The following is a 540,284-nucleotide window of genomic DNA, read 5'->3' on the forward strand; positions in this document are numbered from 1 at the left end:
CAGGCAGTCTGGCCCCAGAGCTGGCATTCAGAGCCACATGTGTATACAATCTGTATAGAGTACCATATTTCACTGTCAGCTGAGGCAGGTCACATAGGCCAGGGCTAGGGACCTGTTTAGTTCAGTCTGATTCAGCTCCCACAGAGGTGGCATTTACCGAACTGACTTGGCATCAGCTCACATTACCATCTTTGTTGTAAGAATGGAGCTGAGAATGCCTTTTGATACAGCAGGCCTTGGTGATGAGGACCCTTAGAAAGTCCCTGTCCAGCCTTGGCTTCCAGAATGTTTGGGCTTCCAGGAGGGATGAGTTGGGTCTTGTCTCTTGGACATTGAACTGTCCTCTAGGAAGCTTAGCCCCAAATCTGGTGTTCACCCCACGGCAGAGCAGAGTCCTTCGGGCAGAAGGTTTTGCATAAGCTCCAGTCTCAGCTCTGTTTTATCACCCTGCCCTTGCTTTTCTTTCTCTCTCTTCTGTCCTGCTGCTTTGCTATATAATGTGTGTCTATCTGTGTGCCTCTGTAGCTGCCTGAGTGTCTCCTTTTGGAGCAAAATAGGGATAAAAGTTCTATAGTAACTAAACTTTTTTAAGTGACTCTCCCCTCCTTCTCTCATGTCTGCACACCCTCAAAGGCCTGTCCCTGGACTGGTGATGGGCAGGCTGCATAGTGGCACCGGCGGAACTTTAAAACACACCAAAGCTGACCTCCTTCCCCAAACCCTGATGTGAATCCCCGTGGGTAGGGTCTGGCAGTAGGTTGTTTAACAAACTCCACAGCTGACAGTACTTGAGACAGAGACAGAGACTGTATCTGTTCCCCTGAGCCAGGAGCATCCTGTGCAGTTTACCCCAGGCCCCTCGCCTGAGTCCTGAGCAGCGCTTCAGGGGCTGATGGTGGCAGTAATGAGGATCACGATGAGATGTCAATAACAGTCCTACTGTACACCGCACAGTTTGAAAGTATGGGTTGGTTAAAGAAGTGAAAGCAGTGGGATTTATTGTTTTGGAGCGGGGTTGTTGGGTTTGGGTTTTGGTCTTGGTTTTTCAAAAAATAAAATCAACTTTGCCCTCCAGAAGAAAGGAAGTTTCAGCAGAAGCCTTAGGAATCCTTCTCCCACCTCTTTTGGTTGGATTCTGTCCCTCCCAGAAGCAGTTCTTTTTTTTTTTTTTTTTTTATTCAGACAAAGTCACAAAAATTATAATCATCCTCATCAGTTCACTCAGTCCCATGTAATTAATTTTTTTTTATCTTGATCTTTTGTTAGCACTTTTATGAGTTCATCAGTTTTCCATTAGAGTTCTGAAAATGCTTATTCATTCAGTTCAGCAGTGTAGTCAGTTACCAGAAGCCTGTACTTGTCAGAGTCTTTTCCATGAATTCCTTGAAGATGAAACCCTTTTATAGGAAGATTTTTGCAAAAGCCTCAGAGTACATCCAGAACTGTCTGTAAATAACAAAAGACTTAAAACTGACCACGGTTAAAGATTTGATGAAAGTTCATAATAATGCAATTGACAAGGAAATTTAGTTATTTCTGAGATATACATTTTAAAATAATAACTAGAATTATGACTTATAACATTATACCAGAACATATAAGATTTTTAGGAATTTCATGTAATGTCTGAAACATTTATATTCAGAAGCAGTCTTGTTGAGTCCTCCATAAGGAAAGGAAGTCAGCAGTTTCCTCCAAGGGAAACTGAGGCCCGGGTGTGGGGAGGGGCTGGGAGGGCTGGGGCAGGCTGGGGTCCCAGCTGTGTGGCGGGCAGGCCCCAGCAGCAGAGGCATGCGGACACTCCCTGCTCCTCTGCAGGCCTCCTGCCCTGGGTGTGGGCCTCCCTGCAGAAAACTCTCTGTGGCCCAAAGGGCGGGAATGGGCCTGCTGGCAGTGGGGACTCCTCTGAGCCTTCAAAGAGTGAGGGCAAGCCGAGCACAAAGGGGCGGAACTGCCTGCCTGAGAGGCTGGGCACAGCCTTTCCAGGGGACACTGGGCCCCTGTCTCCCCTCCTGGAGGCTATTGTGGGTTTTCCCAAAATCCCGCATGGCTGGAGTCCACACGGGCTGGGCCTCCTCAGCCCCCTTTCCTCTCCTGTCACCCATCCCCAGCCTCCCAGGCCTCCTCCATGCCCACAGTCCAAAGGGAAGTCTCCGTCTTTCCTCAGCTCAGGCATTTCCTGCTGTGGGCAGCTCACCCGGTCTACCTGCCCTCCCGCCCGCCCCCCCGCCAGGAGACTCATTCCTACCTGTTCTTTTCACGTGGCATGCAGAATCCCAGTTCCCCAACCAGGGGTGCAACCCGTGCCCCTTGCAAGGGGAGCACAGAGTCTTAACCACTGGGCCGCCAGAGGAGTCCCCTACCTGTTCTTTCAGTTCAGCAGGGGAGGCCCTGCTGCCCCCAGAGGACACATCTTCCCCCCATAGGCTGTCACAGGGCCTGGGATTCTGCCATCCAAGGGACTTTACACCTGCAGTCACCTCTTATGCTGCAGATGCCCCATGAAGGTGCCTCTTAAGCCATCACTTGGAGGTTTTCTGCAACAGGTCATGCTCTGACAAGGTGGCCTGTAAGGCAGGACAGGAAGGGTGACCTCTGGGGACAGGGATGCAGAAAGGGGCATGAGCTGGGGCTTTTCCAGGAACAGGCTTAGCGACTTCCCTGTGAGCTGGCACTGAGGTTTCCCAGGGGTAGGGGGAGACTCGGTGACATGGGAGGGGAGGGTGGTCCTGCCACCTCTAGCGTCTCCCCACTCCACGAACTCAGAATGTTAGAAAGAAAGGAGTTATGTGCTAAAAGGAATCCCCGACAGCACCCCTGATTCTCAAGCTTACACTCCCTCAGTGACGGGGAGATCACTACCTTATGCAGCTGGATGTTCCATGATTAGACAGCTCTGGCTGTAATGTTGTATGTGGTCTTCATCTCGTCAGAGCTCCAGACCCATTCTACACCTGTCATCCCACTCCTCCAGCATGTCTTGACAGCACCTCACGTTCAGTGTCTCTAAGCTGAGCAGGAAGTCTGGCCCTCCCCAGAACCTCTGCATGCCCAGCACTGGCGTCTAACTGCACTGATTCCATGTCCTACCGACTGCACCTTCTCGGCCTCCCACAAACCTGTCTTCTTCTTTGTCTCACTGCCTGTACCTCCCTACCTGAGCTACCCTTGGGTCCCCCAGGCCACGGCAGGAGCCTCCTAACCCGTTCACCCTGCCCTGCTCTCTTCATCATCCACATGGCAGCCAGGGTAATCTTTCAAAAACTCTGAATTTGATCTCCACATTTCCCTGATTACAGAGACTTCCTATTGCTTCCTAATATGGTCCATGAGGCCTGCAGGATGGGGCCCTTGCCACCCTCTCTAGCCTCATGGCTCTCCTCCGCTCACTTTTGAAGTCTAGCCAAATGACTGTACACGGTCATGGCTAAGAGCACAGACTCTGGAGCCAGATTGCCGGGTTCAAGTCCAGCTCTGCTAATTACTGGCTGTGTGACACTGGGCAAGTTGTTTAACCCCTTTGTGCTTTGGGTTGTATCTCTATAAAATGGGGTGATGATGATAAGAGTATCTCCATCTTATGAGTGTTGTTTTTAGGATTAAAAAAAGTTAAGATGAGTGCTTTGAGCAGTGCCTGTCTCTCCAGTAAATAGATGTTGCAATCTCCTGAAAAGAGCCCATCTCCCCTCACCCCCACCCGCACAGGCACAGGCATACAGAGAGGGTCATGGGCTCAGAGCCAGGCTCAGATCCTGCCTCTGCCCTTCTTGGCTGTGTGCAAGTTAATTCACCTGTCTCTGTCTCAGTTTCCACGTTCATGAATGGGCTGCTGTGAGTGCTGAGTGAGTAAATATGTGCAATACTCCTGCCTGGTTCACTAGAAGCACAGTATTACATCAGGTCTTAGCCCGTTTCCCCTGTATCTGGGCCCCTCCTCTGGTCAGTTGCTGCGCATCCTCAGATGTCAGATCAGCTGTCACTTCCCCAAGAAGAACCAACGTAGTCGGTACCCGAGGACTGGCTCTCAGCACCTGGCCCCCGCTGGCCAGAGCTCTGATGACAGTGGGTGCTTCACGTTGATGTGTGTGGTTTGGAGACTCTTATGTGCCCCTCCCTAGAGAGTAAGCTCCATGAGGACAGCCTCCATGTCTGCTCCGCTCACATGTGGGTCCCCGGCACTTTGCGTGGCTCTGCTGACATAGGTGCTCGATACCCATTTGTGGAAGGGAAGGGAGTGGGGGAGAGGCTCTGATTTCCGTCCCAGCACTCTTGCCCCCAGCCCCTCCCCACTCCACTGTGGGGGACCCTGCTTCATCCTGCCCTGGGTCCATGGATGACCTCCGAGCCCCTGAAACCGGAGGTCCTAGGCCCCATGCTAACCCGGCTCCCACCCACGTCTGCACAGTCCAGGGCCCAGCTCCTTTCTCCCTGGCAGCAGCAGAGACTTAGTTTAGCTGGAAGAACTTTCTCATATGAAGGCTAGAAAGTTCACACAGGGACAGGCGCCTCCTTCCCCAATTTTCTGATCTGCAGAGCCTGGAGCAATATCTCTCCGTGGTTCTGGTGAAGCAGGGTGGCAGAGGCAGCTCGTGGCATCTGGAGGATCCTCCAGCCCTGCTTCACGGCCCTGGGAGTCTATGATCAGACGCCAAGTCCGTTGCACAAAGAGAAGGGGAGGGGGGGAGGGAGGGAGAAGACAGTTCCTCAGGCCCCCCACGGCACCCGGTCCGGCCCCCAGCACACAGGCTCCCGGAGCAGACGGGGCAAGTCCAGCTCTGGTGGGGGTGGGTTGAGCGTCTCCATTTCCTCCGCTTCGATTTCACTCGGCTCTGCTGCCTGCACTCCGGGGCATGCAGCCACACACAGGCCTGTCCCCTTAACAAAACCCATCTGTCCCTCTCCTGCAGTCCCTGGGATTCGGCCCACAGAGCCAGCACTGTGCAGCCCCGGCCCTGCCTCCGTGCCTTTGCTTTTCTCCCTGGATTGCCCTCCCCCACCCTCATCTCCATCGATCTGAATTCTGCCCAAGCCCAGGCCAAAGCCCACCTGGGACCACAGGGATAGATCCTAGCGGGGGACAGGCCTAAAAGTAAGTAATTTGGTTCAAGTGTGGCTCAGAGACACCAGACCAGGCCCTTCCCTCAAAGGGCCAGCTCAGCCTCCAGTGGGGCACCAGCCCAGTAGCAGCTATGGCACAGGGTGATGAGAAGGCTCCAGCAGCTGGAATGGAGCACCCACTGTGAGCCAGCATTGTGGTCAGATGCTGGCACGGGGCCAGAGCTTTGCCCAGCATGCTCATTTCAATGGGCGACTCCTTCCTTCAACTTCTAGTTCTTGTGGTCAAAAGGCAGGGTTGCAGACAGGACCCTCCATCACCCTCTCCTTTGTGGGAAGAGGGGGTCTGAGTTTCCCAGGAGGGGGAGGGGCGTGACCACGTGTCAGCAGCAGTGCATGAGGCCAGGCCAGCCTCACTGTGGCAGGTGGAAGGAGGCAGGCCTGGCACCAGCTCAAGAGAGAAGTGGCCTTCATCTGGCCGCTCAGAAAAACAGGCTGGCACAGCAGGTGCTCACCCTTCTTCACATCTGGACCCCTCTTTTTGTTTTCTGATCTCATCTCATTTTACCCCTCCAGCTGTCCAGTATGGTCCAGTGGATAACTAATAGTATTCCTATTTTATGGATGAGGAAACCAAGGCCCAGAGGGGTTCCATCTCTCTCTTAATACACAGTTAGTGGGAATGCTGGGACTAGACCCCAAGGTCCTGGCACTCCCAAAGACAGCTCAAGCGCGTATCCGTATTGCCGAGCTCCCCATGGAGTATGCTTCATCAGGATTTGGGGGCCAGCTGTGCTAACCCAAAAGAGAGTCCCACCACAGCCTCCAAGGGCAGGTGGCTTCTAATAGGAGTCATACACTAATACCAAAAATTAACTATTAAATGCTAAAGCACTTAGCCCAGTGCCCGGTATATACTGCTCTGTATGTGTAGCTACTGAATATTATTATTAATATTAACTCCTATTTAATAATTCCAGCTGGTAAGTGCTTCATGGCTTCCAAGGCACTTTCCACGGCAACACTTAAGAGGCTGGCAGGTGGGTAATATCCCTATTTTGCAGATTCTCCGAGAGGGCAGGTGCCAGGCTCAAGGTCATGGCTGTGGAGTGAGGAGCTCACCTGGCCTCTGCTATGGGCTCCCTCCTCACACCACAACTTGGACCCACCCACATATTACAGGGGCCCAGGTTGAGCCTGAGCCCTTTAAGAGGGCTGTGGCTGAGCGTGGGGAGGGAGTGGGCCCTAAACCCCAGGCCAGGCCGGAGCTGCATTCTCTGGGGAGAGTAAGTGGCCACTTGGCATTTTCCCTTTGATACTGATACAGGCATTTTAATAGCTGCAATGATCAGGCTGGTGGCATTTCAGCTCTGGCTGTGTGGGGCATTCCAGGAGGCCCTGGCTTGCAGCAGGGGTGAAGCAGGAAGGCTTTTCTGTCCAGGGCCGCTGGAGGTCCACCCCAGGGCCTCAGAAAGTTTTACACCTGGCCCTGAGCCTCAGCCTGGGGATTTCAAACCAAGGGTCTCAAACTCTGATGCCTAAGGGGGCCAGGCTGGTGACCTAAGTCGGTGAGACTGGCTGGGGGTGGGGTGGTACTCTGGGTAGCTGGACAGCACATGCCCACCTAAAAGGGGCAGCCGTCACTCAGCACCACCCGATTGTTACCACAGCCCAGTGTTGCCGGATCTTCCCATTTACAAGAGAGATCAGAGATCTAGACCTACATGACATCTCCTAAGCAACAAATATTTATGGCGCACCTACCATGTGCCAGGCCATGTTGTAGGCACTGAGGATATAGCAATGAATGAAACAGATCAAAATATTCATGTCCTTGTGGAACTTGCTTTCTAGGGATGGAGACAATAAGCAATATAAATAAGCCAACAACAACAACAGAATCTGAAGGAGAAAATAAAGCAAGGAGGAAGGCTAGCAAATATATTGCAGAAGGGCGCTGGGGACCGGGATGGGGGGGGGCGTCATGGAGAGCGAGCCAGGTGGAGGGAGGGTAAGAGCCTGGTGGGAGTGGTCCAGGGGAGAGCAGGCGAGACACCCTCCTTCAGGGAGTTTTTCTAGGAAAAGAGTTAAACAGGGTCCATGAGGATTTTTCATTTATTTTTTATGGTGGGAGGAAGAGCAGCATGTTTGCATAAAGATTGCATCAGGGGTAGGCAAGCGACCACTAAATCCCACTGGAAGGCTGTTTTTGTAAGTACGTTTTTATGGGAACACAGCCGTGCTTCCTCTGCTTTTCGCCTACGACAGTAGAGCTGAATGGTTGTGACAGAGATCACATGGCTCACACAGCCTAAAATATTTACTAGCTGGCCCTTCACAGAAAACCTTTGCTGACCCCTGGTGTAAGTGACCCAGGATAAGGGCAGGAGGGGGGACCTGCCTGCGTGCTGGTGGAGGGTTGGCCTAACCTGAGAGCACAGATGCAGGTGGGCGGGTGTGCCTCGGGGCGGGAGCCTCTTCGCGGTCATCAGGTGACAGTGACATTGGGGTTGGAGACAGAAGGTGTGAGAACTACTAGGACAGTGAGATGGAGGGACTGGGGTATGCTTCCTGGGCTTTCCTCTGAGATAATGATCATGAATGAAGTGAGGCCGGTCAGCAAGGCTGGGCCCCTTCCCCAGCTTCATCTGCTGCTTGGGTGCCGGAGTGGGGTAGGTGGAAACGTTGCATCTACCAGGTTTGTGGCTTGGCCGAGAGCATGTGCTGAAGGGGCAGGGCATCAAGACAGCCGAGGGTGGAGCCTGGGGAGTGATTATAGTCACTGGCCACAGAATTAGAGCTGAGAAGGAGGGAAGTGAAACATGGCAGGCGAGGAACAGTGGAAAGGGGAAAGGACCCGTGGATTGAAGGACCAGGGGCTGGAAGGATCCCTGGGGTTGAGTATTAGAAGGAATGAGCTGCAGACGAGGGTCAGTGGGTGGGGCTGAGGCCCAGACTCTCAAAGGGCTGCGATGATGTTCCGATTTAATGCTTTTCAAAGATAAACACTGGGCGGGCGGAGAGAACACACCCACACCCTGAACGCAGCCAGTTTCACACCTCTGTGTCCCCGGTGGCTTTGCCCTCTCACACGTGTCCTGCCCCTCCTGGTGGGCGCTCCTGATTCCCGGATCTCCCTTTCTCACCCAGGCCTCTTTCCCGAGTGCCGGAGCCACATGCGCCCCTCCCACCCGGACCCTTCCACCAACTCAGCTTGTCCTCAACCAAAGTCATCACCTTCCACAAGCCTGCCCTCGCCCCTGCCCTTTCTCCATGGGGGCATCTCGGCCACCCACAGCAGAGCCCGGACCCTACCCCCTCACCAAGTCCACCTCATGCTCTGTCCCTTCTTCCTCGTGCGTACCCCTTCCCGTCGCCCGCCGCTCTCCGTCGTGCTGCCAGGCCGTAGCCTGGACCACCAGCATCTCTTGGTTGGGTGGGTGACTGACAGCCTTCAGAGAGGAGCCTCAGCCTCCAACCTTCTCACTGTCCTTGTCTGTTCTCAGCGTGCTGCTGGAGGGCCCTTATACCAGCCAGATTTGACCATGTGCCTCCTCTGCTTCAAACCCTTCTTGGCTCCTTCGGTCTGGACCCTTACCTGGGCACACAGGCCCCCATCACCCACTCAGCATTCAGAGTCTGCAGTCAGCTGGACGCTTCTCAACGTGCTTCTCCCACGGGAGGCGCAAGCCCCTTTGCCGGTGGGGATGGTGTCTTGTTCTCCATTTTGCAGTCTCTCGATTAGTAGGAGCTCCATGTATATGGGATGAATTGAACAAAAATACCGAACTTGAAGGTGGAAGACCTGGAATTTCAGCTGTCTGTGGCTTACCTGTTCAAGGCAATTCCCCTTCGCTCTCTGAGTCTGCTTCCTTTATTGTAAAATGGGGCTGATTTGTGGCCTGCCTATTGCACAGGGCGCCGGTGAGGGTCAAGTGAAGGCTCAGGGAAGGTGAAAGTCACTCCAGGTTTGCCTGAAGCGGAGGTTTGTGGGCAAGAGGCTTATCGGATCAACATTGGAGACGGTGAGGGAGGCAGGGTGGGCAGAGGGTCGAGCCGTGACGCGGTCACGACAGAGGCCTCAGCTGGTCCCGTGGGGCTCTGCAGCTCATCCTGAATTGAGGCCTAGGGATCAGACTGTATCTATGAGTAATTGGTTGCGGGTTGCCGGGGGAGTGGACATGACCCTGGTCAAGGCAACTGCTTAAGGTGAGAGTGGTTCCTAGAGAGGAGCTCAGCCATCAGCAGCCAACATACCTGGCACTAAGGGTGAGTCTTGACCCTCTCCTGACTGGGAGACCCGGATGGCTCACCACAGCATCTGTACTAGCTCTAGATTTTTATGGCTGTCAGTAAGCCATGGACATGTCAGGAATCTGTGTGCTGCTAAATTCAAAGTCTCTGCCAGCACCCAAAAGATCTGCCCCCCCACCACGTCCCCATCCTTCCTTCCTCACCCGAGTCCCTCCTGGCACACTGTCCCCTATCCTCCTCCTCAAACACTCGGCACACAGTCCCGTCTCTGAACCTTCACTTCTGCTGTTCCTTCTGCCTGGAACACGCTTCCTCCACATCTCTCTACGACTCATTTCCTTACTTCTGCCAGCTCTCTGCTCAAACGTCCCCTGCACAGAGAGAACTTCCCTGACCCCCGAGTTTAAAATACCACCTTCCGTCACTCTCCGTCCCCTTACCCTGCTTTATTTTTCTCTGTAGTGCTTATTGTTGCCTGGGTTATATATTCATTTGTTTCTCTATTCATTGTCTGTCTCCTCCACTGGCAAATAAGCCCCTTGAAGAGCCCACAGGTTGTTGGTGGGAAGGGATGTGGAAGCAGGTATGTACAGTCCCTTCCTTGGAAAGTGGTACTAGTGAGCTAGGCTCAGAGCTGGGCATCACAGGGCCTCCCACCAGACCTTGTCCTGGGATGTCCTTGGTTTGCCCGGTGGCCACTCTGTGCCCACCTCGATAGTCATCCACCTAGTATTTGTGTGCCAGCCTCCCTTTCTGAGTGACGGTCTCCCCTTTGGGACATTCCTCGCTTTCTCCTCCTCCTGTGTGTTTTGACCTCCAGCCCCCTTCTGCTCTCCCCTCAACACTGTCGATCTGCCCCTCCCCCAACACACACACACAGACACACACACACACGCACACACAGGCACACACACACAATGGCTGAGCTCCCTCTTCCAGGGGGGTTTGTACACACCCTTCTCCAGCAGGATGGAGTAGACTTTATATCAGAAGGCCTGAGTTCTCATCCCACATCCACCACATACTGGTTGTATGACCTTGGGCAAGTCACTCAGCCTCTCTGAGCCTCACTTTCCTTCAGCAAGAAATGAGGTCACTATTTAACCTACCTTAGAGTTTGATTATGAGAAATAGATGTGATTCCCTGTAAAAGCAGCCAGCTTAGCGCCGGTACACAGTGGGCGCTCAGCAGACATTAGTCTGATGTGAATCCTCAGGAAGCTTTCCTGACCTTCCCTCTCCACTGCCAAACCAGAGGTGACACCAAGTCCTATGACACCTTCCACGTGACTTCCTTTACCTTTCACCCTGAGTGGCAGAACTCCACAGTAGTGGGAAGCCATGTGCTCGGGAAATGCCTGCGGGGAGCCAGCCGGCCTCCTAACCGGTTGACAGGTCAGGGTGGGGACCACAGTGCACAGGAGAGCCAGTCACAGCCAGCCACACAGTACAGGCCCCATGGGCCCAGATCTTCCAGTTTTTCAAGAGAAGTTAGAAACACAGACTTCCATGTGAAATCAGCCTCCTCAAAACACTGGGGACAAATTCAATGAAAAAAAAATCACTGGGGGAACCAAATAAAAATACATCTAGGGCTTCCCTGGTGGCGCAGTGGTTGAGAGTCTGCCTGCCGATGCAGGGGACGCAGGTTTGTGCCCCGGTCCGGGAAGATCCCACATGCCGCGGAGCGGCTGGGCCCGTGAGCCATGGCCGCTGAGCCTGCATGTCTGGAGCCTGTGCTGCTCCGCAACGGGAGAGGCCACAGCAGTGAGAGGCCCGCGTACCATAAAAAAAAAAACAAAACCAAAAAACATCTAAAGGCCAATTTGGCTCTGGGACCACCAGCTTCTAACTGCAGCACTAGCTTCAGAGAGAGGGGGTCCAAATCTCAGCCTTCCTCCCCTGTGACCTCGGCCAGGTTAGTCTCTTCTCTGTGCCCAGGTCCCTCACCTATAAAATGAGTGTAATAATAGCTAACATTTATTGATGCCTCCTGGGCACCTTTCTTTCTATGCACCAACTTCTTTGATCCTCTCAGTAACCAATAAGGTCAGGACTGTTATCAGCTCAGGGGCCAAGAACTGCTAGGATCCCAGGCGGTCTGACCCAGAGGCACACCTGTTAACCTCTGTCTTCCCCCCACCTCACCCCGCAATCCCCTCCCTCGGTGGTGGTGAGGACCGAGGCGCTCAGCGCTCAGCGCCCTGCCCTTTCCAGGTATCAGGGCTGGCAGGTGTGTACCTGTCATCGGTTCATCTCCACGGATGTGGCAGGTCCTTGAGGGCAGGTGTCTCAGTCTTCTTGTTGCCGCATCTTTGGGGCCTTCCAGATTGGCCCAAGGATAGGCAAGCTGGTGAGAAAGGGCTCTGATGGAGGGACAGAGGGCCTGCCTGTACCTGGCTCTGTGAGCAACACCGGAAGGAAAGAGGTCACTGTCCCTGCTCCCGGGATCCACAGGTGCCCAGAGCTAGACAGGAAGCAATTAGCAGAGAGCCAAGAAGAGCAGGTCGTTGTGCCCGTGAGCTGCAGGAAGGCCACACTGCTTTATAGGGTCCTGTGCTCGAGTTAATTTCCTTCAGAGCTCTCCGAAGACATCAGACCCCGAGATTACCAAGACGGGACCTCTCCGTCTGCTTCTTATTATCCAGATGCCCGGTGGCCAGCCTTTGATCCAGGACCAGTCCCCCTGCCAGCCCCCAGGCGGCCCCTCTCCCCCGCCCCCTCTCTCTCCCACCCCCCAGCCCCCAGCCGCTTTCTAGAACTTGGCGTTTACAACTCCCAGTGACCGCTCTTCTCTGTCTCCTTGTGCAGAAATGGAAGCTCCACTCACGGAGGCGCCGAGAGACCCCGAAGACGTCTCCAGGGTGTCACTGCCCGCCAGGTAAGGAGCCCTGCGAAGGGGTGACAAGGATGGGGACACACACCAGAGGCCCTCTCAGTGGCCGTGCCACACCCTGTTCAGAGCGTCACTTTTCATTTGGAAGATGGAAATGACAGTATCCTTGATGTTCACCCTCCATGTACCGATTGATTGGCCCCATCCCCCATCCATCATTCCTTTGCTTATTCAATCTTTCATTTATTCATCAACTCTTCTATGGGCCAGGTACTGTGCACACCGGGCTGTGAAATCAGGCAAGATAAGGGGTGTGGCAACTTGTGAGGTGTTACGTGGAGTTGAAGAGAAGCCCGCCACTGTGCCTCCCGCTCCTGGCACATAGTCGGTTCAGAAGCGCTTGTTGCCCAAATGAATGAATTGCCCTGTAATTGCAAAACCTTGCCCCAGCTAGGTGGCTTAGGGCCTGTGTGTTCACCGCCTGGTATCTAGGCCACACACACACACACAAACAAGCTTAAGGTTGCTGCGTGATGTGGTGTGATCAAGCTGACCAGTCCAAGGTGGATTCCGAGTCTGCCTTTGCTGCTTCCTACCCTGTATGGGCAGCTCCCTACCGAGGACGTGTTCCAGTGCCCTTCCCCTGTGCTGTGTGGCCGCCTCCTTACCACATCTGCTCATTCAGTCCCAGCTGTGGCCTGGGTCCCGAGCGCAGAGGTTTAACTGCATTGTCTACAGTTAGTAATATTGACAAGTCATGGTTTTCTAAGTTACCCACCATCGTTATTAAGCGACGAGAATGACAGATGGGCAAGTTTCACCGTTGCCATGAGTCATGGGAATGGGTTGCACCCCTTTGGGGCTGAGGGAGGAAGCTGAAACAGGGTGTGGAGCAAGGTACCACTCCCGAGGAACCGCCGAGGGTTTGCCCTCAGAGTGTGGCCCTGGATGCCCACTGTGGCAGGACACTCCACTGGACACAGAGGCCGAGGAGCCCTAGGAGGCCCCACTCAGGGTCCCCAAGCCAGGGACAAGAGGCCGACAGATGCTGAACACGGGGGAAGTGGAGGGACCACATTCACTGGAGCGTGAGTGGTTTGAGTCACAGTTGGGAGTCACAGTTCAGGTGCCACGGGAGCTGGTGAGACCGTGACGGGATTCAGCTGGCCTCAGGCAGAAGAGGGTCATCTGGGTTAATTAAAAGGGTGTCCAGGAGCCCTGGGAAGCTCCCTCCCTCCCTTGGGGTCCCAGAGATTGAGCCATGGGATCTGTGATGGCTTTTGGGGAAAGTGCCAGGATTAATGAGATGAGATGAAGGTGAGGGTGTGTTGACGCGGCCTGGGCAGAGCAACTGTGTGCATCGGGGTTTGTGGGGCAGCCCGCGTTTCAAACCACCGTGTCTATCGTCCTCGTAGCTCTTGGTCAGTTGCAATTGTTCTTGCTTGAAGTATAGAATGCTGGTGAAGGGCAGGAGACTTGGAACCATGGAAGATCTAGGTTTGAATTCCAACTCTGACATCTACCAGCTGTGTGACCTTCAGAGAGTTATTTAACCTCTCTCTGCCCCGGTGGCCTGGTCTGAGAAATGAGGATAATACCCGCCTTGCAGGTATATGGCAGAGGTTCAGTGAGGTCCTCATAGAGAGTACTTAGTACTTCCCTGATTCCTAGTGAGCACTACTGTTATTTTTTTTGTTTTTCTCCTCGATTCCTCTTGCACTTTAAAGATACACTGAAATCCTTATCAAACACTGTGTCCCGGTGTCAGGGGCACATTTACGGGCAGACAGGCTCGTCCTTCTCCCTTCCCCGCCTGATTGGGTTTCTCATGTCCTGCCTCCATTAAAGTGGGGGCCTACCAATAGGTATCCATTTAGTGCTTGGGAGAGTCTGACTCGGATGGTCCTGGGAGGCTGAGAGCTAGGAAGGGATGTGGCAGGAGGGAGGAAGGACTGGAAGGGTGCTTCAGCTCTTGGATGGCGAAGAGGAAGCTGTGAAGCAATATGAGCCGCTCCGAGGTAGTGGAGAGGAAGGATGCTCGGAGGTGCTGGGGGGGAAGAAGGGCTTGACACTGGTCCTCTGTGCGAAGGGCCACCAGCAGGGACTGAGTTGGCCAGGAGATGGGAGGAGAGTGAGCAGGGGAACCTGTGAGGGTGTCCCGAGTGTTGGAGAATTCCCCAGAGGGCAGTTTGGCCCGAAGTATATAGCTCAGAGCCAGGTGAGCAACACCGGGAGAATATAGAGGCCCCAAACGGAGGCAAAATCAGAAGGAGAGTAAGATGCTCTCCCAGCATTTTGCAGAGTCAGCAGGGAAGGACTGGAGGGCTGCACAGAGGTGTCTCAGACAGCAGAACGACAGAGTTAAATGCATCTCCTAGGATGGGCTGAGTTCTGCTGGGTCCCTGAACCTGCCCCCCTCTGCCCAGCCTGAGGCTTCGCACCCCGTGGTAAAGGTACCTCCTCCACACTAAGGCCTGGGCCACGTGGCTGCCAACCTGTGCTGAGTAACAGCGGTTACTGCCCCTGCCCCTCACTGGGCACCCACTCTGTGCCAGGCACAGTACTGAGCACTTGACATTGATGGATGACCTTCTCGGGAACGCTGGAAACAGGCAAGGTGGAGTTCTGGCATTCTGAAATGTCTGCGGTCCCCAAAGTCAGTAAAACACCACTCTCATCCTTGTACGCGAATCATGCATCTGCGATTATCTCCTGAGGGTCAGAGTTTATAAACCACCTTATGAACATTTTAAGGCTCCTGATGCTTGCAGAAGGACTTACACAATTGTAAAGTGCCGCAAAGCATTATTCACTTTTTTTCTGGCCAGCGCCTAATATTGTGCTCCACACATAGTAGATCCTCAATGAATGTTCAACAAATTATCATCAATAATCATTGCTGGGTGATTGGAAGCTTTCCGGTGTTCTCCATCTGACCTCCGGTTGGCTTCTGACGCCTCTCCCCCTCCGAGACGGCTCTGACTCTTGCCTGATGCTGAAATCACTTGCTGTTAGGACACAGAAAATAAACACACACTCTTCCGTCCCACTGTGGCCACTGGATTTGGAACCTAGAGCCCCAGACCTGTGCCTGCCCCCAGTTTTCCTCTGCAGCCAGCCGGGCCACGGCTGGAGCCCTGTGGTGGGTGTGTTCTTCCTTGTGGCAGCTTCGGGCCCCTGGGCAGCATCCAGAAGGCTTGGGACACATAATCGTGGGCAGAAAACCCACCTCTTTCCCTTCCTACTCTGACCTCGCCAGCATCCTCCCAGGATCCTCCCTGTCCCAAAATAGCCATCTACTAGCTGAGATCTGGCTGCATCCTGCTTCTGGGCTGCATGCACTGTTTGCCAAGGGAGGGATGGGCCTGCAGCCCTGGAATGGGATGCCAAAGGTCGGGCCTTGTTAGAAGGGTCACAGTGGCCAGAAGTTCAGAGGAATAGGTGTGGGCCATTTGCAAAGCGTTTGGCCTGGTGGGACAGGAGAAGGGCCTGGGAAGACATATACAGGCTGTGGGACTTTCTAGGCCACTTGAGAAGAATACACAGATCAGGGAAACTCCCCATCCTCTGTCCCTGTTCTCAGTAACAAACGAGGAGCAGGACAATATAGGCTCCAGTCGGCAAGGAAGCAGCTACTTCAGGCCTGCCATGCTGGGGCTGGACGGGGCGGGCGTCAGGCAGGACGGTCCGTGGTTGCACACACAGAGGGAGCCGTGACCAGCTGAGCCGCTGGAGCAGATCCCCTCACAAGCTGGGCCTCATCTCTAAGGTGAAGAATAGGCCAGAGTCATGTGCTGACCACCAAGCCAAGAGGTCTGGACTGCAAGAGCGAAGGCAAGGGGGTGATGTGGTCAGGTTTGGGCATGAGTGCCATCGCCAGCACTGGTCCACAGGATGGATGGAGAGGAGAGAAGATGCCTTCAGCCAGGCTAGTGGGAGGGGCAGTAGCCATCCTGTGGTTTAGGACTGCCAACGTGAGGTGTGCACGAAGTGCGGCGGATCCCAGAGGAGCCTGGGACTCTGGGAAGACTTCACTGAGGAGGTGGCACTGGAGGGTGGCTGTAAGGAACAGGAAGCAGGTGGGAAGGCATATAGTTATAGACTCAGCTGCCCCCAAAACCAGAGACACCCCACCCCACCCGCCACCCCCACCAAACACAGGGATTCCAACAAGGTAAAGGGGGAGGTCTCTTCCTTAGCAGGCCAGAGGACAGTGGTCCAGGCTGGGAGGCTGGCCCTGCCATCTTCATCATGTGGCTTCCATCTCTGGGCCCCTGGCAGCTGCTCTCTTCTCACCATCAAATGGCCAGTGTAAAAGGGGAGGGGCCCAGGGGAGTATATGCCCAAACCCTTAAGTGCAAAACTTGGAAAGAAAAATAAAACATGCATCACTTCTGCTCAGAGCCCATTGACCAGCACTTAGCACATGGTTACCCCCCAGGTCCAAGGGAGGCCAGGCAGTGTTTTTTGCTGGATGGCTGTGTGCCCAGATACAACTTTATTGTTATGGGAGGTAGGAGAACAGATACCGAGGAACTCTGCATAGAGGGCATTCCAGGCTGAATCACGACACGGACAGAGGCTCAGAGAGTGAGAAAAAGGCAGGTCTGTTTAGGAATGGCAAGCAGTTGAAGGCAGCTGGAGCATAGAAGTAGTGATGGAAAATATGGGTGGAAAAAGACAGCAAAGGGACAGGCTGAGGAGATCTGGCTGTCTCTGTTCAGTGGGGGGCAAGCGGTTGTCATCCTGAGAGTGGTAGTGTTTTGGCAATGGCCGCCTGCAAGGCTTTGCTGAGATTCTGCGGCTGCAGCCAGGCTCATCAGAAAATGTGGCAATTGCTTAATGATGTCTGATATGATAGGAGTTAATGTGCTGCTATGCCTGTGCCCTGGCTCCGTTACCCCACAGGAGATGACGTGGTATCAGAGAGGTTTGGGGAAGTGGCAGTGTGACCTGATCCAATACATATTCTAGAGCAATAACTAGGAATGACGTGAAGGATGGCTTAGAGGGCAGAGAAACCCCTTCCAGCAACAAAGTCTGTGATTCTGTGAACAGAGCTTTATTTTCTCATGCCCTGCTATTTGTGTTGAGGTTGGAACTGCCCCTCGGGCTTGGTTATTTTCCGTAGGTGGTGAGAGCTGGTGTCCACATGTCCTGAAGTCCTTCCTTTGTCTAGCATGGCCCTGTTTGTCCTGGCACCAGATTTCACCCCCAACAGTCTCATGGTGTTTACAAGGGCAGAGCCTATGGCCAGAGCGTCCATCCCAAACTGGGCTGCGGTAGAGCAGATCCGTAGCCCCGCTTTCTTTGTGGCTCTCCTTATTTCAGACTTGGCTAACACAGAAAAAGGGAGAATGCAGACCAAAGTATCCTTTGGTGCCATTGGTGAAGAAAAGGATTGCAGGGCTGGTGGTTGTTTTAGGGAGGACGTTTAAACTAAAGAAATACTGTTTTCAGGTACCTCAGAAACACTGCTTTACGTGTAAATAATTGATGGGTTAATTCTGAGTCATTCTTGGCTATTCCTTAAAACACATCCCTGAGGACCAGTCTGGGAAGAGACCCTCCTATTCAAGTCAGACTCTCCCTTGTTCTGCTTTCACATGCTGTGTCAGCTTTGTTCCCCCCTCCCCCGTCCCACCTCCTTCTCCTGACTCTGCAGTCCTTTGCAGACCCATCTGACCTCCCAGATGCTCAGGCTGCAACCCATTGTGGCAGCATCAGTGTCCCCTTCTCCCGTACCTCCTATGCTCCATCAGTTCCACTCCTCTGCTCAAAAAGCATCTATGGCTCCCTAGTGCTTATATACACCCCCTACCCCAATGATAAGCCCACCTTATCTCTCTAGCTTAGTCTCTGACCAATATTCCACCGTGCTGTCCTCCTTTTCCTTCAGTAAAATTGGGCTGCTCACCCACCCTGCCTGTACGCTAGTGTCTTACCTGTTCGCATCCACTCATGCTGTTCTGGTATCTTTGTTCTCTGTTTCTACCTGATGAACTCTTCACCCCTCCAGGCCTGCTACAGCATCCCCCCGCAGTTCCTTCTGTCCTTCTCTCCCAACGTAGTTCTGCTGTTTGGTTACTGTGTTAACATAATGCCTGGTGTGTGCTCAATGTTAATCCAGGCAAAACCACGGACTGCGACAAGTAATTTGTCTTCAAATGAGAAGTGAAAACAGACCTAGACGTATATACCTGCGAAGGTTTCTCCTTGGCCATCATCATTAATGATTTGATGTAGGTTCTACAGGTGCTTGACAGCAAACCTCAGTATGAGGCACTTACATAGTGAGAGGAGCCTTTGTGGGTTTCCAGCCAGGGAGAACCTTCCCCGCCTGCAAACCCTACCAGGCAGCCTTCTTGACATCTCCCCCTGGGTGGGTTACAGGCCATCCATCCTCAAAAGGCACATGGCTGAAGTCAGTGTCTTTCCCCCACACCTGGCCCTTTCCCAATATTCCCAGTCCTGGGGAATGGTGCCGTCAGCCCACCTGGGCTGGAACCTGGGCATCAGCCTGGACACCACCTTTTCCCTCCCATCCCCTTCACCACTGAGTCTCAGGATCCCACTCCCCCGATTCCCTCCCTCTCCACGACCATCACCCTTGTCAGGCTGCCACCATCTCTCACCTTACTCGCTGCAATAGCCCCTAACTGGCCTCTTCCAATACCCCTTCACCCCGAAGCCAGAATGGTCTTTTTAAACTTAATGCATAACCCTAGTTAAAGCACTTCATGGGTTTCCCTGGTGGCGCGGTGGTTGAGAGGCTGCCTGCCGATGCAGGGGATGTGGGTTCGTGCCCCAGTCCGGGAAGATCCCACATGCTGCGGAGCGGCTGGGCCTGTGAGCCATGGCCGCTGAGCCTGCGTGTGCGGAGCCTGTGCTCTGCAACGGGAGAGGCCACAGCAGTGAGAGGCCCGTGTACTGCAAAAAAAAAAAAAAAAAAAAAGCACTTCAGCGCTTTCTATCACCCTTAGTATAAAGGCTCAAGTCCCTAATGTGATCTGCCCACCCCCCAAGTCTCCCTCCTGCCATTCTCCCTTCTGCATGCCCAGCAGGCTCCCTGGTTACACCCATGCTGCTGGTCATCTGATGGCATTTGGATGGAGAGGCTGTAGGTGAAGGGAGCCACAGTCAAACCAAAGCGGGGACCTTGTGCTTAGAAATCAGACAACTAGTCAATAAAGTTTGCTCCCTGGGCTCCAAATGAAGGCACGTCCTGGAGCCTTTATGGCCCATTTCAGCCCCAGCTTGCCCCAGAAGAGGAGCTGGCTGTTGCCTTTGGAGAGGGCACCTGACTGTAAGGAAGCCTCCAGCCCTCATGGAAAGGGGAGGGTCAGGGAACAGGCATGGGAAGGGCCATAGAGCTGGGAGCTAGGTGCCGCCCCCAAAGAAAACACTGCCCCCATCTGCCCCTGGAAGTGCCTCTCCTCTCAAGGCCCTCAGCTTGGAGTTTTAGAGCCGCCTGGGGAATTCTCTAAAGTTAATTTTTTCCCCATTTCCTCTGGAAAGCACTTCCAGATCCCCAGCCCTCCTGGACGTCGCTGATAATGTGTTTCTCCTAGATGGGCTCTGATAACACCCACCCGGGTGGTCGCAGCGATTTGTAGAGAAAATAAAAATAAGGAAATGGAGGGTTCCGGACAGGCAGTGTGCTGTGCCCGGAAGGGCCCGGGACTGGGAAACGGTCCCAGACCCTGAGGACTCTGAGCAGGTCACTGCCCTCTCTCTGGGCCTCAGTTTCCTCGCTGGTAAAGAGAGCTCAACGCCTTTGAAGAACAATTTGGCAGAATCTGGCCAAGTGTGGAGAGTTGCCCCCCTCCCAGCCACATCCTAGAGAAACACTCCCACGTGCTTAAGAGAGGGAAGGATGTCCACCTCTGCACTGTGTGTGCTACTGACAAAAGGAAAAGAAAATCTAAATGTTTGTCAGTAGCAGAGTGGAGACACAAATTGCAGTACTTTCATCAGTGAAATACCTTACACAGTGAGCATGGATGTACTTGACCTCCAGACGAAGCAATGCCATAGATTAATCTTATCCTATTGAGGGAGAAAGCAAATGAGAAGAGAATATTTACAATATAATTCATTTATGTAAAATTAGAGACATATAAAACAACACCATACATTGCTCAGGGAGTATATGCATAAGTAATAAGTATGTAAAGAAATGCATGGGAGAGGAGTGATGAACATCAAACTCAGTGGAGCGGGGGAGGAGGAGGTAGAGATTGGGGTCCTGGGGGGTTGGCTGTATTGGTAACGATTAAGCTGGATGGTGGGTATGCCAGGTTCATTATATTTTTTTGTAAACCTTTTTAAAGATATAATTCACATATACAATTCATCTATTTAAAGTATACAATTCAGTGGTTTCTAGTATATTCACAGAGATGTGCAACCTTCACCATAGTCAATTTTAGAACATTTTTATCACCTCAAAAAGAAACCCCGTACCCTTTACCAGTCATCCTCCATGACCCCAACCTTCCCAGCCCCAGAGAGCCACTAATCTATTTTCTTTTCTTTGGATCTAGTGTAATGTTCTCAAGGTTCATCCATATTGTAGCATGTGCCAATATGTCATTCCTTTTTATTACTCAGTAACACATCATGTTAAACCTTTTTGAATATCTACAGCATTTCAAGATTAAACATTTTTAATCATAAGTTTGATTAGAAGATACTGTTGGATTAGAAGATGTTGAAGGAAGCTTTGGGCCTGACTCTGTAATACCTAATTGGCATTCTCCACCAACGAGGATGTGCCACCGCTTGGAGCTTAAGTCCCATGTGTGGGGCCTTTGCCACCTCTGGCAGCAATAGTGCCAGCCCTACCAGGACCCATGTCTAGGGGGCCAAGCCTTATTCAGCTGGACTCTAGCACCCAATCCCCCCTGGTTGCTGTGCTGCCCCCTTTCCCTTCCTCAGTGTCACCACCTCTGAGACGTCTCCCGTGACTCTCCCAGGCACAGCTGGTGGCCCTGGGAGCATCCAGGCATTGAGGGCTGACAGCCCTGCAAGGTCCTTATCTTTTCTGAGCATCGGTCTCCACCACTATAAATTGAAGGTACTAGGACCCACCTAATAGAGATGAATATTCAATGAAATGTTATGTATCTATTATCCAGAGTCTTTGTCAGGATTTGCTTTTTTTTTTTTTTAATAAGAGGCATGTTTTTAAATTTATTTATTTATTTTTGGCTGCATTGGGTCTTCGTTGTGCGCGGGCTTTCTCTAGTTGCGGCAAGCAGGAGCTACTCTTCGTTGCGGTGCGCGGGCTTCTCACTGTGATGGCTTCTCTTGTTGCAGAGCACGGGCTCTTAGGCATGCGGGCTTCAGTAGTTGTGGCACACGGGCTCAGTAGTTGTGGCTTGTGGGCTCTAGAGCGCAGGCTCAGTAATTGTGGCGCATGGGCTTAGTTGCTCTGCAGCATGTGGGATCTTCCCAGACCAGGGCTCAAACCCGTGTCACCTGCATTGGCAGGTGGATTCTTAACCACTGTGCCACCAGGGAAGTCCCAGGATCTGTTTTCATATCTCTGTCTTCCGCGTTACAGGAGGATGACCCTGGGCAGGGCTGTGCTTTCTGTAGGGAGAAGCAATTGCCCGGCTTCAGTAGCCGTGGTTCCCAGTTGACCTGCCCTCGAGAATCAGGCTAACCCAGCGCCTACGGGTGTGGGCTCTGAATTCCATCATCCCCGGGGTCAAGTCCCAGAAATCCCATTCTACCCCTATTAGTCGTGGGACTGTGGATGAGTTACTCTCTTGACCTCAGATAAAATGGGAATAATGATAGTACCCACCTTATTGGGCTCAACATGGGGCCTGACACAAACTTGGCTCTTGACGATTGTCCATTGCCGTGATGATGATGATGATGATGATGATGATGATGATGATGATGATGTTGAGTGGAAAAGGCTTTTGCCCAGTTGCATCCGGCCATGTGAGGTCCTGGAAGAGAATGCACATCACGCACTGAAGGCAACACAGGAATGTGGTTGAAGCCGCAGAAGGTGTTCGCTCCCTCCCACTTCCCTCTCTGCCCTGCTGGTGGCTAAGTCATTCCAACACTGACTTAAATTCTGGATACCTTTATACAGGACACGGGGCTCTGCGCTGCAGGTTGCGAAGCGGGTGAGCTGCATGCCTGCCCTCAAAGAGGTGATGGCAGCATTTGCGGTGGGGTGGGAGCCCTCAGGGGGAACCCCAGCTCGCTATGCCTTGCTTTTGAGCATCGGAAAGGCCACTTAACCGTCCCAAGAGAAGTTTCTACCACAGTGATGCTAAAGGAATGCCAGGTGCTGCTTTGCAGGAAAGGGGCGGTAAACCGGAAGGGCCATGGCCCTTACGAGAGGCTAGAAGGTAGGGCACGCTGGACATGTGGACACATCCCTCAGTTCTTCCTGGAGCCACCCTGCCGCGCACGCCCTTGCTGGAGCCCCACTCCTTGTCACAGCCCAGCCAGCCTCTCAGCTACTCTCCGGCAGATTGCTGTCCACCATCAAGGCGGCTTGGATGGTCTCTGACAGCAGCTAGTCTGACTGCCCACTTCATACCTCGTACACCTCACTTCTTCCTCCCAGCCTCTCTCTGAGGTTAAGACTCACATGACCATGTTTTCTAGATGAGGACTCTGAAGCTCAGAGCACTTCGCTCAGGATACAGGGTTAGGAAATGGCAGGGTGGGGACCTGAAACAAGCCCTGAAACGTCAGAAGTTCCTTGCTTCTAGTGTACATTCTCCAGCCACCAGAGTGCTCCCCGAGAGCAAACTGAGGACTTGGCAATGGCCATAATGCTTGTCCAGGGAGGTGGTGTCAGATAAGGCTGGAGGACATTAATTAATAATGATAACAACATGTATCGAGGGCTTACTCTGTGCCAGGCTCTGTTATAAGCGCTTCATCACATTATCTCATTTAATCCTCGTAATTACTTTATGTGGCAGTTACTATTATTACCTCCTTTTTACAAATGAGAAGACCGAGGCCCAGAGAGGTTATGTAATGTGGCCAAGGTCACAGAACTAGCGTGTGCTGGAGCCAGAATTATTTTAACCCAAGAAGTCTGACTCGGAGCAAACCAGAGCAGTGTCAGAATGCAGACTCGCTCTCCCTCCCTCTGTCTCTGTCACTTTCACTCACTCACTCACTCAACAAACACTGGCTGTGTGCCATGCCCTGTCCTCAGGAGACTCAGAGGGGCTCACAGTTCAGGTGAAGGGATGCACAGGTAAAGTAGCAGCTGCTGCGGAGACCAAGGGCTCCGGTGGGGGCAGCCCTGCAGGGGGGGCAGGTGGGTGCTCTGCGTGAGGCAGTCCAGCTGCAGTCTTGGGGTCACCTCTGTGAGGTGGACCACAAGCAGGGCGGGGACCGATGCTGTTGACGGTGGCCTGCACAGCTGGCATTTGTACCTAAGGCCCTAGCCCAGGGGGGTCAGAAGAGACGCAGTAGCTCAGCTGCACCAGAGCAGGAGAGCCCCCCAGCTCTGCACGAGGGGGTGTGGCAGAGGTCAGCGGGAGTAGGGGAGGGAGAGAGGAGAGGATTCCAAAAGCGTCTGGCCCTGCAGTGGCTGAGTGGCAGCAGGGCTGGCCCTGGGCCTGCCTGCTCGTTCTTTCCAGCTCGCTTCCCGAACTCCTCTGCAGCCTGGCGCTCCTTCCCGGCCCCTCTGGCCTTTGCCATCGGCGAGGCAGGTACGGCAGGCAAGGCAAGTGGGAATGTCTCCAGTGGGCGGGGCGTGCAGCGAGAGGAACCGGGGGCGGCTGGTCTGGCGCCCCTGGCACCGCATCCCTTGGCAGGCGAACGCCTCCGCCTGGTGGAGACCCTGGGGAGGCTCGTGGGGCCTGGAACGAGGGTCGAGCGGGCAGAGGGCTCCAGCAGTGCGGCCTGCCGCTTCAGCCAGCCCAAGTGGGGAGGAAATGCATGACCGCCTGGCGTGGCGCCGGGCCCAGCAGGCGTGGGTGGCTGAGTGGACGCCAGCTCTCCACACAACTCTGCGCACAGTCACGGGGCCGCCTGGCGCACGGTGAGGAGGCCAGGGGAGCTCCCAGACCTCGGGGGGCAGCGGGACAGATCAGGGGGCCGTGGGCTCCCAGCATGTTGGCGTGGGGGGCTGTCCCAGCCGTGCCTCCAGGCTCCCTCCCAGACACCTAGGGCCTGAGGGCTTCGGCGGCCGGAACGTCCTCTTCGTGGCCCTTCAGGCTTAGAAGCTGGTGCCTGTCCTCCTTGAATGAGCCTCTCCTCTCCCTCAGGCGCTCGTGAGTCTGGACACTGGCCACAGGGCCATTGCCATGGCCTCACCCAGTCATGGCGCCGGCACTGGCTCCGATTGGCGGGTCTCCGTGTCGCTATAGTTCCCGGTACTTGACAGCATCACCCCGACTCCTTCGCTCTTTGCTGATTGGTGCCCAGAGGTGTTGACCGGAACGTGATGTTCTGTTTTTACCTCAGGGAGTGGGGTTGAGGAAGGGTCAGATGACTTACTGGACTGAATGGACGCTGACTCTGAGAAACAACGCTGGAAGTTCACGGAGTTTTTTTTTTTTTTTTTTTTAATCATGTTATTCTTTTGAAATCATGTGCCCTTGAGTCTGGAAAGTCTGTTCAACAACTCTAGCAGAATCCGGCTCCCAACTCTTACAATTATAATCCTGGCATCTGCCAAGTGTTCCCCAGCTTAGCTGAGGAAGGAACAGGAGGGCAAGCTGGGCATTGAGTGAGGGGAGTGCAGAGCCTGTAAGGTATGGGGTGAGATCGGCCTAATTCTGGATCCTGACCAGGTACGGAAGAGGGGGTTCCTGCAGGGACGGAGGGGGGCACATCTCCTCCTTACAGCCGCCAAATCCAGCCCTCGACACCAAAGGGACATCGTCAGAGGCCACCTTGGGCAGGGAGGCAGCGGCAAACCCTTTCTTTGAAGGAAACTTCCCTGCACTCCAAACTTTACCTGTCATGTAAACACGGGGGCAGAGCCCCACAGGTGGGATCGGGGTGTCCCACTGGTGACCCCTCCAGGTAGCTCGATGCTCTAGGAGCAGGACTCAGAATCCACCGGTGTCATCCAACCTGTTCACTTTGTAGTTGGGGAAAATGAGGCTCTAGGAGGAAGAAAGGAACTTGCCCCAATCTACGCAGCCAGATGGGGAGTGGCCGTGCTCTCTCCGCCATGTCTTGTCCTCCAAACGGGTCCCCAGAGGCACACCTGGGGCCACAGGGAGAGAGAACTTCTATGGAAACTGAGGCAAGGCGAAGGACTGTAAAGCAGCCCAGTGGCCAGTGTCGGCCAACACCGTAATGTGTCCTGAGGCCAGGAGCTCCCGCCAAGCTGGGTATCTGGTTCCGGATTCATCTGTCCATTAGACAGCCTGTCCTTCCTGCCAGAACAAAAGATGCTGTCATGTCCCTAAAGCTGATTGGCCCCTGAAGCCACCACCCACCACACAACTATTTCCAGGGATGAATCCAGATCCAGTCTTCTCGACTCCTCCCAGGGGGCATGTGTCACTCCCCCGTCTTGCTTCTGCGGAGGGCAGTAGGTTCCTTGCGAATTAGAAATCAGCCTTGACTCTCACTTCTTCTCCATCCTCTCTGCCCATCTCCTTGTAGGGTGGACACCTAAGGCAGTAGGATCGTGTTTCTATAGAACAACAACTCCAAGATTCTGCTTAAAAAAAAAAAAAGGAAAAAAAGAAAGAAAGAGACATACAGAGAAGGAACAATGAGATGTTATTATCCAGAGGAAGCTCAGGCTGGGGACCCATTTCTGATGTTCATTTTAGCAGCTGTGTGGGAGGGCTGGATGTACTCACAGCATTTGCCCACCTTGACAACCCCTGTGGTATGATGAGTCACTCTCTTGGTCTTGGGAAGCTCCGAGATCCCCCAGCCCTTCTCCATTCCCATATGACCCAGTCCTTGTCATCCAGCCAGCAAAGGAGACCAGGGCCCTGTGGACTGCTTGCCCCTGGGCACTCCATCCACCAAGTCCTGGGCAGGGCAAGGTCTGCCCCTGCTCCAGGGCATCCAGGCAGCCCTTTCCTCATGTTGCAAGGGGCCACACATCCTCTCATCCCTCCCAGACTTGTGTCAGAGCTGGACAGGCCTAGACAGGATCTAGTTTGAAGTCGGGCTTTATAGACAGAGTCTAAGACCCAGAGAAGGCAGGAGGTTCCTTCAGCCATGTGTGGAAGCATCTGGACTAATGAGTGGTGAGATTGTCTGCTGGCTGAGTTCTAGGATTTGACTATGTTACAGTTACTGGGCAAGTGACTTAACCTCTCTGAGCCTCAGCTTTCTCATCTGTAAAATGGGGATGATGATACCATCTATCTCATTGCACTGCTGTGGGCACTGAGATGTAGGTAAAGCCCTCGGCACGGTGCCGGGCACAGGGGAGGTGCCTACTAAATGGTACTGAGCTGCTGTTACTCACCTCTCCTGAACACCCACCCAGTACTCTTTTGACTGCACACATTGCCTCTCCTCCTGAGCCTCTGAAACACCACTGCCCTGGGACCAGCCCTTCCAGAGGAATCTGTTTGAACAGCTGCCTGTTGGCTGCAGCAAATCTCCACTGAGCCCCTGCTGTATACAGAGCACCGGGCACTCAGGTGGATACAACATTTGTAAAGGCTTCAGATCTGCACTGAGTCCTGGCTCTTGTGAACACGGTGTAGCCCTGACTCTCTGGGCCTCGGCTCCCGCGTCTATAAAATGGAGCTATGACAGTCTCACTGAGTGAGTCTCTCAGTGAGTTCATGTGTATGCAGCTCCTTTGAAAGTTCTAAAGTGAATTGCCATTTGCTGCAAACATACCAGTTGCTATTTTCATAATTTACACAAAGACAAGCAAGATCTTGTCCCTGCCTTCTAGAAGCTCATCTCCTGATTGGGCTCTAAGCAGTGTCCACAAGAATCATTTCACCACTTATATCCTGCAATGTGTACATGCCAGCTGTGGCATTTAGAGAGTGTGGTGGTCTTAGAAGCCTCTCCGGGGCAGGTGACCCCTTCATTCATTCATTCTCAGGGGCAGGCACTATGCTAGGCTCTAGGGATATAAGGGTCAAGTTGACTGACAGGCCTTGTCCTCCTGGGGCTTCCAGTCTAAAAGAGAGAGCTAATAAGCATATAAAGAAATAAATAAGAAAATATCCATTGATTATTATGATGAAAATGAATCAAAGGCCTATTTTCCATGGAGCCTGGGGGGGGTGGGCAATGGTATCTGTTTGAAGGTGGGTCAGGGAAGGCCTCCATGAGAAGGTGACATTTGAACTGACAAGAGGGACCCTGCCTTGTGAAGAGTTAACAAATGATTCAGAACTTGAAAAGTGCTTAGACTAAGCCTGGCATAGAACAAAGCACTATAAAAGTATCTATTAAATTAACTAATTAATTAATTGACGGATTATATCAGAGGATGGGGTGTGAGCATTCCAGTCAGCAGGAACAGCATGTGCAAAGGCCCTGAGGTAGAAATGAGCTTGGTGTGACTGAAGAAGAGAAAGAAGGTCAGAGTGGCCTGATGGAGTGAGTGAAAGGGAGAGAGGTCGTGCCGGCAGCCCTGAGGTGCCTTGAATGACTCTGGCCTGTGGGGTTTGTAAATTTCATCATTCATGAACCAGGAAGCCACTGGAGGGTTTTAAAAGGGGAGCCACACACTCAGAGTACAATTTACCTTCTTCTTGGCATTGACAGAGAATGGACTACAGAGGCAGGGTGCTGAGGTAGGGAGAGAAGATCCTGCTGTGGGTGTCCAGGCAGCGGTGACAGAGGAGATTGGAAAAGTGGAGAGGCTTGGGCTATGTTTTGGAGGTAACATTGGCAGGCCTTGCTGCTGGGCTGCCTGCGGCGGGGAGAGAAAGAGAGAAGCCAGGCAAGACTGAGAGCTTTTTGGCTGGAGCCATTGCCTGGCTGGGCTGTGCAGGGCATGGGGCTGGAGCATGGCTGCAGCCCAAGGTGCCAGGTTCCTGGAGGCATGGCATCAGGCCTGGAAGAAGAAGCTGAAGGGATAGTCAGCGGCAGTGAAGGCGCCGGTTACTTAGTGGCCCTATTATTTACACGCCCCCCAGCTGTGGCATCTGTTGGCTAGAGTGAGAAGTTGGTTGAATGGCCTAGTTTCACTTCCAGTTCATAAGCTCATGCCCGGTTTGTTAGGTGCAGAGAGGGGCCTGGGTTTGGGGAGAGGGAGAGACGGGCCTGTCTGCATGGTTGTGGGCATACAGCTTGTTGGCTGATGTGATGATGCAAAGGGCCCCCAGGGTAAAGATGTCCTGAGTTCCCCTTCCCACCGCACAGCTCCTGGTGTATTTCCTTCAGCATTGACTCCGGACAGGCGAGGATGATAGGCCCCCTTTGAAACATGAGCGAGGTAAGTTTAGGACAAATTAAGGAAGTCCTACTTCTCACAGTGATTCAGGAGCTCAGGGGACTGCTTACCCCTCGAGGTGGTCCAGGCTGGGAATGTCACGGGATCCCAAAGGGATCTGGGGAAAAGGACAAAATGCAGAACCCTAAATGGCTCTGGAGAGGAAACCTGGGATCTGTGTGACCTTTAAGCTGACGTCAGGGAGGAAACCAGTCCCTTGAGGCTTGTGCTGGCAATGGAGTCAGGAACCTTCCTAATCTAGCTTCGTACCCGCCCGGGCGCCAGAGCTGGAGGGGCCCCAGACTCTGCCCCACTCAGTCCTCTCCTTTTACACAGGAGGACACTCCTCTGTCGTCCATCTGCCAGAAAGCCCGCAGTGGCGCCAGCGCCTTCACGACAAAGTCCAGCTCGGTCCCCATCTGGCCCCATCTCTCCCCACTGCCCCCCGCCCACCTTGCAGCCTCGCTAGGGCTCTCGTCCCCTCGCTCTGCCCTCTGCCAGGAACACCCTTGTTCCATCTTTGCCTGTTAACTCTCTCTTACCCTTCGGATTGGGCCTTAGTTGTAATCCCCATCTGGGGAGTCCTCCCCAACTTCCAGCCCCTTTCCCGCCGAATGCTTCTGCTAAAAGCTTCCTCATAGCCTGCTGGTCCTCCAAGCAGACCCTTATCCCACTGCATCATCATGGCCTGTTTAAATGTCTGTCTCCCTCTGCACAGCCAGCTCTGTGCCCTCCCCAGCACCTGGCATGGAGTAAATACTCTACAAACCATCATTTAAGGTATCAGGCCCAGAGAACAGAATTGCCTTGCACACAATCACAATAGCATCCTTTCGGACATTCATCCGTGCATGCATTCAACTCGTGTTACCTAGCACCTGCTCCGTGCCAGGACTTTCCTAGGTGCAGGGGACCCGAGGGTGTGCAAAGTAAGTCCCAGAACTTACCGTCTAGTGAGGGAGGCACCTCCATTGATCGCACTAGCAAATGTACAATTGCAGTGGTGACCGGTCCTACCAAAGGGAGTACAGGCTTTCATGACAAGCTAGAAAGAGTCCTCAGGGTCAGGGAGGTCCAGGAAGGTTCCCCAAGGAAGTGACACTTGAGGAGCAGAAATTGACCAGGCAAAGAGGGGAGGGAGAGTGTTCATTCCAGGCAAAGGGACCAGCATGTGCAAGGACACTGAGGTGGGAAAGAGGGTGGCAAGAATGAGGAACTGGAGGCGCTGCATGGCCAGAGCAGGGAGCTCGGGGGCAGAGTGGCATAAGGCGAGATTTGGAAGGTCGGCAGGAGCTGGAACATGGCTCGTGGACCATGTTAAGGTTTTTGCCTTTATCTTGAGAGCAATGGGGAGCCACCGAAGGGTGCTGAGCAGAGCCATGACCTAATCCTATTGGTGCATTGAAAAGCTCAGACTGACTTCTGTACAGAGCAGGGACCAGAACCTGGGTGTCCTCACACCCAGTCCCTATGGGTCATCCATATTCTGTACCCCCGCCCCGCTGAGGTCAACACGTCTCTAAGGATTCTCTTCCCCTCTCCCCTCCCACCTCCTGAGCATTCATCTGCCCGTGCTGCTTTGGGCACTAACATTATCCCCACCCCGAATGCTGGCTTTCCACTGCACCGCGGTCTCTACCCTCTTGTCTCCAGCAGTCACAGCGGGCTGTGGGTGCCCAGATGCTAACCCCAGTGTGTTGCCAGGGGACCAGTGTCCCCAGCAGCAGCCAGGGGGCAAGGACTGCATCACTCATGGTTTGCTCCTTCCAGGCCCTACTGTGCGGGGGTTTCAGACAGGGGCCGCAGTGATTGGCCAGCGCCATTTACACCGGAGCAGTGGCTCTCACAGGCCTCAGGTCTGCAAACATTGGAAGTCGGTGCCAGGACTAAGCAAGGTTAAATCTTCCCCATTGCCTGGGCTGCAGAAATGCAGTGAGAGTAAACTGTTTATATTCTCCAGCTGCGGAGCCTGTGACCAAAGGCCTCCTGCAAAGAAATCGTGGTTCGTGGGATGTGAGTGCTGGGGGATGTGGGATCATCTCCTCCAGCACTCACTGTCACCGCAGGAGTGGAGGGCCCCGGGGAGGCCCAGAGTCTCACACAGGGCAGTCACACTGCACAAACCGTCAGAGGATTCGACTGGTGGTCGGTCACAGAGGCCACCAGCCTGCACTGGAGCTGGTGTGATGATGCAAAGCTCCTCCCAACCACACCCACAATCTGGGGCTGAGAAAAGGAGATGGAGTTAAAGCCTGGTGGCTCAAAGCATGGGTTTGGGGCCAGACAACCCTGGGTACAAGTCCTGCCTTTATCACTTGCCAGCTGTGGGGTCGTGGGCAAGTTACACAGCCCCTTCAGTCTGTTTTCATTTACGCTGAAATGTCCATTACGACTGCCCCTAGCCACATGTGACTATGTTTAAACTAATTAAAATTAAAGTTTGGAATTCGGCTCCTGGGTCACACCAGCCTTATTTCAAGTGCTCGTGTGGCTCGTGGCAGTTGTGTTGCACAGCACAGACGTAGAACATTTCCATCGTGGCAAAACATCCTGCTGGACAGCTTTGATCTATACAACGAGGGTGATGAGGAGACTTAGCCTATGGATTTTGATAAGGATTAAATGAGGTAATGAAGGTGAAGCAACCTGACACAGGACCTCGCGTATTGTCCACTGATGTTTACTGTGATGATGAAGGTGGCGACAGGGTTGGTGACAGTCTGTTCATTTCCACGTACATTCTCAACGGCCGGCTGCATCCACCAGAGAGGTGGTGCTATCCAATAAAAAGGTGCTGGAGCTAGGCATCAATACACCTGGGTTTATCTATCAATAAAAAGGTGCTTATCCTTTGCTCTGGGCCAGGCTCTGTGATAGGTTTTCGATAAGTCGCAAACTGGAACGAGAAATGGTCCTCATCTTCCAGGAGAGATGCCCACAAATAAAGTATAGAATGTAAAAAGCACCCAAGGAGAGTCAGAAGCAAAAAAGAAAGGAGTAGCAAGCCCTGAGGGCTTCCCAGAGGAGGCATCATTGGATCTAGGTCTTGAAGGAGGAGTGGGGCTTGATTTTTAGAGGGCAGGAGGGCAGCCCAGACCAGGGAGCAGCAGGTGCTAACACATGGGGCAGAAAAGCTGTCTGTGCAATGGAAATGATGGACAACTCAGCATGGCTGGTGCGGAGGGCATGGGGCACAGGCCCGATACTCAAATGCCAGACACTCAGGATTTATGGAATCAGTGATCCGGGGGAAGCTCATCACTGTGTCCTGCCCCCCTGGGCCTCACATCTGCTCCGATTACACCTCCTTCTCTACCTGGATTTTACTGGGTCCGAAATGAAATTCCCCATTTTCCTCTTGAACCAGCTCATTTCTCTTGTATCCTCAGCCTCAGGGAAAAGCAGGCCGTACCACCCACTACCAAGACTAGAAACTTGACGCTGCTTCCGCCCTCTCCCTCACCCCCCACCCTGTCCACCAGGCACCATGACCTACGGACTCAGCCTCCTTGATATTCCCCATTGTCTGCCCACCCCCCTCCCCGCCCCCCAGCTCCTGCCACCGTCTTACTCCCACCCTCAGCCCTCCTGCAGATCCTTGCCACAGTGTGCTATCAATTGCCCCTCCTCCATTCTGGTCCCTTCCCCCTACCCTCCACTTGGCAGGTAGAACAGTTTCTCAAAACTGCCAACCCAATCAAGACCTCCCTTGCTGAAGACATTCGATGCCCCTGGGATGCTCCCGAGATATCGCTTGTTGCTCGGCCTGGTCTTTTTCTACGTTCCAGCCACACCAACCTAGGCATTCCCTAACCCGCAGGCCTCCTTCAACCCTTCCTCTCCCTTAGCCTGTCCACCCTCCCCAGCAGAAATCAGCTTCGGGCCACCAAATCTGGAAAGCCTTCTTTGCTTCCTGCGCCCCGTCCCTACACCCTTTATCGGCGCTACCCCTGCTCCCTCCATTTCAGCCTTCCTCCCCATGACTCTGACATCCATCAATTCTGCATGAGAATCACCCACTCTGTTTAAACATGCAGATAGATGCCCAGGGCCCACACCAGACCTTCAGCATCAGAATCTCCGAGGGTGTGGTCTAGAACCCTGCGTTTAGATAGGCATTTCCAGGTCATCCTTCTGCCCACTGAGTTCTGAACACCGCTGCTGTCTCTACGGTTCATTTTAGTGCATTGTTTTGTTCTCATCTCTCTTTTTCCCGCTGGACGGTGCATTCCTGGGGACAGGAGCTAGGGCAGGGACAGGAACGGTGCCTTGCTATCTGTTTCCCCAGTGCCCGGCACAGGGCCTGGCCCAGAGCCCATACCCAGGCAGTTCTGAGTGAACCATTCCTGGACGTGGCGTGGATCCTGTGCCCCCCCCTCCTTCCAGCCTGTGCCGGAAATAACCTTTTATGAAGGCTTATTTTGTGAGTGGTTTGTGATCTCTCTGGGAGACCATGCAGGTTTCCCTTGGTTACAGGGGAACCTAGATGAAGGGTGGTACAGCCCTTGGTGACGAGAGGCCAGGGGTCCCCCCAGAACAGGGAGCCTGGATGAGGCAGGGGTCTATCATGTTAGAGGGGGGTTAGGGGAGAGTGTCCCGGTTCCTAATCAACAGGAAGGGCCTTCTTCCTCCAGGATCACTTTTCAGCCCAGCTGCTTGGACATAACCTGAGCTGGGGTTGGGACCGTGGGGGAGGGGTAATGACAGACAGGCTGATAGGGAGGCCAGCAGCTGGACAGGCAGCACGTGGCCCTGCAAGCCTGCCCAACTCCCACACACCCCCAGTTCCTAGGGAAAGGCCAGTCCAGGGAGAAGGCTCCACTGGTAAGCACATAACACCCTCCTGCCCCCCTCCCCCAGCCCTTTCCTTCCCTCCTTCTGCTCTCTCTAACCTCAGGGACATTCAATCCTCCCTTTGATGGACAGCCAAGAAAAGACTTCTTCCACATCCTAAATTTGTTAGCACCAGCTAATCATCTTAACCTTCCTCCCTCCTGCGCTCCCAACAGGTGCCTCCTTAAAGACGCAGGGTGCTTTTTTGAATCTCAGCAGGGAGCCCCAGGAGGGACCAAATCCCCCACCCCCACCCCGAGATGTCCCTCCTCTGTGCAATGGCTCCTGGTGAAACCTGGTGTGCAGGCATTTGGGGTGGGGGCAGTGGCTGCAGCTCTGCTGCTTGGGACCCTCTGGTTCCCCCTCCGTCGTTCTTAGCCGGGGCTTCCCAGTGGGAGCTGCGGTTCTCCTTAGGGGCTCACCCACAGGGTGCTGCTGGAAAACTGAGTCCAGGCAAATCCCAGGCAAGTGGGTGACTTCTCTTGCCCAGACACTCCTCCTTGCCTCTCTCCTATTTTCTCCTCTTCTCTCACGCCCCTCTCTCCTAGCCCCTTCCTCCGCCTCCTCGTGACAGCCACCATCTGTCTACTGCAGCTGTACAGTGGGCCAGGACCCATGCTTGAGGCTTGGCTCCAGCTCCTCTAGAACTCCAGGAAGTAGACATTCTTAACCCCATTTTACAGATGAGAAAGCTAAGGCTCAGAGAGGTGAAGGAATGTGTGTATATGAAGTCATCCCTTAAGCGTCAGGGCTGGAGATTGGACCCAGGCCTGACTCAAGAGCTGTACTGTTGACCACTGTACCATCCTGTCTCCAAACACACACATCCACACTGCTCACACGTGCACGTGCCTCAGGTAAAAGTGACCTACTGTGCTCTGTTCAGTGAAGTTGCCCCTGTAAATACCTCGTACAGGACCAGGCCATAGTAGGTCCTCAACACGTGAGTGCCCCTTCCTCCATCCTGTCCCTGCACCTCTCTCTCCCCCCTTTCTCCTTCTCTCCCTGCTTACAACCCAGGTGAGAAGAGCCAGGACAGAAGAGAATGTGGCCCTGACCTCATCCTGGCCCTAAGCCTCCCAATAAATAATGGGACTGTGTACAAGCCTCTGGCTCTGCAGCATCTCAGCTCAGGATGATAGGCGTTTACAGGGGTTGGGAGCCCTGGGAGGGAGGGACGTGGGCTCCTGCCTAGGCGGGGCAGGGGCCCTGAATCACTCTCCCTTTACCCTCCCCATCTGTGGCCCATAAAAGCAACCAGGCAGGCCCCACAAAACCAGCCAAGAACTTAAAGAAAGTTCAACAGGTTCTTCCCCTCAAGGTCCTCAGTGGGGTGGGACTGGCCCAAGGGGAGGGGGCCGGGGAGGAGGCCCTCTGCCTGCAGAGGGCTACATTCTGACCCACAGGCATGAGAGCACCTTCTGAGAGCCAGTGTGCTTGGAACTCAGGCAGGAAGCACAGCCCTTCTTGCCCCCTGGCTCCACCCACCTTCCCCTTCCTAGCCTGTCTGGGTTCTAAGAGTGGGGTTGTCTAGGCCTGATGGATTCTAGGATCATTTGCTCAGGTTCTCTAAGTCGGGAGGTAAGGGAGCCCCTTGGAGCAGCTGACACCAGGGGCTCTGGGGGAGGGGGCAGGACAAATGCATAGGTTGCCAAGAAGGTGGATAGACGGCCAAAGAGTATCACGAAGCCGTACAGCTGAGGTTGTTGACAAAGTGTGAGCGAACTGTGGCCTGAATTGAATTAAAATCAACCCATAGCAAACATCCTGACCCATATGGTGGCCGAGTAACAAGAAGTAAAGCTGCCATTTACCAAATGCTTATTCAGTGCAAGACCCTTGCATCCATGTGTCCTGCCCTCTTGACAGTCTTACAAGCTGCTACTACTAGTTCCATTTATAAATAAGGAGACTGAGGCCCCGAAAAATTAAAAGAAACTTGTGGGGGGCTGCATAGCTACTGAGAGTCGCTGGGATTTGAACCCAGGTCTGTTTGGCTCCAAGGCTCCAAAGCTCATGGCTCCCAGTGTTACAAGAAATGCTGAGAGTGTAAACAAAACCCCCCTCAGTGAAAGAGGGAAGAGCCCGACAGGTGTGGACTGATTTTCTATCTCACGTGGTTGGCATCTGATTCACCTGTCTTCCCCACCCCAGACTTCCCTTGTGTCTTTCTGGGGACAGATGGATGAGGATGTTTCATTGAACAAGAAGGGGATCCCCCTCCTCTTATAAAACCCGAATGAAGCATCCCCCACAGAATAAACAACCAGCACCAGTGGGGAGCTTAAGGGCAAGAAAGGCTACCCCCGCCCCGACATGCCCCATCCAACAGCTCTCCTTATCCCTACGTATCACGGGCAGTGCGGACATCCGCACAGCTAAGGGCCGCCACATCCAGCCGGCATTAGCCCCTGCAACACCATCCCCATGGGGTATCCTGCTGTTGCCATGGTCCCCAGCTGCCCAGGGTACCGTGCCCCACTTCTCTGCCTGAGTCACACAGGCAGTTCATCTCCATATTCCCCTCCGGCTCAGATGGACTGAAATTGCCTTAACAGTTTTACCAAAAACAAAGTGAGGGAATTCCCTGGCAGTCCAGGGGTGAGGACTCTGTGCTCTCACTGCCGTGGCCCGGTTCAGTCCCTGGCTGGGGAACTAACATCCTGCAAGCCACTCGACGCAGCCAAAAACCCCCATAAAAACAAAGAGAAATATTAAGACCATTTTTCACATGTCTTGGAGTGTTAAAAGGTTCTTAAACCACAGTGCCTACAAGGAACAGGTTCCTGACCCTAAACCCGCAGAAAGTCACGTGCAGGCCTCAGACCCATTGTCCCACCAGAGACAAGATGGGATTTCCCTCCCCTTGAATTCCTTTCCTGCTTCCTCCAGGACGGCAGCTGGGGGCTGGCACAGATGCCCTGGTCACCTGACCAGGTGCTCGAGGGGGACTCGGGCAGCCATGGTAACTCACCATTTCCTTCCGCCCCAGCACGGAGCCCACGGGCAGGGACCAGGCTCTGCAGCCCTTCTGCCCCGTCTTTGGGAAGGGTTGTGGAATTATTGCCTCACGATGGTAGGTTTCTTTTCTTGTTTTTTTTAACAAGAGGAGAGGATGTTGTTTCTTTTTTTTTCACATCTCTTCTTGATCCTGGCCCCAGCCCTACCAGCATCCCTGCCACCAACCCCAGCCCCTATTCTGCAGACTTTCTGACCCTAGTAGCACGGGGGTCCTGTTTCTTCAGAAGCCAACCGTGTAGTCTTGCGTCATGTTCAGGGGCTACTGACATGGCTGGTGTCTCCTGACATCTTCCCAGGCTGCCTCAACCTGTCCCCAGCTCAGGTCACCACTGTCATCCCCAAGTGACTCTGTTATGGGCGTTTTTTCCCATCTGCTGGAGTCGCAATGTTCCTGGCCTCTTTCCAGGCCTTGCCCACTGTACACTGCCTTCAGGGGATTTCAGCTTCCCTGAGCTGTCCTGCCCCAGTGCCTGGGATGTGCCGTGGTCCCACAGCCAGCTCCCGAGTGAGGTCAGAGGTCAGGAGAGTAGCTTGGATTGACCATCCTGGGCTCCAGTGAATGATTTATTAGCCACTGTCTCCATTAGGGGCTGTTAGCACATCAAAGCAGTATTTGTAGAGCCTGGAAAAGTGGTGACTATGACAGATGGTAACTGTAGGTATACCATAACCTGCCCCCCAGGTGAGGTGGAGGTTGAGAGAAGAGAGTGTCACTTTGGTTCTTGACTACAGCAAAGGCGAGATGAGACCCAAATGTCCATGTTCCTTAGCATGAACTTGTGCTTCAACGCATGACATCCTTGTGTTCGGAACTCGGTGAGTTTCGGCTGCACAGGGCAGTACAGGCAAAAAGAGTGGATTCTAGAATCAACAAGATCAGGGTTCACATCCCAGTTCTGGCATCTGGGAGCTGTGGGAAGTTGGGCTCATTATGGTGTCTCTCAAAGCCCAGGCTTTGCTTCTAGAAGGATGAGGATTACCATGCTGCTCCTAGAGGCCTGGTGAGGGGCCCTGGGACCACACGTGTAAACCGCGTGGCACAGGAGGGCACTCAGTGAATATGATTTCTCACCCCTTGGGGCATGTCCAATGTGAGGGCACTTTGGGGACCTTCCGGGGGCCACCCTCGCTCAGAGGAGGCTGCCTTCCAGTCAGGGCTGTGCTTGACTTAGTGCTGTCGTCATGGGGACTACGTTATGCTCTGACTCCTCCACTGTCTCCCACCAGCGGGCAAAAGGACCAGCTGCTCTCCTGTGATGCGGAGGGGCCGAGGCAGACTGGGTGCCCTGGAAAGCTGGCTTTGAAACGGGTGACGGGAAGGGAAGGATGCAGGAGTGGGCAAAGGGAGAAGCTGAGCTGCGGTGTAGTCTCAAGGAAGGCCCAGCCCACCCCAGGGCGCTCTGAAGCCGGGATGGCCCTTCAGCGCCGTCCCAGGTTGGGCTCGGGGGCTGGCCTGCTGTGGCGGCCTTGGACAAAGGGCTTCTCTTCAGCCAAGGCAATCCTTGAAAAGCACTGACGGTGAGGGCTCTGTGCCAGCAGCACCTCTGCCTTCCCTAAGGGAGCCACGCATCCCCCAGGGAAATGCCGGGTCCCGGGGAGTTTCTGGGGCATTCCTGTATACGCCTCAGAACTTGTGGATTCGTCAGACTCAGTGAATATGTCTGTTCCCCTTCAGCTCTGGCTTTGGAGGATTCCTCAGGCTCAGAAAAGTGGGAGAATCAGAGGGAGCTCTTTCCGAGCCCAGTCCAAAGTCTGGACACCTCAAGGGTTTCCCAGTACACTTGGGACAGACGCCACGCTCCTTGCTCTGGCCTCCCAGATCCTTTGAGCTCTGGCCCCCACCTGCCTTTCCTGCCTCATCTCATGTCAATCTCTTTTTTTCCTCCCAAAGCTCTAGGGCAGAGCTGCTAATAGAACTTCCTACAGTGATGAAAATATTTTATACCTGTGCTGTCCAATATAGTAGCCATTAGCTATATGTAGCTATTGAATACTTGAAATGTGGTTAGTGAGACTGAGGAACTGAATTTTTAATTTTATTTAATTTTAATTCTATTTAATTTTAATTTTAATGGCCCCAGGTAGCTAATGGACACTGAATTAGATATCACAGCTCCAGCTATAAGGTCTTTTTTCTGTTTCCCAGACACCCAAGCTTGTTCCTACCTCAGGGCCTTTGCACTTGCTGTGTGGCTTGAAGGGAATAATCATCCCTTGGATCCTCTCACACTGGCTCCTTCTCGTTTTTTAAGTTCCAGCTTAGTATCACCTCCTCAGAAAGGCCTTCCTCCACCATCTAAGCTAAAGCATTTTCTCATTTAATTCCAGCCTCTCTCCAGTACGTTACCATATTTTAACTTCAGGGCAGTTATCAATGCCTGGAATTTTCTCATTTATTTCTGTTTTTTGTTTTTGTTTGTTTGCTTGTTTGTTTTTGTCTATTGCTTGCAACTAGAAAGAATAATGACAATGTAAAATCGAATATTTGCATACCTCTTACTGTATGTTAGGTACTGGTTTAAGTGCCTCACATATATGACCTCACTTAATTGCCACAGCACCCCCATGGTAGGTATTGCTTTACCTCCATTTTACAGATGAGGATACTGAAGCTCAGAGGTTGACTTGCCCAAGGTCACACGCCAGGACTCTGTCTTTTTCACCTCTGTAACCCCAGCACCAAGTTAGCACAGTGCCAGACACAGAAAGCAAGAGCTCCATAAGCAACCATTGACTGTGGGCTGGCTAGGACTTTGCTGGGTGGGGAGGCTGGGCTCGTGTGAGCTCAGGGTTGGCCTCCAGCCCTGGGTGTGGGCACCGGCCCTGCGGTTCTGTGGAACCCCAGGCTGGAACAGTGGGCTGGAGGTGAGGTCCCGGGTAGTGCTGAGTGTGGCCTGCAGTCATACCCACCCAGTCCTGGGAGTCCCCAGTGGGCTGAGTGGGGAGAGGAGTGGGGACCGGCTGGACTCAACTTACAAACGTTCCTCCTGGGCAGTGAAGTGATACTCTCAGCCAAGGTGGACTCGTAGCAGCTGAGGCAGGGGCTGGGCCGGGGACTGGGGCTGAGCTGGGGCTGAAGCTGCTCAGCCTGTGTTTATTGTGCTTTCCTGGTGCCTCGGGCAGAAGGGGACCAGAGCTTTGGAGACCACCCAGCCTTCCCCTGCACAGAGCTCTCACACCGCTTGCCCTCCCCACCGAAGCCCTGGCCTCAGGCTGTCCAGCTGCAGGGGGTGGGGTGGAGGGGCTGGGTACAGTGGGTAGAGGCTTCTCCGCTGTGAGCTCCTTCATGCAGATCAGCACCTAAGACAACCTGGGCTCCCGGGCTGCCCCGCCCCCTCTAAACAGCATCTTCTCTTAATTGAAAAGTCAGGCAGGGCCTCCTGTCGGAAGGCGACCTTCCATGAGGAGGGGACACTGGAGGCCACCAGAGAGGCTTCACCCTCCTCTTGATGCCGTGTCCCCATTTCCTGTGGGCTCCGCAGCCCACCCCCTGTCCATGTGCAGCCCCCCACCCCTGCAGGGAGGGCTTCTGGGCACGCAGGAGCTTTGGACGAGGAGCCTGAGAGGCAAGCATCGGTTCCATCGAGGCCTCTCTTCCGCTGGGTGGCCTGGAGTAGCCTTCTTAACCTCCCAGCTGGGGTTCAGTGCTCCAGAACTCTCAAGGGTTTATACACATGTGAGGTCAAAAGCAAGGGCAGAAAGTCAGAGCGATGCTCATACAAGGTTTCATGTCGACCCAATAGTCTCACTTCCTTAGCCTAAGAAAATAATTTATCACAAGAGAGGTGCTAAATGCACAAAGTTATTCATCATAGCATAAAATACAAAAAACATAGAGACTTCCAGATGTAGTAGCCAACAAATCTAGGCCAATCATGCTATACTGTGCAGCCATTTAAAAAATGTCACTTGGAAGGCGGCACAAGGGTGGGAATGCGATTACCCTGTCATGGAAGGTGAAGAAAGCAGCCTCCCCTATTGCGTGCTCGCTAAGCTCAGCCCCGCCTAGCCGTGCGTGGGGAAGAGGAACAGAGGGGAGGAGGGAAAACGGAGACAGTCGTGTGAGAGCGGGGGGCTGGGGGATGATGCTTTTCTTTCACGAAATGTCCTTTAATGTTCCTAAAGAGCTGTTTTAACAATAAATACATGTCAGAAAAACAAACCAAACTTTTTTTAGAAAGCAAAGCCAAATGCAAGATCCAAAGGGTTTTTTCACTCTTCTCAGCTCAGACGTATCCAGTTCTTTGGCCCCTGTTCACCGCAGTACCCCGCAGCCTCAGCACAGACATACGAGGTCACCCAACTCGCAGTGCAAACCGGGTCCGACCCCCAGCCTGTCTAGGTTAGGATATAAGACCACAGAGCCCAACTTCATCCTTTCTTTTTCCTTCTGCCTCTTCTCCTATCACATGTTTAAGGCCCTCTCAGTTCAGAAGATAGTGGTTGCCGTCTATCTCTGCTTGCCACCAGACTCCAGTTCGCGTTTCTACATCTTCAGTTTATGAAAGTTCTTTGACTGGCAGTTGTGCTAAGAGCCTAGCCAAGGATGGCGAATATGTTTCCTCATGGGAGCCAGCTGTGGTTGATTGGTTGTGGCTGCCACAAGTACGAGAAGCAGCATAGAAATAGATTGCTTATGTCTGCCACGGGCCCTGGATAGATGAGTAGTGAGTGGTACATATCCCAGGCATTTGCTATTCCAGAGTAATCTGGTACTACAAGTAGGGCTCTGACATCTGGGCTTCCATCTCAACCCTGCCAGTGCTTCCCTGAAGAATCTTGGGTACTGAACAACTTTGTCCTGTAAAAGGAAGAGAGGATGTGCCCTTATTTAGGCAGTGTGCTGTGTGGAAAGAGGATGGACTTCTCAGTCTGATGGACCCAAGAGAGAATGCCACCTCCGTCATTTTTAGCTATTTGACCTTGGAAAATCTATTTAACCTTACTGAGCCTTGGTGTTTTCATCTGTAAATTAGAATACATGCAGATAAGATGTGTTATTAGGATTAGAAATAGTGAATAGGAAATGCCCAGTCTACTGTCTGGCACACACTAGCTGTTATCCTGTTTAGAGGGTTTGGTGGTACCATCCAGGCAGGTGGCATGGAAGAAGACCCATGCTGGGTTGCCAGGCTGCTGCCCCTGAGGCTATGTATGTCGTTAGGGCTAAATGGCCCACAATTACATATGCACACCTTAACCATGACCTTGTGGGCAGATAGCACAGCTGCTTGAGACATAATTGAGAGACAGAGACAATCAAATTTTTCACTTGATTATGCTATTCTAAGTTAAAACAGCAGTCCCCAACCTTTTTGGCACCAGGGACCGGTTTCGTGGAAGACAGTTTTTCCACGGAACGGGGCTGGAGTCGGGGGATGGTTCAGGCTGGTAATGCAAGCGATGGGGGTTGGCGACCCCTGAGTTAAAACACTCTGTATTATGTATGACCAGACATTAACATTTATTAATTATTCATCACAGTATATATTTTTAATGGTGTGCATTTTAAAGTAAGATTTAAGAAAAATAGATACAATTTAGGTGCAATACAAATAGATACAAATAGGTGCAATTAAGCACCTCATTAATTGTTAATCTCAGTCACTGCTCAACATAACCCTGCTTTACCTCCAAGCCTGAGTAAAACTCAACTTTCTAACTCACCTGCCACCCTAAGGTTCGGGCCTTGTTCAGTGCTAGTCGTCAGTTCTGGGCTTCCATGCCCAGCAGGAGGAGGACGGCAAAGAGGGGAGGGACGTAAACACGCTTGAAGGTGGCATAACTAAGCAATTCCACGCTTGGTTAAAGCTAACTCTCAAACATAAATTCAGTTTGCAAATACTGTTAGGACACTGTTTCTTCACAGACTTCTCCGTCATAACCAGTGTATCCAGCCATCCACCCATTCATGTCCTCAGCAAGGATCTACTGAGCACGTATTCTGGCTGTGGAATTGGAACACATCAGGTCTGGAAGATCCCCAGAGATTATGTACGGTGAATTAGCAGCTCAAGGACCAAATGCAACTTTGTTTGGCTTGCTGAATAGTTAAAAAAATTTTTTTAATTAGTATCAACATTTAGAAATCAGAAGATTTTGCATAAAATATCCAATTTTGGCTTTTCTTAAATATTTTCAAGATCTGACAATAGTGTGTCTGCATCCCCACCTGGCAGTACTTGGCTGGAACTCATAGGTGGTAACTCTGCTTTAGGCACCCAAGCAAGCCTTTAGTGCTTTGCCACAGCCTCTACCACTCCCTATCGCACTACACCTGGCCTGCTTCATTCACTTATTGTCTGGCTGTACAGACAAGTACAACTCCAGTGCGTGTATTACACAGGCACTGGAGTTGGCAGCATCTAATCTCCCTCAGCTTCTCTTAGAATAGTGACCAAAGAGTAAATGATTGCACCCATCAGAAAGCTTACAGTCTAACAGAAAAGACAAGGAAGAAAAACATGGAATTGGCTTTCTCACATAGAAATGAGACCAATAACTAACTGAATATCTTGAGGGCTTGGAGAGCATCGTGCACAGTACTCTGGGGTCATGGTAACTCAAAGCCAGCTACCTAAAGGAGGCGGTGTGGAGCCGCGGTGTACATGTGGTGACCTTTGCTGGAGAGCTCTGTGTGCCTCTTGGATGTGGCAAGCGAGCATCGCCTGCACACTGCTGACTTCTTGGGGACGACCCAAGGTGAGCAGTGGGGGTGGGGCAGGAGGTAACTCCTCTTGGGAGGTACCTCCAGAGCTTGTGGGAGGATCTCGCGGCTTCCTGGAGATTCAGTCAAGGATGACAAGTTCAAGTGAGGTCCCAGATCCTTATCGAAATAACGGTCAGAGCCAGCAGAGTCTGATGGATGCCCCAGCCCTGATTGATTTCCACCCTGACAACGCAGGGGGTGTCTTGATAGAAAACCTCTCCCCATTCCCTGGGCCCCCATCTGTGCTCGGGCAGCCCGGCCCCTCTGCCCTGTGCCGGAGGCCACTCCAGGAAACTGGCGGCCAGAGAACAATGCCTGCCCTTGGCCTCAGTCTGCAGAGTTGGGCCTGCACTCTCCATCAGCGAGAACTGTCCTGAGATTTCCTCACTCAGGACTTGTGATTCTGACCCCAACCTGGAAGTGTCAGGACCCAGGGAAGCAAGAAAATACGTAATTTGTCCCACGGGTTCAAAGCTGGTGACTTTGTACTGTTTTATTCAGATGCTTGCCCAGCCCGATCCATCCTGCTCTGCTTATCTCAGCTTACCCTGACCCCTGCCTGTTTGTTCTTCGTGGTTTCCAGTGTTTTGGGGGCTCATCTGGGAGGCAGTGCAGCACAGAGGCTAATGGCCTGGGCCCTGGAGTCAGCCTGCCCCTGCCAGCTGTGACCCCATGCCAGAGACACCACCTGTCTGTGCCTCAGTTTTCTCATCTGTAAAATGAGGGTCACAAAGATGTTCATCTTATAAGGCTTGTGTGGGCTGAATATGGTCATGTCCATAAAACACTAAGAATGGTGCCTGGCACATGGAAAGAGCTCTCTGTGTTAACCGTACCTGTGCTTAGAACGGAGGAAGGTATCACAGCCTTCTGGGATAGGATGTCATTTTTTCCAAGTTCATAACCATAGTAATTACCATAGCTATTATTTACTATATGCTTTACTCTAAGCCGGGAGCAGTGTTTAACCTTTTACCTGTATTCTCTCATTTACTCCTTGAATTCCAACAAGGTAGATACTATCATTACCCCCATTTTACAGAAAAAGACACTGGAACTCAGAGAGGTTAAGCAACTTGCCCAAGATCACACAGCTAGCAAGTAGCAAAGTTGGAATTTGAACCTGTGGCTGTTTGGCTTCAAAACTCATGCTCTTCCCATGATTCTGGGCAGTTTGATAAGTGAAGAATGCAAGTTGTCAAGTTTTTAACCTGCTACTTCTAAATAAAGGAACAGCGAAGCCATGAGACCGAGTGTGCGTGTGGCTGGCTGTAGTTCCTGCTCAGACAGGCAGTGTCTCGGTGGGGTTTACAATCAGTCCTCAGTGGGGGAACTCGGGGAGCCAGCTTTAAGAGAGATGAGAGTGGTCTGAACTTAGCCCATGGATGAGGCCATGCACAGTCCTCAAAGGGGCTAGAAAGGACTTACTGCAGATTTTCGTGCTCAGCAGTCTAGCCCTCTCGCCCTACCACCTGTCGTGCTGACTCTTATTTGCTTTCACGGAAGCAATAAAGGTAGGGGTTAAAAAGGAAAGCTTTAGGGTATAACTGATTCCGAGTGCCAGCTCTGCCTCTTCCAGCCGTCTGACTTTGGACAAATTATTTCACTTCTCTGTGCCCCAGGAGCCCCCTGTGGAGCAATAATAGCAGTAATAGCACTGAACCTGCCTGGGTTGTGGTGGCTGGTCAGTGAGGTAATGCATAGCTTTGCAGCTAAGGACATGCCCGGGCTCCGGCTGTATGACCATGGGCTGCTAATGTGACCTCCCTGCCTCAGTTTCCTCATCTGTTAGGTGTGGATAACAATAGTGTCACCTTGCAGGGCTATTGTGAAGAGTAGGTGAGACGATGTATCACAGACTTAGCTCTTGATGGAGTTTGGTGAGTACTTAATAAATGTTAGTGTTTATGACAATGATGAGACAAAAGACTCAGGATGCCAGCCTCATAATGAGTTGTCAGTAACTGTGACTTTAATATAAAAACAAAAGCTCATCCTTGGGAGGTCCAGGCCTGGTTGTAAAGACAAGACCTACGAAGCCTGTGGCCTCTCCCAGGCCTCTGGGGGGTAACGTCCCGTGTGGGTCTGACCAGGGTCTCGACCCGTGGCCAACCCCTCCCCTCTCTCCCCCCAGCAGTTGCCTGGTGGGACCCGGCCTGCAGAGCTGTGACGTGTGAGCTGCCCCGAGCAGGGCCTGCCACAGGAACTCGGATGCAGTGGCCAGATCCGGTGTCAGGAAGAAGGTCTGGGGTCAGAGGTGCGGGGCCTCGGAGGCTTGTCCTCCTGCAGGACCCATGTGACAACCGAAGGGAGAAAGCAAGCCCCGGCTCAGGGCTCCAGTGCAGGGGGGCGGGGTGGGAGGAGGGTGGCGGTCCAGTGTCTTAAGACCACTTGCTGCTTCCAGCGCAGTCAGCGGTCACTGGGCCCAAGTTTGCAGGCGAGCGGGCTGCCCGGGGGCTGGAGCCAGAGGGGGAGACCAGAGTTTGCTGGGTAGCACTTCCCCTGCCTGTACCTCAGTCCCCTGCCCATAAAATGGGGCTGCTGATACCTGCTCCAACCTTTCAGGGTTGTTTTGAGGATCAAACGAGTAAAGATAAAACAAGATCCTTGAGAGGGCGGAGGGCTGAATGTCAATGAGACAGCCCAGTCCACGCACATGGCACCCCAGGCAGGAGCTCGCCAGGTGGGTGGCAGCCAAGAGGGAGAGAGGACAGGATCCCTCCAAGATCCACAGCAAAGCCGGCTCTAATCTGGACGGAAGTCAGGGTCCGGCCCCTGAACCCAGAGGGACAGCCGCAGTCTGACTCTGGGGGTTCCTGGCCCCAGTCTCGAGGAAAAAGCTGGCCAGAAGCTCAGGCTGAGGGACAGGGTATGTGGGTGTCACTTGGAGTGGGGAGGCATCTCCTGAGCTAGAGGAGCCCCTGGGAACAGGGACGGTGCCTGACTTTCACAACATCCAGCACAGCAGCCCCATGCAGCTAGGGCTGAGCAGATGTTTATGATAATAAACGCTCGTGCAGCGAGCATGAAGGGGACACAGCTCACGTGTGCAAAGATGCGGTTGTCTTCCCCCTCCCAATACTGCGTTCAGCTTTGCTCTCGAGCCCCTGCCTCTGCTGAGGGGGAGAGAAATAACCTAGAGAAACTCAGCCACTTCCTGTTTAATACTCAGCCCTTCAGACTCACCACTCAGTCAGTTCAGGACAACATCCCCTCCTCTCTCATCCTCCCAGGATTACAGCTGCCGTGGTGCTGGGGAGGGGACACAGGTGTGGCCGGTGGCCATCTTCGGTCGGAGCCGTTGTCCATTCTGCGGGGCCTGGCGCTGCTCTCTGCTGTGGCCTCCTGCCAGCCAGCAGCCCTCACAGCCACTTCCTGGAGCCTTGGGGCTGCTTCCCCAGTCACAGGGCACGCAGGAGTCTGGGGTGGTGGGAACTGCGGTAGTTGGACTGGGTTGGGTTGTCCCCCCCTCAGTGTCCTCAGCTGTGGCCTTCCTCTTTGCCTGCGCAGACTGACCCCCCCCCCGAGAGCCATCTTCATGAGGGTTCCTGGCCCCAGACACTTACCCTCACCCATTCCCAGCTAGGCCTGGGATTAGCTTCCCCAGAGACATGGGGCTGTGTGAAGAGTGGGTGGAGACGAGAATAGAATCGAGGTTCTATAGGAAGGAGGAAGGGAGAGTGGGTGCTGGGGAGACGAGAGAGTTTGCTACCCAGACACCCCGTCCACATCCAGAAGTGCAGGGCAGGGCACCTGAGCCTCCCCCATCCCACTGCCTCCGCCTGTCCCCAGGCCCTCGCCAAGTAAGATGGGGAGCAAGGTCATGAAGAGGGGCAACCTGCACGGTGAAGGGGGTGTTCACTAAGGGCAGAGGCTCCGAGAGCACCTGGAGCTGGCCCAAGACCCCATCAGGCGGGAAGGCAACTTCCATGGTGTCTGCAGGAAGGTGACCATTCGAGTTGCCCTCTGGTGGCTCCAGGTGTGGCAGCAGTAGGTCATCGGGGGCCTCCTGGGGCCAGGACGTGAACTAAACTGGAGGGGGTCTTGCTGGCTCCTGTCCCTTTTGTGCTCACACCTCCCCAGTCTCTCTGCCAGTCTTGACAACTGTCTGGGGACAGGGGGAGAGGGCTGCAATTAATGCTAGTTCCTACCCCTGGCATAAGGTACAGCTGGGGAGTCCAGGATAGCCAGCCTCTGCACCTCTGTTGCCCCCCAAGCCTAACCCAGTCCTCCCTGATAAGTCAGAAAATGACCCTCGTGCTTTGCCTACTTGTCTCCCTGTGTCTCACCAGCCAGACGGCTCTAGTTCCAAGATGACTAATAGATTTCACCTCATGTGCCAGCTTGTGCTGATTGATAGTGGCCATGTCGGAAAAAATTGTGAAGCCTTGTCAAGGCGCATTGTGGGAAGACTAGCTGTGATCGATTAGCAGTGTCTGCCACGAGTGCAAGAGTCAAGTGTGATCGATTAGCAGTGTCTGCCACGAGTGCAAGAGTAGAAAGTGTGTGTGATTTTAGCTGCTGCCCACTCCTCTCAGGACCTGTTATTCTCCATCAGCCTGAGCTGGAAAGGTCTGGGGATGTCTTGTGGCTGACGTCATCACGGGACAGATCAGAGTCTCAGTGTGCTGGAAAATGGTTAACAGTTGGCTTTTGGGGTCGGGGTGAGGCTGCTTTGTAGCTTTTGCCAATTTCTGTGGTGTGAATACTCCCACCGTGGTTGATTTCTAGCTGCCAATGTGAACACAGAGTTGGGAAGAGATGAGCACGATCGGCCCTCACAAGACACCATTTGAGTACTTGTATATTTTTTCTAAGAACTATAAAGCCTGCCACCCCTCAAAGCTCTGCCAGTGGCGTGCTGTTCCAGGAAGGGCACTGGACTAGAATTCAGGATCCCTTACCAGCCGTGAACCATAGTTGAGTTACAGCCCTTCTGAGCCTCAGTTTCCTCATCTGTAGAATGGGAGCTGGATCGTGGTGAACCTCAATACGGGGAAGCATTGGTCACAAAGCATGATTTGTGAGACATGCTCCCGCAGCACCGAGTCCAGAGGCTCTGCCCAGAGGTCTGCCGTGACCCCCTGTAAAGCCAGTATCCCCGCCCTGGGACTGCCCGGGAGAAGGACTTCCTGTTCTCTTTGATGTGTGCCTCAGAGGGCAGAGGCTGCCTCAGATCCCGTTCAGATTCCCTTAACAGGCCGTCATGCTTGTCCCTGACAAATTTCTCTCGATGGTTTTTGAGCTACTCGCGTTTCCCTCCTTCACCAGTCGTCGAGGCAGAGTTTGCCCCCTTATTTCACCTACGTGTGTGCCTCCTTCAAGCACGGGGGCCCCATGGCCCTGGGGGGCTGTGCCAGGCTGCTTGACGCCACGGTAGTGGCAGGCCTGGGTTCAGCTACCCGCTCAGGCACACGTGAGCTCCATGACCACGAACACATACTTAAATTCCCTGGGCGTCGGCCTTTCCATCTCTAGAATAATAATAGTCGCTACTTCACTGGTTTGTTGGGCGGTACATAAAGTTCTCTGCATGGTGTCAGGCTCGCAATAATTGCTCAATAAATGAATTATTATTTGTCCTAACAAGGTCTTGAGTGGAGGCAGAACAGGCCAACCTATAGAAGAAGATCCCCAAAGTTGGCGAGTACAGGCAGGACTGCAGGCATAGCGGGAGTCCAGAGACAGGCCTGCTACTGGTAGTGCAGGATTCCTCACTCTTGGCACTATTGACATTTGGGGCCAGATAATTCTTTGTTGTAGGAAGCTGCCTGTGCACTGCAGGATGTCTAGCAGTACCCCGGCCTCTACCCACTAGAGACCACAAGCAGCCTCCCAGCTGTAACCATCAAAAATGTCTCCAGATATTGCCAGCTGTTCCCTGAGGGGCAAAATCGACCCTGGTTGAGAACCCATGTTCCCCCAGACAGAGCGTGACAGGCACTGTTGTTAGCCACCCAGGTCCTAGGAGAGCCAGGGTTACAGAGCATCTGTCCTGGCAGGATGGGTGGGTCGGCACGTGGCAGAGCCAAGTGGCAGGTGGTCAGCTGCAGGCGGCCTGGCAGCAGGCACCAGGCGGCATAGGTTGGGGCTAAGACCCCAGCTGCTGGGAGCCCAGCAGCCAAGCAGGGGCAGTTCACGCCTCATGTGACGTAGAACCTGGGCACACTCTGTGGTTCTCTGCTTCTCTGTCCAGGACCAGGACTGGATCCAAGGTCTGGACGGGGCAGAGCCTTCTGTACGGGGGTTGGGGAGGGTGGTAAGAGGGGAAGAGACAGGAGGGGCCCCACCCAGCCTGATGACCTTGATGACCTCCAGTCTGGAGAGCACGGGCTTCCGGCTGAGAGAGACCAGGTTCAAACCTGTGCTCTGCTGCATGGAAATTAAACCTACAAAAAGTAACAGATGCTGCCATTTAAGACAGGGAGACCACCTTAGGCAGGTTGCTTAACCTCTAAGCCTCACGTTCTTCATTTGTGAAGTGAGGATAATGCCAACCTCATGTGGTTGTTATAAGAATTGAATGTGCTGTTATAATGACTATATTTAACATTATGTCTGGCACGTCATAGGCACTCAGTAAATGTTGTTGATTGAGTGAATGGGTGAATCCTCACACAGCAAACCTTTCTCCCTTAAATCCTTTTGTTCGTTTTAGTTCTCTTCTCTGGAATTTCTCCAGTTCTCTGACATAGGAAACTGTTGATTTCTCAACGGGAGGAAATGAGTTACTCATCTCTGTATCACTAGAGCATCAGGCCTGGTAGATATTAGGTGCTTAAAAAATGAAGTTTTCCTTCCTCAGAGGGCAATGACTGTGCCTCATTCATCTTTATAGAGCCATAGAACAGCACAGCGACTGGCACACAGCAGGCATTCATTAAATGTTTGCTGAATGAATAAATGAACATACTAAAAATGGTTCAGTGAAAGGTGTGACATAGAACACTACCTGGGATTCTTTATTGGAGTCCATGCCTAACATGTCCCTTTAGGAGGAACACGACTGTCTTACTTGGAGGAGGTCAGCCAATCCCTGGGAAGGGCAGCAGTGGCCTCACTGAGGTGGTAGGTGACAGGATCAACTGCACAGCCATTGAGAGACAATGAAGTTTGTTAGGAAGACCCCTGGATGGGGAGTCAGGAGACCTGAGCTCTGGTCCCATCCCTGCCACCCATCTATGCAGTGACACTGCATGGTCACTACCCTCCTTGGGCTTCTGGTTCCCCATCCATTCAATGGGTGCTTGGTCATGCCTCGGTGTGACTCTATCTTTTGGTGCTTGGCCAGGGTGACCAGTCAGTTAATAGCCATGTTACTGAGCGTGGCCAAGTGACCCACATTGGAGACCAACCAGTGACATCAAAGCACTACCGATTTCACAATCGGCTCCCCAGCCACCCTAGAGCTGCTGGGCTTTGAACACAGCACTAGGTGAAGCATCCACTCTGAAATCCAGAGGTCTGATGAAGGCTGCCAGGGGTAGGGCAGTAGTTAGATCTTCCAAGGGGCCTAAAGATTTTCCAGGGGGACCCTTGAGGATTAGCATTAACGGGAAAAAAATGTTAGTGATAGAAAAAGTCTTTTTTGATCATTCCTCTATCCCTCTCCCCCTTCCTAAGGTACAGAATCAACTAACAAACAGGCTTTTCACATCCTGAAGTCTGTGTAAGTGACAGGTAGGGGAACACTAGCCTGCAAGAGCTTGACAGAGTCAAATTCCTTTGCATCGGAAAAAGGGGCCCGTAAAAGAGAGGTGAGAGGGCTGGGTCCAGAGAGAGGAGCCGGAGGCTGAACACAGCAGGCATCCAGGGGAGAGGATTGGAGAGGGAACAGGTCTGTGGGCGATTTGGGGGTGAAGTGAGTTGCTTTCTGAGTGAGAGGCATGGAGAGAGGCAGTGGGATGAGGAGTCAGGAGCTCTGCGGGTTACTAGCGGCTTGTCCCTGGGGGAGAAGCTTAGCCTGTCTGTGCCTCAGTTTCCTCATCTACAAGGTAGGCATGACAGAATCTTCTCTGGAGTGGAAAACACTTAGAATTGTGCCCGGCATGTAGTAAAGGACCACAGAAGTGTGTGCAGCGGTGGTGATGGGGCTATAAAAAAAAAAAAAAAAACCTTGACATCGCCAGTAGAATTTACATCACTTGGCAGGACCCAGCAAACTGCCCTTCAGGGACTAGGCTGAGTGGCGAGTCTCACGTTAGCTGCCCGTCAACACCTGGTGATACCTGTGCGGCCGAGGCTGCTAACAGCGGGCCGGGCCATCACCAGGGCTCTGCTGTGTCACCAGGGACACCCCACCTCCACCACCACCAAGAATGTGTGCTCTGGGAGCCCGGGCGGGTGCAGGACATCTGCTCTCCATGTGGCTAAACCGTCCCCAAATTGCCGTGGGCTGAACTTTGTCACCAGCATGTTTCTCACGAGGACACTTCCCCCCACCAAGAGGCACAGACCTTCCAGCTGGGCTGGCCCCCCTGGCAAGTGCACTTGGGGGATATTTTCAGGTTCTGGGTGACATTCCCCTGCCCCTCAGCCTAATAGGTCCCAGATGTTCCCTCCTCCCTTGACCTCCCTCCCTCTCGCTGTTCTGAAACCTCACTGCCGGCCCGCCTGGGGCCTCCTCACCCAGGCATTACACCCCTTGACTCTTTTTTTTTTTTTTTAATTTAAAACATTTTGTTCCCCCTTAATGTGATGGCTTGACAGAGGCCAGCATGAAAGAGGCTGTTTCCTGCTGGAAGGGGACCAGGATGGAGAAACAGGCAGATGAAGGCGGAGAAGGAAGCTGGCTTTGGGAATGTGAAGAGCAAGGGGAAACATAAGCAGTCTTTATTGGCTGAGCATAAAAGAAGCGACGGGAGTAGCAGCTGTCTTAACGTGGCCAGGTCACCAGGGGCTGGACAGACACACCGGGCCCAGCTGGGAATCCCACGGGCCCTGGGGCTTTGGTGACTCACGTTTGCAGAAATGCCTTTCAGTTTGCTATCTTTCAGCCGCCGCTTTTTCTCTCCCTTACCTCCCCATCCGTCCTCCTGCCCCTTTTGCTGACCATTTGAATTTGTAATTCTCTGCCGCTGTTGTCCTAATGAGATAGGGCTCATGCTGAGGCCTGTGGGAGGGAGGAGGGAGAGTGGCCACAAGGAGGAGGAAAGAAAGGAGAGAGCTTGGAGGGAGGGTAGGGCCAGGGCACAGAGGTGGGCGGTGAGAAAGAGGGAGTGGGCAGCGGACCCAGGAGGGCAGAAAGCCTGACTCAGAGCTTAACAGAAACCAGGACAGGCCTGATAAACATCAGGCGGGGAACCCCGTGAGAAACCTCCTTTGGCCCCTTCTGTTCCTGCCTGTTTTCTGTTGCATTTCGTGTGAGCGTGGAGAGACAACGGGCATGATGATAATCACAGCTTCCAGGTTCTGTAACACTCTGACCCTTGGCAGAAAGGCTTGGTGCCCAGCGCCCTGTGTTCGGCAAAGCCACTGTGTCCCCAACCTGGGACGGGTCCCAGGGAGCGCGTTTTGTGGGGTCGGAAGCTGAGGTGTGGAAAGGACAGTTCAGGAAGTTAGGGCCCCGGCCTGGCTGCACCTGGGGCCCAGACCTCTGGATTTCTCATCCAGTGATAAAAATACAGAGATGAAATAAAGGGGGAAGAGATTATATTGGTGACAGTGGGCCAGGAAAATACAAACTTCGAAGACCAGATGGAAACCCCTCAGCTGAAGAATTCTTGGACGCTGCTTCTAAGCAGCCCTTATGGCACTGACACTGACCCCGGCATTTTCTCTCTCTCTTTCAGGACCTCCTGTAAGTACTCCCTTGAAGCCTGGTCTCACGCATCTGAAAGACCTTGCTCCCTGCTGGTAACCGGGCCCTGGGTGGGGGGATTGAGGCCCCTACACCCTCCACTGAAGTCTGCAGGGTCCCTCCAGAAGGTTGACACAGCAGTCATTTTGCTTTCCACCCACCTCTGCAGCCTCCAGGGCCAGACCATAGTTGTGGCCCGGGCAGAACACGTCCCAGTTGCAATCTGAAAGGCTGGTTTGCCCCATTGTTAGCCTGCTCCTTTGCCCCCCAAAGAGGCAAGTGGAGTCATAGAAGCACCTGGTATTAGAAAGAAGAAAGAGATCATCTCTGGTCAGGTTTGGTCCTTGAAAGTCCCCTGCCCTTTCAGTAAACAGGTCGGTGAGCGGCTCTAAGCGTGGACGGCTTCTGAGGATGCGGTGTCCGCAACGCCGAGTGGGCATCTCCATCTTGCCAGATCACTTCGGGCAGGTGGTGGTTGGTGGTAGTGGCAGGGGTTTTATGTAAGAGAATGATGTCAGCAGGTTAGATTGGGAAACAACACAAACTAGAGGCAGCCTGTCGGGCTCCTTCCCCTGGCATCACCCTAAAGCCAGAGGCAGGGCGGGGGAGCTGAGCCATTTCCAGAGAACCTGAGAAGAGCCCGAGGAGACCGTCTCCTCGAAGTAATGGATCCAGAGAACAGGGGCATGTCTTCTGAGGACAGCATTTGATATCCCAACAAAAGGCCCAGAGGTCGCCGGGGGAGCTGGGTATCGGAGTTGAAAGGGCCGAGCCCTCCACATCAGATCTTTCTCAAGGATAATGAAAGCAGCCCTATCATCGTCCCTTCCTCGGAGAAGTCATTTCCATAGCTGTTCTCTCGATCTGAACCAACAAGAACAGCCGCCTAAGCTGTAACAAGACCATGATGTTCCATTCCATCTGTGTCCTGAAAGGCACATTGAACCTGGGCTGACGATCCCGCCCAGCTCGCTCACTGCTCAGTTACAGAGAGAGAGGAAAATCCTGTCGTTCCCTGAAAAGAGGAGGGATGATTTATCATCCATGCTTTGGACGTCAGATCTCAATTCCTGTCATCAATCTTCCAAAATAAACTCTGCCATAGGAAACTTCGACAGACCACCTGCTGGAAATGGGCTGCTTTTCCCCTTCTTTGTGACAGAGCCAAAAAGGGTCCTCACCTCCCCCCATTCCAGGGACCTTCCACATATACCTCCTTCCCACAGCCAGGCTGCGGGGCTAACCCAAGTCAGCTCTGGGTCCCTGCCTGACTTGAGGGCTGCCCTCACCAGGAATGCAGCATCCTGAGAGCTTCTGCTGGCCTCACCCCACAACTTTCCCCAGCCAGGGAGGGTGCTGTCACTGCTGGGGGCTCTGCAGTGCAGAGCAGATCGGGGCCGGGGCGGGGGCGGGATGTGAGCCTCTCCTCACAATCCCTGCCGGCCCAGCCACCACTCCCATGGACTGAGGGAGAGGAGCCCAGGTAGCTTCCCTGGATTCTCAGCCTGACGCAGAAGAGGCCTGAGTCTTCACCCAACTCTGGCTGAAACCACAAGGCAGGATGAGGAGGAAATGGGAAGCTGGCCGGGGTGGAAATCACCCCCTAGCCCGTTCTCTCTGCTTCCCGCAAAGGAAGAATGCCGCCAGCCAGAGGCAGGGAGAGGGAGATGGCAGCTGGTCACAATGCCTGTCTGCCACCCTCTGAGTGTTTTTCAGGGGCACCTCTGGGGTGACACTGGTTACTGTGGTCAGTGCCTAGATAACACAACCATGGAGGATAGATTTAAGCAGCAGCAGGAATCATCTGAGCGGTGGGGCCCACCACTACCCCACCACTCCTGTCCATGGCAGACATCGCTAATCAATTAAGAGGCTTCTTAACAGAATGCTTTACTCAGTCACTACCAATCCACTGGAGTCTGCACTCAAGCTGACAGTTGCTGGCCATCCCTGCACTAGATTTAAGAGAATTTCTTAATTACAGGAATTGTGAGACTGAAGCAGATGACCAAGGGAAGTATGCATGTCTCTTTCTCCGAAGGAATATAAGGAAATGTTTGATGTCCAGCTGCCAGCCCTGGTTGAAAATGATCCTTGCTGAAATACTAGCTAACACTTACTATGTCTTAGGAGCTCATGTGCTTTTATGGAAGCAGTGTAATTGAGTGATTTCAAGCATGGACTCTGGAGGGAAGCCACCTGGGTCCGAATCCTGGCTCTGCCACTTCTAGCTGTGTGACCTTGGACAAATTACTTTACCTCTCCGTGCCTCAGTTTCCTCATCTATAAAATGGGAGTAGTAATAGTACTTGACTCATCCAGGTGTTGTAAGGAATATATATAATTATATGTATGTATATGTATATATGTGTATATGTATATATATTATGCATACACATATATGTGTGTATGTACGTATATATTTTTTCCATTTAGAATGTATTAACTCATTTAAATTCTAAAAACAGAAGACTTCCCTAGATGATCCCCAAAGATTCTGACAAGTCTTTAATTTTCAGGAAGAAATTATTATTCTTTGTATTTTTATAAATTAATTTACGATTTCATTTTATTTCTACCCCACCTTATTCCAAGAAACATTTCGGGGTTATTTACAAACTAGATAAGGAAACAGTGGAGGGGAGTGTGGAGAGCAGAGGCAAGAAAACAAGGAGAATCCAGAGCTGATGACACCACAACATCCTGCGCAGATGAGCCACAGACGCAGCTTTGAGCTTCTTGGTGGTCAGAGCAAAGAGGGAAGCAGAGCTGTTACAAGAGCCAGGGGGCAGGAAGGTGGGAGCACCCCTGGCTGTTGGGTGAAGCATAGCTTTCCCTGGTGCTGAGACCCTAGAGAAGTTCCTCCCGCGTACAGGTGATGTTGTTGTTCAGTACACAGGAGCAGTGGGTAGACTGCCCTTCTGTCCCTATCGGGGTTAGACCCCCTGTGTGAGGTTGGGAACTCCCCACAGGCCCGTCTGCCTCCTGGGACGGGAGGGAGGTGGTGGCCCCTTGCTGGCCCACTCCCTGATAGCATTTAGAAATGACAGGAAGGGGGACTGGCTCAGTGCTACAGCTCTGGTTTGAGAACATTGGGTGCCCGAGCTGTCTTTGCAGAGCTGGGAAAGAAGGGGCTGAGTCCCCAGGTTTGTGGTAGCCGCCCTCAGGTTCATTCGCTCACAAACATGAATTAAGGAGCTACTAAGAGCTCAGCGCTCCTTAAGGCACTGGGGACACATCCGTGAACAAAACAGAAAGTGCCCTGCCTGCCTTGGGAGCTTGCGTTTTAGTGCCTGGGGGCAAAGCAGAGTGAAAGGGTGGGCACGGGCTGCGTGCCCACGGGGCCGCTAACCAGCAGCTCTGAGGCAGATGGACTTGTCTCCAGGTGGGCACCCTGAGACCCCCTCCTGGCGCCGCTGTGGGTCTATGGGAAGAGCAGGACATCTGGAAGGAGAGAAACTCACCTGATGGCAGAGCCTCTGGAGGGCGAGACCAGGGGCCAGCTCCATGCACCTCCCGGCCAGTCCTCTTCTTTCCTGATGATCGCAGCATTCAGCGCTCGCTCCATGCCGGCCCCGGCCCGGCCCGTGTGCTGAGTGCTCTACACAAATTATCTCATTCAGTCCCGAGAGGTAGATATGATTGTTCTCCCATTTACAAGATGAGGAAACTGAGATACAGGGAGGCCAAGCGACTTGCCCCAAGTCACCGACTAGTCAGTGACGGCCAGGCAGGCTGACTGCAGAGCACTGCTCTTACCTAAAGCCTGCTGCTTTCTCCCGCACCAAGACTGCATCTCTCCTGACCCCAGGCCCCGGCCGTGCCAGGCTGGGGCTCAGCTCCAGAAGCTCTCCGCAGGGGGTCCTCCCGCTCCGCACGGCGCCCCATGACACCTCACCAGGCAGCTCCTAGAGCAGTTTCTCTGCCGCCCTCTTGTATCAGATCCATCTGGAAGTTGGGGGCCAGAGTGAAAAACACATGACTTTCTCAGAAGCTGCTTTGTTCCTGAGCCCCCTCCTGTGCATATTACTATGCGAATATCTATTATGATCGACTTTTTGGGGAATGTTTTCCTCTTTTCAGTGGGATTTCAGATCCATCATATGGAGTCTTTAGTCTATACCCAGAACTGTGCTAGGCAGGAGTCCTAGGGTCATAAAAAAAGAGTTTGAGGGGCTTCCCTGGTGGCGCAGTGGTTGAGAGTCCGCCTGCCGATGCCGGGGACACGGGTTCGTGCCCCGGTCCGGGAAGATCCCACATGCCGCGGAGTGGCTGGGCCCGTGAGCCATGGCCACTGAGCCTGCGCGTCCGGAGCCTGTGCTCTGCAACGGGAGAGGCCACAACGGTGAGAGGCCCGCGTACCGCCAAAAAAAAAAAAAGAGCTTGAGAAAGACATGGCTGTGGTCAGTGAAGACAGACTTCTGGAACCACACAGGGCGGGGTCGAGTCTCCTGCTTCACTGCCAGCGCCAACCCATTGTAGAGAGCGTGGCCTGAAGCTAGTCAGAGGCATTAAAGGAAGGAAGTCCCACTGCCCCCTTCACCATCCCAGTAGAGGGCAAGAGGCCCCCTAGAGAGGCCCACACCCTTCCCACGCCCTGCTCCCTGGCCATGGTCCATCGGCTCAGATGGGGCAGGCCCAGCAGAAGCGTCCCAGGCAGACCGGCTCCATCAGAGCTGGCATCTAGCTTCCCCTGTGTCGTAGGACAGGGAAGACCAAGCTCCAGCCCCTTGGGCCCTTTCCCAGGCCAGGACCAACACACATGAGTGGGGGACACTGAGGCACAGAGACTCAGAGAGAGGGGACATGCCGGTGAGTCCTAGAGCCCTGATGATCCTTGAGGGGCAGAGATATGAAGGGACATTCTTGTCTTTCTGTTCCCTGCACCTGCCCTGAGCCTGGCACGGAGGAGACCACTGCTAACTGTTTTTCTGAATGAATGAATGAGTGAGTGAATGCATGCTAGAACTGAAAGGAAGCTTAGTGATTATGGCCCTCTCTTCATTTTGTTCATAAAATAACAGAGGCTTATAGAGCACAAGTGACTCCAAGGTCACACAGCTGGCTGGGCTCTGTGGAACAATACCCTGACCTTCCTAAACTTCACTCTTTCCCCCTTTATTTCAGGGTCCTGCTGGAAGACCCGGCCTCCCGGTAAGTAGCTTTCATTTCTTTTTTCCTTTGCACCTCTCTCACGGGCTCTTTCTCAATCCAAGGACGGAGGAGGTTGGGTGGCTGCTTTCCTCCAGGTGTGTCTGGGTAGGAGGCCTCTCTCCAGCGTCTCTAACCTACAGCTGAGGGTGAAGCTCCTTGGCACCTTTCCTGGGGCCCAGGCAGGCAAATGACTTCATGCAGGCCCATCCAGGGCCACACCTGACTTCCATGCTGGTGGCCCTACGATGGGGGGCTGGATGGGGAGGCAGTCCCCTGACTTACTGGGTGTCCTCCTTACCGGGAGGCACCAGCTTAGTCGAAGGCCACTGTCCCTGCTTTGTCCTGTGTCCTCTGGTAAGAGTAGACTCAAAAACTTTGTTTTCCCCCCAGTTACCATTTCTGAGTGCTAGAGAGGCTGGGTCGAGTAACCATGGGGACTCTGGGACAAAAGGATCAATAGTACTAGTAGCCATGTCTCACTGAGACCTTCATAGGTGCCAGGCACTCTGCTAATCCCTCCTTATACATTTGATTTGCTCACCAGCTCAATGAAATGGGTATTATTATGCCCATTTTATAGATGAGGAAACAGAGATAGGTACAATCGCTTGTCCGATTGTCCAAGCTTCAGTTGTAGACCTGTTTGAGGTCCCGTGTTACCACATACCATCCCGTACTACTGTTTCCTGCTGTCCGTACTCGACATTTGAGGACTATCTTTAAAGTCTTCAAAGGCATTGCCCTGTGGGGTGTAGCCTGGGGCATAGAGGCATTGAGTACCGGATACCGCGGGCCCTTGGATGGGTAGTGGCTCAGGCGAGATGCTGTAGCCAGCCAGAGGGCCGAGGTGGGCGTGGAGGCCGAGCCAGGGCTGGCACCAGGCTGCCCTCTCTCCCTGCACTGAAGGCCACACCCCCTGGATTCCAGAGCCTTCTGTGCATCCCTCTTATCCCAGTTACTCCTCTTTTAGACATGAATTATACTGTAACCTCTTGACTAAACCAGCAGCTTCTAGAATTCATGTCCAGCAGTGACTTTTTTAATGAAACGCATGTGGGCAAATGTTTAGCCCTTGAAAATGAAAACTCTCCCAGCAAGTACGAGCCCTGGAGCAAAGGAGGACGGAGGACTCTGTCCCATGAAATCCAAGGAGGGGAAAAATCAGCTGACTGGGAGAATGTGGGCAGACTTTGTTTTTTTCTGACAATGTCCACCTTTAAAAAGCATTTGGGGGCAATTCTCAGAGCAGGGGCTGCCGCACAGAGTTTTCAGCCTCTGGCCCTTCCATGCCAGCCCCTAACCCGAGCATTTTATGGCCAGGACTGCAAAGAACATTAGTTTTAAAAAAGAAATGAAAAGAAACCAAAACACACATCCTGCAATATCATTCAGAAGCCCAAGAGTGAGTGGGTTGTTGGGACCAGCAGGCCTGTCGTCCTCAGCAGGGAGGGTCACAGTCCTGCTCGTGCTTCCGAGCACAGGGACCTGGGAGTGACCCACACAAAGATTTGCGGATGCTGGTCTCTCGTGAAATACAAAAGTGTGAAGTACACACGTGCTTATAAAAATCACTTGCCTGTGGCCATACTGGGCTCACTACCTGTAGACGCAGTTTACACAGCACTCACCAGGTGCCAGGCACCCGGAGTTAGCGTTCCAGAACCATTGTCTCTTGGCATCCTCCCAGCAGTCCCGGGGGAGAGATCCGGATGTTCAGGGAGGTTCAAGAAACAGATCCACGTGTGTGTATATATATATATAAAACAGATATCCACGTATCGCTGCAACCCTGCCACTCTTTCCCAAAGTCTGAATGGTTTACTAAAGACACTTCGGTCTTGACAGTGTACATGTAACAGTAGCCTAATTCAGAGCTGGTTGCTATTCCCTGGTGCGTCCACATACCTCTTGGGATGCTAGCCATCCCTCAGGACGTTTTGCCTAAGTGAGATCAGCAGACACAGAATCACCCCAGAAATGCCCACCCTTCAGGGGAACCCACAAACCCAGCTCTCTCCTGCCGGGACAAACACCGTCTGATTTTCAGCCCCTGTTGTTTTCCATCCTTCCAGGCCCCTGGCAAACCCCAAGCCCCACCCCAGATTTTATGGGTCTGCACATATATGATTGCAAAAAAATATTCTCTACCAAAAGAGGGAGGAACAAAACTTAATAAGCAGATTTCCAGAGTGAGAAGATGTAACCCCTGGCTGCAAAACAGAGCCGTTCCCTCTCAGCAGCTGAAACTCCTGTTGCGGCTGAACCCACAGGGCGCGCTATTGGCGCGGGACGGGGTGGGGCCTGGCTGTGGCAGTGAGGAGGGGCAGGACTCTGTTGGTGGCCTTCGCAGACACAGGGCCTGGGGAGGAGCTGGGGGACGTGGGCGCTGCTCCCCAGCTCTGGCAGAGATAGACCAAGGGAAGTGATTCGCCTATCTGTCACACGGGAGCTGCCATTCATTCACCCTGCCCCGTGCCTAGTTCCACGTGACGAGGATGCGGCCAGACAGTCTGTGGGACTGAAAGGGGCGAGTTCACCCACGTGACGCCTGGGAATCATCCCAAGTGCCCATGCAAACCAGGTCTTGGGTGTGTAGCTAGCCATGGGGTCCTTCACGTGCTGGCCTGGCTCCAGTCACATCTGTATGTTTCTGCCTCCATCAGGGGGACAAAGGTGCCATTGGGATGCCTGGACGTGTGGTGAGTTGGAGCATCTGTGCCTGCTTGTGTGGCCATTGCTTGCTTCCCCGTGCCGGCCTGTCCTGCAGACCATGGCAAGGCGTTGCCTACCCCACCCCAAGGAGGGGTCGGACCTCTCCCTTCCCCCAGCCAAGTCTGCTTCAAGGAGGAGGGAAAAGTTTTATTCCAATCCTTCCGATCTTGCTATATGGCTTTACTCTCCAGAGAACTGCCATGGCAAAGGAAAAATCCAGAGATGGCATGAATAAAGCTCATCGCCAGTCACTACTGAGGACTCCCACCCACTCCACTCCCTAACCTCCCGAGGCTGGCAGCCCACCCCCAGATTTATAGCTGCTCCTGCAACCATCCCCCGGCAAGAGTAGCGAAAGATGGCAAGAAATGCAAACAGAAAATGCTCTACAGAAACTGCAGTGGAGCCAGCTCCGTAGTCATCTTCCCTAGACAGAGGCTAGTGATGCAGAAAGGGCTTGCTTCCAGGCAGGGCCTCCAAATCCTCAGCAGGAAGCTGGGGTTAAAACATTCATCGTTTCTTGCTGAAAACAATAAGATGATGAAAGGGCATATTTGATAGGGAGCTTGTATCTCAGAAATGGGAAGGTTGGTGCTAGGCTTTAAGGTCCCAGCACCAGGGTTTTTCCGGGTGGCTTCTAGCCTCCGAGGGGCTGGAATGGGCAGCACCTGGTGGCAGCCTAAGGCAATGATGGCCACACGCTGGCCTCACCACCCCCCAGCCTAGTCTAGGACGTGGCCCAAGCTGCTTTCCCCGTCTGACCTCGAACTCCCCACCAGCCGCCAGCCTCAACCTCCACCCTGGCTCCCGGTGCCCCAACTTGCCCCGGGCCGTCCTTCCATGTCACTCACATGCTTTGCCTGGTAACCTCACCTCCTGGGCCGGGTTGGCCTTAGGCCTGGGTATGGCATCCTGTGTGAGTCTGCTGACCTGGTGTGAACCCAGTGCTCAGAGAAAAGGCACCAAATCATAGCTAACACTTGAAAGTGCTGCCGGTGTGCTTGGCACTGTGCTAAGGGCTTTGCACACGTCATCTGATTCAGCCCTCACGAGAACTGCATGAGGTGGGCCCAGTTTCTACCCCATTGTTCAGATGAGAGAACTGAGGCTCAGATGTTAAGTGTCTGTGCCAAGGTCACAGGTCTAGGAAGTGGCTGATCAGGGACTTTAATCCAGGCAGTCTGACTCCAGACCTGTGCTCTTGACCTTGATAATGGCACTCACCCTGCCCAGGCCCCCTCCACTGGCATCACAGCTCTACGGAGGGTCTGATCCTTAGGAAGAAGCCGCAGTCCTAGGCCTAGGACCTGGGACATTTCAGAGGTTCAGGACAAGTGTTCCGTGTCTCAGAGCTTTGAGCTCCCCAGGGCTACCCAAGAACTGTCTGTCAAGACATGGAGGCTGGGAGCCCTGGGCCACCCCCGCGTGCAACTGTCCAGCCACGTCCCAGATCACAGCACCGTGCAATTCCTGCCTGACCCTGTCTCTAGGCTTCAGTTCTCTAACTCCAAACCTTGAGTCCCCCAGGCTGTCACTGGGTCCTTCCCTGTGTAGATGAGCGAGACCGCATTCAGCCGCCTTTCTCAGAGGCCAGCTGTGGGTGGGCCTGGGCCAGGCACATTCTTCTCCGTAGCCCTCCGAGATCCCATTTATCAGTGAGCATGTTGAGACTCAGTTTGCCCAGGATTGGGGCAGAATTGGGTCTTGTACCCAAGACACCAAAGTCCTTGCTCCTGACAGGTCAGCTTCAGGAGTCTACCCGGCCTGCAGGGAAGCCCGCAAAGTGCAAAGCAATCCCTCCAGGCCTGCCCCCTCCTGCCCTCCTTCTTGGGCCCTGTGGATGTGTCCCCCGCCGGGGAAGTGTCCACCTGAGCCTCCGGTGGAGCAGGAAGGAGAGCCACAGGAGGTCTCCCCATTTCCTTCTACACAAAGCTATTTTCAAACCACTTTGGTGCTTTCATGCTGCTGATGCTGTTTTAAATGTGACAATGGACCCATTTGGCTGCCCAGTAGGAGCCCTGGCATGGACCCCCTGATAAGAGCTGGGGTGGCCAGTGGGTGTGAAATGCCTGCGTTGTTCCCATGATCCACCAGAGGTGGCTCCACGGGCTGCCACGAATGAGGGTGGATCGGGGCCATCTATCCACTGGTCACTGTGCGCACAGGGGTCCTTGGCCGTGACCCACTTTCCTCTGCATCCCGGCCACATCCTCCATGCCCCAGGTGTGTGCGTCCTTCTATCTGTCTTCCCGTGTCCCTCCTCGCATCTTGCCTGGCCACCCCTAACGACTCCTGTCGCATCTATTGGCAGTTTTGTGCTTGGTATTCGGTTGGACCTTCAAAACAACTAGACTCCACCTCACCACAGAGTCCTTGGGAAAGTCTCTCCCATGGCCACCCCCTCCTCAAATGACCCCGGTAGCTGGGGCCACGGCTCCTACACACACAGACACACACACACACACACAGACACACACACACACAGACACACACACACACACACACACACACACTCTCTCTCTCTCTCTCTCTCTCTCTCTCTCTCTCTCTCTCTCTCTCTCTCTCTCTCTCTCTCTCTCTCTCTCTCTCTCTCTCTCTCTCTCTCTCGCAACGGGGCCTCATAAGGCTCCTGCCACTGTTTCCTTCTTAGTTATCTGGCTAGGCCCGGCCCTCAGGCGGAGACACCAGCCCTCCACGTGCTGTGCTCGTTGGACTCGGGACCTGTCGTCTGTCAGCATCTGTGTTTTGTTTTGTTTCTTATTTCACGGTGACTTCCTGTGTTGGGTCGTTGTGCCATTAACACGAATTCTTGTGTGTGTGCCTCTCTCTCATCCTTTCTTTTTTCTCTCCCTCCCTGTCTCTTCCCTGCACTCCATGTTGCATGTGGCCGCCACAGGGAGGAAAGGGCCAACCAGGCGAGAAGGTGAGTCCACACTTTCCCCTCCGCACTGCCACCCCAGCCTCTGCCTCCACCTCCTGGACTCTTGGGGGGGCTTCCAGAGGCCCCCATCCCCTCCTCCATGCCAGCTCGTCCTGCTCTGCCCTCGCAGCCTCTCACAGCCTGGTTTCCTAACAGCTTCCACACCATCGGGCAGGAGTCTTGGGACTCCTGGACTAGGGGTCCCAGCTTCCCTGGCTGAGGTCTGAGGGGGTGTCCCCTGCCCACAGAGGCTGCATGCAGCCTCTTCGCACGGATTTCAGCCTTAGGCAGTCACCCTTCCCAGAGGCAAGGAGAGCAGCAACTGCTGTTTTGTGTAGCTGGTTCTAGCCCCTCCCTAGCCCTTCACTGGTCCCTCAGATTTAGACACTCTATTTGTGCTGCTCCAGAGAGAGGCCCCCAGGGAAACACCCAGACCTACACCTAGTCACACCAGGACTAGGAGGCAAGGCAGCTCCCACCTTCAGGCTCAGGGCTGCTGGGCCCAACAGCAAGTGTGTGTCTTCTCCCCACCCTCTCTTTACAGCAGCTCCAGCCCGGGGCCAGGGTGTGAAGCCGTGTGGCTACCTGGGGCTGGGGAAGAAGACCTCAGGGGGTGTGAAACTTGGCTGGGGCTGGGGGCAGGTTGGGAGCATCCTGAGCAGGGCCCTGTGGGGATGCCTCTGGGGCCTGAGCAGCCATGGCTGAGCTGAGGCCTCCTCTCTCCCTCCCTCCCCCCTCCCCATCCCTCCCTGGGCCCCCTCTTGCCCATCACTGCACTGAATCCTCTTCTCCCGCTTCCGGCCTGGGCCCCATTGCCCTCTTTCCCTGGTCCCCACACCACATGCTCTTGCTCACTTCTCTCTTCATTCCTCCTGCTTCCCCACTGCCCTTCTCGATCCTTCTCGAATGTTCCATCCATCCCCTTTTCATCTCCTCTCCTCTGGGTCCCTCATCTTCCCCCGTATCCTCTGCCCCGCTTTGTCCTCTGGCTCTCGGGACCCACCCTCACCCGCTCCGCCTTCCCCACCTGCCAGCTGCCCCCTTCTACTCTTCCCCTCCCACCCCTGCCCCCCTCCCTCTCCCCCTCCTCCCTCTTTCTCTCCCCCACAGGGAGCCCCAGGAGATGCTGGGATGTCCATCATCGGTCCCCGCGGCCCCCCGGTAAGTGGCTCTTGCCCTTCCTCGGGGTGGGGGGATGGGTGAGTTAGTAAGGAGGCCTGTGGGGGGCCAGCGCGGGTCCTGGCCACGCCTCTGGGTGTGACGGCCACCACGGGGACGCGGTCCGCTGGGCCAGGCCTCACTGCTGCTGATGTTAAAGAAAGCGGCCTGACTAAACCGACCTCAGTTACAGCCTCTCGGGAGGGTTCATAAGGCCCTACCCTGTAGCCGTGAAACGACAGCAGCTGTGAGGTGGCCCTGCTGTTCACAGGCAGAGGGCAAAAGTGCTGGCTCCTCTCCCGGGAGGGCGGTGGTGGCCGTGCTCCGGCTTCCTGGGGACACGTTCCAGAAGCCCAAGAAGCAGTTACCCCAGAGCCCAGGTCTCTTGAGCCAAGCACCCTCTCCTGCTCTTGACAGAGCCCAGCCCGCCTCTTGCCCTCAAAGGCCCTGGTTCTGTGCTCAGTGCTGGGTCCCAGTCCCCCCCACCCAGTGGCTGGGGGCTGGGGAAAAGCAGAGAGCCTTCCCCTCAGATAGGCTTCCTTAGGGACCAAGGGGGGGCGTGGGCGATGCTGCGGGAAGATAGCGTGACTATGGGAAGGAGGAATGGCTGTTTTTCTCAGAGCGTCCGACCCAAGGGACTTCGATAAAATCGCCAAATGTCGGGGTGGAAAGGACCTCAAGGATGGTCTAGCACGACCTTCTCAGAAGGGGAAACTGAGGCCTGGGGAGAGGAAGGGGCTTGGCCAGGGTCCCACACATAGAGGCTGAAGCAGGGTTAGAACGCAGGACCCCGGGCGCCCAGGGCTCCCCCCGCAGCAACAGGCTGCAGTCTCCATGCCCTGCTGTGCTCTTTTCCTGCCCTGCCGTGCGTAGTTGAGAGGGGTAGGGACCCAGAGACCTAGCCTCATGCTCCCAGAGCCTTGCCCAATGGGTGGTGAAGCGCCCCCTACCCATTCCCCTGCGTTCAGTGGGAAGCAGGAGGCTCCTACCCACTGACTAGGGAGAGGAGGGGGGTCAGAGAGCGAATTGCTAAGCTACGTGCAAGGCCCTGACGGCTCTGCAGCCAGGAAGGGGCTATGGTGAGAGCTGGGAGCAGAGAGGGAGAGCCGAGAAGGTCAGAGAGGGCAGCCGAAGGATGGAGCTGGGGAGCAGGGCCAGCGGGCAGGCCGGGGGCCTGGGCTGGAGGCAGGGCTTGAAGGGGCCTGGGCTGCGTGGACAGGCCTTCCCTGCAAGGTTTCTACCAGCTCAGACCACGCGACAGTGCTGAGGGCTGACACTTTGCACTTACTCTGTGGCAGGCAGTATCCTAACACCTTTACACATAGCAGCTCACTTAATCCTCACGAGAACTCCACAGTAGGTACTCTTAGCATCTCCACTTTATAGATGAGAAAAGCAGGGCACAGCAAGGCCGGGTGACTTGCCGAAGGCCATACATGCGAGTGTGGCCATGGTGCTGGGATGTGACACTCAGCCCGGGCCGTGTGCTCAGAGTCTACACTCTGACCCCTGATGCTACCCAGCCGCGGGGTTCCCATCACCTGTGCTTCTGGCTCACGTGGCCACCGTCCCGCTGGGCTGTAAGCCCCCTCGTGTACTGGGGGAGCCACAGTGTGGGTGCCCTGAGCCCAGGTGGGGTACCCAGCCAGGGGCCGACTAGGACATGGGGAGGTCACAGAGAAAGACAGTCCCCCAGGTTCCAACGAGAAGGACGGAATCTGGGGTGGACCTGTTAGGAGGACAGGGCAGTAACAGAATACAGGCCCTACTCTTTGGCCAGCATCTCTGTCTGCCTCCTGGTCTGACCACAGATGTTCCCTTGTGTGGATCAGGCTGGTCGTCCCACAGCCTCTTAGCAGCATCTTTCAGCAGTGTCATGTCAGCTGGGTACCTAGAAGTGGTTGAAAAGGCCTCACTTCTGGAGAATATGCTCCGGGGGCAGGGTCTGCCTCAGCTCCCCCTGCTTCCAGCCCAGCGTGTATCAATATACCCACCGCGCTGGACATGGTTCCAGTGGTGAAGAGTACCTTCTGTTCCAGTAATAGCAATAGCTTCCCTCTCCTGGACACCTAGGAGACACGCTAGGTCCTACACTGAAAGCCTGTGTATGTGCCAGCCTCCTCCAGTCCCTCTGGCCCCCAGGAAAGCTGCCAGCCCATTTCACAGAGCGGGAAACAGAGGTCCCTACCTGGCCTGTGGTCACATGGCTCCTCCGTGCTGGAGCTTGGTTTGGGCCCAGTTGGCCTCATTCCAAAGCCAGCATTCTTTCTCCAACACCGCCTTCCACGTTTTAAGCTCTGCTGTTTAAAAGGGATATTTACCTTGAAAAAACAGTCCTCCCTGTGGGTGTTGTGTTGATGTTGGGGGAGGCTTTATGGCACCAGGAGGCTTGATCAAGCCCAGTGTCCTCGGATTTTGGCCTGTGTGTGTGACCTTCACCCAGATGGCTGGGGCCCCTGCTGAGTCCTCGCTAGACACCAGGGCAACCCCCTTAGCTCCTCCTAGGAAGCCGCCTGGAGCTGCTGAGAGCAGGGGACCGCAGAAGACCATGGGACCGATTGCAATTAAGGGGTAGAGGTCAAGTGGGCAAGCCCTCTGCGGCCCGGGATGATGGGGAACATGTGGCTTTCCCCTCAGCCAGGAAGGGCCTAGGACACATGCTGCTAATGAGAACCAGCCTTGCCGCTCTCAGGGGCCACCTGCCTCCTGTCTTGCAGCTTCATAAACGGTCCGTGCAAAGGGGGCGCCATCCGGGCTCTTTGGAGAAGGATGGTTCACATTCCAGTGAGGCAAGGTGCCGGAGCGGTGGGCCCCATTAAACTGAGCAGGAGGCTGGGACCCCGAGATGCTGGCTGGCCCCACAGGCACTGGAGAGGTCAGCTGCCAGGCTAGGAAATGCCCCCCATCTCAGAGGGAGCTCATTCTTTCCCGGAGACCCCAGGTTCTCTTCAGGGGCCAGGAGGAGCTGTCTGAACTTCCAGCCCTCATTCACAATGAGACACCAGGTCAATACACCCATTGAGTGTTTCTTCGTTTATTTGTTCCGTTAATATTTGTCAGGCACCTACGACATCCTAGGTGCTGGGTAGAAGATGAAAACCTGACTGCAGCCCGCTCGCCCCTTTGCAGAGAGAAGCCATCCCATAGTGATTATAGTACAGACAGTCAGCGCTCAGCTGGGGACGGTTAGGGAGCTGTGGAAGATGAGGGGTGACTTGGGGTGAGGGCAGGCAGGGAAGGCTTCCGGGAGGAAGAGGTAACTAAACTGCGATCAAGGAGGAACAGAGGTCCCAGGTACCAAGGCTGGGGAGGAGTGCTGTAGCTCCAAGGCAGGAGCAGTTCCCGTAAACTACCGGAGAAATGGGGGAAGTTCTTTCCAGAGCAAAGCAAGAGCAAGGATGGTGAGAGAGAGGTTGGCAAGGTGAGCAAGGGCCCGATCATGAAGGACACGATGTTCAGGAGGCAGGATTTTACCCCGAGGGCAGTGCAGACCCCTTGAGTTGTGTTCTGCTGAGGAGGAACACGATCAGACTTGCAGTTTAAAAAGCTCCCCAGGGGCTTCCCTAGTGGTGCAGTGGTTGAGAGTCCGCCTGCCGATGCAGGGGACGCGGGTTTGTGCCCCGGTCCGGGAAGATCCCACATGCCCCGGAGCGGCTGGGCCCGTGAGCCATGACCGCTGAGCCTGCGGGTCCAGAGCCTGTGCTCCGCAACGGGAGAGGCCACGACAGTGAGAGGCCCACGTACCGCAAAAAAAAAAAAAAAGCTCCCCTGATCCTTCCTGCTCCAGCATGGAGCATGCTTAGAAGAGGCTGCAGGTATGGGGCTGGCAGGAAGGGACTTGTAATCGTCAAGGCCTGGACTGGAGCACAGTCAGTGGGGCCGGTGGGAGGGCTGGACTGGCGAGATATGTTGGAAGGGGAATTGACGGAATTTAGTGATGATAAAAATGGGGATTGACGGAGAAAGAGGAGTTCAAGGTGACCCCACCTTTCGGACTTGAGTAGCGGAGTGCCTGGCAGTGCCCTTCCCCAAAGGGAGAAGCAGATTGTGCGGGGGCAGATGAGTTCAGTCTGAAGGTGATAGATTTGGGATGTCCTTGTAATGTTTGGCCTTCCGTTTGCTGCCGGAGGTCAGAGTGAGTGGAGGCGGCTCACGAGGGTGGGTCATACACACCCTCTCCCAACTCTGCGTTCAGTGACATCACTTTTCAAGCTTAAAACGGGCTGTGGTGGGAGTATTTACAGAATCACAGATTTACAGAAATTGGCAAATGCTGTACAAAGCAGGGCTCTCCTCCCCCACTCTCCCCAACGTGATTAAGCATTTACCAGCAGAGTCTTGTTTAAAAGATAGCCAGCACTGACTTGGGGTAGCAGAGGTAGAATAAGGCAGGCTCTGGACAGATCCACAACTGGCCCTCTTTCAGGGGTTAGATGAGAGGGAAGGGAGAGCTCCTGGTAGCGTCCTTCCTACCAGAAACTTCAGTTTGTCTGTGTTGCTTTACCCCACACAGGTGCAGGCAGGAGGAAGGTAGGGAGGAGTAGACATAGGTCCACTTCCGAAAAACAGGGATGCACTTCGCTCCCTCTCTTCCCTGGCCTCGAATTAAAGGAAGAGATTTTAGAGAGCAGTGTAAAGCTTATTTCCCTTGTACTTGTATAGAAGGATATAACATTAATCTGTAAATTAATCTACAAAAAAATGTATCCACAATTTTAACATGATCCTAATACCCATGAATCTGGGGGGTGGAGTTAGGAGTCCAACAAAGTAACATTCAATTTCATTTGGAAAAATAAAAGTTATGAGAATTTCAGAAACTTTTTGAAACATAGAGTAAGGGGGGTAGGGGAGGAGGGGTTTAGTTGTTCTACCAGCCATCATAATGTATTGTAGAAACAGAGAAATTAAAACAACAAATAGAACAGAAGTAAAGTCAAACGTATCTGGGAATTTGGTCCATGATAAAGGCTTCATTTCACAATAGAAAGAGAAGATAGATTGTTCAGGAAATGATGCTGAGACAACTGACAAACAGTTTAGAAATCAGAGTAAATTTCAAATGAACAAAATACTCAGATGTAAAACATGCAGCCATAAAATATGAGGACAAAGCATGAGCAAACATTTATAATTCTGAACTGAGGAAGTCCCTTCAAAACATGACCTAAAGACGTCCCTGGTGGTGCAGTGGTTAAGCATCCACCACCTGCCAATGCAGAGGACATGGGTTCGAGCCCTGGTCCAGGAAGATCCCACATGCCACGGAGCAGCTAAGCCCATGCGCCACAACTACTGAGCCTACGCTCTAGAACCCGCAAGCCACAACTACTGAGCCTGTGTGCCACAACTACCAAAGCCCACCTGCCTAGAGCCTGTGCTCTGCAACAAGAGAAGCCACCACAATAAGAAGCCTGCGCACCGCAACGAAGAGTAGCCCCCGCTCGCCTCAACTAGAGAAAGCCTGTGCGCAGCAATGAAGACCCAACACAGCCAAAAATAAATTAATTAATTAATTTTTTAAAAAAACATGACTAAAACCCAGAAGCCATAGGAAAAGATTGATATGTTTGTCGGCATAAATGTAGAACTTCCACACGGTAGAAAATATACCATAAAAAAGATAAATGCCAAATTGGAAAGAATATTTGCAATACATATGACTCTCAGTTACTATTCTTGACAAAGAGCTCTACTCAAATCAGTAGGAAAAAGATAAACGTAGTAGGAATTATTGGTAAAGAATACAAACAGGCAGTTCACAAATAAATAGGATGGGTCAACAAACATTGGAAGAGATGTCCACCTTCAGTATAGATATGAAGACATGGAAACTAAAATCCATTTCCAAGCCCTCCAAGTGCCTCACCAAGGCCCGACCTCTCCAGGAAGTAGAGTCCCAGTTTCCATTTGGTCAATGACAACATTCTTCCCAAGATCCCTGAAAAAGCTTTGGTCAGCCCTGGCTTTGGCTCTGGGTGGGAGAGATGCGTCCTGCTACCAGGGACAGCTCTGTAATTAGCAAACCATGTGATTATCCCTACCATGTAAACATTACCCAGAGTGGGACTTGAAGATGTTTCTTGGAATCCTCTCCTCCTGACCTTTTCTTCAGGCCTCTCAGCATTCAGCGTAGCTGGAAGTTTACACTGGGTGGTTTCCAGGTTTTCTTCTTAGTGCTATTCTTAGCATCACTTATCCTTGAGAGGACAGAGGCCTGGGGCCCTTCTGGTACATGAGTGGCATCTCCATGCTCTTGCCCTCTGGGATGCTTCCCACAAGCCCATCCCGGGCCCACAGTATGCCCCAGCTGGTTCCCTGCCTGGACCCTGGCAGCAGGGACCCCATCCCACCCAGCCTTGTCCCCTGAGCATATCCCCCGAACAGAGGCCTCTAGGCATCCATGTCCACAGCTTCAAGGAAGACCTAAGCAGCCTGGAGGTGTTTCAGGTTTACAGCAGTTGGACCCAGAGGAATCTTCCTCTGGATAAGGGCCAATTCTGAAACTACTGCTTGGCAAGGACAGACCTCCATTGATCCTAAGACATTGGATCAAAGACAACCTTGCTCTATTCTGGTGCTCCTAGGTTCAGTTCAGTTTAACAGACATCTGATGATAGCAGCTAGCATTTCAATAGGCTTTACAGATACAGCTGAACGACCCTATGAGTTTGTACAGTTATCCCCATTCTATAGATGAGGAGACTGATGCTCAGGGAGGTTTAGCCATTTGCTCAGAGCCACATAGCCATTGGTGGCAGTGGAGACACGATTAGAACTCAGTCTACCAGAGTCAAAACCCCAAGCTTGGGAAGAGACTGAGGCCATCTCAGTCAAGGGGAGACTTCAAGCTGAAAGCTAATCGTGTGAAAGATGTGGTGTGTCCACTGAAAGGCAGGTGAGCCAGGGTGCCCAAGCAGACAGTAGGTAGGAAGATGAGGCAGGAAAGGAGCTAAAATGGTGCATCAGGATGAGAGTGAGGCTGACCTTGAATGACATGTGAGCAGAAGCGAACCCTTGCTGGTTCTTGAGAAGGGGAGTGACAGGACCCAGGTTTCGTAGCTCTCCATCACCCTGGACCTCCTGGTCAGCCCGTTCCAGCCCTGGGTCTGCACAGCCTCAGGCTTCTTCTCACCTCCGCACTTCTCTTTTGTCCTGAATCTGGCCAGTGAACCTGCTTCTAATCTCCAACCTGAATACCGAGATCTGTGCACTCTGTACCTCCGGAAAAATGGACATGATCGCTCTGCATCCCACAAAGATTGGGGGACCCAGAGATTACCCAGCCAGGAGAGCCCTAGTAGCCAGGGCGAGAGGACAGTGGGCAATCCGACCTGTTCTGGTCTGAAAACACATTCCAAAGGCCAATTTCCGATATCCAAACCATCGTTAGATAGGTGACCGTGAACAATGACTGTGTAGATGAAGCGGACTTAGACAATCCCAGTCCAGGAGTTCAGCATGCTGTAGGCTGTCCCCATTGTCCTTGCTCTCCATCCCATTCCCATGCCGAGGTTCAGAGCATCTGGGCGGGCAGTGAGGAGCTCTGGGAGGCTACTTCCCAGAAAATCCCAAAGGATGCTGGCCACCTGCTTTTCCCTTCCCCACCCCACTCCCTGGAGGAGATTTCCTATGATGGTCCATCTCCTTTCTCCATCCTGCCTCCCAGCCTGTGTCTCTCACGGATGATCACAGAGGAGTGGGAGGGAAACCACTGATCCTCTGGGAGCCAAGGTGAACGGGGGACTAAGGTGTGGCTTCCTCTCCTCCTCGCCCACACTCACTCCTCTCCTGCTCTTTTCAGGGTCAGCCGGGCACTCGAGGTTTTCCTGGATTTCCGGTAAGTGGAGAGGACTGGTCCGCTGTGCCCCTGGCGACTCCTGGGCCTGGCTGTGTTAAAGTTCAGGCAGGGCCGGCCCTCAAACTGCTTTTGCCATTCCAAATTCCCATCGGTAAGGACCCTCTCCTGCAGCCTTTCGTGGAGAGTAACTGAGGAGAGTAGCCCAGCGCTCAGCTTACAGTGCAGGAGGGGACAGGGACACCAACACGGACCTGCAGGGGTGGCAGACAGGACAGGCTGTGAAGCCACAGGACCCTGGGCTGTGGGGCAGATGACGCACCGCTCGGAGGCCACCTCTGACCTGGCTCTGAGAGCAGATCCGCCTGCTGGGGGCAGTCATGTGGCCATCTGGATGTCCTGGGAGCCCTGCCTAAGGCCTAAGACAGATTACGAGAGGCGGGCAGGGAACAGCCAGCTCCCCCTTTCCCGCAGGCCTCGGCGCTGGCCAGCCCTGCTTTCCAGGAACACGCCCTCCACTTTCCACTAGAGGTGAAAAGGACGTTGATGCCATGGCGACTGCCACCCGTCAGGTTCTCCCTCATGCCAGCACGGGGCGGGGGGCATCTCATTCCCTCCCAAAGACCCCTCATGGGAGATTCCTTTACTCCCCACTTTAGAATGGGAAAGCGAGGTTTAAGCTTACCCATGGTCTCATAACAGCAAGTGGTGAAGCAGAGATGTGAACCCTAACTTGTTATAGTGCAGGACCTGTGCCCTTAACTACCTCCCAGGCTGCCTCTCTGCCAGGACAGCTGTGATGCTCCGTCTTTACATCTGGCCTCTTTCTCTTTCAGGGTCCCATTGGGCTTGACGGCAAACCGGTGAGTGGACCCTCTCGGGCTATGGGCTCCCCCAACTTAGTCCGGGTCACTAACCCGGGGTCTCCTCGTCCTTCTGCGAGACCCCGACTCCTTGGAAGCCGCTTCAGATAAAATGAACGTTCTTGGGGCAGAAAGTCGTTGCCAGTGGGAAGGGGAGGAGAGGCCATTTGAATGAGTTGCCCTGTCCCCCATGAGCCTCCCCTGGGCACAAGTCCACGGCCTCCAATCTGCACTCTCAGTATCTGGAGCAAGAGCCATCCTAGAATCTGCTGATTCCGGGGCCTCCTGGAAGGGGCTGGAAGGTAGTGAGGCAAGGAGGCCGCGGGAGAGGAGAGGGCTGGAGAGCTCTGGCTCGCGCCGTTGCCCCCAGCCCCGCAGGGCGCCTCCTGTGTGCTGCTCGGCGTCTCCATCTCGGTCGAGCCCCAATACATGCCCGAGTCCACATGGAGGCTGCTTCCCGTCCAGAGCTCCTCTCTGCTCATCTCAGTCCTTTTCACCGGGCCCCAGACGCACACGTTCACGGGAGGAGCCCTGTGTGACTGGGGGGTGGGGCTGGGGTACTTCTGGGGTGCAAACGACTCACCCACACTCGTGCTCCTCTCCTTCCAGGGCCGCCCCGGACCAAAAGGGGAGACGGTAAGACCCAGCTTTCCTGCCTTCCCTCGAGGGGTGCGGGGGTCAGCCTTGCCCTCACGGGCCACAGAAGCACTGCCCCGCAGCGGGAGTGGGCGCCCCATGGTCACTCCCCGGCTGGGTGCGACGCGTCCCCCTAGGTCCTCGCTCAGCGCAGGGAGGAGAGGCGGCAGGGGGCTTCTCCACCTGAAGAATGAGGAAAGGGAGGTCCAGAGAGCATCTGCGCTTGGCCAGTGTCACACAGAATTAGCAGCTAGTGTTCCCAAACCGCCGCTCTCATCCAGCACTCGCAGGGGGGCCGAGGGGTACCCATCGGGCACTTCGTCCTGAGCCTGATTTCCTTGTGCTCCCTGCTCTGGGCCGCCCAGGGCTCCAGGCACTCCTGCCCCAATCGGGCACAAGGCAGACCCGGAGAAGCAGACCTCTGCCCCTACCTTCCTCCTGGCCCCTTCCCACCTTCTGGAGAGCCTTAACCCAGTCCGTGCCACCCCGGAAGGAACAGTGATGGCCCTCAGCAGGGCACTGCTCTGTAATCCTCCCAACAGCTTATCATCCCCACTCTATGAAAGGGCAGATCAAGGCTCAGAATGGTTGTGTGTATTGCCTGAGTTTACACAACTCCTAAATAACAGAACAGGGAGTGAGACCCACGTGGTAGGCCCTTACCCTCCACCATGTCTCCTTCTGCTGCCAGGGCCCTTTGTTTAGAAAGAAAGGGACCCTTCTAGGGGACTCCCCTTTCTGCCATCCCTCTGCCCCACCCCACTTCACCCGCCGTGAGTCTTCCCCATCTGTTTCAGGGTCAGAACTAACTTGAACAGGGAACGGTAGGGCCACCCCTTCTCCCATGAGCTCACATCAGTGTGATAGGTCCCCCGTCCACCTCGTAGTCGTCCGTCAAAATCCGACAGGCCACAGAGCCATTAGGCTTCTGTTTGGCTTGGCACGGGCACCCCAAGCTATTAATTCAGCACGCTGTCTAGTGTAATTATCTTGGCCTGTTTAGCATCTGTCCGTCTCCCACTCGCCTCCCTTCCTGGGTGGTTTACCTGCTGCCGGGCATCCAACATGGCGGGCTGGGGCTCACCCTCACATGCTTAACCTGTGCCCTCACCTGTCAAAAGGGGGTCACCTCTGCCCCACCCACCTCACAGTAGCCCCGAGAATCTGATGTAAGGCGTAGACAGGACCGGGGCCCCCCAAGTGGCGTAAAAGAGAGCCAGGACTCTGCATTCATGGCTTGTCCCACAACTCACAGGGCTGTCCTAAGGACGAGAGGAGTTAATTCACGCCAAGTGCTTAGGACGGTGCCTGGCACAGAGGAAGCACGACAGGTGCCAAGCTGGCGCATCGCCCTGACCTGTCCTAAAGGGGCAGGCTCAGGAGCTAATCGGTGCCCTGTGTTGTGGACCTTGAAATACTTAAAAAGAAACTTGAAATTCAGATTTTTGTTGTACTCTCCTTGCTCTTCAATATTTCAGTTTATTGAAATAAAACTGTGTGGGATCAACAAAATACCTTGGGGACCACGATTGTCCCATGAGCCGCCATTTGGGACGTCTGGACTCAGTCCTCCAAGTCTCTGCAGTCCCAAGCCTTTGGGTTCTTTCTCTGGGCCCCTGGTCCTCCTTCTCTCATCACACTCCTCTCTCTGTCCCCAGAGAGGGTGGCCTGGTCCCCTGCAGTCTGATTCCCAGCCAGATGCATCATATTCTGCTAAACTTGATGCTAAACACTTAGTCAACCGCATAGGCTGGGGTGCCACATGGATTGTCCCAAAGACCACTTGTCCCTTCCCACGAACCTCCTAGGAATTTCCCAGTTTGGGGGTTGGTCCAGTTGTCACGTCGGGGACAAAAGAAGGCTTTCCTCCCACCCAGATGGATCTGTCCGCGGGCATCCTGAGGTCTTCAAACCCCAAAGAGACTGGCCTGGCAGGTGGGTCCTCACAGGCCCTCAGGAAGGCCTGCAGGATGGAAGGGAGCTCAGGGCCCCAGAGGCTGGGACACTGCCTGTGGCTCCAGCCAAGGTTAGAAGCCCTGCCCCCTGAGGCCCAGCCCAGTTCAGAGCGCGTGGCAGAGTGGGCACAGCTGGACCTTCACGGTCCCAGTGCCACCACTCACTGAGCCGCAGGGTCTTGTCTCCGTCACCTCGTCCGGGAGATGGAGTGACGCCAGCGCCTTCCGCTCGGGCCAACGCGGGTGTGACTCAGCACATCCTGAAAGCCTTGCCTCCTAGGGGGTCCTCAGAACAAGGTGCGCCATCCTACCCCCTCCCCTCCACGCTGGCCGAGCGTGAAGCCTTCTCAGCACTGGCCTCGGGTCAGCTGGACGCCATGTCCTCCTCACAGAACTGAGGATGGCTGAAGTCGCCCACTTCCTGCTTCCTCTCTGGCCAAAGGTTTCTCCAAAACCCCCAAAGTCTGCAGCGCTGCCCCAGCCCCCGTGTCCCCAGAAGCCCTTCTGGTTCAGTGGGGTTGATGCTGAGGCCTCAGAGGGTAGGAGTTAGAAGGTGCTTTTGGCTCCGTGAGGACGTGGCGTGAGTGTGCAGTAGCAGAGCCCTGCCTGACGTGGCCATGCAGCCTCCTCCGTGGCTGGCCCACAAGATGCTGGCGGTTGCGGGAATGAACGAAGGATGACACCTGTTCTTCGTCGCGGCCGCGTGCGGGGGGCAGGGCACACCTAGTCATGTCCACGGGTGGATGAAGGAGCTGGGCCACGCCAGCTGGAACATCTCGGGCACCGGAAGACCTGGTGTGGGTGGCCAAGCCCAGCCTTCGGGACTGCAGGCTTTCCAAAAAGTTTCTTGCACAATCCCACGCAGGCCTGCATCTCTGATTCTGCCCGCCTTCTGTGTGCCACTGACCTGTGTGTGTGTTCCTCCCCACAGGGCTTGGCGGGTCCCCCAGGATAGCCAGTTGGTACCTCGCCCCAAGTTTCCCAGCAGAGAGGCCTAGGGCCCTGAGTCCTTAGCCTCTGTTTCTAACTGTCTCATTTCTCTTCTTAGGGACCTCCAGGACAAAAAGGAGAAAAGGTAAGCTGATGGAGGTTTTCTAGAATTTTCATCTCAAGAAGCAGCCTTCCAACAGGTAGAAAGGATTATTTTCAAACTTCAGATTTTATCAGCAGAACCAGGGGAATCCCCTGTACCCTGTGGTACATGGTATATGAGAGAGAGAAGGGAAGCTGCCCTGCGTGAGGTTCTTTTGCGGGGAAGGCATGGCCTGGAGCCTGGTCCTTCTCAGCCTGTTTCTCTGCCCATCCTGCCTGCCACCCCCATGGTATTTCCTGAGCACCTCCATGAGCCTCTAGGATTCTGAGGTGTCAGTTTGTAAACCACTGGCCTGGCCCTCTTCCCAGCCTCCTACCTTCTCTGCTTCCTTGAGTTTCTGATGGGGGCTCTTCTGGGCTTGCCCCCGGGCAGATGGTGCAGGGACCTGGCACCCGCGGCTCCAAGAAGGCGTCTCCGAGGGCCCCGTTGCCCATAGCCTGCCTTGGTGTCTGCTGTTCCCTTCCAGGGGCTCCTGTTCAGAGCCATTGGGTGGACCCACCCAGAGGGTCAGCCTTTCCGGAAGATACTTCCAGCCAGGCACGGAGCATAACTCGTGACTCTGCCGTCATGGCATGTGATGTATGGCGGCAGAGTCCTGCCCTTGGCTCTGTGGAGCCACATCCAGGCAGGTCCTGGAGGTTACCTCCCTGCTGCCAGCCAGGCTCGAGGGAGGGAATCGGTTCTCCTGCCTGAGAGAGCTCAGCCCAAGACAGAGCGGGGCAGGCGGGTGACGCACATGCATGGTGCGTCCCCAAGTCCTGAGGTTGCCCCCGAGGTACAGCCCCCCAACAAGGGCCTAATTCCTCCTCTCCTTCCTTCTCTTCCCCAGGGTCAGTGTGGAGAGCACCCACACCGGGTAAGTGAACCCCGAATACTGATCCATCCCTGGAGCACAGCCCCCAGTTTAGCCTCATCTTCTTCCCTATAGAGCTTGGAGACCAGGAGCACACAGCCCCCCTCTGCACTCAGCAGCCAGAGTGGGGCCGTGACGGTGCTGGGGTGTTTGGCCAGCTCCTGGGGGTGTGCCTGGTAGTCAGTGTGTGTGTTTGTGCAGAGCTGCGTGTCTTTGTATGTCTGCTCCTGTGCTGGCTGGGCCTGCGAGCCCCCAGCGTGTGTGTATCTGGAACTCTGCACGCCTGGCTGTGTGCTCCTCTGCACATGGCCTTCATCGTAAGGCCGTGCAGCTTGTGTGAGTCTGGGTCTGGCTCCCTACCCAGCGTGCGTGTGTGTGTGTGTGTGTGTGTGTGTGTGTGTGAGAGAGAGAGAGAGAGAGAGAGAGAGAAAGAGAGAGAGAGACAGCTTGTGTGTGTCCATCTGCCTGCCCTGGTGGAATCAGAGGGACTTTTGGGTTAGTCATTGTTTCAGAGGACCCAGACCTCCATGGTGGGAGATAATTGGAGGCTGACTGAATCAATTCAAGGGTAAAGTCTCTGTTTTGCTTCTTTAAGAATCAAGGAAGCCCCTCCAAGTGGAGTGGGGGATTTCAGGGCTGGGATGATCTCCTGTGCCCCCTTGGCCCCACCCAGCTCCTTCCTTTCCCTTGCTTCAGCCCAGGATACAGAGCCCAAAGTCTGCTGTCCTCCTATCGGGAGCCCTCAGATGTGTGTGCCAACATCAGAGAGCCATTCTCGGGGATGGGGGCAGTGAAGGTGTGCAGGAGCCCCAGTGAGCTGGGACCCGAGAAACGCCCCTCGTTTTGTGGATCGGCCTTGCCTCTCTCAGTGGAGCATCTTTAGGTGTCCATCCCCCTGTCATAGGCTGCATCGTGCCCACAAACACACACACAGTGTGGCCGCCCTGGGCGCCCACCCCTGCCAGGGAGTGGCCTTGAGGGAGTGGAGAGAAGCACAAGCCAGACTCAGAGTCGGTCAGCTTGGCTCCAGAAGACCGCTGGGAGGGCCTTGCTGGCAGGGTCCGGCCATTCAGACTCTGACCCCTGGTTCCCAGGCCAGGGGGAGGCCAAGGCGGGGACAGCATTGAGGTCAGTGGCTGGGGTGGGGGCGAGGCCAAGACTGGGCGGGGGGCACAGGCCGGCAGCAGCACAGACAGAGCCAGCCTGTCAGTGGCATGTGCTGCAGGGAAGCAGGGGCCCTGGTGTTCCGGCCAGCCTGATCCTGATACAATAATAGAAGGTCAGCTGTGTTTATTTGAAACGATGGGCTCACAGGATTGTTATGTTACCCAAAAGAAGGACAGCATCCCCCAGCACAAAAGACAACACAACTTAGACGCTTTGACAGTGTGTCATCAGCCCCGAGAGAACGCATGGGGCCGGTTAGGAGAGAGCTCTCTGCCCTTCAGCGCAACCCAAGAAGAGGGAGCTGGCGGGGAGAGAAGGCTCCACAGGGCCACAGGGCGCAGAGGAGCCCGGGGTATGGCTGCGCCAGTGAGGGTAGCGAGTCAGGCCGGGTGAGCGTGGATTTGGGGATCCGGCCGCTGGGCAGGGCAAGGCAGCTGGCACCGTCTGTTTATCTGGAAGTGGGTAGGGAAGCAGGGTCCTTCTAGGGCAAGGCGTCTGTTGGCTCTCTGAGGGGACTGCAGACCTGATGGGGGTGGCAGGCCTCCTGGCCTGCAAGGTACAAGATCCAGGTGGTCCGGGCCCCTGTTCCAGCCTGTAGCATCCCCAGGGAGGGAGGGGGAGGAGGGGTGCCTTGGGACGGGGAGCTGGTGTCTGGGCCTGGCACTCACTCTCCCCATTGCCCTGTCTCCACCTCCACCCCTACCCCACACCAGGAGCACCTAAGCAGGTCTCTAGCAGCTCTGCGCTCTAACCAGATAATTACCCTGAAGGTTTGTAGGTTCTGGAAGGTCTCCAGGCCCCTCTGCTTAGAGGCTCCCTAGATGCAGAGCCCAACATTGCACGTCCCCAGGCCCCACAGTGGGAGGGATGGGGCCGCCCACGATTGGGCTCCCAGGTCCCTAGCTGGGTGCGTCCTCAGCCCAGGCGGCCCCTGCTTCTAATCATCCCAGTGGCCTCATGTGAGTCACAATGCTTTCAAAAACGAGAGGTGGATTATACGCCATCTTTCTTTTCACGTGGATTCTAACCTCTTCCGAAGCGGAGCGCTCAGCACCCATGGGTTGAGAGTCTGGAAACAGCAAGAATTTCCAGAAATGAAAATTACATTAGATAACATGATTGCAAGTTGCCTCCCCCCAGAAAAGTGGTTGAACATGCAAGAGACGTCTTTGTCCAGTGTCTATTTTCCAAGCCCACCAGCCCCAGGGTGAGACCTCAGTAGCACTTAGCTGGTGCCCACACTGGCCACACCCTCGGGATCGGGCTTGGCTCTGCTTTTGACCATCCTCCCCAGATCCGCTGACACCAGCCCTTCTCGTTTAGCCAAAAAAAGAACCCAGAGGTCGCCACACACCAGCCTGGCTTCAAGTACCAATTTAGGGTGGTCCTGTGGCTCCCAAGCCAGAGCCTCGGAGTCTGCTCCCCTCAGCCCAGCAGCCTCTGTCTGTGACCAGGGACCGGCGGGGCTGGCAGTGCAATGTTGGGCCGCATGTTAGGAGGCCTCTGTGACCCAGCTTGGCCATGGAGGGCAGGTCTGGCCAGGGGGGCCACTCTCCCAGTCGGGGAGTGCTTCTGGCCAGTACCCCAAGGGCCCGCCTCCTTCCAGGGATGGGGTACCATCTAAGGGCAAGCTCAGCACTGCACCCACAAGCATCAAGCGCCCCGCCCACGCCCTCCCTCCTGTGCCTCACGCTCGCTAATCTCTCTTCTCTCTTCCTCTCCTCCCTCCTTCTTGGCCGCCCTGCCATCCTGGTGGACTTTCAACCCTCCTGAACCCCTGCGATCTTTGGCCTTTGCCCTCTGGCCTTCCAACTCATCTTTCTCCTCAGCTGCTGCCTCTCCTCAATTCAGTGCGGCTGGCTGCACCCCCAGTCATTAAAAGGCGGACCTTCCAGGTAGACACCTCCCTTTCCCAGACCACGTGGGGCTTCCCAGGGGCTGGCGAGTCTCTGGTCCCTGTCAGGCCAGCTGGGGCTATAGGTGAAGCGAGAATCTCACTGCACTCCCGTTACATTAATTTAGACAAAAATGGACTCACGAATGCCATAGACGTGGAAATACACAACTCCCAGGCCCAGAAGCCACAACTACTACCCCACCATTACTACTCACGACAGCCATCACTGTGTGCCGGCCACTGGGCTATGCATTTCACAGGCCTCATTTCATTTAATTCTCTCAGTGGTTGTATGAATTAGGCATGATCATCCTTATTTCACAGATGGGGAAGTAAGGCTCAGAGACATTAAGTAAGTTGCCTGAGGTCACACAGCCAGTAAATTGCAGAGCACCCAGATTCTCCTTCTCTTATTAGCTGTGTGATGTGGGGCAAGTTACTTAACCTCTCTGCACCTCAGCTTCTCATTTGTAAAACGAGGATAATAACGGTTCCTACTGCATAGGGTTATTGTGTATGTAGAGCACTGGGAATAATTCCTGGCATAGTGCTAGAATTAAATGGAGGCTCAGAGAGGTGAATTTGTACCTAAGGTCGCGCAAACAACAAGAGGCAGAACGGGAACCGGCAGCCAGGTCTTCAGACCCCACGTCCAGAGCTCTCTCACCTGGACCTACACCCTTTATATTTAGAAATGCAGATTGCTTAGCATCCGATCACTTGTAACCTGAGTTTGAGAAGCGAGGGAATTTGCAGAGGAAATGTAGCCCACAACTGACAGGTGTAATCATTGTGAGCAACTGCTCCCTTCTTCCTGCCTAACGAAGCCAAGGAGGCTGGGATAGGACCAGATCACAAAGAACGAGAGACCACAGGCCCAGGGATCCAGGCATAGGCATTGCAGCGTGATGCCAGGCCAGGAATTCCATGGCTGCCACCCATGCCCGTAGCCTTCCTTACACTGGGGGTCAGGGGTTACCCCCAAGGTAACTGGAAGTGGCAGGGCTCCGAGATGCTCTCTGAAAACCTGACAGCAGGGCCTGGAGCCACCATCTGGCCTGACTCGGGAGCCGGGGCCCAGGGGCCTGCATGTTCAGGCACCTGGCTGAACAAGGCTGAAAAATCACTCCAATTTACAGCTAAAAATACAGAGGGACACGTGACACACGTGCTGCCCAAGCCTACATATCCCGTTACACCAGCCAAATCCTGAGAGCCTCCATGTGCTCCGAGCGCTTAGCCCAAGGCTGGCTATTCAGGGGGCCCACTGGCAGCTCAGAGAGCACCAGGCCCACCCCGCTCTCAGCCACCCCTACCCGTGTCAAACCCCATTTCAGGAGAGCCGAGTCCTTGTCTCAGAGCGGCCATTCGCCTCAAGCCCCAGCAGCCACCTCCTGGCCTTAGTTGCATTAGCTGCTATGTATTGAGCCCTTGCTGGGTCCCAAGCACTGTTGTAAGAATCCTGCTTGGATTATCTCATGTAATCCGACATGGGCCACCCGGCAGTGGAGGTGGCATCGTCGCCACCTCACAGACGAAGAAATTAGGAGGGGCCGAGGCACGTTGCTGCCTCCCTTTTCAAGAGCAAGAGGTGGGTAAGCCAGCACTTTTTGTGTTGCCCTGACCTGATTTGCAAAGGAGAGAGAAGAATAGGGGCCCCTGTCCTGCCTGCTGCAGATTCTGCCTAGAGAATAAGGTTTTTATGCTGTCAGCCATGGTGGGACATAAAAAGGCTTGTCCATTTCCTATCAATAAACCAATATTGATTTCACAGGCTCTATAAGATGCTTAAACATTGGGTCTAACATTAGTTGAAAGAGGAAACTTTATATGACATATGATGTGCTTAGCAGACGGTGTTGGAAGTCATTGCCAAAGTGCAGAAAGTTAGACTGTGAGCAGTTTTTGCTGGGGGCTTACTTGGAATGAATAGGAATAGTCTGGAGTTCTGAGCTTAGGTCCTGGCTCCCCCCAAATTCTTCTTGTGAACTTGGTTAGGGAGCTCAACTTCTCTGAGCCTCAGTTTTTTCTTCTGTAAAATGGGGCCTGTGACCCATTTCTGCACCTGCCTTCTCCACCATGGACACTCTGAGCCCTTAAGTGGCTTCTCAGAGGGTGTGGCAGGTTGCAGCCCAGGCCCCAGAGTGGCACTGCTGGTGGCATCTGCCCTAGGATGTCCCATCTGAGAGATGATTCAAGCAGATGCTGCTAAAATCTTAGTTCTCATTGTGAGGTCGTACACTCCTATTTGTAATCATCATTTTCCTCTATGGAGTTTGCAGCAAGCGTTGTCAGCTCCCTTTTTCACATAGGGAAGCAGCAGTGTCATAGAGGATTACTGAGATCACACTGAGAAGGGTGGGCTGGACTGGAGTCTGGCTGCCTGGGTCTCCCTGCATCCCAGCCTGGAGCGCTCACACCTGCCAGGCTGTTCTGCCTTCGTCTGTCTGCAGGGCTGGATCCCCCCATCAAGAGCTGAGCCCAGAACCTCCCTGGAGAGGTCACGTAGAAAGTAACATAATGACCTTGGTCTGTGTAGATCTAGGATGACTCGGGCTGGCCCTCAGCCCCAAGATCTGGGTCACATGCACCAGGGAGCATGATCCCACCCCTACCTCCCTGGGCCCTGGGTCTACCCTGGGCACATGCACGGTGGGTGACAAAGGCTGGGGGATAAGGCAAAGGAATAATAATAGAGGCTCCAGAGAGGCACAAAGCACTTTACACTTTCAAAACTCAACTGAGGTCAGGTACAAATCACATAAGTGACAGAAGCAGGCTGCAGGCAGAAAGGATGGGGGCGGGCCTGAGGCAGCCCCCCGGGAATGTGGGCCTAGCTGGCCAGGGCTCCCAGTTTTTCATCAGAAGCCACCAAGCCAAATGTTTTCCATAAAATCTCTTGCCCAGTTATTTGGTGAGCCGAACAAAATTCTGTGGCCTCTGACCTCAGGATCTCAGTTGATCCTCTGGGCCAGATAATGAAAGACAGCAAAAAGCAGTGACAGGAAACAAGGAGCAGCTGTTCTCGTTTGATAGTTAGGAGGCCAGGGCGCAGAGACGGTGGACTCGCCACGCAGAGGGAGGGCCCGAGACACGCCCAGGCTGCCGGCCACCTGGGCTGTACCCTGGCCATCTGAGCAGGCTGGGAAGAGGCCTTCGGTCGGGCGGGGGGGCATCTCACCCGCTCCTCCGCCACTGCAGCAGAGCTCTGCCCTGGGGACCAGCAGCTGACGCAGCGAGTCCTCTCTGGAAGCCCCTCCTCTGGGGGCTAATGTCTTGGCCGTCTCCTCACTGCCACCAGCCCCTGCATGTAGTCACCACCACAGCACCATCACCATCACCCCACCACCGCCTCCCCCAGAGCCCACGGCAGGGCCTCACCGGGTGCATGGCACTGGGGCGGGACCGCTCTGCAGCCTGGGGCTCTCTCTCTAACACTTGTTTCCACGAACCTCAGGGTGAACAGGGCCAGGCCGGCATCCAAGGCCCACCAGGGCCACCAGGCCCTCCTGGACCAAGTGGACCTCTGGGGCCCCCAGGACTGCCAGGGCCCATGGGGCCACCCGTAAGTAACTCTCCCACTCTCCACTGCTTCCTCTCCTTCGAGATTTGTCCCAGGAATTCCCCGGAAGCTTCCAAACCTTTCATAACCCATGGGAACCTGGGTCCCCACTGAACAGGCAGAAACACTTGACAAGGCCGCTGGATGTGGCTGGCCCCTGCAGGAGCTGCCTGTCCCTGCCACACTCACCTGTTAAACTCTGGTTCTGAACACACATCCTGAGACCAATGTGTTCCACTCCAGTCATTGCCTGCCAGGGAGGACACCACGAATAGGCGCCCCCTCCCAGGTTCAGCAGACAGGAGCTTGGAAAGAAAGTTCCCAGGGCCATTCTGATGGCTGTCTCCCGACCCCCGGGCTTAGGAAAACCTGAGTTGGGCACAGTGTGTTCTAAGGAGGTAGCAAGGGGGCATCTGACTGCCTGGCATCGCTAACATTCTTTTGCTGGTGGGTGTGGGCTTCCACTCCTGGGCCACCTTCCAGCCAAGTTACACGTCTGGTCGGCCAGGAGGGCCCTGCATCGAGCCTGGGGATTGGACCACTGCCGGGAGGGCCCAGGGGGGCCAACAGACACCCCTCCAAGCAAGACCACACTCAGGCAATAGGTCAGTCCCAGTGTCCACCAGTCATCTGTTTGTAAGCCCTGGCCAAGCCCCGACTCTTTCTCAGCCCAATTTAGTGCAAGAAAGCACCAGGGCAGAATAACTTAGCAGGGCCTTGGACTTCTTGGGAGAAAATGGGTTCTCCACCCAGAGCTAAGACTACCATCAGCAGTTATCGGAGGGACGGGGGTTAAGGACATAGTCTGTTTGATAATGTTTTTTCCACGTGGCTTTTTTTAAAAAAGTGTTTTTCTCTCTTATGACAAAGGCATCATACATTCATTGTGAAAAAGCTGAAACGTAGACAAAGTCTTAAGTTGCTGCTGTCTCATAGCCAGAGTTCCCCGTCATTAACAGTGTGGAGAGTACTCTCCATTTTTCTCCTTAGATCTGCACATAAAGGTTTTCCACGTTGATGATGTTCTGAATAATATAACATCCTGTTTGTATCCTGTTACTTCTTTCCCTTAATATCGTAAACCATGCCCCTTCCTAAGTCAGGAGTCTCCCGTGATGTGGATTTTAGGACTGCTGGGTCTGTCTACAAGGTAGTTAATGAGTCCCCTTCCGTATATTCTTGAACATAAATGTGCACATCTCTGATGCTTTCGTGGTGATAGATTCCCAAAGGTGGAGTTGCTGGGTCAGGGTGTCCCCGCCAAATAGCCCTCGGTGAGTACAGCCACATTCCATGTCACTTGGCTTCACGTCTGGGCCCTCAGCTACCCCAGCTGCCCAAAAGCTGAGGTTCAGCGTAGGCCCCCCAGGCTGGGCGACAGCCCTGGTACACCAGGGTCGCCATCTTGGCCAGAAGGCGGCCCAGCAGAGTGAAAACCTAAGTTGCTGGGAGCCAGCTCTCCTGTTCAGCTTGATCCCCGTAACGAATTTCAAATATTTCCGTGATTTCTCCCCAGAACCCGAGGGAGGGAAGTTAGTCTCACTTCCATGGGTTTCTAGATGCAAAAACAGAAAACCTGAAAGGAAGTGAAATCTAGGGAATTGAACCAAACAAACCAAGCCAAGAAAACCAAAAAACAAGGCTCCAAATTCACTTCTTTACTGACGGCCCAGACACAGTGGGCTCCCGATCGCTGAACCCAAGCCAGGTGGTTTTCTTTGTTAGGTTGTTTATAAAGAGAAAAACCAGAAAGCATGTTTTGAAACCAACTGAAAGAGACCAGACTCGAGCATCATGGTTTTCTCCAGCCAGTGTTTGCCGTCCAGACCCACGCCCGAGACCACGCCGGAGCCCGCCTTCCCTTGTTTCTCCCTCGGGCTCCCGCGGGGGCCCACGCCACCTCCCCCGCGCTGGCTGCTGTGCTCACTGTGCCCCAGGGGTGGGGCAGGGAGAAGGGGGCTCCCCCACAGGCTGGCAGGGCCAGAGGCAAAACCCAGGCTCTGCTGGGCAAGGTCGGCTTTCCAGGGAGCGGTTCCAGTTAGGAGGTGGGTGGGTGGGAATCTGGACCAAACCACACTGCCAATCTCACATGATGCCACTGACCTACTTTCCAGTGGGCGAGCACAGCGGAGATGCCCACGGCGCCCATGTGGCTCCGAAGAGGGACATGAGCCTGTTGTCCCCACGTGCCCTCAGCAGGTTTCAGATATCCTTCCAGGACCCTCTGGATCTGTTCTTCAACACGTCCAGAACCCATTACAGCCTCCAGTGGAAACATGACGAGCCCCCACCGTTTGCCAGAGGAATCCACTCACCTTTTTTCTTGCTTCCGCAGGGCTTACCTGGGCCTCCTGGACCGAAGGTGAGGGCCCTCTGGGTGATGCGTCAAACGGGCGGGAGAGTTCCCTGCAGGAGGGAGGGGGAGGCGGCACTGACGGGAGCTGAGGGGGATCTCGGCTGAGAGAACGGTCACGAGTGGCTTATTTCCAAAAACGCCACTCGGAAATTGATTGGGTCCCACAAGGATTGCATTTTTGTGGGCTCAGGCCAAGCAAGTGCTACGGCTGGTATGGAAGATGCGGCCCTGCCCTCCAAGGAGGTCATGGTCTAGTTGGAAAAGTGATGCCCAGGATGCTGTCACAACATCCCAATAAAACAGCATTTCATAAGGGGCCAGAACTGGAAAGGACCTTCAGGGTCATCCGGTTTCTTTGGAAACCTTATCTGGAAGCCCACGATGTCAAACAGAATCTCCCTTTGAAGCTGGAGTCCCTGCGGCTCTAGGGATGAGAAGTAGCAAAGCACTGATCGCAGCCAACCGTTTCACAAATGCAGAAGCTAGAGCCCTGGGGAAAAGTGACTTGTCCAGGTGCCACAGAGGGTCCGTGGTAGAACAATAACTGATCCTCAGGTGTCCTGGGCCCCTGCCAAGTTGACCTTTCTCACCTCCCTCTGCCTCTGCAAGGCAAGGACTCATTCTGAAGAGTAGAACAGTCCCTGTTACTGTTCCAGGGATGGCTGGAGGTGGAGGTCAGAGGATTTGGAAGGAGGAGGGATGGTAATATGAAGGGGGTGGCAAGAAAACCCCTCTAATGGCCTTCTCTTGGTTCCCCCAGGGAGACCCGGGGATCCAGGGCTACCACGGCCGGAAGGTAAGAAGGAGTGGAGCGGAGGACCCCACCCCCCCACCCCGTGACAACCCAAGTGGGGCTTCACCACAGTGCACACAGGGTCCGGACTTGGTCGTGCACACACACTTTTGCACACATACCAGCGGGAGCCTCAAAACCCTTGAGGGCGGCTGAACAGGGGTTCATGTGTCCACCTGCGGGAGGAAGAGGCTCAGAAGGGGAGGGGCCTTGGGCAAGTCAATGGCCCTGCTGGACCTCAGACCCAGGAGTGTGTCCCCCGCCAGCCTGGGTGGCTGTGTCTGCACAGAGGCAGGCCAGGTTCTCACTGGCCCCCCTGAGGACCTAGTATGTGGGAACCAGGCAGAGCTTCTGAGCATGGTGGGAAATATGAAAGGGTCCCAACCCTGCTCTCTGGCAGCTCACAGGCCAGAGAGACAGGATTCCTGTACAAATAACCCTGGTGAAGGCAGACTGTGCTAACTGCTACCCTTGCAAAGTGCTGTGTCAATACGGGGCGGGGCTGTGTGTGTGCGTGCAGGGAGATTAATTCTAGGTTGGGAGGAGTTTGGGAAGTCTTCTGAGAAGGGACAGCCTCTGAGCTTAATCCTGGTGAATGGGTAATTGTATCGGTTATCTATTGCTGTGTAACAAACCGTCTCAAACTTACGTCTTAAAACAATTCTTTCTCAGGATTCTGTGGCTTGGCCACGTGGGAGTTCTGTATCTCCTCTGGGCTCACCGATGCAGTCACATGGGATGTTGGGCGGAAAGGCTGGGTGGGGAGGGGGCAAGATGGCCTCATCCACATGCCTGGGGTTGGCCCTGGCTGTGGGCTGGGTACCTCTGTTCTCCTCCACGTGGCCTCTCAGCCCCGGTAGGGCAGAGAGGTTTCCTCACAGCATGGCAGGCCTAGGTCAGCTTTCAAAACAGGGGAGTCCCAGCGCTCAAGTGCTTTTCAGAAACATCCCTTGCATCACATTTTCCGAAGTCCTATTGGCCAAAGCAAGCCACACAGCCAAAGCATGCAAGTCAGTGGGGCTGGGGGACTCAGCCTCCGCTTCTTCTTGTCCAAGGGTGCAAAGCCTTTGTGGCCATTTTTAATCCACCACTGTGGTCCTTCAAGCAGCAGATTTCAAGGGAAATGGCATTTTAGACAAGAAAACAATTTGAGCAGGGGCCCAGAGGTGGTCATTACAGTAACTATATAACATAAAAATCATTTTAATACTAGGCACCACTTACTAGATGCCTACTGTGTACCAGGCTGTCCTTCAACGTGACTTGCATCACATCTAATCCTAAGACCACCTTAGGAGGCTGACACTATTCTTCTCCTATGTAACAGATGAGGAAAATGAGGCACGCCCAAAGTGTCCTAAGTGGCAGAGCAGGAATTCAAGTCCGGGTCCGGGTCTTTCACAGGGTGCCACCTGCCATAAGGAGCCCATCCCGCCCTCCAGGCCCCAGCTGGGAGGCTCTGGCGCCTTCCTGGAGAAGAAAAGAGACAGGAAGGAAAGGCAGGACAAGGATGGGGAGGGATTCTGGAAAGGCAAGAATCACTCTGGAGAAGCACATTCCACACGCCATGTAGCTCTGTGATCAGGCGGCTGCTGTCACCGCATTGTTTTACGGGCGCTTGGTGGGTGAAATGGCAAGACCCAAGAGATCTTTCATTAGTTCTGCATAAACTGCGAAGTTTGTACCGTGTCAGGAAGTGGAAATCACAGCCCCCGAGGTTGCCTCCACCCACTCACGCAGACTCACAGCATTTACTGCCTCTCCTGATGCAGCACGGGGCCGGCTTTCCCATTAGCAGCCAGACCAGCTCTTTCAAACTGTGAAGAAGCTTCAGGGCGGCAGTTTCCCCCGGGATCAAGGGGATGCCCTCAGCTGGCATCCATACTATGGCAGGCGTCTGCACTCCCCTGCCAATGGGAAGTCTAATTCATCCGGAAAGGAGGTTGGGGGTCTGCTGCCCTGAGGACGGACAGGCGCCAGCTTGGGGCTGGGGTGTCATGATGATAGAGGGCCTGGTTCCATGATTTTGGCAATTCTGGGCTCAGATTGTGGGAGGAATCATTCAGCCCTGGCTGCACTGAATTTGCAGAGAAAACTAGTGTGGTCCTGCTGACGGAGGGGCAGCTTCTGACCTCTGGGAAGCCTGCTCTGGGGAGAAAAGGCTCAGGGCTGCTAGAGAAGGCTCGAGCATGGAAGGGTGCGTGACTAAAGGTAGAGCAGTATAGATGGCTACCTTGAGAAGGAGGGAGCTCCCTGTCACCCGAGGTATTCAAGGAGAGGCTGGATAACTATGGGTCTGGGATGTGTTAAGAGAAGCTTCTGTGTCAGATGGGAGGCTGGACTAAAATCCCTTCCAGCTCAGGGAAGCTACAGCTTCCTAAGAACAGAGTTGGCTCCATACCCCCTAGAGAGGAGCAGCCCGCCACCCCACCCTGGCTTGATGATCAGGCCCCTGGCATCCAGGCAAGCCAGGCATCCAGGGCTTGTCAGAAGCATCAGTGCTCTTAGGGCTCTCGAGGAATTGAGAAGGCCCTTCTCCTTCATGCTCCCCACTCTTTCTTTCTCTGCCGGACCACCCCCTGCCCTTCCACAACGGCCTCTTCTCCTGGAATCCGGAGGGGCTGTGAGGCTGCTAGCCTCTCTGGGTTTCTGGAAGGCTCCTGCTGCCTCCTCTTCTCCCAGCCTGTCCTTGAGACTTTTCAGTAGGTGCTCCTGGAGCACTGGGTAGTCTCAGCGCCCTTGTCTCTATGGTGGCCCTCACTCTGCTGGGACCCTTGTCCTGTCATCCCCGACGCCACAGCCTCCTAGTCCAACAGAGGCCAGAGGGCGTGCACTGGAGACCGATGGCCAGCAGCAAAGAGTCTGCCCCCGAGGACTTGGGGGTCATTCCTCCAGGTCAAGCAATACTCAGGAGGCTATGAGTGCCCGCCCACTGCCCCAGCCCCAGTGATCACCATGCCCAGGCAGCAGTTTGCTTCCTGTCAGAATTCTGAGATGAAGAGTCTGGTGCCCGAGGACAAGGGCAGCAATACTTCACATCTCTGGTTTAGCCAAAGTCCATTCACTCCCTCTCTGACTCATCCTCACCACGGCCCAGTAGTTTGAGCGCATTATCCCCACTGTCTAGATGAGAAGCTCAGAGAGGTTAATACTTTGCCCAAGGTTGCACAGCTGGTGAACAGTCATGCTGGAATTGGAAGCTAGGTCTCATGAGTCCGAACCCGGAAGGCAGTCGTCTTGCTCTGGTGCAGAAGTGAATGTCTGCTCAGGGGGTCTCACCCCAGGCTAAGCCATCTGTGCACAGACCACCCTCCCCTGTGGTTTCTCTGGGATGTGGAGGGTTAGCCCCCAGGCTCTTTTCTGGGGCGTCTGTCAGATCTCTTTTTCTCTCTCCTCCTCCCCCTCTGCTCTCTGCCTGGAATGAGGCCTGGAGGTACCAACACGAAGGGCAGCTTGGTCACGGATGCTGAGAAAATGAGTTTGCTCCCACCCACCACTCCGTACTGGTGGTTGGGGACACCAAGCTGGGACAGAGGCCCCAAGACACCACTTGTGTTCAGGGCATGAGGGGACCCTCAGGGTAACTGATGGACCCTCCACATCTGCTTCCATTGCTCTGTCCCGGCAACTTGACACACACGCGGGGCCCTTCTTTCAGTGAGGGGTGGAATTTAACTCTCAGCAAAGACGTTTCTCCTCCTGTGAGGTTTACTGATGATTAGTTCCATCCTCCACCACCACCACCACCCTGGCAGCTGTTCCCAGCCTGGCGTCCTCTCAAAGGCCAGCCAGGCCATCAGGGCAGCGTCTCCACCAGCTACTTGAGATCACAGCCTGGGGTCGCCCGCGGGCCCTGTGCTGCCCCAGCCCCGCGTCCTGGACACTGTGAGTATTGTTGTGTGCCCATGTGGTACCTATTTGATCCAAATTTATGACGCCAATCTACTTTAAATATGTTGCAAGACGCAAAGTGTGTTTAAAACATTACAACCTTGGCTATCTTTCAAGAGGCTACGAGTATTGTCAGACTGTGTGTGGATCACAAAACCTTGTGAGAGCTTATATCTAAGCAGATCAGAGCTGGTCCACCCATCTTGGCAGTGGGGGGTGAGTTTGACGCATGTGGTGGTCTGGGTGTTAAGCCTTGGTGGTTGCATGAAGGACCAGAGCTCTCCTGCAGGCTGCAGGCTGTGCGTCTTCAGACCAGAGGAGGCAGGTTGCGAGAGCCTCGTGCTCACTCAGGCTGTAACTGCGGGTGCTCCCCCTGGAGGCTGCGGGGCACCCCAGAAACAGGGAGTCCCGGGGAGGAGATCCGATGGGCCTTGTGGCCGGCTGGCTAGGGCACTGGAGCAAGGGTGTGAGGAGCAGAAGCACGCCCACCCCGCCCACCTCTCACCCCTCCTCAATCCTTCTGCAAAAGGGCAGGATCGTCCTGAGCTGCTGGTCAGAGCCAGGCGTCACATGGGTGGACACGCTTCTGTCGAACGATAACTAGTATTATTATATCTACCTTACTGGGCCTCTTCGTGCCAAGCTATATGGGGCACTTGGCTTGCCTCACCTCGTTGGACCCTTATAACCGCCCTGTGAGGGAGGTTTTATTCTTAGCCCCAATTTACAGATGAGCAAACCAAGGTTCACAGAGGTGAATCCCCAAAGGGCCACAACTACAAAGCAGTGAGGCCAGATCTGTCTGGCCCCAAAGGCTTGTTCTAAATGACTTTACTACCTGGGTCTTATGAATCTGGGGGGACCCATGATTTCCAAACACCTCCCCTCCCAGACCCCTACTTCCTCTACTAGAAGGAAAGAAAGAGGGAGTTGGGCTTCTTGTGAGAAGGTTGTGGCTGGATTCAGGCTCTCTATGAGCAGGACCTGGAGCATCTAAGGCAGAGAACTTGGGGTGCTTGGTGTGTTTTAGTCAAAGAACCGAGGAAGGGGAGTGCTTTGCCCATTGGCACTGATTCCACCCGAATGCTTCCCCAGGGAGCTGGCATGGTCCCAGGACCTCCAGTAAAGCCAGGAGAAGGCAGCTGTCTCAGCCCTACACCCCAGTGGAGAAACCTCCTGAAACCGCCCTGCACCCCCAGGCTCCCAGAGGACCTGGGCAACCCCCAGCTCCCTGCCACACTCACGTGCAGCAGAGCACTCCATGCAGATGGAAACCGTAGACGCAGGAGCCTTCTGGAGTGGGGACAGCGCTTGCTTTCAAAGCCATGAATTCCCAGCGGGGGCATCCAGACCATTTCAATTAAAGCAGATCAGGGAGCTGAGACACGGGCCCCAGATCTGAGGCCTCACGGGGGGCTGATGGGACTCCTGCTCCGCCAGACCCCAGCCCCCAGCCTGTGCTCTCCGGGCCCTGTTTCTCCTGCCTCCAAAGTCCCCAGATTAATTAGAGCTGACTTTTCTTTTTGGAACTAACTACAAAATCAACTGATCTCAAATCGAGATTACAAGCCAGCCGCCCTTCCAAAGCCCTGGCCTTCGGTGGGGTGCCTGACCCCGGTAATTCCCCGGATCACTTCCTGCCGGCCCTAATTACCGGAGGACCTGGCGTTTCCGCGGTCCCAGGCCTCTCCAGTCTGGAGCTGGCTGGGGCAGAGAAGAGGGAGCCGCGCTGCCTTTCTCCCGGAAGGGAGTTCTGGGAACTCTTTAGGGGAGAGAAAGACATTAGCCCTCCTCACCCAGCTTTTCCAACCCGGGAAAGGGCACTGGTCCAGGCTTAAGGCCTGAGTCACCTGCTGGCCTCCCCCCAGCCCTCCGCTCCCCACACTTCTTCCCTGCAGAGAACAAAGAGTCTGTGTGGAACTGCTCGGGCCCAGGGCCCTCCTCACCCGCAGCTGGGCCGCAGCGGGAGCCTCACGTTAGGGAGGTCTACGTATCTCCCCCTGCTCCTCTGGCCTGACCTTTGCTCAGCTGGGGAGCTGACCTGGAAGCCCCCCACCTCTTTCGAGACTATGTCTTCTTGCCAAGTCCCTGCCCCGCTTGTTCAACAAACAGTAAATCACCAATTAAGAGAGCAGAGCATGACCGGTTTGTGCTCCAAGGAGCTCGCTTCCATACTGTCATCTGGGTAAAGGATGCGTCCTCCCACCTGGAAGCGGAACCAGAATAGAGAACCTATTGATGCTGGTGCGAACTCTGGACAGGGGCAGCTGGAGTCAGTGGCATCATAAAAGTGGGGGCTTGGATGGCCTTCAAGGTCATTCAGGGCAGCCACCTGTGCTCACCCCAGCACTTTCTTGGCCACAAAGACTGGAATCCACCCCTTCCAGGCCAGCCAGCCAGCGTCCTTGGTTCTTGGCACCAAGGTTAAAGAGCCAGTCTCCCAGGTGGTAGGCAAGGCAGGGCTGGCCTGGGGCTCGCAGGCCAGGTTCCACAGCAGGGACCACTGCCCATGCTCCGTGCATCTGGGGCAGAACCCTTTGTAATGCTTGGAGCGCCCACTTTCCCAGCTGCTGGATGGCCCAGATCTGGTGGCCGAGCTCCCTGCTGGGAGGACAGGAGGTACAGGAGGTAAATTGGGGCCCTCGCGTTTTGGCAGACTATGAGTTCTCCCTCCCCAACTAAGACATTAGTGAGTTAGTGGATCTAAATTTAGGACAATTCCAAACTTAAACCTTTTAAACAAAATAACTTTTACGAAGTGAAACAGGAAAGAAGGAGCCTCTAGATGTGCTCTCGCAAAGCCATGCCATGAGGAAAAGCTCTGTGCGCACAGTGTGTCAATGTCCTCCCTTTAGCAATGGCCCCGGAAATGCTCCCCGCCCCCATCCCACCACCCCTGCAAATGAATGCGCTGCCCTCAGCCACCCTGGAGTCCTTGATCATGACTCTCAGCCCGCTCTCACCTCTCCCACCGTCCAGAATCAATGTTTTCTGGTGCAGAATGAGCCCAGCCGCCGGTTCAGAGGTCAGGCTGGGGCAAGCCCCTGGAGACAAGCCCTGGAGAAGGAGACTGATGAGAGTGGAATGAGCCCGCAGGGTGGGGTCAGCCGGGGCCACCCCTGCTTCCTGCCCCGCAGAGGGGTGGGAAGTGAGGGAGGCCCCGGGATGGGGATCAAGGGAGCCTGGGTCACCTAGAGAATTAAGAGACTTGACCCAGAGGGGAGGGAAGGGGCAAAGGTCAGCCACCCTAACGAGGAGGCTTGCCTCCTTAGAGGCTGCAAGGGGCCCAGATTTCCCCGGAGTGTGCAGTTGCATCTTTACATACAAACCATCATGGGCTGAAGACAACCCCGATTAGCCCGGAAACCCTCACTCCCAGGGTTCTGCTCTGCACAGCTCACGTGGAGACTGGAGAGCATGGGCAGACCCCAGCCTCCTCCCCTACTGAGGCATCCCAGGCTGTCCTCCGGAGCAGAAGGAGACCAACTGAGCCCCTCGTAGAGCCGCAGAGCTAACATTCCCTCCCCCGAGGAGCCTTGTTCCGGAACTGCCAACGCACCCAGTGTCAGCTCCTCGGCTTTGGCCTGTCAGGAGCAGGGGTGGGTAGGAAGGGTCTAGTCCAATCCCTCTTTGCAGACCCAGAGAGAGGAAGTGACTTATGCAGGGTTCCACAGACAGCCTTTCCTGACTCCTCCGCCCAGCTCCCTCGGTGGGGGTGGGAAGGTGAGGGCACATGTATTGGGGGAAAGCTGAGGGAAAGATGGGAAGAGGGAAAATGGGGCAAACCGGAGATCCTTGAATAGTCAAGCTGACCTCCCACCTGTACCTCCCCACCCCCAGGGAACTCTGCCTGGTGTCCTCGGGGCTGAGTCAGCCCAGTTGGGTTGTTTGGAATTTGAGCAGGGGTCCTCCAAAGGAAAGAGTGATGGGCCCTCGGCTGGCGCTCTACAGCCACTGTCGCCAGACTTCTGATGAAGTCCTGTGGCGCCCTCTGCTGGCCGTAGAGCAGAACTGTGCTCACAGGCCGGCCCCGGCTCAGCTCTTTTCCCTGGGGCCTGTGGTTAAAGACACAGCCCTGGCCTGAGCACTGACTTTTCACCCCTATGGGGCACAGACCGGAGGGCCATCCAGAAGAGAGGACTTTGCCCTGCTTTGGGCCTGCAGAGGGTGTTTAACGGAAGCGACGGAACACCAGTCGCTGGTACCTGCACTTGCCAGACAAAAGACCTGTGTCCAAATCCCTGCTCTGTGTGACATTGGCAATCATACCTGGCCTTCCAGAGCCACAGTTTGCTGACCTGTGAAACAGGAATAACATCCACTCCCTCACTGATTACAGGGGATTCTTAGAGATTGAATAGAAGAAGGATGTAAAGGCTTAACTCAGCGCCAGACACATCATAGGCACGGTAAATGGCTGTGCCTTTTTCCACTTTTTCCCACAAGAGGGATTTACCAGAATTTAGTGCCTGGGGCAGACCTGGGGCACCAGCTTGTCTGCTGTGGTCACTTCTGAGTCCAGCTCTACCACCCCTGCCTGTGGCTCAGGGGTCCTGGTGGGGTCGGGTGAGGGAGGGCTCCTGCATTTGGAGCTAAAGTTTCTGGGCCTTTCACAGAATTCAGAGACTTGACCCAAAGAGGATGGAGGTGAAGCCATCCCTAGCAGACATGATTTGTGTATACAGGTTACATACACACAGTGGTTCCCGCTGCACTGAGGAACCAGCACTGGGCTATGGGCCAGAGCAAAAGGCTTCAAGAGGAGATGGCATTTGACCAGCACCCAAGGATGAATAGGGTTTTGAGCAGAGGAAATAGCAGAAAGGCAGAGAATTCTGAAAACGGGTGATGTTTTCAGAGAAGCAGTGTAGGTGTCAGGATGTGAGGCGATGAGACCAGGAGGGAGCTGGGGTGGAATGCCATGCTCAGGAGCCTGGCCCCTTTGCCACAGTCAGTGCCGGGCGGTGGCAGTGTCCAAGTACAGGAGTGGTACTGTCCAGTCTGTGTGTGGGATGCTTATCTGATGCCAGCGTGGAGGCCCAGTCGTGGAGGGGAAAGGTTGGAAGTAGCTCCAGCCTCTGCGAGGAGAGGGGTGGACCAGGGCTTCCTGTAAGATGTCAGGGAAGGGACGAGGTCAGCTGGGAAGATGGAGGCCAGGTGGGGCCCTGTTCCCCGTCTGCCTGTGGGGTATGCAGCGCGGCCCCCACACAGGGTCTGAGCTGCTACCACGCACGCTGCGCAGCACCCTGAGCCCTGGCTGGGGCTCACACTGGGACTTCTTTTGGGGTTCCACTCGTGGAGACAAAGGCCTCCTTCCTCCGCTGCACCCCTCCCCCTCTGACACAGCGGGTAAGTCTTGACTCACCTACTCTCGGCCCCCAATTGTCGCTGGCTGTCACCTCCAACCTCATCTCCTCCTGGTGTGTCCTTCCAAGGAGGGCAGGACACTCCCTGTCCGTCCTGAGCTCACTCCTCCCCTTAGATTTGGCATTTTCGCCAGGAAGTAAAGAGGTTACACAAAAAGACAGGACACTGCCGAGATGGTAGAGCAAAGCCCAAGCGTGGTATCCTGGAGAAGCAGCCACGTGACTGGTGCCTCTGGCCAGGCAGGGCCAGGAGTGCAGAGAAGTGGGTGGGCTCCGGGCCACGCCCTGCCTCCATCCACAGTCCCCCACCGCCCAAAGCGTCCCCGACCTGGGGCCAAAGCCCTCATGTCCTTGGGAAGAGTTAGACCCAAGGAACCTGGAAGAAAGAGGACCCCAGGGAAGAGGAGAGGCCGGAGCCCCATCTGGCTCAGCCAGCAGTACCACCCATGCAAACGTGCAGAGTGAAAATGGGCAGGAGGCAGCAGGCCAGGGAGGGAGGGAAGGTATGCAGTAGGCAAGTGGCCAAGTGGGCGGCTTAGGCCCACGGCCCTAGCCCAGGCCCCCGTCAGGCAGGAAACCTTGTGCAAGTCCGCTTTCCCCCTCCCTGGCCTCAGGCTCCTCCTGGTGGGCCTCTCTCTGGGGCTCTTTCCTGCTCTGTGGTCTGTGACTGGGGTCCTTGTGCAGGTCCACCTTGCTGAGAAGAGTGGCCCACCGTGGCTGCCGGCAATGGTGGGGACCTCAAGCTCCTCACGGGCTGGACGGTCATCCCAAGCTTCCACAGCAACCACTCTCACTGACATCCTTGCAGGCCACGCTTCCAGGGCCAAGACCTTGGGCCCTGAGTCTGGTCCTCTTCTCACTGTTTCTCTTGTTTCTTCCTTCAGGGAGAACGGGGCATGCCAGGGATGCCGGGCAAACACGGAACAAAGGTACGCCACCCTCAGGCAGCTCCCCCAGCCCCAGCCCTCTCTCCCAGCTTCTTCCCTTCCCACACCCTGTCTTGCTGTAAAGACACGAGACGGGGTGCACATTTCTTCCTGTCCTCTCCCCTTTGCTGCCTGGCCTGTCTTCCAGGCAGGGGTGTTCCTTTTTGGCCCATGAGCCACCACTCAGCAATGCTCTCCCGACATGGCCAGGCCTCCTTGTGGGCAACTGTGGGTCATAAAATTCCTCTCAAGGGCTTCCCTGGTGGCGCAGTGGTTGAGAGTCCGCCTGCCAATGCAGGGGACACGGGTTCGTGCCCCGGTCCGGGAAGATCCCACATGCCGCGGAGCAGCTAGGCCCGTGAGCCATGGCCGCTGAGCCTGCGTGTCTGGAGCCTGTGCTCTGCAAGGGGAGAGGCCACAACAGTGAGAGGCCCGCATACCAAAAGAAAAAAAGTCCTCTCAGGTACCCCCAGCTCTGGCTGCAGTTCTGAGACCCATGTGGGAATCGGGACCCCCTAAAAATCACCTTCACTTGGAATTTACTAAGTGGTGCGCTGGGCAGCCTATTTACCTCAAAGTTGGTGGTCTTGGGCTGATAAGGAAATGGGGTTCACTCCCAGCCGCTCCCCAGTCCATCAGGGCATAGGGCCAGAGAGCTCCCTGAGGAGAGTCCCACGGGCACCCTCAGGGTCCAGGAGCTTGGTGAACTCAGCCATCTACTGTTGTCCCCTTCCCCATGGCTCTCCCTTTCTCCCCCATCCCCTCCTCCTCCTTTCCTCTCCCAAGAAGCCCTCCCCGCATTCCACCCAGGGAGGCCTCTGTCTAGCCCAGCCATGGGCTGCCTGAAACAGTGCCCTCTAAGTCCCCCAGGAGGGCCTAGGGGCTGAGCAGGTGGGTGGGAAGCCCAGGGAGCCCAGCTGAGCTGTGCAGAGCCTCTTCCTCGGACCCATTCCCTATGTGCCAAGCTCAGCCACTCCCTTCCCTGTGGGCCTGGGGGCAGGCAGAAGCCTCCACATCTCACATCTCTCCAAGAAGAGGCTGGGAGAGGAGGCTGGCCACGTCCTCTTTGTTTCCCGCTGGGTGAGAAAGTCCCCATGCCTTTCCTTCTCTCTGCCAGGGGGCTCCTGGAATCGCTGTGGCCGGGATGAAGGTCAGTGGACCTTGTAACTCAACACCTGAGGGGCAGGATGGGAGGGATGGAGAGAGGACAGAGTTGGGCTTCAGGGGCTCATTGGGTGGCCACTGGACCAAGGAGGGAGTAGACAGGACTCAGAACCATTTCTCTTAAAGCAACATTTATGCCAGATGCACAGATTGAACAACAGATGTTTAACTAAGCCTTGCAAGTAAGTGGCAAAGGTTTACCAGCCTCAACTAAAGGTGTTGCCAGCCTGCCGATGTGAAAGGAACCTAGCACTTTCCTTTACACTCCAAAATTCAGCAGATGGAGGCTTCCCTGGTGGCGCAGTGCTTGGGGGTCTGCCTGCCGATGCAGGGGACATGGGTTCGTGCCCCGGTCCAGGAAGATCCCACATGCCACGGAGCGGCTGGGCCCGTGAGCCATGGCCGCTAAGCCTGTGCATCCGGAGCCTGTGCTCCACAACGGGAGAGGCCACAACAGTGAGAGGCCCGCTTACAGCAAAAAAAAAAAAAAAAATTCAGCAGATGGGAGGGGACACCCCGGAAGCGCAAATGCTCGATGTGGCTCTCCCAGCAGGTCACTTACAGGGACACCGTGTCAGAAGCAAATGTCCCTTCCTTCCTCTCCCTCCTCCTGGGCTGCCTCACACCTGCCACCTCTCTCACCTGGGGGAAGAATAAGGGACAGTCCAGGAGGGGCCCGAGTCCTAGGCAGCGGGAAGTCCTGGGCTGGCCAGACACTTCCCCTACCCTCAGATGCCTTCACTCCTCTGCTCCTGCGTTCACTCACTCTCGCTCTCTCATTTCTTTACCTGAGTCTTGTTTTTTTCCCACACAGGGTGAGCCTGGGATCCCAGGAGCCAAGGTACTGATACAGAGGCAACGTCAGGCGTGGGATGGAGGTGGGAGGGGCTGCTGTTGTTTTGCTCCTGGTCCCCCGAGGCTAGCCTGGGGCTGGGGACCTGACTGAGCAGAGGAGAGCCTGCGGGGAGGGGCTTGCTCCCCAGGTATGCTCTGCAGATGCCTCCCCCCTTCCCTGGATCCTGGCCTGGGCAGCGGTCTGCATTCACACCAGCTCCAGTGGTGACTGTTGTCCCCTGCACCCACAGGGCTCTGTCTCTCTCATCCAGGACAATAAGAGATGTAACATGAGAAAAAGTTTCCATGGTCAAATACGTTTGAGAAATGTGGGGTTAAAACTATTACGCAGGTGTCTTTACTGCAGGCCTTCTCAGAGCCTTTACTATGCTAAATATACATTGGGAAACTCTAAAAAAAAAAAAAATGCAGGGTCTTGTGCAGCATTTTCAAACTTTCTGACCAGGGCATTCGTTTTTTAAGAGGAGCGTCTTATGAGGCAAGTATTCTGGAAACACTGGTCTATGATTACTGCCCTTCGTACCCCTCACCACCCCTACCCCATCCTCTTATCAGTGACTTTCTCTTCTTACCCCAAAGGGAGACCCAGGAGCAACAGGGAAGCCGGGGCCCCCAGGTTTGCCGGGAAAGACGGGGCAGAGGGTAGGATACTGTGTCCTTGAGTGTGTGCTCCCTTCATCCTGGCCTCTGCTGGTCCCCCACTGCCTGCCCCACCCCTATGGCTGGCGTGCTGCTTGCAGTGTGCAGTGGGTGCATGTCTCCAGGAAAAAGGGAGTGCCTCGATGGCCTGGCAAAGCTTCAGGAAATTCACACTCAAGAGCACAGCCTTTCCCCTTGAAAGCCATTGGGTACCCAGGAGGAAAGCCTAGAAGGAAGGGAAGCTTTCCCTTCCCCCACCCCCATCCCCCAGGACCTCTGTAGGGCAGGACCGCACCCTTTCCCTTAGACCTGGCCTGTTTCAGGGGGTGCCCCAGCTAAAGGCAAAGGCACAGCCCAGGCACAGCAGGGCCAGCTGGGGCCTCAGGATTCACATCCCTCTCATCACCCGGGCCCTTATCTGCCCCTCCTCTCCTCCCTTAGCCTGCTACAGGCCATTTTGTCATGCAGCTTCTACCCAAGGGCAGGTGGCAAGGGGAAGACGCTAAAGGTTTGGTGTGGCAACTTCTGTGGCTCCAGCTGAAAAGTTCATTGAGATGTGAGCACATTGCAGCCCCAGGGTCCTCCACGTACATTGCTGCCTGTGAGAACCACCGGCCTTCGGGCGGTGGAGAGTGGGGCTTCTCATGCTGGCCAGGCAGGGGCCTTCTTGATACTGGACGCTCTGAATCAGAGTGAAGTCTTTGTGGCACAGAAGGCGGACCTGGGTGCTGGACGTGGCTGTGTCACTGCTGCAGTGAGGGGTCGTCCACAGTCTCGGAGCCCCTTCCTTTCTGCAGTGAGAGCAGGGCTCTGGGACTTGCGCCATAAGGGAGAAAAAGTGTTCTTCAGGAAGAAGCTAGTTAGGGAGGGGTACTCGTTTACTAGGGCTGCCCTAACACAGGACCACAAACTGTGTGGCTTCTACAACAGAAATGTATTGTCCCGCAGTTCTGAGGACAGACATCTGAGACCAAGGTGTCGACAGGGTTGGTTCCTTCTGTGGGGTGTGAAGAAAAATCTGTTCCGTGCTTCCCTTTTAGTTCCCGGTAGTTTGCTGGCACCTTGGCTTGTAGAAGCATCGCCCCAATCTCTGCCTTCATCTTCACACGGTGTCCTCCCGAGATGCATGTCTGTGTCCAAATTTCCCCTTTTTATAAGGACACCAATCATATTGGATTAGGGGCGCACCTCATAACTTAGCTAATTACATCTCCAGTGGCCCAGTTTCCAAATAAGGTCACATTCTGAGATACTTGGAGTTAGGACTTCAACAAATGAATTTTCATGGGACACAATTCAACCCATAATAGGAGGCAGACTTCTCAGAATATTCCTCCAAAGGAGAAGTTCTGGTTCAATGGTTTTTGTCCTCCCTAGAGGTAGGGAGGAGGTAGACGGAAAGCTCTCCCTAGAGACCAGGGGTATCTAATTGCTAGACGTTACAAACATAAAAAAGAGCCAAGTGGGTTAAAAAAGCTTTTCCCAAATACTGGCATTCTGAACTGCTCGCCTGTCCCCAGGAGACCCCCAAAAGTGACTGAATGCTCCTGGCCCCTCTCCCTGCGTAAGTGCTGAGGGCCCCACCCACACAGGATGGGGAGGATAACAATACCAGGGTGCAGTGTCCCAAGGAAGGAGTCTGGTCCCTGATGGGGTCCAGCCGGAAGTGGAGTCCTTCCGAGAAGAGCCCACGCAGGGGCAGAGAGACGAGAGAGAAAAGCCAAGGCCTGACGCTGGAGGGCTGGTGCCTTCGCCAACATCCCGGAGAAACAGTTCCTAACCCAAACTGTCTGCGTTTCCTCCGCAGGGTGAGAAGGGGGCTGCGGGCGCCCCTGGGCTACTTGGCCTCCTAGGGCAGAAGGTGGGTAGCAACCAGCTCTGAATGGTGGGTTCTGTGTAAGGGCCCCAGTGTCCATCCCCAGCCCCATTCCTAGCCCTGCACATTCACACGGGCCCCAGCACTGGAGGTGTCCCTCCCAGATTGGGGGAAAGCAGCTGGAACACAGCCAGATTGTGTTTTGGGGGACAGAGGCATGGGGTTCCACATGGGAGGCCCTGACTGGCCAAAAAAAATGCCCAAATTCAAAGAATTTAGTAGCTATGACCTGGTCTGATTTCTTTGCACCACCATATGTGAGCTCCGTAAGATATTCCGCTTAAAAAAAAAAAAAAAAGACTTGGGTCAAATAAGTGTGGGGAAAGCTATATAAAACAGGTCCCTCAGAACTCTACTCAGTACTCTGTAATGGCCTATATATTGGCCTATACGGAAAAAGAATCTAAAAAAGATTAGACGTATGTACACGTATAACTGATTTACTTTGCTGTGTACCTGAAACTAACACGACATTGTAAATCAACTCTACTCCAGTAAAAATTTAAATAAATAAAACAGGCTCCTCAGAGAGTCACGGGCACCTTGGCCTAAGAGGCTCCCAGCACCCTGCAGTGGAAGAGCCTGCGAAGCTTCATTTCACTTTGCCTTTCCAACGTTGTTTGGCCACCAGACCCCTTTTCTTCATGTTCTGAATATTCCCAACCTGTGGAAGGAGTGTTCCAGGGAACACACTTTGGGAAACACTGCTCTAGATCCTGGTCCTGATGGGTTCTTGGTCTAGCTCTACACCCATTCTCCTTCAGTAACCAGCTCCATTCTCTCCTCAAATCCCACAGCCAGGTTTCTGAAGGTCTCTGGTCCCCAGCCATCCTGGAGCCCACAGTCCCTTAATGTCCCCCAACATTCAGCATAGACTGAGAGGCAGTCTGCTGCCTTCACTCCTTCGAATTGTGAGGGGAGAAAAGACAGGGATCAACCACCTTCTTCCAGAGTTAGTGATGGTAACTCTACCTTCCACCCCCAGGGAGAAAAAGGTGATGCCGGCAACTCCATTGGAGGGGGCAGAGGGGAGCCTGGGCCCCCAGGGCTCCCTGGGCCCCCAGGGCCAAAGGTGAGTCTTTCCCTGGGATCAGTGCTCAAGGCAGATGTTTGCCTGTGGCCTTTATCCTTAGTCCATTTGGGGGACCCCGTGTCCTGGGCACCTTGCCTTCTCTCCTGCTCTGTGTGGTTTTTCCAGTGGATTCTAGAAAGGTCATTTGGACCAAGCTTCTGCTTCCAAGCATCTCTAGGGCAGATGGATGGTCCCATTGATTCAAATGGCTATGATGTAACTGAGTCAAGGACCAATGGCTACAAGGTCTTAAGACAACCAGAAAGGCCCCTAGCTTAGGCTCTAAATCAGTTGCAGGTCAGGGATCAGCTGGGCCCACCTGGTGCGGCACACTGCGGGGAGGTACGGTTGCAGCAGTGGGACAGCTACAAATGGGGCTGCCCACACTTTCCTTGCAGAGGGTGCAAGCTGCAGTGGTAAGACTTGAGTTCTGCGAGGCAGATGCCTCCTGCATTGCTCGGTTTATTTTAACAGCACAGGGAAATAAGGGGGTGTCTTGCTTAGCTTATAAGGAAAGGATTCATTACTCTGCATGATCTGAGGCAATACCCTCATTCGTTCCACCGACGTTTATCAAGGGCCTGCTGTGGACTGTGAGGCTGCCGAGAACCTGCCCTCGGCTTGCCCACCATCCAGCAGGAGAAGCAAACCCACAATTCACAGGAATGTAGTGTAGGGGGCCACAGGGAACCCCACAGACAGGCAAGATGAAGTGGCAGGAAGGGTCTCGGGCTCAGCGCCACGTTCCCACGTGATTGTGGTGAGAACAGAGCTTCCCTGGTACGAGCACCCAGCCTCCAGGGCATGCCCACTGTTGAGTCTGTCCCGCTGACCCTGAAGGGCGTGATACCAGGCGCGTCTTGGGTCTCGATCTGGGGCTGGGGAAATCTGGTCACTCTTGTCCCTGTATCCTAGGACAAAAGCAAGGGAAAGCTAGAAGACTGTCCCCAGACTCATGTCCTCTTTCCAGGACCAGGCAAAATCTTGAATAAATGAAGTATTTGGAGTGGGCTACCTCCTACCTCTCCCTGCTCCTCCTGTCCTAGGCCTCCTGGGCACCCCGTCCCCACGTGCCCAGGCCCCTCCTGCTCCGCTCTGTCCTCCAGGCAGGACCTGATGAGGTGTGTAAGAGTTCCAGGCTCCAAAACGACCTGCCTCCTGCCCCTGGAGGCTGGTGGCAGTCCACAGTTAGGGGCCTCAACAGAACTGGGCACGCGTGTGTTAACCGAGACCTGAGGAGGGCCTGGCAGCGCAGAGCCCAGGGGAGGAAGGGAGTAGTCAGGGAGGGCTGCTAGGAGGAGGTGAGACCTGGGTGGGGCCCAAGGGTGGGAAGGAATCAGACAGGTGGAATGGGGTGAGTTAGTAGAAGCCAGCAGGGAAAGAGACAAAGACCCAGAGACACTTACTAGAACATCAATAGCAAGACCATCTTTTGCCCCTGAAGCAGCAGTCCCAGCTGCCCCGTGTGCCCTCACCCATCTCTCTCCTCTTGCCCAGGGGGAAGCTGGAGCTGATGGCCGGGCGGGCGCCCCAGGACGGCAAGGAGACAAGGTACAGGAGCCCCCAGATCTAAGAGCTGCAGGATGAGGGTCAGCTTGGGAGTTCAGAGAGAGAGACAGAGTCTTGGCCGTCCTGCCGCTGGGCCTCCAGGCACAGGGCTGACGGCCATGACTCGTGCCTACCATCTCTTCTGGTCGCCTCGGGCTTTGGAGAACTTCCACTGAGATGGCGGCCAGGCAAAGGCAGGCCCAGGGATGGGACGCTGGGGCTGGGGAGAGAGCCGGAGCCCCTGCTTCTGCTAGCTCCCACACCACTGGTAAAGACGGGGCCCCACTTCCCTCCAGCTAATCCCTGTGGATGGGTCAGCCTGGTGCTGCTGTGTCCTTCGCAGGTGCCCCGGGACTGAAAGGCTGTGGGCTTGGGGAGGTACAGGGCAGGTTACCTGGAGGCGAGGCTCCGTGAGCTGGCCAGCGGCAGGGTCGGCAGCAGTTGAGTTATATTAAAGGGTTTGTTTTCCCTTTATTTTTACTTTCTGTCTTGATTTTCTGAAATGTGTTCAGTGTTCGCGTTATCCCAGAACAATTGGAACCATGGTTTGCTTTTCACAATTTACACCACGTTTCATTTATTCCCCACAGTTCTGCCCTGTTTCCAACAGAAACAAATCCCCCCATCCCGACCTGCTCCAGGAGGCTGGGTGTTCTAACGCCTCGCCCTGGCCCCCATGTTTCCTCCCACAGTTTGGGTCTTTCACCAGCAGACAGGAACCGCCTGGGCTGTCCACGGCAATTGTCAACCACCCAGGCAATTGGCAAAAACTTTCTGAGCCCTTGCTCCTCGAGCAGGATAGAAATAAAGAGGGGCAGAGGGTCTGGTCCCTGCTCCCGAGGAGGTGGCTGACTTAGGAGACCGGAGGGAGGTGGCCAGACGGACATGGGTGGAATCACCAACAACTAACATGGGACAGAAGGATCTTCCAGCAAGAAGCTGGAGGGAGCTGGGAGGGAGAGGGGCTTGCTGGCCGGTGGAGGTGCTTCCCAAGGGGCGGAGCCTGCACGGGAGGCACAGGGAGCCCTGCGCCTCTCAGCCTGAGCTGAGCCGAGCCGAGCCTCCTGGCCCCCTCTGAGTTCCCTAACACACGGCCCATCTGGGGACACCAGATTCTGTGTACCTGACTTTGTGCCCATTTCACTCCAATTTTGTCGTGCAACAGGGGGAGCCTGGAGCAGCTGGAGAACAGGGACCTGCTGGCCCCAAGGTACGTGCATCTCTCACCCAGAGTCACAGCACCACATCTCACCTCCCTGGGGTCACAGGGTGAAGTGGCTTGTCCCCGGGGCCTTGCGGGGGGGTGGGGGGCAGGGAAGAGCATTCTGGCTCCAGACAGGAGGTCTGACATTGCAGCCACGATTGCACTCGGTCTCCCCCAGGTCTGTCGAGTCCAGGGTTCTCACACGGAGTCTCCTCTTTGGTTCTGGAGCCCCTGGGCATCCTCTGAGAGTGTTTGGAGCCCCCAGTAGCCACCCCAGCTGCTCTGCATCCCCTGTGCAGCCAGCGATGGTAGAGAGCTTGTCCTGAGGTCCCCGCTGGCCCAGGCCCTGGGTGCAGGTCTCCTTTGTCTCGTAGGGCTCCAAGGGCGAACCTGGGAAAGGAGAGATGGTGGACTACAATGGAAACATCAACGAGGCTCTCCAGGTGAGCAGGGCCTACCCAGAGATGAGAGATCTGGAGGTCCTCATGGGCCTCCGGGCTGTGTGATGACAGAGCTGAGCGTTCCAACACCCTGACTCATGTCCCTGAGGCCAGGCCGCTGGACAGAGCTTCCGGGGTTTCATCCCCTTGCCTTCTCTCCTTCAGCCTCCCCCATGCAGCCCCCATGCATGCGGCCCCCTCATTTGAAGTCCAGATGGCTTGGCTTTGGGTCTGGGCCCGGCTTTGGGTCTGGGCCCAGCTGGCCAGGTATCCTGGCTCTGGGTCACTGAGAGCCATAACTGGGGCATCCTGGTGCCTGCAGGGTGCTGGCCCACTTGGGGTTCTAGGACCCCATTTCTCCAGCACACACCCTCCCCCTTCACATGGTAGAATCTGTCTTCCTGGAACACATCTACCTTTGTGTCAATGTAATCATATTTCAGGTTCATAAGGTACCCTCGTTTAAACGCGGGGCTTCAACCTGGGCGCCGCTGACATTTGGGGCTGGGAAATGTTGGTTGTGGGGAAGCCTGTCCCGTGTGCTGGAGGATGTTCAACAGCGTGCCTGGTCTCTACCCAATAGATGCCAATAGATGCCTCCCCACTCCCAGCTATGACAACCAAAGTATGCCTCTGCACATTGCCAGATGTCTCCAGGGGGACAAAATCACCCCAGATTGAGAACTGCTCCTTTAAAGGAATCTTTGTACCTATGTGAATCCATTTACAAGCTGTACAGTTATTTTTTTTAATGCCAAGAGTTGTCCCTGTAATTTAGTTTTCCAGTGGTGCCGTGTTTTGTTCTATTGTGTCTGTTTCAAGGGAGGTACATCAGAGCCTTAAATCTGGGTTCTAGGAGAAGAGGGAAGTTCAAGGAAGGGTCCCAGTGAATGATTAGAAACAATGGGAGGGACTTCCCTGACAGTCCGGTGGTTAAGACTCCGCCCTTCCACTGCAGGGGGCATGCATTCGACCCCTGGTCAGGGACCTAAGATCCCCCATGCTGCGAGGCCAAAAGAAGAAAACAAAACAGAAGGAACAGGAGATGCTGCTTCCCTCCCTCTTGTAAAGAGAAAATTTGCAGTCCATTTTAGGGCATGTAGGAATCTGTTGTAGGATAGCATCTGGTGCTCGTGGGGTACTCCCTGTCCAGTGACTACAAGCCTCTGGGAGGGGAGAGGTGGGGGTGGGGTGGGGCTGGAAGGCACAGGCCCCCCAAGAGGGTCTACCTCTACTGTGCTCCCTCAAGGGGCCCAGTGCCCACGTTTCCAGGACTGGGCCGAGGGGACCCTCCGTGTGGCTCTTATTTGCTCTTCAACTGATCGCATGGTGTTGGTTTTCAGGAGATCCGGACACTGGCCTTGATGGTGAGTCCTCCCTCCTGATTTCCCCGGGCACTGGGCTGAGGGCTGGTGGAGGGCAGCCTGGAAGACAGGACTGGAGGTCTCGCCTCCAGAAGGTTAGGGTTGACCCTGCACAGCAGGGTCATGACTGTCGTCCAGAGTAGCTCTTCACCGACCCAGTGGTGCACTCCCGTCACAGGACAAATACTGGTTCTCATTGCAGCTGCGTCAAGGAAGTGGTGGTATAGAGGAGGGTGTTTTTATGTTCTCCTTTTACCCAATCTTTTGCTAATAAATAAAGTGCATAATCCTACAAACATCAGTAGCGACCCTCTACCTTTCCCTCTTTGCTAGAAATCAATTTCATTCTCTGCATCTGGAAAAGCAGTGAATTCCAAGCCTGGATTTTGCACGTGTGCCTACCAGTGACAGGCTTTCAGTAAATATTTGTAGCTAAAATGATTACCACCAGGTTTAACTTCCAAGGCAGAGAAGAGAGGGGAGATCACAACGTTCTCAAACTAACTCACATTTTATGTCATTTAATATTTTTAGTGGCCATGTGCCACAGAACACACTTAGGGATGATGCAAAGCCAGAATTAAGCACCAGTCGTACAGCGCCCCAATCCCAGAAACTGGTATTAACCACGTGATTCTGGAATCAGTGAGCTTCATTTGGAAACATTAAAACAGATTATTTGAAATAGCTCTTTGAAGCAAAACTTTCTGAAACTTTTTTTTTTCATTTTAATAATCAACCTTGAATTAACCATTTACATACAATAAAATGCACCCATTTTAGGTGTAGAATTTGCTGAGTTTTGACAAATGTATATAGCCACGTACCCACCACCCCAATCACTTCAGAAAGTTCCTTCACGCATCTCAGGAGTCAGTCCCACACTTATGCCCAACCCTGAGCCACCACTAATCTGCTTTCTCTCACCAGAGCTTAGATTTGTCTTTAGTTCTAGAGTCTCTTATGAATGGAGTCACACAGTATGTAGGTGTCTGCATCTGGCTTCTTTTGCTCTGCATAATGTGTCAGGGTTTCTTCCTTCTACGGCATGGCCTGTGCAGTGCTCGGTTCTTTTTTCACTGCTGTGTAGTATCCATTGTATGAATATGCCAGATGTTCAGCCGTTGATGGACATTTGGGTTGCTTCCTGGAGAAATTTTTAAGTCACTGTCGGGGAAGGTCAGATTTATCTTCTTGGAGTCCAAGGAGCCCCCAGGGTGTAGACGGACAGGGAGGGAGAGGCTGATAAGCGTGGCCCTGGGGTCCCCACCCCCCACTTTAATCCAGACACACTCAGTGCTTATCTGCCTTACACTGTGGGGTCTCCATATTTCCTCTGCAAACAGAAGTCTTCCTGCCCCTGATGAAATGTTTGGAAACGACCAGTCTCTATAAACCAGCCTCCACATATACTTCTCTGGAGACAGGCCACCCCTCCTCAGTTGGAAACTTCTCCCACGTGTCTTTCTTTTCTTTCGTAGGGGCCCCCTGGTCTTCCTGGGCAGATTGGCCCACCCGGAGCTCCAGGGATCCCAGGCCAGAAGGTAACACTGTCTTGACAAGGCGGGTGCAGACCCTGCAGAAGCCCTGCGTGTGTCTCTGAGCGCGGGACCCCACGGCTGCCCCTCTGTGTCCTTCTCATGTTCCCAGAGCCACCACCTCACTCCAGCCTTCAATTCTCCCCAAAGCTCCAAGGCACCGCCTGCCCACCGACATCACCGCCCCTTCACTCCCCCCATCCTCAGCTCTGCCTTTCTTCCCTCGCTGTCTGTCTTGGGCTCCTGTAATTCACAGACCCCTCTGATGTGGTGGGGCTGGGTCTAGACGAGCCCCCACCCCAGCCAGAGCCACAGCAGGGACCCAACCCTGCTTGAGCCCCTCCCCAATCTCACCCCTCAGGGTGACGTAGTGCTTGAGCCCCTCCCCACCCCTCCCTCGATTCCTGCCTTTGCTCCCTTTTATCCTCTGCCCCCCACCCCTGTGATTTTTCCCAGAAGGCCAACACATTTGCCCCTCTGTCCTCTGCTCATGAGGTCCTCTGCCCTGAAGTCCCTTCCGGTTTTCCCTACCTTTCAAAGTCTTCATATTCCAAGCCCAACTTGAAGGCCACCTCCTCCCGGAAGCCTTCCCTGATCTATCAGGAGGAATTCACTGCTCTTTCCTCTCAGCTTGCCTTGGTGATGCAGCTGGTTGTTTACCTGGCCTCAAATCAGAGGCCACACCTCCTTTATCTCCCTCCCTGACTTAAAGAAGGGACTCGGGTTGATGTGAAGTGAAGGGAGCGCCCTGTGTGGGGGCCAGGACTGGAAGGCTGAGTTTGGGGGGGAGGGAGAACAAGGAGGCAAGCACCCCTCCTGTGGAGCGCCTGGTGCAAGGTTGTGGCTAAAACATGGACTGTGGAGCCGGCATGCCCGGACTGGGATCCAGTCTTCACTAATTCCAGGCCTTGGGCTCACAACTCTGCATTGGGGTCCTCACCTCCAAAACAGAGTCAGTGAAAGTACATACCTTCTATGTGAGTGCTGAGGATACCTGACATAAGGAGTGCTGTATAAATAACAGTTACTGTTCTTCTCTGGTCTGAGAGTGACCTTTAGTTGTTCTGGCTACAGGGGGAGATTGGACTGCCCGGCCCTCCTGGACACGATGGGGAAAAGGTAAGGACACTCCCAGACAAACCTCTGAAGATAATCTTTGCCCTGGGGGGTGAGGATACAGAAGGCTCTGGAAGGGAGCCTTGTGGGGAAGGGAGAGGGGAGGGGAGGCCCGCCTCTGGAAGCCCAGCCGAGCCCCACTGCTGGCCCCAGGGGGAGCCAGGCCAACCCACGCTGGGATGGGCTGCAGCCCCTCAGATTCCCACCGGGAGCTGGACAGGCTCTCTGCCTGGTCCAATCAAGCGCCAAAGAGCCGAGTCCTTTGTACCCTCCCCCTCCCCCCGCCATTCTTCCTTGTTCTTGCCCCTCGTTTCTCCATCAGTGCATCTAATAGTGTTGTTGATCTTTTCTCGAGGGACCTCGAGGCAAACCAGGAGATGTGGGCCCTCCTGGTCCCCAAGGCCCCCCAGGAAAGGCTGGGCCTGCAGGACTGAAGGGAGAAGATGGCCTTCCGGGGAACCCAGGAGAGAAGGGGGAGAAAGGGGAGATGGGGCAGCCAGGCCCACCGGTGAGTGCCGAGGCCCACCCAGCAGGATGTGGCTGTGCGCTATGACAGCTGCAGCTGGAAACCGGAGCTGGGAGCTGGGGACAGGGCGCTCACCCGTTTTCCCTTCAAGCTTTACTTTATAAAGGCCAGTTTCCCGCCTCAAGAGACCTGGGTCTTGTTCTGTCATCTCCTATCTGTGTCCGCGGGAAAGTCACTGAGCCTGGCAGAGCCTCGGTTTTCTCATCCCTAAAATGGGGATGATTGGAAATTCCCTGGTGGCCTAGTGGTTAGGATTCCGGACTTCCACTGCCGTGGCCCAGGTTCAATCCCTGGTCAGGGAGCTGAGATCCCACAAGCCGTGTGGTCAAGGGAGGGGAAAACAAAAAAGAGATTTCTTAGCTACAACACCAAATGCATAATTCATTAAGGAAAAAAATTGATAAATTTGACTTAACAAAAGAGAATAAAATGGGGATGATAATGCTTTCCCTGGATACCTCACTGAGTTGTTGGGAGTGTAAAACTGCCTCTTGGGACAGCATACCTAGACCCAGGAGAGTATAGGGACAGCCCTAGACCCAGGAGAGGTACAAACAAGGGACCTTAGCCCAGGCCAGCTAGGCCTCTGGCTTGACTTGGGAGCCTTCTCTGGGCTTCATGGTTTCCAGGCAGCACCCTAGACACCTGCCCTTGGAGGAAGGTGGCCCCACGTGCATGCCACGGCAGGTCCCATACCTCAGTGTGATGACCTTGCCCTTGACTAACAGAGATCTTTTTCGATCTGTAGGGTCTAGACGGCCCAACTGGGGAGAAAGGAGAACCAGGTGACCAAGGGAGACATGGAGCGACCGGATTGCCTGGCCCAATCGGGCTCCCAGGATTCACGGTAAGGCGAGGGGGCCGAGCATCAGGGGGGTCAGCAGGCCTCTGCCGATGTGGGCAAGCAAGTGGATGCCCTCCCTGAGGTCACCTGCCTGGCGGGTGCCTGGTGCTGTGATGAAGCTGCACTGACCGCCAGCCTGCCTGTCCAGCCTGGGGATGGGAGGGTCCTCTGGATGAGCAGCTACTCCCTGAGGGGCAGCTGGGTGTCAACAGGGGTTCCAGCGCCCTCCGCTCACAGCCTGGTGGCCTCCATCTCCAGGGGCCAGCATAGTTCCAAGGTGCTAGAATCTTGGACTCGGAATTCTCCTCTTAGAAGTGGAAAGAACCTCAGAGGTCAACCAGTCCCACCTCTGACCCAGTGCAGGATACCTCGAAGGCCACTGACTGTGGCTGCCCCACTCAGCTGGGACAGGCAGGCAGCTGGTAGCCTCCTGACATGTTCCCTCCAAGCTGGAGGGAATGCTTCTGATGTGGTGTGAGGCACCCTCATCAACCACCCCCCACCCCCATGGCCCTGGCTCCGCTTCTAGAGCCGTATTCACTTTCTGTAGCTGCGTAACATGTCACCACAAATTCAGTGGCTTAAACAACACACTCGTATTATGGCACCGCTTCCATGGGTCGGGGGTCCAGGCCCGTCGCAGCTGGGGCCTCTGCCCAGTCAGGGTGTCATCCAGCTGCAGCCCCATCTAGAGCTGGGGTCCTCTTCCAAGCTCGCTGCTACTGGCATAATTTTCAGTCCCTTCTATAGTAGCAATGAGTCCCTCAGCTCCTAGAGGCCACATACAGTTCCCGGCCACTCGGCCTTCCCCATAGTAGGCAGATCATATTATAGCAGCCTGCTAAGACCAAGGCCAGCAGGCATGTCTCTCAGTGCATCCTAGCAAGACGGGGGGGGTGGGGGGTGGGGTGTGTGTGTGTGTGTGTGTGTGTGTGTGTGTGTGTGTGTGTGTGTGTAACGTACTTGTAACACAGTCTTAACCTATCATTTGTATATCATGTATAATTTGTAACATAAGCTTGTAACATAATCACAAGAGCGACATCCCATCATCTTTGCCAATAGGCCCTATTCTGCTGGTTAGAAACAAGTCCCAGGTCCATCCTAGGGCCTCTGCCCTGCAGGATCCATACAGAATATCAGCCTCTCTGAGGTTCTTGCTAGAACCTCAGATTCAGGAAGTCAGTGATCACAAGTCCCCTGCCCTGGCCTTCGTCCTTCAGGCCAGCTACCTCTGCAGCCTCCCAGGTGGTCCTTGCTGATATCTAGGCCTAGTCTAGTACTGGTCAGGTTTGTCACAGATTTGAGGGTGTCTTTCCCAGGATCCCCTGAGTGCTGGCACCCACGCCATGTTGTTTTGTGCCCACAGGGAGAGAAAGGAGAACCCGGGGAGAAGGGTGACCCAGGAGTGGAGGTAGGTTGTGCCTGCTCTGCGGCTTGTGTCACAGGGATCATTTGACAGGGACCTTGTCACACCACAGTCTCTCCAGTGTGCACATCACTTCCGTGCTCTAGAAAGAAACTCACAACTGCCTGGCACAGGAGGAGTGCAGGAAGCTGAACATTTCCTGAGCACCTCAGGGGTCAGCAAGGACCCACAGGTCTTGTCCGCGGTCTTCCCATTCATCAAGTCCCTCAGCGGTATTCACACAGCACCTGCCATGTTCCATTCCAGTGCTAGAGCCTGGAGACAGGAAAACAAGACCATCCCTGTGCAGCAAACAGTCCCCAGTTGTGGGCACTAGAATGGCAGCAGCTCAGGGAGTCGGGTGAGCACCCCAGAAGATGGGTCATTGGAGCAGGGTCTTGAAGACTCTGTAGGAGTTTGCCTAGAAGCTCCAGAGGTAGGGTTTCCAGAGAGAGGCATTATTCTTTTGAAAAGTGTGGTGGTTAAGGGAACAGTGGAGTGAGAGGTAGTCAGGATGGAAGCCAGCTTCTCATAACAGGGGAGGGAATCAGGCTTAGGGTAAGAGCCAGGAGAGCAACAGAGGTTGAGGATATGTGAGGGAGAGGCTATTTGGTGGAAGGGCCTGGGCCACCCAGACACTACCACAGAGAGAGACCACCAAACCCTCGGTCACCCTTCAGTGTCACCAAACCCCATCTGCATTTAGTAACACAGACCTGATTATATAACATGTATGTTATTTATTTGGATAGGCTCTTAAAGAAATGCTCTGAAACTCAGGAAAAGCATAATATGCAAAAATGTTCCTTCCAGATGTATTTAAACTAAAAATTGGGAACAGGCTGCATTTCTAACAAGAAGGAAATGATTAAATAACTTACCACAAAATACTAATGGTAATAATAGTCCCCGTGCTGGAGAGCTTTCCTCACGCCAAGCCCTGCTCCAAGCCCTGGCTAGGTAGGAACTCATTTTTATTCCAGTCAGTGAATAACACATCAACATTGAAACGAGGCTTGTGGGGAACATACAGAACACGGAAAAGTGGGTTTTGTGTTAAGTGAAAAAGAGAAGAGAACCAAATTTTATATATATGTGATATCATCGTAAGTATAGACATTCAAATACATTTTATGCATCAAAAGAGTAGTAGAAGGAAATAAAGCAAAATATTAGCATTACTCAGAGATCTTCTTTCAGTTCTCTTTAACTTACTAATATGTTAGTAAATTTGTATTCCTTTAAATTTTTTTATTTTTAAATTATCATAATGTAAAATGATAATATGGTAAAATTGACTTTTTGACAGTTCTATGAATTTTAATACATGCATAGATTTATATAACCTCTACCCCAATCAAGATATATGAATTACTTGTTTATAATAAGAAAAAAAGCAGTAAACTTTTTTTTTTAAGAAGGTAGAGTTTCCAAAGATTGAGTTCCCTGCAAGGAGACAATAGTATTTATGGAGTTAAAAAGTCCACCTGTCCAAGCGACAGCAGGGATTCCCTGTCTGCCCAGTGCAGAGGCTCCCTTTATAGTCACCTGGCAGAGGGTCCCCATGCTGGCCACACTCCAGGGGATTCTGTCCCTGGGAAGGTGAGGTGCCCAAGGAGAGTTCAGAAGCTGAAATGGGGGGACCGGCTCAGAAAAGAGCAGGCGGGTCTCCTTCCTGCCTCTTGGGTGGCTGACTGTGGAGAAATGGATGTCCATCTTCACCAGAGATAGAATCTACCCTGCACAGCATCCTCCGTAGAGAGGAAGACCGCCCTGGGTTCCTTCGTGTTCTCTGTCCAGTCCGAATCTCTTTGACTTTAACCTGCCCTCAAGAGAAACAGAGACCCACAGTCCCCATCCTGTCTGTTACAAACCTGGGGAGCTTGAGGAATATTCTTCGGAAGCATCTCAGTCGCCCCCCATTCCAGACAACCAGTCTCTCTTCCTTTAAGCTAAAGGTCTCAAACCCAAATGCCAACCGGGACCAGGCATGCAACAAATGAATGCAAGAAGTCTGGGTTAAAAATAATAGGGAGGGCTTCCCGGGTGGCACAGTGGTTGAGAGTCCGCCTGCCGATGCAGGGGACACGGGTTCGTGCCCTGGTCCGAGAAGATCCCACATACCGTGGAGCTGCTGGGCCCGTGAGCCACGGCCGCTGAGCCTGCGCGTCCGGAGCCTGTGCTCTGCAACGGGAGAGGCCGCAACAGTGAGAGGCCCGCATACTGAAAAAAAATAAAAAATAAAAAATATTAAAAAATAATAATAATAATAGGGAGTGGTGAGGACTGAGGTAAACCGAGGAACTCAAGCCCCAGCCGGAAGGGAAAGCTCTCATTGAGCTTCAGGCAACTGTTGCCATGCACGAACAAGAGCCTGAGGCGGCCAGATTTTCTGGTTTTTCAAAAACATCCAGAAGAATAGGCATTTTGAGCATATTTCACGGCCATGTTTGTCTGTTCTTTCGAAACACTGCAGGCTAACGAGGTGCTATGAGTTTCTGACCTGTTCTCGGCCTTTGTTTGGGAGACTGTGGGCTGGTAGTTCTGTCCTTCGGCCTTGCAGTCCCTAGCCGGACCCCAGGCTATGGCAGAAGGCAGGAGCCCTTAGAGTATAACAGGGGGTGGGCTAACTGTCTCCCTTTGGCTTCTAGGTTCCTGGGCCACCAGGGCCAGAGGGACCTCCCGGACCTCCGGTAAGTTTGGAGGGCTTGTCTATGTTTCAGTCCACTGTGATTAGGCCCCTAACATCCCCTCCCCATGGCAGTCACTGGGCTTAACCTCAACCTTAGGTCACTATCACCTCCTTCCACGGTGGGATTTTCACATCCACAAGCCCCTCCCTGCTCCTCTTCCCTCCCACCTTCAACAGGCATCGTCTCTGTGACACCAAGGAGCCTGGGCAGCGCCCGGTTTCCCAGAAACAGTTGACTGGCATGGCAGCCCCGAGGTCTGGTCCCTCCTTGCAGGAGTAGGAGTCATTCTGTCACTCGGTTCTGCCCTTTGCCATCAGACATCTGCTCCTCTCCCTCTTTTATTCCTGCTAACCAGCCAGCAAGAAGACCAGGATTAAAATAGAAATTGACCCATTTAAAACCAGCCCCACTGGATTGGCCTTTCCATGGTTACAGATGATAAGGCACCTTTAAAGGGACCCCTATGCACTGGGCCTCGAGGGTCCCCAGGCATCCTAAACCAACAGATGCTGGTCCTTGCCTCTGCCGGGTTCAGAGTCCCCGTGGTGACGGGCCACCCATTGTCACTGGTACAAGTAGTAGTAGTAGTAGTAGTGGTAGTAATAATGACAGTGGCCAAGGTATATTGAAACTTATTATGCGCCAGATGCTACTCTAAGCACTTTGCACATATTATTTAATTTTTGCTGTGTTCCCTCTGAATTTTGCCTTCCTGAGACTCTTAATCTTCTCTCATGAGTCAGCTGTGAGGGCCACAGAGAGATTCTCAGTCCCTGGCTGGGGAAGCCTGGCTCAGACCCCACCCCAGTAAGTCCTAAGGTGGACCCCCCCTTAGCATTCCCTTCTACCTCTCCTGGGAAGGGGCCCCAGGCCAGGCTCTGTACTTTTTTGTACAGGGCCCTTGCTTTTTTGTGGTCCAACCTGTGGACAAGGAAGTCGACTTAACCAGAGATGCTTTGTTTTGATTCCAAACGCAGGGGCTCCAAGGCATTCCTGGACCAAAGGTAAGAAGAGATCACGTGACAGGTGCTGGGTGAAGGGGGTGGGGGAAGGCGCTGTGTCAGTGAAGGCAGGAAAGAGAGAAGATGCTTCAGAGACAGGGGACCCAGCTGACCCCTTCCCTAAACGAAATCATGTGACGCTTCAGCCAGTGGGGTACCATTAGGACAGAGTAAAGTCCTATGGTCCCGTTAACATCCATCATTGACACTGGGCAGGCTTTGGATTCAGAATTTTCCCATCCATCAATCAGCCCTACAGAGTGACAGGTTAGATTCTTAGCCAGTGATGAAATCCTTTTTCCACGTAACCTGCCCCAGACCCTTCACTCACCCTGAAGTATAGGTGGCAGACAGAGGGTGGCATAGCAAGGGACCCCTTCCCAGGACCAAGCCCACTGGACTCTGGCCTGGGACTCTCCCAGCTCCCACCCCCAGCGTTTCAAATGGATAAGAGGGGCATGACAACAGCCCTTGTCTCCTACACTGGCGCTCTCCAGGGGACTGCTAGGCACTTTCCTCTCCTGGTTAGTGTGGGAGCCTCAGAGCTCCAGCGGTGGCATTTCAGGCATTCGCCATCCAGTATCTGCAGGGTCCCAGTTTTTCTGCTATGCAAATGGTCATCTATGCCAAAGCCTGACCTGGAACTGACCTATGGGTTTGTCTCTACTCCTGCCATCCCCTTTCCCTTTGGGGACCTCAGAGTTACCACAGAGATACTCTGTAGTAACTGACTGTAACTGAGGCAGAGCCAGGCTAAGAATTCAGCAATTCTTGGAGTCCCCGGCCTGCCACCCCTGGGTCAGCCACCTCTACCTCCTCCCTCCTCTATCTACCATCCCTCCCCACCACCCATCCCCATCTGCAGGACCCCAGAATGCAAGAATGAGTCGTCTGGGCCATGCCCTTCTGTGATCTCGCCCATCTCCCTTTCCTTCAGGGGGAAGCAGGGCTAGATGGAGCAAAAGGAGAGAAGGGCATCCAGGGAGAAAAAGGAGACCGAGGTCCTCTGGGATTACCCGTAAGTATCGTGGACCCGGCAAACTGGTGTGAGGGACCTGGCCGGGCGGTCCTGAGGAGGTGCTGGGCAGGGCCCTGGGAGAAGGCCACTGGAAAACTCGAGGTTCTAAAGTTCTGAGCATTCCAGAGCTCCGTGGGGTTCTGCTTTCCCACCTGGACAAGACCGTAGGCTCTAACTCTCTTACCGAGGGCCTCCTCTGGGCTGGCCCTGGCCTAGGTTCTGGAGGAATGTGAATCTGAATACGACAAAGCCCCCCCACCCCCAAGGAGGACCCAGCTGGGAGCCAGAAGGGGCCCGAGAACAGCCTTAGGCCCTACTTGTGCTTGTCTGAGGCAATAAAAATCTGCCCTTGTTGGGGCCAAGCTTAGAGGACTTGGGAGCACTGGGACAGTAGAGTATTCATGTCTCTCCTACTTTCCCAGGCAGACCCCAAGAGAGCCCCTGCTCTCTGCTCTTAAGCACTGGCCACAGCAGAAAAGCTTGCAAAACGTCAGATCCTCCGGTCCCAGCAGGCTAAGGCCACTCACATCTTGGTTCCCCGAGATCTCTGATCTCAGCTAAAGGCCCCAGGTCAGGGCGGGGGCTGCTCAGAAGGCGTCTGCATCTCCCGATGTCTGGCCTGGACTGGGCGGATTCCTTTGCCCCAAGCTCCAGTGACTGATGGTCTCATCACTGCCTCACCTGTCTCCAGGTGAGCGCATCCCACCACCCATCCCGGAGCCCTGGGCTCCATCCTCCCTCACACCCCAGTGAGGCTGGCACTCTTCTCTTGTTTGTTTTTCAAGATCTGGAAGGGACTTTAGGATTCCCTATATCATTTTATTGGTGGGTCCAGAGAAAAAATTGAGTCACTTGAGGTCACATATGAAGTCGATGGCCTGGCTACACCAGAGGCTGCTCCTTCACTGAGGCCACAGCCTTGCAAAGGCCTCTTTCCAGCCACTGAGGCTTCCTCTGTGCTGGGCACAAGGCCAGTTCCCACCCCCAGGAAGCTGTAAAAAGCAGAGGAATGATGGGAAGCCCAGATGCCCCAGCTTGGCAGGGTTTGAAGGTCTGGTTAATGTAATCCCAGCAACCAAAGAGAAAGAACAAAAGGTATGATTACACCTCATTAGTGCATCAAATGTGGGAATATTTAAGGAGCTGATTCGCTTGACAGACTACAGTAGACTGATGACTTTAGCAGACACTTTCCCATGTCTTAAGCTGTGTCCAAAATGACTAAGTACTCTTTACTGTTAAAGCGCCTTCCTGCCCACCCCCACTCAACCACAGACCTCTCCTTGTTCACCTTCATGGCTCCAATAACCCTAGTGAACATTGGGGAATTCAGTCAGGGGTTGAAATGAAGACCATACAGGTAATATAAACAAAGAAAGCGCCAGACGAAAGAAAAAGTACCCAGTCTATCTTTGATTTGTCAACTTTTGATAGAGACACGGGTACAGAGAAGTGCTTTGGCTAGCTTAAGAAAACAACAGAGCAAGCAGTGTTCATAAAGGGCAACTAATGTGGACGTCAGACGGACAATAAGGAGTGGTGGGGACTGTGGTAACAGCCCTACTCAGTTCAGCGGACTGTTGCTTTGGGGGAATGAGGGTCCAGTATTTCTGCGTATTCTAATTTTTCTAAGGAAGCTACACATCTGGCATTTGATGGGATATCTCCTCATTTTCTAATATTAAATCAAAATTATCTGCAATACTGCAACCCATAGAAAATATGTCAGTGGCCCACGTATGGCCCCCAAAACTCCAGTTCATGCCCTCTGTGCCAGGCCTCTCAAGATAACTCAGTATTAACGCTGCAAAGACAAAGTATGTGGATGTTTAGCTAAAGTTCTGTTTTTAGGCTTCCCCTCAGTGTTTTACTTCATAGAGCAGCAGCCTGTGTTTCCAGGTACATCCTACTGCGTTCCTCTTATTTGCCCTACAGAAGTGGTTCTCAGTGCTGGCTGCACGTTGGAATCCCCTGGAGCTTTCCAAGTATGCTATATTCTGTTTGAATTGGGCTGGGGTAGGGCCCAGGCATCTGTATTATTTAACATCACCCCAGGAAACTCTGACATTGTAGCTGGGTTTGAGAACCACAACTCTCTAGGCCATAAGCAAGATTGGTCCCAGAATTATGTGGTCCTAAGACTGAGAAGCGAGGCCCTGTAGGGTCCTGCTACCCAACACCCTTCCCCCAGGAGGAAGCGGCTCCCTGCCCTCCCTTACCTGGGGGTATTCCCCCACCTTTAAAATCCTGAGGCCTAGGCTCGTTTCTGAGGCTCAGTTGGAAGCAGATTTCAAGAACTCAGTCCTTATTGGCCTAGAATGTCCCAGTTGCTCTCTCCCTGCTTTGTCTTATTGATATCATCAGATAATTGTACCCCTGTTCTCCTAGGTGGGTTGTAGGGGCAGCATCATAGCCCAGCATTGGAACAAGAACTCTAATTCCCACTGTATATATCACTGGATGCTGCATAGTGAGTGGGTCTTAATAGCATCCCACCTGCCAGACAGTTCATTCCAAGGGATACATGGCCTTAGACCTCTGTCCCAGTCAGCTGCCCCTAAAGGCTTTTTCTATAAAAGAGGCCTTGTCTAGGATAATATGAATGGACTGAGTTTGTGTTAAGCTTTGCAAACTGTAAAATGCCAGAGAAATGTCAGGCATCATTAGTATTGTCATTCAAGGCCCCAACTCCTCCCACCTAGCTGAAGTTGAAGTAGGCCAGCTTCTGCCCAGATTTCAATGCTGTAATTCAATGCTGAGCCTTCTGGGGTCCCCCAGTGTGGCCTCGCCTCAACAGTATGCAAAAAAGACTGGGAAGACCACCCTCACCTGGGCCCCACCTGCCATGTAGGCGTGTCTTCCCCAAGTAAGACTGGTCCTGGGAAGGATGCACTAGCTCTGGTTCCAGACACCTCTCCATGAATTTACTTTCTATATATCTTTCCCTGGAACACTGCAATCCCTTGGAAGAGAGGTTTCTGAGAGAGGATGAAAGGAGAAAGGGGAACAGGGGGCACAGAGGATCGTAACGGCCACCTGCACTGGTCTCCACCCAGCTTGCTCAGCAGTTGGCCACACTGCACTCGGTGTCTCCATGTTTTTTGTTGGTTTTCATGTGAATACATTACCTGTCCTCCCAAGCTTATTTCTCCCATTTTGTTTAATTACCAGCATTTATGTCTGTCCAGAGTCACTGCTTCACTCACCTCTTCCCTCCCTGGTCCCTTTTTCTCCCTCCCATTCCTCCCTTCCCCTTCTTTTGGTCAAACTGTTCCCTTTGTCCAGGGAGCTTCAGGTTTGGACGGCAGGCCTGGGCCACCGGTGAGTGTCACTTCTCCATTACCCCTCAACCCACCCACCCCCACCCCACCCCACCCCTGGCCTGTAATCCCTTTCGTCTGTCCTGCTATGGCCTCAGTTCTTCAGTGAGGCGTGCCTCATCCCACCACCAACACCAGGAAGTACCATCTGTGCTCAGTTCACAAGTGCTTATTCACGCCTCTTGACCAAAGACAGCTGGCCTCCATCTAAATTTCCCTGTCTGTGGAATGCACCCAGGGTCCTCAAATCTGAATTTCCAGAACACTGGCTGTGGGGTGGGAGGCTGCTCCAGCAGCAAAGACTCTGTTCCTAAAGGAGTGCTGACTTCAGCCTGGGACCCCAGCCCTAGGGGTTTGGGCCGTGACTCATCCCCACCAAACACAACAGTGTCTGTATGTGCCCGTCATGCTGTGTTGTCTTCATGCTGTGAGCTCTGTCCATCTCCTGTCTGCCCACAAGGGCTTTCTAGTCCTGTGCAGCCACCAGTCTGGTGTGTATGTGGGTGGGGACCGCACTGATGGGTGAGGGCAGGTGTAGCACTTAGGAGCACACGGGCGAGTCCCAGCTCAGTGTTCTGATGGCATGTCACAACCACACCTTTCACTTCCTGTGGCACCACAGCTGCCCCCCACCACAGTCCCTTTCTTTCCATCCTCCTCGCACCTAGCACACCTTTCCCAGGTGGCCAGTCTGGGCTAGGGGCATTGTCTGTGGCTGGAATCACGAGAAACCATGACTTTCCTCTCAACTAGTTATTTCCTTCATATTGGACAGAGGGGAGCAGTGCACGTTCATATATTCTGTCCCCTTTGGACCTGAAGGGTTTTTTTCTTATAAAATCAGTAACACAACCTTAAAGGAAAATGTTTATGGGAAGAGTGATCCTACCCTGCCAGGACATTTACTGGACACTTCCTAGGTGTCGGGCCCAGCACCAAATGTGTGACATGTATTCATCCATTCTAACCTGGCCGCAACCTAGGAAGCAGACACTCATGCTATTATTCCCATTTTACAGGTGGGAAAACTGATCCTTAGAGAAGCCAAGAAACTTTCCAATAGCACAGTTGTAGGCCTTTGAGGCAGGAGTTGAAGCTGGCCAGTGACTCCAGAGTGCTGTTCTGACACTGTCACAGATGTCCACAGCTTTCCTTCTTCCCTCAAAGGAGCCACCGAGAACAGCTTATCCTCTATTTTACTTTCATGTAAAGTAAATCAGCCTTTCCCCACCTTGCTCCTGCCCTGCCCATCACAGCTACATTCGGAGCACCAGCGGGAACCGCCCACAGGCCCAGGCCCAGTCCTCACGTCCTGAGCAAGAAAATATAATCACCGAGGCAGAGCAATAGGAAGCTTGGAAATATAGACTCCGTCTAGTCGGGCCATAAATTAGGAACCTGGAGAAGACGTTTAATTATGCCTTAGCGAGCCCTGCTGTGTCTCTAATCAACACAGCTCTGACGCTCCAGCTGCCCCCCCCCCGGGGCTGCAGCCCCGAGTCAGGAGTGCTTAGGACACACCTCCCTGCCAGGCCCATGTCAGCAGACATCCGAAGCATACTAATCCACTCTCCAATCCAGCCTGTTCCCTAGGGCCTGGGATGGGGACAGAAGGCCTGGCCGGAGGCTGAAGGCCAGGGCCAGGGCCCACAGTGGGGGTGGAGTGGGCGGTGGCGGAATGACCCTCCCACGCCTGGCTCTGTGTGTGCGTCTGCATCGGTCTCTGTGGCATGAAGACCCTCCCGCTGCATGTGGAGCTGCGTCAGCCAAGGGGTGCCAGCCCCCGGCCTCCCCACCCCCGGGATGGCGTCGACTCCCTCCCGAGCGCTTCTGGGAGCAAACTAAGCAACTGTTCTGCCGTTTTCAGCCTTGGCAAGCTTGGTTGTGAAACCAAAGGGGTACCTTCCTCAAATCTGGCTCTGAGGCAGCGGGGAGGCGCTCTCTCCCCGAGGCCCCCAAACCCAAACAGGAACGCGGCCCAGTCCAATGACCGCCCTGAACAAGCCGGGCCTCGCCAACCCTGAAAACTGGGCCTCTGGACCTTGCTCATCTCCAGGTGTCGTGCGGGGCTCCCGGGGCTCCCCTCGGCGTCAGGACCCTCACCTCTGTGCTCTTTCACCTCCCCAGGGTACTCCAGGACCAATTGGAGTTCCAGGCCCAGCGGGACCAAAGGGAGAGAGGGTGAGTGCTCAGCGAGCCGGGAGCCTGGACCACCAGGACAGGGGGCCCTGCTGCCCCTCTCAGCCTCGGGTCCTCAGCCCCTGCAGCCCACAGGGCCACCGCGTCAGCCAGCCATCTCGGCCCCCATCCGTTCCTCCTCGACCCGGCAAGCACCTCATCCATGTCTTCTCTGGATGACCCTCCCAGCCCATGGGGTGGCAGGCAGGCCTGAGGTGCTCATTTTGTAGCTACAAGTGGACAGAGACTTGGAGAGCTTCCTTCACTCAGCTTCCGGTCACCTGGCATCAGTCCCAGGGGCCACACAAGGCCCCAGGCCCTGCTGTCACCGGACACGCCTCAATTCTGCAGTGATTTAGGGATACGGCATGAAACAGAGTGCCAGGTGGTGTTAGAAAACCTGGGAGACGTCGAGAAGCCAGGAGACCTGTGCCTCAGGCCGGCTGCCAGGGGTCACGTCTCCCGCAGCCAGGGCGGCGGGCGGAGGCAGGAGAGTTCCGCGCGGCGGCTCCTCCCAGCCTGGCCCGGTTTCCGCACCGCGGGGCCTGGGGTCGCTGGCGGCCCGGCTTGGGTGCTGGACCTCTGAGTGGCCGTCTGCTGGGCTCTCTGCCCGCGGGAGCAGCTCTCCCTCTTGCCGTCTGCCGCCGGGGGCTCTATCGCTACGCTCTCGGGTCCCACAGCTGGCAGAGGGGAGGGAGGAGAGGGTGGGGAGCTTCTGGAGAGAGGCGTGGGCTTCCCTGAGATCACCAGCCACTGGGGGAACCAGGGTGGCTGCTCCGAGGGGTGACACAGCTTCGAAGAGAAATCAGAGCTCTCTTCCTCTCCCCGTTCGCCCCCGTCTCCCTTGTCCGTGCCCGTTTCCTGCTCCTGTTCTCCCCACTGCTTCTGCCTCTGGCCAACTTGTACCCCCACTGTCCAGTCCTTCCTAAGCGCGTTGGGGGGCCAGGCTTCGTGGAGGGAGGGTGAGAGAGGCTTCCAGGCCCCCTCCTCGGGGCAGAGTCCTCAGCAGTCACCCCACCTTCACCCCGCCCTCCGCCCAGCCCTGGCTTCCTTGTTTGGGGGGCGGGGGGTGTCTCTTTGAAGAGACTGGAAAGGTTTCCCAAGTTTTGTATGAAAACAGAAAATGGCTGACGGGAGGTTGTTACCATGTCAGAGAAGGCTTATGTGTTCTTTCTCCGGTTTCAGGGCAGCAAAGGCGACCCTGGGATGACAGGACCAACGGGAGCAGCTGGGCTTCCTGTAAGTCTCATGGGCTCAGAGGCTGCTCTCCACCTGCCCTGGTCCCCCCCAGAAGCACTGCCAAAACAGAACACCCAGAGCCTGGGGCAGAAAATCTAAGGCCAAGCGACAGTGCCCAGTTCTGTGGCGGTGGAAGCAACCGACAGCCACTAGCCCACGCGCTAGAACTTCCCCGCCGGGCACCGCTAGAGGCGAACCCTGGCGCACACGGCCCCTGTTAAGGAACCACGTCCTCAGCCGTGTGCACCGTCTAACTGGCTGTAGCAAACACAGATGAGCACCTTCCGCTGCAGGGCTCTGTGCTCAAGGCAGCGGGGGTCTCACAGGTGAATGTGCCACGGCCCGTACCCTCGAGGAGGGACCGAACCAGGTCCAGATCACCATCGGGCAAGGAGACATCTCCTGAGACGGGCAGCCTCCCACGGGACTGGCTTTCCATCTGCAGCCGACGTCTCCTTGCTGGCTTATAGAAGTCGGCTGCCTACGAGAGCCAGGACTTTGGTTTCCCACCCGCTTGAAGGCCATACACTTGTTCGTGGTTCCATGCTCGGCTGTGCTTTGGCTAAGTAGGCACCTCCAGCCAGTCTTCGCCTCGTGCCCACTCCCCAGCTAAAGACAAGGGGAGCAGCCAGCACCTTGAAAAGAGGGGCTCGGGAGCTTTGGAGTCATTTTTCTAGCAAGCGGCTGGTGGGAGAGCCATGCAAATCCCTGCCCTTCCAGGAGAGGTCTCTGCGCCCAGACCGTGTCCTCAGCACGGACCATCTAGAAGAACTCGGCCGCAGGCCAGGGCATTGGTGCCGAGAGAGAAAACCAGAACTGTGTTTGACTTTACCCATAACTCGTTATCTGTCTCTAGGTCAAGTTCCTTGAGCAGTTTTCTCCTTTGTCCCCCTTCTGTAAAATGGGGATAATTAAGCCCGTCTCCGATGAATTAGGCACCGGTAAAGAGCTTTATGAGCCTGGAAGGAAGGACGGTACGGCCATCCTGTGCCTTCTCATTAACCTGTCTTCGTTTCTCTGATTTACTGCAGGGTTTACACGGACCACCCGGGGACAAAGGAAACCGGGTGAGTCTGAGTCCTCGCACTTTGGCTGTGGTTACTAATGTCATCATGGTGAGGTGAAATGACCAACTGGGGATTCCTGACCCAACATGGAAATACAGTCTTTCCTGATATAGCATCCTAAATTAAAAGGCTTTATAGTGAGGGGCTCCATCCACAGCATTACAGGGAGCCCGGGACCTAATCTTGAAATTGAAGCATGTATTTTTCCGCGTGGAAAGGGGAGGCTGAATCCCAGGGCAGCCGTCAGATTAGCATCGCCATCCAGTAACAGGAGCCACGTGCCCGGCTCTCTCTAGCTTGCCCTGATAATGGGCCCCTGAATGGTATTTTTATATCCGTCGTTGCTGTGTCCTAGTCTTCTGACACTTAGTTTTACCAGGCATCCCAGGCCACTGGTGAGAGAGAAAATAAATCCCAGTTCCAAGAACAAGCAGACAGCTGTTGTACACAGCCAACCCTTTAAAAAGCTATCCCAGCCATTATTTCTCTTGGGACGAATCGGCAGGACTATGAAACAAATCGTGCCTTTCGAGGCCCCCAGCTGCCCCTTTGGTTTCTGCCGTGTTCACCAGGATGCAGTTGCTGAGTGTCCGTCCACAGCACCCACAGCCACCTGATGGCACATGACACGTGGCACCTTTGTGCCCAGGAGAGATCATCCCACTACATCTGACCGAGGGATGACTTCTGGGTTCCCTTCTAGAACGTCTCATTGGCTGCCTCATCACAGGGGTTCTCAGTGGGATGCACGTCCCCTAGAAGCCCAAGAGCATCTTCTAGTGGGAATAATACCCAAGGATCTTAGAGGTGAAAGAGGAGTGGGACGAACCGATGGAGAAACGAGGCCCTGAACTATGATAACACGTTCTGAGTTCCCAGGAGTGTTAGAGACAGAGCAGGTGGCTTCCAGAACCCAGGCCTTCCGCTGACCTTTGAACACAATAGCCGTGTTTATGGCTAGAACATGCCAGAATCTGTACGTTTATATCTGGCATCAATGCAAGTCTCTTCCATTTAAGATCGATTTATTGAACGCTTCCATATTCCTAAATTTTCCTTTCTGGCAGCTGGTCAAAAGCAATCAATTTGTCCCATATATCCTATGAACAAGAAGGAAGAGGCAGAGTGACCCCTCCCAGACCGTCCATGGGGAGCCCAAGTCTAGAAAACCCCGGAATAAACAGTCCTACTTCCAGAAATGGGCCAGCCTGTTCAGGCAGGCTGGGAAGCCCACCTTCGTTACTGTGGCATCCAAGAATTTAGGCCACTGAAATAATTGATCATTGCACCTCTCAGTTGACATACTAACCTTTCTAATTTATGTCTAAAGTGTTGCGGTGTTCTTTGTTAATTCGATTAACACTTGTTAAACCTATCTCTTACGACTTTTTCAGCTGGCTTGAGGCACTGGGCATTTGAAGGCTGCAAAGCTAGTCCTCCCATTGGTAGTGACTGTGCTCTAGAGGGCAGGCAGGTGGACAGGGGCGGGAGGCTGGTGGCTCTGATGCTCAAGGAACCGAGGTCATTGAATGAGCCGCTGAGTCCCCACTATCCAGTGGGGAAGTATTTCTTCTCCACTTGCTGTGTCCAAGGTTTTATACACTTCCCCCCAGTCCCACATATAAATCCGCAATATGTCAGTAAAAGTCAAGTCCAGAAAACAGGCAAGGTACCTGAACCTTCCTCTGAGTGCACCATAAAGAACCAGTCGACTTCTTCTAAAGGGCAGCTTTCCAAATCAAGGACCAGCTTGTTCTTCCATCTAAGACCTCTGACTCTCTGGATACCAGAACATCCTAGAAGAGTCCCACCTACAGCTCACCTCCTCTTCCAGACCTCTTTATACCACCAGCCCTAACAGGACTTCTGAGGGGAGAGATGAGGGCTTGGTAATGAAAGCCTACAAAATGAAGAAATGTCCAGGCAGAGTCAGCTCTGTGCCCTGACCTGTGTTTTCTGGTGCCTGGAAGCTCAGAATGCTGACACTTTTGTCAAAGTAAAAGGCCAGGAGTGCCAAGATGACATTCTAGTTGGAAGCTTCACTGTTTCTTGTGGAGGTGAAGCTGGAGATGTTCAAGACGCCCGTGCCCACCGAGTGTGGAAGGGGGCTCCCAAACTTTGCCCCCCATCACACCCGGGGTTCCCGTCAGAGAGGCTCGGGCGGGCTCCCCACCGTCTGTTATCCTATCTCACAGCCTTAAAGCCATGCTTCTCCAAGTACCGCCAGAGGATGGTCTTGGAGTCTCCTTTCTGCTCATGGAAGGAGGACAGTCCTTGTAGCGGTGGCCAAGGCCCAGAGCCCAAGATAGGCAGTTTTCCAAGGGGACACACATGCCAGGGGAATGATTCTGTCCTTGTCACTAGGGGCATTCTCCTGTCCATTAACAGCTCTGTGAATTTGGCCCAGGAGCCACTTTTAGGATGAAACAGTCCATCAGAGGATAAAGGGTGGTGTGAATTTGGCAATTTGGGTATCAGGAAAATTGGGTGTAACCGAGGAGCTGCCTGCAAGCCAGCCAACTGAAAGGTCTGAGAGCGTGCGGTGAGGCTCCTCCCACTCTGCGAGAGGTGCCATCTGGGGTGTGTGTGTGCACGTGTGTGTGTGTGTGTGGAAGTGTGCACGTGTATGCCTGGGTGTACATGTGTGCGTGCGTGTGTGTGCACGTATGTGTGTGCACACTTGTGTGTGTGTGTGTCTTGCTTCCCCAGGCCCCCTTACCTCCTAGCTCTCCCTCCTCTGCTCTCTCTCTCGGCCTCAGCCTGCTGCTTCTTTCCTTTACTCCTTCACTATTTCTCCCTCTAGATATGTTCACCCTATTATAATAATCCCATAGCCCGCATCCTTTCCCTTCCACTCCCCCAACTTCAATTTATTTCCTCTAAACGCAGTTTTGTACATTTATTTATTTTTTTAAGAAACCCCTGCTGCTTGACTCTCTTTGCCCCTCTCCCGTACCAGCTAGAATGCCCTCTGCACCAGGGCCCTTTTCATGTCCTCTTCGAGAGAGGGGAGCAGGGAGGATGGAGGTGAGGTTACTACTCTACTGTCTTCAAGGGGCACCCAATTAAGGCTATTTCCTGTGCCCTTAGAACATGACGGCCCAGAGTGCAAGTTTCCCATCCTGAAGGGACCACCGCTGACCCTCTGTTACCCACAGGCACATCATCACCATCCCCCACTCCCCGGGAGCTTCTCTCACCCTCTGAATTTAGGGAACTGTGCTCACTTTTGCACTGGCCTGACCCAAAGAGAATAAGGGGCCACATTCCTGAGAAAGTTTCCCATGGGGCTTCCCCCTCCAAACAGCTAGTGGTTTGGCTTGTCCACTGTCTGCAGATTAATCGTGCCATGACTTCCTCATTGGCGGGCATATCTTAGAGCCAATGAGATGACCCCTAAGACGCGTCTACATGTTTCCTCTTAATCACATCTCATTTTCTAAGTAAGCATCTGCATTTTAGAAAACTCACTTAGAAAGATGTGTTGGCAACTGCAGGCAACCTTTGCAATCAAGAAATGTGGGTAATTTCCAAAGACCTGGAGAAACGTCAAAAGTATTCTTATCCATTGCCTCCCTCTAAGGAACCCTGCAGCCTTCCACTGCGGGAACACGGTAGACACGAGACCGAGCCTTGGCTCCTGTACTGGCTGACAAGAAGTAGCGATCGTTACTGCTATCTTTATGAAGCCACTGTCATTTACTGAGCACCTACTGTATTAGTGCACATTTAGTATTAAGCGCTAAATGTGCACAAAGACCTCGCAACAAAGTTTTTTTTTTAAACATCTATATTGGAGTATAACTGCTTTACAATGGTGTGTTAGTTTCTGCTGTATAACAAAGTGACTCACCTATACATATCACAACAAAGTTTTGAGGGAGGTATTATTATCCCCATTTTACAGATGAAGAAACTGAGGTTCAGAGAGGTTAAGTAAGTTCCCAAAGTCATGTGGCTGATAAGAGGCAAATCCTATTCTGGCTCTAAGCCTTTACTCTGACCACTTGGCCACCCACCCCAAGGGACACTGTGGAAGCCCCCAAGCATTAGACAACCGGCCTTCTGTAGAGGAGGAGAGTTCCCAGGAAGACTCTCCAGGGGCACACTTGGCCCCTTTATAGAGAAACCCAACATATAAAAATCCAAACTCAAATTCATTACCAAGAATTTCCCATAGCCCCACTTTAAATGGAGAGTGACCCTGACACATACAAAACAGGGTTCAGTTTAGAAAGACGACGTTTACTGAAGCTTTTCAGAGACAAATGGATTTCTTGAACCCACATACCCACATACAAATAGCTGCCTGTGACTTCAGACCAGGATGGACCAGAGACACACATAAAACGGGAGGACCCCGCCGAGAACCAGGTGCCACCTATGAGCCGTGGACACACACGTGCCCTTGTACACACACGTGCGAGCACACACTAGTACATGCACACACTTGTGTACACATGCGCAAGCTCATATACACACATGCACAACCATGTATGTGCACACGCCTACACGCCGCATTCACAACCATATGCACACACACACCCCAGGGCTCTAAACAAAATCACTTTGCCTCCTCATAGAATAGCAAAGGGACGACAACCAGTTGGGACAAAAGCTGTCAGGCCAGACCCTTTCAAAAATGAACCCTCAAAGAGAAGGAAGTGGGTCCCCCAGGTTCATTATAGATGCACTCTGGGCTCAGAATTAGCAAAACTGGCCACCAGTATCATCCATCTGCACTTCCTCCCACCTCTGGCTCTCAGCCCTATTGCTCCCCGCCCCCTCCGCACCTGCCTTAGCCAGATTCTCAGGTTCATGGAAGGGTGGGTTAAGGGACTGACCCCTAATCCTACTGGGGAGAATATCCTAATTGAGAGAATCTATTTTTCCCGCTTTCATTTTTTTTTTCTGTCTCTAATGTTAACACATGAATGATCCTAAAGTTTTTATGTTATTTTTTTTCTTGGACTAAACCATTATTTACAGGGGGAGAGGGGGAAGAAAGGCTCTAGAGGGCCTAAGGGGGATAAGGGAGACCAAGGAGCGCCTGGATTAGATGCCCCCTGTCCATTGGTATGTTTCCATCTATCACTTGGTGGTTCTGGGTTTTTCCTTGAGGTTTGCAAGCTGGAAACAAAGAAGGCAAATAAAAAGATGAAAACCAAATGACTCCACTGATGCCACCAAAACCGACCTGCTCATGTGACTGATGAAATTCTGCCTGCTGTTGGTGTTGCCCTAAAACCACAGCTGCAAGTAATTCCCACTAAAGCCCTTTCCTTTGAAGATGCCGAACAATTGATGTGTGGAAACGGAGACACCACGAGGAAAGGGATTTGGGAGCAGGCCTGGGCTCTTAGCTCCAGGCTGGCTTTGGAAGCCAGTGTAGCGATTGTGAAACCCGCCCCGCATTTGCCTTCTTCGTTTCATGGCCACCTCTGTGGCCAGCAGTTCAAGCTGTCTGAATCCCCACTTGGTCAGGATGCAGGACACTGGGGTTAGCGTCCCCTGAGGGCCATCTATGCCCCAAACTGGGCAGAATGAGGCCACAAAGGGGCTTTCCTACACAGCCTCCCAATGCTCACCAGCCATCCGGCTAAAACCTGTAAAGCTGCAGACCAAAATCTGTAGACAGACCCCCACGAAGCCTTCCCAAACCAGCCAACGACGAATGATTCGTGGCACGTATGCCGGGCTTCTCAAGTGTCCCTCAACTCATTTGAAGGTCCTGAAATTATGATGCGCTAAAGTTGAAGTTCACCTGTGTTTACTCTGAGTGAGTCTAGATGGAGAGGGGGCTGGATGTACACGTTCCAAAGCTCAGCTCTCCCAGGAGCCAGAGAGAGCACAAAAGCTGAACTGGGAAGACGGGAATCAACTGGGAACTGGGGTCTATTTGTAGATGCCTCGAGGGTCCTGCATCCTGGCCAGGGTAGGACAGGGCCTGTCCACGCCACAGTCGGAGCTGGCCAGCCTTGACCTAAATAATCATCGTGGTTGGTTTTGTGAACAGGGACACCGAGGTTTTAAAGGAGAGAAAGGGGAGCCGGGGTTACCAGGGCTGGACGGACTGGATGCCCCGTGCCCACTGGTATGGCATCACCCTCCCTTTCCTGCATGGCCAGTGTGGGCTTCCCCACGTGTGCGGCTTGTGCCTGTGCGCCTCTCCCGCTGCCCTGCACACTCCTGCTTGTCACTCTTCACTCAGTAGACACCAAGGGTCACCCTGCCTTAGCTGGTCCTCGGGGCTCCCGCCACGTTCCCCTCTTGCATGCAGAGTCTGCCAGGATGCTTTCTTGGCTTCCTCCTGCAGCTGCTTCAAAAGCCCATCACCTTAATGTGAACGGCCCTCCCCACCCGATGCCAACCTTAGCTGCATCAGACCCTCCTTTCAGAACTGCTTCTAGACAAACCTGCCACCAGAAAGAAAGCCAGGGAAGTGGATTCTCAGGACAAGTTATTAGGATTTTGACTTCTCTTCCTTCACACACTGCAGTTAGTTGGAAAAGCGTTGGCAAAACATTTCAGTGAGATGCCTCAGTTGGCCCCATGTCCCGCTCCACTCCAGCATCGCACGATTTAGCAGAGGAAAGATGGGCATCTTATGAACACGGGGAAGAATGAGGAGTTCTAGAACCAAAGTAGAGGAGGGGGTACGCTGACTGTTCTTCCGGCATAGATCTGGGATCACTGCCCCGGTGACACCCCCAGAACCAGGGGACAGTCCAACATCAGGATTCTAGATCCTGTAGGGTTCATCCTTTATGCTTAAATCTCAGAAGACACTACAAGACCCTCCCTTGGTTTCCCTTTTTTTTCCATCTTTAGGTGGTTCACAACCAAAAAGTCTGAAAGAACCTGGAAAGGTTAAGAATGTAGTTAAGGAAGGGAAGGGAGAGACAGGGAGGGAGGGGCGACATTTAGGACCCGCTCCCAAGCATGTCCCACCTAAGTGGTGGCATTTCTGGTCCCGCGGGGCCCAGTCCCTCTCCAAGCAGGGACACCTGAGGCTTCTACAGCAATCCTTTGGACATACTGCAGGGGAAGCAGGAGACGGCACTCCACTCCAAGGCAGTTGGCTCAAAACCTTCCTGCTCTCCTAAACTTCTGGAGGAGGTTTGGAGCTCATGGATCTAGTTTCAGACCAGTCATTGTCAGATGAGCATTCCCAGGCTCACATCCCCACCCCAGGGCAACACAGGAATTATCTCTGTGTGACCCTGACAGGTGACCATAGAGCCCCTGGAAGGGACTTTTTAGGACCACACAGGCAACACGAAGGATGGCAGAGCAAGCAGCGTCGCAAGCCTCCCGTTCCCACCGCGCTCCCCACCTCCCCACCCCCACCTTGAACCCCCAGCATGCAGCGCGCACCGCACAGGCGCCTTTCTCAGCCATGGAATCTCCCGCGCCCTCCGCGGCACCTCCGTTAACCAAGCAGCCAGGCGCCCCCTCTGCCATGACCCTTCCCACGATCTGAACACTTGAGTTCTGACAACTGCAGCCCTGGCCTCCCTGCTTCTCACCCACACACTGTCACTCCCCTCTGCCTGCCCAGCCCTCCTCTGTCCCCCCTGCCACCATCCACGTGCCAGTGGGAATGCCCCTGTGGTCCACGGAGGCTCCTCTCCCTTCCAGAGACCGTGTGAAGTGTCGCATTGTGGCGGGCTGGGGAAAGGGACAGAGGTCTTCATGGAACCCTGGGATGCACCACCTCATCCTGCAGACCCTCCCCGACCCAGAAGGGACAATGAAAGTTATCTTGATTTGACCTAACTGGCATTTTCTCCAATAACATTTGTGTGTGACTTTTGCTGTGGAAGTGTACATGCCTTGCCTTTCTTGTTTCTCATTGTTGCTGTTCGCCGTCTCCTGCGCTGTGTTACTGTGGAAGTGGGGCGGGGCTGGGGGGCTGTTGATCGGGAATTTTAGTACAAGGTAACTAGACTTCTGCGGCCCCCGTGCAGGGCCGGCTGTCTGCTGGATGCCAGGTGAGTGGTTTTGGCACCTGTCACGGGTGGATGAGTAGGTCCAGGGCACAGGGTGCTCCCATTCTGGCTTCGCGGGGGCTGACCACTTGCTGCGGTCCCCTGAAACCTCGTGTGCGTCTCTTTCTCTGCCCTGGAGCCTGGAGTTCTAGAATCTGGGCTGCAATTCTAATAGACCTGGACTGAGAACTAGATCTTTGCCCTGGTTCAACCTCACCCTCCCCACCTGCCTCTAAGTGGTTTCTAGGTTCCCGCAGGGAGTGCCAGAGCAGCCAGGATAGCGGGGCCCGAGGAGCCTCGACGTCCTGAGGCTGCAGGTGCTCCGGAGGTGCACCGGCAAAGGGGACAAGCGGCACCCGGTGGATTCCCGTTCCACCACTGCCTCTTCCCCCCAAGTCCCCAGCAATGGCTGTGCCAGGAGCCCTGCCTCCCTGCTGAAGGCACCTCAGGCCCACATTGCAATGCCTGTGAAATCACCCCTCCTCCTCCTTACTGACCACCAGGTGGGAATTGCCTAGATGTCCTCCCCCAGCTGCTAAGGAAGAGAGAAAAAATCAGAGAATGGAGGAAGTGGGGGCGGTCGTTTCATAGAGCCACACCTACCCCAGGTTTTACAGAGGAGGAAACTGAGGCCCCCAAGCGCTGAGTGACGCCCACGGGCACCCCGCACTCAGTACAGCCCGAGGGGAGACCAGCAGGCCTCTGGTCTGTCCTCTCCACAGCATTCAGGTGACCCCTGCTTGCTGAGCCCACAGGCTAGTGTCTTGGCCTTGCACTGTAACTACATGTGAGCTTGGCCAGTGGGCAGACGGGCAGGCTTGCTTCCTGCCTCCTTTCGGCTCAGCCCTGGGGTAGAGAAAAGAGACAGACTATATCGGGGGGCCGCACCCTGATCGGCCGCCGCGATGTTTGTGGCCCTTGTTCCCCCTGTCCTGCTGCTTGGTGGGCCATCCCACAGAGTCTGAGCCATCTGCCTTCCTTCCTCACTGCAGGGTGAAGATGGCTTGCCAGTCCAGGGCTGCTGGAATAAGGTAAGGTTTCCCAGGGTTCTAGTGCCTTGGAGCAGAGGTGTCCTTGGGCTCCTTTCTCTATGGTGGAATAAAGCATGCACTATTTCCATTCTGGGCCTTTCTGCAGATGAGGTAGCAAGACATGGGTCAAAAAAGGAATGATCCCACAGGCAGGGTGCCCATTAAACACCCTCCCACTCACTGCACAAAATTGAGAACATTTAAAAATGATTTTTAAGGCATCTGCAAACCCGAGTGTATGGAAGTTCCATGTAGTCAGACAGATGACATCTTTATGCTTTGTGTGGTTAAATTATACAATACTTCTCCTGCAAGGAGTTCTAAACCATGTTTTAAAATTAGTTATTATTAGCTAGTCTCATAGTGCTCGTAGGAGGCCATTTAAGCCATTATCCAGATATAGGAAATCTAAGTTGTTTAAACTATAAAGTCACATAGATTCTATACCTCCTCCTAGAGATCGGCCAGCTCACCACTCTACCTTGCCCCTTGAACTTAAGCTGTCAGAGCTCCATGCTTCTGCACATGAGACCTGCAGCCCAACCTCTCTTGGGTTCCCAGAATTCCTACCAACAATGAGGTTTCATTTGTTCACACTTGCCCCTGCATTTGCCATCATTAAAGCCATCTGACAGCACTGGGCTGTGCCCTTACATGCAATCACCCCACTCATCCAGGGCCTCCAAAGTGCAAGGCTCCCCGGCATGACCAGGGCCACTGGTTTGCTAATCCAGAAGCCCAGCTTGGTCCTGGCAAAGGTAGCAGCTGCCATGCAGTCCCACCCACGGCCTCCCTCCACCTTGCCTCCCGCTCAGAGACTTCATGCCAGCCCTTTATCACTGAGGTCTCAAGGTGTGGGTTCATCCTCATTAAAGGGCTGGAGTCCACTACCTGCCTGAGAGTTTGTGCTTAGCTGATCCAGTCCTGCCCAGTGACAGCAGAGTCACACTTACAATGAGATGAATACAATCCTCCGGCTAAGTGCCCACAATCTCATTAGTTCACGGGATTCAGTAAAAGCAATGAAACCACCCAGGTACCTAAAGCACCCCTAACCAGAGAAAGGGAAAGCTCAGCCCTCAAGGGAGATGCCTCCCCAAGAATCTGTCTCTCTCGCTGTGCCTCGCCCTCTCGGTGAGTTCCTGTAGACCTCCAAGAAGAAGGAAAGGGGTGCATCCAAGAAGAAGGAAAGGGGTGCATCCCCTAAGAAAAAAGATTTTCTTCTTCAAGGTTGCTGTGGATGGTTAGGAGATAGAAATGGTTGGGCTTAGCAGGGGAAGAACAGCCTACTCTCGAGAGCTGCAATGTCTGGGAGAAGCAACTAGAGAGCCTGGTGTCTGTTGGTTCACACCATTAATTCATTTTGGGAAGATGCAGTTAATTCAACAGCCAGGCCTCCAAAGGCAGCATAGGGAGAAAGTGCCCTCTAGTGGCCAGGACGGGGAATGACTGGAAAGAGAAAGTGGTTTCCCACCCTCAGGATGCTGAGAGCCAGCACCAGGGTCTTGGAACGAAGCGGGTTCCTGGCTCCCCCAGTTCCCCTACCCAAAGCTCCCATCCAACCCAGGACAAGACCCACCTCGTTTCCCACAAGGGAAATAAACACTCACAGACCAACTGACACTAACTCCATGTTGTTTTGTGTTTGTTTTTGTTTTGCAGTGATGCCTCTAACCTGGGATTGGCCTGTGTGTGTGTTTGTAAATAGAATATTTATTTTTATACAGTTTCCACTTTTTGAAAATGCCCAAAGTATGATGCATCTTACAGATTATTAAAAAAAAAAGGAAAGCCTGCATATTTTGTACAGAAAATACCAACCTCTTCCCTTTTGTTTACAAGATGTTTTGTATACGTCTAAGACTCTAATACACTTTTCGTTAGTGAGTACGGCTGTACGTTTGCATGATATTTGTGCACACTTATTAAGTATTGAAGCTTAATAAATTATTGTGTTCCAGTGCCAAAGGGGGCCAACCAGCACTCAGGTGCTGGCTAGTTTATGTGTGACTTCAGAGATACGTGGAGTTCCATGGTGTTTGCTAAGCTAGGTGTGTCTCAGAATATTTTAAACTCTTATGTTCATTATTAAAAAAATTAAACATGGCAATTCTTGATCCTGATTCATCACTAAATTAAATACATTCTTTTCTTGTGAAATCAGGAAGTCCCAGAAGCGGAGGGTCCTCAGAAGTTTAATGGTTTGAACCATTAAGTCCAACAGAGGGAGGGCTGGGACTATATTAAGCAACGTCTATTATAAGGTACCCCAAGTTCATTACGGTGCCACATGAGTGTGTAAAGTTCAGTTGTGCTGAAACCCTCGAAGCCCCCAAGGTTACAAAGGGCTACTTGCTACTGCTTTTGTTTTTTGGTGGCTTTTTGGTTTTTCTTTCTTTTGGGGCTGCAATCACTAGTAGCAATTATTGCTGACGATGGCCATTCATTTGCTATAGATTTGCAAGGTCTACTCACAACTAGCAGTTGAAAAGTTTGCCTCACAGCCATTCTGCTCCAACAAAGAACGCTCAGAAAACAGGAATCTGGGCAAGATACTGGCAATCTGAAGCTGTTTTTATTTTTTAAGAAGCAGAGTTTTACGGTTTTCTGTACTGTTCTTAGTATAGTGCTTATAAAGGTCTTGCTGCTTATAAATAAAATAAACCTATTTTAAAGTAGGTAAGTATTACCTATGGGGCAGCACACAGGTTTACTGTTACGTGTTACAACATAATTGGTGCTTCTAGAGGGCTTGAAAATAACGAAGTACTTGGGTAATTTAAACACCCCCCCTCATTTTGTTTGCACTTTAATGTGTCTTTATATGTATATCCTTTCATCATAGACAGTACAGAGTCACACTGAAACGGAGACCCTGTCCACGCATGGTAACAGACACTCTAAGTTAATGAGCTTCACATTCGTGGGACCCCTGCCACATTGTGAGGTCGCACTCACAGACTCTTTATCTTCATGGGACCACCACATGCTGCCCAGACCCCAGGGACCTTACCAGCGTGCTTACCAAATATCCACTCAGATATTTTGGAAACCAGACACCTTTCTCCCCTGAGTCTTGGCTTCCTTGTTTGAAAAGTGAAGCAGTTGAATTAGAGCTACTGTCTGTGGTCATCTCTCCCCTCCACTGGTGGCAGAAGCATGAGGGACCCAGGCCCCAGCCACCAGCTGGTACACACTGCTCTTCCTACAGAGGGAGCATTCCAGGATGCCGCACTTCCCGATACTCCTGAGCCCAGGGATGTCCCTCGTCCCAAGCCTGCTCCCCAGAAGCTCCACCAGGCACAGTGAGGGCAAGCCTGGCCCTTTCAGGGGTTAAGACAATATTTTAATTTTCATTTCTTTTAAACTCAAAAGAAAAAAATGAATATATAATCATGAATCCAGCTAGGTTCTACCAGAGCAGTCATAAAATATAATTTTTTTGTATTTTTCTGGAGGAAGGAGTCTACACAGGCAAAAGTGCCCAGAGGCCCTGAAAGTCGTAGCACAGCTCTGCCCAGCCTCTGCTCCTGGAGATGTGCTCTTGCCCTGGCTCCACTGACTTATGCCCCCTGCAATGCCACCCTCCTCACCTCCACCCCCTCATCTGAGGTCCTGAGGAATCAGAGTGTAACCTGGTTTTCCTAGAACCACTGCCTCATTCCCTTTCAGGGTCTCACTGGAGCAATCAGAGCCCATTGATGATCTCAAAATAGAGTCAAACATAAACTGGAAAGATCCAGAAACAGATTCTGTGTTAGCTGAAGACCCTGAGTAACTCTTGAGCAAACCAAAACCTTACTCTGTTTCCATCCTGGTGTTATTATTCATTTATTTATTACACCTCAGCTAATAAATACCACAAAGGGTTCAAAGTCACTTGCAAGAATACAGATAATAAAATAGAAATATGTGTAAAGAAAAGTTTAAACTTCAGAGTCAAGGAAAAATAAAGCAGGCAGTGGCAGGCGAGCCCGGGATAGGCGGGGAAGAACCTCACACATTTCACCCCCAGGGGCCTAGTGGGCAGAGAAAAAAACCAATCAGCCTGGTTTCAGCATCCACACTGCCCTCCCCTGGGGGGCAGTTCACTGAGGCTGGACGCTGTGTACACACATTGTCTCCCCCCGGGGTTTGGTGCCTCGTGTATCCTCAACCCGGACATCCTCCCCGTCACAGGGCTGCGAGCGGCACACCCCCAAACCCCAGACTCCTGACGTCAGGGAGCCCCAGGCCTCACTACTTGGACCTTAACCCAACTCAACTCCATGTCTGATGGGTTAGAAGCAGGGAGACAAATGGTCAGAAAGCAGGGGGGGGCACTCATGCTGGCAGACAGGAGAACAGGAAGAGGCAGGTGCTAGAGGGACGGTGCGGGGAGGCAGGCGGGTGCCTTGCAGGAGGAGGGATGGACCAGGGGGCGCCGCACAAGGCGCTGGTGGCAGAGAGGGCTCGGGGAGGTTAAAATGCTCACTCTGGTTCTGGGGACTTGCAGCCCCCCTTGTTGAGAGCTGCTTGCTCAAGGAGTGAGTGAGGCACCAAGCCCTGCCCCGGGGGCAAATCACGGCCCTGTTGGTGAACGTTCTCTGGGACCTGCAGGCAGCTGGTCTGGAGAACCACCTTCTCTGGTTCGCTCCCCTCCCCATGCAGTGGCACCAAGCGCACCTCGTAGCCGGCCCTGTCTGCTTGGAGACTTGCAAACACCCAGCTGGACAAAAGACTGAGCCAGTGCCCTCGCGGCTGACAGTGTAACAGAGTCCTCTAGGCCCAAATAAGACTCTCATCAAGGTCGGCCACTTGTGCCCGCGCAGTCATGAGGCCAAAGGAAGGCCCACCTCGCTCAGGAGGTGACGGCCCTTCCACACACCCCACTGCCCCATCGCAGCCTCCCCCAGTGCCTCCTTCCCGCCTGGTCTCCCTTCCCGGGGCCGCTTCACCTGGCAGAATGGAATACCACAGACGTGGGGAGGGTCAGGGTCAGCCCGTGAAGCGCGAGGGCACTGGCTAGGCGTCAGGAGCCTCAGCTCCCAGCCCTTTCTATCTGGCTAACTATCTGGCCTGGGGCAACGCACTCCAAGTCTCAGTTTCCCCAGGTGTCAGTGACAGGTGACCTCTGACATCCTGAAACCCCCTGATTCCACTGACCATTCGGCTCCTGGGAGGACTGGGATGCCGGAGCATTCCATGCTCCTCCACCTAGAGTCATTTTTGGCTGTGACAGTATCGTGCATGGAGCTGGCCTTGCAAATCTGTGTGCCGCATGCGTGTGCTTCGTAATCCTGAGTGACAAGACTCCTGGACTTGCCCTGGGGCGTGGGTGAGCGGAGCAGCTTCCCTGGGGCAGCCGTGGCTGCAGAGATGGGGTCTCTCACAGAGGTGTCCACGCTGCTGCATTCGTCAGAGAGTCAGCAGTGCAGCTTTAACCACCCGGCATGCGGCTGGAGCCCCAAAGCCCCACGAACGTACAGGGACACTGCTGCCTTCCTCACACCAGGCTCCCGGCTCCCCTCCCGGGGCCCCACACACACACCTGCAGCCTGGCCTCGCCCCCTACCCGGCACCTGGACACACTCTCAGGCAACTCGAGATGTCAAGCACCTAAGACTCCATCCACACCACCAAAAAGAGGGCAGGCCACTGATGAGTGACCCAGGAAAGAGGAGGAAATCCACACAGAGACGGAGGGCAGAGAAGGAAGTGGGGGGCCAGGGAGGAACGGCAGCGCATTTCTCCAAGGAGGGGAACTTGCAAGGGATGGGGAGGAGGGCACCCGGAAGGGAGCTGGATTTTCGGCCAAGGCAGAATTCCACATGCAGTGACCCTCCAGTTCCTAGACCAGCCCTGCCTCTGAGGAGGGGGCAGAGCTGAGCCAGGGACGGAAGCCTTGCACCACGGGGGCCTCCCCAGCAGGGCCTCCCTTTCCAGGTCTACTCGCTGGCCCCGGCATGCACCCTCTGCTTCCCCCTCCACACCTGGCCCGTGCAGGGCCCTGGCCCTGGAATGCCATGCTTTCTCACCTGTCAAAGGTCTACCTCCTCCTAAGGCCCAGCTCAGACTCCATGGCCCTGGGAATACCTCTCTGGGTTCCTCAGCTAGATGAGTCTCCCCCCCTGGAACAACCAGGACTCTGCTTTTCTTCCTCCACCTTCTATTAGCCTAGGAAAGTCCGTCTCCCATATTAGACAATGAACTCTTAGCGGAGAAGGACTTTCTCATTCACTGGGCTCCTGAGGGACCTAGCTCAGGTCTCCCTGCCAGGGCCCTGGCCTGGGCTCACAAACGCCCCTGACCTGCTGAGTTATCAATCTACTTTATGAAGCACCTACCATGTGCAGGCATTGGGAGGCAGCTGGGGCTCCTAGCGACCGGAAGACACAGCCGGCCCTCCAGGAGCTAACGGGGTGCCCAGCAGCGCAAGGCCTGTGCTGAGTGCTAGTGAGGGCGCGTCTGAGGAGGCCAAGGCTGCCAGCGTGGCCAGAATGAAGCGAGGCCTGGGGGGTCCAGGAAGGAATTAATAGCAGAGGAGGAGGAGCTGACCGCTCCAGACAGGCGGGCCCCTCCCTTGCCACATCCTCATAGAATCTTCCAGTGGGCAGGATCCTGGGCCACGCCAGCTTCTCAAATCAGGGGAGGGCAAACAGGATTGTGGTGGAAGGGGACAGAGAGGTCCAAACAGGGAGGGTACCTGCCAAGGTCACCAGGTCAGTGGGACCCCCGGCTCGGGGAGGCACCCCTACATGCCCATCGCCAGCAGGGCTCTTCCTCCAACACTCCCTCTCTCTGCCTCCTCAAGGGCCAGAGTCCATGGTTAGTCGCCAAGAAGTGAAGCCAGGCAGCCTGAGCCTTGGGGAAAGCGCCTTCCCCTGAAGGAGGGTGAAGACGGAGCGGCCTCCGGACAGAGGGTCGCGGGCCGAACCCTTCCCGGGGGTCTGGCTTGAGGGGGTGATCAGAGGGTGACCACGGGAGAGCGTGGGACACCTGCGCTCTCTAAGGGCCAGCGCTCGGCCCGCAGAGCGCAGGCTCACCCCGCCTGTCTCCCCAGCTCTCTGCTGGGGTTTCGGGCGCGACCCTGCAGCTAGCGCCCTCTGCTGTTGCTGTGCCGCAACGGCGCTGGATGCCCTTTGGTCAGGGAAGAATTGTGGATCTTTGAGAGACCTCTCTGCAGAAGGGGCCGCCAGCATTGTCACACTCTGACCTTGGAAGCCTCCCCAGGAGGCTGCGGCCAGAGGCCGGTCACCTTTCCCAGCTCCTTCTCGACAGATTTCCTTTAACTTTCTTTGGTGCTGCCACGATTAACCCTTTAACTTCCTGGGTTCTTTCAAACGTCATAAGCTGACCAGTGTACCAAGCCGCAAAAGCAGAGAGCGTTTGTCTTCGAGAGGAAGGCACAACGGTGTAGTAGAGGAGAGAAGCCCACAAGCACTTCTGGGCGATGAGCTTGGATGTCTGGGCTGGCCCTCAGAGCCAAGGGCCTCACATATCTGGTCTGCAGTACTGAAACGACGGAGAGAGGCAGCAAGCCACCTATTTGCAAGTGGATCTGGAATAAACCTTCATCCTTTAGCAAAATTGTTGAAGGGACAGTGCCTGGAAATTACCCTTCACTGCCTTCCTTCTCCCTCGGTCACCATATGCAGAGGCTTGGTGGGTACCACGGGGTTTTTACTGCCAAATTAACCAGCCACCCAACGCTCCTTCCATCCCTGGGGCCACGAGAGAAATCAAAAGCATCCCTATATGACATGATACATGAGTGAAGGGATTTGAGGACTTTCAATGACTCACAGGATCCTGGACATCTGCATATAGTCCAATGGTCTGTGTCACCTGCCAGCAAAGTACCAGCTCTGAACCAACAACATTGGAGGAAGACAGATCCATCATGGCCGCCTTTTAAAGAGGAAACTGCTGGTGCCTGGGCTCACTTCACTGTAGAAATGCAGTGAAATCGCCTGCTAAGACACATTTTTCTTGCACTCCACTCATTCCAAAGACAAAGTGTTTTATTGCAAAAGTCTGCCAAAATAAACGTGCCTGCAGCTCCCCCAGCCAGTGGGAAGCACTCTGGCCTGGGAGGAAGGAGGTCTGCATGCTGGACCTGACTGCCCGGGGCCGGCTGGGCGACCTTGGGCAAGAGCTTCCCATGCTCTGAGCCTCCACTCCCTCCGTCATCTGTAACCTGGGGCAGGTTCTGCCTACCTCACAGGCCATGGAAGGACTATCTCCATGAAAGGAACTGGAACACGGGAAAGGGCCGCATAAAGGTTAGACAAAGAGATGGTTAGTATTCAGTTCGGGGAAAAACCTTGCTTTTTGTAGCCAAACCTCAATTAACTGGAGTCACTTGAGAAATGGTTCATTAAAATTTCTGGCAAAATCAGGTTCAGAGCAGGCCCTCTCGTGTCCACACAGAGGGCCTGCTTGACAAACAACATGGACACTGAATAATGGAGATGTGGAAATGGTGGCCAACCTGGGGGGGGGTGGGGGGGCCAGACAGGATGGATGTGGACTGTCCCCGCTCCCCAGAAAGTTGCTTTTTAAAACTACATTTCCTAAATGTTCATAGGGGTTTTTTTTCTTTTCCCTAAAAAGAGAAGAATCAGCAATTTTTTTTAATCTTTCCTTAAAATTCCAATTACCCATATCCCTGGTTGAATGAGGATTTTTCTCTTTTGCTGATTCCAAGATAAGGTGTGTTAGTGGGAATTCCGTGGCAGTCCAGTGGTTAGGACTCCTTGCTTTCACTGCCGAGGGCACGGGTTCGATCCCTGGTCAGGGAACTAAGATCCCTCAAGCTGCGCAGTGCAGCCAAAACAAAAACAAAAACACAAAAAAACAGCCAAAAAAATAAGATGCGTTATTATTATTTGTGTGTGTTTGTGTGTGTGGTACACAGTCCTCTCACTGTTGTGGCCTCTCCCGTTGCGGAGCACAGGCTCCGGACGCGCAGGCTCAGCGGCCATGGCTCACGGGCCCAGCCGCTCCGCGGCATGTGGGATCTTCCCGGACCGGGGCACGAACCCGCGCCCCCTGCATCGGCAGGCGGACCCTCAACCACTGTGCCACCAGGGAAACCCCTAAGATGTATTATTGATTCTGGGCCTGTACCCAACTCCCCAGCAGCCCCGCCCCACTTCTTTTTTTCCCCGCCCCCCTTCTGCAACCCACCTGTGCCCTCTTGGACAGTGAGGCCGAGATTCCCCATGCAGTCAATCTGTCATCTTAAGTTTAACAATCATTACCTTGGTATTTCAGTAGAAAAAGTTCAATTGCACTGTGTCTTGCAGGAAACTTCAGTGCAGTTAATTGAAGGTTTAATGTATTTTTAAAGTGAGTCAGAACCTAATTTTCTGAGTTGCATAATGAAAATCAACAGCTTATCTGACTGATTATATAGATTAGGGAGTAGGAAAAAACGGTTTCCAAGAGTAATTCCTCAATGATAAAAGTGCTCATGAATTACTTTTTTTCCTCGTGGTAATTATTTTTGGTAAGGACCTATCCATACTTCAGGCAGTGGGTCTTTTCTATGGAAGAAAAAAAATTACCTGCATATAGTTTGCTGATGGTTTAAGTTTCCTAGCATGTCTGTTTTGATGTTAAGGCGAGATGTCCTCTTTTTTTTTTTACTAACTGTTGCATTTTTCCTACGACTTTTAAAAGTTATTTCCTCCGAGCTCTCCTTTGGGTCAAAAGCGCCTCCTGTGAAGGCAACCTGGTGCTAAGTTCCTGGAATGAAGCATCCCACACCCTGTGCCCACCCTAGGTGTCCCCAACAGCAGGCTGTCCCATCCTGACCCCTGCAGGGACCCCTGTCACACCCTAGTGCCTTTTACCAAAAAAGAGGTCATCTTTCAATGGGCAGGACCTCTCCTATCTCCAGGTCCATCACTGGTCTCCATGGCGCCCCATCGCCACATCCCTGCAGTGCCCTGGGCTTGTTTCTCCTCCCCTTGTCAAGCAGATGGTGAGAGCCTTGCTGCTTTTGTCACCTTCGCAAATGGTTCCCAAGGCCTCTCATCAATCTCTGACCGCACCCCCAGAAGGGGTAAGACCCCTCAGCCTCTCAGCCTGGACGGTCTTCTCAGCCTTTCCTTTTGGTGCCCGCTGAGGATTTCTCACCTCCTTACCTTGCATCCACCCACATCCTGTTTTCTTCATTTTTCAGTTCTCTCTCCATTCACTCCTCAGCCTCAGACCACGTGGCTCCCTCGGCTCTCCTATCCTCATTTCCTTCTGCCTCCCTCCCTATCCTCTGACCACCCCCCCAGCTCCCCCACACTTCCCGCAGCTCAGTCCATGAGCATCATTTTAGCTCATTTGAGCTCAGCGCTGCAAAACGAGGCCCCTGGGGAGAAAGATCTGCAATCTGGTCAACGTGTGTGACAGCTTTTTTTCCTACCAAATTCTCCTAGTGCCTTTCATTTAAATAGAGTCGTTGACAGATGTATCATTCACCTATTATGTTCCCCATAAGGAGAGAAAGCCACACCTTTGTTTTATTTTATTTCATTTCGGGTTTCTATTCTGAGTCTGATAAAACATTGTTTTTAGGACCTACTGGTGAAAAAATGCTTTGTTTTCTTTGTTTTCTGGTTTCAGGGTCATAAGCAAAGTCTCTAGGGTTTTTTACTGGTTTAAGTTCAATAAGTCAGAGAAACTTCTCAGTATAGACCTGCGACACGCCGCTTCTCCAGAGGAAGGCGGCAGGCTATGGCGCAGAGTTTCCGCTTCCTCACCCTTAAAATGAAAGGATGAGACTAGATGTAATATTCTGTGATCCCATAATTCAACAGCTTGTTTGCTGATTTCAACAGATCAAATGCATTTTTCCTTATGCCTATCAGGGATTTGTTTGGTTTGGTTTGGGTTTTAACCATGTGGGTGTCTATGTTTTCTAATTTAAAGAGGGGTTCGGGGCAACCCTGGTGGCACAGTGGTTAAGAATCGCCTGCCAATGCAGGGGACAAGGGTTCACTCCCTCCACGAAGATCCCACATGCTCATGTGGAGCAGCGAAGCCCGTGTGCCACAACTACTGAGCCTGCGCTCTAGAGCCTGTGAGCCACAACTACTGAGCCCACGTGCCACAGCTACTGAAGCCCGCATGCCTAAAGCCCGTGCTCCACAACAAGAGAAGCCACTGCAATGAGAAGCCCGCTCACCGCAAGGAAGAGTAGCCCCCGCTCGCCCCAACTAGAGAAAGCCCGCGCGTAGCAACAAAGACCCAACGCAGCCAAAAATAAATGCATTTATAAAAAAAAAAAAAAAAAAAGAGGGGCTCTGGCTCAAGCCTGGGTTCAGAAACACTCCCTCCCCGCTGAACCTGGGTGGAAAGTTGTTTTGGACAAGGAGGGGCGACAATTCCCTGTGCCGATTTTTTCCTTTGGGAACCCACTTGGTTTCCTTCCATGCATGAATTGCTGGAATCTGGGATGAGGTCTCTAATACATGATGAGACGTTCAGAGAAACCCAGTGCCAAGTATTTGTGGCAAAAGTCATAAGAGCTGGTCTTTTTCTTAAAAACCGACTCTTTGGTTTATAGCTTAGCCAAAAGCAAGCCAGCCAGTTCCGCGGCCATCCAAGACCCCCATGAAAGACCCTCAGTGTTTCCCATGAATGAGCAGGGGCGTCTGCAGGGTTCCTGCCACCATGGCCATTAAAGTTCAGTGTGTGCTCCAGAATGATCAATGTAAGAAGGTAAATCGCTAAGTGGCTCTGTTGTTGTCCTATGGCCAAAGGGGTGTATAATTGTGTTTAAGAGAAAATAGCAGCTGTGTCTTATGTGCTACTGGAAGGCGTTACTGCAGGTTCACGCAGGACGAAGTGATGTCCCTGGGAATATGACTGTGCGTGGACCGTGTAAAAACATGTGTCTTCCAAACCCCTGCCCAGCAGGGGTTGAGGCAGAAGAGAACAATGTTTAACTCAATGTTTAACTCAGCCTAATAACAACTGGCCAAGAAATATGCTGCTCCCTGGCACACAGACTCGGAGGAACTGGCTGGCTCTCCGTTGGGACACAGTCTCCAGTCCCCCTGTCCAAACGTTAACCTAATCATAAAGCAAGCAGGTCCCCACTTGGAAGGAGGCCCTAAAAGAAGTCTGTTTCTCCAGCTGAAGTTTTCTGAAGTAGCTACTCATGCGGGCATCCCTTACCAACTCCTGAGGCACTCACATTGGGCTCTTCAGAGCAAGTGCATTTCTGAACGTCAGTGCTCACAGCTCACAGCCCATCCATCCACAGCACTGCCCGTGGAGGAAGACGCCTTCCTGGGGCGCTGGGGACCTGGGGCCTCTTAGGCTTCTACCACCAGCCTCACAAAGGCATTCAGTGGAGGGTGGTGACCCCAGAGCATGACAGCCCAAGGTCTTAGCTTCAACCTCTCTCTACTGACCACTGGGACCACTTCTGGGCAGAATCCCTGTGCCTCATATCCTACTTTTCTCCGATAGCCAGACTGCACCTAGCACCATGACCTTTTATATTCATGATCTAAAAAAAAGTCTCCAAAGAATTTTAATTACTCCAATTTAAGTTTGAAAGCTTCCTTTATAAGAAACATTACAGAATCTCATATCATATTCCAGCAATTCAGCAAAAATGCCATTTTACCAGGAAAAAAAACCATGAAGGGCAAAATGCCTGATTCCCGTATTCCCAGCATTACCTTTCTGCCTAACTGGACTTTGCACACTTCCACTGCAATCCCAGGCTGATCTTTCCAGCCTGTTTATGGAAGCAATTGGATTTTATGCATTTGTTAATTTTACACTTTCATTTAAGCTTTTTTTGACTTGTAATTTGGTACATCTGGGGTACAATGTTTAAATGCACAGTATTTTATCTCCATGATGAGCTTGATAATGGAACAGAGTTTCTTTTTCTTCTCACAACCTTCAGATGATTTCAGAAATGTTTCAATCTTACACACCCATTGATATATTTTGTGCTGTGGCTCACTTCGTACATGTAAATATCTTCTGTTATATCTTGGTATTTTAAGTACTGCCTCTTTTTAAATTGTGATCATTATCACTATTATTCTTTTATCATTCTTAATTTTTGATATTTTTTCTGGTGCACTCAATTTATTTTTCTAATCACCTTTGATATTTTGGAATTATGTTAGTATTCTGGGTTGGTAGACATAGGAAAGCACTTTGCTTAAGCAGTGAGCCAGCTCTCTGGTAGATACTGACATTAAAAGACTATCAGTTCTTTTAAACACTACCTATATGGTCTTCTTCTCATTATCAGGTGCTATTTCTACAAAACTTGTTCCTCTGCTGGATTGTTCTGTCCTTCCCATTTCCGACTTTGATTTTTAATTTCCTGTGATTCAATTTGCCAATGCCCGATCATACCGGGTCAAAGACAGCTTTCTGCCTTGGCAGTGGGGCCTTCGCTCCATTTCAGTAACTTCCAGGCTACAGGTGAACCACAGGGAAAACATCCCAGGTGGTCGGGATATGCCTAAGGACCTATGACTAGGTGGCTTCACAAGGGCCTTCTTAAGCGTTCTGAAGTAGAGGGCAGAGCCCCCGGCTAACCCATACCCACATCTGTTTGAAACCTCTTGCCTCCCATTTTGCCACATCTAGGCAGGCCACAACCTGGCATTCTGAGTAACTCCATCCCAGCCACTGTGACACCAGGGTAAGGGCCCCGAGAGGGGGTCAGAAGACCCCGTTTCGGTCCCAGTCCTGCAGTGGTGCAGTAAGTGACAGCCCTTTCTGGTCCTGGGTCCCATGAAGTGCAAAGCTGGATATTCTTTGCAACTGGAATACTCTCTACCGAAAAATGTAGCTGAGCCAATGAGCCTATTCCTTGAAATGTAGCTTTGCTACTCCCAGATGTGGGTAGGATTTTAGCAAATGAGTACAACTACTCTTTTAAGTAGAAAGCCCTACCCCCTGGAAGCCCACAAGGGCCAATGGCCTGAACCACAGTATCCGAAGGCTCAAAGGTGAACCCAAGAGAGTGATGTGGGAAGCTCAATTACTAATTATCCTAAGCAAAGGCTCTGTTGGAGAGGCCATCAAGCTAAAAAGATGAAACAGGAACTGCCTAAATCAGCAAAATGGTTAGGCAACTGTTAGCCTAATGCACTTAAACTCGTAAGGAAAAAAAGCGCCAGAAAACTCCCTGCCAAAACTGTGGTCCTTCCTGTCTGTGTCATCCTAGAGTTTTATATGATATTTTGTACTTAATATCTATGGTGTAAATATACTTTCCATTGTAAAAGATGTAAATGTGAATTATATATTTTCTTTTTGTCTTTTCTAAAATGGAAGTTGATCTAAGTAATAAATTACAAATCATCTACATCTTGTTCTTTTTTTTTTTTTTCCCCCAGAAATTATATACCTTTAACATCTCTCAGAAGGGAAAAAGAGCTTCATGATTAAAGGGAGCCTTCATTCCTAGCTAATGGAAGTAAGATGGTATCATATAAAGAGGAAAGGATTAGGGCTCAGGAGAGTGGGTTTTAGTTCTGACTCTTTCATTAACAGATGTGAGACTGGCTAAGTCACTTAACCTCTTGGCGCTTCATCTAAAAATGAAAACAGCTGCCACAGTTGTTTCTAAAATTTGAAAGGTAGCAGATGCACATGGAATTACTAAATCTTAACTTTCATTATGCCAACTGGCTGGAGCATAAACATTTTATATAAGGGAGATTTCTGTTTAATATTTTATTTTGCTTAAATTCTATTTGGGGACAAAACTAACAAGAAATTGAATGTGAAGTTAACTTTTTCCATGGATATGTATAAGACCCGTGATTAATAACCATAATTATTTTATTAGCTTTAAGAGCATTTAGGGAAGAAATAAATTTCAACAATTTTTAATGAAATACTCAGACTTTGAATACGTTCTTGGTTTGACCAAAATTTCTTCATCGGTGTCTAACATCGCATGAAGAAGACTTCTACCAAGGCAGAAATACAGTCAGATGACCTGGAATTGACAATGCATCCCAAGTGGGCAGGAAATCCTGCATGTCATTCCATCAAAGCTGAGAAGTGCCACCTTACCCTTTGTGGATGACCGAACTGAAGCTACACAATTCAAAAGCAAGCCATGATGCATAGCAGGTCGCTTCCCACTTCAGCTGACCAAACGGCTTGACCTTGGCTTCCTACCACGTCAGAGTAGAAACTAGCCTTTGGGTTCATCTCCAGTCCCCTCCCTGTGTATCTGAGAGGCAGAATTTTTGTGACTCAACATCATGGTCTCTCCAGCTCATGAGAAAGACAGCTTGGGATAAAGGACCATCCAGGACTTTCTCTGGGGCTGTGGCCCCTCCCTCTGTGTCTGCTGTTCAAGATGATGCTCGTGGAAGGCGGGTGAGAGGGAACTTGCTTCATTCACCTTGTCACCTATGTACGGGCCCTGTGTCTTCAAAATAAGGCATCGGAAATACAGCCATTGCATTGAACAGTTCGGGGGTCTGAGTGAGGGGCTTCTAAAAGTAAAAACGTCTACCTCTCCCCTCCTTTTCCAAAGAGCAGAGCAGAAGTACAACCCAGGAGATAAGAGTTCCAGGTCTGGCTCTGCCATTAAATGTGACCAGAAACCCTTCCTGATCTGAAATGGTCACACAGGGATGAAGCATGTAAAAGCACCTCTCTGTTTTCTGTTTCCTGCCATTTTCTTTTCCACCATCCTCCCCCCACCCCCAAACTTCTATCAGCTCCTTGATGCAAAAGTGGTAAAACAGACAAGTACTTTAGATATATAGTCCTGTGATTTCTAATGATTAAACCCAACAGTGCAGAAAACAGCATTTAAAAAAAAAAGAAAAAAAGGTTTCATCTGTGTTTTGTTCTTGTTTTACATGACTGGTGTTTAAAAGTGCCGGAGAGCTGATCTGCGTAACCAAATCTCAGAAAGACACAGAAAAGGGGAGTGGCTGAACTTTTTCACAAGCAATCAGGCTACAGAAGGATTTTCTGTTAAAAGATAATATTTAGAAAAAGGTAAAATCATGACGCTCATACAGATATAAAAATGAACACGTTAAAGATTTTACTTGACTCATATGATGAGGGAACCACGCCATCGTTTTAACCAGTCCAGAGGAAAAGTTTAAAATGTACGTATTTATGTAGACTAATGGAATGTTGAGCTGAATTACAAAGGGAGCAAAGCCCATTATTACTATCAGGACAGAATATACATATCTGTCCATCACCTACAACTTACAAAGTGTTGCAAAGACAGTGAACAGGTCTAGAATCTGATAACCCAGAAGGGTAGGCTGTAGATGAAACATAGTTTTCCACGGAAACACAAAAATATTTTTTACAATTGTAAAGCAATACTCTGCTTTATTTAATACCCAGACTTATTTCACCAACGTTAAAACCCATGATCATTTTCAACTTGTACCTTATGCTGGTAAAAGTGTAATCAGGATAACCCTTGAACAGATATTGACGGAGCCCCATATCTGAGCATTAACCTTCTGACCCCTGTGAGCTCTGGGCCCTCCCCCTCTCCCTGTTCATGGTCACCCCATCCCCACTCCCATTTAGCTTGGGGCTAAGAACTCTTGACATAAATAACTAACTCAGCAGAGCTTATCAAAAGCAGATGTAGTGGAGGATGTTGACCCTGGGTCTCATAGCACTCATCACTGCATAAGGAATAAATCTCTACGTTTATATGGCTAGAGTTTTCCCTCTGAATTAAAGACCCCTGACTCTTCACACTTGTGACTTAACTAGGAAGGCCCTCTTTGCTACTGGCCCCTTAATTCAATGTGCTGACAGTTCAGATGCTCTTAGCATAATGAATCGCAGTCTCTCTTTTTAGAACTCATAAAGCCCCCTCCAATGATGTTTTATGCGTATCACCCACCTGGCCTTTTTAATCTGGCTGGCAAATTCACAGCATCTTATAGTCCCCCACCCCCTCCGCTTTTTTCTAATATTAATTTAATTTAAGTGGTTACTGTAATATTCTTGCCACAGATGAACAGTGGTTTCCTCAGGATTGCTGAATTTCAAGTTTAAATAATAAATCAGAATATTCATTCAAGATGGGGCTGTGACACTAACAAGGGATGTGGCCTGCACTAGCTCTTATTCTCCCAAAGCCTCTACTTCTCCAAAAACGTGAAATCACGGAACTCAAAAATCTCTTCTGATACTATGGTGACCTACAGTGATACCTGGAGATCCATTGTGGTCACTGGTATTTTTATATGATATGACTATAGTTGTCGTTGACAGCTGTAAGTGTGGTTGAAAACAGTCAGTGTACTTACTACCTGTCAGAGACAAGATTTGTAAGGTGGGAATTGAGGAGAGATTGGTTTGGATAGCACCAACACATAGAGATCTCTTTCCCAGCTCATGCTCCATTTGAGAGAACAGTAAATTCCCCCAAATGAGCTGGTAAATGCCATCTCCAGGGATTCTGAGCTTGAACAGGCCTTGAAGAGTCTAAGCACCAAATATTGCAGAAGTAGACTGTTTACCTCCCGGGCTCTTCGAGAGTGAGGACGGGTCATGCTGAGTTAAATGCAGTCTCATTCAGTCCCTCCACCTCCAGATTCTCACTACCAATACTGGGTGTAAGAATACAATGTAAATAGAGATTCAACAAAAACAGGGGCCTGGACTCTTCAAAAATATCAGTGTCACAAAAAACAAAGACCGAGGAACTGATCCAGAATAATGAAGAATAAAGATTAAAGAGACATGAGAACTAAGTGGATCCTGGGCCAGGAAAAAAAAAAAAAAAAGCTATATAAAATTCATTATAGGGCAATTGGAAACATTTGAATATGGTCTGAGGCTTAAATAGTATTGTATCCATGTTAAATTTTCTGTTTTTACAATGGTATTATAGTTATAGAAGCGAATATTCTTGCCCTTAAAAAATACACACTGAAGCACTTAAAAGTAAAGGGGAAGGATAGCTAAAATTCTCAAATAGTTCAGAAAAAAATAGAAAGGGATAAAGACAAAATAATAAAACAAATGTGGGAAAATGCAAACAACTGGTAAATCTGGGTGGTATGCAGGAGCTCTTTATACTATAATTTTTCTTTGAAATTATTACAAAAAATGTATTTAAAAAGAAGACAATGTAGGAATAATTTCAAAGTGTTGAGACAATAATTTTGAACCTAAATTTTATATCCAATCAAACTATTATTCTAGTATTAGAAAAAAATAAAGACATGTTCAGATGTGCAGGACTCAGAATATTTCTTAGGCCATGAACTCTCATTGCAATTATTACTAGAAGGTGTACTCCAGGAAAAAAAAAAAGGAAAAAGAAGACAGTTCTGGTATGTGCATAGAAATGCAAACCACACAATGAGACAACACTTCACACCCACTAAGATGTCTGTAGTAAAAAAGATGGATAACTGTACGTGGTGACAAGGATGCAGGAAAAGTGGAACCCTAATAAACTGCTAATGGGAATGCAAAATGGTACAGCCACTTTGGAAAACAGTACGGCAGATGCTCAAAAAGTTAAGCACAGAGTTACCAAATGACCCAGCATTTTCACTCCCAGGAATATACCTAAAAGAATCGAAAACATATGTTCACACAAAAACTTGTACACTAATGTTTGTAGTAGCATTACTCATAATAGTAAAAAAGTATAAACAACCCAAATGTCCATCAACTGATGAATGGATAAACTGAACGTGATGTATCTATATAATGGAATATTATTCAATCAAAAAAAAGGAATGAAGCACTGATCCATGCTACAACATGGGTGAACACTGAAAACATCATGCTATGTGAAAGAAGCCAGATCTACCAAAATGCAAAGAAATACGAATTAAAACAATAATAAAGTATTCCCAATCAGATTATCAAAAAATTTTGTTTTATAATATTAAATTGACAAGAATAAAAGGAAACAGATACTCTAATATACTATTAGAAAGGATATAATTCAAGACAGTTTGGCAACATCTCTCAAACTTTTTAACATATCTATTAAGTGAAGTCGAAATTCAACTGAAAGGAAACTACCACAGAGAAATTTTCACATATGTTTCAAAAAGGAACACACAAGAGTATTCACTGTAACCCTGTTACAGAAAAAATAGAAACAAATCTAAATTTCCATCAGTAGAGGAAACATTTAAAACTTCTGGCATAATCCCTCCTGTAGAATATTAAATGGATATTAAAGAGAATAATGTAGTACTAATGTGAAGCTAGCTCTAAGATACATTGTGAATTGAAAAAGCAAGTCATAGAACATCAGAGAGATGATGTTACTTGTAAAAAGAAAATAACTGTATATGTACTTATATGTATGTAGCTACAAAGAAATAAAATTGGAATTATGCTCACAGAATATTTAACAGTAATTAACCTCTAAAGGGAGGGGAGACTCGTGTACTAGAATGAAGGAGGGCTTTATTGTTTCTTCTCCACTTAATAATTATTTTAATCTTTTACAGTAAGAATGTATTCGTGTATTCTGTACTTTTTAAGACAAAAGACAAGGAAAGAAAAGTAACCTGATTGAGGGGGAAGGGTACTAAAAGAAAAAACAAAGTGGAAAGAAATACTACAGTGGTAGTATCTATGGTGAAATTAAGGCTGATGTTTCTCTCTCTCTCTCTCTCTCTCTCTCTCTCTCTCTCCTCCCTCTCTCTCTCTCTCTCTCCTCTCTCTCTCTCTCTCTCTCTCTCTCTCTCTCTCTCTCTCTCTCTCTCTCTCTCGCTCTCTCTCTCTCTCTCTCTCTCTCTCTCTCTCTCTCTCTCTCTCTCTCGCGCTCTCTCTCTCTCTCTCTCCCTCTCTCCCCCTCTCTCCAAAGTTTCTGTAACAAAATTCCAAACTTGCTTTTGGAATGAAAAAGTTTTTTAAAAATGTGTCTCTAGGCTGGACAGTAAATTCCCTGAGCACCTGGTATTTCTCTGACTGGCCTCCCAAAAGTAGCCTAGCCCTTCCGAATAGAAACATAAATATCCATGCATCTTTAGGGAAAAGGGATGGGGACATCTTTTTGTATTGCAGTTTAGAATGGTTTCCATCAAAACAGTTAAGTAAACTTACTATTTTATCTTTTTAGATTATCATGCAATCATAAAACCATATAATGATAAAGATGATGATGAAAAACTGTTTACACAGGGAAATGTTTTTGACAGTTTTAAGTGGAATGAAAATAAGCAGGAAACAAGATGGTAGACTCTAATTACACATGGACAAAATTAACAAATGTAACTCACAAAAAAAAGTTCCTGATGTAGAGTGACAGGATTATGATTGATTTTTTTCAATGTTTCTCTTAAAATTGTTCTAACTGTAGATAAAAACCATTGGGAAGAAAAGGAAATGAACAAATAATAAATGGGAAATAATTTCTTTGGAAGACAGGTATTGTCTATTAAAAGTAAAAACAGAAAAATTCGGATCCTTAGCCCAGAAATTGTCCTGTGTACAACTTCAAAATATTTTTCAAAATACTTTATATATCATATATCAATATATGAATAAAATATATATGCCTATGTATTACATATATTATAATTATATATGTAAATATATATATAGAGAGAGAGAGAGAAAAATGCACAAGAATACTCAGTGTAACATCGTTTGTTATTAAAAAAAAAGTAGGAACAAACTTAAAAGTCCATCAATAGAGGAAACATAATATTTTTTTTTCGATTTATAAACAATATATCTGATAAGGGGTTAATAGCCAAAATATACAAAGAACCCATACAACTCAACATCAAAAAAGCAAACAGCCTAATTAAAAAATGGTCAGAAGACCTGAACAGACATTTTTCCAAAGAGAACATACAGATGGCCAACAGGCACATGAAAATATACTCAGTATTGCTAATCATCAGGGAAATGCAGGTTAAAACCACAGTGAGAGATACCTCACACCGACCGGAACGGCTATTATCAAAAAGACAGCAAATAACAAGTGTTGCTGAAGATGTGGAGAAAAGGGAACCCTCCTACACTGTTGGTGGGAATGTAAATTGGTACAGCCACTATGGAAAACAGTATGGAGGTTCCTTAAAAAGCTAAAAATAGAGTTGCCATATGATCCTGCAATCCCACTCCTGGGCATATAACTGGAGAAAACTTTAATTCGAAAAGATACGTGCACCCCAATGTTCACAGCAGCATCATTTACAATAGCCAAGACATGGAAACAACCTAAATGTCCATCGACAGATGAAAGGTTAAAGAAGATGTGGTATATATACGCAATGGAATACTACTCAGCCATAAAAAAAGAATGAAATAATGCCATATGCAGCAACATGAATGAACTTAGAGATATCATACTAAGTGAAGTAAGTCAGAAAGAGAAAAACAAATAACCATATGATATCACTTATATGTAGAATCTAAAATATGAGACAAATGAACTTATTTACAAAACAGAAACAGGCTCACAGACATAGAAGACAACTTATGGTTACCAAAGGGGAAAGGGGGTGGAAGAAGGATAAATTAGGAGTTTGGGATTAACAGATACACACTACTATATATAAAATAAGTAAACAACAAAGTCCTACTGTATAGCACAAGGAACTATATTCAATACCCTGTGAAAAACTATAATGGAAAAGAATATGAAAAAGAATATACATATATAACTGAATCACTGTATTGTACACCAGAAAACAACACAGCATTGTAAATCAACTATATTTCAATTAAAAAAAAAAAGCTGTGGTATATATATATAAAACAGAATACTACTCAGCCATAAAAAAGAATGAAATCTTGCCATTTACAACAACATGGATGGACCTACAGGGTATTATGTTAAGAGAAATAAGTCAGATAGAAAAAGACAAATACTGCATGATTTCACTTACTGTGGAATCTAAAAAAGAGTAAATGAATAAACATAATAAAACAGAAACTGAGTCATGCATACAAAGAACAAACAGGTGGTTGCCAGAAGTGGGGACAGTGTAGGGGATGAGATAAACAGGTGAGGGAGATTAAGAGGTACCAAAAATAAATAAATAAATAAATAAATGTGATGGCAGTAAATAAATAAATAAATAAATAAATAAAATGTTTTCGGTTAGAAATGTGAAGTTGGGGGAATTCTCCGGCCGTCCAGTGGTTAGGACTCAGTGCTTTCACTGCCGGGGCCTGGGTTCAGTCCCTGGTCAGGGAACTAAGATCCTGCAAGAGGTGCAGCAGCGCCAAAACAAAGAAATGTGAAGGTATTTTCTTGCAATCAGATCTGGAGGCATGAGATCTACTATGGACTGAATGTTTGTATTCTCTCAAAATTCAAATGTTGAAGCCCTATCCCGTCAATGTGATGGTATTTGGAGGTAAGGACTTTGGGAGGTAATTAGGTTTAGATGAGGTCATGAGACTGGGGACCCCATGATGGGATTAGTGCCTTTATAAGAAGAAGAAGAAAGACCAGATCTCTCTCCTCTCTCTCTCTCTCCCTCTCTCTCTCCCCACACCATCAGAAGGCATAGCAAGAAGGCAACCATCTGCAACCCAGGAAGACAGCTCTCACCAGAAAGAAACCATGATGGCACCTTGATTTTGGACTTGTAGCCTCTAAAACTGTGAGAATATAAATTTCTGTTGCTTAAGCCACCCAGCCTATGGTGTTATGTTAAGGCAGCCTGGGCTGACTGCAACACTCAATAAACTCCAAGTAGGATAAATACACACACACACACACACACGAAATCCACAACCAGACACATCACAGTAAAAATGCTGAAGCTCAAACCCCAGAGTAAAATCTTGAAAGCAGCAGGGAAAAACAACTCATCACATATAAGGGATAACAGCTGACTTCTCAGAAATGAGAGGCCAGAAGGCAGTGAGATGAATGTATTCAAACTGCTGAAAGAAAAAACTGTCAACCAAGAATGTTACAGCCAGCAAAACTATCTTTCAAAAATTAAGGGTCTTTTTGGGCTTCCCTGGTGGCGCAGTGGTTAAGAATCTGCCTGCCAATGAAGGGGACACGGGTTCAAGCCCTGGCCTGGGAAGATCCCACATGCTGCAGAGCAACTAAGCCCATGCGCCACAACTACTGAGTCCCCGTGCCACAACTACTGAGTCTGAGTGCCACAACTACTGAAGCCTGCATGCCTACAGCCCGTGCTCTGCAGCAAGAGAAGCCACCGCAATGAGAAGCCCGTGCACCACAACGAAGAGTAGCCCCCGCTCGCTGCAACTAGAGAAAGCCCGCATGCAGTAATGAAGACCCAACACAGCCAAAAATTTTTAACTTATTAATTAATTGATTAATTAAGGTGCTTTTTTATTTACTTAGATGTTTTAAATAAGATTCAGTATGAATCTTCAAGACAAGAGTAAGTGATCTCAACACTCTTGCTGTGAATTTAAAAGTGCTGTAAAGAATAAAGTCTATTAAAAAATTTTCAGAAGCGATGAAAAAGATTAGACAGAAGGTAACAAATACTGAATACAGGCAAAGAAGAGTCAATATACGGATACTAGGAGTCTCCAAAGAAGAAAATTAAAACAAGGGAACAGAATAAATACCAAAATCCCTAATTCAAAAAACTTCCTTTAAATAAAAAAAGTTTTGAAACAACATTTTATTTTATTTTTTTAATATTTGTTTTATTTATTTATTTTGGCTGCACTGGGTCTTAGTTGCGGCATGCAGGACCTTCCTTGAGGCATGAGGGCTTCTTAGTTGTGGCATGCAGACTCTTAGTTGCAGCATGCATGTGGGATCTAGTTCCCCAACCAGGGATTGAACCCGCGCCGCCTGCATTGGGAGCACAGAGTCTTACCCACTGGTCCACCAGGGAAGTCCCTGAAACTACATTTTAAAAGAACACATCATGTACCTAAGATTATCAACCCAGAATGACCCATATCACAAAATATTCTAAAGAAATTGCTAAACTTATGGATATCTAGTCAAAACAGTAGATGAGTTATAAGAGAAAGAAAATTAGATTATCATGAAACATTTCTACACTAATATTCCTCCAGAAGCAAATGGAGAATATTTTTAAGATACTCAAAGAAAGAAAATACAAGCCAAAGTTTTTTATAGACAGTAAAGGTAGCAGTCAAGTGCAAAGGGCATAAAGTGTTACCAACACACAAAAATGCAGGGAATATTTTTCCCGTGAGAGCTTCCTGAGAAATATACCAAAGAATGAGCTTCAGTCAAACAAAATTAACATCTAACATTTAACATAAGGAACATTTAACATAAGGACTGGTGATAAGTAATAAACGAGTAGTCATTTATAGAACTAACAGCAATGAGGCTTAAAAGGGAGAGATTTATAGTATGCAATGGCTGAAGTACAAACGAGTAGATACAGTTTATTTTTAAGTGGGAGTAGAATGGGGACACAACATGCAAAAATTTATGTTAACTGCTCTTAGTAATAACACTGGTGATTGTAATATTACAATTATTCTGAGGTTGTTTTGTGTGAGTGAGGGATAGAGTAGATGGGTAATTATGGGATATTATATTTCTATCATCTCTTCTGTCCGTAAGAATCAAGATTCTTGGTGTAGAAGAAAGGAAATACAGATGTAATGTAGAAGAGATTGAATTTTACAATTCTGTCGTTATGAATTACAAGTATCAATATGAACTCAAGAGATATTTTCTCTCTTAAAAGAAAAAATACAGACACATACACACACACATAAAATCTTAGCTCTGTTCACTAAAGAAGTCTGAAAACAATGACCAACCTAATAGCAATGATCATCCCTAGCAGAGTGTTTAGAATACCATTTTCTATGAAAAGACTTCTTGGGGAAGTTGCTATTCCTGGTTTGGGGCAGGAAATATACAAGATGAGCCTGGAACATCTTGGCATACTAGATAGAGAGGAATTTATTAAGCTACTAAGGCGTTAAAAAGACTCAAATCCAGGCTTCCCTGGTGGCGCAGTGGTTGAGAGTCCGCCTCCTGATGCAGGGGACACGGGTTCGTGTCCTGGTCCGGGAAGATCCCACATGCCGCGGAGCGGCTGGGCCTGTGAGCCATGGCCGCTGAGCCTGCGCATCCGGAGCCTGTGCCCGGCAACGGGAGAGGCCACAACAGTGAGAGGTCCGCGTACCGCAAAAAAAAAAAAAAAGACTCAAAGCCAACTTGAAGAGGCTGCCACCCGCCAGAGATGGGGGCAATTTGAGCTTCAAAAACTATAATTACAATTGGTTAAAACCCATCAATCAATGAGTTAATAATCATATTAAAAATGATTTTTTTAAACTAATGGGTCATCTTGAGAGAATGATATGAAACCAATTTGTTATCTTAAATGAATCATTTACTCTGCCTTCCCATATAAGCTGTACCATGGATAATCAAATAGTCATGAGGACATGTGTCTCTTTATAAAGGTCCTCCACCTAATAAATGAAAAAAATTAAAGACTTAGAATATCTCCATTTTGCAATCCTCAATGAATTAATACATTTAGGCATTAAGCATTAATGTTAACATCACAAAAAGAGAAACAAACTGGCATTATGTACCTCCTGGTGAAATCTTGCCAAAGGAATTGAACCCAAATCGAATCAGACCTCTGTATCTGGCTACCCATTTGCAGGAAATATAAAAGCCTGGAGCAATATGTTGAACTACACCAAAAATATGCATCAGCAAAAGCCAGAGCATGCGAAATTATAGTCAAACAGTTCAGTTCTTCAACAGATCAAATGAAAGAAAAAGGAAAGGATGAAGAAGGAATCTGTATATTAAAAGAGACTTAAAAGATGCATAATAACTTTTTTTATGGGCAAGACTAAACTGTAGTTTCTAGAGATGTACCCGAGGGTGATAAAACTACAAAGTAGCATAAGGAAGCTATCACTACAAAAGTCAAGATAGGGACTTCTGCTTCTGATCAAGATGGAGTAACAGGGACCAGATTGAGCCTCCCGCCTGAAATAACTAAGATACCTGACAAAATATATGGGGAAAAATCTGTTTTTAGATATTGGCTCTCTGGCTGCACAGAACAGTGATCCCTAAGATAGGGGAAACAAATGAGATGAGCTCTAAAATTGCCGCGGCTTCCTGCCTGGAGAAAAGATCCGGGCCAGAATGCAGATAGGAGGAACCCAACAGTCTTCCTGAGCTGAGGAGACAAAGTTGGGAGTTCAAGGAGACCAGGTGGCTAGAGTCCTCAGGGCAAATTACAGGAGAGGAGAGGAACACATTGCCAGAGCTCCAGAGATCTGCAGAGAGCAACCCTTGAGTACTGATCAGCACATGATTATAAGGAAACTACCAAATTGGGGGAAAGAACCACTCAAACAGAGAAAGGTGAACAATTTCTGGAGCTCACATAAATCCAGGGAAAGTCCATGACCTGAGAAAAAACCTTGTAATTCATGAGGCATTAAGTAGTGAGGCAAAATCAGCTCTAGAACAAAAATTGCTCTGATCCCACCCAACAAAGCTTAAATGCAAGCCTCAAAGTGATCAAACTGTTTCCAAGTAACTTCACGGAATCCCAGAAGTGAACTCAAGAATATCTGCAGGAATGTAAAATATCCAGTACCTCACATGTTAAAGTTTATAAGATCTGGAGCCAACTACAAAATTACCAGACATGAAAAGGAACAGGAAAGTGTGACCCATAATAAGGAGATGCAGAAATGATGCAAATAGAATTAGTAGATAAGGACATAAAAAAATTGTAATTACATTCCAATAAAGATGTTAAAAAAATGTAATTACAGTACATGTATTCAATAAAGTAGAGGAAAGATTGAGCATATAGCAATATGAACAAAATACTTTTAAAAGACCCAAATGAACTTACAGAGATGAAAACTACAACACCTGAGATTTTACAAACACACTGGGCAGGAGGAACAGCATATTAAACATTGCAGAAGGAAAGGGTAATGAACTTGAAAACATAGCAATAGAAATTATCCAAAATGAAACAGAGAAAAAAGACTGAAAAAGAAAAACCGCAGAGCACCAGGGAGCAGTGGGATAACTTCCAGCAGCCTAAAAAAGTACAATTAGGGTCCCCAAAGAAGAGGGAAAAGGAGGGAGATGGGGCCAAAATTGAAGAAATAATGGCAGAAATTTTTCCAAATTTTATCAAAAACATAACCAAGAAGTCCAGTGAACCCAAAGCACAAGATACAAGAAGAAAACTCTACCAAGGTATATCATAACCAAACTGCTTAAAACTAGTGATAAACATAAAATCTTATAAGCAACCAGCAGAACAAAGATAAGAATACAACTAACTACTGGACGGAAACAATGCAAGTCAGAAGACCATAGAGCAATACTTTAAAGAACTAAATGACAACAAAAATCTGTAATCCTATAATTTTATACCCAGAAAAAATGTCTTTCAAAAACAAAAGTGAAATAAAGACTTTTTCAAGCATGAAAGAGCTCAAAGAATTTATTAGCAGCAGACCTGCACTTCAGGAAATATTAAAGGAAGTCCTGCATACGGAAGGGAAATTATAACAGATGGAAATCTGGATCTATACAATAGAATGAAGAGCACCAGAACTGGAAATATTGGGGTTAATATAAAGTGTTTTTCTTATTTGTTAAAATCTCTTGAAAAGATAACTGACAGTTTAATGAAAATAATGTATTATGAGGCTTGTAACATATGTAGAAGTTATAAATGATAAAATGTTACGCATGGTAAAAGCCAGAATAGTGGTTACTTTTGTGAGAAGTGAGGGGTTGAGATGGTGATCAGGAAGACTGAGGGGCTTCTGGTGTCGGCAAAGTTCTATTTCTTTTATTTATTTATTTATTTATTTATTTATTGTTTTTCTATTTCTTTATTTGGCTATTATTATGAGTATTCACCTTGTGATAACTTATATTAAGCCATACATTTGTGTCATTTTCTAGATATAGGTTTTAACTTATAAAGTTCTTAAAAACAATACGAAGTGAATTTTTTTGAGAACTATATAGACATGCTTAGAAAAAAGGAAGGAGATTAAATAAAGTGTTAACAATGGTTAACTTATGGATGTTGAGATTGTGGATGAGAACTACTTTCCTATTTTTCCCAAAATGCCTATTATGAATATTATTGCTTTTGTAATCAGGAAAAAATAAATAAAACCAATAAATACTTTGAACTGAAATATTTTATCCACAACTTGGATATATGGTCCTCAGGGGAAAAAAAATCATTCTCACGTCTTTGCGTCTTTGCTTTGATTACGTCAGTCCTACGCATTCCTATCCAAGTTGCTTTGTGGTGTGTGCTAACAGCCTAACAGCCATAGTAAACAGTAGATATTCCAAAACTTTTTTGTACAGAACTGAATTAAAGGCAGCTGAAAACCCATGTTTATCAATCTGTTGTTCTAATTAATAATAATATTTCACTGAGAGATGGGGAATGAGGAATAGTTATCCCGAAGCTAGAATTGACAGTGAGAGACCCTGAGGATTTCTCTAGGAGGCTCTGGAATTGTCTAAAAGATCTTGTGATTGTTTTGTAAACAAGGAGACTGAGGCATTCCACTCACAAATTCTGTAGAAAAATCCCTGTATTTCCAGTATTCCAAACAGAAATATACAGTGTCTCTAAATATCATCTGACAGAAATCTTATGCCTGAATTAGCTGTACCCAAAACCAGAACAAACGTAAATGAAGCCTGCCACAAACCTCTAACCGCACCAAAAGACCGTGTCCCAAGGGAGGAAAAATCAGCACAAGGAAAATACCAGGTTTGACTGGAAATCTGAGGACTTGACAAAGACATAGCCTACTACAAACTTAATTGCTCACAGAGCAAGCAGGAAAGTGAAAAATATCCCAGGAACATCTGTTGTTCGTGAATGACTAGGGTTGGGTCAAGGAAGATTAACCACATAGAATATCAGCCCTATAGTGCTTTCGAGAAAACACCTCACACACTCAAAAGATTAGCGAAGGAATTACAATGCAGTTTAAAAAACAAAACAAAACAAAAAGGAATGCCCAATGTGATTACTGATATACTTTTTAAAAATGTGAAAATGAGTGTGGCGGCACATGGGACGTCATGAGCTCTCACTAAGTATAATGCGGGCTTTCTTCAGGACAGCGGGATTCAAAATTTGGGATTTTATCTAACCTTGGAGCAATATATAAGACAACTGTAAATAGTTCCAAGAGAGGCATTAGGGGTTATTAATTCAACTGAATCATTAATACATATAACCATTTTAAGGATATATAAGTATGAGCTAAGGTAATCTGAACACTCATTCTGGTTGGAAAATAAAAACACGTTCATGTGAGGGTTAGTTTACAGAATTTATTCTAAAAAATAATTGAGAGCATCTGATGGGTGAACATTTACTTCTTTGGGTTATGTACTATAAGGTCCGCAACATAATTTATGTTACAATTGACTATGTGGGTTACCAAAGCAAACACAAAAATCACTGCAACGCTCTGCAATAATACATGCAGTCCTTTAAGCCAACTCGAAGATGGATAATATAGAACTGGAATCGTTTCCTAGACGGAGGACCACTAGCAATAACCCTTAATAGCCCAGAGTCTCCAGCAGCACATTTAAAACAGGAATCCCAGGGACTGCATCTCAGCAGGCGCCATGGAAAGAAATGAATACTTTGGAGTAGCACATGAAGCCCTGCTATTCAGAACTGGCTGGTTCTGAGCCAATGGTTTCTCATCTCAATGAGCAGCAGCTGTCATAGCCACTCTGCAGGGACATCTTTTTGAAAGTTCTTAAAGATCTTAATTGTCACCATCCCCTCTGGCTCTAAGGAAGGTTCTTTTTGCTCACTTGTCATATTATTTGGGAACACTCATTTCATGATCATCAACACAGAACAAAGTGGAGAATACCTTCATCTAATGAGCTGGATGAAAGCAGCAACCAGAGAGAGAGGCGGCACAGGGTACTAGAAAGAGAACTGGGCCTCTTGACAAAACTGGACTCAGAGGACAGGCGGCTGTGACCTTGTACAGGTAAGAAAACAACCACCTCAGTAAATGGTGACTACACAGTCCTTCAGTCATAAATCTATGAACATACCATCAGATTCTGGGTAGATCTACTTAACAAGCTTCTTTGAAAAGTATCTTTTTATGAAAATAAGCATGTGTCGATAAAGAGATCGGGGCATTTTCATTTGTCCACATAAAATCCAACTGCAAAAATTCCTATGTTGAATTATTTTGGAGCCTATTCTAACCTTTTTATATGATACACACACACACACACACACACACACAAAATGATGGTTAATGAGATTAACTGAGGCATTTAGGTGGAATGGAAAGAACCTTGGAATCTCCATCAAAAAGCCCCATTTCTGGGCTTCCCTGGTGGCGCAGTGGATGAGAGTCCGCCTGCCGATGCAGGGGATGCGGGTTCGTGCCCCGGTCCGGGAAGATCCCACATGCCACGGAGCGGCTGGGCCCGTGAGCCAGGGCCACGGGAGAGGCCACAACAGTGAGAGGCCGTGTACCGCAAAAAAAAAAAAAAAAGTTGTGGAAATTTGTTTTCTGTCTTGCTATATAAGTACCTACATAATATACTCCACAAGCCTAAAATATTTACTATCTGTCCCTTTACAGAAAAATGTGTCAATGTATGCTCTAAAGGGAGGAGTGAAGTTTTCTGAGAGCACGTAGCAGAGGAACCAGAAGTGGCTGGGGAGGGTAGGAGCCTGGGGTGAGAGAAGACTCAGTGGGCAGCTATCTTTTGTCGCAGAAATCCCTGTGAGAAGCTGCCAACAAATAAGAAGGATCTTCTCAACAGAAACGCACACGCACAAAACATCCCACAGCCTCGGTATCTTCCAAGAGCTCAACAGCTCTCCGTGGACTTTTATGTGTTCAAGAACCCAAGCTAAGAATTTTCAAGGAGGAGAACAGAAGGAGGAAAGGAAGGAAGGAAGGAAGGAAGGAAGGAGGGAGGGAGGGAGGGAGGGAGGGAGGGAGGGAGGGAAGGAAAGAAACAGAGGTTGAAATTTCTATGGGTAGGGAAGGTGTGAATGGCTGAGTCTCCTTTGGCATGAACTCTCTTCCTTTTCACTCTGATACTCTTCTGCAACCCAAAGGAAATGGAAGGAATACTTAAGTGAGGCAGGAAGTGTTGTGTTGAGGCCCAAGAGTGTAATTCCTCTATAAGGATGGGGGAAGGGCAACATGAGGGCTGCTGAGAACCAGACCTCAGGAGGCCATAGCTAAATGGCTGCAGGAAGCCATGAGCTGCCCCATCCCCACTGTCCCTGAAGCTTATGCTTCTAGAGTGCCTTGGCTGAATCAACCTCCTGCCTATGCAGGCTCCAGGGACATGCTGTGCCCTGGTCCACTACCCTCAGATCCCCCAAGGGCTGAGCTGAGACCCAGCCTCCAAATGGGAAGGTTGGCAGCCCAAACCAGAGAGCAGCAGCCCCAGCTGAAGTCAACCCTGCTCATGAGCCCCAGGCTGGAGAGATCCCAAGCAGACATGACCTTGGATGTGATCTGATCCAACCACCTCATCGTTTCTGATGTCCTTTGAAGTGTGGAGCTTGGGGGCAGACAGGCTCAATCCAACTGTCCTGGGAGACTTGTCTACATAATGGGGGTTCTGTGGCAGGGCCCACTTCCTCTCTAGCCCCACTACTGGGAGGTATTCATGGGAAAAAAAGTGGAATGGCATCCAGGCATCTTCAAGGATTAATCAAGAGGTAAGGGAGGGTCCTCCTATCTTCAGAGCTGGGATCCTGGACTGTCAGCCTGAGAGACACAATGTATTTCAGTGTCAGCCTTGTCTCTGGGTTTTGACTTACATCACATGAGGATTTTCCTAGATCCAAAGGGGAGGGGTACTTGTACTTTGTTGCACCAGCAGAAAATCCTCGTAGTTACGTTCACCAACATCTTGCCTCTGAACCTCTGTGTCCACTCTTCTGCCCAAGATCTTAATAGAGAGGAGTTAATGTGCTGTTGTAGAATCTGTCCCCTTTGGGGTTTGAATATTAAGACTTCTCCAGAGTCCCTTAAAAGACAAATGAGACCTCTGTCCACAAAAAGAAACCCAGGAGAAAAGTGGTGCTTGGAAGGACACAAAAGTAACTTAACTTTGGTTACCTTGGGAAGTGCAACTGGCTGCCTGGGGGACAAGGAGTAAGGACCCCTTGGACCGTCTACCTTTGTACTTTTTTGTGTGTCATATTCAAGTATTATATATATTTTTAAATGTCTGAAAAATAACAATAAACAAAAGTAAATAAAATGAAATATTTGGGGCAAGAACTTGGTTTAGCTAATTTTATGAATACTTTGGAAAAACCAAAATATAATTGGTATTAACTTAAGAAAGGGGTTCAGAGATAAGATAACCACTGACTCTGGTTAACCACTTCTCATTGATAATGTCAAGGTGATTTCTGTATCTATCACCATGCCCTGAGTTATCAGGTAGATGGCAAGTTTCTTGAGAGAAGAAAACATGCCTTTTTGTACCTCTCATGTGACCTAGCCCAGTTTCTTAAAAAGGGTACTTATTAAGAAATATTAGATACCATTCCAAAATAATTATTAAAATATGAATAAATATTCACTGAAGTATCTCTTTTGTGTAGGAGGATGGAGACAGGGGTCTTCCCTTCTCTTCCATTTTTGTTTCTCCCAGCCTAGAGTCCTCTTTTCTTTTGGTATTAATGGTAGGATTAGGATCTAATTTTCAATAAGGACTACCAGTGGTGCCTAGGGATCAAGTGGCCAGGGTCATTCAATAGCGATTTGTCTTCTTGTCCTCCAAAACCAAATCCAGGGCTTGAGTTCAAGCCCATGGTCCTATCATGCTTTTATTTTATATTCTTTTTCCAGAAGAAACATGTTTCGCATGCAGCAATCTTAATAAATGCAACTGGGCTCCATTTCTTGGCTTTGAGGTAATGAAAAATTAATTACCATACTTCACAAGTAATAGTTTCCACTCACAGCACTCCCTTAGAAGTAAATATATCATAAATAGTTACTATTATACCAATGGCTGGTGGATTGGGCAGCCTGTCGTCCATAAATCCTTTTTCAACAGACATGTTATTTCTTCTGGGGAACAAACAGATTTGTTTTAGATCAGAGAGTCAACCGACAGATGGCCTTTGTAAAAACACACCATTTGTAAAAATAAATTATAGTTTTACTATGGTATTCTGCTTTTGTGCATTTGTAAAATCAGTGCCCCCATTCTCTAGAATGGGTTTAAATTGTAAAGAGCAATTTCATTTAGGTGTGAGGCCACATTGCACAGATCTCCCAACACAGATGCTAAGGTCCAAAGTCTCTAGATGCATGCTGCCACTTCCCATCACAACTGTCGTAAAGAGCTCTGCCTGGAAGTATTGGGATGATCTCCCAGAGAGCTCCGGCACTGAACAGAGCAAGATACCAACTGGCACGCTCCCCTTAGCTCCGGGTTCTGTTTCCATTAAACTTAATGACATTACGTGCCTTATTTTCCTAACTACAACTCGGCATAATTGGGGCTGACAATGTATTTCCCTTAAAAACCTGAAATATTTCATTTTCCTTTACAATATAGTTCATCAGTTAAATGCTAAACATTTGGTAGTTTCCTTTAAAATCCAAATCAGGCTTAACTCTGAGCCTACAGCAATCTCAGTGACTACACATCTTACAATGTACACACGTGTAACACACACACCAAATATATATTCGTTCATATGTAGATGTATATACATAGATATGCCTCTATACACACACACCCACTCATGTAAATCCCCTTTCCCAGAACCAAAGGGTCAGGACATAGTGTCAAAAAGAACATATTTGGGGAATTGCCTGGCATTCCAGTGGTTAGGACTCGGCACTTTCACTGCTGTGGCCCGGGCAGGGAACTGAGATCCCACAAGCCGGACAGCACGGGCAAAAACAAAAATAAAGGACATATCTTGTTGTTGTTTTTAAGAATCAGAACCAGTAAAATGTTTCTAGTTAGGGGACGAAGATGTTCATTTTAGCCAGAGATACCAAGAATGGGCTTTGTTGGCACAATGATTGCCTATGTGCCCTTTCTTTAAGTATATTTATTCACTTCCATGAATTACTAAGATCTGAAAGCCACCAGTTCAGATCAAGGGAATAAATGTTTAACATTAATCATGTGCACTATTCAAAATAGAACAACAGGAAAGACTAAGCATTTTTCTAGCTAATAAAAAATTTTAAAGTCAGATTGCCTAATATTTTCCAGGCTATAAGGTATATTTAGAAGCTGTGTTTATTTCTTAGAATAGTGGGGTACTGTTGAGCTTGGTGCTTTGTGGACATTCATAACCTCAGACTCCCAAGTTGCTATTTAGAGTTATGCCAGTTGGTGCCCTGATGGAATTAATACGCCGTCTAGAATTGCCTAACTTAACATTCAAAGAAGAGCTTAAACCAATGATTTCCACCTGTTTTTATGACACTCCCAGGGAATCTCAGGTTACTTCAAAGGAGATCAGAATTCTCAAATGAAATTAATCTGGACATATAAATCTTATACTCATATACTTATATATGTCACATATAAATATATACCTACATGACACAGTCTTCTAGAAGAGGATGAGGTCAGGAAATTAATAGGGTAATCGCAAAGCAAGATCTCAGAAGGGGAAAATGATCACGAATTATAAGTGTCATAAACCAGATTAGAACTAATCATGAAAAATAAAAACCCACTCAATTCACACAACATCATAAATTTGGATTATGAAAAAGTAAAAAGGTTTTGGGGGGCAAAATCAAAGCTATTTTTAAAATAGATGAGTTTGTGGATGAATTACTAGTAGATCCAACAGAATATCTGGTTGCATGGCTAATTCATATTTTTTCATCTCTAAATCATGCTATATGCCTGTCTCTAAGTAAAGAAGCAGTTCATCCTGCATCTCAATAAAATGTTTATGAGACATCCTTGTCGCTAATGGAGTCAACTCACAATCAATAACGTTTATTCATAATATCATGCACACATACAGGTCAAGGGTTAAGAAAATATTTTCATTGCAATGGTAATCAACCAAACCTACTGTAATCAGCTTTCCACTGACTCCTTAAGGATATGTATTGGGAATGGTCCAAGAGACTTTCCACCTTGTGACCAATCACAAAATTCCTTTGCTTAAAGCAAATGCACACCCCGACCACAGTAACAGTGAATTAAGAATATGAGGCTGCCACTTCCTAACTGTAGCTATGGGCAACTTTCTCACCCATTCGCTGCCTCAGTTTCTACACCTGTAAAAAGGAGAAAATAGTGCCCACCCCATAGAGTTGCTGCCAGGATTAAATGAGTTAGTAATGGTAAAGCACAACGCACACAGTAAGCATTCAGTACGTGTAAGCTCGTATTATCAGCATTTATTATTCAGCTTGTCAGGGGCTCCCTGAGCTGGAAGCCACCGCAGAACTCAAGATTCCTGATGAACTTATAATCATGTTGACTACTTCAAATGTATTTTAACTATACAATATTATCTCAGTGTTAAATTTCTGTTCATGTGCTAAGTGTTCAATATTAAATATAGATAATTTAACTAGATCTGCATATCAGGCTGCATATCTGTCCCTTATATCTCCTGAATATCAGATTTTTTCCTACCACATAAAGGGTTTGACCAAGTGAACTCTGTGATCTCTTCTATTCCAAGAACCAGAGGATTATGAAGCTGACATTCCCTTGATTCTCTGAATTTCAACTACATCATCTATTTGAAGGAACCAACCAGTATGAAAGGGGAAAAATTCTGACTAGTAAATTTCTTAGACCCAGCCTTTCTCAGGAAGAGCATATAACAAAATGCTAGGATGAAACGAGTTACATAAAATCCACATAAAAATGACCATGAGTACCATTTTTATTGGGAAGTTACAGGGAGAATGTGAATCTAATATATATTGATGAATTATTCAACTCTATCTCAGTCAGCCTGGCTGATTGGGTCACAGGGTAGGAGGATTTTTCAAGCACTCCCAGAAGGCTCCTGAGCCCTCTTGAATGTTGGCCTGTAGGTTATTTCTGATCTAGAATGGGCATCAGAAATCTATACAAGGGAGATAGGCGCTTCCTCTAAGAAGGGGAAATCGAAACCATTATGAGATGCCCCAGGGGATCATTTAAAACCGTATAAATATATGTCTTGGGAAAAGAGGACTTCATCCTGACTAGATTGCTGACCTGGAAAGTGCCTGCAAAGACAAAGGACAGGACTTCCCTGGCGGTCCATTGGTTAAGAAGCAACGCTTCCAATGCAGGGGACGCAGGTTTAATCCCTGGTTGGGGAACTAAGATCCCACATGCTGCGCAGTAAGGCCAAAAAAAAAAAAAAAAAAAAAGACAGGGCTTCCCTGGTGGCGCAGTGGTTGAGAGTCCCCCTGCCGATGCAGGGGACACGGGTTCGTGCCCCGGTCCAGGAAGATCCCACATGCAGCGGAGCTGCTAGGCCCGTGAGCCATGGCTCCGGAGCGTGTGCTCCGCAACAGGAGAAGCCATGACAGTAAGAGGCCCACGTACCACCAAAAAAAAAAAAAAGACAAAGAACAGTGAGGTCATACACAGAGAGGGTAAAAAGAGTAGGAAGGCGAGTGAAGGAAGTCCCAATGAATGGAGACCTTTGGTCCTAGGAGACTTTGAGAAGCCGTATGAGATTTAAACAGAGAGGTTTATTTGTACCTTTATCCATAATCTTTTGGGAAGTCAACTGATTGCTCAGAAAACACTTTGACATGCACCCAGTCTAATGCGCCATCTACTAATTCCACCAACAGCCCTGATTAACTAGTATAAATCCAGAGGGGAGTGGACTTAGTCTATTGGAAGCTTTTAGTCACCCCAAGTTTCCCCATTGCCTAAACATTTATAAGTTTATAGGTGTAAGTACACATAATATTGCCAAATGGAAGAGGCTCTGAAATGCATCTATTTGGCCAATGCTGGAGAACTGTGTTTTCCTGTGGGTTTCTCTTTTGTGAAGACATCAAAAATTTGCCTCTCCTTTTGTTAGTCCTTTGACTTACTGAGCAGGAGATCAGAGGAAGCATGGATGGCCCATACCAAGTTAGCATTTCCCGCTGAAATAAACAAATTCCTTTGACTCACCCGCCCCCCAAGCCATGAAGCCCTGGCCAACATCTAGAGTTACAAAGGACAGCACTGGCTTCCAGTAGAACAGAGCAACTACTAACCCCATTTTCACACCTGATATTGTCCACCACACCCCTGTAAAAATATTTTTTTCCAGAAACTAATAGAAATCCTTAAAAGAATAGCTTCGTGCTAGTCTTAATACCCGCTGAGATTACAAACTAACACACTGTAAAGCAACTGAATTAAAAATTAGGTCCATGCACAGTCTTACCCATGAAAACAAACATCTGCTACTCCAAAGAATATACAACGCTGGATTCTGTCTTAATTTATAAAAAGCTAAGATGAAGGCATGGATATAAATTCTCAGTTGTCGTGGCTATGGCCACCCTATGCTATGCTACCGTCCCAGTGGTGGACACAGTCGTTAATGTATTATTATTTAGGGACACGAGACCATCGAAGGTGGCATTTTTTCCCTTTCACCTTCTAAGGCTCTCCCTAGAACTGCCGGATGAACGCCCACGCCGCCTTCTTCCACCAAAGGTGGATCCTGCTAACAGGAGACTCTGGATCGTGACCATAGCGCCTCTGTCCCCAGCTCTGGGGAAAGCCTCATCGTAGCAAGTGGCCCTCAGCGCACCCAGCGGATCCGCCAGCGACGCGGAGGCCGCGCGGTTTCATCATTAATGCTCCTGAAGGACAATAGCTCATCAAGCCCCACCGAAAGCCCAGGACCCGTCGCGGAGCCTGGGCTGGCGGGGGATGAGGCTGAGCGACTCCTCCTAGAGGTGGTTATGTGGAGAAGGAGCAATCCCTTCTCCCTCCTCCTCCTCCCCCCGCTACTATCCGCGGCCCGGAGAACTGCCGCTTGCCGCCATTGACACGCACAGATAGAACCCAAAGAAAGGCAAAGAGTCCTGCCCGGCACCGGCGCCGCGCGGGCCGAACCTGCGCCCTGGGAGCGGCGCGCGGAGGGCACCGGGCGCCCGGAGCAGGCGGCACAGCACCAGGTGAGCCCGCCATGGTGGTGGCATTATTGTTCAGGGGGCTTCGGGGTCTGGAAACAAAACGCGCCTCGGGGGCAGTGCAGGGGCTGGAGAGAACCCCTGCCCCTCCTCACCGCCCAGCCCCTGCGGGCGCTCCCCAGAGAGTCGACCCTCCCCGCAAAAAAAAAAAAAAGAAAGAAAAGAAAGAAAGAAAGACAAATTAATAAATCAAGCTGCCCAACTTGCCTCCTCAAGAAATAAAGGGGGGGGCGCGTTTGCTAAAGAAGCGGTAAAATTCCTGTGGCCGGCGAGGAGCCGGGGGCATCTTGGGCGTTGAGGGAGGGAGGAGGGATGCGGGGTCTAGCCGCGAGCCCCGGGCGAGGCTGTCCCGAGGGAGCGAAGGGCTCCTGGAGATGCGGCGTTGGGGGCGCAGAGGGGGAGAAGGGAGGCGCCCGGCCGCCGAGGGGGACTGGTCCGGGGCGGTGGTCTGCGCAGGGGCCGAGAGAGCCCGGGCAAGGCCGCTCTGGGGGCCTCAGAGGGTGCCCAGGTCGGGTGCCGGCTGCTCCGGGCTGACAATGGAAGGGGCGCGGAGGCGCCGGTAGGAGGGAAGGGACCGGGGTCCGGGGGTGGGCCGCGCCGGAGAAGGTCAGGCCGGGGACGCGGGCGGCGGAGGCGTGGGTCGGGGGCTGCTGCGCGGTGAGCGGGGCGCCGCGGGTGGCTGTGAGTCCCCGGCCGGCGCGGAGGAGGGTTCGGGGCCGGGCACTCCCCTCTGGTTCCCTTTCCGGGGCGCCCGGTGCCGACGCGCGCAGAGCTTTCCCGGGGAAATGGCGGCCCCTCCGCCGCTCGTTTGGGCAGTCCCGGGTTCCCGCTTTGCGCGGGAAAGAATAGTAATAATAATCGAAGGGGGAGGAATAAAAGTAAAGAAGCTGCGACGCAGGAAAAGGCTGCGCCGGCCGCCAGATTCGGGGCGAATCGCGTGCGGGGCGCAGCGGGCGGGGACCAGGCATGCTTCCCCGGGCGCCTAGCCCGCTCTCCGGGAGCACCCTAGTTCCAGCCTCGCCCGCCTCCTTAATCGCGCCCACGGGGGTCTTTCCCCGCCATTCCTCCTGGGGGCGCCCTCTGCTCCTGCCCCCTTTGTTCCACACAACAGTGGCACTGAGACCCCAAAGGGCCAAACGCGCTGCCTCCTCCAGTAGTTTCCAGACGCTGATTGTTCCTGGCCAAAAATGGGCCACAGCGGGCTTGATTTAGGCCCGGTCACTGCTGGGTTTATTGGCAACGGAGGGAGAAGGGATGAAAGGGGCGAAAAGAGATGAGCCGAGAAACCAAACCGCGGGTTCGTGTCTGGTTAAAGGAGTGCAGCGGGGACCACAGCCCCGAGGCCCTGATGGTAAAGTAAGGGCAGTTTGGGTTTTCCAACAGTGCCAATGAACTGAGGTGTATCAGTCCAACCTCAGGGGGCCATTCCCCAATTGGGCCATCAAGGCAAACGGTTTCCTCACTTCTCATTTGTTTGTGTCGAAATGCGATTGTACCCTCACTGGGCTGCGCAGTTGCTATTGAAATGGTTCAGTAGGTGAGAGAAAAAGAAACATTATTAAGAGCGAACATGTGTCTTCCTTTATGTTTCTTATTTAGGAGCAGTTCTTTTGTGAAACACAAACCAAGCTACACGTAATTCTCAATTCTTATTTAGCTGAAAGTTCTCTCTTACCCCTTTGGAAAACTCTTATTTTCAAATAAATGTTCAGAGTGCCAAGATTTGGAACTACGCTCGTGCATTTTTAGAATTACCCAAGATTATCATATAAATAAATATAGGCCTGGATCTCTTGAATCACGTAATTCACACCTTTAAAACCCCTATTTCCTGTATCCAAATTTCCTTATGCCCAGTTCTTCACTCCAGTTTCTCCTACCCTGTCACAGTTCCTCCTCACCTGGATCCATTTATTGCCATGCTTTAGACATTATTAATGGTTTCCTCTATTTCAAAACTCTATAAAAGAATTTACCTTCTTAGATCCAAAATGTTCCAAAGATTGTGACCCTTCTCCTTCACCATTCCATCTTCTGTCTAGTTCCCAGGGATTCTGAGGCGCCTTTGGTCTGCTGTTTCCCAGTGGGTGGGACACGCTGCTAGCTATTGTCTGAGATAACCAGGTCTGTTTTCACTACCCCCTGCCAGCAAGGCAGGAGAGAATCCTGTCTTAGGCAACTCTAAATGAAAGATATCTGTAACTTGTTCAGCGTGAGGAATGTGCAAAAGAATCAACCAACTTTCTTAGAATGTTTTTCATTCTCAAAGTTAGATGCTGTCTTGGTAAATGCTTCTGAAAAGTGTGTACTGCCCAGAGATGAACGAAAAACGTATGGTTAGAGATCATTCAACAGGTGTTTATGGAGCACCAATTTTTAAACCCCTCTGGATGGGGGAAGAAATGCAAATATGAGGAGATCATGGGCCCTGCTCTCAGAGAGCTTACACCCCCAAACCTAGGAAATAAAATATATAGGAAGGTAAAAGAAGGGGAAAAGTGATTAAGATTGGCAAGCTAGTGGGAAAACGGGTTCTTTTATATACTGCTGACAGGTGTGTAAATTAATATAGCCAACTTGGAGGGCAGTTTGGCACTGTTAAAATTAATAATGTGCACATTCTGTGTGACCCAGCAATTCCATTTCTTGATATGTACCCTAGAGAAGCAGGCAGGCGTGTACACAGATTATGTGATTCCCTTCCATGGCAGAGTTTTGGTAATTCTGACATTGTAAACAACCCTAATGGCCATCAATAGAGAATGGCTAAATAAACTCTGGTACATCTTCTGGAAAATTAGGAAGCAGTTAAAAAGAATGAAGTAAGTCTATATATTACTAAGACAGAAAGGTCACCGAGATGCATTATTAATGAAAAAAGCAAATTACCGAACAATATATATTGAATGGTACCATTTTTGTAAAAACAAAACTATGAATTTCTATAAGTAAAAATGGATAGGAGAGGTGTAGAACAAGACACCCGCTAAAAGAAACAAGAATTAGATGCATCGTGGAGGACTTTAATTATATTAATCATACCCATCCATAACCGTTGTTATAATATTTGAAATTTTACAACTTGGATTAATTTATATGTTGCTTGGATAACTAAACACAATTACTTTACAAGTGATTGATAATGTGTAATAAAAGCCATAATTAAAATGCTATGACAGTTTTTAAAGGAAGAAGAGAATTCTAAGCTGGATGGGAAGGCTTGGGCGAGGCTTCACAGGGAATGTAGCAGGATTTGGAGGGAAAGGGGAAGAGGAGACAAGGCAGGCAGAAGGAAGCCTGATGCAGACACCGGGCTCTAGCTAGCACCTCCTCTTTGCTCAGCACGGTGATGTGCGTTCCCTCGAGTCCTGGCCTGCCCTGCCCAGGTTCAGGCTGGGGAGTGAACTAAATGAACGGGTCACAGTTGCTTTCATCATTATGATTCTATGAATATCTTAAGTTAGGTTTAGAAGGAAAAAATGAGGACATGAGTTCTAACAATGGTATCGGATGGTGGCATTTTAAAAAAGAATGTAGTGGAAACATGAGGACGGGGGATTGGTTTTCCCCTAGATGCACAATGGTATGCATATTGGGAATTAGGTTGGGGGAAAAAGTGTTTGAGAAGATAATTCATTCCCCCCCGCCCCAAATACTACAGAAGGAACTCCAAAGTACTTTCAAAACAAATATTTAAGGTTGGTTTCACTTATTCATATACTCATTTAAGGAATATTTTTTGAATGTCAAATGTGTACATAATACTATGCTAGGTGCCAGTGGGGATGAAACATACAACAAAGTATAAGAGAAAACAGCCCCAGACCCGGGTTCCAGAAGTGGGGGTGAGGGGACTGGGTCTGGTCTCACCCAGTCCCCATGTAGCCATGGACAAGTCGTTCAATGATCACAACCCCTCACTTTTATTGTGGCTAAAATTGGGCAGGAGTGGTCTAAATGGCTGATCACTCAGGTCCTTTTCAGTCTTAGATTTTGTGAAATCCTGTGGGTCTAACATTGCGATAATTGTGGGTTCCCAGGCAGACGGAAGGTGGGGAATATGGGATTAGAACAAGACGGGCCCAAAGTGCCCAGCCTTGGGAAAAACAAAAGTATTTGCTGTAGAGTATGTGGCTCTTAGCGTTTTCCCGGGACTATTTCTTTTCCACCCCTTTACATTGCCTCCTAAGACCAATGAGAGAAGCAGAAAGACAACACTGAGTTTTAAGCCACATGTTATACACAAATCCAGCACTATAGTATTATAATAGTCACTTTTGAATTAACATGTTAGCCTGCATTCTGTGAAAATAGTCTCTAAAACTTTCTTTTGTGGAAATAAGTCATAGTAGCTAATGTTTACTAAATGCCTTACTGCTTGCCAGGTACTGTTCCAAGCCCTTCAAAGGTATCAACGCTTATCATTCTTACGACAGCCCTGTAGGTAGGCATGGTTGTTATACCCATCTTACAGAAGCGAAGAGAGAGGTTAAAATGTGCCCAAGGTCACCACACAACTGGTGGGTGGTAGATTTAGGACTCCCGCCCAGGCAGCCTCACTCCACGGCCCCACATCCTCATGTGCATGTGGCGGCACAGGAGGTGCTGGCGTTCCAGTGGTCCTCAGATTATGTTCATTTTAACATTAGTGTATGCAGATTTTCTTTTTAAACTCCTGTCTGCATCACTATTTTACCAATGTCAATAAAAGATAAAGAGCATCAGATTGAGCCACATCACACTGTACTTTAAACTGTCTTGTCACAAAGTATTAAATAAGATAAATTGGGTGGTTTCTCTGAAGCCTTTATTGTTCATTTATCCATCTCACCATCCATCATACTTTGCCCAATTTATTTTGACTGGCATTGCCAATTTGGACTTGGAATGGAGTAAGTCATTCAAGTCAAAATTCCCATGCTTTGACAGAACATGTGTGGAAACAGGCGTACGACCACCAGCCTCGTACAGGGACGTTTATTTCAGCTGATTCTGTGATGCCACAAGAATAAGCTACAGTGACCGTATTGTTTAGGTCAGAATTGCAATACATGGTCTGACCAAAGGTTTGGAGATCGTTTCTGGATATGAGAGGTAGTCCTGATGATATAGTTTCGATGCCTAAATGTGGGTTATTTCCATGACTACAGGACAAAAATATAATAAAATGAAGTCAAACTTTTCCAGGAAATCCCAGGCCCTGTGTTCACTGGCCTGGCAGCAGTAATGGTTCATACACAGAACTGCGTAACTTGTATTTTTGCTGCCTTCACTGCTCAATAAAACCATTACAGTAAATAGTGGTGGTAGACTATGAAAAGGTAAATTCCAATAGCTCATACCATACACAACATAAACTTTCAGATCAGACAATAATTCACTGGGTTCCCCACCAGAGTGCTAAACTTCCAAATTGACCAGTTTTCCAGAATTTCAATGAGGTGGTCATCATTGCCCCCTTGCTTCTAAACTGGATTTTCACCTCTGCTGTTCTCTAGTAAACAATGTCGATCATTGTCTTGGGGTGGAGAAGAGGTAGGCCATAAACAAAGTAAAGCAGTTTTTCAGGCCCACTTTTTCTTTTCTGTTGTTATCATGGGTGATGAAATAGTGACTTTGAAGGCAGGATCACCGGCATGTGATTTAATTCTACCTGATTGTTCCATCTCTATGAACGAAGTAACAGATGGAGGGTCGGGGCTCAGAAGGAGTGACATTTTGAGCATCTTCCTAGAGTAGCAGCAACTTTCAGGTCAGAAGGGACCTCAGAGGTCAGCTGGTGCTATGGTTCTCCAGTGGAGCGCCACAGGGCCCAGAGGCCCAAAGCAGGAAAGGGTGGGGACCAAGCCATCAAGCTTCCCAGGCCTTCCCCACTCCAACAAGCATAACTCCCCCTCCTTCTGTGTGTTATACATATTAGAGCTTCTGAAAGGCTTTGTTTGAGCAAAAGGAAGGTTCTGAAAAGTCAGCTGATTTGCCTAAGGGCCGCAGCTGGTCGATGCAGAACTGTGTCCCCCCCTCCTCCGTCCACTGTACCTTCCATTCTCCCACCATGATGCACCCTACAGAGGCTGGCCGTCGCCCTTACCTGGTGCAGGTGATACAACATGCACCTTCACAGCTCTGACCAGGGAGCAACACTGCCTGTCACCGGCACAGAACACTGCAACTGAAGCAACGGCCCCCCCAGCCACTGGTCCCTGCAGTGCAGCCACTGCCTTAGCACTGACAGTAAGGAAAACAGGGTGGGGAGGGACAGGCAGGGGGAGGGATGGAGGAAGAGCAGTTCCGGGGCAGCTGCCTCTGCTCAGCACACAGTCTGCTCTAGTTGTGGGTTTGAGAGCCCACAACTGGCCCAGCAGTCATGGATGTCTCTGGGAGCCCCTGGTAGGTCAGGCAGCACCAGGGGCTGCAGCCCACCCACCGACTGGTACTGGTCCACTCACCCACTGCCAAAGGGAGCTGCCACATCCCCTCGCTCTCCCTGAGCCTCTCATCTTGGTTCAAAGCTAGTCCCCTGCTCAGGGCAGCAAGATAGATCACTGTAAAACAATACACCTCACTATTAAGTTGAAACTATTAGATTTTAAGGAAACAGGATAGCTTGTCCACTGTTCCGATTTGTTAATTCTCAAAAGAGCAAAAAGACGAAAGCCGGCTGGACCCAGTGAACAGTTTTGTTTTTATTATGCTTTCTGTGAATAGATAGATTCAGGAAGGCAAACCGGTTCATTTTCTTCTGGGGTGCGTTGCTAACTCAGAATCAAAGAGAGCTCAAAGTATTTTTATTCATTTATATTCATTTCTCATCCAACCAGTACCATAGGTGGCCAAATATATTTATATTAGAAAATAACATAAGGCTAATAACAAAGGAGCAAAAACAAAAACAAAGCAAAACAAAACTTAGCTCTGGTTCAACAAAGACAAAACGTCTTAAAAAGTCAGCATGTACTGCAGTAGCAGCAGATATCCTAAATCTACTCCACGTCTGCTGCATCCCGCGCTCTGCTCCCCACGCCTTCTAGAGTGCCCCAGATGGCCACATATCCTCTGACTCTGAATTATAAAGAATGTGCCGGCAGTTGAGTTTCCCGCCAGATTATTCCAGGACAGGACTTGAAATGCTTTTTTAAAAGGGAATGATTTGTAATCCAATAGTATAATTTAAATAAATTGAGTTAACGCTTGGTTCTAATGTTCATGGTTGGTTAACTTGATTAATTTGATCCGAGTGTCATTTCAATGAAATTGCATTTGATACAGCTCTTACGTTATAAATTGTTAATGTGCTTTAACATATACGACAATAAGATTATTGACTCTTCTCATTCACTTAAAGGTGGCCATGGAAGAAAATGATTTGGAAAATATTACTTGTGCAATAATGATTTGCCCTTGGAGTTCATAAACAGAAGTGTAATAGAGCAAGTGATTTAGCTGGGACTACTGAAAATGGTTTTCACAGCTACAGAATAATACTAATAAACTTCTATTATTTTAATACAGTATTAAGGGTAACACTCCAAAATATGTTAGAATTTTATCAGGTATGAGGCTAAGAGACTTTTTTCATACCCTTTAAAAATATATTTCTAAAAAAAAAATATATATATATATATATTTCTACATATAGTTAATATAATTATATTGAATTCCCTTATGTCCTACCTAGTTTTATTTCATCTCATTTTATTCTCCCAAAGGATAGTTTTGAACTGACAATGTAAAGATGCTTACTGCAGAACTACTTTGTTTTTTCATAAATATTTACAATATAAAATATTCTGAAGCATAATACTACAGATTAGGGAAGTATCATGGGAACTAAAAATGAATAAATTGAATAAATTTCAGCAATTTTAAAACGAATCCATTAGGGGGTGACACTATGAATTTCATGTTTTTGAACCTTACAGAAAACGTTTAAAGTTTTTTTAATTCATTTCCATCATTAAAAAGCTATAAGACCTCTTAGTTTTAGATTTAAAATAATGTATATATGAAAGCATTTTGATTTATATACTTCTAAAGGGAATGATCTCAAAAGAGTATATGTATACATATAGCTGATTCTCTTTGTTGTACAGCAGGAACACAACTATGTAAAGCAGTTATACTCCAATTAAAAAATACATAAAATAAGCTGTTTTGAAATTCTAGATCCTTTGTCACGGTGGTTCATCAGTCCAACCAAACTTCACCTGTGATACACTGGCCTATAATTAAATCTCAAGTGTTGACCGCTCTCTCTTTTTAAAAGACACTTTGCAAAAGCTTGGCAGCAGAAAAACTGGTCATTTAAATCAGGATTGCTGGCGGCTGCTAATGGACCATCTTGCCAGTTGGCTACTCTGCCTTGTTCCTCTTCAGTTTGCATATAATAAAAACTTCAAGAAGTTGTTTGAGGCATAAAAAATAGTTTACTCTTTATCAGCTGTTTATGCTTAAGAACTTATTTAAATTAAAGGAAGATAGTGGTCTAAAGAAACCAGATTATTTTGTCTTTTCATGAAGGCAATCAGTGTATCAAGTTTGCTGTTTCTCACCAAGAGCACTTCATTGAATAAGGGCAAATGCTTAGGATGTTGCCTTTCTTTCTTCTTCTCCCATCTGGGATTACAGTGTAGTTTTAAATATTGTTTATAGGAATCCCATATGCTATAATTATGCAAATACAGACACACTGAGGGTCTGATTTTATTAGTGAGTCTTATACGGTCTCTTGATATGAAATTTTATATTTCTCAATTATCTCAGGACCAGTTAGTTTCCAGTGACTCACCTGGTGATGAAAGTAATCTAAATTTTTCAGTATGACACTCTTACTCAATTACAAAACACCTGAACTTTTCCTTTTACTAGTGTACTTTACTAGGCTAATTCCCAAATGATGTTTTTTAAGATGTTAAATTAAAGTCACACTTTTGGTTTCCAGTTCTAAATGACGGACTCTGAGCACATGAGCTTTCCTTCTCTAGAGCCCACAGAAATAATGGTAAAAACTTAAAAAGAAAATAAACACTTCACAACAAAGGGGCAGGGGCTGGTGACGGTCATCAGCAAATGGGAGATTTTAGCAAATTTTTTTCTATGACTGAAAGTACATAGGAACATGTGGATGGCATCACAGGAAGAGCCACAGCTAAGAATAAAAGCAGGAGGGAGCTGCCCTGAAGGTGGGCAGGATGAAAAATGGGGAGTCATTGAAGGTCTGTCTCCACAACAGCCAGGTGAATTGGCCTCTCTCCCTCCCCTACTCCTAGTAGAGCTTCTGCAAATCTAGCATTTAACCTCCAAACTAATTATCTGAGGTTTCTTCTCTAAAGAAATTGAACAACTACAGGGCAGGTCTAGAATTTGGAGGATGGGTATGGCTCTACCAAGTAAAATTCCCTCATTCTGGCATTTGAGGGCTCTCAGTTCCTAACCAGGGACCCTAAGGTGATGCCTGCTAATTGGCATGCCCTGCACATGTACCCAGAGGTCCGAAACAGGAACCATGCCTACCAAACAGTATCTGAGGAAAGATTTTCTATCCCATCTGCCTGTAATAAGCAACCTTGTCTTTCATTCTTAAATATGAACGCATGACCAAAGATCACCAGACATGTAAGAAAAGCCAACATGAAAAAGATGAAAATAAATAAATAGGACAACTGACTGGATAAAATAATTTAGAGAAAGTAGATGATGTAAACACATCCCAACTAGTTTCAGAGAGATTGGAAGACATGGTGCATTCATAAAAGAACAGGATGGTATGAAAAAAAAAAAAATCAGAGAACAAGAACGTTCGGAAATTAACAATATGATTACCAAAATAAAAATTAAAAAGACTGAGAAACGGAAGGAAAAGATTAAGGGACTTGTAACTTCCCTGGCGGTCCAGTGGTTGAGACTTCGCCTTCCAGTGCAGGGGGTGCGGGTTCGATCCCTGGTCAGGGAGCTAAGATCCCACATGCCTTGCGCCAAAAAAATCAAAACATTAAAAAAACAAACAAACCCAGAAGCAATATTGTAACAGATGCAATAAAGACTTTAAAAATGGTCCATATCAAAAAAATCCTTAAAAAAAAGGGTTAAGAGACTGGGAGGAGCAATCTAGGAGGTCCAAGACCTGGTTTACAGGCATCCCACTAAGAGACAAGTAAAGGGAGAAGTGGGAGAAATAAAGAGATGGGAAGAAATAATCAAATATATGACAGAAAAAAAATTCCAGGAGTTATGAATAGTCTTCAAATTGAACAGGCTTATCATCAAGTGCTGACACCTAGATACATCCTTGTGAAATTTTAGAACATACAGAGAAAATTTTAAAGCTTGGGGGATGGCGGCTACCAAACTTCTCTGTAACACCGGATGCCAAAAATGTTGGATCAATGGCTTCAAAACGTTGAAGCAAAATGATTTTGATGCTAGCAATTTTGATGCTAGAAACTCTACCAAATAATAATCCAAAGATCATTCAATAAAGACAATTCCATTTGTGTAAGAAAACAAAATTTACTTCTCAGTACTGTCTCTGAAGAGATACCTGAGGCAGATAAAAGGAAAACAAGGGAGAAAGCCAAGAACGAAGAAGCCAAGGCATCAGGGATGAGCTGGGAAAGATGACCACTGGGTAAAAGAACCATTCCAAACTGGAGCCCAGCTCAGAGGGCTTCAGGAACAAAGTCTCTGGGAAAAAAGTGCCCCCTGCAAAGAGCAGTGTGACTGAGAAGCTGGGTGACTTTTAGAATATGGTAAAGGCACATTTCTCTTTCGTCAACAAGAACAGAGAAGAAGTACAGTCAACCCTCATTATTCACAGATTCCATATTTGCGAACTTGCCTACTCACTGAAATTTATTTGTAACCCAAAATCAATACTCATGGCGCTTTTGTGGTCTTTCAAAGACAGGCACAGAGCAGAAAAAACCGACTCATCCACTGCACACCTTACCCGCTGAGGTCAAACAAGGCCACACTCTACCTTCCTGTTTCATCTCCCACCCTGCATACGAGGGTCTTTTTCATGGTCTATTTAGTGCCACGTTTTTCACATTTTTGTGCTTTCTGTTAGTGATTTCACTGTATAAAATGGCCTCCAAGTGTAGTCTTGAACTGCTGTCTAGTGTTCCTAAGCGCAAGGAGGCTGAGCTGTGCCTTATGTAGAAAATATGTGTGTTAGATAAGCTGTATTCAAGCAAGAGTTATTGTGCTGCTGGCCGTGAGTTCAATGTTAATGAATCAACAATTCATATTAAATAAGGTGTCGTTAAAAGAAACATACATCAAACAAGGTTTTGTACTGATCCATTGATGAAAAAGTTGTGATCAGAGGCTGACAGCAACCTAACCCTGTTTCCCCAGGAACAATTGTTCACTACTCACTAATTTAGTGTCCTGCCTACTTTATAGAACAGAACTACTGCACATAACAAGGATCGATTGTAGTTACATGCATACCTCATTTTACTGCACTTCACAGGTATTGCTTTTTTTTACAAATTGAAGGTTTGTGGCACCCCTGCCTTGAGCAAGTCTACCAGTGCATTTTCCCAACAGCATTTGCTCACTTCATGTCTCTGTGTCACATTCTGGTAATTCTCACAGTATCTCAGACTTTTTCATTATTATATTTGTTATAGTGATCTGTGATCAGTTGGTCTTTGATGTTACTATTTTAGTTGTTTTGGCATTTTTTTAGCATGCTAAAGTATTTTTTAATTAAGGTATGTACATTGTTTTTTTAGACACACTGCTATTGCATGCTTAATAGACCACAGTATAGTGAAAACATAACTTTCATATGTGCGGGAAACCAAAAAACTGATGTGGCTCACTTTATTGGGGTGTCCTAGAGCTGCACCCACAGTATCTCCGAGGTACGCCCGTAGTAACTTGGGCGCGTGGGGGAGGCTTTACGAGAAGACATGATCCAAATGTGAAGCCAAGTAAAATGTGGAATGACGTTGAACAACATGTTTTCAGAACCAAGAGACTCCACTTCTTGATACTAAGTCACAAGAGTCCTAGTGTTGGACCACAGAAATGTGAAGCTAACATCCCACTTGATTCTGAAGGGAACAAGAGTTACAGAGTCTTCATCATATAAATGCTGTTCATTGGCATTTAACTTTCAAAATTATACCTACGGACAAAACGCAGGAGATTTCGTTATGTGATTACAGAGCAAAATAGAAATGTGATAAATCGGGATAGTGGAAAGTACAGAAGACAGAGGTGGAAGTACGGAGGTAAAGACGGGAGGAGAGGACCAGGGAAAGATTGGGGCCGATACATCCTCATTTTACATGACAGTGGCTTAGGACACAGTCCCTAAAGTTGGTGGAATTGGAAATGGAGATTGAAGTGTATTATTTAAAGTTTTGGGAATTCCCTGGTGGTCCAGTGGTTAGGACTCCGTGCTTTCACTGCCGGGGCCCGGGTTCAATCCCTGGTCAGGGAACTAAGATCCCGCAAGCTGTGTGGCACGGCCAAAAATGTATAGATAGATAAATAAATGAATAAAAATACAGTTTTCAAGGCAATCAATGGAGGAAATAAAGTTCTTTACCCTTTTTGCTTTGTTTTACTGTGTGCAAGTATTAGATTTAAAGATAAATTCAGAATTTTAAATAACTTCTTTAACTTTCTTGTTTTCCTCGCTTTAGGGTGGCCCTGAGCAAGTCATAATTATGTTTCAGCTTGTACAGATTCACAGAGAACTTAGGGTCTCAGCCATTTTTTCACAGAGCCCTTAAGCCAGAAGAAATGCTTTCCATTCCATTTATTAAGTGGTTTGGTCTCAACAACCTAATAAGTATTTCTGTCCTGACAATTTAGTAGCTCTTTGAAAAAATAATAACACATGAATTAGAAAAACAAAGAACATTTGCATCCTGTTCTTAAATAACCATGAATTACAAAGAGGGTGTGTACACCTGTTGGACATTACACAACTTCTCACACCTTGGAATCAGATTGGACACGGCCACTCTCATTTTCTGTTCCACACTGATTTTCACCCAGCACTTGCTTTTAATCACAACAGCCAAAATTTCAGCTTTGCAAAAGATATGGCATCACCAAAAAGAAAATAGCACACACACACACACACACAAAAGATAGTACAATCTACCCTGAACCTCTGGTGGAACCACAATGAACTAGTAGTTGTGGAGACCAACAGAGGTTGACTATCACTGTATTTCACTTGAAAGCTTAAACATTAGCTGTTGTGGGACTTCCCTGGTAGCGCAGTGGTTAAGAATCCGCCTACCAGTGCAGGGGACACAGGTTCGAGCCCTGGTCTGGGAAGATCCCACATGCCGCGGAGCAACTAAGCCCATGCACCACAACTACTGAGCCTGCGCTCTAGAGCCCGTGGGCCACAACTACTGAAGCCCGCGTGCCACAACTACTGAACCTGCATGCCTAGAGCCCGTGCTCTACAACAAGAGAAGCCACCGCAACAAGAAGCCCACACAAGGCAACCAAGAGTAGCCCCCGCTCGCCGCAACTAGAGAAAGCCCGCGCACAGCAACCAAGACACAACGCAGCCAAAAATTAATTAATTAATTAATTAAAAAAACAAACAAAAAACCATTAGCTATTGTGTCCCGGGGTCCCTTGGCACACAGTTTGGAACCCATGGCTCTAGCATCTGTTTAAAACTTTACTATAAGCTGTCATGCAAGTTCACTGGAAAACATTTGAGGACAGAGGCCATGTATATTCCACAACATCTAATGTCATTTCTTGTTCAATAATAAATGCTCCATAAATACTGTCTTTCATGGAATCTCTGATGTCACAGATTGCAAGATGCATACTGATTTCTAGAGACAGTAAAATGTTTTTTTAAAAAGGCACATCATAAAATCAATGAAATAACAATAGTTATTTAAATAGGCTAGTGCGAGCTTATCGTCCATGTCTGGGTTAGTGCCGCAATTTAATATTTACCCTTGTGATACCTGTAAAATCTAACTCACTGGTGTTCTTACGGGCTTAAAACCCAAACATAAACACAAATCCTAAAACAACAGAGTCCCATACTTCCCCAGCACACAGAAAACCAGTGGTGTTCTACCAACTGCCATGCTCCTGAAGGTGAAAGGAGTAAGCAGGCAACACTGCATTCTCCTTGCTTCTTCCCTGAGTTTTATTCTCCTGCCCCGCCCCCCAACTTAACATGCTTAAAACTCTTCTGTTCACTTTGAGAGTAATTATGAGACTTTATACTGTGGTCATACCTTGGTCTTTCAGATGTGGAAGGACAGGTATGATGCGGATCTAGGTGGTGTCTGGTCTGCTTCCCAGTTCCTCTCACATCCTCCACGTAGTGTGTATAACCACTGGAAGAGCTGCATCCAGCCAGATTCTTTCTTCGAACCTATAAACAAACATCATGTACTATAGTCCTTAAGCTCTGCCTAATTAGAACAAAACTTGTTTTCGAGCAGAAGGTAAATAAATGTAAACATTTAAGTATTAGTCTGATGGAAACAGATTTCACATCGCAATAGTTCTCTTTCGAGGAGTGGCCCTCCACTGAGATTCAGATTCACAGGAAGTAGATAAAAACGCATTCAAGTTTTTAAACTCCTGACTTCCCAAGACTGCATAGAGTCAGGGGAGGCCTAGAAAAGAAGGAAGTTAGCGGTTATCACTTCTCACCACTGCAGGCAGAGTCCAGCGCAGGCTGGGGGGCTGGGGGATTTAGAAAGTAGGGTCTTCTCTCTAGTGGGCCAAGGAGGCTCAACACTTCCTTCCATCTGTGGGTTCCGGCAGGTATGACCTGTCAGCTCCTCTCTACTTCCCCTAAGGATTCTTGGAGGTAGTCTGATTCTTACAATGTGCAGGGGCCTCCCAGCCCTCGGGGCCAGGAATTAGGCACCTGGCTGCTTAAACTCAGCGTGATGGCTGAAAATGTTACCAGAGGGGGACCCCTTCCAGAGCCCTAAAGGTGGGTTCGTGTCTAACCCTCAGAAATGAATTGTCCGAGGAGACACACCTACTGACAGAACAAAAGGCGTTATTGGAAAGGGGCGCCTGGGCAGAGAGCAGCAGGGTAAGGGAACCCAGGAGAAATGCTCTGCCACGTGGCTCGCCGTCTCAGGGTTTATGATGGTGGTGGAGTTCGTTCTCTGGGTTGTCTCTGGCCAATCATCTTGTTTGTGCCCATACTTGATCTGACTCAGGGTCCTCCCTGGCGGCACTTGCATCTCCCAGCAAAGATGGATTCCAGCGTGAGGGTTCCTGGGAGCCTGGCAGGACATACCGTGCTCCTTCTCAGGACCTTCTGTTATGAGACAACTTATGCAAGCGGTTATCACGGTGCCTGGCCAGGGTGAGTGGTTTTGGTTACTGGTTCCCTATCGAAAAGATGGGTCCCCAGACACAAAGAGCTCTCTAGTCCTATTGAAGCCCATGCAACGGTCAATCTCACACTTAGATTCAAATGGCGCTGCATCCCCAGCTCTAAGGCCCTAACCTAGAGGAAAGTCTGGAAGCCAAAGAAGGAAAGTCTCGTTACAAAGTGCTGTGTTTGGGGTGATCCCTACATTTTATAATAGTCAGCTCGTATGTTTCTATTTGATCTAACCCTGACTTTCCTTTCCTTTCCTATTTTATCTTCATGAATGTGTTAGGCATCAATGCCCTACAGTCCCGTTTTTCTTCTACTGCCAGTCCTTATTTCCAAATTTTAGGGCAATTCGTGACTCCACTTGACTGATACTGGGAAAGTCCCTGGGTGGCTTTATCCTGCACACCTAGTCATTCCCTGTCTGTTTTCATTTGAGAAAAATGTACTGGGGGGTGGGGGGGATGAAGGGGTCCTGCTTTGTGGTGTTTGTGCTCCGTGCATTTTTCTCCCTGTAGGAGAGATTATGACCATCCAGCACATCGTACGGTATCCACAGAGCATGTCCATCCTGTGATGGGCTTTTCAGGTGGTTTCCTCGGCAACCAGACCTACTAATCCTCCCCTCCCCCCACTTATCAGTAACTAATAATCGGTTTAGTGGAGTCACCAATACTAACACATCTTTATGCACCTGCACAGGCTCTTAACTCTTCAGATATCATTTCTTAAAGAGACTGAGCTTCTTTTCCAGAACCATTTGAAAGTGCAGTTCCAAAGACTGGAATGTTTAAGACCAGAGGGGCCTTCAGGATCAATCAGTCACCTCCCTGATTTACAGATGAGGCCACTCGAATGACACACACAGCTCCCATAGCTAGTCATGTAGAAGTGGGACCACACCCAGGGATTCCTGCCTGGTCCCAGGCTCTTTCCACTACACCAAGGGCCACCCCCATTCTGAACGCCACCAGCGCGTAGCCAGCATGTGCCATGTAATTGTCCCTAAGAGCAGGGACTGTTGAACATTGCTCTCGTGTTTCCTGTCCCCTGGGATAGCACTGACTACCAGCAGGTACTCTGTACACTCATCGATGCCTGACCTAAGTTTCTTCAACATGAGTTGATGATTATAATCCTAATATGCAGCTACCTGCTTCGTCACAGAGAGGACAGCTGTAAGTGGATTTATGAGAGTTTTCAGCAGAAGCAGAGAAATGTGGAAGTTCTAAGAAAAGTGATGCTGTCTTATCCGTGTGCCTTACTGGGAAAGAGATAATGTTCTCAGGCTATTTGCTCATCTTTGCTTGTACTTAACTTTGATGAATACCTACATCTCTTGGTGGCAAAACGACACATAAAATAGGAGGGTAGTAAGTACATATGAGCATACAAAAAGAACGTATGTCAAGTATATAGTAATATGCCTCAAACTCACGTCATTTACCTCAGAGATAAGAGGGTGTTGAGAATGGGATTTGTTGCTAAATTCCATAGTTCTCATATAAAACTCCTCAGTCATACAGAGTTATCGGATACTTTAGAAAACTGAACTCTATGTTCAATCTTCCATCCAGATTAAAGAAATCCCAGGTTTGTATCTTTCATATTAGCCATGCATTTATTTAGCACTTTCTTCCATCATATTCTTACTCACTTTCTTAGGCCTTTTCATTGCCATCTTTGCTGTCAGTAAACTAACCGAGCCAAAATTTGAGATGGCTGCCTCAACAGATAGAACCGATTTCGATTTATTTTTGACCTTCTCATTTTCCATCCCCAGAGAAAATGGCAACTGAGAATGATGCTGCCCTTGGGCCAGAGAGCTTTAATTCATTAACATTTTTTCCTGGAAAATTTTTGTTTCCTTTTCTTTGGTTCTGCTTGTTTGTAATTTGCTTTTACTTATTCTGGCTTATGTTCCTTTTTTGCTTACAATACTCCCTCCACCAACAGGTTTAGCTCCATTACAATTCTCTGAATTAGTTTTAGCCTTACAAAGGCTTTTTCAGAAGTATATAATTATTTTATCTTCACACAAAAGATAGCTTCCTAAAATAACACAGAATCATATACGTGTCTCTTGGTGCACTGTACTGAAGTCACCTCTTCGTGCTGATTCTGAAGTTTCTCCCCAAAATCAACCTTGATTCCCCATTCTAAGGAGCAAAAGCTTGGGCTGCATTCTGGCTTTTAATTTGCTGTTACTCTACCTTAGCATAGTCAATAAAACTGCCTCCTCTGGCATGTTTCTGTTTTTAAGAATGCTACAGGGGGAAGGGATAAATTGGAAGATTGGGATTGACATATATGCACTACTATCTATATGATAGATAACTAATAAGGACCTACTGTATAGCACAGGGAACTCAATACTCTGCAATGGCCTATATGGGAAAAAAATCAAAAAACGAGTGGATATATGTATATGTATAACTGATTCACTTTGCTGTACACCTGAAAGTAACATAACATTGTAAATCAACTATACTCCAATAAAAATTTTTTTAAAAAAAGAATACTACATTATTAGGGAATTTAGAAAAGTGCTTCCATCTGAGAAGTGTACATCAGCTCTGAGTTGTGGGTCAAAGCTAACCATTATGATAGCCATGGCCATATTAACTTTGTACTATTTATTAAAAGAGGCAGGAGCAAATCAGGGCAAAGGGGAACCATATTAGTTTTCTTCTTGCTGCTGTAACAAGTTATCCCCCAAATTTAGTGGCTGGAATCAATACAAATTTATTCTCTTACAGTTCTGGACGTTAGAAGTCCAAAATCATTTTCAATGGGCTAAAGTGAAGGTGTCAGCAGGGCTGGTTCCTTCCGGAGGCTAAGAGAGGAGAATCCATTTCCTGCTGTCATCCTGTCACTACTCTCATCTCCTCCCTCCATCTTACAAGGACCCTTGCAATTACATTAGGCCCACCCAGATAATCCAGGATAATCTTCCCCACCGGAGCATCCTTAGCTTAATCACATCTCCAAAGTCTCTTCTGCCATGTAAGTAGCATATTCACAGGTTCTGGGGATGTTGAAGTGGACCTCTTTGGAGGCTGACCACAAGACCATGGCCTCTCTCTCTGGCCTCTCCTACGGAGGCTGGGCTGCATGGGTGGGGTGGGGAGTTGTCCATGGGTGGGCCTGCCGAACCCCAGCTCCCCATCTGCAGCACCCTGCGGTGGCAGCCAGCTCTGGGCTGCCTCCCCGCGGCTATCAGGCATGTCACACGAGCTCTGTGGCCACACCACGGTTCCCAAGCTGCAGGCCAGTCGCCCTTCCTTACCCTGCCACCTTTCCTTTCCAGCATTGAGTTAGTGCCGGGAGGCCACCGTGTCAAGCAAGCTGAGAGCAAAACTAAGGCAAGATGTCGGGCCGGAGCGGGAAGAAGAAAATGTCCAAGCTGTCGCGTTCAGCCAGGGCCGGGGTCATCTTCCCCGTGGGGAGGCTGATGCGGTACCTGAAGAAAGGGACGTTCAAGTACCGGATCAGCGTGGGTGCTCCCGTCTACATGGCCGCGGTCATCGAATACCTGGCAGGTAACGTGAACACGCAGGGCAGGTAACCCGCTCCCAGATCTCACCTTCCCCTCGTCCCCTGCACACAGGCTGGGCAGGGAAGCCTTGATTCGCCCGTGGCTGTCTCAAGGTCGCTGTGCGCGGTAATGGGGTTTCAGTTTGCCTGCTTGGCTAAAACCAACTCCTGCAGGCTTTAGGGGAGGGAAGAGCACATAAGGGCAGAGGATCAACATGGAAGGGAGAGAATCCACAATAAAGTGTCTTTTCTAGACCAGCCCCAAGAAAGGTGTGTCTTGCTGTAGACAAATGTAATACGTAAATTTCTAGGTTCCCACAAAAGACAAACTATGGGGAAGATAGGGGCTTGCTATTCATTTTGTAACAGGAGTCTTCACTTTTACTTCACGGTCCTCACTAAACCTCAGCTCTCCTGCTGTATTGAACCTAGGGCTCAATGTCCATAAATAATGTTGAGCCCAGCATTGAAAGCATCTTCAGTTGGTTCCATGAAGCCAGCAACGTTTCAATTTTACTCTCCTTTACAGAGGTGGTTCTCTGTCTACAAATACATAGGAAAGAGTTTCCCATGTTGGTTGTTAAAATTATTTTTTTTATTGAAAGATAGCATTTTTGTTGTGTGTGTTCTTTACCTATTTGAGTAACTTTACATTTAGCTTTTTTTGTTGTTGCTCTGGAGGTTGGAGAGAAGGACTGGAGGGCTCTGAAAGTGAAACCAATCAAGTGTGATAGAGCACTGCTTTTCAAAGTGGGGATCACTCCAGGGATCTTGTTGACAAGGTCAAGGGTAGGATCCTGTTGACCAGTCTCAGGGTAGCACCTGAGACTCTGCATTTCTAACACACTGCTGTGATGTGATGCTTATGCTGCTGGTCCAGAGCCCACTCAGAGGAGCAAGATTTCAGCCAGTCTTTCAGCAGCAGGTCTAAAGGCCTGGAGAATGCTTTTTTAAAATGCAGGTTCCTGGCTGCATTTTAAACCCAGGAATCTGATGGGAGAAAAATCTCCTGGCTTGGAGGGAGAGGAAGGACTTTGAAAATGGTGACTGAAGCTTTAAAACAACCTTTAGATCTATACCACCCACTGATGCTGGAAGACCCCGAGTAACCCAGAGATTCCACAGCCTCCAAGCGGGGAGCCAGGATACCCTGACGTCCTTCAACCCTAAGCTGTGCACTTTCTGCTTCACTACACTGCCCCATTATAATGTTTGTATAATCAAAATAATAGTAGTTCCTGTGCCTCCACTTGGCAAAAGTCTAAACTGTGCATAATACAATAGAACAAAATTTGGCCTTTTCAGATTTTGTTGACTGGTGACTCTGTTCTTTGGTTCAGAAGTGTTTGATGAAAAAGCTTATGTTTTCCTTTTCATTCATTCAACAAATATTTGTCGAGCATCTACCTGTCAGTGCACACAGTAAGTCCTTAGACTCTTCCCTGCTAATAGCATTGGGCCATTTATATGATTTTTCATCTATCTTCAGTTAGAGCCACCAGACCTCATAGCTATGCATACTATAGCCTGAATGTCACACTCTGGACTTCGAGCCAGCACATCCGTAAAGATCGATAGTGTCTCTCAAAGTAGAATGTCACCCATTTTCTCATAGTCTTTCATTCACTCAACAAACATTTATTGAACACCTACTATGTGCCAGGTGTTATTCTAGGTGCTGAGGATACAGCAGAGATCAAGACAGACAGGAGTCTCTGCCTTCAAGCAGAATGCATTCTGAAGGGAGAAACAGCAAACAAATGAGTGAAGTGTACGTGGTCCAGCAGATGGTGTTAAGTGCTCGGGGATGAATAAAGCAGGAAAGGAGTTAGGCTTGGGCTAATTCCAGGAAGTGGGGAGCTGAGGGGAGGCCCCACTGAGGGGCTGGCATCTGAAGGAGGCCAGTGAGTGGGCATGTGGGTGTCTGGGGGGGCCCTCGGGACAGAGGGAAGCAGGTGCTGGGGGTGTCCAAGGAGCAGCAATGGGGACAGAGGGCTGGGGCTGAGGGAGGGAACTTGGACTGTAAATGAGGCCTGAGGGAGAGTGGCTGGTGGGGGCCGAAGAGCTTGTCACGGGAGCTCTGGAGGGTTTTGAGCAGATGTGCAAGACCCTGCCTGTGGGGAGGGGGGTACAAGGCGGGGTCAGGGAAAGCAGCAGGAAGGCAGTTGCAGAGATCCAGGTGAGAGACGTGAGGTTGGGGAGTAGGCAGTGGAGCCTCCGAGGAGTGGTCAGAGTACTGAGATATCTTGAAGGCTAAGTCAGCAGGATCCGCTGACGGTTTGGACATGAAGTGCGAGAGAAGAGAGGAGGAGCAGCTGGAAGGATGCTGTTGCCAATAACACTCCTTCCCCAGTGCCAATAACACTCCTTCCCCAGCTGCCAGCACCGTCCTGGGTCAAATGGAGAAGATGAAGCGGGTCTTCTGAGGCCCAGAACTGTCTTCCCGGTGTCCTTTCCTTCCCTTCCTTTTGTGCTTTTTTCTCCCCTCCAAACTCAGGTTGGAGTTGACAGTAGGGGCTTAGATGTCAGCTTAAATCTGATTTATCAATTTGCCAGCTCTGTTACCTTGGGCTAATTTCCTTAACCTCTCTGAGCTTTGGGTGTTTCCAGAGCTAATCTCATTTAACTCCATTAATGAGCCAATGTATGCAAAATGTCTGGTGCATAGGATGCACCCAATAAATGGTAATTCTTCTCCTCTCTCTTCTATTAAGAGCTGATGAAATCATTCAGGGCAAAGTGTAATGAGCAACTCTGTTAAGGTGGTATATTTGGGGGCTGTATTGCATTTTAATGAGACAAGGAGTTTAAGCCAAAGGAATGAATCATTATTGCAGGGCATTGCTTAGTAAGTAAAAAGAGGATTTTTGTTAGTTGTTTTGTTTTGGAAGGGGGCATGAATTGATTTTGTTTAGGGAAGAGAGTTCAAAGTGTGAAAGCCTCCTGTCACCCTTGAAATGACCTTTAACATTCACGACAACAATATTGACTGAGTTTCTCCTTTGCATCAGGCCTTAAACATACAACGGAAAACAGACAGATGTGGTCCTGCCTTCCCTGGGTTTACATTCTAGCAGAGTCGACTAGCATTAAAAACAACACAATAAGATGACATTCATGTGGACAGGGAAGCCACAGGAGCTTTGGGAAGCAGGGGGAGGCTGCCTAGTATAAAGCAAGGGTTGTTAAGACCTAACCAGGGGTGTAAAGCAATTATACTCCAATAAAGATGTTAAAAATAAATAAATAAAAACAAATTAAAAAGCCCTAACCAGGGGGACTTCCCTGGTGGTCCAGTGGCTAAGAATCTGCCTTCCAATGCAGGGGACTCAGGTTCAATCCCTGGTCAGGGAACTAAGATTCCACATGCCATGGGGCAACTAAGCCCATGGGCCACAACTAGAAAGCCTGCGTGCCGCAACTACAGAACCCACGTGCTCTGAAGCCCGCACGCTGTATCGAAACATCCCGGGTGCCATAACTAAGACCCGACACGGCCAGAAATAAATATTTTTAAAAATTGGAAACCGGGGCTTCCCTGGTGGCGCAGTGGTTGAGAGTCCACCTGCCAATGCAGGGGACACGGGTTCAAGCCCTGGTCCAGGAAGATCCCACATGCTGTGGAGCAACTAAGCCCGTGTGCCACAACTACTGAGCCTGCGTTCTAGAGCCCGCGAGCCACAACTACTGAGTCTGCCCTGTACAGCCCATGAGCCACAACTACTGAGCCCATGCACCGCATCTACTGAAGCCCGTGCTCTAGAGGCCATGCTCCACAACAAGATAAGCCACTGCAATGAGAAGCCCACACACCACAATGAGTAGCCCCCGCTCGCCGCAACTAGAGAAAGCCCACGCACAGCAACAAAGACCCAACACAGCCAAAAATAGTAAATAAAAATAAAATAAATTAAAAAAAAAAAGACCTAACCAGGTTCTCAATCCTGCTTTTTAACAAATTGATTGATTTAAAATCCTGATACCTGGGTCTTAACCCCAGAAATTCTGGGATACTTCTGGGCATCAGGAGTTTTTAAAGCTTCCCCAAAAGATTCTGATGGGCAGCCAGGGTGGGGAATTGGTAGGAGTTGGCTAGATTCAGATGGGTTGATTATCAGTTTGGGGAGAAACAAGGGTGAAGATCTAAAGTTTAGAGGAAGTATGTGGCCCCTTCCAGAAACTGGAGGCATTTCTGTGTACCTGGAGCAGAGCTGGGAAATGGGAAGGGTGAGAGATGAGATGGGGGAGCAGGGGTCAGGTCCTTGAGGGCCACATGAGAGTGTGCACATTTTGCACACACATGCCAGGGGAGGCATCGAAGGGAGGAGGTGGCATTCTGGGGGCCTCACATGGGCTTTAGGTGGAGAACAGTTGGTGGGAAGCAAGATCAGAGTCCAGGAAACCAGTGGGGGCTGTTTTAAAGTCACTTTTGAGAATTGACAGGGGCCAGGACTAGGGTTCTCAGTGGAGACGATGAGAAGAAATGGGCACATGTGGGAGCTGTCTGGAGGGGAGAATCAGCTCTGCTCAAAAATGGGTGGGATAAGGGGGGAGGCCAATTTACTTCTCCTCTCAGATTCATGTCTATGGTCTCTGAAGTTCCCCTCTCCCACTCACTGCCTCCGAGAGGGGACCTGGGGCCACAGGAAAAGCCAAGTAAGAAAAAGCTGGGTGCCAAGACATAGAAACAACCTAAATATCCATTGACAGATGAATGGATAAAGAAGATGTGGTACATATATACAATGGAATGTTACTCAGCCATAAAAAAGAACAAGATAATGCCATTTAGAGCAACATGGATGAAACTAGAGATTATCATACTAAGTGAAGTAAGTCAGACAGAGAAAGACAAATATCATATGACATTGCTAATATGTGGAATCTAAAATATGACACAAATGAACCTATCTATGAAACAGAAACACAATCAGGGACATATAGAATAGACTAGTGGTTGCCATGGAGGATGGGGGTGGGAGAGGGATGGAGTGGGAGGCTGGGATTAGCAGATGCAAACTGGTATATATAGAATGCATAAACAACAAGGTCCTACTGTACAGCACAGGGAATTATATTCAATATCCTGTGAAAAGCCATAATGGAAAAGAATATGAAAAGAATGTATATATATATATATATATATATATATATATATACACACACACACACATATAAAACTGAGTCACTTTGCTGTACAGCAGTAATTAACACAACATTGTAAATCAACTATACTTCAATATAAAATTTCTAATAAAAAAGAAAAAAGTTTTAAAAATAGCATGTAAAAATGCAAAGTCATATTTCACAAATGTTTGAAATTCATGAACCATTCTTACTTTCTATTAAGTAAAACTATACCAAGAAATTATCCATATTTTAAAGCCCATTTTAATTCTTCCTAGAGCAGATCCCCAAATTTAATAAAATCTATTAAAAATTTAAAGATTTTATAAATACAAAAATAAAATCTACACCAAATGCAGAAAGAAAGGAAGGAAGGGAGTGAGGGAGGGAGGGAAGAAGGAAGGAAGGAAGGAAGAAAAGGCTGGGTGCTACTTAGCCAAAAAGAAAGTTGCACGAATTTTCAGGAACTTGGGGAGAAATAGCAGTCAGCCTTGCCTGATTTCTCTGGACTGGCTGTCTGACCAACCCCAGGTTCACACATCATCATGATGTTACAGCTATATGGCATTTCTGGTCCCAACCTGTTGGGGGAGGTTGCACGCTCCGGCAACGAATGCATGCTGGACTGCTCATCTAGAAGGTCCCTTCCACCTGAGACCTCCACCAGCCTCCCAGAATGCACATCACATTCATACTTCAGTTTATCAATCTGTAAATGCTGGCCCAGTTTACATCTCCAATGTAAGTGAGGAAAAAATGGACTGAAAAAGCAAGCCCCAGATTCTGGAAAAGAATTTTGTAGTCATCAACAATAGATACAATATAAATGTAAGATATTGAGAATGAGTAATTTATAATCGTTTTATGGTGAGAAAATGTTCTGTAATATATTTTTAATTGATAGGACAAATAGGCCTTAAAACAGCATTGAATTTCAGGGCACTTCATGAAATCATTATGTAACAAAGAAACCTATCATTTCCAGACAATTGGGTCTATCCATTTAACACCAAGCATTTTTTTAATATAATGATTTTTCAGTTTTTACATTTGTGTTTTGAAAAGATCACTTTGGCAGCCAGGACCACGTGTGTGGTTGTGCAGGTTGTACACTGCACAAGGACACACATTGAAGGGAGAATCATTCACATCATAGACCTCAAAGAACTGTGACTAATTATGAGCATTTCCAGCAGATGGCAGTAAAGGTTCTTGTTCTAACAAAATTAGGGAAGTCAGGTGTCTTGAGGAAGGCGCATCTTTTTCTAATTTGCACAATTAGAAGGCCAGTGGTGGCCTTGTTAGCATGGATCTGGAGGAAGACAGAACTGGGGGCAGGAAAACCACTACGATTATCTGGGCTGGAAAAGAAGACAGTCTTAGCTCGGGTAATGGCGATAAGCTTGAAGAAGAGGGGCAAAGTTATTTAAGATTTATGAGGCTGGGGGCTTCCCTGGTGGCGCAGTGGTTGAGAGTCCGCCTGCCGATGCAGGGGACACGGGTTCGCACCCCAGTCCAGGAGGATCCCACATGCCGAGGAGCGCCTGGGCCCGTGAGCCATGGCCGCTGAGCCTGCGCTTCCGGAGCCTGTGCTCCGCAACGGGCGAGGCCACAACAGTGAGAGGCCCGCGTACAATCAATCAATCAATCAATCAATAAACAAACAAACAAACTATAGGGGCTTCCCTGGTGGCGCAGTGGTTGAGAGTCGATCCGGGAAGATCCCACATGCCGCGGAGCACCTGGGCCCGTGAGCCATGGCCGCTGAGCCTGCACTTCCGGAGCCTGTGCTCCGCAACGGACGTAGGCCACAACAGTGAGAGGCCCGCGTACCGCAAAAAATAAAAATAAAAATAAATAAGTAAATAAATAAACCTTAGGGGCTTCCCTGGTGGCGCAGTGGTTGAGAGTCCGCCTGCCGATGCAGGAGACACGGGTTCGTGCCCCGGTCCGGGAAGCTCCCACATGCCGCGGAGCACCTGGGCCCGTGAGCCATGGCCGCTGAGCCTGCACTTCCGGAGCCTGTGCTCCACAACGGGCGAGGCCACAACACTAAGAGGCCCGCGTACGGCAAAAGAAAAAGAAAAAGAAAGATTCATGAGGCTGGGAAGAGAGGGAGAAGGAGAGGGAAGGAGAGGGAAGGAGAGGGAATGACTCCCAGGTCTGTCTGGATGGAGCTGCCAGTCCCAAGGGTGATGGGAGGAGCCTGTTTCGAGGAATCTTGGATTTGGGGATGTGGTGAGCTTGATTTACCTGTGGCACGCCGAGGCGGCACCATGGCAGGGCTGGAAGTGCAGATCTGGTGACATGGGAAGGAAGGTGGAAGCAGGCGCTGTGAGTAGATGGCGTTTCCTCGGAAGACTGCAACGCCCGAGCAGAGCAGAGCGCCCAGTCGGAGCCCAGAGACACCGCCACCTAGCGGGCAGGTGGACAAGCGAGCGGAGTCCAGGGAAGGAGACAGTCATGTGTTCTGTCCCAAGCCTACACTTGCTGTGGTATTTCCCATCTCCTGTGGTCTGGGCTATCCAGTGTTGGTTTAGATTGTATCCAAAATGAGCGGACACGAGCTCTTCCAAAATAATGTGCATGATGAGCTTTCCAACCTCCTTTTTGGCTCCAGAAATCATTCCTTTTACTATCAGATACTCAGCTGTATCCCAGATGGTTACTATTGCTGGAAGTGTGACTTGCGAGAAGTGAGAGGTTTGCTGTAGAAGTCTCCAGACCTCCGTGGAAATCTCCACCACTTAACAAATTATGATCTTCCAACAAAATTTGCAGTGAAACAAATGTGTGACATTAAATTCAGTTTTCCTATTGATTGCCAGTTGACACACAAGGATACCTGTGTTCCCAAAATCAATAAAATCACTCAAGAATGTAGCAAACTTTTATAGTTCATGTGAATATATTTGTCATAACATTTGAAAATATTAATAATGATTCATGTTATTTCAAACATTTAAATGGTGGAGTCTGGCCCAAGGAATGTTCAGACTAAACATCCAACATAGAAAAGAACTCCTTGGTCTAGATTTTCTGCTATGTATTCTTAAGTATTTTTCTCTTTAAATAAAAAAAGTTCTGCCTCTGCTTTTGCACTTGAGCACACGATCAAGGTTTTCTTTCTTATAAATTATTTCGGAAGAGTTAGTCCGAGAGCCCAGCCGCACTCGGGCAGAGCCTCAGCTGTGTGCCTGCATTGTGCTGCCTGACGAATCGCTGCCTTTAGCCTCTTCCCGTGGCGGCATTCGATGACAGATTTTCCATCTGAGAATCCGGTGTCTGTGCATCTGGCTGTCAAGCTGAAAATAACCTGACCTTCAGGGGCTTCCTGAAGGTTGGGAACGTGTAGGGCTTCCCATTAGCCATGCCTCTCATGCTGACGGTTAATTTGATGAACCCCAAGAAGATGCTTAACTGCTTCCTCTAAATGCAGGAGACAGAGGGAGGACAGTGATGGTCCAAGATGCTAAATGAAATTCAACTTCTCAGAAGCTTAAAACTCGGAGGCTCCTTGACCCCGTTTCCGCCCATTTGGAAAAAGGGTTGAGCGGAGTTCTCCTTCCTCCCAGGTGTGGGCCCCTAGCAGCAGCCCCTAGCAGGTGCAGGAAAGTCCTTTTATTGTGCTCAATGGGGAGAGTACATTTTAACCTAGAGCCATAAAGCAAGCCTGTTTGTGAAGACTTTATAACTACACCTCTTTTTGATGGGTACCCTTTTTAAACGAAAGAAAAGCTGGGCAGAAACCTGAAGGCAGCAAACCAGATATCTAATACAGCGTTCATTTCAAATACTCTGTCCTCCAGTCCCAACAAGCCTGCTCATATTTCTCAAACTACAGTGCCCCAATCTTTGATTCAGAAAATGCGGTGCCGTGTAAATGAATTGTTAGTAAACACAATATTCCTTGCTTAATAACCCAAAAAAGATGTTGTGAGAATGAATTTGCAGTGATTTAGCGCTTTTCATTATGGAAATGCCATATAAATATTTAACTCTAATGCTTATTTTATTCTAATTTTTTGTTAATCACATTTGCTTAGTTAATACGGCATACTTATGCCAAGTTTTTATTTTATTGCCATAGATTTTACGAATGACGGCAATTGCATGCGGTGTTTTATTTGAAATTAGGTTGATTGCAAAAATTCATGCAGGATCGCCTATTAATTTTAGGGTTTAGTATCTATGCCATTGTACCAGCAAATCCCCCCAACACACACGCATACACACATACCTGCACACATACATACACACAACACATTCTTGCACACATGCCCATACAATTTTCCACCCACGTGTAACACACTGGCACATTGCCTCTTTCTTTAGGGAAAGAACTCTCTCTAGGGGAAGGATTTTTCTTTAAAGGCTCATTCATGCTCTTGAAAGCAGACAAATTTGATTTAGCAGAGCATCCTTCCAAAATTGAGAAAGAAAGAAAAAATAAAGGACGAAGGGGAAAGCATTCAGGGGTATAAACCAATTCCATAGTTTTGTGGGTTTTTTTGACTCAAAAACTGATAGTATGTGAAATAGAATTCACTTTTCAGGTTAAGTGGTACCTCACCCCTTAGTATAAATCAGTTCTTCCTATCCACTTTCCTTTAGGACAAGAGGGACAAGGGGCATCAAGTGAAGTGGAAAAGGAGATTCTGAAAGGGGTCTCAGCTCTCCTCAGAGATGGCTGCACACTGAAAGAAACTCGGCTTCAATGTTAGGGTTCTGTTTTGGTCAGCATTAACTTCTGCCAACAGTGGCTTAAACAAGAGAGTTTCTTTTTCTCTCTTACAAAAGACGTCTATAGAAGACAGTCCAGGTTGGTAAGGAGGCTCCACAGTCATAAGAGATTCTGGTTCCTATCTTATTGCTCTATCATCCACAACTTCTAACCCTTGGTCAAAGATGGCTGCTCAAATTCCAGCCATCATGTCCTCAGTCTGCCAGTAAAAAGGGAAGAAAGGCACCGTCCCTTCATTAATGGATACTTCCCAGAAGTACCATACAACACAACTGCTTGCTTTTCATCGGCCAGAACTTAGTCACACTATCACACCTAACAAAAAGGGTGGCTGGGAAATACTGTCTTCATTCCTGTGATTTGGGGCTCTGCAGAAAATCAGAGGTCCATCTACTAAGGAAGATGGGGGAGAATTAATGTCAAGGGACAACTAGAAGGCTTTGCCCACAGGATCGTCTATCAGGTCTTGCTAAAATATCTTACTTGTCTGTGACCTGAGTTCTTTTCAGTTTTCTGGATTTCTTTCCAGGCCCAGACATAAAAATCACAAATAAATAAAAGTGATCTAACTCCAAGGCCATTTCCAAAGGAACGCTTTGGAAAGCTCAGACCCCATTCTATGATTGCCTATTAACCCTCCCTTGAAATTTCAGCGGAAATTCTAGAATTGGCTGGGAATGCAGCGAGGGACAACAAGAAGGCCCGGATAGCCCCAAGACACATCCTGCTGGCAGTTGCCAATGACGAGGAACTCAATCAGGTACGTCTGAAGCATTGACACCAGCCACGGAATGGGTTTGCCAAACGCGCTACTGCATGTGGACCTGGCTGGCTAGAAATCCTTCCTGCTACAGTACCCAGTCACATTTACACTAAAAGAGTCAGATCATATGGGAGAAGAACAAATTCTGCTAGCCATATTATTTAGATTCAAAATAAAATTGTCTCTGGAATAGATCCCATTATATATTCTGAGACTTGCCAGAATTTCTTTTCCTCTTTGAAAGCAAGCTCTGTGTGTTGCCGAGGGAAGTGCAGTGCACATATGTTATTCTCTGTACAGTTTCTTCCCCCAAACTTTGTTGACGATTTATTCTGATGAGGGCAGAAGCGTCCTTCTTCATATATCAAAACTAACGCTTTATATTTTAGAGCTGACTCCAAAATCGAGTGAATTCCCACCCCCATGCCCCCCGCCAAAGATGTGCAAGGTAGCAGGTAAATAGTATGAGAATTTTAATTTATGTGTATTTTATAATGTTAACTGTCTGTGGTTAAGAATCAGTTCTTATTTCCAATCCAACATGGGCTGATAATTTCCAAAAATACAATAAAAAATAATTACTAGAAAAATTAAAAAAACAAACTACCAGCTACAATTTTTTGTTACTAGATCCAATAGGTATACAAAAACTCTGTCAACTTACTAGACCCTTCCTCATGATTTCTGTACTCTCTTTGTCACAGACAGGTAACTAATAGCTTGTGGACCAGCCTTGGTTGCAGACCACATTTGGAGTAGCGCTGCTATAGAATGTGCAGAATGTATTAGTGTGGTAGTTCATGTTGATTAGTTAAAGTAAACACATATCAGTTGGGAGGTGTGTGGTCACACATATTTTACTGATGGAATGCATGATCAAAGGAGTGGGGCCTGTTGTTAACTGGGTCTAGCCCTTGCATTAACCTTTGTACCTCATTTTGTCAAGCTGTGCTCCCACGTCTGAAGCTCTTTATCCTCGGTTATGTCTGGAATCTCCAAGCTCTGGGCAACATCCCTGATTTCAGCCTCTATACGCTTTCATTTTGCTTTGCTTGTTTTGCTTTCTGTACAAGATCTCGGGATGCCTTGTTACCTACAGAGAAAAGTCCTACCCGTGAGGCAGGGACAACCAGTTAAATCGTGTATTATGCAGTTTCTTTGGAAAGCAGAAACCAGATTTAACCCTTGTTTTGCCAACAGTTAGAACCGTATTAAATCCAGAACCAACGAGCTCTTTGCTGTCTGAGCTCACGCCTTCTCTCTCTCTTCAGCTGCTAAAAGGAGTGACCATCGCCAGCGGAGGCGTCCTGCCCAGAATTCACCCTGAACTGCTGGCCAAAAAACGAGGGACCAAAGGCAAGTCAGAAACTATCCTCTCCCCTCCCCCAGAGAAAAGAGGAAGGAAGGCCGCGTCGGGCAAGAAGGGGGGCAAGAAATCGAAGGCTGCCAAACCACGGACGTCCAAAAAGGTGAGCCCAGTGGCCTCTGTGAGCTCAGGACTCACAGAACGGGAGGAAAGTTGAACCATCCAAAGAGAAGGGCGTGGCCAGCATCCCCGAAGGACTGGGGACCCGCCTCAGCTTGGTGCTGGGAGAAAATGATAGGAATGTGTGTGAAAAAGAGTAAAGGGCTGGGCTTCCCTGGTGGCGCAGTGGTTGAGAGTCCGCCTACCAATGCAAGGGACGCGGGTCCGTGCCCCAGTCCGGGAAGATTCGCGGCTGGGCCCCTGAGCCATGGCCGCTGGGCCTGCGCGTCCGGAGCCTGTGCTCCGCGACGGGAGAGGCCACAACAGTGAGAGGCCCGCGTACCGCAAAAAAAAAAAAAAAAAAAAAAGGCCTTTGAGAGGAGCTCAGATCATCATGCAGGGTCTACTAGAGTTTTCCAAACCCCACATATGGGTGGTTTTCATGTTTCCAGATCCCCTCCACTGACCTCACCAAAATCTCAAGTGAGAGAGCTGATCTGGAACTCTACTTTCCACCTCTCCCCATGTGGCATGCTGACACACCTTTAGCTTCCCACAGAGTCGCCTGAGTTCAGCCAATGGCATTTCAGGTGTTTTGGATGAGTAGCTATAGCTCAGAGGCGCCATTTGTGGAGTAATACTTTCATATGCTGCCCAGTACGGCAACTGCTAGCCACGTGTGGCTATTTAAATTTGAATTTAAATTACTGAAAATGAAATCAAATTCAGTTCCTTGGTTGCACCAGCCACATTTCACGTGCTCAACAACGCGGAGCAGCACAAAGATAGAACGTGTCCACGAGGGAATGAAGTTCTGTTGGACAGCGCTGCTTTGGGGGTTGTCAACTTTTCATTCCCCAGACCTCCGTGATGGCAAAAAAGATGGTATAAGAGTTCATTTCTCGGCCGCTGTGCCCCAGGGGAATCCTGGAGAGAAGGGAAGGTGAGCAGTGCGCTATGAATGACCCCACTGGCTTATTATCAGAAGTTGTAGGCATTGGAAAGAACATACCTGTGTCCAGGTTTGAGCAAAGACTATGGGTACATGCGAACCCCTTAATACACTTGATTTTTGCAGTATCCTTTTGTTTTCCCCATATTGCTGTCCCTTGCTTCCCTCTGTTGAAAACAACAGAACCTAACATTTGACCACTTCCGTTCACATCCAACTTGGTGGTAACCATGGGAAAGATTTGAAAGCCACTTTGGGCTTTTTCTGGATTATTTCTGATGTGTCCTTCTGATTTCTACCAACAGTCCAAACCAAAGGACAGCGATAAAGAAGGAACTTCAAATTCCACCTCTGAAGATGGGCCCGGGGATGGATTCACCATCCTGTCTTCTAAAAGCCTTGTTCTAGGGCAGAAGGTAATAAAGAGAATTGTAATGTGCTGTCATAAAACACTATTGCATTTTTATAACCTACTGTTTACAAGCAGTGAAGCCTCCTTCATCCCTTCCTTCCCTAATATGACTTTCACTCTGGTCTTGAATTATTCATTTTTAAACTAAAGAGCTACGGCAATGTCTGCATTGTGAGGATAAACAAGCTCTTTAGTGCTGAGAATTGTTCATGCTGACACGGGTCAGCCAGAGGTACCCAGAGTGGATCTTTCTGGTCTCCATGCCCCAGATATCTCTTGCTCACCAAAAAAAATCCATAGCTAACTTTCTCAACCAGGCTTTGGGAGGCCTGCTTTACATGGTGTGATGTAATTTATCAAAGAAGGAAAATACAAAGATATGTTCCCTGAATAGCGCTGGTGTTAGAAATGAATTATTTGCTAATAATTCAGTCTGCTTGCCTTTCTAGGCTGCAGAAAGAAAACAAACAAGGTTATACATTTGAAAAGTCTTCAGCAGCACAACAGCAGCCCAGCCAGACATGCAAATAATTCATTCCCATAAGCATAACAATTTATCTACCAAGTCAACTGGGGCTGCAATGTGATACCCGCGGAAACAGTCAGTTAATCATATCGGGTAGCGAATGTTTGCAGCCTGACAGTAGTACGAACCTCTGTTGAAGCAACTGGGAAGAGCATGTTTTGAGAAGAGCATAAACGTGGCGGGTTCCTAATTCATCACTGATGAAAGCAGGGAAGCAAAGAGGTGGAATTTATGTCCACTCCAGGGGCTATCTGTGGTTACGTGATGATTCGCTTTCTCTCCCTTATCTAGGGGAGCAAGAAGTTCTAGGTCACATGGGGAGACAATGGAAAATGACTTCCATTCTGCTCAGCTCTGGGCACATGGGGCAGCGTTTCACAAGCATAGCCCCAAGAGGGTGGTCCCAAAAGTCAAATGTGCCAGACGTAGAGGTCAGAATCCCAGAGCCCCTCACTTCTCTCCAGCAAAGTGGTTGGCTTTACATCCCTGCCTCCACAGGTCTGTGCTGCTCTGGAGAGAATGCAGGGAACCGAGTAGCTTCTTTCAGGAGCTACTCAGAGAATTACGATATCGAACACCAAGGCCACCCGGATGGGAAACAAAGGCATAAGCTATAGGGAAAAGAAAAGGAGGGGAGGTCCCGGTCCTGCCCCCAAAAGGGGAGGCAGATTTGCTGCTAGCCTCAGGGTGAACATCAAATCCACTGAGCTCCAAAGAGCCTGTTGAAAACCACACACCTTGGAAACGTCAGATGGTCGCTCCACGCACAGCCCTTCCTGTTGACACAAGCAATTGAGAGAATGAACAGGTGTGAGTAAAACATGAAGATTTTCCATAGGCCTTGATCTCGCCCACCCTCTGCATCTTCTCTTCCCAATGCAGCTGTCCTTGACCCAGAGTGACATCAGCCATATTGGCTCCATGAGAGTGGAGGGCATCGTCCACCCAACCACAGCTGAAATTGACCTCAAGGAAGATATAGGTAAGGTTCTGAGATTTCGGGAGAGGTGCCCTAGAATAGCTGCGGTTCTGGCAAGTTCTCCTGAAGTCGGTCATTGTCAGCTGGATGGCCCCTGCTTGGCGGACCGTGTCGGTCAAGCTCCGCCTTCGTGTGTAATTGAACAGCATTACTAGAGAAAAACTAATTTTGTTTGAGGTCTGCAGATATTTTTGACATTTTTATTGAAGTATTATACACAAACAGATCATTAATGCACAGCTTGACGAATTTTTCTCCAAGCGAACAAAACTGGGACCAGCACCTTGATCATGAAACAGAACCTTACCAGCACCCCACAAGGCCTCTCATCCCTCGTCCCGGTCACCATTCTCTCCGAGGGTAACCACTATCCTGTCTTCTGTTTTTTTAATTTTTGGCTGCGCCTCGAGGCATGTGGGATCTTAGTTCCCTGACCAGGGATCGAACCCGTGCCCCCTGCAGTGGAAGCACCGAGTCTTAACCACTGGACCACCAGGGAAGTCCCCACCACTATCCTGTCTTCTAACAGCACAGAGGGGTGTCATCTGTTTCTGATTTTATATAAATGAAATCATGCAGTATGTCTCCTTTTGTGTCTGTCTCCTTTTGCTTAACTTTGTGAAATCAACCCATGTTGCTGAGTGTGGTTGTAGTTCATTTTCTTTACTGTACAGTATTCCACTGTAGGAATATAACACAGTTTGTTGATCCATTGTACCATTGATGGCACTGGGGCAGTTTCCAACTTGGGCTGTAATGAGTGGTGTTACTCTAAATATTGTTGTACATGTTTTGGGTAAACCTCTACATATATTTTAAGCTGAAATACTGAGAACACCATTGGTAAAAAGGAAATGGACATCTGGAAAAAGTTAGGTGGTCTGTAAGGCTATACACTGAGTTCTTTCACCAGTGGATTGCCACCTGTCCCGCGAGTGGTGGAGGGATCTGTTACTAGGCTAGGTGGAGGAACCTGGAGGCTAAGCTTCCAGGCACTAGAAATAATAATAAGACCATTTAGTCACCATCTCACCGATTTTTACAAAACAGAAATGGGCAAAGAAAGGGTTTTGTCCCTGGGATACAGGGCTTGCTTCTGAGGTAGGTGATTTGCGGCCAATGCTAGCAGCTCAGCCCTGGATGGTAGCTGCCAGGCTCACCTGTGTTTCCCCCTTGGCATCAGAGGCCACTTGCTTTGCTGAAAAGGAAATAAGATAGCATCGGGTGGGGGAAAACAAAAACAACAAACAAACAAACAAACAAAAAACAGTATTACAGAGAAAGAGGATTTCTCTGGGACACAAACAGATGGTGAAAATTCTTCTACTCTTCAAACCCAGCTCAGGCCCTACCAACTGCCCTCAGCTCCCTCTGTGTGGAAAGACTCCCCCTCGTGCCCTTAATCTTGAGCTCTGTTTTGAAGTGTGTTCTAGCTTCTCTCAAACAAAACAAGTTTATCTTTTAAAGCTTTACCTTCTTTATCATTTCTATAGTATTTGCATTTTTATATCAGGAAAACTATAAAGATATTTCTGTTTTTTAAAGGGTGGGTGATGGTAGGATAAGAAAAACACTGGCATTGAAGTAAAAACTCGAGGTCAGATCCCAGCCTCAGTGGAGGTTCTGCAGCCAGTGTGGGTCTATGCCCTGGATTTAGCTGTGTGACTATAGGCAGTTTTCTTAACCTCTCTGAACCTCAGTTTCCTCACGTGTGAGGATAACAATAGTACGTGTCTCATAGAGGCGCTATGAAGATTAAATAAGATAATACAAAGAGGGAGCTTAGCACAGTGCCAGGCTCATAGGCATTTGATAAATGATGGTCTCCTTCATGGTTGCAGAGTTGTTAGAAGGGGCCCCTCCCATCATGATTCCGTTCTCCACTGCTGTTGCCCAAACCAATCTCCCCATGCAGATAAGGCCCTGATTTACTTTTTTAAGACATTATAAGTTATTACAGAAAAGTTCAAGCCTACACAAAAATAGCAGAAGAGTGTAATGAAACCCTACACACCCCATTGCAATCATCATCTACCCATGACCAAGTTCGTTTCAGCTCTACCCCCGCCCACATTCCCCCCACACATATTACCTTACCTGTGAATATTTCAGAATGACAAGGGCTATTTTTTTTACAACACACCATTATCACAAGACCACTATCACAACTAAAAAAAAATTAAATTAATATCTTCAAATATCCAGTGTTCAAATTCCAACTGCATCATAAATGTCAATTATTTTAAATTTGTTTATTTGATTCAGGCTCCAATAAGTTCACACGTTAAAATTGGTTGATAAGTCGCTTAAAATCCATTGGATCCCCCTTTGTCTCTCTCTTTTTTTCTTAGCAATTTATTTGTTGAAGAAGCTGGGCCGTTTGTCCTGTAGGGTTTCCCACAGTCTGGATTTTGTTGATTCCATCCTCCTAGTGTCATTAAACATGTTTCTTCTCTGCTTCTCTTATAAGTTGGTAGTTGGATCCAGAGGCTTAATTAGATTCAGGTTCAAATACTTTTAGCAAGACTACTTGGGCAGTGATGGAACGTTCTCCCATCAGGAGGAGCCCCACTCTCTCACGATGCTCCTTCTCTAGTTTTGTCCATTCGTTAGGGGTCGCAAAGGGGAGATATTCTAATCCTAGATATTCTAATTCCTTCTTCACTTCTTCACTGGAGGCTTCCACACAGGGGAAGTCCCCTCATCAACTCTACAGGCTACTTTATTCCTAAAGGTCTTCAGGGAAGAGGGTGGGCTCACCTTGATTTTTACATGGTCCCATTTGATCTCTGAAAGCAGAGCACAGCTGCCTAGACCTGTTTCCCCTGCTTCTCACAGTGAACTTGGCTACCAGCTTCAGCTACTTGGCCTTCTCCAGGCTTCTGTGACCCAGCAGATCGAAACTGGCCAGGGGTCTGAGGGGCAGAAAGGAGACTTAGAGGCACTTGCCATAGCCTGCGATCACTGTAACCAAATTGTGTCATTGAAACCCAAGCACATTAATGGAGAAACCCCTCCACCCCGGCCTCAGTGGAGAGTGATGGCTGGAATCAGTATTTTTCCTAAGTGATCTGCACATCGTACTGTGCCCCTCCAAATATACTTCAGTGTCTGAGTGTGGAGTGGGGAAGCTCCCTCACTCAGCCTCTAGGGAAGCCTCTGAACTGAATAATAATAATAACAATAATAATCATCATCATCTGAATAATTATAACTAATAATAATAACCACAAAGAGAGAGAGAGCTGAGACTTGCCCCAGACATCCAGTTCACCAAAGTCATTTGAAGATGAAAATGCATGAGGGGAAATACCTCATCTCCCACCCAAGAGCAGCAGTCATCCTGGTCTGGACAAAACACCCACATGTCGTCTCAGGGGCATGAGGATCCCCTGGTGCACATAAGTGGGGCTCCTGCTGCGCTGGAGGTGGAGTCCTGCCATCTCCTGGGGGTTCCACTTGGCCTCTCTAGAAGCACAACCCTGAAATAAGGCGTAGAGAATTGTCCTACCATCAAAAACTCGAGGGATTTCCCAGCAGAAATGTCCTTAGAGATTAGCCTTGCAAAGCTCTGCATTTTCCACTGGAAACCAAGGCCCAAGTTGGGGGAACAACATTCCAGGCTGCCCCGGGTCTGTGTCTGTCCTTTGGCCCCAGGGACTTATAACGCATAGGTGGTGGTGAGATGGGAACAGAACCCCAGAGCTCTCCACTCAGAGGTTCCTGCTAAGCCATCTGTCACCTGGGGCCTGCTCCCCACCCCGCAGCAACAAAGTGGTGGCTGCATCCCCAGGGGTGGCTCTGGGACCCGGCTTAGGAGCTGGTGACAAGAGGCAGGCTGCAGGGTCTGTGAGATCCACCCCCCCAGGGTGGAGTGCTGCCGTCAAATCAAGACACTGAATTTAATCAGTACTACACGGGTACCGAACCCAGAGATCAGAACACCGGAGCCTCAATTTTTTGAAAAGATCACTTTAGGGTTCGTGTCATGAGACTGCCTTATGGCCAAATCACCCCCTAAAAGGGTCCTTTAACGAGTTTCCATGGAATATGTCAATTGCCAACAATATAACTAGCACTGCTGATGGACTTTGATAGTACTCACAATGGTATAACCTCTTCTCCCATTTTATGCCTCTCCTTATGTTTTTTCTTATGCTTCCTTTTTGCTTTCAAGAGGGATCCATCTTTTATATCTCCAGTATCATTTTCCTCTTCAGTAGAGACTTCTAATTCTAAATTAAATATCAAGTTAAGAAATAAAGACATAAGTTAAGGAAAATGAAAATCTTATTTATCTAACCCTAACCTTAAAGTTATAAATACCTTTGCTTTCTTTGCAAACTTTGTTTTTTTTTTTTTTTTTTGGCCGTGCTGTGCGGCTTGTAGGATCTTAGTTCCCCAACCTGGGATTGAACCCAGGCCCTGGCAGTGAAAGCGCCAAGTCCTAACAACCGGACTGCCAGGGAATTCCCTCTTTGCAAACTTCTGAAGCTTCTTTTTTATTGTTGTCTTTTTGGGTCATTTTTTTCTAAATAGATCTTTATTGGAGTATAATTGCTTCACAATACTGTGTTAGTTTCTGTTGCACAACAAAGCGAATCAGCCATATGCATACACATGTCCCCATAACCCCTCCCTCTTGAGCCTCCCTCCCATCCTCCCTATCCCACCCCTCTAGGTCATCACAAAGCACAAAGCTGATCTCCCTGTGCTATGCTGCTACTTCCCACCAGCCAACTATTTTACATGTGGTGGTGTATATATGTCGATGCTACTCTCACTTCTCCCCAGCTTCCCCCTCCCACCCCAAGTCCTCAAGTCCATTCTCTATGTCTACCTCTTTATTCCTGCCCTGCAACTAGGTTCATCAGTACCTTTTTTTTTTTTTAGATTCCATATATATGCATTAGCATACGGTATTTGTTTTTCTCTTTCTGACTTACTTCACTCTGTATGACAAACTCTAGGTCCATCCACCTCACTACAAATAACTCAATTTCATTTCCTTTTGTGGCTCAGTAATATTTCATTGTATATATGTGCCACACCTTCTTTATCCATTCTTCTGTTGATGGACATTTAGGTTGCTTCCATGTCCTTGCTATTGTAAATAGTGCTGCAATGAACCTGTGGTACATGTCTCTTTTTCAATTATGGTTTTCTCAGGGTATATGCCCAGTAGTGAGATTGCTGGGTCATATGATAGTTCTATTTTTAGTTTTTTAAGGAACCTCCATACTGTTTTCCATAGTGGCTATATCAATTTACATTCCCACCAACAGTGCAGGAGGGTTCCCTTTTCACCACACCCTTTCCAGCATTTATTGTTTCTAGATTTTTTGATAATGGCCATTCTGACCCGCGTGAGGTGATACCTCATTGTGGTTTTGATTTGCATTTCTCTAATAATTAGTGATGTTGAGCATCTTTTCATGTGCCTCTTGGCCATTTGCATGTCCTCCTTGGTGAAATGTTTATTTAGGTCTTCCACCCATCTTTTAACTGGATTATTTGGTTTTTTGATATTGAGCTGCATGAGCTGTTTATATATTTTGGAGATTAATCCTTTGTCTGTTGTTTCATTTGCAAATATTTTCTCCCATTCTGAGGGTTGTCTTTTTGTCTTGCTTATGGTTTCCTTCGCTGTGCAAACTTTTAAGTTTAATTAAGTCCCATTTGTTTATTTTTGTTTTCATTTCCATTACTCTAGGGGGTGGGTCAAAAATGATCTTGCTGTGGTTTATGTCAAAGAGTGTTTTTCCTATGTTTTTCTCTAAGAGTTTTATAGTGTCTGGTCTTACATTTAAATCTTTAATCCATTTGGAGTTTATTTTTGTGATGTTAGGTAGTGTTCTAATTTCATTCTTTTACATGTAGCTGTCCAGTTTTCCCAACACCACTTACTGAAGAGGCTGTCTTTTCTTCATTGTATGTCCTTGCCTCCTTTGTCATAAATTAGGTGCCCATACGTGCATGAGTTTATCTCTGGGCATTCTATCCTGTACCATTGATCTCTATGTCTGTTTTTGTGCCAGTACCATATTGTCTTGATTACTGTAGCTTTGTGGTATAGTTTGAAGTTGGGGAGCCTGATTCCTCCAACTCTGTTTTTCTTTCTCAAGATTGCTTTGGCTATTCGGGGTCTTTTGTGTTTCCATAAGAATTGTAGGGCTCCCCTGGTGGCACAGTGGTTGAGAGTCCGCCTGCCGATGCAGGGGACACAGGTTCGTGCCCCGGTCTGGGAAGATCCCAAATGCTGCGGAGCGGCTGGGCCTGTGAGCCATGGCCGCTGAGCCTGCGCGTCCAGAGCCTGTGCTCCGCAATGGGAGAGGCCACAACAGTGAGAGGCCCGCGTACCGCAAAAAAAAAAAAAAGAATTGTAAAATTTTTTGTTCTGATTCTGTGAAGAATGCATTGGTGGTCTGATAGGGATTGCATTGAATCTGTAGATTGCTTTGGGTAGTATAGTCATTTTCACAATGTGGATTCTTCCAATCCAAGAACATGGTATATTTCTCCATCTGTTTATGTCATCTTTGATTTCTTTCATCAGTGTTTTACAGTTTTCTGAGTACAAGTCTTTCGCCTCCTTATGCAGGTTTATTCCTAGGTATTTTATTCTTTTTGTTGCAACGGTAAATGTGAGTGTTTCCTTAATTTCTCTTTCTGATTTTTCATTGGTGGTGTATAGGAATGCCAGAGATTTCTGTGCATTAATTTTGTATCCTGCAACCTTACCAAATTCCTTGATTAGTTCTAGTAGTTTTCTGGTGTCATCTTTAGGATTTTCTATGTATAGTGTCATGTCATCGGCCAACAGTGACAGTTTTACTTCTTCTTTTCCAATTTGTATTCCTTTTATTTCTTTTTCTTCTCTGATTGCTGTGGCTAGGACTTCCAGACTATGTTGAATAAGAGTGGCAAGAGTGGACATCCTTGTCTTGTTCCTGATCTTAGTGGACAAGCTTTCAGTTTTTCACCCTTGAGTATGATGCTTGCTGTTGGGTTTGTCATATACATTTATATGTTGAGTTAGGTTCCCTCTATGCCCATTTTCTGGAAAGTTTTTATCATAAGTGGGTGTTGAATTTTGTCAAAAGCTTTTTCTGCATCTATTGAGATGATCATATGGTTTTTATTCCTTAATCTGTTATTGTGGTGTATCACATTGATTGATTTGCATATATTGAAGAATCCTTGCATCCCTGGGATAAATCCCATTTGATCATGGTGTATGGTCCTTTTAATGTGCTGTTGGATTCTGTTTGCTAGTATTTTGTTCAGGATTTTTGCATCTATGTTCATCAGTGATATTGGTCTATAATTTTCTTTTTTGTGTGATATCTTTTTCTGGTTTTGGTATCAGGGTGATTGTGGCTTCATAGTATGAATTTGGGAGTGTTTCTCCCTCTGCAATTTTTTGGTAGTGTGAGAAAGATCAGTGTTAGCTCTTCTCTAAATGTTTGATAGAATTTGCTTGTGAAGCCATCTGATCCTGGACTTTTGTTTGTTGGAAGATTTTTAATTATGGTTTCAATTTCGCTACTTGTGATAGGTCTGTTTATATTTTCTAATTCTTCCTGGTTCAGTCTTGGAAAATTGTACCTTTCAAAGAATTTGTCCATTTCTTCATGGTTGTCCATTTTATTGGCATCTAGTTGTTTGTAGTAGTCTCTTATAATCCTTTGTATTTCTGCAGTATCAGTTGTGATCTCTCCTTTTTCATTTCTAAATTTATTGATTTGCGTCCTCTCCCTTTTATTCTTGATGAGTCTGGCTAAGTGTTTATCAATTTTGTTTATCTTCTCAAAGAACCAGCTTTTAGTTTTATTGATCTTTGCTATTGTTTTCTTTGTTTCTATCTCATTTATTTCTGCTCTGACCTTTATGATTTCTTTCCTTCTACTGACTTTGGGTTTTCTTTGTTCTTCTTTCTCTAGTTGCTTTAGGTGTAAGGTTAGACTGTTTATTTGAGATTTTTCTTGTTTCCTGAGGTGAGATTGAATGGCTATAAACTTCCCTCTTAGAACTGCTTTTGCTGTGTCCCATAGGTTTTATGTTGCCATGCTTTCATTGTCATTTGTTTCTATGTATTTTGTTATTTTTTCTTTGATTTCTTCAGTGATCTCTTGGTTATTTAGTAGTGCACTATTTAGCCTCCATGTATTTGTGTTTTTTACATTTTTTTTTCCTGTAATTGATTTCCATTGTGGTCAAAAAAGATGCTTGATACGATTTCAATTTTTTTAAATTTTCCAAGGCTTGATTTGTGACCCAAGATGTGATCTATCCTGGAGAATGTTCCATGTGCACTTGAGAAGACAGTGTATTCTGCCGCTTTTGGGTGGAATGTTCTATAAATATCAATTAAATCTATCTGGTCTGTTGTGTCAGTTAAAGCTTGTGTTTCTTTATTTATTTTCTGTTTGGTTGCTCTGTACATTGGTATAAGTGGGGTATTAAAGTCCCCTACTATTACTGTGTTACTGTTGATTTCTCCTTTCATGGTTGTTAGCATTTGCTTATGTATTGAGGTGCTCCTGTGTTGGGTGCATAAACATTTATAATTGTTATATCTTCTTCTTGGATTGATCCTTTGATCATTATGTAGTGTCCCTCCTTATCTCTTGTGACAGTCTCTATTTTAAAGTCTATTTTATCTGATACTAGTATTGCTAGTATCAGATACTAGCAATATCAATCCAGCTGTGATTAACATTTTGGGGAAGTAACTCCTATGATACATTAGAATCAATATAAAATAAAATAAAATATTAAATAATTCTTTAAAACAAAAGAGTTTGCTAAAATCGAAGTCCCACTGGACAGAAGCCCAGGGACCCCTGTCACCAGTGACCACTGGCAAACAGGATTTCAATTGCAAAGTTTGATTCCTACTTTCTAAGCAATTTTTTTAAGACCTAGTAAAACTCTGTCAGTGTAATTAATGACTGAAAAGAGCAACCACAATGGATTTCCATTGTTTCCTTCACAGGTAAGGCCTTGGAAAAGGCTGGGGGGAAAGAGTTCTTGGAAACAGTAAAGGAGCTTCGCAAGTCCCAGGGCCCTTTGGAAGTAGCTGAAGGTAAGTGTGGAATCAGGCCATTGTTCCCTGCACAGCCTCACCACCTTCCCCTCCAGCATAACATGCTTCACGCACATTCAGTTTGCAGAGCAAAAGAGGCCATAACCCATCAGGAAGCTATTTTAGCATCTCTCAGATAATTTGAGCAGGCCTGCGTATCATTTCGTACACTTTGGGGACTATAAAGTGTCTGGATAGCTCAAGCCAATTTGCATCCCAGCTCACCCCAAAATGCTCTAGAGCAATTGGGTAACTTTGTGTGTGTGTGGAAAATACACATGACAAAATTTACCATTGTAACCTTCAAACATTGTACAATGTGGTGGCATTGAGTACACTCAGTACTGTTCTCCACCACCACTATCTAGTCCCAGAACTTTTTATCACCTTCTGTGGAAACCCCACACCCATCAAGTAGTCACGTCGTCCCTCCCCCAACCCCTGGCAGCCACCAGTCCGCCTTCTGTTTTGATGGATTTGCCTCTTCTGGATGTTTCATGTAAGTGGAATCGTATAAATATGTGATCTTCTGTGTCTGGCTTCTTTCACTTAAAATGTTTTCAAGGTTCATCCATGTTGTACCGTGTATCAGCACTTCATTCCTTTCTATGACTGAATACTATTCCATTTGTTTATCCATTCATCATTTGGGTTGTTTCCACCTTTGGCTCTTGTGAATAGAGCTGCTCTGAACATTTGTGCACAGGTTTTTGTTTGAACGCTTATTTTCAAGAATATTGGGTAACTTTTTGACAGGCGGGCCCAACTTCAGATCCGTGTACCCGCCGACCTCCAGGGACCATCTAGTCAGTGCCAAGTGCTGCCCTGGTGCTGGGGCTCCAAAGACAAATAAAACCCACTCCTGCCCTCAAGCACTGGACAGTCGAGGAGGAGAAACAGACACACAAGTGGGGCACAGAGAGGGAGCCATGCTCTCTGCTTGGGGGAGTTGGGGAGGCGCCAGGGAGGATATAAGACCTGTGTGTGAGAAGGCTCAGTCAGGAGCAGCAGGGAGAAAGAGAGGAATGGCGGTCAGAGATGAGCCTTGCCCTTGGGCTGTGCTAAGGGTCTAGATTTGACCCTATACAGATGAGAGTAGGAGCTGGGGAATGTGATGATCAGATTTGATAGTTAGAAAAGTAATGGGGCTTCCGGTCAAGACAGAACATGAGTCTGCACTTTACAGTCTGCACATACCACTCCCCATACGATGATAGATAGAATTTCCTTTTTAAAATTTTAAGACAGAGCCACACTGAAATATAAAATAAATATCCAGGACTTCCCTGGCGGTCCAGTGGTTAAGATTCCACACTCCCAATGCAGGGAGCACGGGTTCGGTCCCAGGTCAAGGAACTAAAATCCCATGTGCCGCACGGCGTGGCAAAATAAATAAATAAACAAACATCCATGTGGACAGAGAAGAGCTGCAGGCAGCAGCAGCAGGGGGACGTGGAAGCCGCGGGCTGGGCTCCAGGTCTGGTAACATGCAGAGCCATCAGGAGGTCAACTCTTACCTGCTGATGGGAACGGAGTCACCTCACGCTTGGAGGGGACCAGAGCCAGGCTCGCTGCTCAAAGCAAGGGCTGGATGCAACTCCCAAGCTCTTACAGGAAGCCAAGGCTCTGACCGCCACCCAGGGCTATGGCTCGTGTGAACTCTGTTTTCTAGAGTAGCAGAAGGGAGCAGAGAGCCCCTCGCCCAGGCCCAGGGCCACGTGGCCCACTGGCTCAGTGTCTGGATCTACCGCCTCCCCTATATGACCACGAGACAGAGCCCTGAATCATCCTTGTAGGACAGGATCCTAACTGCGGGGGTCTTGCAAACTGCCTGATGGGGTGGGAAGGAGAGAAAAATAGCTTCTCTACATAGAGTGAGAGCCTCCAACACGCTTCTAAACAGTTCCAGAGGCAGAAAATAGGAGGTAGAGAGGCAATATGTGAAAAGATGAAGAGATACAAACTACTATGTGTGAAATAAATAAGCTACAAGGATATATTGTACAACACAGGGAATACAGCCAATGTAGCCAATATTTTATAATAACTTTAAATGAAGTGTAATCTATAAACATTTTGAAGCACTACGTTGCGCACCAGAAACTAACATGTTGTAAATCAACTATCCCTCAATTTAAAAAAAAAAAAAAAAGATCATGGCTGAGAATTTTCCAGAATTAAACCCACGAGTCCTCAGGTTGAAAACACTGAGTATATGAAATCAAAATAAATCCAAATCCTGGCCCATCAGGAATTCCCTGGCAGTCCAGTGGTTTGGACTCCACGCTTTCACTGCCGTGGGCCCAAGCTCAATCCTGAAAGCCACGTGGTGTGGCTAAACCAAAAACAAACCCAAAAAAAACAAACAAAACCTGGCCCATCGTGGTGACATCTCTAAAGTTGAAAAATCAAGAGAAACCTGAAAAGCAACCCAACGAACCCAACTGGTTCTCCTGACAGCCAACTTCTCATCAGCAACAAAGGATGCTTGGAGACAGAAAAGAAGTATCTTCAAAGCACTGAGGGGAAAAACTGTCAACTAAGAAGTCCATGTATTACTTTGTTATTATTCAACAGGGAGGGTGAAAGATGCAGAATTACAGACATGCAAAAATTGAGAGTCAGAAGCCCTCAGACTCTTGCTGAAAGGACCACAGAGGCCTCACTGGGAGAAACAGAAGTGAATCCAGAAGGAAGGAGAGGGCTGTAGGAAACAAGCAGGAGCTAAGAAATCGGGGCATGTCTGTCAGCTCTAAGTATCCATGGCCCTGGGGCCAAACAGTGGTAGCTCCCTGGGAAGAAGGGATTGGTGAGGGTGAATCTGGAAAAGGGGAGACAGTTCATCAGGGTCTAACACCATATTTCATTTAATTTCAAAACACCATCCATTGTAAGATATGCCCTTATTGTAAGAAAGAATAAATTTCCAGGATGGAGTGTCCAGTAGGAGACCCCACACAAAGCCAGGACACATTCAGTTTAAGAGCTAGCAAGACATGAACTACCATGCAGAAAGGGCAGCAAGTACCTTTTTTTTTTTCTTAATAAATTTATTTACTTATTTTTGGCTGTGTTAGGTCTTCATTGCTGGGTGCAGGCTTTCTCTAGTTGTGGCGAGCAGGGGCTACTCTTCCTTGCTGTGCGCAGGCTTCTCATTGCGGTGGCTTCTCTTGTTGCAGAGCATGGGCTCTAGGCACGCGGGCTTCAGTAGTTGTGGCTCGCGTGCTCTAGAGCGCAGGCTCAGTAGCTGTGGCGCACGGGCTTAGTTGCTCCGTGGCACGTGGGATCTTCCTGGACCAGGGCTTGAACCCATGTCCCCTGCATTGGCAGGTGGATTCTTAACCACTGTGCCACCAGGGAAGCCCCAAGTACCTGTCTTGACCTTGGCATTGGGTGGACAGAGGGGGACAAAAAACCTCACTAGGGAACTTGAACCACAAGCTGGTACTCCTGTGGATTTGCAGCTGAATCCACTGCGGCCCAAAAACTTCAATCAGGAAAGTTAGTGGGACATGACCTGGGTATGGTAGGGTCCCCAGGTGACACAGAAGTAAATGCAACTTCCCTCTGGAAGAACTCATCTCAGTCCAAGCCCACAGCCATTGTAAAATGCATCCTGATTCCAGCCAGGAAGGTGGATGGGACAGGGGTGGGAGGTGGCGGTAGAAATGAAGCAGATGGGCCTGGAATGAGACAAGTCAGAGGAAACCGACAGGTGGTGCCGGCGACAGAGATGGAGAAAGGGGAATCAGGCTTCGGGAGTGAATGATGATTTTCTTGGGCACAGGTTGGACCTGGGGCACCAGCAATGTCACTGGTAAGCAGGGGGTGAAAACTGAGGACGAAAATGGTTTGCAGATGGCTGTTTAAAAGCCAGGGCCAAGCATGTCGGGCAGCAGAGAGAAGAGCACCGGGCCTCGGGGGGCAGGGGGAAGAGGGGCTGTTGCAGGAACCTGAGACAGGAGGAAAAAGCACAGTGTCGCAGAGACCAAGGATTAGCAGCAGCAGCTTCCCAGCCAGACAAGGGGCCACCCTGCAGTCCCCTTCGCTGTGGTGACCCTGAGAAGGTGGGCTCGCCTGAGGAAAGGTTCTGGAGGCCCTTTGCAGCTGCACTGCCATCCTCAGAGCATGGTCCTCACCAGGTGACATCACATCACATAAAGAGTATTAGCAGATGCTTCTACCAAATATCAGTGTCCCAAGCCCCGAGATCACTTGACCTTGACCTTGGCACCTGTAAAGAACACTATAAATTCTTACAACTACAAGCCAAGGTCTCCATTTCCAGTTGCCATGGAAATACTTTGTTTTAGGCTGATGTGCTATCATGGACTACCTTCAAAATCTAGTGTAAATAGCGGGCGTCAGAAGGATGAGAAGGCGTGCCATTTTTTTCCTGATTAAATGTTTGACTTAACATTGCCGTTAGTGGTATATTCCTCTTATTTAAAATGACTTTAGGGCTTCCCTGGTGGTGCAGTGGTTAAGAATCTGCCTGCCAATACAGGGGACACGGGTTCAAGCCCTGGTCCAGGAAGATCCCACATGCCACGAAGCAACTAAGCCCATGCGCCACAACTACTGAGCCTGCCCTCTAGAGCCCGTGAGCCACAGCTACTGAGCCCGCATGCCACAACTCCTGAAGCCCGTGCGCCTAGAGCCCGTGCTCTGCAACAAGAGAAGCCACTTCAATGAGAAGCCTGCGCACGGCAAGGAAGAGTAGCCCCTGCTCACCGCAACTAGAGAAAGCCCACGTGCAGCAACGAAGACCCAATGCAGCCAAAAATAAAATAAATAAATTTATTTTAAAAAATAAACTGACTTTAACATTAAAAAGAATACCATTCAAGGGCTTCCCTGGTGGTCAGGTAGGTAGGACTCCACACTCCCAATGCATGGGTTCCGGGTTCGATCCCTGGTCAGGGAACTAGATCCCACGTGCCACAACTAAGACCCGGCACAGCCAAATAAACAAATAAATATTAAAAAAAAAAAAAAGAATACCATTCAGCTGGTAACATGATCATTACCCGGTGTGTAAAGAGCTGGAATCTCTCCAGCACATGAGAGCAGTAAGTGCCTCAGGGAATTTGCCCCAAGCAGGAAGGGCCCATCCCCAGGGTACTGGGTTCCCTTGGACTACAAGGCCGACAGGGACGTTCCGTTTCTGGTGTGCAAATGTACAAGGTCATAGAGTCAACCAGTCATGCCCACTGCCTCCTCAGTATTTATATTGACTGATTCCTTCACTCACTCATTCACTAATCAGATGGTTGGCGCCAGCTGGGCACTGGGAAGGCGAGGCGTTCACAGCCGTAGCTGACAGGCGGGGGACGCCCCTTGCATCTGTCTCCACCAGCCCTGGCATGTGCAGTCACAGCCTCTCCAGCACTGTGGGCGTCACTAGGAAACACGGCTCACATGCTGGGCGGGCATCATATATTTCAAATAAGTCTTTCAAACCAACCCCACACACAGCCCTAAAACAGACACACATACATTTGTTACAAACACAGCCCGTAGCGGCCACAGCCTGCCTGAACTCCCCCAGGCTCCCAGAGCCTGGCCACTGCGGGAGGGTTGGGGACCTTTGCTACACCCAGCTCCTTGAGTGGCACAGAGCCCCAGCTCCACAAGGCGGGCAGCTTAGGGGCAAGCAGCATGTGGGGTCAGAGTGGGCAGTGGATCAGGCCCAGCCCCTTCTCCAGGGATCAACGGCCACAGGGACTTCCCGGGTGTTCCTCATTATCAGCTCTGTCACTGATGGGAAATAGGTTTGGGGGTGGGGTGAAAAATAAAAGTAGGGAGTATGAACTGAAATTATGAGACAAGGCAGGCATAATCCAGTTTCACAACCCGCTGTGAACACTTGCTCCCTGTAGGCTCCTCAGGTATGTAGAGATGATCGAAAGGGCAGTCCCTGTCTGAGGATGCGTACAACCCAGTAGATCGGTTCTAAATTTATGGAGGGTCCTCAAATCACCAAGCGCAAGGCCTGCATCAGACCTACCAAGTCAGAATCTCAGACGGGGCAAGAAGGGAGGGCTTGTCCATTTTTAAAAAGCCGTTGCATTGGTTTCCAATCGCTGCTCTAACAAATTAGCACAAACTTGGTAGCAACAAACAACACAAGTGTACTGTGTTAGCGTTCTGGAGTCAGAAGTACACAATGAGTCTTTTTTTTTTAATAACCTTTATTTTTTTAGGCAGTTTTCTTGTCTGTTTGTTTTGGCCACGCTGCGCAGCTTGCAGGACCTTAGTTCCCCGACCAGGGATTGAACCCACGCCCTCGGCGCAGTTCTAACCACTGGACCGCTAGGGAATTCCCCACAATGAGTCTTAAGAAGCCAAAATCGAGGTGCTGGCAGGGCTGGTTCCTTCTCAGAGCAGCCGTCCCTTGCCTGTTCCGGCTTCTAGGCTCCTGCATTCCTTGGCTCCTGGACGCATCACTCCAACTCTTGTTCCTTCATCACAGCGCCTTCTCCTACCTTTGACTTCCCTGCCTCCCTCTTATTAGGACCTGTGTGATTACACTTAGGGCTCAACTGGAGAGTCCAGGGTAAACTTCTCATCTCACAATCCTTCACTTAATCACACCAGCAAAGACTCTTTTGCCATGTAAGGAAACATTCACAATTTCCAGGGATCAGAGACGATTCCACTGTGTACCTTTGATTAGGAGTCACCTAACCTGTGGCCAGGAGGCAGACCATGTGAGAGTGTGTGACATGCTGTCACATCAGCTTTCAGTGTGTTTACCCAAAGCTTGTGCCAACTGTCAAAAGCAATTCTGATACGGCTCCTACTCTCCTAAGAGGGACACAGGCGATTGAGCCTAATCCCCTGGCTTAAGGTGAAGACGTAGGAAATAACCTGCGGCATTTCTCTGTCGTGTCCCAGCCGCCGTCAGCCAGTCCAGCGGACTTGCAGCCAAATTCGTCATCCACTGTCACATCCCTCAGTGGGGCTCCGACAAATGTGAAGAACAGCTTGAAGAGACCATCAAAAACTGCCTGTCGGCAGCAGAGGACAAGAAGCTGAAGTCGGTGGCGTTCCCACCCTTCCCCAGCGGCAGGTAAGATGTTCTCCTCCAGGGGGGTGGCAAGGGTGCTGGGTCCGCTTGTCCAGCCTTCTCGCTGGGGACCAGCTGCTCCCCGACTTGGTCACATCCAGTCTGGCCATCCCAGAGGACGTGACCAAGGGCTGCCAGCACAGCCAAGCACATTGACCAGGCGATAGAGCAAGAGACGCAGTTTCCATCCTTCAAAATGCAGGGAGAGGGCTTCCCTGGTGGCGCAGTGGTTGAGAGTCCGCCTGCCGAAGCAGGAGGCACGGGTTCGTGCCCCGGTCTGGGAAGATCCCACATGCCGCGGAGCGGCTGGGCCCGTGAGCCATGGCCGCTGAGCCTGTGCGTCCGGAGCCTGTGCTCCGTGACGGGAGAGGCCACAACAGTGAGAGGCCCGCGTACCGCAAAAAAAAAAAAAAAAAAATGCAGGGAGAAAGCCCATTCTGGGAGGAGCAGGAGGCAGAGTTCTCTTCTGAGAGCCTTCTGAGAGCCACGTTCCTGCCAGCTATCCCAGTCTAGAGCACTGGATCCGAAACACCAGGCTCAAAGGCACTTGCTCCTCCAAGTGTGGTCCACAGACCAGCAGCGGAGAGCCCACGGGGTTAGGATGCCAATCGCAGAATCCCCAGGGGATTCCGGTGCTGCTCTGGGGCTGGGAGAGCCTCGAGGCTGAGGCTGGAGAAGTGAAAGGCTCTCAGCAAGGGCTTGCTTTTAGGGGTTGGAGAAATGATTGCTCTAATTGCCACAGACCCCGACTGGGCATGGGAGCAGTATTTCAGGTAAATAATGAGGCTGTCTGCCCTCACGTGTAGCAGGGCCTCTCCCCTCACGCTCACAGCCAGTGTGAGTTATTGCTTTAATTCTGAACACCCTTTCTCCTGAGAAGCCCCTCTGTAGCGCAGATATGATTTACACTCTGAAGACATTCTGTTACAGCCGAGTCACAGGAAGGCGAAGAAGGAAGGAATGAGGCCTAGCTTCCTGCCGTAATCCTATCTCAACCTGAGCAGGCAGCGCTGGGTCTCCACAGCCTGGCCTGGAGGCACTGCGGGTTGAATTCTTTGCATAGCTGGGCCCACGTGCCGAGATGTTCTGGGCTTGGGACGGGGCAGCCGAGTGAGAAGAATTCTTATTAGGCGGGCCAATCCTGGACCCGCCCAAGGGGCTTGGTGGCTGACCCCAAATGACCAGGGGTGTCACAATGGCTGCGTCCCTGGCGCACAGCTCCACCATGGCATCCTGGGGCTTTTGGGGCCCTGCCCAGAATCGTCACTGCTCAAATTACATTGGCACGTCCACACAGGTTAGCGAGAGGAACACGAAATGCATGAAACAGGAATTAATGAAGATGTACTTTTGAGCATACATTATTGCCCTTTAATAAACAATCTGTTCAGCACGTAAACCAGTTTTGAGGGAACTAATAAAACCTATATTGCCTTTTTTTTTTTTTTTTTTTTTGCCGTGCTGCGAGGCTTATGGGATCTTAGTTCCCTGACCAGGGATTGAACCCACGCCCTTGGCAGTGAAAGTATGCAGTCCTAACCACTGGAACGCCAGCGAATTCCCTATATTGGCTTTTTTTTCTTTTTCCTTCCTTTTTGCGGTACACGGGCCTCTCACTGCTGTGGCCTCTCCCATTGCGGAGCACAGGCTCCGGATGCGCAGGCTCAGTGGCCATGGCTCACGGGCCCAGCCGCTCCGCGACATGTGGGATCTTCCCAGACTGGGGCACAAACCCGTGTCCCCTGCATCGGCAGGCGGACTCTCAACCACTGCGTAACCAGGGAAGCCCTATATTGGCTTTTTAAAATGCTGAGTGGGTAGGGGTTTTTTGTTTGTTTGTTTTTAACTTTTATTTTATATTGGAGTATAGTTGATTAACAATGTTGTGTTAGCTGAGTTGGTAGTTCTTAAAGCTCAGCTGGACTTGAGTCAGGCCACATAGATTCAAACACAGGCCACCGCTCACCATACAGCCCTAAAACCATTGTGCCACTCTGAGCCAGTGTGGCATATGTGAAGTGGGGACAGTGTGCCCTGTCTGTCCCCCTCCTGGGCTGTCCCTCTTTTGAGGTGAAAGCAGATCATGCGTGGACCAGCCTGCACACGGTGAGACCCCGAGTGATAGGAACAAGGACCTGGTGCCAAGATGAGAAGGAACCACATTGCCCCTATCCCGGGCTGAGGGCAGAGTACTCCATGGGTCCCAGGACCAAAGTGACGTCAGCTCTTCTCTTCCTTTGGCACAGAAACTGCTTCCCCAAACAGACGGCAGCCCAGGTGACCCTCAAAGCCATCTCGGCCCACTTCGACGACTCGAGCGCATCCTCACTGAAGAACGTCTACTTCCTGCTCTTCGACAGCGAGAGCATCGGCATCTATGTGCAGGAGATGGCCAAGCTTGATGCCAAGTAGCCGCCCCGCGCCCACTGGTGGCCACCGCGCTCACCATCCGGAATCAGGAGGATCAAAGTCACAGGAGCTGGGTTTTATCTTTTAAAAGGAGAGAGGAAGGGTGACGGCAGGGGAGCGGAGGGCAGCTGAAAGGGAAGTGGGTGGCAGAGGCTGCGGGAGCAGGTCCTGCCCACGGGAAGAGCCCTCTGCATTTTATATTCTCGTTAAAAAGAGCCTCAGTCTGTAATTAACCAGGTCTCCACCAGGGGTTTCTTTCCATGTGTTTTCTTCCTGTTGTTTTAGAACTTTTTTAAAAAAACAGACTTCGTTTTAGATTTATAGCATTGACTTTTACACACTCACATACACAAAATCCTTTCAAAATTCTTAAAATCTTCTGTTTCTCCTTTTTTGCAAGGGAAGAGGGCAAAGAAGTGACTTGGGCTTTGTTGGCTGTCTGTATTCAGTGATGGAGAGAAGAAAATTAGAAAGGCATCTTACTGGTGCTTTTCTTTCTGTTTTAGTGCCCCTACCCTTACCCCTATAATATCTGTAACTACTCCTAGAAAGATTTTGCTTCAGGCTTTTGTTTTGTTTTGTTTTTTTTAAAGAAAAAGAAAATGAAAGGAAAAAAAATAAAAGATCCAGTGTCTTTCTTACAACATACTCTTTTATTGTAACATCTTGCTCAGTCTGGAGAACTGTGTCCCTATGGGTGGAAACTTAAGAATGTTATAAATAGAACCAGGCCTATCACTATGGAGCTGAGACTCCCACCATGCTAGGCCCCAGGTCAGACGGCACGGAATGGCTTGTGTTTCTCAGGCAACAGGTCCCACTTCCAGAAGGGGAGCCTGGTTGGCTGTGGTCCACGGGAATGGAGGACTGGGTGAAGCCTCCCTGGGGTGGCCATCCTTTGGGACAAAGGCACAGTCTCACTTAGGCCTGGGCAACAAAATGGAACAGACCTGGGCCACAGCGCAGACAGGACAGACCAAGAACCCTCGTGAGGGTGGTATCCTAAGAATTCTGGCCAAGTACCCAGAGGTTACCATTAAAAGTGAGCAGGGGGCTTCCCTGGTGGCGCAGTGGTTGAGAGTCTGCCTGCTGATGCAGGGGACATGGGTTCGTGCCCCGGTCTGGGAAGATCCCACATGCCGCGGAGCGGCTGGGCCCGTGAGCCATGGCCGCTGAGCCTGCACATCCGGAGCCTGTGCTCCGCAACGAGAGAGGCCACAACAGTGAGAGGCCCGCATACTGCAAAAAAAAAAAAAAAAAGTGGGCAGGGAGGGGTAGGGTGGGCTGGGGCAGGGCCTGAATTTATTCAGATGAACTCATCAACAACTTCTGCCTTAGAGATCTTGCCCATGTGGTCCAAAATAGGTTTATCCTGATTAGAAGTCCTCTCCCAAACAGAGGAGTCATTTTTATACCTTAACATAATTGGTGGCAGGCATTATTGCCACATGGCTACACCTCCAGATAAGTGACATTGGGGCTGACCAAGAAACAAGCAGCACAGAACTACAAAGGTTCCCACAGGGTACCCCTGCCCCAGCATTGGCTGGAGTTTTGTCACTTACAAATTTGCCTAAGACAGTAGCCTGGAAGCATGCAGGGGTTCACCTACTGAAACCTCCTCTGCTCCCTGAATGTTAGCAGGATGGCGACCCACCCGACGGTCACGCTAGCTTGGCTGTCTTTCTTTAAACACCCCCAGCAGCTGGCAGGCCAGGTTTCTGTCTTAACCCGTTAGCTTTGTAAAAAAACTCACTCTCCATTAGGATGGACTCACCAGGAGGGAAATTTTATCTAACGCTTCTTAAATACAACCTATGGTATATAATCAGGATCTAAAAATAGAAATATAGAAAGATTCATGAAGATTAAAGACGGTAGGGACTAACAGTTTAAAATTAAGCTCCTATTAACAACCTGAGTGCTGCAGGATGTTATAGGCTTCCCCACCTCCTAATGTGATGGGAGAGGTTGGGATGTAGGCCATCTCTCCACCCCAGTCCCCCTTCCTTAGCTGGTCTCCTTGTGCAGGCCCTCCCTCCTGCCCTTACAGACAGGGAGACCCTTCCTGCCACCAGGATACTGAGCTCTCGCCCATACTCTGAGAGCTCTGAATGCCACACACCATGTGCACGTGCGCGCGCGCACACACACACACACACACACACACACACACACACCCAAGAGGAGGCTGGGGTAGAGAAGGTGGGCTGTGCCCTCCCCAGGACCAAGTGAACCATTCAGCCAGCAGACCTTTGAAACAGAAAGACTCCTTTAAGGGTGTCTTTTTCTTTTAACACCAATATCCCTCTCTCTCTCTCCCAGTTTTTGGTTTTGTCTAAGTTGTGTTTCTGGTCAGTACATCACTGACATCTTACTCCAGGAAAAGAGCTTTTGCCCTTTGGCATTTGTCAAGCGGGTACCATTTGTCAAGAAATCTAATCGCCGGGCGGTGACAGTACCTATCTCCCGCCCAGCCTCCCCATCAGGGTGGAGACTGCCGCATGGTTTTCCAGCTCGTGGAGACCAACAGGTCCCGGCTCTTGGCCAGCCGAACCATGAGCCGCCCCACGTAGAAGCCACTGATCTGGCCCACGCCGTCATTTCTCCCCATGGCCAGGAGGAACGTCAGCGAACCTGTGAAGCAGAGTCGTGCGCTAATCTAGAATCCTGCTCACCATCCATGGGCCTGCAACTCCCAGGGCACAGACCCTTCCCGGGGCCTTCAGTGTCAGGGCAGGGAGATGCGTAAGGCCTTCAGGAACGTGTGCAAGTCCCTGACATACTTTCCTAGAGCTCTGGGCGAGGTTTCTGTCCCCAGCTTTGAGAGTGTGTTCTAGCGGTCAGGCATCGTAAAGCCCACAAAGGCTTCACCGTTTCTAACCCCGACTCTCTTAAAACTGTGCCGCGTGGGGAGCTTCCTGACCTGGCTTGTAGGCTTTGAGGGGCCTCTGTTTCATGGAGTTGACGATGTTGGCCACAGCGACACTGGCGTGGAGGCTGGCGTGATAGGCCATCTTGGGCTCCCTCACATCGGCGCAGTCACCGATGGCGTAGATGTGGCTGTAGCCCTCCACCTGGAGGTACTCGTTCACTCTCAGAGCGCCGTCGCTGGCCAGCTGATCACCTGCGAGAAAACCAGCCCGAAACCAAGATCCTGAGCTGCCTCAAGAAGTGGCCACCGGAACACAGAGAGGATGGGCTGTGGTGCCGGTCCAGCTACCCTCCAAAGGCACATCCTCAAGAGGCAAACCTCCTGTCTGGTTTACTTCTGCCTTAAGTCCCCCCCTCAGAACTCTTCCTGCAAAGGCGAGGTTACTATTTTGGGGTGGAAACTGGTCAGAAAGACCAGCAAGTGTCATTTTATATAACGCACATGACTCTTTGTAAGTTACCACGACTGACAATGACTCACTTACGATGATTAAGTTACACCCTAGCCCAGTCTTGGATTTCCTTTTGAATGTGGATCAGATTTTTTTAAATAAATGCAGGGCTTTAATAGATGATAAACTTTTCTTTTTAAGGGACTTAAAAGAATTTACCTTTGAAAATATACCATTAGGACCATTAGGTGTTAAGTCCTGGGATCTCTGTATATTATAAGTCCTCGATCCCAGCCCCACACATGGCCTGGACTAGCTTCCTTCTGGGATTGGATAATTCTTTCCTGCCAGACACACAGCAGGAGCTTCTTGTCCAGGAAAGGTATCTGGGAGTAAATGATGGGGACCTGGGGACATGGCCACCTCGGGGCCTGAGAAGGAGCCACTGAGCCTCCAGCTCACAGATGGAGCCATGGGTCTAGCTGCCCCCACCTCCAGTTAGCTCAATAGGTCAATATTCAGCTTTACGCACGGAGGTCTCATTACCCCCCTCTCCCCATGATCGTTTCCAAGCTCAAGTGGCAAACGTCTGGGTCAGGGTTTGGGGACCTGTGAACAGAGAAAGGCCTGACCCTGGAATTTCCTCTGCATTGGTGTTCCAAGGAAAGTAACAGAAAAATAGATCTTTTTCTTCCTTCTAAAACCTGTTCCCATCTCTCACCACTAGGGGGTGGGCTCTGATTTTGGAAGATTCTGGTCACTTTGGCCACCCTGGCCTCAATCACCATCAACACAGCTGAGGAAAGCCCAGCAAGAGTGGCCCTGAACCTAAATTTAAAGTCTGAAGAGACCAAATGAGCTGTTGAGACTGGGGCTGGGGGTGGGAGGGTGGAGTGCCAGTTCCTCGGGGGAGAGGCCTGCAGGGCCTTCCCGGGGGCTGGAGCGGGAGGAGGCAGCCTGGGGAGGAGTCACGGCCCGGCCTCCCACTTACCAAACGCGCTGCGGTAGGCCGAACTGTTGATCTTGATACCGCTGCAGGCGATCACCAGGTTGGCGGCCACCTCCGTGCCTTTGTCCGTCTGCACCGTGATGTGCTCGCGATGCTTGTTGAGAGGCAGCGCCTCCAGGTTGCTCACCCGCTCACCTGTCAGGGGAGGCCTGTGACCAGGAGGCTGGCAGAGGGCAGGCACGCCACCGAGGCGGGGTCCCAAGCCAGGGCTGGCCTGGGGGCTGGAGACCGGTCCGCTCCGCCACCCCAAGAAGCACAATCTGGACATTTGGCCCCAAGGGATCCGATGGAAAGCAAGTTCCAAGAAGCAATTTGGGGAAGTGAGGCTGAGTTTCCCAAGAGGTTCTGGGAAAAGCTATTTGAGGAAGACCTCAACCACGCCTCCCTGAATGTCCACTTCTAACCAGGAAAGATGAGCCCTCTGGGCTCACCACCGACAGGGGTAAGCAAGGGAAGTCCAGGGCCGGCCCACTCTCCTCACTGCCTGGAAGTGCAGGCGGGCAGAGGGCTGCACAGCCACCTCTGCAGAGCCCAGGAGCCGGGAGGGCTCTCAGAGAGCAGACACCTCGCCCGCCCTGCAAAAGGTGAGAGTGTCGGGCCCGTGAACTGGGGGGCGGGGGTCACACCCCCGGGAGAGAGCCCCACTCTAACATGCTGGGTAGGTCTCTTCCCTTCTGCTCTGGACAGAAGCCACGCTCTCCACCAGCCTCAAAATACAAACCCAAAACACCTATTCTCTCCACTAAAGAGATATCGTAATTCAGGTCAAATCTTTTATATGATTTTTTTTTTTTTTTTTTTGGCCTCACCACACAGCATGTAGAATCTCAGTTCCCTGATCAGGAATCGAACTCGCGCCCCCTGTGTTGGAAGCACAGAGTCTTAACCACTGGACCACCAGGGAAGTCCCTTTTATATGACTTTTTAAACCATTCAACAAATGGGTACCACCTGTACTGTATCCAAAGCAACAGCCAGGACAGTGCTGCCTTCATTGACAGGAAAATCCCGTAAGTACCGGGGCCTCTGCCCTGCCTGGGGACGGACACACCTCCAGCTGGACGACAAGGCTAAACAGGCTCTGCAGCCCCACCTCAGGACACAGAGAGCCTGGGGTTGAGCGCGGCCACGCTCAGGCTGTGAGCAGGGACCAAGCCGCAGCCAAGTCTCACCAGGCCAGGGAGAGGGGCAGGGCAGGAGGGGCCTGACACATACTCAGCAGCAGCTGCACGCCTTTCCGGAGCAGGATCTCCTTCACTTCCTGCCGGACACAGGGCAGGAGCTCCTTGTCTGCGAGGGCCATTCGGGAGTGAATGAGAGTGACCTGGGGACAAACAACCACAGGGCAGAGAGGGAGCCACTGAGTCTCCTGCTCACACAAAGAGGCTTGAAAACACATCAGCCTGTCTCCCCAACTGAGGAAACGGAGGGCCCAGAGAAGTACTTTGCCCACTGCTAGAACCAGTTAATGGTGAGCTGGGCTGGAGCCCACATCTCCCAGGGTAGGATTTTTTCCGACGTGCCAATGCTTCACAGCACACACCTCACCGAGGACCACGTGGAAAATGATTTTCAAGCATCCTTGGGCACTTATACAGTCTATATATAAGCCATCGACATTCTAACTGCAAATCAGGCTGACATTTACATTAAGGCTGGTTCTGAAACTGGTGCTTCCAGGCACGTCTACTTGCTGTCTGGGTCTGCAGTGAAGTGCGAGGGAGCCCGCAGTGATGTTCCAAGCTTGAGCTGTGAAATCAGACTGCCTGGGTTGAAATCCCATCTCAGATACCCACTCAGTCACCTCCTGAAGACCCAGTAAGATGGGTCACAGTCCTACTCAGGAATATTGTAATGATGAAACGAGAAAGTAAGTGTAAAGCACGTAACTCAGCACATAGCGACTCTTTAATAAAGGGTGGCTACTGTTACTCTTATCTGTCTATTAGTTACAAACATTTGGGGATTATACTGAGTTATTTACTACTTCAGACCAGTCCTTACCCCATAAATCAAAATTAATAAACTTCTACATGAACCACCCGTAATAATTTCCAATAATTTGTCAGAGAATAGCCATATAATTAAATTAGCCCATATTTATCTTACTTTTCAAAACCAACCTGCCTTTCCCTAGGGAAAAAGAACCAGACACAGGCTCCACGTGGCTCCCAGAAGCTGATCTGGCATCAGCTGCAGGCAAGCCGTTGCCTCACGGACCCATAACTGCCCATCACCACTGAGCCCCAGGCTGAGCCTTCACAGCCTGCTTCCTTCCTCTCCAGGATGCCGGAAGGGTCTCCATCCCTTTATCACTAAAAAGAGGCAGTGCTGGCCAGTCCTTCCCCAGCATGGGCTGTGAGGTGTACACTTCAGGGTCCCCCTACGTGCTGTCTAGAGCAAGGGCTACTGTCCCTTAAAGACCAAAAGGCTGTGCTTGCTCCAGACAAGACACCGATGAGGGTGCCTTTGATCAAGCTGGTTGTTAGCAAAAAGAGGTCATCAAAAGTCTACGTTTCTATTGCAAAGGCCACATTACTGCACGGGACGTGGGAGTTAACCTTTCATAATGTATCCCCCCAGGGCATGGTCCTCCGGGTTGGCCCAGAGGGCAGAACCCTTCACTGATGAACCCTGGCTCTCCAGGTAAAATTCCCAGCAGAATGGGACTTTAGGGGGTCCCCCAGTGCAGAGAGCAGGAGACAGGAAACACACGCTCCCACTTTATGGTAACGGGGCTCCCCTCCCAGGCCCTGAGCAAATTCTGATGTTTGTCAGACAGAAAAGAAGCCCGCCTCCGAGAGTTCAAGGCCAAGGCCACTGGCCCACCTCTTTCTCAGGGTATTCTGTTTTAATCTCTGCTGCCATCTCCACTCCCGCAGAGCCTCCTCCGATCACCACGATGGACTGTGCGCACTGGACCTGGAGGAGGAGGAAACGTTAAGGTGCGCCCTCAAATCTGCCCTGCCTCGGGGTCCGCCTGGGGAGTGGGTTCCTTGGCCAAAGGAGTGTAGAGAACCTTTTCCAAGTTCAGGGTCCAAATGTGCTGCCTCGGGGCCAGCTCTTGCTGGGTGTCTCCCTGCATTTCTCACTCAACTATCACTACCTGCCCAGCTTGCAGGTGACCCGGATCTGCCTGAGTTCCAGGCCGGGTTCCTAACCTCCACTCTTACGTCTGCTCATGACTGTGCCAGAGGTTCCCCAGGCCTCTCAGCAGCTGTGCAGAGAGGGAAAGACCCGGCCTTGGTCACACAGCTGTAGGACCTTCTCTGGGTCCCCACACCTCATCTGTTCAGTGGGGACAGACCCATTCCACCCACCTCTCCAGATCCCCGTGAGAAGTGACTGACAGCATGGATCCAAGCCCGCTCTATAATATAAACACAAGCCCCGTGCAAACAGGAGCCAATCGCCGCATGAGCAGGTCCAAAGGTCTCCTCCCAGGAGCCTCTTCCATCTCTTCCACCTCTTCCAGCCTCTTCCATTCTCCATCTCTACAGCGCCACTGCAGCCCCAGGCATCCCCACAGCTGTCCCACTCTCCCAGGGGCCCCCACCCCCGGCTCTGCCCTCACTGTCCTGCCGCCAGGCAGCAGGCAGCTCACCTGCATCACCATGTCCTCATAGGCCTGGATGGCCATCTGCTGGCTGGACACCTGGTTAAACTTGCCTGGGAAGAGCCCAGTGCTGCCCGTGGCCAGGATGAGATATGTGAAGGACAGGGCCTGGGAGGGGCAAGGGAAAGAATGGTGAGGGCAGACCTGGGCTCCTGCATCCAACCCCAGGCTCCACCAGGCAAGCAGCGCCAAGGGGGAGAGGCCTCCTGCGGGGGAGCAAAACCATCACTGGTTAGACCAAGGGATGGTGCTAGAACCCAGGAAATACCCAAGGAGGCAGAGCTTACCGCCTGCTGGACCGCCCACCATCAAACAGGACGGGAGGGGAGAGCTCCCCACAGCAGCGGGGCAGGTGAGCAGGCAACAGGAAACGGCTCGTGGGGAAGAAGCAGGATTCCAGCTTCCAGTGTGGAGTTAGTTTAGAATCTCCCTATTATTACCATTATTTTAGAAAAAATTTCCCCTTATCCTGCCAACAAAAACAAAGTGGGGGGGGGGAGCGGACATCCTGTTTGGAGCCTAAATATATAAAACTGACAAACCCAGAGCTGCTCTGATGGAAGGGGGACTGGAGGGTCTGTATCCCACTCAGACCCCACTACCCCCGTGGAGGCCCGAGATGCCCGCATGGACCCAAAGCCACAGGATAAGGACGTTCTCAGTAATCTTGCCAACTGGAGATTCTACAGCCTCAGAATCGATTCAAGGAAGATTGATTTATTCACACTAAACCACACTCACTGAGGACAGGAATTGGAGCCCCTTTGTACAGTCCCCCTTAGCTCTGACTAGAGTAGAGGGCCAGGCTGGAGGGTACCCTCAGCATGGCGGGTGGGCTGCTGGCAGCTTGCTGACGGAGCTCTGGTCCCACAAGGATACAACAGGCACCGTGCTTACCCCAGGGCTGAGGGACACAAACTTCGGGAAGAAAACCTCTGCCACCCCGGGCGATGTGGGATTGTGGTGCCTACCCTTTGATTCCAGACAGTGAGGGGGCCCCTGGGCTGGGACCCTGGCTTTCAGAGTGAGGGCTCTGGGGCAAAGCTGCCTGGGTCCAAATCCTGGCTGAGTCTCTCCAGCTGTGGGGTCTTGGGCAAGCCTCTTAACCTCTGGGTGCACCGAGGCTACTCCACCTCCCTCACAGGGTCACAGTGGGTGTTAAAGGAGATCACGTGAGGCTTAAAACAGTGCCCGGCATGCAGGGAAGGCTCTGCACCGCTCTGCTGTAGCTGCTGGGGCCCAGCCTTTGCTCAGGAGGCATCTGCTATCTGCCAGGCACCAGGAGGGCATGGGGGGCCCTTGCCCCTAAGGAGACGGGCCCAGGTGTCCTCCCACCAGCAGCCACATCCCAGGGGCCCCCTGAAGCCAGCTGAGGATGGCCAGCCCCCGATGGGTTCACCTCGCCGTCCTCCAGCAGCACCGTCTGATTCTTCAGGTCTATCTCAACCACCAGGCCCTGCCGGAAGTTTTCCTTGAAGGTCACCGAGTAGGAAATGAATGTCTTTTTGGCAAACCCTGGGGAACGGACAGAGAGGAGGTCACGGTGTATAACTGGGCTGCCCACAGGAGGCCAGAATAACTCAGAACATTTCCAGAGCTGCATGCCAACAGGGGCCCCTTGGTTAAACAGCCCCTGGGTACCCACTACCCCCGAAAGCGCCAGTCTGGGCCCCAGGTCCTCGGAGAAGCTCTCGCTCTGACTTCTGGGGCCTTGGTATGGTAGCTGCTTAAGGCCAGGGACCTTAAGATTCCCCGGAATTTGTCTAATGGTGGAATTTAGGCACCTTGCCCTAAAGGGAGAAAACCACCCTGTGATCCACAGTGGTGACAAGACCACGGTCACAAAGAAAGCCCCAGAGAAGAGACCATTACCACTCTCCACGGAGGCCCGGAGGGCTGCCACGTTGTGGTGGAAGGAGTCCTTCATGTCCACCAGCACGAAGGGGATGTTCAGCACCTGCAGTTGGCTGGCGGCCGCGATGCCGCCAAAGCCCCCGCCCACGATCACCACATGCACGGCTCCCACGTCCATCGAGACCTGGGACCCCATCTCGGACCAGGTGCTGCTGGGGTAGGAGGAGAGACCACATCAGATTCAGGGGGCTCGAGGGCTGGGTAGGCAGAGGTGGGTCCATATCAAGAATGGCCTCAAATGCCAAGACTTGATCTTTTAAAAGTATGTAATCATCTTTTATGAAATTCCATTTTTTGTAAAATTTGAATTAAATTCCAAAGGAATAAGGAGTATCCTAATTCCATCTCATCCCCTCAACCACCCAGTTCCCTTCTCCAAGGCATCTACTGTTACCAAGTTTACATGAATCCTTCCAGAGATATTCTGTGCACCTACAATCATGATTATTGTTTTTGCACTCTTTTTCACTCGTAAATATATTTGTTCACTCAACAGTATAAATTAATGGACCTCCTGCTCTTTGACATGTTCTGTGCTATGGATGCCGTGGTCAGAGAGCCAGACAGACAGATATGGTCTCAGCCCTTGTAAAGGCAGGGTTTCAGACTCAAAGGGCCAGATGGATGATGTAGCTGTGGGAAGCTGGGCAGGTGCACAGTAACCAGAAACAGTGGGTACACCTCTGGGGAATTGCTAAGCACAGGCCACATTAAAAGAACTAAACAAAATTATTTAAGCACACTACTAAGCAAACACTGAGACAAGATTCCACCCAGCTCACATGTCACCAGCTTCAGCCCCAGGTCTGAGGAGATCACTTAGCCAGTTATGACAATCAGCCTGCAAAACAGGATGCGATGGGACTAAGGCCATGACAGTGCGGTGGGGAGGAGGGGCCTGCTGTGGGCAGGTGGTCCCCTGAGCATTCCTGGAACAGAGGACGTACACTGCGACTGGTGGGTGACACCCCCCAGGAGGAAGCGGGCAGGGAGAAATCTCTGCTGGGAGAAGGAACAGTGCTGGTTAAGGACCAAAAGGGAAGTCTGCTGGTGAGAAACAGGATGGAGAAGCGCTCATCACATGGGCTCCAGTGAGAGGGGCAGGGGGTGCAAGGTCCTGCTTGATGTCGAGGAAAGGGAACCTGCAATCGAAGAGAGTACCTGCAGAGGATGGAGGGCCAAGTGTGCACCAGGCTCACACTCACACGTGAGCACGGCAAGGAGGGAGGAAGTGGACAGACAGCAAGCTGTCAAAAAGCTCAATGGGGAAGAACATTCCAGTCCACCTCTCGGACAGCACTGCAGGCAGCTGGAAGGTCACCACTCTGTCCTCCATCAGGTGTGTAGTCTGGGGCACAACCCCTCCCCTCTCTGGGCCTCCATTTACCCCCTGTAATGGGAGGAGACAGCCTAAAATGTCCTTGCACAATAGGTTTCCAAGACATGGTGACCCCCAAGATGGTCCCCAGATCTTCCCACACTTATGGGGGCGGCTTACGGTTGGACCTCCAGACACTGTTGTCATTGGTATTCAAATGCACACAGTCTAATTTCTCCTCTGGGGAAGTGAAAACCTGGGCGAGGGAGGGTAGATCTGGCACAGGAGATTGGAGGGGACTTAACTTTGTTTCTCATTGGCTAAATGGTCCCCAGTGCATTGAGGCTTGTGCATGCTAGGGCTGGGACCAAAACCAGTCCCCCAGCAGGCAGTGTCACCTTCACTGTTCCAGGCCCTCAGCAGGTGGTCCAGAGCTGGCCCCGTGAACGTTCATCAGGCTGAATCTGCCACCTAGGCCAGGACCCAAGAGGGGCCCGGGGACCAGCCAGGGACAGGAGCGGACACCAGGAGCTGAGCAGGGCCTGGGAATGTGGCAGGCAGGCAGGCAAGCTATGGAAGGGGCGCATTTCACCTGCCCCTTCAACACGGCCCCCTCTGTGCCAGCTTGCCCTTGGGGCCAGCAGCCAGCGAAGAGGTCAGAGAAACCCCCAGAGAGCTCTGCTTCCAAGCTGGCGGGGCACAGGCCTGAGAGAGGCTACCCAGCTTGTTGGGGAGAGGGGTCCACCATGGACCACCCAGGGAAGCTCAAGGTGGAGCCCTGAAAAGCAGCTGGGGCCAGGGGCCTTCTTCACAGAGGGAATAGCTTAGGCCAAGAAGTCCAGTGGCAGGAAGGGAGGGGGTGGGAGGGGTTCAGGGAACAAGGTGGGGCAGCCAGGAGGGCAGGGGACAGGGGACAGCACACACAGAGGGCCTGTCATGCTAGGGCAGTGTCTGGGCCTACGTGCTGCCCTGGGGCCCTCGCAGGGAAGAAAGCCCAGTGAGCCCAGCACAGGCCTGATGGGCAGTGGGTTAGCCAAAGGAGTTGAACCCCTGCTCCCTCAGCCCCCCCAGGATCATTAACTGGCTTCCCCAAAGGACAAACCCTGGCCTCACCCAACTAGGCACAGCCCTCAGTAAAGGTGAATTGACTCTTTCGAGTTCCGGTGCAGAGTCTGGGGCCTGAGGGCACACCCAGGCCCAGGAGGGGCTGCCATCGCTGGGCCAGGGAGGGGAGGTGCTTTTACACCACAAGCCGACTGAGGCCTCGCCTGAAATCTGTTCTCTCTCCTCCACTAACCTCTGACACACCCACTTGGGGAACGGGGGGCCTGGTGACGCTCCAGCCCATTCCACCGCTTCTTCCCGGCAGCCTCCCTTGCCCAACACTCTTGGACACCCGCCTCTCCCTTGGCTCTTCCAATGCCAATTCTCACCTGGACCCGAGGACAGCTAGACTCCCCTCTGCTCAGCCATGACCTACTTCACCAGACACCTAAATCATCGGCTTAAGCCATGGACCAGCACTCCTAGCCACACACCCTGCAGGTGCTCAAAAAGCAAGCGTGCAACTGATGATGCTGAATTATATGTTCTAATGTAGCAGCAGTGCTGAGCAAACAGCCTCAATCAGTGGGCGACTCCATCAATCAATGGAAACCTCCACCAACGGGGGATTAGAGGACACACTATTACACACCCGTACGATGGAATATTCTGGAGACATTCAATTTTACAGTGGAAGATTTTCTACATGAAAAGTCTGTCCACAATTCATCCGCACCCACAGACTGTACAAGACCAAGAGTGAAACATAATGTAAGCTATGGTCTGTGGGGGATTATGTCAATGTAGGCTCAGTAACAAACACACCACTCTGGTGAGTGATGTCGATAATGGAAGAGGCTATGCACGTGTCAGGGCAGGAGGCATATGGGAAATTTCTGTGCCTTCCACTCAATTTTGCTGTGAACCTAAGACTACTCTAAAAACATAAAGTCTTAGGAAAAAAAAAAAAGCTTGTCCATCAAAAAGTCAGATAATAGAAAGTCATGTAGAGCCTAATCTCCACTGTGGGCCATCAGACCCAGGCACCCAGCTACATATACACACATACAAGTGATGATGACAACAGCGAGCATCCACTGCGCTTTTATCAATGTCTTTGCGTTGAACAGGTGGGGTTTCCTCCTCATTTTGGAAAGAATTTCAGTAACTTGCCCCGGTTCAATCCTCAACGGTCTGGCCAGATCTGCACTCTAAACCAAAATGCTAATAGTGGTTGCCAGATGACATTTTTACTTTCTTCTTTGAGTTTTTCTCCCCCTTTTTTGTACTGTTTGAATGTTTTTAAATGAAATAATAAAGCTTTAAAGACAGAGCTGGCTTCCTACAATCTAATGTTTTTAATTGAGATATTTTTTCATATATTATAAAATTCACTATCTCAGAGTGTACAACTCAGTGGTTTCTAGTACACTCATAAAGTTGTGCAATCATCACCACAATCTAATACCAGAACATTTTCATCACCCCCTCCCCCAAAAGACCCCACATCCATTAGCATTCACTCCTCATTCCCTCCTCCCTCCAGGCCCTGACAACCACTAATCTTTCTGTCGCTATAGATTTGCCTATTCCATACCTTTTGTGTCTGGCTTCTTTCACTTAGTGCAATATTTTCAAGATTCATTCAAGCTGTAACTTATAACAGTATTTCATCCCTTTTTATGGCTGAGTAATATTCCATTGTATGGAGATACCACATTTTGTTTATCCATTTGTCAGTTGACGGACATTTGGGTTGTTTCCACCTTTTGGCTGATATGAATAAGGCTGCTATGAATATCTGTGTACAACTTTTTGTGTGAACAAAAAATTCTCTTAAGTTTATACCTGGGAGTGAAATTGCTGGGTCCTATGGTAACTCTAGATTTTACTTTTTGAGGAACTGCAAACCTACCATCTGATTTCACTGACCATCAAGGCAAGAGAATGAGCACAGAGAATCTTAACTGAATCTTCCCAGATGCAGGAATGTTAGCATAAAAGCAGGTCCAAGGGGACTTTCCTGGTGGTGCAGTGGTTAAGAATCCGCCTGCCAATGCAGGGGACACAGGTTCGAGCCCTGGTCCCAGAAGATCCCACATGCCGTGGGTCAACTAAGCCCGTGTACCACAAGTACTGAGCCTGTGCTCTACAGCCCGCGAGCCACAACTACTGAGCCTGCATGCCACAACTACTGAAGGCCGCGCGCCTAGAGCCTGTGCTCCACAACAAGAGAAGCCACCGCAGTGAGAAGCCTGCGCACTGCTGCGAAGAGTAGCCCCCACTTGCCACAACTAGAGGAAGCCTGTGCACAGCAACGAAGACACAACACAGCCAAAAATAAATTAATTAATTTATTTAAAAAAAAAAAAAGCAGGTCCAAGAAAACAATTCCTAACTGTCCAGCAACTCCTAAGTAATTTTGCCTTTGCCCCTCCCCCAACACACACACAGTATGGTCTACACTCAAATTTTCTCAGTAAATCCTGTTTTCTCTGCCAAGGACACCCAGCCTGATCCCAGGGGGATTCTTCTCTAATAATACAGACAAAGGGCTTTTAGGAATCTACTGAAAAACAAGGAAGTTATATTTAGGCCAAAGCTGTGGGGAGGTTATGCCTCAGAAGACACACAGCGGACCCATGTGGGCTCTGATCAAAGCAAAGATGTCGTCCCAGAATTGTTTCATAGAGATTACAAATAAAACACCCAGCTTTTGAGCGCTCACCAGTTACCCCCAAGGTAGATTTCCACAGCCGTGTCCAGAGTGGCCGTCCTGGATGAGAGGGCCTACAGTGTGACTTGAAGCACCATGAATATATCTCTCCAACCCGGCGAAGGCAGAGGGGTGGGCAGCCTCCCTCACTGGACCCCAGGGACCAGGCTGAGTGTGGGCACTCCATGGCCAGTCCCCCAGGGAACACATGGTGAACAAAACCCAAAAAGACCGATTTCTGAAAGAGGCTCAAAGTCTGAAGAGGGCTGTCCTTTCACGCCCTCAGGAGAGGGCACTTCTGGGCAGACGGGCTCATGCGGGTGTCATACAGGCTCCGGTGCTGAAGCCTAGGCCGCACAACTTGTACAGTCTCCTGGGAGCCAGGCACTTTGTGGTTCCCTTAACATCCCCATGATCTGTGCCTGGACCCTGGCTTCCTCTTTTCACCACCAGACACAAAGATCAGGCTGGCCCTGGCGCACACCCCCTCTACCCAGCTCCTCCCTAACTGCCGGGTAGTCCCGAGCAAGGCCCCGCCCAGCTGGGCCTCAGTCTTCTCCTGTGAAATGGACCTTCCAGATGCAGGGTTACACACGGCCTTCCTTGGAGGGCTCTGAAAGCTTGGGGCACATACACACACCCAAGCAGGCCTCCTTGATAATTTATATATTTTACATGTTGGCCTTTGAACACAAGGTGCAGAGCCGGGACACCTAGAAGCCCCTTCACAAACTTGGAAGCCCCTTCACAAACTATGTCTGACCCTCTGCCCTGTGCCTGTCCTCCGGTGGGACAGTCAGCTCCTAAGCACCTCTCCCCTCCCCACCCTCACGGTACAACCAAGGATCAAAGGGAGTCTAATCAGAGGGGAAAGGCAGGGTGTGTTTAGTGGGTGCTGTTGAAAGAAAAGTGCCCAACATCAGGCACTAAAAGCAGCTCCCGGTGGATCAGGAGTCCTGGGCTTCCCCCCAACCTCCGGCCCCATCAGAGTTAGTTGGGCCACCTCTGGCCTTAGTGCCCCCGCGGAAGCTGGGGCTCCGTGGAGAAGCAGGACCTCCCAGTACACCCTGGAGCCTATGGGCACTGGGTAACACCGGGCATTTTCCTCCTGGACACTGAGGCTTTCCTCCTGCCTGTGACACGGGCTTCCGTCCGCCCCGCAGCAACTTCCACCGCCCAGCGGCGACCCTCGGAGCCCTCCCGGGATTTGGGGGGGGGTGACAGGGGGCTTTGTCTTACTTAGGAAGACTTAGCAGGGATTTGGGGGGCGGGGGGCGGGGAGCGGACGCGGAGGAGGCGAGTTTGCTCCGTCCTCACTGGGAGCAAAGCTCCCCGTTGAGTTTTGAGGGACCTGGGTTGGTGCAGGCCTGAGTCCCTCATCCTAGACCAGGGGTTGGGGGCGCGGACCTATACCAGCCCTCGGCCTGTTAGGAACCGGGCCGCACAGCAGGAGGTGAGCGGCGGGCGAGCGAGCGAGCAAAGCTTCATCTGCCGCTCTGCATCCCCCCTATCGCTCGCATTACCGCCTGAACCGTTCCCATCCCACCCACACCCCGCCCCCGGCGTCCGTGGAAAAGTTTTTTTCCACAAAACCGGTCCCTCGTGCCAAAAAGGTTCGGGACCACTGTCCTAGACGACCGCCCTCTCCTCCCCGGCCCCGGACGCTGTTTCGGCTTCTTGGGGCCCTGCAGGCGCGGGGGTCCCGCAGAGCTCGCCCGACGCGCTCCTCACCTGCCAGCGGCCTCCCGCCGTTCCGACTCCCGTTCCGGCTCCCGCTCCTGTCAGCAGCTCCCGTGGTCGCCGCCGGGCCCGAGGCCCCTCCCTTGCCGGCGTGACTCGGCGCGTCTGCTCTCCAGCCTCGGCGCGTCTGCCCTCCAGCCTCGGCTATGCCCCCGGCGGCGCCCCGGGGAACTGCAGCCTCCGGCCCGCCCGCGCCGCCGGCCCGGGAAGCCAATCGCCCCAACCGTGAGCACTCGACCGCTACTGTCAAGGACGCCCGCGCTGCCCCGGCCCCTCGGACTCTGCTCAAAGTTCGGTCCGGCTCCCTTGCCGGACGCCTTTCCAGCCTTTAGAGCGCGGGCCCCGGCACTGGCTGTGCGATCTCGGACGGGTCACCAGCCTCCTGCCTTCACACATATAAACAAAAATACAAACCCAGTTGAGCACCTACTCCACGCCTGGCATTGTGCTGGGCGTGAGGGGTGGGAGTGAGGGGTTGTAAAATGTAGAACAATGCAGGCATGGTTTCTGCTTTCCTCCAGGTAATAGTCTAGGGAAAAATACTAAACAACAATAAAACATATGTAACACTAATTGCAGTAAGAAAGACCGGGGGCAAAAGAAGGGTGCCAAGGCCTCTCTCCAAGGATGAGAAGTTAGCCCTGGGCAGAGAGAAAGCAAGTATGCTCTGGGTGTGCAAAGACCAAGGCAGGATAAATAGCTGAGAGCAGGGGCATTGCAGAAGTGGTCGGGGACAGAGTGGCCCAACGTGGCAGGGTGGCACAAGCCTCCAGGTCCTGGTAAAGACTGCCCGTGTGATCCCAAGGGCAACGGGATGCCACTGATGGGTTTTAAGCTGAAGAGTGAGGTCTGAGTTATGTTGGAGGGTGAAAAGACAGGGCAATGGGAGGGCTGCCTGAAATTGGGTGAACTGGGCAGGGAGTCCAGGGAGAAGAAGAAAGCACTCGGATCTGTCAAGAAATGTACTGCTGCAAGCTACAAACTGGAGGTAGGACCAAGCCAGTTTGGTGACAGATAATCCATCTTCACCTATTTAATGCAAATATTAGCACCTACCCGAATCACTGCAGAAAAGATTCAACGAGATCTTTTTTTTTTTTTTTTTGCGGTACGCAGGCCTCTCACTGTTGTGGCCTCTCCCGTTGCCAAGCACAGGCTCCGGACGTGCAGGCTCAGCGGCCATGGCTCACGGGCCTAGCCGCTCCGTGGCATGTGGGATCTTCCCGGACCGGGGCACAAACCTGTGTCCCCTGCATCGGCAGGCGGACTCTCAACCACTGCGCCACCAGGGAAGCCCCCAAAGGTCTCTTTTAAGGGATGCCTCTACTCCCACCAGCGGCAGGGGATAGGCTGCAGAGAAGGCCAGGTAGAAGGTTCTTATAGGCCAGGCCTGGAAGTGGCACACCTCCTTTCTGCCCTTTGCAACTCACGGACACACCTGACCGTGAGGGTGGCCAGGAGATGCAGTCTAGTGTACGGCCACAAAGAGAGGAAAACAGATTCTGGTGTCTGACCTGCTGACCTAGGTCTTAGCCTCCCCGGTTTTCTTCCTGTGCCTCTGCTTGTCTCTTCTCAGCCCCCTTGCAGGCTCCGGCTCTACCTCTGTCAAAAAATGAAGTCAAAAAAATCATGAGGCAGGCTTGTGCGGAGCAGTAATGGTGACCCGGCAGGGGCAGCCTGATAGGGTCAGAACACTAGCCACATGCAAGGGATGGAGCAAACAAGTTAATATATTGAGGATAATGTAGCTGTGTTTCTCACTGACAGGAGGGAAGTACCAATATGAAAAGGGGAGAGCTAGAATGAACCTTGTGGTATTGAACTTGTGGTATCAAATTGGAACTGTCAGTGTTAACGCGTGGCATGGTTTGCAACATATAGAGATAGAAATAAATATAGATGTAAGGTCTGTCTACCGAGAGGGCCTGGGAGCAGCAACACCTCAGAGTAAGAAGCACACCTCGTACCTAGATCTTTGCTTCTAAATACCGTTCTCTAGTAAAGAGGACACTGGAGAAGTGGCTGATTCCAGGGAAAGTACAAAGTAAGTCTACAACATTTTGTTTTGAAGGAAGTGCTCAAAGAATGATAAGGAGATGTCAAAAGAACACAGAAGCTAGTTTGAAGGAGCTCTCACTGGCCAATATGGACAACTGAAGCATCAAAATAATGATAACAATAGATTATAATCCATTGAATAAACTATGAATCCATGATTCCACACAGATATAATTAAACAGAGAGGAGGGAAAGCTTTTACTTACAATAGAAAGCCAGTGAATAAATGTAGGAGGAAAAATGAAAATAAAAAATTTCCATTGGGCAAACATTAAAGTTATTCAGCCAAGGGACATCAGTGGGTGCTAAGCATAGTAGATGGAAGTGGGATAGGGATATGTACATAGTCTCCAAATACTGCCACACAAATACTTACTAATTACAAAGAAAAAAAGGAACTTTACAGTGGAGAAACCTAGCAGGCACCGTCTTACTCAAATGTTCAAGGTTATCATCTATAATCTGACAAATAAAGATCATGCACCACCCAGTAGAACATGATGATAAGGCAACATCACTAAGGTTATATCCCAAAGATGTGTATCCCAAATCTAATCATGAGGAAGTGTGGACAAACCCAAGCTAAGGCACATTCTGCAAAATGACTGCCCTGTTTTCTGCAGGAAGGTCAAGGGCAGCAAACTCAAGGAAAGCCTTAGGAGCTGCTCCAAGTCAAAGGGGAGAGAGCCATGGCAAGTGGGTAGAACTCATGATCCCAAATGAGGTCTCTTTGTTACAGAGAACATCACTGGGGCATATGGCACAAATGGTATGGGGTGTCTGGGGGAAGGGCATGTGGGGATTCTTGCTACTTTTCTGTAAGTTTAAAACTGCTTCAAAATAAAATCATTTTTTTAAAAAGCAGCAGCAATGTCTTCTCCTCTCTCTTTTCCCCCATCCACCATCCAGGTACAGAAGACCTGGCAGAGGATCTGAGGTCCCAGACCCAGTGATAGAGCCGCAAGAAGGAAGGAGCTCGGTCCCTCAACCAGAACTGCACAGGAGCCACAATCCCCCACTTCCTGGTCAGGTGCATGACTTTGGACTTCACATGAGCAATAAACAAACTTCTATTGTCTTAAGGCACTGAGATGGGGGAGAGGGGACCTTTTATTGCGTTATCCTAACTCATCCACTTAACAGCCTGCTGTGCCTCTCTACTTGAGATCCCACGGACACCCAAGGAAACATCTCGTCCCTCAACTTGTCAGCCACTCATCACTATCCTGGCTAGAGACCCAGCACCATTTGACCCTTCTCTCTCTCTGCATTGCCCCACATCCAGTCAGGTCCACCTCCTGTGTCATGCTTGATCTCTATGCCCACCAGGCCTGCTGTGGCCATCTTCCCCGTCACCAGGGCCATTGTCACTGGTTCCCCAGCCTCCATTCCAATCCCTTCTCCACTTAGCATGGCCAGACACACAAATGTAGTTTCACACTTCCTTGTCCCAGCTCCCACTGCCCTCAATCTGGACACCCTCCCTGTTTCCTGTTTCCATCTGGTAAACACCTACTCTCCCCTCAGGGTTCAGCTGCATGAATTCTTGCCTGACCCTCCCTGCTCTGGGCCCCTGGACGTGGTCTTCCACCTGAACAGGACAGAGACGCCCTGCTCATTCCACTAACGGGGTGACACACCAGTCTCCCCGGAATAGCCTGAGCTCCTGGGTACCCACACATGCTGGAATAAATCCTCCCCTTCCCACTTGCGGCCAGGTCAGAACTCGGCTCTCCCTCCCCACCTCCATAAATTCACTACAGGATTTCTCTCAAGCTGACTTTGCCCTCTGGCCCCATTCCTAATGCACACAGAGGGGAACAACTGTCTCAGGGGTGTTCTGTGGTTGCCCAGAGCTGGTGCTCAGCAAACAGATGTTAGAAACAAAGTACTCCCAGCAATTCTCTCTGCTTAGATTAGCCCCCTCTCCCCCAGTCATTCCCCAATGGCATTCAACCTGTCAGTGATTTAACAATCATTTCTTGACGGCCTGCACAGGCAGGGCCCTGGGCACACAGTGCATGTTCCTGACTCCCAGGGTTGGCCTTAGTTCCTAGGGCCTGCCTTGGCCTCATTCACCTTTGAACTCCCCAACCCCCATCCATTCCAGGACCTGGCACAGGCCTGGGTCCATCCAGGCAGCCTGTAAACAGTTGCTGCCAGGCCAAGGCCACCACCGTCTGGGATCTGCAAGCCCCGCCCAGTGCTAACTGGCACCACGGCCGGCTACCAGGACTAGTCTGGCGCAAAAGTGTCCCGTGAGATCAAACCCCCCTGAAAAGGCAGGATGGAAAGGTATATTTCTGTGCCTGGTGCTTTCCTATTCCCCATTCAACTCTCAAAACAAAGAAGGAAAAGAAAGAAGCTGGTATGTATTAGTAGGTCCTGTCCCTCGTAGGTCCTGTTTATTCCCAAACCCCAACTAGACACATTCTACCCCTCCCCCCCCACGTCCCCACCCCCGACCCCTGAGAGCCACTTTATGGGCCGGAAAATTAAGGCACTGTGTCAGCGTGCCCCTGTAGGTCAGGGCACCCGACATACGAAGAGCCGGGAGCCCTGGCTTTCGGGGACGCCACCGCTGGTCCAGCGGGACAGGAAGATGCTCTTTCCCTTCCGCCTCTGGTCTTCAGAGCAGGGCCTCTCTGCTGAGGTTTTCTGAGGAAGCCCCAGTGCTGTCAGCCCCATTCTGACCGAGAGCAGAGAGGAGCCTAGGCCCCAAGGAAGCCGCCGCTGCAGGCGCCCAGTGACCCTCAGGAGACAGGGAACCGTGGCTGGGCCTGCCTTCCAGTAACATCTGTCTGTTAGGACCAGGTCTGTCTGTTGTACGGTTGTACTGCGCTCCCCAGAAGGGGAAAGAACAGAGCTGAGCCTAGTGTCGGGGGAAGAGAGAGGTGGCGGCTCGAGAAAGCACCCCAAAACGGGCTGCCAGGTAAGAGATCCGTGGGGGCTAAAGAGAAGTTTGGTCCAGACTCCAGAGCTGAGCAAGGTGGGTGGTGATGGGGATGCAGCCTGGCTGGGGTGTGCCGTGTCAGGGTCCTCAGGCCACCAGCCTCAGCGCTCCCCATGGCATCAGATGGTTGCTCTTCTCTCTAGAGGGGTGCCACAGCTTCAGAGCTTGCTCCGTGGGGCCTCTGCCAGGGGTCGCTGCAGCCGCCACACCACCCTCACTGGCTCAGGGGCGCGGTCCAGCTGGCGGAGGCCGCCCAGGTCGCCTGCCTGGCTGTACCGCTGCAGGGCCGGCTGGAGCACCGTGATGGGAATGCTGAAGTTCAGGTGGGGGTAGGTGGCCCCCGTGTTATTGTCCCGGGTGTTGCTGGCGATGATGCCTGTTCAGGAGCCAGAGAGGAAAAGAGGGTGTGAGCCAGGGGACAGGGGAGGGAGGCTCACCACCAGCCTGGAGGCCCTAGACCTGCCTGAAGCCCCCTCGTAGTGAGAGGCACCAGGCTTCATTCATGGACACGGGCTCCTCATGCCTCAGTCCTCCTTCCTGGCTTTACTTTCTCCCCAACACTATCAGTATCTAATACCCCATGTTTCACTTGTTTTGTTATCCCTCTCTCCAACTTCTGTTATCTTTCAGCTCCATGAGGGCAGGACTGCTGTGTTCTGTCCATGCAGTCTCCCCAGTACCTGGAACAGTGCCTGGCAAAGGACGACCTCAACAAATACTAGCTGAGTGACTGAATAAACGAATCAGACCCACACAGAACTTTTGTTTGGCCTGCTCAGTGCATGTGTATGAATTTTTTGAAGACAATTTTAGACTTAACAGAAGTCTTGCCAAAATAGTACAGGATTCCTGTATACCCTTCACCCAGCTTTTCCTTATGTCACCATACAGCATTCATCAAAACCAAGAAATTAACCTTGGTGAAATGCTATTAACTAAAGTACAGAACTCACTTGGATGTACCAGTATTTGCACTAATGCTTTTTCTGATCCAGGATCCCACATGGCATTTAGTTGTCATGTCTCCTAGGTCTCCTCCCATCTGGGTCACTTCCACGGTCTCTCCTTATCTTTCATGGCCTTGACACTTTGAAGAGTACAGGTCAGTTATTCTGTAGAATGTCCCTCAATTTGGGTTTACCTGATGTTTTCTCATGATAAGATTGAGGTTAAACATCACTGAGAAGAAAACCATAGAAGCAATGTGTCCTTTTCAGTGCATGCTATCAGGAGATGTGTGCTGACTATAAGCACTGCTTGCGATGTTAACCTTCATTACTTGGGTGGTATCTGCCAGGTTTCTCCGCTGTAGACTTACTATCACCCCCTTGGTAAGTACGAAATATTTTAGGATTACGCAGTTGTCTTGTTTCTACTTAAACTTTTGCCTACTGATTCTGGCATTCATCGATGGATCCTGTCGGCAGCAGTTCCTGCCGGGGTGTCCTAATAGTGATTTTCTATTTCCCTCATTTCTTCTACATTCATCAATGGGAATTCTTCTGAAAACCAAAACCGCTACCATTTGTTTTGCTGCTGAAGCTGTCCCAGCGGGAGCTCCTTCATGTCAGCTCCTGGTTCTTTCAACACCTGACGTGCCATCATTTTGCTGCTGCTGTTATTGCTACCCCTCCCTCCTTTCCAGCACCACAAGGCAGCCCTAGAGAATGACTCTTAGAAACCAAGATCTGAACTCTCGCTGTGTTCATTACACATGGATGTCACTGCTTCTAGCCCCTCTCAGCAGACTGAGCTAGGAGTCACATATATCTACACACACACACACACTAAGTCATGCATACACACATCTGTATTTATTTCTGTGTCCACTTATCGGTATATATCTTTTAAAAGGTCAACCAGTATATGGGAGAAAAATGGAATGCAGACTAGGACAAATGTACCTAACTCTATTTCAAATGAATCACATAACTATACTGAAGGGGAAGGGGAAGGAGCTAATCTAAGAAACTTTGGAAAAGAGCGTTTTGACTGGACACTTTAAGGCTAAAGATAAAAAGAACTGTACGTGCTCAAACACTGTTCTCTAGCTGGTAAATTCGTTTCTCACGGGGGTGTGGTTAGGAATTCTGAAAAAAAAAAAAAAGGTTCACAGCTTCTTGTGAAAAATTGGAAAGTCAGCCAGCGTTAGGCCCACATATCTTTGTAATGAGGCAACAATGTACTAGAGCTGAGTGGTGTTCACCCCAGTTCCCCCTTGCCCTCCACTCACTGCTGTCTTCACTCACTCACTCACTCACTCATTCATTCACTTTAACAGCCCAGCCTCTGTAGGCTTTCGAGTTTGTGACCCTTGGACTAATCCAACTCCTGAGTCTCACAGATCAAATGACATTAAGTGACTTACCCAAGGTTGTGCAGTGGCTCAGTGGCAGAGAAGCGACCAGAACTCAGATCTCTTCCCTCCAAGCTCAGCTTCTGTCCCTCTCCACCCTCAGAAGCACAAGAGCCTGAAAACCTTGGCTAACTACCTCTGCGCATAAGGCCCACCATCTTTCCAGACAGAGGGTGGCTCCCAGGGCTGGAAACCAAGCACTCCCAGGATGGGACTGAGGCTCTGGCAAGGGGAAGGCTGGGAGAGGACCAAGGAGCTGGTTACCCAGGAGGTCCCCGGAGCAGGTGGAGAAGAGAGGTCCCCCACTGGAGCCACCATGCACAGCACACGTGGTCTGAAGCATCACTGGTGTGTCATCCACCTGCACCACAGCTGACAGGATGCCTGAGGTCACCGAGGGCCCGCAGGCCTGGCCAAAGACACCGAAGCCCACCACACTGACAGCCTCGCCTGCCAGGGAGGGAAGAAGGGTTAAGCTGGGGAGCCTCCTCTGTCTGGCAGGACTCACACATTCCCCAACCCCCTCCCTGGCCACTCCAAATTTCCAAACCCTCTCTGCCCTTTGAGTTTCTGCTCAGATACTCTTGCCTCCATGAGAACTTTCCCCAGGCCCCCCACAGGAACAGGCCGGGACCTCCACTGAGCTCCCAGCACTGTATCTGCTCAACCACTTCTCTTCAGCATCAGGCTGTTCTCCAGCCCTCATTCCCCTGCTGGACTGGGTAGTCACTTTTTAGAATTCCCAGCACCTAGCCAGGGGCTCAATAAATGTTTGTGAAATTAACACCCACCTCCTGAGACTAAGAAGTCTCAAAGCGGGCACCACCTTCCTTCACCAAGTGCTTTACAGACAATATCTCACCCATTCCTCACAAGGCCCAGGAGTAGGGAGCATTATCCCCATTTTACAGATGTGGAAACTGAGGCAGAGTTCACTAAGTTGCCTAAGGACACGGGGCTAATAAGTGGCAGAAGATGCGAAAGCAGAGAGCTTGTAATCCTTGTTATTATGTTATAGCATACGACATCCACAAAGCGAGACCTCTGGTACTTCTGTGGCAGCATCACAAAGCCTTTTACTCAAATCATGCCATTGGAGCCTCAAAAGTACACATCTCTCAGACCAGCCTGCAGTGTTATAAGGAGACCCCAAGGCTCAACACACTACACTGCTGTGGGGCCTCAGGAAAAAGGCGTGCCTTACCCTTCGCTGGGAATTCCACATGCCCCCCAGGACGTTAGGCATGCTGGGCGTGAGCAGGGAGGCCTCCAAGAGCAACTCCGGCCAAAGCACTGTAACCAGGATGTAACAAGGTGCCAGCCTGACTCATTACTCCAGCAGGGGTGGGGAAGGGAGCTGACCTGTGGGACTGGCCCCTGATCTGCAGGGTTAGAGCGCCCAACACTGACTTTCCTTCCTGAGGTTCACCCCAGACCAGAGAACCCCTCTGTCCTTTACCTTCATGGAAATGCTCAGCGGGCACAGGTACAGGGACACCATCTAGATCCTCCTCCAGGCTCACCACTGCTATATCATAGGGAGATGTCTCCTGGGTGGCAAATACCACATGTCCCCAGATTACGGCGCTCCTGGGAACAAGGAAAACAAAATGACAGGCTAGCTTTCCAAACGCTCAGCACGGGGAGGAAGCAAAATAATGAGAGTGACAGTAAAAGTCATGAACTTGGGACTCAAAAGATTTGGTGTCAGCCCTGAAACATACCAGCATGCAACTCTGGGCACATCCACAGTGGAACTTCCAAACATGCTCTACCAACTGCAGGGTACTGCTGTGTAAAGCTTCCGGTGCCTCACCATCATCACAAACACCTGACACCTAGGGGGCACTGTGGGCCAGGCCTGGTGTTAATGTTCCATGGACATCATTTCATTTAGTCCTCACAGCTGCCCTATGAACTAGGCACTGGTATTATCTCCATTTTGGATGGTGCATTTGAGGCCCAGAGAGGTTGAGTAATTTCTCAAGGTCACATAGTTAGTGGCAGGAGCCAGGGCAAACATTCTCAGCATTTTCCTTTACTGCCTCATTTGATACCAACAATCCTGTCAGGTGGGGGGGCAGACATGATACGATTTCATCCCTCTGGGTCCCTGTTTACATAAATGCCAGCACTTCTATAACTCTTACTACGTGGCAGGCTGTTCCAAGACTTTACATGTCATGGGAAAGCAGCTTAGACAGATTCAGCAAATTGCCCAAGATTACACAGGGGCTTCCTACTACACACTCTGCAGGGGTAGCTTCCAGCAGACCTGTTGCGTTCCCTAGAACCAAGAGTATGTGGGGGTAGGTGGAGGGGTGAGGAATTGGGGACCACACACAGAGGAAAATTCTCATCATCAGTCTTCCCTATAAAGTCATGGCTGTCCGGGTGGCTGCCAAAGGGGACTCTATGGCAAAGCCGGGCTGGATTAACCTCAGGAGTTCAACAGAGGCATTTGGAAAGGTCTGGGCTGAGAGGCTGAGCCAGGGACAGAACAACAGGCATTAACACCAAGGAGCATTAACACCAAGGCGCAAACACCAAGTGTTTGCTTTGGCCTAAGTCAAGCACCTGGGACTACAGAAGAAACAGAACATGTATTAGAAAACTAAGCCAGGAAGCCAAGGCTGCTGTCTCCACTGTCACAGCAAGTCAAAGTAAAGGAGGGTAAGAGTGCTCACCCTGCAGAGAGGGAACAAATGACTGTCTGAAGTCCCAACCTGGCTGCCAAGAGCACTCAATGATTGTTCAAAATATACTTGCCTGGCCCCCACTCCCACATTCTAATTAGGTGGAACCACGTATCTGTTCATTTTGATCCAGAAGGGAAGTTCTGGTTAAGATCTAAGAGATAAATCAAGTAAGAGTAACAGGCTCCTCTCCTAACCCAGGAGGGTAGCATCCTGGGCCCCTGGGGCTTCACTACGGCATTCAGGGGAAAGAGGGCAGGGTTAGGAAGACTCTGTTCAAGGGCCTCTGGTGTGTGGGTGCAAGGATGAGACAGAGAAGTTGCCCAGAAGGAATTCAGACTGGGAGGGGGAGCTCAAAGATGCCTAGCCAGGGATGCTGGACCACCCCACAGTTCCCCAGAGTTGCTTGTCATCTTGCCCAAGCCCCATTCACCCCTTGCCAGGAGGTCCAGAACCCCCTACTCTGGGGTTCTGGGTGCCAAGGATGAGGGGAGGGTCCCAGGTCTCTAACCACACTGCATCACCAAGCATTGAGCCTGAGACCAGAAGGCCTCCATAATCCTCAGGATTATGACCTGAGACCTGGGATCCAGATATGACAGCTGGTGAGGGAGTGGAGTGGGGGCAACCCTGTGGGCCTTACTTGGGGGTGGTGGAGCGCACCAGGACCTTGGCCGCCTCCCGAGGGGCCACATGCCGACAGGTCACCACGAGGCGGGGTGCCACGGCCACTCCGGAGCCCCAAACGGAACCGCACTCCACCAGCACGGCCGCAGCTGCCCAGGGGGGTCCGGGGTCTCGGAGGGGCAGGCCCCACGGGGAGCCCATCTCATGTGGTAGGAAAGCGGCCAGGGCGGCGGCGCCGGGGTGCAGGCGGCAGAGGGCCGCTCGGGCGGCGCAGAGGAGAGGGGCGGCGGCGCAGAGCAGCGTGAGGCCCACCCACTCGCGGGCCTTCCAGCAGAGGGGCGCCGCCACCAGCGCCACCAGCGCCCCCGCAGGTCGCGCCTCGAACACGCCGCCACCCTCGGTGCCTGGCAGGCAGCGCGCGTCGGTGAGCAGCAGAGGGCCGGCCGAGTTGCTGAGGACGCCGCAGCTGAGCGTGTTGAGAAAGATGTCGGGGCAGAAGGCCCCGAACGGGGAGCCGCAGGCCACCAGCGGCTCACCCTTGGGCACAGCCCCGAGAGGCGCCACGGCCAATACCGGCCCGCGCTCCTCCGCCTCCGCCTCCGCCTCCTTCTCCGGGTCCGGCCGCACGCGCAGCAGAGCGAACCAGCCCAGCGCTCTCAGCTGGTCTTCCTCCTCCTCCTCCGACACCTCGTCGTCCGGTGCGGCGCTCGCGAAGCTCCACTGCTTGGCCGCCTCGCCGCCGAAGAGGCGCGCGAAGTGGCCCCGGAAGGCCGGGCAGCTCAACAGCAGCAGCAGCTCGGCGGGGCGGGGGGGCTGCAGCGGCCGTCCGCGGAACCGGGCGGGCGGGCCGGGCTCCAGGCCGGCGCACTGGGGCGTGCACAGCCCCGGGCGGCCCCTCTCCGCGCGGCCTGCCGGACTCGCGGCCGTTGGGCCCCACTGCACGTGCAGGCGCAGGTCGTCGCCGCAACTGTCGCCGGGCAGGAAGACGGCGCCGGCCGCGGTCAGCGCCCCGCTGCCGGCTCTCAGGAAGGGGGTGAAGATGCCCCCGTGGCACAGCACCAGGCCCAGGCGGCGGCTCAGGATCACCCCGCTGCAGCTCCACGAGCCCGCCTCGGGCTGCCCAGCCCGGGTGGCGCTCACCACGCAGCCCGCCTGCTCGGCCGCCCTCATGGCTGGCCCCCACTGCCGCCCCATGGCCTCGGGGACGGCACACCAGGGGCTTCCTGGGGAACAAGCGAGCGAGCAAGGACCGCGGCCGGCACCAGCTGACCCCACGTAGCGCCACCCAAAGCTGGCAGCGAGAAGCGCAGGCACTATCCCAGGTCTTCCTCTTCCGGCCGGATTGGCTAAGCCCCAACTGGCCCGGCCCGATTGGCTGGGCTAGGGGCCGAGCCCTGATTGGCTGCCGAGGCTGACCCCGCCTTTCCGCGCCCTAGATGGTTCAGGTCACCTGTGCGACGTTGAGGGCGAAGCGGGACTGGAGGAAGAGATACGGGAGGGTGACAGGAATATGGCTTTACTGGGAGATAGGGGCGTTCTGGTCCCTCGGAGCCTAGTCTCGTCTCTGTTCGCTGAGCTTCAGGAAAGGGAACAGAAATGCGCCCTGAGGTGGCTAGACTTGCCCAGGCCTTGCCAGGACCTGTCAGTATCTGCCCAGGTGTAGGAGACATCCGACCTCTGATCCCTGGGATAAGACGGGCAAAGAAGCCGTTCAGGGGATTTCCCTGGTGTCGCAGAGGTTAAGAATCTACCTGCCAATGCAGGGGACACGGGTTCGAGCCCTGGTCCGGGAAGATCCCACCTGCCGCGGAGCAACTATGCCTGTGCGCCATAACTACTGAGCCTGCGCTCTGGAGCCTGCGAGCCACAACTACTCAGCCCACGTGCCACAACTACTGAGCCCGCTCGCCTAGAGCCCGTGCTCCGCAACAAGAGAAGCCACCGCAGTGAGAAGCCCGCGCACCGCAACGAAGGGTAGCCCCTGCTCGCAGCAACTCAAGAAAGCCCGCGTGCAGCAACAAAGACCCAACACAGCCAATAATTAATTAATTAATAATTATAAAAAAGCTGTTCAGTATTTTGAAACTTTGTAAGTAAACCGTACAGTAATCCACTAGAGGGGATAATGGAGCTCGTAAGATTACACCTCTGGTCTTCTGATGCCAAAGCCACACCCTACATAACTCATGGAAACTGGATTTGCTCCAAAAATTGCATTTTAGAACTATGATAAACAGTAGCTGAAGTCAAAGTTTTAAATTACACAACCCTATAGTTTGCATTATGCACATTTCATATAATGATTTATAACCATCAGCCAGGATTTATCTAGATCAGGGGTCACTTTTTCTGTAGAAGGCCAGAGTGTAAATAAATAGCTGAGGTTTTGTGGGCCATACCTTCTTTGTCCTAAATACTCAGCTCTGCTGTTGTAGCATGCAAAAGCTAAAGAAATGGGGTGGCTGTGTTCCAATAAAATTTTACTTATGGGCCCTGAAATTTGAATTTTATATAATTGTGGCATGTCACAAAATTTCATTCTTTTTTTTTATTTTTCTCACAGGCCATACAGAAACAGGCAGCAGGCCAGATCTGGACCATGAGCTGTAGTTTGCCATCCCTGCTCTACCCTGACATAAAACATCCTTACTTTTCCAATGAAGTCACCCTGAGGACAGAGGAACATGAACAAGTATGTTTTGGGGGGCTGCAGGATATCCCTGAAGCAGTCACCACAAGCTAGACATTTTATGAAGGTCTATCACAATGTCAACTCAAGTAATTTTAATAAGATTATTTTAATACGTATTTATGTCAGCATTAATGAAAATATTCAATTACTACTTAAATTACATAGCCTTTCTGCCTCAAAATTTTGAATAAACTAACACTGCTTGGTGTATCCCAAGCACAACCCAAGGTAATGCTCAATGCTCCCAGTGACACAAACCTGTTTGAGAAAGGAGAATGATGATCCATTATAGCATGAGGCAGGACTGAAATCAGCAGTCTTCCTATAGCAGGTACTGTCTTCTTTTGGTTCTGACATAGAAGATGGCTTGATCGCAGTAAAACCTATTAACTATCCAACTTCCTAGCAATTGCTTCTCTCTCTCTGGAGTCCAGTGATTCTCCCTTAATGACGCCCAAGCCTCCAGCATGAACTGTTTGCATGTTTTTCTGTTTACGGCACATCACAGTGGAGTGCCAAGTCACAGTCAACAGCCAAGGTGAGACCCCCTAGTGCTGGGCTCATTGACTCAGCCTTTAATTTTCATGTACTGCTCTGACTCATGACACAAACCCATATAAGCGTAAAACCCATGGCATCATTCCACTGTGTTAGTTTCAATCTCGATGCCTCCAGTAATTTAATACTCAGTCAAAAAGAACCTGGTGCATTTTGCTTCCCATTCTGTTTTATTCCAGTACTTTAGTTTTAGAACCTCATTTGGGTTTTTTAAAAGCAAAGCTTCCTACAAGCCTAGTAAATGCACAAGCACAGGTTTCATTACTTCTATTTTGTCAAATGTAGCATTCAACCGGATTCTCTCCAATTTTGTATCAAATGATGAAACACAGCTAAACTGGACCCAGTCCTTGCTAGCATGTTAACAGATTTTGTTCAAAAGTCTGCCATGTCCTTCCTGTTGCATAAATGATCACCAGTCCTGGGACCACTGCATGTTCCAAGGCTCTCAAACGGTACTAAATTTATTACTTCCAGTGGAATGTGTAAATTGGCCTGGCCTTTCCACCCATACCCCATGCCCCCCCGTAGCAAAGTCTGTCTCTCATACCCGTTGTAAATATTTCTTCCCGTAAGTATGGAAGAACTTTTGCCGCCCCCCCCACAACAAATGTCATGCTATGTTCATACTCAGAACAAACCAATGCCAAAAAAAGGAGCAAGATACCAAATTTGTTTTAACTTTTTATTAAAACGCTTAGGATACAGATTGACTTTCTTTTGTAAATGACTGTTTTACTTTTCCTGAAATAGGACATATATGCACTCTGATAAAACAGAATGAAAAGTCTCAATTCATGGGAGTTCCAGTACAAAGCTCTGACCCTAACTGTCGAGCCAAGTTCCTCACAGCGGCTTCTTTCCTCTATATTATTTCTGTGGGACAAGAAATAGACTGCTGCCACTTGATTTTTCAATCCCGACTCTTTCTCCAGTGGCCAAAATAAACCACCTTCACAAAGAGCTGCCCTGTGTAGAATCCAGTTTTCTAGCTTGCTAAAAAGTGATTAGGGACAAATATAAAAAAAAAAAACCAAAAACCAGAAAACTAACACTGAAGCAATCATACCTCTCGTATCTCTGGAGAGAGAAGTATGGGTTACCTTTAGCCAAAGAAAATTAGAAGTATGCAAGTTAACTACCTAGTTCATTCACTGTTAGCTAGATTTGTTCACTTAAGGCTTTAACCCCTTTCCAAACCAGCTATGCTTGCTAATAAATGAAAGGCATGCTCTTCCCAGCTTTATACTTCACTAAGCCTCTGCATTTGGTACCTAGCAGTGAAAAAGCATGCTTTCCTAACAGGTGAGTACTGAAGAATGGGAAACATTCTTCAGTACTCACCTGGGAAATCCAACTAAAGAACGATACTCTCTCACCCCAGGGATACATTATCCACACATTCCCCGCCCTCATATTAGAAGCAACAATCCACTGAATTTAGTTCAGGCCTCTGCAAATACACCTCAGAATTACAATTTTCAGTTTTGAGGAAAATACCTCTTATCTTTCATTAAAGGAAAAATGAATGAAGATATCCTCCCACATGGAGACCATCACCTATCCCTTCATCCTTTATTACAAGGGTAAAATATTGGTTAAGATCATGATAATCCAATTTCACACGTGGCATTAGGAAAATGGAATGCTATAAAAATAATCCTCATCACACTACTGGGGATGCTGAGGCTTTTATACCAGGTGCTTACTGACAAGTGATGCTGGCCCAAAAGAACAGCTCAACACAAAGTTCTTGGCTTAGAGTTTCCCCAGATTATTTCTGGACTGGAGAAAGGCAATTTCCTAACACCCCCCCACCCCACCCCAAAAAATCTGGAAAAGCTACAGATGTTAACCTTTAACATCAAAAATAAGTTGATAACCAATTTAAAAAAATAGAGCTCATGAAGAGTCCAATAAAGAAACCAAATTCTGCAAGTGGAAATTTTAAAGCCCAATGAATGAATCTTTCCTAGATTCAAACAAATGCTACAATACCAGATTTTTAAGTTCTCAACTCACAGAATTAAGAGCCCTTAAGCTGTTAACTTCATCCTGTGTGACTCTCCTATTCAGAAAAATTTCCCCTAGAATCTGCAAAAATGGCTGAGACACACCTGCAGTGTGTGACAACAAGGGATGTGTTCTCAAGTCTTTCATGAGGCAAAAGTCACTTTTACGACTGAAAATGAAAAAGGTGCTACAGAGGGAAATGAAATTTCACAACTACATAAAAGTAAAGACTGGCTAAAATTTGTAACTTTATGAGTAAAAATAATAACAACCCACTCTACAATTAACTCCTCCGCAGTGAACAATCTGCTATGCATGCTGGGATGAGGAATGACGGTAGCCTGAGACTGTGGGAACTGGCCTTAACTGCACGGCCGGGGTTCTGCCCTTTCCTAGTGCTCTGTGCACAAGGTGGTGCCACCTACTACAAGGCAGTTAGTGAGAGGGGAGCCTCTCTCACCAGCCTGCTGTTCATTTGACTGAGCTCTGGCCTCCAACGTGTATCTGTGCATAATTTTATGAAGTATCTAAATGCCATTCACTAGTTAAAAAAAAAAAAAGCAAACTCTGGACCAAGTAAATTGTGAACTCAAAAAGTTATTAGGAGGGTCACCAATTACACTAATAACACTTTCTTTAAAAAATAGAATCACTTTCTTTTGAAATCAACCACAGTGGTGAGACGTGTTTTTCTTTCCAGGTGCTCCATGATGGCACACAGCTCTACCTGGCAAATCCTGCCACTTCCAAGTCCCGGGGTGCTGACCTGCACCAGCACGTGGGGCAGCGTTACCTCCCAACAGTGTGGAGAAGAGCACATGTCACCACTGGGCGATGAGAGAGCTGACAGAGACTCTTGGCTTCTCAACGCCAGACATGGTTGGAGAGCTTTCCTTGTTCTATTAGAAAAGTTCATGAGGAAGCTGTGAATAGGATCAGTCCAGAGAAGTAAAACTCTTTTATTTTCACTGTCCAAACATCAGTCAATATACTGGGAGAGCCAACGGAAGCCCTCGCCATAGCCTTGCCTCTTGAGCACACTGCACATGAACACTTCCATAGGGCGGGCATTCAGCTCCTTCAGGGTCACATTCCCCTAGGGGAGGCAAAATCAAGAAAGGTCCATTAGCGTCTCCAGGTGGAAAAGCTTGAAAGGGTGACAACAAAAATCACTTTCTCTTTCCCTCAAAAGCAAATCTGAGTAGGGATTAATTACAGAAATGTGGTCAAGGCCATTGGGGTTTGTGCTTTCAGGACAGATAAGCAGCCCAGTCCTATTACCAGGTTCTCCCTCTCATTGTGAAGAGCCTTTGCTTTGAACACACCAACATGCATCTGGAAAGCTATGGCAGCAAACCAAGAAAAAGGCCACTGGGACCCACAGAACCAGCAGGCTCTTTCATGGACAAAAGAAATCCAGGACTCCTTAGACATAAGGACATCCTCATTAACACAAGCATTCAGAAATATATACTAATGACAGGTTACATTAAGAAAATTAAAAATTCATGTGCCTGTAAGAGGGAAAACTTAATTAATTAAAGGAAGCATTTCTAGAAAGAACTAGATAACCAAGAAGAAGCAAGACTAAGGAGCCATGCAAAAAAGTCAGGAAGTTAAAGATCCCAGAAAAGGACATTTAAAAAAATTAAATATGCCAAAACCCCAAGCCCAAAAGACCAGGCTTCCTGTAATTATGGCTGTTCTAGATTTTTCTCTCCCAAGCATACTTTTCTGCAACAGGGTTCTCCTTCCTACTGGAAACAGCATAACCTACTGACCTGGAAGACTTGGGTTCTATTCCTGATTCCATCACTGACTTGCTGTGTAGACCTGATCCAATAACTCTCAGAGTTTCCTCATCTTCAAAGTAGAGGTAACAGTCCTACCTCTTTCAGCAAGGAGCACTGAGGATAACCCAGTGCTCTGATTTCAATGCTTGGAAAGTGATATAAATGATCACTCTTCATAATCTGAAATTTCCAGTGGAAAAAAATTTCTGGCTAAGGGGGGCTTTCAAAATTGATTTCTCAGAACTGGATTTGAAAGACAGTCAGAAAATTCTTAAAATGACAAGTTTGCTTTTTCTACCATTTCCTTCATCCTTATATACCCAAGGAAACTCTCATTAGAAAACAGTTAAAAAAAGAACATGCTCCTGCCTTGAGAGAGTCTAAAATCACCTCTAGTTAAACAAATACTAAGCCCAGTTACTTTTGAAAGACAAGTAAAATCTAGATAGCACAACATGAATGTTTCACAAGCTGTGAATTTCCTTTATAATATGTCCCCTGAAGATTCTTCTCTTGCCTTTCCTGTGGTCTGTCCATAAAGCCCAAATATCTCACGCAGTTTTTCTTCACTGATTGCATCTGTTCTGTCAATTTTGTTACCCAAGATAAGGATTGGCACGTTGGATATTGTTTCATCAGTCATTAAAGCCTAAAGACAAGATAAAAAATGGGTTGAGTGAGGAATCTATAAAAGCCCACCAAATAATGAAAACAACTTTGACTTTCACTTGTCTATAAGGTATCAAATGTAAAGTGAAAATCTGACCATATTTATACCTGAGTGATTAACTAAAAGTTAATCTTGACATTATAGCCCCTAAAAATTACCTTGACATTAGTTAGAAATCCCCTAACAGCTTCAAAACAATTATAATGTAAAGCTGTGTCTATTTGCAAGGCAGCAAAACTGCCCAACCTTAACTCTGAGCTAAATCACTCAGCCACAAGCCATCCTCAGCTCTCCCCTGAGCACTGTCCTAGAAGAACAAAGCTCTGGCTACAGAGCCTCACAGATGACTACCAGAGTCCCCAGATATACACTAGATGTCCCATGTGCACAAAGCACTATCTCCGACACTGAGAGGAAGACAAAAGGAAAGGTAAGGGGCTTCCCTGGTGGCACAGTGGTTGAGAATTTGCCTGCCAATGCAGGGGACACAGGTTCGAGCCCTGGTCTGGGAAGATCCCACATGCCACGGAGCAACTGGGTCTGTGAGCCACAACTACTGAGCCTGCGCATCTAGAGCCTGTGCTCCGCAACGAGAGAGGCTGCGATAGTGAGAGGCCCGCGCACTGCGATGAAGAGTGGCCCCTGCTTGCCGCAACTAGAGAAAGCCCTCGCACAGAAACGAAGACCCAACACAGCCATAAATAAATAAATAAAATTTAAAAAAAAAGGAAAGGTAAGACATATCCCTGGCTCAAGAAATCCTCACTCTATATTCATCTGTCAGCAAAGCAAGGCAAGTGGATGATTAAGTGTTGCAATGAATAGGAAGAGAATATAAATATTAAAAGACGTTCAGGAAAATAAAATGGCAATGTGGGCTTGAGGAAAGTCTTAGTGAAGATGTGGAAACTAAACCGGACTCTGAAGGAGGGGCAGCGTGTGGACAGGCAGAATCCAAAGAAGGAAGAATATAAGCAATGGCTTTACGGCAGGAAAAGAATTCAGGAAGCCACATGGAGTATCACCTGGCTGGATTAAAGCATTTATGGTGACATGTGTTGACAGAGTAAATGGGTTGGGAAGGGATGACAATCATTATAGTGCCAGTCTGAGAAGTCAGCTACAATAGATCCCAAAGACCCCCAATCCAGAAATTATTAGATAGAATCTACACTTTTAGTACAATGAATTTGCAAATAGTATCTACCTGTGGTGCTCAGGTAAGGGATGATGATCTAACCTAAGCTAGCAGCATGTAATGAATAGTGCAGCAGGCATTCTGGAGAAAAAAGTGAAGAGACTGATATCTAAATGATAAGACAGATAACACAGGAGTCGAAGCTGGCAGAGATTTCAAGCCTGGGAATCTATTTCACTGACAGGAAAAGCTAGGAAAGAAGAGCAGAGTTGAAGAGAAACCTACTTTGAACATCTCAAGTTCCAGGAAATGTTATACAAAATCAGAGTAAGAATGTCATTCATTCATTAAATACTAACAAAGTGCGTATTATGTGCCCGAGGCTTTACTCGGTACAGGGGTTTCACAAAGAAATAAGACAAGGTCCCTACCATCTAAGTTCACAGTCTGATGGGAGAGTCCTAAAAGAAAATCAGCAAAGACAACAGACACTGATAAGATGGAGAGTTTAACAGTCTGAGAGGTCAGAGAAGGCTTCCCAGAAGCAGTCATACCTGAACTCTGAAATCTCTTAAAAGGACATTTAGAAATTTACCAGCAAAATGGGGTAAGGGTCAGGTGAGAAAACCAGGCAGAGACAGTTACTTCTGCATACGCAAGGGAAAACAAGTTGTTATCTAAGTTTGGAATGTAGATCAAGGTAGGCAATAGAGAGAAAAGCTGAAGAAATAAACGAGGAAAGATCATGAAAGATCTTATGTGCTAAGCAAAAGATCTGTGGATTTTATCACCAAAGTGGTAAGAGACCTATTCAAGAATATTAAGTAGGGCAAAGACAAGTCTGAGTAAGTTCCTTTCAGCATTAGTATATGGCAGGGTGGTGGTGGAATCTACAGTAATTCACTGCATGTCCACGAAGATGAGGGAAAATGAACAGTTCCATTCTGGGAGAACAGAAATGGTAGGTAGAGTTTCTAATAAGTAGCATTATGTATGAGGCTGCAGCACAAGAGAGGTTTAAACAAGAGAAATCCATCTGGGAGTCACTGGCATGTGGGTTGCAGATGAAGGAATGGGAGAAGCCTGGACCAGCCTGGGAAAGCACCAAGATTTAAGGGCTAAGCAGGGGAATGGGTGCTTGTGAAAGAGTCTGAGAAGTATCAGCCAGAGAGAAAGCACCAAAACCAAGAATGTAAAGGGGAATTTAGAGAGAGAATGACCAGTGCCAAGGGGTCAAGTAAGGGAAGGACTGCCCTGTAGGCGATTCTCCATGAGACTAGAGCTTCAGATTCAACAAACATACTTAAACCTGAGGTTCAAATTGCCAGGAACAAAAATGCAGAGAGTGAGTTGTAAATCAAAGAGAAAGACTAAGGCACAGGGTAACACAGTAGGCATTACAAAGGCAACATTACAGAAATTATCAAGCCAAGAAAATGCAATGTTGAGAAAGGAAGAAACTTGAGGTGAGTCCTAGTTAGTATCAAACACTGCACGTGACTGAAACTGAAGACAGAACAGACTATTAAGGTCTGACAAGTCACTCAGTGCAAGAGTGGGCAGGCACAACCTGAGAACACAGATTCAAAAACGCAAAGAACACTAATATCTCCTTTAAGGTTTCACTATGCCAACACTTCATAAACAGTGAACATATGTGCTATGTGAAAGGGAAAGACGTTTATTATGCTGGGAAAACAGGCATTAACTGAGGAGTGTCCTGAGCAAACTGCACAAAGAGTCACCCTATGATAGATATAAGCAAAGATAATTTACTCGTGTTCAAGCCAAGTTTCCTCAGAACATCGAAAAGCAATGTCTTAGATTTTAAAACACTTTCTTCCTGCAACTAGGACTTTTACCAAATGTTAACTGGAATGATTAAGTATTAGCACTACTGAGCTGTATTTCTTAAACAGAGGCCAAGAAAGGAAAAAATATAAACATACATTAAGCTCAACTTTGGATTCCATGAGTCGAGGATGATCTGCACAGTCCACCAGAAAGACAATCCCATTAATTGCGGGGAGATAATTTTTCCAAACTCGACGGGCTAAAAGACAAAGTTTGCAGTTACATCAATTTAAAAACATATGTACTGAAAATGAATAACCTAATGGTCTATAAAGTAGACAAATCCTGGCCAGGTTTCAATAGCATTAGACTCTGTATAGATTCTCCAAACCCTAGCCAATATTAAGTCAGAACAGAGGATATAAACTGATGGTCCATGAACTGAATCTGATTTTTTAAAATCTGAAAATCAGGGTTTTCTGCCTGACTTTCTGAAAAAGTGCAACATCTGGCAATCCCATGCCTATCTATCCACATGCCGGATGGATAATAATCAGCTGGAACTGAGTGGTGGCTACCCCTTTAGATGAGGTCTCAGTTCTTCAGTCTGAAAAAGTTACCACCACTCCCTACTTACTCCCAATTTCACTCACTTAAATGACCTACCTCACCCCTGGGGCCATTTTAGTTTGCAACCTCTGAGTTAAAATATCAGGATGCAAATTACTTTTCAATATAACTTTCGTCCCAGGTAACCAATGTGTTCCTAAGTAACCAATGTGTAAGCGTACTGACACATTCATCCACGCAGCCCATAGGGAGACTAGGCTTGACAGGTGGTTGAAATTCCCAGGCCAATTACCTCAGTTTCCTTATTTAACCCAGTGTGCCCTATAAATTTTATTTTTTTGTTTATGACATGAAATGATAATGGTCTGGGAAGTAATGCTTTAATTGTATTATAATTTCTAAGCCATTCGTTTCTGGTCCTTTCAATGGGATGATTAAGGAAGCATCTCTCGGTGTCTAAAATCATCAAACATTTAACAATGGTTACCTCTGAAGAGTGGGACTGGGAAGGGGAGGTTGGGGAATTTCACTTTTACCTCCCATATTTGAATACTGATTTTATACTGAATTTGTGACATTGATCCTGGATTACTTGCATAAGTTAAAATTTTTAAGTTATACCAAAAAAAAGGAAACCTCCAAATGTATAGCATTTTAGTAATTTGTGTAAAATGGTGGCTAGGTTATCATGAAAAAGTGTTTCTGTTAAGTAAATTTTCCTCAAACAAAACAGAACTATGTACAGATTTTTCTTGACTAACAATGGGGTTATGTCCCGATAAATCGATCGTAAATTGAAAATCTCTTAAGTCGAAAATGCATTTAATACACCTACCAAATAGAGCTTAGCCCAGCCTACCTTAAAAGTGCTCAGAACACTTACATCAGCCTACATTTGGGCAAAATCATCTAACACAAAACCTATTTTATAATGTGTTGAATCTCTCATGTAATTTATTGAACATTGTACTGAAAGTGGAAAAGAGAATGGTTGCATTGGTGCAGAATGGTTGTAAGTATATCAGTTGTTTACCCTCAGGATCACATGGCTGACTGGGAACTGCCCAGCATGATGAGAGACTATGTATGGTACAATACCATACGTGGCTAGCCTGGAAAAAGATCAAAATTCAAAATCTGAAGTACAGTTTCTACTGAATACGTATCACTTTTGCATCACGATAAAGTCAAAAAATCTTAAGTCGAACCATCATTAAGTTGGGGACCATCTGTACAAAAACGCATTTCCCTTCTCTATCAAAACCTGAAAGCTAAATTTATCACACCAAATAATACACAATTCCCAGTTCAGGTGTCTAAAAACACCATCTCCTTCTGCATTCTCCAGATGGTCTCAGTTCAGCTTATAACCGTGTTATCTCTGAATTTAAATTTGTAAGCAGTTACAAATACTTTTGAAAGAAGCAGAAAAGAGACCATACACCCATCCCTACCCAAATGGAAATAATACAAGCTCATTAAAGAAAAAAAGGAAACAAGATAATCTATAATCCTCCATCAATACACAGCCACTGCTAATGTTTCTGTGTACTTTCTTTCAATCTTTCTTCTGTATAGGTGTTTTATGTGATGGTGCTCATACTACATAAATGATTTTGTAGGATATAAATAATAAATGAATAAAATAAATGTAATTATACGTTAATGAAATCACTGACTATAAAATTATTTGGATCTCTTCTCAGCCTTCTAGCTAAAATTATCTGACTTTACATTTACAATTACCAATATTCTACTTTTTTTAAACTACACTTTAAAAAAAACTGTATTAGATTCAACCTAATAACATAATGCTCCAAAAGGAGACATCTCAACTCAATTTAATAACAAATGAGTAAACCTGACAGAATCTCAATAGGTTCTTTCTTCTACCTTCCCAGAATATTTATTCCCACATCTTAAATGTTTTACTCCTAAGCCTAGAGTCTTGCCAAATGTAAAGTGGGCATTGATCGGATAAAGATGCCCCATTCTGCATATCTCCAAAACACCTGACAAGAACTGGGAACCAAATGGAGAGCAAGAAGGCAGAAGAAAATGTTCCACCAACGGCCCAAAATGGGGAGAGTATACAAAAAATCAATTCAGATCACGGTGGTCACAAATAGTCACTGTATTATTTTTGCAACTTTTGACAAATTTAAAATTACTTACAAATAACTTAATTTCCTACATACTTTAACTCCATTGAATAACAGATACAAGAAAGACATGATTAAATTCAATATGTGATACTGTAATGGATCTTGCATAAGAGGAAAAATGCTATAAAGGAGATTATTAGAACAAATGACAAAAAAAGGGAATATACACTATAGAGTAGACAAATAAAGCTTCCTGGGTCTGATAATTATTATGATTATATAAGGGAATATTCCTGTTATTAGGAAACATGCATTAAAGTATTTAAGGAGTAAAAGAACATGATGAACTCACAAAAGGGTCAAGAAAAATAAATATTAACATGTTTTACACAGAGAGGGAGACTAATAAATTTGGGCAAAAGTTATAAAGGAGGGGAGTTCTCTGTATTATTTATGCAACTTTTGGCAAGTTTGAAATTACTTAAAAATAAGTGAATAAAACAACTTCATTAAGTAAGATCTCAAGCAATTTAAAAGGTATATATGACACACTGCTTTAAAAAAGGGGAACAAAATGAACCAGAAGTCAACCACCCTTCCACTGAACCATCTCTTACCTTGTTCATGCCCACCAAGATCAAAAGTTGTAAAAGTCATTCCAGCAATTGTCAGCTCTTCTGATGCTGAAAAATAAAGGAAGAAAATAAACTTCTCCATCCAACAAGGCCCAACTACCAGTATTCTAATCCAATACAAATGCAAAACCTAATGAAGCTTTCACTATGTAAAGAAAAGGATACAACGGTGAAAACACTCTTAAATAATTCTAAAAAGCCAACAAGTCTCTTTTCCTCCAAGGTGTTTGCTGCTCCTTAGAAGTAGATATGGGAGATGTGTCCCATTGCAGGACTAGTGAGAACAGATAGTGACAAAGTTCCAGAGGTTTAGATTTATGGGTATTTGACCTGAGTGTATACTATAAGGAATTTTTTTCAAGTAAGCTGTCTTTTGGGGCTTCAGTTAATAACAGAACTGAATCAACTTGGGATTCATCCTACAGCCCTGACACTGACCCTCAAATATCAAAAGGTCACCGGGTATTTTCAAACCTACTCGGATGTAATGTTGGAACATGTTGGCCCAATCTGTCATCTTTGAGCATGTGTAGAAGAGTGGTTTTGCCTGCATTGTCTAAACCCAAGAATACAAGTTTTCCAGATTTCTTGTAGAGTCCTAAAAAAGAAAAAACCAAAAGTTAACATAATTTTCTCTCTACACACCAAAGCCTACTTGTATCAACATTTAAATGGTTACAGGAAATACACATAGTTTGAAACCTATGATATATTTCAAGGAAATGGCTTTACCTAGGAACTGGAGCACACTGCTGAAGCCATTGTAGAGCCACTCAAAGATGAAAGACATTATTAATGCTTACTACCTGTATAAAATAGGAAAGCAGCAAACATTAGCTTTCTGAATGCTAGTATATTTCGGAGAAGTTAACTCTCATTCACTGGCCCTGATGCATGTTTACAGTCCCATGTTTTGGGGCATAAGAAAACAAAGGATTGTGCACTCTGGAGGGAAGTCTCTGGGGTCCTCAGATCTGCACAAACTTCTGGTTTTCTACGTTTCCAATCTATGATACTCAGAAGACTAGGAGTTAAAGATACTTTCCTCTTTTGCTGTGTGATTCACTCCTCCAGGCAGCTGCTCATTCGCATTCCCTAGATACACCACTGCTGTCTACCAGTTAGCAAAACTTCTAGGAAATCAGCCCCATCAATAATCTGGATCAAAATGTCACAATGATGCACTAAGTAGAAAATAAGAATAAAGGCATATTAACCTGAATGAAAAGCATATTAACCCATCCTTGCAAACAACTCTAAAAAACAAGGTCACCAAAATCCTACTGGCTGGCACAATTTGCACTGCTCCATTTACCAATGCTCTCTCTTCTTAATATTTGTTTAACCCCTCTTATAATATGTATCTCAACTTAAAAAAAGATGATATCACTATAATGGAGAGCCATGAAGAGATAAGAGAATCCGATCATAATGTGAATAATCAACACCTACCTAACCCATTTTACAAATATGGACTTTCTTAAAATAACAATACTCATTCAGGGCATAGAGGTAGGTTCCTAGCCAAGTACATACCTCAATACTGATATTAACACCACTTTTTCTACTGTTTCCCATAAGCCTAGACAAAACAGAAGATGACCCGAAGCTCCTAAAAGGTCTACATACACTGGGGAATAAGCAAGAGGACCTCTGAATGTTAAGAGGGTAGGATCTAGAGCTAATGGTGGGTGTTAAGGTTTCTCAGAGTCAGCATGTCCTGATCACACTGAACTTCTGCCTCAGTATCTCAGATTTGGTGCAGAAAAAAGGATGATCCCCCATTTTCACTCCTCTTCATCAGCAAGAACACCTGAACACAAGGTGGCCAACTGTTATCAAACAAATTTGCTGAAGTTTTGTTTTTAAAAAAAAGTAAACAGGGCTTCCCTGGTGGCGCAGTGGTTGAGAGTCCGCCTGCCGACGCAGGGGACGCGGGTTCGTGCCCCGGTCCGGGAGGATCCCACATGCCGCGAAGCAGCTGGGCCCGTGAGCCATGGCCGCTGAGCCTGCGCGTCTGGAGCCTGTGCTCCGCAACAGGAGAGGCCACAACAGTGAGAGGCCCGTGTACCACACACACACACACACAAAAAAAAAAGTAAACAGAAGTTTACTGTAAAAGGGTTAGCCACAAAAACCCACCTATATTCTTCATTCAAAGAATGCTAGATGAAGAAGAAATTGAAAAATGGAGACAGTGTGTGTTAATTTTCTTTTTCATCCAATTACTGCGTTTTTTTAAAATCAGGCCTGTGGCCTCACATGTAAACTTTAGGGACTGCTTTAGTGCTTATCTTCTATGGCTCTTACCATAGAAGGGCCAAATGAAGCTTGGGAGTTTGGGTGGGATGGAGACTGAAGGAAAAAGCTTTTATAGAAAGATCCTAGAATTTCCCCGGTGGTCCAGTGGTTAAGACTCCGTACTTCCACTGCAGGGGCACGGGTTCAATCCCTGTTCAGGGAAATTCTGCATGCCGCGCTGTGCGGCCAAAACCAAAAAAGGATACTAAATAAGGTTTTTTTCCCCTCTTCAGTAACATCAAAATATATTTTGGCAGAAAAACCAAATTTAGTATGTTAAATAATAGTTTTGTCCAGAAACCTTGTCTCTACTTTAAGAAGTCCAATGACTTAAATATACTTACAAAGTTCCTGTGCTTAAGTTTCCACTGCAGGTTAAGTAAAAGAACAATGTGCCTCTCCTCTGCAATCCCACCAAACCAGTCATCCTTCCCTATTTTCTCCGTCTACTACTTGGAGAAGCAGGGCTCACCTTTAGAGAGCACCTCTCATTAACGTCACTCCCAATGATTACGACTTTAAAACCCAACACTTATATATTCATTTATATTACACTGGTTTGCAGTCATTACTTTCTAGATAGTTTGTAAAGTTTTACTACATCATTTTAGAAGTATTCCCAACTAGATAAATTCTCCCAAGGTGACAAGGGGAACAGCCCATTTTAGGGAATTTTTCACGGTTAACTGAACTACTTTGACTTTCCAATTTATTTTCCCTTGACATCCTTGCTTTAAAAGTCCCATAATTCTTCCCTCCAAAATGATCTACGGAAAGTACTTGAAGAAACTCTTCAGGTGATGTTAAAAAATAATAAAACCCCTTACTGGACCCAAAGAGTTGCACTGTATTGTTACCCAAAGTTAAGGAAATGCCTCTGATGGCTCCTCCATCCTTGAGATCTTAGGCTTTGTACCCCCTCGTGAGTAATTTTTCAGTTTATACAGTGCCTGCACATATATCTCATTTCAGCCTCACACCAACCCTATGAGGTAGGAATCCTTAGCCTCATTTAACAAGATGAGGATGCTGATGGTCCTAGATTAGCTAGCTTAACCAAGACTGCTCAGCTGAAAAAGTAACAATGCCAGGACTTAAACCCTCCTCTTTTAATGCCAAAGCCAAAGCTCTTCCTGTTAATATCACATAAAATTCCAATGCAAATCACAAAAATGCTTTAAAAAAACATAAAGCTTCCTTAAACCACCAACTACACAGATAATAACCTGCTGTTTTCTTCCTTACAACTCATCACAACTTCTGAACGATATATTAATAACTAGCATTTTATTCCTTTTCTATCCTTGATCCACTTTACCACCTTATGGCACCTTATGGCAAATTAGACTACAATCTAAGGGCTCTAACTACCAACAAAAGCACTGCCAACGTACCTAAAACTAACATTTGCAAATTTCAGGACTAACTGATTCAAATAAATAAAAAGGAGGAGCACTAGACTGACAATTAACCAATAAAAAATCTATGCATCACTTCTTATACATACTCATTACTTCTTATTCATGCTCAGAGCAACCTGAAGACACCGTTTCAGACAGATTTGGGGGTAGCAAGCCGCTGTTTTTTAGCTAAGAAACTCTGCTTGGCTGCAGAGTAAACGTCAAAACTCTGTAAAGCCCCCTGTCAAAACCTAAGCAGATGCACCGCGGTAAAGGAGAAAAGACGAGAACAAGGGAGAATACCAACAGAGATTTTTTTCCATGCACTGAAGAGAGAGGGGAAAAAGGGGGAAGTGGAACAAGAAAACACGGGGTTCGACCCAGGACAGCCAGCAGATGATAACACACAGCTGAAGTGGGGGTGGGGAGAGCCCTGGACTAGGAGCCAGGAGATCTGGTTCAAACGCTCACACTTGCTATCTGCGGGGCCTTGGGCAATTCACTGTGCCTCAACGAGCCTTAGTCCCCGAATTTGTAAAATAAAAATAAAATAAAATAAAAAAGGATAATCATCAAGGACTTCAATCCACCCCACCGAGGGCTGAAGCTCATCCGAGACAGGGGATATGAAGCCGATTCGTAAACCAGAGCGCACCGTACCGACAGGAAAACTGTTATCCTGCCCAGCAGCTGCAAAAGCCCCGAGCGGAATGCTGATGGACCCGATACCCGAGAGGCCGGCAGGGGACCGAGCAGACCCGGCCAAGCCGGCCCGTCCCCGCCCAGAACGAGTCCCGCGGCCCCACAGAACCGCCTGCGTGTCACTTCCCCCCCCAAAATCCCGCCTGCGCCGGCCTCCGCCCCGACCCTCTCCGCCGGCCACCCCAGCCCCTCCGGCCCCGGCTCCCTCCTTCGCCGCGGTCCCCGACTCACGGCCTAAAGGGCTCCTCCGGCAGCGGCGGGCGGCTTGGACCCTCCCTCAGAGCACAGAGCCCAGAAGCACCCTGGACCGCCACCTACTCGCCGGATATTCGTAACACCCCCTCCCCCGGGACTTCCGGGCGCGTGCTCGCCCCCGCCCCTTCGCAGCGTCACGTCGCTCTGACACCCGGTGCCGCCCTACCAGCGACTGGGACCGCGGAGGGGCGGGCCTCAGGCGAGACGAAGACCCTCGGGGGCGGGCCCGACTTGGCCCCGCCTCCTCCCGTAGGGAGTGCAGGAACCGCGAGACGTGGCAGCGCCGTGCCCCGGAGGGTGGGGGCGTCGTCCTGGAGTCTCGCGGGGGACCTAGACGGCTTCAAATCCGACCGAGTGCGTTCTCAGACGCTGGGGGAAAATCAGAAGTGGCGACCGGCAGGTAGGTAGGTTATCGGAAGGAAGAGTTGACCTCAGAGCCCTCGACCTAAGATGGATCCCAGCGAGCTTCTGCGTTAAATCGCAGTTCCCTGGGATAGCCTGTTTTCTAGAAGAACAGCTAATATTTATTGAGTACTTATGTTCGAGTGCACTGAGTACTTTGCAGGCCTCATTTCATTTGACCCTTTCATTACGGCCCTGTGAAGCAGATACTATTGTTATCCCCAGTTTACAAATGAGAACCGAAGTTCAGAATACTGTGGTGACGAAGCCCGAGTTCATACCCTAGGAAGTGGCAAATCACTTCCAAACCAAATCATTGGTTCCTTCACCTGCATTTTCACATTTAATTCTGAGGACAGCCCTATGAGATTGGTATTATTACTCCGATTTTACAGATAAGAAAACTGAGTCAAATGTAAAGATGAATGATGCTTTTGGATGGGAAGACTCTATCATAAAGATCTCAATTTTCTGTAAGTAAAATTACAAATTTAACCTGATTCCTATAAAAGAACTAATAGGATTAATTATTATGTGTGTGTTTTTATTACAGTTTGTTTCCTCTGACAGGTTACGAGACAAACACCCCGTTTACTTGAGTTTTAAAAGGGTATTTCCTTTGCCCCACTTGAATGACCAATAAAGACATAAGTCCAGTTGGCAAAGTGAAAGGGGAGTGTTATGTGTGTGTTTTTTAAACTACCCTGTTTGTTCCTAAAATTCAAATGGAAAAATAAACAAGAATAGTCAGAAAACAGGCTCTGAAGAAGCAGAACAATGAGAGGGATCTAGCACTATCAGATATTAAAACATTATAGACCCTCAGTAATTAAAAGTTTGGTAGTAGTGCACAAAAAGGCACACAAACCAATGGAACGAAGTACAGATATAAACTCAAATACATGCAGAAATAAAATTAAAGTGGCACCTGGGTAGGGGGAGGGATAAACTGGGAGATTGGGATTGACATATACACACTACTATATATAAAATAGATAACTAATATGGACCTACTGTATAGCACAGGGAAGTCTACTCAATACTCTGTAATGACCTATATGGGAATAGAATCTAAAAAAGACAGGATACATGTATATATATAACTGATTCACTTTGCTGTACAGCAGAAACACAGCATTGTAAATCAACTATATTCCAATAAAAGTTAATTTTATTTATTTTTTTATTTTTTGCCCACTCTGCGTGGCATGTGGGATCTTAGTTCCCCAGCCAGGGATTGAAGCTGCGCCCCCTGCATCGGAAGCAACGAGTCTTAACCACTGGACCACCGGGGAAGTCCCCAAAAGTTAATTTTAAACAATAAAATTTTAAAAAGATAAAATGGCACCTGGCAACTCCAACAATACTCAGAGGGGGCTGGATAGGCAAGCTCTCCACCTTCCCCCTCCTTTCATCTTGTGGGTCTTCTGCATTGAGTGTGAATCCTGCCCAGACACATTTGAAAGGGGTCAGGCTATGTTCTGAGGCCTCTCACCAGCTTTGACTAAACCAGGGGAACTATGTCCAGAGGGCTTGGAACCCCGGTGTGCACACCTGGAGGCACAAGTTGGCCCCGGTGCAAGTTAATGATGCAAGTTAATGCGTTGGACTACCGGGCCTTGTTAGAAGCCTGGCTGTAAGGTAAGAGTCTTCCAAACCACAAGGATGACTTGGGGGACTCAGGAGGAGGGAGGGAGCACACAGGCAGATTCTCAGGAGAGCTGCAAATTTCATTTACCAGCTGGGAAGCCTTGGTCAAGTTGACAAATGCCCCAAACTACAGTGTACCCACCTCTAAAATGGGTGAAAGAGGCATTGTCATGCACATAAGCAATTTTTTCAGAGTACGTTTTTAAGAAGTGTTTCAATTATGTGCTTAAAATAAATAATAAAAGGGTTGGGACAGTTGGGTTGTCAAGAAAACCTAAAAGTTGAATTTATAAGTCACATGCCACATCAAGTAAGTTCCAAATGATTCAAAAATATATATATTTACAAATGACACCATAAAAGTACTAGAAAAATTTTAAAAAAGCATGGATGAATTCCTTATAATCCTGGAATAGAGAAGGCCTTTCTGGCTATGATTGAAAATCCAGAAGCCATAAAAGAAAAGATTGATAAATTTAACCACAGAAAAATAAAAATATTTTATATGGCAAAACAGCAACAGTGATAACACCGTAAACTCAAGACAGATGACGAGAAAAAATATGTGTAATCACATCATAGGCAAGTGAAAAATTAACATGAAAGAGACTGTTGTTAAAAAAAATAGACAAGGAGAGAATCACAATTATCAGGAAAGGAAATACACATGGCTTTTAATCATAATAAACTCATAATAGAAATATAATAAATACAGAAAATAACAAAAGTTAATAAATTTAAAACTCACTGAGATACCATTTTCACCCATCAGGTTGGCAAAAGTCGACCCGTTTATTGGTGGCGAGGCTGTTGTAGAGAGTAGTCAAGGAAGGCCCCACCAAGGTGCCATTTGGACAGGACCTGAAGGACATCTGGGGGTAACATGTTCCAGGCTGACAGCACAGCATGTGCAGAGGCCTCAAGGAGGAGTGTTCATGGCAGCTTCCAGGAACAGCTGGGAGGCCAGCGTAGCCAGGCAGGGTGAAAAGGGAAGTAGTAGCAGGAGGTGAGGTGAGAAAGGTGTGGGGTAGGTGGTTAAGAATTGGGAAGGTTCTGAGAGTTTACCTAATGAGTTAGCCAGGCACACTTCCATGGATACTGGCAAACACGAGACTCCTGGGGCAGAGACAAAGGATTTTATTACCTCAAAGCCTGAGCTTCATGTTTGTGTATTTTGCACTTGCCCCCCAACAAGTACTCTGGGGTGATGCAGAGCAGTCCAGGTGAATTCTGCCCATAGAGTGGATTTGCATCACAGCTGAAGAACCCAGAGCTTAGGGAACCCCAGTCTTTCATAATGGACTGCAGGCAAACCTGGCTGACTTTTGACCCAGATGGAGACAGTATTACACTGGACAGCAGACAAAACTATCCCCTGCCTCAGATGGAGAGTCTCTTCCAAGGCTGTTCTTTATATAAACGTCCTTGAAAAGATAGTCGAAATAAAGGCCTCCAGTACCTCTGCTCCAAGAAGTGCAGAAATATAAGAGATTCATAGAGAATTGTCTCCCAACAGGGGCAAATCTTTAGAGCCTTGTAGGCCACTGTGAGGACTTCAGACTTTCTTGTGAGTGGTCTGGAGATGGAGGGTTTGAGCAGAGGAGTTTTATGTAATTCTTCTCCCCACTCTATTCTTATTCCCCTATGCATGCTCAACATTAGGTCGACAGGCACTCAGAAACTGAAATGGAGACTGAAAAGCAACTGTGTTAGGGTTCTCCAGAGAAAGAGAACCAATAGGATACATAGATTTGTATAAGAGGAGATACGTGAAGGAATTGGCTCACTCAGTGATGGAGGCCGAGAAGTCCGACGAGCTTCGATCTGCAAGCTAAAGAGCAAAAAAGTCGGTGGAATAGTTCAGTCTGACTCTGAAGGCCCGAGAATCAGAGGGCTGGTGGTGTAAGTCCTGGAGTCTGAAGGTCCTAGAGCAAGGAACTCTGATGTCCAAAGGCAGGAAGGTGGATGTCCCAGCTCAAGAAGAGAGAGAATTTGCCCTTTGTGTTTTTTTTATTCCATTTGGGCCTTCAACGGATTGGATGATGCCCGTCGACGTTGGTGAGGGGCACATCTCTTTACTCAGTGTACTGAAGCAAATGCTAACCTCTTCCAGAAACACGAGACACACCCAGAAATAATGTTTCACCAGCTATCTGGGTGTTTTTTATTCCAGTCAAGTTGACCCATAAAATTAACCACCTATTGGAATTGTCAACATGGGGGCCATGGGGACCCCCATGCAGTTTCAGGGGAGTAATGGGGATGGATGCTGGACTGGAGTGACCTAAGGAGAGACCATGAGAGGAGGAAAGGGGGCAGTGACCCTGGCCAGTGCCATAAGAAATGTGGCTGTGAAGGAGAGGAGAGACAAGGGAGCCGAAAGGGAATGGATGCTGAAAATTAATGATCCCTTGCTGCATTGAGCATGGTAAAAACTGGAACACCATCTGTGTTAATACATAAAAATTCATTCAATTCTTGAGAAGAATGTAAATGTTTAGCCTTTTATCAGCTAGAGGATTTCATAAAATGTTGATTAGAAAAATCATTCTGAAAAGCAATCCATCTAAAATTCGAAGAGGTAAAAGTCTTAAGATTTCTAAATGTTTTCCCTTTGACATAATCTAGAGTGCAATTAGGAAAAAAACCTTAATTCTTCTTAAACTAATTGTATGTTTCCTAGTCTGTGCACTGTTGGTGGGAATGTAAAATGGTGCAGCCCCTATGGAAATCAATACGGGGGTTGCTCAAAAATAGGAAATAGAATTATCATATGATCCAGCAATTCTTCTGGGTATATAACCCACAGAATTGAAAACAGGGTCTCAGAGAGATATTTGTATACTGATGTTCACAGCAGCAATGTTCACAACAGCCAAGAGGTGGAAGCAACCCATGTGTCCATCAATGGATAAACAAAATGTGATATACACATACAATGGATATTATCCAGCCTTAAAAAGGAAGGAAATTCTGATACATTCTACAACATGAATGAGCTTGGGGGACATGCTAAGTGAAAGAAACCAGTCACAAAAAGACAAATACTATATAATTCCACTTATACTAGGTACCTAGAGTTCTCAGCTTCCTAGAGACAGGAAGTAGAATGGTGCTTGCCATGGCCTGGGAGGGGGCGGAAATGGGGAATTGTTTAATGGTTATAAAGTTTCAGTTCTGTAAGATGAAAAGAATTTTGGAGATCTGTTGCACAACACTGTTAATGTACTTAACACTACTAAACTATACAGTACACTTAAAAATGGTTAAGATGGTAAATTTATGTTATGTGTATTTTACGACAATTAAAAAAAACAGGGGACTTCCCTGGCGGTCCAGTGGTTAAGAATCCACCTTCCAATGTAGGGGACGCGAGTTCCATCCCTGGTCAGGGAACTAAGATCCCACGTGCTGCGGGGCAACTAAGCCCACGTGCTGCAACTACTGAGCCCGCACACCACAACAAAAGAGCCCGTGTGCCGCAACAAAGATCCAGAGTGTTGCAACTAAGACCTGATGCAGCCAAATAAATAAAAATAAATATTAAAAAAATTTTTTTAAAAAACAAAACAGTTTTTGGTTTCACTTGGCACCTCCAGCACCTTCATCTTTCTGTGCCTGGTGTATTTTGGCATTTCCATTTTCTGCAGGGTTATTCCCATCCTTGCCAACATCGACTTTTCCCCTTTTCTCTCTCTTTTTAAAAAAAATATTTATTTATTTATTTATTTATTTGGGTGCGCCAGGTCTTAGTTGCAGCACACAGGATCTTCATTGCCACGTGTGGGATCTTCATTGCGGCACGTGGGATCTTCAGTTGCAGCATGCATATGGGATCTAGTTTCCTGACCAGGGATCGAACCTGGACCCCCTGCATTGGGAGTGTGGAGTCTTAGCCACTGTGCCACCAGGGAAGTCCCTCCACTTTTCTGTTTGGGTCCCTGCTCTCCCTTCTTTACAGGGGTCTTTTCAGGCTTGGGCTCTGGCTTTGGAGGCACAGGTTTAGCAGCTACTCTTGTATCTATTCATATTACAGGGTTAACCCAGCACCCACAACATACTCCCTTAATATTAGTAGAATAATTAATAATAGTTCTTAATTTAAAAACATTGGTCGAGGTCCCCAAGAAGCATTAAGGATGCAACAAAATAAAGATTCTTTCCTTACATTGCAGAAATTCCAGCCCCCTCCATATGTGCAAAAAAGGAAAAGAAAAGAAGCCTGAATGTGGAAGCTTTACAAAATTTTTGACTACTTTGAATATTGAATTAGAGTTCTCAGGGAAGTCCAAAAATATACATTTTAGTTTGTGGATACCCAATTATAGTCGTATTTTGCTACATATTTATTTCCCTTTAGGAACCAATGAAAGAATTTGTATTTTTTAGATTAATTCATTCAATATTTATGAAGTACATGCTATATGTGAGGACATATGCTAGGTGCTCAGAATACAGAGGGGAACAGAAGAGATAGGGTCCCTGCCCTCATGAGTCTTGCAGTCTAGTGGTACTTGGAAATCATCTCCTAGATTTTTAATGGCCCCACTGGAGGGCGCTCTAGCACCTCCAGAGAGCCCTGGACCCTGCTTTGGAAACCACTACACCACTTCGTACTCCCCTCCACTGCCTACTGTAGGGCCACCCAGCAAATGCTTGTGGAACGTGTTCAAATGGCATATCACACCATGACCATTCCAGTATTTATAGAGGAGTCATGCATTCAATAAATATGCTTGGATATTTCCTAATGAGAAGGGTATGGCGGGGAGGGGGAGATATTATCAAACAGCATTGCAGATCATCAGGATTCCTTGAATACTTCTGTACCCATTACGGAAATAAGATAATAGTCCTTTCCAGTTTTAAAAACTGTTGGTGCCTCTTGAGGGCCTCCTAAAGTCCAGGGTCTCCTTAGCAAGCCCTTTCATTATCTGATCCTTGCCTACCTTTCTTGCCTGGCCCCCTTCTATTCTCCAACTTGTAATCAGCATCCCAGCTACCTACAACACATTAGATTTCAGGAACATGTCTCATGGAGTCGATTAAGAATATGTGTTCAACAATACATCTGTATTATCTTTACACCAGTTTAAAAGAATTAGGTAGCATCTATAAATAATAACATGAAATTTCAAAATGTATATAAGTATGATCCCGTACATACTTAAAAAATACTAAATTGTATATTTATATTCAGATAAATGTGTGTAAAAGCATAGAGAAAAATCAAGAAAGAGTCATACCGAACTGATAGTGGTTTAATCTCTAAGAAGGGAGTAGGATTGACAGCAAGCAAGGAGGACTTTATCTGTAATTTTTGAATTTTTAACATATTAAAATTTGTGTATCTTCTTTGGAGAAATGTCTATTTAAGTCTTCCACCCATTTTTTGATTGGGTTATTTGTTTTTTTTTATATTGAGCTGCTTGTATATTTTGGAGATTAATCCTTTGTCAGTTGCTTCATTTGCAAATATTTTCTCCTCATGCACTGTTGGTGGGAATGTAAACTGATACAGCCACTGTGGAAAACAGTATAGAGGTTCCTTAAAAAACTAAAAATAGAACTACCATATGACCCAGCAATCCCCCTCGTGGGCATATACCCAGAGAAAACCATAATTCAAAAAGACACACGCACCCCAATGTTCATAGCAGCATTATTTACAATAACCAGGACATGGAAGCAACCTAAATGTCCACCAACAGAGGAATCAATAAAGATGTGGCACATATAACAATGGAACATTAGTCAGCCATAAAAAGGAACGAAATTGGGTCATTTGTAGAGACGTGTATGGACCTAGAGAGTGTCATACAGAGTGAAGTAAGTCAGAAAGAGAAAAACAAATATCGTATATTAACGCATATATGTGGAATCTAGAAAAATGGTATAGATGATCTTATTTGCAAAGCAAATAGAGAACAAATGTATGGATACCAAGGGGGAAGAGGGAATGGAAGGAATGGGAGATTAGGACTGACACATGTACACTATTGATAGAGAACAAATATATGGATACCAAGGGGGAAGAGGGAATGGAAGGAATTGGGAGATTAGGACTGACACATGTACACTATTGATACTATGTATAAAATAGATAACTAATGAGACCATACTGTATAGCACAGGGAACCCTACTTAATGCACTGTGGTGACCTAAATGGGAAGGAAATCTAAAAAAGAGGGGATATATATATATATGTATAGCTGATTCATTTTGCTGTATGGTAGAAACTAATACAACATTGTAAAGCAATTATACTCCAAAAAATTTAATTTTAAAAATGTTGTGTAATTTTAAAAATAAATAAAATAAATCAACAATAAATAAATCAACAATAAATAAATCAACATTAAATCAACAATACATTAAAAGTATCATACACCATGATCAAGTGGGATTTATCCCTGGGATGCAAGATGGTTCAACATCCACAGATCAGTCAGTGTGATGCACCACATTAACAAATTACAGAATGAAAATCATACGATCGTCTCAATAGACGCAGAAAAAGCTTTTGACAAAATTCAACATCCATTTATGATAAAAATTCTCAAGGAAGTCGGTATACAGTGAACATAATAAAGGCCATATATGATAAACCTACGGCCGACATTAAACTCACTGGTGAAAAGCTGAAAGCATATCCTCTAAGATGAGGGACAGGACAAGGATACCCACGAGATGAAGCACATAGAGCCTGTAGCATAGGGCCTGCCACTTAGGAAGTGTTCACAAATGGGAGCTATTATCATTTGCTGCTGTTGCTGTGATAGATGTTTGCTGGATTATCTCATGCTGATCATAACTACAACCCCATGAGACATTTTTCCTGATCTCTGAAATTTACGACTAGAGCAGTGGTTTCAAACATAGGCGATGTTAGAATCACCTGGGGAACTGGTTAAAAATTAGATTCCAGGGCTCAGTCCCTCCCAGTCCTTATTCTGTATCTAAAGTATATATATAATATATATACATATAAGTATATATAATATATATCCACGTGTATATCCATATATAAGTATATATATCATATATATGTTACATATATATGATATATATTACATATATCATATATATGTAACATATATAGATATATATAATATATATTACATATATACACATATGTATACATATAGAGAGAGAGAGAGAGAGAGAGAAAGAGAAGCCCCCGACACTAGCTGTGCTGAGCACTGTCCACTGGTATCCTTCTCCTACTTCATTTGATTTTCTTTAAAAAAATTTAAAATTTTATACATGCTTTTAGAAAAACAATTCAAAGAGCATAGAAGCTTATGGGCTTCCCTGATGGCGCAGTGGTTAAGAATCCGCCTGCCACTGCAGAGGACATGGTTTCGAGCCCTGGTCCGGGAAGATCCCACATGCTGCGGAGCAACTAAGCCCGTGCGCCACAACTACTGAGCCTGCGCTCTAGAGCCTGCGAGCCACAACCACTGACCCCTTTGCCACAACTACTGAAGCCCTCGCGCCTAGAGCCCATGCTTCACAACAATAAAAGCCACCGCAATGAGAAGCCTGGGCACTGCAGCGAAGAGTAGCCCGCGCTCGCCTCAACTAGAGAAAGCCCGCACACAGCAACGAAGACCCAACACAGCCAAAAAGAAAAACAAATAAGAGAGCATAGGAGCTTACAAAGTGGAAGGAAACTCCATGGGCCTGACCTCTTCCGCACGTAACTCATTCCCACTCCCTGAGATAACCATTGTTGGCTGTGGTTTATTTTTGTTTGTTTGTCCCCAGAAATTGTCTATACCCATACAAGCATATCCATTAATGTGTCTCTTTCCCCACAGTGCTCCCTTTGTAAAAACATAAATAGGATCATAGGATAGAGTGGGGATTGGCAAATGGTTTTGGTAAAGGGTCAAATAGTAAATATTTTTGACTTTGCAGGTCATGTGGTCTCTATCCCAACTACTAAATTCTGTCTTCATTGTAGCTAGAAGGCAGTCACAGCAATTCATAAATGAAAGGGTGTGACTGTGTTCCAATAAAGTGTTTTTACCAAACCTCTGGCAGGCTGGATTTGGCCCGCAGGCCATAGCTGGCAGCTATAGAGTACTACAACTTTTTCTCTTTTCACTTAGGTATTTTGAACATCTTTTCCATATCAGCCCATGCAGTGACTTCACTGACTGCTACATGTACGAATATTTAGCCATTCCTCAACTGGACTGCTAGATATTTTTCCAGGTTTTGCTATACTTAACAAAGCTGCCATAGGCTGTGTGCCCGGTTGACTATTCTTAGTCAACTAGAATGAAGTCTTAGAGCAGAATTGCTGACTCAAAGTATAAAGACAAATTTAAAATTTTGATAGAGATTGCCAAATTGCTCTCAGGCTTTTTTTTTTTTTTTTGCTCTCAGCCTTTTTAAAAAATTCAGATTGCCACATACCCTTGTGGGGTTCATTGCTTAATCTTATTTCTGGCAAATGTTTTCTGTTAATTTAAAGGTTTTGTAATAACTAAGGGAAAGATCCCAAAGAGAGACAGAGGGAGCAATAAACTCTGTGGCAATCGACTCGAGTTAATAACTCTTCAATAAATACTTGTCATCATGAAGCAATTCGCACAGCACTCTTGTCAGTGTAAAGGCAAATTCCCTTTGGCCTAGACTCCCAGAAAGCAGTAAAGGCAGCTGTTCTAAATGTAAAGAACATTCTGTGCAGAAGCACAATATAAGCTCTTGCGTAGCAAATATGCTGATTAGATAGGACATAATTGCCATTACAGCTGCAGCACATGCAGGCCTGGGCTCAGGGATGGTGAAAATGAATTTTGAATTTCTAATTGGAGTTCTCATTCGGACCCTTTATACAACTGGGCCAATGCTTCAGATTGCCTTACCTGAAAAACTGCATTGATCATGCAGTGTTGCTGAGATTACATTTAAAATTTTTTTTTAATTTAATTTTTATTTTATATTGGAGTGTAGTTGATTTACAATGTTGCGTTCGTTTCAGGTGTACAGCAAAGTGATTCAGTTATACATATATCCATTCTTTTTCAGATTATTTTCCCATATAGGTTATTACAGAATACTGAGTAGAGTTTCCTGTGCTGTACAGTAGGTCATTGTTGATTATCTGTTTTATATATAATTGTGTGTATATGTTAATCCCAAACCCCTAATTTATCCCTCCCCTCCACCTTTCCCCTTTGGTAACCATAAGTTTGTTTTCCAAGTCTGTGAGTCTGTTTCTGTTTTGTAAATAAGTTCAGTTGTATCATTTTTTTAGATTCCACATATAAGTGATAACATATGATGTTTGTTTTCTCTGTCTGACTTACTTTACTTAGTATGATAATCTGTAGGTCCATCCATGTTGCTGCAAATGGCATTATTTCATTGTTTTTTTATGGCTGAGTAATATTCCATTGTATAAATGTACCACATCTTCTTTATCCATTCCTCTGTCAATGGACATTTAGGTTGCTTCCATATCTTGGCTATTATAAATAGTGCTGCAATGAACACTGGGGTGCATGTATCTTTTTTTTTTAAAAGGAAGAACCATTGTGTTGTATACTTTATTTATTTATTTTATTTTATTTTTCAATTTATTTTATTTTTAAAAATTTTTGGCTGCGTTGGGTCTTCATTGCTGCGCACGGGCTTTCTCTAGCTGTGGCGAGCGGGGGCTACTCTTTGTTGCAGTGAGTGGGCTTCTTGTGGAGCACAGGCTCTAGGCGCGCGGGCTTCAGTAGTTGCAGCACGTGCGCTCAGTAGTTGTGGCTCGCGGGCTCTAGAGCGTAGCCTCAGTAGTTGTGGTGCACGGGCTCAGTTGCTCCGTGGCATGTGGGATCTTCCTGGACCAGGGCTTGAACCCGTGTCCCCTGCATTTGCAGGCGGATCCTTAACCACTGCACTACCAGGGAAGCCCTGACTGATGTTCATACTTTTTTCTTTTTGGTCGTACCACACAGCCTGTGGTTCCTGAACTAGGGATTGAATCCGGGCCCATGGCAGTGAAAGCACAGTCCTAACCACTGGACCCCAGGGAATTCTTTCCCCTGATGTCCTTATAAGGGGAAATTTGGAAACAAGCACACAGGGAGAACACCTTGTGTACATTAGGGTTATGCTGCCACAAGCCAGGAACTATCAAAAGCAGGGAGAGGCCTGGAACAGATCCTTCCCAATAGTCTTCAGAGGGAGCATGGGCCTGCTGATACCTGGATCTCGGACTTCTAGCTTCCAGAACAGTGAGGCAATACATTTCTCTTGTTTAGCCCATCCAGTTTGTGGTACTTGGTTATGGTAGCCTAGCAAGTGAATACAAGAGTATTTTACATTCCTTACCTGAACAGAGGAGTGGAAGCTTTCTACAGAGGATCTCATACAGGAGAACTATTGCTGACATTTCTTCTGACTAGTGTTCTATCCCCTTTCCTTTCCATAAATTTGGGCAGATGATTCCTATTTATTGCTGATACTTGTGAAGTCCCCCACTTTGTATAGTCTTTCATTAGAAAACATATTTCTTATCGTAACAAATCACTTCAGAAATCACATATTACAATGACTGAGGCAGCATTTAAAAACAGAACTTACAAAAGGAATAAGAGAAATATTACTAAAATCTGAATGCTGATGTTTCTGGTCCTGGACCAGACAAGAAGGCACAGACCTGTTTTTCTCTACTTCTCCTGCTAAGCACAGCTATAGACCCTGGAGATGACAAGACACAACCAAGAACTCTGAAAGGTGCTAAGAAGGCAAGCTGGTTTGGGCCCCCAGGACCAGAGAACAGCAGTGACAGGGTACATGCATCCTACCACCACCAGGAGGAGGAGAAGAGTCCTTCCCAATCCCTAACCTAGCAACAGAAGGCAGTCCAGATAGGCTCATTCCTCCACCTCCCCCATAGGGAATGGGGGTCCCTCTGGTGGGCATGACACTACCTGGCAAGGGGGCTCATTGGGAGCCCAGGCAGAAATAAACAACCAGGGAGGCACTCTCCTTCCGCACAAGGCCTGAGACTCCCCTTTTCCACCAAGAGTTACCTAGGTAGGCGGGTGAGCTGAGCCTGAGGGAGAAATCCAGCTATAATGGGTAGATCAGTTCAGGAAGCTTCTTTATCCCTGTAGCCTAAGACTCTCCTCCTCCACCAAGAGACACTCAGCCCCCTCAGGCAGCACCAGCAGGAACCAACAGAAGCCCCAGTGGCACCAGATAAACCAGGCTGACCAAAATAACACTGCAAAGCTGCTGAAAATTAAACTGCCATTGAAACCACAGTCCACAAAAGCAGGCCAAGACCCATGTGCTAACCCTAAATAGGGTGATGCCTGCTAAAAGATTTAAATGGATCCTAGTGTCTCCTAACATAACAGACAAAATGTCTCGGATATTATTAACAATCACCCATCATAACAACCACCAAGAAAATCACAACTTGATTGAGAAAACACAGTCAGTGGATGCCAACACTGACCTGAGATTATAGAGCTAAATAAGTAGACGGGCTAGGATTAAAAACTCAGGTCTGCACAGCTCCAAAGCCACGAATTTAATCACAAAACTATCTTGGCTGATGGCTCACAATGGGATGATAGGAATTAGGTAAGAGTATAGTATCAAGATTGCTGTAAATATAAGGGATTTCATTTCCAGGTGCCTACAAATAAAGTCAGTTTTAGTCTAATAAATAAAAGTGAATTATAAGATCATTCACAGAAAACAAATACCAAACAGCACCCAAGCCTGCTTGGTAGTGTTAGGCTTCAGATTAAAATAAAAATATCATAAACCAAGTTTCAATAAAATAATTTTATTCCCTAACACATGGCAAACATATACATCCAATACGTACTTATCTTGGACATTTATTCACAGATGACTTCCAAACTACAACTGTCTTGATATTTAAGCAGGAACTAAAAGTTATCTTAGTTGATATGAAAGATGCTTTTAGATGGATAACAGTATGGATATATTGGATTGGTCACAGCAGAATTTGATTGATTAGTTCTATAAATTTAAAGCTTGGAAAAGTTACTACTTTTGCATCTAATGCTTTCAGACGAAAAGGATGCAGCAGTATCAGCTTGTATTCCAGAGAAATTTCCTTAGTTTTTCTGGTGATGGAACCACTTATCCACTGTAGTCAGGGAAAAGAAAAAATTAGAATCCCTGTTAGGAATCAAAATTATACCCAACATATAACAATGAATAATATATTTGCTTTAATGTATCCTCCTATGGATTACATTAAAACAAACCTACGTACATGCAAAGCTTCACTACAGCAAAAACAGGTAATTTACCAGTGTTTTCTTTTGGGCTGCTTTACTCTTGATGCTGATCCTATGGACATGCAATTCTCACAAGAAGAACCTTACAGAGAATTCTAACATCTAAAGGTGGAAAGAACTGTTTCCTGGGTGAAGCAGCCTGGGGCCAGATGGGGACGAAGAGCCCAGCCTGCTCCAACCTCCACAAGGCATCTACCAGGAACTCTGAGAACAGTGGGTCATGGTCATGCTGTCACAGCGGTGGCCCTAAATGTGGTAGGTACAGCCATTTTTCTTCCCACATGTGCTACAGAACTCTAAAAAGCTTCTTCTCCCTGTCCTTCTCTTTCTCTGTATGTATGTGGTATGTAAGACGTATCTATAGATACAGATGTAATTTTCCACACATATGCATAATGTTGAATGTAATTTTACTAGATATAGATCTTACCATCTGTTGGTATTGTGCAGGCAGGTTCATGTGGTGGTAACTAAAATAAAATGTTAAAATGTATTAGTCTAATCCCAGAAAAAGAATAAGCTAAAAAAGTATACTGATACAAAAATTAAAAGGAATCTAAACAGAAGACAACTATCCCAATTTTTAGGTCCTAAAAATAATTTACAATAGATAGTAACAATGCAGAGGTTGCTCTACTGCTAAGAAATGCTAACAAATTCAAACCTCTTACCTTTTAATGACATACAGGAGAATAAATAAAAATAAATTTGTTACAGCAGAAACTAACACAACATTGTAAAGCAACTATACTCCAATTTAAAAAAACCTGCTTTTTGAAATAAAGAATTAAAAAACCAACATATGTATATATAAAGGTTTTATATATACACACATATATATAAAATGTAGGCAGAATGTTCTCATTGAAAAGTTATGATTGTTAACCAATGGCTTATCCCTTCCAATTTATCTTATTCATCTCAACTTTGTCAAAATTCATATATAAATAAAATAAATCTAAATGTATTGGCTTCATCATTAAATTGTCCTTTTCCCTGTATTACCCTGTTTACAAGGCTGTAAAGTCAGACCTCATTTTCATTTGTTTTCCTTATTTAATATTGTAAATGAGAATAATTTTAGACAATCTTCAGTCTTTAGGTTAATACAAATCAGATCATTAAAAATAATACAAAAACAAAATTATTTCTTTGATGGACAGTTTACTTCCTCACATGAAATTCTCCTCTAGGACTATAAACCACTCCTGCAATGGTACCTGAAATTTGGTAACTTTCTCATTCCTTGCTATGACCAAGTCAAATAAGTTCCCATTGGTACTTTTGTGAAAAATGGCTTATGATAAGTACTCAGGCACTTGGGTTACTTAGAACATTCTGGAGTCATTTTGATTTTTACAAATTGTCCTACTTTGTTATCTGCCCAATATAGTGTTGGCTAGGACCCTCCTCAGGTTTCCCCTCAGTCAAATGTCTACTTGTATTTATGGTTTGTAATTTCAAGATCTTACATTGTAATATGTGTACAGGACATCCTCAAATATTTATTGAAGGTACTTTCCCTCCCCATTCAACACCCCATTTTTTGGCCACCAGGCGTGTTCTTTTTCAAGGAAACCTTTACTTACAGCTTCCACAATGGCTTTGGCAGCATCAGGATCACACTGGAAGGGGCTCTCAAACACTGTGGTATTCATGCTATTGAACAAAGGAAAATTGTCATGAGTCACAGTAACAAAAACTTCTCTCTTATTAAAACTCTCTCTTGTTAAAAATAACAAGTTGAAGGTGGTAGGCCAGATGAGATTCAAGTCTGGCTTAGTTGAAAGCTTTCTCACCTATATTAAATATTCTGATTATTTAATATACAGCTATTCTTGTGGTCAGTTTTACTCAAATCCCTTAACAAGTTCAGATTTTAAAGTATGTGATTGAATGTAGTGTAATTCTCAATGAAAGAGCTAAGAGGCAAATGAAAATGACAAACATATCTTTCCTAATTAGATGAAATGAAAAAAACAAAAAACAAAAAAATCCCGTTTCTGTCAGTGTTGACATCTGAGATAGACACTCCTGGCAGGAGTAACACCTGGTTCAATATTCCTGAAAAATAATCTGGTAAAATGTGTCCACAACAAAATAAAAAAAGAAAAAGTAAGAGACAAAAATAAAAAAACAAACAAAAAAATGTGTCTAAAACCTTTTAAAACCTTTTAAAAAGCACATACTCTTTGATAGATAAATTCCACACCTCAGAACTCAGAGATTTAAACTATGATGTACAAAGATGTTCAACATACACGATTTCACTATTGGTAAGAGTGAAAACTTGGAAGTAACCAAAATGTCCAACAACAGGGATGATTAAAAATGATTTATCCATGAGATGGAATATTACACAGATGGAATGTTATATAGTAGGAAAGTATTATATTCTTAATGACATGAGAAATGCTTATAGTGTTAACTTTTTTAAACCATAAAACAAATTGTATATACAATATGATCCTAATTATTTTTGAAAATATTATACTTATACACAAAGGACTGTAAAAAGAAAAAACTCTAAATGTTAATAAGAGTATCTATGGAAAAACTGTGATTAAAATGATTTTTTAAAAACTTTTTTTGGTTAACTATAGTTCAAAATTTCCTATGTATTAAATTATTGTGTATTATTATAACATGGGTATGATCAGAAATATTCTATTAAAATGAAAAATAAATATCTTCAGTTACCTGCCACTTAACATGCATTAAGCCCATTTCCATAGAAATAACAGGACACCACAAAATAGAGAAGTTATTAAAAGCAAAGTCTCATGATTGTACATTTTCACACAAATGTGTAAGTGTGCTCAGTTTTTCTTGTTTGTGGAGAGACAATGTTTGCATTTTACAGGACATTATTCTGACTTACAGAACAGAAGATTCCTGAGAATTATTTTTACATTAGGATTTTCTCATAATCAGAAAAAAATCTTACTACCCAGATAAACTGACATGTATAAAAAAAAGTAATACACATATATAGTTAGAAAATTCAGAAAGTCACAAATTGAAAGCCTCTCTCCCTCCCATCTCCAAATGGTTGTCTCCAAAGGCAATCATTATCTATAGCTCTTGTTTCCCTCCAGAAAAAAAAATTTAAATATAAACAGATGCTGGGGTGTGTGTGTGTATCTCACCTTGCATAAATGGGATCATACTAAATATACTACTATGGACTTTGCTTTTCTCACTTAATATATTTTGGTTGTCTTTCCTTATCAACATAGAGAGAACTTTCTTTTTTTTTACTGTGACATATACTGTTCTATTATATGGATGTGCTTAACCATTACATTTTGGTTGTTTCTAACTTTTTGCTATTATAAATGACACTGCAATGAACATCCTTATACATAAATCTTTTGGGACTATATCTATAGGATACATTCCTAGTAGTGGTTCTACAAAGAAATACATGCATTTAAAATTTTGGGCTGAATATTGTCAAATTGCCCTTCACAAAGGTTGTACCCATTTAAACTCTCACCAACCATATAGACAGATAGATAGATAGATAGATAGATAGATAGATAGATAGATAGATAGATAGATATAGATATAGATATTCTTGCCATCCCGGCTATCATTTAATTTTTTAAAATTTTGCAAAACTACTGGGGGATAACACTATCTTTCTGAGCTGCATTTTAAATTATAAAATGAGGACTTCCCTGGTGGCACAATGGTTAAGAATCCGCCTGCCAATGCAGCGGACACAGGTTCAATCTCTGGTCTGGGAAGATCCCACATGCTGCGGAGCAACTAAGCCCATGTGCTACAACTACTGAGCCTGCACTCTAGAGCCCACGTGCTGCACCTACTGAGCCCGCGTGCTGCAACTACTGAAGCCCGCACGCCTAGAACCCATGCTCTGCAACAAGAGAAGCCACCTCAATGGAAAGCCTGCGCACCGCAACGAACAGTAGCCCCTGCTCACCACAACTAGAGAAAGCCCGCGCACAGCAACAAAGACCCAACACGGCCAAAAAATAAATAAATAAATAAACTAATTCCACTACGAATGAAATAAACAAATCCTGAAAGAATTTATTAAAAAAATTGTAAAATGAGACTGTACATCTTCTTATCTGTAAATTTTCTTTTTTTATCTGTTCCTCTCCTTCTATTGAATTATTCTTTTTCTTATCAATTAGAATAAACTATTTATAAATTAAGGAATTTAGCCCTCTGTCATGTGTTGTTTAAGCAGAAACTGGGAAAAATTGTCTCCTGATACATAAAAAAATAATACCACAAGTAAATCTTTCTTTTATGGATTTTGAGTTTGTCTTCTGTTTGGAAAGGTCTTCCCTATTACAAGCTAATGAATAAATTCACCTATACTTTTTCTAGAATTTTCTCACATTACAATTTATCTGTCTGTAATTAAATGCTGATGTAAGACTAGGGTTACAAACCCTAGTTTGCAGCCAGCACCCAGTTAATATGTGGATATAAAGTAGTTGGAGGTAAGAACACTGGTGCTGGGTTGCTTGCACAGGGCACTTGTGGAGCACCTGCCTGGTTACAGCACCTTTCCAAAATGAAACGGCCACAGCCATGAGGGTGGTTGCCAGTGTGTATATCTGGCGTAAGGAATGTAAGGAGTGAGATAGAGATCTAGTCTTATTTTCTTCCTAAACAGTGGTTGGTCCAAACCACTCATTTAAAACACCTTCTTTATTATAAATTGAATTCCCATACATCTTTAGATCTACTTTAGGTCTATCAAACTCTAACAGAACTGAATAATTTGACTTTCTTCTTCAGTACCAAATTCTTAGTAAAACAACATTACTAAACAGTACCAAAATAATTAACACTCTTCCTCACCACCACTACCCTTACTTTTTTCAGAACTTCCCTTGTTATTCTGAGATGCAGATTTTTTCTAGATGAAACTGAATGTTATTCATGAATATATACCTTTCTATTTAACATCTTTTATATTTCTCAGTAGAGTCAAACTTTTCTTCTTCTGGGTCCTTCAGGTTTCTTATTTATACTGTGTTTTGTTTTTAAATACTATTCTACATGAGATCTTTTCCTCCATTATAGTTTCTGTTACACTTCATATAGAAAGCTAGCCATGTACATATATACTCATTTTGTAATTATTCACCTTGCTGAGTTCTTTTTTCTAGGGTTTTCTGGGTACACAATCATATCATCTGCAACAATTTGCTCCCCCTTTTCCAATATTCCTGCATCTTCTTTCTCTTATTTACTTCATCAACTAGTATTTCCAGAACAACACTAGTTAAGTGGTTATGGTGGGCATTCTTTTATAAGCTTTAGAAGAGGAAGTACTGTACTAAAAATGATCTGGGGCCAGACAGACTTGGATGCGAGTCCTAACTCCAAAATGCTTACTGTGGTATGACTTTGGTTAAGTTTAATCTCCCTGCATCTGTGTTGCAGGCTTGGCAAATATTAACTGCTCAGTCATATTAGCTATTAGTATTAGTAGTAGTTAATTCAGTGTGCATAGTAGATCCTGGTTTAGTTGTAATGAACCTTACATATTCACATCAGAGAACACCAACCCTTGAACTCAACCTGATTATACCCATCCCATTCTGAGCACCCTGATGCTAGGCAGGTTTTCCCGATTAGCCTTACAAAGCTCTGATCTCACTGCGCCCTTTATAGTTTTAGTTTGTACTTATTCAGAGAGTATCTTGTGGCATTTTTCAGTTGTTTATATAGTTACCTTCTGTAAAGAAAAAAAATGTTGCCTGCCATTCCAGTTCTACAAGGATCAAGCCATTAGCCACTACAGTCACCCATGGACAGTGAGCCCTGAGGGGAATTCAGGATGAAGAAAACCAGGAAACATTTGGGTATTTTGGCCCCTAGATAGTTAACATGCATTTCTAAGAAAAAATTTCACATGACCCCAGATTCTTGCCTCTTCCCATACATAGAAAAACACTAAAATCATTAACTCGAGAGGTCTCTTCTTTATGAATAGCAGTAATCTTTTTATGCTTGACTACATGTTTTCCCGGCAAAAAAGTTCATATATATCCTGGCTCCTCCCTTATCTCTCCAGAGCAGTTCCTCAGAGCTATCTGAGAGGCTATCTTCCGGGCTACAGTCCTCGAATAAAACATAACTCACAACCTTCCCGTTGTGTAGTTTTTCTTTCAGTCTACACTTCCTACTGACTTAATAAGCATTGACAAAACCAGTCTCTTTCCCTAAGTGAATGTAACGGTGGAGTATGTTAAGGTAATTAAAACCTCTGGAGTAAGCTCGTCTGCTTTGTGTGTTAAACATGCAGAAAAGAGTTAATGCTTACCAACTGATTCCTTTTCCATCAGTCTTCTTAGTCACTAATGCTCTCCAATAGTCATGAGTGCTTTTAATAATATCAATTGCAAAGTTCTATAATTTGAAGAGATATACGTTAGAATAATAGAAACGTGTTCTTTTCTTAGTCTCGATATTTTCCCAAAGCCTGATAACTTAGTCTCTTTTGAATCACTTCTTTCTATCAAAAATGGAAGAAATCATTTAAATGAACAAATCAACATCAAGCCTGTCGTGTGTCTTTAGACATCTGTTTTATGATGATATTGTCTTTAGATGGTAACAATATGGTTAAATTATAAGTCTCAATACAAATAGGCCTAAAGCTACAGTTCTGAGTGACACATTACCTTATCTTTAAATTCTGCGTCGAAAGCAAACTGGTTCTCAGGTTTTCCATCAGGAACCTTGTACCTTCTAAACCAGTCCACAGTAGCTTCCAGGTAGCCAGGTTTCAGCCGCTTGACATCATTAATATCTAAGAAGAGAATAAGATTCTCTTCTCAGATTGCAAGATGTGTATGTAATTATTTATGCATTCAATAAAAATATCAAGTGCGTACTTTGAAAGAGCTACGGGATGGATTATCAAAAACTTTCAAGACAATGTTAGAGCGAACACCTTGTTGAGAAGAGAACACATACACACATTAAAAGGAAATCATCGGGGCTTCCCTGGTGGCGCAGTGGTTAAGAATCCACCTGCCAGTGCAGGGGACACAGGTTTGAGCCCTGATCTGGGAAGATCCCACATGCCACAGAGTAACTAAGCCCATGCGCCACAACTACTGAGCCTGCGCCCTAGAGCCCTTGAGCCACAACTACTGAGCCCTTGCACCACAACTACTGAGCCCTTGCACCACAACTACTGAAGCCTGCGCGCCTAGAGCCCATGCTCCGCAACAAGAGAAGCCACCACAGTGAGAAGCCTGGGCACTGCAGCGAAGAGTAGCCCCCGCTCGCCTCAACTAGAGAAAGCCCGCGAAGCAACTAAGACCCAACGCAGCCAAAAATAAATTAAATAAATAAATAAAAGGAAATCATCTAGTGTCTTAAAATAGCTCTGACATTAAGTACACTAAGAGAACAATCAGTACCATAGTGACTCCTACTAGATAAGAGAAGGGAGAAATAACTGGCAGCTACATAATGAGAATAGTTCGGCAGGTGTACATAAACTTCTAAGAGATGGACAGAAGATACCAAAAGACAGGTTGAGGCTGTATTCGAGGATCACACCCCAATTACATACAAAAAGACAAGAAAAATGCATTATACATATTCATTGATAGGTTACATATTAAATGTGAATAGGCTTTTCTCACTCTACAGTATAGGCATTCAGTATCACAATACTTTAGTTCTGGCCAACAAAAAAAAAGTGTCCTGTGTAAAAAACTTTTAAAAGTTTCTGTACAGCCATTAACAGTGCCTAGCCTCAATGTCATCAAACTCAAGTTTAAATGACTGAACTGCTTCTCCATGCAAACAAATATTAGATACATGTGCAAAAAAAAAAAAAAAATCCACCAGGAAAATTGTAATTGGAAGGAGGAATACATTCAACAACAGCTTATTTATATTTCTATAAAATAACTTTGCTTAAGCCCAGTTTATAATCTACATAGTTAAAGAATACCATGCATTTTATTATCAGGGTACCACTAAAAGTGTGGAAAGGTTACAAACTGAACTGGGAAATGTTTAAACACTGATAAATTTCAAGGAACTTAGAATTCATATAAAACGTATCATCTGATACAGAAATAGTTTGAAAATCCAGAAATCCAAAATACAAGTGTAGGGTATCTTCCAACAAATTTTCCATCCAGTTCTATTCCTTAGGAATACCAACTGGGTGCCCGACAATTCAATTATGACACTATCTAACTGGAGTTAGCATCAAGTCCCACAGTCAGAGGGTTCAGTTCCACAAGACTGATCCCACTTCAGACGCTGATCGCCAAGTCCCAGGCCACCCATACTTCTGACCAACAGCTATAAATCAGAGTTCCCTACAACTCTCTCCTCAGGTTTGATAATTTGCTAGAAAGACTCACAAAACTCAAGAAAACACTGTGCTATGTTTACTGGTTTAGTATAAAGGATACAACTCAGGAACAGTCCAATGGAGGAGATGCATAGGGCACAGTATGCGGGGTGCATAGTTTCCATGCCCTCTGGTGGGGAGGCGTGCCACCCTCCCAGCAATTCAGTGTGTTCACCAACTTACAAGTGCTCTACATCTCGTGACTCCAGACTTTTTATGGAGCCTCCCCTCCCGATCCCAGAGGTCAGTGGTTGGGGCTGGAGGTTCCCACCCTCTAATCATTCAGTTTTCCTGTTGACTGAACTGGTCTGAGGCTAGCTAAGGGCCCCACCGTAAGTCACCTTATTAGCATAAACTCAGGGGTGATGAAAGGGGCTCATTATGAATAAAAAAGACACTCGTCACTCAGGAAAGTCCAAGTGTTTTAGGAGTTCCTTGCCAGGAACTGGAGACAAAGATCAAACATATTTTTGTATTACATTGCAGCAAGGAAAAATATAACAGTTGATTAACTCACTGACTGTGAACCAGGTATTGAAAGGTATGCTGGATCCTGACTAGGGAACTGTGAACACCAGACCCGGAGGAAAAAAGTAGGAGAAAAGAACTCAGTCAATTTTTGTTCCTCCAGTTGTACATTATACACGTACAGACAAAGCCAGTGGTCTGCAGAGCTCCCTGAACTGCCTCCTGATGCCACATCAAGATCCTACCAAAGACAAGGACTCCCCTGGCAGTCCAGTGGTTAGGACTCCGTGCTTTCATTGCCAAGGGCCTGGGTTCACTCCCTGGTCAGGGAACTAAGATCTCACAAACCACATGGCAAAAAAAAACCAAACAAAAAAACCCCCCAGGATTAAAATATAAAAATAGCCCCCCAAAAAGTCACTGGATTTCAGAATAAAATAAATTAAAAAAAAAAAAAGATCCTACCAAAGACAGCACCAGTTCTGTGCTGTTCCCTGGATTTAGCCTCTAACCAGCATGCAACCATGTGCATAAAATGCTCAATTTCCTGATGCCCACAATTGAGGCAGAAGGGTCACTGGCTGTCGTGGGCTCACAATAACAAAGGGGATCAACATGGCCAACCTGGTTGCTTTACTGGGTAGGCCATCCTCTTCCATGGCTCTGTGTGTATCCCTCCCAAAGTTGTGGCTTGTCAAGAGTTCTACTCTTAGTTAGTTCTACCTAATACTCTTCCAGTTATAACTGATGATGGACATTGCCTTAGGCTGACATTTAAGGAAAGCTGCATACTGCTTGCATCATGGGGCCAACCCCCCAGAGAAAATTTTAGGGTCCTAATAACCTCTACTGCAGGGAAATGACACCCAGAAAATTGTGCTGATGTAATGATGGCGTGGCTTCATTAACTGTGGCCAAAGCACGCTATTTAGCACGTGCACTCTTGTGTAAATAGCACATCTGAAAATGGACACACATTCCTACATTTAGAATCAGAGCTAAATGTCGGAATGCATTCTCATCGTACAAAATTTAGTCAATACAGAAGTATCTGAAACAAAAAGTCAGACTCTTTTCATCTTTCTTCGCAATGTACTATTAAAGGTTGGCGTTGAGTCCTTTTTAAATGAGTTTACATATAATTTGCATATATTTAAATATATATGAGATCGTACTCTGTAAAACAGCAGAAAGAAATAATGTAAGTGCTATATTTATAAAATTCTTAGAAGGAAACATAACTAAGTCTTTGTGACCTTGGATTAGGCAATGGTTTCTTAGATAATGATACCAAAAGCACAAGCAATAAAAGAATAGACTACATCAAAACGAAAAACTTGAGTGCTTCAAAGGATACCATTAAGAAAACGAAAGGACAGGGCTTCCCTGGTGGCGCAGTGGTTGAGAGTCCGCCTGCCGATGCAGGGGACGCGGGTTCGTGCCCCGGTCCGGGAGGATCCCGCGTGCTGCGGGGCGGCTGGGCCCGTGAGCCATGGCCGCTGAGCCTGTACTCCGCAACGGGAGAGGCCACAACAGTGAGAGGCCCACGTACCGCAAAAAAAAAAAAAAAAAAAAAAAAGAAAATGAAAGGACAAATCCACAAAATGTAAGAAAATACAGACAAATCATATATCTGATAAAGGTTTAGTATCCAAAACATGTAAGTACTCTTATAACTCAAAAATAAAAAGACACACCCCACTAGAAGGGTTATAATTTAAAAAGATAAATAACAACTAGTGCTGGCAAAGAAGTAGAAAAATCGGAACATTATGCACTGCTGGCAGGACTGTAAGATGGTGCAGCCGCTTTGGAAAAAAGTTTGGCAGTTTCTCAAGAAACTAAACATAAGAGTTACCATATGACTCAGGAACTCCACTCCTAGGTATATACACCCAAGAGGATTAAAAACACACGTCCACACAAAAACTTGTACAGGAATGTTCATAGAAGCTGCATTATGCCTAATAGCCAAAAACAACCCAAATGTCCTTCAACAGATGAATGGACAAACAAAATGTGATATATTTCTATATAATAGAATATAACTCAGCCATTAAAAAAATGAGTACTGATACATGCTACCACATGGATGAACCTAGAAAACCTTATGCTAAGTAAAAGAAACCTGACACAAAAAGGCCACATATTTTACAATTCCATGTACATGAAATATCCAGAAAAGGCAAATTCATGGACACAGAAAGCAGATTAGTGGTTGTCGGGTCCTGGGAGGAGGAGGGAACAGGGAGTGACTACTAAAAGGTAGAGTTTCTCTTTGGGGTGATGTAAATGTTCTAGAATGAGATGAGTGGTGAGTTGCACAACACTGTGAATGTACTAAATGCCACTGAACTGTACACTTTAAAATAGTTCAAATGGTGAATTTTATGTTATGTTAATTTCACCACCAAAAAAAAAAGGGAATGAAGTACTGATACATGTTACAATGTGGATGAACCTTGAAACCAGTATGCTAGCTGAAAGAAGCCGGATATCATGTGACCCCATTTGTGTGAAATTTTCAGAATAGGAAAATCCATAAAGACAGACAATAGACTGGTAGTCGTCAGGGACTGAGCGATGTGGGGATAGGGGGTGACTGCTAATGGATATGGGGCTTCCTGTCAGAGTGGTGAAAATGTTCTGGAATTAGATAGTGGTGATGGTTAACAGACTAGTGTATGTATCAAAACCCACAGAACTGTACACTTTAAAATGGTGAATTTTATGGCATGTGGATTATATCTCAGTTTTCAAATTTTTAAAAATAAATAAATAGAGCAACTAAGTGTTAGCATGTGGGGAAGGAAAGAAGAAAACAGGAAATACAAACTACCAGATTTGTTCTTTCCTGGAATGAAGGAGAAAGTTTACTTAGTTAACCACAGAAGTTCAGTAGTAGAAATAACAATGCTTTGTTAAATGTTTTGCTCCTCCATTCTTTAACAGTTTGAAGGCATGGGCTTACAACTCTGTCATTACAGGTTAAGTTTGATGCTGGGTAAGATTTAGGTATAAAGACTTCAGACCCTACAAATATTTCTTACCGTTATAATTGGCTGCATCAGGATCATCCACGTTAATGGCAATGACTTTCCAGTCGGTTTCCCCTTCATCGATCATAGCCAGTATGCCCAGAACTTTCACCCTGATTATTTCCCCTCTTGCACATACCTGAAAGTCAAAAAACACAGCCAGATCAATACTACAGAATGAAACTTTGGAAGAAAAGTTTTACTTGGTGGATAATAGGAAATGAGGAAGACGCCAAATTTCTGCAAACTTAAGATTGTTCCTTTAAGCAATTTTTAAAAAGTTAGGAGGGACCTTCAAGATGGAGGAGGAGTAAGATGTGGAGATCCACCTTCCACCCCACAAATACATCAAAAATACATCTACATGTGGAACAACTCCTACAGAACACCTACTGAATGCTGGCAGAAGACCTTAGACTTCCCAAAAGGGTCTTGGTGCTCCAGCCAGGTGTCAGGCCAGAGCCTCTGAGGTGGGAGAGGCGAATTCAGGACATTGGATCACCAGAGACCTCCTGGCCCCACGTAATATCAATCAGCGAGAGCTCTCCCAGAGATCTCTGTCTCAAAGCTAAGACCCAGCTCCATTCAATGATCAGCAAGCTCCAGTGCTGGATACACCATGACAAAACAACAAGCAAGACAGGAAAACAACCCCACCCATTAGCAGAGAGGCTGTCTAAAATCATACTAAGTTCACAGACACCCCAAAACGTACCACCGGATGCGATCCTGCCCACCAGAAAGACAAGATCCAGCCTCATCCACCAGACCACAGGCACCAGTCCCCCCGACCAGGAAGCCTACACAAGCCACTGAACCAACCTTACCCACTGGGCACAGACACCAAAAATAATAGGAACTACGAACCTGCAGCCTGTGAAAAGGACACCCCAAACACTGTAAGTTAAGCAAAATGAGAAGACAGAGAAATATGCAGCAGATGAAGGAGCAAGGTAAAAACCCACCAGACCAAACAAATGAAGAGGAAATAGGCAGTCAACCCGGAAAAGAATTGAGAATAATGATAGTAAAGATGATCCAAAATCCTGGAACTAGAATGGAGAAAATACAAGAAACGTTTAACAAGAAACTAGAAGAAGTAAAGAGCAAACAAACAATGACAAACAACACAATAAATGAAATTAAAAATTCTCTAGAAGGAGTCAATAGCAGAATAATGGAGGCAGAAGAACAAATAAGTGACCTGGAAGATAAAATAGTGGAAATAACTACCACAGAGCAGAATAAAGAAAAAAGAATGAAAAGAATTGAGGAAAATTTCGGAGACCTCTGGGAAAACATTAAATGCACCAACATTCGAATTATAGGGGTCCCAGAAGAAGAAGAGAAAAAGAAAGGGACTGAGAAAATATTTGAAGAGATTATAATTGAAAATTTCCCTAATATGGGAAAGGAGAGAGTCTATCAAGTCCAGGGAAGAACAGAGAGTCCCATACAGGATAAATCCAAGGAGAAACACACCAAGACACATATTAATCAAACTATCAAAAATTAAATACAAAGAAAAAATATTAACAGAAGCAAAGGAGGGCTTCTCTGGTGGTGTAGTGGTTAAGAATCCCCCTGCCAATGCAGGAGACACGGGTTCGAGCCCTGGTCCAGGAAGATCTCACATGCTGCAGAGCAACTAAGCCCGTGCACCAAAACTACTGAGCCTGCGCTCTAGAGCCTTCAAGCCAAGCTACTGAAGTCCGCGTGCCTAGAGCCCATGCTCCGCAACAACAGAAGCCACCACAATGAGAAGCCTGCGCACCGCAACAAAGAGTAGCCCCTGCTCACCGCAACTAGAGAAAGCCTGCGCACAGCAACGAAGACCCAACGCAGCCAAAAATAAATAAATTTATTTTTAAAAAAAGCAGCAAGGGAAAAGCAACAAATAACATACAAAGAAATTCCCATAAGGTTAACAGCTGATCTTTCAGCAGAAACTCTGCAAGCCAGAAGGGAGTGGCAGGACACATTTGAAGCGATGAAAGGGAAAAACCTACAATGAAGATTACTCTACCCAGCAAGGATCTCAATCAGATTCGAAGGAGAAATTAAAACCTTTACAGACAAGCAAAAGCTAAGAGAATTCAGCACCACCAAACCAGCTTTACAACAAATGCTAAAGGAAATTCTCTAGGCAGGAAACACAAGAGAAGGAAAAGGCCTACAATAACAAACCCAAAACAATTAAGAAAATGGTAATAGGACCATACATATGGATAATTACCTTAAATGTAAATGGATTAAATGCTCCCACCAAAAGACATAGACTGGCTGAATGGATACAAAAACAAGACCCATATATATGCTGTCTGCAAGAGACCCATTTCAGACCTAGGGACACATACAGACTGAAAGTGAGGGGATGGAAAAAGATATTCCATGCAAATGGAAATCAAAAGAAAGCTGGAGTAGCAATTCTCATATCAGACAAAATAGACTTTAAAATAAAGACTATTACAAGAGATGAAGAAGGATACTACATAATGATCAAGGGTTCAGACCAAGAGTATATAACAATTGTAAATATTTATGAACCCAACATAGAAGCACCTCAATACATAAGGCAAATGCTAACAGCCATAAAAGGGGAAATCGACAGTAACACAATAATAGTAGGGGACTTTAACACCCCACTTTCACCAATGGACAGATCATCCAAAATGAAAATAAATAAGGAAACAAGCTTTTAATGATACATTAAACAAGATGGACTTAACTGATATTTATAGGACGTTCCATCCAAAAACAACAGAATACACTTTCTTCTCAAGTGTTCACAGAAGATTCTCCAGGATAGATCATACCTTGGGTTACAAATCAAGCCTTTAAATTTAAGAAAATTGAAAATGTATCAAGTACCTTTTCTGACCACAATGCTATGCGACTAGATATCAGTTACAGGAAAAAAACTGTAAAAAATACAAACACATGGAGGCTAAACAATATGCTACTAAATAACCAAGAAATCACTGAAGAAATCAAAGAGGAAATTAAAAAAACACCTAGAAACAAATGACAATGAAAACACGATGACCCAAAACCTATGCAATGCAGCAAAAGCAGTTCTAAGAGGGAAGTTTATAGCAATACAATCCTACCTCAATAAACAAGAAAAATCTCAAATAAACAATCTAACCTTACACCTAAAGCAATTAGAGAAAGAAGAACAAAAAAACCCCAAAGTTAGCAGAAGGAAAGAAATCATAAAGATCAGATCAGAAATAAATGAAAAAGAAATGAAGGAAACGATAGCAAAGATCAATAAAACTAAAAGCTGGTTCTTTGAGAAGATAAACAAAATTGATAAACCATTAGCCAGACTCATCAAGAAAAAAAGGGAGAAGATTCAAATCAACAGAATTAGAAATGAAAAAGGAGAAGTAACAACTGACACTGCAGAAATACAAAGGATCATGAGAGATTACTACAAGCAACTCTATGCCAATAAAATGGACAACCTGGAAGAAATAGGCAAATTCTTAGAAAAGTACAACCTTCCAAGACTGAACTAGGAAGAAATAGAAAACATGAACAGACCAATCACAAGCACTGAAATTGAAACTGTGATTAAAAATCTTCCAGCAAACAAAAGTCCAGGACCAGATGGCTTCACAGGCAAATTCTATCAAACATTTAGAGAAGAGCTAACACCTATACTTCTCAAACTCTTCCAAAATATAGCAGAGGGTGGAATACTCCCAAACTCATTCTATGAGGCCACCATCACTCTGATACCAAAATGTCCAGACAAAGATGTTACAAAAAAAGAAAACTACAGGCCAGTATCACTGATGAACATAGATGCAAAAATCCTCAACAAAATACTAGCAAAATGAATCCAGCAGCACATTAAAAGGATCATACACCATGATCAAGTGGGGTTTATCCCAGGAATGCAAGGATTCTTCAATATACGCAAATCAGTCAATGTGATACACCATATTAACAAACTGAAGGAGAAAAACCATATGATAATCTCAATAGATGCAGAAAAACCTTTTGACAAAATTCAACACCCATTTATGATAAAAGCCCTCCAAAAAGTAGGCATAGAGGGAACTTACCTCAACATAATAAAGGCCATATATGACAAACCCACAGCCAACATCGTTCTCAATGGTGAAAAACTGAAACCATTTCCACTAAGATCAGGAACAAGACAAGGATGTCCACTCTCACCACTATTATTCAACATAGTTTTGGAAGTTTTAGTCACAGCAATCAGAGAACAAAAAGAAATAAAAGGAATCCAAATCAGAAAAGAAGTAAAGCTGTCACTGCTTGCAGATGACATGATACTATACCTAGAGAATCCTAAAGATGCTACCAGAAAACTACTAGAGCTAATCAATGTATTTGGTAAAGCAGCAGGATACAAAATTAATGCACACAAATTTCTTGCATTCCTGTACACTAATGATGAAAAATCTGAAAGAGAAATTAAGGAAACACTCCCATTTACCATTGCAACAAAAAGAAAAAAATACCTAGGAATAAACCTACCTGAGGAGACAAACGACCTGTATGCAGAAAACTGTAAGGCACTGATGAAAGAAATTAAAGATGATACAAAGAGATGGAGAGATAGACCATGTTCCTGGATTGGAAGAATCAACATTGTGAAAATGACTCTACTACCCAAAGCAATCTACAGATTCAATGCAATCCCTATCAAACTACCAATGGCATTTTTCACAGAACTAGAACAAAAAGTTTCACAATTTGTATGGAAACACAAAAGACCCCGAATAGCCAAAGCAATATTAAGAAAGAAAAATGGAGCTGGAGGAATCAGGCTCCCTGACTTCAGACTATACTACAAAGCTACAGTAATCAGGACAGTATGGTACTGGCACAAAAACAGAAATATAGATCAGTGGAACAGGATAGAAAGCCCTGAGAAAAACCCACGCACATATGGTCACCTTATCTTTAATAAAGGAGGCAAGAATATGCAATAGAGAAAAGGCAGCCTCTTAAATAAGTGGTGCTGGGAAAACTGGACAGCTACATGAAAAGAATGAAATTAGATCACTCCCTAACACCATACACAAAAATAAACTCAAAATGGATTAAAGATCTAAATGTAAGGCCAGATACTATAAAACTCTTAGAGGAAAACATAGGCAGAACACTCTATGACATAAATCACAGCAAGATCCTTTTTGACCCACCACCTAGAGAAAGGGAGATAAAAACAAAAATGAAGGGGACCTAATGAAACTTAAAAGCTTTTGCACAGCAAAGGAAACCATAAACTAGACGAAAAGATAACCCTCAGAATGGGAGAAAGTATTTGCAAATGAAGCAGCTGACAAAGGATTAACCTCCAAAATATACAAGCAGCTCATGCAGCTCAATATCAAAAAAACAAACAACCCAATCAAAAAATGGGCAGAAGACCTAAATAGACATTTCTCCAAAGATATGCAGAATGCCAACAAACACATGAAAGGATGCTCGACGTCACTAATAATTAGAGAAATGCAAATCCAAACTAAAATGAGGTATCACTTCACACTGGTCAGAATGGCCATCATCAAAAAACCTACAAACAATAAATACTGGAGAGGGTGTATTGCACTGTTGGTGGGAATGTAAATTGATACAGCCACTATGGAGAACAGTATGGAGGTTCCTTAAAAAACTAAAAATAGAACTACCATATGACCCAGCAATCCCACTACTGGGCATATATCCTGAGAAAATCATAATTCAAAAAGAGTCATGTACCACAATGTTCACTGCAGCTCTATTTACAATAGCCAGGACATGGAACCAACCTAAGTGTCCATCGACAGATGAATGGATAAAGATGATGTGCCACATATATACAATGGAATATTACTCAGCCATAAAAAGAAACGAAATTGAGTTATTTGTGGTGAGGTGGATGGACCTAGAGTCTGTCATACAGAGTGACGTAAGTCAGAAAGACAAAAACAAATACCGTATGCTAACATATATATATGGAATCAAAAAAAAAATGGTTCTGAAGAACCTAGGGACAGGACAGGAATAAAGATGCAGATGTAGAGAATGGACTTGAGGACAAAGGGAGGGGGAAGGGTAAGCTGAGACAAAGTAAGAGGGTGGCATTGACATACATACACTATCGAATGTAAAACAGATAGCTAGTGGGAAGCAGCTGCATAGCACAGGAAGATCAGCTTGGTGCTTTGTGACCATCTAGAGGGGTGGGATAGGGAGGGATGGAGGGAGACACAAGAGGGAAGGGATATGGGGATATATGTATACATATAGCTGATTCATTTTGTTATACAGGAGAAACTAACAGAACAATGTAAAGCAATTATCAATAAAGATGTTAAAAAAAAAAAGCTAAACAAGTGTCCATTAGTCCCATCAGAGTTGAGGGTAATTAATGTTTTTAATCTGTCATCGATGGTACTGAAGAAAAAGTCCTCCATAATTTATTTCAAATACCTATTTTAATGTACTTTCTTTACCTTTTATTTTATAGAAGTCACTGAGTTAGGCAAGTCATACAATATGCCTGAACGTGATGAGTTAAGCAACTGAATGACAACTTTCTTTTCAGTCGCTTAAGATTTTCTTGAGGCTGGGAAAGATCATAAAGAAAATAACTATAGTCAGAATCTTAGAGCAACCCTACTTGAGAGAGGAATCCCTACCATAAATCTCCAACTCATGAGGTTACCTGGTTTGGGCCAATTCACTGGTCATTCCAAATCCTTAGGCAAGGTTTGCCTTGTTGCCTCCTGGTAGCCTTCATCTATTGACTACTCATCTGCCTTCTAAAGCAATGCAGAACATGTACAGTTCTTCCACACACATGCATACAATACACATTTTTTTCTAGGCTAGGTTTAAATGTACAAATTATAATGTAGAAATGCTTAGAATGGAATGGAAGGTTTTGTCACCCAAAGAGACCCATCATAACTTCACTAATATTCATATATGTTATTTACAATATTTTTAAAAGTATGAAGTTTGTATATTTCATTGATATCATCTCAACTCTACAGAAAAATATTTCAGATTCCGTTACCTTGCTTCCAATTTCACACACATCAATTGGGTCATTGTCACCACAGCAGCCGGTGTGTTCATCGTTGTGTCTTGGGTCTTCCCAAGTCTAAAAAAAAAAATAAGATAGAGTATATCATTCCTGTATATGCTAATGACAAAGTGGATCATGTTGGCATTAAAAGATAACATCCCATGATCTTTCTGCAAAAATATGAATCTTCAGCTATTTATTCTCATTAAAAAGATCTTTTTAAAAAATAATTCTTTATTCACGTCTAAGAATCTTAACTACACACAATAATCTTAACTAAATGCTGGGCTCCTATTAAGTGCATAATGCGGAACTAAATTTAATCTTTAAAATGGATAATCATGCTATTTTAAACAAACAAAACCCAACTATCCAATAACTGAGACAATATGCAAACACAAATGTAGAGCCAGATGTTCACTTAAAAAATATAGTAAAAGAAAACTGCTTTGATGAACTTTTAGTACTTACTATCTTCTACTAACCAGATTTTCTTTAAAATAAATCTCCAAGCAGAGATGGGTAGGTGGTAATATTAAGATGGAAATGACGTGTGCTGGTGGCAAAAATGTCATCGCTGACCAGGAGCCAAGAATAAAAAGTTTAATCAGGATTTGCTGAAGCTTTAAATTGCTGGGTTTCTTCCCTGCTAAACTGCAAGACAGAGTCCTTGCAGAGCAGCTCACAGAAGAAGTGATGGCCTGTGCCTGCCAGGAAATTCAGTTTAAAGTGTAGCTGTTGTTTTGGTTCTTTTCCCTCCCAATCCGGAACATATTTCTTGGATTTGTTTGCTTACTCAGCTGGAGTAAAGGCAGAGAGATAAAAGTAAAGGGGGAAAAGGAAGACTGGACCCAACAAAGCCAAATCCAACCTACAGAAGTGTAAGTATTTCAGCAATGTGTTCCCAGAGGGATGATATTTCAAGGCTAAATAGTGAATCAACTGAAGCACAAGGTGAAGTGCTGTAACGAAAGCAAACGACCTTGTGACTACCTAGCAAGCTAGATGGGTTTGACCTATGTTTTAGTAACTTACAGATCGTTTCACAGTAGATTCCACTTAATAGACTTAATGGTTAATAAAAACAAACCATTTATCAACAGGAAGAAAATAAACTGAATATTTCATTTTAAGATCCTAAGTGCCACAGCATTAGCTTAACCAAACCAGAATTAAATATACATTATTTACTCATAGTAGACATGATGCTAGTGATTCTTCATTCAAATATTAAATAAGAGCCTACTACACACTGGTATTGTGCTGGGGATAAATTGGTAAACAATGCAGATATCCCCCCTCCTCAAAGCTTTGACTGTTTAGGAAACAGAATCCCATTATTACTTTACCACAAATAGCTTGGCACAAAGAAAGTAATCAGGACTATAGAGATACAAGTCAGCAGCTGTGAGAACTTACATGTGCCAGGTACTAAGTGCTTTATTCCTCAAATAGACACACAAGCTATGTACTAGGAATATCCCAGGAGAAAATATTAACATCTCAGGGAGGAAGAAGCAGAGGCAAGTTAGATAAGCTTTCGTAGACAGTTTAGATTTATTTTCAGTTTTAGTGAGGGCCACTGGTAGGTTTTAAGCAGGGACATGATAATGAATCTGATTTAAGCTTTAGAAGGCTGCAACTGGGACTTCCCTGGCAGTCCAGTGGTTAAGACTTTGCCTCCCAACGCAGGGGGTGCGGGTTCGATGGGGGAGTTAAGATCCCACATGCCTCCCGGCCAGAAAACCAAAACATAAAACAGAAGGAATACTGTAACAAATTCAATAAAGACTTTTAAAATGGTCTACATCAAAAAAAATCTAAAAAAAAAAGTAAGTGGCAGACTTGGAATTTGCACCCTCATCTGTGTGGTGCCGTAAGATCAGTGCTTTTAAGCACTAGTCTACACGGCCTCTCTCAATAGATACGCCACTCGTTCTGTAAAGAAGGAATTTGTGTAGTTTATAACCAGTCCATATAAAAAAATATTTCAGAAAAGAGCAAACTTTCAAATGTGAATTCAAACACTGTAAATATTTACCTTTTAGTTCATCTTGAAAATAAGTTACTTAAGGAAGTATTAAAATGAGTTAATTACCCCTTATGTTTTTATAATCTACTATAGCAAAACTTTTTGAAGGTGTTTAAATCTTTTTTACTAACAGTAGTAGGTTAAATTTTTGTAAGCTAAAAAGTACATTTCTAGCAAGTGCACAGAGACATACCTGAGGGATGGCACCATAGTTCCAGATATATCCTTTATAAGGGAACAAATTTGCAACATAACGGAGTTTTCCTTTTTTCACATCTTGTTTAATTGGGTTTAAAGGATCCTTTGTAGCAATCTGAAATAAAAAATTTCAAATCATTGTATATTTGTATGTGAAATACTATTCAAATATATTCATAAAGGGATCCCTATTCAAATAGAGATTTAAGGAAATGAATTATGAAATGCACTAGTTCCACTTTAATGATATATTTTTACCCCTAACACTTTTATAATTTGAAATAAGTTTCTCCATAATCAGCCTTTAAGTGGAAAACATTTGAGGTATACAGGAACTATCACAAAGGGAAAAAGAACATTTACTAATTCCAGAAAGCAAAAATTAGCTGGAATAAATCCTAACATTTGAGAAAATATCTAACTTCAGCTTTCCTTTAAAACATTTAAAATTATTCAAATATTTGGCTATTACATGTGAAGTGTTGTTACTGTCAGAAAGCATTATTAAGTGACAGAAAATGTTACAAATATCCATAATGAAAAGTCAAATCTATTAGGTATCATCAGAAAAAAATTAACAGGGATTAATTAACTCCCTGGTGGCGCAGTGGTTAAGAATCCACCTGCCAATGCAGGGGACGCGGGTTCGAGCCCTGGTCCAGGAAGATCCCACATGCCGCAGAGCAACTAAGCCCCTGCTCCACAACTACTGAGCCCTCGTGCCACAACTACTGAAGCCCACGCACCTAGAGCCTGTGCTCTGGAACAGGAGAAGCCACCGCAATGAGAAGCCCGCGCACCGCAACGAAGACCCAACGCAGCCAAAAATAAATAAATAAATAAAAAATTTTAAAAAGAAATAAATTAACAAAATGTGACAAAAATTCCAATAAAATCATTTATGGCTGGAGTGACTGAAGCAAGCCTGTTGACTACATGGAGGAGTCAACGATGGAATTAAAGGGAAGAAGACAGAAGAGAAAAAGGTAATTCTAGGCTTTGGGAATGACAGAAGGAAAGTCTGTAGCATATTTGTAAACAGCAAATGGTTGAGTTTAGTTGGAGCACAGAGGGAAGACTGGCAGGCAATGGGAGATACAGCTGGAAAATAGATTGGGACTAGAAAGAGGACAACCTTGGACATTAGTTGTTTAACCCTTGAGCAAATCGGTGCAACTAGATCAAAACTAATATCCAACATCTGACTAGCAAAGGTGAAACATACCTCCATTTTTGCATTCGACCAGCGTGGTACTTCAACCACCATATGGAACACATCCTGAAAAACACAGAGAAGTTGAGATGGTCACAGGAGTTCATTTATTCTATTACTTCAATGAGTATGCCCCAGTCCTTCCAAAGTTAAACTGTTCATTGTATCAAATCTTTGAAGTCATGGACTTTCAACAAAATGCATCAAAAAATAAGGCAGACTGATGGATGAAGAGATAAAGCAAATACAGCAAAATAATTGTAGAATCAAAGTAGTGGGTGTATGATTGTTCACTGTATTTTTCTTTAAAGTTTTTGTTTGTTTTAATAAACATAGTAAATTTTTCATAATAAAATGTTGAGAGGGTGGGGTGGAAAGAATTTTCCTATAAAGAACGGAAACAGTTTTAAACATAGCAGAACTTGTATCTCTGAGGAGGGCCATCTTCAAAGCAACTGTCTCCATAGGCTATGCATATCCTCCAGTGACAGTGCAATTACTCAAAATGTTTTTGGAACTTCTATTTCAGAGGTGGTTTATAAGACAAACCCCAAATCAGAAAATTTATTTGTCATACTTTAGTTTTAGCCTCAAACAAAATCAATCAGCTTGATTACCCACATTATTCTCCCAATTAGGCTGTTTTTAAAAATCAGGTACTCCTCAAAAACACAAGAAGTTTGATACTGAAGATAAAATATTATGTTCCAAAAATATTTTAATCAATGGCAGTTCTATTGTAATTAGTTTACAGCCTTAAATGGACTACTTGAAATTGGATGACATATTTAAAAATTCTCAGATGCTTAACTGCTTAAAAACCCAATTAATGAAAAATCACACGTTGTCATCTCCTTTGCACACCAGAGTCAAATACCAAGTTGAAATACCTTTTGTAATTAAAACTGAGCTTTAAATAGTCTGAAAATTATTTTTGCCAAGGAATAAAACTAAGTTCAGTTTTTCAATTTAAAACCTCTACAAAGGGCACACATGAAGCCAACTCTGCCATTACTTTTATAAAATGCATATTTTAAACAGTTGATTTAAAATGAAAATCACTTAGTTACAAACTTGCTAGAATTACTTCTTTGCTACTTTGCATCAAAAAACAGGTACTGGGCTTCCCTGGTGGAGCAGTCGTTGAGAGTCCGCCTGCCGATGCAGGGGACATTGGTTCGTACCCCGGTCCGGGAAGATCCCACATGCCGCAAAGCAGCTGGGCCCACGAGCCATGGCCGCTGAGCCTGCGCATCCGGAGCCTGTGCTCCGCAACGGGAGAGGCCACAACAGTGAGAGGCCCGCGTACCGCAAAAAACAAAAACAAAAACAAAAAAACAAACAAACAGGTACTGATAAGCTATTGAATACAAGGGAATAAGTCAAAGATTTCCAGACGATAATTAGCTTCTTGCTATTTTAGCCAAGCAGAAAGCTCCACAGATTTGCATTCAAGAGGCGAAAACTTCTGTCACTTACTGAGGGAAACTAAAGTATTCCATAGTTTTCTGCTCCAAGCCTCCTGACGTCTGCCTACTCTATACAATATAAAAACCACAATGAATGGAGACATTGTTTAAATCCAGGACTGAATAAACTGCTCTATCCCTGTAAAGTCATAACTGGATGGTTTTAGAAAAAGTAACACATTGTTCATGGGCAGGAAACCTCAGTCCCAATCTTCGATTACATTTCATTCTACTCATTGTAAGCGAGACCTGTGTCTATCTAGCACCACCCCTACGCCTCAGGTGTTAAAATGAAAGATCTGCACGTCCAACACCAAGTCAAACTTAAAAGTGTACAGCAGTAATACCCTAAAGGTCCACAAGATAGAGCTGTTACTACATGAAAGATCACCTGAGAAGAGAAAACCAAAGAAACTGGCTAGTTTTTTAAAAGAAAATATTACCAAATGAATAAATTGCCTCAAGACAAAAAGTAGAAAATAAAGCTAAAATCACTGATTCAAAGTTTGGAAACTATACTGAACACTTTAATGGAATTAAATGATAAATACATAGAGATCCTCAAAAACCACATTACCTAATATTACAAACCTACATAATAGGAAAGCAGAAGAAAAGAAGAGAAAGAGAGAAGAAAGAGCCAACATTACAGGAAAGAAAACATCTTTCAGGAAAAGACTCTACTGCAAACAGAAGAACTCCGAAAGCCTGAGGGTTTGGTACTTTTTAGAAATTAGCTGGGCCAAAAATAGCAAGGAGTATCCTGCAAGGAGCCTCAGAGACAATTCATTCATTTTTGCCAACATATATTTATTGAGCACCACTGTTTTGTGCCAGATACTAGCAGTGAACAGAATTAAAGCGCTTTTAACTCCCTAAGAGTTGGATCGCCAAACCAGGTCATTTCAGCTTGCAGGCCTCAGGCTGTAGCCTGGGGTCCACAAATCTAGGCAAGGGACTAGTCTGTAAAATGAATGTTTAGCATATTTTCAAGTGTATGTAGATACCGTAGTGATTACTGGATCTTTTAAAAAATTAATTATTTTTGGCTGGTTGGGTCATCGTTGCTGCACGTGGGCGTTCTCTAGGTGTGGCGAGCGGAGGCTACTCTTCATTGTGGTGCGCGGCCTTCTCATGGCGGTGGCTTCTCTTGTTGTGGAGCACGGGCTCTAGAGCGCAGGCTCGTTAGTTGTGGTGCACGGGCTTAGTTGCTCCGCAGCATGTGGAATCTTCCCGGACCAGGGCTTGAACCCGTGTCCCCTGCATTGGCAGGCAGATTCTTAACCCCTGTGCCACCGGGGAAGTCCCTGTATCTTTTTTTAAGGCAATGAATGTGTAGTAATTTTGTCACTACTTTCCCCATCAATCATTATCTAAACAGAGGGTTTTTTTTGATTATTTTGATATTAAAAAGGACAGACTTCTTATTCTTTAGAAGGAACTACTAGTAAAGAACAGTTTATTTCTCCTAGACACCATGGCTACAATTCAGGGTGTTGCCACTAGGTACAGAATGATACTTAGGATTTTCAGGGCAACTGACATGAGAATTTCAACCAATCACTCCATTGCTACTAGAAAAAAACACTTTTACTGTTAAAACGTTATGTATTCTATTTGGAACTCTTGTGCACGGTTGGTAGGAATGTAAAATGGTATAGCCACTGTGGAAAACAGTATGATGGTTCCTCAAAAAATTAAAAATAGAATTACCATATGATCCAGCAACTCCACTTCTGGGTATATACCCCCCAAAATTGAAAGCAGGGTCTTGAAGAGATATCTGTACACCCATGTTCATGGAAACATTATTCAAAATAGCTAAAATGCAGAAGCAACCCAAGTGTCCATCAAAGGATGAATGGATAAGCAAAATGTGGTATGTACATATAATGGAATATTATTCGGCCTTAAAAAGGAAATTCTGACATGTAGTACAACATGGATGAACCTTGAGGACATTATGCTAAGTGAAATAAGCCAGTCACAAAAAGACAAATGACTATATGATTCCACTTACATGAGGGATCTAGAGAAGTCGAATTCATAGCGACAGAAAGCAGAATGGTGGTTGCCAGGGGACTGGGGAATTAATGTTTAATGAGTATGGAATGTAAGTTTTCCAAGATGAAAGGAGCTCTGGAGATGAAGGGTGGTAATGGTTGCACAACAATATGAATGTACTTAATACCTCCAAACTGTATGCTTTAAAATAGTTAGAACGGTAGATTTTATGCATTTTACATTAAAAAACTGGAAAAAATTATGCATTCTAATATTTCCAATGTTTATGGCATTTAAAAGAATGAGACAAGATTTTAGGAAGTTTAGTACTACCTAGTTAAAAATTCATGCCTTCTTTCTCTAATCCTAACTGGTTTAAACTATTACTTAGCTCAATCCTGGATTTAGTTTCTTATTATTCCCATTGTTAGGACTTCTCAGAACTGTTCTCCACTTCTGCTATGCTCTGGATTCTCAATCCCTGCTCTGGCACCAAGCTTTCAGCTCCGTTTACAGTTTCAGAGAAAGGAAGGAAGACGTTGGTACCCCTAGCAGGATGATGCTGACAAGGCTGTAGGAGGCAGGCGAAAGGCAAAGCATAGCTCTAAGCTCCGACTTCCAAAGTCAGAGACATAGCAATCAGTCTGACTTCCCAGATTTACAGTCATTTCAACAGGAAGACAAGAATGTTAATGTTATAGATGTCCAGATTCTAAGGAGATTAGAAACTTAAGTCTAAATCATAGCATTCCACTAATCAAAAAGATTTAAAATAAAATTGTTTTACAGATAGAAGAAATATAACCTATATATTGATCGGGCTTTTAATTTCATTGATGAAACAGGAGTATCACAGTAGTACAGTGATCATAGGTCTCATCTCCAAACTGGTTAGTTTTCTTGTGGATCAAGTCAGTAGTCTGACAAGTCATTTACTAATGAATAGGCTATGGCTACTTGGTAGGCTATTATGTCTAATATCATTAAGCACGTATACAGGGAACATACTCTTAATTACATCCCATCTCTGAATCTTAGTAGTAAAGTTAAATGTGTCTTTATTGGGAGACTTACGAACACCTCATGACTTATGATCTTTTCCCAACACTGGATCTGAAGCCTAGTGAACATGACTTACTGTATTGCAAAACTGCATAAGTGACTTAAATTAGCATTTAAGTTGACTCTTCATGTGTTTCTCTAGATAACTTCAGAAACCAAGTACAATAAATACCAGACTTACAAAGAAATACAAAATCATCCTGATTTCACCATCCTTTCTTTTATTTTTCCATTTTGCAATAAAATTTGGAGAAAAACAATGGCGGTAGAGAGGATTTTCTTCTAAATTTATCTAGAGATTAGAATATAAAGCAAGAGGCTAATAGAAAACAAGGGCAGTTTGCCTTTTTTTTTTTATCTCTAGAGTATTTTTGGAGAATAAAATTCCTATCAGAAGAGCTCATGTAGTTAGTAAGGAAATGCTCTACTCCCATAAAGGTGCTTCTGTAAAGGTTTAACAGATTTCATCATTTCCAAGAGTATTTTTATCCTATTAAGTGCTCACCAAGTAACACTTGGTTTTAAGTTTTGGCTTCAAAGCCAGTTCTGTGATTACAGGATATATTCTAAGTTGTTAAAAGTAAATGGGTTCCTCCTGTGCAGTATCAATGGGATTGTAAATTGTGCACCATTATGGAAAACAGCATGGCAGTTCCTCAAAACACAAAATAAGAACTACCATATGGTCCAGCAATCCCACTTCTGGGTATTTATCCAAAAGAAATTAAATCAGAATCTCTAAGAAATATCTGTACTACCATGTTCACTGCAGCATTATTCACAATAGCCAAGATACAGAAACAACCTAAGTGTCTATCAATGGATGAGTGGATAAAGAAGACGTGATACATACATACACACACACACACACACACACACACACACACACGCACACACACACTGGAATATTCAACCTTTTTAGGAAAAAAAAGGAAACCGTGCCATTGTGACAACACAGATGAATGTGGAAGATATTATGCTAAGTGAAATAAGTCAGACAGAGAAAGACAAATACTACATAAACTTACTTGTACATGGAATCTAAAACAGTTGAACTTATAGAAAGAGAAAGTAGAAAAATGGTTGCCAAAGGCTGGATGGATGGGAGATATGAGGGGATGTTGATCAAAGGGTACAAACTTCCAGTTACAAGTGATAAGTTCTGGAAACCTAATGTATAGTATGGCTCTATGGAAGTTGCTAAGAGAGTGGATCTTAAGTGTTCTCACCGTACACACAACCAAAATAAATAGGTGAGGTGATAGAGGTTAACTAACGTGATTAGTGGGGTCATTTCACAATGTATACATATATCAAAACATCACACTGAACACCTTAAATACAATGACTATTTGTCAATCATACCTTAATAAAGCTGAAAAATAAATTTTTAAAAAAATTTTAAGGAAAAAATAAATGGGCTCCTGACTTCTTTCAGTGACAAGTGACAAATGTCTATTGGAGAAGCTGACACAGAAGAATTATGATGACCGAAGTTCACACTGTGTGCTTCTTATTCATTTAGAATTATAACTTCACAAAGGAAAACATGATTTATACCAACCCCCCAAAAAATTGCTCAACAAATTGTTGAGCAGGGGAGATAGTTAAAAAACAAACACCTTTCAGTAATGCTCATTTGTTTTCCAATCACACAGATGTTCTACTCATAGCAGTTTCAACAAACTATTGTATTTGGTAATGCATACTGCCATATGCCACATACACAGAAAGTAATAAAACTTAATTGACACATCATAACTAAGAATAAGCTCCTATTTTTCCCCTCAGATGAGCTTTAAGATGACTCAACTTTGAAAACAGATATTCTAACCATAATCTGTTTACTTTCTTATCTTTATAAAATCAAGCAAGAGTCTGCATTTCCAGCTGTCAACATCTTCTATGATCTGCAATGACTAAGAATTTTCACCACAGAACCTTTTCCAAGAAAAATGCACATTTACACCAAATTGCAATTTCAGACAGAACTCAGAACCTCAGAAACCCATCGATGAGTATTCCAGGGTCTCAGGGCCACCAAGAATTCCTGGACTAGAAGACTTTATAGCTTTCCCGAATGAAGGAAGTTCTTACTCATTTCCCTTGAATTCTAAGCGTAAAAAAAAAAAAAAATTAAGCAAGCCTTTTATTCTGCTTTTTTTCTTTGTAAATATCAAAGAGATAGTTACTGTAGAAAATTTGGAAAATACCAAAAAGCACAAAGTAAAATCCACCACCCTTTATCAGTCGAGGCAGTGTGGCTCAGTGGCTAACACCACAGGTTCTGAACAAGAATGCCTGGGTCTGAATCCTGCCACTACCGCTTATGAATTCTAGTTGGTAATCTTGGACAATTAAGTTACTGAAAGAACCCAGCTCACAGATTGAAATGATGGCTAAAGGAGAAAATCCACATAAGGGCTTTAGCATAGTGCTAAATGTAATCTAAAACACCCACTAAGACCAATAGTGCTCAGAGGTAAAGCAACTTGCTCAATATGGCAAAGCCAGTTAGTGGTAAAACCAGAACTAAAACCAAGGTTTCTTACTTCCAGTTCAGTGATCTTTACTCTATACAGTAGAGCTCCGAAAGGCTTCAGACATAACCAGTCATTGTGGTTAACATCATCATCCTATTGTGGGGTTTTGGGGTTTTTTTTTGGTTTTTGTATATTGAGACTTTATAAGCCAGGCATTGTAACTGCACATTACATGCATATTTAATCAACACAACTTTTTTTTGTAGTCAAAGCTATCCAAAAAACTTTTGTCCTTTTACTTTTTGTGTGTGTGTGTGTGTGTGGTACACGGGCCTCTCACCGCTGCGGCCCCTCCCGCTGCGGAGCACAGGCTCCGGACGCGCAGGCCCAGCGCCCACGGCCCACGGGCCCAGGCGCTCCACGGCACGCGGGATCCCCCCGGACCGGGGCACGAACCCGTGTCCCCTGCATCGGCAGGCGGACTCCCAACCACTGCGCCACCAGGGAAGCCCTTTTTACTTTTTTTTTGATTGAAGTATAATTGACTTAAAATATTATACAAGTTTCAGCTGTACCACATGGTGATTCGATATTTTTACACATTACAGAATCATCACTACAGTAAGTCGTTACCATGTCACCATACAAAGTTACTACAACATTGACTATACTCCCCACGCTGTACACTACATCCCCATGACTTATTTTATAACTGGAAGATTTACCTCTTAATCTCCCACACCTATTTCCCTCATCCCCGCCTGGCAACCACCAGTTTGTTCTCTTTACGTATGTCTGTTTCTGTTTTGTTAAGTTTGTTTTACAACTTTATCTTTTGACAAAATTGTTAAACCACAGATATTATGGTTAGAATATCTGTTTTCAAAATTTAGTCACCTTAAAGCTCATCTGAAGGGAAAAAATAGGAGTTTATTCTTAGTTATGACATGCCAATTAAGTCTGTTATCAGTTTTCATCTATGCTGCCAGTTCTAACTTCGGTTTGGAAAACATAAAACAAAACCCCAACCATTCTATATACATATAAAGTTGGAGAAGACCAACAGTATTTAAATGATTAATTTGGTGACTTTTTTTAAGTTCCATTTATAGAACTATTTACAAAAAGAAATAGAAAATTCAAAACAAAGCAAACCCTGTAGGGAAGTGAGTACTGCTGACCCTTGAACAACACAGGTATGAACTGTGTGGGTCCACTTATATGTGGATTTTTTTCAATAGTAAATACTACAGAACTACACAATCTGTCGGTTGAATCTCAGATACAGGAGGCCAACTATAAATTATACGCTAGTCAGGGCCCCTACCCCCGGCATTGTTCAAGGTTCAACTATAATTTTAAAAGCATCCACTTGGGTGGCCTATCTCCTCTAAAAGTTTCAGGTACAGTAAGATAGTATCTTTAAAAATTTAAGAATGATACACAACTGCCAAAGATATCCTATTCAGTTTCTGAAGCACCCACCTATTTGACTAGTAGCTTGACTTTTTTTTAGAGGAGAAAAGTTCCATATTTATATATTCTCCCAACAGTCAGCTGAAAAACATTATAGAAGCCTATATTGTTAGAACTAGTATTTAACATGGAAGTTTAAGATATAGAATAGAAAATACCAAACTTCTAAAATGAGAATGTCAAGTCATGATACTTGAGTACTCTAAGATTTAGATAAAGCTTTTAATCTACCCAGTGTTTCACACTGTTTATGCCGATTATGTTCTGGATTGTTAAATTTTCTGTTATCTCAGAAGTTTTATGTCAGAAGACACTTTGAGCTACAGGTGTTTTTATATTTGATTCCAAAATAGACCCAAAGCAAAGAACAGCCCTACAATATATACACATCCAGTGAGTCCTTGCCTTTGCCTTCTTTTACCCAGTGGATTTGGAAATAACCCAAGTAGGGTATCTGAGTCACAAGGATTTCCAGAACTGGCTGGCTGGATTACCTAATGACACATATACTAAATCAAATGCTGTCCACGTTGAAAGGTCCTGCTGTGGAGTAGAATACAAGCCTTTGGGCATTTTTTCCTTATAGAGCTGAGTTGTGTTAAAGGCACATTCCCTCATTATCACCCCTCAAATGACTGACCATATTAGGGATAAAGTCGATGGCTACCCACACAAAAATGTATTTACATAAACTTAATCACATTGAAAATTTTTTTTTTCAAAAACCATACTCTTCTGTAACCAACAGAATTAATCAGATCTTTTGTTTAGGCTAGAATCCAAAATAGGTTATGTGTACCACACCCTTATTTGTGCTTTGTATAAACTAAACTTCCTTAAAAACAAAACAGAAAGAACTCTTTCCTGCCTCTGAGGCAGGAATCTGAAGTGCTGAAGTTCACTGAGGTCTGGACCACTGGTGAAATCCAGAGTCTTTGCACGAGCTTGTACTTTTGAGCCAGCCCAATGTGGTACAAAAGGCAGATTCTTCATTTGAGTAATCCCAGATTACAGATACAACCAGTCCTGTAAAAAACTTCAAGGAGTTGCAGAGTAACCTGAGTGAAGATGTTTTACATGACACCAAAATGTAGTCTCAGCTTCCTATTTGGGGGTAACTTGCAGCAGCAACAAGATTAGGCACCATAACTGCTATGATTCTTCTGGTCCTTGGCTAGAATATTGTCCAATAACTTAAGGCTATGGTCTGAATGTTTGTGTCCCTCCAAAACTCATATGTTGGAATCCTAACCCTCAAAGGTGATGTATAGTAGGTGGGACTTTTAGGAAATGCTTAAGACATGAGGGTGGAACCCTCATAAATGGGATGAGTGCCTTATAAAAGAGGCTCCAGGGAGATCGCTAGCCCCTTCCGCCACATAAGGAAACAGCTAGAAGTCTGCGACCAGAAGAGGGCCCTTACCCAACCATGCTGGCACCCTGATCTCAGAGTTCCAGCCTCCAGAACTGTAAGCAGTACATTTCTGCTGTTTATAAGCTACCCAGTCTATAGTATTTTGTTACAGCAGCCCAAACAGGCAAGACACTTATGAACGCAAAGAAACCCAGCTACAGGTCAAGAATATGTTTCCTTTCCCTAGTACATCTGTATGCCAAGGTACCATCAGTAAACTTAGGGTCATCATTTTATACCTCTTCATTATTCAAAATGGTCTGAGATGCTACTGAAAGTACTTTGATATACATACTAATTATACAACAGCTAATTTAAACCAACCAAATGATGCCAATTCAAGAGGAAGGAAGGATTCTGCAGTTCTTGTCAACTCCCAGGGAATCAGATGTAACAAATGAAAAGTTTCTGAATAAATACAGCTTTGAGAATCCCACAGGAGAACACATGCCAATTAGAGGTCTCTCCTGTAACTGTGGGACATAACTGCCCTTGAGCTGTTTGCTCCACTGTCTCCAGCTAGAGCCCAGCTCAGGCAGGCTGCTCAGAAGCAACACTCAGGTTAAATTTTCTGCCAGTGTCCAAGTGTCAGTGCAGAACTGTAGCAATCTTCCTGGTAGAAGTATATGAATTTATCTAATTATGATAGTCAAGCACAGAAAAAAAGTAAGGCAGCACACACAAGGATAAAATTTCATCTTTATTATTCTAGACATGCACTGGAATGTGATATTCACATGTATTATGTATTGACATCTAGCTAAGGAAGATCAATAACCTATGAAGCTTTTACGACTCAAAAAGATTTGCACTCAGTGTGGATCCTTCTTGGTTGAATGAAAAAAAAATTTTAAGGTATAAAAAAGAATCAGACATTTGTCCTTGTGTCAGTTCCTAAATACAGCACAAACTTCTCTTATTGGGAGGGAGTCTAAAACAAGCAATGGCTTTTTAAAAAAATAGCTATTTAAATTTGCACAAACAATGCATGCTCTTTGTAAAAAAAAATAGGAAATGTAAAAAGGCAAAAATGAAAATAAAAACAAAAAGAGTTACCAGCAATTCTGGTGATTTTTTTTTTTAACCAAGGCAGCTTTAAAACATTTGTTTCTGTTCCTCTACTCCTTCTCCAAATTATAGTTGCTTCTTCTAACCAAATAATCTAGATTTAAGACTGTCTCCTTATTTAGTCAATGCACCTTTAACTCACAGCACAATGAGGCATTTTAAGCACTTGTTAAGACATAAGAAAATCCGTACGTGGAACTAACTGATCTGAGCAATGAGACTACGGTCAGAGAAGGATGTCTTACCTTATCTGCATAAATTGGAATATCATGAAATGGAGATATATATTGTCCTCTTTCATTTTCTGCAAAATTAATTAGAAAAAGTTATTGCTTTTATTGGTTAATTATATTTCCAGATGCATGAAGTACACATTTTTTAAGACTTTTTTTTAAAGAGAATTTTTAGGCTTACAATAAAATTGAGAAGGTACCAAGATTTCCCACATACCCTCTCTCTTCCCATTATCAACACCACTCACCAGATTTTATTCCCACCCCAGAAAAACTGACTATATACTTCACCTTCCTGACTGCTCCAAGATCAGGTTAGGTTTTCATCCTACATGTTCTTTAGGGGTCTAAAAGGTACTAACCTCTATGGTGAGCGTGGGGACTGCCTTACAAGCCTTTGTATCACAGAGCCTAGCAGTGCCTGGTATACAAAAGGCAATCAAATTGTTTGATTTTTATACCAGTTAACAGTTAACAGAGCTAATGAAATACTTGGGCTCTGGGAGAAGGCAGGGGACCAATTTGCCAAATTATAAACCATGTTGCTTTAAATGGTGTTCCAGGGAGATAGAGCCATCTTAGATTAGGATTTTTCTTAAGGATAATCTAGCTGTAACAGCACTTTCACAGGTAATTTCTGTATTCTAGAGACCTAACTACCATATCCAAAAAGTAATTTTAAAACTTCCTTACTATTCTTTAGAAAACCTTAAGGGTCAGTCCACATTGCATCCCTTCACGATTAAAAATCAAAGTGGAGGGCTTCCCTGGTGGCGCAGTGGTTGAGAGTCCGCCTGCCGATGCAGGGGACACAGGTTCGTGCCCCGGTCCGGGAAGATCCCACATGCCGCGGAGCGGCTGGGCCCGTGAGCCATGGCCGCTGAGCCTGCGCGTCCGGAGTCTGTGCTCCGCAACGGGAGAGGCCACGACAGTGAGAGGCCCGCATACCGCAAAAAAATAAAAAATATAAAAAATCAAAGTGGAGGGAATTCCCTGGCAGTCCAGTGGTTAGGACTCTGTGCTCTCACTGTGAAGGGGCCGGGTTCGATTCCTGGTTGGGGAACTAAGATCCTGCACGCCACATGGCGTGGCCAAAAAAAAAAAAAAGGACAAAAAAACTCAAAGTGGAATAGGCAAAATTGATCTGTGACCATCCCCAATGGCATACTGGTCCCTTCAGTGTCAATAGTGACTTGCGATCCAACCCACCATCAGTTTTAAAGAGACTGGCAAATGTAACATTATAGAGGTAAAAATCTTCTCCTATTAAGGAAGGATATTAAGAAATCTATGATTTGTTAAATTAAAATTATATAGTACTCACTACCAATACATGATCTAAGTAAAAACTGTATTTGTGTTGCAAATATAGCTTGAAAACAATTACCCTAATCATCCCCCCCACCTACAAACTAGAGGGTCACCTCTCTAAATCCCTCCTGCAGAGAAATTCTGGAGCCAACACCAACTCCAGAAAAACAGTTCAGGGAACTATTTGTCAAAAGTTCCTGCACTGCCCTTGTTGCTGAATTCTGAAATTAAATAAAATGGGTGGAAGAGGTCCCACACGTCACTGGATTTTACATGGCAATCTAAACTTTAGTTGTGTAACTTTATAGTTCACTTTCCTTTTCCTCTCACACCAGGCTATTTTTTGCTAGGAGCTTTGTTCTTTCAGTATTACCATTCATCCCCTCCTCCTCTCTCTTTACTGCCCTTCATACACCGGAACTCATAGAATTCAAGGCACCTGCCTATTTCCTTGGGAACAAAATTGTAAAGAAGTTAAAATAGAAACGCCTCCGTTATCTCTAATAATCTTTTTGGGGGCGGGGGGGCGGGGAGGTGGGGAGGTGGTAAGAGGATAAAGATAAACCCGAGGTAGCTTTACCCCACCTACAAGGCTAAAGGTGGTGCACCAAGGAAAGCAGCGCCTGCGGCCTCCTCGGCTCTAAACGCAGACTTAGGGGAGGTACCCCTTAGACGCGATCCGCTGCACAGGGGCCAAAATTTGGCACTTTCTTACTCATGCTTCCCAGATTGACGTCACCTGTTTGGAGGGGAACAGATTTCTGTCTCACAAGGCGTTTTCCCAGCATCAGTGCTACTGGAAAGCACGCGTCAGGGAGGCAGGAGCGCTACTGGGGCCCAGAGGGATGGGTCCAGTCCTCCACTGATCGCTCCAGATCTGGGCCTCAGCTTCCCCGTCTGTCGGACGAGGGCCTGTACTTGACCCCGCTACGTGCCCACAATCTGAGCTACAGTGGAGGAATTAAGGTCTTAGGGAGTCACCACCATCACCTCCTCCCCCTCGCCACGCCGTTCCTCCAAACTGAATAATCCTCTTACGGGGATTAGTTTACCCCCAGACACCTTTTCTAGGGTGACTCAGTGGTTTCCTTTTCCCATCAGACACTGCCCGAGCCGGACACCTGCAAAACTAGCCTGGCCCAGGTTCAGGTCCAATCGAGCATGTGAAAGAGGAACGCCGACCCACGCCGCCCTGGCCGCGAGCGGGACGTGTGAAATGAGAGGGCCAGGCCCGCCCAGGCCCCCGGGACCGTCCCGAGGAGCCCGGCCGGCGCCCGGGACAAGGTGCCGAGCGCGGGCCGCAGCCGCCAGGGCGGGAGGGGAGGCGAGGCCCAGGAATGAATGGGCGGGCGGGCAGGGAGGGGCCGCGGGCCTCCGACACTCACTGAGGAAGACTCGGTACTCGAGGGTGAAGGGCGCGGCGCGCTCCTCGCTGCTGAAGCCGCTCATGATGCCGGAGACCAGCCGCCGCTGCCGCCGCTGCTACAAAGCCTCTAGCCAGCACGCGACGCCGACTGACAAGGAGTAAGCTCTGCGCCTGCGCACTGCCGTGACTGGACCGGCTAGCAGGGCGGGGAGCAGCCTTTAACGCTGCTGGCGCTCTCGAGCCCACGCCGCGCGCAGGCGCACTCCGTAGGGCCCGCGAGTCCCAGCGCCCCAGCCCCGCCCCCTCGGGCCGCGCCTCCGCGGACCTCCCCTCAGCTCCCAGGCTGGGCCACGTGGCTGGCGGCAGGCTCTGGCTGAGTGATCCCTCTGGGCTGGCGGGCTTTGGGGCACTGACGGAGGTTGTTAACACGTTCTCAGATTCGACCGGCTAAGAATTGACCGTCGACCTTTCGCCTCTCACGCACACTGGAAATTCACCTTTGACTCACACACCCTTCTCCGCAGAGTAATTCCTTATCTCAAAAGACGTTTAGGAGTCAGCTGCTTTACCTGGCAATCCCTGCCAAGCAGTCTTAAAGGTGAGCGGTTTTCTGATCCTTTTAAACAAAGTTAAGACATATTACTGACACGTGTAATGGCTACCAGCTGGGTAGCAGCTCCATCACTTTCTAGTGTATGACATGGAGCAAACTGCTGTTAACCTCTGTGACTCAGTTTCTCACCTGGGAAATGGAGATGTTAATAGTAACGATTTCAGGGGTTGCTGGGATGATGAACTGAGATGATACACGTCAAGAGCTGGAGGAAGAGCCTGGCTTGTTGTAAGCGCTCGGGAAGTGGAAATTGTTATTCCCACTCTCCCCAGTGGAGGATTCAGTCTGCTCCCCTGGCTTGCCCAACCCTCCCCACGTCCCCTAGGACTTCAGATGGAAGCAGTGGGATAGTCCAGGCGTGAGCTCAGAGTCCCCTGAGGACATTTCCTCAGGTGCAAGCTCCTTGAAACTTGTTTTTATACCACTGTTTCATGGTGTCAGGCCAGACCCCAAAAGCTGAAGTCAGTTGAGGTTGTGGGCAGATATTTGCATCACTCGCTTCCCCAGTGTATGTGGGTTTTTTTTTTTACTGTATATTTCAGAATCCTCAAATTAGGCAATTATTATTCACCAATTTGATTACAAAATTATTTCGAAGAATGCCTAGTTTCATTTAAAATTTTTGATGGGCTGGTCTTCTTTAAATGATCTTGATTTTCTAGAGCATTAAAGATAATGTGCCTCTATGACATTTTGACTTAAACTCTTTTTTTTTTTTAAATCAATATCTATTATATAAATGAGGTGCTTCCTGTAGTAAATGAAAACGTAGTAAGATAATTTTCTAGTTAGTGTTCCTCCCTTATCTCCAGCCAGACTCCCATTAATCTTCAGAAGGTCATGACTCACTGGCCTTTTGAACACTACACCACACATCTTTACTGTAGTTAGAACACAAGGGCAGGAAAACAAAATAGTAGAGCAGTAGTTTAGTCAGTAATGCAACGCATTACTGAAAGCTAAGGGAATCTCTGCAGAGTGAACACTAAGTAGGCTCATGTTCAGAGAGTTTCTTAAAAGGATGCTCTTCCGACTGAACTGTGCCATCAATTTTCTACCTTTGAGCAGATGGAGCTAGTTTTCTGGGAAAACCCCAGAATCTCATCTGTGATGACTTGTGAACAGACAGAAATGATGCAATAGTGTGCCACACGCACTTTCCCTTTTGCTTCCTGCCAGGTCAGAGCAAGCAAATAAAGTCTTGCTGACCTCTGGACTTGCATGCTAGCTCTTGTATTGAATGTATTCAGAGAGCCAATCAGTACCAACTCCAGTAAAAAGCCAAGCCCTGCCTTAGCTGGGGCAGAAGTCAGTGCTTTGTAACTTTCCCTTGCAGGCAAGGTTGGTGAACCCCACAGGCCCTTTTGACCTTGTTCTCTTTCTCATGTCTCCCTGGGGCCTAGCACAGTACCTGGCCTAGAGTAGGTGTTTAATGACTCTTTGCTGGACCAACAGATAGAGGAATTAATGAAAAAGAGGGCAAAAATACCTTCTTAAGTATAACAGTTTGACAAAGGATGAACCCAACTGTTCTCAAACGTTGTCTTTCTTGCTCTGTGACCAAACCAGTGGCCCTTTTCAGTCCACATCCTTTTTGCTGTGGTTGACCCTGTTAGGCACTTCCAATTTCCTGATGCACTCCCTCTTCCTTGGCTTGTGACTACATGTCCTTCTGACATCCCTCCTACTTCTCTGGCCACTTATTTCTCATTTTCCCCTTTAGCCTTCTCTGCATCCCTTCATCTTTTTTTTTTTCTTCTTTTTTCTGGCCGCACCGCACTAGTATGTGGGATCTTAGTTCCCCGACCAGGGATCAAACCCACGCCCCCTGCAGTGGAAGCTTGGAGTCCTAACCACTGGACCGCCAAGGAAGTCCCATTCATCCCTTCATCTTGATCATCACTGTCTTTCTAACATCTCATGTTCTCTCTCTCTAGAGATACCCTCTCCCTAGGTTACCTTATGTATATATTTGGTGTCAACTACCACCTCTAGGTCCTATAACAGGAAAACTTTCAAATGTGTAACTGTGTTTTATTTAACACTTGTGACTATTGTCTGTGCTAGGTGGTAGGGATGTAGTGCTTTGAAAGACATGGTTTGGGCCCTCACAGAACTTATAGTTTGAAGGGAAGACAATCTTCAGCAAATACGTCCAAAAAGTTTGGATAAGTAGAGGGAGTTCCCTGGTGGCCTAGTGGTTGGGATTCCAGGCTTTCACTGCCACAGCCTGGGTTCAATCCCTGGTCGAGGAACTGAGATCCCACAAGCTGTGGGGTGCTGCCCAAAAAATGGTTTGTATAAGTAGAGTGATAAAGGAAGTACAAGGCATTGCCTTGTGGGAGCAGAGACCCTCTCCAAGGAAGTGACCCTTAATCTGTGACCTGAAAGATGACAAGGAGTTAATAAAGCAAAAGGGACAAGGTAGAAGCCAGAAAGAGACTATGAAGAGATGTGGTCACAGTTAAATGGTGGAGGGCCTTGGAAGGCATGACATGGGGGTTGAACTTTTTCCAAAAGAGAAATGAAAAACCTAGAAGGGGTTTTTAGCAGGAAAGTGACATGTCAGAATTGCTTTTAAAAGTGGCTCTGTTAGCAGCTTGAAGCCTGGATTGAATTTTAGCAAGAACAGAGGCAGGGAGAACAATGAGAAGGCTGCTGCAGTGGCCCAGGTAAAAGATGATGGTGGTGCCCTGGACTTGGGTGGCAAAAGAGGTGAGTGATTACAGAGCTATGTTCAAGGTAGAATCAATGGAATTGATCATTGGTTGGACAGAGTGGAAGATGAGGAAGATGGATTTGAGGATGATTTCTAGGTTTCTGGCTACGACAACTGGTTGAATGGTGTGTCGTTTACTGAGATAGTTTGGTTAGGATGGAGGGTAAGCAAAATGATGGCTTTAGTTTTGAATATTATAGCAAACACTGCTAGTTGCCTGCCCAGTAACCATATTACCTCCTCCTTTCTAAGAGAATCCTAAATTTGTTCAGGAATCTACTCCTCTATACATACCTTTGCTTCAGAGCAGCCAGCCCCTCCACTGTCTTCAAGGAATGCATTTCATTTTATTATTCTTTTTATTGAAATATAGTTGATTTACAATGTTGTATTAGTTTCAGGTGTACAGCAAAGTGATTCAGTTATACATATATATCTGTCTATTCTTTTTCAGCTTCTTTCCCCTTATAGATTATTACAAAATATTCCTCGTGCTATACAGTAAGTCCTTGTTGGTTATCTATTTTATATATAGTAGAGTGTATATGTTAATCCCAAACTCCTAATTTATCCCTCCGCCCTCCCCCTGCAAAGGAATGCATTTTAAATAAGCTAAGACAATCATGGCTGTCAGTATTTGTTTCAGGCATGCAAATGTGATACAATTCTGTCCAATGGGATGAAGGGAAGGCTGCCCAGTGTTTCCAGAAAAGGTTTTATCTTAAAAGGAGAGTACACTCCTGAATGCTTGTTGTTTGAAGCCACAGAAATTTTAGAGGTTGTTACAGTAGCGTAATCTAGCCAAAGCCCGGCTAACACAAATAACTGAAACTGCTGCAGCCCTCTTATGAGGCATTAACCACCAAGAGAGTTTGCCCGAGACAGAACCAAGCTGACATGCAGAGATTAGCAAAGCAAATGATGGAAAGAACTTGAATTCTTAAGATATCTTTGAGCTATTGACTTAACCAAGCCTGGAGTTACTTTTCCTCTGAATCTCTTATTGCATTAGATAACAAATTTCATAGAGTTTAAACCAGTTAAATTGGGTATTTCTGTTACTTGAAGTCAAAATATCTTGGCTAAAATAGACTAATAGCCTGAAAAAGGAATGAAATCCTAACACATGCTACAGCAGAGGGGAAGACAGAGGGCAGTGGGGAGTGATTATTCCTCTAACGGAGAGTGATTTAACACCACCACTGGCTATGTGACAGATAAGCTAATTTGCCCAAATCACCAAGCTTGGGTTTTTCCACGCACATTCATTTGGTTGCTTGCACATGACAACAGCAGCATTTGTTGGTTATGGGATTCAAAGGCCTGCGCATTGCAGTTACTAAGAGAACACAAACAGCTCAAGGTGGGACCTGACAGCCAGTTCAGCACCTTTCACCTCATCAATGACCACAAGGCAGAGGAGTCCAAAGGATGATTTCTTTCAGCCCATGGCTGCCACGAAGGCTCGATGTGGTATTGGATCAGACTAAATGCACATCGTTTACTTAAACTGCTGGTATTCCTTCCATCTCAGATCTGTGGAAGCCACTGAATGTGATGGAAATGTGGTCTTACAGCTAAAACAGCGGTCTGGAGCCTGTGGCTGGCTGGTTTTATTTTGAGGATTAAAGGGGATCTCCATCAAGCCTCTTTCTTTTATTCTGAACCTCAGTTTCCCAAATATAGGAAGGAGAATTCACAGCAGCTTGAGGGAGTGGCAAAAATCTGGGCTTCCTGCTCAGACACACCAGGATTTGAGTCAGCTTCAGCACCATCTAGTTATATGACCTTCGGTAAGTTACTTACCTCTTTGAGACTTGGTTTTTCCATCTATAATATTGGAATAATAAGAAATACCTGTTTATGTAATTACTTCATTCATTCAACAGACATTTATTATTGGGTGTCTCCTACGTACGAGGCAGTGCCCTAGATCTGAGTCCACAAAAGTGAGTGAAATAGACATAGCTCCTGTTCTCATGGAGCTTATGCTCTGTTGTGAGAAATAAATAAAACAGACACAAAGCACTTAGTACTGTGCCACTGTGCCTGGCTTCTAATAAGCACTCGGTAAATGTTTTGAGTTGACCAGAAATGTAATTATTGAAATTCAGTACCATTTTGATGTGCATGACCTCCTTTCTCATGCTCCCTCTCCTATCTCAGGGCCTTTGCACATGATATTCTCTGTCTGGGTTGTTCTTTCCTCAGCTATTCACATGCTCCCTCTCTCACTTCATTCATATCTATATTCAAATCTTGCCTTCTCAGAGAGGCCATTCCTAATCACTTATTAGAACAGCCCTCCACTCCTACCACATTCTACCCACAGGATCCTTTCAAAGGATCTATCTTGCTTTAAACCCATTCTTGATGGGTTTGAAAATCCTCTGTTAGTGATAAATTCCTCTTAGATTCAGGGCAAATTTTTGTACTAAAGTCTCTACAATGTAATCATATCATAGAATTACATTTCAATATAATCATATTTCTAAAGATAGGTTTCAAAACACTTTAAATAACATAAGAATGACCAGGACTTCCCTGGTGGTGCAGTGGTTAAGAATCCGCCTGCCAATGCAGGGGACACGGGTTCGAGCCCTGGTCTGGGAGGATCCCATGTGCCGCCGGGCGGCTGAGCTCTTGCGCCACAACTACTGAAGCCCACGTGACTGGAGCCCATGCTCCGCAACAAGGAGGGGCCACCGCAATGAGGCCCACTCACTGCAATGAAGAGTGGCCCCCACTCGCCACAACTGGAGAAAGCCCATGCACAGCAATGAAGACCCAATGCAGCCAAAAATAAATAAAAAAATAAATTTTTTAAAAAGTAAGAATGACCAATAAGCATATGAAAAGATGCCCAGCATCCCTAGTCATCAGGAAAGTTTTTTATTTTTTTTAAATTTTTATTTATTTTGGCTGCATTGGGTCTTCATTGCTACACGCGGGCTTTCTCTAGTTGCAGCGAGTGGGGGCTACTCTTCGTTGCAGTTGCTCGGGCTTCTCATTGTGGTGGCTTCTCTTGTTGCGGAGCTCAGGCTCTAGGCGTGGGCTTCAGTAGTTGTGGCACGTGGGCTCAGTAGTTGTGGCTCACAGGCTCTAGAGCGCAGGCTCAGTAGTTGTGGCTCACGGACTTAGCTGCTCTGCGGCATGTGGGATCTTCCCAGACCAGGGCTCGAACCCACGTCCCCTGCGTTGGCAGACGGATTCTTAACCACTGCACCACCAGGGAAGTCCCAGGTAAGTTTTTCAAACACTGATTCTATTAAGTGTTGGCAAGAACAGCTAGAATTCTCATACACTGCTGATGGGAATGCAAAATGGCACAGCAACTTTGGAAAACACTTCAGCAGTTTCCTGCATAGTTAAACTATACACTTATAACCCAGCCAACCCACTCCTAGGTATTTACCCAAGAGAACTGAAAACATATATACATATAAAGACATATATGAATGTTCATAGCAGCATTATTCATAATTCATAAATTCATAAAAACTGGTAACAACCTAAATGTCTATCAACTGATGAATGGACAAATAAAATATCATATAGCCATACAAGGGAATACTACTCAGCAATAAAAAGGAACAAACTACTGATTCATGCTGCAACATGGATGAAACTCAAAAGCATTATTCTGAGTGAAAGAAGCCAGACTCAAAAAGCTACACACTTGTTCCAAGTATCTGACCTTCCAAAATCAGATGAGTAGTTATCTGGGGCAGGGAGGAGGGGAGAGGGTTGACTACAAATTGGCACAAGGGAATTTTGGGGGGATGCTGGAAGTATCTTGATTGTAGTGGTGATTACACAACTGTATACAATAGCTAAAACTCATCAAAATGTACAGTTAAGATGGGTGAATTTTATTGTATGCAAATTATGCCTTAATAAAGCTGTTATAAAATTTTAAAACATATATATGCATAGAAAATGATTCCATACTTATCTCTTGTGGTGGGATTTGGGTGCTTTTTATTTTCTTCTCTTTCCTTATCTAAATTTTGTAAAATTTCCACAGTGGAGTATTTGTGTAGAGAGAGAAAAACACCAACAATAAAATGCCAGAAACATAAATAATTGGCTTGTTCAACAAGAAGTCTATTGCTGATTCCACATTGTTTGCTTGCAGTGACCCATTTGGGTCACCTCCTCCTCATCTATCTTTCCTCAGTGGCACTTCTGAGGGCTGAGCTGAGGAAACAGATGCAAAAAGGTACAGAGCTTAATAGCAATGCATTGTCCATCCAGCTCTCAGTTTGGCTGTCACCTGGATTTTTGGATGAATACACAGAAGACTAATGATAGGGGGGCTCTCATCCTAGTTGCCAACTCTGTCCTCCATTCCAACCTGAGTCAACTCATGTGTCCTCCAGGCCCCAAGAGAAAGTCCTCGGCAGAGGGCTGGGCAGATTATGGTTTTCGGGGTCCAGGCCGGGCATCTGCCTCCAGCTCACATTGGTCTGTGGAGTGCTGCATGGTCTTGGTCAAGTCAAGAGGCCGTTCCTCAGTGCAGACCCACGATTAGAATGATCGCTCATGCTGCAAACGGCAGGACAGGACGCGGAGTCCCTTCAAGAGCTTCGCTGGGGTGGGGACGCTCAGGGTCAACAGGCCTCTGGCCCTTTTCCCCTATCACACATCCAGTTCATTTCCAAACGTGCTGCCTATGAAAGGGCAGTCACCTTAGGCGACCCAACCAGCTTGTAGGCAAAGGATGGCACATGGGGTGAAATCCATATTGCTTGCCCTTGTGTGCCTTGGGGTAACTGGGCAAGGCCCCTGACAGGGCCCAGGTGTTTGTTGGGTCACAGGATTCCAGCCAGGATAATAAACCTACACTTATAAAAATACCTTCGTAAAATATGACCTCATGGAGGGAGCATACAATTTTCTAGCTACTCTAGTCAAGAAGTAAAGCCCAACAGAAGCTCAGAGCAGATGGGGTGGGCACAGGGGAATGAGACAAATCATAGCTTTCCTTGAGCCTCGGCTTCATCACCCATAAATGCCGAGTTGGGAAAGATCCTGGGTCCCAACCTGCGGCATCTGTCCTCAGGGCTCACACACACCCTATCTTCAGGAGCTACTTCCAATATCTTGAAACTCCACACATTATTCACAATAGTCAAAATGAGGAAGCAACCCAAATGTCCATCGATGGATGAATGGATGACTGGCATATACATATAATGGAATATTATCCAGCCTTTGAGAGGAAGGAAATTATGCACCTACTACGATACGGATGAACCTTGAAGACGTTACGCTAAGTGAAACAAGCCGATCACAAAAGAACAAATCCTGTATGATTTCACCTGCATGAGGTACCTAGGGTAATCACATTCACTGAGACAAAGTAGAATGGTGGTTACCAGGGGCAGGGAGGAATGGGGAGTTATTGTTTAATGGGTACAGAATTGCAGTTTGGGAAACTGCAGTTTCCAGTTTCTGGAAACGGATTGTGGTGATGGTTACACAGCAATGCAAAGGCACTTAACGCCACTGAACTGTACACTTAAAAATGGTCACATGGTAACTTTTATGTTGTATATATTTTGCCACATACACAAAAAACCAGACATTCCACAGGAACCCACAAGGCCTCTCCCCTCATGAAAGCATCAAGTCATGCCTGATTCAAATCAAATCTGAACCAGCAGGCATAGCCTTTGACAGATTTTTTTAAAAGAAATAACAGTAACAGCAAATATATGAATTATGGCCTAGTGCAGGTTTTTTTTGTTTTGGCAGGCCCAATCTTTCAAAGCATGGCATCTTTGGGGGGAAGTAAAACAAAGGGCCTTGATAGAAGTTTGGCTTGGGTGAGTGCCCTGGTCTCCCCCCAGCTGTAAAGGCTGTGATTTTGTGGTTGGGGAGACCATGCTAAGGGAGAAACACACACCAGAGGACAGACCAGACAGTGTCTCCCAACAGATTCCCCCCTGCCACAGGGACAAGCATTTGGGTTTAAGAGGGCCCTTTCTCTGGTCTATTTTTAGAGCCTGGAGTCAGAGTTCTTTACAGCAAGCAGCCAGGAATCCTCTGGCCTATGTGACACAGAACACTGATACAGCACCAGAAATGGGGCCCACACACGCACTACCTAATGAGGGACAGGATGGCACACCCTTTCCTAAGACCCACATCCATCACTCCCAGACACCTTGACCAGGGCGGGGTCATGATGGATCTTGGCAGCCTGCTCAGTACATGGGTCATAGAGAGCATACACAGAACAGCTCAGGCCAGATAGTACAAGAGTAAATACAATAGACTCTCATTTCCCAGACCAGGAGCTTGAGGGTGGGGATTCTGGTTCTGTGAGCATTCTGGTTCACCATCAGGCAAAAAGTCTTTGTGGGAATTTCCAGCTCTCCTCCCCAATCCACCTTCCTTGAAAAGAAGGAAGGGGCGTGGGAAGAAACCTGAAGACAAATTCTAACCCAAACCCTGCCCCTCTGTGGCTCACATGGTCCCTTTGAGCCTCAGTTACTTTGTAAAACAGCAACATCTCATTTGTATGGATCAGATGAGACAGTGTCTGGTGACATGCTTGGAGAACACACTGTACAGTGGCTTAGGAATTTTCTTTGCCCCTACATCTAGTACGTAGAATGGAGTAAACAGGGTTAAGTCTTAAGTCATCGTGTGTCGATTAAGGAGACTACTGGAGCCTCAGAGTCACATTCTCTGCCCTGGAAATGTTTCTTTTTTATTCACTAAAATTCTGGCAGCAGTGCGTTTTCTATAGAGATGAGGGGGAAATACCTAGTTAACTGCAGATCACTGGAGCCGTGCAAGGATCACAAGGTGATCCCAATTCCTCCCACCTCCTGGAGAGAAGCCTCTCTCTTCAAGGTGATGCAGATATGCTGGGTGAGAGCCAGAGCAAACAAGGGATGGTCCCCATCCCTTTTTAGGGCACACAAGTTATCCATGCCAGGGAGAGGTTTATTGTTTGTCATCCCAGAGGCCCCAGAAGACACCATAGCTTTGGTTGGCCAACTTCTCCCCTGCAATCCCCTGGAAGGAGCAGGGGAAAAGGCCTTGCAGCTCCAGTGAGCAGATGTGTTTCGGAAGGCTGAAACTGGGTGCTATGCCCTCCCTTCCTCCTGTCCGTGAATAAATAAACTGATGCTTCTTGTGGCCTTGCAGCTGCCTGTCGCACTGTGAGCTCTCACCTGGGCCGCCGTGATGGCGGTGGGCCCTATGGGTAGAGGAGGGAGGACAGAGACCCACCCTTCTCTGGGCTCAGACCCAGAGTGCCTGAAACTGATGCAGGCTCCCCAGGGCTAGTTCCGCAGCTGCTCAGACATGACGTCCTGTAAATGGCACTTTGGGGAGAAGACAATGGCCCTGGACACTTCCTGGAACAAACAAGACAAAGCTACACAGAACACACTATGTTCTGGGAAGGGATCAGGGGAGTGGCTTCAATCATACATACAGGACACCAGGACGTGGACACCAAGCATCCGATGGACAGGCCAGCCTTGCTTTTCGCTTCTTCCCAGCTGCCTAATTAGGATTTACACTCTTCACTGTGTTCACCTTCCGGGGGGCCTTCTGGAGACAGCTGGAGACGGTCACAACCATCAGGCACTGGAGGCACACAGACTCCTGTAGGGTTTCCAGCTGAGACTGGGCTAGCCGCATCTCTTCTAGCCTCAGTTTCACGTCTTCAGAAGGGGGATGAAAAACCCCTATTCTGAAAGCGTTTTGAGAATTCAGTGAGATGATGCCGGTGGCTTCTACCACACAGAAGGGTTTTCGGGGAACAAGGCTCCTCTCCCCTTACCCTCCTTTGCCTCTGTCTGTGGGGGGAGGTGGCAAAGAAGATTCCACTAGCAACTAACTGCTCACTGCCTTGTATTTGAGAGGGAGGCACATGGTACCCTCTGCTAACACCACACCAGGCCGCTAGCATGCCTGGGTGTCACGTGTCCAGCCGGGGCCCTCGGGTTCAGGGGCCGGCCCTCCATGTCCCGCTCAAACGCCCCAGGCTGGTATGGTGAGGGGTGTATGGGAAAAGCCGGGACCCTTGGCGGCCAAGCCAGGGGGGGGCACGTGGCCACTGTGCAGCTGGAGGCGGCCGGGCCTGGGGGCCCCGCTGCTCGAGCCCGACTCGGAGGTTAGGCCCGAGTCGCTGGGCTGCACCTCCACGAAGACCTGCGTGCGCAGGAGCCCGCTGGGACGCCTCCCGGTGGCTCCCCCACGGCGGCGGGCAGAGCTGGGCGCGGAAGGCGGCCTGGAAGCCGCGGCGGAAGTTCTCGTTGAAGTAGCCGTAGATGATGGGGTTGGCGCTGCTGTTGAAGAAGGCCAGCCAGTGGGCTAAGGGGAAGGCGTAGACGGTGACCAGGTGCAGCTGCGGCTCGCTCAGCTGCCCGTAGTCGATGAGCAGCAGCAGGGCCCAGAGAGGCAGCCAGGACAGCGTGAAGAACAGCGCCACCATGACCAGCATGTGCACCACCCGGGCCCTGCGCCGGGCGCCGCGGCCGCCCTCCCCGGCCGCCTCCTCGCCGGTGCGCGCGGGCCCCGGGGCCTTGCACAGCTTGCGGGCGATGCGCGCGTACATGACCACGATCAGCGCCAGCGGCGCCAGGTAGATGTGCGAGAAGAGCACGGCCGTGTAGACCCTGCGCATGCCCTTCTCGGGCCAGGCCTCCCAGCACGAGTAGAGCGGGTAAGAGCGGTTGCGGGCGTCCACCATGAAGTGGTGCTCCTCGCGCGTGACGGTCAGCGTGACGGCCGAGGGGCACATGATGAGCAGGGCCAGGGCCCAGATGACCGCGATGGTGACCAGCGCCTTCCGCAGGGTCAGCTTCTCGCGGAAAGGGTGCACGATGCAGCGAAACCTGCGGCGACAGAGGAAAGAGAAGCGGGGGTCTGGGTGGGTCCCAGGGGTCCCAGTGGCCCCACGGATGAGAGCCATCCCCGATTGAGGGCGGAGGGCTGGGAGCGGGGTAGGGGCACTCCACCTTCGACCTTGCACCTTAGGCGGCATCAAAGAAGGCTCAGATGTTAATTAAGTTCGTTTGCAAGCAAACTGGTTTCTCACCTGTTGGGGAGTCAGCTCCTCGGCTGAGTAGCCACGCAACAAAGGCAAAAGGAGGGTTTTACAAGAGCTGAATCCTGTTTGTGCACTTCGGGGGATAAACATTAGCTGGCAGGTGTAAGGTCGGATCTTAACAAAGGGCACCGCGAAACAGAGGAAAGCTTCAAGTGAGCTTTATTAGGGAGCGATCCAGGGCGAGGTTCACTGGTCCGAGAGAAAGGGGCCAGAGAAGTCGCACCCGGGCGAGGGTTGGGCAAGATTTTATAGGGGAAGAAGGGAAAGGGGTGTGGTGAATCTGGGAGGGCGCAGGGTATTCCTTATTTGGTGGTCTTTTTGGGTATCCTGGGGGGACCGTTAGTCCCGCCCCTCGAAAGGCGGGAAGGCTGGGCCGGGTGCAAAGTCCCCAGGTCAGTTTCTGGAACTGGGTGGTCCGGAGAGTTTCGGTCTGATGCAACCTGTGAATCTGATTGTGTTCCCCTGCCTCGGGCCAGTTGGCCTTACATCCCGACATCTTTGGTGCAATGGGGCGGCGTTCTGATCTCTGGCTACTTCATGCTGAATGGGGGCGTCGAAAAGGGAGTCGGGCGACCAGAGGTCCGAGGCTTAGGGGAGACCAGTGGGGGGTTCTGTAGGAAGCAAGGTGTAAGGGCCGAGGAGCATTTGGTTTGTGGCCACCCGAGAGACTTCCTCCACGCGCCTGCGAAGGAACCTAAGAAAACAGGGAGCGAGCGTGCTACGAAGAGGGTGTGGTCCGGGTTTGAAAGAGGGGTGTCAAAGAGTCTCTCTCTTGGTGGTTTGAAGGCTTCTATGATATGAGGGCAGGAATGGAATGGAAAACCCCCGGTGCCAGAGATGGGCAGGAGGGAAGCCGGGTTCAGGTGAGGGGAGAGATCAAGAGAAATTGCTGGGTTTTCAATGAACAGTAGGTGGAACTCCTGGATGCGGGAGGGGCCCAGGAGGGAGAGAGACTTGTGGCCTAGGAGGTCGACCAGCCGGTGGGAGGAAAACACGGTGAGTGAGTGGGTGGGCCAGAGTCAGTTTGAGTGTTTGTTTGGTCAGTTCAGCTGCTGCTGCTAGGGCCCAAAGGCATGGTTGCCATCCCCGAATGGTTGGGTCTAGCTGTTTGGAGAGGTAAGCCACGGGGCGGTAGGAAGGCCCTACAGGCTGGGCAAGGAGTCCAGTGGCTATTCGCAGGTTGCAGAGCTATAAGTCCGCACATTCTGTCCTTGAGTAGGCCGATCGGGTAGGTGTATCAGAGAAAACAATTTTTAGCTGTTTATGGCTTCTCCAGAAAATCTTGGGGGTTCAGGTGCAGAGTCTACATGACAGGTTGTCCCTATGTCACCTTGGCCAGCGTCCTTCCAACAGTGCCTCCACAGAATTAGGACAGACCTGCACCATTTCCTCATTAGGATGTCTCAGCAGTGATTATTATTACACCCTTAATTTACATCTGAGGAAACTGGGATTCAGAGGTGATAAGTAACTGGCTCAAGGTCACACAGCTAGCAAGTAGCAAGGACCAGCCTTGCGCCCAGATTTGTGTTGCTCCGCTGTGCCTTATAAACCTGCAGCCGGAAACCCTCACTGTGCATTAGGCTCTCCTGAAGCATTTAAAAAAATACCTGTGCCCAGTTCTCCTGGTCGAGGATGCCAATCTGATTAGTCTAAGAAAGTCATGGGGCAGTTTAGGAGCTGAACCTAGACTGGAACACAGGCCTAGAGCTGACTCCCAGCCATGTTGCTCTTTCTACTTCAGCAAACTGTGTCCTGCTCTCCCGACTCCCCACCCTTTCCCCGGCCTGACAACACTTTCTACTTTCCCCACAGCCAGTCTCAAGCCTTGTTTTCTCAACCTACCTGACTCTGGCCTACTGGTCTCATAGCATCACATACTTAAGGAATTGCCAGAGAACAAATAATTCTTAAAGCACGTAGTACTGGCTGTAAGTGCAATAGCACTTAATGGATGGAGGGGAATCCTGGGGCAGACCAGGAAGGCTTCCTGGAGGAGATAGGAACTTGAAGAATAGTCCAAACACTACTGGGAGACACTGCACACTCACCTATCGTTAACGCTGACAACAAAATGAAGATCAGTGAAGGAGGACTTCCCCCACCACCAGTGGCCTTGCAGACAGGAACCCAGTTCTATCTCCCCAGCTGCCTACTTCACTGGGTCACAAAAGACTGGGTTTGATGAGGGCCAAAGTGGTGAGAGGATGAAGACACTAGATTCTAGAAAGGGTGGAGCCAGTAGGTGCCCATGTTGGGAAGCAGACAAGGAGGAGGGTGTGGGTGTAAGGAAGAAATAGAATAATATTAACAGCTGACATTTGGTCTCTGTGCCAGGTGGTGTGTATCAGCTTTACAAACAGAAGTTCACTGAAGCCTCCCAGCCACCCTGTAGGATATTTACCATTTTACAGATGAGAAGACTGAGACTCAGAGCAGTTAATTGACTTAACCAAGGTCATGCAGCTAGGCAGCCCTCCAGCTTACCTGCCCTGGGGGAAGTGCCCTGGGGGAAGTGCCTGGAGTGAACCCTTATTGAAAGGGCTCACTGAGAGGGAGGATGGAGAGGAGGACCTACTGCAGTTGGGTCGGATGTGTTGCCTGCAACGAAAGCCTCCTTGGTCCCTGGCTCCATTCCATTAGCAGACCCACGCTTATCAGAGAATCTGATGGAATCTGAGGCGGAAAGACCAGAAGTAGCTGGACATAGTGGAGATGGGGAATCAGGGACCTGCAAGGAGGCCTGCTGCTCAGGAAACAAGGACTGCCCCCAAGCTCCTCTTAGGGCCCAGGAATCCCTCTTAAACCTCCTCAGGAGCTGCCTCCGGGCCTTCCAGAAGGAGGTGGCAGTGTCCTCTGCAGTCCCCCAAGTCTAGAAGGCAGCCAGCCCCACAACCCTTGCCTCTGTGGCTCAGGATTCAGCCCCACCGACCACAGAGCAGCCCCGGCCTCCTGGCAGGCCCAGAAGTGGAGACAGCAGCTTGGCCTAGTGCCAGGCCCGGGAAAACCAGACAGGAACCTTCTCACCTTTCCACGGCAATGGCCACCAGTGTGAAAACAGAAGCTGACACGGACATGCCCTGCACCAAGCCGCTCATCTTGCATGTGGCATTGTCGAAGGGCCACCCTGCAATGACAGAAGCCACCAGAGTGAGAGATGCCTCATTCGCAGAGAGCCAGAGACCTCCGGCCATCGGGGCCAGTCTCCTCTGGCTTGCATCTTTCCTCCATGTCCTGCCAGGTCGTCATCCTGCCTCTGCTTACACACTTCCAGGAGTGAGGAACTGAGCAGCCAATACCACCGTGGACAGTCCTATTAGAGACAGTCTTTATACTGACCAGCGATTTCTCTCCATGAACTTTAGATCCATCCAGCCCTGCCTGGCTTTCTGCTCCCATAGCCCTGTTCCAGGTTCTAGGCCAGTGGTTCTCAGCCCTGGCTGCTCACTAGAATCAACGGAGAACTTGGAAAAGGACCAGTGCCCAGGCTCACACCAGACAACCGTATTTTCCAAATCTACCCAGGAGATTTGAGTGGCAGTCAAAGTTGAGAACCACTAGGACAGATCAAGCCTGACTGTCAGGCAGGGGGAGGTATAAGCAGCTCTAGCCCCTCCTACCTGATGTCCTCACTCTGATCCCCAAGCTTCTGCTTTCTCATGAGATCTGGGTCCCACCTGCTCTCAGGACTAGTAGCCAGGTCCACATCTTGGCTACCTGAGGCCGTGTGTTGGTAACTGCTTAGTGTTTCTGCCCCTCTAGGCCTGGGGGCAGGGCGGGGGGGCCCACCTTGTTCTTGTCTGTTGTGCCTGCAGACAGGAGTCATCTTCCAAGGCTGGGGTCTTCTTTCACCAACGGCCTCCCCCATGTTGATTTTCTGCCTGCACACTTACTAGATGCCGAGCGCTGGCTCACTCAATCCTCACAGCAGCCCCATTATTCTCTCCTTTTTACAGATGTGAAACTGAGGGGGAGACTAATTGACTTACAGTCTCTTTGTCCCTAAATCACTATGGATTAGTGGTGAGAGTTTGGTCTGGGTGCCAGGGAGTTTAAATGTCATGGAAAGTCAAGATCGCTGTAGACAGCAGCCTGATAGACATGAAAAAAATGTTCAAACCTCATTCATAATTTAAAAAATGCAAATGATATTTGCTGTGGAGAAATAGGAGCTCTCAGACATCGGTGGTGGGAATGAAAACCGATACAGTCCTTCTGGAGGGGAACTAGGCGATGCCTAACCTCTGCACTTATCTTTTGATCTGACGATCTCACTCTATCCTGAATACACACCTCTGATGACACAAAATACATATGCACAGAGTTATTCATTGTAGCATTGTTGTAATTGCAAAATATCAGAAACAATCTAAATGCCCATATAAAGAAGTTGTTGAATAAACTATGGTACATCCACACAGAAGAGTATTATACAGCTGTAAAAAAGAATAAGGAAGACCTCTATGAACTGATATGAAGAGGTTTTCAAAATATACTGCTAAATGCAAAAAGCACAGTGCAAAGAGTATCTATAGTATATTACCCTTCATGTAAGAAAGAAGGGGATATAGGAAAATTATCTGCTTATTTGTACAAAGGAAGTATAGGAAGGTAGATCAGAAAATAACGAGATTGGCTACCTATACAGGGAGGTGGTAAGAATGAGGAAGAATGGGTAGTAGAGATGACAGAGGAGGGACCCTTCTCTGAGTATATCTTTTTGTATGGATCTGACTCCTTAGAATTATGGCAATGTTTCACATCTTCAAAAAATAAGTTAATTAACATCAGGATGTGGGGGAAACCCAAAGTGGGACACAAACAATAACAAATGAACCTAAATGCATTACAAGTGAATAAAATAAGCACACTGAAGGGGAATGGGGAAGCAAGAAACTAACCTCAGTAACTTTGGAAAACAGTATTTTGACCGTATACTATAAGATTACAAAAAGAACTATACACGTACACTATACTCTCATTAATAAATGTGTTTCTCACAAGGGTATGGGTTAGCAATACTGAATCTACCTTATGTGTATACCAAGATTGAACAAATAAGTAAATATATTGTGGATAAATAGAGTTAGATTTCTCACTGTTAGAGAAAGAAGTTACAGGTGAGGAAAAGAGGAAAGTTAAAATGATCCTGTAATATTAGATTGGGATCAGAGGCATAATAGTTTTCAATATACATACAGATGGATAGATATAGAAATAAAGATGCACATGTTAAGTATGTGTGTGTTAGCACACATATATTTCCTAGCTCTGTCCCTCGAGAGGGCCTAGAAGCAATGAAACCCCAGTGCCAACGATCACATCTAGTGCCAAGGTCTTGGTTTCTAAATGTCATTCTCCAATATAAGGAACCAGACCTTCTTAGAGAAATTGTTGATTGATTCCATGGCTGGATCAGGGAACATACAAGGTGAGCCTGGAACACTTTATGGTGCCAGAAAGTAAGGAGAGACTAAAAAAAGTCCATGGTGGCATGTCAAAAGGACACAGGAGCCAAATTGAAAGAGCTCCCAATAGTCAAAACTGGGGGCAATTTAAGCAACAAAATAATGGTAAAACTGGGTTATAACCCATAGAGTAAAATAAATGTAGGGGGAATGATGTTAAGTAGAAGATCAACACTGAGGAAATATAACAGTAATAACTGTTGCAGGCAGGAACCATCCAATGGATGCTCTTAGTGAGTAAAAGGATAGTGAGAAACAAGGCATTTGCATAGTCTCAAAGTATCTCCCTATGAGATACTTATTAATTATAAAGGGAAAAATGGTAGCTTTATAATGGAAAAATCTGGCAGACACCACATTAACAAAGTGATCAACATCAACACCACCATTGATACGTATTGATAGTGTGTGCCTTATCAATATGTCTTCTGTAGTATTCTCATCAAATATGCATAAACTAAATCTAATTGTAAGAAAACATAAGGCAAACCCAAGTTTCTGGGGTTTCTGCAGAATAACTGATCAGTATTCTTCAAACACGTCAAGGTCAGGAAAGTCCAGAACCAAGGAACAGTCACAGGTTGGAGAAAACAAACAAAAAACAGATACAATGTATGGCCCTCAGTTGGATCCTGGACTAGAAAAGGACTCCAGGGGACTCCTTTGTGGGGAAAGGAGTGAAATTCAAATAAAGTATGCAGATTAGTTCATAGTATTGTATCAATGCTAATTTCCAGGTTTCAAACATTATACTATGGTTATTTAGGATATTAACATTAAGGGCAGTTAGAATGGGCATCATCAGAAAAATCTAACAAACAACAAATGCTGGAGAGGGTTTGGAGAAAAGGAAACCCTCTTGCACCATTGGTGGGAATGTAAATTGATACAGCCACTATGGAGAACAGTATGGAGGTTCCTTAAAAAACTAAAAATAGAACTACCATATGACCCAGCAATCCCACTACTGGGCATATACCCAGAGAAAGCCATAATTCAAAATGACACATTCACCCCAGGTCTTCCCTGGTGGAGCAGTTGTTAAGAATCCACCTGCTAATGCAGCGGACACAGGTTCAAGCCCTGGTCCGGGAAGATCCCACATGTCGGGGAGCAACTAAGCCCATGCGCCACAACTACTGAGCCTGCCCTCTAGAGCCCACGAGCCACAACTACTGAGCCCACGAGCCACAATTACTGAGCCCACATGCCACAACTACTGAAGCCTTCGTGCCTAGAGCCCGTACTCCTCAACAAGAGAAGCCACTGCAATGAGAAGCCCGCACACCACAAAGAAGAGTAGCCCCTGCTCACCGCAACTAGAGAAAACCGGTGTGAAGCAACGAAGACCCAACACAGCCAATAATTAATTAATTAATTCTTTTTAAAAAGACACATGCACCCCAATGTTCATTGCAGCACTATTTACAATAGCCAGGTCATGGAAGCAACCTGTGTCCATCAACAGAGGAATGGATAAAGAAGATGTAGTACATATATACAATGGGATATTACTCAGCCATAAAAAGGAATGAAATTGGGTCATTTGTACAAACGTGGATGGACCTAGAGACTGTCATACAGAGTGAAGTAAGTCAGAAAGAGAAAAACAAATATCGTATATTAATGCATATATGTGGAATCTAGAAAAATGGTACAGATGAACCAGTTTGCAAGGCAGAAATAGAGACACAGATGTAGAAAACACAGGTATGGACACCAAGCAAGGAAAGCAGGGGGTGGGGGGCGGGTGGTGGGATGAATTGGGAGGTTGGGATTGACATATATACACTAATATGTATAAAATAGATAACTAATAAGAACCTGCTGTATAAAATATAAATAAAATAAATTTAAAAGAAATAAAAGCTTAATCTCCTCCAGAAAAAAGAAAATAATAATAACATTAAGGGAAGGTAGGTGAAGAGTATACAGGAACACTCTACCATTTTTGCAACTTTTCAGTACATCTATCTCAAATTATTTCAAAATAGAAAGTAAAAGAAAGCAAAAAAAACCACACCCAGATTCAAAAGGCTACATACTGTATGATTCCATTTATATAATATTCTTGCAAAGGCAAAACGATATTTTCTGTCCCTACAGGAAAACAGACCAATGGTGCCAGGGAGCAGAGGGAAGAAGCAACTACAAAGGAACAAGGGGGAGTTTTGGGGGACAATGAAGTTGTTCTATATCTTGATTGTAACTACATGACTGTATATGTTTGTCAAAACTTGTGGAACTGTACACTAAAAAGGGTGGGTTTTTTGTATGTTAAATTATACCTTAACAAAATATTTAAATGTAAAACATGTACAATGCACATTTTGTAAGAATGCATGCAAATCACAAACATTACATTTAATAGAATGTTTGCCTGTCAGTGGGGGAGGGGGTTTGGAGTGGGGTAAGGGTACAGAAGGGAATGAATACAGATACACAAGGGGCTTCCCAACACAGTGAAGTCACATAGTGCCAGGAACAGTGGATGCGAATAATTCAACTCTCTGCACCTGAATTCAAAAAAACAGAAACAAAGACAAAGAAAGAAAAGCTATGTGAAGTTTTTTTTTCTTGCAGAAGATTCTATTAGAAACAACGTAAATACCCATCAAAAAGAGATTGGTTAAATAAATTGTAGTACATCTATACAATGGAATTCTAAACAGTTGTAAAAAAAGAATAAAAACCTCTTTCATTTATTAGTATGGAGTAACTTACTCTATGTAAGTTAATTTTAATGAATCCTATTTACAAATTACATTTTTAAGCAGGGAAAAAGTAAAGGTGCAGAACTGACTGGTTAGAAAGTTAGCATTTGCTTAATTTGCTTGTACTTATATAAAATATTTTTGGAAAGTGCTTGTACTTACACCAAGTATTTTGGGGAAGACATACAAGACACGGGCAGCATCGGTTCCCTCCCAGGAGAGAGCTGGAAGGCCAGAGCACAGAAGTGGAAGGAGCACTTTTCACTGGATACCTTTTGTTAGCTTTTGACCATTGAACCATGTGAATGTGTTGTCAATGTAAACAATTTTTTAAATTTACACATGTGAAAAGGACCGGCAGACACCACCTTAACCCACTAGTGACCTCACCATATCATTGTTAACTGGTGTGTGTGTGCGTGCGTGCGCCTGTATGTGTGTGCACCTCTGCACGTGTGTGCATGCATGCATATGTTTGCCTATGTGTTTTGGGAAGAAAGATGCAGTTTCTGTTCAGCAGCCCTGAAAGAACCTGGGATTCAGCTGTGATTAAAGATCCCACCAGGCACAGCCAGTACAGCCGACGGGAAGCTGGCAGCCCCGGCTCCACTTTCTGGGTCCTGGAACCTACAGAAACATAGGCTGCTAGTCCCCCAGCCTCAAGTCCGCTAAGTCACTCCATATGGGGCTGTCCATTTGAATCCTGAGTTCCTGGGAGCTCTGAGCTCAGAACCTGCAGGCACAGACCTCTAGGGGTCTCCACAGCTCTGGAAACTAGTCCTTCCCACCAGTTAGTCTGTGGAGGCTTATTCTGAAGTAAGAAAGGCAAATCACAGGAGAGAGAATAGATGACGGTAGGATCCTTCTGATATTTGCAGGATGATAGGCAGGAATTTAGCGGTCGACTGGTCTAGTTCTGCTTGGATCCCTTCTACAAAATCCCTGCTAAACAGCCAGCCAGTCCCTACTTAGACACTCCCAGGGACAGGGAGCACAATACCTGTACAAGAGAACACTCTTTTGTTGGAAAACAACTCAAATAAGTTTTTAGGTCCTTATTCAGAGGAAACCTGCCTCCCTCCCGCTTCTTCCCGCTGGCTCTAGTTCTGCCCAAGGGAGCCACCTGGGAGAGTAGGATTGAACAGTGTAGTGGTTAGAAATATAGATGTGTGAATGTGGGACTTGACGCTTAGCTGTGTAAACTACAGACCTGCCCCTTAATCACTCTGCGCATCCGTTTTCTCATCCATACATTGGCGGTAACCATAACGCATACTTCATTGGGTTGTTGGGAGGATTAGTTAAGATCATGCAGGAAGAGTAAATCACACAATGCCTGGAACGTAGAAAATGATTAATTCATTACATCTGTTATTTCTAGTCGAATCCCTCAGCCACAAGGCTGTCCTGAGATTTTGAGACAATGGCATCTCGGCCAAGAGACCAGGCCAGTCATGATTTCAGGGGTAGGGGTACTCCTGCTGCCTCTAGGGCTTCCACTCACCAGTGATGAGGTTGTCCACGAGGGTGGTGGGCATGCAGAAAATGCCCACCAGCAGGTCGCTGACGGCCAGGTTGAGGATAAACATGTTGGTGACGGTGCACATGTGCCGGTTCTTGAGCACAATGAAGCAGACCAGGGTGTTGCCCACCATGCAGAGGAGGAAGATGAGCGCGTAGGCCACAATGAACACGGCAGCCACCAGGGAGGAGTGCTGGTAGTAGGAGGAGAAGGTGAGGTTTGCAGCAGTGTTGGCCTCGGCATCACTCCCATTCTGGCATGGGGGCCGGCTGCTGTTGGAAGGCTGGGAGGGCTCCCCTAGGAGCAAAGGAGCACACGGGTCAGGACCCCAGGCGAAGAAGAGATGACTGACTTCTCACCGCTGGCGAGATCCTTCTGCGCTCCAAACCCTGCCCCTGCCCTAATACTCAGATCATGTACTCAACTCCAACTGCAGCTGGATGCACTGATGCAAGACTTCTCCCCCACAGCCACTCAAACCCTGATCTCACACCTCCCACCCCGTCTTGTCCACCACTCACCTCATTTCCCAATGTTGGCTCTTCTCCATTTGCAGACAATCCCCCTCGGCCCCATCTAGCCTCCATCCTTCTCAGCCCTGCTCTCTGCCCCAGAGGCTGACTTCTCAGGACTACATTACATCAGGACTGTATGACCCAAGTTCCCTTGCGCTCTGGGCTGTTTGCTTGTTTGTTTGTTTGTTTACTGGTGTATAGTTGATTTACAATGTTGTGTTAGTTTCTGCTGTTCGGCAAAGGGAGTCAGTTATACGTATACATATATCCACTCTTTTTTAGATTCTATTCCCTGCCCTCTGGTTTTTGACTGGGTTCAGCCAATGGGAGGCACTGAAGGAGCTTGAAGGAATGGAGGAGAGAGAAGTCAGGGTATTCATCTCCTGACTCCGTCCCTGCCTGGACCAGGTCTCCTGTGGGGCTGTCTTTATGGGCACAGCTCCTGCTGGGTGACTCCTCTCCCATGGCTCCAGCTCTTGCAGAGCCACAGTGACACCGTTCCCTCTCTGCACTGACCGCTTCCTGTGACTGCCAGTTGCTGGGTGAGTCACCATCCCATGCTGGTTCTCCTGCCTTCCACTACCCACTGTAAAGTCTCTCTATTAAACTCTCTTCTGTTAAATCCCTTCTGAGTGCACCACTTGTTTTCTTCTGGGATCCTAACTATTAGACCCTCAAAATCTTTGCTCTCCCTCATCATCATGTCCACAGAACTTTAGTTGGGGAAGGCAAGAAGGCCGTAGAGGGAGGGAGAGCGAAAGGGGACTCTGAACCAGGGCTGAGGATCAAAGAAAGCACACATTAAATTCTCCGGAAGACCATCCGAAGCCAAGGCCACCACCCATCCTTTACCTCCTCCCATGGCGGTATCAGCTGCCTCATTTGCACAGCATTTAACAAAGCGCTTCCGTGTCTATTATTTGATCTAACCCTCCCTATTACCCCGTGAGGTAAACAGGTTAGGTATTAGCCCCATTTGAAATGGGAGAACTGGGATCAGAGGGGTTCCCAGACTCGCTCAAGGGGACACAGGAGTCTGCAACAGAGTTGGCCCTGCTCCGTGTGTCTCTAATTCATCCCAGGCTTCAGTGTGTGTCTCTCTAGACACGTATGGAAGGGAGCGGCTGAGTGTCCAACCACAGCTCTTCTGGGAAGTCCCTAGTTATGGTGACTCATGATGTCGTCTTGTAAACTCTCCTCCTGCCTTCCTCTGGGACTGAATGTGGCCTGTTCCAGGAGATGAGGAGTCTTTAGGGGAATCTTCTGTTGCATCCAGAGCTCAGCCACTGGCCTGGAGGACAGCCAGAGGCTTGGGACCTGGAGGCTAGAAAGACCCTGGGGGAGCACAGGTCGATGACCTGGCACAGTGGGGACAACAGGGACCAGCAGGTGCAGCGGGGCACTCAGGAGGGGGGTGGAGGGACTGCCGGTGGAGGCGGAGAAGCTGGAAGTTTTGGGTGCACAGTGAGAAGAGGAAATGATATTCCCCTGCTTAGGCCCTCCAGGTGCAGCCAGTTGTACCCAAACATCTTTATTTTAATATGTCAAACACGTACAAGAGAGAATGTAATAGTGAATATATACAAGAGTATATAGTTTAATGAACCATGACTAGAGAGAAGAGTATAAAGAACCCCCACGTATACATCATCCACCTTCAACAATTACCACCTCAAGGCCAATTCTGTTTCATCCATACCCACACCTCTCTTTGGATTATTCTGGGGCACAATCACATCACTTCCTTTCATTCATAAATATTTCAGATTGTATCTCTAAAAATTAGGACTCAAGAAAAATCCATAACCCAGTATCATTATCACACCTAACAAAATCAACCATTATGTCACAATATTATCAATTATCCAGCATTCAAAATTCCCTCATTGTTACAGAATTCTTTAAATAATTGGTTTGTTTGAGTGAGGATCCGAACAAGGTTTCTGTTTCTATTCCGTATTATGTGGTGAACCACCCCGAAATCTCGTGACATGGCACTGTGGCTTAGGAATCTGAGTGGCCCTTCTGCAGGTCTCTCATGGGATCACTCATGCAGCTGTGGTCATCTGATGGCTCAGCTGGGGCTGGCAGGTCCAAGATAACCTCCCTCACAGGGCTGGTGGTTGGTGCTATGGTGTCTTAGTTCTCCTCCATGTGGCCTCTCATCTTCCAAGAGGCTAGACTGGGCTTTTTTTTTTTTTTTTTGTGATACGCAGGCCTCTCACTGTTGTCGCCCCTCCCTCTGCGGAGCACAGGCTCCGGACGCGCAGGCTCAGCAGCCATGGCTCACGGGCCCAGGTGCTCCGCGGCACGTGGGATCTTCCCGGACCAGGGCACGAACCCGTATCCCCTGCATCGGCAGACGGACTCGCAACCACTGCGCCACCAGGGAAGCCCTAGGTGGTCTCTTTCTTAACGCTAAGGTTGATCAGTGGGCTTAGCTGATGTCAGCCTGATCCCTCCACTGTCAAGTTCCCCATTAGCTTTTCACCAATGTTTTCAGCAGGAGCCACTAACAATTATTGCCTAGACTCCTCACTGCATCTCGAATACAATCCAAACTCTTTACTGCATGGTCTGATTCCTGTTGTCATCACTGGCCTCACCCCCTGCTACTCTCCCCTTTGCCCTTTGTGCTCTGGTCACCTCGTGATGCCTCCAACACATTCTTGCTCTTCCCAATCTCAATGCCTTTATCTCTTTCGATTCCCTCTGCCTCTTCCCCTCCTTTAGCTGTCAATTAAACATTGTCTTCTCGGAGAAGCCTGTACCCGATTACTCTATTTAATTTAGGTGCCCCATTATTATCTCTCACAGCATCCTGCTTATTTTCTTCAATCTGCCGATATTTTATTTGTTTCCAGGTTTATTGGTTTTTTCCTCCACCTTTGAAAGTCAGGTCCTGGAGAGCAGGGATCTTCACTCTTTCGTTGGTGGTCATATCCGCAGCATCTCGTCAGGGCCTGACAACTGTAAATGCTTTACTAAATGGTTGTTGAATGGATAAATATTTGTATGAGGAGAAAAAGGAAGGAAAGACAAATCCTGACATCAGGTGACAGGGTCCTGCTCAAGGCTGGCATTTCTGGTGTTGGAAGGCCTTCTCCAGGGTCCTCTGGAAAGAACCCCCCCATCACAGAGTCTGCTGGGAGCCTCCCTAGATAGCTCACCCTTGATGAGCCTCAAAATCAACCCGCATGACTTGGGGAAATCTGTGGGTGTGGATGGGTAGAGGGAATTGCCAGAACCTGCCCAGCTAAACTCTAGTCTGCCTGTTTCCCCCACTGCCTTTCATTTGGCCCTGAGAAGTCTGGGAGCAACCCTGCCCATCCCTGGACCCTGAGCCTGAGCATCAGTCTCTATACTTAGGCCAGTTTCTGGCATTTATTCTCAAGGAGGAAAAACTGCTTCCTATTCCTGGCAACTCCCCTGGCCTGTGGTGAGATGGGTTGGAGGCAGGCAGGCCTCCCACCCGACCTGGGCCCCAAGCCAGCAGCCGGAGACCTCATTAACAACTGGCCTCGTCCTTCCTGGGATCTGCCTGGTGCCTTTGTGGATACACTACAGCCTGTGAAAATTTCATCTGCTGAACCCAATTGAGCCATTCCTCTACTCGGGGAGCTTCCTGGAGGTCTCAGGGTATAATAATGGTTATCTCCAGGGCATTCTGATGATCTCAGAGACCAAGCTGTGAGCCACTGAAAGTTTGGGGCCAGAGAGAAGATGGGGGTGCACTGGTTCTCAGTGTGTGGTCCCCCGCCAGCAGCATCAGCTTCGCCAGGAACTTGCTAGAAATGCAGATTCTCAGGAATCACCCCCGATCTAGGGAACCAGAAACTCCAGGGAACCAGAAACCAGGTATCTCTGTTTTAACGCATCCTCCAGGTGATTCTGATGGACACTCCAGTCTGGGAACCACAGATAAAGGAGTTGGACCAAAGACCCTGAAGGTAGTGGATGCACACAGACTGGGAAATCCCGGCTCTCCTTCCTGGTGACTTCAGGCAATAGATGGAATATCTGTGTCCCCTCAAAATTCATATGCTATAACCTTTTCCCCAGTGTGATGGTATTTGGAAGTAGGGCCTTTGGGAGGTATAGTTGACCCTTGAACAACACATGGGGTGGTTAGGGGCTCGGACCCCTGTGCAGTCGAAAATCCGAATAGAACTTTACAGTCGGCCCTCCGTATCTGTGGGTCCACATCCACGGATTCAACGAGCCACAGATCGTTCAGTACTGTAGTACACAGTACTACATAGTACACAGTACACAGTACACAGTTCAGTACTGTAGTACACATCTACCAAAAAACAATATCTGGGTATAAGTGGACCAACGCAGTTCAGACCCGTGTTTTTCAAGGGTCAACTGTAATTAGGTCATGAGGGAAAGCTCTCATGAATGGGATTAGCGCGTTTATAAAAGAGATCTCAGAGAGTTCCCTTGCCCCTTCCACCACCTAAGGACACAGGGAGCCCGTGTGTGAACTAAGAAGCGGGTCCTCACCAGACACTGGATTGGCCCCTTGATCTTGGACTTCCCAACCGCCAGAACTGTAAGAAGTAAATTTCAGTTGTTTATAAACCACTCAGTCTATGGTATTTTGTTATAGCAGCCCAAGCTGACTAAGACGTTGCCTCATCTATGTGGGAACTTATCGTTCTCATCTTTAAAGTGGAAACACACAATTCCTGGCTATGACCTCGGGTAAGTCATCACCCCTCTGGAAACCAAAGTGTTCACTGGCAAAATGGAGATAAGCTCACACTTACTGAAAAGAGTGAGATAACGTAAGAAGAGAACTCGGCGAAATATGGGACACATGGCACTCAATACGTGTTAGCCCAGCAGCAGCCCTACTGACAGTATTAAACTGCACAATGAATCTGAGCATGATATTTTTATAATACTTTTAGTGTGGGCCTCCCTGCAAAGTCTGAAAGATAAATCAACACCAAAATGAAGTTCCTGAGCACAGAATCCGTCTGGGTACTCCTCTGAGTTCACAGCTCTCCCACTAATACCTTCATCGTTATAGCCACCTGCTTGTCTGTCCCGGTACCACCACCTAGGAGCTCAGCCCCAGACTAGAGACCTGGGTTCACCATTCAGCACCCCCTTCCCAAAAGCCTCCTGGGTGAACACAGCCTGGGCCATGAGCCACTGGGGACCCACAGAAGAACACAACACAACACAGTACAAATGACTAATGAACACATGAGACAAAGAAGTTCTTTTGTAATCAGAGAAATGCAATTTTAAAAGAACACAGGGGTAAGCTTTCCATCAATCAGATTCACAGAGAGGAAAAGCGCTCAGTGACGCCAGAGGGTGGCTGTGCACTGTGGGGCGTTGGAGAGACACACATCCGCTCAGCCTTTGCAACTGGGGCACATCCATTCAGCACCCTGACACCAGACTCACACCCGGAGCCAGGCGTTCCACTTCTAGGGATTCACCTAAGGAATAGAACAAGTTCTGATGGTATGAGGGAAAATACTGGCCAAGGTTGAAATGCTTACAAAATAGTATGTACATGCATTATAAACTGTATTGCGTATAAAAGTGTGTGTGTGTCATTCCAAACAAATGACGAAAAATAAACAAAAAAACGTTAACAGTGTATATTCACAGCGGGTGCTTTAAGCGACTCTTATTTTCCTTTTCACTAAACTGAGTTTTAACCATTCTAATCAGTAGGAAACTGATAAATATGATTAAAATACTCACTACTTCAGTGGTTCTCAACTCTGACAGTGTCTCTGGCAGCATTTCTGGGGGCACGGAAAAGCAGAACCCACCCGGACTTCCAAGAAGCTTCTGTGTCCCGTGCTGGAGGGACACCAGCTAGATTGCTCCTCTCCCCTCCTCTCTCCAGTGACCTTCCCCCGCATGGGCCACTTCCCCACAAGTCACCCACCACCAGGCAGTGTGAGCAGACATCCTCCCAGCCTCTGGCCTCCCTCAGCCACGGAGCTCCCAGGCCGGGCAGGCAGCTGTGGAGGCTTCCAGGGGCTCTGAGGACGCCGCTAGACTGGGGCTGGGCTGGGAGTGGGGTGGGGACTGCTGTCCTCTGCTGTCTCACTGCACAGCATACCACGCAGCCCAGGCCCAGGGTGGAAGGCCTGAGGGGGACTACTGCCCACTGACCCCAGCAGCTCTGCAGGAGGCTGGGCAGACTGCGGTGTCTGTCTGCAAGCCCTCAGAGACCACCCAGATCCTATTTTGGGGCCAGCCACCCAAGAATACCTCCTTCTGCCCTCCTGTCAGTAATCCGGCCAGTCCGTGACCCTTTGCTCAATGAGACCTGGTAAGCACACAGCTTCTAGGCCAACTCTGAGGGACAGAAGGTCCTTCCTGTTGTTGAGTTGAGTTGTCTTACTGTAATTTGTCCCCACCTGCCCCAGTTCTGCTCCCTAAAGCCACACAGAACAAGAATGGGCACCTGTCCCCAAGGTCATCCCCCTCTCCCTGCCATTTTTCCCACCCTGAACATCTCAGTGTCTCTTCAGCAAGCAGGATTCTAGCCCTATCTCACTGTCAATCCATTTTGATCTCCCCAGAAACTTTCCTCAAGATTACAAACCAGATCTCCCCTATTTGAAATGTATGCAATTGATTTTGGGGGGGGACCTAAATTCAGGACTTTGCATTTCACTTCCATTTACATTTCACTTTCTTGGTTTTGATCCAGCATTCCAGAATGTTCAGATACCCTTCATTTAAATCTTGAACTGTTGCCATGTGGGTGTCATGGCTCTTATCCACAGATTTGATGAGCATGCCTTTTATTTTCCCTCTAAATTACTTAACGTCATGTCAAGGTCAGAGTCCGAGGGACCTCTAAGCTGCATTAAAGTTTTAACGAAAGCCCCGCCATCAGTCCTCCAGCCCCTTTCCCGCAACCCGCCATCAGTTCACAGGGCTCTCATGAGAGAACTTAGCAGGGTCCTGCTGAAATCTCGTAATTCATCTTTCTACCTCTTGGAAACCCAGTCTGAAAGAGGAACTGTGGTAGGTTTAGCCTGATCTGTTCTTGGTGAGCACTAATATGTTCCTAATGACCACTACATCATTTTCTTTCTTTTTGAAAAAGATTGTTTTGTTTTTATAAAAAAACAATGTGCTTTCTATAAAGCAGTTCGGAGCACGACAAAAGAAGAGAGTAAAATAAACATCCCTGAAATTTCACACCCAGAGATGACCCTCATGGCCGACGCGTTTGTGATGCTCCCAGACACATCCCAAAGATTCTGGCCGGGTGGACAGTTCCCTGCACTTCCAGTGCCTCAACAAGCCTGCACCAGGGCTCTCTCTGGTTTGCTTTCTTTGAAGCCACCAACGGGAACAACCTAGACGTGTGGGAGTACAGCCAGGGGAGAGGAACAAACAGCAGTCGGCTCCCCGTCTTGCGTGGCGAAAATCTCAGGTGCATTCTGCACTTTTCTCAGAAGGTGACCAGAGAGAGAGAACCCTACTGGCCCATAGCTGAACCCAGCTCGTCCACATGCCTGGTTCTGGTTCTTGCCTTTTCTCCCTTTCCCATCTTACTCTCCTGACCTCTGCTCCCAGGCATAAGCTCTCTTAGGGTACGCTTTCAGAAGCAGGAGCCCCCAAAGATGTTAGTGACCATCTCTTTGCAGATACTTTACATATACATCCAATAATAAGCCTATGTAATTTTGCATAAAGGGGATCATACTAAACATGTGTTCTAAAACCTGCTTTTTAAAAAATTACTCACAGTAGGCAGTAAACATATTTTCGTGCCAGTAAATGAAATCCTAAACACAGTTCTTAGTGTCTATACAGCATGCCGTTGCAGGTGTTCTCATTGTTTAATTTACTTAATTTATGGACATCTGGATGACTCCCGATTTTGCAGTGTGATGAGAATGCTTGGGCACATATCTTTGCAAGCGTACAGGATGGCAGCCTTTGAAGAAAATTCTTAGATGTGGGATTGCTTTATTGTCTCCTAAGTGTTCACTGTATGTTGGATCATTTATTCTGGAATTTTAATAGAGGTCAATATCAATCTGAGCAGTTTAGGGTTTTTTTAAATCTACCTTTCCTTCCTTTCTGAAAATCAGGACATTTGCCCATCTTCAGTTTTCTGGCACTTCCTTCATTCCCTGTCATTTCCTCTAAGGCAATAATTACATCTGCAAATGGCTCCAGGTCCCTGGGATGTCATTTGTCTGCGCTTGGATTGTATGTGGCTTGACGCCTTATCCAATCACCTATCTTGGGCTTCAATTTCCTCCTTCCACCATTTGAAGTAAAATTGCCTGTGCCCTGCGCTGGCTGCTCTCCCTGATGCGTAAAGGTTACGGGCACCACATGCCCAAGCCCCGAGCAGGTTCATTTGCTATCCTTACGTAGACTTTGAAAGCTCTTTGCTCTGTCTTCACCAGTTTTCCTTGGCTTCCGTTCACTGACACTTCGGTTCTGCATTTCTCATTGTACCTTGTGTGTGTGCACTTTTCAACCCTAACTCACTGGAAAGCTACAACTGCAGTTGCACACGATGTTCTGTAAAACTCCCTTTTCTCTCTTGCCAGCAGTGTTTGCAATGCCTTGCTTGGCATTTCTGGGTTTTATTACCTCCTGGAGCAGCCTTCTTTTACAGGTATGATTTTGTTCAACACACCTTGTCTTATTTTACCCTCACAGCCACTCTGTGAAGCCAGCTGAATGTAAGTTTCTCCATTCAAGAGATGGGTAACCAGTAGCACGGAGAGGTTTAGGCAAAACCCCAAAGACACCCAGCAAGCCAGTGGACCAGCCCTCAGTCCTCCAGTTTCTTTGTCCAAATATGGTTTCCCTTCCTACACTGGCTGAGCGGGGCGTCTGGACCCCCACCTGGTAAGGCTGGAGGAAGCAGCCTTATGCCTGGGGTCCCTATCCCTTAAAGTCCTGGAGGTCAGGTCCATAGTTCCCTCTCCTTTCTCCCAGGGCGGGAAATTCTGCATTGAGCTCTTGTGTAGAATTCCATCTCTGTGACTTTCCCTGCTGGAAGGGATGGCAATTACTCTAAAGCTAATAGGTAAGCTGTCCTCAGCCGGTTTCAAAGGACCCCCTGCCCATGCAGGAGGGAGCGTCCTATGCACACAGGGACAGAGGCTTCCAGGTCTTTTACCCCCTCCCTCTCTCTCTCAGTTTCTCACACATACATATTCACGCACACACACTACGGAGCCCTCTAGGTCTTTCTCTCTCTCCCTCTCTCAGTGTGTGTCTGTCCGTCACACACACACATACACACAGTGTCACAGTGTTGGGCTCTGGACAGCCCCCGATGAGACCCCCCAGTCCCTTTCCTGTTTCTTGGCTCACTGCTCCTTAATCTGTACCCATCCACCCCCAGCCCCAGCCCCAGCCCCGGGGTCACTCACCCTCCATGTTGCCCACTCCGGCCCGCTCTGGGACATTCACCAACGGAGGGAGGCAGCGGGGCCCCTGTGAGCCTGCAGGGGACAGCGGGTCTCCGGCGCTGCCTCTGCGCTTGGCGGTTCTGGTCCAGGGCCCGGCGGAAGCGCACGGAGGGGCGTGCGCTCGCAGGCCCCAGCCCTGCGCGGGGTCTCGCTCCCCTTGCCGCCCGGAGGCGGCCGGGCAGCGGCCGGGCCTGAACGCTCCCGAGCAGCGCAGCTACCCTCCCGGCTCTGCTACCCGCGGCCCGTTGCCCGCTGCCCGCCCTCCCCGTCCAGAGGGAGGGGGCTCGCGCCGCGCCGTCGCCATGGCACCCGGCACACGTTTGCCTGAGCAGCGCCCCCTGCCCGCAGCATCCGTCCGAGCCTGGGCGCCCCGGGTCGCCTCCCAGATGTGACTCCCTCCGCAGGGACGGAGCACCCCTCCAAAGTAGAGGACAACTCACTGACCGCTGCAGCCCTGGCCGCGACATCCGATAACTCTGTGTCCCTCTCCCCGTGACTCCCATCCCAGCGCCACTCTTCATCCTCGTCTCACCCCAGCCTGACCCCCAGCCACCCAGTCTGGTGTCCAGGACCCCGAGGCCCTCCTGATAAGGGGATGGAGGCAGCTGTGATACACAGGAGGGCAAGGAGAGCAGGGACAATGTGTCAGTAGATGACCACTGACTCTGGAATTAACTGGCCAGGGGCTCACCAAATGTCTACCCTTGGGCAAGTGTCTTACCTGCACCTGAGCCTCAGTTTCTGCATTTGTGAAATGCCTTTTAGGGAAGTAAATGAGATGACGTCAAAGTTTCTGCCCAGCATGTAGTAGATGCCCAACAAATGGTCCGTTGAGCTGGGTAGGAGGCCACCTCCCTCCCACCATTCCAGCCCCTGTCAGGCACCACCGTAGACTTTTGTCATATGAATGATGAGCCCAGGTTCCAGGCAGATGGAAGAGAGTGAACATCCCATTCTTCCCATTATTGGGGATTAGGGGTTTATTCTGGGGGTCTCTGGGCAAACGGTTCCCACCAGGTTTCTTCCTAGTCTCCCTTCTCCCTCTAGCCTGTCCTCTGCCCCAAATGGCTGGCAGAGTCTCAGGGCTGGAAGGGCCTTAGAGGTCACTGAGTGTAACCCTGACCTGAGCAGGTGTCCCCATCCTAATGCCCAGCAGTGGGTTCTCTGCCTTCACATCACTCTCTTTTCCCCAGGACAGCCCTTCAGAGAGCTGGTGGGAGGGAGGGCACCCTCTCAAGTCTGCCCTTCTGCAGGTGAAACACCTGGGTTTCTTTGGGCTTTTTGCTTCCTGTGATTTGCCTCAGTTTCATCTGTAAAATGGGGATAATGTCTATCTCCTAGAGTTATTGTGAAGATGAAAGCAGTTCCTCTGTGTAAAGCTCTTGGAATAGTGCCTGGCTCAGAGTAAGAGCTCAATAAATGTTAGTTATCGTATCATTCCTATCTTGAGTCCACCTTCCTGTGGAAGTCCTCGCAGTTCTTGAAGTCTCCCTGATAGGACCCAGAACTGCGACAAGTCATATCAAGCCCCCTTGACCAATGCAGAGTTCAGCACAAGGCTGTACAATCTGCACAGTCCAGCACCGCCATTTATTGTATGTGTGACTTTGGGAAAGTTACACAACCTCTTTGTGCCTCAGTTTCCCTTCATCTAAAAAATAGGGATAATAATAGTGCCTACCATATAGCAAAGCACTGACAACAGGGCCTAACATAGAAGGTGCTCAATAAATATGAGCTCTGTTGATGTGGGCGCCAGGCTTTGAATAGTTCAGTCTCACCTTTTCTCGGTTCCTCCTTCTTTTTTCCCCTCCCTTTCTTCTTTCTTTAGCAGCCACATCATTCTGGTGCATTAACTTAAGCCTGTGCTCAATTCCCCCACCTGGTCTTTTTCATTTAAATCATTCTGGATCACAGAGCCTCTTTTCCTTCCTTCCCCCTCCTCTTCTACAGACTTCTTTCTTTCACCATCGGAACCTTTGTACCGTGCCCAAGTACATGTGGCACCATTCGAAACAAACTCAGCGGTCCAGCCTTTGAGGGCCAGGCAGGGCAGTGCCGTGGATGCAAAGACCTGGGTGTGAATTCTGTCTCCACCATTTATTATCTGTGTGGCCCTGCGTAAGTCGCTTAACCCTCTAGCCTCATTTTCCCCATCTGTAAAATGGGATTTATCATCTTCTCAAGGCTGCTGTGAGGATAAAAAGGCAAGTACCACTGACACAGTGTCCTTCCTTATCCCCAAAGTTATGGGTGGAGGCTACACAGATAGATTGGGTAAAGGTCTTTCCATGAAGATTTAAAAAGTTTCTCCTCTCACTCCCCTCCCTCCTCCAAAGGGCCTCCCGGGAAACCTGACTGCCACTGCTCTATTTCAGATCATGCCTACTCCCAGGTTCACCTGCCTGTCAGTCTGAGGTACTGCCCAGCCCTAAACCTTCAGTCAAGCAGGCATCGTCATTCTTCTTTTACAGGTGAAGCTACTGAGGTTAAAGACTTACCCAATATTACACAGCTGGACAGTGGAGGAAAGAGGCAGAACATTCCTCTGGATTCCTAGGGCATTGGCCCTTCTGCCCCCCACCCCAGCCTACCGTCAAGGTTCTTGGTCCTCTGGGAGCATCTGAGAAACTATGAGTGCAGTCATCCAGGGCACAGAAGCAATCCCTGTTCATCTCGAGGAGCCCCACCACTTCCTTGCCCTTCAGGGCTTCCCGCTATGCCCATTCTGGCCAAGCCCTTGGCCTCGCCCCTCATGCTCAGGGGAGCTGCTTCCCATCCCACCCCACCCCCAACAGCTGTGGCTGGGTTCAAGTGCTGTGCCCCAGGGAGCCTTTGCACAGACAGCCTCACCTTCCTGGGAACTGATTTCCATCTGAAAAGCTGGATGCCAGGAGCTGGCAGGAGGGCAGTGGGATTGAGAAGGTCCTTGAAGAGAGGAGCATTTCCTGTGCTAACTGGAATAGATGTGGACCCCTGCGTGGAGAAGGGTCTGAAGGGAATGGCGGGGGAGGAGGTAAAGGGTGATCTTTTTTTTTTTGCGGAGCACAGGCTCCGGACACACAGGCTCAGCGGCCATGGCTCACGGGCCCAGCCGCTCCGCGGCATGTGGGATCCTCCCGGACCGGGGCATGAACCCGCGTCCCCTGCATTGGCAGGCGGACTCTCAACCACTGCACCACCAGGGAAGACCAAGGTGATCTTCTTAAATCAAGCTTTCTGGGGGCACTGAGGGAGGTCAGAGGGGCAATCGCATGACTGAAGGACTGCCTTTCTCCTTGGAGAAAGCAAAACAGGAACGGCCAGCCAAGGGAGGGAAGGTTTAATGGGCTGTGGTGAACTTGGAGGAACTGAGGCCTAGCCAAGCAACCTGGCTGAAGTCCAGGCTGGCAGTGTGCCATGTGTTAGGCTGTGTGATGCTGTGTCTGGGAGTCAGGAGCCTCTAGAACTTGTTCTAGAACAAGTTCTGCTTAGTGTGTAACCTTGAGCAAGTTACACAGTTGCTTATGTCCACATTCTTGGCATCAATGTGAAAACAGAGGTGGAATTAGAAGGAAATCATTTGACGATCCCTAATCTGCTCTCAGGGGACACAAAGCTGGAAATCCCACCTCTTTTTAAATCTGTTCATCATCCCTCCCCTGTCCTGCTGGCCGCTCCTCCTGCTGTGCTGTCCTCCTAGGGAAAGACACCCCTCCGCACAGGCTGAACATTAACCAGGTGTCAGACTTGGGGGCCCACAGGGGCGGGGCAGGTGAGGCCAGCGCATAAGTGAATGTGGCCAGGTGTGGCCACTAGGGCACTCCTGCCTGGCTTCCAGATCCAGGAGATCACTGCCGTCAGAATGTAGGCTCAGGGTTGCCAGGTTTTCTGATTTTTCAGAAGCCAGAAACCCAGGTATTTTTCATGAAAAATTTCAGCTCCCAATTTAAAATTATTGAGAAACTTAACTCAAAATTACTTCTAAACATTGTGCAGGCCAAACAAAATACATCTGTGGGCTGAATTCAGCTCAGGGCCCTTTTGCAACTTCTTTCTTTTTGTTTAAATTAATTAACTTATTTATTTATTCTTGGCTGTGTTGGGTCTTCGTTGCTGCGCGTGGGCTTTCTCTAGTTTTGGCGAGCGGGAGCTACTCTTCGTTGTAGGGCACGGGCTTCTCATTGAGGTGGCTTCTCTTGTTGTGGAGCACGGGCTCTGGGCGCGTGGGCTTCAGTAGTTGTGGCATGCAGGCTCAGTAGTTGTGGCATGCAGGCTCAGTAGTTGTGGCACACAGGCTTAGTTGCTCCGCGGCACGTGGGATCTTCCCAGACCAGAGCTCGAACCCATGTCCCCTGCATTGGCAGGCGGATTCTTAACCACGGCGCTACCAGGGAAGCCCGGCAACTTCTTAAATCTCTACAGGCCAGTGGTTCTCAACCTTGGCCGCACCTTAGAATCACACAAGGGAGCTTTTAAGAAAAAATCCACCAGTGCTGGGACCCAGTGCAGACCAACTGAATCAGAGTTTCTGGCAGGCAGGGCCTAGGAATCAGTATTTTTTCAAAACTTTCCAGGTGATCCTAATATGCAGGCAAGGCAGAGCCCCACTGCAGGACCCACTGCAAGTACCAAAATTACACTTTGGCACTGCCTATCACAGGGACTTTGAGAAGGGGAGAGGGGATCACAGAGTCATCAAAAGCCAAGCTTCTCAAACGTTAATATGCCCATGGATCCTGTGGGGGGTTAAGATGTGGATTCTGATTCAGAAGGTAAGGGGAGGGACCCAGCCTCTGCAGGTGTGACCCGCCCCCAGGTGCTCCTGATGCTGAGAATCACGCTCTGAGGAGAGAGAGTCCCAGCCAACCGCTCAGCTTTGTCTGTAGGAATCCCCTTCGCAATCCTGTCAAGGGTTGGAATAGGATCTCAGGGAGAGGGTGATGCTAAGCCAGAAACAGTGCTCTCCTTCTGGTGGGATTCCAGGCGCAGTGACAGGCTAGCGGGGGAGACTGGGGGATGCCCATCCTCCCTCAGGTCATGCATACTGGCCATCCGCCACTCCGAGGGACGGAGGAACAGTGGGAGGCCAGTGTGCCTGGAGTACAGTGAAGAAGGGGGAAGTAGTGAAGCCCAGAGAGGTCATGGAGGGAAGACCATGCCGGGGCTTAAAGTCCACTGTAAGGACTTGGCCTTTGCACTGGAGAGCCCCTGTGGGACATGGGCAGACAGTGGCTTAGGAGTTAAAAGGATCCTCTGGGGAATTCCCTGGCGGTCCAGTGGTTAGGACTCTGCACTTTTGCTGCCAAGGGCCTGGGTTCAATCCCTGGTCGGGGAACTAAGATCCCACAAGCCACGCAGCACAGCCAAAATAAATAAATAAAAATAAAAGGATAGTCTGGGTGCTGTGTGAGGGAGAAACAGAGACTCATTAAGGTGCAGAGGTGTGGGCCCTGCTTTGAGTCTGGTTTACTGGGGCTCAGGTGGGCCTGGAATCTGCATCTAAAAAGATCCTAGTGACCGGATCTCTTATATAGTCCAGACATCCCTTGTACAGCTCCCGGAGCCCAGGCACGTTATTTTCTAGGTAACTGGGGTCGATAAGCTCGAATGCGTTTTGACTGGCACCACTGGAGTTGTGTGGTGTGGCGGTCCTGCAGGGTCCACCCCTGAAGACACCCTAATTTAAGTGCTTCCTGTCTACAGGAGAGGGGGTGCCAGGGTGCTCTTGGCTGGTCAGAATCTGGATGTACACAGAGTAGCATGAACCCCAACTGGCTCCTGGCTAAGGCCTTGAATGCCTCATTGTCCTGAGTTATTAGTTGTCCTTGGCAGCCCGAGGCAGAACTTCATAGATCCCTGAACTGTGAAGATGGGGGGAGCGGTGAGCTGTCAGTCTTCTCATTCCCTGTGGGAATCAGCATCCAGATGTGCCCATCAGCATCCAGATGTGCCCCAGGGATGTCTGACAAACAGCTCTGTGCTCGTCTGAGAGAGGCAGGGTTCTTGTCAGGGCACTAAAGCTGTCCACACAAGGGCAGGCGTAAGTGTAAGCAGATGGGTGAGGAAGCTCTCGGGTGTGTGAAATGGGCAAAATGCTGATCACCAAGGGCTACTTACCTACACCACCTGTGGCATTATAGGAAGCAGTCTTTGCACCCATTTTACAGATGAGGAAAGCAAGGCTCAGAGGCTCTTCACAGGAATGGGATGGGAGAAGGAACGTGTGAGCTGGAAAAAGCAATCGCTTCTCCCACCCGAGCCAGCCTCCCAGTTCAAACCCCAGCTCTGCTCCTTCCGAGCCACACACCAACCCCCAAGCCCTACGCCTGTCCTCATCTGCAGAGTGAGCACCAAGAGGCTGTTGCTGATAGTAAACGAGAAAACATACAAGTGCTGGCCCAGTTTTGACAAACAGTAGGCGCTCAGTGACTGCTCCTGCTTGGACCTGAAGTATCTGGGCCTGTGTGCCTTTTCTGAGGGATGGGTCCAGCCCACCCGGCCCTGAGGCACATGTCCACAGCATGATCCGGCTGCCTCTGGGCCCGGCCCAGCCCATGACCTGCCCAGCGATCCAGTGACGTGGTCTCTCAGGCCTGCCCTCCCAGGCCTTGGCAACTCTCCCAGCGCTCTGGCCAGGCCATCTGGGCCCCTGCTAACGCTCACCCTTCCAGGAACTGGTCCCCGCCCAGGGCCAGCTTTCTGAGACGGGACAGGCATGTTTCATGTAAATGGCAGCTCCAAAGTAAGGCCCTTTCGTCCAACACTGAATTTGGGAGAGCCTGAGGACTAAAACCCTTTATGTGTGGTGATGGATGTTAACTAGACTTATTGTGATGGTCATTTTGCAGTATATACACATACTGAATCATTGTTATACACCTGAAGCTAATATTATATGTCAGCTGTATTCTCAAACAAAACAAAACAAAACGACCCTCTAGTCGCATACATCTTACCTTCGACATTAATAAGTTTTTGTATCCCATCCTCTTCAACATAACAGTACTATTCCAGGAAACTCTTGCCCAGGAAGTAAAAGTTGTAAATCACTGTGTTGTTCATTCTAGGAAATTCCAGAAAGAATCATTTAAATGAACATCAAACTGCCCGACTCTTCAGTAAACAGCATCAAAAGAGAGCTTAAGACTTAAGCTTAAGACTCTTTGAACTCCTCGCCTTAAAAAGTCTCTTTGTTGTGTCCACCGATGCTAAACTATATCACAATCTTTATGCAATCCTAGTCAAGGCGTCCTCCCCTGCACTGAAAGCCCCACCTGAAACCAGACTCCGAAATCTCACTACCGCGACTTTGCCCTCTCCATGCTGACACGCTGGGAAGACGTAGTAAAGCTGTCCCTTACTGGGAGAAGAGTTGGCTCAGCTTTCTCTGACCAACGGGTCAATCTGTGATATTTCTGGTGAGCCAGCATTCAGCAAGAAGAAACGGAGTCAGGGGGAATCTTCTGCTTGACCTTTGGGGTGGGGATGGGCAGCAGCCTGAGTCCAGGCTAGTCCACTGAAGACAGCTATAGCAGAGCCCCCAGAATCAGAGAGACAGTGACCAGGTGAGTTCTGGAAAGGCGCTCAGGGATCTCCTAGTACAGCCCCTTCCCTTTACAGACAGCAATCGGGGTCCAGAGAGGGGGAAAGGATTTGTCCAACTCACAGAGCTCACTGTGGCTTTTCGATGGATTAAATGAGTTAATATCTGTAACGTGCTTGGACACTGCCTGGTATGCACTAAGCTCTATATGTGTTTGTTAAATAAAAATGATGGCGAGTCTAGCCTAAAACTCAAGGCAAACTCAGGCTGACCTCCCAGATTTAGAAAACAAAAACTGACTTAAACCTTGAACCCAGAAGCAGTTTCTAACTTGCATCAGAACACGTGGAGGGCTTGTTAAAGCCGAGTGCTGGGCCCCACCTCCAGAGCATCTGATTCTGTAGATATGGGGGTGGGGGGGAGCTATCTAACCCGCTCCCTGGACGCTGCTGCTGGTCCAGAGACGCCTCCTTCAGAACTTTGGACCCTGAGAAATCAATCGCTAAGGGTAGAATTTCTGGCATCAGCCCAGGAGAAGTGGGGGCACAGCAGGTCCCTTCATGCTTCCGCAGGTACGGGGTCTCCCCTAGCTGATATTTAGCGCTCTGCAGCAGCACAGCGTCAACTCTGCCTGGCCGTGCCTCCGCCCACTGTGAATGTTCCAAGCCTCACCCGAGCCGAGCTGCTTTACCTCACGCTTCCAGCAAGAGGGGCAGCCCCTCCTCTTCGCTGATGGTGGGATCAACACTCTGGCCACAAGAGATGTGTGCTGTGAGAATAAATCAAACACCAAGAGGCAGATGAAACCAATGTGTTCTTTATTGCAGACTGAAACTAAGGGCTCACTCACACAGTGGGCTTTGATTTGGGGCCGTCTCTGACGCCCAAGCTTTCCCAGCAGGCAAGGGCAAACTCTCCAAACAGAGTAGAAAACAGCTTCCAGAAGCATCCCCTTCAGAGGGCTTGAGGTGAGGACCTGGGGAAGCAGCAGCTTAGCATGCAGAGGTTACCCAGAAAGGCAGGGTTCCAGAGGGCCGGGCAAACCCAGCCCTCCTCTCCTGGTGGCTTTGGGTCAGTCCCTTCACTGGGAGTGCCACACAGACTCTGGAAAGATCTAAGAGGCCCAAGGTCTCTGGGGACTGCTTTAGGGAGGGGGATGAGCACAGACTCGGACCCCTGACAGGGCAGGGGGAGAGCTGAGAACCTTCACCCTCCACTCTGAGGACATCCTGAGGGTCACCCCAGGCCTCTGCTTTTCAAACAGTAAAGTGCTCATAGGAATCACCTGGGGATCTTTTGAAATGCAGGTTCTGATTCCGGAGGTCTGGAGTGAGGCCTGGGATTCTGCGTTTCTAACGAGCTCCCGTGGACGCCAATGCTGCTTGCCCACGGACCATACTTGAGTTGCAAAGCTCTAGCCATACAACGCCTTTGTGCATGTCGGAAAAGTACGCCCCTTCTCTGACAAGGAGAAACCCCACTCCAAGACACAGCCTGGGGGGTAGGGGGGACCAGGACAGCCTAGGCTGGACTGCAGACTCACTTGTCCCCAGCGTCCATGGCTGAACTCAGAAGCCCTAGAAGATCCCGTTTCAGCCTCCTCACCCTGAAAACCCTTTTTTCCAGAGCTTCACCGACCAGGCCTTGGGAGATGAGCAGAGTGAACATGAACACCGAGGGCTCAGCAATGGGCCAACAATGGCCCAACCTGTCAGCCTCTCGCCAGGAGACAGAAGGCCTGAGCAGGGGCAGGGTTCGGAGCTGGAGAGGGGGAATGGAACAGGGAGCATTCTGATCAAGGGTTAGTGCTCTGAGCGGTGGTCTGAGCTCTGAACAGCCTAACCTTGGGAGTGGAAGACTGGCCCCTGGTCCACAAGTGTAGGATCCGGTAGCCTGGCTTGCTCTGAGTCCTGGGGCCTCAGGTGTCTCCCACAGACCAGGCAAGGTGGGCTCTGAGTCTGCTTGCTCCACAGATGAGAAGGTGGGAGGTAGATACCTGGGGATCAAGGGGTCAGAGGTTCTCCAAACCACAGGTGTCAGGAAGCAAGAGCCTCAGTCTCTCTCCTGGTAGAGGGACCAGTTGCCCGTTTGCCGGGTGTCATCCCAGTGTTAGTACTGAAAGTCCCACGTCCCAGGAAAGCCCTAAGTCCCGGGCAAACAGAGATGGTTGGTCACGCAATTACCTGGCCACACTCTAGACTCCAGGTTGAGGGCCTAGAGATGACTAGGTCATCAGGGCTCTGGGTGGTGGCCTGGGAGCTGGCTGGCCACGAATCCAATGATCCATAGTGCCTTCTGCCCCTGTGTGGACCAGTGACAGGCAGCCAGACTCCTGCCAGAGGGAGACTGTTGAGGGTGGCGCAGGTGCAAATGGCTTTGCTTCTCTCTGGGCCACGTCTCCTGCAGCAGAAGGGCTGATGCCAGGCACCCTCGCTCATGCCCAGGGGAGGGATGGGGCACTCCTGACTGCCTACCCCACCGATTTCTTAGTCACGAGGAAGGACAGAGCCTACTTGATTTGCTCTCCACTTGCCGGTCTGCTGGTTCTTGGGCTCCTATACAAACGTTCTCAACCCTGCTACAGTGTCGGGCCACACTGTCTCCACAGCTTTCCCATGACTCCTGGCTCAGGTTCCTGCCAATCCAGGGACCCACAGGGCTGAGGACAGGGCACTGTGGAAGGCCTCAGCCTGGTCGGTTCTCAGGAATCAATAAATAGATGGAGATTGTCTTCTGTCCCTCTTATGGCAGCCACTGGCTTTCAGCACTAGAAACAAGGCCTCGAACCCACAAGGGCCTGGAAAACGCTCAGCGATGCTCATCCGTGGGCCCAGAAGGTACCAATGATTTGAAGGTAACTTGGAGGCATGTGTTCCCCCAAAAGCCTTTAGGGAGCCCAAAGGAGGCAAAAGCCCCTGCCATTGCCCCTTTCCTCAAATTGTAAGGCTCAGAGGATCTGCCCAGGTTTGCACGGAAGCTGTGAGTGCCCAGAGTCTGGGCCCCAGCCCCCTCCTCGCCTCCTCCCTCCGGGCATTCCAGGGCCCACTACTGCTCTATGCTATCTATCCTGGAACGCCACACCCCTCCCGCCACACGCTATTCAGCCCGCCCGCCCCCAGCCCCCCACACTTGGCCTCCCATGGGCTCGTGGGACTCCCTCCCCTCAGGGCGCCAGGCCAGGTGGCCTCTGTCCCTTGCTGGGCGGGCTTGAGGAGGGAGGCCTAGGGTGGGGAGGCCCGCGCGTCCTCCGGAGACATGAGCATGTCGAACTTGATGAGCGGCGGGGCGATGACGCGCACCTCGGCATTCAGCGGGTTGAAGCGCAGGTTGATGCTGCGCAAGGCGGGCATGGCGGCCAGCTTCTCCACGGGCACGTCTGTCAGGGAGAGAGGGCCAGATTAGGGGGCTGGAGCCAAGCGGGCAGAGAAGAAGGAGGATGCATCGCCCGATGCGCATGGGCTCAGTGCCCAGCACCCGGCCCTGTGTGAGGGGCCATTGGGGCCCACAAGGGCATTACAACCACATGCAGAAAAGCATCCTAAAAAATAGTTACTGTGCTGCGCAATAAGAGAAGCCACCGCAGTGAGAAGCCCGCGCACTGCAAAGAAGAGTAGCCCCCGCTCACCGCAACTAAAGAAAGCCCACGCGCAGCAAGGACGACCCAACGCAGCCAAAAAAAAAAAAAAGTTAAACACAGATTACCACTTATCCCAGCCATGCCACTCTTGAGTGGAACTCGCAGAACGGCAAACAGGTATTCAAATACGTGCACACGTGTTTACAGCAGCACTATTCACAATAGCCAATGTCCACCAACGAGTGGATAAACAAAAAGTGGTATAGCCAAACAATGGAATATTAATCAGCCTGACACATGCTACAACATAGATGAACCTAGAAAACGTTATGCTGAATGAAAGAAGTCGGACACAAAAGGTCACAGAGTATATGATTCTATTCATATGAAGTGTGCAGAATAGGCAAAGCCGTAGGGACAGAAAGTAGATTAGTGGCTGCCAGAGGCTGGGGTGAGGGGATTGGAGAGTGACTACCTAATGCGTGCAGGGTCTCCTTTGGGGTGATGAAAGTATTTTGGAACTAGAGTTGACAGGTGCAGAACACTGTGAATGCACTAGATGCCACTGAATTGTACACTTTTAAATGGTTAGTTTTGTCTCAATTAAAAAAAAAAAAAAAGGACCAGAACAAGGCAGCAGCTATACTAATACTTGAAAACATTTACGGTTCCTCACACCTAATCTTTAGGATCACTCAGTCTCTGGTTCAAGTCCCAGGTCAGCCACATAACAACTGTGTACCTAAAGCAAATTATTAAACTTCACATCATATATGTGAAAAAGACGAAAACTCTAATTTGAAAAGATACATGCACTGTAATGTTCATAGCAGCACTATCTACAATAGCCAAAACATGGAAGCAACCTAAGTGTCCATCAACAGATGAATGGATAAAGAAGTGGTACATATATACAATGGAATATTACTCAGCCATAAAAAAGAATGAAATAATGCCATTTGCAGCAACATGGATGAACCTAGAGATTATCATACTGAGTGAAGTCAGACAGAGAAAGACAAATACCATGATACCAATTCTAAGTGGAATCTAAAATATGATACAAATGAACTTATTTACAAAACAGAAACAGGCTCACAGACATAGAAAACAAACTCATGGTTACCAAAGGGGAAAGGTGGGGTCAGGGAGGGACAAATTAGGAGTATGGGATTAAGAGATACACACCACTATATATAAAATAGATAACAAGGATTTACTGTAAAGCACAGGGAACTATATTCAACCTATATGGGAAAGAATGTAATAACCTATATGGCAAAGAATCTGAAAAAAATATATATGTATAGCTGAATCACTTTGCTATATACCTACAACTAACACAATATTGTAAATCAACTATCCTTCAATTAAAAAAATAATAAAATAAACTTCCTATCAGGGTAATAATAGTATATACCTCACAGAGTTGTTTAAGGATGAATGAGAGAATATCTGTACAGTGATTCCTCGGAGATGTTGCGGGTTTGGTTCCAGACCACAGCAATAAAGTGAATATCGCAACAAAGCGAGTCACATGAATTTTTTTTGGTTTCCCAGTGCATGTAAAAGTTATGTTACCCTACACTGTAGTCTATTAAGTATGCAATAGCATTACGTTTAAAAAAACAATGTACATACCTTAATTTTAAAATACTTTATTGCTAAAAAAAATGTTCACCATCATGTGAGCCTTCAGCAAGTCACAGTCTTTTTGCAATAGTAACATCAAAGATCACTGATCACAGATCACGGGAGTTTGCCCTCCCTTAGCACCTTGGGGTGAGTGGCTCTGAGCTCCCTGGGGGCTGGCTCTGTTCGTTAGACCACGGGTCCAGTCCTGGAGGCAGGGGCAACTCTTAACCTCCTGAGAGCAGAGTCTATCTTTGTCCTTGAATCCCCAGGGCCAAACACTATACCTGGCACATAGACATGGTGGGTACAAAAACACGTTCTGGGCAGCCGGCAGGGAGTTACTAGGGTGGGTCATGGTCGGGAGCTGGGTCCCAAGCGAGACTGGCTATAGTGCGGCGAGTGGGGCTCTTGTTTGACAGGCAGGAACCTGCATGATGGATGAGAGGACAGGAGTCGTGAAGGAGGCGATGGGGAGGGACCCAGAGCCCAAGGCAAACGTGGAGGCTCAGGTAGGGAAAGAAGCAGAGATAAGGCGTTTCTAGAATGCAAGGTTATGACCAGATGCTACTCCTGGGAGGGGAGGAAAAGCAAGATCAACTGCTCTCAGTTCCTGCTCACCTTCTGCTTCCTCTGGAGCTCATCCGCATGCTAATGTCACATCACACAGCTGCCAGCAGCCGGCTCCTCTATGCCCCTTACTGGGTGGGGCGGCTGCTGGAGTGGGGGCTGAAGGAAGGGGTTGCCTGTGGCATTTCTTGTCTTTATTCATGGAAAGTGGGACCCCAATTTCCCTACCAGTTAATGGCTGGGAAGAGAAGGGCCAATGACTTGGAAGCTTCCCCTTCTCCACATTAGCACATTAGCTTTGTAATGGCCAACAGCACAGCCAGCAGCTGGGCAGGCGGGACAGACACACCATCCCCTCTGCCCCTGATCGCCCAGATAAGAAAATCCTCTTGCCTTGGGCTCTTAAGAAGTCAGGTCATTTCACAGGGTATTATACCCCATGTGGCACAGGAGGAAATCAAAGCCTAGGGAGGTTAACACCTTGTTAAAATGGGCCCAAGGGACCTGGGAGTCCAGTGGTTAAGACTCCACACTTCCGATGCAGGGGATGCAGGTCCCATCCCTGGTCGGGGAACTAAGATCCCACATCCGCGGGGTACAGCCAATTAAAAAAAAAAAGGGCCCAAGAAGGGAGGCTGCTTCTAGGAACTGATATTTGAGGCCCTGTGCTAGGTGGTTCTTCATAATGACCCATCTGGCAGATAAGGAAACTGGGCCTCGGCTTCTCCATGCTGACAATGATCCTCTAACTCTGCTCCAGCTTCCCTGGATTTTTCAACTAGGCCTGACTTTTGTGCTTCAGTGTTCATCTCTCATTGTCCAATTTTAGCAAGAATTCTGCTAAGTTGGTTTAGTCAGAATCCTCCACCCTCGATACCTAATCAGGTTCCTCCCCGTCCACTATCCCCTAGGTGACGTCAGATCACCCTGGCCTGCCTTCAAGCAAGAACTAGGGGGTGCTAAGGACTTTCTCTCTCTGGACTCCGTGACTCCTCCACCCCTCAGCCAGGGAGGCCTGAGGGCTGCAGAGTGGCCAGTGCTCCTGAGATGGGGAGGAGGGTCTCCCTGTGATGCCCCTGCCGAGCTTTGCTGGGCGTGGCACGAAGACCAGCTGCAGCCCAGGCTTGGAGCAAATCCCCGTGACTCCAGGCCTAGAGACAGCAGCGCTGCCTGAGTCCTCAGCCTGTCTTTTCCAAGTACCACTCACTGAGCTGGCCTCTTCAGGGTCTTCAGCGTTCTCCAAACCACTCTGCCCAAGGACAGTGATGGCGGGGATTAAGTGTATCTCTTTCCCCTGATTTAACCGCTAAAGGTGCTTGAGCAGCTTAGAGGAAGGAGCAATGGGGCCACCAGAATGTGTCAAAGCTGGCAGAATCAACAAACTGGAGCAGCCAGGCTAGCAAGCAACAAGCCCAAGTGCCCAATTGGGAGTTTCTGGATAAAGCTTAAAAGAACATTTACGCTCAGAGCATCCTGACAAGAGCGGGAGATGGCTGGAGGGTAGAGAGGAGGATATGAAATGATCTGCGTTTTGTGGGTGGGGAACCGGAAGCTTGAAGAGGCTACATAAGCTTCCTAGGGCTACAAGCCACACTGGCGTCATGGTGGTAATGGAAGCCAGGTCCCTGGACTTTGGCACACCTGGAGAGGAAGAGGAGCCCAGCTCTGCCCTCTCCCCTGGGCCACGCCTTCATCCCCATTCGCCCATGTCCTGTGGATCCTCATATTCCAGCTCAAAGGCCCCCTCCTCTGTCACTCCCTCTGGTCCGCATCCAAAGTCCCATAACCCTTTATACAAGATTCACATCACGCATCACACTCTGGGACTATGTTCACCCTGTAAGTGCAGTACCTGGCACAGTGCTCACAGGTGCTCAATAGCTATTTGTCGGATGAATGAGTGAACGAACAAATGGATGCACATTTTACCTCCTGAACTAGATCGTAAGTTCCTTCAGGCTCAGGACCACCCTGGGCTGGGCACACAGTGGACCCACCACCAACACCACTTGATTAAGCAACTCTGACCTCAGTACATTCAAGAGTTGGGGCCCCTCCCCTGACCTGACCCATTCTGGGCACTTTTGCCAGTCAGGGCCAGGCCTCTGTGGGCCAAGGCTGTGATAGGTTACTGGCCCTTCAGTGCAATAATCCAATTTAGAAAATGAGAAAATATTGATGAGCAGAAATAAAATCACCCATGTCTCACCACGCAGAACCAATCACTGTTAATGTGAGGTACATGGCCTTACCAACTTTTAAACATGCGTGTGTGCGTGTGCGTGTGCGTGTGTGTGTGTGCATACACAACTATGTTTCAAAAATGGCCTCCTAGGACTTCCCTGGTGGCGCAGTGGTTGAGAGTCCGCCTGCCGATGCTGGGGACACGGGTTCGTGCCCCAGTCCGGGAAGATCCCACATGCCGCGGAGCGGCTGGGCCTGTGAGCCATGGTCGCTGAGCCTGCGCGTCCGGAGCCTGTGCTCCGCAACGGGAGAGGCCACAACAGTGAGAGGCCCGCGTACTGCAAAAAAAAAAAAAAATGGCCTCCTAGATACTATGCCATAACATGCTTTTCTTGATGACACACTGTGAACATCTTTTCAGGTTACAAGTCTGTGACATTATTACGGCCACGTCGTGGTCCATGGAATGGAGGGATCACACTTTGGCTCATGTTTCTACAGTTAGACATTCAGTTTTTTTCCAGCTTTCGCCATTACAGACAATGAGAGATGGATCCAACCCTCTTCCCACCGCAGACAGCCCTCCCAGACTCCTGCCTATGTCTGTGGAAGCTTAAAATAATCAATAAAAGCAGAATCAGAGTGGGCAGTACTTAGAGAAAATTACTTCTCCAAGGTCAGCTTGACCTCCCTTCACTAATCATTGGCACTATTGACTGGCAAACTTGTTTCATGCCACTGGGACAAGCTAGAGGCAAGATGATAAAAATGACTGTTTCAGAGCACGATTCATCATGTGTGTGGTACCCATGGTCTGAAAGGAGGCTGAGAGGAAGAGGGGTCTGGGCCCAGGGAAGTGGTAAGGGGTACTGAGTGAGCTTCCCAGCACAGAGGTAACCCAGCAGAGACCAGTGACTTCTGATTCCCACTTTGGGTGGAGCTGAGTCCCACGACATCTAAGGTCCCATCTGGAATTGGGATGAGAGGCTCCCCAACCTGGTGGCCTAGGGCCCCAGTTCCCTGGCTTCCTTGGTAGCTTAGAAACAGATCATGGCGCCCTGTTGGCCGCCCAGGCTGGAGCCGCACTGGACAGTTGACACATGGCTGGCTGCCTCACTTCTGATCCAGGTGATCTCCTTCCAGCCAGAATGCCTGATTTTTCAGGATTTTTCAGCTTCTCTGCCTCCAGTCCCCAAAGGATCCCAATCAGTGAGCGTGGAGCCTGAGGCCTCCTTACAATGGGACCTGGGGCGCTGGGTAAAGATGCAGAGGCAGCGCCCCAGCCCTAGTGCCTCAGGCCTGTGGGCAGCACGTGGGAGGCTGCCTTAGCCTCCCCAGGGGGCTGTGGGCACATTCGTGCTGGAGAATTCAGGCTGGCCTGGCATCAGCCTTAACACAGCTTTTGGTGCCTGGTGCCTCAACAACAAAGATCAAGGATGCTGAGCTGAGCTGAGCTTCACGCCCCACTCAAAATGCCACAAGACACAAGCAGGCAAACTATGGTCACCTAGCGGGACAGAGAATTGTGCCTGTAACAAGGAGGCTCCCGGGCCACACTCACGGCTGGGTCTGTCCCTTCACAAGCCCGGGGAGGGCAGTGATCAAACTCCCCCACTGCACAGAGCCCTGGCCCGAGCCCTGGCCCGAGCCCTGGCTGTCGGGGGTGGGGGGTGGGGGGATGTGTGCAGGAAGAAAGCAGCAGCAGCCCTTGTGCTCAGGAGGCACAGAGAACACTGCACGCCCTTGACAGTCCTGCAGGCTGAGTCCCTCAAGGAAGTCTGTTTGGCTTGGGGAGTTCTAAGTCCTCTGATGAAAGAGAGGCCAGCTGCGGGAGGGGATGGTGCAGAGACCCAGGCCCTGACCTCGGATCTGCCATTTGGAGTTGTGCAACCTCAGGCAGGGCCCTAACCTCTCTGAACCTCAACCTCCCATCTTTAAACGGTCCTCGGCTTCATGGGGCCACAGAGGCTGGCAGAAGGGACCACGCGGCGCTCCCCAAGGAGGTGTAGAGAGTGTGGCGGGCAACTGGCAAGAGGATGGGGAGCACAGAGTGTTTTACGGAATATGTTAATGAACCTTAAGTGCAGGCTGTGGGGAAAGAAAAACAAAGGGGGAGAAAAGCCCCCACTGTGATTTCCTCCTCCTCCGCACCTCAGACTGTCCAGCAAGGTGGGCCCACAGGCTCCCAGTGCGGCCACCTGCCAGCACTGCCCCCTCCTGCACACTGCCCCGTCTGGATCCCACGTGCAGTCAAAGCCGGGTCAGAACACGGTCCCCTTACTGGCTGCTCTGGAGACAGCTAAGTAAGTAACTCGGACTGCCTGGCCCAAGCCTGGGGATTTGCCTTCCCCGTCAGATTTCCCATTTTGCTCCCCTGTGCCCACTGCCCCTCTCCCCTGAAGTCCCCCCACCCCTCTGCTCTGCTTCTCTAGCTGCTTCACTTAGATACCCCGGGAGGGGCTCGGGAAAGAATGGCAGTTTTGCCATGGCCTCCCATTAAGTGTCTGCCGGTCCCTCCGTCACAGCTGGAGGTATGTGTGTCTATAACACTCACACGGAAGACTAGAGCCGCCTCATCTGCTGCACAGCAAGAGTCTGGAAGTGAGGGGTGAAGACGCGTGGGATGGAAAAGTAATCGCCTCCCCTACAGGCTCTTCTCCTGGGTGGGGTGGACATGTGAATAGCTCCTTTGTAAATCTTCTCCGCGCTTGGAACCTAAGGTCGCTGCCACCAACTTTACAGCCCTTTCCACTCAGGCTTAAGATCATTGTCAGAGAAATAAGACCTCCATTATAATTGGAAAAATAAGAAGAAAAGCTCCTAAGATAAGCACCAGATGGGAGTGAATTAGGTAGGGCCTCACCAGGGAAACCAGCTTCTGAGAAATAAAATGAGTGGAAGGTGGTGGTGGAGGGGAAGTGGGTGAAGTGGCCAGGACAAGCAGCAAGGAAGTGGTGTGCTGGCTAACGTTTAACAATCCACTTCCTGAGGGAAACATCCCGGATGTGGGGCATTTGCCGATTTTGCGTGGTGTAAACATTCCTCCCATGGCCAATTTCAAGCTACCAAGGTGAGGTCACTGAACTTGAGCAAGCACCTCCAGTAATGGTGAGTCAAGTAGCCCGCCCGGGCAGGACCACAGGTTCCTGAGCACAAGGTGTCAGAGCTCAGGCCAACTCCTGTCCACCTACACTAGGATGCTTTGGAATAAACTTGAACTTTGGGAACCGGCCCGCTGTTTGGCTGTCTGCATGTTCTAGGTTGCCTCTGGCTCATCGATAAAGTTCCTTCTGAAAATGCCAGGTAAGCGGGCTGTGCTACAGGGAAATCACAAGTGGGGGTTTGTGGGCACTGCGGCAGCAGAGCCACCGTGCCCAGGGTCCAGGGGACGGTAGGCTCCGTGGGAAAGAGGAACCCTGAGCAAAGAGGCAAGTCCACAGAGCTCACCTCTGCCACCCTCCCAGCCGACCGTCAGCTCTCACGGCTGGGCTGACTGCTCTTCTCATCCTGACGTAGCTACACACATACACACACGCAACAGACACCGAGAGAAGGAAGAAAGAGGCTACAGCTTCTTCAGGGATGGAATGTGCTTGTTGATGGAAGGTTCTGGTTTAGCTCCATGGTTCTATCTTGCCTGCACATTGGAATCATCTGGGGAGCTTTAAAAAAATCATCAAGCCCCAAACCCACCATCAGAGATTCTGACTTGGATCTCTGGGGTATTGGGGTATTGCCTGGACACAGGTGTTTTTAAAATCTCCCAATGATTTGAATGCACAGCTAGTCTGAGTACCACTGGTCCTCCCAGTGAGGCTTAATGAGAGAATCCGGTGAAAACACTCATATAGCACTTCCACCCCAGGATGCTGCCCACCTGCTTCACTGTGTGGGGCAGAGCTGTCAAGAGCTAGGCTGATTGCCTGCGTTCGTGGCATAGGGAATCCTGCCTCATCACCTTACACTGTTCTCTCCACCCCAAGGAAGTTTCCCTCCAACCAAAGTTACGTGCTCTAGCCATAACTTTCCTGTGGCTTTCAATCTCCCTCCAGCTATATGCAAAAATCATCTCTCCTTATGCAAAGCACTGTCCTCAATAGCTGGGGTTCTGCAGCAAGACTGCCTGGGTTGGAAACCCTGGTTTTGTCCAGGCAGCATGACCGTGGCCAAGTTACTTAACTTCCCTGAGCCTCAGTTTCCTCACCTGGGGGGAATAATAGTGCCTGCCTCATAAGGTGGTCGTGAGCGTTAAATAAGAGCACACTTGCAAATGGTTAGAGAAGATCCAGATATGAAATAAATGGCCACTAAGTATCAGCTAGTGTAAATGACCATGACATGAGCCCCGTGAGAACAGGGAGCGGGCTTTGTCCGCCTCCATCTCCAGCACAGCGCCTAGCGCACGGCAAGCTGCTCAATCAAAAAACGACAACTGGCGAATGAACGTTTCCCAAATGCCTAAGTCCGTGTTCGTGACCCTGCGAGCCTCTTACTCCCTGAATAAGGCCCTTGCAAGGCTGAGCTTTAAGAGTCAGAGCGTCTGGGCTGCTCTCCAGCACTCTGGACAGAGAGAGAGACAGACGGTCCCTTAGACTGGCTTGTCTAAGGGAGCAAGAAAGTACTTTGTTTTAAGCAGATGTCAAAGAAGTTTTCTTGCCGTTCACCTGTGTGCTCCCAGCAGAGTGCTCCCAGCACCCTGGAGAACTGGAGGTTCTGTGGGTAATCAAAGTTTTACCACTCAGTGGCTGGCACAGAGAATGCCATCTGGACAGAGACCAAGTGTGTGAAATGTCTTCTGCCCAGAGACCCGGCTTGCTAGTTCCCTTCAGGCAGACACATGTGGGCAGGAGCTGCAACAGGAGCTTCCCTCCCCTCCATGTCTGGGAACCACGTCTAATTTGCACTAATTGCTGTTGAAGACTGTTTGCTTACTCCTAACCTCCCCCTCAAGCGGCTCCACAGCCAGCAAGCGCTCCTACACTGTGTCTAGTGATGGCTTCACGATCGATGCCCGTACTGACTGCTCACTGCCCGTGGGTACAGGGCAGCACTCTGCTGGTGCCGGACAAGGGCATTCTGGGCAGACGGCATGAGTCCGCTGTGCCAAGCAGGCAGCTGCCACCTTGAAGGGTGAATCATCTTCCCCTGGGCACTATGACACTCAGCGCTTGGAGGGCAGGGCAAGGCTCAGACTGTCGCCAGCTGGCTGAGCTCGGGACAGGGGGTGGGGGGTGGGGGGGTAATTCAAACCCAATATCCAGGGATCCATCCATTCCCCCCAGATGGGCTTGGAGCCCAAGATCCAGGGGCAGGAGGAATGTGTCAGGGCTTTGACATTGTCTTCCCAGACCTTCTCTGCTTTGACCTGTCTTAGGGGCTAACAGCCTTCTCTGGCAGGCAGGGAGCTACAGGAAGTGTGCTTGCCAATCAGCCCCTTGTAAATACCAACTAAAAGGCCGCTCACAGGGAGAGCTCCTTTCTCTGCAACCGCAGGGCTCCTGCCAGGGCTGAGCGAGGCCAGTATAAGAAAACTCTGCCCTTGTGACCTGGCCAATAGCTTACTGGTGCTACCAGACGTGTGGCACCCGACCTGCTACCACCCCAGGCGCCATCCACACCCTCCTCTCCCATCACATGAAGACCTGGCAGGCTCCGGAACACCAAAGACATGTGGGCCGAGGAGCGCCAAAGACCTGGGTTCAAATCCTGCCTCCACCAGGCCCCTGTGCAGTCTGCTTAATCTCTCTGAGCCTCTCTCTTAGCCGTCAAGTGGAGGTAACGCCCCCTATCCAGAGAGGTCTGAGCAGATTAAATGAGACGATTACAGAGGAGCAGGGTCAAGCAGCCATAGCTGTTAGGTTTTCAAGTCTGTGCGATTTTATCTTTTCAGATCAAACAGAGCTTTATTTCCACTCTGCTTTTTTAGGGTTTCTTCTGTTTAAAAACTATTTTCTGGGCTCCAGTGAAAGAACTCTCCTTCTGTCCCCCCAGAGGCACAGAGTGGGTGTGATGCGGAACAATAGGACCAGGTCCCGCTCACGCCCACTCCCCGGGAAGCCCTCCCCAGCCCAGCTTCCTCGTGTACCCCTCACTCAGCACTTGGTACTCAGTGCTTGTGGCTCAGGCCCCCAGCCACAGGAGAGTTCCAAGCGCAAGGAGAGCCTGCAGAACCTCTCACTAAGGGGCAGCTTGGTAGAGCCCCAAAGTGAAATAAAGCCACATCTCTCTGCCCCTGTGCTGCTGATCAATTTAGGCTGTGAAACAGGGTGGAACAGTGATGTCAATGTCAGGAAAGGGCGATCCTGAGGTCCTAGTGGGCATTTGTGCCCCACACTAAGGGAGGATATGCTGGAGAATCTCTTCTATTGATGGAGATCAGAGAGAAGCTGTGGCTCCCTGGAGGGATCTGCCCCTCCCCCGCCTGCCCAGAGAAGGAAAAAGTTGCTGTGATACAGGGCCTGGGCTCCCAGTGATACACTGGGCTGTGGCAGGGGTGCAGGTGCCCCCTGGGCCAGGTGTGCTCCCTCTAAGTGCCCCCAAACCATCCTTGTAGCCCAGGGGACAAGGGTCCTGTACTTTGTGGAAACCTTGGGTACCCTGAGAAATTTGTGAGGCTTAAGGAGCAGTTGTGCTTGGGAGGACGGTGTGGCCATTAGCACAGCCAGCTGCCCGGAGGTGGCACCTGGTGCTTTAGGAAAAGGCTGCGCTTCTCAGGCCCTGCTGTGCGTAGAAAGCACTTGCGGGTCTTGCTCAGGTACACATTCTGATTTTCAGGAGGTTGGAGGTGGAGCCTGCGGTTCTGAATTTCTAACTGGTTCCCAGGTGATATCCACACTATTGCTGGTCTGTGGATGACACTTTGAGAAGCCAGAGCCTCGACAGGGGTTCTCAAACTTCAGCATGCATCCGCATCACCTGGGGGGGAACTTATTAAAACAAACTGCTAGGGAATCCCCTGGTGGCCCAGTGGTTAGGACTCGGCGCTTTCACTGCCGTGGCCTGGGTTCAGTCCCTGGTCCGGAACTGAGATCCCATAAGCCAAGTGGCACGGCGAAAAAAAAAAAGATGCACAAATTGCTGTCTGTCCCCACTCCCCCAGTTTCTGATTGAGGAGGTCTGGGGAGGAGCCTAAGAATATGTATTTCTAACAAGTTCTCAGATGATCCTGCTGGTCCTGGGCGCCCCCACTCTGAGAACTATTGGCCTTGACAGTAAGAAGTGAAACTGTGTGAACACAGAATTAAGTAAATGCAGCCCAAAGCATCCCTACGTGATACAGGTACAGATGTCCCCCGCTACCTGAAAGTAGAGCATTCCTATAAAAGCTTTCGTAAGCAGAAATGGCATGAAGTGAAGAAGCAATTACCTTAAGACACATCTTATTAATGGACACACAGAATAAACTGAGATAAAGCACATGGCGGCTTGATGCTGAGCTGTGGTTCTGGGGAAGGAGCTTGGCAGGGCCACTCTCTCTGCTCGGGGCACAAACTTCCTCTGTTAACACTCGCTGCAAAATAAATGCTGAATGCGATTTGCGCTTTTCCTATTTTTTTTTTTTAACATCTTTATTGGAGTATAATTGCTTTACAATGGTATGTTAGTTTCAGCTTCACAACAAAATGAATCAGTTATATATATACATATATTCCCATATCTCTTCCCGCTTGCGTCTCCCTCCCTCCCACCCTCCCTATCCCACCCCTCCAGGCGGTCACAAAGCACCGAGCTGATCTCCCTGTGCTATGCGGCTGCTTCCCACTAGCTATCTACCTTACTTTTGGTAGTGTATATATGTCCATGCCTCTTTATCGCTTTGTCACCGTTTACCCTTCCCCCTCCCCATAACCTCAAGTCCATTCTCTAGTAAGTCTGTGTCTTTATTCCTGTTTCACCCCTAGGTTTTTCATGACATTTTTTTTTTAATTCCATATATATGTGTTAGCATACGGTATTTGTCTCTCTCTTTCTGACTTACTTCACTCTGTATGACAGACTCTAGGTCTATCCACCTCATTACAAATAGCTCAATTTCGTCTCTTTTTATGGCTGAGTAATATTCCATTGTATATATGTGCCACATCTTCTTTATCCATTCATCCGATGATGGACACTTAGGTTGTTTCCATCTCTGGGCTATTGTAAATAGAGCTGCAATGAACATTTTGGTACATGACTCTTTTTGAATTATGGTTTTCTCAGGGTATATGCCCAGTAGTGGGATTGCTGGGTCATATGGTAGTTCTATTTGTAGCTTTTTAAGGAACCTCCATACTGTTCTCCACAGTGGCTGTATCAATTTACATTCCCACCAACAGTGTAAGAGGGTTCCCTTTTCTCCACACCCTCTCCAGCATTTATTGTTTCTAGATTTTTTGATGATGGCCATTCTGACTGGTGTGAGATGATATCTCATTGTAGTTTTGATTTGCATTTCTCTAATGATTAGTGATGTTGAGCATTCTTTCATGTGTTTGTTGGCACTCTGTATATCTTCTTTGGAGAAATGTCTATTTAGGTCTTCTGCCCATTTTTGGATTGGGTTGTTTGTTTTTTTGTTATTAAGCTGCATGAGCTGCTTATAAATTTTGGAGATTAATCCTTTGTCCGTTGCTTCATTTGCAAATATTTTCTCCCATTCTGAGGGTTGTCTTTTGGTCTTCTTTATGGTTTCCTTTGCTGTGCAAAAGCTTTTAAGTTTCATTAGGTCCCATTTGTTTACTTTTGTTTTTATTTCCATTTCTCTAGGAGGTGGGTCAAAAAGGACCTTGCTGTGATTTATGTCATAGAGTGTTCTGCCTATGTTTTCCTCTAAGAGTTTGATAGTTTCTGGCCTTACATTTAGGTCTTTAATCCATTTTGAGCTTATTTTTGTGTATGGTGTTAGGGAGTGATCTAATCTCATACTTTTACATGTAGCTGTCCAGTTTTCCCAGCACCACTTATTGAATAGGCTGTCCTTTCTCCACTGTACATTTCTGCCTCCTTTGTCAAAGATAAGGTGACCATATGTGCGTGGGTTTATCTCTGGGCTTTCTATCCTGTTCCATTGATCTATCTTTCTGTTTTTGTGCCAGTACCATACCGTCTTGATAACTGTAGCTTTGTAGTATAGTCTGAAGTCTGGGAGCCTGATTCCTCCAGTTCCTTCTTTCGTTCTCAAGATTGCTTTGGCTATTCGGGGTCTTTTGTGTTTCCATACAAATTGTGAAATTTTTTGTTCTAGTTCTGTGAAAAATGCCAGTGGTAGTTTGATAGGGATTGCATTGAATCTATAGATTGCTTTGGGTAGTAGAGTCATTTTCACAATGTTGATTCTTCCAATCCAAGAACATGGTATATCTCTCCATCTATTTGTATCATCTTTAATTTCTTTCATCAGTGTCTTATAATTTTCTGCATACAGATCTTTTGTCTCCTTAGGTAGGTTTATTCCTAGATATTTTATTCTTTTTGTTGCAATGGTAAATGGGAGTGTTTTCTTGATTTCACTTTCAGATTTTTCATCATTAGTATATAGGAATGCCAGAGATTTCTGTGCATTAATTTTGTATCCTGCCACTTTACCGAATTCATTGATTAGCTCTAGTAGTTTTCTGGTAGCATCTTTAGGGTTCTCTATGTATAGGATCATGTCATCTGCAAACAGTGACAGCTTTACTTCTTCTTTTCCGATTTGGATTCCTTTTATTTCCTTTTCTTCTCTGATTGCTGTGGCTAAAACTTCCAAAACTATGTTGAATAAGAGTGGTGAGAGTGGGCAACCTTGTCTTGTTCCTGATCTTAGTGGAAATGCTTTCAGTTTTTCACCATTGAGGATGATGTTTGCTGTGGGCTTGTCATATATGGCCTTTATTATGTTGAGGAAAGTTCCCTCTATGCCTACTTTCTGCAGGGTTTTTATCATAAATGGGTGTTGAATTTTGTCAAAAGCTTTCTCTGCGTCTATTGAGATGATCATATGGTTTTTCTCCTTCAGTTTGTTAATATGGTTTATCACATTGATAGATTTGCGTATATTGAAGAATCCTTGCATTCCTGGAATAAACCCCACTTGATCATGGTGTATGATCCTTTTAATGTGCTGTTGGATTCTGTTTGCTAGTATTTTGTTGAGGATTTTTGCATCTATGTTCATCAGTGATATTGGCCTGTAGTTTTCTTTCTTTGTGACATCCTTGTCTGGTTTTGGTATCAAGGTGATGGTGGCCTCGTAGAAGGAGTTTGGGAGTGTTCCTCCCTCTGCTATATTTTGGAAGAGTTTCAGAAGGATAGGTGTTAGCTCTTCTCTAAATGTTTGATAGAATTCGCCTGTGAAGCCATCTGGTCCTGGGCTTTTCTTTGTTGGAAGATTTTTAATCACAGTTTCAATTTCAGTGCTTGTGATTGGTCTGTTCATATTTTCTATTTCTTCCTGATTCAGTCTTGGCAGGTTGTGCATTTCTAAGAATTTGTCCATTTCTTCCAGATTGTCCATTTTATTGGCATAGAGTTGCTTGTAGTAATCTCTCATGATCTCTTTTATTTCTGCAGTGTCAGTTGTTACCTCTCCTTTTTCATTTCTAATTCTATTGATTTGAGTCTTCTCCCTTTTTTTCTTGATGAGTCTGGCTAGTGGTTTATCTATTTTATTTATCTTCTCAAAGAACCAGCTTTTAGTTTTATTGATCTTTGCTATTGTTTCCTTCATTTCTTTTTCATTTATTTCTGATCTGATTTTTATGATTTCTTTCCTTCTGCTAGCTTTGGGGTTTTTTTGTTCTTCTTTCTCCAATTGCTTGAGGTGCAAGGTTAGGTTGTTTATTCGAGATGTTTCCTGCTTCTTAAGGTGGGCTTGTATTGCTATAAACTTCCCCCTTAGAACTGCTTTTGCTGCATCCCACAGGTTTTGGGTCGTTGTGTCTCCATTGTCATTTGTTTCTAGGTATTTTTTGATTTCCTCTTTGATTTCTTCAGTGATCACTTCATTATTAAGTAGTGTATTGTTTAGCCTCCATGTGTTTGTATTTTTTACAGATCTTTTCCTGTAATTGATATCTAGTCTCATGGCGTTGTGGTCAGAAAAGATACTTGATACAATTTCAATTTTCTTAAATTTACCAAGGCTTGATTTGTGGCCCAAGATATGATCTATCCTGGAGAATGTTCCATGAGCACTTGAGAAAAATGTGTATTCTGTTGTTTTTGGATGGAATGTCCTATAAATATCAATTAACTCCATCTCGTTTAATGTATCATTTAAAGCTTGTGTTTCCTTATTTATTTTCATTTTGGATGATCTGTCCATTGGTGAAAGTGGGGTGTTAAAGTCCCCTACTATGAATGTGTTACTGTTGATTTCCCCTTTTATGGTTGTCAGTATTTGCCTTATGTATTGAGGTGCACCTATGTTGGGTGCATAAATATTTACAATTGTTATATCTTCCTCTTGGATCAATCCCTTGATCATTATGTAGTGTCCTTCTTTGTCTCTTCTAATAGTCTTTGTTTTAAAGTCTATTTTGTCTGATATGAGAATTGCTACTCCAGCTTTCTTTTGGTTTCCATTTGCATGAAATACCTTTTTCCATCCCCTTACTTTCAGTCTGTATGTGTCTCTAGGTCTGAAGTGGGTCTCTTGTAGACAGCAAATATATGGGTCTTGTTTTTGTATCCATTCAGCCAATCTGTGTCTTTTGGTGGGAGCATTTAGTCCATTTACATTTAAGGTAATTATCGATATGTGTGTTCCTATTCCCATTTTCTTAATTGTTTTGGGTTCGTTATTGTAGGTCCTTTCCTTCTTTTGTGTTTCTTGCCTAGAGAAGTTCCTTTAGCAGTTGTTGTAGAGCTGGTTTGGTGGTGCTGAACTCTCTCAGCTTTTGCTTGTCTGTAAAGGTTTTAATTTCTCCATCAAATCTGAATGAGATCCTTGCTGGGTAGTGTAATCTTGGTTGCAGGTTTTTCTCCTTCATCACTTTCAATATGTCCTGCCACTCCCTTCTGGCTTGCAGAGTTTCTGCTGAAAGATCAGCTGTTAACCTTATGGGGATTCCCTTGTGTGTTATTTGTTGTTTTTCCCTTGCTGCTTTTAATATGTTTTCTTTGTATTTAATTTTTGACAGTTTGATTAATATGTGTCTTGGCGTATTTCTCCTTGGATTTTTCCTGTATGGGACTCTCTGTGCTTCCTGGACTTGATTAACTATTTCCTTTCCCATATTAGGGAAGTTTTCAACTATAATCTCTTCAAATATTTTCTCAGTCCCTTTCTTTTTCTCTTCTTCTTCTGGAACCCCTATAATTCGAATGTTGGTGCGTTTAATGTTGTCCCAGAGGTCTCTGAGACTGTCCTCAGTTCTTTTCATTCTTTTTTCTTTATTCTGCTCTGCAGTAGTTATTTCCACTATTTTATCTTCCAGGTCACTTATCCGTTCTTCTGCCTCAGTTATTCTGCTATTGATCCCATCTAGAGTACTTTTAATTTCATTTATTGTGTTGTTCATCGTTGCTTGTTTCATCTTTAGTTCTTCTAGGTCCTTGTTAACTGATTCTTGCAATTTGTCCATTCTATTGTCCATTCTATCTCCAAGATTTCGGATCAACCTTACTATCATTATTCTGAATTCTTTTTCAGGTAGACTGCCTATTTCCTCTTCATTTGTTAGGTCTGCTGGGTTTTTATCTTGCTCCTTCATCTGCTGTGTGTTTTTCCTATTTTTCCTATTTTTTCATAAAAGTGTAAATCCTCTTCGGATTTCCTTGATTAGAGAAAACAGGTACCAGTGCAGGTCTTTCGTAAAAGTGAAGCGGTGTAAAGCAAACTTTGGAAAAGCAGGGGATATCTGTACTTTTCCTTTTAAAAGTGCTATTGCTTTATTTGTTAAATTCTTAACAAGATTTTGTTTCCCTATGATCTCTCGTTCTTTCTGGAACAGTGGTTGCATGGGGTAAAAAACCCAGCAAATAGAGGGTGACGGAAAGTTAAATTCTAGCTTAACCAAAATAGTCTCCTGCTTAAGCAAAATGAAGTCTCCGAAACATCAGTACTTGGTCTCGCCTTCACTCCACATGTTCCAGGAACGTGTTGAATTGCTCTGTAGCATCGAGTAATTATAAGTTCTTCGGAGTTGAACGCTGCTCCCACACCCACCTTCAAGGCCTGTGTGATGGTTGCTGGCGTAAAGAACTGAGTCCCTGGTTTTAACAGGATGGGTGACCCATCTTCTGCCCATGTCACCACTCACAGACCAAATGCTTCTACCTCCTCCAAAGCCTTTCCAGGGCTCTCTGGGGAGCCCCACCTCACAAGGACACGTGGACAGCCACCCTCTGCCTGGGAGCCTCCCCCTAGCACCTCAGCACTTCTGACCATGTCTTATCTTGTAGTTTACTCTCCGCTCCCACTCAAGACTTTCCCTACAGCCTGTACGCAGCTTAAGGTCAGGACCTGCATCTCATTCATCTCTGTCGCCCCTATTTCTGCAGAGACTCTCTCTCCCCAAGCAGTCTTGTTTATACACACTCAGAAGCTTCCATATACCAGAGGCTCCTTCTGGTTTGGAAAATCTAAGGACCATCCCACATCCCAGAAACTTGTGAGTCACTGTTGTCAGAATAAATACTCTAAGCTACAAACCCTTTTCTCCCTCTCGGAAGTGCCTGGCAGGCTTGTCCCCAAGGACCCGGGAAGCCTCCCATCTGGATGGGGGTACTTGCTATATGCGTGTGCCAGGGCCCAGCTTGGGGGGGTGGAGGAGAGGCCTGTGACCTGCACCACTTCCTGTTCTTCTGAACCAGGCCCAGACCTACAGACTCAGGGGCTTCGGACAAAGGCAGAGAAAATGGTAAGACATGAGGCAGGACTTCTGGACTGAGAGCTTGGCCGTGCAGGGTGGCTGAGGTGGGATGGGGTGGAGATAAAGAGTCAGATGGCATTGAACCTGTCATCTACCTGGCTCCACACTCGGGTGAGAGGAGAGCTCATCCCCTTAGCCGAGGCATCACTGCCCATCCTCACGACACCCTCACCATCCAGTCACCCTGAGGATGCAGTGGTGGCGACCGCGATGGACAGAGACGCGGGTGGAGATGAGAGGAGGGAAGAGTGTGGCGTAGTTGAGGGGTGAGAGCTGAAGGACAGGGAGCTGGCTGGCTGAGCACAGGCCCCAAATCTCTGCGGGACAACTCATGGAAGCGGCTTTCAATATCTTTTCATCATGACTCACTGTAAGAAATTCATTTTAGGAATTCCCTGGCGGTCCAGTGGTTAGGACTCCGCGCTTTCACTGCCGAGGGTGTGGGTTTGATCCCTGATCAGGGAACTAAGATCCCACAAGCTGCGTGGCGAGGCCAAAAGAAAAAAGAAAAAAAAAAAACATTTTACAGCATGACCCAGTACCTATATCTGTGCGGGTACATTGCAAAACTAAAATAAAAAGTCACAAAGCAGTATGTACCATGCTACAGGTGATGTACTCCAGCACATGCTGGTTTCACAACTTTTTAGTGGGTCACAGCTGGCAACTCGAAACAATCTGCCCTATTACGTGTCAGTCATTTCGGAGGGCCTTGGAGCCTTTGGAATTCCTGCTCTGTACTGTGCTCCCAACCAGCTGCGCGCCCGCTGTATGCGGACACCACACTCATGTTGGGTGGGGGTAGGGAGCAGGGTGGCTCCAGAGATGAGAGCACAGGGAGGCCACATCACACACACGGACTGGAGGACTGTCCGTACAAGGCGGCAGCAACGAGGCCGCCACACGCTAACCCAGATCCTCGACCTGCGGGCATTCAGCTACTGGTGAGCACCAAGGACGGGCACCCTCCCCGCCCTGCCCACCGGCGGTTGGACCAGAAAACAGAGGGCAGTGTCCCTGCCTCTCTCCCAGCCTGCATACCCTGATGAGGTCCTGTGCCTTCTCCCGTCCATGGACCGGAGCCCTCTCTCCTCTCCCTGCATCGTGGTCCAGAGAGTGGAGGAAGACTGGGCAGCGGCACTGTTCAGAAACAAGATGCTGCTGCCGCCCTCGGCAACTTCCAGGCCTTCCTGAGGCCTTGCTGGAGGCATCTTTTGAGGAGGTCCCTTCAGAGGCTCCTCCGGATGCACCTGGGGGCTTGCTTCAGAGCTGCTTGTTCTCTACTAACTGAACTAAAGCTTTAAGGCAACCCATGCATCTCCAATTTATTTCTTTAAAAACGATTTTTAAAAAAATTTTCCAATCCTCTCTGAGGGCTCTAAAGGGGAAAAATAAGCCATTCTTAAGGCATCCTAAGCTCCAACTACAATTATCCCCATGAGCTCCTGCAGGAGATCGGCTACAGCTGGTGAAGAGTGCAAAGCTATTTCCATAATGTAGGACTTTTCAGCCCTCACCTTCTTCACTGTGATTACGGCTCTCTTCCCTCCAATTGGGCTGCGAAGGCTGCGGCCTGGCCTGCCGATGGTTTGGGAGTTAGAAAGCCATCCAAGCAGTTAACTAGGATGGATTGGAGATAGGTAGAAAATAAAAGTGAGGACCCTCCTGCAAGGGAACCATAGCTGCCGCCGTGTGCCCCTCTCTCCACCTGGTTGGGGGAGGACACCCAGGCATCCCGCAGTGGAGCAGGCCCTGGAATCAGCCAACACCTCGAGGAGCCGCTGGACACTTGGGGAAAACTAGAAGGCAGGGGCAGTCCCCGACATCTCCATGTCCCCCAGGCCTGGCCCAGACTGGGCAGCAGGGGGCTCTGTCACAGACCGAACTGACTGGGACACACAGCCCAGGGGCTGATGTCTCTGTTACCTGGCCAGGTGTGCAACAGACACTTGACCATGAAGGCCGGGGGAATGTCTTAGTGCCTCAGTCTCTACATCTGTCAAATGGGATGATCACCCTGTTGCCTTGGGTCTGCACACGAGCACTCTTGGTAAGCTGTAAGATGCTTCCATGTGTACACTTATTACTGTCACTCTGCAGAGAGTTAGAGATACGTGTACAAAAGAAGAAGTCAAAACCGCCGATCTTTGCTCTGGGAGCTGTTCGGCTAAGGAATGTTGTCAGCCTTGTGAGAGGGGAAAGATTAGGGAATCTGTGCCACCCTGTACTTCCCACTTTTGCTCGTACTGCAGCCAGCATAGACCACGCAGCCAGTTCTCCGGCTGGGGGCGCGGGGAAGCCACCTTCTGGGGTGGGGGGTTGGGGAGGGTGGGGAGAAACTCCATTTAGAAGCTGAGAAGAGCTGAAGCTCAGAGAGGGGACGTGAGTCTTTCAAAGCTGCAGTTAGGAAGTGGGGATGCCAATGGCCAATACTTGTCCTGACCTGCCTGCCTGCAGCTACCCACCCAGCTCTGGTCTTGGTATCAGCCTGAAGTAGCCCCTGCTTGGTTACTGCCCCATTTAGATAAGCAGCAGAAGGAGGTGGAGGCATCAGGAATGGCCTCCAAGAACAAGAGGTGGAGGAGGAAGGGCCCAGCAAGGAGAGCCTGGCTGAGAGTGAAGAGCTCAGGGCGAGACCCCGGGTGGTCAGGACAGCACAGGAGGAAGAACTGTGCAGTGAAAAGGCACTTCTGGGCATGCTCCTTCCGCTTAAAGACAGAACAAGGGCCCAAGTGACCAGGGGGGCCAACGCACGGGCCAGCCACTCAGTGATCCTGGTCTTGGGAGGCAAGACTGTCCCAGAGCCCACCCCCAGGGCCTTCCCAGAGGCCAGGCAAGGGAACCCCACTCCAGGCACAGGGCTGAGTTTTAGAATCATGTATTCTTATCCTGGCGCTTCTGTGGTCTCACTGTGCCACCCGATGCTCTCATAACCTCTCTGAGCCTCAGTTTACTCATCTCTAAAAGGATGGATCCAGACGTTCAGAACTTAGCTGGTCCCACCTCCCACTCAGCCAGGGCCAGGGCCCTGCAGGTGGCATCCCTGATAGAAGGGAGCTCGCCGGCGCACAAGGCAGGCTGCTCTTCATCGAGCAGCTCCAAACCACCAGAGACCTCTCCCTTTTAATCAAATGGCAAAATGGCTGTGAAAGAGCTTACGAAAATAAAAGCATAACTGAAGGGGGTTATTATTAACCACCAACATTAGAGGCAACGTGAGAGAGGACGAAATGGGGCTGCAGGTGGGCTTCCAGAGCCCACTGAGGCAGCCGCAGGAGGGGCCGAGGAGGAGCGCAAAAGGACCCTGTGAGTGCCAGGCTCTCTCTGGGGAGGTTAGACAGCAGCTGGGGAGGTGCTCAGGTCCTGATGAGACCGGCAGGTATGTAACTGCTACAAAAGGAAGACAGGGACCCCTCCTCCACCTCAGAGGAACCCAGCTCGCTGGGATCTGCTGTCTGCAGGAGGCCCATCTCCAACCCAGACGGGAAGACCCTCTGGTTCCCTGGGGGGAGCGTATCTGTACTGGAGGCACAGAGACACTGTTCTGAACACCTGTGCCTAGTGGCTCCTGCTTAATAATGGCAAAGAGCTCACTGTGACGCCAGCGAGGGAGAGCCTGGGACTCTGCCAGGAGTCAGTGCATAGAGGGTCCCAGCTGAAGGGTCGCAGAGGCACCTGAGGCCGGCAGAAGGAGACGCGAGAGGGAGCGCCTGTGGCCCAAGGTGGCCCAGCCAGTTCAGGGCTCGCTGTGGGGAAAGCCAAGAGCTTCTACCTGCCAGGTGAAAGCAAGTGTCTGACCTGGCCCCTGGCAGGTGGCAGAGGCTTGTAATGGTTACCTTCCTAGGCTCAGTGCCCTGTACTCGGGAATCTCAGACCAGAAAGCCCAACCTTGCGCTCTTGTCTATGAAACTCTGAGTCCAGAGGCCCATGCCTTGTGCCCTGTGAGGCTCTGTGAACCTCACTCGGGAAAGGGAGCTCAGGGGAGGCTCTGCACGCAGAGGGAGGTGAGGGGCCTGGTGGGCTGGGTCCACTCACCCACGATCTCGTTCTCCTCCAGATTGATGGTCTCCAGCGCAGGCAGGGTGGTGAGCTGCTCAGGGAAGTCGTGGAACTGGTTCCGGGACAGGTCGATGGCCTTGAGGTGCTGTAGGGTGCTGACCTCGTTGGGGAGGCTGTGCAGGAAGTTCCCTTCCAGGTGGAGCTCTGCCAGGTGGGAAGGAAGAGTAAGGGGCGGGGGCAAGGAGAGCAACCCAGAGACCACAGTGACTGCTGGCCTCCTGGGCCAAGAAGGTGGCAAGGAAGGAAGCCCCCCAAGGGGCGAACTCCATATTAATGCAAAAGGAGGGGTAACCCCTACCACGGCCACCCATCATTCCAGCTGGGCTCCCGGCTGTTGGCTTTGGAATGGAAGGCTCTGCCCAGCAGAGGTCTCTCAACCCTGCTCAGGGTGGCACATCTGGGGTCATTCCTAAGGCTGGTTTAGGGACCATCACATCCTTGAACTGAGGCATCCAGAATGACCAGAGAGGCTTTCCTTACTGCGGCTCAATCAGGCTTGCCCCTCGATTTTGTTCCGCCCAGACACATCCCTAGGACAGAAGCCGTCCCTCTGACCTGGACCACTCTGGCAGCCTCCTCCCTGGCTTCCTGCCTCCAGTCCCTCTCCAATCAACGCTGCACAGTGGGACCTTTTTAACCTCATGAGTGCAGCCCTGAGCTCACAAACCTTCAGTGGCTCCCCAAGGGCCTCCTCCTTAGGCAATCAAGGCCCTTTGTGACCAGGCCCCTGCAGCTCTCTGCTCCTGCAGGTCCAGTACTCACACCTGGGTCTGTGCCCTGGCTGCCCTGGAACGTCCTCTGGGATGATCTCGAGCAAAGAGACACATCACAGGAGAAGTCATACGACATCATCTTGCTGGACTCCTGCATGGTTCTGCATCCCATAAAGAAGTAGTAACGAGAGCGCTCTTTTTCTTTTTGGGGGTGCCTATGCTGAGTCCCACACACTGCCAGGAGCTGATGCTAAGTGTCTCATCTGATCCTCAGAACAGCTCTGCAAGATTTATCTTATTCTGCTCCATGTGACAGAACCAGAAATGGTGGCTCAGAGAGGTTAAGCAATTTGCCCAAGATCACACCACCAGGTGGCAGGGAAGCCAGGATTGAGATGACCTGGATGACTCGATGCTGGTCACAAAACATGGGACAAAGGGGCTGGTGACAGAGGCAACAGGAGAGGCAGGTGTGAATATTTAACGAGGGATGCAATGTCCCAGGCAATGTATTAGTCGTTCATGAAATCTCATATAATCCTCCCAGCAAATTTCTCTCCCAATTTACGGATGAGAGCACTGAGGCTCAAGAGGTCAAGTAACCTGCCCCAGGGCACACGCACCTAGCAGTTCCCCATGTTCCCTGAGATTCACAGATAAGGGAGGGAAGTGGGGAATGGAATGACAGTCCCATTTCCTCAGGAAAGTGGGGTTGGGGAGGGGTCCATCCAGACACCAACATCAGGGCAGGTCTGGGTGGAACCTTCAGGAAGCAGAGTCTCTGGGGGAGGCTGAAAACACTTCTGTGTGAAGCCCAGTCTGCACATCCTGCTGGGAAGATGTGCCTGGAATCAGCCGGGGGGCACCTCCACAGTTGGGAAACTGAAAAACTTTTCATCTAACTGCTATCATTTTTTTTTAACTTAACATCTTTATTGGAGTATAATTGCTTTACAATGGTGTGTTAATTTCTGCTTTATAACAAAGCGAATCAGTTATACATGTACATATGTTCCCATATCTCTTCCCTCTTGCGTCTCCCTCTCTCCCACCCTCCCTATCCCACCCCTCTAGGTGGTCACACACCACCGAGCTGATCTCCCTGTGCTATGCGGCTGCTTCCCACTAGCTGTCTATTTTACGTTTGGTAGTGTATATATGTCCATGCCACTCTCTCACTTTGTCACAGCTTACCCTTCCCCCTCCCTATATCCTCAAGTCCATGCTCTAGTAGGTCTGTGTCTTTATTCCCGTCTTACCCCTAGGTTCTTCATGACCTTTTTTTTTTTCTTAGATTCCATATATATGTGTTAGCATACGGTATTTGTTTTTCTTTCTGACTTACTTCACTCTGTATGACAGACTCTAGGTCCATCCACCTCACTACAAATAACTCCATTTCATTTCTTTTTATGGCTGAGTAATATTCCATTGGATATATGTGCCACATCTTCTTTATCCATTCATCCGATGATGGACACTTAAGTTGCTTCCATCTCCTGGCTATTGTAAATAGAGCTGCAATGAACATTTTGGTACATGACTCTTTTTGAATTATGGTTTTCTCAGGGTATATCCCCAATAGTGGGATTGCTGGGTCGTATGGTAGTTCTATTTGTAGTTTTTTAAGGAACCTCCATACTGTTCTCCATAGTGGCTCTATCAATTTACATTCCCACCAAGAGTGCAAGAGGGTTCCCTTTTCTCCACACCCTCTCCAGAATTTATTGTTTCTAGATTTTTTGATGATAGCCATCCTGACCAGTGTGAGATGATATCTCATTGTAGTTTTGATTTGGATTTCTCTAATGATTAATGATGTTGAGCATTCTTTCATGTGTTTGTTGGCAATCTGTATATCTTCTTTGGAGAAATGTCTATTTAGGTCTTCTGCCCATTTTTTGATTGGGTTGTTTGTTTTTTTGTTATTGAGCTGCATGAGCTGCTTGTAAATTTTGGAGATTAATCGTTTGTCAGTTGCTTCATTTGCAAATATTTTCTCCCATTCTGAGGGTTGTCTTTTTAATGAAAGTTCAGTGTGGCCTCCCAGGTCTCTTTCCCTGATGTGCAATAGCTTTCCTATACGTCTCTGTCTTGCTGCATTCATGACTCAAAGGTTCTGCAAATCTCCTGCCCTTGTGTGCGGCTACAATGAACATTATCCCGAGGCTTTTGTATGATCACATCCACTCCTCTCAGGGCTGAGGGAGAAGCAGGAGGGCAGGGACCCTTTCTGCCCAGGCTCAGAGCCTGACGGACCCATGGGAGACTTACTCTTCCAAGCTTTACAAACCAGCGTCAACTCACTACCTTCTGACACCCCAGGTGTCAGAAAGCCAAGACTGCTCCCTCGCCCAGTGAGGTTAATTAAAAGTCCAAGCCAAACAAGGCATTCCTGTTCCAGAAGTATTTGCTCAAGAACCACTCTGAACAGCAGACTCTTCTTCTGGAGCTCTTTTGCCCCTCATGACTTTCCAGCTTGATTCCATCTGGTGGGACCCCATTCTGGAAAAGGGCAACTTTCACTCCTATCAAATTACAGACTATTTGCTCACTAGGTGGTCCATCCCAAAAGTACAACGGATCCTCCTGACAAGCTCTGCCTGGATTCCTCAGGTCAGTGTTCCCGGGAGGAGCAGGCAGGGTCTGGACACGACCACACGGGGGGGGGGGGGCTGCTACGGAATGACAGAGAGAGCGAACCATCCTGAGCACTCACCACACACTAGTACCCTCTTCTCAGTGTTTACCATGTTTTACCTCAACTTAATCCTTACGATGACCCACTGAAGTTGCGTAGAATGGATCCCGTTTTACAGATCAGGACATTAGAAGTGGCAGAGCCAGGTTCTGACCTCAGGCCAGTGTGGCTCCCGGGTCCGTAATTTTATCCATGCCACTTACTGATTCTCCACACCCTGACACACACAAGGCTGCTCAGCTAGCTAGTTTGTCTTGGAGAAGCTTCAGAAAGATGCGCTGCTTAAAATTAGATGCTCTTGCTGAAATCTGTTATCACCAAGGGAGATTTTTGTTTTCACTGATTTAATATTTTCCCCACTCTGTGCATAGCCCTCCTGGGCCTTGTTTGTGCCGAGTTATCCTCTTGAGAAAATTCAGGTCCAGTCCTCCATCACCACTGAAGGCAGCAGGTCGCCTAGCCCTCAGGCACGTGCGCAGTGCCAATAACCGTAACAGAAGCCCAACGCTATCCCAACTGTAAATACAAGATTTTGTTTTTTGAAGCCACTGAGATTTGAAATTATTTGTTCCTAATGTAAAACTGGCCTATCCTGACTGATGCAGTTTGTTTCACTTTAAATGCATTTTCTACTTATAAAAGCAATGCAAGCTCACTGTAAAAACAGACATCACAAAAATATGGAACAAAGGAAAATGAAAGTCCTGCGTGTTTCCCCCCCGCCAGAACCATTGTTGTTTGGTATTCATTCTTCTATATTTTTCTATGTACGTGCTTATGGATGGATGGATGGATGGATATTGTTTTTAAAAAACAAATGGAATCATAGACTATATACTCTTTTGAGAACTGCTTTTTTCACTCAGTAAAGCTGAGGCAGCTTTCCAAGTCATTGCTTTGTGTATCCTTCTCTGGAGATCATTACTCTCAAGATTGAGACTTGTGGATACAAAATCATGCCCCTGCCCAGCATCTCGTTTCCCAGGGAAGGCTGCTCTCTAAAGTCCAGCCATTCTTCAGCAGCAGGCTCTAAGGAGACGCTCAGCTGCAAGGAGAGGCTGAATCTGCCTGAAAGGCGGCCTCTCCCCCGGCTCAGAAGCACTTCTGAAAAGCAAAAGGCGCAGAGGGAGTCACGGCTGGGCAGGCAGGGCTTGCACCCTTGGTGTTCAGCTCCTTGACTGCATTAGGGTAATCAGAGGGGCTGTGTTGAAATTGGGAAGGAAGGGAGAGCTTTCCATTACTGAGCTTCAAAGGGAGCCCAGATCTGCTCTGGAAAGGCAGTGTCAACCCACTCTAGTTAGTCAGGCTCCTGCTGCATTAAGAAAGTATTGAAGTGCTGGGATTGGGTGGGGAAGGGTTTCCAGGAAAGAGCTCTTGTGCCGGATACCCAGCCGCACTGGGTCTGGGGCTTAGACCAAAACCGAATAATAATGGCTAACATCTAATAAGCAGTACTATGCTCCAGGTACTTGTTCTCTGGAGTTTACACGCAATCATCATTTTAATTTTACTATAACCCATTACCTCCAATTTACAGAGAGATGAAATAACTTGCCTAAGGTCACACAAACCCCAACCTCTCCCCCAGTTAATCTGACCTTCCTCTCCCAACCCCCAAACCAGGATGTGAACCCCAGCCAACCTCCCCAAGAGAAGTGGGCCATTCTGGCCACCTGCTTTTTCCGGTTTTGCACCTCCAATCCCTGCAGCACCTGTCCTCAGAGTAGATACTCAGCAAATCCCTGCTTATTTAGTGGTGAATGAATGATGGGGGAAAACCCAGGAGGACCTAGTTCTGATCTGACTCATCATGTGTCCTTGGGACCATCCTCTCCCTGGACAGCCTCCATGAGAAAGTCCTCCCTGCCCATTTACAGCAGGGCTGTGAGAATGAGTCGAGAGTGTTGTGAAAAGCAGGACGTGCTGCACAATACACGTATTTATTAAGCACCTATGCTGAGCACCTACGCTCAGCCCTATGCTTGAACATGAAAAGGATAATCTTTGAACAGTAAAAGCACTGTTTCTGTCAGAGGGGTACAAGATCCATGAGACCTAGTTACTGGATTATGGAGCTTTTTGTGGAAAAAACCCTGAAAGCTATCATTAAAGGCAGAAATCAAAAGATAAAATAAGAGAAGGTAGATGCAGCTGGGACACATGGCTTGCAGGAAAGTCAATCAGACTTTCACAATTATGCCCAGGGTCTCACTGCCCTCTTGTCGCAGGGCAGAGGGGGGTGTGTGTGTGTGGCTGTATTAGGGGAGCTCCAGATGTTTCTTCCTGCTCTCTTACACCAAGGTTCAGAGTCAAACAACCTAGGCTCCCAGGATGGACAGGGTCTCTGGGAGAAGACCTTACTCCATCCCACTCCCAAGACTGTCCCCAGCCTGAAAGCAGCCAGGCATGACATCCCCTTATTTTCTATCCCTTCTGAGCTGTGGTTTCTGGACTCTGCTAAATGGATCTCTCCTTCCCCAAGTTCCCCTTATTACTTCCTCATCATCCTTATCTTGGACAATTGTCAGGGCTGACTCAGAGGCCTCAGGCTGACCCCAGCGGAGACAAGGCCAGCTGATTACATTAAGGGACAGATGAGGCTGGCCTGCAGTAATTACGCAGCCTGGTGGTAAAGGAATGTGCCAACTCCAAAAATACCTGCCCACTGAGGGTCAATCAGCACCTTGGCTGCACACTGCATCAATGAGCAATTACCTTCCTACCTGCAGGGGCCCGCCTGCAGGGCAGAGTCAGTGGGTCAGGTGGAACAATAATTGTCCTTCAAGTGGCCCATACTCAGCACTGCAGACTCTTCACACAGAGACAGCTGCTGCCCATGGGGAACAGAGAGGAAAGAAGTGAAGTTTCCGAAAGCCCCATCCACTCCTTGAGTGGACAGAGGGAAGGGGTGAGAAAACTCTTCTAACCGAGGAGTCCGGGACAGACTAAAATGAAGCGCTAGCCATTCTGCCCCCATGAAAAGGGTGGGTGGCTCTTACTCTACCAACGTGAACCAGTTCCTAAAATATATTGCTAAGTAAAAGGGGCAAGTTGCAAAACTGTACATACACTTTACCCCCATTAGTAGTTTATAAAGGAGCTCTGGATCTGGACCCACAGTCCTGACCCTATTCTCTCTCACTGTGTGACCTCAGGCAAGTTACTTAAGCTCTCTGTGCCACAGTTTCCTCATGTAAAACAAGGATAATAAGAGGACTGACCTCACAGAGTCACCAGACTTTGAGTAAATGCACCCTCACATTATAAAGTGGTTGTCTGCTCCTACACCTGTCTCCCTGAGAGACTGTGGGCTCCTCAAGGACCAGGTCTAGGTCTTGGTTTCCTTATCCTTCCCAAACATCGGTGCTATGAGGATTAGATGAGATGACGTGTGTAAAACCCTCAGTGTGGAGCTGGCGGGGGCTAAGTGCCCAGCGAATTTGGGCTTTCATGTTATTTCCTGTTCATGCTCACACCGGCCCTAAACAGATGCTCAGGGGGAACTAATGAATTGAGTTGAAAGGCAGGCTGTGAGAGACTGAATATACACACAAGCAACGGCCAGACCAAGTATAAAAACAGAACTGGGACTCATAACCTGAAGCATCCTGCCCAAGAAACCAAACCATTAGTAAAGCAGCCAGCCCAGGAAGCTAGTCTTCTGTAAGTCAGGCTTGTAGCAAGTCAGACTACTATCTCCATCGACAATCCAGGAAGCCAAAGAATACCCCCTGTAACAGTTGGCCCCACATGGCTGGGACTTGATTACTAACTAACAGTTTCCCTAAATTTTTGTCCCAACATCCCACTCAGGACCAACCAGAGACAGCCAGATGTGCATCCTAACCAATCCCATAGGACGCCCTGCTGCTGGCTGGTCCGCCCGCCTCCAGCTTCCCCAGGCCAATAGCCTGCCATCAGGCCCACCTGAAGACTTCTCCCTTTCATCCACTATGAAGCTTTCCCATTCCTCTGCCTGCCTTTGAGTCTCCGCCAAATGCAAGTGACAGTGGCTGACTCCCTGGCTAGAGCGAACTCTGAATGAACAGCCTCTGCTGGTTCTCATTTGGGTGGTCTTTGTCTATTTCTGCAGGTGTGTCTTACACACCTCCGGCCTGGCAGGCCCAGGACACACTCAATAAGAAGAGCTGAATGACTTGCATCTGGAGGAAGTGGGGAGATGGGAACACAGGAGGAGAGGGACCACAGGAGCCACAGCCAGACCTCAGGATCCCCTCTCCGCAGAACCGATGTGCCCTCTGGACAGATTCCATTTTTCCCGCCATAAGACGGTTGAAGGAGAGCAATGGGATGTAATCATTTAAAGACCACCCAACTCTGAGGCGGCTGTGACCCCAGCAGCAGAAAGTCCCCAGGGTACCCACAGGAAACAACTTGGCAGTCAGGGAGCAAGCAGGTGGCTCTCTCCCCAGCACCAAGGCAGCATATACCCACTCTGTCAAGAATATATACACTACCAAACATATGGTAGATAGCTAGTGGGAAGCAGCCACATAGCACAGGGAGATCAGCTCAGTGATTTGTGACCACCTAGAGGGGTGGGATAGGGAGGGTGGGAGGGAAGGAGACGCAAGAGGAAAGAGATATGGGTACATATGTATATGTATAACTGATTCACTTTGTTATAAAGCAGAAACTAGCACACCAATGTAAAGCAATTATACTCCAATAAAGATGTAAAAATAAATAAATAAAAATCCAGGAGACGACGCTAGCAGGCAGTGCGGAGCCCAGCACAGCCTATTCAAGTCTCCTCTTCACACATAAAAGGAGAGGGTTTTTTTACTTGAAAGAGAAACAAAGGCTGGGGTCCAGAGCCAGGTGGGTCTCTCAGCTCCAGCCCCTCCCTGCCTGATCACCAACCCTCATCCACGGCTGCCTCTGTGAAATCCAATTACTGGGCACATGACAGCCTTGCCTTTGTAATCGGAGGTGGCGTGCGGGGAGCCAGGAGCCACCAGAGCACAGGAGGCGGTTCAAACGGCATTCTTCAACAGACTTCTGATGGAAGGGTACCATGATGCGTCACGAATCCAGGGGCCCTAAGTGTGTTTCTCCACACTCGCTGCTGTGTCCCTGGAGAGGGCCTACTTGCTTATCCCACAAGGCACTGCCATGTCAAGTCCTCTCCAGGCCCTTGAGCTCACGCAGGTGGCCTGGAAAGGCAGCCCTGGCTGCAGGGTGGGTGACCTCGGTGTATGGCTCTGACAGCCCGGACGAATGCCTTCTCACCCTGACCTTCCTTCTCCACCCGTGAGGTGAGATGGCAGTGACAGCTCTAATATTTTATGGGAGATTCTCCCAACTGGTGGCACACAGGCTAAGTCTAGCTTGCAAAATGTGTTCTATTGGCTTCCAGATTAAAATACAAATTAAGTAAAAATGGATAAAATTCATATAAATATCCACCTTTCCAGCTTCAACTGAATAAAACTATCAGAACAATCCCGTGGCACATCTGGCAGAAGCTGAGTAGGGCCTGTACCAGGTGGCCACAGTCCCCACCACTCCCTCTTGTCCCATGCCCAATCTGAGTCACTCATTACCTACATGCTAGTATCTTAAGCGTTGGTGTTTATAACCCCTGAACTATGGTCTCAATCTTGGCTGCCGGCACTTTAGAACAACTGATATTGATGTTAACAGATGCCTAGGCCCAGGCCCACATCCAGACATTCTGATTCAATTGGTCTTGGAGTAGAGCCAAGGCAATGATGTTTGTAGAAAAACTCCTCAGTTAATTCTAATTTCAGCCAGGCCGAGAGCTGCTGGTCCAAGGGCCCCGGCAGCTGGGAGGACCCATCTCACCTGTGTAAAGAAGCAGCCACCAGAAAAAGAAGGACGGGAAAAGTGGGCCTGGTCAAAAGCACCCACAGGTGCCCCTGGGGAAACACGTGTTGCCCTGGGATCCCCTCCACCCCCAACGTAAGCACTTTAGCTTTTTAGGTACAAACGCAATGAGCTTTGTGGGCTTCGGTCAGAAACGACAACACAGCCCAATCCCTCCTGCTTGCCCTTGTGTTTGCGCCCAGTCTAGGTCCTGCCTGTAGCTCCCTCCTGAGCCACTGTCCAAGCTGCTTCCTGTCCCTGCACTGGGTTTGCCAATTCACACCTCTCCCCTCCCCTCTTGACTCCGCCCAGGGCTCACACCTCCTGTAGGAAGCTGCATGAAATATGCTCCTCTCAGGCTTCCCTGGTGGCGCAGTGGTTGAGAGTCCGCCTGCCGATGTAGGGGATACGGGCTCGTGCTCCGGTCCGGGAAGATCCCACATGCCGCGGAGCGGCTGGGCCCGTGAGCCATGGCCGCTGAGCCTGCGCGTCTGGAGCCTGTGCTCCGCGACGGGAGAGGCCGCAACAGTGAGAGGCCCGCGTACCGCAAAAACAAAAACAAAAAAATGCTCCTCTCAAGTCCCTCAGGTACCATCAGCATTTTACGTATTGGTTTCTCTAAACAGGCTCTTAGACTCCTTTCATGCCCCTATCAGATAGAGAATTCCTGAAGGCAGGAATCACATCTCCTGTGCCCCCTGTGCCCTCCCCAATTCTCCCACCCCACTATTTCATGAATACACACCAAGCGCCCAGGCTGCAACTCCATCCCACGGGTCCCTGCGTGGCAGTGGACTCTTGCAGAAGGATGGAGGGGCTACCTGGAGAGTGGAGAGCGGGCACTGCCGCCTGCTTGTCCACCTGGAGGAGCCATTTCAGATGAATCTACAACGCCCACCTGCCAGCCTCCTGCCCACCTCCCTGCCGAGCACCCGTGTCTGCTTGCTGTACGTGTGCACAGCACAGAAAACAACAGCCCTGGCGTCTGTCACTCCTGAACTGAGAAAGCAACATGGGAGAACAGTGCTAGACTGCAGGGGGGTTGGGGCATGGCGGTCAGAAGGGGGCTCCTTCAAGTCTACCGAAAAATAACTACTCCTGAGCTGCAGGACCCCAAATACTCTACTGGTCTGTTCAAAACAAGAGAATCACTCCGGGACCCACACCCCTGACCATGAGTCAGTCTGATTCACAGCCAGCTAGAGGCAGGAGTGGCACTTAGAGATTTCCAGAGGACATAGGTCCACCCTTAGAGCCTCCCCTTGGGAAGGATTTGCTGAGACTAGCTGACTGGGGACTAGCCCTGGTGACATTCCCTAGACAGGGTCGGAGCCTGAAGGATGAGGGTCAGCATGCCCTCCTGGCCTCAGCTGACCAGGGCCTACCTTGGAGCTGACAGAACGTGGTCATGAACTTGCTGGTGAGGGACTTGAGCTCGTTGTTGGCCAGCGTGATGAGGTGGATCTGGTCGGTGACATTTCGCAGGACCTTGTAGATGCCGATGGGGAAGGAAACCAGCTTGCACTCGGCCAGGTCTGCAGCCAAAGGACAAAGACCAGAGTTAGCAGCCACAGCTGCCCATGGACTTGCCCCAAAACCCACAGACCCGACCCTGTATCTCCTCCCGGCCTCCTTTGTCTCCTACCTGGCTCCCCTGTGCCAGGCTCAAGACCCTGCAGTCCCTCCTCCAAGAGCCTTCATCACCATTCATCACACTTGTCCAAGTCTCACACACTGAACCTAACAGCTTATTATAGCACCTTCTCTAATAGCACAGCCTGCTAGCTGGAATGCAGAAGACAGAGCTCTGATGACCAGCACTCACAGCTGTGTGCTTGAGGCCCTGAAGGACCCACAAGTCCCTCCAGGGTCATCAGACTCAACGGCGAAGCCAGGGTCTTAAGAGTACTTTATAATAGTCTACTTCTTTGAAAACAGGCAATTCACACAGACTTTGTGGTATGACCTTCTTCCCCATCCTGTCACTCTGAGGACAGGTCTGTCTAAGAGGTACCAGGGAAGCCTCTGTGAAGAACAGTCTGGCAGTTCCTCGAATGGTTAAACCTAGTTACTATATGACCCAGCAATTCCACTCCTGGGTATATACCTGGGAAAAATGAAACCGTGTGTCCACACAAAATAGTACACATGAATGTTCACAGCAGCATTATTCATAATAGCCAAAAAGTGGAAACAACCCACGTATCCACCCACAGACGAATGGATAAGCAAAATGTGTATATCCACAAAAAGGAATATTGCTTGGCAATAAAAAGAAATGAAGTATCAATATATACTACAACATAGACAGGCCTTGAAAACATTATGGCAAATGAAAGAAGCCAGTCACCAAGGACAATATATTGTATGAGGCCATTTATATGAAATGTCCAGAACAGGCAAATGTACAGAGACAGGAAGTAGATTAGTGGTTACCTAGGGCTGGGGGTATTGAGGGATGGCAACTAAGGGGTGAGGGGCTTCTTTGTTGGAGTAATGCAAATGTTCTAAAATTGGATGTGGTAATAGTTGCACAGCTCTGTGAATATACTCAAATCACTGAACTGTACACCCTAAACTGTATGGTATGTGAATTATATCTCAATAAACCTGTTTCATATATATGGCAGCAGAGAGACACTGAAAGCATGGAGGCTCAGAAATCAGGCTGTCCAGCTCATCTAAGTCACTTAAGTTTCCTGAGCCTCAGTTTTCTCATCTGTAAAATGAGGGTATCGTTGTCTACCTAGCAAGGCTGTCAGGAAAAGTAAATATAATAATAAGTACTCAATGTACTAACCAAGTGCCTGGCAGATAAGTAGTGGGAATGCTAAATACAAGTGCTGTTTCCCTACTCACCTTCCACTTTGCTCTCCCCTTCTCACCTTACCCAAATTGTCTCCATGCTTCAAGGCCAGTTCCCATCCCACCTCTTCTGGAAATCTTCCTGGATCACCCCCATTACTGGTGATTGCCCCCCCAACCCCATTCAGGAGCACTCATCAACTCAGACAGCGCTGCCCCATCTCTCAACAAACTCTTGTCTTTTCCCCAAAGAGGCCGGGCTTCCCCAGGCACCTCTAAGCCTTTGAAGATTGTTCCAGTATTAATATACAAAATTCAATAATATTCCTATATGCCAACAATAAAATACAGTTTTTAAAGATCTTATTCTGAACAGCAACAATAATGCAAAGTCTATAGAAATAATCAAAATTTAAGCCCTTCTCCCTTATCTGCCTCACAGAATTTCTACTCTGGCTCTAATTCCAGCTCAAATGTCATCTCCTCCACGAAGCCCTCCCTGACGGCCCTAAGCTCCAGCCTCTGAGTTTCATATGGTATAAATGAGACCTCTTCATCCTGTATTGTATTAACCTCCTTTTGTGTCTGCTTTCCCACTGGACTGGGAAGGCCCCCAGAGCACAGCGTCAGCAGAGGTCCACCAGGCTTGGAGGGCAGGGCAGGGTTACTGGTGACCTCATTAAGCTGGTTTAAGGAAAGAAAGGGGACAGGTAGGGGTAAGGGCAAAAGTCCAAAAGACTGAGGAACCATAGGGGTAGGACATCCTGTTAAGAATTGTCTTTAGGGAATTCCCTGTTGGTCCAATGGTTAGGACACCAAGCTTCCACTGCAGGGGGCCTGAGTTCGACCCCTGGTCGGGGAACTAAGATCCCACAAGCCGTGTGGCGTGGCCAAAAAAAAAAAAAAGAAAAGAAGTGTCTTTACTGCTTGCTCTGGTCCAGGGCTATGTTAGGTGACCCCAGCCCTGTGTACCAGTCCAATGTCAGGTACCTGCTCTTATAGCAGCAAGTGGGGTTTACAGAAGAGAGTGCAAGGTCCTGCCGGGAAGAACGAATGCCCAGAGGTCAGACTTTCAGTAAAAAGAGATCAAGGGCTGGAACTAGACCAGCTCTGTAGGCTCGAAGTTTGGGGCAAGCTGAGGATTCTTGAAAGAGCAAACACTTCCAAACAATGAGCCCCCTAGTGCTTGGTGCCAGAAGCACAAAGGTCTAGAAAGGAGTCTTGTTGTGGTTGTGAATCACAACTGCCCCTTTGGCTAAAAGCAACAGATCTCAGACCTGCTAGGGACAACATCAAGGAAAATGCCAGAAGCTTTCCCTTTAAAACAAAGAGCAAAATAAGGATGCCTTCCATCATCTGTATCCCTGAATATGGTCTTAGAAGCTCTGGCCAAAGAAATAGAAAGCATAAACATTAGAAACAGACAAAATGATTATTAAGTGCATGTGAGATGACTGCATAACCTCAACAAAGCAGGCATCTGACAAAGTACACAGATTAAAAAGATCTCAGCAAAGTGGCTAATTAAAAGTGCAAAATTCAATAATATTGAACTGCCTATATGCTAGCAATAAATATAGTTTTTAGGATCCTATTCCAAACAGCAGTATAATATAAAATATAGAGAGAATCATAATAGAAAATATATCTGACCAATATTAAGAAAATTAGTTCTGTTTTTTAGTTTTTAAGGAACCTCAATACTGTTTTCCATAGTGGCTGTATCAATTTACATTCCCACCAACAGTGTAGGAAGGTTCCCTTTTCTCCACACCCTCTCCAGCAATTATTGTTTCTAGCTTTTTTGATAATGGCCATTCTGACCGGTGTGAGGTGATACCTCATTGCAGTTTTGATTTGCATTTCTCTAATAGGTAGTGAGGTGGATGGACCTACAGTCTGTCATACAGAGTGAAGTAAGTCAGAAAGAGAAAAACAAATACCGTATGCTAACGCATATATATGGAATCTAAAAAAAAACGGTACTGATGAACCTAGTTGCAGGGCAGGAATAAAGAGGTAGACATAGAGAATGGACTTGATGACATGGGGTGGGAGGGCGAAGCTGAGGCGAAGTGAGAGTAGCATCGACATACATACACTACCGAATGTAGAATAGTTGGCTGGTGGGAAGCAGCAGCATAGCACAGGGAGATCGGCTGGGTGCTTTGCAATGACCTAGAGAGGTGGGATAGGAAGGATGGGAGGGAGGCTCAAGAGGGAGGGAATATGGGGACATGTGTATGCATATGGCTGATTCACTTTGTTGTGCAACGAAAACTAACACGGTATTGTGAAGCAATTATACTCCAATAAAGATCTATTTTAAAAAAAGATTTTAAAAAAAGTAGAAAGGTTCACAAAGATATTTTTACAAATGGGAGGACTTCCCTGGTGGCTCAGTGGTTGAGACTCTGCCTGCCAATGCATGGGACATAGATTTGATCCCTGGTCTGGGAAGATCCCACATGCCACGGAGCAACTAAGCCCGTGCGCCACAACTACTCAGCCTGCGCTGTAGAGCCTGCAAGCCAAAACTACTGAGCCTGCACGTTGCAACTACTGAGCCCACATGCTGCAACTACTGAAGCCCGTGCACCTAGAGCCTCTGCACTGCAACAAAGAGTAGCTCCCACTCACCACAACTAGAGAAAGCCTGCGCGCAGCAACGAAGACACAATGCAGCCAAAAAAATAAGTAAAAAATAAATAAATAAATAAAAATGGGTTTGTACATGGAGATATATAGCATTCGTTGACAACAAGTTAAAATATTGAAATAATAGTGATTTTTTAAAGAAGTTAATTTACAGATTGTTTAATGCAATTCCTACTCAAAGCCCAAAAAGTTTTTTTTTAAACTTGATGAAATGGTTTTAAATTTCAACTAGGGAATAAGCAAGCAAGACTCTCTAAAAGAGAAGAAGGTGGAGTGAGAACCAATTTTATAAGGCTGCAGTAATTAAAACAGAGGGTAATAGGAAAAATGGATCATAGAAGAAAATACAGATCCATTGTCCAGAAAATACAGACCATAAATAATATGTCATAGTTTAATAAACACTAAAATGGAGGCCTCACAAATAAATTAGGGAAGGGAAGGATTAATAACTGATGTCAGAATAACCAATGAACAATTTGGGGAAAATAAGAGAAAGAGACTCTCAATTAACCTAAGAATCAAAAAAAAAAAAACCTCTAGATAAAATTACACTTTAAATATTTTTTGAAATGAAATCAAAAAATCAGAAGTAAACAGACTTATACAACCACTTAAGTGAGGAAGACTTTCTCAACCTAGGAGCCTTGAAGAATCACAAAGGAACAGATCAACAAACTTAACTATAAAAAAATATGAAACACCTGGATGCTTAGAAGAAAATAAGGCAAGCAACAGATTGTGAAAAAGGATCTATAAATAGGATATATAAGTTGTTATCTTGATTATTTTAAATGCTCAATGTAACTCAATTTAAGAAAGGCCACCAGATGATAGATATTCACCAGGGAGAAAATATAATTAGTAAATAAATATACAGCCACTGATATGTGTTGCCAAACTGCTTTCCAGGATATTTATACCAATTTACATATATTCTAGCCAACAAGTAAGAGGATCATTAAAAAAATCCTTGCTAATATGATCAGGGGAAATGGTATCCCTTGCTTTCATGAGACTGATTATCTTTTATGGTTAATTAACCATTTTTATTTCCCTGGTGGAAAATCTTGTTCAGGTCTCTTGCTATTTTTCTATTTGGAGTTCTGGCATTCCACCCACTCCATCACCCCCCTAGGTGTTGGTAGAGGTCCCTAAATAATATTATCAACCTATGTCTGTTCACTGTTTTTCTTTTTTTTTTTTTTTGTGGTACGCGGGCCTCTCACTGTTGTGGCCTCTCCCGTTGCAGAGCACAGGCTCCGGACGCGCAGGCTCAGTGGCCATGGCTCACGGGCCCAGCCGCTCCGCAGCACGTGGGATCCTCCCGGACCGGGGCACGAACTCGTGTCCCCTGCATCAGCAGGCGGACTCTCAACCACTGCGCCACCAGGGAAGCCCTTTTTCTTGTTTAATAGTTCAAGTTATAGCATTTAGGTGTTTTTTTTTTTTAAGCAGAATATAAAAATTATACGCACACAGTAATTCCAACTATGTACAAAAGTATACATGCCTGGGAAAGAAGACCAAAAGGAAAATAACCAGAACGTTAAATGGTTATTACAAAGGATTTGAGCAATTTATTACTATTTATAGTCCTGCTGTTTGTTTATTTTGTACAAAATAAGTACCACTATTATCTGCATAAAAATATTTTAAGTATATATGGTGATGCTTTACTTTTAAAATAGAAAAATAAACGTATCATAAAAATAGCTTTTATTGGAAAAAATAACCTGACATATTCAAGGATAAACGAAGCCAGCCAGCTCCTCATCAATCTGAGACACACAGAAGGCAGAGCCATGAAAGAAAGACAGTAGCTCTCTGTACTGGACTGAAGTCGAAGTTACGAGTTGGCACTTTCAGCACTCAGGCACTACTGAAGAATCATATAATGAACTCTGCTCCCCAAAGTGGGGAAAGAAAGTGCTCACGAAGAAGGCCGAAGAGACATAACGCCACTCAGGTTATTTCCAAGGATCCTCAAAGCAGCTGTCTTCCAGAGGAGGTCAGCTCAGAAACGCCCAGCCCACAGCCTTGTTCCTCCCACCTGGGCTGCCCACACGCCATCCCAACTGTACACCACCCCACTCTCCCAGTCCCCAGCGCAAGCAACACATGGCCTCTGCAGCCTCACTTGCCCACTGACACAGTCACAGAAGCATGTGGCCCGGCATCTGGGAGGGTTGGGGGCTGAGGGCCCAAAATGCATCCACACCTGTTGCTTTCATTTATCTTCCACAAATAACTACTGAGGTCCTACTGTGTGCCAGGCACCGTTCCGCATTGTGCCCTGTGGCTTCCCTATGATTTTTTTGTTCTTGGGAACTCCGTCTGTTCCCTTCATCCTTTGATTGGTGTTCGGGTAGGAGTGTGCACCATGGAGCTCCTGCTCAGAACAGTCTGGCTGCCTCTGATGGCAAAGGCCCCCAAGGATTCCTACAAAGTGCCCTGCTGGGATATGATGCAAACATCCCCATCCAGGCCACGTCACCAGCCACTAACACTGCCTGTGAACTCCCATCCCAACTGGGAGGACAGGCCTGTGATCTCCGGCACAGCTCTCCATGGTCCCTGGGTCAAGGATATGGAGATCCAGGGGGCTTCCCTGGTGGTGCAGTGGTTAAGAATCCGCCTACCAGTGCAGGGGTCACGGGTTCCAGCCCTTGTCCTGGAAGATCCCACATGCCGCAGAGCAACTAAGCCCCTGCGCCACAACTACTGCAGCCTGCGTGCCTAGAGCCTGTGTTCCACAGCAAAGAGACGCCACCACAATGAGAAGCCCGCACACCATAACAAAGAGTAGCCCCCGCGCACCGCAACTAGAGAAAGCCGGCACACAGAAATGAAGACCCAACGTAGACAATAAATTAATTAATTAATAAATTAAAAAAAAAAGAATATGGAGATCCAGGTACCCAGACCTTGCCCAGTCACCTTCCCATCTGTACAGATGGAGCAAAACACTTCATGTCCATTCCCTGGGTGGGGTGGGGATAATAATAACCATAAATAGCACCACTCACTATTTCATGTGAGCTAAGCTGTCAGAAGTATCCTCTCTGTACACATGAGAAAACTGCAAGTAAGTGACTTGCCCAAGGTCATTCAGCTAAATGTAGGGGAGTAAGATTTGGATACAGGTTAGGCTGATCAGGCAGCCAGGGGTACTAACCATTTTGCTATCCTGCCCCACTGTGTCAAGAATGTGCCCAGTTGTCTCTAGGCCAGAGAAAGTAGAGTCTCTGCTGAGCAGCTCAATGGGACACCAGGGCCTTGGCTACAAACTCCTGTAGGCCTTTCCAGTTCAGCACCTGCGATCTGGGGACAGAGGCCCCGCAGCCTTCTTCATGAGCCTTTTGTCCTCAGGAACTTCTTCTCCAGGTCTAATTCAAAGGATCGGCACCTTCTATACCCACTATGCCTGTGTGTAGTAGAGAAAAGCCCCCGGGGTTGAGCCAAGTCCAATGCTCACGAGGGCAGACAGCACAACTTCCAGAAGACACAGCCAGGATGTAGCTGGGGGCCAGGTCCCACTAAGGGAGAGAGGGACCCTACCGAGGGAAGAGAAGACCCAGGCTGGAGACAGCCAAGTCATCCTCCAGGAGCCATGGGATGTCACCGAGAGTCCCATTCTCTATGGGTCCTCAGAGCTGACAGGACGGGGGCTAGTTCAGCAGTCATAAGGAAAAGGTTCCATGTGAGGAAGTAAGTGCAGCGTCATGGGGTGATCAGGCAGGGTCACCACTGAGAGGATTCCTGAACCAGATGGAGGTTGGGTGATCTCAAAGTTCTCATTCAACTAAAAAAAACAGGCATAGCTAGCATCACGAGTACTGACCATGTGCCAGGCACAGTAGCAGGCGCTGTTTATGTATTAATCATGAGTTACCCTCACAGGTGGAAAATGAGGCCTGCGTTGATAGGCCAATCGTCCAAGGTCATTTGGGGGAGATGATGGAGTGCAAAGAATCGGAATGCAAAGATTCCAGTAGGGTGACCAACTTGTTTTGGGTTGCCTGGGACAATCCCAATTTTAGTACCAAAAGCCCTGCATCCTGGGGGACCCCTCCTTAGCCCCAGACAACTCAGGACAATTGGTTGCCTAGGTTCAGGCTGCACACTGATGGATAAGAGGTTACTAGAATCAGAGAGGAGAGAGGGACGGCAACCCAGGCATGGGCCATGGCATGCGCAAAAGCCCAGAGAACCTTCATTTCCTCTGAGGCTCCACCTTTGAGCCTCGGCTCCTCCTGCAATTTTCTGGAGCCTCACCAGAGAGGAAGGAATCATTTCATGCTACTTGGTGGTGCATGCACGCCCACAGACCCCATCAGGGGCTGGGGTTACTAACACAGGGTCCTCTGTCAACATCTGGATGGCAGCTGGATTCAAGTGTGCCTTTCCTCAGTGCCCCCGGCACTGACACTTGAGCTATAGTAGAGAACAGAGACCCTTGGGGGGAAGGCACTGTAATAAACACAAGGCATAATTATCCTCATAATCATAATTATTGTCACAAGAAGGCCAAACTGCATGTCCCCAAACCTCTAATTAGAATAGTACTTCGTGTTAATAAAGAAGCTCTTTAATTCAAAGTGCATGGGTCCTTAAAGGTTATCTTGTAAATTCTAACGAATGCCTAATGAAAAGTAACTGGTGGGAAAAACCAGGGCAGAAAACGCAAAATCCAAGCAGTAAACAGAACGTTCTGTGAGAAGTCAGGAGGGCTGAGTCAAGCTTGTGTTGTTCCTTAGAAACAGAACTCTGACCCCTGCTCAGTTCCCGCTGAGCAGTGGGCCTGGTGACAGGGGCCTGTGCAGGGAGCGCAGAGGATCATGGAGCCCCTGGTAACCAAGCCACAGGACCCGAGGAGAAAGTGTCGGGGACTCAGGCTGGCGGGTGTGTGGGCTCTGTGGCCTGACCAAGATGCAAGACTCCCCAGGCTGCAGCAGGAAATCTGCCACCAGTCCCACCCAGAATGTCTTGTTTTCACAAAATATCTCTTTTCACAAACGTCTTTTTTCGTGGACTCTTTTTTTCAGGATTAGAAGGAGGCTGAAGGCCATTTAGCCCATGTTTTCCAAATTTCCCAGTAAGAAGCATCTGGAGAGGTGGGTCCTAGGCCCCTACTCCTGAGATTCTGCCTCAGTGGGTCTGGAATGGCACCAGGAAATCTGTGGGGGGTTTTTTGGGGTTTTTTTTGTTTTTTGCGGTACGCGGGCCTCTCACTGTTGTGGCCTCTCCCGTTGCGGAGCACAGGCTCTGGACGCGCAGTCTCAGTGGCCATGACTCACGGGCCCAGCCGCTCCACGGCATGTGGGATCCTCCCGGACCGGGGCACGAACCCGCGTCCCCCGCATCGGCAGGCGGACTCTCAACCACTACGCCACCAGGGAAGCCCCGGAATTTGTGTTTTTTAACAAGTATTCCCAGGTGATTCTTACCCATAAGCAAACTTGGGAAATACTGAGTAATGCAGCCTCCAATCTCAGACCTGAAATTCTCTCAATGTCTCCACTGGAGGGCACAGAGTTCTTCTTGAACACCTCTGATGATGGGGAGCTCCCCTCCCCTCCACAGAATGGTTCGAACTGTTAGAGAGTTCTTTCATGAGCCATATGATAACTGCTACCCTGCCACTACCTAGTGGTCCTTCTGCCCTCTTGGATCACACATAGGTATCTGCTCCCAAGTGACAATGCTTTACATATATGAGGATGAAGGACATGACAAGCTTTACTTCAGGCAAAACATCTCAGAAACCTCAATCTCCATGGTTTTAGATGCTCCCTTCAGAGAGTCTGGAACAGCCCAGCTCAGACCCTGCCCCAGGCAGAACTTACTACTGTAAGTTTTTCTGTCTGTGACATATGACCACAGCCACCATTCACTGACACCAGCTGTGGGTCCAAAACTGCTCAGGGCCTCAGACCTACAATCTCTTCTGCTCCTCACAAGTACTCTGTAAGGTCAGTTCTACACTTACCCTCATTTAACAAAGGAGGAAACTGAATCACAGAGAAGTTAAAAGATTGGATTGCCCAAGGTCATGTGATTTATTCAAGGTCACTCAGTTAATGAAATAATAATCAACATTTATAGAGTGCTTCCTGTGTGAAAGTCAGTGATCTCAGCATTGTCATATTAACTTTTAAATTTTTTAAATTTATTTTTAATTTTATTTATTGAGGTATAGCTGATATACAATATTTTATGTTTCAAGTGTACAACATAGTGATTCACAATTTTTAAAGGTTATATTCCATTCGTAGTTATAGCATATTGGCTATATTCCCTGTGCTTGTGTATTTTATACACAGTAGTTTGTACCTCTTAATTCCCTACCCCTATCTTGCCCCTCCTCCCTCCCCTCTCCCCACTGGTAACCGTTAGTTTGTTTTCTATATCTGTGAGTCTGTTTTTCTGTTGTTGTTATATACATTAGTTTGTTTTATTTTTCAGATTAAGCGATATCATAAGTATTTGTCTTTCTCTGACTTATTTCACAAAGCATAATACCCCCCAAGACCATCCGTGTTGTTGCAGATGGCAAAATTTCATCCTTTTTTTTTTTTGTTTTTTGCGGTACGTGGGCCTCTCACTGTTGTGGCCTCTCCCGTTGCGGAGCACAGGCTCCGGACGCGCAGGCTCAGCAGCCGTGGCTCATGGGCTCAGCTGCTCTGCAGCATGTGGGATCTTCCCGGACCGGGGCACGAACCCACATCCCCTGCATCGGCAGGCGGACTCTCAACCGCTGCACCACCAGGGAAGCCCTCATATTAACTCTTAATCCTCACAACAGCCTCATGAGATGGGAACTATTATCACCATCTTTGCTTTTAGAGGAAGAATCTGAGACACAGACCTGTGGGCTTGTTAGTAAAGGGCATAGCTGGCCCTGAGCTTGTGCTCCTAACCACTATGTACACAGCCTCCCTACGATATGTAACGGTCACTTGGGATGGTCAGCTGCTCTGAAACAAGAGATCTTGAGTTCCAATGAGCAGACAGTCCTTCCAAGATTTACAATGAATTCCTGTGGACACTGGTATATTGCAGTTACCATGGAGCTATATTAAGGAGGTTTAGAGTTGAAAGAGCTGGTGAAAGAATTATCCAGAGCCTGGATGTGTCACTTAATTGGCTGTGGGACCTCAGGCAGGACCCTTCGGCTCTTAAGCCCTTGGTGTGCATCTCTGGTAAATGCCAAGGTTGGAGCTGATCATCTCTGAGACCCATCCTGGCTGCCACTCTGAATTCTAGCTGGTGGTTCTCAGACTTGGCAACACACTGGGCCAGTCACCCAGGGAGCTTTACAGACTCTTGATACCTGAGTCTCGTTCGCAGAGATTCTGACTTAATTAGTGTGAGTTGGGGCTTGGGAATCAGGGGTTCCCAAGCACCCCTGGTGATCCTAACATACAGCCAGGGTAGAGAACTCTGCATTACGCCATCACCTCTCAAACTATAATGTGCCAACAGATTATCTGGGGATCCTGCTAAGATGATGCTACAGGTCTCGGGCGGAACCTGAGATCCTGCATTTCTACCAGGCAGGTCCAAGGACCACTCTCAGTGGCAAGGGGGGTCTGGGGCATCAGCATCTCCCCTGAATCTGTTGGAAATGCACATTCTCAGGCCCCACCCCAGACCTACAGAATCAGAAGCTCTGGGGGCGGGGCCCAGCCATCTGTGTTTTAACAAGCCCTCCAACTTGAGTCTGAGAATTACTGGCTTAGAGAGACTAGGCCTCCACCAGCTGTGGTTTCTTGGCCCTGACTGATGGTGATGATGGTAACAATAATGACAGCAACTCACATTAACTAAGTGCTGGCTGGTCCATGCCTGTGCAGGGGCTTTAAGTTTGCTCACTCGAGGAAAGTCATTTTGCCCTGGGTGCCTCCCGATTCCCCTCAGACTGGGCTATTTCAAGACAGAGCCACCGTCTCTTCGTTCTTCTCTCTTGCTTGTTCATGTTTCCGGCTCCGAAAGAGGCACAGGTGACCATTGGTGTGGAAGCAGCTGGGCTGGGCTCAGGAGGCCCATGTTCTCATCCCGGTCCCTCTGCTATTAGCTGTGGGGTCTCAGGGAAACAACCTCTCCAGGGGCCTTGACTCCTCTTCTGTAAATGAGGGTTTAGACCATGGTACTTGTGGGGGTCTCAACCAGGCTGGACATTCTGTGACTCCGTGATTCTACTGAGCAAAGAGCTCTGGCCAGTGCTCCCGTCAAAGACGAGAGGCTGCAAGGTGCAGCCAAGGGTTCTAGAATTGTCTGTGCCTTAGAACGTGCTGGAACACGCAGTATAATGGGGGGATCTGAAGCTCAGGGAAGTTGGTCACCCAGGTCCACGAGTAGAGAGCTGGGATTTGAACCAAGAGTAACCCAACTCTGATGCCCATGGTCTTTCTACGACCCTACATCAGTCTACACCACACTATGCTCCCTCCTCCTACTACCGTCAGAAGATAGTCGTAAAAAAAGGTGATATAATAATAGTTTACCCTTGTATGGGGCTTCCTATGTGCCTGAGACTTTCTTAAATATTTGACACACTTTATCTAATTTAATCTTCACAACAACCCCATGAAGTAGGTAGTATTACGTTCATTTCCATCTTATCATTGTAGAAACACAGGCTTAGTAGGTTAATAGAAGAACTGTGATTTGAACCCAGGCGGTCTACCCTGAGAGAGCTCAGTTTAGCAAAACAACATGTGGGATTGTGCAAGGGCCTCAGATCAGAGGCTCTGGGTGGGATGAGACTCTTATTCAGGTGCCTGGTATAGAGAAAATAGATTCTTCTGGAACATGAAAATGAAAACTTAGGCGTGGGCCTGCTGGGAGGAGCCAGGACCCCTTCCAGAAGATCAAACTCCCAGCACCTCCATGTATATTCAAGGGCTAGGGGTTGGGAGCTGGCATCCTGGCGTAAGAAGCCAAAGGGCTGCCGTTTTCTGAAATGCTGTTTGATCTCCAAAGCTGGGATGTGTGGGGTGCAGACAGCAAGCGAAACAAGTCATCAAGGACTGGTGTCAACGCACCAGTGCACACAATTAGGCTGGATTCTGTTATCTCACACAGTGTTTATAGAGCTAACTAGCTCTAGAAGGTTTAAGAGGAAAAATAGAGCCCTGGCCTGCCTCCTGGAAAATCCCCTTCCCCAGAGACAGCTGCTTTGGGGATTTTCGGGGATTTTGCTGGTGTTTAACTCCCAGTTTCTAGAGCAGCCTTTTCCTGGCCTTTCCCCATCTGTCTCATGCCACCTGGGGAGGAAAGGTCACAGGATGAGCTCACCGAGCACTGCAGTAGTCCAGAAAGTTCCACCACAACAGCAGTTATACTGGGCCCTGGCGGGGAGTTAGAGAAGGGCAGAAAGGTGCCCAGGAAAGGGGAAATGTGCATGGCATCTTCTGGGAACATGGCGAGACCACTGAACGTGGCCATGGTTTGGGGAGTGTTATTTCTTCTACTACCTACCTTATAGATCTCTGTATTGTATGATATTTTTACAACAAGCGCTTACTACTTCTTACAAATATCCTCAGTTTAAAGAAAGTAACATCCCTAACGTCCAGCTATCCATGGGGAACAGGCCAAGGAGGCTGGTCAGTGGACATCCATCCTGATGGTTACATGGGGAATGCGGTAAAAAATCCCACCAGGGCCAAGCCCAGAGGGGCTACTGCAGAGCACAGCCGACAGCCCAACAACAAATGCTGCACACGTGAGACTCTGGAGCTCAGAGGTGCTTTCTCCGTGACCTACTGCAGAAGTCCCAGCCTCTCTGGGAAATGATGGAACTGCAGAGTGTCTGCCTCCGCAAACAAAGCGGAGCTTCTGGCCCCCGGCCAGTGGCCGTCACACCCAACAGTCAGGATGTGCTCTAACCACACAAGAACAGCCAGAGACCTAAAAAAGGAAGAGGCACCTACAGTGTGGGCCTGAGAGCACTCTCTTCCTCCAGATCCAAACTGAGGCTTTTCTTGGGCCGGGGCTTTCTTGCTATGGGATCTCAGGGAAGTCACTTAACTCCAGCCTCAGTTTCCCCCTCCATAAAAAGAGAACAAGAATTCACGCAAGGGCCTTCCCTGGTGGCGCAGTGGTTGAGAGTCCTCCTGCCGATGCAGGGGACACGGGTTCGTGCCCCGGTCCGGGAAGATCCCACATGCCGCGGAGCGACTGGGCCCGTGAGCCATGGCCGCTGAGCCTGCGCGTCCGGAGCCTGTGCTCCGCAACGGGAGAGGCCACAACAGTGAGAGGCCCGCATACGGGAAAAAAAAAAAAAAAAAAAAAGAATTCACGCAAAATCCTCTACATGCATGTTCATAGCAGCATCATTTGCAACAGCCAAAAGTAGAAATAGCTCAAATGTGTATCAGCTGAGGAATGGATAAGCAAAATGTGGTAGCTCCATACACTGGAATATCACTCGGCCATAAGAAGGAATGAAGTACTGATACAACATGGACGAACCTCAAAAACATTATGCTAAGTGAAAGAAGCCAACCACAAGAGGCCACATACTGGATGATTCCCTTTATATACAGTGTCTAGAATAAGCAAATCCATAGAGACAAAAGGAGAATGGTGGTTGCCAGGGGCTGGGGGAGATTTGAGAAATCTGGAGTAATTGCTTAGTGGTACAGCGTTCCTTTTTGGGGTGATGAAAATGTTCTAAAATTGATCATGGTGATGGTTACACAATCTTGTAAATATACAAAAAGCCACAGAATGTTACACTTTAAAATGGTGAATTTTATGGTATGTGAATTATTCCTCAACTTAAAAAAAAATGAGGACAAGATGATCTAACTAACAGGGTTGTTCTGAGCATGAAATAAAAGGTCCACAAGGGGCCAAGCACAGCATGGCAGACAGTGTGTACTCAGTAACTAAGAGATGCTGTTATGAGGATGAAAACACATTGTTTTGATGCGAGAATTCATTACAAGGATGTGCTTTAGCTCCGTTGCTCCTTGAAGGACGAAGAAGACCCCTGGCAGTCACGTATTCCAACAACATCACAACAAGGAGACAACCATATGTGTGTGTTATTGTGGGATGTGGGACTTGGCAAAACAATCCCTGCTTCTTCCCGGCAAGCCAGCCAATCACTTAAAAAAAATAAAATCCTGTATTTAATTAAAACCAAAATTTAATCCCATACAGAATACAACCAAGTGACGCACAGTCACTGATTTGAGATATTAAATTACTTCATTCAATCAATGACTCATCACTAACACGTAGAACAAAAGGGAACAGAAACGGTGGCCACACTGATGCCGAAAGCATGGCCACCATCAGCTCTGAGGCGGTCACAGCCGGTCTGAGCAGAGGCCACAAGCTGAGCCAGGTCTTGGAGAGGCCCAGGCAGGCTCTGAGGTCTTCTACAACGATAACCACAGCCAACGCTGACTGAGCATCATCTCATTTAATCCTGACAACAACCTCTGAGGAAGAGCAGTCGTGTCAGTCCCCTTTTGCAGATAAGGAAACTAAGGCCCGGAGAGGTTAAGAACGTGCTCAAGGTCACATAGTAAGTGAAGATGGGAAGGAGCTTGGCTTGGCTTCCCATTCTCTCAAGGATGTTGCCCTGCAGAGCCAGTCTGGAGACCTGGATTCTGATCTGCTGCTGCTCTTAACTCATCAAGTGACCTTGGGCAGGTCACTTTTGGACCTTAACCTCCTCATGCATAAAACACAGAGACTGAACTGAGCCCATCTCTCTCCAAGTGTGGAACTCACAAATCTGGTGACAAAAGACCAGATTTCTCAAATTGTAATGTGCCCGTGAATTACATGGAGATTTTGTTAGGATGCAGGTTTTTTTGTTGTTTTTTTTAATTTTTATTTATTTATTTTGGCTGCACCAGGTCTTAGTTGTGGCAGGGGGGATCTTTGTTGTGGCATGCGGGATCTTTAGTTGTGGCACACGGACTTCTTAGTTGCAGCATGTGGACTCAGTTGCAGCATGCATGCGGGATCTAGTTCCTGGACCAGGGATCAAACCCGGGCTCCCTGCGTTGGGAGCGTGGAGTCTTAACCACTGGACCACCGAGGAAGTCCCAGGATGCAGGTTCTGATTCAGCAGATCTGGGATGGGGCCTAAGCATCTGCATTTCTAACAAGCCCCCCAGGGATGCTGATGCTGCTGGTCCTTGGACCACACTTCGAGAGGGTCTTAGATGGTGCTCACTGTACAAATAACAATCAGCCACACGGTGAGAAAGTCCCATTTCAAATTCTCAGTCCTCTAGTCCTTGCTTTACCCCCTCTTTAATGGGAAGCAGATTCAAGCCTAACCTAAGATTTCATAACCGTGTTCTGTTTTCATCTTTGTTTTTATAGTTATCAACTATTAATGAAAAACTATGTTGATTTTCCATTTACAGTAATGATATACAGTTCTTTTTAAATTGTATCTATGCTAAATTTATTTAAAGAAAAATGTTAAGTAATAATAATCATAGTTAATACTCATAGCACTGAGCATACGCTGGCCACCATTCTAAACATTTATGGGCATTACCCAATTTTCATCCTCACAACTCTAGAAAGTAAGGACCTTTTAGACATAAGAAAATGGAGATTTAACTCAGATCAGACTTAACTTGATCAGAGAGATCAAGTAACTTGCCCAGGGTCACACAGCTAATGAGTGGCTGAGCCAGGCTTCAAACCAGGGCAGCCTGACTTGAGAGTCAATCACGTTACTCCACCTGTGACTGGGAGTACACCTGGCCCTCTGACATGGCCCAAACCGTGAACATCACATGCACATGGTTAAAGGGAGGCAAACACTTGTTCCTTGCAGGCAGGGACAGTGTCCTTTCACCTCTCATCCTCCCCAACACCCCCAGTGCCCAGCACAATGCCTGGCCCACAGGAGGAGCCAGTGCATGTCCCAGAATATATTTCCCCGGTCTAACTTGCTGGGCAGAGGAGACCTGACAGTACTCTTGCCATAGCAGAAGCCCACGTGTGCATGTGGGCTTCTCCAGGGGTGACGAGATGCCAGATGACTCAGCGAGCCCGGAGCCGGCTTCTGAGCAGGGCAGAAGGCAAGGGGGGCTGCAGCTGACAGCTGGGGAGACTGTACTTACTGAACAAAGGCAGCGCCCGGGCACGAAAGAGCTGCAGTTACTGACTGGATTTTTACAATGCCTTTTCTCCTCCTCAAACAATCACTCAGACTTGAAATAATAAGGAATTCTGCCCTGTAAGGCATGCTTTCTCAGAGGAGTAAGTGGGCTTCCTGAGGTCACAGCTGAAGAACTGAATGGATCCAGGAAGTGGCAGCAAACGTCTCCAAGCAGCACCGTGGGCTCAGCATCTGACCCAGCCAAACACCAGGGCCTGGCCGCCGGCTGCACACCTCACCGCAGCCACCCACCTGCCAGTCCTCGAGCTCACTCATCACCCAGGTGTGGCTCATGCCTTTCCCACGGTCTAGAATGCCCTTCCCTCTCCGCTCTGCCCCTAGAGCTCCTCCTGCCAGCCCAGCCCACCTCCCCCAGGAAGGGCATCCCAACCACTTCAGCCTCAGGACACCTGCCTTCGTGCTTGTGCTGGACCATCTTCCCCCAACTGGTAAGTATCCGCAGACTTGCCTACAGGATCCGTGAGCGATGAACCTGACCGGAGGAGCACGTGCCCTCCTGCTGACTACCCCTCAGGCCCAGCACAGAGCTGGGCAAACACTTCTGAACGTAACCATACCCCTCACCCCTGGGAAGCTTTGCTTTGGGATCCCCCTCTATAAAATGGGTGTTCAAATGCCCTTTCGGGGAATGAAGAAAGGAATGAGCTAATATCTGTTTAGGGTTTGAACTCATGGCAAGAACCCTGCTGTCTGTGGCAAAGATGTGATTAATATGGTTTTACTGTTACCTAAAAGACACCAGCTTAACAACCCTGAAATCCACCTTGACAATGACCATGGCCGCTTCTTCACTGAGGAATCTCTCCACACCCTGCCCCACCCTTCCATACCCATCACCTGAATACCTCTCTCCATTCAAGAATAGACTCCCCATGCCACACAGAATGAACCCACTCTCTGCAGCCCAGCAATCCCGCCAAGGGATCCGGGTCCGACCTCCCTTTTTAGGTATCCTGCTTGCGACTCTGCTCCCACCTTCTGGCCGAGCCAGACTACTCACTGTTCCCTTTATTTCCCTTTATTTTCCCACCTCTGTTTTTGCTGGTGCCGTTCCCATTAAGTAGAACGTGCCCCTTATCCTCAACATCCTCTCCCAGCAACACCATGTTACAAGGTCTTGTCTAAAGACCACCTCTCCAAGAAGCCTTTGCTCAAGTCCTCAACTGATGGAACTGCTCCCGCGCTTAAGCTCCCGGTGTGTGTTTGCCGCCTCTATCAGGGCGCCTCGCCCGTTTGTCTTCCATGAGAATGACTAATGTGTTTGTCTCACTCTTCCTGGCAGGGCGGAGAGCTCCTTGAGGGCAAGGATTAGGTCCCAATGAAGCGGGTGGCCTGTTGCAGAGGGCGAGGGAGGCCAAGAGACTCGAGTTTAAATTCCAGCACAAGATTTGCTGGCTGTGAGAAGCCAGGTAAACCACTACAGCTCTCAGAGCCTCGGTTTCCCCTTCTGTAAGCGACATGAAAACACCACCCGTCCAGAGCTGTTGAGAAAATCAGACGCAATCATTCATATGACAAAGATTTCCTGAGTACCCAGCACACGGTAGCACAGTCCAAGGGTACAGTGATGAGCAGGACAGAGTCCCTGGCCTCGAGGAGCTTACACGCCAGCCTGGGGAGAAGAGTGGTAAATACAGACGCAAATACCTGAAAGAATGTCAGGCAATGACACTGCTCTCCAAAACATAAAACGGTGTAATGGGGAGCAGGTAACTGAGGCAGGGGCAAGGGCAGCAACCCTCACTAGGGCTTCTCGGAGGAAGCGGCATTTAGCTGAGACAAAAATAAAAAAGAAGGCGCAGGGCATGCAAAGATCTGGGCAAAGCACGATCCAGGCAGCAATACCAGCAAGTGCACGGCGTAATGGGACACCTGCCGGAGCTCAGTAATCAGCTCCCTCCTCCTCCTCTCCCCTCCCCATCCTCTGCAGAGCCTGACACAGACAGACGGGGCACACAGTGAATACACGTTTGCTGACATGAACTCGACAGAATAAGGAATCCCAGTGATACACTGGAGCATGACAAAAATATGCGTCTTAGCAAAACACAGTCAACCACGATGAGGCAGATGCCAATTAAGCAGCTCTTAATTCAACCTCATCTTTAATGATAACGACCTTTGGCAGCAACTGTCTCTGAATAAACTACAATTTCCTAACGTCTAAAGGTGAGCACAGATCACTCATTTCAGCCTGGGTCACCACACTTACCGCTCGGGGTGTGTCGGGGCTCCATTCCAGAATGACTGGCTTTGCCAGGCCCCTGCATCACCTCCCTCCATCCCCAGCTGCCTTGCCAGCCAGAGCCATGTTTGCATTTCTGGAAGCATTTGATTTTAATAACTTCCTCAGCCTTGCTGATTTTAATAACCTCAAGGCTAACACTCTCATACTTGGGTGACACAAGCTTTTTTTTTTTTTTTTTTTTCGCGGTACGCGGGCCTCTCACTGTTGTGGCCTCTCCCGTCGTGGAGCACAGGCTCCGGACGCGCAGGCCCAGCAGCCATGGCTCACGGGCCCAGCCGCTCTGCGGCATGTGGGATCTTCCCGGACCGGGGCATGAACCCACGTCCCCTGCATCAGCAGGCGGACTCTCAACCACTGCGCCACCGGCGAAGCCCGACACAAGCTTTTGATGCCACCAAGTTATCTATTTGGTTATCTCTCTGAGGCAGAACATTTTTGTTCTTCCACCAACATACATTTTTTAAAGCTGCATAATTATCCACGTGGTTTCAGAGAAGATTTCTCTTTGCCTTCAAAACAATGCTTCTTCAGTGCCAGTGACACAGGGCAGCCTGGCAGCCTATTTAACCACCTGCTTCTTGGGATGTCTGCTGGTCTGTGCTGGTGGGAGGCGTAAAGGATGCACTGGGGCTGTCAGGGAGCCCAGAACTAGGGCCCCTCTGGGGCAGCAGCACTTCTGCAGACATCTTCATTTCTAGCTGGCTATGCCCATATTTCCCGGCTATGTGCTTATTCAGGGGTGTCCCTTGGGGACCCCAAATCATCAGAATCTCCTTATCCACCCAAACGGCCCAGGCCTCCCTAGTTTACATGATGACCAGGTTTCAAACTGTATGCCGCCCACAGCCAATCGGCTGCCCAGCCCCTCCCGCAGCCTCTCTTTCCTCTCGTCCTCCTCCCACTGGTCTGACTCAGGACAAGGCCACACCAGCACAGGCCCGGCGCATGGAAGGTGCCTCTTCCCTGCTATCCTTTCCATGGTCTCACATCCATCCCGTGCCCGGCGGTGCTCCTCTGAAACCCGGCCCAGATCACGTCACTCCCTGCTCAGAACCTGCCAGGGGCCCCCCACTGCTGCCCAGACCAGGTACAGCCGAGGCAGCTTGGGGCCCCATTTAACTTGCTGAACACAGATGCTGAGTGTGACTCTAGCGTTTTTGAAGGTACGTGGTTCCCTACAGCCTGGGTGTGCTATCTGTGAGCCCGCAACCTCACCTGGTCCCCAACCATCAAAACGGTCTGTCCCAGCCTGCAGGTTAACACAGGGCTAAGAACGTAGGCCCTGCAGTCGGAGTGCCTGGGTGCAAATCCCCGGCTTGGGGAAGTTGCTTAGTCTTTCTGTGCCTCAGTTTCCTCCTCTGTGAAATGGGGACAATAACAGCAGCTACCTGCTAAGGCTGAGCGATGATTAAATCACCCGGTTGTTTTCTTTCATGGGTCATTTGACTCTAGGTGATCTTCACTTTTCAGGCTCTCTTTAGAACCTAACCTCCGTGTAAGTTAGGACTTTACTGTAGGAACTACTTAAGGTGACACTCAAGGCCCTCTGAGATCTGGGCCAGCCCCTACCTCCCCTCCTGACTCAGCTCCCTTTGCTCTCCCGTGTTGCTATTCCCATCACAAGCACGGGCCTGCATGCTGCCCCACCTTTGCTCAGACACCCTCACCTAGAACGCCTTCCCCTCACTCCTGTCCCACACCTACACCGCTAAACCTGCTCCGTCCTTTAAGGTTCAGCTGAAATGCCGCCTCTTCTGTTCAACCCCCTTAACACGGATGCTAAGCCAACACCCGGCGTGTACACAACTCAAGACAGTAGAAGGGGAACTCATCCTCACTTAGTTCACTTTAGGTTCTGCAAGCATTCCACACGCCATGCAATCAGCTGGCCGCCTGTCTCCAGGGCTTGCGGCATTTCCACAAGTCACCGCGCCATCTAGGGCCCAGTCTCCCTGCTGTGATGAGACCTCCACCTCCCACTGCCCGGGCTTCCCTGGAGGCCCCTCAGGGCTGGACCGGCTCTCATGGCTGGGGTGATTTCTGCAGACCGAACAATGAACAGGAGAGAAAGCTAAGGAGAGAAGACTGCGCGATTTGTACCTGTGGGATGAGGGAATTCCTCCATCCATCTGACACATGACTTCTGAGCACCAACGCTGTGTCGGGGCAGCATCACAGCAAACAGGGACCCAAGAGACAGGTGTGTTGTGCTTGAGAATGCCCACCACAGACCCCCCACTCTTATCCTCCCTCCTTCCAGAAGACTGAGGCCCACAGTGGGGCTGGGATGGAGATGGGTGGGGCTCGTGGCCATTGGAGCTTCCAAAGCTCTAGAAGGGGACTCAGGGACTCCCCCACCACCAACAGAGAGACCTGAGCCACTAGCAAAGGGCTTTGGGGTTCTGTCCCATCACTGCTACAGAAACAGCTTCAGGACACAGCTCACCACCCTCACCCTTTAGCAACTCTAGAGTTAGCCAGCGTAACCTTGCAACTGTTCCTCTAGTTCCACAAGACACTGTGCCAGGGGGGAGGGACCAGTGGACCAGAAGACAGGGTGGGAGGAAGCCCGGCCTCTCTGTTTACCCTTTGGGCGTTGTGCTTTGTGCACTAGGCACAGGTGATACATACTGGATTTTTTAGATATAAATTTATTTATTTATTTTTATTTATTAATTTTTGGCTGCACTGGGTCTTTGTTGCTGCGCGTGGGCTTTCTCTAGTTGTGGCGAGTGGAAGCTACTCTTCGTTATGGTGGCGGGCTTCTCATTGCGGTGGCTTCTCTTGTTGCGGAGCACGGGCTCTAGGCACGCGGGCTTCAGTAGTTGTGGCATGCAGGCTCAGTAGTTGTGGCTCACGGGCTCTAGAGTGCAGGCTCAGTAGTTGTGGCGCACGGGCTTAGCTGCTCCGCGGCATATGGGATCTTCCCGGACCAGGGCTCAAACCCATGTCCCCTACATTGGCAGGCGAATTCTTAACCACTGCGCCACCAGGGAAGCCCTGTTTTTTAAGTTAAACATATATAGTTTTAAAAGTATTCCGCAGAGTGCAAATGCCCAGGCTGGAGCCACAGAACAAATTTTCTCTCTCTCCATCCCAAGAGCTGCCTTCCAATACTGAGCTCTCTTTCCCTCCACGGCCCCTTCTATACCTGAGGCTGGGGGTCCATACAGGACCCCAACGAGCCCATACCGACCTGAGCACAAAGAAGCAATGCCAGACCACAGCATGGTGTAAAAGGATTTCCAGGGACTTCCCTGGCGGTGCAGTGGTTAAGACTCCACGCTTCCCATGCAGGGGGCGTGGGTTCGATCGCTGGTCAGGGAACTAATATCCCACAAGCTGTGCAGTGCAGACAAAAAAAAAAAAAAGAGAGAGAGAGAGAAAGAAAAGGATTTCCAGAAACCCCCACCCAGGCCCCTCCTCACCTGCCTGAACAATGGGCTCAGTGCTACCTGCCTGGACACGGCCATCTGTGTCCACCTCTCTGGGGCCAGTTCAGAAGCAGCCAGGACTCCACCGGCACCCTGAGCTGGGCTGACACCAGTCACTCTCCTCTGAAATGAGAAGGGCACGCCAGGTGCAGGCCCTGCATTTCTGCACCACAGGCTACTGCACTGTGCCAACTCAGTACCAGTGAAATCCTTGGGCTCTCTGAAAAGCTCTGCTGGTTTCCCTTTGTATACTGGTTATTCGCCTCTGAATGATACCCTCACACACTAGCCCCTGCCAGGGTCTCACCTCCACCCCTTTCTCTGCACCGGCACATCCTGCCAAGCAAGACCTCCTGATTCCCCACCACCAGCGCCCACAGTCTGCTCTCTCCAATACCCAAGGACCAGGAAAATGAAAGGAAAGCAAGATCAAACTAAAGAAGGGAAGGAAAAGCTCATCACAACAGTTGCAATGGTGGCTACCTCTGGGGGTGGAGCGGCTTTTGGAGATTCTGGCAATATTCCATGTCTAGACCTGGATGGTAGTTACATGAGTATTCATTTTACAAATATCTGCTGAACTAAGTATATATGACTTTATGGACTTTGCTACCTGAGTATACCTTTTCATAGCTTCTTCTTTTTTTTTTTTTTTAAGAAAAATGACTGGGTGAAGGTCACTTAGAAAGGAAAGTCAGGGAGGTCTCTCTATAGACGAAACATTTAGGCTGAACCTTAACGTATAAGGGCCCAGCCATGAAGAACAAGGAACAGCATCCCAGACAAAGGGAACAGCATGTGCAAAGGCCCTGAGGCTGGAAAGGGTTTAGCAATTCAAGGAACTGAAAGGTGGCCGATCGGCAGACTTGAGGCTTCCAGCCCTCGCGGTAAAGAGACGGGCGGCCCCGGCCAGGCTGAGGGCTGCCCTGTGACAGACAGCCTGCTCCCTCCTCCATGCCTTCGGAGCTGACCTGTACCTGGCTGATCCTCAGGACTCCCCAGGCCAGGAGACATGGCAGCAAAACACACAGCCCTCCCCTACTACCAGCACCAGCCTCCTGGGCTCTGGGCCAGGAACTGTAGACCCAAAAGCCCCTCCTGGAGCCAGAAAAGACTGCTTCCACCACAGACCCTGGCTGCCCCCTCCCTCGGGACGTGTGTGTGAGTACGTGTGTGTGTCTGTCTCCCCCTCCAGACTGGGCACTTCTGGGACACTTGGGTCCTCCAGGGAAGGTACACACAGTAGGTGTCCAATGTGTGTTTGTTGACAAAGGAGCCGGTGGCAGTATCTGACCCAAGGGAAGATGTTATTCTGGTCCAGTGGGTATGTATGGAGTGCTTCCTGATACTGCATTTACTCAGCACCCTTGCTCAAGAAAGGGGCTGCACAATCAAATCACTGGGGAGTCAGCTAGGAATGCAGACACAGGATGTGAGCCGGCCAGGACGTGGAAGCCCTTGTCGGGACCTGGCCCTCACACCCTGGCCAAGTCCCTGACTCTGCTGCCTGTCACCAGGTCGGCTGTGATGGGGTGCCATCTGCTGGTGAGACAGGAGAAAAGTGGCCAAAGCATGAGTGAGCCTGAGAGGAGGGAGGGAGGACAGGAGGGGAGGGGGGAAAGGAGGGGAAGGGGGAGAGTAGGGAACAACACATCCCTTCTCTCACTAGCCTTGGCCTCCTCACTTGGTTTTCTCACAGCGCCCAGCCTAGCCGCTCAGTTCCCTGAGGATGGATCAAGTCCATGTTCATATTCATTCCCTCTCTCTCCCTCTCTGTCACTCACACACACACACACACACACACACACACACACACACACACACACACACACACAGAAATCCAGAGGCCTGCCCAGACAACACCACCCCCCCTCGCCCCACCCCACCCCTGCCACCCAGCCCTCCAGAACCCACCAGGAGAAGGAAGTTCCAGATTGTAAGTAGTAAGCCACTGGTTCCCAAAATTTGAGGCAGGGAAGAATCATACAGGGTTCCCATTAACATGCAAGTCACCATGCCCAGCCTCTGAGATTCCACTGTGAAAGCTCTAGAGTGGGGTCCACGATCTGCACGTAAGCAGAAGCAGCCCACAGGGGCTTCCCCCTTCTCCTTACCACCTGAGGCATATATTTTTTTTAATATTTATTTTTATTTATTATCATTTTTATTTTTGGCAGCATTGGGTCTTCATTGCTGCATGCAGGCTTTCTCTAATTGCGGCGAGCAGGGGCTACTCTTCGTTGCGGTGCGCGGGCTTCTCATTGCGGTGGCTTCTCTTGTTGTGGAGCACGGGCTCTAGGCACGCGGGCCCACCTGAGACATGTTAAATGCCCAGTATGGCAGCCTGACACACAGCAGGCCCCAGATAAATGCTAGCTCCTTTCCTTCCCAGCTCACCTTGTTTCTTCCTTCTTCCCATCTTTGCCAGTGCCTGGATCTCAGCCAGCCAAGCCCTCCCTTCCCACACTCTCCCAAGCCTTTCCAAATCCTGCTCTTCTGCAGTAATGATCAATTTTTTAAAGTCATCCCCCCAAACCTGGGAGCCTCCCCCTGAAAAGGAGTGGGTGCAGAGTAGCCTGGCCTGATGGTCCACTGGCTGGATGTGCTGCCATCTGATGCCAGGGAGGGAAGGGTGAGGTCAGAAGCCCCTCAGGGGTGCAAGGACCCAGGGAAGTCCAGGTGGGCATGAGGCCCTTAAAAAGAGGAAAAACTAACTTGGGGAGACAAGAGGGGGATAGAGAGGAGTGCCTGGTTCAGGGGAGGCGAGTCTGAATACAGTGCAAAGTTCCCAACTCTTTGCAAGCTCATTCGAAAAGTCTAGAAGATGATGCTGAGGAGGGGTGAGGGGCTGGAAGAAAGTGGCTTCAACTCAAACCTAGGGGCAGACCAGGGGCCAGATGGAAAGAAGCCTACTTCTTGGGGGTCAGGAGGCCTGGAGTGAGGCAACAAGGGCTGTGAACCAAAGCTCAGGTTACAGGAGGAGCAAGCCTGGCTCTGGAGTGCACCCGTGAGTGGCCGGGGCAGCACGAGTGATGCTTCCCAGGGTTACCTACCTGAGTAAGGTGAGAGCCTGTAACCGAGCTCTCCCCAGCCCAGCCTCTGCAGGGATCTCCCACTCTGCAGCATTGGAACAGACATCCCACCAGGCCTGTGCCCCCAGCCTGTGCACAGGGAGGCAAGCTGGGAAACTCAGCAGAAGGGGAGAAGCCAGGGAAGCTCATTCCACACCCAGGGGCAGGGGCTTAGAGCAGAAGCTACTCCCTTAACTCCTGGATCTCTTGTCTGCTGTTGGGAAGTGGGTTTTACTTTCACTTTCTAGAGTGGCAGGTGGTCCTTTCCCTAAAATCTATTCTTCTCTGCTTGTGAGAGTAATATGTTCATCATAGAACATTCAGAAAATGAAGAATGGTATTTTCTAACATCCATTTGTATCTTATTTCTTTCCAATTTTTATCTATGTATATACACATGTTTAACATAATTGGCATCTTACTGTCTATACAGTTTGGGATCCTTGTTCTTTTCCAATTCACATTATACGTGAGAATTTGCCAGTCCTCATGGAAGCACGTAATGAAATTTTACACACCATGGTTAATAGCTACGTAAACTGCATTATATATTAGCTGTAACAAAAGTTCTTCAAGCAATTTTCTAGTACTGGCTTTTTAGTTGCTTCAGATTGTTTGCTCTTTTACGTGAGAACCATATTGGGTTACTTCACCTATCTTTCAAGACCCACATCAATTCCCACCTCCTCCAGAAAGCCTTCCCAGACTCCTTCAACACCCAGCAATATCTCCCACCTCTGAATTACCACCACCTGTAGTCCATCTGACACGGCTCAGCACGGAGCCCGTGCATCAGTCACTGCTGTCCTAGTGGCGGGCCAGTCTCAGGTCCAGAACTCCACTGCACGTATCCCTGGGAGCTCCCCAGCACTGTGCACACAGCAGGTGCTCAATGCGTGCTGACTGCTGACCCCTCAGATTGCACGAGCCTGATGAGCTCCACCTGCCAAAGGGTCGGGATTGCAGGCGCCCACAGTGGCCTGCTCTGCATTCTGCTTCTTCGTCAGGCACTGAAGAAGTAAAAAGGCCCCCTCATTCAGCCCTGAGTTTAAAGACCCAGCCACCTCCATGTGAAAGTCTCGAGCTTCACCAAGACCATCAAGGCTCAAGCACTGAACTCCTCTCCCAAGTTGACCGGCGATCAGCAACCATCTGCCCCCCACCCCAGAACAGCGAGGGCCCAGGCGCTGATGCCAGCCACTTAGGGTTCCAATCCCAGGCACTGCAGTGGCCAGGCAGGGCTGCCAGAGGCCTGGCTTGAGTTTTTCAGTGGGCATGACCCGGGCAGAGAGAGAAGCTGGCTACAGAGTGCCCTACCCTAGACGTCCTGCACACTTCACTCCAGGCAGGGCATCCACTCTGTTCACAGAAATCCCCACCTGGCCTGCAGAGGCAACTGAATTTGCAATCTCTGGTCCTCAGACATGGAAGTCTAAACTCAACACAGCCTTGCAGGCTCTCCGCCTGCCAGTGGCATCCCTCATCTCCCCCATCCCCAGCGGCAACTCTGCAGCGGCCTTGCCCCCCACTCAGGCGCAGCCCTCCCGGTGCCTGGGACACCCGCCTCCTCACTGCTGCCTCCTGAAATCCTCCCTCAAACAGCACGTCCCCAGGAGGACAGAATTCCACTCTCCCAGCTCTGCTGCCCCTCCACCCTGCCCCCTTCACACATCTGGATGAGAATGAGCCACACATGTGTCCCTCTCCCCTGCACCATTTTAAGGTAGGGGTAGGTTATTCACCACTGAGATCCGTCGAGTTGCACTGAACTCCCCATCCCAAGGCAAGTGGGGACACCCAGCCAGGTGACTGGCTGACACCTGGAGGAGGTGCGTTGGTGGTGGGGGAAGGGAGGGACTTAGGCCCCACCTCCAGCCCTTGGAGATGAGAAAAATTAAAAATAATAGCTGCCGTTTATTGAGCTACTCATGCCAAGCACCTTAAGACATTACAATTGCTCCCTTGATGAGGCAGGCACAATTACCATCCCATTTTATAGATGAAGAAATCAAGGCTCCAAGAGGTAAAGCAATCTGCGAAGGAAGCAGGCTAGTAGGTGGCATTGTGGGGATTCAAATCCAGGCCGTATCAGTGGTGGAGAGCCTTGAGCACTCGTGTAAGTGCAACCGTATGAGTGACCAGCACAGGATTCCAGAATTCCTTTCCTGAGGGCCCACAGCCCTCAGTGCACCAGCCAAAGGCTCCCCCCGGCACCACCCCCTGCCAGACTTCCCTCCAAAACCAACAGCAATCTTCAAGTCTGTTTGCTGACAGAGGAGATGCTTCTCTCACTATCGCTCAGTTCAGTAAACACCGCTACGTGCTTTACAAAGTGCCAGACGCTGCTCTGGCTCTTGGCAGGTGGGGGACAAAAGACCACAGGATCCCTCCCTTCCAGGGACACTGAATGAGTCCCACAGAGGAGGAAGGGAGCAAGGGGTGGATGGGGCAGGGCCAAGGGCTTCCTGGAAGAGGTGGTGACCAAGTGCATCTTGAAGGCTGAGTGTCCCTCCACTTTCTGGGCCACCACCCCCTGCCCCAGGACCCTCAGACACACCTGACCAATGGTTGCTCACAGAAACGCTCCACCTTTCCAGTCTCTGGGCCATTACCAGGCAGTAACCTCCATGCAAAGGCTCCTTCATGAAACAGACAGACAGACACAGACACACACAGGCACACACATCCCTAACCTGCCGGTGAAATTCCTCTGTGTGCCAAAGACCCAACTCAAATCCCAACCCGTCAATCATCCCCCAGGCAGGCCTGCGTTCACCTCCTCTGTGTTCCTGCAACACACCTGTGGCTCTAAGACAGCACTTACATTCCAGCGGGACACACACGTACACACACACGATCCCCCGCTAACTCTTGCACGTGATGGATATTCAACAAATATCTGCTGAATTCAATTAAATGGGATAGTTTGCTTAAGTGCTTACAGCCTTAGGGTAGCTGCATGGGCTAAAACGCAATAACCAATTCAACAATACATGACACAATTCAATTAAAACAGTGGAATGAAAAGGGGCCGCCTGACTGTGTGACCTGAAAAAAGCCCACTCTGCCTTCGACCCTCCATCTCCTCATCTGAAATCCGAGGCTAGTCATGCCTGGTGGGTATCATCCATCACAGGGAAGTTGTGAAGATTCAATAAGGCAACACTTGGGAGGCACCTGCACAGGGCCTGGTACATGGGGCTACCCAGCAGTGCCACCTATTGCCACCTGGTCCAAGGGCACATACACACTTTGAGTCATCAGCAGTCTGAGGGCAGGCAGACACGCTCCCGGCAGAGGGAAGCCCTACTTGGTGCTTTTCAAACCTCTGTGAACTATGACCCATAGTAAGAAATACATCTTACGCTGGGAACCCGTATACACAAACTAAACACAACTGCAATAAAAAGTCCATGGAGGGACTTCCATGGTGGCGTATTGGTTAACAATCCACCTGCCAATGCAGGGGACACGGGTTCGAGCCCTGGTCCGGGAAGATCCCACATGCCACAGAGCAACTAAACCCATGCACCACAACTACTGAGCCTGAGCTCTTGAGCCTGCGTGCCACAACTACTGAGCCCGCATGCTGCAAATACTGAAGCCCGCGCTCCTAAAGCCCATGCTCTGCAACAAGAGAAGCCACCGCAATAAGAAGCCTGCACACCACAACGAAGTGTAGCCCCCGCACGCCGCAACTAAAGAAAGCCTGTGTGCAGCAACGAAGACCCAATGCAGCCAAAAATAAATTTAAAAAAAAACAAAAGTCCATGGAACACAGCTCCTCATGGCGAGGGGTGCATGCTGATACTGTGTCTTTCACCTTCCCTTTCTATCTCATTTCCAAACTGATTCAATAAACCACGTACAGGGTGCCCTACAGCTGGAAAAGCCGTGCCCTCACTCACCCAGGGTGTCGGAGCCGCTCTCCACTGTCTCGTTGACCTTCCTCGCAACTCTGGCCACGGCCTCACCCATCTTCCTCAGCATGCAGACTCAGGTGTCCTGCTGCCAGCCACCAGGCTGGTCTGCTGCTCATAAAGGGACCTGCGCTTGGGGAAGACACAGGGCCATGAAGCGCCTGCCCACCACCAGCCAGGGACCCACCCCTGACCCACCCTCCCCGGGGAATCAGGCTGCAGGAAGCACGCAGGGAGGGGTCCAGGCCACTCACCTCCTCCTGAGGGGCCCAGAGCCCAGGCCACATCCGGCTCAGCCTTCAGAGTGACTGATCTGCCCGTCAACCCAGCCCTACCAGTTTCCTGGGAGGACTGACACATATGACCTTGCCAGGGCTTGAACCAGTGGCCAGGAGGATGTGAGGATTTAGGTGAGTGCTGGCCTGTGACTCACTTAACAGGCAGAGCAGTGGGGAGAAGGTGGGGTACACCCAAGTGCAAGGAGAGACACCTGTCCCTCCATCCCACAGGCTCGGAGCCCAGTCCACAGGACAACCGCTCCAGCTCCCAGGCCTCCTCAGCCACCTCTGCCAGGTTCCTCCCGCAGGCGGGAAGCGGGGACACAAAGGCAAATGAAACACAGCCCTGCCTGGCCAGAGCTCACTGTCTGGCTGGTGGGTGGTTTCTAAGAATTCCCTTTCCATGCAGCAATATGGAGGGAAAGTTACAGTTTTAGCCACAGATCTGATTGTTAGCCTGCTGCTGAGTTCACTGGCAAGACCCCAAGGAAAAAGGAAGGGGGGCAGGATCACTGGGGAGAAAAGGCTTAAAGAAGGGTGAGGACACAACCAAAACGATCAGGTGTAGAAGACATAAGGGACTCGGGAAATGTCTCCAACTCCTTTTTATTAGAGAAGGAAACTGAGGCAGAGAGAGGGACTCAATGACCTGGCCAAGGTCAAAGTAAGTAAATGGCACTAACCTGGCCCAACTCTACATCCAGTGCTCACTTCTTTACAAAAGTCACCCACATCACCAGCAGCAGCACCCCATGCAGATAATGAATTTGAGGGCAACATCAGTGCCCTTTTTTGCTCCTGGATCCCAATCCCAGATCCACAGACAGCTCAAGGAGCTCTAATGAACACATCTGAGGGTCAAAGGCAGAAGAATGTGAAGAGCAGAGAGAAGGGGGTGAGGGCACAAACAGATACCAAGAAAAAGTCCACATGTGCTCAACTGGACAGGCAGGCCCAGTCAAGCCCACTCAGCTGCTCAGGGAGAGTTAGTGATGAGTTCAGTATGTGCCTGCATCTCGCCAAGGAAGAAGACAGGCCTAATGCCCAACTCTGACATTTATTAGTTGAGAAGCCTTGGGAAAGATTCCTAACTACTCTGAGCCCCAGTTTCTTCATCTGAGTAGGAGATCTAGTAATACCTGCCGCAGTGGGTTCATATGAGGATTGAACAAAAAATACATATCTTTCTAGCCCAGGGCTCAGGACACATAAGTTACTTAATAAATGCTAGCTGAAATGATGAAACAGTACACGTGCAGATATGATGCCAGCACTTAATCCCAGTTACATACCCATATGACTCAAACAAACAAGTCAGTGGAACTCATCTTTAAGGAATGAGTAGAACTTCCTTCTCTCCACCTCCAGGAAGTCTTCCCAGATTGCCCCAGCCCTCAGCGTTCTCTCCTCCTTAAGTTTCAGTAGCACGCAATGCCTTAGCTCAAGCCACTTAGGTTATTTATGAGCTTTAAAAAATATACATACTTATCCCCACCAGCTGGCCTGCAGACAGCTTAAGGCAGGGAGCAGATATATACTATGCTTTTCCGCTGCACTTTATACCACATACTGAAACAGATGTTCAGTTAGTTTCCCCCAATGGTGATGATGATCAACAGCCATCATTTGGGTTTCAAATCTAAATACAAGTCAACTGACTCTTACAACAAAGATACCATCTAAATGAGAAGGGTCATAAGTCCTAACAATGCCAGGTGGATAACTTGCAGAAGGTGGTCCAGGGTAGAACAGCAGGGAAGAGTGAGGACTATGGAAAACTGGACCCAACACCTTTATCATGCTACCTTGAAGACCAACCCCCTAAGCCTGAGTCACAGCAATGTTGCTGGAATCTTGGTGACTCAGTCTAATGCCTTTATGAATAAGAACACTGAGGACCCAAGAAGGAAGGTAAATCAGCCAAACAGAAATGAAAAACCTAGGTCTCCTAACTCCCAGCCCAGGATTCTTCGTACATACCATGCTCCCTCCTTTTCCTATCTCCAGTATTCATCATCAGTAACCACAAACATGTATTGAGCATCTACTAGGAACAGGGCATAAGACTGAAGAGGGAGGAAGGAAATATAGGAAATAGCTCTGACTTATGAGCTTCTGATGAGGAAGACCTTCCTAAGGAACATCACTGAGGCAATCCTGGCCTCACACAGAGACGAAAGGGAAGGTAAATCTCCAAGCTACCCAGGGTCTGTGCTAACCCTGGTGAGATTGCATATGCTACTTTCAATCAGGCACTATGCCTGCAATTCTACTAGCTGCCACCAGGTGGGAGCAGTGGTGCCTTAAGCTAAAGAGCCTATTGAAGAAAACTAGTCAAATTAAAAACCTTACCCCTGGTGGTAAGCTCAGATACCCTATAGTGTGGGTAAGAGATTGGACATTGAAGCAGGAACAGCCTGTAAAGTCTAGGTATCAGAGTAAGTCACTAGAAGGACAGGACCCTGACATTCCAGAGGATGCTCTGGATACAGCACAGATGTGCCCTAGGCCCCCAAGAGGTTCCAGCTACCTAAAATCACCAACCCCACTAACTGGCTAGGAAACCACCCTCCCTTCACCTAAAACTACCCATTCCCCAAGGGAGAATTTCTTATAAATTCCAGCTGACAGTCCCTCTCCCAGGTCAGGTGACCAAGGCCTGTCACTTTTTGGCATGGGCAGGGCTGAAATGGGAGGGTGGCAGGGCCATATGTGGTATAAGGCCCAAGATGGGGTAGGAGGGTCCCAGAACTGAGGGGAGAACAAACTTGAGATGACGAGAGTCTGGAGTGGGTCCCCAAAAGAGGTCCTACAAGGTTGTCCAACTTTCCTGACTGCTCCTTCGAGCCCCAACCCAACACTGGACCTCTCTGACCAAAAAGTAGCAAGAATTTGTTGAGCATGTAACAGGAGCCCTCAGAGACGGGGGCGGGGGAGAAATAAGGCAAGCTGCTCTTCCTTTCTTTGGTTTTAAACTGTTTTTAAGAAAAATAGAGAATTGTCTGAGTCACATATGAGTGATGGAGAGAACTATGGACCCACTCCTCACTGAGTGAGAAGCCTCCTAGGCAGGGCCACCCTAGGACGTGAGGGGCCCCTATCTATGCAAACAATTTGAGTCAATCAAAATCAGCATGTCAGCACCATTCTGGCTGCCCAGTCTCATGCAATTCCATGAAAGAAAGACCTTGCCGGCCAGTGGGAGCAATCAGCACGCAAGGCAGCCCTCCTGGAACCAGACCACAACCACAAGGCCCCAAGACAACCCAACCCTACATGCAGGCTCCCTTTGGGACACTCTCTGATTTTCTGCTACTACTACCCCACAGGCAGGGGTAGTAGTAGCAGAAAATCAGAGAGTGTCCCAAAGGGGGGAAACAGGAACCACCAGCCCATATGGGTCTGTACTGGGTTTGGGGTCCCAGTCATCAGAGGTCAGCCTTAGAAAACTGCTCCAAAGTGCTCCAAATCCTGGAGACCCTTCAACACAGTGTCCAAACTCATACTCACACTGCTGCTTCCTCAGCAACACATCCCTCTCCACATCCCTCCCCAACTCCTCTTTCTTCAGAGTGTGCATCATAGCCCTAGGAAATGTTTAAACCCAACAAACGTGTGCTGGGCCCTTCTATAAGGCCCTCACTGGAAGAATAAAGGTACAGAGACAGGGCTTGGGCCAGAATAAGCTTCCCATCAGGTAAGAGAGACTCAGTGACAAAAGGCAGAATGAGGGCTTCCCTGGTGGCGCAGTGGTTGAGAGTCCACCTGCCAATGCAAGGGACACAGGTTCATGCCCCGGTCCGGGAAGATCCCACATGCCGCGGAGCGGCTAGGCCCGTGAGCCACGGCCACTGAGCCCGCGCGTCCGGAGCCTGTGCTCTGCTACGGGAGAGGCCACACAGTGAGAGGCCCGCGTACCGCCAAAAAAAAAAAAAAAAAAAGTCAGAATGAGCCAGATGCTGGAGGCCACAAGGCCAGGCCCAAGGACCATGTGTGCCTTCTGCCATGAAGGCACATGGCATGGCTGAGAAGAGGGAACAGAGGCAGGGGCTGAGCAGAAGTACCCAAATGATGAGAGAAAGAGGGAGACAGGAAGCCAGTCTGTCCCCAGGTTACTCAGAGAGGGGCTGGAAGCCACCCTATAAGTCTGTCCTCTGCTTCTCTTCGGGGAACTATGAAAGGTTTTTTGAGGAAAGCAGCCTAATCCAGCCAGAGTTTTGGAAAATTATCACTGTTGTGAGCAGTCCCATTGTCAGATGGAAATACCATCCTCCTCACTGGGTTGTTCTGAGAAGTAAATGACGTATAACTTTTGAGAGATCTTCGCAAGCTGTTGCACACCAAGGCATTACTGATATGTGATTAAACCGCTACAGATGGTAAGTTAGGATATAATAAATGGAATGTCAGAAAAGAAGTTGTCCTGCTTTGTGAGAGCTGGCAATAGAGTCCTCCTGTATCTATAACCTGGTTTCACCTGGATACAGGTTTGGAGGGGATGATTTTTGCTTAAACACTGACCCTAACCCTCTGCCAGGGCTCCAGCCCTCATCAGTGAGAACTCTACCTTATCTGAAGCCCCGAGATCTGTGCAAAGGAGCTGCTGTGACACCCCGTCCGCACCAGCTGCTCCTATATTTAGTTACTGGTGTGGGCACTTGGGAACTTTAGAGCCTGGCAGCCGCTCCAAAGGGCAACTCGAGCCTCTTGCTCCATGTGTGCGAGCTCCCCCGACTCCCACCCCCACTGGCTGCAGCGGGTCCTCTGGACCGCCCAAGCTAAGGAGCCACTGGGGAAGTGCGAAGCAGTCGGCTGGATCGGACCCAAGTAGCCCCGAAGGCCCACTCGAGCCCAGACAGAGTTGACCCACTTTTCCACCCAAGGGAACGAAGCCCGCTGGGGCGAGAGCGGGACGGACTGGCGCCTTGTTTTTGAGCCATGAGGTTCCCAGAGCCGCGTGCATGCTTCTGTATGGGCATCTAAGCATCCTCGGGCTGCGCCTCCCAGGACTGAGCGCGGTGGCCAGGCCAGGGTCCCCACGCCTCGCGCTAGGGGACCGCCTCACCGTCTTCCCCACCCCCCGGCGCCCGCAGCCAATGGCTCCTCGTCGCCGGCCCTCCGCTCGCCAGGCAGGCGGGGACTGGGGAGAATAAAGCAGGCAATGAGAGGAGAACGCCGGTGAACGCTGAGGGCCGGGGACTCCCGCGCTACCCGGAGGCCGAGAGGAACACTCTGGGACAGGCGTCTGCAGCTCCCCAGAGGGGAAGCAAACCCCGAAAAGTGTGGCTTCAGTGACGAAATTTACAACAGCCTCTCCCAGCAGGGGCGCCTCCCGCGGGGAACGGAGGCCCCCTCGGAACGGCTTCCCCAGGCTCCCTATTCCCTGGTACCTCGGCGCCCGCTCCCCCGAGCCAGCCGGGGTCCAGCCGCAGTCTGCAAGCCAGAGCCGGCACGGCGCCGGGCCCCTTGGCACTACAGAAGCCGCAGCTAGTGCACCGCTGCTCCTTCCACGGGGTGACTTGGGGGAGGGGAGGGTACACTACAGAAACGGGGACATTTCTCTCCCTCGCTCCCCCAGCCCCTCCAGCGCTTAGCCTCAGACTACGTTTACTTTGCGGGGCACGAAGGTGGGGCCCCGTTCCGGGCCGCTCTCTGCTCCACTTACGGCGACAATGCCTCCTAGCGCCCTGCGCAGCGCAGTCACGCTCCCTCGGCCGCCGGCGGCGCCCCATGCAGCAGCGGCGAGCTGGAACTGGCCGGGAGGGGGCAGAGGGGCTGCGGTCTCTGAGCGCACGATCGCCCGGCCAATCGCCGCGCCAGGAGCCGCCCCGGGGCGGGAGCAGGCAGCCGCGCGCAACCAATTAGAGCGCGGGTCCTCACGCGGCGCCCCCGGAAAAGCGGCCTGTGCGCTCTCGTCCGCAGGGTGGATCCGCTTTGTGTTCGGCTTCAGGAGGAAAAACGCTTTGGACAGCGAGAGTGTAGACCGGAACGTGCAAGAGATCCCAGGATTAATAGGACTGAGTCTCCAGATTTGTTTTTCTCGAGGGAGAAGAGTTGAATTAGCTAGATCAGGGGTACATTGAGAAAGGTGAAGATGGGACTAGGAAGCTTTTCCCGTGGTGCCTTCAGGGCGCCCATTCAGGTTTTTAGAGGCAATAATTCTGGCTACGCTAAGTTACTTAACCTCTCTAAATCCCAGTGTTCTTCTCTATCAAATAAGAATTAAAATGTATAAAAACCTAGTTCACAGGGTCATTGTGAGGATTAATACCTGAAAAGTTTAGTGCAGTGCCCGGCACGATGGCTCAGGGAAGGGTAGCTGCTTCGCAGGCCTACATTTACAGAGGATTCCCCACAGACTCTTTACTAGGCACTGTGGGGAGGACCAAAGAGATGAGGCCCCTAACTCAACCAGCGATGGTGGTCAATGAGTCAAATGCTCTAATAAACAGAAGCGTGTGTTAAATATGTGGGAGTCCTGAAGAAAGAACATTTAATTCTGCCCCTGGGGATTGGGGTAGTTAGATAAGGAACACACATTCACTTGGGTCCTGAGGGATATTATGGGTTAAATTGTGTCTCCCCACCAAAAAAGATATGTTGAAGTCTTAACCCCCAGTACCTCAGAATGTGGCCTTATTTGGAAATATGGTCATTGCAGATATAATTAGTTAAGATGAGGTCATACTGTCATAGGCTGTGATTGGTGTTCTTATAAGAAGAGAAGAGACACATCGACACAAAGGGAGAAGGCCATGTGAAAATGGAGGCGGGGTAGAATGATGTGTCTACAAGCCAAGGAATCCCAAGGATTGTGGGCAAAGATCAGAAATTAAGAAGAGGCAAGGAACGGATTCTCCCTCAGAGCCTCCGAAAAGGAACCAATTCCGCTGACACCTTGATTTCAGACTTCCAGACTCCAGAGCTGTGAGAATAAGTTTCTCTTGTTTTCAGCTACCTAGTTTGTGGCAGTTTGTTACAACAGCCCTGGGAAACTGCTACAATAGGTGAGTCGGAATAAAGGGAAGGGGATGAGAAACACCTCCAAGAAAGTCTTTCAAAACTGAATGCCTGGGCTGCGCCGGCCTGGCCTGGCCTGGCTGAGGGGAGGTGGCGGGAGGGCGCTATGGTGGAGGCTGGGCCACAGGCACCACCGCCCCCGGGCACCCCAAGCCGGCACGAGAAGAGTTTGGAACTTCTCACTACCAAGTTCGTGTCGCTTCTGCAGGAGGCAAAGGACAGCGTGCTTGACCTCGAGCTGGCAGCTGACACCCTAGCTGTTCGCCAGAAGTGGCGGATTTATGACATTACTAATGTGCTGGAAGGTATCAGGCTGATGGAGAAAAAATCCAAGCATAGCATCCAGTAGAAGGGCGTGGGGCCTGGCTGCAATACCCGAGAGACTGCGGACAAGTTGATTGAGCTCAAGGCAGAGATGGAGGAGCTGCAGCAGCGAGAGCAAGAACTAGACCAGCACAAGGTGTGGGTGCGGCAGAGCATCCGGAACATCACAGAGGATGTGCAGAACAGCTGCTTGGCCTATGTGACTCATGAGGACATCTGCAGATGCTTTGCTGGAGATGCCATCCAGGCCCCGTCGGGCACCAGCCTGGAGGTGCCCATCCCAGAGGGCCTCAATGGGCAGGAGAAGTACCAGATTCACCCGAAGAATGTAAGTGGTGCCATCGAGGTGCTGCTGGTGAACTAGGAGGCATGGAGCTCACCACTTGTGGCGGTGCCTATGCCACCACCCGAAGATCTGCTCCAGAGCCCACCTGCTGTCTCTCCCCCTCCACCTCTGCCCAAGCCTGCTCTGGCCCAGCCCCAGGATGCCTCACGCCCAAGCAGTCCCCAGGTGACCACCCCGAACCCTGTTCCCGGCAGCACCGAAGCCCAGGGGGTGGCCGGTCCAGCAGCTGAGATCACAGTGAGTGGTGGCCCTGGAACCGATAGCAAGGACAGTGGTGAGTGCAGCTCACTCCCGCTGGGCCTGACAGCACTGTACACCGGCTGCTGTAGTCCTCTGCCCTGTTGGACAGCAGTAGCAGCAATAGCAGTTCATCCGGACCCAACCCTTCTACCTCCTTTGAGCCCATCAAGGCAGACCCCACAGGTGTTCTGGAGCTCCCCAAAGAGCTGTCAGAAATCTTTGATCCCACTCGAGAGTGCATGAGCTCAGAGTTCCTGGAGGAGCTGATGTCCTCAGAAGTGTTTGCACCCCTCCTCCACCTTTCTCCAACCCATGGAGACCACGATTACATCTACAAGCTGGATGAGAGTGAAGGTATCTGTGACCTCTTTGATGTGCCTGTCCCCAACCTCTGACTGACAGGGGCATGCCCTTTGTGGCTGGGACACAGACTGTCTAACCTGGGGGCTGCCTGGGGACCTCCCCCCACCCCACCCCTACACAGCTTGAGAGCCGCAGACTCCTGGCTTCCCCAGCCTTCCCTCACTGCACAGTTCTGGCCACAAGTCCCACTCCTGCACCAACACCTGTTCTGTGCTGGGAGAGCAGGGGAAAGGGGCTTAGCCCGCCCCACTGTGGAACCAAAGTGTTTGCCATTCCTTTTTTGGGGACTTCCCCTATCTGGTAGCCTCCCCCGCCCTCCCAGAGTTCAGTTTCAGCTGCCACCCAGTGGCACAGATCCAAGGACCCTCCATCACCCTCCTAGGGCATCTCGTCCAGCCCCATCGCCCTGTACCTGCCAGCCCCTCCCCCTCCAGGAGGAAGCATGGGCACTTGCCAGCACCTAGCCTAGCCTCCTTCACTTCTCCCCATGCGGATCACACCGCTCCTCTGTACCGCTCATGTGCCCCTTTCTGCTGGACGCTTGGCCCTGAGAACCTGCTGGGGGCGAGGGGAGGAGCAGGTTGCTAACAGGAGGAATGGAGATCTCTAGCTAGGAATCTGGGTGGGAGAGTCCTAGGAATCTGGGTGGGAGAGTCCCTGAGGATTGGCCCAGCCTCCATCTGACCCGCAGCTCCCCTCTTGTTTCTTGGGGTTTTTTTTTTGAATTTTTGAATTTTATTTATTTTTTTAAACAGCAGGTTCTTATTAGTTATCCATTTTAGACATATTAGTGTATATTTGTCAATCCCAATCTCCCAATTCATCACACCACCACCATCCCCCTCCGCCGCTTTCCCCGCTTGGTGTCCATACATTTGTTTTCTACATCTGTGTCTCAATTTCTGCCCTGCAAACTGGTTCATCTGTACCATTTTTCTGGGTTCCACATGTATGCGTTAATAGATGATATTTGTTTTTCTCTTTCTGACTTACTTCACTCTGTATGACAGTCTCTAGATTCATCTACGTCTCTACAAATGACCCAATTTCATTCCTTTTTATACCTGAGTAATATTCCGTTGTATATATGTACCACATCTTCTTTATCCATTCATCTGTCGATGGGCATTTAGGTTGCTTCCATGACCTGGCTATTGTAAATAGTGCTGCAGTGAACATTGGGGTGCATGTGTCTTTTTGAATTATGGTTTTCTCTGGGTATATGCCCAGTAGTGGGATTGCTGGGTCATATGTTAATTCTATTTTTAGTTTTTTAAGGAACCTCCATACTGTTCTCCATAGTGGTGGTATCAACTTACATTCCCACCAACAGTGCAAGAGGGTTCCCTTTTGTTCACACCCTCTCCAGCATTTGTTGTTTGTAGATTTTCTGATGATGCCCATTCTAACTGGTGTGAGGTGATACCTCATTGTAGTTTTGATTTGCATTTCTCTAATAATTAGTGATGTTGAGCATCTTTTCATGTGCTTCTTGGCCATCTGTATGTCGTCTTTGGAGAAATGTCTACTTAGGTCTTCTGCCCATTTTTAGATTGGGTTGTTTTTTTTTTTAATATTGAGCTGTGTGAGCTGTTTATATATTTTGGAGATTAATCCTTTGTCCGTAGATTCATTTACAAATATTTTCTCCCATTCTGAGGATTATCTTTTCGTCTTGTTTGTAGTTTCCTTTGCTTGCAAAAGCTTTTAAGTTTCATTAGGTCCCATTTGTTTATTTTTGTTTTTATTTCCATTACTCTACGAGGTGGATCAAAAAAGATTTTGCTGTGATTTATGTCAAAGAGTGTTCTTCTTGTGTTTTCCTCTAAGAGTTTTATAGTGTCTGGGCTTACATTTAGGTCTCTAATCCATTTTGAGTTTATTTTTGTGTATGGTATTAGGGAGTGTTCTAATTTCATTCTTTTACATGTAGCTGTCCAGTTTTCCCAGCACCACTTATTGAAGAGACTGTCTTTTCTCCATTGTACATCCTTGCCTCCTTTGTCATAAATTAGTTGACCGTAGGTGTGTGGGTTTATCTCTGGGCTTTCTATCCTGTTCCATTGATCTATATTTCTGTTTTTGTGCCAGTACCATATTGTCTTGATTACTGTAGCTTTGTAATATAATCTGAAGTCAGGGAGTCTGATTCTTCCAGCTCTGTTTTTTTCCCTCAAGACTGCTTTGGCTATTCGGGGTCTTTTGTGTCTCCATACAAATTTTAAAATTTTTTGTTCTAGTTCTGTTAAAAATGTTATTGGTAATTTGATAGGGATTACAGTGAATCTGTAGATTGGGTAGTATAGTCATTTTCTCAATACTGATTCTTCCAATCCAAGAACATGGTGTATCTCTCCAACTGTTTGTATCATCTTTAATTTCTTTCATCAGTGTCTTATAGTTTTCTGCATACGGGTCTTTTGTCTCCCTAGGTAGGTGTATTCTTAGGTATTTTATTCTTTTTGTTGCAGTGGTAAATGGGAGTGTTTCCTTAATTTCTCTTTCAGATTTTTCATCATTAGTGTATAGGAACGCAAGAGATTTCTCTGCATTAATTTTGTATCCTGCAACTTTACTAAATTCATTGATTAGCTCTAGTAGTTTTCTGGTGGCATCTTTAGGATTCTCTATGTATAGTATCATGTCATCTGCAAACAGTGACAGTTTTACTTCTTCTTTTCCAATTTGTATTCCTTTTATTTCTTTTTCTTCTCTGATTGCCATGGCTAGGACTTCCAAAACTATGTTGAATAATTGTGGTGAGAGTGGACATCCTTGACTTTTCCTGATCTTAGTGGAAATGCTTTCAGTTTTTCACCATTGAGAATGATGTTTGCTGTGGGTTTGTCATATATGGCCTTTATTATGTTGAGGTAGGTTCCCTCTATGCCCACTTTCTGGAGAGTTTTTATCATAAATCGGTGTTGAATTTTGTCAGAAGCTTTTTCTGCGTCTATTGAGATGATCATATGGTTTTTATTCTTCAATTTGTTAATATGCTGTATCACATTGATTGATTTGCGTATATTGAAGAATCCTGGGATAAATCCCACTTGATCATGGTGTGTGATCCTTTTAATGTGTTGTTGGATTCTGTTTGCTAGTATCTTGTTGAGGATTTTTGCATCTATATTCATCAGTGATATTGGTCTGTAATTTTCTTTTTTTGTAGTATCTTTGGTTTTGGTATCAGGGTGATGGTGGCCTCATAGAATGGGTTTCGGAGTGTTCCTTCCTCTGCAATATTTTGGAAGAGTTTGAGAAGGATGGGTGTTAGCTCTTCTCTAAATGTTTGATAGAATTCACCTGTGAAGCCATCTGGTCCAGGACTTTTTTTTTTTTTTTTTTTTTTTGCAGTACGTGGGCTTCTCACTGTTATGGCCTCTCCCGTCGTGGAGCACAGGCTCCGGACGCGCAGGCCCAGCGGCCACGGCTCACGGGCCCAGCTGCTCCACGGCATGTGGGATCTTCCCGGACCAGGGCACGAACCCGTGTCCCCTGCATCGGCAGGCAGACTCTCAACCACTGTGCCACCAGGGAAGCCCTGGTCCTGGACTTTTGTTTGTTGGAAGATTTTTTTTTTTTTTTTGCAGTATGCAGGCCTCTCTCCATTGTGGCCTCTCCCGTTGCAGAGCACAGGATCCGGACGCACAGGCTCAGCGGCCATGGCTCACGGGACCAGCCGCTCCGCGTCATGTGGGATCTTCCCAAACCGGAGCACAAACCCGTGTCCCCTGCATCAGCAGGTGGACTCTCAACCACTGCGCCACCAGGGAAGCCCTGTTGGAAGATTTTTAATCACAGTTTCAATTTCATTACTTGTGATTGGTCTGATCCTATTTTCTATTTCTTCTTGGTTCAGTCTCAGAAGTTTATACCTCTCTAAGAATTTGTCCATTTCTTCCAGATTGTCCATTTTATTGGCATAGAGTTGCTTGTAGTAGTCTCTTAGGATGCTTTGTATTTCTGCGGTGTCTGTTGTAACTTCTCCTTTTTCATTTCTAATTTTATTGATTTGAGTACTCTCCCTCTTTTTCTTGATGAGTCTGACTAATGGTTTATCAATTTTGTTTATCTTCTCAAAGACCCAGCTTTTAGTTTTATTGATCTTTGCTATTGTTTTCTTTGTTTCTATTTCATTTATTTCTGCTCTGATATTTATGATTTCTTTCCTTCTGCTAACTTTGGATTTTGTTTGTTCTCCTTTCTCTAGTTCCTTTAGGTGTAAGGTTAGATTGTTTATTTGAGATTTTTCTTGTTTCTTGAGGTAGGCTTGTATAGCTGTAAACTTCCCTCTTAGAACTGCTTTTGCTGCATCCCATAGGTTTTGGATCGTCGTGTTTTCATTGTCATTTGCCTCTAGGTATTTTTCGATTTCCTCCGATTTCTTCAGTGATCTCTTGGTTATTTAGTAACGTATTGTTTAGCCTCCATGTGTTTGTGTTTTTTACGTTTTTTTCCCTGTAATTGATTTCTAATCTCATAGCGTTGTGGTCAGAAAAGATGCTTGATATGATTTCAATTTTCTTAAATTTACTGAGGCTTGATTTGTGACCCAAGATGTGATCTATCCTGGAGAATGTTCTCTGTACCCTTGAGAAGAAAGTGTAATCTGCTGTTTTGGGATGGAATGTCCTATGAATATCAATTAAATCTATCTGGTCTATTGTGTCATTTAAAGCTTGTGTTTCCTTATTAATTTTCTGTTTCGATGATCTGTCCGTTGATGTAAGTGAGGTGTTAAAGTCCCCCACTATTATTGTGTTACTGTCAATTTCCTCTTTTAGAGCTGTTAACAGTTGCCTTATGTATTGAGGTGCTCCTATGTTGGGTGCATATATATTTATAATTGTTATATCTTCTTCTTGGATTGATCCCTTGATCATTATGTAGTGTCCTTCCTTGTCTCTTGTAACATTCTTTATTTTAAAGTCTATTTTATCTGATATGGGTATTGCTACTCCAGCTTTCTTTTGATTTCCATTTGCATGGAATATCTTTTTCCATCCTCTCACTTTCAGTGTGTATGTGTCCCTAGGTCTGAAGTGGGTCTCTTGTAGACAGCATATATATGAGTCTTGTTTTTGTATCCATTCAGCGAGCCTGTGTTTTTTGGTTGGAGCATTGAATCCATTCATGTTTAAGGTAATTATCGATATGTATGTTCCTATTACCATTTTCTTAATTGTTTTGGGTTTGTTTTTATAGGTTCTTTTCTTTTCTATGTTTCCCACTTAGAGAAGTTCCTGTAGCATTTGTTGTACAGCTGGTTTGGTGGTGCTGAATTCTTTTAGCTTTTGCTTGTTTGTAAAGCTTTTGATTTCTCCATTGAATCTGAATGAGATCCTTGCCTGGTAAAGTAATCTTAGTTGTAGGTTCTTCCATTTCATCACTTTAAATGTGTCATGCCACTCCCTTCTGGCTTGTAGAGGTTCTGCTGAGAAATCAGCTGTTACCCTTATGAAAATTCCCTTGTATGTTATTTGTCTTTTTTCCTTTGCTCCTTTCAATAATTTTTCTTTATCTTTAATTTTTGCCAATTTGATTACTATGTGTCTCGGCATGTTTCTCCTTGGGTTTATCCTGTATTGGACTCTCTACGCATCCTGGACTTGGGTGGCTATTTCCTTTCCCATGTTAGGGAAGTTTTTGACTACAATCTCTTCAAATTTTTTGTCAGGTCCTCTCTCTCTCTTCTCCTTCTGGGACCCTTATAATGTGAATGTTGTTGCATTTAATGTTGTCCCAGAGGTCTCTTAGGCTGTCTTCATTTCTTTTCATTCTTTTTTCTTTATTCTGTTCCACAGCAGTGAATTCCACCATTCTGTCTTCCAGGTCACTTATCTGTTCTTCTGCCTCAGTTATTCTGCTATTGATTCCTTCTTCTGTATTTTTCATTTCAGTTATTGTATTTTCATCTCTATTTGTTTGTTCTTTAATTCTTCTAGGTCTTTGTTAAACATTTCTTGCATCATCTTGATCTTTGCCTCCATTTTTTTTCCAAGGTCTTGGATCATCTTCACTATCATTATTCTGAATTCCTTTTCTGGAAGCTTGCCTATCTCCACTTCATTTAATTGTTTTTCTGGGGTTTTATCTTGTTCCTTCATCTGGTACATAGCCCTCTGCCTTTTCCTCTTGTCTGTCTTTCTGTGAATGTGGTTTTTGTTCCACAGGCTACAGGATTGTAGTTCTTCTTGCTTCTGCTGTCTGCCCTCTGGTGGATGAGGCTATCTAAGAGGCTTGTGCAAGTTTCCTGATAGGAGGGACTGGTGGTGGGTAGAGCTGGCTATGGCTCTGGGGGACAGAGCTCAGTAAAACTTTAATCCGCTTGACTGCTGATGGGTGGGGCTGGGTTCCCTCCCTGTTGGTCGTTTGGCCTGAGGTGACCCAACACTGGAGCCTACCCGGACTCTTTGGTGGGGCTAATGGCGGACTCTGGGAGGGCTCACACCAAGGAGTACTTCCCAGAACTTCTGCTGCCAGTGTCCTTGTCCTCACAATGAGACACAGCCACCCCCGCCTCTGCAGGAGACCCTCCAACACTAGCCGGTAGGTCTGGTTCAGTCTCCTATGGGGTCACTGCTCCTTCCCCTGGGTCCCAATGTGCACACTACTTTGTGTGTGCCCTCCAAGAGTGGAGTCTCTATTTCCCCCAGTCCTGTCAAAGTCCTGCAATCAAATCCCACTAGCCTTCAAAGTCTGATTCTCTAGGAATTCCTCCTCCCATTGCCAGACCCCCAGGTTGGGAAGCCTGATGTGGGGCTCAGAAGCTTCACTCCAGTGGTTGGACTTCTGTGGTATAGGTGTTCTCCAGTCACCCACCCAGCACTTATGGGATTTGATTTTATTGTGATTGCGCCCCTCCTACCACCTCATTGTGGCTTCTCCTTTGTCTTTGGATGTGGGGTATCTTTTTTGGTGAGTTCCAGTGTCTTCCTGTCAATGATTGTTCAGCAGTTGGTTGTGATTCTGGTGCTCTTGCAAGAGGTAGTGAGAGCACGTCCTTCTCCTCTGCCATCTTGAACCAATCTCTAGCACCTCTCTTGTGTATTCATTTATCCTCATTTAGAGCCATCTGCAGAGATTTAGAAAGATTTGCAGTAACAAATGGATTCCTATATAAAGATTATCTTTATACTTTTTGCAACAAAAGGAAATTGTTATATTTGTACAGTGTCCAAGTGAATAAAGACCATGCCTAAGGCAAAAAACAAACAAACAAACAAAACCCCTGAATGCCTAGTGTATGCAAGGCCCTGTGTCATGGGGTGTACCAAAGTGAATAGGACAGACTCTGCCCTCAAGAGATTACCACTCATGGTGGGCAGGGGGTGGGGGTGGGGGGATGTGGGCGGCAAGCAGCCATGTTTTCTGACTCGTGCCTTCCCGGGAAGATTATGAAGGCCTCTTCCCAACCTCATCATCACCCCATCCCTGCCACACGCATACCAGGTACCAGGTATAAATAACAAATCAATCAAGTCGCATTCTGCCCAAGCCAAGATCCTCACTGCTCTGGACAAAGCAGACTCTGCTACTTCTGTTTCATTTAAAACCAGCCTGACGTTTCTGGCCAACTTCTACACATTGTTGCCGAAACCAGTGCCGAACAGAAATACAGAGACAGAGCTTTGGAGGAGTAGAAAAGAGTAGTTTTGTTACTTTGCCAGGCAAAAGGGGCCACAGCAGGCTAACACCCTCAAAGCTGTGGCCCCGTTCCTGGGAAATAGGAAGGCGTCTTATAGTTTCAGAGTGGAAGATAGGGCTGTAGATAAGGATTGGGACTGATGTAGTCTTGCATACTTCTTTCCTCCTGGAGACACTGAGATCATCAGGGCTGGCGTCAGGTGGTTCCAGAGCAGTTTCTGGTGGTCATTGAGGTTATCGTTGTGTGACCTTCTTTCTGGGATGAAGAATGCTCACAGAGGAAAGGAGTGTTAGGCAGTGTTGTCTTAGAGGAGTACACATCAGGTACATAGTACAACTTTAGCTAGAGGGCAGTCATTTTCAGAGTGCAATTAAGCAAGAAAGTAAGGGGGGATAAAACATCCATAGGAGACCGGTTGAACGGGCAGAAAGAACAAGGGCTGAATAAGGGTTAACATAATGGGGGTGCCTCAACTAGTTTCTGCTACAGCAATATGGATGTCTTCTCTCCCCTGCTAGGCCTTATGCAGACCTGGCGTAGCGTGTGTAGTGCTTCCATGCACAAGGTAAGCACTCAATAAATACCACTGATGGCCCCAGCCTGGGATTTCCCATGTTCATGCCTCACCTCACTCAGTCTCCTCTCTCAGGAATTTCATCCTGGGCCCGCCTACTCCACATGGACATGACTCCTCCCCAGCTCAAATGCCACCTCTTCTATTCCTGGTGTGTTTGCTCTCCAGAGCACTTTCTGCATCACACCCATTAATATGGCACATCTGCACAGGTCTTTGCTCCCAAGACTCTGCCTGATTTCAAATAGACCAGAGCCAGAGCTTGGCCTGTGGTAAGTGCTTGTATCAGTCAGTACTTTTTTTTTTTCCTGCATAGTAGAATACCCCAAAACTTAGAAATGGCTTTAAAAAATATTTAGTTCATGATTTTGTGGGTCAGGATTTTAGGTTTGGCTCAGCTGGGCAGTTCTTCTGGTCTCAGCTGGACCCTCTCATGCTTCTGGGGTAGTTGCTAGGCAGCCAGAGGCTCTACTTCTTGGGGGTGGCTGTCAACTGAGGTAACTGGGCCACATGTTACTCATGCACCAGCAGTCTAGCCCAGGCTGGTTCACATGGAGTTGCAGGTTTCCAAGAGCGAGACTGGAATGATGCAGGTTTCTCAAGGCCTAGGCTCAAAACTGGCACTGTGTCACTTCCACAGTTGTATTGACTAAACCATGTCACAACAACGCCCAGATTCAAGGGTGGGGAAATAGACTCCATCTCCTGATGGCAGGAGCAGCAAAGTCATGTTGAAAGGAACATGGATACAGGGATGGATAGAGAATTGGGGCTAGTTTTGCAATCTACTGCAGTACTCAAAAATATTCCCACAATATCTACCACATAGTGGGTACTCAGTAAGTATTTATTGACAGTGCTAAGATTTTCAATCACAATGTTTACAGACTTCATGCAGTGCAATTAATTGGCAAAATTTTAGCCCTCACTCATAACTATCCATTACTACCTTCAGTTTCAGAATAGCAAATGAGGAGGTCAGGAATACAGGCCTGTGCGAGGGGAAACCCCACTAAGGCTTCCTTGGGAAGAAGTTCAGCTGGCCCCAAACAGCCTCCTCTGAAGGTCTCCAGAGCATCTTTAGAGAACTGGGTCCCCTAGGGACCTGGTCCAAACATGGTCACGTGGTTGGAACCAAACATCTCTACCTGTGAACAGAGAGAGACTTAGATGTTACTCAGGGCTCGAACACAGCCCCCTTTAAGCCTGATTGCCTTGCAAGCTGCCTGCCAGATAGGAAGCAATTTTGTGTGACGACAGAATTTTTATCTGGCTGTTTCCTGGAGGGTCTATCCCTCCACTGAGCAGGATAAATTCTCAGGGCACCTATGGAAGGGACCCATCTTGTGGACAGAGCCCGCAGCTCAATTCCTATGACTGAGAGCCCTGATGGGGAACGCTTCCTATTAGAGAATTACTAGAATCAATCTCCAGGCCTGCTGTGGTTTGAAGTGTGTCCTCCCAAATAGATATGTTGGAATCTTAACCCCAGTGCCTCAGATTGTGACCTTATAGAGATAATCAAATTAAAATGAGGGCAACAGCGTAGACCCTAATCCAATATGACTGATATATTTGTAAAAGGGGTAAATTTGGTCACAGACAGACACACATAAAGGGAAGACAATGTGAAGGGGCACAGGGAGAAGAGGGCCATCTACAAGCCAAGGGTTGAGAGCTGGGACAGATCCTTCCCTCACCGCTCTCACCTCAATTTGTCAACCCTGCTAACACCTAGTTTCAGACTTCGAGTCTCCAGAGCTGTGCGATAGTAAACTGCTGTTGCTAAGCCACCCAGTCTGTGGTACTCTGTTACAAAACTAACACAGGGCCTTCAATCTCTCCTTTTCTATTCTGTTCTCCTCGTATTTACCCTTATCATACACCCCTTGAGGGGAAAGTATATTTAGGTAGAAATAAAACATGAAGTCTCAGGGACATGGATGAGCCAGACCCCATGTATCATTCTTTGCCTCCCTGAGTCCTCCACCTGGGGCCACACCTCTGCCTGGAGCTAAGTTACCAAGAGCCAGGAGCTCAAGGGCACTCCAAGTTACTGCCACCTTAAACAGAAGAGCAGTTCACCCCAGCCCCTCTTCCAGAAAGTTCAGCCTGGAGCCCCCCTCTAGATACTACAGGGTTTGCAAAGATGATCAAGAAACAGTCAGTTCCCTCAAGATGCTTGCAGTTTGCCATGGGGAATAAGATTCATATAAAAAGTAACTATAATAAAGTGTTTCTCAAGCTTCAGCCATTGCCATACCACTTTCTGGATATTTGCTATATCTGAGCCCCACCCAGCAGTGAGCTTGAGTCACTTATATGGACTCAGAGTGTCCATATAAGTCCTGCACATCTTTTTCCAACTCTGCATTTAGTGGCATCCTGTAGGTTATTGGAAACAAGCATGGTGAGAGAATTTACAGCATGGAAACCAGCACACACTACAAATCAGGACTTTTTGGGGGGGGGAAGATACAGCTTACTTCCTTTTTCCTTTAAATTGACTCACTTTTTAACTTAAGAATGTTTATTTTATAGCCATGACATGGAAGCAACCTAAATGTCCATTGACAGATGAACGGATAAAGAAGATGTGGTACATACATACGGAATACTGCTCAGCCATAAAAAGAATGAAATACTGTCATTTGCAGCAACATGGATGGACCTAGAGATTATCATACTAAGTGAAGTAAGTCAGACAAAGACAAATATCATATGATATCATTTATATGTGGAATCTAAACGAATGATACAAATTAACTTATTTACAAAACGGAAATAGACTCACAGACCTAGAAAACAAATTATGGTTACCAAAGGGGAAGAGGGGGGAGGGAGGGATAAATTAGGAGTTTGGGATTAACAGATACACACTGTTATATATAAAATAGATAGAGCTACCATATGATCCAGCAATCCCACTGCTGGGCATACTTCTGGAAAAAACCATAATTTGAAAGGATGCATGCACCCTGATGTTCTTTGCAGCACTATTTACAAAAGCCAGGACATGGAAGCAACCTAAATATCCATCAACAGATGAATGGATAAAGAAGACATGGTACATATATACAGTGGAATATTACTCAGCCATAAAAAGGAATGAAATAATGCCATTTGCAGCAACATGGATGGACCTAGAGACTGTCATACAGAGTGCAGTAAGTCAGAGAGAGAAAGACAAATACCATATAATATCGCTTATATATGGAATCTAGAAAAATGGTACAGATGAACTTATTTGCAAAGCAGAAATAGAGTCACAGATGTAGGAAACAAACTTACGGTTACCAAGAGGGGAAAGTGGGGGGTGGGATGAATTAGGAGATTGGAATTGACATATACACACTACTATATATAAAATAGATAACGAATAAGGACCTACTGTATAGCACAGGGAACTCTACTCAATGCTCTGTGGTGACCTAAATGAGAAGGGAATCTAAGAAAGAGTATATATATGTATATGTATAACTGATTCACTTTGCTGTACGGCAGAAACTAACACAACTAAAGCAACTATACTCCAATAAAAATTAATGAAAATAAAATAAAATAGATAAACAACAAGGACCTACTGTATAGAACAGGAACTATATTCAATATCTTATAATAACCTATAATGGAAAAGGATCTGAAAAAGAATATATATATATGAATCATTTTGCTGTACACCTGAAACTAGCACAACATTGTAAATCAACTATACTTCAATTTTTTTAAATGTTTATTTTAAAAGGAAACTTTGTATCATTACTGCAAATGGAAACCAGTATCATTTGCCATAGATAGAAAGTAACCTTAAAAATAAACACTAAGTCAATTATATCTCAATAAAAGTGGAAAACATTAAAAAATATAATTAAAATGAATCAATGTTATTAAATTATAGCAAATTATTGTTGCCTGCTAAAGGCCTGCTTCTGGGGATGTTCTCTTTGTTATAAAAGGAGTCTAGCAAGTGTTAGGGAGATTGTAAAGCATACCAGCGCCTTGGTTAATTCAAAATGATTGAACAAGATTTGAAAAGTCAATAACTCTCACATCAGTGCTCCTGGAGCTCTAAGAATCAGCTCCTTGGGAAAGACTGTTGTATTGAAACAAAGAGAAATTTGAGTTCAGCAGGTACCAAGTAAAGAGTTTCAAGGACAGGCTGCTCCCAGTGTGCCCACCAACTGCAGGAAAAAAATGATACTTGAATAAATCTTAAAGGATGGGCTGCATTTCAATAGGCAGAGAGGAGCAAGAAGGGGGTGAGAGTGGGAAAGGAGGAGAGGAGAGAAGACAATTCCCGGATGAGGACTCAGCTTGAACAAAGGCTTAGAAGTCAGGGAGCACAGAAAGCATTCCTGAGGCTTGGGGTGGGGGGTAAGGAAGCAGTGGCAATAGTAGGAAAGGGTGCACTGAGCTGTCCGTGAGAGCCTTTGCTGCCAGAATGATGAGGGGGTACTTGATTTCGATTTACTGGGTGTTTCAGTTAGCTCCTGCTTTGCAACAAACCTCCCTGAGAGTTAGTGGCTTACAACCACAAATGTGTATTATTTCTCTCAATTCTGTAGGTCAGCTGGGCAGTTCCATCTGAACTGGCTTGGCTGGTCTCTGCAGTCAGCTGGCACCTGGCTGAGGCTGGCTGGTCTAGGACAGCTTCACTCCTGTGTCTGGCAGTAGGCAGGCTGTGGGTTGAGGGGCCTCTGCTCCACATGGTCTCTTATCTCCCAGGGGGCCAGCCCAGGCTAAAAAGCAAACACACAGCAAAAGCACTTTTTAAGCCTCTGCTAGTGGCACAGATTTTCCATTATCCGATTAACCAAAACATGGCCAAGCCTGGAGTCAATACGGACACCAAGGGCACCAAGAGTGTGATTACAGGGAGGAGTAAACATATTGGGACCATAACTGCATCAGTCTCCCACAGTAGATAATGGAAGAGCTTTGAACGCCTTTGAGCAAGGGAGTGGTGTGATTATGGAAGCATTATGGGAGGAAGGAACAGAGCATGGGATTATTTGAAACAATAATGATAACAATAACAATGATGGTTTATACCTAAAATGTCACTTTTTCCACCAAGCACCCTATTTTATCTATTCAGTCTTTACATACATACATACATACTTACATACATACACACACACGCGCACACACACACACACACACACACACACCACATCTGTTAGTAGCCCCATTTTAAAGATGAGGAAACCAAGCCATGGAGAAGTTAAAGAGCTTGTCAAAGGTCATGCAGCTACTAAGTGGTAGAATTAGGATTCAATTTCAGGTAGCCTAACTGCATATCCGGCACGTATAAACACTGCACTGTCGACTGAAAAAAATGCAGTACCTAAAAGTTGAGAGTTATGTTTTATTCGGTGGACATTCTTAGGACTTCAAACCCAAGAGACAGCATCTCAAATAATGCTGAGAGACTGCTCTGAAGAGGAAGCAGGGATGCCAGAACATATGGAAGTTTTTGCAATAAAACCAGGTAGTCAGAACATTAAAGATTACCGTTAATAAAAGAAAACCAGATATCTCAAGTTAAGGAATTTAGCACTTTCCTATGTATGGAAAGATGCAAGAGACTGGGCTCACTGAAATCATTCCTTTGATAAGCACTACAGCTATCTGGGGCTGGTAGCCTGTGTTTTCTCATCCTGAGTTTCCTTCTGTGAACCGTGGGGGTGGCTTCAGCAGCTGACTGCTAGATGGGCTTGGCAGTGGGCAGCCCCTTTGTCTCCATCCTGAGTTCCCTCAGGGCGGCTGTATTGTAATGGCTTGATGGCTGCAACATCCTTCGTTTACTGATATGGCAGTCAATATTTTTGTTCTCAAAACCATGGAAGGACCCATGAGAAAGCCCTTTTGGTGGTCTGTGTGAGGAAGACGGGGCCAAATTTAGGGAAGTTGTAAAGGGGACAAAAAAAGGACAGATTCAGAGATGCTTCTGAGATAGACTCTGCAGCACTTGGAAAGTGATGTAGGGATGAAGGAGGAAAGTGTATGGGAGAGGTGTCAGGTGTGGGGGACTAGGCTGTGCCCTGCACAGGATTAAAGTACCAGGAGGGGGACTTACCTGGCGGTCCAGTGGTTAGGACTCCGCACTTCCACTTCAGGGGCCACAGTTTCGATCCCTGGTTGGGGAACTAAGATCCTGCATGCCCCATAGTGCAGCCAAAAAAAAAAGAGAAAAAGGTACCAGGAGGACTTGCTGGTCTAGGGTGAATAAAGAGGAGGAGGATTTAGAGGATGTTGGGAAGGATGTTAAGGGGATGTCTGTTTGGGGCCGTCCAACAAAGTCTTGGAAGTAGGGGTCAGGAGACCCAGAGGGCTGGAGGTCAAGGCTACAGTTTCATAGGTCAGAGGCCCTGGTTGAAAGCATGTGAGAGAAGGATCCTCAGAGAGCAGGGAGGGGTGGGCACAGTGAGAAGTGGCAAGGTCTGAGGATGAAGACTAGAGGAACATCTGAAGGTGGACGCTGAGGGTGAGAGAAGAGAAGTCAGCCGGCCAGAGAGGGCAGAGTGGGCTGCCAAAATGTGTGGGTCTGGAGAGCTTCCATGGAGACTTGGGCAGCAGAGCCAGGTGCTGCAGGGAGGTGAGGAGGGGAAGAACTGAGGAAAACCATTGGCTCTGATAATTTGCAAGTTGTTGATGAACACTGCTAGGGGCAGGACCAGACAGCTATAACAAAACAACCGGAATAACAACACATAGCACTTAGTATGCATCAGGCACCATTCTAAGCATTTTACACATATTTACTCATTTACTCCTTACAATAGCCCTTGTCATCCTCCCCCCTCCCCTACTCCCAGCCTCCTGAGTAATCCTCAGACTCTAACCACAGTGGAAATAAGATATGGCTGCTTTGATCCTTCCCCTGAGCAGAGTTTTTCATGGGCACATCCTCTCTCTTCCAAGCCTTTCTGGGTACAGAAATCCCTTTGGATCCTCCTGTGAAGACAGTGTTTTCCCCTATAAGGACCCCCCAACCAGGATATCTCTGTGCTCATCACAATGGACTATCTCAGCCTGGGTGAACCTCTCATTTACTTCTACTGTCTTTGAACTCTGCCCCAGAAATACATGCATCCTATTAAATTTTCAGATGCTCGAAAAACACTAAAAGCTCTTTAAAGGCAATGACTGGGACTTACTCCTCCTCGAATCTCTCTTTGATGCCCAGCACAGTACTTGCATCTAGAACTAAATCAGTGTTTTCAAATTTATAGGTCAATATTCATCAGCAGGTTGAGAAGCCAATTTAGTAACTGTATTAGTTATCTATTGATGCATAACAAATTACCCAAAATTTAGTGGCTAAAACAACGTTTATCGTATCGTGGTTTCTATGGGTCAAGAATCTGGGCATGGCTTAGCTGGGTCCCTCGGCTCTGATTCTCTCACTGTCTCTCACTGTCTCTGGAGGCTTGACTGGGAAGAATCCTCTTTTTTAAAATTAATTAATTAATTAGTTAATTTTCGCTGTGCTGGGTCTTAGTTGCGGTACGCAGGATCTTTGTTGCGGCATGCAGGATCTAGTTCCCCGACCAGGGATTGAACCCGGGTTCCCTGCATTGGGAGCACAGAGTCTTACCCACTAGACCACCGGGGAAGTCCCAGAATCCTCTTAATCCTGTTGGACTAAGACCTCAAATCCTCAGAAGTTGTTGGCAAGAACCTCCCTCTGTTCTTTGCTATGTGGCCTTTCCATAGCACATCCCTCAACATAGCAGCTTGCTTTATCTAAGCAAGCCAGTAAGAGGGCAAGAGGGAGTGTCAGCAAGAGAGAGTGCTAGCAAGACAGAAGTCGCAGTCTTTCTTAACCTAATCCTGGAAGTGACATCTCATCATGTTTGCTGTTTTCTGTTCATTAGATGCAGGTCATTTGGTCCAGCCCACACTCAAAGGGAGGGGATTACATAGCGTATGAATATCAGGGGGTTGGAAACATTGCGAGCCTTTTCAGAAACTGCCAACCACAGTGGGTAATACCAACATTTCTTATGAATAGAATAGAATAGAATACAACAGGGAGATTCACATGTGGTAAGGGTATTATTTAACAAAACTTTTGTTTCTGTCTTATACATATGTATGAACGTACTGAGTCATGATATAAGTGTGGGATTTTTAAACTGTAAATCAATGTCAAAAATGCTTATGAGCCACTGTACTAGGTGATGGCTTGGTTCTCTCAGCATTTTTTTAAATTGAAGTATGGAAATAGAATTACAGATATAGAAAACAAACTTATGGTTACTAGGGAGTGAGGGGGTGTGGGTAGGGATAAATTGGAAGATTGGGATTGACATATACACACTGCTATATATAAAATACTATGCCCCAATAAAATTTTAAAAAATAAATAAATGAATAAATAAACTGAAATATAGTTGATTTACAATGTTGTGTTAGTTTCAGGTGTACAGTAAAGTGATTCAGTTATACATATATATATTCTTTTTCAGATTCTTTTCCATTATAGGTAATATATATGTATGTGTGTTATAGATGTCGAATGTAGTTCCCTGTGCTATAAAGTAGGTCCTTGTTGTTTATCTATTTTATATATAGTAGGGTGTATCTGTTAATCCTAAGCTCCAAATTTACCCCTTCCCTCCTTCAGCATTTCTTAAATTTCAGCTTTATAGAATTATATATGATATATAAAATTGTAAGATATTTAAAGCATACATCGTAGTGACTTGGTATAGATATACATTGTGAAAGGTTTCCCCCATCTAGTTAATTAACACATCCATTACCTCACATATTTATTCTCTTCTTTTTTATGTGTGAGAACATTGAAGTTCAATTCTCTTAACAAGTTTTAATTTTATAATACAGTATTATCAACTAAAATCACGATGTTTTACATTAGATCCCCACCTTTCAACGTTTTGAGTCAATGTGCATAAATGTTCAGTGAACATTAGGTGAAATGATGGATGGACAGTTGGGCAAGTGGGTGGATGGATGAGTGAATAAATGGATTGATGGGTGGATTGCTATATGGGTAGATGGATAGATAGATGGATGTTTACTGCTCTTCCAAGGTGATTTATCAGGTCAAACTAGCCCAGAATAAATTCTCACTGATCCAAATTCCTATACCATTTACTGCAAGTTTGTTTGTTTGTTTGTTTATTTTAATGTTCCTAAGGGGGCTATATTTTTTTAATTATTTAAAAATATTTTAATATTTATTTAGTTATTTGGCTGCTCAAGGTCTTAGCTGTTGCACGGGCACACGGGATCTTCGATGCAGCATGCAGGCTCTTTTTAGTTGTGGCATGTGGGTTCTTAGTTGTGGCATGCAGGATCTAGTTCCCTGACCAGGGATTGAACCCAGGCCCCCTGCACTGGGAGCACGGAGTCTTAATCACTGGACCACCAGGGAAGTCCCTTCTGCAAGTTTATATAGCACATATACTAACAACTAACATATAGAGATGTTTTATTCTGATATTTAACTAATTCTTCGAACAAATATTGTATTTCATGTACACTTTGCCCCAAGTACTGTACTAGGTGTTGTGGATACAGTATTTAGCAAAAGAAACACGGTCCCTGCTTTCCTGGAGTGTTTAATTTGGTATTAGAGACAGACACTAAAAGAACATACAGGGACTTCCCTGATGGCGCAGTGGTTAAGAATCCACCTGCCGATGCAGGGGATGTGGGTTCGTGCCCCGGTCCAGGAAGATCCCACATGCCGCGGAGCGGCTGGGCCCGTGAGCCATGGCCGCTGAGCCTGCGTGTCCCGAGCCTGTGCTCCACGACGGGAGAGGCCACAACAGTGAGAGGCCCTCTTACCGCAAAAAAAAAAAAAAAAAAAGAGTTCAGCATGTCCAATGCTGTGTTTGAGACGTGGGAGACACATCCACCGGGGTGTCAATAACAACGTCAACACCTGCCTCTGTTGGGTCACCTCGTGCCAGACTGGGAGCCACACTTCACATGCATCTTCTTACTGGCTCCAGAAAAGACCACTGTGCAGTAACTTCCAGTGTTATCTCCATTTTAAGGATGTGAAAATTGAGGACAGAGATGAAATGACTTGCCCAGAGTCACATGGCTTGTACCTGGCAGAGTCAGGGATTCAAACCCTGTCCACCAGACTCCATCCACAAGGGTGTCAATTCCCCAAGCTACCCCTGGGAATGAGTTGGGGGAGGAGGTAGAAGTTGGGGAGGGGGCTTTAAGGCCTACACCCCTACTTTATTCTCATATCCCCTCCCACAGTGCCCTCAGAGAAGACAGCACCCCCGGCAGGCTTGTCCCAACCTGTCTGTGGATTCAGATATGTCTGGGCCTGTCTGCCTGAGAGCTTTGTGGGCTGAGTCTCTGTGGGGCTATTGGCATAAGGGATCAGAGAGCCTCATGGGAAAGTGCTGCCCAGAAGGGAAGAGTACAGCAACATGCTTAGCCCAAGCACGATGGGTCACCCAGAAAAGAGGGACAGTTTAAAAACATTTTAAATAATGTTTTTTTTCCCCCAACGACAAAAATATTACTTGCTGAGTGCAGAAAATTTGCAAAACACTCACACACATACACAAAATACAATGGAAAAAAATCACCTATAACCCTATCTCTCAAAGAGAGATAACCTCTGTTATCATTTGGATGCATGCCCTTCCAGTCTCATATTTACATATATGATCACTTTGTACACATGGTTTAGAGCCCTGCTCGTTTATTTCCATAGGAAGAATTCCTAGCAGTGAATTCCTAGCAATTAGGACGGAACAAGCATATATTTAAGTTTTTTAATGAAAATGCTATGACTCTTGGCAGGGCTGAGACTAAGCAAAGGTACCAAAGGTTCCCAAGATACAAAATTTAAGGAGGGCTCATGTGCCACAGCCGCAGAAAGCCAAACTCTGACAGCAGGTATTTGCAGCAAAGTAAATGTTTATTTGCAGGATGCCCAGCAAGGGAGTGGGAGACAAGTCTCAGATCCACTCCAGCTTGGTCTTTGAGTTAGGGATGTTTTAAGGGGGAAGAACAAAGGGGCTGGGATTAATCACCTTGTGACATTTCTTAATCATGGTTTCGGGAATCAAGATGTCTCTGGTTTACAGTTCTTGGCCAGGTGGTCCATGGCTCAGGGGTCTGTGAGCTCATCTTGCCTTGGAGAAACAGCCTGAGTTTATACGTCAATGATTTCTACAACAGCAATTTTAGTACATTAACGATGTTATCGGCAGCAGCAATCTTAGTCATCTGACTCTGGTTTATGGGTGTTCAGTTAGCACAGGATTGAGGTTAGAGGGGACAAGAAAGGGATTGAGTTCAGAGGAGACAAGCAAGGGAATCAAGTTTTGGATAGAGAGATTAATCATAAACTCGGGAAGGGGACTCAGTTTTAGGGGGACTCAGTTTCAGTCAGTTCCGTAGCACTCTCTTTTGCATCCCGTGGCCAGGACTTGGTCCTGGTCACACCTAACTACAAGGGAGGCTGGAAAATGTAGTCCATGTCTGAGTGTTCATGTGCCCAGCTAAAGCTTGTGAATTTTATTGCTAAAAAGAAGGGGAAAATGGACACTGGGGAACGATTAGTGATCTCTGCCCAAGGGAGGGATTTGGGGTAGGGTTTCCTACATTTTAACAGGTAGAGATTAAGCCAAAGAAATAAATCTTGTTTTTCATGCTAAAACTACTGGGGTCCAGGAAAATATGATTTAAAGATTTTGTGTCCAGAGTCTAATTATGAAGGGTTGAGACTGACTGTGGAAGTATCCTCTACATGGCACAGGGCTGCAGACCCTACCTGCTTAGGAAGTGTTTATTGATCAACCATTCATTTATCAGCAGGCCAGGGAATCATTAATTCATCCATTCTCTTCATACTTTCTTGTAGATCAGCTTGTCTTGCCTCTGACTCCCCAGGATGTTGTTTGATGCTATCGGTTGCTATTCCAACATCCACGCCCTTCTTTTTTCTCATCAATAGAATCCACTTTTGTTTGGGGCAGCAATATGCCAACTACACACTCGCTTTCTGTGCCTCTCTTGAAACTAGGGGAAACCTTGTGTCATGGCCTGGTCAACAGTATCAATTTCCTAGAGCTGCCATAACAAGGTACCATGGACTGGGTGGCTTAAACAATGGAAGTTTATTGTCTCACAGTTCTGGAGACTACAAGTCTGAAATCAAGTTGTCTGATTTCCAGAAGGAAATCTGGTTCCTTCTGAGGGCCGGGAGGGAAGGATCTACTTCCGTCTCTCTCCTTGGCCTGTAGATGGCCATCTTCTCCCAATGTATCTTTACATTGCCTTCCCTTTGTGCCTTCCCTCTGTGTCCAAGTTTCCCCTTTTTACAGGAACACCCTATTGGATTAGAACCCACCCTAATGACCTCATTTTAACTTGCTTGCCTCTTTAAAGATACAATCTTCAGGGAATTCCCTGGCAGTCCAGTGGTTAGGACTCTGCGCTTTCACTGCTGAGGGCTCAGGTTTGATCCCCGGTCGGTGAACGAAGATCCCACATACCAATGCAGTGCGGCCAAAAAAAAAAAAAAAAGATACAATCATCAAATGAGGTCACATTCTGAGGTACTGGGAGTTAGGACTCCAACATATATTTTCTTGGGAGGACACAATTCCACTCATAACACTAATGAAATAAAAACAGAAGTCAGCTGGGGGTATTTGGGCAAGTGTTTACTTTCCTGATACAATGAGACAACTTTCTTCCTGCCTTGAATGTAAATGTAATAGCTGCAGCCTTGGGTGCCATCTTCTGACCATGACAGAGGGACCCTGAATCAACTCCAGCAACCTCAGAGCTCTGGGCATCTTATTACGTGGCTTTCATTCAGGCTTTTGAGGAGAGGTTTTTGGGGGGTTTTTTTGTTTGTTTTTTTGCGGTACGCGGGCCTCTCACTGTTGTGTCCTCTCCCGTTGCGGAGCACAGGCTCCAGACGCGCAGGCTCATCGGCCATGGCTCACGGGCCCAGCCGCTCCGCGGCATGTGGAATCTTCCCGGACCGGGGCACGAACCCGTGTCCCCTGCATCGGCAGGCGGACTCTCAACCACTGCGCCACCAGGGAAGCCCCAGAGGAGAGTTTTTTATTACCTGCAGCTGAATGCATTCTTAACTGGTCCACCATCTCCCTGGACTGTCTTTAGCTCATCTGCACTTGTTAGGGGACCTTCAGAATCTTATATAAGAACATCCCACTCATCTGTCTTCTGATGTCTTATTCTAAAGTTCATGTAACTTCCAGAGCAACGGCAAGACACAGGCACACAGAGTCTTTACTGAAATGCCTGAGAAGCCTGGGCTTTGAAGAGACACGCTATTGGAATGCAGTGGACCTCATAGCTAAAGGCTGAGCCGGAGGAGAATTAGAAACAGGATGGTGATTGGGGTGAATGAGAAAGGGAAGTGAGAAAAGAGGCAAAAAGCAGATGGGTTTAGTAATGCTTCCTACTGAGGAGACTAGGGAAGGTGGATTTACTAGGATCGGTGAGAGGGGAGAACCTAGAGGAAGTCCCAAGGGAATTTCCTCCATTGCCAACATACAATAATGTAAAATCATAGGCTACATGAAAACTTGAGAATATCAGGTTCAGGTAGAGCAAACTCAGATGTTTCTGGGGTCCAGGCAGTAGCATGAATGAGTGAAGTAGGCAGGTGGAGACTGGAAGGTGGTCCACCAGATGGGGCAGCGGTAAATCAGCATCCAGTCTTGATGATCTGCTCTGGGCCAAGAATTATTAAATTTGATTTTTCAAGAAAAGCTAGAAATCCACTTTTTATGTGGAAATCTCTAGGTTTTTAATGTGGAAAATTCATTAGGTGGTTTTGAACCATATGTGAGTCAAATAAAATACATCTGCGAGCTAGATGTGGTCAACCAGAGTGCCACATCTGGTCCAGCCCTACCTCATACCGAAAGCAGTAGACCCCACTACAGTATCCTGCACAAGGGCTCCCCAAACCTCACCTTGAATGCCTCCAGTGACACAAGAGTTCATTAACAATCCACCAAATCCTACAATTCCAGACATCAACCCACATCTCTATTGCAGCGTAAAAAAAGCATAAGACCACTTCCTCCATGCATCCAATACCCTTTTCTCGTTGCCTGGTTGAAAAAAAAAAAAGTGCCATACAGAGACAACAGATACATCAGAATCTTTCAGGCCGTCCATATGGGACTAAGGCAGAAAAGAGAGAAACAGGTGGATGCACGTAAATACTTACGTCAGAAAACATAGGTCACTGTGACTGATTAGATATGAGGGGTGAGCAAAAGACAAATCGAGGTTGACCTTTAGTCTCTGGCTGGAGTGAGCCGAGGCTGATGGTGCCATGTCCCAAGAAAGGGCATGCAGGAGGTGGGAGAGGATTTGGAGCAGAGGGGGAGCAGCAGGCTCGATTTAGAGCAGCGGTCCCCAACCTTTTTGGTACCAGGGACTGGTTTCGTGGAAGACAGATTTTTCCATGGAAGGGGTGAGGGGGATGGTTCAGGCGGTAATGCGAGCGATGGGGAGCAGCAGATGAAGCTTCCCTCACTTGCCCGCCGCTCACCTCCTGCTGTGCGGCCCGGTTCCTAACAGGCCTCGGACCGGGGGTTGGGGACCCCTGATTTAGAGGATGTACAGTTAGATGTGCTTGAAGGACATCCATGTGGCAGTTAAAATCTGAGATGGGAGCTCAGCAAGGAATTGTGGGCTGAAGCTACAAGATATGGGAGCCATCGGCAGAAGCTGAAGCAGCAGGAGGGGGCGAGCTCACCTTAGGGCGATGTGGGGCGAAAAGGCAAGAGGACCAAGGGCAAAACCTGGGGAACATCAACATTTACATGAAGGGCAGTAGGTGGCAGATAGTAGATGAAGACCAAAATGGTGATGCCAAGAAGGGGCGACGAGAAATCCCTGAAATGCAAGGGAGGAGAAAGAGTTAAGAAAAAGAGAACAGTCAAATGAGGACCAAAAGTACCCACTGGATGTGGCATGGAAGCAGCTTCTGTGCAATGGCAAGATGGAGGCTCAACTGAAGTGGCCGAAGAGTGGATGCCTGGAAACGGAAGCGCGATCGGCAAGGGCAGACAACTCCTTCTAAAAGCTTGGATGGAAGGAAAGGAGGAAAACATGGCCTCAATAAACTGGGAAGGGCCTTAAGCCCTAGAGAGGGTAAACTTGGGCATATGTAATGTCTGACGCCAAAACATCAGGGGAGGCACAGAAAGTCCATTTGGAGAGACAGGAAAACACTGACCTGAACTCTGGAGCCCCTCAACCTTATTTTTATAGCATAAGATACAGCCTTCTAGATAACCCCATGTCTTAATCGGCTCAGGCAGCCATAACAAAACACCATATGCTGGGTGGCTTAAACAACATGAATTTATTTTCTCACAGTTCTAGAGGCTGGGAAGTTCAAGGTAAAGGGACCAGTCCATTTGGTTTCTGGTGAGATCTCTCTCCCTGACTAGCAGATGGCTACGTTCTCCCTGTATCCTCACATGGTGGAGACAGAGCTCTGGCATCTCTTCCTCTTTTTATCAAGGCACCAGCCCTACAGGATTAGGACACAACTCTTGTGAGCTCTTTTAACCTTAATTGCCTCCTTATAGGCCCATCTCCACATGTGATCACACGTGGGTTAAGCCTTCAGTAAATGAATTTGGAGGGAATATAATTCAGTGACCAGCATGCCATGTACTCACCTTTCTGTCTATTTCTGGAGCAAGCTATTTGACGTTTCGTGGGCCTCACTGAAACTGCCAAGCTGGAGCTCCCTCCACCTAACCACACCCTCCCCTTCTCCGCCTGTGTCTTCCCTTCTCTGACTCATAGGAAGGACATTGTTAAGAGAATTGCCTGATGGTCAAAATACAAGATGTTCTTCTGGAAGGAGGAAGGAGTCTGGAGCTTCCAAGAGAAACACCCTCATGCCAAGCCATGGGGTGGCTCGTGTGACTGTTGTATGGACACAGATCATTCCCACCAAGGATGCCCCCAAATACACCTGTAGCTTCAGTTGTCCAGCTAGGTCACAATAAAAGTGAGTTTTTAGGACTACAATATCCACTTTCCACCCAAGTCATTTTAGCCTCTAACCATTGAACAGTCCAGCCCCTGCCTATCCCTTCACTCCTTTTGACCCTGAATGTCCTATAAGTCGTTTATTTATTCAACACATACTTACTGAACACCTACATGAGCCAGGCACTGTGCTAGTCCCTGGGGAAATGAAGAGACCATGACAAGGTGCTTTCATGGCACTTACAATCTGGGGGTGGTGGTGGAGGGGGGGCAGTTATTAATTAAATAATCACACAGTTATAAATGTATAAGTCATGTGGAGGTGAGGCACACAATGGCACGAGAGCCTCTAACAAGGAGATCAGGCCTTGGCATCTTGGCTGATGAGAAAACTCATCTCGGTGGGATGGGAATGGTAAGGGATGAGTAGGAGTAAGCTAGGTGAATGTTAGAGAATAGGTTGGTTTTCTACGCTGCATATAGAAAATAGTAACACATTTACGCAGCTTTTTCTTTTTTAAACAACAAACTTAGCAACTTAAAAGAATACCTTTGTGGGAATTCCCTGGAGCCCCAATGGTTAGGACTCAGCACTCTCACTGCCAAGGGCCCAGTTTCAATCCCTGGTTGGGGAATTAAGATCCTGCAAGCTGCATGGTACAGCCAAAAAAAAAGAAGAATACCTTTGCTATCTCACAGTTTCTTTGGGTCAGGAGTCCTAGCATAGCTTAGCTGGGTCCTCTGCAAGGCTGTAATCAAGGTATGAGGCAGGGCTGTGTTCTCACATGGAGGCCTGACTAGGGAAGGTTCAGAGGCTCTAGCGAGATGGAGTCTTACACAATACAATCACAAAAGCAACATTCTGTCACCTTTGCCATATTCTATTGGTTACAAGCAAGTCACAGGTCCCACCCTCACTCAAGGGTGTGAACACCAGGAGTTAGGGGTCATGGGGGGTCACCTTAAAGTCTGTACATCACAGAGAACAACCAAAGGGAACAGCATGGGCAAAGGCCCTGTTATGGGAGTGAGCATGGTCCATTTGAGGAACAGAGCACAGAAAGGGAGAGGGAGATGAAGCCAGATCATGGAGGGCCTTATTCAGGATCCCAAGAGGTGTGGGATGTCATGGGTAGAAGGTGGTGGTACAAGACAGTATACACTGACAGCCATTGCTACTCCAGGGCTTCTGAGCCTAACTCAGTCTGGAAAGATGAATGACCCCATCTAAATCCCGCCAGAAGACCTGGCTGCAAGGAGCTGAATGCATCCCATGGACGCTCCATGAGGTTTGCCCTTGTTCACCCCTGAACCCAGAGCCATGGCCGTACCAGCAGCTCAGCAGATATTTCTGAATGAATTAGTTAATGGAGATATGGAAGCCAGGTAGCTTGTCCAGAGCCTTCGTGGAGAATCAGATCCCCTAATCGAGTCAAGTCTTCCACCCTGAACTCGACAGCACCACCCAGTCACCACTAAAGGATTCCCAATGAAAACCCTGGGCTTCACCTAAGAGAGCGCGGAAGCTCCCGGGGCAAAAGCGCCTCTTGACTCAACGTGGCAAGCACCCAATCTGGGCTGCCAGGCTCTGTACGCTGTGTGCCTTGCCTTTGGGCTGTGGCTGGCACAGGGCGTGGCACACCATTCATTGTGGATGACAGTTTTAAAAGTGCTCTCATTAAAAAATAAATGAAAAGTGCTGTCTCTGGTTGGAGCTCAAGCTATCTAAACCAGCACATGCCACTGGATATGGTATGGCATTAAGTGAACTGCCCACTTTCACCCTGCAGGCAAGGGGTGACAGAGGAAACGTTATACCCATGAAGAATCTTCTACTAAATACTGAGATGGAGAGAGAAAGACAGGAACTGCAGGTGCTGACTTGTAGTAAACAGGCAGACAATAAACAGGCTTCAGCAGAGGACTTATGATACCTAAGTAACTTGGAACAAACTGTACCTCATTTTCTGAAGTCGGCAACTACAGACTTTTATTTTTTTTGCAACACCGCACCATGCGAGGCTTGCAGGATCTTAGTTCCCCGACCAAGGATTGAACCCCTACCCTCTGCAGTGAAGCATGGAGTCCTAACCACTGGACCCCAGGGAAGTTCCTACAACTTTTGTTGGTGTCACCTGACAAGGCGGAAATACCAAGACTGAAGCATGGCCTCTGCTTCAGTCAGACATGCTGCCCTCTACCCTCAGGGGCCCTGGCATCTTCTAGGACCCAGATTGGTACCTAATCATCATTCCCATCTGCCAGACCTTGGCTGGGCCTGACACTTAATCCTCAGAAGAGCACTCTGTGAATGAGGGACTCCTCCTTTTATTCACATGAGAGAACACGTTCAGGCTCATGGTCACACAGCAAGCAGGTGGGAGAGCCAGCTTTTAAACCAAAGCACGTGTGAGGTCACAGCCTGTGCGCAGTGGACGGTTCCCAACGCAGTGAGAGGGTAGAGAATTTCCAGAGACACGTCAGGGGACCTCGGGCAAGTTAGCCTCTCTGAGGCTGCATCCTTATCTGTAAAACAGGCATAATAATACCCATCTTGTATGGAAGTTGGGAGTATTTGAGATAAGATCTCTACAAGGCCTAGAATAGCCCTTGATTCAGGCTCGCTGTCTATAAAAGTCATCGATGATTATTATTACCTTCTGAACACATTCTGCCTTTTATGTGTCAGGAGCTCAAGAAATGGCTGCTGCTCATCCGTGCATGAGTTCAGCAGATGTGACAATAAAGAATGGGTCCCCAAGGGGCACCTTGCCCTCTTTACGATGCAGGAAGCCAGTGGGCACAAGAGGAAACACATAGGATGGTCAGCCAGAAGCTTAAGAAGTCATAACCTCTTTGAGTCTCAGTTGCTTTATCTGTGAAGTGTAAGAATAATGATATTGATAATAATAATGAAAATAATAAGCAGGCTGCCTCCATCACAGGGCTGTGGCTCAGCTTAAGTGAGATAATGGTCTGACAGTGCTTGTTAAAGTGGAAAAGTGTTATCTAAAGATCAGGAGCTATTATCCCTATGATGATACAGATGGAGAGTGGGTAGCCTCATTACAGAGGGCAGAAAGAGCCCCCCTCTGCCCCTGGGAAAGACAGAACCAGAGAGAACAGAGGTAGCAGTTACGTACAGGGGAGTCAGAAGGAATGAGTTTGGGGAGGCCCTGCTGGCTAAACACTGGAATAATAAGTTACAGAAGGAGCATCCCTGGGTTGGGGACACCCAGGCCACTTCCATTTTTTGAAACTCAAGTTATACTAATAAACATTAAAAACAAAAAACTAATAAACATTAAAACATTAAAATAAAACACTAAAACATTAAAATAAACTAATAAACTAGAAAGGGCTGCCCAAATGTGGTATATATTGCATGTTCAATCCTGGCAGCACATCGGGTATGGGTCCAGGGGTCACAATTGCATCAGCAGCTTTCAAATCACCAACTCTCTAGATAATCTCACTCAGAGATAAGATTCTGCTCCCAATTCCAACATGTGCATTTTTTCCTCAGTACCAAGCAATTCTCCAAGACCAGCTGGCTGCCCTATAATTCTGACACTAAATACCTGGAGATAGTGTCAGATGCCACAGGTTAAGGGCTCAGTCCTACAGGACTGCTCCCCTCCAACTTCAGATGCCAATCTCAAGTTCAGGTTGTCGCCTGTGCTTCTGACCGAGTGGCTATAGACAGGTGATTCCAATTACTGCCCCCCTCAGGTTTGATTAATTTGCTAGAGCGGCTCACTCTAGAACTCAGAGAAACATTCTACTTACTAGACTACTTACTGGTTTACTATTAAAGGATGTAACGCAGAACAGCCAGATAGGAAAGATGCTTAGGGCAAGGTATGGGGAAAGGGTGTGGAGCTTCCCGCTTTTTCTGGGCGTACCACTCTCCTCAGATCTCCACATGTTCATCAACCTGGAAGTTCTTTGAACCTCCCCCCTTCGCCCATCCCCAATCTTTTTGGGTTTTTATGGAAGCTTCACTACATAGGCATGATTGATTAGATCATTGGCCATTGGTGACTGAACTCAATCTCCTGTCCCTTTTTCCTCCCCAGAGGTCAGAGGGGTGGAACTGAAAGTTCCAGCTCTCCAATTACTTGGTTGGTTCCACTGGTGACCAGCCCTCCTTCTTAGGTGACCTAAGGGCATTTCAAGAGTCACCTCAACATCACAAAAGACACCTTGATCACTCTCTTCACTTAGGAAATGCCAAGGGTCTTAGGAACTCAGTGCTAGGAACAGGGACCGAGAACAAATACGTATTTCCTGATATAAATCACAATATTACAAGAGCTAATACACAGCCTGTACATTTGAGGCCAGACAAGACCCTCCTAGTTCCCTACGGTAGGTTCTGGGAGAGGGAGCAGAGATATCTTTTTCCTTGAAATTCTCATCTGATCAACAGACTGTGGTATATCCATAAATGAAATACCACTCAGCCATAAGAAGGAATGGATTGCTGATATAGCAACACATTGTGCTGTATATAAAACAGTATACACAGTGTGCTTCCATTTATATAAAGTTTTAGAACAGGCAAAGCTAAGCTGTAGTGATAGGCAGTAGATCAGTGATTATCTAAGGCTGGGGCTTGGGGTGTGAGGTGACGACTACAAAGAGGGACAAGGGAACTTTGGGGTGTGAGGGAATGTTCTAGATCTTGATTGTGGTGGTATTTACAAAGATGGAAACATTTGTCAAAATTCGTCGACATGCACACTTGAAAGAGGTGCACATAAATTACACCATAACCCAGTTGATAAACACAAATGCTCACCTGAATAGGGCCACTGCAGAACTGCCCGCAACTGTGTCTAATGTTTGTATCTCAGCTTCCACAAAGACTCCCGAAAGTCAATTCAACACCACGGACCACAGGCTGGTTCTGAGCCAGGCCCCAGACGATGCAAGGTGAGGAGGGGCCCAGTTCTCGCCTTTGAAGAGTTCACGGTCTTGCAGGGAACCAGATGTATAAGCAGGCAACATTCACGCACAAGGTTGGTACAAGTGACCTCAGTGTACACAGGGCACTATGGGAGCTCTGCGGGAGGGAATCAGCTCTGGCCGGAAGGAGGAAAGTCAAGGCAGGTCAACCCACACAGAGTATTAAATAGGAGTCTGGGTTAGGCAGGGAAGGGGAGGTGGGGAGGAGAGCATCACCGCAGGCAGAATGTTCACTCCCCTGAGCTGGGGGCCCTCTGTCCTGTTTACTGTTATATCTCCTCCCCTAGAAAGTACCTGACACTCAGTAGGTGCTCATTAAGGATCTGTTGAGTTAATGGACAATATAAACAAAGAAAGGGGAGCTCCCTGGCGGTACAGTGGTTAGGACTCGGCGCTTTCACTGCGGGGGCCCAGGTTCAGTCCCTGGCCGGGGAACTAAGATCTCACAAGCCATGCAGCATGGCCAAAAGAAAAAAAAAAAAAAAAGCAAAGACAGGGTCTGCAAACTATGGCCCACAGGCCAAATCCAGCTGGCCACTTGCTTTTATAAATAAAGTCTTAACTGGATCCATGCTCATTTGTTTACATGTTGTCTCAGGCTGTTTTCTCACTACAACAATAAAAGTTGAAAACTTGTGACAGATACCATATGGCCTGTAACACCTAAAATATTTACTCTCCAATCTTTTATTGAAAAAGTTTGCTAACCCCTGAGCAAAGGCAAGGAGGCGAAGCTTTTAGAGTTAATCCCAAAGGCTAAGAGGAAGGAAATTAGGTAAGGTGAGAAAAACAATGCGAATGGATCCTTCATTGTCCAGTTACAAAATGTGTGTACACATTGACTTACCTTTTCTGGTGGATACATAGATTAATGCCCTTGACACCTGATCTAACTTCCTTTTGGTCTGCCTTCTTACACTGCAGAGGCTGGAAGGCTGAAAAACAGTATTTTTTATGTTCCCTTGCAGCAAAACCCCCCAGATGCATTTCGGAGGTTGGGGTTACACCAGTCAGATGCCTTCAGGGACTTCCCTGGCAGTCCAGTGGTTAAGACGCCATGCTCCCAATGCAGGGGGCATGGGTTTGATCCCTGGTTGGGGAACTAAGATCCTACATGCCGCGTGGCGCGGCAAAAAAAAAAAAAAAAAAAAATCAGACACCTTCACACAAGACTTGAGTGCTTACCTGAGTGTAGAAGGGAGAGAGGCAGTGTTGCTCTGGGCCTCCACTTAGCGGATATCGGTCTAGCAGACCGTGTGGCTTTGAAGCTGAAAGTGCGGCAGCAGCAGCCTGATCTCTGAATGTGGCTAAGATGGGCCTGGCAGTTGTTTATTATTTCACAGGTCCCTGACTCTCAACCAGGTTGCAGCTCTCTTGCAGGATCAGTTCTGCAGGGTTCTGACAATCATTCCTGGAGGACTAGCCTTGAGCCCATTCTTCTAGTTTATCCAGTGTGTTTCAAGCACCTACTTCTCTGAATCAACCTTTTCTGTTACTGCAACTGACTCCTGATGGATATACTATTTAAACATTTGTGCTGTGCTCTTTAAAGGAAACCAGGTAGATTAATAAACATATGTGTTTAGCTCTTCTTTCCCATTAGACCCCCCGCTAAAGTAAGAGCAGAGGAATTTTTTTTAAAAAGTATAAACCCATAAGGACTAAGAAGTCAGGAAAGGATATAGCAGTGGAAGAATAAAGGCAACAACATTTTGGAAGCTGGAAAGCAGAGGGGGAAGTGGTAAGTGACTTAGCAGAGTGGGAAAAGTGAAGGTGGAACAGCTAACAAGAAAAAGGCCAGTTCGCCATATGACCCAGCAATTCTATTCCTGGGTATATATCCGAAAACCCCAAAAATACTAATTTGAAAAGACACATGCACCCCAATATTTATACCAGCACTAATTTACAATTGCCAGGGTATGGAAGCAACCTAAGTCTCCATCAACAGATGAATGGATAAAGAAAATGTGATATATGTATAATCACCAGATGTGTATACACACACACACACACACACACACCACACAATGGAATACTACTCAGCCATAAAAAAGAATGAAATTTTGCCATTTGCAGCAACACAGATGGACTTGGGGATGAAATAAATCAGATGGAGAAAGACAAATACAATATGATATCACTTACACGTGGAATCTAAAAAATACGGCAAACTAGTGAATATAACAAAAAACAAACAGGGACTTCCCTGGTGGTGCAGTGGTTAAGGATCCGCCTGCCAATGCAGGGGACACAGGTTCGAGCCCTGGTCTGGGAAATCCCACATGCTGCGGAGCAACTAAGCCCGGGCACCACAACTGCTGAAGCCTGCGCTCTAGAGTCCGTGCTCTGCAACGAGAGAAGCCACCGCAATGAGAAGCCCGCGCACCGCAACAAAGAGTAGCCCCTACTCGCCACAACTAGAGAAAGCCCGCGCGCAGCAATGAAGACCCCATGCAGCCAAAAATAAATATAATTAATTAATTAATTAAAAAAGAAACAGGCTCACATACATAGAGAACAAACTAGTGGTTACCAGTGGGGAGAAAGAAGCGGGGAGGGACAAGATAGGGATAGGGGTTAAGAGGTACAAACTACTATGTAGAAAATATATAAGCTACTACAAGGAAGGAGATATATTATACAGCACAGGGAAGATAGCTAATATTTTATAATAACTATAAATGGAAAATAACCTTTAAAATTGTGAATCAGTATGCTGTACATCTGTAACATATATTATGCATCAACTATACTTCAATTTTAAAAAAAAAGAAAAAGTCCAGTTCATAGCACAGCACTCCAGGAGGGCTGATGAATCAGAGGCTCCAGGTATCTCTGTAGTCAGAGGTGCAAAGTAGGGCTGAAGAGATTAAAAAAAAACTAGTTCAAAATCTTTCAAAGGAGCAGCTGGAATCCTCCCAAATCTGCTCCACCATCCTGCCCAGCTAAGATGATGGGAGTGTCACCTTCCTCCCCAACGCCTGCAGGTGATGGGAGGGTCACCTTCTAACGAGGCTGAACAATAGATGCAGCAGGTATCTGGGGACACCTGGGTCCCTGGAGACACCCCCCAGGTGTGGCCTGGGGAAGGTATACTGAAAGCAATGGAGTCAGTGAAAGTCTGCGTTCTGGATGGAGACCCCCACTCCTTGCCCTGCCCCAGCCTGGGTCTCAGAACCCGGCACACAGACTTCTACTCCTCAGGCAGGAGAATGGAGGACGCTTCTTGGGGAATATTGATCAGCAAAGACAAAACATCTGTAGACACTGACATTTGGGGGTCCCCCAGTGAAATGGCTGGTCTGGATCTGATGATCTCACAGAGAACCTCATCCTGAGACAAGCCCTCCCACCCACTCCTCTCACGCAGAGCCTCCTCTAAGTATTTTAGCCCCTCACTAGAGGCTGACTATGGAAGGACAGCCAAAACTCATCAGGCATGTGAGGAACGCTTCTAACCTGAAAAACAGGGCCTTAAAAGCAGGTAGAGAAAGTAAACCCAAAGAAATAGAGACAATGCAGGTTGCAAAACTTCAAAGTTTTGAACTTTGAAGATATTAGATATCTTCAAAGATATTAGAACTTCAAAGAGTCTAATATCTGAGGGAGATAAAAGATACTGCATTGTGGTAGACTTATACTGGTGTCCCCCAATGAACTATAACTCCTGGTATGTAGGCTCTTGTCCTCTGCCACGCTGATTCTGGGCTTGGCCATGTGACTTGCTTTGGCCAGTGGGACGTTAACGAGTGTGGTGCAAGCCAGGGTTTATGAGTGCTTGCACACTGGGCTTCTCCTGCTAAAACACTTACAACCTTCTTGACTTTGGGCAAGTGTGGTGGTTTTAAAACATGTCCACAAATTATCTGATATGCTGTCCTTCAAAAGGTGGAGCCTAATTCCCCTCCCAAAAAATGTTGGCAGTACTTAGTGACTTAATTCTAATGATTAGAATGTAGCAGAAGTTACATTCCAAGCCTAGGTCATAAGATTCACTGTAGCTTACTCCTTGTTCCCTCTCTTGGTTCAATCACTCTGGGAGAAGCCAGCTGCCATGACATGGAGAGACACAAGCAACATTATGGAGAGGTCCATGTGCTGAGGACTGAGACCACCTGCCCCCAGCTATGTGAAAGAGCTAGGAAGCAAATCCTCTGGTCCCAGTCAAGCCAGCCTTCAGGTAATTACAGACCAGGAAACCATCTTCACTGCAACCTCATGAGAGGGTGGCTTTTCTGACCCTCAAAACCTAAGAGTTAACAAATATTTGTTGTTTTAAGCCACAGGTTTTGGGGCAGTAATTCGTTATGCAGCAATACATAACTAATACATCAAGTTATTCAACTTTTTTGAGCTTCAGTAAAACGGATATAATAATGGAGACTACTGCACAGGGTTGCTGTCAGAAAAATACAAAGCAGTGGTGCACATAAAGTGCTTAGAAGAGTGGGGTATTGTAGTCACTCTTGGACGTTGGTTGCTGTGGTTGCTATCGCTCAGCTGAATCTAAAAGGTGCTTTGCTAATCTACAATGCTCCCACTTCCTTGAGTTCTTCATCTGGGAGTACATTTCCCCAGAGAATGTCAGCTTAGGAAGGAAGTTTTTGCCAAGACAATTCAAAGGGGAAAGAATAACCTTTTCAACAAATGGTGCCAGGTCAACTGGATAACCACATGCAAAAGAGTGAACTTGGACCCCTACCTCATACCATATACAAAAATTTACTCAAAATGGAGCAAAGACCTAAATAAGAGCCAAAACTATAGAACTCTTAGAAAGAAACATAGGCACAAATTTTTGTGACATTTGATTAAGCCAACAGTTTCTTTGATATGACACCAAATGCATAAGCAATCAAAGGAAAAAAATAAATTGGACTTCACTGAAAGTAAAAACTTCTGTGCTTCAAAGGATGCCATCAAGAAAGTGAAAAGACAACCCATAGAGTGGGATAAGTTATTTGCAAATCATGTATCTGATGAGGCTCCAGTTTTCAGAATGTACGAAGAACATTTAAAACTCAATACAAAGACAACCTAACTAAAAAATTATCAAATGATTTGAATAGACATTCCTCCAAAGAAAATATACTTTGTAATAGTCAATAGGCACATGAAAAGATGCTCAATGTCATTAGCCATCAGGGAAATGCAGATGAAAGCCACAATGAGATAACACTTCATACCCACTAGGTTGGCTACAATCAAAAAGACAGATTATAACAAGTATTGGCAAGGATGTGGAGAAATTGGAACCCTTATACACTGCTGGCAGGAATGTAAAATGGTGCAGCCACTCCAAAAAACAGACTGGCAGTTCCCCAAATGATTGAACCCGGAGTTACAACACAACCCAGCAATTCCATCCTAGGTATATACCCAAGAGAACTGAAAACACATTCACACAAGAACTTGTACACAAATGTTCATAGCAGCATTATTCATAATAGCCAAAAAGCGGAAACACCCTAAATTTCCATCAACTGATAAATGGATAAACAAAATGTGGAATATTATTCAGCCATAAAATGATCCAAGTACTATATACATGCTACATACAGTTGAATCTTTTTTTTTCTTTCTTTTTTTAAATTTTACTTATTTAATTTTTGGCTGCGTTGGGTCTTCATTGCTGTGAGAGGGCTTTCTCTAGTTGTGGCGAGCGGGGGCTACTCTTCTTTGCGGTGAGCAGGCTCCTCATTGCGGTGGCTTCTCTTGTTGCGGAGCACAGGCTCTAGGCAGGTGGGCTTCAGTAGTTATGGCACGTGGGCTCAGTAGTTGTGGCTCACGGGCTGTAGAGCGCAGGCTCAGTAGTTGTGGTGTATGGGCCTGGTTGCTCTGTGACGTGGGGGATCTTCCCGGACCAGGGCTTGACCCTGTGTCCCGTGCACTGGCAGGCGGATTCCTAACCACTGAGCCATCAGGGAAGCCCCGGTTGAATCTTGAAAACATAGTAAGTGGAAGAAACCAGTCACAAAAGACCACATGTTATATGATTTAATTTATATGAAATATCCCAAATAGGGAAGTCTATACAAATAGAAAGTAGATTAATTGTTGCCTGGGCTGAGGAGTTTGAGAATAAACAGTGGGTGACTGCTAATACATACTGGGTGTCTTTTTTTGAGTGATAAAATGTTCCGGAATTAGACAGTGGTGATAGTCGCACAACTTTGTGCATGTACTACTAAAACCCACTGAATGGTATACCTTAAAAAGTTGGATTTTATGGTAGATTATTTTAATCTCAATAAAGCTGTTATCCAAAAATGGAGCAAGTTTTTAGAAAGGGTGTGAAAAATTAGCTGAGTGAGTTTTTTTAGGGTTTTCTAGAGGTGATGAAATCCATACCATGTACATACACAAATGCATGTACATACACAACCAAATGCATTCACGCGCACATGCACGCATTAATTTCAAAAGAACACTGAAGCAATTTTGTGGTACTTTTGAAAACAGAACATGTGACTATGACACCTTTTTTTTTTGGCCTTGCCTCCAGGCTTGCGGGATCCCAGTTCCCAGACCAGGGATCCAACCCAGGCAGTGAAAGCACCGACTCCTAACCACCGGACCACCAGGGAACTCCCTGACACCTTCTAACTGGGAAAGGAAGACACCAGAGGTCCCAAGAAGAAAATCCTAAACAATCTTTTTTTTTTTTTGGCCACATGTAGTGCGGATCTTCGTTTTCTGACCAGGGTTTGAACCCATGCCCCCTGCAGTGGAAGAGTGAGCCATAACTGCTGGACTGCCAGGGAAGTCCCATATCACCATTAATTTCAATATGACTTTGCTAGAAGGCAATTATTTGCCAAACAGTTTATACAGTTAACTCACGGGACTACTCGGTGAGGTAGCATCATTATCTCCATATTACAAATGAGGATCAGAGAGTGTAAGTACCTTGCCTGGGGTCACACAGCATGTTAACGGGAGAGCTCCTTTCTCTACTCCAGGCTACCTATCAAAATGAATTAAAAAAAACAGTTGATACTCCCCATCCCTGAAACTTCAAAACTGTACCCTGGTGTCAACTTCGTTTACTTCTTCTCATTCTATACTACAACCCAACATCTATGTCCAACTTTTCCTACCTCCTTCACACTTTGCTCTGGCCAGAAATATCTCACTGTTCTCCCTGAATGTCCCAAAATCTGTTACCAAAAAAGAGATCAAGGAGGGGTACATGTTGTAATCAGTGTACTTCGTAAGCTCTACACAGATGTAAACTAGCATTTCACCTTTTCCTTCCTCTAGGAAGTGCCTTCTCTTGACATATGCAAAGCTTTAGGATCTTTCAATATTGAGCTCAGTCCTCTCCAACTCTGGGAACCTCCAGACTGCAGGGTAGGCAGGGGGCTTTTCCTAGATTCCTGGACATTCACCATAAAATCCCTTCCACCTCATGCCCTGGTCCAACCTGACCACCAACCACAATATTTGCTTTGCTGTATAAGTTCTTTTGTCTGTATTTTTGTTAAGAAGTAATAGCTGTTTTACCTGGGCTGAACACTGGGTATTAGTCTCAATTTCCTCATTCGTCAAATAGGAACGATGATAGCTATGTTTGTGGTACCCATGATTTTCTTTACAATTCCATTTTGGGAATGATGTGGACAGAGGCAATGTTGACTAGAGCAACAGTTCTCAAAGCGTGGTCTGGAGATACCTGGGGGTCACTGAGACCCCTTCCAGGGACTTGTGAGTTTCCTATTTTTTCAACTACATACCTGTGTGAATCTGAGTTTTCTTCTTATACTTGAATCAACACAACAGATTGAACGCAGAAACAGATGTGAGGGTTTCCCTGGTTGCACAGTGGTTAAGAATTCGCCTGCCAATTGAGGGGACATGGGTTCGAGACCTGAGCCAGGAAGATTCCACATGCCACAGAGCAGCTAAGTCCATGCGCCACAACTACTGAGCCTGCTCTCTAGAGCCCGCGAGCCACAACTACTGAGCCCGCATGCTGCAACTACTGAAACCCGTGCACCTAGAGCCCATGCTCTGCAACAAGAAAAGCCACCACAATGGGAAGCCTGTGCACCACAATGAAGAGTAGGCCACGCTCGCCACAACCAGCAACGAAGACCCAACACAGCCAAAAATAAATAATTAAATATATAAAAAATCTTTAAAAAAAGACACAGATGTGAGATTGCAGCTGTTTCCTATTACGGATACATTAAAATGTTTGCCAAAATGTAAAAAAAACCCACTGTTTTCACTAATTTTTTTGGAACATATAACTTTAAAAATAAAATATTATGTTTACATGGGATGACATTATTTTATGAATTGGTAAACATTTAAAGATTGTTTTAGTTTCTAATAGAGTAATTATCAAGATATAATCCACACAAACAAAAGCTCTTTGGGATCCTCAATAATTTTTCAAGAATGTAAATTTTAACATCAAAAAGTTTGAGGATCCCTAGAGGAAAGAAAGTGTTACAGATTTGAATTTTCCAGGTACCTCGTGGTCTTAACCTTCCCCTGTGCTTCAGTTTCTTTTATCTCTAACACAATACTCACTCATGTGACATGGGCAGCTATTAATTTATTTTCTTAATGTTTATATGTTGCATTATGTCTGTATATAAGGACTGTCTGTGGAAGAATACACAATAAGCTCGTCCCAGTGGTTCACCCTCGAAAGGGGAATTGGGAAACTGGGAAAGGTGGCATCGTAAACCTTTCTGCTGTGTTTTTTAATAAATGCATGCATTGCTTATTTTAATATTGAGCAATTAAAAGTAAAATAACACTTTTGTTTAGATGGTTTAGGAAACAGAAGTCGGCTCAAGGAAAGTAGTGTTGATTGACAATTAAAAAAAAAAACAACACGCGGGCTTCCCTGGCCGCGCAGTGGTTGAGAGTCCGCCTGCCGATGCAAGGGACACGGGTTCGTGCCTCATTCCGGGAAGATCCCACATGCCACGGAGCGGCTGGGCCCGTGAGCCATGGCCGCTGAGCCTGTGCTCTGCAACGCGAGAGGCCACAGCAGTGAGAGGCCCGCGTACCGCAAAAAACAAACAAAAAACACGCAAGTTTTCCGTGCCCACCGACGCGCTGCTGACAAACACTTGGCGTAGGTTCTGCCCGACTCGCGCCCATCCCTCAGGGCTTAAGCCCCGGCCCATCAGCAGCCCCGCCTCGTCGCACAGCACCCGCCCCTCGTAACGTCACATCCGGCCGACCAGCTACCCCGAGCTCTCTCTGGCTCCCGCCTTCGCCCGCTTCCGGTCGTCGTCGTCGTCGCCGCTGCTGCCGCTGCTGCCGCTGCTGCTGCTGCTGCTGCTGCTGCTGCTGCTGCTGCTGCTGAGGCTGCTGGCGGAGGCCGGAGGAACGGGCGGCGGCGGCGGCGGCGGCTGAGAGGGCGGCGGCGGGAGCGGAGCGGGACAAGGGAACGAGAGGAAGCGAGCAAGGAGCGAGCGGAGCGCGCCGAGCCCCGCCCGCCCTTCCGCCCGCCGGAGCAGCCGAAGCAGCCCGGGCCCCCAGCCGCCGCCGCCGCCCGCCCGCCCGCCTGCCCACCCGCCGGACAAAGCCCGAGAGCCCGCGTCCAGAGCCATGTCCTCGTCCGCCGGCAACGGCCACCAGCCCAGCCAGAGCCGCGCCATCCCCACCCGCACCGTGCCCATCAGCGACGCCGCGCAGCTACCTCATGACTATTGCACCACGCCCGGGGGGACGCTCTTCTCCACCACGCCGGGAGGTGAGCGCCGGCCGCCCGCGCGGCCCTCACCCGAGCCTGGAGCCGGCTCCCGAGCGCGTCCGCGCCAGCCTCCGCGGTGTCCCCTGAGTTTCCCGCCACGATCCTTTAACTCAGGGCGTGTCCACGCTGGCCGCTCCGGCCACCCCGGCTCCGCCGCAGCCCCACCAAAGCCCCCGTGAGACAGCTTTCGGGAACCTTAACTTCGCGTTCTCTCTCGCCTGCAGCTCGATTCAGTGCGTGCCCACCCTGGGAAGTGGCTCTCCTGTAGCGAAAAAAAGCCCTTGTTCCCGCCTCGTGGCAGGTTTACGCACTCTGCCCAGTTTTCTGCCCCCTCTCCTCCTGCTCCGGGGCAAATTCGTCTACATTTGGCCCTGCACTCACTCCGCATTACCTCTGCCTCTTACATATTGTGTAGTTGTGCACATTGACGCTTGATTTTGGAGCCGTCTCCCGGGCCTTTGTAGAAAGGAAGTTGGGGAGAGTAAGTCGCTCCTGGGACGCTGCGATGACTTGTTTAGCTGCTTTTAGAACACCAGGAGAAGGCTGGAATGCGGAGTTTGGAAGCCTCGCCCAGTGTTATCCTGCTTTGACAGCATTGTTTACTTTGCTGGACCAGGCCCCGCGGGTGGGGGGAGTCCCCAGGCTGGAGGAGGAGTGATAAAATAGTGCTCAAGTAATAGTGTTGAGGGTAGAGCGCTGGCAGCCTTGAGGGTAGAGTTTTGGCGGCGCCGCCTTTGGAGGTAGATCGAAGAGGGAGTTGTCAAGCAGGGCACCCTTGCTGGGGGGCTTGCTTGATCCTGGGGAAGGGGCAATGCAGAGCGGGGTTTCTGAACACTGCTTTTCAAAGTACGACCAGAAACTGTTTACAAGGAAGAACACTGGAGTAGAGGTGAAGAGCGTTGAATTAATTGGTCACGGGAAAAGGGAGCTCAAAGGTTGTCTTTCCCCTCACTGGGCTTTTCTCCAGAGGGAGGAGACTGAACTGCGATCTTGAAGGACATTATGAAGGGAATGGTGCTTCATTTTTAACTTCGTAACTTTGCCTTTTGGTGACGGCCTCTGGCTAGAGGGTTGGGACTTTGCTGGCAGCCCCTGCAGTCTGCAAGATTGCTAGCTTCGTTCTTGTGGGCTGGGCTCACCAGTTGTACTACAACCAATCCCCTGCAGTTAGGCCTGGGCGATCCTTTAATCGGTTGCACAATAGCAAGGCGGTAGAGTAAGAAGACGTTGCCAACAGGGGATAAAAATCTAGGAGAGAGCTCTACAGAGGAATCCAGCCAGGCCACGCTAGGGGTGGGGTGGCTGCCTTGGAAGACTTTTAAATGACCCAGGCAGGAGAAGTTCATCAATAAGTGTGGAGAACTGGGCTTAAGGACGTTATAACTTTGCAGAGGAGTGGAGTTTCTAGTGAGGTGGCTTACCTCATTGGAGAAACCTCCCTCCTGACCTGATCTGTTCAAGGCCAGACCCTGAACATGCTGAAATCTTCTGGCCTTTTAATCGTGAAAGATTTTGGCAGATCAGAATCTGCTCCAGATAGGGTTGTCTTGAACTTGAACTGACAGCTTTTAAGAAATGGATACTGTTTTCCAAGGTGATGGAAAGAGATTTATAACTTCTTCCAGAATTCTTTGTGAATTCCGTAATGCCTGTGCTTCCAGCAGTTCAGAACTTATGTCATAGTAGCAACTGCACTCAGATATTATTTCTTTGAGGAAGGAACTAAACTTTTAGCTGTATATTAATCATTATTCCCCTGAAGGAAGAGCCACAGGGACACCCTTTTTGGCATATTTCAGACAGCCAAGCTACAGTGCTTTTAAAGTAAGGGCATAGTCTTTAGGCGTACTTTAAAGATAGAAACCTGGGGCTTCCCTGGTGGCAAAGTGGTTGAGAGTCCGCCTGCCCATGCAGGGGACATGGGTTCGTGCCTGGGTCCGGGAAGATCCCACATGCCGCGGAGCGGCTGGGCCCGTGAGCCAGGGCCGCTGAGCCTGTGCGTCCGGAGCCTGTGCTCTGCAACGGGAGAGGCCACAACAGTGAGAGGCCCGCGTACCACACACACACAAAAAAGATAGAAGCCTGTCTCATAGTCTGGATTAGTTCCTACAGTGCTTGGAAAGATTCTGCCAGAAATACTGATTCATTTATCCTTCCTCTCTGTGTACATAGACACTACTTCTTTCTCAAATATCACTGACCCTGTCTCCAGATTCTACACTTCTTTTTTTAAATTAATATATTTATTGGCTGTGTTGGGTCTTTGCTGCTGCGGGAAGGCTTCTCTAGTTGCGGTGAGCAGGGGCTACTCTTCGTTGTGGTGCACGGGCTTCTCATTGCGGTGGCTTCTCTTGCTGCGGAGCACAGGCTCTAGGCACACGGGCTTCAGTAGTTGTGGCGTGCGGGCTCTAGAGCACAGACTCAGTAGTTGTGGCGCACGGGCTTAGTTGCTCCGCAGCATGTGGGGTCTTCCTGGATCAGGGCTTGAGCCCGTGTACCCTGCATTGACAGGCGGATTCTTTTTTTTGCGGTACACGGGCCTCTCACTGTTGCGGCCTCTCCCGTTGCGGAGCACAGGCTCTGGACGAGCAGGCTTGGCAGCCATGGCTCACGGGCCTAGCCGCTCCGCGGCATGTGGAATCTTCCTGGACCAGGGCACGAACCCGTGTCCCCTGCATCGGCAGGCGGATTCTTAACCACTGCGCCACCAGGGAAGTCCCAGTTTCTACAGTTTTTAATTTCTGTTTTAAATACTTGTCATCTTAGCTCATCTCTTATATTGAGCCAATATTTATTGGTAGAGCACATTGTCATCTTTAAATTTTTAACACAAAGACTTACATAATGTGTTTATAAGATATAGCACTGTTGTGATTGGATTTATCACTATTTTATAGCAATTAACTCAGTGCTGCCTAGATGTTCAGTACTTACTGATTTAGTTTTCCCCCCGCTTTGGAAAATTTCCAATTTTCTGATGGTTTGTTCATCTCTTTTGTTACATTTCCCTCTCTCCTCTCATGTAATTTTCCTTCCCTGAACCAGGGTTGTTATTTGGTCACCTCTAGGCACCTGAATTAATCCGGTTAGGTACCTTAAGTGAGTTTTGTGGGTCTAGCGAAGTGCTTTGCAGAAAAGGGGACTACAGACAAAAGTAGGAAATGCAGTCTTTGCTCTGAATGGTCTTAAAATCTTGGTGGGGGTTAGGGGTGGAAAAGCTTTTTAGTTCTAAAACAAAAACTTTTAAAGAGTCAAGTGCTAACTTATATATTTCAGACTTGAAAACATTTAGAAAAGCGATAGAAGGCTTGTATTGAAAAATCTATTTAGTAGGAAGGAAGGGGATTAGAGTTTTCTGTCTCAAACTTCTGGAAACTTTCTGGAGTGTCATACACATGTCAGAGCATTCCAGGATAACAGTTGATGTGCTGAATGCCCTAAATGATCAGACTGGGCAAGGACATTCACAGCACAGTGAACTTACCATCTCTCCCCACAGAGGATACAGCTTACCCTTGAAAAGGTTTCTCAAAATTGCATTCCTGTGGTTTGGAAAATGAGAGTTGGGTGAAAACATACTTGCTGTATTTCTCATATTTTTAGAAGTGTACATTTTCTCATTATTAAGGAAGAGTAAAATTTTTGAGTAAATTCAAAATGCCCTTGGATTTTATTTTGTTTTGTTTTATCTGCCTGTGGAGGAATGGGGATGAATGACGTTCGTTTCTAACTTTGAGAAGCTGCTTCTGGCCTCAATGAAAGGTAAAGTTACTGAAGTCTCCTTCACTTTTGTGACATTAAGAAGGAACCTAATGCTTTCATTCTGTAACTGAGAGAAATTAAGTAACTTGTTAGTGTCATACAGCTAATTAATGTCAGTGGGTAGTCGCAAATTTAGTGTCCTGATACCTAGTACAGTTTTTTCCTCTCTTGTCTTAAGATGTGTATTTTCCTAGGAAAGGAGGTTTACAAACATTTAAAAAGACTCTTCTACCTCTGGAATGCTAGCTAATGCGATTCTTTTTGTTATCTTATTTTTTTTAAGTTCTGAACTGTCTCCCTGTGGGAGGGTTGTGCTCTGGGGAGTGAGCAGAAACACAGAGACCTCTTTGAGCCTTTCTTTTTGCCTTTCTTTTCCTGCATAACATCCTCATCAGCTGTGGAAAAGTATGCTGTTGCCATAACAAGAGCACCAGAGGGGAACTAACTATGATGGTCTGAAATCTTGTTCATACTCTGTGCTTCCTCTCTGCCAGCTGGAGAGTTGCTGTGATTGATTGGTTCACTGAAGGCCATTGGAAGGGTCTGGGGATAAAGGAGAAGACAGGAAGAAGGGAAAAGAATCCACTTGGAGTGAGCCATAATAAAGTAAGAGTATTTGGGGGGAGTCCTGAGTGTTAATCTGATTCCTTTCTTGGGAGAAATGAATAGAGCTCTGTGTAGATATGGGGAAGGAAGGCCAGTTTCTCACTGTTATAAAATTTCTAATTCAATGACCTTGGGCTGAGTTTATTCTAGGCCAAAACTTCTGAACCAGCAAGAGTACTTATTTGGCTCTCTCGTTTCAGTTATTAACCAAAGGACTTCATGATTACATGTGAGAAGTGTGTGAAAAACATGTTGAAAGTTGTCCAGTCACTTTGCCTTGTGTTAGAGGAAGATGGCATTTACTTATCTCAGAGTAACAAAAATTAACATGTGTTGTCATTCCAGAGCAGATTTGGCTGTAGTCTCATATTCGTCAGCTGCCAAAGCATGTACTAGAAGATGTAGCTCAGTTTTGTGTTGGGTGCATGTTTGCTGATGAGGGACTGAATTCTGAGCCTGGGAAGGCAGCAGCCCTCAGCCGCAAGGCATATAGCAGCGTGATGTGTGGAGGGGAGTGCCTCTGCCTGCTCCACGTCAGTCACAGCCTGACGAGGGAAGACAGAGCTCGTCCAGGCTGATAGTGCACAACTCCCTTCCGCTCTCCGGAGGCCTGTGTGTGAACCGGGAAGGGTGGAACGTGATGAGTCTGTAAATTGGCACTACCAGGGTTGTTCCCTGGTGCAAAGACCTTGTGAGGACTGGAGTCTTAAAGATGATTTTATGGGAGGGGTCTTGCATGATTTGGAGACAGTGTAAAGATTTGCAGGTCAAGTCCTTTCAATTTTTCGATATTGTCTTGAATAATATTCAGGCTTCATGGATTTGTATGGACAAAAAAATATTTTGGTGTGTGGACATGTCATAACTAATGACTAAGGAATGTAAGATTTTTTATTTTTATATGGAATCAGCCAAAATAATTTTTGGAACTCAAATAGCTACAGTAGTAAATAACGTTGTAGGAGATGCTTCACTGCCAATCAGCAGTAAAGTAAAGGCTGTGATGAGAAAAAAAAAAGATTTGCAGATCAGACAAGGTAAAGTTAATGTGGGAAAGCTAGTTCATCTGGTTGGAGAGGAAGAGAGCCTGAGCAGGACAGTAGTTTGTTGGTGAAGGATAGATCTTTTTCTTGGCTCCCAAGTGTTTCGATGAACAGATTAATGTGCGGGACTTCCCAGGTGGCGCAGTGGTTAAGAATCCGCCTGCCATTGCAGGAGACATGGGTTCGAGCCCTGATCCAGGAAGATCCCACATGCTGCGGAGCAGCTAAGCCCATGCGCCACAACTACTGAACCTGTGCTCTAGAGCCCATGAGCCACAACTACTGAGCCCACGTGCCTAGAGCCCGTGCTCCGCAACAAGAGAAGCCACCACAATGAGAAGCCCGCATACTGTGACGAAGAGTAGCCCCTGCTCGCTGCAGCTAGAGAAAGCCCTTGCGCAGCAATGAAGACACAATGCAGCCAAAAATAAATAAACAAGTTTTTTTTAAAAAAAAGATTTTTGCTTATCTATTTATAATAAAACAAAAGTCAGTTGAAACTTGCTGTCATTCAACTTATTGAATAGGTAAGGCCTAGGCTACCATTTTCAAATTTGTTTATCACAGAACTTTGTTTTGCAAAGATCCCTTAAAACCTGTGTTATAACACCCAGCAGCTATCTATCTGATGTGTGGCTCGTTTTTAAAGGACCTCTTCACCTGATACTCAGGCTACAGTTTGAAGCCAGAAGCTCAGAAATTTATGAGTGTTTATATCTGAATAAATGATCTTTCAGATCCTTAGGACAAATGCCCTGACAAACTGAAGGTGTTCATTTCATCGAGTAGTTTTTAAAAGTAAAATCCTTAACAAGCAAGGATCAATTAACTGGAAAATACAATTCAATTCTTATAGATTCCTTGGGATTATCTATATACAAGATCACAGTTGCCTGTGCATAGAGATAGTTTTACTTCTTTCTTACCAATCTAGGTGCCCCATTTTGTTTTGTTTTTCTTGCCTAATTGCCCTGGCGAGAACTGGAACCTTTAGTACAGTGTTGAGCAAAAATGGCAAGAGAGTGACAACAGATTCCCTTGACTTGTTCTCAATATTAGGGGAAAACCTCCAGTCTTTCATCGTTAGGTAAGATGGTAGCTGTGGATTTTCGTAGATGCTCTTTATCAGATTCAGGAGGTTCCCTTTTATTCCTAGTCTGTTGAATGTTTTTATTATGAAAGGGTGTTGGGTTTTGTCAAATGCGTGTGTGTGTGTGTGTGTGTGTGTGTGTGTGTGTATGTTGCATCTATTGGGATGATCATGTGATTTTTGTTTTTTATTCTATTGGTATGATGTATTATGTTAATTATTTTTAGATGTTGAACCAGCCTTGCATTCATGGGATAAGTGCCATTTGGTCATGGAATATAATCCTTTTTATCTATGTTGCTGAATTCAGTTTGCTAATGGTTGAGAATTTTTGCATCTATATTCATAAGGGATATTAGTCTGTATTTTTCTTGTGGTATCTTTGTCTGGTTTTAGTATCAGTGTAATACCTCATTCAATTTTAATTTTTTTAGAAATGGCCTGCTGTTTATAGCAGAAGTGAGCACTGGTGAAGATAGACCATTGCTCTCTAGGTTCTAAGAGGTACCTATCAGAAAGTTTGAGAGGCTTGTGGTTCATTTTAAGATGTCATAATTAATCCTTTGAGCTTGAGAAAGGTGCTCATCTCATTACCAGAGAATGTTTATGTTAGAGCCGGGCTGCTTTTACATTGAAATGAAACCAGTCTCTGATAAGTCTGATAAGTTCCTAGAACCATTATGAAGAAGCAGCACTGAAAAAAAGTGACCTAGACCAGTGATCTCCAGTAGGCTTCTTTGCCTCTTATGAACTTTATTGATGAGTTCCTCACTATGAGTAAAAGTAGAAGACATTGATATGTATATATGCATTGTTTTTATTTTTATTTTTTAAGTGCCCAAGAGGAGTGAACTTGGGAGGAAAACAAGAAGTGGGAATGAAAGCCAGGCTTGAATCTGAGTGCTTTCCTCATACCAAAGCAGTGAGCGAACCTTCATTAATTATTAGCATTACAGAGGCTGAACCACAACATCTGTGAAATCTAATCCAAAGAATTGATCCAGGATGCAGTCAACAGTCTGGCAGATCCAACCAGCATTTTCCTGGAATCAGAGCCAGGCATTTCTTGAGAAAATTTATTTCAAGATGAATGTTCAAGCCCAAACAGACGTGGACATATTTGATGTACTTCATTTTGATAGACTTAAAATCAGTCGGCATTTATTTGAGATTAGTTTGTGGTTTGTATACCACTTTGGACCTGGTACTAACTAAAAAGGTCATTTGTTTCAGATCATTTTGCAACCAAGACTCAAGAGAGCCCGACTTGCTTAGAGTACCTTGCTTATTTGTGTCGGTCTCCTGGCTCCTGTGTCACTGTGTGATCTTTCTTTGGATGCTGGTTTCTCCATCTGTAAAATGACAGGCTTCTGCCAGATGCTGTCTAAAGCCTCTTCTAAGCGCTGGACCTTCTGCATAGGAAGATGGTCATTATCAACTTCCCTTTCAGCCTAGGTTTGTGTTCTGCTATGGCAGTGTCCTACGTGATTGGGCAGGGAGCCATCCTTTGACATTAATATCTTGGAAATCTTTATTGGAGTTAATCTTTATTGGAGTTAATCAAAGGACCATAAGGATTGGCTTTTCACAAACCTTGGAAGTCTTCTGTTTGCCATAATTATTTAGCCATACTAAGTTATAATATATTCTGGCTCCAATTGTGCCTTTTTTTGATGTAAAAATTGTCCCTCTCACGGTTTTATTAGCATTTTAGGGATTTGCTGGTTGTACACAGTAAATGTGGTTTGGCCACCATCAACTTCCCTGGAGGATACTGGGTTAGGCAGCTTTTAGCCTCCTCTGGGTTATCTGGCATAGAGCTTTTAGGAGTCTGTCCTTTCATCCAGAGCCTCCATGAAGAACAGATGTTTAAAACTGTAGTTCATTGAAGAATGTTCTCTAACACAGTCAATCAAACACAGGCCTTGTTAATCACCCTCTTAAGCTGGAATAATAAAAAGCAAAGAAAACCACTGTATTTGTAAGTCCTTTCTGTATTTTCACTTCTTATTTTCCCTTATTATTGGGGGAGACAGGGGCTTGGTAGGAAAGAGGGAAAGCGGCAGACTACCTTTCTGAGTGTATTGGAAACACTTGCTGCTTGTTCATCTTGTATCTGTTTCTGATCTCTTGGTGGGCCCTTACATGAGGCATAGATGGAGAATGTCAGGAATTTCTAATGGAATACTGAGGTTACTTGCCAAGTGTTTTGTTGTTGATGTTGTTTTCATTTCTAGATTTGAAGGATACCTTCTTCCTCATGGCTTTAGTGTCAGTCTGTTATGTATGTATGTATATTTGCAAATTATTTTTGAGTCATTTTTTTCCCCTGATACCTTATAATGGGGTTTGCTTTTTTTTTTAACACTCTCTCTTGGTCTTAAAAAAAAATTTGGTGGTGGGGGGTTCTTTAAACAACAAATTTATTCTGTTACATTTCTGGAGGCTAGAAGTCTGAAATCATATATATTTCTTATTGGAAAATATACATAACATAAAATTGACCATTTTAACCATTTTTAAGGTACCGTTCCATGATTAAGTACATTCACATTTTTGCGCAACCATCACGACCATCCATCTCTAGGACTTCTTTCATCTTCCCAAACTGAAACTTCATACCCATTAAACAATAACTCCCCATTACCTGCCCACCTCCAGCCACTGGCAACCATCGTTCTATGTTCTGTCTCTATGAATTTGACTAGTCCAGGTCCCTCATATTCGTGGGGTCGTAAAATATTTGTCTTTTGTGACTGACTTGTTTGACTTAGCAAAATGCCTTCAGTATTCATGCAATCACCCTTTTATTTTTCTTTTACATTTATTTTTTGTAACCATGAAAGTAAAGTTTAAAAGTCATATATAGTATTAGGCTAATAACAAAAAGCAACATTCTCATGCCCCATCTCATCTCCAGTTCCACTCCCCAGAGAAACCATTTTAAACTCTTTCAGCCATTTCTTCTAGCGTTTACCTCTGGATTTCTGAATAACATGATTTAATGCTATTTCTCAGTTTTAGATATTAACAGTTTCCTACTGTGGAAGATGAGAATTTAAATTTAGGTAAATATTAAATACAGACGTGACGTGACTGACTCTATTGAGTTTCCAGCCCAACAGCCGTTCACTCTTTTTCCATGCTACCCCACATTCCCTCATTTTTTTAAAGTGGTAGTGTGCCAAGTCCCAGAAGATGCACCCTGACTACTCTGTGGCTTCCCCAGTGTCTGGGCTGGCGGGCATCTGACCCAGTTCTGGCCTAAGGCTTGTAAGCGGGAAGACCACTAACGCTTTTCTGAGATTTTCCTCTTTGATGGCTAAAGTCCCCTGCGGGAAGCCCTATTTGACCCTACACTCTCCCTTCTTGCCTAGGATATTGTTAGGAGGGTGTAGGTTCATCTCAGCCTTCTTGGAGGGTTTTGTCACCAGCTATTCAAGCTATTCAATTTGGGCAAGTTACTTATTGTTTCTTTTTCTGAAGTGTCTATTTGCATGAGTGGATGCTTAATTCTAATTCCGGAAGCAGCCTTAGTTAAACAGTTTTATGGTCAGGACCCTGCAAAAGTATAGTAACTACTACCCTGTCAGTTAACCATGTTACAGTGGACTTTGTCTAGGTGGTTTTATTTCAGGTTATACAGTTTCTTGGGTGTATATAGCTTAATATATGCATTAATTATCATTTAAACTAAGATACTTGGTCTTGAAAGAGGCCCTTAGGCTTGAATGACCTTGTTTGTTTACTAACCATCTTCACAAGCATAATTTTGGGCCTTCTTCATTCACCCTCTTGTTCCCTGCCATTTGAAAATCACTAGTTTTTAGATCAAAAGATAGAGCCTTTTTTTTCCTCCTCTCTGTTCTCCATCAAAGGGACTCAGTTTTACTCTCATGTTTTCCTAGGAATGTCAGCATTTAGAAAATGCTGGGTCAGGGTATTAGATTTATCCGAAAAAGTGGTCACCAAGGGATGAAGAATGTTTATAGATATCTAATGTTAACCTAGATCTAAAGATTCCTATTTGTTTTGAAATCCAAACATGAAGACTAAAGTAATATATACAAGTGTTAAAAACAAAACAGAAAAAGAAAAATTGAACAGAAGCACATAAAATGCAGAAATGCTAAGAGACTACTGCTTTTAAAGTTTCTTGTTTATAGTGATTTTATTGGTTACACCACTGTTACTGTAAATAATATACGTATACCACAGTTTCTTGATTTCTTAACATTGGATGATACTGTTGACTCCCTATTATGAAAATGAGGCATATAGGACACTTTCATTACTTTCTATCCTCTCATTTTCCCTCCTCTCTCCATTTACCAATTTTTGTAGATTGTTTTATTGTTTTGGGTTCTTCTGGGTAGTTACCTTTAAAACTGTAAATACTATAGTTAAACCTCTTGTGTTTCAATCTGATAGTTTTAACTCTCCACCATATGAGATTATACTATCTACCTGTCCTGCCTCTACTTCCCTGGTAGGTCTGCCTTTCCATTATTTTTTACAATATCAAGGTCTGTAATATTTACATACTGTTCCTTAACTATGATAATTCACTTTTATTATGGTTTGATTGTAAACATTGAAAGTCAATAAATAGCATATACGATACTATGAATTTTGTAACTTTTCAATATAAAACCAAGGAGTATGATGATTTTCATAGAAAAGGGAATGGAACACTCACTGGACAGAAAAAGTTTCCACTGTCAATGTCAAATAGATTCTTTTTTTTAACACTCCATCAATTTATTAAAATCATGCTCCATTTTAATATTGCGTTATATGCAAGCTATGGATTTTTTTAACCTTCTTTAGGAATTTATGGTTAACTTTTCTCTAGTTAGTTGTGGATGCATTGGTTGATGTTGAATTGGGCTGACATAAATGTGGCCGGCAGTTGAAATTTGAATTATTGGACGTTCTTGCTTCAAAAAATGTGTCTATGCACATGTATAAGAGACCCTGAATATTAGGTTTTTAATTGTCTTGGAATTCATATAATTTCACAGTAAACACAATATCTAAAAAAGGAAATATAAAGGGTTTTTTCCCCTGGCATTTTATTCATAGTCAGGTCTTAATGTTTTTCTTTTAATAGTTTTGGTTTTTTGAATGTCAAATGCTTTTCAGTTACACCACGGAATGCTTAGTCACATGTTAATTCCCTTTTTTTTGCTCTGTATCTGCTACAGTTAATTTTTTCAGCTTGCAGTGATCTAAAATTCAAACACTTAAAATACCGTGGTTTTGTACCCATATTTTCCCCGGCCATATTTAAGAACATTAACAGCATCAGTTAAGATCCTAGTTCTTCAGGGTGTCTTCTCTTCTGAATTGTTTATTTTGTGTGCATTTGAAACCAAATGTATCTTAAAAATCCACTAAACTATTAAAACAAGTGAGTTTAGTAAGGCTGAAAGAAACAAGATTAGTATACAAAAACCAATTGTGTTTCTGTATACTTTCGATAAATAATCCAAAAATGAAATAAAATAATTCCATTTAAAATAGCATAAAAAATGATAAAATACATAGGTATAAATTTAACAAAAAAAGCACAAAACATATACTGTGGAAACTAGATAACATTGTTGAAAGAAAGAAGACCTATATAAATAGACAATCCATGTTCATGAATCAGAAGATTTAATATTGTTAAGATGGCACTACTCCCCAAATTTATCTGTATATTCAGCACAATCCCCATCAAAATCCCAGCTGGCTTCTTTGCCGAAGTTGACAGGCTGACTCTAAAATTCATATATGGATCTTTAAGAGACCTAAAATAGCCCAAGCAATCTTGAAAAAGAAAAAGTTAGAAGACTCACACTTCCTGATTTCAGAAGTTGTTACAAATCAAGACCGTGTATTACTGCCATAAGGATACACATAGATCAGTGGAAGTCCAGAAATAAACCCTCACAATTACGGCCAATTGATTTTTTTTTTTAATTAATTAAGTTTTGGCTGCATTGGGTCTTCATTGCTGCGCGCGGGCTTTCTCTAGTTGCATCGAGCGGGGGCTACTCTTCGTTGCGGTGCACGGGCTTCTCATTGCGGTGGCTTCTCGTTGTGGAGCACGGGCTCTACGTGCGTGGCTCAGTAGTTGTGGCGCACGGGCTTAATTGCTCCACGGCGTGTGGGGTCTTCCCCGACCAAGGCTCGAACCCGTGTCCCCTGCATTGGCAGGCGGATTCTTAACCGCTGCGCCACCAGGGAACTCCCTACGTGAATGTTTATAGCAGCATTATTCAAAGTGGAAACAACCCAGATGTCCATCAACTGGTTAATTGATAAAATGTGATTTATACATACAATGGAATATTATTTGGCAATGCAAAGAAATTAAGTAGAGTTGATCCTTGAACAACGTGGGGGTTAATCCAAGTGTAACCTGTAGTTGGCTCTCTTCCTCCATGGATTCAACCAACACTGACCATATAGTACTGCAATACTTCCTGTTGAAAAACAGTTCAAACTTGCATTGTTCAAGGGTCAACTGTACTGATAAATGCTAAACGTGAATGAATCTTAAAAACCTGCAAGTGAAAGAAGCAGTCATAAACGGACACATATTGCTTGATTGTATTTTATGAAATGTCTAGAATAGGCAAATCTATAGAGACAGAAAACAGATCAGTGGTTGCCTAGGCTGGAGAGGTTGGCAAAACGTGGGGAGGGACTGCTAAATGTATATGGGTTATCTTGGGGATGATGACAGTGTTCTAAAATAGTTTGTGGTGGGAATTCCCTGGGGGTCCAGTGGTTAGGACCCGGCGCTTTCACTGCTGTGGCCCAGGTTCAATTCCTGGTCGGGGAACTAAGATCCTGAAAGCCTCATGGCACAGCCAAAAAAAAAAAAAAAAAAATTGTGGTGATGATTGCACAATTCTATGAATATACTAAAAACTATTGAATTATACACTTTGAATGAATTGTACATGAATTATATCCCAAAGAAGTTAAAAAATGTATTTTATTGCCCCTGCAAAGTCACAGGAATTCTTCAAAGTTTCTCTTATATCTGACACATTTAGGTATAATTTCTACTACTTATTTCCTACTTGGTTCAATTATAATTCTTTAATGTTTATGTTGTTGTTAATATATAATTTAGAAATAGAAAGCTTGCTTTTATCCTGTGCTTTTTTTTCACCACCTCACCTCAGTTTCCAAGCTTAGTGTACTACAGAAGTGAGAATAATCTTGTTCCGACTTGCAACGTGAATATTAGTGAGAACATCTCACGGTGAAATCTCACCCTTCTGAAACCTAGCCATGGACAAAAGTGGAGGTGACACAACAAAATCCATCCACTAAAGCTCCTTCCCTTTGTTCATTGGAAAACCATCAGGCGCCTTCCCAGCCTACTTGCTCGTATTTTACATAGTGTTAAAATAAGCAGATCACCAGTTTCCAAACCCAACAGATTAGATGTATCAAGTTAGAATGGGTGTAAAGGGTGTACTGTAGACTGAATTGTGCTCCCCCCCATTCATATATTGAAGCACTGACCCCCACAGTGTGATGATACTTAGAGATAGGGCCTTGGGAGGTAATTAGGTTTAGATGAAGTCCTGAGGGTGGGGCTCTCACAATAGGATTAGTGTCCCAAAAGAGACACCAGAGAGCTTGCTCCCCTCTCCCCCGTCCCCGTGGCAGGACACAATGAGAAAGAACTGTAAGGAAATACATTTCTGTGTAACACACCCAAAATGTGGCATTTGGTTAGGGCAACCAAACTAAGACATGGACAAAAGATGGTTCTTAGCCAAACAGTGAGGGAGGAGACAAGGAAACCATGGTGGGGAGGGCCATAAGCACAGCCTGGCTATCTGAATCCTATTCAGTATAAGGAAAATACAGAGCACCAACTGAATAGGCCCTGAGATTTCCACGTCACAACATAGTATAATAAATGAGTTTCATAATAATCAACCGGATTCATCAAGAAAGGGTTGGTTTTCAGTTTAAGGTGGTAAAAAGTTTTAAAATCTGTATTAGAAAAATTTCCATCCAAAATAGTTCAAATTATTCATTTTTCGAAAATTGAACTAAGTTTTCTGCTTTCCAGAATGATTCATTTCTCATAATTTTAGCTACCTTTTTGTTTGTTTGTTTTCTTTGGCTGCATTGGGTCTTCGTTGCTGCATGCGGGCTTTATCTAGTTGTGGCGAGCAGGGGCTACTCTTCATTGTGGTGCGTGCGCTTCTCATTTGCAGTGGCTTTTCGTTGCAGAGCACGGGCTCTAGGTGTGCGGGCTTCAGTAGTGGCACGTGGGCTCAGTAGCTGCGGCACATGGGTCCTAGAGTAAGCGGGCTTCAGTAGTTGCAGCACATAGGCTCAGCAGTTGTGGCTCGCAGGCTCTAGAGCGCAGGCTCAGTAGTTGTGGTGCACAGGCTTAGTTGCTCCGCGGCATGTGGGATCTTCCTGGACCTGGGATCGAACCTGTGTCCCCTGCATTGGCAGGCAGATTCTTAACCAGTGCGCCACCAGGGAAGTCCTGCGTTTTTGAATTGTTACTAAGTTCTTATTTTTCAAAGCAAGGAAAGTGAAGGTAAATTTCTACTTTCCTTGTCCTAAAATTGTATTTGAAACAGGATACAAAACTTCTGTCTTCTTTAAACCCTGTTTTCCAGGAACTCGAATCATTTATGATCGAAAGTTTCTGTTGGATCGTCGCAACTCTCCCATGGCTCAGACCCCGCCCTGCCATCTGCCCAATATCCCAGGAGTCACCAGCCCCGGCACCTTAATTGAAGACTCCAAAATAGAAGTAAACAATTTGAACAACTTGAACAATCATGACAGGAAGCATGCAGTTGGTAAGAGAATGCTGGTATTAGGGACCAAGAGGGTAGCCCTGGGATTCGAATGTCAGTCTGCTGTGGGTTGAAAAAATGTTGATGCTTCGCTTATAACTAATATTCAGTCATATGTCTCTAAGGTTCCCCGCACTCCCCTCACCAAGGCTTATTGAATTGTTCTGAAAACCCTGAGTTCTAAACCATAACCAGATCTAATCTAGGTGGGGGTCGGGGGGTGAGGAAGAATCCAAAATCAGGGAATGGTAAATCCCAAAGAGGAATCCTTGAACCTGGGCTTTGTTGGACTAAGGGTAACACACACACAGAGAAACAAAACAATTTAATAGCTCCCATTTCCATCACCCTCAAGAAACAGACCTTGCTTCTTACAAGAAGAACGTCATTTTTGTGGTGTAGGGCAGTGGTCCCCAACCTTTTTGGCACCAGGGACCAGTTTTGTGGAAGACGATTTTTCCATGGACTGGGGGGATGGTTTTGGGATGATTCAAGTGCATTACATTTATTGTGCGCTTTATTTCTATTATTATTACACTGTAATATGTAATGAAATAATTACACAACTCAATCATAATGCAGAATCAGTGGGAGCCCTGAGCTTGTTTTCACTTGCCGCTCACTGATAGGGTTTTGATATGTGTCTGCAAGCAGTTGATTTATTATGGTCTCTGTGCATTCAGACCTCTCTGCTAATGATAATCTGTATTTGCAGCCGCTCCCCAGAGCTAGCATCACTGCCTCAGCTCCACCTCAGATCTTCAGGCATTCGATTCTCATAAGGAGCGCGCAACCTAGATCCCTCGCATGCGCAGTTCACAGTAGGGTTCACACTCCTGTGAGAATCTAATGCTGCAGCTGATCTGACAGGAGGCAGAGCTCAGGCGGTAATGCGAGCAATGGGGAGCGGCTGTAAATAGAGATGAAGCTTCGCTCACTTGCCCACAGTACCAGTCCGTGGCTGGGGGGTTGGGGACCCCTGGTGTAGGGAAAAGCAGTATGGTTTTTCACCCTGTTTTCCAGGACTGCCTATAATATTTCAGTAAATACTCCCCCATACTCACACACACACATGTTTATTAATGAGTCCTCTCTGTGTCTGTGGAAATGGCCAGCTCCTGAAGTACACCTTGGATTGCACTCCATGACCCTTTTACACAAGCCAGCATTCTGCCTCCTCAAATTCCAAATGAGTTTTTAATGGACAAAGTGTCGATTCAGAGCAAGGCCAAAGTTCAGAGCCTCCAGAAGAATGTGCTGACTTGATAGGTGGCCAGGTGCTCCCCAGGAGCTCCCGTTCGGTCAACCTCTGGACAAAGGGACACTCAGAAAGTTTTCACTTGTATCCTTTCCCCCAATTGCTCCTCCCTGTGGGTGATTTGACTGCCATTCTTGTTTTTCCCCCAGATTAAAAAGACTAGCCAAAGCAAAGCAGAATAGTTGTTTCAAGGCTGCAGGGAATGGGACAGTTTGAATTCCTTTTTGACCTTTGTGCAAAGGGAATTATAGTTAAAACTGTTTTTCTTTACCTCTTCATGCTTAACTTTTCCTGTTCTTCATTCTAACCAGGAGATGATGCTCAGTTTGAGATGGACATCTGACTGTCCTGCGAGGATCAGAAGAAAAGCGGCAACACTGAGACATGTGTGTACCTGATTTGGCCAATAGGATCAACAATGCAGAGACAGAAGAGGCAGTACCAGCAATCCCTGCTGCAGTCTCCTGCTCCCCTGCTCCTTCTCCGGGTGCCAAAGGATGCAAAGATGAGCTGCATCTGACTATTTCTTCTCCCTATTTCCTGTTCCCCTTCCCAGTTAGACAGTTAGATTGAAGGCCCTTCACATATTTCTGTAGAACTAAGCAGCCCACAGAGGAAAACAGTTAACCTCTGGTTCCCCCTTCCCCCCATTTTTTTTAAATCCCAAATCAAATATCAACCTACCAATAATTGGCTGGCTGGGAAGTCTGGGGAAGTGATATGGAGGTTTGATAGGTTCAGCATCATTCCTGTTCTTACCCTCTGTCTCTCCTCCCTGTCTTGCTCATGTTTCAGTGCTGCAAAAGTCTGAGTTTGGGGTCTTGAAAACCCTTGGGTGGAAATAGTAAACAGGAAGAGAGCTGCTTTCTCTTTTACCTTGAGGTGTTTGTCCTTGGGGACAGAACGCTGTTTGTACATCTCTGGTAGCATTACCCTGGGGCACTGTTTTGAGGTCCACTTCCCCTCCTTCCTCTGGGAGGAATGTCTTCTGTCTTATTATAGTTCATCTTCCCATTCGTTTACTTATCACAATTGTGCAAACATTTCTTAACTCTACATCAGAAGGGGGTCTTTGGTCACCAGTTGTTCTTTTTCCTCCCCTTCTCCCACCCCTTCCTGCTTGCATCTTGTTGCTTGCAATCCTTTTGTACTCTGAGCTATCCACGTGATTTCTCCTGCTCCCAGAGCAGGTCCCGGAGGCTCTTTGGATAAGGCCCGATGTATTGGGTTGACCAAAAAGTTCGTTCTGGTTTTTCCATAAGATGTTACAGAAAAACCAGAACGAACTCTTTGGCCAACCCAATAGTCCTCTGCAGGATGATACCCAGGAATGACCTCGGAAGACATTGAACTGTTTGAGTACCCAGGCTCAGTAGTCTTTGTTTTTCAGTCCAGTGAGCATTGTGCTACCTGTTGTCTGTGATTTTTGAGTTTGAAGTTGACTTTCAGAAATGCTCTTAGAAAAGAGCTGAACTTCTTTCCTCTGTGGACCTGCTTTGTTTGGCTGCTGAGATAGATAAGCATGGGCTTAAAAATGCGTTCCTTCCGCTTTTCTATCTTTCCCATGGTACTCTGAATTTCCCCGTCTTTCACTCCCTCCCTCCCTCCTTCCTTCCTTCCCTCCCTTATCTCTGCCAGGCCATTTTTCAAATGTACATCCGGGATACCTCAAGTGTCGGTATCTGATAATATCTGTCACTCCTCTTAACTGAGGAGTGACCTTTTATTTTTAAGATGAGTACAGACCTATTTTTAGATATGTTTTCAGTACAATTTTGAACAGCAACTTTTTAATTACACACCTTCCAGTGTTAGGAGGGTGAGGATTGTCCGTAGGCGAGTCTGCTGTTCCACGTCACCATCCCTCGTCTTCCCTCGTCCCTTACGAGCTCTTTCCTTCTCGCTCTAGTTTTGGGTGTGCATGTTTGGAGTTTGTAAGTGGGTGGATTGTGAAACTGGACCCTTCTGCCTTCCCTGGGTTGTTCATGGAACCTCATTCTTTTCCCTTACCCTTTGCTGCTTCATTCCCCATCCCGTTGTCCTGACTATTGACTGGCCCAGTAATCCTGGGAGAGTGACTCTCCTCATAGAAAGACAAGTAAAATAGCCACTGGTGTCCTGGGAATTTCTGGTTGGATTTGGTGCCCTGAACCCTCTTATTAAGAGATCAGATCCCAGGGTGAGAGTAACAGGCCAGTTGGCTAAGATAGAAAGCTGTTTTTCTTTTGAACTATGAAGAGACCCTGTTTGCGAATACATTTTAGACAGAAAGAAGGAAGGGTGTCTGAGGAACTTTGTTCTGTTTTCTGCTACAAAATGTGAAGAGTTCAAAAAGTGAAACCTTTTGTGATGGTTGATGTCTCTCAGGAATAAGCTGGATCTCCAGTTTTGGAGATGCTTTCAGTCTCAAAAATTGATGAATGGAAAAGTATTTTTTGTTTGCTTTTTAATGTATCTCTGTTTTGATTTTAATTAAACTCCAAATTTCACTTTACATACTCTTGGAACAACTTAAGGTGCATTGGTAATTTGCATGAGAAGCTTGCTCAGGACCTCATTGTCCCCTGGGAGCTTGATTCTTTGGGAGTGACGCTTTCATCCTCCTCAGGGCCCGGCCTGGGCATCCTCTGGAATCTGACTCCACCACAGCGAGTAGTCGGGCTGTCAGCAGAAGCACGTGCCCTTGTTTGCTCTTTACTGCTGCACATGAAAACTCGGCTTCCTCGCTGAGAGACGGGGAGTGAATTTAAAACATGCCAGCTTGAGTAGTCTTAAGATGCCATGTTCCCCTTGTTTGCTCTCTTGAGGAATTGCTGCATGTGGCCCCCTAATCAGAGGCCATATTTCTAGTACTTCTTGGGAGTGTCAGCTGTATAATATAGCAGCTTCCCAATCCTTTAGCCATCTCTGTAACAACCTCCATACTGCTTGGTGCAATTCCTTCCTGGAGGCCACTGCTACTAGAGATACTTTGGCCTCCATAAATCGGCATTTCAAAGATAATTTCACAAGGCAATAGATGAACTTCCAACAGATGACACCTTTGTGCCATGCCTCATAGAATCATTTTCAGGGCAAGCCAGAATCCAGTAGGTGGTTTACTCCTGTATGTTTGGAAGGAATCTCACAGTTGAAGCCCTAAATGAATAATCTCTCTGGGCTTTTTCCTGGAAAGGGAACCCCCTTAGGGTAGCATTTGATTTAGGCGGTTCTTAAAATCTTATTGATTATTTGTACTTTTCTTCTTAGGAGAAAACCATGTTTCTGTACTTCTGGGGACAATCCATGTCGGTGAGAAATGACCTTGTCCAAATTCCAGCAGGAGACATGCATTGTCATGATTCTACCTCCTTCGTAGTGTGGTGCATTAAGTTCACCACTTCCTCATATTCTGTTGAAATAGCTATTGTGTTCTCAAGACCACAGTGTAGAGAAGCTGGCTTCTAGCTTCCAAGCCAAGAGTTTTGTCCCTCCATCTGCGTTAGTTATCTATTGCTGTTTAACACATTACCCCAAAACTTAACATCTTAAAAGAGCAAACATTATCTGTCAGTTTCTGTGGTTGGGACCTGGGAAGCAGCTTCACATGATGGGTCTGGCACAGGGTCATAGGAAGTTGCAGTCAAGATGTTAGTGGGGTCTGCAGTCACCTGGGGCTTGAGAATCCACTTCTGAGCTTTCTTTGTGGCTGTTGGCAAAATGCCTCAGTGTCTTTCTGTGTGGATCTCTTTTTAGGGCAGCATGAGTGTCCTCACAGCATGGCAGCTGGCTCCCCCTGAGCAAGTGATCCCAGAGAAAGAGGGCAAGGAGGAATCTGCAGTGCCTTTTATGACAGTCTCCGAAAGCACACGTCATCACGCCTTCCTATTCCGTTCCTTAGAAGCAAGCCACTAAGCCAGCCTACACTCAAGGGGAGGGGAGTTACACCCCACCTACTGCATGGAGCGGTATCAAAGAATTTTGGGTGTACTTTAAAACCACCTCGCCCCCAATAGAGAATGAAACCAGGTCAACAAGAGGGGGTAGGTTTAAAGTAGATGATATACTGAGAGACGTGTTGTTACTGAAAACAGTTCTCTTAAGATGTGCATCGACAAACAGATGAAAAACGGATTCTCTCCCCATGGCTACTGCCAGTTTTAAGAGGGGAGGCAAGAAATGGCAATTCCCAGGAGAATGTATCTATACATTTGCCTGGCGTATACTGCCAGCAGCCCAAGGTTGCTTCTTTGTAAGTCCTTGGCTTGGTATCTAAGACTCAATACTGCTTGCTCGGTATCTCCTTTAGCCAGGAATTGACAAAGGGAATTGGATCCTTCTATTTGAGCCACTCAAATGGACTTAATTGGAGTCAGGGCTGTTAAGCAAAGGGAGCAAACTTGAATTACATTTTGGGTTACTGGGCTGAGGAAAGCTAACCGTTCTGATTCAGGGTGACATAGCTGAGAGCATCCGGAAGCCAGGTCCCCACCAGAGTTGATGCTTGGCACCTGCTGTCACAAACTACACCAGCTGAAGCAGACTTGAGCCAGGTCTGTCACTCAAGAAGCCACTTCTCAATAAGTAGGGAACATCTGGGAATTAGAAATGTCTGTCTGTGCTTTATTGTTCTTTAAATCCACTGCAGGTTAACTCTGCGTGCCCACCTCATCCTGGGCTTCCTGATGGAAACGGGTTCTTAAAGAGAACCAGTGCTGTCTACACCCTGAAGAAAAACTTAGATGAAGCTTGTCAGTTCAACACGTGTTTAGTGAATGTCTGCTATGTGTTTCTGGCACCTGTGCCAAGTTTTTAGAGATTTCAGACATCTTAAGGATGCAAATTCTTGTTTGGATTTATGCTCCAACTCTTCCCAGCATTTTATCTATAGCCCTGCTTGCTTTAGAGTATGCTTGAATAAAAAAGCATTGCTGCTGAGGCAGCTATAAAAAAAAAAAAAAGAAAAAGGTACTTCTTCCAGAATTAACGAACTCATCTTCAAAGCACCTTCAAGTGAATTTTTTTCCGTCTGATTTTGAGGTGGAGTCAAAATAGGTGGTCTTCTATTTTTGCTGTTTGGGTTACCAGCTCTCTGGGTCTGTCAGACCTTAGGGGTATCATGTATCTTGGCTGCTTGAAGCCTGGGCCCTCAGCCCTTTACGTTCCCCTCCAGAAGGGAGGCCCGGTGCTTTTCTCTCTGGGTCAAAACTTCCCCTTATCATGTTTCTGGACTACATGATAAGGGGAGCTATTTATTAATCTGCGAAACCCAATCTCTTAGCTGCCCATGATATCTAGGAGGGGGTAGTATTTGTTTTAAAGAAGCGTTGTCAAAAAAAACAAAAAAGAAGCGTTGTTTCCTTGGGAGGGCAATTTCTGTCTGGACTTTGAAAGGGGGCATAGTTACCACCCATTACTATCCCCACCGCTTTACCTCTCTCCCAGCTTTTGATAAAAGATGACATCACATCTTGAGGCAGTCGGGTCACAATTCTTTAGAATGCTTATACCCCAGGGGCGTTTCCTGTTCTAGTTATGTTTTTCCAGTTGAGTATTGGCGTTTCCCTGAGGCTTGCTCACGGACATGTCTGATTGAAGACTAAGGATGGTTGATACAGTCATTACTGTCACCTTTCCCACCCTCTGTAATTTACATTTCTTTCTCTGGGCTGGTCCTGGAAGTTGACACCTTTTGGCAAAGCTTAGATTTAGGAGAAGTATTTCAAGTCCCTGTTCAGATGATCTGTGGTTTCTCTTTGCTTCCTCTGCCTGCAGCCCTGGCAGACCATACTGTCTGGATCCCCAATGGGAAATAGTACTGAGATGAAACACATTCCTGGGGTATTTAAACTCTCTCTCTGCCACCTTTCTAAGAGTGGGAGGCTGGCAGAGAGATGCTGCAGTGCTTGATAATCATTTGGCCACGTTGAAATTTCCAAAGGGAGCTCTTGCCGGTGCTTAAACCCCAAATTCCTGAACACCTGAGATTGCATGAATCTAGCACAGAATATCCGTTCTTGCCCCAATGTACCCCCTTCGTCTCCATCTTGATCTTTAAAACAAAACAAAAAACCCAAGCCCAGGCCAAGGGTCATTTTTACTTGAAACCAGGAGAGTGGGGGAGTAACACGAGAGATGAGGGGCAAGCTGTGTGGTGAGGCATCCTGCTCCTGGTGTGTGTTCCAATCACTGAGGACTGTGAGCCAGTGCCTTTCCTTCGCCTGGAGATGGAGCCCATCTCTTGCCACCTGGGTGAGGAGACCCTCTGCTACCCAGGGGCGAACCTTAAAGAGGGTGTCTTGGAGAGCCCAGAGGACACTCACATTTTTCGGATGTCCATTTTAAGCATCTTTAAAATGTTTTATATATATTTTAAAAAAATGTTCTTCCCTGTCGTCGTGCCACCAGTGGCCCAGTTCCATCCATTCTGAATGGAAAAACAGAGACTGCCAGTACTTTCCTTGGTCTTCCCTTCGTCTCCCTTAATGTGGGTATCCCCTTACCCGGCCTGTCCATTTCACTGTCATGGATGGAGAACAGAGAGCACCACGCAGTCCTGAGGCAGTCCTGTGTGACTCTGTGATCAGGTTTTTGTTTCTTGTTTTTCTAACTGTCCTTCCAAACCAGCAAGTGTTTGGAAATTAGGGGGAAAGTTAAATTCTCACCAACGGTTGCTGTTACACTTGAATCAATAAAGATCTTGAGTATCACCTTGGTGTTTTTAATTTTTTTTTTTTTTAAATTTCAGGTGAAATCCTGTTGACACATTTTGGGCATCTTGCCTGGTGAGGAAGATGGGCAAAGGCAGTTGGCCACTTCATGTGTCAGTTCCTCTCAACATTTACGGAGCACTTTGTCCATCTGGCCCTGTATGTGCCAGGAGGTGATGTGTCCCTTCCCTAAGGAGCTTGGAGGTGAACACGTACATGCTGGGGCTGGATGCACCCAAGAAGGCCCTTCTTTAGGTACCAGCCTGGAGGAAGCCCAGACAACAGCCTTCCTGACGAGGGCTGCCTCTGCCTCTCAGGAGCACTTGTTAGAAATCCATCATATCTGATGTCTGAAAATAAACTAGACTCTGCTGCGTGAGCATCACATTCCTTGCTATTATTAATACAGTGAGGCTCACATATTAGTATTGAGAGCAAGAATCCTGTCCTTTCAAGAATCCTGTGGACCATGTAAACAGGTCCACAGAACAAAACAGCATAGAGGTTTAGAGCACAGGGTTTGGAGTGAGACAGGCTTGAATTCCTTCTGTACCACTTAGTAGCAGCCACATTCTCTCCGACAGGATTCCCAGTCTCTGTAACCTTTGGTGTCCTTCTCTAAAATAGGGTTAAGTTAAGAAGTAGGTCTTACCTGGGTGACTGTGGGCTCAGGTGGGATCATGGCAAGCACTTAGCCCAGTGGCTGGTATGTCAAGAGCTCAATTACAGCTCAGTTGGTGTGACCAGTAGAGGTGGGTCAACTGGGTCTGCTCTTCCCCAGAATGTGCAAGTTTGGGAGTGGTGCAGGCTTGTGTGACCCCTAGAAGGATGAAATAATCTCTTCAAGGGAAGATAATCTTGAAAGCCATTTCATATATCCTTTACTTTGCCCCAAAGGCAAATAGGGTATCGACTTGAAAGGCAATTTAGGTTAGAGGGATAAGGCTTTTACTGCTAGTAAAGGGGAGACTACATGATGGAGATTAACCCGACTGTGTTGCTGTGTGAGAGTCACAGCTGCTTCCCAGTTTCTGCTTTTATCTTTTCTCTACTCCTCACTGTACCAGGCCCACCCACTTCCCCAGCCAAGGAGAGTAATGCATCCAGTTTCCCCCAATCGGCTACTGACTTGGCACTGCTACAGGAACAGCGGAAGGAGACCTTTGCCTTCAGAGCAAGTTAAAATACCTCTGACTGAAAGCCCCTTCCTGGCCCTCAGGGTAGGGCAGGACTCAGTTCCCGCAGGCAGCATTTCCTCAGACTTAACAAAGCCTGCACTAGCAGGTAGGTTCCAGAGCACGGAGCTGTGCTGTAGGCTCAGCGCCAAATACCTCTGGCCACGCAGCAGAAGGCCCCTGCCGCTGACACTGCACAGTGAGCTTTTAGCAGGGGTCAGCAAAACGTCCTTTCATTCCTTTGTGCCTGCGTCTTCTGCTTGATATGAGGTGGTGTCCTGTCATCAGTGGGGTTTGTTCTGTGAGTTGGTAGAGCTGCTAACTGTAAACACTCCCACAAGCTATAGCCACAAATAGCTTGACCTTTCGCTTTCCTGGCCCCAGCCATAGAAGAACAGTTGGGCACCCATTTAGTACAGAGGATGCTCTAAAGCCCTGGGATAGGATTTTACTCCCAAGAACTTAAGTTTGGTAGTGGAAGTGGGGTTTCAAATGTCTGGTTCCAAAGGCTAAGGCCTTGACCCAAAGCTAAGAGCGCAAAGACCCCTAGATGGTATGAAGGATGGTGCCCCTGGGGCTCCAAAGACCAGAGCTCAGCTCTTGGCCCTGCCACTCCTAGCTGTAGCATCAGGCCGCTAGGCCTCACTGGGGTCTCATTTAGGAAAGAGGATGGTACAAAAATTGACCTCACAAGGCCTCCCCAGCTCTACTGTTTTCTAAGTAGAGTCAAATGCAGAATCCTATTGCGATTCTGAATTGTGGGGAGGGCAGGTTATTTCCGCTCCAGGGAATGAGCAACTGGATCAGTTTTGTTGCTGAATCGGGGCATTGAGGTTTCTCAGGCCCAGGCCTGGCTCTAGCCTAGCCAACCCCTTCCTGGGCCAGGATTACTACCTTGACTCAACCAAGTCAAGTTTGAGTCCCCTCTAAACAAGTATTCCCATAGATTGGAATCATTTTTCCTAAGGTTGGAGCATTAGTCTATGGGCTTCTTAGGAAAGCAGGGTAAGTTTACTGTGGACTGACATTCCCAATAAAATGGTCCCCTCGCCTTGCCAAACAAAAAAAGTACAGCCCCTGTTTTGGCAGTGCTCAATGAGGCCAGCTGGCGAGAGAAAAGAAGAATCACAGAAAGGCACTAGGATCCGCCTGCTTTAATTTCACAAGATGAGGTTGAGCAGTGAATTACTCACCGGAGGTCACACAGCTTCTCAGTGGCTGAGCTGCGACCATAACGCAAGTCTGCCACCCAGGGCAGTGTCTTCACCGCTATGGATAGGAAGCCCAGGGGCCTCATTAATAGCACGCATTGACAGACTGAGGTGAACTGTCGAGAGAGCTTTAGACTTGGATGGATTGTGCCCGCCAAAGCAGACTGATTTGGGGACGCCCCAGGGCTCCAGCTTCTGTAGTCCAACATGGCCAGTTCTCTTGGACGAGTTCCTGCCTCGCCCTTCAAAGGCACCAGCTGGCCTAGGAGAACTATACAATGGCTTTATTGTATGTACAACTCATTAGCAGAGATCCACTCTGCGGGGGCTCCCTGACCCAGCCTGAGGCAACCAAAGCCAATGGACTTTTTTAATTTTACATAGTGATACTTAATCTTCAGGCGGCAAGGGTGTGGGTGAGTGTATGTCAAAGGCCACTTTTGAGAATACACAAAAGTTAAATACAACCTTGTCCCACCTCAAAAATAAATGCACATATGCTCCAGCTCTTGCATGCAATTTCCGGGGGATCATGGGTTGAAAAAAGTCAGCTAAAGGACTCTTGCACTAGTGCTTTCACGTGCTACTGTCTGTTCAGCAAAGAGAAAACCCAGCAAGCCTGCTTCACAGGCTTCCTCCTCCCTCTCCTCTGTGCTCAACCAGACCCCACAGAGCCTTCAAGGACAGGGTGGCAGCCCTTCCTCCTTAGGTCTGGTGGACAGAGGGACTTTTCCCCCTCTTTGTTTCTCCTCATTGGATTAGATGGTTATCTTGTCTTCTAGGAGCTTCCCAACCTTCCAGGGTACAGGCAAATCCAACACACCTACAGGAGCTCCTCAAAGGCACCCACATTCTTCCACAATCATGTCTTTATGATGGTCTAGAAGGACTCGGCCATTGTCCACGTACAGCATACTCAAGGGCTTGGTCTTCACTGGGGCACAGCAGGTGGAAGGGACTCGGTGGGGTTGGTACCGTTTCAGCAGACTCTGTGAAAGGGAGGACAGGGGTGTCAATTCACATCCCAGTGGTGAGGTCAGAATGGTGTCATTTCTGGGTAAAGGGTGAAAAAGTTACAGAGAGTTAAAATCAGTTTCTGGGGGCAAAAATAGAAAATTCTTTTCATAAAGGAATCAGAATGCCAATACATCATCAACTCTAATATCTAAAGGTACGCGGGCCTCTCACCGCTGCGGCCTCTCCCGTTGCGGAGCACAGGCTCCGGACGCGCAGGCTCAGCGGCCATGGCTCATGGGCCCAGCCGCTCCGCGGCATGTGGGATCTTCCCAGACCAGGGCACTAACCCGTGTCTCCTGCATCGGCAGGCGGACTCTCAACCACTACGCCACCAGGGAAGCCCTAAAATAAATTTTTTTAGACAGCCTTTAAACAGAAGATTCTAAAAGCTGTATCTGGGTAGAGCAGTAGGTAACATATGTTCTCCTATTGTTCTAGTCTAGAGTGAATACCAACTTTAAAAATCTTCCAAGAAACTCCTGGTTTAGTTCCAGAAATATGAAGAAGAGAGTCATGCGGAAATTCTTGTGGGATTTGCTTTGTTTCCCAGAGAAGGGTAAACAGAGTCAACGGGAGAAAAGGTAACAAGCCCTTGGCATTCTGGAACTGGGCCCTGTCCCTGTGGTCCAGTGGTGGCTTTTTGGGTCAGTGTTAGATTTGGTGACTGGGACTATCTGGGTCTCTGGTTCCCTCTGATCGTGCTGCAGGTAGGCTGGTGGACAGAAGTGGGGCCTGGGAGAGACTCAGGAGGGCCTGTGCCCAGGACAGGTCCTCTAGGATACCAGCCCCCACCACTGCCTCCCTCTCACGAGCTCAGCTCACATTCTCCCCAGAGCCTCTGGACCCTGCCTGAGGCTTGGCATGGAGGATGTATACTACAGGTCCAAGAGATTCTCAGTCTAGGCCTCATAGAGTGAAAATAAAAACACTTTGATCCCGTGTGACCTTTGAGAGCAGGTCAGGACCACCATATATAAGCTCTCTTCTCTGCTTTCTCCACCTCATTTTCCTTCCATTCCTCTCCCTCCACCACCTTCTAGACCATAGGCTGATTAGTGGCACCTGGTGGTAGCCTCTGGCTTTATTACTTCTGCAAAATGAGTGTCCAACTCCTGTTTTTAGGCAGCAGAAGTACAGTGGCTGGAACAGTAATATCTCTACCTTGGCCTCATAAACGCGGCCCCCATTGCATTAATGAGTTACAGACTTCTAGTAATGGTAAGACAACATTATACCTGTTACCTGCTAACTGTTGATACTACACATGTGGTATGCATATCATCTCATGTAACCCTAGAAGTAAGGCATTGCTATCCCCATTTTACAGATGAGGAGACTGAGGCTCAGAGAGAGTAAGCAACTTGATCAATATCACATAGCTAATGAGTAGGATTCAAACCCAGGCCTGTCTATTCCCAAACTCCAAATTCTGAACTTCCTTTCCTAGAATGTCAGGGCAGTGGGAGGAACTGAGACCCTCCAGTCTACACACTCCACCCCTAATTTTTTTAAATTTATTTTATTTATTTATTTTTTTTCCACCCCTAATTTTATGACAGAAGGAAAAAGTACCAGGAAAGCAGTGTGTTTAGGGTCACCTGACAAGGCATGACTCCATGTAGGCTCTCTGAGGGTGTTATCATTGGTCATCTCTATATCCTTAACACCTGTCACAGAACCTGGCACATTGTAGGTGCTCGAATAACTGGCATGAATGAACACACTAACCTAACAGCAAAGCCAGTGTCCTGATCTGGTAGTAAGGACAATTCTCCCCCACAGCTTACCACCTCCCCTCCCCAGGCCTTGGCATCACACCTGGATGTATGCGTGGTTGGTTGGATGGAACTCTTCCCCCACGGGGTTAGGACACTCGCCCTCACAGCGATAGGCATTGTACTGCTTGGGGTAGATGATCCAGGAGCCCCATCCGATCAGGTTGAAGTCCACCTGGAACTTGACCTTCCGACACAGTTGGTTTCTGTCCTGCAAGTGATATCGACGGTGCCTCCTGGCCCTCTCCCGGGAGAGCTGTCCCTCCTGGACCCGCCAGGAGCTCTCAGCTTCCCACAATAGGGTGGAGCCACCCAGCCGCTTCCGCTCCGGGGAGAGGTTGGAATAGAGCATGAGGAGCACATTGGTGACAGGTGATGTGGGGGGCTGCCGCCAGCACTCTCCAGCCAAACTGGACATCTGCTCCCTCAGCTCCCCAGGGTGCTTCAGCCACTTGGAGAGTGGCCTGGTCACCTCTAGGACCATGCTGCCTGAGGAAAAGGTAACCTGGGACAGAGTGACAGTGAACAGGTCCATTCGAAGATGTTCTGGGCAGTTGGGTGGGTCCTTATCCTCATTCAGCTTTGGCTGGTGGAAAATCTCAATTGAGAGTGGGACATCAGGAGTAAGGGCCACAGGGCTGGACAGCTGCAGCCGGAGCTCGGCCCATGCCAGATCCTCTTCTTGGCCCAGGAAGGAGAAGTCGAAAGCAAAGGTCCAGTTCTGCCCATCCACCTCCACATCTGGGTGAGAAAAAAACAGAAGGAAGCAGGTGAGTGGGGGCCTCCTGCAAACTCAGTTGGTATAACAACCACCATAGCTCATGACTGAGCCCTTACCTTATATGAATCGTCACCCTAACCCTATGAGCTGGGCATGTTATTGAACCCATTTTAGAGATGAGGAAAATTGAGGCTCAGAGAAGTTAAATTACCTGCGTGAGGTGTCATTCTTGGAAGGTGGCAAAGCCAAGAATAAGCCCAACTGCAAAGTCCAACCTCCAAATCACTGTTCTGCTGCTCCCCCCTCAAGACACTCCAGAGAACAATTGGTAAAAATTGGATGAGTGCATCTCCTTCTCCCTTCTCCCCTCACACATGCAATCTAAGGACAAGCCCTGAGCTTTCTGACAGAAATCCTGGACTTCCACCCACCCTGTGGCCCGTTTGCCAGGCTTTGTCTTCTCATTGGAAAGGGTGGCCTGTTTTACAGCACAATGAGGTCGATTCACAGATCATAAGGGTTGGAGCTCCCAGGGAGGCATAGGCAACGGAAGCCAAAGACTGGTCACCCTTTCCCCCACCAATTCCTAAAGACAGAGGCAGACACTTCAAGAGTTCTTGGCAACCTTACAAATAGGTTTCTAAAGACATCCTAAGCTTGACTGTGCGCTGACCTTGCACTTTTCCACCCAGTAGTCTCTCCTACCTACCTGCAGGGCGCTCACCCTTTCCCACTCCAGGTCATCCACACACCAGGGCAGACACAGCAAGCACACACCCAAGACAATTAAACCCATCCTGAATGAAAAGGAATGGGGAAGCACATTCCATTCATTTTAGTTCTGGACTAATGTGGTCTGATGTCTGGGAATAGCACATATTGGTGGATGTTTCAGGTCAGCTAAAAGTGATCTTTAACTTTTTTCAAGCCCAGTTTCATCTTTGCAGTGGGAATAGTAATGCCCTACCCTTCCCTGCATTGTCATGAGGACCCAGGGAAATGAAGATGTTTCAAGGTCTATTGCTAAATAAAAGGCAGAGGTTATTCATTAGAAATAAAAACAGTAACCCTTTGGTTCTTTGTCTCACAGAACATCTTTGGTCAGATAGTTAGTGGATTTCTCTGGGAAGTCCAGCTTGCATTAGAAGGGGGTAATTCCCAGCTTCAGCATCCTGAAGCTTCTCCCAGCCCATCCCTAGATGTTCTTTTTCACTTAATTTCCACTTCCCTTCTCATTAGCACCTGCAGGAGGCAATAACCGGCCCCTGACTAGCAACTCCCCAGAGGTGTGGGGAGGAGGCTGACACCACCCACTACCCTTCGCAGCACCGCCCCGTGACGTGTAGCAACTCTGCTACAGCTCCGCCTACACCAGGACTTAAAACACTATCTCAAGTATCCACAAATGGCTTTTTAAAGGCATTCCAGCTCAGTGTTTAAGAGGAGGGACCCGGTGTCTCTGGTGATAGATCAAGTTCTGCCACTTGCTGCCACACTGGGCAGCCAGCTTTCTCTGGGCCTCAGTTTCCCTCTGGGTAAAAGGGAGATGGTAACAGTATCCACCTCACAGGGGTGTTGAGATTTACTGAGATAATGTGTGTAAAGTGCTTTGCCCAGCACAACCACCAAAGTGCAATAAACGGCCATCATCAACTGCCTCTTATTATTACCCAAGTCCAAGTTAGAAATGCAGATGTCCAGGCAGTGAGGGACCTGGACAGGGGAACAAAGTCATCTGCTGCTGGGATGGCAGTGTGGGTGCAGGGGCAGGGAGGAGGATACTCCTTCCTGCTGGAAGAGTCTGAGACCCCACTAGCCTACCTGCAGCCAAGGGCTCCCCAGGACACAGTGCTAAAAGGTTTTCTTAGATCTGGCTCTGGTTCATCTTAGAATAATGGGGAGGTCTAATCTTTGAGGGTCACCAATGCCTGATAAAAGCCAAGAATGCTCTCCCCAGAAAAACTGCATTTCCTACTAACACAATAAATGTGATTTGGGGGTGGTTATAAGAAAGGGGTTCATGGACACCCTGAAACCCATCCACAGACTGAATGCAGACTTGGCCACACGGGCCCCAGTGAAATCTCGACCCACTTCCAATTCTAAAGAAGGAAGGGCTCATGATCTTGGGTTCCTTTCCCCTCAAACAGGGTGTTGAGTTAGAGTCACAGACTCTGTAGAAAAAGAGGGTGAGTGTGACACCGAGTTCCCACCCTACATTATTATAAATTATGAGGGTGATTACCATTAACTGCTTCCCTCATGCCAAGTGTTTTATAAGCCTTGTCTCCTTAAATCCTCCCCACCTTTATCACCATTTTGCAGATGAAGAAACTAAGGTCCAAGGTGAAGATGGCTAAACAGTGAAAGACACAAGACACGGATGCACACCTGATTTGGTTAGATTCCAACACCCATTTCCCCTTATCCTGTGCAGCTTACAAATAAACCTGAGATGGAAAGGTACCACGCTCACACAAATGAGGTAGAAAGAAAGCCGGGCACTTAATTTTTACAAACGGAGAGGAGACTAGAAAAGTCAGCTGATGTGCCGGGGACACATGGGGAATTGGGAAGCAGGGTTTGAGGGACCAGACCCAGTTTCCCAGACTGTCAAATCACCACAAACCTTCCAGAACTCTCTGGAAGGAGGGAGTGAATTGGAAAAGTGCGCCTCCCACTCTTTGCTCGTCCACCTACCCCCCAACCCCAACTTTCTGGCAGGGTAGAGCACTCCAGTAATTTTCAAATTGCTCCGCCCCCCGTGTGTCCCTAGTCTGACTAGTCCCCATATGACCCTTCCGGAGACGGTCACTGGCCGTCTGACCCCAGACGCGGCTGGCCAGGGAGCTAGGAGCCCCCACCCCCAGATCACAAGGGGCTGGCGGGTGGCCGTCAAATCAGATTATCGGATGTGGATTTCGCCCGAACTCCGGGGAGGGCCGTCTGGCCCCGGCAGGCAGAGAGAGGTGCAGGCAGGCAGGGGCCACCCCGGGCGCTGGGATGTGGATTGCCCGGAGTAGAGGAGCCCCGCGGGAAGGGCTCCCTCTTCTCAACATCTGCCTGCGCCCAGTGCCCAGAACGCACGCTGCCCCATCCTCGCGGCTGATACTCTCAAGGTCACCATGGGAGTGACCTCGCCCGCTCCAAATCTAGGCCCCGAGCCCGGTGTCGTCCGGGACACTGACACCTACCCAGCCTGGGCTGGATGACCCAAGCCTGCCGCAGTTCTCGACTTCGGGGCATTTCATCTCTAATCCATAATTTCTGAAACCTAATCCCTGATGTCACATGCTTGACACCCTATTTCGAACCTCAGTCTCAGCCGGAGACACTCCCAACGCCAGACCCCGGAACGCCTTCACCCTCACGCGCGAAAAGGAAAAAAAAAATTTTTTTTGACAAGACAAAATAATTGTAGCAATAATAACGACCATACATTACCATGCCTGGTTGTGTGCTAAGCGTTCTATGTGCGTTGTCCGTAGCCCTCGCCAGTCCAATAAGGGAGGCACTATTATCCCTATGCTACAGATGTGCAAACCGAGGCGCCCGGAGATTACAGTAGTTTAAGACGGCACAGATAAGCAGTGGCACAATCAGTCTTCCACCCTATAGTCCCGCGCTTTACCCACCCTAAACAAGACCGGAACGCAGAGATCTCAGTCCGGGACACACCCCGGGTGCCACCAACCCTGTCTCCCGAGCCAAGGCAGACGCCGAGACACCGTCAGCCCCAGCCCCTGAACGTGCCCTTCAAGCGTGCGGATACGTTTTCAGTGGCACGTCTCCGGCATGATGCCGCAGCCCCTGCCCCTCCAGCCCTCTCCTGGAGTCCCGCGCGGGAGCGCCCAAGGCGCGCCGGGGGTCCAGCCGAGCCGGGCGGGGCGGGGCGGGGCGGGGCAGCCTACCTTGCGCCTGCAGGCTACGTATGATGTCCGCCCGGAGCAGCGGCTCGCGGTACAGGCTCAGCATATAAGCAAGAGGGGATGGCGACGAGGGCTGCCCCCACGTTCGAAGGGGCACCGGGGCTACCATCGTGGCGCCCGCCTGGAGGAGAGCCCACCAGACTTGCAGGAGGAACAACAGCAGGCTGTGGGCGTGCATGGTGGGGTGGCGGGGCCCAAGGCCAGCCTCCGTCCCTTATATCCTGGGCCTTCGCGGGCGCCCCGCCCCTGCCCTTCCTCCCTAGGGGAAGCTTTCAGGTCGGATAACACCCCCCCAGCCCAGCCCCCGTCACCGGGGGTGGCCCCCAGAGGGACCACCTGCTGGGGGCGAGTGAGACCTGAGCCTGGTAGGGAGGAGACCTGAAAAACTGGAGGAGCTGTTAGGTCCAGGGACCGTCTAGTTTGCCCAGTCTGGACACCCTGGCACTCTGCTACTCCAGGCTTTTTTTCCAAGACACAGCTGGCTTGTCGCAGGCAAACTCCCAGGTCAGAAGGATGGCTTCCTTACTCTCCCCCACCTGGGGTCCCTGCCCTTTCCTCTTCCTCCAGGTTCCAAATAGATGTCTGGCTCAACCAGGAACAGAGAGAATGAAAGCTGTGTCTCCTGGAGGCTCTCGGGCAGGGTGCAGCTCCACACTGGCCTGGGAGGCTTCAGCCCAGTCCGGCACCGTGCAGCCTTCCAGGACACTGTACAGATGGCCTCTGGGAGCAACCCCTGCCTTATACGGCAGGGCCTGTCTGGAGAGCTAGCCTCTGAAAAAATACTGGGTACTGGGAATTGCTGGAACAAAAAAGATGAGTGCCAGACAAAGGTCCATGGGGACCTGCTTCAAATATTGAAGCGCTCTCCTGGAGAAAACAGAGGACAGGAGTGACCAGGATGAATGACAGACTTCTCCACTGGAAAAGAAAGTGCTCAGAAGCTGGAGCCGAGGGCATAGCTAACGGGGTGAGTGGAGCGCCTGTGGTGGTATCAGGGTCTTCCTTCACAGGTTCACATCACCCCAGGGGTTTCAGGAAAAAGGTGTTGCCTGTGTCATCCATGTCCTGCAGTCCCTGCCTCCCCTGGCAGTTACCCTGGAGACCTGGGTTTCAGCTCAGGACCTCTCACTTTCCTCTCTCTGGGCCCTGCTTTCCTCACCTACACAAGAGTGGTCCTTGTCTGGGCTCTCTTCAGGTGCAAAGTCAGGTTGAAGCTGAAATTACCTTTAAAGAAATGTAAATCTCTGCCCCTTGTTCAGGCCCCAGCTATTTTCTGCAACACTGGAGGGCTCTTTATGCTCTCGCCCTCGCCCCCTGGTCCTTTCCTAGCCCTGACATGCACATTAGCAGCTGGCCAGCATTTACCGAAACACTACGTGCCCCGCACACCTAGGCTTCTTCCACAGGATGCCTCCAGCTCCAAAGAACCACACGCTCAGCCCTGAGCAGGTGTTAGTGGAAGGAGGCCCAGCAGGCTCAGCTAGGAGCTCCAAACCCGTGTCCAGGTGGAAGCCGGCCCAGCCAGCAGGAAGGGGCCTTGCCTAGGAGAGATGTGGGTTGTAGACCTGTGCTGACCACGGGACCGGGACAATATGCTCAGCCAGACGACTGTTAGTTCCTTCTAAAGCTGGGGACTGTCTTGTTCATCGTGCTCTCCCTCCAGTACATATCATGGTTGAGACCCAAAGTATCTTAGCTGAGTAAATTAATCAATGAATGGTACTGTGTCTGGACTTGCCTGAAGATAAGTATCACCTGGGGTGTATGTTAAACTACTGATTCCTGAGTCCCAATCCAGGCCTTTAGCATTCGAATTTGGAGAGAGACCTTGGTAATCTACATATTTAACCAGTACCCCTGTGATTCTTATCAGACAACTTTGAGAACCTGGGTGAGCTAGGGTCTAGTTGCAGTTTGGAACCCACCTCTCTGCGTTCAGTTTCCTCATCTGTAAACCATGACTGGAGATACTTCCTTCCATGAAGATTAAATAAAACAAATGCTAAAATGCTTTGCAAGCGCTTAAAACCTGCTGTTTTTGTAAAGCCTTAAGCATACAGATTATTATGGGTGCTCCGTGGTTGTCATTCAACTTCCCCAGCCTGGGGGCTTGCAGCCTGGGGCTTGTCAGTCCCGGCCCTCTGCATCAGACCCCTCCCCAGAGGCAGAAGGTGCCCTCACCCAGGTTATGAATATATAAGTAAAAAACAATGAGAGATTGTGGTCAGACAGAGGTATAGGGGTCAGCCTTCCCCCAAACCTACATGTCCTAGAATCCAGGGGGTCCCTGTTTAAACGGGGGCATTCAGAACGTAGTAGTCTTATCCACCAGGATTGGGGAAGGAACAAAACAGATGATCTCCTTTCTGTGCTGGACCAGAAGCTTCTTGAAATTAAGCTTTATTCATTCTGTGTCCCTCGTACTATGTGGCATATAGTAGGAGCTCAGGAAATATTTCAATTAAAATGACATAATAACAGTAGCTAACGCTTATTGAGCACCTAATGCAGTAGGCATTCTGGTAATCACTGCATTGATTTTATTATCATCCCCACTTCGGGGATGAGAAAACAGAGGCTCAGAGGGAACCCGGTAACTTGCTCAAGGCCACACATTTACAAGTGAAAACAGCCAGTATGTGAAGGATACTGCTTGTTACCCAAACCCATGCCTATAGCCTTGTGGCTTCCCCATAGATGAGAGGATCGACATGGGCCTTGCCCTAAGACTTAAAAAAAAAAACCAACTCTCAAAGTCTTGCTTTTCCCAGGGTCCGGGAGCAGCAGACACAACTCATTTCTGATGTGTATTGGCCCAAAGCCCTGTGGGGACCTGCTCTCTGACCAGCAAGAGGGACCTCTGTCAAAGCCCATTCATCACTGAACTTTCTCCAGCTGCGGCACTCTTCAGGACAGAGGCTAACAGTCATTCTTCTCATTTTTAAAAGGTACTTGTTCATACAGGATCTGTTTCCTGCAAGAAGGACCAGAAGTGCCTCTTCCCAGGAGGGGAATGACACCTTCTCGCTTCCCCTGCCCCAGACAGACTGACCGTCGGATTACCTGACCTGGGAGATAACCTTTCAGGGCCAACCCAGCTGGCTGGAGAGTGGGGAGCAAAGTCCCTCGAAGTTCTCGAATGCTTTCCATTGGGCCGATCTGGACCCGTCCTCCACGTGAGCAACGATATGCAGGGTTAAGTGCTGGGGCTCTGAGGTCAGACTGCTGGAAGGCAGACTCTGGATCCTTCTCTGTCGATACCTGGGCATATTAGATCACTTAGCATCTTGAAGCATTTGCTCCCTCAGCTGTAAAATGGAGATAAAGAATAGTATCGGGCTTCCCTGGTGGCACAGTGGTTGAGAGTCCGCCTGCCGATGCAGGGGACACGGGTTCGTGCCCCGGTCCGGGAAGATCCCACATGGCGCGGAGCGGCTGGACCCGTGAGCCATGGCCGCTGAGCCTGCGCGTCCGGAGCCTATGCTCCGCAACGGGAGAGGCCACAACAGTGAGAGGCCCGCGTACTGCAAAAAAAAAAAAAAAAAAGAATAGTATCTACTTGACAAGAATGCTGTAAGCAGTAAATGTGTGTAAAGTAGTGCTTGGTCATTTGTTTATTCATTCATCGAACAAACCTGCTTATCTAGGAGTCTAAGGCAGGTTACCGGCAAGTGCTAGATTCTCAGGAAGTCAGGGCAGGAAGCCATTTCAGTTCCGCACATATTTAATGAGCATTTCCTATATGCCAGTGTGACACTGGCTGTCTTCGCATATATGTTAGCCTATAGAAGCCTGTGTAATCCTGTTCATCCCTCCCTGAAGCTCTGTAAGGTATGAAAGGCATTTTAGAGATGGGGAAACTGAGGAACAGAGGAATTAAATAGCATCATTATTTTGAAGGTGGAGGGCGTCTGCTTTATCACGCTCCTCCCATGCCTGGCACAGCTCCTGGCACACAGGAACTCAGTAAGGATTTGTCAGGTGATTGAATGAGGTCCATATTCCTGAACAGGTTCCCAGCACATCTCTGCCTTTCACATGCTGCTTCTCCATGCAGCCTCCTGCTGTTTCCTCTTAATCTCCCTGGTGAACTCCTTCTCACCTATCAAGACACAGCTTAAACACTGCCGCTTCCTCTACAAACCTGTCACTAGCTCCCTAGCAATTTGGCAGAGTCCTCTTCTAAGCAGAGTGCCGAGGAGCAGTTGTCCCAGCCCTCATGAGTAACTGCCGTCAGACTGTGAGCTCCCTGGAAGTGCGGACGACTCCTGTCTCCGAAGCCCCAGCCCCCGCTTCCTAGCTGACCATTGCTTGCTCTGATCCTCAGCTTGATGCAGTCCTGCAAATGGCAGAGGCGGGACTAAGCACAGGCTTCTGGCTTCCACCTCCAGTACTTGGTGCCCTTCCTGTACCCCTCACTGCTGGTCTTGGAGGGCCCATCTAGGTGCCTCTACTGGGCACACGTGGCTCTCTCTGTGATCTGGAGATAGAGACCTCAGCCTTCCAATACAATCCCCTTGTACCCCAAATGCACTCTGGCCCCATGGAAACACCCACCTGCTGCAAAGTTCAGAGCTGTTCTGGCTCTGCCCAGAATGATTTTTACCTCCTCTTCATTCACACAAAATACACCTATTTATCCCACAGAATCCAGCTCAAGGGTCTCCTCTTCCACGTGGTCTCCTTCCCCCTTCAGGCTCTGGTCCCTGGAGCCCCTAGGAGTTTTCCACCAGGAGCCTGCTGCTGGCTGGCTCTGTATTCCGCAGTGTTCAGCAAAGGGCCTGGCCTTGGTAGGTAGAGCTTGCAAATCTGCCTGCAGACCACCTTGACTGATCCACAGTGCTTTGTCTGCTCCCAACAGCATTTTGAAAGGTTTTTATTTAAATCACCAATACTGAAAGTTCATAAGAGTTTGCAGAAAATAGTTTGTTTTCATCATTTAAGAAATGGAAAGGGCTAGGCCCTCATTTTAACAAAGCGAGCATTCCCTTAAGCTGAATAGGATCTGCTTCCTTTAGGCAGGGTCTGTTCTCTAAGGAGCGGCACAGTCCCCACCACTCCTTAACTTACTGCACCCATGTGCCTGGCCCTAAAGACAAATGAGTTTGAGACACTTGCTGTATATTGGATGAGAGTAAGACACTCCGGAATCAGTTTGGAAGTGCAGGCTCGAGATTTGCCCACCCCGTTGTCCTTCTCCAACTAACCCATGGATTGTGGGTACCTGGCCCAGGCTGGATGAAATAGAAATAATCTATTATTTAATAAGAACTTACCATGGGAGTTCCCTGGTGGTCCAGTGGGTAAGACTCTGCGCTCCTGATGCAGGGGACAGGGGATTGATCCCTGGTCAGAGAACTAGATCCCGCATGCATGCCACAGCTAAGAGTCCTCATGCCACAACTAAAAAGAAGATCCCATGTGCTGCAACTAAGACCCAGCACAGCCTAAATAAATAAATAGTTCAAGTCACTTATTGGGCTTCCTTGGTGATGCAGTGGTTAAGAATCTGCCTGCCAATTCAGGGGACACAGGTTCCAGCCCTGGTCTGGGAAGATCCCACATGCCGTGAAGCAACTAAGCCCACAAGCCACAACTACTGAGCCCACGTGCCACAACTACTGAAGCCCGTGCGCCTAGAGGCCGTGCAGAGAAGCCACTGCAGTGAGAAGCCCGTGCACCACAACGAAGAGTAGCCCCCACTCACCTCAACTAAAGAAAGCCTGTGCGCAGACCCAACCCAGTTAAAAATAAATAAATAAAAATAAAATTTAAAAAGTCAGTTATTAATAAGTACTTACCATAATGTGCTTGAATTATCTAAGTTACCCTTCCTATCACTCCCATGAAGCAGACTGGATATTTACTTCCATTTTACAGGTGTGAAAACTGAGGCTCTGTGGAGTTAAGCCCCTTGTCCAGGATGGAATGCTTGCAAACGGTAAGGCTGCGATGGATACTCAGTCATTCTGACTCTGGAAGCCAGACTGGATATTGCCATGTCCCCACATGGTCATTTATTATCTCCCTTACAGAAGGGGCCTTTCCCCTGCCTAAATGGACCTCCTGCCCTCCATCAGGTCACCCTGTTCATTTCCTCCACAGCACTTCCCTGGTTGGAAATTAAGTTGTTTACTTTGGTACTGTTTGTTTATTTTTTGTCTGTTCCCCTTCCCCAGCACTGGGCTGTCAGCCAGACTCCTGTCTGTTCAGTTCACCACTGAACCCCCATTGCTTAGCACAGTTCTCAATTCTAGGACTCAGTACGTATATGTTGAAGGAATACATTTAACCCAGTCCCTGGACTGGGGGACACAGAGGTAAGAAGGCGGGGATAGGGGAGTCCCTTCTCCTCCAGTGGCCACCAAAAGGGTATGAGCCCCGCAGGTCACCAGCTTCCTCCGGTTTCAAGTTCTTCACTCTCCTGCGCACATGTGGGATCCATAGTAGGTGCCAGTAAGTGCTCGGTACACCTGCTTTGGCTTGCAGATGTCTCGACACCAGCAAGGAAACGCCTTCCTGGCCCTTGTAGCTCCTCGTGAACAAGATTCACGTTATTGCACCTTCTGCGTGCATCGCTCACGCTGCCCTCTCGCCTCCATCCTCTCCCCTGATCCTTGCAGGAGCTGAGGGACCTGAGCAGGGCTGGTCTCTCCCTCCCAGAGAGCGACTGGCCCGAGACGGTAGAACTGGTAAGGGCCAGGCCTGTCTGACTCTAAATCTCTTGCTCCCTCCAGCTCCCATGGCCAGACTCTCGTCCCAGCCCCTCCTGGGTGGAGCCGAGGCTCGACTTGTGCTTCCCACAGGGTCAGGAGGTGAAGGCTCAGCCTGCCCTGGGAAACAAACAGAGAGACCACCAGGAGGGTCCCTCTCTTCCCACCCAGAAGCTTCTCAGAGATTCCCGCAGCGCAGCCTGCCACCCCTGCCTTCGCCTTCCCACACCGCCCCCCCCCATTTCCCTTCCACAGAGAGTCACTGGTCCTGGAGTTGAGGGGGAGTTTGATGACCCAGCTGAGTCTGGGACTGGGAGAAAGCTCTGTGCCTGTGTACATGCGTGCACGCATGCGTGCTCTGTGTGTGTGTGTGTGTGTGTGTGTGTGTGGAGGGCAAGGAAAAGAATCACTACTAAGAACAAACCCTTAGGGGAGTGCTTCCTGTGGGGGTAAGGAGTGCTTGGGGAGCGCTTACAGTGGACCAGGCACTGACTATGCTAAGAGGTTTATGTGCACTTATTAGCTCAGTGTCTCCCCAAACTGCTTGACCACAATAATCCCCTGGGGCCCTTATTAAAAGTAAAGGGAGTCCCAAAAGTCATAGTGTACTATTTTTAGTGCTCTTTTAAGCTCTAATAGCCTGAAAAATATAAATGATAGAAACTTACAAAAACCATCCTTTGATAGTTTAATTTTTTAAATTCCTTTTACACCTATTTAGTTTTGTGAATTTTAAATAATTAATTAATTAATTTTTGGCTGCGTTGGGATTTCATTGCTGTGCGCTGTCTTTCTCTAGTTGCGGCCAGCAGGGGCTACTCTTCATTGCGGTGTGCAATCTTCTCACTGCGGTGGCTTCTTTTGTTGTGGAGCACGGGCTCTAGGCACATAGGCTTCAGTAGTTGTGGCTCATGGGCTCTAGAGTGCAGGCTCAGTAGTTGTGGCACATGGGCTTAGTTGCTCCATGACATGTGGGATCTTTCTGGACAAGGGCTCGAACCCGTGTCCCCTGCATTGGCAGGTGGATTCTTAACCACTGTGCCACCAGGGAAGTCCCTAGTTTTGTGAATTTTTAATAATACATTTTTAATTTTTTGTTTTAGTAAACATTTGCTATTTTTAAAAAACATTAAAATTAAAATTTCATTATGCAAAATTCAAAACAGTGGATGATTGTATAAACAAATAATGGCATATATCTGTACATTGGAGTACTACCTGACAATAAAAAGGAATGCACTATTGATAAATATAACAAGGATGAATCTTAAATAATGATGCTGAGATAAACAAGCAGACAAAAGACAGTATATACTCTATGATTCCAATCATATAAAATTCTAGAAAATGCAAACTAACGTTTGCAGACAAGCAGATCAGCTGCAGAATGTGGATCAGTGGTTGTCTGGGAGGAGAGGGGAGAGGGAGGATTCAGCAGGAGAATTTGGGGGGTGATAAATATGTTCATTATCTTTTTTTTTGCTGTTGTGGCCTCTCCCATTGCGGAGCACAGGCTCCGGACACGCAGGCTCAGTGGCCATGGCTCACGGGCCCAGCCACTCCGCGGCATATGGGATCCTCCCGGACCGGGGCACGAACCCGCGTCCCCTGCATCGGCAGGCGGACTCTCAACCACTGCGCCACCAGGGAAGCCCTATGTTCATTATCTTGATTGTAGTGGCAGTTGTATACATGTGTCAAAGCTTACCAAAATGCACACTTTATTTGCAGCTGTTGTGTGTCAGTTATACTTTACTAAAGCTGTAAAAATGAACATAAATACAATAAACTTTTAAAATATAAGAATTACTGTCAAAAATTCATATAACTAAATAAACAAAAGAAATTTATTTATTATTTATATTTTTTATTTTTTTTATTTTCCCAAATTTCTTACCATTTAACAAAAGAAATTTAGATAAACTTTGTGTTCTTTGTAAGTTTGTAGCATTTATACTTCTGAAATAGAACTATATTTAATAGAATATTAAGTATATTCGACTAAATATTAAGTATATTCTAATAAATAGTATATTCTTCTGTACTTCTACTACAGCTTAAGAATGCACCAAACTTTAAGGACACCAAAGTCTCATAGGTCTATGGGCTCAGTAGGCCTGGAATGGGACCCAGGAATCCCTGCCCTTCTAGACAGCCTTGTCAGGTAAGATGGAAAACACAGCATCATCTCTTTCTCTTTTCTTCCCTCTCTTCTGTCTTTCCACAGACACACAAGGTAGATGCTTCTGCTGGCTTCTTTCTACAGCTGAGGAGTCTGAGGCTCGGAGAGGCTGGGCAACTTGCCGAAGGTCATGCAGTTAATTGATAGCAGGGCTGGGATTTGGGGCCAGGCAGTCTGACTCCAAAGCCTACACGTGGGGTAAGTCACTCGGGGGACTTGTATTTCCAACTCTCCCACCCCCACCCCGGCGCAAGCCCTGTGCCCTGTTAGTCATTGACCTCAGGGCTAGAGGGATCCCAGGCTGGTGCATCCCCCATTTACATCAAAGAACCCCAGACTTCAAAGGCAGCTTGAAGGGAGATGCACATACCTGGCTGGGTATGCAGGGAAGCCCTGGAGAGCTAATATGATTAACCAGAGACCCAGTGGGGCAGGAAGAGTTTTCATGAAGCAGATAACTCAGTGGAAGCAGTTTGAATCCATTCTCACCCACCATTCACCCTCAGAGCTTTTCATTCTATGGCTACTGGCAGAACCTCCAGACACCTGGGAATTGGGGGTGAGGGGAGGGCTGAGCCAAACCTGTGTCCATTTCATAGATGGAAAAACATGTTGAAAGCCAGCTGTTACCTTTGTGCCGGGCATAGTGCTGAGCGCTTTGGACACATGCCTTATGCACAGCTCTAAGGAGCTCCTTTCACACGTATTCTATAGGTACAATGATTCCCGTTTTACCGATGAGAAAACCGAGGGCTGGATTGCTTAAACACTTGCCCAGGGTCAAGCTGGTGCTAAACAGCTAAGCTGGATTGGAGTCCAAGTCTGTTTCGACCCTAATCATTCTGACTATCTCCTCTGCTGTTTCAGAGCCAGAGGATCAGGGTTTTGAGGCTTGCAGGAGGCTGTGCTTCCTCAGCTCCAGTCTTGGCCACACTGGCTTCCCTCCCCCGGAGACCCCGGCCCAGCCCCCTTCCCAGCCTACTCCTGGCTCTCTTCATTCTTGCCCTCCCCACTCCCACCCCAGCCCTCAGCTCCCCTTTTCCATCCTCCCTGTGGACTACACCCCTAAGAACCGTGTTCCTCCCCCACTGGTAAGAGGGTGCTGCCCTGCTGGGGAGTCCAGTCAAGAAAATTCGCAAAGAGCAGGGTGGGGAGGAGGAGAGGGTATTGGTCTGAATTAGTACCAGTTAGATTGGCATGCGGGAGGGAAGGGGGCGAGGACATTTAGGGCCTCCTCTCAGCTCAACCCAGACCAGCATGTGACCTTGACCAAGCCACATGGCCTCATTGAGACTCAGTTTCTGCATCTGGGATTGTCCCCAGCTCTGTCCCCAACTTGGCTATCCTGGACTTGGTGGAGATCTGAGACCAGTGAGTGGAGGTGTTTCCTAGCATTCAGGTCCTGCACATGTGGGCTTTGCAGCTTCTTCCTCCTCTGTTCATCCCAACCAGTTGATGAAATGTTAACAAAATTTTTCCACTTAGTTCCTTGTATTGTGCTTTTCTGTGTACAGAATTAATGTATATTCACTGTAGAAAATTTACTGCATAACTGTACATAGAGGAAAAGAAAAATCCCCTCTAATTCTGCAATCCATATGTAACCGTGGTTAGCATTTTGGAGTATGTCCTTCCTATCCCCCTTCCCCCGGGGCATTTATGTGCATTTGCATCTTTTACTTAGAACAATCACACTGTGTGAACTGTTCTGTAAACTGCTTCTTTCATGTAAACTGAACATCTTTCCAGGCCAATAAGCACCCTTCACCACTATCTAAGAATAAATGTTGCTTATTTTAAGAGACCACCTCCTCCAGGAAGCCAGCTGAGATTTCTGCAGTCCAATCAGCCCTCTCTCAGGACCCTTATATCATGCCCCCTATTACCCACCTCCTCTTAGACTATGAGCTTTTAGGGGACAGATCTCCTCTGCACCCCTGCACTCAGTGCCATGTGTACAATAGGTGCTAATTAAGGGGGATGAAAAAGTACGTTTCTTATAGAGCTTGCTTTCCCCAGGCAGGTTGATTGTTGTCAGCGGGAGGTGACGGAGGCAAAGGAAAGGAACACTCATGGAAGCTGTGCCCTTCAGCGTGCATGCCTGCCTCTGGCTTTGCTCTCTTGTTTGTGGAAAGGAGTCCTAAAGGGATGTATGCAGGGCGGTGCCCAGTCCCGCCAGCCGCGTCAGGCCGCTGCGCCCGCCTTCTTGGGAAAGCGCTCGGAGGGCGACCTGGGCGACTCGGCCGCCAGCACGCAGAAGGAACAGAGTTGGCTGAGGCGCCAGAGGAAACTGGAGGCAGCGGTGAGTGGCCTGGAGCCCCGTCGTGGGTCCCCAGCGCGGCGGTGGCGGGGTGTCTCCTCCCCAGGCCCCGGTGGGTGTCAGCGCTGCAGGTCTTGCCCATGTGTCGCTGTGCCCACGACTTGGTGCTGCACCTCGGGCAGCTCCCCCGCCCTGGGGGTCTTGCCACTTGGTCCCGGACTGGAGCCCCAAGAAAGAGGGACCCTCTGGAGTGAGCACCCGACCTGGACGTAGCGGTCAGGGATCTGGGTCAGCTGGATGTGTTCCCCTCCCATCTATCCTGTCCCCACCCTGGGCCTACTCTGTAAGCTGGGGCCTCAGGAGGATGTTATGGCGCAGGGCCATCTGCAGAGCCCCGACTTGGTGCCAGGCTGGCTCTGGGGTGCAGGTGGGATAGGTGGGGTGGGTGACCACCACCTTTTTGTGCTCCCCAGCGCTTCTGCCCCTGGACTTACAGAGGGCAGAGCCCCCCACCCCTACCCCCAGGGGAGCCCAGTCCGCAATAGCGACTGTCACAGTTTGTCAGAGCTCACCCGCGACCCTTTGCACGGTTATCTCATTTAGTGCTCGCAACTCTGCACGGTGGGTGCTGAGAGCTGATGTCAGTTGCTTCAGGCGAGGGCAGCCACAGGTGGAGTTCGTTACCTTGAGGCTAATGAAGGGTAAGTTTCACGCCCCTCCAAGGTCCCCAGCTCTAATTTGTATTTGTATTTTTGTGTTCTTTCCTTCAACCCCCCTGTTCCAACAGTATGAGGCTCGGGCCCCATAACATGTGATCTTTCCTGGGTACCTGGCCTCGTCTGCTGTCCCCTGCCACACTGCCCAGGGTGGGGGATTGCCAGAGCCGGGCAGTGCAGGCCTGGCAGGGAGGGAAGGGCGTGCACACCCGTCCGGGGCCCACATGACCTCTGCACAATTCTTGGCTTCCCATGACTCCAAACAGCCTGCCAAGCACCCGGCTCCCCGCCCCCCTAGGGAGCCACTTGGGCAGAGCCCTAGTGTAACCTTGGGCCCCGCTCTGGGGCTCAGTTTCCCTCATCAGAGAAAGGGGTGGTTGTTACAGGGGTGACTACAGAAGCCAGGGTGAAAGTGGAAGGGCAGCAGAAGAAAGAGGCTCTGGAAAGCTGCGGGGTCCTGCAGCCCTGCCTGTGTCCTCCGTGCTCTCCCACCCCCCATGCTCCGGACCAGTTCCCATCAGAGCACTCCCACCATGCCCGTAAAGACAGCCCTTCTTTACAGCCACACACCCCAGTCCCCTTCCAGCTGCTCATCTTCTCGAATTGTCATCGATGGTGCTGCCTTCCCACACTCCCTGCCTCCTGGTCACTCTTCACCTCTGAGAGCGTCTCCCCCCCACCCACCGTGGACACTGCCCTGGCTTGGGTTGTGGGACACTCATGTTGCCACATTGCTTTAGTCCTGCCTGACCTCAAGGCAGCTTTTGACACAGTTGAAACACTCTCCTACCCCTTGACTTTGATGCCACCAAGCTTCCCTCCCACCCCACCCCCTGACCACGCCTGTTCAGTCCTCTGTCCTCTTGGCCTCCTTCCCGTTCTCTAGTGCCCCCCACCCACTCAGCACTGATGGCTCCCTCCCCTCCCTCTACATCCTTCTTCTGGAGGGTCTTGCCCTCCTAAGGCTTAAACCCCACCCGATGCAGATGGTGCCCTGCCTTTCTCTATGTCTGAGTCCAGGACCCACATCCACCACCCACCTGGGCATCTCCCTTGGGCTCCCTCATGGGCTTCTCCAGCTCCCTTCCCATCCAGGACTGAGCTCTTCATGTGCTCCTCACGCAGTGCTCCCACTTCACTCAAGTCCCTACCTCTACTCAAGCCAGACACCCTGATTCCCTCCTCTCCCCGACATCCCAACATCCAATCCAACACTAGCCCCACCGATCCTGCTTTTAAAATCATTCTCTAGAATCCATCTGTCCCTCTCCATCTCCTCTGTCATCACCCTGGTCCCAGCCACCATTTGCTCTGCACTGGCCTCCTGGCTGGTCCCCACAATCCATTCCTCCCAGGAGCGGCAGCTGTGGGTGGGATTGCAGCATTTCCCTCGTTGAAACCCTCAGAGCTCCCCTTGCCTCGGGATCAAATGCAAGCTCCGGAAGCCCGGGCCCTGTGCCTCATGCCTCACTGCCCTCCACCTGCAGCAGGCTTCCACCTTCTTTCAGTTCCTGGAATCTGGTGAGCTTGTTCCCACCTCAGGGCCTTTGCCCTTGCCGTCCCCTCTGCCCAAACGCCCTTTCTCCCACTCTGCCTGGCAAACACCTACTAGCCTTCAAGTCTTTGCTTACATATAACCTCCTTGGAGAGACCTTCCCCCAGCACGCTGTTGGAAGGGGACCCCCTCACAGTCCCTCAGAGCATGTATTGTCAGCTGTGGTTACATCTTTGCTCGGGGGCTGTTGGTTCATGTTTGCCCCCCACCCCCAGCAGACTGTAAGTGCCACAAAGCCTGTTGGGTTTACTGTCTGTGTTGCTCTGCACCCCTGCACTGAGCACGGTGCTAGGCACACGGAGAGCACCTGGGAAACACCTGTTGTGAAGGAGAGGAGTGCCCGGCTGCCCGGGCTCTCCTGCTGCCATCTGTCCAGCAGGTGGCCTCCCAGGGCAGAACTTCATCGGTCCTCTGATTCCAGGACAGCTCCCACTGCGACCCCACAGCCCCCAGTTGGAGATCCAAGCAGCAGGTGCAGGCTCCCCTCTCACGTCTTCCTGCCCCACAGAGCCCTCTGTACTCCGCTCTACTCTTTGAGACTTGGGGCTCCGCATCGTGGTTATGTGTACCGGCATCTCGTGCAGGGGACTAGAGGCAACTTGAAGCCGGAGGCCAGATCACACCTGTTTCTTTTTCCTTGGTGCCTGTGCAGAGCTCAGAAAACTGAATGACCAGTGGGAAAACCAAATGACTCAGTCCCGTGGAGAGGCTCTGCTCCTTATCATTAAGGCTTTGGTGCGTGATTGCTTGGGTTCTAATCCTCACTCTACTGCTTACTCGTTGTGAGACTCTGGGCAAGTTACATAACCACTGTGTGCCTCATTTTCCTCCTTTGTAAAAGTGGGAATAGTTCCTGTCTCATAGGGTTGTTGTGAGACTAGAATGAGGAAATACACAAGTATCTAGCATGGTACCTGGGTGTAGTAAATACTCAGTGAATGACAGCTTTTACTACTGAACAATTCTTTACCCCCTATGGGAATCCCCATTCCAGATGTGGGAGAGACTGTCCGTGCTTGTGCATGGCGCGCACACACACACACACACACACACACACACACACACACACACACACGGAAAAACACAGGAACAACACGTACCTCTCCCAGCTGTGGGCTCAGGCAGGCCAAGGTGCCTCCTTTGCCAGGACAAGGGAGGCCAGCAGATGCCCAATTGCCTTCCTGGCACTGTGTCTCCTGCATTCAGTGCCAGTGGCTTGGCAGGACAGTTGCCATGGCAGCAAGTGACCAGGCCTGCAGACAGGGACGGTGGCTGGCTTTTGCTGAGCTCTCTGTCTCTTTAGAAGGGGTGGTTTCCTGCCAAGGCACAGGCCCTCCTGCTGCCCAGACATTTAGCTGGCATGGGCAGCCTTGGCCACACCCAGAGCCCACCAGTCTCCCTACCCTGGGAACCGGGAGGCTGAGCCAGCCACTTACTCTGGGCGTTCCCTCAGAAGCCCTGGTGAGTTCAGATTGGGCCTGGCACCTCGTAGGCCTGTCTTGTTTGTTTTTGGGGTGAATGAAAGGACAAAAAATGAATTCCCTCTCACCACTTTGAAGAGTAAAATTTTGAGACATAATCTGACCTTCTCTAGAAATGGCCTGCTCATCCCACAAATATTTATTTAGTACCTACTGTGTGCCAGCCATTGCTCCAGGTGGAGCCAAGATTTGAACCCAGCTAGACACCTTCCTGCTCTCAGGGAACTGACATCCTAGTAGGGGGAGAAAGAAAATAAACAAACAAACAGCCAGAACAAAGAAAGTATCAGATAGTGATGGGTGCTGTGTAGAGAATTAGGGTGACGGAATAGTGAGAGAATGAGGGACTGCTTCAGGTGGAGGCAGCAGGGAAGCCCTCTCCGAGGAGGTGGCAGGTAAGCAAAGACCTAAGTGGAAGGAAGGAAGATCTGGAGGAAGAGCATCTTAGGAAGAGGGATCAGCAAGTGCAAACACCCCAAGGAGGGACCACACCTGGCAAGTTTGAGGAACTGAAAGAAGTTAGGCTGGAACTTAGTGGGCAAAGGGGCTGATGAAAATAATGCATAAAGTGCACTGATTTTAAAGTCATAATCTGATGAATTTTCACAGCTGTATTCGTCTATGTAACATATCCAGATCAAGATATAGAACATCCCCAGTGCCCCAGAAGGTTCCCTCAGGCCCCCTCCCAGTCAATGTCCCCCCTCACCCGGAGGTGACTACCGTTCTGCCCTCAATCCTCATAGGCTAGTTTTACCTGTCCTAGGAGTTTGTCTAAATGATGGAATCTGACACTAAATTTTCATTTGGATCTAGCTCTTTTTGTCCATGATGTTGGTGAATTGGTAGTTCATTCATTTTAGTTGCTAGGAAGTATTTCATTAAGACACTACACCACAATTTGTTTTTGTTTTTTTGTAATAATTTTTTAATAGATTTTTTAATTTATTTATTTTTGGCTGCGTTGGGTCTTCGTTGCTGTGCGCGGGCTTTCTCTAGTTGCGGTGCGTGGGCTTCTCATTGCGGTGGCTTCTCTTGTTGCGGAGCACGGGCTCTAGGCATGCGGACTTCAGTAGTTGTGGCACGCGGACTCAGTAGTTGTGGCTCGCGGGCTTAGTTGCTCCGCGGCATGTGGGATCTTCCCGGACCAGGGATTGAACCCATGTCCCCTGCATTGGCAGGCAGATTCTTAACCACTGCGCCACCAGCGAAGTCCCCTGTACCACAGTTTGTTCATCCATTCTTCTCTTGATGGACCTTTGAGTTGTTTGCATATTTTGGGCTATTCTGAATAATGCTGCTAGGAACATTCTTGTAGACAGCATGCTCGAAAAGGTATTATACATGCGCTTTTAGGTATGTTATATACACCAGTGAAGGATCAGCAAGCTCTACCCTTTCATTCTGCAGGTGGAGAAACAGGCCCAGAGAAGGGAATGGACTTGCCCCCAGGTTACCCAGGCAATGAGTGGGTGAGGGGGGATGCTGCTGACCATTTTTGCACCACTTGTGCTAAGCAGAAGGCCCTGGGTCCCTAGGAGGGAAGAGGAAAGAAAAGAAATTTTTTGAGCACCTACTACATTTCAGGCCCTTCACAGGTATTACATCATTTGTGCTAATCCTCAAAGAATACCACCAATTAGGCATTATTGTGCCCATTTTACAGATGGGGGGCCTAGTCTAAGAAGCATATTTATAGAGACGGAATCAGGACTCAGGCAGGCCTGTCTGATTCTAAAGCCTGACCCCTCCATGACATGCTGCCACCCAGGGGAGTGAAGGCTCCATGTGCCAGGGCTGCAAAGGCCGAGGGTAGAACCTGCGGGGAAATGAGAAACTTGAGAGGCTCCTCACCTTAGCAGGTCCCCAGGCAGGATGGGAAGCAGCTGGGAGAAATAGCCTAGGTATTCTGTTTTAAACTGCTGCCAGACCCCAACTGGCCTGCATTTCCCTTCTGAGGACAGCTCAGGGTTGGGTCTGCTCAGTGGGCCTTGTGGTTAACTTGCTCTGTGACCTTGGGCTAGGCACTGCCTCTCGGTGCCTCCGGTACCTTCTAGCTCTGACCTGGGGTTGTGACTGGGGGTCTCCAGGCCTTCACTGGCCTGGCAGGTGCCCTTAGCTCCAGGGCTGCCGCTGGGGAGGCTGGCGGGGAGAGGCGGCTTTGGGACTCCCAGGACCGCTCCATGGGGCTAGTGTGAGGTCTCCACCTCCCAGACAGTGGTCTTCCTACTCAGGGCTGGCACTTCGGCCACTTGGGACTTCTTGGTGAGGTCTTTTGTGTCGGGGGGAGGGGCAATTATTTTCTCCCTTCTGTGGGGTGTTTTTTAAAATTAATTTTTATTGGAGTATAGTTGCTTTACAATGTTGTGTTAGTGTCTACTGCACAGCAGAATGAATCAGCCACGCACATACATACAACCCCTCCTTTTTGGATTTCCCTCCCATTTAGGTTGGGTTTTTTTTTTATTATTATTGTGGTAAAATACACATAACAAAGAATTGACCATTTTAACCACTTTTAAGTATACAGTTCAGTGGCATTAGGTGCATTCACCTTGTTGTGCAGCCATCGCCACCATCCATCTCTAGGACTTTGTCATCTTCCCCAAATGAAACGCCATAGCCATTAAACACTAACTTTTTGAATAGTGGTTTTTGGAGGCGGGGGTAGGAGGTTGCTGTCCCTGAGTGACCAGGGGGAAGCTGTGAGAGGAAGTAAGAGAATGTGGAACAAACTAGTGAAGGAAGGCAGAAACTGGGGCCCCTGAGCAGGGAGACTTAGCCCGCTCCCCTCCAAGACCCTGTCCTGGGCTGTCCTGATCCCCTGCTCCGGGCTCTGTATTTCCTTCCCACCGGCCTCTGGCTGCCTGCCCCAGCCCCGTCCTGGCCTCTCCCTCTCTCTCCCTACAGAATAGTGAGCATTTTTAACCGCTTCACTGCTTCACTGCCAGCAGCAGCTAGAGATTTGAAGGGGGGCGGCGACGGGCTGGGAGGTGCGCGCAGGCTGCAGAAGGAGACTTGTCTGCAGGTTTCTGAATGTCACATGTCAGATAGGTGTGAAGTCAGAGCCGGGAGACCAGATCCCTGGGGGTGGGGAGGTGCTGAGTGGTGAGAGAGAAGGGTTTCATTCTCTTCTCGACCCCCTTGGGAAAGAGCTCCCTGGGGGACCTGGAGGTGGAATAACAGTTAAGGCCTTTTCCGGTCTTGGAAGTTCTCACGGGTCTTGGAAGCTCCCACGGGGCTTTGAAAGCCCAGGGGTTGTTTAGCTGGAGAAGTCTGCAGGCAGGGTAGGAGATGGTATTTCTCAAATATTTGAAAGGAAGAAGTATGTACCTGTGCGCTGGTGGTCCCAGGGTGGTGGGGACAGGACCAGCTGGGGACTGAGGAGAGTGGCTGGGAAGTGGAGGTCAGATTCATGTTAGGAGGAGGAAGACAGTTCTGCAGAAAAGTCTCCCTAGGGGGTGAGCTCCCATCCCCGGGGGGATTAAAGTCAGGTGGCACTTTGGCTGCACTCAAGGGCTCTGAGGTCAGAGGTGGCTGAGGGACGTGGGGCAAGTTCCTCAACCTCTCTGTGCCTCGGTTTCTTCATTCAAAAAGTGAGGATAGTAGCAGAATATGCTTTTCAAAACTGAGGAATGGGATTACGGATCTGAAGTCTAATACAGTCCCTGGCACTTACAAAGCACCCAGTAAAGATCGGACTACAGTGAGGAGCATTCTTGGGTGAGGTGGGGAGTTGGGTTAAATTCCCGCAAAGAGCCCCTCGGCCCTGAGGTTCCATAGAAGGAGAACCATGGGGTTCGTTCTGACAGTGCACCAGACTTGTCTGAAGTTTGTCACTTACCGCCAAATGGGCAATCTGTCCACCTACCCACCATAGATGGGATCTGAGAAGAGTACCTGTGTTTATGTGCAAGGCAAGAGTTATTTATCTCATTTTACAGATGGGGAGACTGAGGCCCAGAGAGTTTCCTTTAATTGCCCAGTGTAGACATGGTGAGGCAGGATCTAGATTAGGGCTTGAATCTCCAGAAGCCTGGTCAGGGGCTCTGTCCAAACAATCCGTCTGGTCATGGCCTTTATCAAGCCCATGGCCTCCTGGTTTTCTGCTCAGTTAGAGGGGTTGCCTGACTGTCTTGATGGAAAAAAGGTGGGATGAGGGGTACCAGGCAAGGTTAAGGAAGCTTCTTTTCCCCAGGGCCTAAATGTGAACCCCCTTTCCCTGCTTTTGCCCCAGGAGGGGTCCATGCCCAGGGCTTCTTGTGGACCTGCTACCGTGAGCAGGGCACAGCAGACTTTGGCGTCAGGAGAGCCTTCCGCAGAGGAGTGACATCACTACTCCAAGCCTCAGTGCTCTGGGATGTGGGAGTGGCACCTGCTTCTCAGGTTGGCTGAAGATAGCCAGCACAGTAATTTGGAGAAAGCCCTTTGTAATCCAAAAGCAGGCCTTGAGTCCGAGCTTGGTGTTTGTAGGTACTCAGGACTTGAATTTCTTCCTTGTTTCCTCTGCCCGAGACCACCTCTTACGGTGGAAGCGGCTGTCCTGCAGCATTTGGAGGTTTGGCCTGGCCAATTATACAGGCATTTATTAAGCTCCTAGTATATGCTGTGCCCTCGGCTGGAGCACAGCAGTGAACAGTACATATTTCCCTGCCCTCCGGGAGCTCAGAGGTAACAGTACATATTTCCCTGCTTAGTGGTGGAGGGACACTCAAGCCAATGGATCATGCCAGGGGTGGCAGCCTTGAGGTGTGCTATTCTGAGCTCCCTTGCAGAGAACTTGTTGCGGGATGCAGTTAGCTGACTGCCCTCAGCTGCCCCACCTTTGGGATCCACTGCTGCGTTCACACGGAGGCCACCACCTCTCTGGGCTCCTGGCCAGTGGCTGAGCCCAGCGCAGGTACTAGAGCTGGGCCACATCTGCCAGACGCAGGACTCCTCTAGTGGGCAGTCTTTCTTCGGGTTTTCCGCTTGGCCTGGCTGAGATGTTCTCAGGGCTGCCCTGGGCCTGGGGCTCTTCCTCTCAACCCTCCTTCCTTCCCCATCCTTGCACAGGTGTCAGACCTGCAACATGGTGTGAAGGCTCTCCCCACTCATTCCTACCTCCTCGCCCCTTGTCTTTCACTGGCATTTCCCCCAATAAACCAACTGCACTGCTAACTTTGCCTTTGCCAGCGAACATAACTGACACGCACAGTGGAGGGACACATACCCTGACCCAGGCCTGGTTATGCAGAGCATCGTCTCGCTGACCACACTTTAGATGACAGATGTCTTGCTCGGTCGCTGGAGCACAGGGGCAGGCTGAGCTTTTGTTGTGGGTAGAAAAGCAGATCTTTGAAGTCAGTCTGCCTGGTGTGAATCCCAGCTTGGCCCCTTACCAGCTGTGTGCCCTGGGGTGGGTTAGTGCATCTCCCTGAGCCTCATTTTCCTCATCTGCTAAGGAGGATAAGACGGCTCCTGCCTCATGGGGCAGGGGTGAGGCTTCAGTGAGTTAATGCATGTGAACTGTGGCACAGAGTAGACACTCAGTGTCTCCCTTCCCCTGTAGGAGGGAAGACCTTGCAGGGGAGGGGACGAGATGCCATCTCTGAATCTGTGCCTCTGGCCTCAGAAAGCACCCTGGATTTGGGGGGCTGTCTGTGCCCTTCTGAGCCTTGGCCAACACACTCTTAAGAGGAGTTGGCATCACCTGGTCCCCTGCCAGCCGCAGGTGGGAACCCTACACCCTGGGCTGGGCTGGGGGCAGGCCAGAATCTTGGTACAGAAGCAGGCTGCTAAGAGTCGCATTGGCCCTTTGCAGAAGAAGGCCTTGGAGTCGCTTGGACCAGTGGTTCCCAAACACCAGATACTTGACTATTGCCTTAGAACCACCCAGGGGGCTTTCCCAGGCTCCAGCCCTGGAGATTCCGGCTTAGGAGGGCTGGAGTGGAGCCTGGGAATCTGTGGTCGAATCCCTCCTGCTGGTGATTCAAATGCACACATAGGCCAGCTGGGAACAGTTGTCCAGTCCCGGCCCCAGGTTTACCCCTGACTGCCAGGACAGTGAATGCCTGTCTCAGACGGCCTGGGGAGGGGAGGCGCCGGGAGAGGCCTTCCCAGCCAGCAGGTCTTTAGTGGCCTGCAGTTTACGTGAACGTGCCTGGCGTGCCATTATGCTTCTGAGTTTGTTTTGGAAAGGAAGGGACTCTAATGAGCTGGGCTGTTTCTCTGTGGCTTTGAGCTGCTTCTGCCCATGGCTGGGTGCCTCCAAGACAACAAAGGGAATGGGGGGTGGTGTCTGTCCCTTCTGAGAAGCCTAGCTCTAGGCCATTAGGACAAAGAAGGAGACTGGGTCAGGAGTGAGTTCCTCGTCTCTGGGAACAGTCAAGCAGAGGCAGGGACCACTACCCCTCAGAGATTTCATACAGGGAATCCCTCTAGGTCTGCCAGGGTGCTCTGTCTGGCCTCTTAGACTTCATTTCTTTAAGATGTGTTTACTGCATCCATCACATTCTGGTGGAGGTTGGGGTGAAATTGTGTAATGTCTGTGGGTTGCTTTGAAATACTCCAGAAAGAAAACCAAAAGAGCAAAAAAAGATAACAGTAGATGAAGCAAGAGTGGCAAAATCTTGATAATTGTCATATCTGATAATGGGTATATAGCGTCGATTATGCTGTTCTCTACTTTTGTGCATATATAAAATGTTCAAAATAAAAATTAAAAATGACAGTTATTAGGAAATTCCCTGGCAGTCCAGTGCTTAGGACTCTTCGCTCTCACTGCCAAGGGCCAGGGTTCAATCCCTGGTCGGGTGACTAAGATCCCACATGCCTCGTGGCATGGCGAAAAAAAAAAAAAAAAAAAAAAAGACAGTTATTCGAATATATCATAGATGCATAGGGTAAAAAAAGCCAACTGTACAAAAGGATGGTGAGTGGAGGGCAAGCCCAATTCCCCTCCCCAAGCTTCCTGCTTCCCCTCCCCAGGCCTCATTTATCCTCTGAGGGCTAAGCCCTCTTCCCAGCATCTTCTGTAGCCTTCCAGAGACTGACCGTGTGTATACAAGCCTATTAGTTGATTATTATTATTTAAAAGTAGATAACACATCCACATGGAACAAAATTCAAATGCACAAGAAGGTATGCAGTCACTGCATAACTTCATTTCCTGGAGGCAACTAAAATCACTGGTTTCTTCCCTGTTTTTCAGAGACATTTAATGTACAGTTTACCCTTGAACATCGCGGGGGTTAGGGGTGCCCACCTCCGTGCAGTCAAAAATCTGCGTGTAATTTAATTTATAGCTGGCCCCTGGCGGTATCTCCCGTTTCTGCATCCCCAGATTCAACCAACCGTGAATCTTGTAGTATTGTAGTAAAAAAAATTGCGTATAAGTCGCCCCCTGCAGTTCAAACCTGTGTTATTCAAGGGTCAACTGTATTCTGTGCATGTATGTATATATAAGCAACCTTCCACATCCAGTTTCCACATCAGCTGATACCCACTGTACGTACAGCTGATACAGCTGTACTATTATATAAGGGACTTGAGCATCTGCAGATTTTGGTATCCATGGGCGTCCTGGAACCAATCCCCCAGTGGATATTGAGGGACTATATCTATACAGCTCCTAAAGTGCTAGAATATTAGAGACTGTCCTGGAATTTCCTCTCCTCCCTCCCCCCACCTTCCCTCCTTCTTCTTTACCTCAGCTGCAGTTGAGTAAATAATTTTCCTCCATCATCATCAATGTATGTGAGGCCTTTCTCTTGCATTGTTCTCTTTGTTTCATTTCCCCTTCATCGCATTCCTTTTTCTCATAGGCACCCATGGTAGTGTGTTTGATCAGTGTTCTTGCATAACGCACATATCCTCATTTTTAAAAACTATGGTTATTTTTCTGTGTATGAGTGTTGTTACTTTACATCAATGGTGTTGTATGGCTAATCCAGCTCTATTAGTTTATCACAGGATACTGTGTTTTCAAGCTCGCTCCACATCTTTGCACGTGCACCTGGACTGTTGGGTGTACCTGTTGGATGGGATTCTGTGGTTGGAATCCATGTGACTTATCTATTCCCCTGGAGACAGATGCCAAGGCTGGCTCCAGTGCCCACTGTCACAGACTACACTGCCCTGACCGTCTCTGTCCGTGTCCACCCCTGGAGTTTGCTCCCAGCTCTAGAGATCATTTTCCATCAGCCCACATACATCTGCCTCGTGTTTTAAAATAGCTGTATGGCATTTCCAGTTTCTAGATGTTCCAGAGTTTGTCTAGCCAGTCATCTCTCTGTCCACAGACTTTTCGGCTGTTTCCAATCTCTCACCATTGCAGACGAGGAATAACGTTGCACAGTTGTCCATCTGTCCGTGTGCGGGCACACCTCTAGGCTAACTTCCTAGGAATGGAATTGCTGAGGCGAAGAGTCGGCATTGGCCATGTGGATAGACACTGTCAGAAAGCGTGAGACCGCCCCTTTCCTATCCCTCTTCCTGTTTTTTCCTATCCCTCTTCTGGCACTCAGGTTCTTTGAGGCTCAGAGAGGGGGGTGACCTGGCTGGGATAACACAGCCAGTGAGTTTTGGCACCGAGACTAGAGCTCAGGAGGCTGAGCCTGTGCCAGTGATCTTTCCAAGGCACTTCGTTGGCTCCTGTGTGTCCCAAGCTTCGGGGAGTCTGGGATCTTCCCTGTAAGTCTGGGAGGTCTTGGCCTCTGCTGGAATGTTGTTGGTAAGCAAGCACTCCTCGCTGCCCACCCCTCTGGTGAGGGGTCAGCCCAGGAGCTCTGTTCCTGGGGACCAGGGACTTGCCATCTGAAGGCTTTGGGAAGGAGCTGTCAGGCCTCTGTAGCTCCCTTGAGCCCCACCCCACCCCCTTTTCCCTTGCAGCATCTTCATAAATGGCGCTGTCAGAGTGAGACATCCTTGGGCGCCTGAGTAGTGTTGCTTAGATACAACTGGGCAACAGATCTGGGTTATTTAAGGGAGAAGGATAGTGGGAGGGAAGGGGTGACAGCCTGTTTATTCAGGGATGGCTGGTCTTCCTGCTGCAGGGCTTGGCAGACCCCCTCTCAACACCCCCCATCCCACCCCGCCTCATTATTTTCAATGTCCAGGGCCTGGGGTTCTTCAGTGAGACCCAGCAGAAGGCCACTTGGAGCTCCTTTCTCATAGCAGTGGGGGCAGGGGATTCTCTGCACGTTATGAGAGGGGAGGGAGAGGAGGGAGGAGGTGAGGGCAGACAGGGACCCCTGGGAGGGGATCTTCTGATGATGCTAGCGGCCACAACTACTATTATGTTATTGAGCATCTTCTTGGACAGCTGTTTGTTAAGGGCTTTAAATTTGTTAGTTCATTTAATCTCAAAATCCTGTCAAAGTATGTGTGACTGTCCTCATTTTATAAGCACTTTTTAAAAATTTAATTTAATTTATTTTTTGGCCAGGCTGCGTGGCATGTGGGATCTTAGTTCCCAGACCAGGAATCGAACCCACGCCCCTTGCAGTGGAAGTGCAGAGTCTCAATCACTGGACTGCCGGGGAGGTGCTAATCCTCATTTTATAGATGCGGAAACAGAGGCTCAGAGAAGCTCAGAAACTTGCCTGAGGTCATGTAGCTAAGAAGTGGCAGAAACTGAATTCAAACTCAGGTCTGTCTGATGCCAAAGCCGAAACAAATCAATGTACATCCCTGAGCTGGTAGGGCCCTCACAGGACATCCATTTCCACGCTGAGCTGACCTGGGAGGTGGTGTTGGTGTCCTCGTCACTGCCCTCCCAGCGCCCTGGTCCCCACTCCACCCTGCAGGAAACACGTCTCTCTGAAAATTTACTGCTCTGCCTGCCTCACAGGTCTGGGAGCATCTAGGGCAGGGTGGAGTCTGCACCCTGAGACCTGGGTCAGGCACACAGTAGGTACTTAACGTTGCTGCTTGGAGCTCAGATGCTTGAGCAGCTCACCTGAGACAGGGATCCTCACTCACTTCCCGACAGCCCTGCGGGGACCAGAAGACAGTGTCCTGCCTCTGAGCCTTCTCTGCTCTAACTGAACAGACCCAGACCCTTCAGCATTTCCTGGGGCTGGGCTCCAGATCTCCACCCTCTTGCCATCTTGCTGGGAGTCAGCACCCATGTTCCCAGGCAGGTGTCGTCTGATCAGCGGGAGTCCACAGAGGCGCAGGTGGCGGGTGGTGAAGGCTGCTGGTATCTGTCCCTGTGCAGCTCAGGACACCCACCAGAAGGAATTTAACTCTTCAGTGGCCCAGCTCTTAGAGAGGACTGGTCAAACTGGGCTGGGCTGAATTGTAGGGTGGGGTGGGAGTAGGGAGCTGTGGCTTGGGAAATGGGGAGAGACATGCCAGGTGAGCTGTGCAGAGGAAGAAACCAATACGTGCGTGGATCCTGGGCTTGTGCTGTAATCAGCGTGTCCCCTCGTCATCCTCTGAACCCCAGTACAACCTTACACTTTGCGGAACTTTATCACGACCTGCCTTCAGTCACGCTTATCCATCGAATAGCGATGACGGTAAAGGCCACTCTGTGCTACATACTTTGAAGTCATCACCCCATTTAAGTCCCACAACCACCAGCTCAGGTAAGTGAGGTGTCTTGAGTTACCTGAGGCTCAGAGACCTCCACTGTTTCTAAAGTAACCCCACTTTTCTTTACCATTCTATTATTTTCTTCATTGCATGAATCACTCAGGAATGATGTTGCCTCTGTTATCATTTACTTGTTTATTGTATCCTTTGCCCCACCCTACTAAAATGTCAGCCCCATAAAGGGACATTGCCCCATGAGGGAACTTGTCTGCCTCATTCACTGCTCAAGGCCTAGAACAGGGCTTGGAAGATAGAAGGGTCTCTGTAAATGTTTGTTGATTGACTGACTGACAATGAATGAATGAAATATCTGTTGACTGAATGAACCAGGATTCCTTCTCCCTTTTCTCTCTTCTTCTTCTGATGGAGGGCTCTCCTTGTAGTACTTGAGGAATGTTCTGGAGATAGAATCACCCTCCTCCCACATGTCCTGGGCACTCTTCAGTCAGGCATTGAGAAGTGCTGGGGGACGGGTAGGTGGGAGGTCCCCTTGCCCTCGGGGACTTCATTGTTCTTCAAGGCATTTTCAAACTGCAGGTCACAGGTAAAATCAGTTCTGTGCACTGCAATCAGTAAAAACAGAAAGAAATAGGATAGGGGCTTCCCTGGTGGTGCAGTGGTTAAGAATCCGCCCGCCAATGCAGGGGACATGGGTTCGAGCCCTGGCCCAGGAAGATTCCACATGCCGTGGAGCAACTAAGCCCGTGTGCCACAACTACTGAGCCTGTGCGCCTAGAGCCCGTGCTCCACAACAAGAGAAGCCACCATGATGAGAAGCCCGCACACCACAACAAAAAGTAGGCACCGCAACTAGAGAAAGCCCACGTGCAGCAACGAAGACCCAACACAGCCAAAAGAATAAAAATTTAAAAAATATAAAAATAAATTTATTAAAAAAAAGAAAGAAGTAGGATAGGACAGATTAGAAAGTATCAGAGTGCATCACATGCAGTAAGGCTAAGCATTTTTTTTTTTTTGTATATTTATGTCTCTGTGTAGCTGGCTGTCCCAAAGTAAAATATATATATATATATATATATATATATATATATATATATAATATAGTTGATTTACAATATTGTGTTAGTTTCAGGCCGTGATAATATTGTGTTAATACAGCCAAGTGATTCAGCTAATATATAGTTTGCAGATTCTATTCCATTATAGGTTATAAGATGTTGAATATAGTTCTCTGTGCTATGCAGTAAATCCTTATTGCTTATCTATTTTATATATAGTAGTTTGAATCTGTTAAACCCATGTTCTTGATTTGTCTCTCCCTCCCTCCCCCTTTGGTAACCGTAAGTTTGTTTTCTATGTCTGTGATTCTGTTTCTTATATAGATTCATTTGAATCCTATTTCAGATTCCACATATAAGAGATATCATACAGTATTTGTCTTTCTCTGTGTGACTTCACTAAGTATAATATTCTCGAGGTCCATTCATGTTGCTGCAAGTGGCAATATTTCTTTTTTTATGGCTGAGTAACATTCCATTGTATAAATATACCACATCTTCTTAAGCCAAATGTCTGTTAATAGGCACTTTGGTGGTTTCCACGTCTTGGCTATTGTAAATAGTGCTGTTGTGCACATTGGGGTGTATGTATCTTTTTGAATTAGAGTTTTAATTTTTCCAGATATATACCCTAAAATATATTTCTTTTTTTAAAAATATTTAGTTATGGGACTTCCCTGGTGGCGCAGTGGTTAAGAATCTGCCTGCCAACACAGGGGACATGGGTTTGATCCCTGGTCTGAGAAGATCCCACATGCCGCGGAGCAGCTAAGCCCACGCGCCACTACTGAGCCTGTGCTCTGGAGCCTGCGAGCCACAACCACTGAGCCCATGCGCTGCAACTACTGAAGCCCAAGCGCCTAGAGACTGTGCTCCACAACATGAGAAGCCACCACAACGAGAAGCCCATGCACGCCGCAACTAGAGAAAAATCCCACACGCAGCAACGAAGACCCAACTCAGCCAAAAAATAAATACATAAATAAATAAAATGACTAAAAATTTTATTTATTTATTTATTTGGTTGTGTGGGGTCTTTGTCGCAGCAGGCGTGTTCCTTAGTTGCAGCTTGCGAGCTCCTTAGTTGTGGCATGCAAAGTCTTAGTTGTGGCATGCATGTGGGATCTAGTTCTCTGACCAGGGATCGAACCCGGGCCCTCGGCATTAGGAAGCATGGAGTCTTATCCCCTGCACCACCAGGGAAGTTCCTAAAATGTATTTTTTACTTTGAGTTTCGTCAAAAAAGTTTGGACCTAGTGTGTGAATTTGGGAGGTGGGAGATGCTATCCTTGGACCTAGACCCAAAGGAGGGCCAACCAATGAAATTAATGATCCAGCTGATAATTATAACGTCAGTTATTGAACATGTATTCTGTGCCAGGCAGGAGTGCTCAAGTACTAGGGCCCTGCACAGAGGTGAGGGGGAAGGAGTCGAGGGCAGACAGAGATCCTTTGAGCAGGGCAGACTGCCTAGAGGCGGTGGAGCCTGAACTGAACTCAGCCTCGAAGAACCCCTCTGCCCCGGCAGGTTCAGGGCTGGGTGAGGGTGTGAGCTCAGGTGGCAATAATAGTAACAATAACAATAGCTTCGGTCAGTGAGCTCTGGCCAAGTGCCAGGCACTCCTTTAATCCTCCAGACATTTCCTGGAGGCATAAACTGCTCTTCATACCATTTTACGAATGAGGAAAAAAAGACTTGGAGAAATGTGGTGACTTTTAGGGTAAGGGTCACATAGTGGTAAAATTGCTTAGGTTAGATCCAGGGCAAGTTGGCCCTACTCAGAGCCCGTGTCTTTCAGCCCTGGGCTGCACACAGCAAGGCCCGACAAGCGAGGGCTGCTGGGTCCTGGTGGTGGGGTGGTGGGCCTGGAGGGGCAGACAGCCAGAACAGGACCCTGAGGCAGCTGGGGCAGGTGGGGACGGGTCTGTGTTGGGCCTCAGAGACCACCTGGCTCACAGCAAGACTGCAGGCTCCAAGACACCCACCATGGAGGGCCCACGTGGGTCCCAGTCTTGGCAATAACGTGGCCACGGGAAGCAGCGCCAGATCGGCTTCCTGCCCTGATGTCTATTCCCCGGGCTCAGTGTCCCCCAGCCTGTGGTGGGCTTGGCGTGCAACGAGGAGCAGAGAAGAGCAGTGGAGCCTGTTTCCCATCTTTTGTCAAGTCTCATCTTTGCTGGTTTGAGCCCAGCTCCTCTGCCTTCCGGCGAGTCGTTTCCACCTGTCAGGAAATAATTCTTGGCCTGAGCGTTCCCACGAGGGAACCGGGGATTCACACAGCTTATGGTTCTTCGCAGGGATTGAACTTGGGACTTGCTTGCCTGGGCAGAGGGGGCTGTGGATGGCCACTGGCAATTCTCTTGGAAGCGTGAGTAATGGGGTGGTTCACTACCCTTTGCAGTAGCGGCTCGCCTGATTTTGGACGGTGGTTGGTGGGTTAGTTTGTGTGTGTGCTACACATGCCCACATATACACACATGCTCACTCCTACATCCACACTCACACCCACTAGACACTCGCACAAACATGCACACTCTCATTCACCTCTGCAAACATACATGAGCAACACAAGCACATATGTGTACTTACACGTGTTCACACACGAGCACACAGTTGTACTGCAGGGCCACCCGCGGGGCCCTGGCATTCTCTAGATGATAAGGTGGCGTCTCGGGTGCTTGTGCAACTGGGATGTGGGGTGGTGGCGGTAGTTCTGGTGGAGGTGCTGGGTCAGTAGGGGTGGGTCCTGAGCCCTCTAGTTTCTGAGATCCTGTTCGGGGACCGCTGATCCTTTCTCAGTGGCTTTTGGGCTTCTGCTCTGAGCTTACAGACTTCTTGGGGAGCTTCTGCGGCAGTTTGCGCTGAGAGAGTTGGCCCAATTGATTCTTCCGTTCTGCCTGGGGTTGGAGAGAGAGGGCAGAGTGCCTTCTTTGGGGTATACCTAGGGCTGCTGTGTCCCTTCCTTCGTCTCTTCCTCAACATTCAGTCCCCTTCCCCCTTCCAGGCCGCTGGGTCCGGTGGGGGGCAGGATCTGGTCCTGCAGGTTTTCTTGTGGTGGGGGGAACCCCCAGCATTTGCTGCTCTGAGCAAGGACTTGGCAGAACTTCAGGGGCTCGGGGCGGGCTGGTGAGGCCGGACGCTGTGATCTGGATGCCATCTGTACCCTGTCTCTGAGATACCTCTAAACCCCCAACCCTCTACTTCTGGGGTCTACCAGCTGAGCCCCGAGGCTGTCTGTTGGAGCCAGAAGGGCAGTGATCCTGGTTCTTCTGGGGACATCTCTGCCCTGGGCTTTTCTGCTTGATTCAACAAGAACACCTACTGTGTGCATGGTGAACACGAATGAATGAATGAATGACCAATGTACCAGACACTGTGCTGGGGACCAAAAGACAGGTCAGACACGGACTTTTGTCCTCCAGGAGCTCAGTCTAGAGAGGCAGCTAGCCACAGATCCCAGGGAGGAAGAGTAGTGCGTGTGTGCATGTGTGTATGTGTGCATGTTTGTATATGTGTATATGTGTGTGCTCGAGCACAGTCTCAGTGCACATACGTACCCCCACCTTAGTCCTGGCTGCAAGGGGGCATTATCCTGGGTAATGCAGGATCATGAGGTTGCATTCCCAGTATCCTCAGTATGGCAGGGGCTTCAGCTGGGGAATCTGACACGGGGCGGAGTGGTTTATGAGGTTGTACAAAGAGGAGGAAGGAAGGGAGCAGTGCCCAAAGATGGTGCCTACCATGTGCCACATGCCCCGCCAAGGCATCCCATGCCCCAGCTTCCTGGCTTGTCAACACCTCTTTGAAGGAGGACAGGCCATATTCTGGCTGAGGCACTTGAATATCAGACAGATTATGTCAGAGACCACACAGGCAGTAAACTACGAGCCAACGTGAGCCTAGCTCTACTGGTCTCTGAAGGTCAGGTCTGCTTCCCAAGGCCACTCCTGGGTCTTCTCTGCTCCTCTCCTCCTCGCACATCTTGGTTGTCACAGGAGGAGGCCTGGAGCTGAGGGCGAGTGTTCCCTGGGCCTCAGTTTCCTCATCCACTAAAAGAGGGATAATAAAAGTAGTTATCTCATAGAATCATCCAGTGAAGCACTTGAGACCTGCGTGCTGGAGACTTGGTAAGAGCACCACAGACAACAGCCATTCCGCTTGTCTTTATTTGTCCTTAGGGCTCCCATGGACTGCAGGGCCTGCCTGCCCCGCTGCTAGCCCAGCGCCTCTGGCCTGACTTTGGAGAGAGGCGAGGCCTGTGCTGCCTTCATCCTGGGGAGACTCGGACTTCACCGACTCCTGCTGCAGCCCTGATTGTGGGTGAGGCCGGTAGTGACAGGTGAGGAAGACCGATTTCCCCAGTGTGGAGCAGAGTGAAGGAAGAAGTGACTCACCAACCACAGCAAAGCCCATCTCCCCCAGAGGAAACAGTGGCGAGAGAGCGAATGCACTTGGGTGAGTTTGGGGGCACGCGCCAGCGGAGGGCTGGCATGGGCTGCTGGGGCATCGGGGTGCGCCTGGTTGGGCTACCGTGCCCGGTCAGTGGGATCAGTGGGAGGCGGGGATAGGGCCCCTTGGGGGTGGGGATTGTACGTATCACTGTAGGGAGCCATGGGGTGGGGGCAGAGGGACCCCTCCCCTTCCAAAGTTTCTGCCTCATTCTTCCCTTTTCGCCTCTGGGGACTGAGGGTGTCTAGGGCTTGGGAGAAGCCCACGATTGAGTGGACAGTCTGCTTTTTTTTTTTTTTTTTTTTTTTTTTTGCGTTACGCGGGCCTCTCACTGTTGTAACAGGCCTCTCCCGTTGCGGAGCACAGGCTCCGGACGCGCAGGCTCAGCGGCCA

The 540,284-nt window shown here is 48.3% G+C and overlaps 10 protein-coding genes, 1 long non-coding RNA gene, 1 other non-coding gene and 1 pseudogene across 35 annotated transcripts; 5 read left to right on the forward strand and 8 right to left on the reverse strand.

The window, feature by feature from the left end:
- Positions 1-58,021: 58,021 nt before the first annotated feature.
- COL13A1 (collagen type XIII alpha 1 chain) lies at positions 58,022-137,230 on the forward strand. The gene is made up of 37 exons (XM_060126485.1): positions 58,022-58,042; positions 60,706-60,741; positions 63,651-63,677; positions 64,785-64,835; positions 72,637-72,672; positions 73,467-73,493; positions 74,103-74,129; positions 77,133-77,159; positions 78,007-78,033; positions 81,027-81,092; positions 84,552-84,659; positions 86,992-87,018; positions 87,773-87,808; positions 97,947-97,991; positions 99,106-99,138; positions 99,967-99,993; positions 102,454-102,507; positions 103,508-103,594; positions 105,092-105,145; positions 106,308-106,352; positions 106,721-106,789; positions 108,130-108,153; positions 109,632-109,694; positions 110,763-110,807; positions 111,160-111,312; positions 112,079-112,177; positions 113,544-113,588; positions 116,234-116,275; positions 117,253-117,279; positions 118,214-118,294; positions 121,580-121,615; positions 123,742-123,795; positions 124,978-125,031; positions 126,063-126,098; positions 131,088-131,174; positions 135,082-135,120; positions 136,783-137,230. The coding sequence occupies exons 2-37, from the start codon at positions 60,727-60,729 to the stop codon at positions 136,783-136,785; spliced, it is 1,776 nt and encodes a 591-aa protein (XP_059982468.1). The 5' UTR covers positions 58,022-58,042; positions 60,706-60,726; the 3' UTR covers positions 136,786-137,230.
- Positions 106,203-242,487, reverse strand: AIFM2 (apoptosis inducing factor mitochondria associated 2). 9 transcript variants are annotated; one of them, XM_060126493.1, is made up of 10 exons: positions 242,348-242,481; positions 235,497-235,687; positions 235,024-235,139; positions 233,613-233,732; positions 232,838-232,930; positions 231,224-231,332; positions 229,991-230,143; positions 228,600-228,800; positions 187,488-187,627; positions 106,203-106,736 (listed from the first exon to the last, which is right to left on the reverse strand). In XM_060126493.1, the coding sequence occupies exons 2-9, from the start codon at positions 235,672-235,674 to the stop codon at positions 187,497-187,499; spliced, it is 1,101 nt and encodes a 366-aa protein (XP_059982476.1). In that variant the 5' UTR covers positions 235,675-235,687; positions 242,348-242,481; the 3' UTR covers positions 106,203-106,736; positions 187,488-187,496. The 9 variants fall into 9 exon arrangements, with proteins under 9 accessions (XP_059982476.1, XP_059982475.1, XP_059982470.1 ...); XM_060126492.1 differs by lacking the exon at positions 106,203-106,736 and adding an exon at positions 114,341-115,805; XM_060126487.1 differs by lacking the exons at positions 106,203-106,736; positions 187,488-187,627 and adding exons at positions 209,342-210,586; positions 211,210-211,339 and having other exon boundaries at positions 235,497-235,690; positions 242,348-242,487.
- On the forward strand, positions 173,080-226,288 carry LOC132507291 (core histone macro-H2A.2). The gene is made up of 9 exons (XM_060126496.1): positions 173,080-173,229; positions 191,910-192,141; positions 202,661-202,767; positions 204,042-204,239; positions 205,493-205,603; positions 207,008-207,107; positions 216,103-216,192; positions 223,093-223,267; positions 225,511-226,288. Exons 2-9 carry the CDS (start codon positions 191,970-191,972, stop codon positions 225,674-225,676), a joined length of 1,119 nt encoding a protein of 372 aa, XP_059982479.1. The 5' UTR covers positions 173,080-173,229; positions 191,910-191,969; the 3' UTR covers positions 225,677-226,288.
- Positions 242,488-246,878: 4,391 nt separating the features above from the next.
- Positions 246,879-254,371, reverse strand: TYSND1 (trypsin like peroxisomal matrix peptidase 1). Of its 2 annotated transcripts, XM_060126535.1 has the most exons (4): positions 253,063-254,371; positions 251,183-251,313; positions 249,988-250,173; positions 246,879-247,743 (listed from the first exon to the last, which is right to left on the reverse strand). In XM_060126535.1, the coding sequence occupies exons 1-4, from the start codon at positions 254,238-254,240 to the stop codon at positions 247,526-247,528; spliced, it is 1,713 nt and encodes a 570-aa protein (XP_059982518.1). In that variant the 5' UTR covers positions 254,241-254,371; the 3' UTR covers positions 246,879-247,525. The 2 variants fall into 2 exon arrangements, with proteins under 2 accessions (XP_059982518.1, XP_059982519.1); XM_060126536.1 differs by lacking the exon at positions 249,988-250,173.
- Positions 254,372-256,967: 2,596 nt separating this feature from the next.
- On the reverse strand, positions 256,968-271,749 carry SAR1A (secretion associated Ras related GTPase 1A). Of its 4 annotated transcripts, none has more exons than XM_060125924.1 (8): positions 271,649-271,736; positions 268,059-268,198; positions 267,747-267,819; positions 267,493-267,612; positions 266,997-267,062; positions 263,860-263,963; positions 260,620-260,751; positions 256,968-259,405 (listed from the first exon to the last, which is right to left on the reverse strand). In XM_060125924.1, the coding sequence occupies exons 3-8, from the start codon at positions 267,802-267,804 to the stop codon at positions 259,289-259,291; spliced, it is 597 nt and encodes a 198-aa protein (XP_059981907.1). In that variant the 5' UTR covers positions 267,805-267,819; positions 268,059-268,198; positions 271,649-271,736; the 3' UTR covers positions 256,968-259,288. The 4 variants fall into 4 exon arrangements, with proteins under 4 accessions (XP_059981907.1, XP_059981905.1, XP_059981908.1 ...); XM_060125922.1 differs by lacking the exon at positions 271,649-271,736 and adding an exon at positions 271,187-271,302; XM_060125925.1 differs by lacking the exon at positions 268,059-268,198 and having other exon boundaries at positions 267,747-267,820; positions 271,649-271,749.
- Positions 271,750-271,917: 168 nt separating this feature from the next.
- LOC132507308 (uncharacterized) lies at positions 271,918-272,745 on the forward strand. The gene is made up of 3 exons (XR_009536139.1): positions 271,918-272,072; positions 272,470-272,547; positions 272,645-272,745. It is a non-coding gene; the product is annotated as an uncharacterized LOC132507308 (long non-coding RNA).
- Positions 272,627-272,753, reverse strand: LOC132507699 (small nucleolar RNA SNORA27). Its single transcript, XR_009536272.1, has one exon. It is a non-coding gene; the product is annotated as a small nucleolar RNA SNORA27 (small nucleolar RNA).
- Positions 272,754-285,515: 12,762 nt separating this feature from the next.
- PPA1 (inorganic pyrophosphatase 1) lies at positions 285,516-322,518 on the reverse strand. The gene is made up of 11 exons (XM_060126303.1): positions 322,307-322,518; positions 319,623-319,681; positions 308,414-308,467; positions 307,184-307,303; positions 304,947-305,033; positions 297,911-298,037; positions 292,693-292,820; positions 292,332-292,417; positions 287,605-287,674; positions 286,446-286,485; positions 285,516-285,861 (listed from the first exon to the last, which is right to left on the reverse strand). The coding sequence occupies exons 1-11, from the start codon at positions 322,368-322,370 to the stop codon at positions 285,830-285,832; spliced, it is 867 nt and encodes a 288-aa protein (XP_059982286.1). The 5' UTR covers positions 322,371-322,518; the 3' UTR covers positions 285,516-285,829.
- An 11,099-nt stretch (positions 322,519-333,617) lies between these two features.
- On the reverse strand, positions 333,618-354,413 carry NPFFR1 (neuropeptide FF receptor 1). Its single transcript, XM_060126164.1, is given in 5 exon segments — positions 333,618-333,822; positions 333,824-334,483; positions 337,726-337,825; positions 344,385-344,699; positions 354,319-354,413. Coding segments are annotated over 5 exon segments (1,287 nt in total). The 5' UTR covers positions 354,326-354,413.
- Positions 354,414-362,683: 8,270 nt separating this feature from the next.
- LRRC20 (leucine rich repeat containing 20) lies at positions 362,684-434,357 on the reverse strand. 2 transcript variants are annotated; one of them, XM_060126165.1, is made up of 5 exons: positions 434,260-434,357; positions 428,305-428,443; positions 398,392-398,541; positions 387,719-387,886; positions 362,684-365,258 (listed from the first exon to the last, which is right to left on the reverse strand). In XM_060126165.1, the coding sequence occupies exons 2-5, from the start codon at positions 428,384-428,386 to the stop codon at positions 365,104-365,106; spliced, it is 555 nt and encodes a 184-aa protein (XP_059982148.1). In that variant the 5' UTR covers positions 428,387-428,443; positions 434,260-434,357; the 3' UTR covers positions 362,684-365,103. The 2 variants fall into 2 exon arrangements, with proteins under 2 accessions (XP_059982148.1, XP_059982149.1); XM_060126166.1 differs by lacking the exon at positions 428,305-428,443 and having other exon boundaries at positions 434,260-434,340.
- Positions 434,358-435,720: 1,363 nt separating this feature from the next.
- On the forward strand, positions 435,721-437,222 carry LOC132507100 (transcription factor E2F4-like; annotated as a pseudogene).
- A 38,387-nt stretch (positions 437,223-475,609) lies between these two features.
- Positions 475,610-499,491, forward strand: EIF4EBP2 (eukaryotic translation initiation factor 4E binding protein 2). 10 transcript variants are annotated; one of them, XR_009536189.1, is made up of 5 exons: positions 475,610-475,821; positions 490,977-491,162; positions 492,729-495,708; positions 496,153-496,949; positions 497,045-499,491. XR_009536189.1 is itself a non-coding variant. In XM_060126847.1 (4 exons), the coding sequence occupies exons 1-3, from the start codon at positions 475,677-475,679 to the stop codon at positions 492,758-492,760; spliced, it is 363 nt and encodes a 120-aa protein (XP_059982830.1). In that variant the 5' UTR covers positions 475,610-475,676; the 3' UTR covers positions 492,761-492,803; positions 499,145-499,491. The 10 variants fall into 10 exon arrangements, 1 of the variants encoding a protein (XP_059982830.1); XR_009536191.1 differs by having other exon boundaries at positions 499,145-499,491; XR_009536190.1 differs by having other exon boundaries at positions 496,153-496,439; positions 499,145-499,491.
- A 2,270-nt stretch (positions 499,492-501,761) lies between these two features.
- On the reverse strand, positions 501,762-509,578 carry NODAL (nodal growth differentiation factor). 2 transcript variants are annotated; one of them, XM_060125788.1, is made up of 3 exons: positions 509,471-509,578; positions 504,328-505,025; positions 501,762-502,481 (listed from the first exon to the last, which is right to left on the reverse strand). In XM_060125788.1, the coding sequence occupies exons 2-3, from the start codon at positions 504,817-504,819 to the stop codon at positions 502,329-502,331; spliced, it is 645 nt and encodes a 214-aa protein (XP_059981771.1). In that variant the 5' UTR covers positions 504,820-505,025; positions 509,471-509,578; the 3' UTR covers positions 501,762-502,328. The 2 variants fall into 2 exon arrangements, with proteins under 2 accessions (XP_059981771.1, XP_059981770.1); XM_060125787.1 differs by lacking the exon at positions 509,471-509,578 and adding an exon at positions 508,917-509,119.
- Between the last annotated feature and the right edge of the window lie 30,706 nt (positions 509,579-540,284).

The sequence above is a fragment of the Lagenorhynchus albirostris genome, chromosome 16 (assembly GCF_949774975.1).
Source record: "Lagenorhynchus albirostris chromosome 16, mLagAlb1.1, whole genome shotgun sequence".
In the NCBI taxonomy this organism is placed as follows: domain Eukaryota; kingdom Metazoa; phylum Chordata; class Mammalia; order Artiodactyla; family Delphinidae; genus Lagenorhynchus; species Lagenorhynchus albirostris.

Coding starts and splice junctions, on each gene's coding strand:
- COL13A1 (XM_060126485.1), top strand. Junction 87,809..97,946: donor AGGGCTACCACGGCCGGAAG/GTAAGAAGGAGT, acceptor TTCTTCCTTCAG/GGAGAACGGGGCATGCCAGG. Junction 106,353..106,720: donor AGGGACCTGCTGGCCCCAAG/GTACGTGCATCT, acceptor TTTGTCTCGTAG/GGCTCCAAGGGCGAACCTGG.
- LOC132507291 (XM_060126496.1), top strand. CDS start 191,970: ATGTCGGGCCGGAGCGGGAAGAAGAAAATGTCCAAGCTGTCGCGTTCA. Junction 202,768..204,041: donor ATGACGAGGAACTCAATCAG/GTACGTCTGAAG, acceptor CTCTCTCTTCAG/CTGCTAAAAGGAGTGACCAT. Junction 223,268..225,510: donor CCACCCTTCCCCAGCGGCAG/GTAAGATGTTCT, acceptor CCTTTGGCACAG/AAACTGCTTCCCCAAACAGA.
- AIFM2 (XM_060126487.1), bottom strand. CDS start 235,674: ATGGGGTCCCAGGTCTCGATGGACGTGGGAGCCGTGCATGTGGTGATC. Junction 231,333..232,837: donor CAGAATACCCTGAGAAAGAG/GTGGGCCAGTGG, acceptor GTTTGTCCCCAG/GTCACTCTCATTCACTCCCG. Junction 230,144..231,223: donor AGGCGTGCAGCTGCTGCTGA/GTATGTGTCAGG, acceptor CTCCCCTGACAG/GTGAGCGGGTGAGCAACCTG.
- TYSND1 (XM_060126535.1), bottom strand. CDS start 254,240: ATGGGGCGGCAGTGGGGGCCAGCCATGAGGGCGGCCGAGCAGGCGGGC. Junction 250,174..251,182: donor CGCTGAGCATTTCCATGAAG/GTAAAGGACAGA, acceptor CCTCCCTGGCAG/GCGAGGCTGTCAGTGTGGTG. Junction 247,744..249,987: donor CTGCTCCGGGGACCTCCTGG/GTAACCAGCTCC, acceptor GCTCCTGAACAG/GCATCATCGCCAGCAACACC.
- SAR1A (XM_060125925.1), bottom strand. CDS start 267,804: ATGTCTTTCATCTTTGAGTGGCTCTACAATGGCTTCAGCAGTGTGCTC. Junction 267,613..267,746: donor CAGTGTGCTCCAGTTCCTAG/GTAAAGCCATTT, acceptor TTTCTTTTTTAG/GACTCTACAAGAAATCTGGA. Junction 259,406..260,619: donor ATGGACAGACCACAGGAAAG/GCAAGAGAAGAA, acceptor TGCCTCCCCTAG/GGGAATGTGACCCTGAAGGA.
- PPA1 (XM_060126303.1), bottom strand. CDS start 322,370: ATGAGCGGCTTCAGCAGCGAGGAGCGCGCCGCGCCCTTCACCCTCGAG. Junction 319,682..322,306: donor CGAGTACCGAGTCTTCCTCA/GTGAGTGTCGGA, acceptor TTAATTTTGCAG/AAAATGAAAGAGGACAATAT. Junction 292,821..297,910: donor TGATGCAGCCAATTATAACG/GTAAGAAATATT, acceptor TTCTCTTCTTAG/ATATTAATGATGTCAAGCGG.
- LRRC20 (XM_060126165.1), bottom strand. CDS start 428,386: ATGCTGAGGAAGATGGGTGAGGCCGTGGCCAGAGTTGCGAGGAAGGTC. Junction 398,542..428,304: donor GAGCGGCTCCGACACCCTGG/GTGAGTGAGGGC, acceptor CTTTGGCTGCAG/ACCTGGCCGAGTGCAAGCTG. Junction 387,887..398,391: donor CACGTTCTGTCAGCTCCAAG/GTAGGCCCTGGT, acceptor CCCACCTGGCAG/AGCTCCACCTGGAAGGGAAC.
- EIF4EBP2 (XM_060126847.1), top strand. CDS start 475,677: ATGTCCTCGTCCGCCGGCAACGGCCACCAGCCCAGCCAGAGCCGCGCC. Junction 475,822..490,976: donor CTTCTCCACCACGCCGGGAG/GTGAGCGCCGGC, acceptor CCTGTTTTCCAG/GAACTCGAATCATTTATGAT. Junction 491,163..492,728: donor TGACAGGAAGCATGCAGTTG/GTAAGAGAATGC, acceptor CATTCTAACCAG/GAGATGATGCTCAGTTTGAG.
- NODAL (XM_060125787.1), bottom strand. CDS start 509,112: ATGCACGCCCACAGCCTGCTGTTGTTCCTCCTGCAAGTCTGGTGGGCT. Junction 505,026..508,916: donor ACGTAGCCTGCAGGCGCAAG/GTAGGCTGCCCC, acceptor TTTCTCACCCAG/ATGTGGAGGTGGATGGGCAG. Junction 502,482..504,327: donor CCAACCACGCATACATCCAG/GTGTGATGCCAA, acceptor TCCCTTTCACAG/AGTCTGCTGAAACGGTACCA.